General features: G+C 42.3%; 1 protein-coding gene across 3 annotated transcripts; it reads left to right on the forward strand.

Moving 5' to 3' along the window:
- Positions 1–166,005: 166,005 nt before the first annotated feature.
- On the forward strand, positions 166,006–443,121 carry FUT8 (fucosyltransferase 8). 3 transcript variants are annotated; one of them, XM_077818682.1, is made up of 12 exons: positions 166,006–166,176; positions 258,686–258,787; positions 290,466–290,556; positions 320,307–320,730; positions 361,065–361,180; positions 361,299–361,464; positions 375,535–375,649; positions 384,645–384,882; positions 428,382–428,628; positions 430,556–430,732; positions 436,095–436,245; positions 442,049–443,121. In XM_077818682.1, the coding sequence occupies exons 4-12, from the start codon at positions 320,522–320,524 to the stop codon at positions 442,364–442,366; spliced, it is 1,737 nt and encodes a 578-aa protein (XP_077674808.1). In that variant the 5' UTR covers positions 166,006–166,176; positions 258,686–258,787; positions 290,466–290,556; positions 320,307–320,521; the 3' UTR covers positions 442,367–443,121. The 3 variants fall into 3 exon arrangements, with proteins under 3 accessions (XP_077674808.1, XP_077674810.1, XP_077674811.1); XM_077818684.1 differs by lacking the exon at positions 166,006–166,176 and adding an exon at positions 232,141–232,211; XM_077818685.1 differs by lacking the exons at positions 166,006–166,176; positions 258,686–258,787; positions 290,466–290,556 and adding exons at positions 339,533–339,833; positions 340,840–341,010 and having other exon boundaries at positions 320,599–320,730.
- Positions 443,122–576,716: the final 133,595 nt, after the last annotated feature.

A 576,716-nucleotide genomic window follows, 5' to 3' on the forward strand; every position in this document is an offset into this window, starting at 1 on the left:
CCATTTTTAAGAAAGGGTCCGAAGGCAATCCTGGTAATTACAGGCTGGTAAGCCTAACTTCAGTACTAGGTGAACTGGTTGAAACAACAGTAAAGAACAGAATTATCTGACACATAGATGAATGCTATTTGTTGGGGAAGAGTCAACATAGCTTTTGTAAAGGGAAATCATGCCTCACCAATCTATTAGAATTCTTTGAGAGTGTTGTCAAACATGTGACCAAGGGTGATGAAGTGGATATAGTGTACTTGGACTTTCAGAAAGTCTTTGACAAGGTCCATCACCAAAGGTTCTTAAGCAAAGTAAGCAGTCATGGGATAAGAGAGAAGGTCCTTTCATGGATCTGTAACTGGTTAAAAGGCAGCAAACAAAGGGTGGGATCAAATGGTGAGTTTTCACAATGGAGAGATGTAAATAGTGAGGTCCCCCAAGGATCTGTACTGGGACCAGTGCTGTTCATAAATGAGCTAGAAAAAGGGGTAAACAGTGCGGTGGTAAAGTTTTCAGACCATACAAAATTACTTAACACAGTTAAGCCCAAAAGCTGACTGCAAAGAGATCTCACAAAACTGGATGACTGGGCAACAGTCATGGCAGATGAAATTCAATGTTGATAAATGCAAAGTAATGCACATTGGAAAACATAATCCCAACTCTACATACAAAATGATGGGGTCTAAATGAGCTGTTACCACTGAAGAAAGAGATTGTGGCATCATTGTGGATATTTCTCTGAAAACATCTGTTCAGTGTGCAGCAGCAGTCAAAAAAGCTAACAGAATGTTAGGAACCATTAGGAAAGGGATAGATAATAAGACAGAAAATATCATAATGCCACTATATCCACTGCATGACCACATCTTGAATACTGCATGAAGTCCTGGTCACCCCATCTCAAAAAAAGATATATTAGAATTGGAAACTGTACAGAGAAAGGGTAACAACAAAAATGATGAAGGGTATGGAACAGCTTCCATATGACGAGAGATTAAAAAGACTGGGACTGTTCAGCTTGGAAAAGAGACAAGTAAGGGGGGATAGGATAGAGGCCTATAAAATAATGAATGGTACGGAGAAAGTGAATAAGGAAGTGTTATTTGCCCTTAACATAATACTAGGACTAGGGATCACCCTATGAAATTAATAGGCAGCAAGTTTAAAACAAACATAAGGCAGCACTTTTTCACACAACACACAGTCAATCTGTGGAACTCATTGCCAGAGGATGCTGTGAAGAACAAAACTATAACGGGGTTCAAAAAAGAATTAGATAAGTTCATGGAAGATAGCTACATCAGTAACTATTAGCCAAGATGGTCAGGGACACAACCCCTTTGATATGCTCTGGATGTCCCTAACCTCCGATTTCCAGAAGCTGGGACTGGACAACAGAAGATGGATCACTCAATAAACTGCCCTGTTCTGTTCACCAGCCACTGTCAGAAGACAGAATATGGGGCTAGATGAACCACTGGTCTGACCCACTATGGCCATTCTTATGTTTTTACACTCAATGCTACCTAGTTTTCGTATTTTAGATGTCAAGAGTAGCAGGAAGGGGGAGATGAGCATTTTGCTGTGGGACCATCTATGTCTGGTATATATGAATGGGAGTTTTCAGAGGTCATTGGCTGAGGTTAAGCAGTCAGAAGGATATATCAGGAGGTTATTTCTATGTGGCTGGAGCAGCCAGATGATTTCCAAATGCAGCTGAATTATTGACATTAAATTAATAATCTGAAAGGAAGGCACCAAAGTGGTAGTGACTCACACAGCAAGATAGGCATTTCAAACCATTTTTTAAAGGAATGAGAAACACTTCACCCTTTGCCTGACCTGGGAAACATCATCAATAGCCTAGTGCTGGATGGAGGTGATTTTTCTGACCTGGGAACAGTATCAACCCATAAATGGAAGAAGAGTTAGCTTTATCCTTGCACCAATATTAAGAACATTAAAAAGTCTTCTGTAGACACAGAAAGGTGACCCCATTTCTACATTGTTAGGCAGATAAGGATTTTTCTCAAAATATTAATAAGGGGTTGGATTCTGCAGCCCTTACTCAAGAAAAATCCCCTTTGACTTCAATGGGAATTTCACTCAAGTGAGAGATGAAGAATCAGACAGAGTTTGAATGACATGCTGCTGCTGGATTGAATATAATAAAAGCTTCACAGAATCATGCAAGCTGCAAGAGAGAAGACTAGCACTTTCTAGCTGACTACACTGAACACATTGCTTTCACCCTAATATTAAAAGACAGCTGCAAGCGTCTCAATTATCTGAATCATCAGAAGCCTGTGTAATGAGCAGCCTGCCTGCCCTGTGGTTAGCAGGGATATGATGAATCTATTTCTTTTGATTTGCCCAGATATACTTTCTGTTCCACTCATTGGCCACAAAAATGAGTATCAGATAATGATGCAAACTCATCATTTCTTACAACATCAAGGAAAAGATTAATTGTAGCACTTCCTTAAAAGCATTAATGGTGTAAAGGGTCCCACGTGGAAGTGCCTAAGGACTCACTCCTGTCTTCAGATTTTCTCTGCTTATGATGGATGAGGTTTTACTGAACTCTAGGACAATACTCACTGGAGAGACATTACCAAGCTTTTCTCTGTGAACTACTTAGGATGCTTTCGGGGAAGTATAATTAACATTTTGAAATGCAGAAACTACAGTGAGCTAAGATAGGGAGTCATTCACCTCAAATCTTTACTTTAGTCCATGGAGTCCATTAGTGTAATATATTGGCTTCCATATGCTAAAATATCCCTGGAGGGACAACAAACCCTTTGAAGTTCCCCAACTGCAGCCCAAGTTAGGAAAAGGAAGTGGAGAGATTGTGTTTTGTCAGAAATGTCATCACACCTCTAGAGTGATGTTGCATTTCAGAATATTAATGAAACCTCTGACACCTCAGTTTAGAATCCCAAAGGGTCAGGGATGTCTAGACTAGGATGAAGTTTTTTGTTTGTTTTTTAAAAGCTCAAACACGTTAGTGTAGACAGGGCAAGTTACATTTTAAACACGCTGATTGAGGTAAACCCTAAGTGGGAGCCATGGGTTCACCTCAACCAGCTAACATGAGTTCAACTACAGCTTGCCCTGTCTACATTATTTTTAAAGTGTTAGCTTACAAAACAACCAAGATACAACCTTCAGTCTTTTAATCTTATTCTACACATATCCAGAAACACTAAACTCAGGCACACGAGAACAAGAACCCGCTCATGCCCATCAGTCTTAAATACTAGAAGGAAAAGGCTCTCAAAGCAGAGACGTTTTAAGCACATTTTCTGAAATGATGCTGAATTATTGTTGCATTGCCTATACTTGCAGTTAAATCACACACAGCTGATCAGGTGCTGAATGCATTGTCAGTAATAGGTAACAAAAAAAAAAAGTTACCCACTGCTGACAATGGGTTTAATCCCAGTTCAGGGGTGCATGATTTAGCTGCAGGTGTAGATTGCCCCAAACAAGTTATGAGCATAATCTGAGAAGGTCACAGGCATCTGTTACGATGTGAAGTTTAATTAATGCTATTGCACTTCCCCTTTGTACACATGAGAGACTGAGGTGGTGTCTACACTGGTTTTTTTTGGACTGGTGCAGCTACATTTGTGCAAAAACAAAAACATCCTCTCCACTCACCAGGTTAGAAAAGTCTCACTTCTATTCTCATTCATGTGTGTGAGCGCGTGCACATACACTCTTTTCTAGGCTCCCTCTCTCCCCAGCCAGTGTGGGAGCTGCTATGGCAATATGATCAGTAGGCCATCGGGGAAGGTCACGCTGGGGAGTAGAATCAGATGGGAGAGGCTTGTCTAGAGCATGACCTTCTGATAAACAAATTAGGGAAATACAACCTAGAATCTAGGGCCTAGGTCCTAGATGGAGCTACCCTAAAGGGGATGCATAACTGGCTGGAAAATCATTCCCAGAGAGTAGTTATCAGTGATTCACAGTCAAGCTAGAAGGGCATATTGAGTGGGGTCCAGCAAGGATCAGTTCTGGGTCCAGTTCTGTTCAACATCTTCATCAATGATTTAGATAATGACATAGAGAGTACACTTATAAAGTTTGCGGATGATACCAAGCTGGGAGGGATTGCAAGTGTTTTGGAGGATAGGATTAAAGTTCAAAAGGAACTGGACAAACTGGAGAAATGGTCTGAAGTAAAAAGGATGAAATTCAATAAGGGCAAATGCAAAGTACTCCACTTAGGAAGAAACAATCAGTTGTACACATACAAAATGGGAAAGGACTGCCCAGAAAGGAGTACTGCAGAAAGGGATCTGAGGTACATAGTGGTTCAAGTTAAATATAAGTCAACAGTGTAACACCGTTGCCAAAAAAGCAAACATCATTTTGGGATGTTGTAGCAGGAGTTTTGTAAGCAAGACACGAGAAGTAATTCTTCCGCTCTACTCCATGTTGATTAGGCTTCAACTGGAGTATTGTGTCCAGTTCTGGGTGCGACATTTCAGGAAAGATGTGGACAAACTGGAGAAAGTCCAGAAAAAAGCAACAAAAATTATTAAAGGTCTAGAAAACATGACCTATGAGGGAAGATTGAAAAAAATTGGTTTGTTTAGTCTGGAGAACAGACGACTAAGAGGGGACATGATAACAGTTTTCAAGTACATAAAAGGTTGTTATAAGGAGGAGGGAGAAAAATTGTTCTCCTTAACTTCTGAGGAGAGGACATTGTGCTATACAAACACACACAGATAAGGGTCATCTCTATGCTGGAAGGCTTACAACCTAAAAGACAAAAAGGTTGATGACAGGGATAGACTGTACAAATCAAATGAATATAGCAAAGAATTGGCACAGTTTTGTTCTTGTAATTATACCAATATAAAGTAGGACAGGGAATCACTGGAAAAAAGCAGTTATTAATCTGTTCTGTAACTGTCATTCTTCAAGATGTGCATTTCCATGTCCATTCCACTTCAGGTGTGTGTGCACCCAGTGGACCAGAGCCAGAGATTTTTTCCTTAGCTATTGCAGTCAGGGCAGCACATGTGCCCTTTGCCGCCTCCTGTTACTGCACCCTGGTATAATGAATGGAGCCACACAAGATTCCCCTAAAAATAAGTTTCTTCTTATTGGGCAGACTCCAATACAAATGAGAAGGAGGGTGAGTCGTGGAATGGACATGTGCAACACATCTGAAGAAAAGTTACAGAACAGGTTAGTAACCACTTTTTTCTTCTTCAAGTGATTGCACATGTCCATTCAACTTCAGGTGATTCACAAGCAGTTCAAATCAGAATCTACATGAAAAATGACTGAAGGACCACTTGTCCAAACTTGACAGCAGTTCCAAGAATGCTGAGATATAGCCTAAAGCTTTGTCAGGAATTCTGGATGCAGATGTAAGCATACCTTGTCCTTATTAAAGAAAAACTGTAAGGATGATCAGCCACCAACATTTGTAACTCTGCCACCCTTCTCACCCAGATAATAGCTACTGAAAGTGCTCCTTTCACAGATAGATGTAGCAAAGAAAAGGTAACCAACTGTTCAAAGGGTGGACCCATCAGCACTGTTAGCACCAGATTCAAGACCCAAGGAGGGATGGGTTCCAACCTGTTCAGAGACTTTTAGAATCTGAGATCGGATGAGAAAAAATTTGCTCAGTGGCCCTCAACTGAAGGGTGGAAAGCAGAGACAGCTGCCAGGTGAACCATGAGGGAACTGATGGATAAACCTTGTTGTTTCAGGTGGAACAAAAAGTCTAAAACATGCTAGACAGAAGCCAGGTCTAGCAAGACACCCTTCCACTGTGACCATAATAAGAACCACTTCCACTTTAGCAGGTAAGTGCATCTTGTAAACAGTTTTCTTCTGCTCAGGAGAACCTACTGCACTTCATGGAACACTTCACCGCCTGAGATATTAACCATGGAGCATCCAGGCATTAACACAGAGAGCAACCAGGTTGGGATGCAGAAGCTGGCTAAGCTCTGGGAGATCAGGTTGGGTTCTGGAGGAAGTGAGTAATATAGGAGCCTTGCAGGATAGGCTCAGCAAACTAAAGACCCAATGCTGGTGCAGTGAGGATCATGCAAACACAATCCCAACACCTTTGGAATTAATGGAATGGGGGAGTAGGCATATAGCAGATTGTCCTTCCAAGACAGAAGGTAACCATCCATCAGAGCTCCCTGATTGTGGCCTGCTCTGTTATGAGAAGCAAAACAGATCTATGTGTGGGATCCCCAGGTCTAAAATGTGAATTTAATGATGTCCAGTCTGAGACAACTCATGATCTCTGCTACAGTATCTACTCAGGTGATTTGCCAAGCTGTTCTGAACACTAGGAAGATGAGAGTGTGGCATTACACCCCATATTCTTCATAGGTATATTGTTATGATATGATTATGGCATAACTGTGATGTATTTTATGCAAGCTGGGTAATGTGAGATATTGTGGGAAAGGTTATGATTTACTGATTATGATTATCCTATTTGTATGCATGTATCATTTTTGTATCTGAAGTTAGGAATGTTGTCTATGCATCTATTACAAATGTGTTTACACCTGGGGAAGGCCAACTAGGCAAAATGCATTCAGTCTAGATGTCTCGCTGGGAAGAGCCATTAGGGAAAACAATAGGTGTTTGAAGATGCTAATCACCCACTGAGAAGTCTTCCTGAGGATTCTACAAACAGCCTCTGAGTCACCTGGCTCTGGACTCCATGATACTACTAGTATTTTTTCACTGACCAGGGTGAGAATCACACTGGGAGACAAAGGAGTCCCGCCATATGCAAAAACTATTGAAGGCAGGGGAGTGACATCATTGGGGTTCGTTCTTCACTAACTCCCCACTCAAGAAAGAAGGCTGCTGGAAACACTTGAGAAACAAAAAGACTGAGCTGGGGGGAAGGGCTGAGCCCAGGCTAGAGGGTGTCTGGCCTATGAAAGGAATATCTGGAGTTTTAAGCTGCAAGCAAGTCTCTGCAATCTGCCTAAAACATCATTTAGGGTGAGAATTTGCTACTTGTAACCAATTTCTTTAGTATATTAATCTTAGGTTGCTTTTTGTTTTATTTGCTGGGTAATCTACTTTGATCTGTTTGCTATCCCTTATAATCACTCAAAATCTATCTTTCGTAGGTAATAAACTTGTTTTTGTTTTGTCTAAAACCCAGTGTGTAGAATCCATGACTGGGGGGCAAAAATCTGTTACATATTTTTCTCCACATTGAGGGAAGGGGTGAATTTCATGAGCCTATGCTGTGCAGCACAAGATGGTACAATTTTGGGTCTACTCTCTAGAGGGGGGTGTGCACTTGAGTACTGGGCAATTCCTTCGCTGAGCCTCCCCATGCAGAGCTGATAGCAGCATCTGTGTGTAAAGCTGCAGCTGGGTGTGTCCCTACCTGTCTGTGTGCTGGTAAAGTGCAGTCTGAAGCCTGAGGGAAGGCTTGGCCAGCTTGCCTCAGCAATACACTGTGAAGGGAGCCGAGGGTGGGTCAGGTGGGCTCAGTGTACCCAGGTTCCAAGCGACACCCGGGGGGGAGGGGACCCATCACTGAAAGGTTTTGAGATAATTACACTAATGAATCAAAGCTCCCAAACATGTACTGTCTCTTGATGAAGATGGTTTCCGAACTGACCCCTCCCTGTCTGTTTACATGGAATGTTGCCGCAGCCTTGTCCATGAGAATTTGTAGAGTCTCTCGCTTAATGTGAGGGAGAAAACCTGACAGGGTAGATGAATGGCCCTTAATTCCACCATATTTATATGGACAACTAAATCTTGAGGCAACCACAGATCTTGAGTTCGTAAGTTCCCTAGGTGAGCTTCCCACCCCAGAGAAGTCACGTCCATAATGAGAGTTAATGCGGATAAGGAAGGGGCAAAGGGAACTCCCGCACACATGTTGGCCAGATCCATCCAGCAGTTTAAGGAGGCTAGTACTCCTGCAGGCACTTGAATCAGCATGTCCAACCAATGGCAACCTGGGGAGTGTACTAACTTTAGCCAGCTTTGTAACTTTGAGACAAAGTCTGGTGTGCCAAACCACATACATGCAGGAGGCCCTGTACCCCAAAAGTCTAAGGTGATTTCTTATTGTTGTGGTTGGATGCGTTTTTAGGTCTGTGGGAGTGGTTAACATTATCTGGAATTTAGATTGAGGCGGAAAGCTCTGGCCACTGTAGAATCCAAGACCTCCCCTATAAATTCTAGCCTCTCAACTGAGGAGAAGACTGACTTGCCCTCACTGAATGACAAACCCAGAGCACTGAAGGAGGACTGGATTTTGGCCATACTAAGTTCTGCCTGGTTCTTAGACCAATCTCCCACCAGCCAGTCATCCAGGCAAGGAAATACTTGTACACCTGCTTTTCTTAGAAATGCAGCCACCACAACCAGCCATTTTGTGAATACTCATGAGCCGTGGAGAGGCTGAAGGGCAGGACAGTAAACTGATAAGGGGTGTTGAGCCTTCTGTACTGAAGTGGATCAAGGGTCTGGCATACAAGGCTATTCTTGAGGTTACCCCTTTGTACTATATTCTGTATGGGGGGCAATATTGTTAGCCTCCTCTGCTTGGGGTTCTAGAGAGAAGAAGAGCCATGGAGGACCTGGTGGTGATGGGAAACCCCACAGGTTCCAACCATAGGGTATAGGATTCCAACTCTTACCACCCAAAGATCTGGGTCCCTGGACATCTGCTGGTTACCTGGAGTGGAATCCTCACAGCACAGGTGAATGTAGTCTCCTATCCTGGGAGTGAGGGGCATAGGAGCCTACCTCCAACTCTGAGGAAGATCCTGAGTCACCTGATCAAAGAGGCATTGTACCAGGCAGCGCCAAGGTCTGGTGGCATGTCTCCAGAAATGTCAACACTGGACCATGCTAGGTTTGCCTCTGGATGGCACCAGGCGAGGAAGCACTGGATGGTCTGATGAAGTCTGCCACAGGGCTAAGGGGCGGGCCTGTTCTGCATGTAAATCTGAAGGATAAAGCAGTAACAGATAGTTTGTTTCTTGCAATGCTGGAGAATCCGGTTCCGAAAGAGAGTGCAGATCCCAGACTGCGGCATATGCTTCTGGTGTTGTCAGTACCAAAAGATTTGTTGTTGCATCAAAGGGGTTGGCCTCAATAGCACAGGCACTGGTGCTGGAGTCAACAGCCACACAGGAGAGGAGCATCTCTTCTCCGAGGACACTCTACCCTATCCTCCAGCTTCTTTGCTGATGGACGGTACTGGGCCTTGATCTTTTGAAGGAGCTTGGCTCCTTCAAGGGATGTTGTCTGTGCTTCTTCCTTGGCACATCAGAAGGGGATTGGTGTTGAGAATCCACAATATCTAGAGGGGCACTTCTAACTGAGAGATAAGTATTTGGTGCGCACCCTGAGCGGAATGGTACAGAAGGTGGACGCAGGGAGGCCTCCATGAAATAAGGTGACACAGTCTGATCTTCCTATCCCTTTTCATCTGGGGCTTAAAGTCTCTGCAGATTGGACAACGATCATGGAGGTGACCCTCGCACTTTAGGTGCCTGGAATGAGGGTCATTTACAGGCATAGTCTTTTTAAGGCTTAAAGCCTGGAGACCGAAGCACACCCCAGTACCAGGCATCAGTACTCAAAACAAGTGGGAAGCGACCCTAAGAAAAGCAACAAATGAAACCTACACTAAAGTTACTAACAAATATGAAAAACAAATACCACTAACTACATACAAGAGATAAACAAAGTCTCTGGAAAGGGAGAACGTTGTCAGCAGGAAGCTAACATGCTCAGACTACCAGTCATAGGCAGTAAGAAGGAACTGAGGGGAATCGGTGGTTCCACCCTTACACCATTGGAGAAAGGATGAAGAAGAGAGCACAAGGAAGAAGAGAGCATATACGCTACTGCAATGGGTACTGCTAAGGGAAAAAATCTCCAGCTCTGGTGCACTTGGTGCGCATACACCTGAAGTGGAATGGACATGTGCAATCACGTGAAGAACAAGTTAGTAAAACTAAATGAGTGGGGGGAGAGGGGGAAGGGTCATTTTTCATCACCTGCCTAGTTATGATCATCAGGCAAGGTTTTGTTGGCATCAAAGCAGAGGCAAGTTTTAAAGGAGGAATATGAAGGAGGATAAGATAGTGGCTGTACAGATTATATGAGAGATATTTCCCCTGTTCCCCATGCATAAGGGGCAGCATGGGAGAAAGCCTGAAAGTGTCTGTGGGAGAAATTGGCTGGTGGGTGGAAAGGCTGGGAACACAGACAGAGTGGAGATAGTTGTTAGCACCACAGCCTTTTCTGGTAAAGTTCTCAATAAAAGTTTGGGAAGGAAAAAGAGAAACTTTCTTCACAAGAACTAAGATGGCCTGGCTGCCTGGAGGCAGCTAACTGCCATGGCCCTAGAGAGGTAAGTGTGTAGTGGAATCTGGGCCTCCAAAATCCAAATTATGACAAATCACACTACACCAGGATTCAGAGCTCCCTGGGGTGTATGGCAGTGGGACCTGCTCTGCACAAATGCAGCTGTGACTTGAGTTGCAGTGGGACTGAAGGCACTACAGGTGCGGAAGACAACTGAGGGTATATCTGTACTGGAGAGGAAAGTTGTAACTTCCAGCTCAAGGAGATATACCCATGCTAGCTCTGATCAAGCTAATGTGCTAAAAATAGAAATGTAGCCACAACAGCCGGCACAAAGAGTGGGGTGGCTAGCTAGTTTATGCCACCACCCATGCAACTGCACCTATACTTCTATTATTAGCATGCTAGACCCATCAGAGCTAGTGAGAGTATATCTACTTGAGGTGGAAATTATACCTTCCACCTCCAGTGTAGACATACACTAAGAGGCCAGTCAAATAACCACATTAAAACTAGGCCAAATTTTAGACTTCCTTTGGTGAGGGGGCAGAGGTGGAAGTGGTACAGAAAGAGTTCTGCACTAAGGACCAATAAGGAAAATCTGCCTGGTACGAGCCCCAGTGAAGAGGCCAGAGATGCAAATGGATTCAATTCCTTGTTCTCCTGTCCATCTGCCTCTTACATGTCATCTTAGGCCATTTTAACAGGAAGCAACACTGCAGATCCTGCCACTTCCCTAGGATCTCTCTCTTACTGGGGGAAAAGGGAGCTCTTTTATATCCTTTTCCAACATGCATGGCTGCTTTGCCTATACCTTCCAGAATTCTTTGTTCTGGAGCCAGAGCTGGAAGCAGGTTGCTCTGGATCTACAGTCTCTTTAAAGAGCCAGCACCCCATCTTAAAATACTGTGTTGGGGAACATCAGTACTATTCATATATGGTGGGTAGGGAGAAGAGACAAAAAACATCACACACACACACACACACACACACACACACACACACACACACACACACACAAAGCAATGAGTTAGTATTGATTATTGAAATGGTCAGTCCTTCAGGGATTGGGATGGGGGATGATGGAGTGAATACATTCTGCAGTATATAGGACACCAAATGATCAGTTTTCTAAATATATTCTTATTTTTCACAAAGTATTTATGCTCCACTGAAAGGAGAGGGGGGAAAAGAGCAGTCAGAGCTTATACAGTATTGGTTGCTCATTGTCATACTTTGTACTCACAAGTCCCAGAGAAGGATCTTAAACACTTTGTGGATAATTCCACTGAAAGAATATTTCAGCCACACTGGATTTCAATGCTAATATGCCACAGTTCATTGAGCAAAGTCTCAGTGAAAGCAGCCTTTTAAATATCAGAGCCTAATTCTTCCATTTTCTCCTTGTCCTGTGCATTCAACACAGATTCTTTCCAGCAGTCGCTTTTTAGCCTTCTGGTCCCAGAGAGTGTCTTGTTTTCATTTTTAGAGATTCCCCAGTGCTTGACTGGTGTAAAAATTGTTTTAACTCCTTTTGCTATGTGATGATCTTTACCTTCTCTTAGAGCTTTTCTTTCGTCTAAGTGGAAATGTTTAAAACCTGGGGACAGAAGAATCTTTCTCCCTTCAGAGGATTTAAAATTCTTTTTGTCTGAGCTCAGAGCATGCTCCATCTATTCTAGTCAGGATCTTATACTGAGCTCATCACCATGGCATCTGAAAAAAAGGATCATGATTCTTCTTATTTTTTGTACCTGTCTCCTCACTGGGATCCAATAGCTTTTCATCATACACAGAAGAATGTTCCATACTATTTATGTTACACATTTGGGCACTGTCGTTTCCATAACAGCTACATAATCCAGTTTTTCTCTCCTTACTGGAATGCCTAAAAATGTCTATTGTGGGACTGCACTTCATTTTATAGTAGTTTCTCTCGTCTCTCTTGCATGGCATTGTTTTTAGCGAGGGCTTTGCTCTGAGCTGTGATGACACTAGTATAGGGCAGAGGCTGTGTCTTTGTTTCAGACTGATTTTCTGGTTGTTCCATCTCATGTATTATTTTCTCCCATTTCATGCTTTTTAGCATTCACAGACTCAAACATCTGCTCTAAGGACATCAGAGAGGCTTCTTGTTTATGCCTTGTCCAGAAGGGAGTTCTTTCAACATTCTTCTAATAAATGGCTCCCTTTCTTTTATCTCCACTTCCATAAGTGTTGCACTGTGCCTGCACTATGTATGAGGTATTAGGCCAAGATTTTAATAAGTCCAAAAGGTGGATTTTCTTTAGTTTTGCTCTCACTAAGGACTACCGCCCTTGTCTGGGGGAGTGGCTCAGAATAAAAATATCAAAGCATTATGAGGTTTGCATTTCTATTTGTTTAAAGGAGTTTTAGTTGTTCAGAAAATGAAGTTTACCCAATCTGTCACTTCTGGCTCCTGCTCTGCACCCCCACCACTGCAAAATTTTAAATTGCTCCACAACTGTCCAGAATCTCAGATTTTATTTAAAAAGAAATTAAGTCTGCAGCCTTTATGTTGCAAATAAAATCTTTAAAACATAAAGTGAATGTAATCCAATTCAATGATTTCTGCCAGAGTCTACAGGCAACATGAAATAATTGCTCAGAGAAGTGCCAACAGCCCCATTCATCGCTATAGCATGTAAACACTGTTCTCCTTGATGTCAGTTTAAAATGTTGACAATTATTTCACTGCTGAATTCTAGTAGAAGCATCCAGGTAACATGCTTATTTGTCAGTGTTGGATGTAGCAATGGGAGGGATGGAGCAAGGTAGCTAATTGCTTTCAGATTTCTGGGGTGTGGAATGAGAACTTTAAACCTCCACTCCCCACAGACTTAAAGTCTCTTCTGGGAAGAGAAGTGGGAGAAAGTCGGTGCAAGCCTTCCCTAGTACTAAACTCTTCAGCTGCCTCCTTGTTACCAAAAGCTACAACCAGCTCCTATGCATTTCTGGGTGCTAGAAGCTCCATCTGCCCCCCTCTCAGCAGTTAGAACCTCCAGCTTTTTCCCAACAAAGTCTATAATGCAGTTCCTCATCAATAAAAAGATCTGCCACATAGTGAAATTGTGAGTCAGCATAAAATAAGAGTATTTTAATATCCAATTACATCAGTAACACAAGGGATACTGTACTGGCTAGCCTGGTGGGCAGTGAGGAAGACAGAGCCTGCTGAAGGGACTGGGCAATGCTGCAAAATGGTGGGTTTTGCTCTACAATTTAGTTCTGGAGAATCCCATGGTTCTTATAGTCCTGGAGAGCAGACTGCAGGGAACATGGCTCCTTTGGATTCAAAGGAGGGAGGACTAGATGGAACCTAGTAGGGCTTACAGCTGGTTTAGCAAATCTGCCTGTCACAGGGTGACACTTGCCCTGTAAGAGTGAAGAGACCAGTGCACCTGAGACTGGTCAGCTGACCCCAACTGGTCTTGAAAGAAGGCATGTGGACCCTGCAGATGTAAGACTAGCAATTGAGAGCTGCCAGAGACTAGGAGATTGTAGGAGGTCCCTGGGAGAAGGCTGAAGGCAGCAGAGAGGTTTGCCAGCTGACCTCCCCAAGCCAGAGAGCTAGGACTAGAGAGAGTTGAAGTTAGGGGAGCAGTGGAGAAACCTTCCTGCTGAAGCCTTCATGCTGCAGAGCTGTCACGGGGGGACAGTGGAAGTTCCCACCTGAGACAAAAGAGTTAAATGTACAGGGGGAGTGACTGATGTTCCCATTGTGAGAAACAGCTCCCAGCAGAGAGGTTGGAGGAAGGGGGGTTTCCTGCTGGGAAGAATAGGGTTGCACTCCAGCTGGAAGGGCTGGGATGACTGTCCTGGCAGAAGGACAGGAGAGGACTGACAAAGAGCCAGGTGCGGCTAAAAACACTGCAGTGTGGTATGTGGGGTGTTGAGGGACTAGATTTTGAAGACTACATACACTGCAGATGGACTATGTTTTGGACTTTTATTATAGACTATCATTTTTGTAATAAACTGGCCCCAAGAAAGGGTATTATTGAGGCAAGAAAGCTTGGATGGAGTTACTGGGGACTCTGAAGGAGAAAAACTGAGGCAGGCACCACCTGCCTGTTCTGCTGCAGGAGAGCACTCTAGCACTGCAGGTAAGGTTGCCCTATGACACTGCCAAACCTGCAACCCCCTCCCATATTGCAAAAGTGGGGCAGGTGGGAGGGATTGCTTGCAGGTGCAGCAATAAAAAGGTTTTGCAGGGGACCCTAGGCTGGCTGTAACGGGCCCTGCTTTTCCATCTCCGACATCTATGAGATTCTGTTCATTCCTATCTATCAGCACCAGTCCAGCCACCCTCCACATATCTCAAGCCTTAGTAGCTCAAGCAAGCACTGTAGCCAAAGGAGAATCCATCTGCCTTCCTTTTACCCACTTTTTCAAAGGCGCCATCCCATTAGATGACTGAAGCTGGATGGTTAAGTCCTTGCTCCTGCCACCCACAGTCTCTACATTCCCTTTCACTTAACTAGCAAAGGGTTTTCTGGTAGACACAGGTGCAGTCTGAGCCACTGCCACAGTAACAGCTATCTGTGGGATGGATGAGCAAATTGCTGGGGGACAGAGTGAGGTCTAGCCTGTACAACTTCCCCCATGGAGCCTTTGTAATCAATTACCAGCCTCTGGATGGATTTCTCTGCTGCTCAGTTCTGTGATAAATTCCTGCTCCTGGTTGGGTTCTCTCTGCTGGAAACCTCAGCTCTTTGATTAGATGCAGCAGGAATTCCTCTTTTGTTCTCTAACCTGACTGAAAGAAATGAGCAATCTACAGTGGGTATATGGGGGCAACAGAGCACTCTGGGGGACAGACTGACAGGAGTGTGAGGGGCAGGGATGCTGTATGTGACTAGATTAAGTCAACTGGGAACTGGACAGTCACAACAGATGAATCAAAAACCAAGGGATTAATGAGATCTATGTGATGAGATCTATACTAAACTCCTGGATGACAATCAGGAGGGAAGAACTGAGGCATCTCTTGTCTGAGCTGGAGAAAACATGGGAGCTCAGTCAGGTAGGCTCTGTTTGAACAATGAATGATGGAATGTTAGCTGATCCTTAGAACACCACATAGAAACTTGCCCTTTTAGGCCATGCAACAAGCTTTCATTCCACTGCAATGAGAATTTGATCCTGCAAGGGAGGACTTTGCATCAGGGGGACAATGTGCAACTCATGTTAGAAATCATATTCTGAGAAATTAAAAGGTTTTGGAGTTTTCAGGAATAAATTACAAAGTAACTCTGAATATTAGACCTCAGCATCTGGCATCCGATCCCTGTCCAAAAGGAGATGGAACAGGCTCCAGGGCCCTATTTTGTGAACAACATTGCTCTCATCTTGTAACAAAGGGAGGAAAGAGGATAGAGGAAAGAACACAGGAGGGAGGGGAAGGACAAACTTTTGAATTCCAATGTCTCAGATGCTCACCTCATCTTGGTTATCCATGATTTTGTCACCTTGAGGCTGGTTCACTGCAATGAACTGTACCTGTGTCTAACAGCTCACACTTTTTGCCTAGTGCACCCACCAACAGCTCGGGGGCTACCAAGAGCTCATTACACTTCTGCTCTGCACTGGCTGCCAATTCACTTCCAGGTAAAACTAAAGATGCTGGTTACTAGCTACAAAAGACCTAAATGGTTTAGGTCTTTTCTACCTTAGAAATAGCTTCTCCCTATTTGTATACCTGTCTTATAGGAGCTGGAAATCAATAAATGGCTCTTGTTGCTGGAGTTTGCTCCTTTCTGGAATTATGTTTAACCCCAAACCGGACTGAATTTAGAAACAATTGTAATACAACTTTTCCAGACTTTCCTAGGATAACTGAACTATGGATATTTGAGCACCTACCTGATTAGAGCATCCCTTCTGCACTTGAGCCAGCTGGCTGCAGTGGGTTTATCTGACTTATTGAGTCCAGATATTTAGAAATGTGAATAGTTCCCAGTTTAGTAAAGTGTCCAGATCCCACAGTAGTGAGGGTGGTCCAGATGCTAGCTGATCAAACTGAAATACACATGATAGCTAATAAGACTCCCAGTTTCACCACTGACTCACTCACTTCCCACTTCTGTGCTCATCTCCTCCTCCTCTGTTAAATAGGGATAATATCCATGATGTGTTATCAGGATTAAGTCAGTCACTAACTTCTCCACCATTGAGACTAACTGTGCCTGGGAAAGACCAACTTTTCCAGAAAGTGAATGGTCATCAGACCAAGTTCCAGAAATATGATTCCTTATTTAACCCCAACCCCATCATAATCCATCATGTTTCTTTGTGATGGACTATGGGGAATGGGATGGACACCCTTGATGTACTCAGAGCCCCCACCCCCACCTCCCTCCACACAGACACAGTAATTTCTCAGGTATCAATTAACCATTAGCTCCTTGACTATGGGTGTGCGAGCAGACAGCTGCCGTGTAGATGGATGGGATCATAGCTTCAAAGACAAAGTATTTTCAAACCTTGTTACACATTCAGCTCTGTGGAGGAGACAAGCTGCAGGAAGTTGCAATGGCACCAGGATGAATAATTGAAGCAAGGCACATTCAGTATGTGCATAAACAGAAGGACCAGAATGCTGCCTCCGAACCGGCTGGCAGTTCAGAAACTCACAAATTGTCTTATGGATATGTTATCTGGAGAGGCTGACCCATTTTCCTAGGAGCTGGTGGTGGAGGGGAGAGGAAGTGACAGTAAGATTGTCAAGCACACGAGGGAGATTTGTTCACAATATCAGGCACAAAATTACACTTTTCAGAAGTCAATGGAGTCACACAGACTAATCCCAGGAGGAGCCATGGGGCTCAACTCCCCCAGGAAACCAACTACAGAGAGACCATACAGGTTTAACCCTCCTTCCCTCCAAGAATCTGACCTCAGGGAAGTACTTTGAGGTGTAACTCCCTGGAGAGCAGGGCCAGGACTCACAGATCCTTGCATCTTCCGCATAAGCTTAACCATTTTATACTGAAAAGCTGGGATTTATCAGGTATGTCATTTTAATCTATTTGCAAGTCTAACCTCTTACTCAGGACAAGGAGTGATCCCAGCCCCACAAAGAAAGGAGGCAGAGAGCCCCAAGGGGCTGAGTGTCATGGCAAGTCGCACCCTACAGGAGTATTACAGCACAGCACCTGGGACAAGGGGCAGGGAAGCATTGCACCTGAGGAGAGGGTTGCCTGGAGTGGCTCTTTCTCAGAGTGTTTGTGGAGCCTGCTCCTCCTGAAGGAGCGAGGCTGGGGGCAGACCATGACCAAGATGACATTTTGGAGATCTAGGTAATAATAATCAGCTTGTTTCCCCCCCCCCCCACCAAGACTGATGCAGGGGTTAAACCCCCCGGGTCTCCCCCTCCCCCATAATACTCCATGTTGCTCTCCATCCTACCCTCCCCCCCAAGATAATGCCACATAACAACCCTACAGCCCCCTTCCGCGAGGCTAAACCCTCCATTGCGACGCCAACCCCCTGTGACCCGTTGTCTTCCCGAAGGAAGCTTCTCCGGGCTTACCCCAGCCGCTCCCCTTGCCCCGCCGCCCCACCCCCCCGGGCCTGCAGGGGGCAGCTACCCTGGGTGAGGCAGATGGCGAGACCGTACCTGCTGCTGCTGCGAGGCACTGGCTCCGCCGGAGCCGCGGGCTGGACCTGGCCGTGTAAGTAAGTGCCTGTGCCCGGAGCCCCGGCTGATGTGTGCGCACTGACAGCGCCGGAGCCGTCGCCGCTGCTGGAGGGGGACTGGGCAGGGGGAGCTCAGACACCCCGGGCTCCAGCACCGAATCAGTGACAGGAGGAGGGGCGGCCGGAAGGGGGCCGGGGGAAGGGGGTGGGGGGGACCTGGCACAGTACCGCTCATGGCAGGGCACCAGCTTCACAGCCAAAGGGTTCCGAAGGGCAGGGAGAAGAGGAATGTGACAAGAGAAGCGAGGGGAGTGGAGCGGTCTAGGCCAATGCAGCCAATCTCAGGAAGCCTCTCTGGGCTCCCAGTCACCTTCCCTCGGAAGGAGCCGAGCTGACTCTGCACCATCACTCAGAGCTTTATGACAACAGCATGTGCAGCGATCCCCATCAAGATCCGTGGACACCAGGGAGTCAAATCCCCAAATGTGCTGCAGAGCCCTGGGCTGAGCAGCTGTTGAGCGTATTTTACCTACCAGATACCCAGTCTTTCCCCCCTTTATGTTGGAAGCTCATAGGGGCGCTTGGTGTGTCAAAAAGAACAGGAGGACTTGTGGCACCTTAGAGACTAACAAATTTATTTGAGCATAAGCTTTCCTGAGCTACAGCAGTGAAGTGAGCTGTAGCTCACAAAAGCTTATGCTCAAATAAATTTGTTAGTCTCTAAGGTGCCACAAGTACTCCTTTTCTTTTTGCGAATACAGACTAACACGGCTGCTACTCTGAAACCTGTCATTATGCAATGGCGTATCAAAGAATTTTGACAGCAGTTAGGATAAAACTACAGGGGACTCCAGATTTTCATTTGGGGGGGCACCAATTGGTCAGGAAAGAATTCTTGTCCCTGGTATTAAATGGCATACAGGTTCCAAACGACACATTTCAGATTTTTGGTTGTTTTTTTGGGGGGAGGAGGGTGGGCTTTAACTGATTCCAGGGGCTACTTAGGTACCTGAAAACTATAGGGTTTTTGTTTGTTTGTTTTTTAGCAAATAACTTAGAAATTAGCTGATAGGAGCACTGTATCTAATTCCTATATAAAAAAGAGAATTAAATAAATATTAGAGCCACTCAGCTCTAATACTAACACGTTCTCACGTCTTGTGTCAAGTCACTTAAGGGACACTGGTTAGGTTTAAAATTTTAATGTATATTCTTACGTTGTTAATAACTCCTGAATATAACAATTGAAACAATTGTAGAAAAATCTAGATTACTTTTAGGCGGTTCACCAAGCTTGGAATAGATCATTTAACTTTGGAAACATCCTACTAGGGCAAGGCCCCATGAGTTTATACTGCACCTGCCTGGGGCTCTAGGGATATTACCCCACTACAAATAATAACTAAAAACTGTCTTTAAACAGGAGTGAAATTGACACTTTCAAGTCACTTTCACTGTATTGACATTCCCAAATGTTCAAAAATCATGAATCAGGCTCACCAAAAATCATGAGAATGGCTTTAAAATCATGAGATTATGTAAAAATAGATTTGGGGTTCTTTTTATTTGCCTTCTGCTTTTTGAGCTTTAGGGTTCACTGGGGGTCATATTTTGAAGCTTTCTCCATAGTCACAAGGGCTAGAAACTTCGTTTTTCTTTAAGAATGAAGGCTGAAATCATCACCTATCCACTTGACTCCAGGAGCTGGCGCTTTAAGGAAAACAATAATTATCATGAGACTCATGACAAAATCATGAGAGTTGGCAACACTGTTTTTACTTCTGTTTAAAGGCTAGTTACTTTCCAGAAGGCTCCTAAACACAACACTACAGCGACTGAGTTGCAGTTCTTACAGGAGAATATTTAAAACCAAACACCAAGAAAATTCCACATTTTAAAGTTGAGAGAAAAAACAACAGATTTCTGAGGTATATCATGGCCACTGCAGGCAAGAAAGGAAAATAAATAGACACAGAAGCTCTGGGCAGCTCTTCCTCTTGACAGGAAGTTGGAGGGTCAAATCTTCTAGTCCTTAATCCAGTAAAACTTCTACTGCCATCAGCACCTCCACTCATAGATGTTAACATGTGCTTAATAACTATACACTTCATACTTAAATATCTGAGCCACCTTACCCAGGGCTACACATTTTATACACAGTGACTAAGGGACTACATTTTCTGGCATATTCTGAACAGTGCTGAACACACAGATGGTGCCCAGTGAATTATACAAATCATGATGATAATCCTCAACTTTATGGACTCTGTGGATGCAATTTCTGTTCTTTGTTCCGGAATTGGCATGGATACAGCTGAAACCCTAAGAATTTGAAGCATAAACAGATCTGATACTTATATGACACTTTCTGATTCCTTCCTTTTCTTGAACTCAGAACAAAAAAAAAATGACAAAACAAAATGGTTTTCAGTTAAAATGTAAAATTGCACAGCAGCCATTGCTCTACAAGTCAGCATGGGGCAGAATCTGCCATCCCTTGGGAGTTAAGTGATCTCTCATGTGACTCTCATCCTCCATCCTTCCTAACCTCTGTGCTGCTTTCCATGCTGTCAACCGTGACATCCATCCCAACCTCCTGGAACTGTTTGCTGGAGTCTTAGAGAACTGGCCGCCTTGGTTTTGCTCCCATCTATCAGAGTCCTCCCTTTTTGCAGCATGCAGCTGAGAGATAGGCTGGTCTGCTGGATAGGGAGCTAGCTGGGTTCTACTCCTACCATGGACTTCCTGTATGATTTCAGGCCAGTGTCTTAAGGACAGAGTTTAAAAATCTTTTAGGCACCCAAAGATGCATCTAGGGGGGTTTACAAAGCATCTAACCTTCTAGGCACTTTTGAAAATCCCACTAGGTTCCTAAATACCTTTGTGTGTACATCAGTGCCCCATCTGTACAATGGGGATAACAGCACTGCTCTACTTCACCGAGGAGCTGGGAGGAGAAATAGGTTAGACATTGTGAGGCGCAGCCTCAGATACTATGGTGAAGGGGCCACATAAGTACCACAGGTAGAGTGGGAACTTCTCTATACCACTGCTAGCCCTTCCCTTGGTTTTGGCCCCTTCTTTTCACCTATGCTCCCAAATCTCCCCCTTTTCTGAATGTAACCTTGGCTCAGAAGGCTTGGACTCTTCCTGGCCATCTACAGGGGGTCCCCCTGTATACATCTCTCCCTTATCCGTTATTTTGGATATCTGTCACTCATCAATAGGGGAATGTGTTCTGATTTATGTTCGTCCTGATCCGCATATCCATCATTTGCACGGATCGGGACTGACGTGAATTGGAACATGTTCCCTTATTGTACAGTACAGTACCGTACTTAAGCCTTGAACGTGGCCAGCGGACGCATCACCTACAGAGGACATTCTCCATGCTGATTAAGGACATGGCAGGTGAAGGAAAGCCCAGTGTAAAGGTTTTTGGAACATCTTGAAAGGCGTGGAAAACATTGACGCGTCATGGGAAAAGGTCACTTCGCAATGTTTGAACGGCGTTTGGTGCCATGCATGGCCAGATGCTGTCCACAGCTTTGTGGGATTTGATGCTGTTCCTGCTCTCGAGCAAAAAATTGTCAAGTTAGCAAAGGATATCAGCTTTGAGGAGGTGGAGAAGGAGGATGTACAGGAATTGTTGGAGTCTCACACTGAGCAACTGACAAATGAGGAACTGATTGAGCTGGACCAACAACAGATATCTGAAGAAAGCAAGGACATAGGGCCAGAAGCCAGGAGTCTGATGACAAAGAATCTCTCCTGTTTCTCTGAGGTGTTAGATGAGATGACTGAAATCATACAGAACTGTGATCCTTTTCATGAATGGTCTGCCAAAGTCTCCAGGTCTCTCAATGATTCAGTGGCTTGCTACCAGGAGATCTATCATTCAAAGATTCATGCAGGAGAGCAGACATTGGTAAACTCCTTTTTTAAAGACTTCTTAAAGCAACCAAAAAGCCAGCCACGGAAAAGCCAGCCCAAGAAAACCCAGCCACCACACCTACCTAAGTTTAGAGTAATTGACACTGTTTTATTCTGTATTTACTGTATTATAATGTTCTGTGTGTTTGAACAGGGTTAGTAGGGTTCTACATTATTTTATTCAATGTTTTATGTGTAAAATGTGTATTGTATAACCTGCCATTGTACACTGTTTAGGTGAAAAGAGCATTGTCATTGGTGAGTGTGGTGAAGTTGTGAACGCATCCCCCCACCCTTATTCCATTATTTCTTATGGGGAAAAATTCGCCCGTATACATCGTTTTGGTATCCATCGCCCTTTTCAAGAATGCAACCCCAATGTATACAGGGGACCCCCTGTAGTAACACTGAGATAAAAGCTCTTAAGATGGACTTTCAGAGAGAAAACATACACATGGAATTATTAAAGAAACCTACCCTAGCAGGCACTGTAGACCCCAGTACACCCATCCCAAGAGATGCCAGAGCACTTCCCATTCCCCCTTGTGCTCATCCCAGAAGATGAACTCCCACTTATCTAGTTTTGCAGACACCAGCCCCCAACCCCACACATAGTCACCCATTCTGGCAAGTGGCTGGGCTCCCATACACCCATCTTGTCAGTGTTTAGGGACTCATAGAATATCAGGGTTGGAAGGGACCTCAGGAGGTCATCTAGTCCAACCCCCTGCTCAAAGGAGGACTAATCCCCAATTAAATCATCCCAGCCAGGGCTTTGTCAAGCCTGACCTTAAAAACTTCTAAGGAAGGAGATTCTACCACCTCCCTAGGTAACGCATTCCAGTGTTTCACCACCCTCCTAGTGAAAAAGTTTTTCCTAATGTCCAACCTAAACCTCCCCCACTGCAACTTGAGACCATTACTCCTTGTCCTGTCCTCTTCTACCACTGAGAATAGTCTAGAACCATCCTCTCTGGAACCACCTCTCAGGTAGTTGAAAGCAGCTATCAAATCCCCCCTCATTCTTCTCTTCTGCAGACTAAACAATCCCAGTTCCCTCAGCCTCTCCTCATAAGTCATGTGTTCCAGCCCCCTAATCATTTTTGTTGCCCTTCGCTGGACTCTCTCCAATTTATCCACATCCTTCTTGTAGTGTGGGGCCCAAAACTGGACACAGTACTCCAGATGTGGCCTCACCAATGTCGAATAGAGGGGGACAATCACGTCCCTCGATCTGCTGGCAATGCCCCTACTTATACATCCCAAAATGCCATTGGCCTTCTTGGCAACAAGGGCACACTGCTGACTCATATCCAGCTTCTCGTCCACTGTCACCCCTAGGTCCTTTTCTGCAGAACTGCTGCCTAGCCATTCGGTCCCTAGTCTGTAGCTGTGCATTGGGTTCTTCCGTCCTAAGTGCAGGACTCTGCACTTATCCTTATTGAACCTCATCAGATTTCTTTTGGCCCAATCCTCCAATTTGTCTATGTCCCTCTGTATCCTATCCCTGCCCTCCAGCGTATCTACCACTCCTCCTAGTTTAGTATCATCCACAAATTTGCTGAGAGTGCAATCCACACCCTCCTCCAGATCATTTATGAAGATATTGAACAAAACCGGCCCCAGGACCGACTCCTGGGGCACTCCACTTGACACCGGCTGCCAACTAGACATGGAGCCATTGATCACTACCCGTTGAGCCCAACAATCTAGCCAACTTTCTACCCACCTTATAGTGCATTCATCCAGCCCATACTTCTTTAACTTGCTGACAAGAATACTGTGGGAGACCGTGTCAAAAGCTTTGCTAAAGTCAAGAAACAATACATCCACTGCTTTCCCTTCATCCACAGAACCATTAATCTCATTATAGAAGGTGATTAGATTAGTCAGGCATGACCTTCCCTTGGTGAATCCATGCTGACTGTTCCTGATCACTTTCCTCTCATGTAAGTGCTTCAGGATTAATTCTTTGAGGACCTGCTCCATGATTTTTCCGGGGACTGAGGTGAGGCTGACTGGCCTGTAGTTCCCAGGATCCTCCTTCTTCCCTTTTTTAAAGATTGGCACTACATTAGCCTTTTTCCAGTCATCTGGGACTTCTCCCGTTTGCCACGAGTTTTCAAAGATAATGGCCAATGGCTCTGCAATCACAGCCGCCAATTCCTTTAGCACTCCCGGATGCAACGTGTCTGGCCCCATGGACTTGTGCACGTCCAGCTTTTCTAAATAGTCCCTAACCACCTCTTTCTCCACAGAGGGCTGGCCATTTACTCCCCATGCTGTGATGCCCAGTCTGGGAGCAGTCTGGGAGCTGACCTTGTTCGTGAAGACAGAGGCAAAAAAAGCATAGAGTACATTAGCTTTTTCCACATCCTCTGTCACTAGGTTGCCTCCCTCATTCAGTAAGGGGCCCACACTTGCCTTGGCTTTTTTCTTGTTGCCAACATACATGAAAAAACCCTTCTTGTTACTCTTGACATCTCTTGCTAGCTGCAGCTCCAGGTGCGATTTGGCCCTCCTGATTTCATTCCTACATGCCCAAGCAATATTTTTATACTCTTCCCTGGTCATATGTCCAACCTTCCACTTCTTGTAAGCTTCTTTTTTATGTTTAAGATCCGCTAGGATTTCACCGTCAAGCCAAGCTGGTCGCCTGCCATATTTACTATTCTTTCGACACATCGGGATGGTTTGTCCCTGTAACCTCAACAGGGATTTCTTGAAATACAGCCAGCTCTCCTGGACTCCTTTCCCCTTCATGTTAGTCCCCCAGGGGATCTACCCATCCGTTCCCTGAGGGAGTCAAAGTCTGCTTTCCTGAAGTCCAGGGTCCGTATCCTGCTGCTTACCTTTCTTCCCTGTGTCAGGATCCTGAACTCAACCAACTCATGGTCACTGCCTCCCAAATTCCCATCCACTTTTGCTTCCCCCACTAATTCTTCCCGGTTTGTGAGCAGCAGGTCAAGAAAAGCTCCCCCCCTAGTTGGCTCCTCTAGCACTTGCACCAGGAAATTGTCCCCTACGTTTTCCAAAAACTTCCTGGATTGTCTATGCACCGCTGTATTGCTCTCCCAGCAGATATCAGGAAAATTAAAGTCACCCATGAGAACCAGGGCGTGCGATCTAGTAGCTTCTGCGACTCCCATGTATCTGTGGCAGCAGAGGCTGTGCACTTGCATGTCAACATGCCTGAATAAGGAGCTATCAGGAATCCCCACACCTCCATCCCAGCAGGTACCAGATGACCCCCCAGGTACCAGTCCTGGTAGCTGCCAGCAGACTTATGAATTTAAGTTCCAGGTTCACCTTTTGAAGGTGTTTGCAGGTTTCCTTTGAGGATGAGGACTGAGAGGTCAGATATGGAGTGATCACTTTGTGAAAAGTGTTCACCCGTGGGTGGTTGTAACAGAGTCCACAGTGGTTCTTCCATCAGAAGATGGGGGAACCTGACCACAACCAGTTACCTACATTTGGTGGTCCCATCACAGGCCTTACTACTTACAAGGGAGGGCTCGTGCTTTGTGAGCCTTCTTAAGCCTCTCCAGATGGGGGTCAAAATGAAAGTCACAGACCTCAATACATTCGGAGATACTCTCTGTTGCCCCAGGAAAGGGGGAGGGGCAACAAGTCTACAGTGCTGCCAATGATCCAGCACCAGCATGGTGGGTTTTAGGGAAGTTGCTTCTGAGTCAGGCTCAGCCTGTCCGTCTTACCCAGGAGTCTGCTGTACTCTCCTCAGGGTCAGAGTGAAGCTCTGTTGGTTAGGGGTTTCCTCTGCGGCTCCAGGAGTCACTCCTACAGTCTACTGCTTAGGGCAATCCTGATCCTCCCTGCCCTGCTGACTGCAGTTTCCTCCCTTTCAAAGGCCTCCTCCCAATCATATATGATTGACAGGGCCCAAGGGGTGGGGCTAGCCCTATCGCCAGGGCCTCCTTGGCACCTTTCTTTTCTGTGGGAGGTCTTTACACCCCATCAAATACCCTCCCCTTCAAAAACGACACAGGGTGTCGCTCCTTGTGGTGACCACGTCCTCTTTACCCATGACAATATTCATACTCCATGAAAAGAAATCAGCATTAGTGTTAGCCCTATTGGCTTGATGAAATACCTGGAATCAGCATGGCTGGAGGGCCAGGTACCAATGCATGATCCTCGCATTTGTGTCTTTCATTGCGTGTAGCCATCAGAGGGGCATGTGGTTCATGAGGAGCAAAAAGGGGTTCTGCAGCAGGTAGCAGCACAAAGCATCAAGGTCCACTTCAGGGCGAGGGTTTGCTTTTCTATTACACAGTAGGCTCTTTCACGCAGGAACAGCTTTTGACTTAAATGCGATATGGGTTGTCCTCTCCCTCAGAGATCTGGGAGATCACCGCCACCCTGGCACCTTCCTTGTCTGTGTGGGGTCTATGTATCACGTCACAGTAATATGGTGTTTTTGTCTTTTATCATTTTTCTGTGCGAGTTCAAGAGTGTAGTGAGTGTCTGATTTCACCCACATAGTTGTTGAGGCATCTGAGGCACTGGATGAGGTACACCACATGTTGTGATAGGCCTCTGATCGTGCCTACCAGATTGGGGCCCAGGGGTGAGATACGCTAAGAAGCACTTATCTCCCCTTGATTTATGGATTGCTTTGGGGCTTAGATGGAAGATAGGTGCACAGATGCCTAATGCGAGGCAACCACCAGCATGTCCAGAGGCAAAAACGTAGGCCCCTAGGGAATGTTTACTATGAAAATTTAGGCAGTTACTGAGTTTAGGCATTTATAGGGTTAGGCAGCAGCAGAGCAGGGGTTTTGTGGATTGTAGCACCACCCAAAACTGGGTCTTAAGTTCCTATGTACCTTTGTGGATCTGGGCCTGAAGTATTTACCTTAGCTAGGAAAAATTGCAAATAAGGAGGAGACAAAACTGAGTATATCAGTCCTCCAATCAGAGCAGATATAACGGTAACTAGTATTATCACTTTTAAAGTGAGAAATGTCAAATAAATTTGGCTTAAAGATTCAAAAGGATGTCCCATGAGTACTTGAAGGACAAGTGATAGGTCCCACTAAGTAGTAGTGGGACAGTGCAAGGCTAAGAGACAAAAAACAAAGATAAGTGGTCAATTTGTACCATGATTAAAAAGGTAACAGTTCTGTACTAGGATGGTTTTTAGTATACTAATTACCACTCTGGGAAAGAGAATGGTCAACATTTTGCCATCTAATGGAAAATGAAATTCCCCATGAAAAAATTAGCAGGAAGCACAGATATGTGGCACCCCAACATCCACTCTGAACAGAAAGTCATCCTGCTGGAGAGACTGAAGGATAAGACAAGGGGGTTTCTACAGAGAACTGCTACTTTCACAGTCACTTGCTGAGGTGACGCCGACCTAAAATGTGGCAAAACCCATTGGGACATTTTCAAAAAAAGAATAAAAGGAATGCTGAGAGTAAAATTTTCACCCTCCTCCCTCAGAAGGGCTAACCTGATGGCTTTTTTGTAAAATGAGTCTAGGACTGTCTGGAGAGAAAGGGATTCCAGGGCTAATGAATGATCTTAAGATTTGAGGGTCTGAGGCCTGTGAGAAAGTCTATGGAGCAACTGACAGTGACGACCTCTTGGACCAGGCTTAGAAGGCTCTGGCCATTCCTTTGCAAACACCTATTACTTGCAGTTGATCAGTTATGGGCAGAGGTGAAAGTAAGCCGGTATGCCCCGGTATGGCGTACCGGCAAGAGCTAGTGCACCATACTGGGGCAGCCCGGCTTCCCCAGGGGGCAATTTAAAGGGCCAGGGGCTCCCAGCAGTGGAGCCCTTTAAATTGCCCTCCAGAGCCCCGCTGCTGGAGCCCTGGGGTAGCAGCTGCAGGGCTCCAGCAGCTATTTAAAGGGCCTGGGGCAGTAGAAGCAGGGGAGCTGCAGGCCCTTTAAATAGCCCCCAGAGCCTTGGGGTAGCGGGGGCTCCAGGGGCTATTTAAAGGGCTGGGGCTGCAGCTGGCTCTGCTGCCCCGGTCCTTTAAATAGCCACTGGAGCCCCTCCGCTTCCCCAGGGCTTTGGCGGCTAATTAAAGGACCGGGGCAGTAGAAGCAGGGGAGCCCCGGGCCCTTTAAATAGCCCCCGGAGCCGTGGGCTGCTGCTGCTATCCCAGTGGGGGAGAGGGGAAGAGGAGAAGGGGGGGCACTTACCTTACAGGGTGGGCTGGGGCTGGCTCTGACTCCCTCAGCCCCACCCCTTCTGCCCTAGGCCCCGCCCCTTCTGGGGGCCAGAGCTGGCCCCAGCATACCAGTAAGTCACTTGACTTACTTTCACCCCTGGTTATGGGTGAAAGAGGGAATGGGCTGACTTTAGTATGGCTTTTAGGACCAGGTCAGGGAAGGACTGGGAGGCCTCCTGCATTAGGGATCTGAAGTGGCTGTGAAATAAGGATGTTCTTAAAATAGGGAGTGGACTTAGATCAAGGGGGAAAAAATGCAGGTAAGAGAGCTTCCTCTGGGATCTGAAGCAAAAAGATGTGGAAAGTCTGTGTGTTAAGATTGAAGAAGTGGATTTTTTTTCAAGAACCTGGCATTCTTTTTGGGGAGGCCCTGGATAACGCCACTAAAGAGCTTAGTTAAGTTTTGCACCAATCTCTGTATTATAGCCTCACAGCCAGGTATTATTTATAACCCACAGAGATAATTCTCATAGATCCAGCAGCTATGCAAGCAATGTTAGACTCCATGTCAGACATGGGAGATGGGCTGAGTGGAGTCCCATTACCACAACAGTTTTTGCACTATCAGTTATATCAGTTACACTTTTTCCAGAGGTATTATAACAATTTCCATTTCCTTGAACACAACATCATTACACTCCCACCAATAGATCTTCCTTACCCATGTAATGTAACACCCAGACTCCAAACTCTGTTCCTTACGGAAAACTATTGTCCAAGTATAAAAGCTATACTTCACTGCATGCACATTACTGGGCACAAAATGAATGATAGCTACAGTTATTCAAAGTTTCACATTTTTTAATGAAACAAGAAAAATTCCCATTTTTCAATTAGCTTTAGTAATAACATTATCATTCCTCACACTTACTGCATGACCACAATAAGACAGCCAGGAGACGGGTACTACATTCCCTAAATTTACAGGGCTGTGTGTACTATTTCCACAAGAAGCACATAGGTCTCCAATTAAATACTAAACTGATCATTAAACTTGAAACAAAAGCTAGAGATACACTAATCCACAACTGAAGCACTCAACCTCAGCCACAGGTTTGTGGGAGGTAGTAGAAATAAGTCATTTTCACAGCCAGATCAAATAGAGATCTCAAAATCTCTTCTCTGCCAAACACTTCACCCTGACAAAAAATAAATAAAGCCAAACAATCCTGTTGAGAAACACTGAACACTCTCTGCCCCCATCCCATCTGTAGTAGTTACAACAGTTCATAATGATGTACAATTACGAATTTCATGAGGATACCTACATATTGAATCCAACAGACCTTGCATATAACCATGAATAGGTCCCATGACATCACAACCAAACTCAATTGAATCAGCTAAATGGAACAAACACTATTATGCAGTTTACATAACAAATAGCTCCTGCCGTGATTTCCAGATGAGGAAAACATCTTTTAGGTGCTTTCCTCCCACCTAGAAATATTGTTGCCTAAAACTCTTTTCAGAAGTAATCATTTTACATGTAGGTATAAAAATTTGGGACAAATGAAAAGCATAATCCTATCTTAACTACTTATATTTATCAATAATGTCGCAGGATCCAGTTCAAAAATGTGAGGGTCAGTTAATGTACTCACACATGAGAAATCAACACAGCATACACTGGGACTGAAAAGAGATGCTTCATCCATTCAGAATCCAAACGGAAACACTGGAATTTATAGATTCTAGCTGTATAAACTAAATTATGCATTGAGGAAGCCTCTCAAACACCCCTCAGAAACTGAAAACTTCATCCAAGCTCTAAGTTTTCTGAGGGTTTTTTTAATATCAAATTTAACTACAATGTTCTTCAAAAGTTGCCCCAGATCCATTTTAAAACAACAAATATAACTCATAGCTCCACTTACTAAAGTAAATTCCAAATAAAACCGAACATACTATAATTCTACAATTTAAGCAAACCCTCAAAACAGACTCAAGACATACTGTCTTCAGGATGCTCTGCTCCATATTTTTTATTTACCTAGTAGCCCCTTGAACTATCTGCTTAATTACCGGTATGTTGTATTCACTCAGTAACTAACCACACATCTCAGTTTGTTTTTCCATAGCCAACATAAGATTGAACTCCTCACATCCTCTCCAAGTGGCTCACCAACACATAGGAACAAACTCTGGTGCAGTCAGATAGGCTGAAAAGAATTTCTACAGCAGGAGTACACATACCACCACCATCATGAAAAACTTTGTTACTCATAATCATTAGTTGCCCCTCTGCAAGTTATTAAAACTTTTCCCATACTCATCTCTAGTCTGATGCATATTAATGCTAGATTCTTCACATTTTAAAGCCTCCTTAAAGTGACATTGCCAATGCTACCATACTCTTTTGAGCATCAGAGCTATTCAGGACTTTAAACATTCCCCTTTATTAATTGAAATTAAGAAAGGTCACCTGAAAACATCCCACCAAATACCATCATGGGCGCTACAGTTTGCAAAACCTCCTGCAAATGTAACTGAATGAAAACAAGCATAAAATGAGAGGCCATCTTTACTTAATCCACCATCAATCTCTTCATTTTACTTAGAACAGACCAGTAAATGGGTGGGCTCCCCTATGCACACCCTTGTGGTCAGGCATAGCACTGCAGGTAGGCAACACCTTACTTTTCCCCAACTGGGCATCAAAACTTCTGCTTGCACAGATGAGGGGAATGAGAAGCCAAAACAAACAGTCAAAAGAAGTACATCTCCTTTAATGAAGCCCCATGGAAGGAGAACTTGGAATAACTGTTCAAAGATCCTTACTCAGAACCCTCGTTTAGAGTACCCAAACTTAGCATCCTAAAACAAAGTCTCTGTGCCTGGTCAGGCTGGCCTTCCAGATCTGGAAAGACAGCTCCACACCCTTGCGAGCTAGGCAGCTTCTAATCTCCTCTCTCTTGCTCATCTTCCTGTTCAAATATGTCAGTTCTAGGGTGGAACAGGGCGGCTCCTTGATTATACACAGGCTGTTCTGATTGTGAACTCCTGACTGACCCTTAAAAGGGTCAATACCTTCCTTAAAAGGGTCCTTCACAATACCTAACTTCAAAATCTGCTTCTGATGACAGCCTTCTGTATGGTAAACTCTTCCCACATTTCACTGGCAAACTTAATAAGTGATGTAGACTAACCGCACGCTCACTATAAACTGCTAAGCCTGTTGGAGCCACAATTATATAAGGGAGTGAATCATTTATTGTGCAAACTCAGAAATCATCTGAATTAAAAAAAAATTCCCAATCCCAGCCCCATTACTAACATATGTCAGTAAGAGCCTCTAATCATTACAGCAACATGTACCACTTACATGATCTTAACCATGCTCAAGAGCTTCTGAAACTCTGGTATATGCCCTTGCGTTGGCTATATTTAACTGCCCAACCACAGTATTCAAATCCATTCTATTAGGTCTGCATTGTTCCACAGCAGCAGACACATCAGATACAGCTAACACAGCCTCACTAATAGAGGAAGGCTTACCTAATGAATCTACAACACCTCTGAATTTTGATTGTCTGGTAAACTATACCAGCTCTCAAACTTATTGTAATTGTTCTAAATTACTTTTTCAGCATGTTTCACCCTCTTTACAAGCCAACTAACTGATTAATTGTGATTCCTCATATGTGTTGTGACCACCTACCAATTCATCCTACTCTCTCCTAGCTTAAAAAGCAATACACATTCATCTTTTCTGATGCAGTTCTTGCAATTTTCCATGATTAATCCACCATGATTCAGTCCGCTTCAGAGAACTTCCATCAACATGTCTTAGACCAAATCTTCCTTTTCACAATCTTCAGAAATCTCAAACTTGCTGTCATTCAACTCTGCTACCTCTGACAAAAAACCCATCCTCCAGCAAATATCAGTTAGGTCTGGTCTGTTCACAAGACAACAGTGCTCTCTGGATCTGCTGCCATAGTTCTTTCAGCATCTTTATATGGTTGCAAATTTCCCTGTCTCTGTCTCAAAATTTACTAACAAATCCCAACAGGCTTCCCATACAAATCTGCTTCAAGCAACCGATCAGCAGACTCATGAAGCAGTATACCAACCTGATACAACAGAATTGTCTGCAATAAATTGCATATCCACAGTAGCTTGCCAAACTGACAAAGTAGCAGAATTTTAATCATTAGTAAGATTCTCTGACTTGTGTGGCAAATCATACACTGTCTTCATCGATTTTTATTTCAAATGGTGCTGTACAACTAAAGACTCCACATGTACTTCTCCAGTGGAGCTATCTTCCACAGAAACTCAAACCGACAACATGCATAACACTTATCCTGGCTTTTCACACAACCAGCCAATGATTGGAGACTAGTATTCTCCACAACTAGTTATAAAACTAAGAACAATTGATTCATTGCTATCTGTTATGAAGCACCTTTTACCCAAAGAAGCATATGAATGTGTGATACATCACAATTCTGATATTCTACTCTCCAAAAGTACTTCTCTACTTTTCCCAGGGGAGGACTCTTTAAATGATAAACTGCAACATAACTTGAACTCTATGGTGAAAATGCCAAGGCATTAATAGAAGAGAAAGCTCTCCCCGCTACACTGTACTTCAGTACCTTCTGAATTGCTATTTTTCCACCTCAACACATCAGCATACCTTCTCATATATACCCTGCACACCTCACTAAGAAGTCAAATGGGAGTCCTGAAATACCTTAGCATACAAGACAACTTTGTCTATACCAATATTTCTTGATACTATGCATATTACTTAAGATTAGAGCTGGTCAGAAAATGTTCTGTATTCCCCACGGACAATGTTGACTTTTTGTGAAAAAAATGTACACCCAAAATTTTTGATTTGGAAGTACTGTTGCAGTGCCTCATGGTAGTTCAAGTGCCTTATGCCCCATTCTCCTATACAGTCCTAGCTCCCTAGCTGGACTATGTCATCCATGATGCACCATGATCTCCCTTCTTGCTGATCATGGGAGATGTTGTCTGACAAGGGAGCCTAGACTGTAGAAGAGAATGGGGGCATGAGACATCTGAACTACAACTCTCATGAGATACAATGCTAGTATTTATGAATCAAAAGTTTTGGCTGGAAATTTCAGTTTTTGCATGTTCAGTTTTTCAACAAAATCAAAAATTTCTACAGAAAGAAGACATCTTGCAAAAAGTCTTATTTAAACAAAAACTTGTATTTTCCCCAGCTACATTCTTGCTATAAAAAAATGAATAGCATATTCTCAGAGCTATTTCTTACTTTTGAAGGAATTATAAGGTTCAATATACTTCCATCTGCATTTTCTGTACTAGGGCATCTTCAGCCATATCAATCTCAGCATACAAAGAATTATTTACCTTCAAAAACATACCGCCCAACTCCTGCCAAATGTTATTTTTTGTTGTTGTTGGGATCCCATTAGCTAGAATTATCAGTTTTCCTTCCATCACTCTTATCAAATGGTAAGTTATAAGTATGTTCCTGAAGCGCAAAAAAGACACATCACTTTGCTGTTTACACCATGTACTGCTCTTTTGAAACTTGCCAACCTCTTTCAGTCTGCAAACAAATAACTTTCTGAAATGGCTTCACTAATTGAATCCAAATCTTTTCATATATGTTCAGATCTCTAATTACAATTACAAGAACTTTATCCCCTAACATTCCATTCCTTACACTTTTATGAAGAGTTTTGTTTGCTTGTTACTCATTAAATCAAAAATAGCACAGTGCACATCTTTAATTCCATTCACTCTCCAAATGTGCAATATAATAAGACAGACATTGACATCATGCCATACTTCTGTTCCTGCCATAGTTTTTCACTTGTTCCACATAAAAGTTTCTCATAGCAACCAGAGACCTGATCTAATTTCTCATATTTGGCAGCCTCAAATACAGACAACTCTTTACCAAGTTTCTCCCTCACATTTAACTCATTACCACCACTATGGTCCCACCCAACTTTAAAAGCCTCCACATCCAAATCTTTCCTTCCTTGAAAGTATCTATTTAAAATAACCCAAAAAGCTGAAATCTCAGTTTTATTTCCATATATCAAATATGAGTATAACAGCCCCAAATCCCTAGCTGGAGCTTGAGCCATGAAATTTTCTAACCAACCTACACATACAGGGATGGTATAGGACCATGAGACATAAGTAACAAAGTATGTTCTTATTCAGTCCATCTCTCAGACGTGCCAAAGCATGACCATTTAACACTTTACATACTCCTTCATATCATATATGTGTTTTGCTCTATGCCTTTTTTTATACAGTAAAAAGTCAAATTATTTTATAGCAAATTCCATGAATGAAATTTTCCTCCTTTTACAGAGCTCATGGCATTCCCCTCTGAAGTCTCTTGGAGATCTTCACTCACTCTTCCCCTCTATAACCCTCTACATTTCAATTGCCAATCATCTCTATGTTTTACAGACTCAATACTTCTTCCTCTGGTCTTTCTTCTTTCTTGTAGACTCAATACTTCTTCCTCTGGTCTTTCTTCTTTCTTCTCAGTCACACCTAGGGATTTGGCCCCTGGGAGCCAACTGTGTTTATACTCACAATGTAATCTGCTTGTTCAAGGTAAATCTATTCTACAAAACATAACAAGAAATCCATCCAAATATATACAATGATAATGAACCACATAACCAAAATTACACTTTACAAATGATACACTAACCAACCAAAGGTTTATACAAACATGTTACAAAATCTCTTCCTAGTCATCAACATATTCTAAACGTAATCTATCCTGGTGAATACACAATGCAAAATTACACAATGTTTTACTAAACAAACTTCTGCAGGGTAAGGGAGTAGGGTGGAACGGAAAATTCCTACTTGCCTGCCTCCTGGGAAAGAGCTGGCAGCCAGTCAAACCCAAACACTTCAGACTGCAGCACCCAGAAGAAAACACTTCCTGTTGGGATTTTTAAAATCACTGATACCTACCACAAATAAAAACCCTCAGATGTATCTAATTAATCCTCTTTCGAGCACTGCCAACATTCTTGCACCCCCTACCCCGACTAAATTGATGGCCAGAGCTTTAAAGTCATTAAAAAAAAATCACCTTTTAAAAAAATCATTAATCCTTTCCTCCCCAAACACTTCCTCAGAACTACATGGGAAAACCAAATCTTTTATCTATGTCTATTTACTTCAGTCAGATACTTCCAGGTTAATCTTAACTGCCCTAAAATTAAATCCTCAGTAACAGTTACAGGGAAAAAACTACTTAAGATCTCACAACAGCAAGCTAGACACACAACTCTCAATAAACAGCATTCTCCTAATAATTTCTTTAGCTAATTGCTGAAAAATAAAGCAGCACCTCAAAAAATAAAAAAAAATCAATTATAATATCACGCCATGAATATTGCGTTAAAACTCTATCCCACAAAACACTGCAACCTAAAACATTCACAAGCCAGTCTCTCAGAGTGTCTGGAACCCACTCAAACTCTGCAGATTATAGTAAGCAATCCATTAACTGTTCATGGATGTTCATTAACTGTTTTTTAAACTAAAAAAAATGGTTACTCACCTTCTTGTAACTGTTGTTCTTCTTCGAGATGTGTTGTTCATGTCTATTCCAAGCAGGTGTGTGCGTGCGCATGTGCATGGCAGCTGGAAGACTTTTCCCCTAGCAGAATCCATTGGGTTGGTCAGGGCACCCCGTGGAGTCGCGCCTTCATGACACTCAATATAGAGTCCTGCCGACTCGCCACCCCCTCAGTTCCTTCTTGCTGGCTGCTCCGACAGAGGGGAAGGAGGGTGGGTATTGGAATAGACATGAATAACACATCTCAAAGAACAACAGTTACGAGAAGGTGAGTAACCATTTTTTCTTCTTCAAGTGCTTGTTCACATCCATTCCAAAGACTCCCAAGCCTAAGTTCTGGAGGCGGTGTCGGAATTATCCACTGATTGGAGCAGTGCTCTACCGCAGGCCGCATCATCTCTGGCCTACTGGGTAATTGCATAATGTGCAGTGAAAGTATGGAGGACCACATCGCTGCTCAGCATATTTCCTGGGTGGGAACTTGCACCAGGAATGCTACTAAAGAAGCTTGCTCCCTGGTGGTGTGCGCCGTGAGCGGAGGCGTAGGTACTCCTGCCAGGGTGTAGCACTCCCGGATGCAGGACGTGATCCACAATTAAATTTGTTTGGAGGAGACTGGAAGACTCTTCATTCTGTCTGCCACAGCCACAAACAGTTGAATGGACTTTCTGAATGGTTTCGTTCTCTCGATGTAGAAGGCTAGCAGTCTGCGGACATCCAGTGAGTGAAGCCTCTGCTCCCTGACACTTGAGTGCAGCTTAGGATAGAAAACTGAGAGAAACATGTCTTTGTTGATGTGAAATTGGGAAACAACCTTCAGGAGGAAAGCTGGATGTGGCCTGAGCTTAACCTTGTCCTTATAGAACATGGTGTAAGGAGGCTCCAATGTTAGGGCATTGAGCTCAGAATCCCTCCTGACTGAGGTTATTGCTACTGGAAACGCCACCTTGTGCGAGAGATAGAGCAGGGAGCATGTTGCCAGTGGTTCAAAGGGCAGTCCCGTCAGTCTGGAAAGGACCAGATTGAGGTCCCAGTCTGGGACCGGCTGTTGGACGTGTGGATATAGCCTGTCGAGACCTTTCTGGAAACAGCTGACCATAGGGTTGCCAAAGACCAACCAGCCCTCTGTGCCTGGATGGAAGGCAGAGATGGCGGCCAGGTGAACCCTTATTGACGACATGGACAGTCCCTGCTGCTTAGGTGGAGAAGGTAGTCCAGTATAAGTGGTATAGATATGAGCGTCGGGGACGAATGATGCTGCGCTGAACAGATTGAGAATCTCTTCCACTTGGCAAGGTAGGTAGCCCGGGAGGAGGGCTTCCTACTGCCAAGGAGGACTTGTCTAACCGGGTCCAAGCAGGAGAGCTCCATGAAGTTCAGCCATGGAGCTTCCATGCTATGAGGAGCAATGACTCAAGGTTTGGGTGCTGGAGACGGCTGTGATCCTGAGTTATTAAGTCCAGGAGGAGCGGCAAGGTGACTGGGGCTTCCATGGACATGTCCAGGAGAGCTGTATACCAGTGTTGGTGGGGCCAGGCTGGAGCTATCAATATCACTGAAGCTTCTTTCCTCTGTATCTTGAGGAGCACTTTGTGAACGAGAGGGAAGGGCAGGAACGCATAGAGGAGATAGCCTCTCCATCAGAGGAGAAACGCGTCTGCGATGGAGCGTGGACTGTGATTCAAGAAGGAGCAAAACTGCTGGCACTTCCTGTTGTGTCGCGTGGCGAACAGGTCTATCTGGGGAAAGCCACACCACTGGAAGATTGAGTTTGCGACGTCCAGGCATAAGGACCTCTTGTGGCCATGGAATGACCTGCTGAGATAGTCCGCCAACTTGTTCTGTACCTCAGGAAGGTACGATACTTGCAGGTGTATTGAATGCTCTAAGCAGAAGTTCCACAACATGAGGGCTTCCTGGTATAAGGGAGAGGAGCGTGCACCCTGCCGTTTGTTGATATAGAACATCGCTGTGGTGTTGTCTGTCATGATGCACATCTCCCTGTCAGGTGGGCTTGGAAAGTCTGGCATGCCAGGCGCACCGCTCTCAGCTCTCTGACATTGATGTGTACAGTGAGTTCCACCTGAGACCAGAGGCCTTGTGTCCTCAGGTCTCCCAGATGTGCTCCCCAGCCCAAGGCTGAGGCGTCCGTAACTAGCAAGAGGGGTGGCTGAGGACCAGTGAAGGGGACCCTTGCACACAGTACCTGCAGGTTGAGCCACCACTGGAGGGAGTCGAGAACCGGGTGAGGTAGAGTCACAACCCTGTCCAAACTGTCCCGAGCCAGCCGATACACCGAGGCTAGCCTCAACTGGAGCGGCTGGAATCTGAGCCTGGCGTGTTGCACCACATAGATACAAGAGGCCATGTGTCCTAGAAGTTTCAGACAATTCCTTGCTGTGGTGATGAGAAACTGCCTGAGACTTCGAATGATGTTGGCGAGGGCCTGAAACCTCACTTCCAGGAGGTATGCCCTGGCCTGTGACGAGTCCAGTACCGCCCCTATGAACTCTATCCACTGAACCGGGAACAGAATCAATTTCCCCAAGTTGAGGAGAAGGCCCAGTTCATTGAACATCATTCTCATGAAGTCAATTTGTGCCTCCACTTGAGTCTTGGAGCAGCCCTTGATGAGCCAATCGTTGAGGTACGGAAACACCTGTACCCGCCACCTGCGCGTACACTGCCATACACTTGGTGAACAGTCGAGGTGCCACTGACAGGCCAAACGGGAGGGCTGTGAACTGATAGTGATTGTTGTTCACCACAAACCTGAGGTACCTTCTGTGGGACAGAATGATTGCAATATGAAAATACACGTCCTTCAAATTGAGGGCGGCATACCATTCCCCTGGATCCAAGGAAGGGATGATGGAGGCCAAGGAGACCATGTGGAACTTGAGTTTCTTTATGAACCTGTTGAGCTCCCACAGGTCTAGAATGAGCCTGAGCCCGTCTTTGGCTTTTGGTATTAGGAAATACCGGGAATAGAAGCCCTTGCCCTTCTGCTCCTGAGGAACCTCTTCCACTGCCTCTAGCGATAGGAGTGAGTGCACCTCTTGTACACGGAGTTGCTTGAGAGACGGGTCCCTGAAGAGGGATGGAGAAGGGGGTGGAAGGGCACGAAGGCACAGAATTGGATGGAGTATCCCCTCTCTACTGTGTGGAGCAACCAATGGTCTGATGTGATGCGGGACCATGCAGGGCAGAAAGGGGATAGTTGGGACAAAAAGGGGTGGATCCAGTCTTTGTGCTGGTATGCCGTCCTCAATTGCCCCTTTGAAAGGCCTGTTTTGGGCCCGAAGGTGGCTTGGATTGGCCAGAGCCCTAGCCTGAGGACGGGTGCAGCCTCTTCCTGCCGCTCCTATTCCTCCTCCTTGAACTGTCCTGTCAGTTCTGTTGTTGAAAGAACCATGGCGGAGGTTGCGGCCTGAAGTGTTTCCATTGCGTGGCAGGGGTGTGAAGGCTCAAGGATTTGAGAGTGGCTCTGGAGTCCTTCAGGCTGTGAAGCCTTTTATCTGTCTTTTCGGAAAACAGAGTCACACCCTCAAAGGGAAGGTCCTGTATCTGTATTGTCTGTTGGACCTTGTAAGGGAGATCAAAGACCTGGAGCCAGGCACCTCTTCTCATAGCCACCCCTGTAGCCATCACCCTTGTGGCCGCATCAGCTCCATCCAGTGCCGCTTGCAGAGAAGCCTGGGAAATGAGTTTACCCTCGTTGACAAAGGCTGAGAATTCGGCCTGGGAGTCTTGTGGCAGTAGCTCTGCAAATTTTGCCATTGCCCCACATGTATTATACCAGTACCTGCTGACAATGGCCTGCTGATTTGAAATGTGGAGCTGCAACCTGCTCGTAGAATAGACCTTCCTCCCAAAAAGGTCAAGTCTTTTCACCTCCCTGTTCTTAGGGGAGGGTCCCTGGTAACCTTGCCGCTCATGCTGATTGGCAGCATCCATGACAAGGGAATCAGGCGGTGGGTGCGAGTATAGATGCTCGTAGCCCCTACATGGCACAAAATAGCGCCATGCATTGTGCTTAGCTGTGGGGAGCAACGAGGACAGGGTCTGCCATAAAGTTTTGGTCGTGTCCGATATGGTCTTGATAAGAGGCAGGGCAATGTGTGCAGGTCTGGAGGGTGCAAGGACATCCCCCATGGGATCCGCATCCTGGACTACCTCTGTCTGAATACCCAGGAACTGTGCAACTCGCTGCAGCAACTGCTGCAACACCCTGTTGTCCTCCAGGGCTGGGGCTATAGCGGTACCTTCCAGCGCCTCATCTGGCGAGGAAGAGGAAGAAACCCCCATAAAGTGTGGCTGTTCCCTTCCATCGACGCCCAAGGGGGTCACGTGAATCCTGGGGATCCCGGGCTGTTGCCGACCCAGACGGTGCCATGCCTCTCTGTGCCGGGACAGAAGACACCCAGGCCAGGGCTGTAGGCATTGCTGTAGGTGCCGCAGGAGGTATCAGTGCCGATATGGGTGCTCCTGATGGCATCAGTGCTGACGTCGGTGTAGATGTTGATGCAGATGGTGCTGGCAATGGTGCTGCAGCCAGCGGCATCTAAGTCAGGGGCAGCAGTACCTCAGTAGCTGGATGCGATGCCTCAGGGAACACCGGAGCTGAGGGTCCATGAGGAGCAGAAGGCGGCACGAAGGTAGCCAAAGCTACAGATGTTGCTGCCGAGCGCAACCCCTGACTCCGACCCTGGCTTTGATGGAAGGTCCAGGGCATCCAAAAGGGCCACTGTGTTGGGTTCTGCCACTGTGGAGGCCATGGTGCTGGGTAGGCTCATCTCTCCTGCTGCGACCTGCATCTCCTGCTCCTACTTCTGCCAGAGCAATAGGAATTGGACTTCAGCTCTGAGGTCTCAGAAAAAGAAGACCACGGAGGAGTTGTGCTGTGAGGCACCGAGTGTGGGGAGCTAGGGGACTGACTGGACTCTTGTTCTGCAGCTACTGGTGGCAGGGCTTACTGTGGAGAAGGTAAGCGCCTGGACACCATGGCCAGCTTTCCTCTTGATTGTACTGTGGGGTGGGCCGGTGCTGTCGGTGCCGTTGGTTCATCCCTCTTTGGAGGTGAGAACAGCACCATGAGGCATAACAAGTCCTGAGCTGCCTCAAATACCGCCGGGGTTGATCGGAGCCGCAGCTGCTGACTCCTAGGTTCCGGCGAGTGGGGTAGACTCAACTGCCCCACTGGGGCAGGAGTCGACCTGACCCTTACAGGTGACGAGGTGCTGTGGCCCAACTGGGGTCTCACAGTCGTTGGCTCTTCAGACTTGGCCGGGGGAGAATGATCCCCCTCTGGCTTCTTTTTCTTCTGAGGCACCGGCAATTGAGACCAGTGCCTACCTGCTGAGTGGACTCAGGAGGAACCATGATGGTGCCGAGACTCTTGCAAAGAGTCCTTTCTCGGCACTGGGTCCCAGGATAACAGCGCCGGGGTGCTCCGCACCGAGGAGGAGTTGCCGGGCGCAGGATCCCCTGATCCCTGGTCTGAGTGGGGGCGCAGAGCTGCCTCCATGAGCACAACTTTGATCTGCTGCTCCCTGCTTTCAAAGTTCTGGGGCGAAACTTGAAGCAGATTCTGCAACAATCCTTTTGATGATCTTCACCTAGGCAGCTTAAACATGCAGTGTGCGGGTCACTTTTTGGCATGTGCTTAGCGCAGACCTCACACTTTTTGAACCCCGGGGACCGTGGCATACGATGGCTCCGGGGGGGTCAGAAGGTGGGGGGAACCCCAAGCACACGCTAAACTAACTGTAAAACTACTACTACTAACTACAGAAGATCTATAAACAAACAAAATGGACAGAAGCGCTTGCTAAAGCAAAAGCTGTGGGACGTCCCAGCTAACCGTCGCTGGCAGTAAGAAGGAACTGAGGGGGTGGCGGGTCAGCAGGGCTCTATATTGAGTCCCATGAAGATGTGACTCCAGGGAGCACCCAGGCTGACCTGATGGATGCTGCTATGGGAAAAATCTTCCGGCTCCCATGCACATCCACGCACACACGATTGGATGGACATGAACAAGTACTCAAAGAAGAATAATTACTTTCTAAAATTTTTTAATCCCCATCAAAAATACTTCCTCAGAACACTGCATAGAAAAACAGAACCTTCTATCATCACCTGTTCACTGTAGGCAATATTTCTCTCAAACCTGCAGATCTTAACCACATCCAAAAAATCCCCTATACCATATAAGAAACTATACAACAATATTCCATTCTCTGTGTCACCAATTTTCCAGTGAAGTAATTTTCAACTCACTCCTGTCACTCCACATCCAATCTTACATATACACACACAATAATCTCCATCATACAACAACCTCACTGTAACCCCCTCTATATTCAAACAGAAATGGTAATTCAAGCACTCACTTGAAACCACCCATGCACTCACTCTCTCACACTTTCTTCCAAAAACGAACATACTCACTCTCTCCCCAGGCACATACCATCACAGAAAACGATACCTCTCTCTCCCCAACATGAGGAATCCTTAAAACAAGGCCACTGAGACACTCTCTTTCTCTCTGAAAAGGGCTAGATTCTGATACTTATGTTGGGTAGCACTTTACATCATCTTTAAAAGGAGGCTACTTTTGGAGTAAAGTGCAACTCAGAGTGAGGATATCAGAATCTGTCCCAAAGTAAGAATTGTTTTAAAACTCATCCCCGATATTTTATAATTTAGGCATGCTAATCATGGAGATGGTGTTAGAAAGACTGAGAAAAGGAGCCCAGGCCATTCTTAAGCTTGTAAGATTCACAGGACTCACTCTTGCCCCTCTCCTTTTATGTATGTGCTGAATGTTTTATTTCCTCTTATTTCTGGATTTTTTAAATTCTAGTGTAAGTATCAAGCCCATAATTATTGCAGTGTGGACAAAGATACACACATTTTACATAACATGAAACTAACTCATAGCCTCTAAGGTCAGAAGGGACCATCATGATCAACTAGTCTGACCTCCTGCACATTGCAGGCCACAGAACCTCACCCACCCACTCCTGTAGTAGACCCATAATCTCTGGATGAGTTACTGAAGTCCTCAAATCATGATTTAAAGATTTAAAGTTACAGAAAATCCACCATTTACAGTAGTTTAAACCTGTTTGACCCATGCCTCATGCTGCAGAGGAAGGTGAAAAACTATTGCACGTCATAGAATCTGAATGAATAAATTGTAACTTCAATTAAGGAACTTCTGAAACTTAGTTTCACAGTTAAAGAGGGGATTGTGAAAGGCTTTTAAATGAAACAAGAATTTAGATAATCTACATTTTTGGAATCAGACATCTTTCTTCTGACTAAAATTGAATTGAGTAGTATTTGTAACATACCAGCATCATCTACTGGACAATGCAGGGAATGCAGTTTGGAAATTTGAGTACTAAAATATTAACAAGAAATACCAGTCTTCTCTGGTAATACAGTCAGAATAGGAGTAGCACCCGACACTTCTTTTTCCTAACATACCTCCAAAGCCTGAAGCAACTTCTGTAAAAGATGCTCCCCATCTGAGCAGGATCAGAGAACTCGTATGCAGTCTTTACTCCAACCTCTGAGTTAGAGATGCATTCCAGAACCAAGATCACAAGACAAAAAACAGATCAGTGAATTCATTTAAAGGCTGAGCAAAGCTAAGAAGCTGTATGCAGCCCTTGATCTGAATCCAGTTAAATATGCAGTAACACCTCACTAACAGCTATGCAAGCTGCCTAGAAGTGATTTACACCTCTCCTCTTCTGACAGTAGTATATTTCAAATCAAAAGGCCTATTCATAGAATCGGAGGGCTGGAAGGGACCTTGAGAGGTCATCTAGTCCAGTCCCCTGCACTCATGGTAGGACTAAGTATGATCTAATTTGTCTACCCTGCTCTTAAAAATCTCCAATGATGGAGATTCCACAACCTCCCTAGTCAATTTATTCCAGTGTTTAACCACCCTGACTGTTAGGAAGTTTTTCCTAATGTCCAATCTAAATCGCCTTTGCTGCAATTTAAGCCCAGTGCTTCTTGTCCTATCCTCAGAGGATAAAGAGAAAAAAATTCTCTTTCCTTGTAACAACCTTTTATGTACTTGAAAACTGTTATGTCCCCTCTCAGTCTTCTCTTCTCCAGTCTAAACAAACCCAGTCTTTTCAATCTTCCCCCATAGGTCATGTTTTCTAGACCTTTAATCATTTTTGTTGATCCTCTTTCTTTCAATCTTTCTTGCAATGTGGTGCCCAGAACTGGACACAATACTCCAGTTGAGGCCTAACAGCACAGAGTTGAGCAGAAATACTTCTCATGTCTTGCTTACAAATGTAACCCTTCTGCCCGTCAGAGTTGGCAGCAACAAGGGCCGGGTTCAATATCTAGGGGATCCATTCCAATAACACAATGCAAACCGGCTCGAGCCCCCACCCAGTGACCTGGGACAAATATATACCACCCCCGCTGGGCGCCTCCAAGAGGCAATACTTCCCCTCTCACAAGCACACAGTCTGAGTGTAGCAAAAGCCTTGTAATAACAGAGAGAAACAATGTGGCATTATGTTGGGGAAACACCACCAACAGGATTCATAACACAACCCATGAGCAAAAAAAACCCACCCCAAGCAAATTGGGGCATGCCCTTTTCCCTTTGGCTCTTGAGTCCAGCAACCCCAAATCACCCAAAGTCCCAAAAGTTCAATGACCCAAAAGTCTCTGTCCCTGGTCAGGGCAGCCCCAGAGTTCGAAAGTTTATCTGCGGAGCTTTACCTCCCAACCTGGGTGGAGATGGGACGGGGGTAAGAGGCACCTTACATGATCTGAAGCTGACCACCCCATAGCTCCATAGCTGCACTCCGCTCCACCAGCCGGCCCACGAACTCCTTCGCTCAGCTCCGCGGCCCACAAGCAGCTCCTGCCATCCACGAACTGCTCCGCGTCGAACTGCTTCACCAGCCTGTCCACAAGGCACTCCAGCCGTCCCGCAAACTGCTACACAATATATCTTCAGGCTCCCCCACTACTTAACACAACACTCAGTGATTTCAGCTCTTAGGTGAATTCAGCTTGTAGTAGGGGAGCCCCAGTGCTGGTGCACTGTTAGCCCAAAGTGAGCTCAGCAGCCTATAACTAGACTTCTAATGAAATCAAAATTAGTTCTGATATTCCACAGTGGAGAGAGGCGGAAGTGCAATTAGCATGTAAGGCCCTCACCAAGGGGCCCATGCCACCAAGTATTAATACTTGTCCCCAACCTCTCTCCATTCACAGAGTTTTGGAACCCATGACCCTTGCCTAGCGAGTGCTACTTAGTTGATGGTGAATCCCTCCATCATAACAAAAGGCCACGTACAGTTCCAAGCACAGTTCCCATAATCAGGGTAATAACAATTTATCCTTCCTGCCCCAATAACAGAGACACTGGGGATCCCACAGCAGCCAAAGTGACCATTTGGACAGCTATGGTCTCATTCTAGGCGGGGTGGGTGTGCCTATGCAAATGAGATCGGCCCCTGAAGTTCTTTTCCACAACTTGCCACACCTCACCACCAGATGTCAGGGTGGAGCTCATCCTGACACTGCTTACACAACAATACATCCTGATACATCCCAGAATGATGTTTGCTTTTTTTTACAACACTATGTTGACTCATATTTAGCTTGTGATCCACTGTCCCTCAGTACTCCTTCCTAGTCAGTCATTTTCCATTTTGTACGTGTGCAACTGATTCTTCCTTCCTAAGTGAAGTACTTTGCATTTGTCCTTATTGAATTTCATCCTATTGACTTCAGACCATATCTCCAGTTTGTCCAGATAATTTTGAATTTTAATCCTCTCCTCCAAAGTACTTGCAACCCCTCCCAGCTTGGTATCATCCACAAACTTTATAAGTGTACTTTCAATGCCATTATCTAAATCATTGATGAAGATATTGAACACAACTGGATCCGGAACTGATCCTTGCTGGACCCCACTCAATATGCCCTTCCAACTTGACTACGAACCACTGATAACTACTCTCTGAGAACGGGTTTCCAATCAGTTATGCACCCCTCTTATAGTAGCTCCACCTAGGTTAGATTTCCTTAGTTTATTTATGAGTAGGTCCTGTGAGACAATATCAAAAGCCTTACTAAAGTCAAGATATACCACATCTACTACTTCCCCCCCATCCACAAGTGTTGCTAACCGTGTGCTTAAGTGTTTTGTTGGATTAGAGACGTCAGCACCTTGCAGAACTGAGTCCATAAATGATTTAAAACTAAGACTCAAGGAGAATGGTAGAATGGAGGGTCTTGTGGTCAAGGCACTGGACTGAGACTGAGCAGAACTAGCTCTTGTTTCTTGGTCTGCCATCGATTCCCTTTGTGAGAAGTCACTTAATCTTTCTGCACCTCAGTGTCCCTTCTGTAAAATGGGATAAATGCTTTATTTTCTCACACTCTGAGTCTGTCTTTTCTAGTTAGATTGTAAATTCTTTGTGGCAGTGGCTGTCTTTTTGTTAAATGTAGGGATAGCACCTATCATAATGGAACCCCAGTCTCACTTGAGGCCTCTAGGTGCTACTGTAACACAAATAATAATAGAAGAAACGTAGTTCCAAGATTACCAGATTTTGCAGGCAGAAAAAAACAAACCCTGAGAATAGGTACGGGAGGTAGAGTCTCTTTAATAAGCTTCAATTCATGAATATTTGAATCTGACAGTATATTATTATCCATCCCCTCTTGGCATTACTACTAGTAATGATTCCTGAGATGGTGGGCACAGGGTAGTACTTCTACACTAATTACAGTGTGGCTATGCAGAGGCAAGCCATAATAGAAAAGTTTGATGTTTTTTCTTAATACTTGTTTGATGATTGTATTAGGAATTTATATCAGATTTACAAGATTGCTTTTATATCTTTGTTTCCTTCTTGTTTCTTTAAAGAATTGTAGATCTTTTGCTTTTCCCTCCAATCCTCTGGAAAAACGTGGACGTAAACTAGAATTTTCTGTCTATGAACATTACTTGTTCCAAGTAACAGAGTGTGCTGCTGGATAGCTTATAGGAACATGAGACATTTAAGTGCTGATGTAATAATTACTAAAATGTATTTATTTGCATTAATTATGTAACAACATTAATACAATAATATTTAATTTATGGGTGTGACATTCTATACCTTGGGGGAGCGTGCTGTAACCCCCATATTCCTCATTTTCATATAATGGTGATCTTACCTTACAAGACATGTTTTATATGTATCAGCGGAAAGGTTATGATCTGCTGAAAGTAATTTCTCTATCCATATATGTATATCATTAATGCATATGAAGTTATGAGAATTGTGTAGTATGGTTGTCACTAAAACATGCTGTAAGTTGTGGCAATCAGCCAGATATTAGCTCCCCAGACGCAAGAGCAGGGAAAGTAACCAATGCCCAGGTAAGTGTCAAACAACCCATCAACAGCCATTGTCCAGCAAGGGAGCCACAATGCAATGACTCACCTGTATGAGGCCACACCAGGGGAATTGCTCAGCCTTGCTTGGAGATACTTAGTAATGCTCACCTGACTCTGAAGGGGTGGGCAAAGCCAAGAGGGAGGAAAGGTCATCATAAAAGGAAGAGACGTTTGCCATGTTCTTACTCAAATGAAGCACTGATTAAAGGGGAGAGCCTGGCTGAAGAGCAACCAGCCAGCCTGTGGTGAGAAGCATCTAAGTTTGTAAGGGCACTGAAAGTGTTAAGATCAGCTTAGAATGCGTTTTGCTTTTATTTCATTTGACCAAATCCCACTTGTTATGTTTTGACTTATAATCACTTAAAATCTATCTTTATAGTTAATAAATCTGTTTGTTTATTCTACCTGAAGCAGTGCGTTTGGTTTGAAGCATGTCAGAGACTCCCCTGGGGATAATAAGCCTGGTACATATCAATTTCTTTGTTAAATTGACGAACTCATATAAGCTTACAGCATCCAGCGGGCATAACTGGACACTGCAAGACGGAGGTTCCCAGGGTTGTGTCTGAGACCGGAGATATTGGCTAGTGTCATTCACTTGCAAGTAGCTGGGAGAAGCTTACATGCCAGAGGCTGTCCGTGAATAGCCCAGGAGTGGGGGTTCTCACAGCAGAGCAGGGTAAGGCTGGCTCACAGAGTCAAGGATTGGAGTAGCCTAGCATATCACCAGTCTGGATAACACCAGAGGGGAATGTCACAATGGGTTCCTATGGCAAAATGCCTCAGGGCACTGTAACAAAAAAGCTAAAAAGATGACTTACAGTTAGAAGGCAGCATGCCCAGTTAAATTTGAGAGTAGGAACAAAGTCTTAAACCCTGTATAAAAACCAGTGCAAGCCCTCCAAAAAATAAAGCTACATAACAAAGAGAAGTCTTGAATCTCCTTGCCTTAATGGTTGCCATAGATGAACTGTGGTATATAGAGGAAAGCATTCCTTGCTTATGGAAAAGACCTACAGAGTTTATTGGGGTGAAACTTGGCCTGTATAGAAATTATGCTAGAATTCTATAGAAGTGAACAGAGACTGAGGAGAATTATATTCCCGCTATGGAAGTCTATAGATAAGCTGTCAACTCCTATTAAATTCTAGAGAATTTTTTCATCAGAGTAGCATCAACAGAGCATCCTGCTTTCTGTCTACAGAATGACTTGAAGAGGAATGATCAACAGTTCCAGTCCTGTGAATCTCAGTTGCTGGGAAAGAACATAGGTCAGAGGACCCTTGGCTTAAGAAAGCCTACAATATTTATGGCTTTTGATACTAGGAGCAAGATAAAAGCAAGACGTGGTCATGTAGCCCCAGTATCACTGACTCTCATGGGCAAAGCCCATGAGTACCCATACTGCCAGGTTTTGTGTTAATTACATGTTTAAAATCAAGGTATTCTGGTAAGTTTTACAGCACCCATGTGTCCTTCTGGTTTCTATTTCCTTCTGTCCTCACTTGTGGAGAGTCACTGGGCAATTTCATTATTTTTCTTTGTGTTTGCTCTGTATTCATTTTATCTAGTCATGAACAATGGAGGCTCAGAGTCAAGAAAGATAAAATTGTAGGAACACAGGAATCATTTCACCAGAACACATGAATGGACTCTTAGTCCAATATCTTCTGTCTGATAGTAGCCAATTATTAGTTTTTATATTTTACATTGTGGTTACATCCAGAATATGTCAGATGCTATATATAAAACATATAAGATGGCACTTACCCGCAAAATATTGCAGTCTAATAAAAGGTGGCAGGGAGGTTTGGTATGACCTAGGAACCTCTGCATCCCTTGCAAGTTGACACTAAGAGGGGGTGCATAGGAGTTACAGGAATCTCCTGAGCCTGATATGTACATTCTAGCTCACCAAACAATGTTATGCAAGGCCTCAAATAAAAGCTGGGATCACACTGGCCATCAATATCATTGCAAAATACATGTATTGATGTCTTGTAAAGAGTAATGTATACATACTGAAAATATGTTCTTAAAGTCTGTGTATAGGTAGCGGTTACCAACAAAAGTGGCAAACAGGTTTTCTTTCAGACAAGAGATTTTATCCATTGTGACAGGGTCAGGCCAGATGGCTACAAGAGAGTGGTTGAAGGTAGATACATTAGTTCCAGGTTAAGCAGGTCCCTTTAGATAACAGGGACTATTCCAGAACACTCAGAACATTTCTAGAACTAATTAAGGCAGGCAGGCTAATTAGGATACCTGTAGCCAATTGGGAAGCTGCTAGAATTAATTAAGGCTAATCAGGACACCTGGTTTAAAAAGGCTGTCACTCCAGTTAGTGAGGTGTGTGCATAAGGAGCTGGGAGTGAGAGGACGGGCTGCTGGAGGACTGAGGAGTACAAGCATTAACAGACATCAGGAGGAAGGTCCTGTGGTAAGGACAAAGAAGGTGTTGGGAGGAGGCCATGGGGAACTAGCCCAGGGAGTTGTAGCTGTTGCGCAGCTGTTCCAGAAGGCACTCTAGACAGCTGCAGTCCACAGGGCCCTGGGCTGGAACCTGGGATAGAGGGCAGGCCTGGGTTCCCCCCAAACCTCCCAACTCTGGACCCAACACAGGAGGTTCCACCAGAGGGGAAGGTCTCTGAGCTGTTCCCCGACCCACATGGTGGATCAGCAGAAACTGCGGGGATTGTTCTTACTCTTTTTTTTCCCATGCTGGCCAGTGATGAGGTTATCTGAGTGAATGGCAGATTTGAGCCACAAAAGTGGTCAAACTGAGGGCTACTGTGAATCTCTAAGGCAAGCAAAATCCGCCAATAAGCGCAGGAGTCACCAAGGTAGAGGAGGAACTTTATCACACCATCTACCTGTTTATATGTAAATCGAGTATTGTCTCATTCACAACAATTTTCCTAGCACCAGACTGAACTGAATGTTGATGAAGGATTGTGAGAACTTCAGGAAAAAAACCAAACAGAAAGAGAAAAATGGGGGAGGGGGTGTAGGAGAAGAACCTTATCTTGAAGTAGACTTCAAAGGTTTGCTCTACATATTTGGGAGGCAAAAAAGATACCCTGACATCCCTCACCTAAGAAATAAATGGAAAGAGAATTTCCTTCATGAAAGTGGGATTTCAATCAGGCTTGGTTGAAAATGCTGCAGAGAACTTTGTGTGAGATAAACTTCTTTAGACAAGAGAGTAACTTGTTAGTTAAGTTTAGTCTCTAGAAAGCATGTTATGATTTTGTTTTATATATAATCATGTGTTTCCAATATTCTTACTCACTATCAGGTGAATTTCTATTCTTTGAAATTCAAAACTTATTCTTGTTTTCATCATACATACATCTAAGTGCAGTTGTATTAAGCAATTGATACTCCTGAGTTGAAACTTACAAGCTAGTGTATACTGTTGCTTTGGGAATAGCAGTCCTGGTATATCTGTCAGTGTCCACTGGATAAGAAGCTGGACAATGCAGGGAATGCTCCAAGAATTTGGGGGTTGGTGTGTGCCTATTGTACAGAGAGAGAGAGGCGCCTGCAGAGGCCTGGAAGGTAGTGCTTGTGCTGTCAGAGGCTCTTGGTTTCAGGAAGCTGATCCACAGACGGCAGAGACAAGACTGCTTCATGCTCTGCACAGATGGTGAGGTGCCTCACAATCCTGGGTACCCCTGGAGAGCATCACTGATGGGAGAGAGGGATGCTACAGAGGAATGTAGCATAATGTACCTAATTATGTAACACTGTCCCACTGGTGAGATTTTTTTTTCCTGACCTCAACTGGCGATGAAGCTTACAGGGTTGAGTGCCCTTGCATTTTACCTGCAGATGCATATGGATGTCATACTTAAACATCTAATCCTTTCTTGAATCTTACCTCAGTAACAGCCTGAAACAGGAAACTTCACAGGTTAATTTTTCTATGTGCTAAGAAAATAGTTTGATTTTAAGGTTTAAGTTTGCTTCCTTTTTAGTTCACCAAATGTTTCCTTGTTCTTGTACATTATTATGGATAAGGACAAAACCTTCCCTGTAACATTCATTTTACAGTCACTTGTCTTACCTCTTCTCTTATCTCTTATCTCTCCTAGCTATGTAGTCCTAGACTAATAAAAAGGGGCATCTAAAGTTAGGGTTCTTAAATCCATATTTAGGCACCTACAGTTGGTCTGGTTTATGGGATATGCTATTGTCATAAATATAAAGGGAAGGGTAAACACCTTTAAAATCCCTCCTGGCCAGAGGAAAAACCCTTTCACCTGTAAAGGGTTAAGAAGCTAGGATAACCTCGCTGGCACCTGACCAAAATGACCAATGAGGAGACAAGATACTTTCAAAAGCTGGAGGGAGGGAGAAACAAAGGGTCTCGGTCTGTCTGTGTGATGCTTTTGTCGGGGACAGAACAGGAATGGAGTCTTAGAACTTAGTAAGTAATCTAGCTAAATATGCGTTAGATTATGATTTCTTTAAATGGCTGAGGAAATAAGCTGTGCTGAAAGGAATGGATATTCCTGTCTTTGTGTCTTTTTGTAACTTAAGGTTTTGCCTAGAGGGATTCTCTATGTTTTGAATCTAATTACTCTGTAAGGTATTTACCATCCTGATTTTACAGAGGTGATTCTTTTTACTTCTATTAAAGTTCTTCTTTTCGGAAACGGAATGCTTTTTCATTGTTCTTAAGATCCACGGGTTTGGGTCTGTGTTCACCTATGCAAATTGGTGAGGATTTTTACCAAACCTTCCCCAGGAAGTGGGGTGCAAGGGTTGGGAGGATTTTTGGGGGAAAGATGTTTCCAAATGGCTCTTTCCCAATAATAAACCTGGTTAGACGTTTGGTGGTGGCAGCAAAAGTCCAAGGGCAAAAGGTAAAATAGTTTGTACCTTGGGGAAGTTTTAACCTAAGCTGGTAAAAGTAAGCTTAGGAGATTTTCATGCAGGTCCCCACATCTGTACCCTAGAGTTTAGAGCGGGGAAGGAACCTTGACAGCTATGGAGGGAGAAAAGGAGGCAACCAAGGAAAGAACCCTGTGGGATGCCCTTTTAAAGGGGAAGAGGAGTGGAAGATTGACCAAATGACACATGAAGACTGAGGGACAGGAGAACCACTAGAAGGTGCAGTCATGAAGGCCAGAGAATGCTAGGATTTCAAGAAGTAGGGAGTACTTGATGGTGTCAAAGGCTCAGAGGTCAAGAAGGATGAGGATGGTGTAGAAGTCATGGGATTTGGCCAGAAGTTGTCATCTGAGGCTTTGGTTAGAGGATATTTAATGAATGCCACTAAGCCTAGTACATATTGCTTGGACAATTCACCAATAACCTTTTCCCATGCTGAGGCCTGGCCACTTAGTCCTATCTTACCCTCATAAAAGGTATTAATAGACAGTTATCAGGCGAGAACAAGAGGACAAGTGGCTAAAAATATACAGTGAATCATGGAAAATTCCAACTCTTAAAACTCACAATGTATTCCTATTGCCATAGCAACTACATTTGGTAAAGACAGAGAGATTAGTGCAGGCTAAGTTATTCTGGAAGCACTGCTAGCTTCCAGTGTGGTTTCAACATGAAGACTGATGAAGAATGACTCTGAAAACTCCCATTGCCTCTTCCTCCTACTCCATGACCACTTTCTTGAAGTGAAGACCATCAGAGTCAGATTTTCAAAGTTATTTCAGTGCCTAGGGCTAAAGATGCATATTAGTGGGGTTTTCAAAATCACCTATCTGCATCTTTAGGCACTGAAATAGGTTTGAAAATCTTGCCTCAGTCTTCATTTTCCAATAAATAAAATATAATTCCATCCAGTGTGAGAATGAATATTACTCACAGTAAGTTCATTTTACCATAGTCCTTCTTCTCCCATCCCATGGAAAATTCCAGGCAATCAGTGTTATAGCATCATCTACTAAGGAGGCAAAAATAACCCAACAGTATAATGGAGAGGACAGCAGGGCAGAATCCACCCGCTTGCCTTTCAGTAAATTTTAAAGCCAACAACTTCCAACCCTGATAAAAATGTCCATAAAATGAGAGGGGAGGATGTGGAAAGGAAGAATTCCCAGTGAGTAACAGTCCCTTTCTCAGACTGAATGGGATTGGATTTCACTTATCTGGAGATCAGGGCTTAGGTTCTTGTATTCAGGTATGTGTAATTTGTTCCTCCTCTTCTACCATCCACAAGAAAAATGTTGAGGAAAATATCAGAAAGCCAGTGTATATAGCAAGCAGTCCCATAAGAGATGAAAAACTTAACTAAGAGGCAGTTTGCAAAATATTAGGAGCTAAGTTTGCCTTTGCCATTTATGACCGTTTGGTAAAGTATAATGTAAGTGTAAGACACATGATGTAGTGGTATTTCAGTTTTTCAGTGTGATTCCCTCAGACTTCTCAGCCCAGGAGGTGGAAATACCTCACTAGAGTGGCCTCTCTCTGGCAGAGGTAGAGTCTTGCAAGCCAAGTTGTACATGCCTTTAGCCAATGACCGATAGGGTAGCAAGAGCTATACCCTACTTCAGTCTTGGAAAAAGACAAACAAGCACTTTGTTCTTCTAAAGGGCTGCATATGATAGAAGTAAAACTTAGTGTCTCTCTTTACATCAACAGAATGTATTCTCTTCTTAAAAGGAGAGGCAGGATTAGGTTAGAGGACCAGGAGGACCACTGGCTCATTCATGTGGAAGTCCAAAACCACTTAATGAGGAGCTCCTAATGCCAGGGTTAAATTGTAAAATCAGGGAGTTAAACTATTGAGCTTACTTCTTCAATGGGCTGAGCCTGGGGTTTAGCAATTACTTTCATAGTCAACAGATGAAGAGAAAAAGCTTTCATGCTTGTCCCCACACATACTGGAACACAGAAAGCAGATATCACTGAGAGATAATGGCTTCTATGCTGAGGTGAAAAAGTGGTACCACAAAAATAGAGCTGCAGACAGGTGCAGGGCTAGACCTAGACTTAGCACTTCTGAGACATAGGGTGTTTGGGCTTGGAGCCCTTAAAGCACACTGAGGCCACCATCCAATTCTCCACACAAACCTGTCTTGGGAGATACAGGCTTGTATTCCTGATTCTACATCATATCTTCCTTCCAAGAGGCATGGGCAAATCCTAAGCTCCTCAGTGCCTTGACTTCCCATCTACAAAATGGGTTAATCATACTACCTTACCTCACAGTGGTTTTGAAGCCTAACTCAATAATGTCTGAGAGAACTAAGAATTGAATTTGTATTTAATAAAACACAAAAACTGCACCAGAAATAAATCTAACGCGATAGAATACCAGAATGGAATCAAATCTATTGCAGTAAGACAGAGAGCCAGAGCCGTTATCCCTCTGGTGAGCACAACCCTAAAACATAACTGTAGGGTCACCTGAAGGATGATTCCTGCCAGTGGGAGTCTGCACATCTGGTGTAGGATCTAGAGGCTGCTCCCATAGATTCTTTTGACATCAGGAACCTGTGTGGTGTCACCAGACAGGTGCATAACCTTATCTTTATATTATCGCATAGGCAGAGAGAGGCTGTAGGGATGAGGAGTCTGATTTTCAGAGGTGCTCACATCTCTCACTGATTTCAGATTACAGGAGTTTTGGGTGTTCATCACTTCTGAAAATTAGACCCAAGACGCATGACAACTGGGTCCCATTAATAAGACAGAAAATCTTGTTGAATGAAGGTGATATTGCAGAGTTTAAGTGATCTCTCCATGCTATCTTACTAGATTGCCACTGACAGGTTTCAGAGTAACAGCCGTGTTAGTCTGTATTCGCAAAAAGAAAAGGAGGACTTGTGGCACCTTAGAGACTAACCAATTTATTTGAGCATAAGCTTTCGTGAGCTACAGCTCACTTAATTGGATGCATACTGTGGAAAGTATGCATCCGATGAAGTGAGCTGTAGCTCACGAAAGCTTATGCTCAAATAAATTGGTTAGTCTCTAAGGTGCCACAAGTACTCCTTTTCTAGATTGCCACTGTGGAAACTCCCTCAGAAATGGAGACAGCAACCTAGAGATTAAAGATTCCAGTAGTTCTCAATGGGAAGTGGATTCAAATACGAACTCTCTCAAAAGAAAATTATTTCCATCTCTTCTATCTGGTAGTCACCCACTAATTTTGCAGGATGCAGATCTGTCAGGCAAAATGCACAACCCAGCAATCCCTCCTACAGTAAGCAATGTAGGGGCAGTCTAGGTATAGCAGATGCTGGTTTTTCATTAAACTAAACTTAGCCCTTCACTTGAAAGATGTTTGTGGCTTTCCGATGAACCTCAAGCAAGGGGCAGTATTCTTGTACTAGTACTCTTGCTCTATCCCAAGAGTAGACTCGGGGGGCTGATTGTGACTTAGGGTCACAATCTGCCTCTTGGTTTCCCTTTGCTTCGGGGAGAAAGTAGCCTGTGCAAGTCTTTACCTGGCACAGCGTACTTACTCTGGTGCACTATGGGAGAATAGCCAAGATTCCAGTTATTCCCCACCCATTGATCTGGGGTGGACGGAAAGATCTACATCTGCAGAGGCTATGCATCCCTCAGTACTGCTACACCCAGTGTGGGTGGCCTGTGCAGGGGAGTAAAGGGATACCCTTTTACTGCACTGCATGACTGCACAAACTGGGCTACAATCTGGCACCAAATTAAATATGCCTTCCTAAATTACAAGTAAAGCCCCTTAAAGACCCTCATCACTACTCCTACAAGACATTTAGTTCTGTATGGACTGTACAGGCACACTAAGGGCATGGCTACACTTGCAGATGTAGAGTGCTTTGAGTTAAACCTGCCTTCGGAGAGCGCAGTAGGGAAAACGCTGCAGTCTGTCCACACTGACAGGAACAAGTGCACTGGCATGGCCACATTTGCGACACTTGCAGAGGCATTGGGAGTGGTGCATTATGGGCAGCTATCCCACAGAGCACCTCTTCCCATTCTGGCGCCATGGCTTGTGGGAAGGGGGCGGGGGACGGGGCATTCTGGGTCCTGTCCCAATGCCCCGTGCTGCATCGGTTCGCATCCCAGCAATCCCTGTGCTTCTGTCCACATTTGGCACCATCTTTCAACATTTTTTGTACTGCGCACTCTGTCTTCCCTTTCCGTCTGTGGGAACGGAGCCCGAACTGCTGAGTATGCTGACGAGTCTCGACAGCACGTCACGTTTGGCAGTCGAGTTATTTCTTATGATCCAAAGTCACAGTGAGGGCTCTGATGATGATATCGACTCGAGTAACACATATGACACAAGTTTGCTTGTGGCATTCACGGACATGCTCACCACCATGGAACACTGTTTTTGGGCTCGGGAAACAAGCACTGAGTGGTGGGATCACATCGTCACGCAAGTCTGGGATGACGAGCAGTGGCTGCAAAACTTTCGGATGAGAAAAGCCACTTTCATGGGACTGTGTGAGGAGCTCACACCCACCCTACCGCACAAGGACACAAGATTGAGAGCTTCCCCGACGGTGGAGAAGTGGATGGCTATTGCAATCTGGAAACTGGCAACTCCAGACAGCTACCGATCAGTTGCTAACCAGTTTGGAGTGGGGAAGTCAACCGTTGGAATCGTATTGATGCAAGTTTGCAGGGCCATTAATCGTATCCTGCTCAGAAGAACCGTGACTCCGGGTAACATGCATGACATTGTGGATGGCTTTGCACAAATGGGTTTCCCTAACTGTGGAGGGGCGATAGATGGCACATGTATTCCAATTCTGGCACCAGCCCACTTAGCCTCTGAGTACGTTAATTGGAAGGGGTATTTCTCTATGGGTCTCCAGATGTTTGTGGATCACCGTGAGAGTTTCATTGACATTAACGCAGGCTGGACCGGAAAGGTGCATGATGCATGCATCTTTCGGAACACTGGCCTGTTCAGGAAGCTGCAAGCTGGGACTTTTTTCCCAGACCAGAAGATCACCGTAGGGGAAGTCGAAATGCCCATTGTGATCCTCGGACCCCGCTTACCCTTTAATGCCATGGCTCATGAAACCCTACACAGGGAGCCTTGACAGCAGCAAGGAACGGTTCAACAACAGACTGAGCCGGTGAAGAATGACTGTGGATGTGCATTTGGCCATTTAAAGGGCTGTTGGCGCTCTCTGTATGGGAAGCCGATGACAGCATCCCTGCGGTTATATCCACGTGCTGTACCCTCCATAACATTTGTGAAGGGAAGGGTGAATGATTCACTCAGGCATGGAACTCGGAGGTTCAACACCTGGAGGCTGAATTTGAACAGCTAGAGAGCAGGGCTATTAGAGGGACCCAGCGTGGGGCTGCAAGGATTAGGGATGCCTTGAGGGAGCAATTTGAGGCTGAAAGCCACCAGTAATGTCTGGTGCCCTGCACAGGAGTGAAGTGCAGTTGTTCCAATGTTAGCAGGAATCTGTGTTTGCTACTGACTTGCAGTGACTGTTTCTTTCCTGTGCTAAGGTATCTTTTACTTTATGCAATACTAAAGAATGTTTTCAAAGCCAAAAAATCCATTTATTGAAAAGAAAATTCATTTATTGAAAAGAAACACAACTGCTTGGGAAACAGAAAGGGCAAGGGGGTGGGGTGGGGAATGGTACAATCACAGATTTGTGTATGTCCTGTTATCATACTCAGCCTTCCTGTCTGGAGTGCAGTGCAATGAGTGCTGCACTTCAGGATGGCTATACTGCATGGTGATGGGGGTTGAGTGCAGTGAGTAAGGGTCGTAGTTTTCAGGGCTGGGTGTTGAAGCTACAGGTGTTGGAGGGAGCTGGTGACGGTAAGAACCTGGATGTTGGGGAAAGTGGGTTGGAGGTGACATGGGGCACAAGGGAAAGAGTTTTGGGACAAGGGCTGCAGGTGGGGGTTGGGCATGGTAGTGCTCCGCCTGCATGGCTACAAGTGCTTGGATCGAGTCCACTTGGCGCTCCATGATGCTTATCAGCCGATCCGTGCTTTGCTGCCGGAGCACCGTGCTTTTGTGCCAGTGCTCCTCATTCTGCTGGCGGATCCTCCTTTCACTGTCCCTGCACTTTTTGATTTTCATTACTTGAATGCTGCATTACTTCATGCAACATGTCTTCCTTGCTTCTATGTGCCCTCTTTCTGATTCTTTGGAGTCTTTCGGACTGTGATAACATGGATGGCTGAGATCTCAAGGTTGCATCTGAAAGGCAAAATGCAACACTTAACAGAGGCAGCATTGTTCACACCAGACAGAGCAATGATTCCCCCATACTTAAGGGCAAGCACAGTCTACACAATAGCATAATTTTCCCATCCCAAAGCGAGCACACATAACCCACGGGAGCCCCAAAATGGTGAGTAAGCACAGAGTCAAGCATGACTGATTGTTTCACGGCTGTACTGTCCTCTGGGTTTCTGTGCCTTGGGGAGAGCCAACAGTGGCAGGGGGCCCCTATACTGAACACTGTCCCCACATTTCCACAGGAGTTCATCCTGGAAGATATCTCACTGCTGAGGGTGACCTGGGAAGCAAGGGAGGGTCTTCTACTGCAATGTGGATTCCGCCCTGGCCCATATGCAGCTTGCCTGTGTGCAGCAATGGTCCCCCCACCTCTCACGGCACAATGGCGTGGACAAGTTAGCCTTACTGGGACGAGGACAACAGTGGCTCTCCTGAAAAGCGCAAGCGCATTGCCCAAATTCTGGAGGAGACCTTTGAAGAGATCACTGAGGCCGATTACCATGATGTGAGAGAGCACATCAACGCCCTATTCCGCATCTAGGCATGCATGCAGCCCTAACCCTCCTCGCCCCAAGAGCCTGCACCAAATAACTTCCTTCCCAAAATAAAAGCCACTTACCGGGAACCTCCTCTGGTGTTTGTCCTTCCCCAAGCACCGGCCGCCGCGACTGGCTACCTTCCTCCTGGCTTGAGAACAGCTCCTGGCTGCATGCTTCTAGGGATTCCGGGGTGTCTTCCTCCACCTCAGCATCCTTGCTCCTGCTTTGCTGCTCCTCCTCCTTCTCCCACCTTGTTGAACTGGGCTCTGAAGTGTCCACGGTGGTAGTTGGAGTGGAGGTGGGGTTGGCCCCAAGTATCGCATCCAGCTCTTTGTAGAAATGGCAGGTCGCAGGGGAAGCACCGGAGCGGCTGTTTGCCTCTCGGGCTTTGCGATAGGCATTCCGCAGCTCCTTCACTTTAATCCTGCACTGCAGTGCATCCCGGTCATGGCCCCTTTCCATTATGTCCCTTGATATCTGCCCAAAGGTATTGTAATTCCTTCAGCTGGAGTGCAGCTGGGACTGGACAGCTTCCTCCCGCTAAACACTGATGAGGTCCAGCACCTCACCATTGCTCCATACTGGGGGTTGCCTGGTGCGTGGAGGCATGGTCACCTGGAAAGATTCGCTGAGAGCACTCCACGCCTGGCTGGGCAAACAGGAAGGGGATTTTCAAAATTCCCAGACAATTTAAAGGGCGGGTCTGACGGTTGGTCACCTGAGGGCAGGGCACTAGAGTTCAAAGTGATGACCAGAGTGGCTAGAACAGGCATTGTGGGGCACTTCTGGAGGCTGATCAGAGTGCACTAACCAAGCAGGGTATCCACACTGGCGCCGCAGCACTCCAGCGGGGGCACACAAAACGTTATTCCGCTTGCCAAGGTGGAGTACCAGTAGCGCTGTAGCCGCGGAGACAGAGCGCTCTACGTGCCTTGCCAGTGTGGACGGGTAGTGAGCTAGTGTGCCCAGGGCTCCTTTAATGAGCTGTAACTCGCAAGTGTAGCCAAGCCCTTAGTTGTAAAACAAAAGAAAGTTTTTTCAAGAGAGTGACTGAGTAGTTAGGTTTGCCATCCTTCCTGGATTTCCTGGGGTTGTTCCAATACTGATGGGGAGACCACAAGAAAAGTAATTTCTTGAAACTACTATTTTAAGTTTATTAACATCACCAAAATTATGTTTCATGAACATGGTGAAGTATAGACACAAAGCTTTGTCTAGCTGGAAAAATTAAAAATGATGTGACAACTCTACCAGAAAGTTGCTTGAAATGGGAGAACTGGAGACATGAGAGTAGGTCAGTCACTTCAAAATTTGCATTTGGGTCAGATTTCAATATGGCATAATTTAGGAGCCACTAAAAGAAACCCTAAGTATTAGTGACTATTCTTGATTTTTTTCTAAAAAGGTAATAATCCAAGAGTTGGTTCAGGGATCTCTTACCTGGAGGGCCCTTTTTGCAAAAGAGAGAATGAAAACATCAAGCATGTTATATGCTGTGGTGATTTACCACTGTTGTGGCATGAAAACATTCCAGGTGTGTCTACACTGCAGTTAGACACCCATGGCTGGCCCATGCCAGCTGACTTGGGATCACGGGGCTCGGGCTAAAAGGCTGCTTAATTGTGGTGTAGACATTAGGGCTTGGACTGCAGCCTGAGCTCTGAGACCTTCCCACCTCTCACTACAAAAGACAGTCTCAGACTATTATAAATTAATGGACTCTCTCTTTCTTTACAATGGTGCTGGGTTTTCAATGGGTCTTCACAGAACTAGTAACGTATTCCTTCTTCTGACCATTACATAAAGTGCAATCATTACATCTTGAGTCATTATTAATGTTGGGCCAATGAGACTTCTAAGGTGATTAATTGCTTGAAGTGCTGACATTTCACTGACAGAACCCAGGGGAGAGCTTTTCGTCACAATAATTGCATCTGGTAAATTGTAACCTGCCGAGGACCTTGAAAGTTTGGATGTTAGAAATAATTCACTTGGCCTTATTCCATTAGACTCATTTGGAAGCTCATTTAATTGGCCAAAAAATTAGCATAGAAATCTATCTGAAGTGACAGGTAAGGAAAGGGAATTCCAAATGAAGCGGTATAGCAAGGCGGAGTGGTCTTCCTCTGACGCTGACAGGAGAGACCATCCCTGCCCTCTGGTGGGCGGGGCCAGGCCTCACACACCTCGTCCACTGGAAGCAGAGGGGTGGAACGGGAAGTATAAGAGGTGGGGCCTCCAGTTTAGGTAAGGGAGAGTCAGGGAAGGAGTCAGATACCTCTGCCTTGCTGCTGGTCCCTGAACCAGGGACTGAGCTATACCAACGATTCACTCTGGAGGAATATGCTGAGGAGCTGCTGGAACTGCCAGTGGCAGAGTCCACTGGGGGCCTGTGAGTGATGAAGCCCTACAAACAGGTAGGGGGAGGAAGCAGACCAGGGAAACCAGACATTAGTCTGATTGTGCTGCTGAAACCACAGTCAGCATGTTTTGGCAGGATCCCTACTGATGGGATTCCTTGCCATTGTTAGCCCCCTGGGCTGGAACCTGGTGGAGTAGGGTGGGCCTAGGTTCCCTTTCCCCTTGCTGACACCCCAGCATCCCACCTCTGGGGTGACAGCCAACTCATCTTAGAGCAGATGGCCTGTGTCTAGATGCTGTCTGTCCTAGCTAGAGGGCTGGCTAAGATTGCTATTGCTCTGTCCTGGCCCAAGGGCTGAGCTTGCTGCCTGCCCCAGCTGGAGGGCTAGGCTGAAGACTGCCAATTGCCCTGTCCTGAGGGGCCAGGGGCCTAGACTCTCTACTGACTTACTGTGCCTATCACCTGTTGATCAGCTCTCTGCCATTAAGTGGTGTAGTGAGGCAGAGTGGCCTCCCTCTGATGCTGACTGGGAAGATCCACTCAAAGCCATTATATTGGGAAATGGGTGTCAATTTCTTCCTCCTTATCTCTCCCTAAGAGCTGAGAGAACTGTGAGCCATGGCAGGATTCTAATTATGCTAAGAGACATAGCATATGGTGAATCATCCAACAGAGCCTAATCTTTGCCTTCAGAAACTAGGTCTTTGTTCTAGAATGTACCTGGTTCACAGATTGGAGGAGAGACTGCAAAACAATTCTCCAATTCTGCTCAGATGTTGTAGGAGTTGCTTCAGGTTGTGGAGGTGTTAGGAAAAGGGAGGTACTCCTGCTCTGATTGTAATGCCTGCTAACATCTGTATTTCAGGTTATCATTTTAGTACTCACATTTCTAAACTGCATTTTCTATTAAATCAAATAGGTGGTGTCTGTGTATTACAAATTATTCTAATCTCAATTTTACCTGAAAGACAAATGGCTGATTAAAACATATCTTTTGTTAAATTCCCCATGTTTAATTTAAAACACTTTCTCAACAATGTTTTAAGTCTTTGGACATAAGTATACATTTTCCCTTTTGCAGTGTTTATCTTGTTTTTAATACAGTTCATCTTACTAAAAGATTGGTACAATTTTGAAAGACTAATCTGTCAGAATTCTTTGGAGTTCTGAAGTCTGGTGGACAAGTTTAAAACATTTCTTAATTCAAATTACATTTTACACATACAGAGTCTGTGACGTGAAATGTTTTAATTCTGTGCTGTTTAAGGTTTATTTTCCATTGTTCATACTGCAACAAACACCAGGAGAGAAACATGTTTGGGAAAAGAAAAGGTGAAATAAATTAAACATTACAAGCATTCGTAATATCAGGCATAGTTCTAAGTGTTCAAAAAAGATAGAAAATGATTAGATAAAGTCATTCTTTATTAACAACAAAAGAAAATATTGTATTTTTGACAATACTTCCAAACTCCAAGGAATATTGTTTTGCAAAGTTTAATTATGTTCCTTTCATGTCAATACTGACCATCAAATGCACTGTAGCTAAAATTAAAACTCTTACAGCATACCTTCTTTCATTTTCAGATAGCACATGGAGGGTATCATTGATTTTTATGGATGACTTAATGAAGCCTAAAGACCTCTCAGAAGTGAACCAGTGTATGCTGGTTTTAAAAGCCCAGAAATTTAAGACCTACAATGGTTTTTCCTCAGGCTTGGCTGTTCAGGCTACAGTGCTATCCTGTGGGGCAGAGAACCATACAGAATGAGCAAGAGAAGGTTTCTTGCATCTTTAAACCAGAGGATAGGTATTTTACTATGTAAACATGAATTTTAAAACTGGGGTTGAATTATCTGAATCTCAGTGTCCTATGATGCTGTTATTTCTCACTGTAACTAGCTAGGTAGACACAGAATTATTAAAGCCCTATGATGCAACTGGTCTCAATCAAATAGTTAAGAGGAACAACGTCCACTATCCCCCTTTAGTTTGGGCAAACGTAACTTCTCGTACCTGGAGATGGACTGTTATTGTAAATTTATCAATGCAAACGAAGATGATAAAACAGATTTTCATTGAGTTAGAGAGTGCAACCAGGTTTTGCACCTTTAAATACATTGGGTTAAAAAAATACCTTTAGTTAAACCAGACCTATGTTATAATACCTCACAGGCCTCATCTGGGCATTGAGCAGCTTACCTCAATCATTTTCCTGAGTGGCATGCTCTGGGGTGATACTGAGATGTAATTTTTCTTGTTAATTACCAAAAGCAGCATTTGCTAATAACTTAAGTCATATTTAGCACAAGTTATTCTCCTAGTGAACTTCAAACCGTTGTAGAAATCGCTTTTCTCCTAACATGGATCTAGCTCCACTATTGATGAAGCCTCAGTTAATGAAAAACCAAGGATGCTGCTAGGAAAGCTAGTCTTTATGATTAAAATCAATGAAACCTACAAGACTAACTGAAATCCTGGACTACATGATCTTATGGCCAGAATTTCAATACTGTTTTGGACTAAGATGATATTTCACTTAGGAGCAAAGCAGTAACAGATTTCATCACTTGTTCTGGCCAAAAGGAAGCAAAAGATCAGTGACTGGAAAAACGTCTACTTTTTCTCTATCTTCTTGTTTGGGGGAATTGAAGGGTTTTCCCACCTATTACATGCCCCATGTTATAAGCTTATTAAAGCTCGAGTGTCTTATTAAAATTATCTAGGGAGTATTTGATTTCTTGGAAAGAAGTGATCCTTGGAGACAGTCAACAACAGCAGCATAACGCCAAGGGAATATAGTTGCAGACAAAGCCTCAGGAAATGCTCAAACATACTCAGCAGGTTTCTCTTGAGACATACAGTCAGTGACAGTCATGCTAGCATTTTTCTTGGCCCATTTAATTTGTGAATGTCTTTTTTTTTTTAAATTTTTTGAATGACTCTTTAAACTGAAGCATTGAATGATCACAGCAAGGCACACTGTGTAGTGCAGACAGGCAGTATGCAAACATCTCCCACGCAGCTTTGCAAATGCCTCAGTCCTGACCTGCAGCTGCTCTACTGTTCGAGCCCTGGACCTCCACACAGCTCTGATAATACACCTGAATCCTAAAATGATCATATTTTCAAAATAAAAATCCATATCCTACCAGCACTTCAACATTGGTGAATTGGTGAGAGGACATTAACAAAAGGTTCATCTATATTGTGGGGGGGAGGGAGGGGGAAAACAAACATAGCAGCAAGTCTGAGAGCCTGAGTCAACTGACTCAAGCTTGTGCTATGAGGCTACAAATAACAGTGTAGACGTTCCTGCCTGGGCTATGGCCCAGGCTCTGAAACCCAGTGAAGGAGATGGGTCTCAGATCTTGGGCTCCAGTCTGAGTGGGAACATCTACACTGCTATTGTTAGCCTGTAGGACGAGCCTGGGTCAATTGACCCAGGCACTCAGACTTGCTGCTGCAGGGTTTATTTATTTTATTTTTGCAGTGTAGACATACCATAAGACACTGCCAGGAGATTAGATTTAAAAGTCTTGTAATGATTTTACTGGGGTATGGAAATGTTATAACTAATTATCTCTCCTGTTAACCACCAAATGGTTAGGCCTTGTATTTCTGAAGAGGAGACATGAGCTAAACAAAGAAATTAGATGTAAGATTCTTAATAGTCATAATTGGCCTGACTGAAAACCGGACTCAGATTAAAAAATTTTGGGGCCCTGTGCACTATGGAAATTGCCCCCTTTCCTTAGTGTCCCTGTCCCAAACATATGCCACCACACGCAGTCCCCAGAATGCCCCCCATTATCCCACAAATACCCCAATAACCCTCCATCAGCTCCACTGATCCTGACATCCACCACATACCTCTCAACAGCTGCAACATACATCCTGTTTACTGCAGCCCCCAGCATCTCAGTTCCATTTGTTATAGCTTACATGTTGGTCCCCAACATCTCCCACTTACCCTATAGCCCAGCAACTTGCCCCCAGCCTCTCACCCACTGCCCCCAGGACCTTCCTGACTACTCATCAGCACTCTCTCAGCTCAGTGGTCTGTTCCTGTCCCAGGCAAGAGCAGCTCCTTTGGATCCTGGCTGCCCAGCTCCACTCACTCCCGTCATTCACCCTGTTCTCACACTGCCCTACACCACTCCGTTTTGGGCTGGCCATCTCTCCACCATGACAGAAGGGTGCCCAGGCCAAATTTGAGTGAGTGGTGTTGTGACCTAGTGCACGAGTGCTGTGCTACTCAGTTTTTTTTCTCCAGTGGTCGGAAGCCCCCTGAAATGGGGGGCCCCCTGCAAGTGCACCAAGTGCATACTGGTCAATCCAGGACTGCTCAAGACAGGTCCTTAAATGGCTTCTTCTGAATAACTGATCTAAATATTTTCTTTGATTGCTTAGCTCAATTATAAACTGTTAGGTTATCAATAATGTACCAAACTGGAACCCAACTGCCTTAAAACAAATTCTTTTGCTCAATTATAAACAGTTTAAAGTATTTGAGATACTAAAATGGGCTTACAATAAATTTGGGAAACCATATACTTTGGTCTGAATTTACCAAATGAAGAATGCCTCTGGAGGTGACCCACTCTGAAAGGTGTAATCTCTCCTAAAAGCTCTCCATGGAGAGGCATACAGCAGAGATTGTACCTGAAGTAGCTAGTGTATTATTTGTGTTCTGTCATTTTGTGATCTTATTTTGCTCAGTGTTTCTTTTCCTTTAATAACAAAATAGCCATGGTTAATAATTGTGATTATTTTGTTTAGTTTTCTCAAGGTGTCCCCTAAGGTGTATATAAAAGAACCACTGTGATTAAAACAGGGAAAGTCAGACCCCTGAGTTGGGAGTAAGAGAAACAATTAGTAAGAGCAAAAAGAAAAGGAGTACTAGTGGCACCTTAGAGATGCTCAAATAAATTTGTTAGTCTCTAAGGTGCCACAAGTACTCCTTTTCTTTTTGCGAATACAGGCTAACACAGCTGCTACTCTGAAATTAGTAAGAGCTGGCCTAACATTTCTTGTTTCTTTGAACTAAATATTTTTAAAATAAAATTACTTGGCATCCAACTATTTAAATGACCTCTTTCTATGCCACACATCATACCTATAGTTAAATTCAGTCCAGCCTCTGTGTAGACAAGTCCGCCCTCTTTCCTGGCTCTTTCCTTCTCACATGTTACCAGATTCTTCTCCTCTTCCCAACCTGTCGCCTCACACACTTCCCACACACTTATCCCTTTTCTCCACCCCCTGTTTCTCTTTACTCCGTGGTTAGGGCCCAACCAAATTCATGGTCTATTTTGGTCAATTACATGGTCATAGGATTTTAAAAATCATAAATTTCATGATTTCAGCCATTTAAATCTGAAATGTCACGGTGTTGTAATTGTAGGGGTCTTGACACAAAAAGGAGTGGGGTGGGGGTGCGTGTGGGGGTGTTGCAAAGTTGTCGTAGGGGGAATTGCAGTACTGCTACCTTTACTTCTGCACTACTGATGGCAGTGGTGCTGCCTTCAGAGCTGGACAGCTGGAGCGTGGTGGCTGCTGGCTGGGAGCCCAGCTCTAAAGGCAGAGCCACGGCCAGCACCAGCACAGAAGTAAAGAGTGACATGGTATGGTATTGCTACCCTTACTTCTGCGCTGCTGCTGGCAGGGCGTTACCTTCAGAGCTGGGCACCTGGCCAACAGCCGCCACTCTCCAGCCGCCCAGTTCTGAAGGCAGCACAGAAGTAAGGGTGGCAAAACCGCAAGCCCTCTAAAATAACCTTGTGACCCCCCCCTGCAACTCCCTTTTGGGTCAGGACCCCCAGTTTGAGAAATGATGGTCTCCTCTGTGAAATCTGTAGACTATATGGAAAAAGCACATAAAAAATGTGTCATGGACCGTGAAATCTGGTCTTTTATGTCCGTGAATTTGGTAGGACACTACCCATGGTACTTCCCAGTCCATTAAATTAGGAGAGGGGAGGGGATTTGTGTTGTAATGTAAGAGGGGAAAATGCTGCAGCACCAAACAGGAGCTAGATTGGGGGTGGAGGGAAAGGAAGAGAATGGTATGGTCCAGGAAGCCTTAGGTGAGGAGGAGCAACAGCAGGGTGGCACACTTTAGGCAAAGGTGGAGACAGCTTTTCATGTTTATCTTCCTCCATGTACAGCAGGCAAAGCTGGGAGGTATGCTGCCAGAGAGGAAGGAAGTTGCAAAAAATAAGAGAAGGCTACCAACTGTGCCAAATTCTGTAGGGTGTGTCTGAGGTGACCATTCACATATTCCCCAGAATACAGGGCATTCTGGTACTTGTGGGAATGGTGTTATACCCCCTCACCCCAGTGTGCATGGTCATGCTATATGATGAATGTCATTTTGAACAGCATGCTGTCCACCCCTGCCAGCGTGACTTCATGTGCACCGTGCCGGTGGGGACAGAGCAGCATGCCCTTCAAAATGGCATCCCTCATCCATGATACCGGACGAAATCATCACTGGCTTAAAATCAGTTGAATGGCCTGTCTGGAACATTGAATGTGGATACCTGTTCCACAGAGACAAAGCTAAGAGGCCACTTTTTTCAGATAATGATTTGTGACTTAACAGTTTAACACCAAGACTCCAGAAATGAAAGGTTAGGAGACAAATGTCACCAGATGCTTCTGTCCCCTACAGAACAGCTATTCACATAGAAAGATAATGAATGGAAGACTGACTACAGTTCAGGCATTACTTCTAAACCAGCATTAAAATGTCACAATTTCATTGTTCTCCTATTCACCTCAGAGTTCTCTCTCTCATCCCAGCAGTTGGTAGGTTTAGGATATTTGTTTTTTCACCTCAGCAATAAATTTAACACCACCATTACCGGAGGATAATGTGTTATGCATTTCATGAAGCTGTTGTATTTTCAGCTTCATATGCCAAGAGCACAAATGCCTATGTTGTGCTTTAATTTATTCTCTTAATTATCTGAGGCTTCAAAAAAGCTGTCTGGTCATCCTTCAGCAGTAATAACAGTCTGCAAATTTCAGGACTTCCTTTGAGAAAGCTGGAAAGGCCAAACTTAATATCAGATAAGTACAGAAGACCAAAGACTGGATGAGTAATTTTCATGACACCTCCATACTTTTGTGTTCTGACAGGTGACCTACCAGTTTCTAGTGAAATCCAACATCACAATTGGTACTAATTAGCCCTATTGCTGACAAGCCCTATAGAGGCCAGGGACTTAATGGACTCCAGAGACCTAACTCCCATCTTGCCTTTCTAGGCGGCCTCTGCAGACTAGTGGAAAGGTACATTGGCAAGGGTTGGAGTAGGGGAAGCTTGCCCTGGCATCCATTGTGCTGTACATAAAGAACTATAGTCACATGGGCTGTGAAGCTGTAGTCTTTGATCAGCACCAATTTCACTTTATTTTGGGGATTGTTCCATTTATTTTGAATTTGTAACTAAAAAGTTAATACCAATGAGGCAGCATTATCTGTTGGTCTGAACTTGAGACTCATGTTTCTAGTTTTGGGCCAATTATGCTGGGACCTTGATCTTTAATGATTTCTGAACCTCTATTTTCCTATCAATAGGTGAGTAGGGAAGATTAATTAGCTAATACTTGAAAGCCCTGGGGCCCTATCAGTCAATCTGCTTTCACCAGCTAAACTGCCCTGTCCTGTTTCTCCTCCTTATGCAAGCTTTTGTCTGGCTTCTTTCCAGTTATATAACACTCCTCCTCCCACAGCATCTTTCTTGTAGCCCAGCCTAGAGGTCCTCAAAGGACCCTTTCCCAGCTGGTCTTTTAGCTCCCTAGGGGGTTGTCTGCACAGCTAAAGCTGTGCACAAACTAGCCAGCTGGAGCTAATGTGACTTCAGCTAGCTCAGGTAACAATAGCAGTGGAAATAGTGCAGCAAAGGCTTAAGAATCAGCTAGCAAGCCAAGTATGTACCAATGGGCCATGCCAGGCTTGTACTATCTGTGCTGAATCTTAGACTTTAAGGTCAGAAGGGACCATTATTATTGTCTAGTCTGACCCCCTGCACAACGCAGGCCACAGAATCTCACCCACCAACTCCTGCAACAAACCCCTAACTTATGTCTGAGCTACTGAAGTCCTCAAATCGTGGTTTAAAGACTCAAGGTGCAGAGAATCTTCCAGCAAATGACCCCTGCCCCACGCTGAAGAGGAAGGTGAAAAACCCCCAGGGCTTCTGCCAATCTGCCCTGGAGGAAAATTCCTTCCAGACCCCAAATATGGCAATCAGCTGAACCCTGAGCATGTGGGCAAGACTCACCAGCCAGACACCCAGGAAAGAATTCTCTGTAGTAACTCATATCAGGGGCAGCAGGTTCGTAGAAATTTTGCTGGTGCCCAGAACACCCAGAGTCTGTCCTCCCAAGCTCCACCCCCTGAAACTCTGCCCCCCACCTGCCTAAGGCTCTGGGAGGGAGTTTGGGTGGGGGCAAGAGGTCTGGAGTGCAGGCCCTGGCCTGGGGCAGGGGATTGGGATGCAGAAGGGGGTGAGGGGTGCAGGCTCTGGGATGGAGTTTGGGTGTAGGCTCTGGGCTAGGGCAAGGGGTGGGGATGCAGGAGGGGATGCAGGCTCTGGGAGGGGGTTTGGGGGTGCAGGAGAGGGTGAGGTGTGCAGGTTCTGGGAGGGAGTTTAGGGGAAGGCTCTGGGAGGGAGTATGGAGGGCTGGGGTGCAGGCTCTGGGGGTGGGGGTGCTGGAGGGGGTGAGGTGTACAGGCTCTGGGAGGGAGTTTGGGGATGGGAGGAGGTGTGGAGGGAGGGGGAGCAGTCTCTGGAACAGAGTTTGGTGTAGGCTTTGGGCTGGGGCAAGGGATGAGGGGTGCAGGATCTGGGAGGGAGTTTGGGTGCAGGCTCTGGCAGGGGGTTAGGGGTGTAGGCTCTGGGATGGAGTTTGGGTGCAGGCTCTGGAAGGGAGTTTAGGGATGGGAGGGGATGCAGGCTCTGGGAGGGTGTTTGGGAGTGGGAGGGGGTATGTGGGGAAAGGGGGTGCATGCAGCACTTACCTGGGGCTCCTAGGCAGGGTAGGCTGGGGGGGCTCTGTGTGCTGCTCCCCCAGGCACTGCCCCACAGCTTCCTATTGGCCGCAGGGGTGCTTGGGGTGGGAGCACCACTCATAGATGTAGACCCCTCCCCTCCACCCAGTGGCTGCAGGGAGGGGCTGGCAGCCATGTGGAGCTCGCAGGCAGGAAGCTGCTCTGCACTGCTGGTGGTGGGTGGGGGCCCGAGGCCATTTTAAATTGCCTGTGGGATGCAAGGGGGGAGTGCTTGGGGGTGGAAGGCGGGGCTGAGGGAGAGACCTGGCCTCAAACATTGCTGGAGCCAGGCCCCAGGCCAGGAATATTCCTGGTGCCCAGGCAGCACGGGCCCACAGAACTCACCGCCCATGACTCAGATCCCATCACAGGCCATTGGGCATATCTACTGCTAGTAGTTGAAGATCAATTAATTGCCAAAATTAGGCTATCCCATCATATCATCCCCTCCATAAACTTATCAAGCTTTGTTTTGAAGCCAGATATGTCGTTTGCCCCCACTGCTTCCCTTGGAAGGCTGTTCCAGAACTTCATTCCTCTGATGGTTAGAAACCTTCATCTAATTTCAAGTCTAAACTTCTTGATGGCCAGTTTATATCCATTTGTTCTTGTGTCCGCATTGGTACTGAGCTTAAATAATTCTTCTCCCTCCGTGGTATTTATTCCTCTGATATATTTATAGAGAGCAATCCTATCTCCTCTCAGCCTTCTTTCGGTTAGGCTAAGCAAGTGAAGCTCATTGAGTCTCCTTTCATAAGATAGGTTTTCTGTTCCTCAGATCATCCTAGTAGCCCTGGTGTTCTGTCTTCACTGCTATTGCTACTTGCGCTAGACATCTCATCCTGTTCCCTTGAGTCTACCTCTCCACATGGAGCCATGCTGTGACTGGTCAGATGACAGTCACCTGTCAGCCTATTGTCAAAGGGGAAAACTTCAATTTGGCCATATGATCCTTTTTGGGACCCACAAGTCCCAGAATGCCTTTTCTTAGAAGGACTGAGCCTTGGAAAAAGACTGGCTGATGCCTAGCCACACCTACCTGTAAAGGGGACAGACAGACTGCCCTTTTATACTTGCAAATATCCTTTATTCTAAAAGTGAAATACTCAGCCTAACAGTAACAAAGACAGACACTGACACAGCTTTGGCCCTAATACCTGATGGAAAGTGTGTGTGAGGGAGCGCTTAAAGCTCCATGAAAGCGGCATCTGTGGCTATTGTGCACCTGCTCCATGCCAGAAATTGTGGACTAGTGGAAATTATCTGCCAGTTGAATAGCTGAAGGCTGTACAAGATGAGAACCAAAATTATGTAGGGCAAAGCAGTGAGTTTCCAGAAAGTAACAAAAGAACCCCTTCATCAGGCAAAGGCTAAACGGATAGTGCTTAAGCCCACCCTCCAGAATGTTGTTCACCACCTAATGTCATCACCCATGTGGAGGATTGTACACCCCAGGTTTGTTGCTAGAATTCAGCAGGAGGGATTCAGTTCTCCCAGTTACTGCAAGAGTAACAGCAGCACAGGCCATGTGGAGGAAAGGGGACAGGTTGAGTTCTTCACCTGTCAATCTCTAAAACCTGGACTTGGCTCCAGAAGCTCATACATTCCATTCCAGGGACAGCTACATGAGGACCTTCCTTAGCCCTGGCCTGATCAAAGCCCTGGCAGAAGGGGTGGGGAGGGCCCCCAAACCCATAATCTGCCTCTGATTATAACATCATGGCTTGTTTGTATAAGGCCAGTGTGGGAAGTATCATTCAGCTGGGGAAGCTATGTTGAGACAGCTGATAGACGGCATGACATATCCTGTATCTTGGCAGGGGGTTAGACTAGATGATCCTTGCAGTCCCTTCTAACCCTGTGGTTCTATGACTTTTGACTTCTGGCCAGGTGAGGCCTCACACACCTAAGTATGGAGACAGAAGAAAGTATATGGCTGTGTGATTTTGAAATCAGACTGTGTGCTTCAGTATGAGACAATGCCAATGCCCTGGTTATAGTGGCTAGATGGGCATATCACTGAGATGATGGATGGCCCTGGTCTCGTAGAGAAGGGTGTCAGGAACAGACTAGCTAGGTCACAGCCCAGAATGCTACAAGCACAGGTCAAAGTGGACATACTTCTTCACCAGTGTGTATCTCACCAGCAGCCCCAATCCCGATCTGAACCCAGTGCAGATTTATGTATTGGTCTCTTCACCTGTACAGTAAATGGCCTGTATTTTTATCTGTCTGGGCACAACTGAAAATTGTCTCTAGCCCAAAATTAGAGGCCTTTTAAAAGAAAAGGCAAAGTGTGTTCAGCATCCAGGGCCAGTCTGCCCTGATGGTATCAATTCCCTGATGTGTGAGTGCACCTTACTGGCCAGTTAATGGAGCATTATAATCATGGCTCCTAAGGAGGCTCATTATTCTGTTATTTTAATAACAATTGAATCAGGCTAGGGGCAGCAACAAGTAAGGGTAGGTCACAATACCAGTTAAACACAGCTAAAGGAGGGAAGGTATATTTTACCCTTACTGAGTGTTGACTAAAAAGACATGTTTTACTTGTGCAGTGTTTACTTTCTTTAGCTATGTCTACACTGCACTTTTGATGGTCGGGGTGTGGGGGGAAAAAAACACATCCCTGACCAACACAAGTTTTACCAATGAAAAGCACTGGTGTGAACAGTGCTTTCTCATGCTGACAAAGCTACTGCTTTTCATTGGGGGTGGTTTTATTTTGCCGGCAGGAGAGCTTTCTCCTGCCAGCAAAGAGCAGCTACACGGGAGACCTTACAGTGGCACAGCTGTGTCTCTGTTTGACATGCACTACTTAGTTTCTACGGTTGCTTCCCCAACTGTAAATCACAAGCAGCCCAGGATATCTTCATTTTTCTTGTCTGAACACTTCCCCCTAAGCATGGAAACCCCCGCTCACATTATTTTTGCAAACAGGGCAGGTGGCTCAACCTACTGGTATCTGTTATCCCCTCTGCCTCTCCTTGTGGCGGGTCTTTGCCCTCTGCCAACATCTGGCAGCATCTCACCCCTGGGCTGAACCCCAGCTGCTACCTCCTGCCTCCAATTTTGCTTCTCAGTCCCTCCCTTGCTCCTGCCTCCAGCTGTTTGACCCATCCCCATGCAGTCAGTTTCCACGCCCTGCTCAGGCATTATCCATCCCTGATTTGTCCTGTTTGTCCCCCTTTAACCTTTTCAATCCCCAGGGAAGACAGCACCTTCAGCAGATGTTACTGAGCAATGAGCATGCTCAGTAGGAGCCAAGTAGCACTCAGTGCCTTGCCCACCTACTGCCTTGCCAGGGTCCTAGTGCCGGGGAGCCTGTTTTGGCCAGGATCACTGGGACTGCGATCCTGTGAGGGGGCTCCAAGAACCCTGGGCTCTAGCCAGATGCTGCTGGGCCCAATCCTGAGGGGGGGAGAGGGGGCTCACACCACCCCATTTTTGCACTTCTGGCAGCTCAGCACCTTGGGCCATTGCCCTGCTTGTCCTGCCCTAGTTACGGCCTTGTCTGGTCAGTTTTTTTTGACTGCCACTGGACATTGAGTGGATGTTTTCAGAGGACTATCCAATATTTACTCTAAGATCTATTTCTTGAGTGATAACAGTAATTTAGATTCCATCCTTTTGTATATATCGTTGGGATTATGTTTTCCAACATGCATTACTTTGCATTTATCATCACTGAATTTTGTCTGCAATGTTGTTCAGTTCTGTGAGATCCCTTTGTAACTCTTCACAGTCTGCTTTGGACTTAACTATTGTGACAGGGCAAGGCCAGATGGCTATGGAAAAGTAGTGGGAGATAGATAGATTAGCTCCAGGCTAAACAAATCCTTGGTACCAGGATAAGTGAAATGGCAGCTGCTCCAGGTCAGTTAAGACACCTGGGGCCAATTAAGAACTTTCCAGAAGGCAGGGAGAATGCAGAAGGCAGGTTGATTGGGACACCTGAAGCCAATCAGGGGCTGGCTGAAACTAGTTAAAAGCCTCCCAGTTAGTCAGGTGGGCGTGCACGTCAGGAGCTGTGGGAGGAAGTTGTGCTGTTGGAAAGACTGAGTAGTACACACCATATCAGGCATAAGGAAGGAGGCCCTGAGGTAAGGGTGAAGTGGAGCTTGAGGAAGTGAGGGCTGCTGTGGGGGAAGTAGCCCAGGGAATTGTACATGTCATGTTTCTAAAAGGTCAGCTACCATAGCTGATACTATTAGGGTCCCTGGGCTGGAGCCCGGAGTAGAGGGTGGGCCTGGACTCCTCTCCCCCCCCCCCCCTCACGTTTGCCCCCGCTGGCTTATGATGAAAATGGCTCAGTAGACTGTGACCCTTATCTCTAGAGAGAGAAGTTTTACGTGGAGGGTCACAGTGAGCCTCTGAAATCTGCTAGGAAACACAGGACCCACAGAGGCAAGGACAGAGCTTTGTCACAATATCTTGAGTTATTTTGTATCATCTGCATATTTTACCACCTCACTGTTTACCCCTTTTTCCAGATCATTATATCTTTATATCAGGAAAAGTTTTTATTAAAGGAGGAAAAGGGGTTTTTTTTCCTTCCCCAGTCTGAACAGGTGAGCCAGAATGAATGAGCAGCTTCTATAAAGCTGAAAGTCACTATTAAAGGAAATAACACTCATCCTTCTTAAGGATTCCTGGGGAGAAAGGGCAATGCTTTTTCACAGGGAGAGGAAACATGACCCTGTGTAATGAGAGAGAACAAGATAGCAATGAGGGCAACTTCAATGAAATGGACATAGAAAAGGGGAACATGTGGGGCTCCCATCTAGGAGTGGGAAATGGGCAATTGAGAGACAGAGAATAACCTCAGTCCTACAAGATGTAGAGAATCTGATGTGTACATTGCTGTGCGTGAACCCCAGCAATATGGGGATCTGGTTCAAGTGAATGTGCTGCTGTGAATTACTGTCCACCCCAAGTCTCCCAGTGGGCTAGTATAAAAGCACACTATATGCTGAGTGAGTGTGCGCCACATTCCCACTCTATATATTACATTATATTATAAAATATATATAAACATCTTGCTCTCTCTATTCATTTTTTCACCCTCTCTTACCCTCACACAGCAAAGTGGGGATCTGGTAGTTTAAAAAAATATATATATACATATTTATAGATCATTGTTTCCTTTAAAAATTAAACAATCATTTTATTTTAAAGAGGAAAAATCATTAAAATTATCAATACCTTAGGTAACCCTGTAAATGGAAATAATAATCTAATTTAATTTTCACTATTGTGTTCAGTTTTAGCATTTCACTCATTTTGGAGCATTGTACACTGAAAATAGACTCTAACAAATTTATTTGAGCATAAGCTTTTGTGAGCTACAGCTCACTGAATGCATCCAATGAAGTGAGCTGTAGCTCACGAAAGCTTATGCTCAAATAAATTTGTTAGTCTCTAAGGTGCCACAAGTACTCCTTTTCTTTTTGCGGATACAGATTAACACGGCTTTTACTCTGAAACCTGACAAAATATTCAGGTTGCTTCCATTCCCAAGAGACCAGTCACTTCCCTAAGATCAGTTTATATATTAGATCTCACCAGAGACAACGCCTGTAGCCAATTCTGTAATAAAGTATCTAAAGGTTTATTAACTAGGAAAATGAGTTATTTACAGTGCTTAATTTGTAATGAAAAAGGTGCTGTGGCTCAAGCAATTAGGTGCTGGGGCTCAAACTTTTTTTTTTTACTTTCATAACTGACACAGCAAGCCCAGAGGTGCCAGGGCTCAGCTCTGGCAAGCCCTAACACAAATTAAGCACTGGTTATTTGCAGGCTAACGCAAGCAAGCATATCACGCAAATGAGTTGCAACAGAGTTGTAGTGATCTGTCAATTCAACATGTCTTTCAGAGCAAAACCAGGGTTAACTCTGGGGGATCTCTTGCTTCAGTTTAGAGCCTCTGGCCGAGTGAGAACGCAAACAGCAAAAAGAAGATCATTTTTCCTTGTGAGGCATTTTTATATCTTCTTCCCTCAGAAACCTAGCTGATAGGAACTGTTTCCAGGGAGGTCCTTTCATCATGGAGGGTGGGGAGGAGGAATGTACTTAAAAGTCTTTGACCCTTGATCTCCCAGGATGGCTCATTTGTGTTTAATGAACAGGATTTAACATCATCTTGTTAGAGGCCATCATTTGCATTACACAAGGCTTTTTCCCTGGTTGAGTTAGTCACAAAGGTTTACAATGCAAATTATTGCTATCACTTTTAACATAGGGTATAGTTGAGTGAGAACAATACATGCAGCATCCTGCAAGCATTTTAGTAAATACTAAACACATTCTTATCAACTTAACATCCAATATTTATTTTGATCATGCTAATACACTGGTAAGCAAGACTGGTTTCCAGCTATGCATTTTTAAGTGTTCAGTGAGGCCTGGGGCCTTGCCATGAGCTGGCATCTGGTCTGCCATCACCACACTGACCTCATGTACACACCTTGGTTGCTTATGCAACGAGTATCTGTGTAAGAAGCCTTCACACACTTTGCCTGCTGTTAATCCAAGTTTATATATCCATTCAGAGTTTTGTGCCTCAGTCCAGCTTCCCATTATCTACACCTTCAGTCTGCTTGCAAAAAACTGAGCCACAAGACCTGCTTGTAAAGCAACATTGTTGTTTAGTAAGGGGCCCAGACAGCCTAGCAGACCCAGTGACAGCAACATGTGAGAGTTTCAGGCTAATATAAAAATTGCATCTCAAATATCTGTGTGTACAAATGCTGCCTTGACGTTATGGAAACAGAAAAGTCCGTGAAGCAGAGCTAGGGTCTGGTCTAAAATTAATTATGTCAGCTGCTGCCTAGAACTGTATCTCAGGGCTACTGGCAGCTCTCTGCATGTTGCTAAGGAAAAGGAATGGAGAGAGCCACAGGTAAAAGGAGAAGGTAACACTAGAAATGTGTGTTTCCCTGCTTCATTAGTTCTGCGCATTTTCTCATCTCCTTCCCTTCTTGCCCTGCAGCTGGCCTTGACCTTTCTGCAACTCAGACCAACTCACTGGTCCCTACAATCTGGATAAAAAGAACGAGGAGTACTTGTGGCAAATTAGACTAACAAATTTATTTGAGCATAAGCTTTCATGGGCTAAAACCCATTTCATCAGATGAATTACTGTAATCACTCAATTACAGACCTAAAAGTCGCAATACTACAACAAAAAACCCTTCAAAAACAGACTCCAATGAGAAACTGCTGAATTGGAATTAATTTGCGAACTGGACACCATTAAATTATGCTAGAATAAAGACTGGGAGTGGATGGGTCATTACACAAAGTAAAACTATCTTCCCCATGCTTATTTTTTCCCCTATTGTGACTCACACCTTCTTGTCAACTGTTTGGAAGTGGGCCATCCTGATTATCACTACAAAATTTTTTTTTCTCCTGCTGATAACAGCTCACCTTAACTGATCACTCTCATTATAGTGTGTATGGCAACACCCATTTTTTCATGTTCTCTGTGTGTGTGTATGTATGTATATGTGTATATATAGATAGATCTATCTATCTTCCTATTGTATTTTCCACTTGTAACAATGCTGGTTCTGGCAGGACCCAACTGAGAGTGCCAGTTCAGGGCAAATTGCTTCAAGAAGGGCAGTTACAGCCCAAGGCTGGGGTTTTTCCACCTCTAAGGCAAACCAAACCAGCCAAACAGAGCAGACTTTGGTCTCACCCCACTGGGTAACCACAAGTCACACAAGCAATTCCCTTAGGCACTCCAGTTTGCTAGTATCTCCACCAATGCCACTCGTTATGGGGATGAATGGTTATGAAAACCAATACCCCAGTACAAGAAAAACGGTTCCCAAGGGAATCCCAAAGGACCAGCCCCAGACCCAGGACAATATACAAATCAGATCTTACCCACAAATCATGCTGTTGCCAATCCTTTAGAATCTAAAATTTAAAGGTTTATTCATAAAAGGAAAAAGATATAGATGAGAGCTAGAACTGGTTAAATGGAATCAATTACATACAGTAATGGCAAAGTTCTTGGTTCAGGCTTGCAGCAGCGATGGAATAAACTGCAGGTTCAAATCAAGTCTCTGGAGTACACCCACAGCTGGGATGGGTCTTTCAGTCCTTTGTTCAGAGCTTCAGTATAGCCAAGTCCCTCCAGAGGTATGACGCAGGATTGAAGACCAGATGGAGGAGCTGCAGCAGCTTTTTATAGTCTCTTGCTATGTGGTCTTTCTTTGTTCCAAAGACAAGCTGTCCATTACATGGCCTGGAAAAACCTCAGAGTTCTGTCCATAGGCATGTCCCTGCATAACTTGCTGAGTCACAAGGTGTGTCTGCCTTCTCTCAGTGGGTCAGTTATATGGCTGATGGTCCTTAATGGGCCATCAAGCAGGCTAGGCAGAGCTGACACCAACTTGTCTGAGGCATCACCTAAAAGCATAGCATAAGTTTGAAATACAGACAGTACAGAGCCAATATTCATAAGTTCAACTATAAAAATGATACACACCTACAGATAGCATAATCATAACCAGCAAACCATAACCTTGTCTAAGATACCTCATTTGACCCCCTTTATATAAGATTTGGTGCCACTACAGGACCTTGGTTGCAACAATGATCTATATGGTCCCAGGTTATGTCAATAACGTTATGCCACTGCATGCATCTGATGAAGTGGGTTTTAGCCCATGAAAGCTTATGCTCAAATTTGTTAATCTCTAAGGTGCCACAAGTACTCCTCGTTCTTTTTGCTGATACAGACTAACATGGCTACCACTCTGAAAGCTACAATCTGGATAGCAGCTCTCTAAACATTCTGAATCATCTCCATTATATTACAACAATGTTATTTGCCAAGGGATCCAGAGAGCAAAGCTGAGTTTCACAATAAGCAGAAGTGGCTGTTGGGATGAGTGACAACTGAAAAATAATGTTCATGAATTTTGTTTTTATATGGAAATAGAATGGTCTTAGCAGGGACAGACTTAGCCTACTGCCAATCTCATGAATACAGGCAACGATGGGTGCTTCAAAGCTCTCTCAAATTTTTTAATACAATTTGCTCTTCTCTCCATTGGGGGTGGGGAGAAATTCTCCCTTTTTCGGGAAGGGGGTACTGTAAATGTTTACTCCTGGGGGAATTCTGTACCCAAAAAAAGTAAATTATGTGCACAATATTTTAAAATTTTGCAAAATCCTACATATTTAATTGTGAAAATAACACAATATAATCAGGTTAGTTTCAATTATTCTGGTAATTTATTTCAAAATACCTGTCAGCAAGTATGTCTCTTAACAACATAGACACACAAAATTTCCCCAGGAGTAGAGAGTTAAAGAAATCTCTACAACAACCCAGTTCCTGTTTCTCTGTAATGCTTTTGTTGGGTACCTCAGTCTGATCATACACACCATCTGGGCATATCTGGGGTGAAAACTCTGTCCCTCAGGTCTTTTAGCTGATGCTCGTTTTTTTGCCCTGCCTCTGTAGGGTTACCATTATAGAGGATCAAATGGAGGACATTGCTGGGTGGAAGAGGAGTTGTGGGAGGGTACAGTTGGGGGATGCTTGTGGGTTGTGTGTACTGGGTGAGGATATTTGGGGGTGTTTGAGGGGGTGGTACAGAGCCCCCCCGGCCCAGACAACTGCTACCCCTCCCCTGCAGAGCCCAACCATGGGGTGCCCCCATCCCAGACACCTGTACCTCCTCCCTCCCCAAGCCCTGTTGCAGGGCCAGATACCTGGACCCCCTTACTCCTCAAGCCCAGGGAGCCAAAGGGGGAGAGAGCATGATGCGGGTCAGACTGTGCTTGTATGGAGTTTCCTGGGGTGATTTCAGTGTTGGGCTGACAGTGAGCAGGGCCTCCATCGCTGCCGGGCTGGGCTGGGCCCTCCGTTCACTGCAGGGGCACGGCCCACACGCTACCTCCTTCCTTCAGGGAATGCTAGCAACCCACCCCCTCTCCCCAGCAGTGTCCTCTATTTTCGATCTGGGGAGCCAGGCTCTGCTGGGTCCAACGGCCCTTAGTGCGGGCCAGCAGCTCTGCAACACCAATTCTTCAGGAAAAAATTAAATTCTGTGCAGAACATTAATTCTGTACAAGTTCTGCATAGCGCAGTGGTGCAGAATTCCCGCAGGAGTATGTAAATGTAAATCTGCTCATCTGATATATCTTATGGGATGAGATATGTGTACTGTAAGTGCACTGGAGAGCTGGGTGGTTTGTACAGAACTGGGATCCATTTAGTTATAATTCTCCACATTCTAGCATGAAATGGAGATATTGTAGGAGTGCTATGAGGGCCTCAAATTTCCCGTTAAGAAAATTGCTGGAAAATAATATTGTCAAGCACTGGGAAAACAGACATAAAGAGCAGTTTAAAACATTGTTCACTAATCTATCCATTTTAAAATACTGTGAGTTACCTGAGTCAGGTGTATTGTCAATAGGTGCATCTTCCAGAGAAGTAGGTCAAGTCTTATGCAAGAAGGGCAAGCAATTGCATAGAAGGCAGAAAGAAATGATGGCAAGCTTGAAGAGGGGATACTACCAACTGTGTTTTAGTTTTGTTTATCTTTGGTTCAACAACCCTATACACAATTTATACAGGACAGAAAGTTCTACATGTAGAAATTAGCACTAGTTTGTTTTTAAAAACCTTGGTCTTCAGCAGCAAACTAGAAGCTAATGTATGACGTTGAAGGTGCAGAAATATTATTTCTGTGTAGAATATAAAAGGAGTAAAGACATGGATGTCTTGAACAGGGTGATAAACAGATCAATACCACATGAAAGTGTTATTGATGAGTACAGAATTCATGTGGTGAGGCATATTCCTATTATTACTTCATAATTAGGAGAATTTTAAACTGAAAAATGGAGACTACTTTTAGCATAAACTGAGAGTAACTGTTTTAAAAGGATGGTCCAAAGAAAGTGGAGATTTAGACCCCAAACTGAGACCAGATCAGTCATTTAAGGAAGAAGTTAGTGAGGAGGACATTTTGCTAAGAGAAGCAAGACTGACTGTTCCAGCAGCACTGAGAAAATAAATGATCATTAACATATAGATCAGTCAGCTAGGAATTGAAAATGTTAGCAAATGAGACGAGGTATTTTATTTAATTTGGGAGGGTATTCAGAAAAGATATAGGACAATTCAGTGTGATACATATAATTGCTTCTGAAGAGAACAAACAGAACAGCTGATGTACAATACTGAAATCCCACAGAAATCATACTAGAGCTTAGGAGGGAACTTAACAGTTTGAGACAGTTACGGGGGAAAAAAAGTTTGGTTAGTGTTCTCCATTTACATGAGGTAAACATGGGCATTAGATGCCCATAAAGATAGTAAAATGACAGCTCTCTGGTGAGGCATATTTGGCTTGTAGCAGGGATTTGTAAAAGAAGAGAAGTTTACCTTCAGGATAGCACAGCTGTACAACTCTTAATGGCTTTTTCACAAGCTTACATAGAAAAAGCCTACGAGGTTTCAGACAATGAATACAGACCCCAATCTTTTTTGTAATGTACTTTCAGCATGTCTGCAGGGGAGATACAGTAGATTCTAAGACTGAGAACTTGTTTGATTGTAGTGTGGACATTCTGTAGGATAGCTGCACAGTCATTGTCCACAGGAAAGCTCACAAGTCCCTTCCACTTCTAAAGCACTGTAGGGGTCAGGGAGGACATCTTGGTGAATAACTTCACAACATATCTCGCTGGTATGCCCTTAGCCTTTTTGAAAAATACTGTTCTCTGGCCTCTAGTTACCCAGCTCAGAGTAATGTTGCATGGTGAGTCAGGACAACCTACAGGGAATGAAGAGGCCATTATTATCCAGCTTGCCCCCAGATGCTGCCCCCACAACCTCTCTGACGCCATGTAAGTACCACCAAGGCACAGCCTGAACTGTGAACCCAAACTGGGAACCTAATTCCCAACCCTCACCCAACAGCCCCCAAGACAACTGCAAACATGAACAGCATACTGTCCACCCAAAATTTCCACTCTAGCCCCCAACACACACCACTTGCCATCTCTGAGGTCTCCCCAAGATTGGCAAGAAGCTCATGGAGGGGAAATCAAATACATACCCAAAAAAAAAAAAGCTATAACTGCTGGAGCTGGAGGTTGTTTGGAGTCGGAGAGGGAAAAAGACAGGCAGTTATCCAGAGTGTCAAAGTGGGCAGAGACAGCACTGCAGAGAAAGACAGGGACATGCAGAGGCAACTCCTGGAGAAAATACAGAAGCAGAATGCTCTGCTGGAGTGTATGCTGCTAGCAGGCCCACAGACAAGCCAGTGCCCTCAACCAGGACTCAGTCATGTTCTACTGCACCTGGAATGATATAGGGTATTGCAAACACCAGCATACATTTCCTGCTGTACACCTGTCATAAATATACAGAAAGGTGGTTACCCTTCCCTTTATACAGTGCTATGAAATCCCTCCTGGCCAGAGACAAAACCCTTTCACCTGTAAAGGGTTAAGAAGCTAAGGTAACCTCGCTGGCACCTGACCCAAAATCTCCAATGAGGGGACAAGATTCTTTCAAATCTGGAGGGGCGGGGGGGGGGGAAGGCTTTTGTTTGTCTGTGTGATACCTTTGCCGGGAACAGATCAAGGATGCAAGCCTTCCAACTCCTGTAAAGTTAGTAAGTAATCTAGCTAGAAAATGCATTAGATTTTCTTTTGTTTTTTTGGCTTGTGATATTAGCTGTGCTGGAGGGAACATGTATTCCTTTTTTTGTGTCTTTTTGTAACTTAAGGTTTGCCTAGAGGGATTCTCTATGTTTTGAATCTGATTATCCTGTAAAGTATTTACCATCCTGATTTTACAGAGGTGATTCTTTTTCCTTTTCTTTAGATAAAATTCTTCTTTTAAGAACCTGATTGATTTTTCATTGTTCTTAAGATCCAAGGGTTTGGGTCTGTGTTCACCTGTACCAATTGGTGAGGATATTATTATTATCAAGCCTTCCCCAGGAAAGGGGGTGTAGGGCTTGTGGGGATATTTTGCGGGAAGATGTCTCCAAGTGGGCTCTTTCCCTGTTCTTTGTTTAAAACGCTTGGTGGCGGCAGCATACAGTTCAAGGACAAGGCAAAGTTTGTACCTTGGGGAAGTTTTTAACCTAAGCTGGTAAGAATAAGCGTAGAATGTCTTTCATGCAGGTCCCCACATCTGTACCCTAGAGTTCAAAGTGGGGAAGGAACCTTGACAACCCTCACAGCCATGCTCCCAGATGCCATTTCCCTCCCCAGCCTCAGCTCATCCAGGATCCCAACTTATTCCACCCATCAAATGCCCCTGACAGCATTGAGTCCCAACACTCAGGGCCAGAAGGCAAAAGAACAAGAGTAAGATGTACACTCACCAGTGAATTGGAGTTCCCTCCTCGAAACTGTTATATACTGCTCTCCACTGCACCGTTTCATTGTAAACCTGTTTCATTGTTTTATTATAAATTAGAAATACTGTACATTCATAAAGAATCTGCAATGCATGATACATAAAAAAAATAATTTTTGCAAGTCATGGGTTTTTAAAATAGCAGAAAAGCAGAGACATAAAATTAGTGCCACTCCATACCACATCTAGTGCCTATAATAGACACTGCAATGCTCACAGTCCATAAGCAGTTAGTGTCTGTTCCTTGCGATTCCTCACTGATTCTCTGAGCTACTTCTGACCTTTGCCTACTTGAAGGCATCTATTGTGGAGCTGCGCTCTTCTGTCCTCACCCTCTGTGGAATTTTGTCTTCACAAATAGCTGTTCCCAGTCTGTTTCTAAGGAGCATTCTCTAGATGTCTGGAGCTGCCTAAAACCCCTTCATCTTTGCTACTCTCTCCCTTCGGTTCCAGTCCTAGGGTCTGAACTCCCAGCTGCAGCTCAGTTCTCCCTGGGCATAAGCTTTCGTGGGTAAAAAACCACTTCTTCAGATGTCCAAATAAATCTGTTAGTCTTTATGGTGCCACCAGACTCCTTGTTGTTTTTGTGGATACAGACTAACACAGCTACCCCCTGATACTCAGTTCTCCCTAGTGGCCCTACACTCCACCCAGTCTGGTTCTCCCTAGCTAAGTCAATCCTTAATTAGCGGTCTCTCCTCCAGGTACCACAGACTCACATTAACCCTTTATTTGCCAGTGCAGGGCATAAACCCCCATAAACTGCCTTTTATATAGTAATAAATTCTAAATGTCTTTAGCTCCGCACTTTCTCAAATTTACTACAAATATAGTTATTATAGGCTTTAATTTTAACTTTTAAATGACTTCTGATATAATGGGTTTACTGACATAATGGATATTTAGAAGGAAGGATAAATTTCCATCTTCAAACAGAAAATCTTTTGTTGGCTAGTTTGTAGATCTCCTAATTGAAGATGAATTTGTCTTTATTTACTGCTTGGTGTAAAATACAGTTTTGCAGAAGTAAACAGATGTGGATGGAATTAAATTTCGTATGGCCTGTTGGGACAATTGAGGATATTCATTTTTAGCTGATGGCAAAAACTCATTAAGAGGAGTTCAGTTGAATTTTGAGAAGTCTTGTTGCTACTGAATTCTGAAAGGTTTCTGAGCTATGAATGGAAAACAAGTAAAGCTAATTAAGTTTTTGACTGTGTTCAAAATCCAGTAATATTCTGAAAAGTCTGCATCTGTGTAACATGCTGCTGTAACCACTGTTACCTCTCTGCCTCAGCAAGAGTGAGCTTTGGCGGAGATGGGACTATGTGTCAGCTCCCTGCCACGCCTATTTGTCTTCCTCACCAGCAAACTCCTCCAGACTACACCAGTCTTAACTTTGCCTAGCAGGCATCAGTCAGTGAACTCCAGCCCCTGAGATCCTCAGAGATATGTCTCTGCAATGCACAGTTCTTATCATTGTATATTCACAGAAGATAGTAAGTTTGTTGCTCATTTAAAGAGTTGATACACTGCAGCTCATTAATTTAACTAGTGTTTGACAAACACTCTTATCTCAAAAAGAAAAGGAGTACTTGTGGCACCTTAGAGACTAACCAATTTATTTGAGCATAAGCTTTCGTGAGCTACAGCTCACTTCATCGGATGAAAACTTATGCTCAAATAAATTGGTTAGTCTGTAAGGTGCCACAAGTACTCCTTTTTCTTTTTGCGAATACAGACTAACACGGCTGTTACTCTGAAACCTGCTCTTATCTCAATCACAGCACTGAAGTGATTTATAGAAAAAGTAACAGAAGTTTATTAAACAAAAAGTCATAGGTTTTAGTGATACCAGGGTACAAAGAGTAAGGATAGAAATGGTTACAAACAAAAGTAAAATTTTGCTTCTAAGACTAAAACTTAACTTCAGCAAATTACTATCTTTGCCTAAGCATCTTTCTCATCTATATTCCAGAGACTTCAACCCTCTGATTTGAAGGAGCCACTTTTCTTAGATCTACAAGAGCCCAGGTCTCTTGTATCTGCCCAGTAATGGATAACTATGGAGTTATCGCTCCTTCCTTTTATTGTCCAGAAAACCTTTGAAATGTAAGCCCAGACAAAGTTTCTGTCCTATAGACGCTATGCTGTCTTCTCCATCACTTGATAACTTTGTTAACCTTATAAGTAAATTTACCTTCGTTGTCTCTGCCTGATGACCCAGCTGGCTGAACAAGCAAATACACATTACTTTGTCTAGGGCAGTTTGGGATTATGCATAGAGCAATTTCCAAACACAATTTTAGTGCATATTTTTATCTCATTGCACACACCCCATATACACACCATACAATGGTTTTCAGGACCAGCCAGTTACCTGTCTATATAGGATACTTTACATGACACCTTTTTAGATACAGATTATGACAACTGTGTGTGGTCAGTATGTCAGGTCTGACAAGAGTTGCTGACACAGAGTAGCGAACCACCGATGGTCTGTGTCACAATCTGAAAACACACTGTTGAAAAAGAGCTTCAAGATTGTTGATGAGTCAAGACCAATCAAGACCAACAATTTTACATCTTCATATTCTAATTCATTTTCTTTAGGAATCCACTCATGCTTAAATACTTCTACACTACCACTTTCACACGAGTTTCTCAAAGGATATTTTTTTCTTCTTGAATGCAGTATGTTTTTTCTGAAATCACAATATGTTTGTTCTAGACGTTGAAGAAAGATTTTCAAATTATTCAGTTTTATCAAATATGTCTGCCAAGTGCCAAAATAGTCAACCATCATGCACTTTAAAAAGTGTTCACTTAATTGATTGTCACTATTTAGAAGTTTATTTATATTTCACCATTTATACTTAAGCTAAATGAAGGGATACCTAACCCTGTGACAACCCGTTGCTGTTTTCTATGAAATAGAACAGAAGCATGGCTCAATGAGATTTCCTGTACTGAATAAATGAGAAATTCCTGATATATCAGGAGCATATTATATCATCCTTTGTATGATTCCTGAATTAGGTATGTTGGCTATATCTCCTCTCTCTAGAATTCAAAAAAATATTGAAATATTAGGATCATCACTTGTATAATGGGTGCCTAATTCCTGAGATTCCTAAATGTAAGAGCAGAAACTATAGTCCATACTGCAGAATCCCTGAAATAATCTGTAGAAGCAACTGCTAAAGTGCCTACTATATAACTATATGACATGCCATATTAAACAACAATGTCACGTGTTTTTCTTGCCAAAAGATAATTTTTCACTCCAAGGACATTGGAAAAAAAGCTGACTAGGAATATTAGTTAAGCTTCTATAGCCCCTTTTTGAAGGAATGAGCAGAGGAGCAAATGTAGGAGGTGAAATAACATTCATAGTGGGTATCTTTCAGCTGCTTCTCCTACAATATATTTCGAAAAATCTAAGGAATTCTCTAGTGGGAGCTACATACCATGTAGTCAGCCTTTTCATGACACTGAAAAAGGCAATGCCACTGCTACTATAAACTTTACTGATTTTATTATGGCTGTTCCTCTCTGTGATGGGCTATTTCCCCTTTACTAAGCTACTGGGATGATGATTTAAACAGTTTGAGAGTCACCTATCATTACTTATAAACTGCTTTACAAACAATTGATTCTTCAAGTGTAATTGCACAATGCAAGCTGTGAAACTGAGGCAAAGGCCACTGCCCAAAATACTTATTGTTTACATACTTTTAAGTCACTGTTGCATGTTTCTCTCTACTGCTCCCCACTCACAATTGGTTGTCCAAGGTCAGCAATGTCTCAAACCACAGGTGCATTCAGGTGGGTTCACGCTTGCCCCTGAAGTAGAGGGGTGGTGGTAGCATGACGCCTTCATCTCTGCTTGTGACTGCTTGTTGCTGTCTGTGATAGCATTCAACAGCAGTTATCATTCAAAGCATGGGTACCCAGGCTAGCTTCCTGGTGCCTTCTCCAAACTTTTCCCTCTTGCAGCCTGTTCTCATTTCCTCCAGTTCCATGCACATTGCTACAACAACATTTTGTCGTGTAGGTGAGGCTTGGGGAGAGCTCTGTTGCTATGGTCCCTGCTCCTGCTCTTGTGCTGTGGGCAGGACACAGGGGCCTGGCCAGCCACTTCCAGGTCCATAAGCCCCCAGCCTCGCTGCTGTGGCCTCCAGCTGCCACCATCTGGGACACCACCGCCATGGCCTTCTCTGTGCCGCAGGAGGTGAGTCCCCTCTGGTTGAAGTCAGTCACCCAGTGAATGGCCTCTGACACCTCCTCCCCCCTCCCCAGCTTTGCCCCCTCCTTTGGCTGTCCTAGTCTGTCCCCTGCCCCTCACTCACTGCCTGGCTCTCCCACCATGTGCTAGCAGAGCTTAGTGCTTGCCCCACTTGTCCTCAGCCAGGTTTTGGAGTCTGAACTGGGTGAGGTAGACCTTGCCTAGTCAGTGTTGGCTGTTGACTTTGGAAAGAAAGAGGCACATGTGTCATTATTCTCTCCTCCTCCCTCCCCCAGCTTTGCCCTGGTTAAACCCTGTTGGAAACATTTGAGTATTTTCCTTTCCAGGCCTCAGGAGGAAAATCTCACTGTTCCTACCTCTTTTAGGGTGTGCCGTGTTTAATTTGTGCCGCCGGGGCATCTCTTTCATCATGAATGAAGCAATGCCCCCACTTCCCTCCCTCTGAAACGAGTTGGGCTTGTTTTGGGCTTATTTTGAAAGGTAGTGCTGCTTTTTTTTTTTTTCTTCGTGTGACTTGGCAACAGATAGATGGGAACCTATAGGAGTCGTGGATGAAGAGTTCAGCAAGGCTAGATTACAGGAGCATCAGTACTATAGTTATTTTAAGTAATTTCTTGTTTAAATAGTTTTTTTGTTGTTTAAAACTTGCTCTCGTTATCACTAAAATACCAGAAAGCAGAGTGGAGTTGGAGAAGCTTGTGCTATAGAATGGCTCCTGAAGACAGTGCTGGGTTTACAATGGTGGCAGTGGCACCATGGAGCCAGGCCCATGCTCAGAAGGGGCCCCAGCCTGCTTCGCTTTCTGGCTACCCTCCGCCCACCACTTGCTCGTCTTGGTCTGCAGGGCGCTCTGCATTTGTCGGTTGGGGGGACTCTGGCCATAGGGAGTCGGGGGGACGGGAAGGGGAATGTGGCAGAGGTGCTGAATTTCTGAGTTCCCCATGGGTGCTTGACCCCAGCTCTGTCCCAAGCCCTGCCCCCACTCCACCCTTTCCCCCAATGCCCTGCCACCCACCTCTTCCTGCCCCATTCAGCACTCTCCCCAGAGTGCCCCCACCTCTTCCTGCCCCTTGTCCTCTCCCTTCCCCCCCCCATGCCTCCTGCCCGCTGCTGAACAGCTGATCAGCAGCAGGCCGGAGGCGCTGGGGACAAGGCGGAGGATCTGATCGGTGGGGCTGCTGGTGGGTGCTCAGCACCCACCATTTTTTTTATTTCCTGTGTGTGCTCCAGCCCTGGAGCACCCACGGAATCAGCACCTATGGGGTGTTGGGTGGGGGGGGCTGTGTGGCATGGCATGGGCTTGCCCCTGAGGGGAAGGGGCACGCTGGCAGTACAGGGCTGGGTGGGCCACTGTGCGTCTGGCAACTGCCAGTTTGTAAATAGTGCCCTCGCACTGGGCTGGGCGGAGCAGGGCCACTCCTGCCATGCTGTGCCCCATTGCCCCTGGCTGGCCCCTCGCTCTGGGGACTGACTTCCCTGCGCCATGCTCCATTGCTCCTATGGAGGCGCACAAATATATTTGGTGCCAGGCCCACAAAATGTTAATCTGGCCCTGCCTGAAGAGAGAAGACTTGTGTAATGTTCTAATACATAAATTCAGACATTTTCTCAGTGTACTGAATTTCAGCAGTACACTGAGAAACACTCACCCTTGGAGTCTGGTCCTGCAGACTGTGAGAGGGTCTTCAGCTTTCTGTTCTTTACTGAAACTTTCATAAGAAAGAGACAGACACCATTAAGGTGAACGATCTGATCTGTCTCTCAGTTTAGGTGATGATGCCAGAATAATGGCCTCATTACTACATCATTTACTTTATTAATGTAACAATGCAGAGCCAAAAAAAGACAAGGCTTTCTGTTAGGTTTACATGGTTTGAACTTTATGTATCTTTTCTATTGCATGGTAGAGTTCAATTTGCAAAATGTTGTTGTGGTTTTCCATTAGGTAGTAAAATTAGATTTCATTAGTAATTCTGCCAGTTGCCAAACCAAACTACAAACTAGATGATACAAACATGGCAAAGATTTAATATTTTTAGTAGCAGAAAGGAGGAGCAGATGTAGTACATATGGATGTTTGGTGCCTGCTGTAACGTCAGTCATCAGTCGTTTGATCTCACTGGAGATTCTGTTGATGGGTATCCTCATCACAAAACCACCACATCTAGCACAAATTAGCCCCTTTGTTAGAAATCGCTGCACAAACTCTAAGGAATTTGTGACACTGGAAGACCAGATGCCAGCTCATGCTAAGGCCCTTAGGTCTCACTGAACACTTACAAATGAATAGCTGGAGACTAGTCTGGCTCACCTATGTTAGTACTGTTAAAATAGATTTATAGAGATGTGTTCAGTGTTTGGATTTTATGAAAAGCTTGTGAGTTGCTGCATGCATTAATCTCACTTATAATATCTGTATCTCATATTATAAGGTAAAATTTAAAGTGTTTACTTTGTAACTATCAAAGTGTTTGCTATGACACTGGAAACCACCATAGTCAGGAGAGGAGCATTACCAACTGTGAGATACTAATTTAAAAATGTTATTAAAGCTAATGTTAAAAAATTATATATAAACAGGTTAAGGAAAGAGTGTCTATACATCTGGGCATAGTGCTTAGATTATCCACAATACAAAGTTTGTTTTAAGTCATAAGATACATATAGTGCATAATCAACAATAACCCAAATTAAGGTGAATAAATTTAAGAATACCATTTAGATATTAGAATCCGAATACTCGGGTACATCACTCATGACAAGTTCTCCAAAGAGTTGGTTGTAGAAAGCAAATATAGGAATGAGTGTAGATTGTCCCTCCCTAATTGAGCTTTTAGGGTAGGTTGTTCATTTAGAAAATACAATCCACCAGGGAAGTATTTCAGTTACTTTCCTGGCTGCATTTCTCCTCGGCACGCCAGTTCATCCCTCCTGATATTGCTGATGTCCAGTGATGTGTTCTATGTAGATGGCCCTTGATATCTGATGTGTCTGACACCATGAGTTGCTGCATCAGCTACTACAAGAGGTGTCATTTCCTGCCCATCAAAAGAAGGCCTATAGATACCAGATTGCACATTGTGGAACATCAGTGGACAAAAGACTGTGTTGATTGCTCTCCCCACACCTATGAAGAGGGGACATATGCAAAGCCTCATCCTATCACTGTCTGAACTGTGGGGGAAGGGAATAAAAATCCTTGACCAGAAGGATTTGTATCTCTGTGCTGCTTGGATTTTGGAGAGGGCAATATTTCTCAGCATAAGCAAGGGGTAGCACATACTGCTTAGCTTGTATTAGCCCTAAAAGACATATAGAGCTTGCACATTGTAGCAGCTTCTATTTCTTTTTGGAACCTAAGACTGTAACTCACTGGTGTGTGTATGTTTACCTGTTTTAATCTTGTAAAAACCTATTTCTTTTTCCTAGTTAATAAACCTTTAGTTATCTTAATATAAGATTGGCTACAAGCATTTTCTTTGAGACAATGGTCTAAGGTACAATTGTCCTGGGGTAAGTTACCAGTCCTATGGGACTGGTCAAACCCAAATATTGTTGTGATTTTTGGGGTAAAGTACCATCTATCACAAAGACAGGCTTGCCTAGGTGGCAAGATAGTTGAGTCCAAGGGGACTGTCTGTGACTATGTTAAGGCTGTTATAGTAATTGAGGAGTTCACTCTTGATACTTGATTAGTGAAATCTAATTATAGAACACACAACCAGTATGGGGTTTGTGTCCTGGTTTGTAACAGTCTGCCCTGAAGTTGGCACTTATGTTCATGAGCTACTACAAACAGTTTGACAGAATTAACATGTTTTGGAGCATGAAATACCTTTATGATGGGGTGGACCAGGCCCTTTGACGCCCCCTACCTCATCCTACCCCAGAAAAGGAGCAGTGAAAGTGAGTTCTCCAGGCCTGCCTAGAAAGGCTGCAGGGAAGCAGCCAATCAGAGTCCAGCAGGCTCAGTTAAAAGAAGCTGGAGGGCCAGAACAGACCAACTGCTGGCAGGAACCAGAGGAGCAAGGCAGGTGCTCCTTGCTGGAGCTCAAGGGAGAACCAGAAGATGGGTTCTAGTGACACTGGCATTCCATGAGGAAGAACTTCAGCCCTGAGGTAAGGGTGAAGAGAAAGCGGCTACGTGGGAAATGGCCCAGGGAATAACAGTAGCAATTATTAAAGGAGCAGCATGTGGCTGTTATTTGTAGGGTCCCTGGGTTGGGACCTGGAATAGTGGATGGATTTGGGTCCTCCCACTGGAAGAGTGGCCAAAGCCACGAGTAGGGGACAAGTTTCATTTAGAACAGGGATGGGCAAACTTTTTGGCCTGAGTGCCACATCTGGGTGGGGAAATTTCATGCAGGGCCATGAATGTAGGGCTGGGCAGGGGTGTAGGAAGGGTTCGGGGTGCAGGCTCCAGCCTGAATGTCACTTACCTGGAGCGGCTCCAGGATGGCAGCAGCGTGCAGCGGGGCTAAGACAGGCTCCCCGCCTGCCCTGGCCTGGCCCCGCACTGTGCTCCCAGAAGTGGCCGGCACCATGGCTCTGAGGCCCCTGGTGGGGGGAACGGGGGGGGCTCCTGTTCCCCATTCCCAGCCAATGGGAGCTGCGGGGGGCAGTGCCTGCAGGCAAGGACAGCACACGGAGCCCTCTGCCTCCCCCTCCCCCAGGGCCTGCAGGGACCTGATGTCTGTCGCTTCTGGGAGTGGTGCAGGGCCCGCAGCGCCACAGCGGTGGCAATCCCACGGGCCAGAGCCAAAGCCCTGACGGGCCAGATCCTGCCCGCAGTTTGCACACACCTGATTTAGAAGCCTAAGCACAAGGCTAGACTTTAAAGGCAAAGAGCCCCCAAAGAGAGAGCCCTGGGAGCACTGCTCTGTAACAGGGCAGAAATACTGACTTAAAGCAAGCCCAGAAGGGGCTGAGGACAGAGCACAGAGACAGGGCTAAAGACACTACCCCCAAAGGGCACTGTGATAGGCCCTGTTGGACCTTTGATAACTGAGCCCAGAGACAGGGCTGAGGACACTACTAAAGGGTACAGGGAGAGGCTCTGTTGGACCTTTTACCCAGGAAGGGGTTTGTGCGTTCATGCATATTGAGTGTGTGTCACTTGATCGGAGGGCTGAGCCACTGAAGACCCACCTGATGAGGGTAACTACTGACAGGGACACTTTGAGCAGAGAAAGAGGGAGTGCAGGTTCACACCCAGCTGACAGGAGGCACTCATGAGAGGTGAGTGTCCCTCTTCACAACCTTATAGCTCTAGAGCTGATTGTGCCAGGTGAGGACGGGTAAGGAGCTTCTGTGTGAGAGGGAAGCTTACATTTCCATTGCTTCTACTGTACCTTCACTAGGGTATAAATAGAGGGCCTGATTGTCAGTTATTTCATTCCTGCACTTGTGGCAAATATTGAGGGGAGGAGATGAGAAGTGTGGGCAAAGATGGATTTCAGTTGTGTTTGTGCCGCTCTGTTCTGAGGTCATGTAGGGGGCTGCCTGGCCCTAGCTGTAAGTTAGAATGGCATTGAGGCTATTCTAACTTGGTGTGCTTTCTATGGTACCTATGAAGTAGAGAATAGCCATAGTGCAGTGCATGCTGGCCATATCCCCGATCTGTTTCTAGTGCTGGAAGTAGGGCTGGTGAAGAATTCATATGCTGGGTCTGCAGTGGACATGGTGGCCCTATGCAGATGAAGCATTCTTGTGGGGCCCACTTCTGCCTCTTTGTGCTGCCAAAGTGGTCCCAGTGTAAATGAGACTTGTCCCCAGCAAGTGCAGGTCTCTAGGCGGTCAATCCACATCTTTCACTAGCACTACATTCATTTTAAGAAGTCTTTAAAATAAAGATGTGAAAATGTTTAGAGAGACAGTGTGGTCTAATGGATTAAGCACATCTCGGAGCCAGGGACTTGTAATCCATTGACTAGCTTTGTGACTCTTATTTCCAGTTAAGTGAGAAGTCTTTTTTGCAGTATTTTGGTACTACATTATTAGTCAATGATATGTTTTAGTTTCTAACAGAGTTAATATAAACAACCTGAAGTCATAATAAAATATCTAACAATTAAATGTCTGATTTTTTGTCAAAATTTTAGACAGACTCAATTGCTTGCCTAATTTACACACACAGTTATTACCAGTACTACTCAAGTAATTATATGTGCACATTAACCTGGTCACTTGCATTTAATATTACCTAGCTTTGTGTACAGTCTCAGTCATTGTAAGAACAACTTGAATACATACTGTATAGTCACTGCAAGAAAGTATCAGTACATCACCCTTGGGCTCTAGGCTGAGACTCTTTTACTATAACTGATAACCTCCATGCCACCCACTATGCATGGAATTCTTTCCCACCCCAGTCCAGCAAAGTTACCATATCTCAATTCAATTTCATGACCCCAAAAGCATCAAAATAATGTTGCTCATTTTTGACCCAAGCGGTATTGTATTAATTTAGATGGAATATAACCTGACTACTCAAAAACAGAGGCCCAGCACCCAGTCTTATCAGCCACTGTGAGACCTCGCCAGCATTGGGCCATTTAAGGCATTGCTTTTAGCTACCTCTTTTTGGTCACAGGCTTACAGCTGTGTTGCAAAAATATGCAATCTTGGCTGGCTAAGCCAGATCTTATTAGACAGAAGGAAAAAGGAGAGAATAGGAAAGGGAAGGAAAAGGACACATGGGAATAGGGGAGAGAGACAAAGTCTCACATCCCCGATGGCATTCAGGATTCAGACAGAGTTGGAGAGGGGTGTCATCTGTTTCTTTCTCTCTGGCCTAGTCTAGTCAGGATCTCTCTTGGGATTAGGATGAAGAAAGTTCAAGGTCCCAGGAGATGGTTGGGGTGATACCCATAATGGTGAAGCTTGCTCCAGTAGCCAGGCTTTCTTGAATGACCCATATAGGGAGTGATAGGTGAAATAGCCCATCTGCTCATTATTTGGTCTATCAATTAAGCCTAATATCCAACACACCACTTTTGGTTCATTACTTTCTGGTCCCACATTTTCTTGTTTACAGCCATGATCTTAGCACAGTCCTTGAGTTATATTAGTAGTCCTTTTAGTTTGAACTAATTCAGTCTTTCTGCCCCTGTTGTACCTCTTTCTGTCACCATTTTTGTGATAGGTTAGTGTGTCATCTTATGACCTTTCAAGTACCTTTTACAGTTGAGCTCACAATTAGGCACAAATGTGTATGCCTGTGATGGGGTGTCCACCCCACACAAGGCTGAAGGGGATCGGGGGGCAATTAACAGCCTAGGCTACACCTGGAAGAGGAGCCAGGCCTAATTAGACACAAGGCTCAGCTGGACAGGAACAGGTGGAGCCTGTGTAAAGATCAGGAGCTGAGATTAGAAGGGTGTGGCAAAGAGAAATTGCAGCCTTTCCAAGTGGGAAAGAAGGTAAAGTGGGAAGTAGCCCAGGGATACAGCAGTAAGGTTCAGGATTGCTCAGATCTTGACTGCTTGTTGTAGGTCCCTAGGCTGGAAGCCAATGTATAGGGCAGACTTGGGTTCCCCTACCAGCCACTAGAGAAGTGGCACTGTTAAGGGTTTGTGAAAGAGGAAGAACTGCCTGGGCCAGTGGGTCCTGAGTCCCTTTGATACCCTGCAAAGGGAAGACTACACTGACCTGGCTGGAGGGCAAAGCCACAAAGTGGGAGCACTTGAGGCCCTGAGAGAGTGTTAGAGTGAAACTACTGAAAGGGATGTTGGCCTGGCAGAGCTAATCCCCACAGATCACCAAAAGGAGGCACTCCAGTGGTGCATAGGGCACTGTCTGACAAGGCCCAACAATTACAACAGTGGCTAGGAAAAATTTGGGGCTCTGTTCCTTTCTTTCTCTGTCTCATGAGAATAAACCCTCAGAGGTCAGCAAAGAAAGGGAAAATGTTTCTTCCACTGACACCCATACACATACTGTAGAGAGAAGGTGGGTGAGGTAATATCGTTTATTGGACTAGCTTGTTTCTTTCACCAACAGAAGCTGGTGCAATAAAAGATGTTACCTCACCCACCTTCTAATATCCTGAGACTAACACGTCTACGACACTGCAAATCCACACACATACTAGAACAAATCTGATTTGTTCCATCAGAGGGCAGTGGTGTACTGTAAACAACACACATCCTTCCCATGCATTAGTCACCCATGCACCTTTTCTAGCTTCTTACTTACAAGCTCTGTGTGAAAGCAAGGTGACTTATGTCGTGAATATTTCTCTCATCACCCTTGTGCTCTCCTTTTTATGGATAATTTAAAATTAGGGGCTCATTAAGGTTGAGCCAGGTTCCTCTACAAATATGGGTGACTGACTTAGGGTCACAAAATTTCTTGCTTAATTCTTAATTTTTTTAACGCCTACTTTCACATAAGCAGGGCAGAACAGCCGCAATAAGAGTGCAAGCTTCACCCTGCAGTACTTTGGCTAATTCTCATCTTCCTGGTATCAGAAGTTAATTCTTCACCTTTCTACACAAAAATATGGCAGCACTTCCAGGAATATTATCAAAGATTGTCTTCACTGGCAAATGATTTATTGTCACCTGTCATATCTGCATGTCATCTGACTAGTGACCACTGAAAATGACCACCCTCATGCATGTGAAATAGTAAGAAAAGCAAATCTTCGATCACTTGATATTAAAAAAACCCTGAGTCAACTTGCATGCTGTGTGGTCTCACCCTAAGAAGGTTTTCTGCATAGCAGACAAGGTGGCTTCATGTTCTGATCATGTCTCCTCTTTCATTCACTTTCTCAACATTAAAGAATCAGAAGATCCTAAATTTATACAGCCTAGCAAAGGCTACAGAGTGAGAGGGAATAGTCCAAAAGTATTTGCAAAGTAAGCATAAAATTCCTTCATATACATCCTCTCCAATTCCACAACAGATTCACACTCCTTGCCTTCAAGGCTCTAAACACTGCTGCCCACATATCTCTCTGCATGCTCTTTCTCCCAATCCTCTCCAATTGCTCCCTTTTTGTTTCTCCCACATTGAATTGTGTGCCATGTTTCACACTGCCGCCGTGTTTACAATAGCTTTCCACTTTGTGTGTATCAAGTGCCCTCCCTATGGTCCTTAAAACCCACAACTTTCATTAAGGCTTCCAGTGTTGATACCCTTTCCCCCAACACGATGCATCCGATGAAGTGAGCTGTAGCTCACGAAAGCTTATGCTCAGATAAATTGGTTAATCTCTAAGGTGCCACAAGTCCTCCTTTTCTTTTTCCCCCAACTGCATCTTCATTTATTCCTGAGCTGAAACTGTTTTCCAATTAATCATATCTGAACTAAACTAAGGAGAAGAGATAATGTCTTTTGTTTGTAAAACATCATGTTCACTTACATGCTTGAGTGTTAAAGAAGAATAAGTGAAAGTGAGTTATTAAGAGTAACTAAATTTGAAAGGACAACAAGCGGTAGCCTGAAACTAAAGAAGGAAACACTTAAGATACCTGTTAGAGAAAATTCTTAACAGAGGCGTAGAAGCTGTAGCTAACATTCTGGTCTTCTGAAGAACATAGTGCCAAGTGTTCTATGGGGATTTTATATAATGAGCAACTGAGCGCAATTGTTCTTGGAGCAGTTTGCCAGGGACGCATACTGATGGTGACCATCTTGCTGAGGTGTGTTAGCAAATTTAGTGCCACAACTCCTCCACATTATGGAAACCTTTTACCACATAATTGTCTGGTCTAGAGCCAGAAGAACAGCTAAATATCTATCGCCATTCTCTGTGCTACAGAGGTTCAACTTTTCATGATTTGTGGGTTTCTGTTAAAGGAACACTAGATTAAAAATTCTACTTCGTTCTGAATGTTTTTACCAATTGTTACAAGTAACACTTAAGATCACTACAAAGGAGATATCTTAAACCAAAACTGTATTCTTTTTTCAGTTTCCTCTTGGTTTTGACTGCATTTTGTGTAATATTGTTATAGTTTGCCCTCTATGCACCATTCCCCTTTTGCTTGTGTAGGCCTATCACAGGGTAGAGAAACATGATTCCTCTTTATTTAAAAAAAAAAAAAGCGTTAAAACCACACATCTGACAAGGTGATTGAGGAGTGTCTGAAATTACATTGAACTTGCAACATGAAATCATGTTGACAGTTCCCTTTAAGGGCATTCAGAACTGAAATACTCAGTAGAAAGGAGACTGTGGTTTTGGCTTTCGCAAAACCTTGGTCAGTCTTTGATCTTGCAAAATGAAAAGCATGCAGTGGTTTGGAGCTTGGTCCTTTCATATCAGATCCCTCAAAGTTTGGTAGGTTATTTTAAATGAATAGTTTGGTTTTGGCCTCTCTTCACTTATGTTTTCCATAATACTCTACTGCAGCTTCACTGGGAGAAAGGTGTGTGTATATAAGAACAGCATTTATTTAAGATGGAAAAACTGACATTAAAACAATCTTAAAGTTGCAAAGTCAAGCACTCAGAAGATAAAAATGCCAGAATTAAGGGTGAAAAAAACCCCCTCTTTCTGACTGTCCCTCCAACCACGATCCACACCCCACCCAGCAGTCCTCAGCCTGCTCCAATAGACTGATTCCCTAGTGGTTACCCCAATACTGCCTGCTGTCCCTAATTCCTCCTAAGCCCTTCTGATTTTAACCTGTGTGTGGAAGAGGCTGCTGCCTCCCCAACACTTGTCTCTTCTGTTTGTATGGCAACCCTACAGGGGAAAATAGGTCAATGTCAAGAAGCATCGTGGAGTTGCACAAAACTTGACACTTATGCACATGTAGGACAAAACAACTGAAACAAACTGCAGATGTGAACAGGAGTAAACAGACACTATATATTGTAGATATCGTGGTCTTCTTTCTGGGAAGGTCCAGGGAATTGAGCTGGGAATTATAGGATAGATACAAAAATCCAGACTCTTCAATGCTTGCTGAGAATGCTGTGTGTAGGTAGACACAGTACACTCAAGTTCATCGAGCAGGATGGTTGTTGTGATGTACTACATATTGTAGGCAAAGCTTACATTTTGCACATCTTTTTTTTTTTTTCTTGCATTCAGATGGAATGTTCCATGCTTGGTTATAGGCTTGTGTTCCTGTGGTGGGGTGGCTGCTCCACACAGGCAGAAGAAGGGTTAAAGCAGCCTTGGGGTGGCTGTGCAGCACCTAGCCAATCAGAGGGCTTATTGAGCTAGCCAATAGGGTGAAGGTTTAGTGGAGCAGCCAATCAGGGCCAGGCTGGCCTATATAAGAAGGGCTGCTGAGTAGAACAGAGGTAGCCTCTCCCTGGAGGCTAAGGGAGGAGGACTGGCTGCTCTGTAGGAGGGTTGAAAGAGACCACACCATGGACAGAGCAGTGGTGGGTGCGGTCATGGGAGCAAGAGAGAGCTCTAGCCTGATGGCTGCCAGACTGAGGCCCTGATACAAGGGCAGAGAAGGTGCTAGGGCTGTAGGGAAACAAATGGTGGAGTAGGAGGAGGGGCAGTACATGGCTGTTGGCTATAGGGTCCCTGGGGTGGGATCCAGAACAGTGGGTGGGCCCAGGTCCCCTGCTTTGGGCCCCCCCCTCCAGCTTGAGGAGAGTGGCCAGTGCATAGACTGTAGTTTGCTATAGAGGCAAGTGGTTGGACTGAGGACTGTCTGGTCCCCTGGAATGGGGGAAAGAACAGTGTAGGGCACAGGTGGAGAGCTGTGTCCAGAAGAGGATGCTGCGGTTCAGAGAGTAATGTGGGTTCTATAGATGGAGATGAGAGTGACGATGGGTGAGACACCATTAGATGTGGGTGCTCTGGTAAAGTGAGAGCTAATTCCCAGGATGGCCAGCAGGAGGCACCACAGTGGTGAGTCCCACTGCATTACAGTCCTGCAAAGCAACAAAGAGGATGATGTAAAGAATGGTTATCTGGTAGTCAGCCAAGCTACTGAATCAGCATATTGGGACGTGTGCTACATTGCACATGCCAGAAAGGAGAATGGCTAATGCTTTAAAGCACTAAACTATACCACTAAATGATTCATCTGGGTGTATTTTCCTGCAGGCACAGCAGTGCAGGAAAGCAGACCGTATTTGCAGGATCAGAGCTGTCGGACCTATGAATTTCTGCACAGTCACAACAGGCGAGGATGGAGTTTAGAAGGAATAGCGTCCTCTTGCTTGTAGAGAGCATTACAATTCACCTCCAATCAGCAGGTGGAGGCAGAGTATTTCCACAAAGCTCGGCTTTGAAGTTTGTACCTTTTTGGGGGTTCTCACAATTTGAAAAACCTTCTTTTTAGTGAACATTAACATACGCATTTCAGAGCAATGCAAAACAGAAAGCACTCTGCCAGGGCACTGGTGGAGTGCCAGGGCTTTCTGAGAAATCTGTGGGGTCTGTTAAATACACATGTTTTCTGCTTTTCTCCCCACAACTAATCAACAGTTGCATCCAGGGCTCAGTATTTCAATGATGTGCCTGTGATGACCAAATGTATAAAATACTTGGCTAATCATTGGGCCAGAGAGAGAGAGTGAAAATGATTCTATAGCCTGGTGATTAGGACTTTCACCTGGGAAGGGGGCCACTTGGGTTCCATTCTCTGTTCCGGTGACTATTTAATGTGTATATAAAGTAAAAGCTTCAACAGGAGAGAGTGAGAGGCACTCATCCCAGAATACCCTACTAGGTAGGGCATTCTCTTGGGAGTAGGAAGACCTACATGCAAATTCCTGCTCTAGAACTGGGATTTGAACCAGATTTCCCACCCCCTAAGTAAGCACCCTAACCACTAGGCAACAATGGGAGCACCACTTCCTGCACTGTTTTGTAAATCTAGCCCTTCATTTCCTTAGCTTTTGTTTTAAAAGATTCACAGTATCCCAAACAAAATATTTTGTTTGAATCAAGCTGAACTTTCTTTTTGTCCCCTTTTTCTGCTGAAGAGCCAAACAATCTGTTATTCACACAGCTCTATTAATAACTTATCTGTATCTGTTTCTCTATCTGTATTATGGGGATAATGATACCTTAGTGGGTTATTGTGAACTATTTTTTTCTTTGAGGATCCTGAGAACCTCAAGAAAGTTACTAAAGAATGCAAAGTACTAATATTTATTATTACATGAGTTAGTGTAGCAGGTCAACAGTCTGATTTGTCAGAAAATGCACAACGGAACAATCCAGCACTGTCAGGAAGATGGACTGCATCACTTAATTGCTCTTTTCTCATTCCCAAAAATTGCAAACTTCTAATCTGGAGGCAGACTATTAAAGAAACCACAATTAGTTACATGTTTGTGTAGTTATTCAGTTTGCCTATACAATCATGGTAAATGTGTACACAAATTAGCTCCTCAATTGTGTCTAGCTTATCTCCAAAAAATATAGCCTCTTCTTGCACATGGTAGGCTCTATCATTGCTATGGAAACTAATTTAATGCTGGAAAGAAGACTGGTCTGCTGGGGTACCAATCCTAAAATGTTTGACTTGCCTTAAATGATCCTTTTTATAAGGAGTGTCATTTATCTGCCATGTGCCCCACCCCAAAACTCTGCTATTCTGTGCAGCCTTTACCTCACTATCTTTCTAGTCTTGTGACTTTTCATCATTCCATGTATTGAAATTTGAAACAAGTGTTTGAAAACCAACCTAGTACAAAAACAACTAATTGACCTGACACTCTGGGCTTCCTGTGTGTTTCACTCAGTTATGCTTTTAAATAATTAACCAAGAGAAAGATAATATAAATGTAAAATATTAATCATGCTTTCCTGCAGAGTTAAGTTGGAAGGTTTTGTGGAAGTTGCAGATCTGTTCCAGTCATTTCTCAGAGATAATGAGGTAGACTTTGATCGTATTATGTAGCATACATATAACGATCTCAACATAACTACAAACAGTTCACAAGTTTCCATCTTGTAATATGCCAATATGTCTTGCCCACTGTAGTGTATTATAGCATTCTGTTTGTAATGATGCCTTTTGACTAGGTCATCTGCAGGGACTGAACCTGAAATATACTAATCTAAAAACATAAGCATCTTTCACTTAAGCTAAAAGGTAATTCCGTTATTTTGGAGGCAGTAAGCGACTCATAAATCTCTAATATGATCCAGCCCCAATGGCTCATAGTGAAACTTCAGCAAACATTTCCCTACTTTCCAATGTTAATCTCTGGTTTCTAGAGACTGCATTTACTAGGAGAAGGAGTGGGGAATCTCTTAATATATTTTCCCATTTTAAAAAAGCTCTATCCAAGGAAGACAGCCTTGGCACCTGTCAAACAAATCTATATGAAGGGCACTTTGCTGGTATGTTTGTAGTTTGTGCCTGAGAAATATGGAGTCTGCCATTTTATAGTATAGCCAAGTGTTCAACTTCAGTGACTTGAAACAGAAGCTGGAGGTTTAAGACCATTTTTAGGGAAAAATTTATATCTTCCTTCTGGGAAACTCTTTGAAAATACCTGCTGTCAGTGCAGTCTAGCTCAAAGTAGCTAAAATGGTCCTCTTTAGAAGTATTTTTGTGAACCTCAGGAATAAGTTCTCTGGCAGGAATGATAAGAAGTATCTAGTGAGAAGATGAACTCTATCACTTGAAAGTAGATTACCCAGCTCTCCCTGCCATTTGGCTGTATAATTCTGACAAGGGCATTTTGAATGCTCCTGCTCTGCCACATCACATATAATGAAACCTATAGTTAGAAGGTAGCCATCAACTTAAAAATCACAATACTGACTGGGAAAATTTTACTTACTTTGTTACAGCTAACCCCAAAGTTTCTTAGAACTGAAAAAAAGCTAGAGAACTTTAAAAACTTTTCTCCATTTATTCAGTTAGTATACTCAGTGAAACTGACTATACATAAAATGCATAATTTATGTTTGCTGCATTTCCTGTCTCATGCACCTGCTAGCTCTTCTTCAAGACCTGCAAGAGTGTGGATACAACAGGAGGGCTGGTGCTGATTCCGAGTTTGGGGCCAGAAAGGTGTCTAACTTTCTCCTGCATGCGCCCCACCCCCCACCCCATGCAAGGTCTCTCAAAGCTCAATTCTCTCAATTTTTCAGCATCTATATGAGGTCGTCGGAGAGCTAATGAGACAGCATGGGCTGAAATATTTGCATTATACAGATGACACCCAGTTCTAGATTGCCTTTACATCAACTGAATACAATAATATCAACAAGCTTGCTGACTAGTTTTCTGAGATCAGCACCTAGAAAAAGAGCAGTAAGCTGTATTCAGATAAGACTGAACTGAAGCTAGTGGAAAGTAGTACCTTGCTGGAACTTTCCTCCTTCATAATGATCAGTTCCATTGGACACATTGACCCATAGCTATGGGTTCCTCTTACTTTGCACTGTTCATCCCAGTAGCTACAGCAATGAAAAATGCTGACCACCATCCGATGCTGGCCAGGAGATTGTACCTGATCCTATCTAATGCAGGGCTGGCTACAGTGATTCATGCATTTGTAAGATCTAGTCTGGACTATTGTAACTCTTCATGTACAAGAATGAATCTCCAATCCTGAAAAAGCTCCAACAAGCTCAGAATGCAGCAGCCCTACTCAGCAACACTGCTTACTTAGAACACATCACCCTGTTCTCTGCATTGACTTCCTCAAAGAAAAAAAGAGTCCAGTTGAAGATCTTTGTCATGATTTTCAAAGCATTATCTGGGACTGGCCCTGGCCACCTGAGACTGGCTGTCTTTCTCTGTGACCACAACCTCTCATGCCACCTGCATTTCACTGGAATGATGCTGCTGTTCACCAGTGTGGGAAGCTTGTGACTGTGGAAGACAGCCCTTTCACAGGAGCGTCACCAAGACCATGGAGCTTGTTGCCAGAAGAAATAATGGCCATTAACCTCATACATTAGGCTCTTAATGTAAAACCCACCTCTTCGCCCAAGCTTTCCCACAATAGTATCCTTGTTATCACAGCTTAATTCATTTAAACAAAGTAAATCCTCATAAGCCTGTTCCTTGGTAGGAGGGAAGGAAGAGAGAACCTTCCATTTCTTCAAATATGAGAGGTGCTCATACTAGAGTGAGGGCCATACAAATACCTGGATGGATGGATAATATAGCCAGTTCTTCCAAGGGAACACAACAGCCTGGCACACACAACAATCCACATCCTCTGCTATCTCTGACTGGGATCTCCCAGCTGACTTTTCTCACTTGACATTGGAACAGCAGGGCAAGATCAATAAAATGCGATAAGGAGAAAGTGCACCCTTTTGCTAGGGATGAGTTGAACATAGGCTGGATTGTCACCTGATCTTATTTGACCTTGGTTGAGATGGGAGTAATGTCTCCCTGCTCACATCGACTGTGATCATGGGAAACTGAGTAGAGCTATTAGCTTGCTACGCCCCACTGCAAGGAAATGGCAGAGAGGAATCCTGGCTCTGTTACCCCTAGTCACTGGCCAGGTGCTCAGGAAAGAGTAAGCTGCTCCATGAAAAAGTCTGAACAACTTTCTCCCTCTGTGATCGGGTATACCAGGCCTTTGTGGCCCCCGGCTGAAGGCCTCACTGCTCTTCTGCACCTCAACCCCAATAAATAGTTTTCTGAGAGGAAAAAAAGCAGCAAGTATTAGACCTGAGCCAATGAAGAACTGCAGAGACAGACTGATAGTCTGCAGCAGGTGCAGGGAGCTGAAGAAAATGGCGGCACCGTTCCTGGACACTAGGGGTGCTCAAAGAAGTGATTGCAACCCACCACACTATCAGATGTGGGATGCAAGACCCCCTAGTGTCAAGGAGGGTTAATGACTCAGAGCGATGCTCATGCCCAGCTTGAGCATGACATGTCAGATGAAGCAGAAGTGACAACTCCAGGAGTGCCTTGGCAGGGAACCAGGTGTGACCATATTCACACCCTACACACTATTGCATATTTTGTACAAAGATTACTATCTTGTGAAGTATCATATGAAAACTAATAACATGTTGGTCAATAATCTCATGCTGAAAGGTCTGTAACAACATTATATGTAAAGTTAGGAATTCCCCTTCTATGATGTTAGTAGCACACGTTCAAACCCATGTAGCCCCAATTAAACAGGAGTGGCTAAGCAGGTCTACCTTAAACAAAGGCATGTATGTTTACCTCAATTTACATATAAGTAGTAAACAAGGTCCTTGAGATAGCAAGAGAGACAAAGCAAACCTGCATTTCAGAATACACAAGGAAGGAGAAAGAGCATGGGGACACCTTCCCCGTGGCCCCACCCCCAAGACTCCATGTTGCCATTGAAATGGAAATCTTGGTGACACCTGATCATGAAGCTTATGTCCCCACAAGAAAGTGGGGTAAGGATTTGAGCACCCCAGAAGATGGTGTAATGGCCTGGATTCACCACCCTGTGAAGGACTTAATATCAACAGCCACCAATATGCAAGGCTGTGTCTACTGTAGTAGCTGCAGTGATGGCAGTAGCCAACAGTAGCCAACAACCCAACAAACCCAACCACTAATAGACTGGTGACAATTAGAAGATAAGGTAGCTGCAGCTGATAAGGTCAAGGAGGAAGTTATGGCACAAGTCAATGTTCTAGTGGGCCAAAAGGCAGCAGCCTTCCAGGAGCTAGTGAAAATATGCTTTTCAAGGGTCTGGACCATGGCTCTAGCCATAAAGTGAGAGCAAGAGTTTGCCTTCCACCTTTATCCTAAAGCAGGTTATGAACATCAGTGCTACTTGTTACAGATGGAGCTGAGAGCTTTGTGAAAAAGTCCTTCAACAGTCCTAGGTTATCAAGACCCAAGATAAGAATTGAATTACTAGAAAGTGAGAAGTAGCCCTCAAGAGGGAATTGAGGTCCAGGGAATGTCAGGCATAACACAAACAGGCTGAGGCAGTACCTCAAAACCTTGGGAAGGGAAGCCACCAGGCCGGGGGGGGAGGGGGGGGGGAGGGGGAGGGAGGTATGCCCAAGAAGGAGCTGAGGTGTAAGAGGAAAAGCTGATGCTCATCTCAGAGACAAGCATTGCAAGGCCCCAATCAAAGTGTCACTGAAAGGAAGACTAGCCTACAAGCAAAGGAGAACAACAAAAATGATTCTCCAACAGGTAACATACGCATCATGTGATGTGTATTGAAATGGGCCTTCATAAGCCTTCTACTGAAGGCCATCAGGGAAAATAGATGTGATAGGATTTCTAATTATTACCAAAGAGGGAGATGGATTGGATGAAAAATGACCTTGTGACTGAAGGTTGTGCATGCAAGCGTATCCTGGAAGGCTATTCCCAAAGAGAGAGAAGCAGCTTTGCACAGATTTACCATTGGCAAGAGCACAGCGCTGGAGGCCCCACTATTCTGCTGCACCCCGCCCCAGGAAATAATTCTCTGAGGGGAAAAGAGGAGCCAGTATTAGACCTCCAGGCTTGCCTAGAGAGGCATCCCAGGAGCAGCCATTTTGAGAACCATTGAGATCTGGCCCTCCAGTAGCTAGAAGGGCTGAGGACCAGCAACATCCAATTATGACTCAGCAGGTCAAAATAAAAGGAGCTGCCTGCTGCTAGCAAGATAGTTCCTGGCTGGAGCCATTGGAGTGAGGAAGGATGCACCCTAGACCACAACCGAAGCAGCAAGAAGCCATTTTATTTATAATTGGCCCTGAAGGGCCACAAACTTGTGTTTTGACTTTGTTCCTCAAAAGGGGATTGAACTGTGTGACCTAGCCAGAGGGGTGAGCCACAGAAGACCCCAGAGGCTGACAGACAGCCTGCAGGGAGTACAGGGTGCAGAAGAAAATGGCAGCACTGTGCCTTTTCACTGGGGGTCCTCAAAGAAGTGAGTGCAATCTACCAAATCCTCCCAGATCAGGAAAGGCATCATGACTGAATCACCATTGGTTCTCAGGTCTACTCCTGGGCTAGGCAGTGCCCCTTACTCAGAGTAGGCTGATACTCCATTCTGGGCTAGATCATAACACTATCCCACATTTGAAGATTACCTAAAACTAGCAGAGATCACTCCTGTTCATTGGCTTTGTAACTGGACCTAAATGTCAGAAATACAGTAGGTGTTTTTTAATGAAGTTGACTTTTGTCATAACAGTTTGATTTATGCCAAGGGAAGAATGCCTTATTTTAAGAACAACTGGCTTACAGTTGCAGTGAAGGGTTGAAACCTGAGCACTTGCTTGAATGAGCCAGCTCCTCAATCTGCTGCCCAGCCTGTCTTTCTACCCTATTCCAAGAGCCGTCATACATAAAAATGTAAAAGTTCAAAAGTGGAATGGGGAGCGGGGCATGAGAGGGCAGGCTTAAAGTTGCCCCATTTGATAATATAATAGTGCGGATTGTGGGTGGATGCAGATTGTATATGTGGTGGCATGTGGGTGGACGATAGATTTTGCTAAGTGTGGGTGTGATTATAGGTACTTATTGTATGTATTTGAGTGCAGGTGCAACTTTTTGTGCACTTAAGCCCTACTCCTGCTGCCATTGAAATCAGTGGTAAAACTCACTGACTTAATACTGCAGGATCAAAGCAATTGTGACCCCTTCCTGTGCGTCCTGAGTGTCATCAGTGTATTTGCACACTTATTAGATGAGTAGATATATCAATATTCTCTAATTTTTTTACACCATAGACCTTGTGAGTTTGAGACATTAAGCAGCCCCAATTATCTTCCCCAGTGTAGTATACTACATTTCACATGGGGTCCAGGAAGGAGCATAAGGGAGGTGTAAGGAAACACTGATAAATATTACTCGCATAACAGACAGTACAGGCTCCAGTTAGTGTTATAGATTAGTCTGGTACAGGGCTGATGTTGTCTGAATCCCACTTGTCTGCCGAGACTCCTTAATTCTAGTACCTTTTAATAACAGCTCCTGCATCAGCATTATATATACATTTGGTCCTTGGATTTCAACTCCCACAGAAGTTTTTCAATTAGAGCCTATTTTCATCAAAATAATTTGGTCATTTTTCTTTCAAAGATAGTTGGCTGCATATAGGCTGCAAAATGTCACATTACCATACAAAGCCCCTTTAGTAAGGAGCCATTGAGTCTTCTTGGAAACACATTCAGTTTAGAAATAAGTGTGTGTGTGTGTGTGTGTGTGTTTTGGGTGGGGGGGTGAGAAAACCTGGATTTGTGCTGGAAATGGCCCACCTTGATTATCATACACATTGTAAGGAGAGTGATCACTTTAGATAAGCTATTACCAGCAGGAGAGTGGGGTGAGAGGAGGTATTGTTTCATGGTCTCTGTGTATATAATGTCTTCTGCAGTTTCCACAGTATGCATCCGATGAAGTGAGCTGTAGCTCACGAAAGCTTATGCTCAAATAAATTGGTTAGTTTCTAAGGTGCCACAAGTACTCCTTTTCTTTTTGTGTTTTAGCTGTCTTCTGTAGTTAATAACATTTTAAACTTTCTTTGGAGGGTGTGAAAGTGCTTTGCCAGCATTCAGGTATTTAGCCTTACAACAGCCCTGGCACATAAGTTTGTTATCCCCACTTTGCAGTTAGGGAAACTTGAGCTACAGATAACTTGACTTCTCTGAAGTCATGCAGCCAATCTGTGGCAGAGCTGGGGAATCAACCTCCTCTAAAGTCTGTGATTAGTTCAAAAGACCATCCTTCCTAATTTCTCATCCTTTTTCTTGAAAGGAGGAACATGGAAATAGAATATCTCTTCCTTTCAAGTTCTCTTGTTTCTGCCCTTTAGACATTACTTGATGCTAGAATCTTTTTTGTCACATAACGATCACCACAACTGACATTGTTGCCATCATATATGATTATGCAGCAGGAAGCAGATGAACTGCTGAACAAGATATACTAGTTTAATGAAAACCGGAACAGTGATAAAGAAGAAGGGAGCAAATAATGTAAGGGAATATTTGAGACAGAGAGGCAGAACTGCTTCTGAGTCTGAAAACCTTTCAGAGTTTTCTGAGAGGCATCAGCAGTCCTGTAGAGGCAACTCTAAATTGAAATTAACCCTTCTTAGCTATACACACATTAATTAGGGCTCTTATTATAAAAATGTGACACTGTCATCCACTTAAAACTAGAAAAGCCAAAACCCCAGAAAATGTAACAAAGACAGTAATCCTCCCTTGACCGAGATATGGCCTGGATGTGAGTACACGTGTAACTATTATGATTTTTTTGAAAATGTCCTTCAGATTTCTGTTGTGCGAACCACTAAAATGCAGACATGTTCCCTGCAGTCCTGCTGCTTAGGAAGATCTTATAGAATGTCTATGATGGACATTCTGTGGCCGGGGAAAGAGTCTATGCATGGAACCTTCATCTGATGGATGAAAGTGCAGTTACCCTAAATTAATAATTTGGAGCTGAACGGGAGATTAAGACCAGAATTTTCCAACTTGGATGCCTAATGTTGGTCTCTGAAATTAATATTTAGACTCCTTTGGCATCTCTGCAAATCAAGGGTTTTTTTTGTTTAGGAACCCTAATATAGATTTAAGACTAACACAAGGCACCTCAATTTGGAAATGTTGGCCTAAAATGTATTTTTTGCTTTTATGTTTTCTCATTTGTGTTAGTGGAGCAGTTCCTCACAGGCAGAACCGCCATTGGTGACAGGTCTGGTAAACTGAGCCCTGTTGTAGGAGCAACAACTAAGTTTGGCTCAGATAACTGAGGGGACTAAATAACCTTTCATGCTACCCCTCACACCTGACTGCTTCTTTGGGGAATGTATGAAAACTATGCGTGGGGTGCTGAGACCCTGCCTGCTGCATGAAGTGTACTCAGTGAGCCTCTAAACCCTCTGCAGAAAAATCTGTAATAGTTACATTAGCATCTATTCATCTGGGTATCCCTTGTCCCTGCAAGGGCCTCTGAAGATGTGTTAAAAGAATTGAGATTCCAGGTATATGCATGACATACCAGAGTAATATGTCATTAAGTGAGTGATCTGCAGCAATCCAAGGGGGCAGCCTTCTTAAAATGTATTGGTGTAAGAACAAAAGAAACAGATTAAAAGAAATCTCTCCCCTTGTGTCAAAACCCAGCAGTCTGAATGTTCATTGGGGCCAGAAGTTCTTCCCATGGTCAGCATCACTCAATTCATTCCAGTCCCTCTATAAGAACCACTTCTACCATAAGAAGGGTATCAAGTAAGACCCTATTTTTAGAAGATAATTTGTTGAGTCATGCTGCGTACATATGCCTCTGCTTGGTAACTTCAGTTTTACTATTGTGGCCGCTTTCTTTCCTAGACCATTCCACCCCACTGTCTTCTTGATCATTTGTTATTCCATGTGTAAAACTGGGTTGTAAGCTCTCTGGTGCAACTTATCTGTACTGTTTTTGGGGCACTATAGAATAACATCAGCTCTGCTCAGCAGCCTGAAAAAGTTCATTGGGGAAATAAGCCCTTCTCAGGATCCTTGTTTGTCTAGGTCCAGCACCCTGAAGTTGATTTGGATAAGAAATCTTTCCAATGAGGAATAAAATATGAAATACTTCAAAACCGAGAGACAGATTTTTAGCCCCTGCTAAGTTCTTTGCACTGTCATAGAGGCATAAAAGAACCACCACCTCTAACTGGACAGCCCTGAGGATTCCTCTGACACGGGGGTATGGCATTGCATAGTAGGCTTTACACCACCTGTTCCCACCTCTGACACAGGCACATGTTGAAAGTGAGCTGGAGCACAATGCACTCAGCCAATCTTGGGTTGGCAGAAAAGTTCTTGGGGCACTGCAGAGTTGCCCCCACGTTAGTTTAACTTGTGCAGAGGGTTGGTTTGACCCCCAGCCAGTCCCAGGATTAAAAAAGGGAGAAAGGGGTTTAGTTGCCTGTGTTTCCTATGCCCAGCTGCCCCAAGTAGGAGCTCTGCACAGCTGAGGATTCAGGCCAGTGTTTTTAATTACAAGAATTAGACACTTATTCTGCAGGGACAAAAACTGATAAAATTGCCAAGACTCTCATTCATCATACTTGAATGTAAATGGATCCCCCTCTGGGCTCAGGAAGAAAACTTGCCACCATGGTACATTATGGGACCTTTATGTCTCTCCCTGACATGAGAACTCCTACCAGGGCAGAAGACAAAAATTTCAAAAGTGGCTTTTGATACTGGCTACTTCAATTCTGAGATGTTTTAAAGGCTGATAAAATAAATATCACAGCTGCTATCAGAGGGACAGAGACCTCTGCTTTCCATTTTTTCTCTCAGAATATAGCCAAGGTACTTTTTATAGCATTTCTGCAGTGATCTGATCCCTACTCCTGGGTTCCTCTTCTTTAGATCTGGGATAAAAGCTGAGAGAAAGGGGTTGAACTGTATTACAATACCACATTATACTAAAGGAAAAAGGGTGGAGGAGACAGAATAAATATTTGGTAGGAAATGGAGGAGATGATACGCACAACATTAGTTTCTTGCCCTGACTAGACTCATTAACAAATTCTAATTACATAGGGAAAAGGTGAATATGCTCTCTAGAACTTAATGTGTATTAAATTGTTATCGAGAGGCTCCAACAGAGTTTGGGTCCTCATTACGCTAGGTGATAAAGGACAGTTTCTGTCTGGAAGAACTTAGAATACACAGAGGGTGGGAGAAGGGAAGTTTTAACCTCATTTTTTACCCAGATGGGGATCAATTTAAACTAATGTTAAGATGGATGCATAAATAACAATTCTCTCCATGACTCCATCCATTTAAAGATTGTAAAGTGATTTACAAACACTAATTAATCTTTACAATGCCATTCGGAAGGAAGGAAGTAGTCTCATCCTATTTCATAGATAGGTAAACTGAGCTACAGAGATGGTATGTGACTTGTCTAAGGTCAGATTAATGGCAGAAGTGGGAATGGAATCCAGGAATTGGTAGGCAACAGTATTGGTGCTAACAACTTTGACAGCTCCCACCCCTGCAGTCTAGAGGACTTTCCCTCATAGTGGGTGAACCTCCATGTCCTTGTCCTTCCACCTTTTAATCTTTCCTCATTTATAGTCCAGTCTATTTACCAGCTTTCATTGCTTTAAAATACGCCCCCAACCTTGCCCAGTCAACAGCTACACTGGCAACATCCAGGGTCCCAAGGGCTGCATCCAGTGTGCATTAAAATATAGCAGATTATCATCCTGCCTTTTTTCATCATCCTCATGGCAGTTCTTGCTACAGATACAGCATAGCCAGCTTTTGGAAAAGCCTATCAATCCTTCATCTTCTGGTTAGCCTGGCTATTTGAGCTGGTGGCTATGTATGTTTCCCTGCATTCATTTGAAAGGACATAAACTCAAGAAGTCTGTGTAACAGCCTGTCTAGGGTTCTTCAGCCTCCTCTCCTCTCACCTCGGTTCATTATTCTTGGCCGTGGATTTAGGATCACAGGGATTTCTTTATAGGCCATGCCCTGCTAATTTGCGCATTTGTGTGTGTTCCCATTGAATTGTTTATAGATGTCCTGTGTGAAAGCTTTCCTCTTTTCTGCCATTTCACAAATTGGCAGGCAGTATGTGTACTGACAAGTCTCTTTTATAAAATTGAAGGTGTTGTTTTTTTTTTTTTTAAATAAAGCAGATGGCAGTATCCTTTGTCTCGATTATAAAGCTGCAGCTTGCAGAGACTATAGTTCCCAGTGTGCAATGAATGCTTCATCTTCATCCAAGAGATGGCTCCTTAGATCACAATGGAGCATCTCTAATCTCCATCCTCTGTTCCTCTGTATTAAACATGAGGTGGCTGCACACTACATTGGGCTTGTAGGCTGCCTATGGGCATGACTGTATTAGAAGAAATGAAAGCACTACTTAATATTTAATGACCTCCTAAGTGCACATTGGCAACAACCTTCATCATCCCTTATCTGTCATTAGTTCTTGTGGTGATCACTTATGATACTTTGGCAAGTCTTTTGGCTGAGCTCAAAGATTTGCACTTATAAAACCTATTCTGCCCATTATTTTAACAAGCTGTCTTTTTTTATAAATACAGAGATAAATTCATATAGAGATTTTTATAAATACAGAGATTCATATAGAAACAAAGATAATATAACCAAAACCCAGAAATGATGGGGGGGGGGGGAATTGGTGGGGTCATGTTCCTCCCCTGATTTCTGACAGGGTTTATATGCCCTGTTCTGAACCCCACTGCATACCACCAGAACCTTTAAATTGTGCCCCCCATTATCAACAGTTACGCATCATCTCTGGCAAAACCCATGCAGCAAGTCTTGTGCCAATCACTGTGGCCCAGATTTTTAAAAAAAACATATTTAGGTGCCTAACTTGTTTTTGACAATGTGTGGAAGATGCACTTGGGCCCTCTCACTTATCAATGTGTATTTCTTGGTTTGGTCACTTTGAGCTTCACCAAACAGGTTTCAAATAAAGCGGCTATCAATCTTGCAGTGTGTATGTGTATTTTGTATATATAGTGATTTCATCAACATGGATGGACAAATCGCACATGTTAGTCTAAATGTCTTAATCATTCAGTAGCTGTGAAAGTCCATAAGGGAACCAGGGTATCCTTGCCAAAGGATGCAGCCTGGAAGTATGTGGTCTACACCTTTCAACTGGCTGTAGCGACAATGCAGGGAGTCACAAAAGTTCCACTTATAGTTATTAGCAGCAACCTGATTACTCCATGTCTGAAGTGAGTGAGCTTTACCTAAAGATGGCATGGAAAGTCAAAACCAGAGGGCTGGACTGCTGGATGTGTTACGAGATAAGTATGAGCCATATTTGAGCTTGTTCTTGCCACATACTACTCCACTTGGAGGTGATATCAAGGTTCCTTAGGGGAACTGTCCAGCTGAGATGCCTTGAGCAGAGAAGTGGCTTGGTGAAGTAAACACATCTTTAAACAGGGATCGATGTGGCATGTCTTGCACCTTAAGGATCAGATTCTGCAAGGTGCCTTGATGTCAGGAGGGTTGATGTTGGACAGGACCAGCAGGTGGGCCAGGTTGGTCACTCTCCTGGCACCATTTATTATACACATGAATGCCTGCTAGTCCTGTGTGAGAAAAGCTGAGCCACACCAGGGAGCAATACTCTAGTAGAGAATGGCACAAGGCAAGCCCAGCATTTCTTAATGTCTGTGCATTGGCTCCCCAGGTAGAACAAGACAGTTTGCTGATCAGGTTGTTTCCTGTCTTTATTTTCAGTGATGTCTTAGTAAGATATTCCTTGAAAGTCAAAATAAGGTCCAGTGTAACACCTACGAAGACAGATTTTTGGGTCGTGGTCCAACCTATATTCATTCAGGAAGAAGCTGAGCTCTTTGTTGGCCTTTGTGCGGTATAGATAGCAGCTGGAAACTAGGTTTAAGTCTCCATTATTTACAATAGTGGGCCATCACTTTTATGTCAGCATTCAGGATTTCTTCTGTGACGGAAATCCTGGTCCCATACTGCCAGACAGATGTAATCTTCATAAACAAAATGCCTGGCAGTGATGTCGGGAAGGTCATTTGTGAAGAGGTTGAAAAGTGTCAGTGCTAGAACTGAGCCCTGAGGTAGACCATTTTTTTGGTATCTCCAGGACTGGCAGACTCTCAGCAACAGATCCAGTCTTGACAACCCACTCTGGTAGGACTAATGATAATTTATACAGCAGGCCTGTATGCCACATTGTATCATTTGCAGCAGTGAGATCTAGAAATACTATGCCTGTTTTCTGCCTAGCTTCAAAGCCATTCTTGAGGTAAATGGTCAATGCCAGCACTTGATCCTGGTAATGAGATTTGGTTAGAAACCTACTTGATCTACACTCTGGATAATATCCGTGTTGGGAGCAATTCTGTGAAGGATGAGCCTTTCAAGTAACTTGTTGCAAGTCAGTAGTCTTTCCCCAACTTTGGCAAGGCTGCTACTATTGCTCTGCACCTGATCCTAGGTATTTATTCTCCTGGATGACGCGAAATAGAAAGTCTTGCTGTAAGAATCACTAGTTACTAGTCAGAGCTACAGTGACCTCAGCATAACATTTCAAAGCGCAGGTGTGGAGCCTGCAATTCAGCACTGGCCTCCAGGTATTGTAGACATGTTTCTTACTACTATGATACAAGACCAACCCCCTGAGAACTGTGTGATAGAGGGAGGAGATCAGTGATGGCTCTTCATCACTACAACAGTCCTTCCAGTGGGCACCCAGACAACTGCAACATCTAAATCACACCTGTGTCAGCAGCTTGACATTTTTAAGAATAGGAAACAGCAAGAAAGCATGCTGTCCTATTCTCCATAGGACTGGCATCTTATTAAGAGAGTAGTATTTAGAGATGGTGAAGGACCTCATGTCTAGAGGGATGCTGGTGTAGTGTTGGTTCTGCCAAAAACCTGTTTTTTTGCTGGAAAATTGAGTTTTCAACAAAACAAAGTTACTTCTAGGAAAAAACTCTTTCTGTGAAAAATGCTGACTTTTTCTTAAAAAATTGGACACCGAAAACCCAAAAATTTAGATTGGGAAATTTGTGGTGCCTCATGGGAGTAGTACTTTTGGTTGTCTGATGTCCCCATTCTCCTCTATGGGCTGGGCTCCCCAGCCAGACTACATCTTCAATGATGCATTGCAGCCATGAGGACTCCAAAGATACACTGCAGATGTTCAGCAAGAGGAGAGACTATAGTGTATCATGGGAGGTGCAGTCCAACGAGGTAGCCCAGCCCTTAGAGGAGAAGGGGGGATGAGTCACCACAGTGGTTTAGTACAGCGTTTCCCAAACTTTTCTGGCCATGGAACACTTTTTGGCCTATTACAGAACACTTACAATATTATTTTGTAGTCGTTTGGTTTTCAAATAAAAAAAAATGCGTTATTTATGCTCAAATATATTTTATTTTATAAAACAAAGCAAAAATACAAATTTAAAATAACTTGAACTAACAATTTCTAAGTGGAAAGTGTGTATAAAGTAGTACAAAAATCAAGTGCAAGAATCAAAATTAAATTCTAGATTCTTTCACAGAACACCTATTCGCATCGTGCGGTACACCAGTGTTCCGTGGAACACAGTTTGGGAAACACTCTTTTAGTAGAAGGTGATTTAATGTTGCACTGAGCGAAAACAAAATATTTTGTTTCATTTCCACAAACTGAAATGAAAGGTTTCAGTTTGGGAATGTTGACATGTCTAGTTTTGCTTTTAAAATTTGCCAAAAAAAGTAAAAAATTTCCATTTCCATTGAAAATGTCAATGAAATATTTTTTAAAAATCTTCACAGAAATTTTCCACAGGGGAACGATTTGCCAACTATCTCTAGGGCTGGAAATTACTGTGGTAACTCCCCTACATACAAGCAGGGGAGAAGAAAAGGTCTCCCCTCCAAAGAGTGGTTTTGCAGCCCATACAAAGAATTTGTGGAGCATTTTTGGGGGTGACAGGCAAGGCTTAAAGTGGGTCATAGAGTTGGCCAAAAAAGGAGAGGAAGAGGAACTTAGACATGGTTTAGAGGAGAGTCAGGTTCTAGTGATGCATTCAAGTTCTGAATGCTGCTCGCTGACTGATAGAAAGGGAGCACAGTGACTATCTCCACCTTAGGGTGTTTTCTGATTAGTTTCCTGCTCTTTTCAGAACAAAAAGCTACTTGCATTTAGGCTCTCATGTATGTAATGTGGGGGAGAGGAGGTTGTGCTCTGGGAATGGGGTTTAGGTGCATCTTCTACAAAAGCAATCTGTTATTTTTTTGCTTTCTGATTTCAAAATTTGGGGTGTGATGATCCTGTTATATGCTGTCAAGGCTGAATCCCCACTCTGTCACTTTGAGTACAGAAGGTGGGGGCCTGCAAGGATTTTAAAAATTAATACTTGCCACTCCAGGCTTGTATTAAACTCCCAAGGTTACAGCTTTTCTCTGACCTTGGCTTGGTAAACCCTGACACCACCCAAATACAAAAAATCCTCTTAAGCCCAGGAAGGAGCACTTGGGAATTCCTCCCTGTTGGGTACGCTCAAGCCCTTTCACACCCCCGCCCCCCCTCCGGGGAAGAGCTGATAAAGAAAACAAAGGAAATTAGCTGTTGCTACCAGCTAACCAAAAAACATGCCCTAACCTCTTAGGACTCCAAAAATCCAATTCTGTTCTTAAAAAAAACAAAAGAAGAAAATACATCTGGAATTTAGGCTTTTGCTAGATTTTAAAAGAGCAATTTCAAAAATTAAGCACCCAAAATAGCTTTCCTGGGGGTTAGCTTAAAGGTTACAAGCAAACAAAAGCATCTGGGGTTAGCGCAGAGGAGTTCCACAAGCCAAAATAAAGAAATAAATCTGATCGCGTCTATTTAAACATTTTCTGTCCAATAATTTCTTCTAGGTATGGAAGATGAATTTTCATACCTGGTTCAACTCTTACACAGCATTCCTGCTTATAGGATTGCTGCTCCATGTCTCCTTCTCCAGAGAACAACAGACAAAGGGGACTTGTTTCCCCATTTTAAAAAGTTCTAGCCTCCCATTGGCTCTTTTGGTCAGGTGCCCACTCCTTAGGACTAAACCAAGAATTGCCTCTTTTCTTGTGCGTTCCAGGACTAGCTGCTCCAAGAAGCAGTCATTTAAGGTATCAAGAAACTTTATCTCTGCATTCCATCTTGAGGCGACATGTACCCAGTCAATATGGGGATAGTTGAAATCCCCTATTATTGATTTTTTAAATTTTAATAGCCTCTCTAATCTCCCTGAGCATTTCACAATCACTATCAACATCCTGGTCAGGTGGTCGGTAATATATCTCTACTGCTATATACTTATTATTAGAGCATGGAATTACTATCCATAGAGATTCTATGATACAGTTTGGTTCATTTAAGATTTTCATTACCTAGACGCAATTAGCTTCTATACAGCCAATGCCATTACCCCACACTCAGTCACTGTTAAACTCACAATTTCCTATTAGTGTCCATTCTGTAGCTGTTCTCTAGTACTAAAATCTCTGCTCTGTCCCATCAAAGGAAGAAATAACTTTAACAACTATTTATGTCAGCTGTCTGAGCCCTAAGATGTTTGTTACAAATGAATGAAATTCCATCATCATGCAATGGCAGACCTCTTACTTCTTCAAGTCTATGTTAAGCCCTGGCAAGAAAGGTGCCAACTTCCATGTTTGCACTGAGTACTAGTACACCTAGGTCCAGTCTAGATTTATTATAGAAGAGATTGGTCCTAGGCCCAGTTCTTTTCAATAGCTTCATAAATGATTTAGATAATGGCATAGAGAGTACACTTATAAAGTTTGCGGATGATACTAAGCTGGGAGGGGTTGCAAGTTCTCTGGAGGATAGGATTAAAATTCAAAATGATCTGGACAAACTGGAGAAATGGTCTGAAATAAACAGTATGAAATTCAATAAGGACAAATGCAAAGTACTCCACTTAGGAAGGAACAGTCAATTGTACACATACAAAATGGGAAATAACTGCCTAGGAAGGAGTGCTGCGGAAGGGGATCTGGGGGTCATAGGGGATCACAAGCTAAATATGAATCAAGAGTGTAACACTGTTGCAAAAAAAGCAAACATCGTTCTGGGATGCATTAGTGGTAGTGTTGTAAGCAAGACAGGAGAAGTAATTCTTCCACTCTACTATGCTCTCATAAGGCCTCAGCTGGAATACTGTGTCCAATTCTGGGCACCACAGCCCATTTCAGAAAAGATGTGGACAAATTGGAGAAAGTCCAGAGAAGAGTCACAAAAATTATTCAAGGCCTAGAAAATATGACCTCTGAGGAAATGGGCTTAAATTGCAGCAAGGAAGGTTTAGGTTGGACATCAGGAAAAACTTCCTAATGGTCAGGGAAGCTAAGCTCTGGAAAAAAATTGCCTAGGGAAATTGTGGAATGTCCATCATTGGAAGTTTTTAAGGACAGGTTAGACAAACACCTGTCAGGAATAGTCAATTTATTATGTAGTCTTACCTTGAGTGCAGGGACTGGACTAGGTGACCTTTTGAGATCCCTTCTAGTTCTACACTTCTGATTCTATGATATGGAATAATCTCTGTCAATTTCCTATGTGAAGGTGGTGCTGCTCTGTATTCCCAGCATGATCTTTCCTCTGGACAGGCACTCCCTGCTGCCCTAAAGAAACATATTGCAGAATTAGTGGACTTTCAAAAATTCCTGCAGTGAAAGCTGCTTTCTGCTCATGAGGACTAATAACTTCTTGTAAGGGTAATATGAGGGAGACAGGAGTGTGTAGTTTAATGTTGCACTGATCCAAAACAAACTATTTTGGATCCATTGCATATCTGTGAGAGCCACTGTCCCAGCTGCCACAATTCTCTTACTGGTCTCTGTTTCAAGGATGCCATGGGATCCCTGCTCCTTTTTCTTCCCATTGCTGGGTCCCCAGTCCTTTCTCTGGTTGCAATTCACTTTCCACTAAGGGCAATACTTTCTTAAATGTCCTGCTTCTCTACACATAACACATCTATCTCCTGTCCACACTTGGGCAATGAGTGTCTTTAGGTTCTCCCTTGGTCTGCCTCTATCCTCCTCAAAACAAACTTTTATAGCATAGTTCATGTGATGTAAGCCCTTTTCACTTCCCCAGCTTGCCCATAGGCAGAGCATATTGTTGGTTGGGCCTCAGATCTCTAGGCCCCTGAATAACTTTTTTTACCCAATGCCTGTGTCCACTGGATGATTCTTTTCTCAAACTCTCCAACAGACTCTGCTGTCTTCTACTGTCCCTCCATTATGAATCCACCTCTGCAGCTCCAGTTGCACTCCCACACTTTTCATTGCTATTCCAGGAGTTGTAGGCGGAAAGCCCAGATCTGTTTTCCTGCCTGACTGTTTCTTGCAACTGGAACAGAACCTCTGATGTCTGTGGCTGTTCCTCCATACACCAACTTGGGAGAGTAAACATCACAATGCCGAAGAAGCTTGCTGAATATTTTGGCTCCATCTTTTCCTTTATCCCCCCTTTCTTGAAGGGGAGATCAGTAGATCCCAAACAAGCGCCCATGTCTGCTCTCTGCCTCATGATCCCAAATTGAGCTGTGTTCTCTTTTTTAAGCCCCTCCCTGTGAGCCTGTCTCCTGCTCCAGGTTTCTCGGTTTGTCTGACTTGGGCCTTCAGTAGCCCATTAACCCATTCCTGCCTTGGATGGAGGTTTGTGTGCCCCATTAAATACTTTAATTTCCAGTTGGCTAAGAAACTGTCCCATCCTGACGATGATGAGCTGGCCTCAGTTATTCACACCTTTTGTTACCTCTCAGCTGGACTATGGCAGTACTGTATATCTGGGAATGAAGCGCCTAAGAAACTAACTAGTACGGATGCTGCAGCATGTCTCCTCAGTGTCATGTGCTACATGTTCTCTGCTCTCTACGCTGGCTCCCCACAGAACACCAAATCAAGTTCAGAGTCTTGGTCCTTATCTTCAAGGTGCACAAAGGCCTGGGCCCAGGATAGCTGCAAGACCACGTAAAGTTCTGGAAAGAAGTACATGGTGAACAGTTTTACTTCTCTTGCAAATGTGACTCTCAATGAAACTCTCTGTAATGAGGTAAAGTTCATCTGTGCATGAGACAGATCTCTTGGAGGCCAGCCTGAGGCCGTGGAATGAACTCCTCTGGGAACTGAGCACAGTCACAAACCTCACCAGCTTCTGCTCCAAGTGCCAAGTGCATTTCTGTGACCTTGCCTTCTCTTACAGACACAGAGTAACATGTGTATTTCTGTTTAAAACCTACCCAAAACAAAACACTCCACTGCACACACTTCTCCTGTGGGGAGAGTGAACAAACAACACATGACAGATGTGTAATCACATTACTTAATGCACTACTGGAAGGTAAAGACATACTACAGTAATGAACATGGTATAAAAACCTATAAAACAGAATACCTGCAGAGGGTTATGTAATTTTCACCAAAAAACACTGATGGGGGTGGGCCGCAAAGTCTAAAATGTGAGTATGGCAGGACCAGACACAGTGATGCCTCTAGTTTTCTTAAGGTTATGGCATTAAAATATTAGAATTCGAGATGGGAAAGCTATACATCTAGTCTCCAGGCACCCAATGAAGGAGTATTTTCCACAGCATCGCAGATTGTTATGCTATATAATATGAGATATAAAGCTGAGATACAGGTCTGCAGTTAGATTCAATTTTTCCTGTCCCTATCACCTGCTCAAACCCATCATAAAAGAGAGATGTGACTTCTGTGCATGCATCCCATTGCCTACAGCAAGATCAGTTGTGTGCTTTAGCTGGGGAATACATTGTACTCTCATGATCTTTCTGATTCCATCTTTTTTACTTTTGATTGGTAACTCGCAGTATGCACACTCATAAATCCCTCAGCATGTAATAAAACTATTGAGATGAAGCCCTCACAAGACTTGGTTCAGATAAGGCTCCAAGAGTTCGGAAGCTTTTTTAAAATCTCCTTTGGTTATCAGGCTTATGAGAACAGCTGTTTTTTTTTAAACTGAATTTTCTGGTATCTGCTAATTCTAGCTAGGATGGAGATACTACAAGAGAATAGCCTTTCTCCTGGTATATTAGCACTTCTGATTCTGGTTGAAAGCAAAAAGTGCAAAGGCAGAGCAAAAATCAAAGCAAAGATGAAATTATTATTTATTTGTATTACAGTAGGTCTTAGAGGCTCCAAACAGGATTGGAGCCTCCTTGTGCTGTACAAATAAGCAGTAAGAATCAGTCCCTGCCTTTAAGTGCTTACAGTATAATAGACAAGACAAAGAATAGAGAAAATTGAAGTGTGATCCCCATTTTACAGATGGGGAACTGTGGCACAGAGAGATTAAGTGACTGACCCAAACTCACACAAGAAGTCTGTGGCAGAGCTGGGAGCAGAACACTGATCTCCCAAGATTCTGTCCAGTGCCTTAACCACAATATCATTCTTTCTCAGTTAACTTTTACAAACTGCAGAAAAGAGAGTGCAGATTATTCTTGTCTTATTCCATAACCATTTATTTTGGGATAGAAGGCATAATAAAATGGGGCTACTCAGATTTGCACCTGCAAAAGAATTGCAGAGGCAAAATATAAAAAATTGGAATAATTTGTACCTGCCAAGGGGAAGCCACTCTTCTGCAGATTTACTCCAAAATCAACCTGAGGTGGGGTGCTAGAGGGTAGGAAAGCTAGATAAGGTAAAAACTGGGCGAGTAGTTCAGAGCTGCAGCAACATACAACTTTATTTTCCTCTAGCACAGTTTGTACAAACAATATCTCAAAATGCTTTGCAAGCTTGAACAAAATAGTAGTGGGAGAAAGAAATTAAGAAGCCTGGAAAAGAGATTTTCAGAGAAGAATTGAATTGACAATAGTTGGTGAGGCTTTTATTTATTAATATTTCAGGTTGTTTACAATAAAACATTTCAATTGGTATCATGACATATAAATACATACTGTGACAGGGTTGGGCCAGATGGCTATAGGAGAGTAATAGAAAGCAGATATATTAGCCCCAGGCTAAGTAGGTCCCTTTTCCCTGTGTAAGGGAACAGGGAAGGTTCCAGAACAATCAGGAACCTTCTGTAGACAATTAAGACAGGCTGATTAGAACACCTGCAGCCAATCAAGAAGCTGCTAGAATCAATTAAGGCAGGCTAATCAGGGCACCTGGGTTTTAAAAAGGAGCTCACTTCAGTTTGTGGTGTGTGTGTGAGGAGCTGGGAGCAAGAGGCACTAGGAGTTGAGAGTGAGAACGCGGACTGTTGGAGGACTGAGGTGTACGAGCATTATCAGACACCAGGAGGAAGGTCCTATGGTGAGGATAAAGAAGATGTTGGGAGGAGGCCAGGGGGAAGTAGCCCAGGGAGTTGTAGCTGTCACACAGCTGTTCCAGGAGGCACTCTAGACCGCTGCATTCCACAGGGCCCTGGGCTGGAACCCGGAATAGAGGGCGGGCCCAGGTTCCCCCCAAATCCTCCCAACTCCTGGTCAGACACAGGAGGAGTTGATCTGGACTGTAGGTTCACAAAAACGGCCAAGCTGAGGGCTGCCGTGAAGCTCCAAGGCGAGCAAATCCGCCAATAAGCGCAAGACCCACCAAGGTAGAGCAGGAACTTTGTCACAATACCTTATTACAAAATTAACAAGATTTAACAAGCCTGTTGTATTTTGACCTTGCATTACCCTTTCCCCTTAAAAAAAGAACTTTAAACATAAATCTAACTTGATAAATGTATATTTAGCCATTCAATTTAACCTTTAGAAACCTTTATTGGAGAGCTGGCTGTCTTCTGGGGAGTAGAGGGGGTGGGGGAAAGGCAAAGAGACGCAGAAAACAGGAATTATGGAAAATTAGAGCAGGGGAGGGGATATATTTCAATGATTGTCCGATATGTATGCCCTTCTTGATGATCTATTGTTCCTATAAGTACAAGAGTATCATGCCCATATCAAAGTGTCCCAATTATTTCAGTATTTGTTACATTGTTTTTTTTGTCCAAGGTATACTTTACTTTTATCTATTTTTTGTGAGTTTCTGTGGCACTGTTTTCACAAAAAACATGGATTTTGGTTTGTTCTTTTTTGCTATAAAGAACAAGATTATGAGAAGCTTCCTTATTCCCAGTTTAAATATTTGTAACAGATCAACTCCTAATACAAGTCTTTAAGTCCTGTTTGAGTTCTGTGTCTAGGGTTTATTTTATTTCTTTCAGCATTGATTTTTACAATATTTTTACCACCCAGCATTCCCATATCATGTGTATGAAAGAGAGCTTGGCTGTTTTCCATTTCATACAGACATGTAGGGCAATATATGATTTTTTTTATATATAGACAGGAAATATAGAATCTGTGAACTAGACAGTACTGAACTTGTACTCTTTGGTTAGTAATGGAGCCAACATTTATTAACTGCATTATCTCATTCCATTCTTTTGCTGTTATTTCATATTTACAGTCTGCACTCCATGACTTAATAGCTTTATGTGGTTTGCCTTTTAAAAACATACTCATAAAATTATATGTTCAGTTAGACAATTTAGACTGCTGCAACTTCAAGCCCTTGTATGAAATTTTCTAGTGCAGATAGCTTTGTTGGTTCCTTTCCTTTTTTGAAAGTATTTTTTACAGCAAAGTAAATCTGTATAATCTCATAACCCATAATCTAATAAACTCATATAATGCATTCTTATCTTTAAAATATATCACTTACAGAAATGATTAGGGGTACGGAACGGCTGTCATGTGAGGAGAGATTAATAAGACTGGGCTTTTCATCTTGGGAAAGAGATGAATGGGGGCTATGATTAAGGTCTATAAAATCATGACTGGTGTGAAGAAAGTGAATAAGGAAGTGTTATTTACTCCTTCACATAACACATGAACTAGAGGTCACCAAATGAAATTAATTGGCAGCAGATTTAAAACAAACAAAAGGAAGTATTTCTTCACACAATGCACAGTCAGTCTGTGGAACTCTTTGCCAGAGGATGTTGTGAAGGTCAAGGCTATAACAGGGTTCCAAAAAGAACTAGATAAATTAATGGAGGATAGGTCCATCAATGGCTATTAGCCAGGATGGGCAGGGATGGTGTCCCTAGCCTTTGTTTGCCAGAAACTGTGAATGAGAGACAGGAAGTGGATCACTTGATGATTACCGGTTCTGTTCATTCCCTCTGGGGTACCTGGCATTGGCCACTGTCGGAAGACCAGGATACTGGGCTAGATGGACCTTTGGTCTGATCCTGTATGGCCGTTCTTTTGTTCTTATGCCTAGTTTGTAATCTATTCCTCATTGGGTTAAGACAGCAGTTAGTCGCTTACCACTATTACTTGTGAATTCTGGACTGCTGCAATCATTCAAAACTATTATTGAAGAAGGAGGTATCTTTCTCATTTGGGGTATAATTGTTACATATTGTAACAGGTTTACCATCTATACACCTTGCAGCAAAATTCCTATACTTTCTGGATCTGTTTGAATCCTTCTAGATTCCCATGCTACTTGTTTACTTATTAGTATACATACACCTCTCTTGTGGGAGCTTAAAGATGTTTTATATACGTGGGATACACGTTCCCTTTTATGTTTGAGTCATTCTTTTTGATTTAAGGTAAGTTTCCTGAAGCATTGACACTGATACCTTCTTTTTTAAAGCAGATAGTATCTTTTTTCATTTTATTGGCCGGTTTAGTTCCTAACATTCCAGGAGCATCAGATTATTCCTGATTCTTTTTTACCCATTTCTCAGAATATCCAGCATTATCTTTTTCATGTATTGCCTTTACCATCTTCTCCCATCCTTAACCCCAGATATCTGTATCTATAATTGTTTATCAACTCCCCTGCAGTTACATTCAATTTTCTCCCCAATTTTAACATATAACCTTAAACCATACATTTTAAACATTCTAATTTTAATTTCCCCCCATACTTTGTACAACAGTTCATGATATCGTTAATAATAATTACACATTTTCTTAACATTAACTCCTGTACCATTATTTGTTGAAAATTACTTAACAGCAATCCTAATAAATTTAAAGGACTCATTCCATAAATATCTGCCACTAAGATTAGTATTTTTCTTACAACACATAACAACTGTATTTTATTACATTCAAAAGTTTTCCCAGTTCCCCTTCCCTTATACTTAGTGAGCCTTCAATTGATACGTACTTAACTTGAGCCTAATAAGTTGCTACTTTTTGATCTACCACCTTTTGGTTCCAGCACTGAGGTGAAGAACTTTTGGGCTTTCCCTTGTGTGTAGAAAGTGTGGGTTTGACGCACCTGATATATTTTTTAGTATTGCTGAGAATATCGGTGCAAATTGAATTTTTTTCCCTATGGAGCTGGTGTGGACTTCAGCCTTTTTCCTGTGTACATCTCTAGAGTAATCTTTGAAGAAGGATACTTGGTTGTCCTCCATTCTTATTCCTTTCAACTTCTTGGCTGCATCAAGAATCAAAACTTGGTCTCAGAAGTTGTGTAGCTGTACTATGACTGGACATGGTCTAGTCAAATTTCTGTTGTATACTGGTATGCTGATCTGATGTGCCCTCTCAGTCTTAATTTTAGTTGCTTGGACTGTCAGATTAAAAAACTTTTGAGTCATGTTTCAAAGATTATGGGTAAAGACAGGTCTCGGGCAATAAACAAAAATTCACAGAAGCCCATGACCTGTCCCAGACTTTTACTAAAAATACTGATGGGGGTGAGGTGGGGAGAGTACTAACAGTCAGGGGCACAGGAGGCTGCCCCAGCCCTGCTGCTGTTCCTTCGGTGGGGACTGACCACTGCTGCTCTGGCCCCCAGCTGCTGCTCCAGCCCCGGAACACCCATTTGCTCCTCTTCCTAGAGAATGAGGAGAGCTTGTCTCTCATTATTTCAGCAAGCTAAGGGTGTCAGGGAGCCAGGGCACATGTGAAAACACTGCCTTTCATTATGTATACATTATCAGTAAGGCAGATGGGCCTCTCACTCATCCCTCCAACACTACTGAATCCATACTTATGTTGGTGGTGGGGAGGCCCTCATTCTGCTCTCATCTTCTCTGATACTGTCCTCCCCCCGCCTTCATAGAATCATAGAATATCAGGGTTGGAAGAGACGTCAGGAGGTCATGTAGTCCAACCCCCTGCTCAAAGCAGGACCAATCCCCAACTAAATCATCCCAGCTAGGGCTTTGTCAAGCCTGACCTTAAAAACCTCTAAGGAAGGAGATTCAACCACTTCCCTATGTAATGCATTCCAGTGCTTCACCACCCTTCTAGTGAAAAAGTTTTTCCTAACATCCAACCTAAACCTCCCCCACTGCAACTTGAGACTATTACTCCTTGTTCTGTCATCTGGTACCACTGAGAACAGTTTAGATCCATCCTCTTTGGAAACCCCTTTCAGGTAGTTGAAAGCAGCTATCAAACCCCCCTCATTCTTCTCTTCTGCAGACTAAACAATCCCAATTCCCTCAGCCTCTCATCATAAGTCATGTGCTCCAACCCCCTAATCATTTTTGTTGCCCTCTGCTGGACTCTCTCCAATTTTTCCACATCCTTCTTGTAGTGTGGGGCCCAAAACTGGACACAGTAGTCCAGATGGGGCCTCACCAATGCCAAATAGAGGGGAACAATCACGTCCCTCGCTCTGCTGGCAATGCTCCTACTTATACAGCCCAAAATGCTGTTAGCCTTTTTGGCAACAGGGGCACACTGTTGACTCATATCCAGCTTCTTGTCCACTGTAACCCCTAGGTCCTTTTCTGCAGAGCTGCTGCCTAGCTGCTCAGTCCCTAGTCTGTAGCGGTGCACGAGATTCTTCCGTCCTAAGTGCAGGACTCTGCACTTTTCCTTGTTGAACCTCACCAGATTTCTTTTGGCCCAATCCTCTAATTTGTCTAGGTTCCTCTGTATACTATCCTTACCCTCCAGTGTATCTACCACTCCTCCCAGATTAGTATCATCTGCAAACTTGCTGAGGGTGCAGTCCACGCCATCTTCCAGATCATTAATGAATATATTGAACAAAACCGACCCCAGGACCGACCCTTGGGGCACACTGGCTGCCAACTATACATGGAGCTATTTATCACTACTCATTGAGCCTGACGATCTAGCCAGCTTTCCATCCACTTTATAGTCCATTCATCCAGCCCATATTTCTTTAATTTGCTGGCAAGAATACTGTGGGAGACGGTATCAAAAGCTTTACTAAAGTCAAGGAATAACATGTCCACTTCTTTCACCTCATCCACAGAGCCAGTTATCTTGCCTTATTCTCACCTGCCTTCTGCTCTTCTGGGTTCCCTCAGATTATAAATTAGGGTATGGGGTCTAGTTGGAGTCTTTGATGCCAATGTTGCTGGTAATTAAGGAAGAGGAGAGTGGAAGCTCACTGAATCTATTTTCCTTACTCCAGCATGACAGTCATGTGACCCCACATAGAAGGAGAATTGGTAAGGCTGGGTACAGGAAGTCAATTCCAGAGAGCAGGAGCTGCAGAAGACAAGGAAATTCATGAAAACAATAGCAAGGTCGTTTGAAGGGAGAAGGGTAGTGTGAGGCCCCAGAGAAGATAAAACACTAAAATATATTTTAGGTTGAAATTAAACAAGCCCTGTAATGTTACCAGAGAACTACAGGGCTCCCTTATCCTTATTGGTTAATGAAATACACTGAAATCAGGATGGTTATATTTTTGTACATTGTTATGTATAATATAATGGTGAAGCTTTGTTTAACTAAAAGCCACTGTGAATGCTGACTGGGGAAAGAGTTCTTGAAATATAAGTGGATATGGAAGAAGAAGCACTCAGTTCTAATGGTGTGTATTATTATGGAATCAATTTCTTTTTAACCACATTTGGCAAAGACTACTGAAAGGTATCCAGGAGGCTAGCATGAAAAGGCTTAGCACTAATCAGCAATCACTGCAGTGGGGATTAGACATTATTCTGCCCTCAAGTTACAGTTGTGTGGGTCTGTAGCAAAATCTACTGTCTAGGAAGATGTTTGCTAATCATACCCTCACAAAAATGAAAACACAGCCCTACAATGCACATAGTGTCCTTTGTACTAACTTCTCTGCGCCCAGTCAGGGCAGCTGATGGGAGGAACTTGCTTTACTCAGCGGGTCACAGTTTTACATTAGAGTTGAAAGTGGTTCAGTTACGTAGGCCCAATATGCCTGGGAAGCTCAAACATGAAGCACGTATTAAGCATGCAGTAAAAACCAAACTCCCGATCCACATCTGATAGAATTCAGTGTATCTCAATTGACTTAAATGGAGCTACACTGATTCACACCACCTGAGAATCAGGTCTACCAGGCCAGATCCTAGGCCCTTCTCCTAGTGTAGCCATTTATACCAGTGCAAACTGGGTGTATAATGCTACCAAATCAGAGTAGTAGTTGTGACACAGAGGCTCATAGGTGCTGCACCCCCTGGCATAATGTGGTTTCCATTATATACAGGGTTTATAGTTTGGTTCAATGGCTCTGAGCACCCCCACTATAAAAATTGTTCCAGCACCCCTGAAGAGGGTCCTTGGCAAAGGGCCCCCGGCTCTTCAACCTAACAAACTCAGTGCACCCTAAACGTCTTGCAGGGTATTTATCCATAAAGATTAGCATGTAAGGTATCTACAGAAAGCTTATAACTTGTCAAGATTTGTAATCATTGAAAGATGGTGTATGGCTAATATTTAAGGAATAATGTATTTATAGCAAAAGTATGCTTTATGGGCTTGGAGTCAAAGTTAGTCACCAGGGGAAAATGGGTGTATCTAAACTGCAATTACAAAATCTGCGAGGTGGGAGGGTCCCAGAGCTTGGTCTGCAGCCTGATCCCAAATGTCTACACCACAGTTAAACAGCCCCTTAGTCCAAGCCCAGTGAGCCTGAGTCAGCTGGCATAGGCCAGTCACAGGTGTCTAATTGCAGTGTAGACACACCCAGTTTGTCTTAGTGATGGTCTATTCAAACATGAGGAAGTTGTCACCCCACCCTGCTTAGCAAGTAATGTAATGCAAAGCACAGTTGTCTAGCCTAGCTCCATTCCAAGACTATCAATGGAAAACCATCAAAGATAACTGCAAACAATTAAAACCACTTGGATATAAAAGAGGAATATTACGACAGACAGAAGTTCTCCCTTTCTGTGAAGAAAGATAAAAGACTGATTCAGTATATGGGGGAAGGGGGTTAGACCCTCTGCATCCTTTCACAGAGGAAACATCTTTGGGAGCAGGGATGTTCTCATGAAAAATTGGATCCTGGTTTTTGTGAAGCAAGCCAGCTCTCCTACAGACTGAACTTTTGGGGGAAGATTTTCTTTATTAGATAAGAAAAGTAACTATTAAATGTAGACCCAGATTCATGTTTTATGATTTCGTTTTGTATTGTAACCATTTGTTTCCACCACACTCTCTTGTGTCTATTTAACTCTCAATTCTTTCTTAAATAAACCTATTTTGTTTTATTATAAGTGCTCACAAAGTGCTGTGTGATTTTACAGGTACAATGATTTAAGGTAAACTGGGGTACCTTGCTCCTTTGGAAGCAGAGGATCTGAGATTTCTGTGAGTAGCCAATGTCAGGCTGGATGTCACAAGGGAACGATTCAAAGGGACTGATGTGACCCTATTGTTAACCTGCAAGGCAAAGACAGGGCTGGCATAGTCCAGAGGAGAGTGCTTGGGTGGCTGAACAGCAGGCGGTGTTATTGTGTTTATACCCAATTACCACGAGCAACGCTCTCTCACACTGGTGGCAGGGGGTAACAAGGTGAGTCACAGTTCTGAGTGTCCCAAGAACTGTCACAGTAGTGTTTTACACCCACTGTGTAAATGACTGCACAAGTGCAAGGCTGGGGAGAATTAGCCCCAGCCCTCAACAAAATTCTCAGAGTGGTGAACACTTTTTAAGAGCTCAACATTTAAAAAGAAAGCCGTTTACTTTTCATTTATTTTTCATCAATTCCCCTGTCACATCTGCTAGTTATACAGAAGATGGACTGGATTCAGCTTCTGCCAGCTAAACCCTGGAAGTATAGCTTAGGCAGCAAAGTCTCACATCAGAAGAGGAAGCAGCAGTGGTGTAAACTGCATGGAACCTCTCCTGTCAGGGGGCTGTAGTAAGAAATTGCAAAGCAAAAAATGCCCAGTAGTCACTGAGAATGGGTAGTAGCCAGTCCAACCAAAAGCTGCACTGATTCAGTACAACTCCTTGGTAGCCTCTACTGGCTGGGTTCATAAAATCAGTGGGAATTAAGGCCTCCATCTTCTGGTGAAAACTCCATGGGAACTCAAGATGCAATGCAACCATTTGCCTTCCCCTGGGGTGAATCCTCACTAGGTTACAAGGGGCTTTGTTGGCACAAGGAATTCTTTCTTGAACATGGGTGACAGGAATCGTACACAGTATTCCAAATAAGGTCTTACCAGTGCCCTGTACAAAGGCCCTAATACGTCTCTGTCTCTACTGGAAATGCCTCGCCTAACACATTGTAGGATTACATTTGTTGTTTTCACTGCCACATCACCTTGGTGGCTCATAGTCAATAAGATTGGTGCCAAGACAGATCCTTGAACTCCACTAGTATATTCCTTTCAGTCCGATAATTCACCTTTCAGCACAACTCATTCCTTATCCACCTTAAATGCTTGTACCGATCCCCATGTTCCCTAATTTAACGAATAATTGTTAAGACAGCTGGACAGATTTGAGTGCAGTTGCATGATGGTGTTGCTTGTGATGAAAGGGGGTAGGGCTCAACAGCCCTGTGGCTCACTGCTTGTTTATGTCTTATATTTCTAAAGCTCATGCTTCAGGGTTTCAGCCAGCCACCAGCAGAGATGAGGAAGGGATCTCCCTTCATAATACAAATACATAATACAAGCTGATACAAATATATAAACAAGATTATCATACTGGGCAAATTGTAACATTTTCACAGATACCTCACAGGGCATATCTGGTCAAATTCCTTGCGATTTTATAATATTGGCGGCAACGATATCATAGTGTCCCACATATTCCAAACAGTGTCACAACACCCTTCTTGCCTATTTTATAAGTATACATTTACTCTGTCTGTATCAAAGTGTCTCAATGACTTCCGTATTTCTACTGTATTGTTTTCCGGTGGAAGGTACACTATTACTGTATACTTTTTTGTGAATTTATCTGGCACTGTTCTCACAAAATTTGTTAAGTCGTGAATTAGCTCCTTGATCTCTTGGGACAGCTTACAATACTACTGCTTTAGATTTAGTGAAGGTGTGATTCTTGGGATGAGACTTCGTCATTTTCCTAAAGCTCATTATACCGTCATGATATTTTATAATATTTTAAAATTACATTTATATTATTATGATACATTTACAATTGTGTCCAGCTTCCATAAATCCCACGACGTGTTTTTTTCCCTTTATGAATTAACGTAGCCTGGATAATCTACTTTGACTTCATTTGGTGGCACCAAGGGGTTCTGTCTGTGATCAGTAAGAAGTTCTTCCTGGGCTGCCACAGAATGGAACAACAAAGAGGAGCCTGCCTTTGATTGTACTATTTGAGCTGCTGTTGATGCCTGCTATAACTAAGGGGAAGAGGTCAAGAGATGGCTGAGCATGCATGAAAGGAAAAAGGGAGTGAGAGCAGAGCAAACTTCTCGATTGACTCAGTTTCTGGTTAGAGGAAAAGGCTGTTGTCACTGCTTTGATGGAGGCAGCACTCATCCGTGCAGCTGCAGATAAGTGAAAGGCAGTCCCAGGTGTTCTGTTAGGACTCTGGGAAAGAGCAAAGTTTTCCCTGAGACTCCCAGAGAGTCTCACTGCATCTGTCAGGGGAAACTATCCCAAAAGTAGTAGGGCCAATGATCTTCTTGGGAGCAGGATGTGAGGCCAAATGGACCAGAGAAAACAAAGAATGAGTAAAAGGAGTTTCAGGAGCTGTTACAGAAGAGCTGTGGTATGGAGGAGGCGAGACCTGCCTCTTTCTCAGTGACTTTTTGCTGATTGCAAGGAGAAGTCTACTGGACCTGCTGGTAACATGCGTCTCAGCAAGCCCTGCTCACCTGTTCCACTTCACTCCACCTGGTGAATGGAGCTAATGACGTTTATTGGTTTATACGTCTTTATGTGAAATTAGTTGGTATAAATTCATTTCCTAACGGACTAGTATCAAGATCAAAGCTGCCAATAAAAGGTTCAGGAATGAGTGGATCAGGGAGACTGAACTCTTCTTCCTTCTGCAGAAGTGGTCCGTGCAGATCAAGGTTGAAGAACAATAAGAAGACATTATGGAAGGAAGCCTCCCGTGTTGGTACCCACATAGTACGTGTTCTCTTGATAAACAGCATACTTCAGTCTCCAAAGCTGTCAAGCCATTAATTTTCACCACCACTATCTCCACCTATATAAAATATATCACGTCTTTTGTTCAGTCTTGTGTAACAAAGACAGTGTCTGCAGAACAATGTGTACTGGTTACAGAAAAAACTGCCCTCTGACACAGAGATAATGTGGAAGGCACAATGGGGGAGTGATCCTTTAAGCTTGCATACCTGAAAGATAACACCCAAGTGCCAAGGTCAGTTTCTTTTTCTCTCTGTTATGTCTTCATACCAAAGAGTCTTTATACAATTGCATCTATTTATTGATGAAATAACTTAAATCTGGAAAATCGGCAGAAGAGCAGCAAAGACACTAGCAGGTGAAAGACACTGCTGATTTAAATTTATAAACCAACTGCCTGTCAAACTTCCTTTGGTATAATTAAACTAATCTAGTCACACAAAATCACTTTTTTATTTTTCCACCAGTCCTTGGTCTCTTCTGAGTCCTTGACCTTATTTTTCCGGCTCTGCAAGTTCCTGCTGGTCAAAATGTCAGATTTGCTGAAGTCTTGGTTGTAATTATCGTTCCTGCTGGCTTATGTCTTTGTACTGTTCCACCTCCATTCTTTGCCAGATGTGGAACATCTTGATCATTCGTCCATATGTGCCCATTTCTAATTGCTGTATACATCTACCACAGACACTCTCTATTAGAGGTGCCCTTTAAAAATATTCTTGAGGTAGGGGAGCTCTTTAACTTCTTGTATAGGATGAACTTTCACATGGGAACAAACATGAAGAGACCATTTATAGAAGAAGCAGTTTACTGTGCCTGTGTGCTCTTGCTGCTAGTTACAGAATATATTTCTCCTTTCCACTGTAGTAGATGGGTGGAAAGTAATTACCTATACTGGGATTTGGCCAGGGCACTGGGCCTGACACTCTTATTTTTACAAAGAGTGCAGCTAGATTTCTAATAAGCAAACATGGTCAGGACCTCAGTTTTGAGTTTCAGTTGACAGATAGCAGCCCCCAGCAGCAAGCATCCCACTATCACTGTGCTCGAGCATTGAATAAGATGGAAGAGTGCAACCAACTAAATTTTCAGTACAGTTTCCTTGGAGGATTACCCAATCCAATGTTAATTATTCTAGGAGGACTGACATGATCACTGCCAAAGTTGGATGTTTCTTCTAGCAATCTGTTCTCTGGAAAACAGGAGAGACAGTATTTTGTACTGTTTCTCCTAAAATAAATAAGCAGGGGTCTCTCTTAAAATAGAGTTCTTTGTTTCTTAAGCAAATAAGCAAAACCAGTGGCTTGTGAGAAGGACTTTGGATTTGGGCTCTGCCACAGAAATAGTGAAAAAAATCATGGTTCAGACAACAGCAAGGAAATATTGTGTTAAATCTGCCACAGTTTTCCCTAGAAGGGACATGCAATCTATCTTCTCCCAGCCTACCAGAACAAGAAACTGATTCTGTAATTTTAAACCATATTCAGCGTCTACATTTTACTGGTGTCTTATGAAGAAACAAATTTGATTCTTTCTGTATCAGGTAAGCTTCTATAGCTTCACTGTGGGTAACTTCTGAGTAGGTCATAAGAACAGAATGTTTCAATGACCTCAGGGCAGGGGTATTTTTTATTGTGGCTAGTGTAACAACTGGATGAAATACAGCGAGAGTCAGGGATATCTTGGCTGAAGCAGTCTTTTAGAAGGGGGAAAAGGGAAGCAGTCTCTTCTTTCTGTATTGCTTCTTGAATCTTCAGAAAGTTTGTGGATGGAGTTGTGTCTAGTTGGGGGAGGATGCCTTTTTTCTCTGCCATACACTTTTTTTCAAGGAAAGGCCCATTTGTCATAGGCAGCAATTGACTCTTCAGCTGAGGGACTCCAGGTACGTTATAAAGTAATCTTCACATCCCTCTGAGGTAGGTGATTTTATTCCCCTTTTACAGATGAGGAAATGAAGGTACAGAAAGTTTTAGGACAAACATTTTCAGAAGTTGTCTCTGTTTGTTTTTTTTGGTGCCCTACTCAATACAACTAGAGCCTGATCATCAGGGTGTTGAGCACTTCCCGCTTATTGACTTCATTTGGAGTTATGGCTGCTCAGCACCACTTAGAACCTGGCCCTAGATACTGAAGTTAGATACCCACTATTAATGGATACCTGAAAATGTTGGCCAAGTCACTTAGGTTTAAACCACACAGCTAGTCAATGTTAGAACCCAGGAGTCCTAGCTTCCATTCTGATGCGTTAGCCACTAAAGTACACTGAAGACAGATGTAGAGTTCTTCCTTTGTACAATGCTTTCATGTCAGAGAGCTTCATATGTAACAGAAGTGTTACATATCCATGATCAAACCTGAGATGCTCTTATGAGGGTGATATATGGTTGCTGAAAATATTATGTGCCAAAAGTTAGTTACAAATCAACATGGCTAAAAAAAGAGTGATAATATGGGTGATACAATATTTACATTGGTCTGTTCTGGGAGTATCAAAGACTCTGATTCCCACTTATCTAGGCTCTCTTAATGTCTAGTTCTTGGGCTTAAAACACCACTTATAAACAGGGCATTTATATGAGTTCTACTCTGCCTATCCCCAGGGGCTGCTCCAGGAACACAGAAGGGCTGCTTGATCCTGCTACTCCCCACCAGTCTCCCACACTCCACACTGCCTGGCTCCTGCTCACAGCTACAGGCCAGAAATTACCTATATGCCCATTTCATTTCATTTCACTTTCTCCTGCTATTTTAATTGTTCTGTTATACAAGCTGTCTGCTACATTTATTATTGCTGCCACATTATCTGTCATATATCAGTGGTCTCCAAACTGGGGTGCGCGAGATGATCCCAGGGGGTGCGCAGCAGCAGGAGCGCTGCCGGATGGCACTCTGCTGCTTTTTTTTCTTCGGTGACAGCTCTGCATGTCCACCGCTGGTGTTCCCCTCCAGCGGCGCGTCTGCGGCAGGTCTTCCAGTCTTTTTCCGTTGGTGGCGCGTCTGCGGCAGGTCTTCCGGTCTTTGCCCTGGGGGGTGCGCGAGCCAAAAAGTTTGGAGACCACTGATATATAATGACTCTAAACTGTTGTTTAGTTTGCCTTTGTGCTTCTTTCATTACTGAAGTTTTCTACTAATTTATTTCTCACCATGTGTCCTGTACGTTCAGGACTCTACCCTGTATCCTCTTCCTTACTTGAGTCTCTCTTTACTCCATTCCTATACCAACTTCTCCTTCCTCTAACTCCACTTCTTCTTACCCTCACATGAGCCCTACTACCTTCTTTTCTCATTGTTATGGCACCAGTCTTTATCCCACCATTGCTCATTCTCAGTGGTCTTCTTACTTCTCCATTTCTTCTGTCTCAGTCTTACTGTAGTGACCTCTCTCCCATCCTAATGCTCCTTCAGACTTTCCTTTTTCTGTTGCCTGTCTACAGGCAGCCACGATTCATTCTCATTCTTCCCATCTCATGCTTCTACAATTTGTGCTCCTTCTTTAAAACTCTACAAGTCATGATCTCTTTATCTCCTGTTACCTCATTATTCTCACAGAAATCCCCCACTCCAACTCAGCTTCTGTTAATGCTATCTCAATGATCTTTTCTCTCTTTCTCTCCACTTGACCTAAAGCTATAGCAGAGTGAAGTTCCCTTTCTCTCTCTTCTTCTCATTCACCTCCCCTCTACTCAACTGCCACACACCTTCCTTCTCTGAAGTTGCTTCCATCAAATATTTCTGCTCCCTTTTCCTTTGTGTGACCATCATTATTACTGACTTGGCTCCTCATTGTCTTATTTAACTTTGTCTTCTTTTAATCTCAATTTCTACCTTTATACAGGGTGACTTCAACTTGCACAATAGCCCACCTGAATTCTCAGCCCCTCAACTTCCTCATTTAACAGTCATCTTTTTGATCTACTCCCTCTGTCTGTTGATCCTGTCTTAACCAAGAATTGCTCTTTCAAACTCCATGGTCACTTTATTTTATTATGTCACCCTTCCTTAATAGTGCTTACTCCCCTCTCTCATCCATCTGATCACCTACTCCTTTAATGACCTTCAGTTTTTTACCCTATGATTCTCTGTAGCTCTTAGGCCCTGCTGCCCCTTCTGAACACTCCCTTTTCTCTGTGATCTTCATCTTTAATGCCAGCCTCTCCTCCACTGTTGAATCCATTGCTTTTTGAATGAGTGAAAGCTAAAACCAAGGAAATAAGAGCAAGGAAATGACTTAAGCCCATCATAAATCTTATACTAACCATGAACCAAATAAGGACATTTTACTTACCAAGCATGAGGAACTGCAAATATTGCCACAACACAGCAACTTTAATTCTGACCAATTAATTGCTTATTTTTTTAAAAAAAATCTAGCTTTTTAGTCTCAAGGCCATGTCTGCCCTCGGAAAAAATGTGTGTCTAACATGTTAACTTACCCCTATTTGAAATCCGAGGGTGGACAAGGCAAGTTGTAATTTTAATGTTAGCTCATCCTGTAATCCCAAATCGCTTCTTGTACCTTCTCAGGTGCCAAAAGCCCCAGTTGCCTCCTCCTTAGCGACCAAAATCTCCCTCACTGTTTATTTTGGTTTGCCATCAAATCAGTTTGTCTATTCCAATTTGCTAACATTTCTTTTTAATTATGTAGGATTTTTCAATAAATGATCAGAAGGAAATTAACTGAAAATCAGATCTGTATGGTGGAATTTCCCCACACCTCCCCCATTCTCCAGTCCTAGTAAATAAAAATAGTGTAGCAATCTGCCATTATCTCATTTAAAATTTGTTTCTGCTTACAGTTTATGGCCACACTAAATTTCCACTAGAGCAACAGCCCATTATGTAAATTCATTTCAGGCTTTTGCAACAGAACTAGTTGTATTTTAGTGGTCCCTGACTGCCTGTTTGCACAAAATTACAACAAAACCCCAAACAGTAAATTATAATGGAACACAACTTTTATATGTTGGGCTTACAGTAGTTGAAAGCTTAAGGTTCAGTAGCATTCAATTACCATTTTATAAAAGGCCATATTCAGATTTAAAATTTATGAATAATCTTGAAATGGCAAGATGTGATTAACTGAAAACATTTGTGCCACATATTATAATTAACATTAAGTGCAGTTGGAAGTAAGAAATTGTTTAATAACAAATTAACATTAAACAAACAACTTTGCACAGAGTAAACACAAGAAGGGTTCGGAGACTGAAAATCTTTTCCCATGAGTGGGACTTTAAGAAGTGGTACTGACTGTTTGCATGATTTTTAATCATTCTTTGCTATGGTTCTCCTTCTTGATTCCCTGTCTCTTCACACAATCAGCTGCCTGTGTTTACATCTCATCCATGCTTTCTCTGACCCAGCAGTACGGGCAGGGTCATTGATTTCATTTTGCTTTGTATATCTTTTCTGGCAATGGGTACTTCTCCTTTTCTTCTTTCTGCCTTACCACACATACACACTGATACTGTCTGACAGTGAACCATCTGGTACCCACGGGAAACCAAAATCCCTATCTAGTTACCATGGCTACAACTATGGTCCAGACAGAGCTGCTGAGATGCTATCCCATGTGATGTGAATAATGACACCTAACGCGTAGCCCTTAATGTTTTGTGCAACTCTGTTTGCATGCCACTTGCCTCTTTAATACCAAATGTTTCTCAGAGTCACGCTCATACTAAGAGCTCTAATAAGATGAGATTTCCTGCCAGTGGTTTATGTCTACATTTTGGAAAGCTGTCTGGAGTAGGTGCCACATGCCTCAATCATAGTCCTATGGGGTTGCCAAGCAAGAGCCTTACCCTCCGTGCCACCACACTATAAAGGCAAATGAGGGAACTGTAGCGAGTAGCCTCCCTCCCTCATAACAGAGTCTATGTCCACTGACTCAGTTGAGTCAGATGACGAGCAGCAGACACTGATTGGGCATAAAGCTTCCTGTTCCTATCCCACCCTTTATCCCCTATCCCACCCTTTATCCAAGTAGCTAGTTGCTAGGCCTGATGATGATGACCAGATCCCCTGAGACCAAGTTCCTTCTTGCCTGGTTCCTGCTCCTTGTTCCTCGTTCCTTGACTTAATTTCACTGACTGACTCCAGCTTGACCCTTGGTGTGACTTCCGACTCTGATTCTGTCTCAATCCTTGGTGTGGCTACCAGCTCCGACCCTGGCACTGACCCTTGGTGTGGTACCTGACTCTGGACTGACCCTTGATTGAGCTTTGGACTCTAAATCTGGCTTTGACCTTTGGTGTGACTTCCAACTGTGACCCTGGCTCTGACTAGTTGCTCAGAGCGCCATGTTATGGGCCCTGAGAGTCTGTGAAATACAGCAGTGGAACATTGTGCTAAAAAGGAACCTTAAAGATGAGTTTTTTAACGTTACTGTGTTTATTTCGCCTGACTGCCTAGGCTAGAGTAATGGCTATCCAAGCCTCTTTTAATTGCCTGAATCTTTGGGCTGGGTCTGCACACAATCTTGCACTAATGTAGTAAAATTTGTTTCCTAAAACTGATTTTGTTATTTCAGTGCAAGTCTTTCTCTGGATGCTCTTATTTCAGAATATGGTGAGGTGTGCTACCACTTAAGGGACAGCTTGGTTCTCAGGGCCCAGAAAGCATGGAAGTAATCAAGGAGTAACCTGTCTCATGCTGAGGCTATATATAAACAGGAAAAGGAAGATGACTAAGAGAGAGAAGGGGTCAGAAGTTATGCTGCCTGCTGTGGGGTTGCAAGCCCCGCAGGCTCCAGGACACTAGCCTGACCTGGGCCTTGGAGACTGAGGCATTGCAGTGCTCAGCATCGTGATGCCTAACTTCCAGGATCTTAAAAAGTCACAGAAACAACACTGCAATCCACAAAGCCTGAGTTAGGTGCCTTGACTCCCTATATAATGAATGGGAAGAGACAGGCCCTTAAACTGTTATCTACAAAAGCCAGCACACTAGGCTGAGCTAGCCAGTAGGAGATGCAAATAGGACGGTGTGTTCTAAGTCCCTCTCCTCTCATGGAGTTAGGCACCTAAGTTCAGGCTGCAAGGAAGCACCTATATTTGCTTAGTGATTCATGAACAGGACTCTGTCTCCTGGAGTCAGGCCATGTCTATGCTACAAACTTTGGTCACCATGAATTACATCAGTGTAAAGCCATCACAACTAGTATATTGCTCATGCAGGTCGTACTTGGCTACTTGCACTAGCGTTGTGTGTACTCAGCAGAATGGTCTTAGCTATGGGCTGGTCTACACTGGGAAGTTACATTAGCATAGCTACATCTCTCTACCCCCAATGTAGACAGTGCTAGGGAAGTGGATTACCTATGTTGATGGGAGAACTCCTCCCATTGACATAAGTGGTGTTTACACTGAAATGCTACAGCAGTGCAGATGTGGATTTTAAATGTGGATGTACCCTATCTCAAGTTAAGTACTTAACTACAGTTAAGAAATAAAAAACAAAACCCCAAATCTTTATTCTAGTTTAGACATGCCCTGACTCTTAGGATTTCTCTCTCTTTATTCATTACTTATAAGTCAGTTACCTTAGCCCTATAATCATTTAAATGATCTAAATAGTTGTTGGAACAATTCACTCCATCATCCCCAGCCCTTCAATAAATCTCATTTCCATACATCTCTACATAGCTGTAGGGCCAAATCCTCAGCTGGTGTAAATAAGCAAAGGTCCTTTGAAGTCAATGTAGCAACACCAATTTGCACCAGCTCAGGCTCTGGAGCATAATTTCTTATAATTACTGATTAAAGTTAATAATTAGTTTAACATTTTTACAAAGCTTTTCACTTTTCCTTTAATGTGTTTTAAAATGCTGAGAAATATTATCTCCACACAGCTAAAGTGTAAACGTAAGTTTTTTGTTATAGAATCCTAATTGTGTTATAATTATTTTGGTTAGTAGTGTGATTTTTTTAAACTAAAATGATTATACTCTGATATAAACCCTAGTGTGGATGCAGCTGTACCAGTATAAAGATGCCTTATACTGCTATAGCTTATTCCCCTTCCTGTACAGGAATAAGCTATACTGCTAGGAACTTTTTATATCTGTACAATTGCATCCACTTCGGGGGGGTGTACAACTTTATCAGTTTAAATGGCACAACTTTTCTGTGTGGACAAACCCTTACTTGTGGGATAATAGGACAGACGCAACAGTATGCAAAGGAAATGTGAACTTTCATGAACTTAAAAAACAAATAATGAGCTCCACTTTGCTAAGATTACAACCTCTCTAAATACCACTCACAAGTACTCTTTGAAGGAAATAGGATAAGGAGTGGGAGTGGCTTGTTTTCTGAAATACCATTTTAAAAAATCAACATACACAAATTACTCTGTTTAAATCACAAGGAATGTAGAACCTATACCAAGCCAAATAATTCATATCCGTGTAGCACTCCCCCTTACAATTATTACATCATGCTTTCCTACTGTGAGCAAGAGCTTGAAGTAATAGTGACTGTGGAGTCAGTGTTGCAACAATCCAGGCACCAGCTAATGAGTCTTCAAACAGAATGTTAGGCTTTGGTTATTTGACTTTGCCTGATCTGTGTCACACCCTTACTGATTGGAAATGTCATTCCTAAATCAGTGTATAAATATTAACTCTTGCCTACATACGCTAACTTCTTAGATAAGATTGATGAATCACCCAGGGCAATAATACATACAGACTTTGGTCACAAACAGCAAACCAAAAGCACATTGAATAGAGAGGGAGTGCCACATCTCAAGTTTACATTCAGACCTGCCAAATATCAGATATTTGTGTGACACATATGTATTAAGTAGCCCTTTCACACCTACCTGCTTCTCAGATAAAATATCATGCATTTCTGAGAGTATGTGCTTCCCCATACTTTTGGGCAGAAGACAGCACTTTGAAGAATTTGCTGCTACAGTTCAGTTTCCCTTGGTTGAAGGAAACTCAGGTTCAGCTTCAACCACCTGTTCTTCATCCATGAGCTGATCTTGTCCAGGCACCTAAAAAAAAAAATAAAAAGGTTTGGATGGGATTAGTTTAAATGCTTTAGCATAAACTAATCATTAGCATAAACTAATCTCTAGCTATCAGGAATTAAGAGGAAACTTTCTCTGGGAGCAGGCTATCCCATAAACGGCTCTTGCATCTGGTAGGCAATTCCCATGTTTCCTGGAAAAAAATATTTCTGTGTTGCAGGAGGGAGAGCTAAACCCTTAAAGACCCGGCTCACAATTCCTGTTCCAAATCCCCTCCTTCCCACAGAGAGAATGCATAATGCTGTACACCAAGCCACCAGAATATACTTCTTCTCTTGCCCTGGCAGCCCTGCCCTTTTCCTAAGGACATGATTGGTGAAAATATGAGTTCAGGTATGTGCCTGTGCTGAGTGTCATGTAAATAGGAGAGGGAAGTTAAGTATGCTAATAAAAGTTCCCCATTCATGCTCATTATCATAAACCTGCAAAAACTATATTCCTAAATTATGAAAAGGAGCAATGATGCCAATGCTTCATCTCCTTTCCTGTGCACGGTAGTCATGGAAGGTACCCTGCACCAGCAGGGAGGGGGAGTCTCCTTGCACTGTTGTTGAAGTGTAAGCCTTCAGCTGTCGTGTAGGTTTAACTTTTCTGAGAGCAGACCCTGAACCATACCCAAGTGTACCCATGACTGTTGAAAAGTCCCTGGCTCTCTGACTGTCACACTCCAACCTTCCCACCTATTCAGTCTTTACGATGAATTGTGGAAGTGGGTTCCCAAACTTTTCTATGTTGACGCCCATACTAGTTTTACGGAGGATAAGGAACGGAGGCTAAACAGCAAACTCTGCACTGGCAGATTGTATACCAGTGCCCACACCCTGTGTAGAATTACCCAGCCCCAATGTAGAGATGACCCATGTCTCAGCTTCAAGGGATGGTTAAGGCGGGGGTGGGAAATAAGACTCTGGAATGAGGTTCAAAATCACAGTTTCAGAGATGTTTTCACTGAAAACCCCAGGAGATGTAGACAGGGAGATTGAACCCAGGTAAGAGATCTAAGGGGTTGTGTCTCTGCAATCACATCAGCCAATTCCCTCAGCACCCTCGGATGCATTAGATCTGGACCCATGGACTTGTGCATGTCCAGCTTTTCTAAATAGTCCTTAACCTGTTCTTTCACCACTGAGGGCTGCTCACTTCCTTTCCATACTGTGTTGCCCAGGTCAGCAATCTGGGAGCTGACCTTGTCTGCGAAGACAGAGGCAAAAAAATCATTGAGTACTTCAGCTTTTTCCACATCATCTGTCACTAGATTACCTCCCCCATTCATTAAGGGGCCCACACTTTCCCTGACCACCTTCTTGTTGCTAACATACCTGTAGAAACCCTTCTTGTTACCCTTCACACCCCTTGCTAGTTGCAACTCCAGTTGTGTTTTGGCCTTCCTGATTACACCCCTGCATGCGCGAGCAATATTTTTATACTCCTTCCTAGTCATCTGACCAAATTTCCACTTCTTGTAAGCTTCCTTTTTGTGTTTAAGCTCACCGAAGATTTCATTGTTAAGCCAACCTGGTCGCCTGCCATATTTGCTATTCTTTCTGCACATCGGGATGGTTTGTTCCTGCGCCCTCAATAAGGCTTCTTTAAAATACAGCCAGCTTTCCTGGACTCCTTTCCCCCTCATATTAGCCTCCCAGTGGATTCTGCCCATCAGTTCCCTAAGGGAATCAAAGTCTGCTTTTCTGAAGTTCAGGGTCCGTATTTTGCTACTCTTCTTCCTTTTGTGAGGATCCTGAACTCAACCATCTCATGGTCACTGCTGCCCAGGTTGCCACCCACTTCTACTTCCCCTACCAATTCTTCCCTGTTTGTGAGCAGCAGGTCAAGAGGAGAACGGCCCCTGGTTGGTTCCTCCAGTAGTTGCACCAGGATGTTGTCCCCAACACTCTCCAAAAACTTCCTGGATTCTCTGTGCACTGCTGTATTGCTCTCCCAGCAGATGTCAGGGTGATTGAAGTCCCCCATTAGAACCAAGTCCTGTGTTCTGGAAACTTCAGTTAATTGTCCGAAGAAAGCCTCCTCTACCTCATCCTTTTGGTCCGGTGGTCTATAGCACACGCCCACCATGACATCACCCTTGTTGCTCTCACTTCTAAACTTAACCCAAAGACTCTCAACAGGCTTTTCTCCAGTTTCATACTGGAGCTCTGAGCAATCATACCGTGCTTTTACATACAGTGCAACTCCTCCACCTTTCTTCCCCTGCCTGTCCTTCCTGAACAGTTTATACCCATCCATGACAGTGCTCCTGTCATGTGAGCTACCCCAAGTCTCTGTTATTCCAGTCATTGGTTCAGTGCTGACCCATAGGAAAACCACACCCTATTGAATGGGTGGCACTCTATGGGCCGTTCTTGGCTTTCCTTGAAGGTGTCCTATCAAAATACTGGCACCTGTTAGCTTGTGAGATCTGATGGAATCACAGCAGAAGGCAGTACGGCTGCAGGCTATAGATAACAAGGAAATACTAATTGGATGAAATAACAAATTACTGGAAGTATTTGTTTGATTAAATTATACCAGGTTGGTTAAAGAAATGTATTGCAGCTTTACAACTGAATACATGTTGCCTATGTCCAATGAAACCGGAAGCTGCTGCCACCATGGTATGGGTCTGAAGAAAAGGCTGAATGAGAATGGGCATGACTACTGCAAAAACTACTAATATAAGACACAGAGCAAATGTTAACAGTGAGAGAGAATCCCCCGCACTGCAGTTTGTGCGAGAGGTCAGTGAACTTTACAAAAAGGATGTAGCTCATCTCGGCTCTAAAAAGGAAAGGTGAAAAAAAATTCAGGACATCAGGCAAAAGCACATATAATCCGAAAAACCAGCACATGAACAGAGCAATTAAACTCATCTGCTCTAGCAATTGGATCACTCTCCCATGTGATTTTTTTCTGATACTTGGTTTCTCTCTTCTATTTTATGGAAACTTCAGTTTGTTCTACAAAGTATTTTTGTATTGTTCTACAGGCCAGTCAGCCTCACCTCAGCCCCTGGAAAAATCATGGAGCAGGTCCTCCAGGAATCAATTCTGAAGCACTTAGAGGAGAGGAAAGTGATCAGGAACAGTCAGCATGGATTCACCAAGGGCAAGTCATGTCTGACGAATCTAATTGCCTTCTGTGACAAGATCACTGGCTCTGTGGATGAGGGGAAAGCAGTGGACGCGGTTATTCCTTGACTTTAGCAAAGCTTTTGATGCTGTCTCCCACAGTATTCTTGCCAGCAAGTTAAAGAAGTATGGGCTGGATGAATGGACTATAAGGTGGATAGAAAGCTGGTTAGATCGTTGGGCTCAACGGGTAGTGATCAATGGCTCCATGTCTGGTTGGCAGCCGGTATCAAGCGGAGTGCCCCAAGGGTCGGTCCTGGGGCTGGTTTTGTTCAATATCTTCATTAATGATCTGGAGGATGGCGTGGACTGCACCCTCAGCAAGTTTGCAGATGACACTAAACTGGGAGGAGTGGTAGATATGCTGGAGTGTAGGGATATGATACAGAGGGACCTAGACAAATTAGAGGATTGGGCCAAAAGAAATCTGATGAGGTTCAACAAGGAAAAGTGCAGAGTCCTGCACTTAGGATGGAAGAATCCCATGCACTGCTACAGACTAGGGACCGAATGGCAAGGCAGCAGTTCTGCAGAAAAGGACCTAGGGGTCATAGTTGACGAGAAGCTGGATATGAGTCAACAGTGTGCCCCTGTTGCCAAGAAGGCTAATGGCATTTTGGGCTATATAAGTAGGGGCATTGCCCCAGACTGAGGGTCATGATTGTTCCCCTCTATTTGACATTGGCAAGGCCTCATCTGGAGTACTGTATCCAGTTTTGGGCTCCATACCACAAGAAGGATGTGGAAAAATTGGAAAGAGTCCAGCAGAGGGCAACAAAAATGATTAGGGGGTTGGAGCACATGACTTATGATGAGAGGCTGAGGGAATTGGGATTGTTTAGTCTGCAGAAGAGAAGAATGAGGGGGGGATTTGATAGCTGCTTTCAACTACCTGAAAGGGATTTCCTAAGAGGATGGATCTAAACTGTTCTCAGTGGTACCAGATGACAGAACAAGGAGTAATGGTCTCAAGTTGCAGTGGGGGAGGTTTAGGTTGGATGTTAGGAAAAACTTTTTCACTAGAAAGGTGGTGAAGCACTGGAATGCATTACCTAGGGAGATGGTGGAATCTCCTCCCTATGAGGTTTTTAAGGTCAGGTTTGACAAAGCCCTAGCTGGGATGATTTAGTTGGGGATTGGTCCTGCTTTGAGCAGGGGGTTGGACTACATGACCTCCTGAGGTCCCTTCCAACCCTGATATTCTATGATTCTATGAAAGTGTGGCAAGTAAAATAATTACCATTGTGCAGGTAATTGGTATAAATGTTGGAATCAGTCTTATTAACCAAGCCACATTACTTAAATGTTTTATAATAGCAGTAAGACATATGAAAAAGTGAGGGATAGGAATATGGTAGTTGCACTTTTAGAGGTCATTAAAGCCCTTCAAGTTCAGTTTTATGCCTTGGAATATACCCCAAAATATGTGGATATCTTTATAACTACACACCAGGTTTTTGTGCTATTGCTGTCCCTGAGGTGTATGATTGTCCAATATAGCTACACATTTAGTCATGCGCTATTTCTGTCAAATCAGCTTGTGCTAGATATAAAACTTACAGCTGTGGGAATGAATTTGAAGTCCACAGAGTTTTTACAACAATCTAAAAGTGATTTTGAAAATAGATATGGATCCAAACTGGGAAACAATGGATTAGAATATAGGGTTGGGAATCAGGACTTCTAGATCAGTCTTACAAGAGCTGATTGAGATGCTCAGCATGCAGTCATCTACCTGGACAGAGCACACAGATATATCTAAGGACAGAATTTGGACCACTCCAAACCAGCATTAGCCACTTTCTCATTTTCTTGTCTTTTCTGCAGGTATGAGACTGGAGTGACTTTACAAAACAAAGTGGAATTAAAGTTTCTTATCACTTGATCACTAAATGACTACTAAAAATTTCTAGTAATAATACGTGCCCAGTTATATCAATAGAGATTTTGAAAGATTTGTACATATTTTTAAATATTGATTTGAAATGTCTGTCCTTGTGGAACTTAAATATTCTGATGAAGAATGTTTTAACGCAAGCCATCTGAGGTAGGAAAACTTTCAGTGATTTTTGTACTTTCAACATGCCATCCCTACCATTTCAGTAGCAGAGGTTTCAAAAGGCATCCTCTCTGTATTGATGTTTGGACAGTGAGTTCAGCTGGATGTAGAGAGCATGCGGGGCAGAGAAAAGTACTGGCAGGTAAAGAAATGTCCAATGTCTTCAGTTTGGATTGGAACTTAGATTGGTACAATGTTCCTAGGTCTACAAGGTGTTCTGCCAGTTTAATGAGAGCAAAGCTCATTTCTTCTAGGAAATGCTGCTGGCAGCTTTTAGATTTAGTAGCTACCTCCAGTAAACCACCCTTTTCTCCCTTTCCTGTGCCTCTTAATTCCTTTTTCTTTCTTCTCTTCTGTGTTACCCAAGGTATTACATAACCCTGTAACTATACTACTACTCATTGTTTAATTCCGTAATTGTATCATTACAGCTATAAAGAGATGTAGTATACTAGTATGAAAGACACGATATAAAATTAATATTATTGTGACAGAGTTGGAGCCATCCTGGTTGGAGCCAGAGTGGATTAGGATGATATGCACTTAGGCAGTGTCTTTAGGGGAGCATTTGTCTGTTCAAAACCTGCTGCATAAATGTTCCTGCCCTCAACCCTAAAGGTTGCCATCTTGTCAATAAAATACCTCAGGAGGCTATGGCCTTGATTCAATGGAGACATGAGTTACATGCCAGTAAATTGGCATAAAGTGGCATAGTTTAGACTCTGAAAAGACAAAAAGGGAAGTTTGAAGCAGAAAACAAACGAAACAAGCCATCAGCAGAAGACTGCAGAAAGGTATTAAAAAAAAAAAAAGCTACAACCCCACTCCTTGCTCTCTGACGATGTCTGCATCAATATATACCATCTTCCTGTCATGGAACTTATATTACCATACCATCTCTGAATTTGGCTCATAGGACATACCAGCTAAACTGCAGTATATTAGCTCTGCTATGGATACCATGACCAGGTAAATTAATTTAAGCACAGTTAGTGGTAATGCAAGTACCATTTTTGTTTGCATTATCTAACATGGGTTCAGATAGATTGTATTTGGCCCCTGGTGTGTTCTGGTGTGCCAGGGAAGGGGGAGAGTGCAGAAAGACTCACCGCCATCTGGAATCCCCTGTGCAAGAGCTGATCATAGATATAGTCTCACTGCACCCTGTTATTGCCTTCGATAAGTCATCCTAAAGGAAGGGGGGCATACAGTGGCTAGCAGAGTTGATCATGCAGGGGAACATACACTGCATCCCCTGAACAGATGGCTCAGGGAATACACTACTTCTGGGTTCCTGGGCACTCTGGAAGGCACTGTACAATATCTCCCTGATCCATAATGCTTCCAATTGCTCCTGCTGGTGCAGAGCAATTCCATCCCACCTCCAATGCAGGGATATGACTAAAAGCCACAAAAGAGCCCACAAGATCTAGTGCTATTATACATGCAGCTATTTCATTAATGTTCATGGGAGTTCTGTTAATGGATTGCCTGCAGGATCAGGCTTTCTCATTTTGAGATCCCTTGAGACAGGAATACTCATTTTCCTGTTTGTGCAGGCTCTCAGCATGCTGCTAGCACACCATAAATAACAATAAATTAACAAAGCTATATATATTTTTCCTGGAGAGAGTGCTGGTTACATGAGGATTCTGGGTATCAGGACAGAAACCATGAAACAGCCCTTGTATTCAATGGGGAGCCAATACACAGAGTGGAGAACCAGAGTAAAGAGTTCACAACAATCTGTGTAGCTAAGCAGACAGTCTGACATATTTTGAACCAATTGGAGCTTTTTCTCTGCCAGACTGATAAGAGCGGAACAAAATTCTGAGCAGCTACTGATGAAAGAGGGTGATTTACGTTAATAATTATCTAGGCAGACAGCCACAGAGAGGGCTCCCACTCTGCCTCTTCCTGGGGACAGGGATAGAGTATGGTTCTGCCGCCTGAATTAGGGATCCAAAATGTAGAAAGACCAGCTGCTGACCTGGCTCCTGGCTGCAGGGTAGGGGCCTACTCTGTTTTATGATGTTAAGAGTGAGGGCCGTGTCCCTTTTCTGTGGGGTGCCTGATTTTTGTAGGGGGATTAATTTTAAGATGTGTAGCAGTTGTGATGCTACTGCTTTGATGGTCACATCCTTTCCTTTGTGCTAGAAGGAAGGAGGAATTAATTGAAATTGAAGTGCCTGCATGGAACTTTTAAAGCTTTTGTCCAGGATATAGTATCTGGTTTTTCTTGTTCCTTTGTGGGAGGTTGATCTTTTTCTTTGTGCAGCTGTTAATGAAAGGAAGAACAGGTCATTCAAGTTTCACTTAGGACAGTCTTCTACTGAAACATGTGATTGTGGGATGGACTGAGAAGAAAATTAATTCCTGATCACTTTGAGAATATATTCACGTGGTCTAATCACAGTCCATCAAGCAGCCAATTTTGTACTACTCAATTTTTGACTTGCCTTGGTTTGCTGGATTTTGTTCCTATATTGTGCCAAATATTGATAAATACAATAACAACAACTAATAGCTTGAGAGAGATTTTAGAACTGTTCTGGCTGTTTTGAAAGCAATAGAAATTAGTTGTACAGAAACAAGATACAAAATAACTGAGTTTTTAATAAAAGATTAACGAAATTGCATGTGCTGGACTTTGGTTTGTTTCCAAAAAACTTTATATCCAAAACTCTCCAGCAGGATATCATGTGAAAATATCTTCATCCAGTGAAACAGAAAACTATAGTACAAACTGTCATTAGCAGATCATCTTTGAAAGGTATGATCATGTATGACTTGTGAAGGCAATGTAAGGGAAGAGGGCACTCAGGGGCTATTATATGTATAACTGAGAATAGGTGATTATATTGTCCACCCAAACTATGGATAAAGTGGTCTTTCCCATATTAGTGCTTTATGTTGTAAAATAGATCATTTTGTTCTCACTTGTAAATTTGTTTTCTCAATAGGAAAGCAATTGGTCAGGAAAGGACTACTGGGATGACCACACTTATGCACACACATGGAGGCAGCTCACTGTGAGAGTTTTCCTGGACATAGCCTCTTTTTTGAGTCTCCTTTCTCTGTCTGGGCAGATTTTTAAAATAACAGGAAATGTCCGGGTTTTTTGCAGAGCAGAGAAGCTGCAGCTCAGAAAGAGTCCCAATTGGTCTGTTTCCTGAGTGGTCCCTCCCCTGCATCTACAGTTGATTGGTCCATTCTCCTGCAAGCCACAGCTGCCAGATCCCACCCACTCAGGCCCTGGCTCTTAACCCTGGGGTGGTGGTGGGTCCTGCAGGGAGGCGCTGATTAATAGCTGTTGCTGCTTCCTGGGCTTGCGCCAGCTATCCTTGCACTGTGACAGGGAGTGACACTGCCCTCCACCTCCAGGGAGTACCCCTGCTGTATGTACCCCTCCATCACCCCCAACTGTATCCCCCCAGCTTTGCCCCCCGCCTCCTCCGTGTCCTCTTTTTGGGAACCTGAAATATGAGGGGTGAGGGGTTTTGGTGAGGGGTTTTGGTGCCCAACTGCTATATAAACCTAAGAACTGCCTTGTAAGTAGATAAAGTCAAACACTTAAAGTTCTCAAACAATTAATAAATATATTTACAAAAAATGGGAAAAATCCAGTATAGGTTTCCTGTTATGAGAAGACAAATATATAGGTAAGAACAATATTGTCTCTTCTTACACACAATTCTTTAACCCTGGAATGGACTTTTGGGAATTAACAAGCAGTCCAAACCCAGAGGGGAAAACACAAGAAGCCAAGCTTTTATAAATAGATTCTAAATAAATGAGATGATTTTCAGAAGTACTGAACTTCCAACAGCTCTCATGGTGTGTGCATGTATATATAAACTTAAATTATGTTAAAAGAACATTATTAAAGCAGAAAAGTCAAGCACTCAGAAGTTAGGAAATGGCAACATTAAGGTTGCCACCTTAATTCAGCCCTCTTATGTGTATGGATGATGAGATACTTTAATTACATGATGACACACTATTTCTCCTTCCCCAGCCAGTCTCTCCCTAGATCCTAGTCTCAATCTGCCCCCACCCCAACTCCCAGTTCCTTCCCACTCCAGTCCCGGGGTATGTCTACACTATGAAATTAGGTCAATTTTATAAAGTCGATTTTTAGAAATAGATTTTATACAGTCAATTGCGTATGTCCACACTAAGCGCATTAAGTCAGCAGAGTGCGTCCTCACTAGCGTAGCTAGCATCGACTTACAGAGCGGCGCACTGTGGGTAGCTATCCCACAGTTCCCGCAGTCTCCGCCACCCATTGGAATTCTGGGTTAAGCTCCCAATGCCTGATGGTGCAAAAACATTGTTGCGGGTAGTTTTGGGTACATGTCGTCAGTCGCCCCTCCCTCCGTGAAAGCAATGGCAGACAGTCATTTTGTGCGTTTTTTCTGTGCAGATGCCATACCACAGCAAGCATGGAACCTGCTCAGCTCAGCTTGCTGTCACCGCTGCTGTTGTGTCATGGGTGCTGCTGTCAGCAGATGGTGCAGTACAACTGCTAACCGTCATCTTCCGCTGCAACTCTGCTCTCCTGCTTTTGTAAATGAGCTCAGTCTCAATAGCAAATTTCTGCTCTCCTACTCTTGTAAATGAGCTCAGTCTCAATAGCATGTTGTCGTCACCCATGCTTCCACTGCAACTCTGCTTTCCTGGTGCCATGAATCCACCTCGCAGGTCCTCTCGTCGTTCTGTATAAATATCTATTCTCGTGGCATCTGTCATCCACTGCTTCTGCTGCAACTCTGCTGTCCTGCTGATGCCATACCACGGCAAGCATGGAGCCCGCTCAGCTCACCGCTACTGTTGTGAGCATTGTAAACACCTTGCGCATTATCCTGGAGTATGTGCAGAACTGGTCTAAGAGGCGCCAGCATGAAGACGATTTTGATGAGGACATGGACATAGACATTCCTGAAAGCATGGGCTGTGGCAACTGGGACATCATAGTGGCAGTGGGGCTGGTTGATACAGTGGAACGCCAATTCTGGGTGCAGCAAACAATCACAGGCTGGTGGGACCGCATAGTCTTGCAGGAATGGGATGATTCACAGTGGCTGTGAAACTTTTGCATGCATAAGACCACTTTCTTGGAACACTGTGAGTTGCTTTTCCCTGCCCTGAAGCGCAGGAATACCAAGATGAGAGCTGTCCTGACAGTTGAGAAGTGAGTGGCGATAGCCCTGTGGAAGCTTGCTACATCTGACTGCTACTGCAGTCGGGAATCAATTTGGAGTGGGCAAATCTTCTGTGGGGGCTGCTATGATCCAAGTAGCCAATGCAATCACTGACATTCTGTTATCAAGGGTAGTGACTCTGGGAAGTGTGCAGGTCATAGTGGATGGCTTTGCTGCAATGGGTTTCCCTAACTGTGGTGGGATGATAGACAGACCGCATATTCCTATCTTGGCACCGGATCACCTTGCCAACCAGTACGTAAACCACAAGGGGTACTTCTCAATGGTGCTGCAAGCACTGGTGGATCACAAAGGACATTTCACCGATATCAGTGTGGGATGGTCAGGAAAGGTGCATGATGCTTGCGTCTTTCGGAACTCCGGGCTGTTCGAGCAGCTGCAAGAAGGGACTTACTTCCCAGACAGGAAAATTACCATTGGGGATGTTGAAATGCCTATAGTTATCCTTGGGGACCCAGTCTACCCCTTGCTACCATGGCTCATGAAGCCATACACAGGCAGCCTGGACAGTAGTCAGGAGCAGTTCAACTATAGGCTGAGCAAGTGCAGAATGGTGGTAGAATGTGCCTTTGGATGTTTAAAAGCTTGCTGGTGCTGTTTGCTGATTAGGTCAGACCTCAGCACAACCAACATTCCCATTGTTATTGCTGCTTGCATATTCCATAATATCTGTGAGAGTAAGGGGGAGATGTTTATGGCGGGGTGGGAGTTTGAGGTAAATCGCCTGGCGTCTGATTTTGAGCAGCCAGACACCAGGGCGATTAGAAGAGCACAGCAAGGTGCGCTGTACATCAGAGAGTCTTTGAAAAATAGTTTCATGACTGGCCAGGCTTCAGTGTGACAGTTGTGTGTATTTCTCCTTGATGCAAACCCGCCCACTTTGTTGATTTTAATTTCCTGTAAGCCAACCACCATCCCCCCTTCGAAATAAAGTAACTATTGTTTTGAAACCATGCATTCTTTCTTTATTAATTAAAAAAAAAAAGGGAGATAACTGACAAGGTAGCCCGGGTGGGGTGGGATGGGGGAGGAGGGAAGGACAAGGCCACATTGCTTATTGTAGCCACACTACAAATCAAACCGTTTGAACGACAGCCTTCTGTTGCTTGGGCCATCCTCTGGAGTGGAATGGCTGGGTGCCCGGAGCCTCCCCCCATCCTCGCGTTCTTGGGCATCTGGGTGAGGAGGTTATAGAACTTGGGGAGGATGTCACGCAGTTGTACAATGGATGCAGCGGGGGGTCTGTGCACTTGTTGGCTTTCCTGCAGCTGCACCAGATGCTTCATCATGTCTCTTTGCTCCACCATTAGCTTTAGCATCACCTCCGCCTCTGCTTTTTGTGCTCCTGCCTCTGCTCTTCGCGCTCACTTAAGGCTTTCCTAGCCTCTAACACTGAATGCCTCCATGCATTCAGCTGTGCCCTATCAGTGTGGGAGGACTGCATGAGCTTGTAAAACATGTCATTGTGAGTGCGGTTTTTTTTGCCTTCTAATCTGTGATAACCTCAGGGACGGAGATGATAGGGGAAACCTAGAAACATTTGCACCTGGGGGGAGATAAAAAGGGAGAGTAAAATTTAAGATGATACATTTCTGAGAACAAAATGGAGACTCTTTCACAGTGAATCAAGCAATTCACAGCAGACAGCACATGTGCTTTAGGTACAAGATGGCATTTTGCCTTTTATATTGAGCGCCTGCCGGTTTGGTGACACATCACACACAGCTGGGTAACAGAATTCAGTTTCCATGCAGCCATGGTAAGGCAAAGGGTATGCGGAGTTGGCTTCTTACACATAACATGTGGGAATGGTTTCAAACTGCAGCACCATCCTTTCCCATAGCAAGCAATGGGTTGTATTTCACATTTAAAAGGAGGGGCTGCGGTTTTTGGTTGGATGTGCAGCACACACCTCCCCCCAACCCACTGCATGGCTATTCTCCGGGATGATCCCTTTTAGTGAAGCACAAACAGCCCAGCATGAATGGTGTCCTTTTACTGTTGCCTTATAAAAATTCCCCTATTTCAACCAGGTGACCATGAACGATATCACTCTCCTGAGGCGAACACAGAAAATTATAGACCGAATGTTGCTTGAATGTGACCAAAATCCAGGACCATTTGCTGCCATGCTTTGTGCTGCAATTATTCCAGACTACTTGCTACTGGTTTGGCGTGGTAAACTGTCCTACCGTGGAGGACGAAATAAGGCAGCCCCCCCCCCCCCCCGAAACCATCTGCAAAGGCTTTCAGAGTACCTCCAGGAGAGCTTCATGGAGTTGTCCCTGGAGGATTCCCGCTCCATCCCCAGACATGTGAACAGACTTTTCCAGTAGCTGTACTGGCCACGAATGCATCCCAAGTCTTCAGGGAAAATCAGACATTAAACACTATTGCTTTTAAACCCTGTACTGTAGTTACAAATGTGCACTCACCAGAGGTGCCTTCTCCAGCTTCAGGGTTGGGGATCCCACCTGGGGAAGGTATTGGCTCCAGGGTGATGAAAAGGTCCTGGTTGCTGGGGAGAATGGATTCACCACTTGCCTGCTGCGCATTCTCCTCTTCCTCGTCCACAAAATCCTCCTCCCTGTTGTGTGAGACTCCCCGCTTGCAAGTGTCCACAGACAGTGGTGGGGTAGTGGTTGGGTCCCTCCCTAGAATGCCATTCAGCTGATCATAGAAGGGCTCTGACCCAGAGCGACTGTTTGCCTCCTTTGTCTTTTGGTAGGCTTGCCTGAGCTCCTTGGCTTTCACGTGGCACTGCTGTGTGTCCCTGTTGTAGCCTCTGTCCAACATGCCCTGTGAGATTTTGGCAAATATATGTGCATTTGTTCTTTTTGATCAGAGTTCGGCCTGCACAGATGTTTCTCCTCATACAGCAATCAGATCCAGTGTCTCCCTTTCGGTCCATGCTGGAGCTCGTTTGTGATTCTGTGGGGACTGCATGGTCACCTGTGTGCTGCGGAGTTTGCCATGCTGACCAAACAGGAAATGAAATTCAAAAGTTCCTGGGGCTTTTCCTGTGTACCTGGATAGTGCATCGGAGTTCAAAGTGCTGTCCAGAGCGGTCACAATGGAGCAATCTGGGATAGCTCCCGGAGGCCAATACCGTCAATTTGCGTCTGCACTACCCCAAATTCGACCCAGCAAGGTCGATTTTAGTGCTACCCCCCTCGCTGGGAAGGAGTACAGAAGTCAAGGAGCCCTTTAAGTCAATGGAACGGGGTTGGTTGTGTGGACACATTCATTTTAAAATCGACCTAACGCAGCTAAATTTTACCTAACCCCATAGTGTAGACTAGGCCCCAGGCTCTCTCTCCACTTCCCCAAATCCTTGTCCCAATCTACTCCCTCTGCCTCCAGAGCTGCCTCTTTGTATTCAAATCAGGCAGTTTCCACCTCCATGCTGCCTCACTTCAGCTCTCAGTTCTGCAGCTGTGCCCTCAGCAGCCCAGAGCTGTAATTACAGAGAAAGTCCTGCTCATCCTTGGGCTGGAGCATGCCCAGTGTGGATGGAACCATTGGGAATTTAGCTGTGAAGCGCCAATAAGTCTCTACTGATCATGTGCAAACTGCTACTTTTCCCACCCAAAAGCTTATAACTTGGCCAAAGGTAGGCAGATTTTCACAGGACCAGCAAAAGACACATCTGACACACAAGCTAGCCCCTACCAAATTTCCAGTCCCTGTTCCAAAACATGGTGGCATTAGAGCTTCTCAAAGAAAACATAATTTTTGAATATGGACAAAACATATTTTTTCCCTACTCTTGTTTTCAGAAATGGCTGGACCATTGTGCCTGAAATTTTCTAGAATAATTCAGGCCGATCAAGACACCAAGGATGGTAAATTTCAGTCCAAATGGTTAAAGTTTGGCAGAGTTACAAACAACTGAAAACAGAGTCTTATGCTGGGAAGTGTTAGGCAACTTTAATAATGGACAGTGCTACCAGTCCCACCTATAATAATTTTGTATTGACTGACTACTTTTAATCTTATAAAACCATTACTGATTATAAAGGATGGTCTGTGTATTTTTAAATATCTGTATATTTTGTAGAATTATTTTATTTATATGGCTATATTATATGTAGCTGGATTTTCTTTAAATTGGTTTTTTTTAAACTTTATATTGAAGCTCCATACGTTTACATTTTCAAGTATACCAATTCAACCTTATGGAACAGACCATTTCTGCTCAGTTGAAGTTCACAGGAAAGGTGGTTTGGTAGTGGAGTTTTCTCTGCTTCAGTCACTCAGAAAAGAGACCGCCGAACAGCTGTATCTTGCATTTAAATACAGACAGCTCATATGTATGGAGTATCCATGAGATAATTTATTCCACAACCTGTCCACCTAATTTTAATAATAATTTTGTACCACCCTCCTTGTTGAGCCACAAATCTCTTCTTTCTATAAAACCATTGCATAGTAAGGCACAAAGCTCCATGACAGAACAAAAATTGGTCAAAACGCAAATGAAAAACATGGCAAGAATGGAAGTGCCAAGAGAGAACAGGTCTACACAGATTTATAAAGACACTTTACTAAAATGTTTTGGATACAGATAACATTTCTTGTGCAATATTTGTTATTGTTTCTCCTGCTTTGAACTGGAAACTACAAGTGCTTTGATAAACGGGACAGAAACGTTTGTTTAGTTTCACTGCATATCTTTTAAGTGCTTCTGTATCCTCTGCTGAAGTGATATTTTATATCTTGTATGAGCAGTACTCCTCAGTGAATCACAACAGATTATCTATTTTTTTCCCAGAGGTGGAAGCTCAAGTAATTTCTTTGCTTATACTGATGCAGATGTACCAAAAGGCATTTCTAAAGAGCGGTTTAAAACAACTTCAGAAATGCACCAGAAAATCATAAAATGCATATTTTGCTGATCCATTGCACTCTTTGCTGTACATACATGTGGATATTATTTTAAATGTTTTAAAAAAAATTCTGTGATGTTACTAATTTATGTTTAAATTAATTTGGTTGATTGGGATTTATCGATTTCTAATAGGTTTGAGATCAGATCTTAAATCAGTGGAAATTTTATTGCAAATTCTAATGTTTTAAAAAGGACGTATAGAAATAATCTTTGAAAGGCTCTTTAAAGTTTCTAAAGGATTCTTTAGAATTTTAAAAACTTATTTTACAGATGCTGAATAATTGACATTTTAACAATCACTTTAAAAACATGCAAAACAAAAAAGCTTTGTATAACACTGAGGGTTTCTTTTATTTCCCGAATTATTGTGACATTGACAGTATTCCTATATGAAAGTTAAGTGGCTATGAATGAAAATGTTTTACCTAACAGCCCCCCAAGAGATTAGTATCTATCTTTAATATTTTTTTCCTGTGTGGTAAGAGGTCTGGATTTCTGGAATGGGAAGACAAATAAGTGACTGAAGATCTTTGGATTTCTTTTCCAGTCTTTGTTTCCTCAATTGTATACAGTCTTTATTTAAAATGGATAAAGACATTAAAACCAGCATAGATTCTGCACTTTCAGAACTCTCGGTCAGACACAACTTTTTTGCGTGCTTCTTAAATCACACCAAATCCAGATGTGAGGTCCTGTTTTCACCCTGCCTTACTCCAGCCCTGTATGGGAGAATAGGATTTGGAGAAAGGGGGCCAAATTCTGCATTCTTACTTTTCTGCCGCCAGCCTAGGAAAAGTCATAGTTGCTCCTTCATAATTCTGGCCCTTTTCTCAGGGCTGCTTTAAATTATGCCAGTTTATAGTGGTCCTCTAGGGGCTGCTAACCCAGAACAGGTAGAGTGCAATGAGCTCTGGCCCACCCCCAACATACTCCGTATCACAGAAGCCAGGTGGGTACTGCGTTAGTGCTGTTATGACAGCAACAGAACTCCTCAATAGCAGTATTTTGCAAGGTACATTTACAGTCCTGCCAACTTCAAATGTTGAAGAAACATCTGTCAGGTCCCCCAGAATCAGGAGATTTAAAAAAAGAACGCCAAATGTATTATTTTTATTTGCCTTCCGACTTGTGAACTGTGCAGGTTCGTGGTTTTCAAGCTTATCTTCACAACCATGAGGGCTTGAATGAAAGCTGACATTCTGGTATAGTCACTTGACTCCAGGGGCTTGAGCTTTAAGAAAAACACCAAATATTGTGAACCTTGCAATAAAATTTTGAGAATTGGCTACACTGCATTTAAGACCCTTTTTTGATTCTGTACTAGTACAAAGGGGCCACAAAATAAAGGCGAATCAGAGCCAGCAAATTTTGGGGAGAAGAGAAAATTGTTCGCTGGCGTAAGTTTCAGTGGGAAATACTTTTATTTTGTGAGGGGCTACTAGGGCTTCTGGGGTGTCTCTGTGTGGTTTTGAACTTTGTCCCAAATCCTATCAATCACTAGCCTACCTTGTCTCTCTAATATCCTGGGACAGACATGGCTACAACAACACTGCTTACCGAGATTCTACACAGGGGTGATTGGGTTTCACATCATGGAATTTCTGTTTATTCAAGGCACAGATAGTTTTCAGATAGCGAAAAAGGAAGAGTGTGTAGTAAATGAAGTTGTTACAGGACACCACCTCATTTGCTTCAAGAGCTGGAAAGTGTGAAGGAGAAGGTTGTGGGAAGAGAGAGAATGGTTTTGTAGTTATGGTACTGAACTGAATTCTGTTCCTGGCTTCACTACGCACTTCCTATATGACATAGAGCAACTCATTTAAAACAGAATTTTCAGAGGAGTCCACTAATTGTGTACGCTGCCTCCTCATTTTCAGGAGGTTCAGCTTGAGAAACCTAGGGCCTATTTTTGCCAGAAGTGCTGAGCATCTGTAGCTTCAAGTGACTTCCAAGGGAGGACTATTTGTGCTGAATGCATTACCATGATAGTGGGATGTATCCACATGGAACTCAATCACTTGAGCTTGCACCAACTGAAGCATATCCTTAAAAGTTCCTGGGGTGACACCTATTGATTATTTCCCAGTTGAGGAGTTCTTGGGTGATAAGGGAGCCTCTACACTTAGTAACAGGTTTCAGAGTGGTAGCCGTGTTAGTCTGTATCAGCAAAAAAACCCCCGAGGAGTACCTTAGAGACAAGTAGTCCTCGTTTTTCTACACTTAGTACCTTTTACTATGAAAAGCAATTACTTATTTGTGGTTCTTTTATGTTGGTTTAGGAAACTTGCCTCTGGATTCACACAGCTGCTGCCTTTAGCATTTGTAAAAGGGCAGTTATAGCTACACAAGGATGAAAGTGTGGATCCCCCATTTTCTCTCTCTTTTCTCTGTCACTCGCCTGGTTTTCACCGTCTCTGGTACTAAACCAACCAGGTCAGAACAGAAACCACTAGCACAGCTTGCCAAGTAGCTGGCAGAGCTATTTCACATGGACAGTCCTGAAGTGCAGGTAAAAATATACCAAAGGCACAAATGGATCACCACATAAAAACAGGAGTATTGAATTGCTAGAGCACAAACTGGGCACTTTGGCCGAAGTACTTACATCATATTTTATCTGCCATTCCATGTCCAGCAACATCTACAATGCATGCAAAGCCAGTTCCAGTGGTGTAAGGTTTTCTTTAAGGCAGTATGCTTGAAGGCATGAAAACCAGCAGTAGTATCATTATGGCATTAAGCAAATATTTACAATTCATTTAATTTCACACAGTATGTACAATTGTATGGCCCACAGGCATCCTAATGCAATGTTCGGTTTATTTCAGCCCTGACTTTTCTTCAGTCTGTCGCCACTTTGTTTGAGAAACAGTCATATTAAAGATATTTGAATGCTTTGACATGTACCTTGGTGGCTGGAAAGATATATCTATCCTTATAATAGATAACAATGTTTCACCGCTTCAAGTTCAGCCAGAGGGACCATATAGGAAAATAAAGTTGCAGCATCTCTCTCCAGCTTTCAGATAACTCTCTGGAACAATTTTTGTCTTTCCCTTTTGGGAATCTTACTCAAGGTGAGATCATCTGAGGCTGGAGCTGCCTGAAGCTAAGGGCTATTATTACATTTGCCCTTTGAAATGTTTGGAACCCACAATTCCCTGGATCACCTGAATGTTACCTTGTATTCCCCTATCTATTTGCTTATATCTACTTTTTTACTTTCTTCATATATTTTGATCATACGTTCTTTTGTGCCAGGGATTGTTTTGTTATGTATGTGTACGGTGTCTAGAACTACGGGGGCCTCAATCCTTGACTAAGGCGTGCAGGTTTTACTGCAATACAAATCTTTAATAACCATAATGGTAAGGGAGTACTAGCAGCAGCATAATAGTGGAGAGCCACTGGCGCTCTGCTTACCATATCAGTGTCTGAGCCAGTCTGCAATAACACCATTTTGGAGTGCAAAACTAGGGAAAAATGGATACTTTATCATTCGACATTCCTAGGCCTCAGTAGAAGGTTGCTATAGATACTGATTTTATCTTTTTTCTCCCTTTGATATTGGCTCAGCAGCTGTACCGAAAAGGCCACTGGTCTTTGCCCGCATTACCAAACAATTGCCTCAACGTTTCAAGTCAGAAGTAAAAGACCAAGGATTACATTCTGCAAGACTGATGGGTGCATCAGAGAGCATTCACTAATACAAGGAGAAAAGGCTATGGCTGACGTTGGAGACGCATGACATATGAACATAATAGTTGTCTTACTGGGCCAGACCATGGTCCATCTTACCCAGTATCCTGTCTCTGACAGTGGCGCGTACCAGATCTTGAGGGGGAATATAAAGAGCAGGGCAATTATGGAATGATCCACCCCAGTCTTCCGTTCCTGGCTTCTGATAGCCGGAGGTTTAGGGTTGCTCCCAGCATGGGGTTGCATCCCTGTCCATCTTGGCTAATAGCAATTGATGGACCTGTCTACCAGGAACTTATCCAATTCTTTTTTGAACCCAGTTATACTTTTGGCAATCACAACATCCCATGGCAATGAGTTCCACATGTTAACTGTGCATTGTGTGAAAAAGTACCTCCTCTTGTTTGTATTCAACCTGTTGCCTATTAATTTCATTGGACTTGTTTTTTGTATTGTGTGAAAGCATAAATAACACTTTTCTTGCACCATTCATAATTTTATAGACTTTTATAATATCCCCCCTTAGTCATTTCTTTTTCTAACCCGAACAGCCCTAATCTTTTCACTCTCTCCTCCTACGGAAGTCATTCCGTAACCTTGATCACCTTTGTTGCCCTTCTCTGAACCTTTCCCAGTTCCACTATATCATTTTTGAGATGGGGTGACTAGAACTGGACATAGTATTCAAGGTAATGGGCTCATCATGGATTTATATAGCGGCATTATGATATTTTCTATCATTTTCCTAGTAGCTTTTACTGTACTGTTAGCCTTTTTGACAGGCACTGTGCATTGAGCAGAAGTTTTCAGAGTACTACCCATGATGACTCCACAATCTCTTTTTTGAGTGATAACTAATCTATCTAATAAGTAGCTAATTTAGACCTTGTCATTGTATATGTATAATTGGGATTATTTTTTCTCATGTGCATTACTTTGCATTTATCAATGCTGAATTTCACCTGCCATTTTGTTGCCCAGTCATCCAGTTTTGTAAGATCCCTCTGTAACTCGTCATAGTCTGCTTTGGACTTAACTATTTTGAGTAATTTTGTATTGTCTGCAACTTTCACTTCACTATTTACTGTCTTTTCCACATCATTAACGAATATGTTGAACGGTACAAGTTCTAGTACAGATTCTTGGGGAACCCCACTGTTCACCTCTCTCCATTGTAAAAACTGCACAGTTATTCCTACCCTTTGTCTCCTATCTTTCAACCAGTTACTGATCCATGGGAGGACCTTCCCTCTTACCCCATAGTTACTTAATTTCCCTAGAAGCCTTTGGCGCAGGACCTTGTCAAATGCTTTCTGAAACTCCAAGTAGAATGTATCCACTGGATCACTCTTATCCCCATGTTTGTTGACTCCTTCAAATAATTCTAATAGACTGGGGGAGACGAGATTTCCCTTTACAAAAGCTGTGTTGACTCTTACCCAACAACTGTGTTTATCTACGTGTCTGATAATTCTGTTCTTTACTATAGTTTTTACCAATTTGCCCAATACTTAAGTCAGTCTCAAGGGCCTGTAATTGCTAGGATCTCCTATGGAGCCCTTTTTAAAATTTGGCATTACATTACCTACCTTCCAGTTGTCTGGTACAGTGTCTGATTTCAGTGATAAATTACATAGTTAGTTAGTTAGGACAAGGCATCTATGGAGAGATACATGAAACAGGAGATTGACCTGCACTTAGGTGCTTAGAGTCTTACTATTCTGGAACAACATGGAGCTATACAATAGGCTTACAAGTACTCCTTTTCTTTTTGCGAATACAGACTAACACGGCTGCTACTCTGAAACCTTAAAGAGATATATATCCCTTGCTAATCCCTGCTCTTGCCCAGTATCCTGCATTACAAAATACAGAAACTGAGTCATATTGGAATTCCCTCTTCATATACACATCTTCCCTGTTTCTGCCATTTAATCTCCACCAGGAAAAAGTGAATATATGCATTATGTATTGCAGAATACTTTGAAAAAGTGATGTTTATATCTTTCAATAAGTTTTGATGTGGGAATATTTATCAAATTTTGGATTTATTTTATTAAAGTGCATTCTACTGCCATGCTGCATTTGCTCAGGGTGTAACTGAATGTTCATCTACCTCTGCATTTCCAGATTTCCATTTTGTGGCCAGGGAAGCAGAGTATGCAGGGTCTACCAGTCTAGCAGCTCAAACAAGCATTTCTCTGATGTCTGTGCACCACTCCTAATGCTTTCCAGCACTTATCATGAAGGCCCAGAAAATCATTTACCACCACTTGAGAGTTGCCTTGCGTTTTTTAAAACTCCATTATGGACATCTCTTAACAGGCAACTTCTCTTACCAGGATATGAATGTTCTAACTGGTCTTGCTGTTGTAAATGGCAGCACCCACTGACCCATGAGAACATCCACTGGAGAACTATGTAAGTTTACAGCATATGGGGGTGTGTGACCCTTCTTCTCACACTGCCTATTGTTGGGGCTACAGGTTTTTGTGGTGATGGAAAAGTCACAGATACCATGATTTCTCTATCAGTGACTTTTTGTCTCTGTCCATGATTTTAAAATAAAGCATTTGGGTGAAGGGCAGAGCCTGGGAGGGGTGCTGAAGAGGGAAGCTGAAGACCAGGCCCACCCCACAACAGAAGCTCCTGTCCTGTGGGCCTGGGCCTGGCTCCCTGTTCCAGGAGTTGTGACCTAGTGTATGGGGTCATAGAACCTCTCAGGTTTGGCCTTGTTGTCCCTCCATCATGACAGGGTGGTGGCCAGGCCAAATTTGAGTGAGTGGTGTTGTGATATGGCAAAGAGCTGCTGCTGCCCAGGGTGACATGTTCGCTCTCAACCTTTGGGCCCAGACTTGTGGGACATAGAAGCCACCGCTTCCCAGGGTGAGCATGGGGCGGTCTTGCTCTCAACCTCTGAGATCAGCCCCAGGGGACTCAGGAGCTCCTGCTGCCCAAGGTCAGTGCAATGTGGGCTCACTCTCCAGCCCCTCTCCCAGGGCCTCCCACCCTGCGGGCAGGATCTGGCCCCCCCCATAACCCCATAATTTTACACAGTTTCCCTCTAAATCTGTGACTTTGACTAAATTTACTCTGACTGCTTCATGATTTTTGTTTAAAAATGCCATAAGTCTGTAACCCAATCTACTGTAGTAAGACTGTACTGCTCCAAGAAGCAGTAATGGGAACTCTAGAATATATTTCTTGAGGGCACTGCACCTCCATTAATGCACACAGCACGAGGGTGGATGCAGGAAAAAACAAGGAGGTCTTTAAACTGGTACAACATGATATTATCAAGCAGTGGTGTAACAATGGGTGTAAAATAATGAGTTGCTATACTGCTGATTGACTTCTCTAGTGCAGATAAGGCCTTTGTTCAATTTTATTGGGGATGAGGGAGAAGGAAGGAGAGTGTAGAATTGATAACTTCCCCAATGAATCCAACCGTTAAGACCTCTGGGCAAGTTGACAGCTGAATACATGCTAGAAATTCGACTTCTTCTACAATGATTTGTGCACTGTGGGAAGACTATTTGAACCAACTGTGTTACCATAGTAGTGTAACGTGTCCACGCAATTATTTAATTGATCAAGCGAACACCAAGGGTAGTTTACCTTTACTAGTAATCTGAGTAATATGCAACTATCACAAAAAATTGACAATAAGAACCTGCCACAATTTGCTAGACCGATGGTCAATCTAGCCCGTTATCCAATAGTAGCTGGAACCAGAGCTTCAGGGGGACTGTACAGAACAGGGTAGTTGGAGTGGTCCACCCGTCTTCCCCCTCCTGCTTCTGGCAGTCAGAGGTTTAGGGTTGTCCCAAACAGGGGGTTGCATCCCTGACTATTTTGGCTAATAGCCAGATTAATTTATCTAATTCTTTTTGAATACAGTTATATATTTGACCAGGACATCATCCCATGGCAATGAGTTCCACAAGTTAATTATGCATTGTGCAAAGAAGTATTTCCTTGTGTTTGTATTCAGCCTGCTGTCTCTTAATGTCATTGGGAAACCCCTGTTTTTTATAGTGTGTGAAAGGATAAATTACACTTCTCTATTAGCTTTTTCTACACCATTCATGATTTTATAGACCTATATCATATCCCCCTCAACTGACTATGAAATTTGTGAATGAACAGCATGCCCCATCAACTGAAGGGAAAATTAGTTGTTTTCGTTCCAGATAGAACCCCAGAAAGTATTTTTTGTCATTCTGACCCCTCTAACACTCAATTTCTATTGCAGAAACTAATCCAGGATCCTAACTTTCTAATAAAGAGGTAATTGCAAGTGACTGTTGGACCACAAACTGTTGCTGAACATGCAGCTACGGTTATTTTGGGGAAGGGAGAGGACACATCCACCTCCTGCCGGCAAACTAAACCTATCTGAAAAAAAAACGCAGGTTTCACCGGAGCTAGATTCTAAACAATAGGTGATGGATTGCCCTTCCCCGCACTGCTCCTGCTGCCTGGGCTGGCACTCGGGTTGCCAACCTTCCAGGGACTGTCCTGAAATCTCAAGGGCTGAGATCAATCTGTAATTAAAGATTATATCATATGATGGAAGCTTCAGGAACAGGGCCAACGAGAACGGACAACCCTAGTGGCACCAGGCACACACCTTCACCCCCTCCCTCTCGCTCTACCGGGCTCCCGTCAAAACTGCAGCACCTGGGAGCTCTGCGGGCTCTGCGAAGCGACTCAGCCTCGTCCGCGACAGCCACCTACCAGCGGCAGGGGGCCCCGCCCGGCAGGCTGAGGCCGCGCTCAGACCCGCGCTCAGCGGGCTCTGCTCCGGCAGCTGCCCCGCTCCGCCCTGTGCGCGGGGCGAGAGCCCTGGCCGGCGGCTCCCGCGAGCGCGGCGCTGGGGAGAAGGGGAGATGCCCCGAGGGCCGGTGCTCCGCCAAGCCGTGCGCAAGGCACAGCCGCGCGGGGGTCCAGCCTGTGGCCGTCGGGCAGCCTCGGCCGCGCTGTAGGAGCCAGCGCCGAACAGCATCGCTCCGCCAAGCAGGGCTCGCGGAATCTGGGCCAGTCGCAAGAGCGTCATGGATGGCGCATGCGCACTGCCGGCGGCTAGTGCTGTCTGCCCAGCTTAACCGAATCCCTCCCCTACACTAGAAGCGCCGTTCGCCAATTGAGCGCTCACAGGCTGCTGGGCTCTGGTGCGCGCACCCGCTCAGCACTCTTACTCCCCGGAGCGCGCGCGCGCTCCCGCTCCCTGACGCGCGCTCGCTCCGCGCTGTGTCTCTCGCGCCCGCTCGCTCAGTCAGAAGCTCCGTTAAGCGACGGCAGGTTCCTGTTTCCGTATTTTCACCCCCCCTCCAGACCCGCGTCCGCGCGCCGACGCCTCCTGCAAGCCGGCACCCGCAGCAGGAGGGGAGCCGGCGGGCGCTGCTGCTGCTACTCGGGTAAGAGGTTGCGGGGGTCCGGGTGTGGAGGCGCTGAGAAGCGGAGGGGGAGCCGATTCGGGGCTGCTCCAGCTGCCGCTCCCCATCCCTCCCCGGGCCTGGGCTGCGGAGGCTCGAACGCGGCTCAGCGGCTGCCGCCGGTGGGGGAAGGGGAGAGCGTCCCCCGCCGGGTGCCAGGCTCCCCGCGTGGTGCCACGGGCCGGGGCCTGAGCCGCTGGGGAGCAGGGGGCTGCTGAACCCCTGTGCGCGGCGGGGCCGCTGGCCGGCCCCCGGGGAGCCGCGTGCGAGTCCCGAGCTCCCGCAGCGAGTCGCCGGGGGAGCGCGGAGCGGGCTGCGCGGGCGGAGGCGGCGCTCCTGGGGCCGGGCTGCCGCGGGGTTCGGGGAGGGGAGCGCTGCTGTCGTCCTGCGAGCTGCCGCCGCCGCCGCGAGGGAAGAGGCGGCGGCGGCGGCGGCGGCGGCAAACTTCACTCACCCGGCAGATGCCCCGGCCCCGCAGTCAGTCTTTGCAGGGTGAAATGACGAGCAGAAAATGCTGGTGGTGGGAGTGGTTCTCCGGTGAGCCCCCTTAACGTGAAGGGCCCCGCGGAGCCCAGAGGAGTGACTGCCCCACGAATCCGCTCCGAAGTCGGTTACTGCCGGGCGCTTGCCCACACGAGGATCTTTAACCATCTTCCACCGCGTATTAATTTACAGGACTTTGAATTGTAGTGTAGATAAGGCACTGGTGCTTGTTCCTAGGCATGTTTAATTCTAGGGATGCTGTTGCCAGTTGATTGTTTATGGCAGCACCCGCTGTGTGCTAGTTGCTTTCCAAACACTCAGAAGGGGTGGGCCTTGTTTAAAAAAAAACATAATGTAAGTAAGGACAGACCAGTAAACAGAGGTTAGGGGAAAGGGGACAAGGGTAGTCATATTACCTACAATTTATTACATCAGTCATCTTACTTGTTGCCTTGTGCTCTCAGCAACTGTTTGTTTGTTTATATCACCTTGTTGTCTCATTATTTAGATAACATATAGCGCTTGAGTGCAGAGGTCCAGACATATGCTATATGTTGTAGGATTGGGCCTTAGACTGTAAACTCTTTGAGACAGAGACTGTTTTTGGGTTTGTCTGCACTATGGAGATTATACTGACATAGCTATGTCAGTACAGCCTTATAGTGTTGACACAATTTACGCTGACAGAGGGATTTTTCTGTCGTTGTAGGAACACCACCACCCTAAACAACGTGAGCTATGTCAAGCACTCTTCTGTTAATATAGTACGTCTACACTGGGAATTATATTGGCATAACTATATCAGGGATATGGTTTTTTTTTACACCCCCAACTGACTATGCCTATATAACTCTCATGTGTAGACCAAGCCATACAGCCAGAGTCGAGTGGGGCCATGGTTTGCCCATGCTACCCTGTTGGTGCTACTCCAATACAGATATTATATAATAATACATTATGTCTGGGAACGTACTTGTGTTCTGCTTATATTAGAATTTACAATCATGTTTAGTTGGCATGTTACAGTAGCATTTTTAATAATTTTCTATCAATTTCTAGGCATTGTCTAACGGTCATGGGGATATTTCGAAATGGCCATTTAGAAGTGAGGTAGTTCTTGGGTTTCACAATATTATCAGGTCAATTTTTTGAAAATCATCCTTATCTTAAGTAACAAAAAACTCAAAGTTGTAAACTGTATGGGCAACTATAAAGGCAGTTGATATTTGCTGGTTCCCTGTGTGGTCACTAAAAACAGATTTTACAGTAATCTTTTTACATGTATTAAAGTTCACAATCAACAATATTTATATTGGTGACTACAATTTGAATGACAGACTTTTATTTTTAATAATCTGTATTTGCTTGGATGCTGCAGCTGTACAAGCTTGTACACTGCCAAAATTGTATGAGCACTTGCCTAAAATAATTTCAAGATGAAATCATTCTGCATTGTGCAGCGAAGCAGTGTTTTGCTAAATTCCCTCCCCCCCCCACACAACATACCAGCCAGTTTTTCCATGTATAAAGTGTAATTAGTTATTCATATTTCTGAGCAAGCTGTTCAATAAAGAGGATAAAGTAAGAAGCAGACACTGGAATGCTGAATTGCACAAGTTCAGTATCTCAGACGTAGACAACTGGAGATGTGTATCTGACAGCTGAAGAATGTAGGCGGTCTTAAAGTTGTAACTGCTTTTTCTCTTGTTGCTTGATTTTGTTTAGAATCTTGTCTGAGTAAATTAGCTAAGCAACTGAAAGGAAACTCTGTGACTACAAGAACAGGTGTAAAACATCTTTATACTTTCTCCAGAACAAATGGATTAATAAAATCAGCAAGGATACTAAGATCCATAGAGTTTTAGTAGTTTCTGTAATCTAATTTTAATTGTTTATGATCACTGTATTAAGGTGCAAACAAAGAGATTAGTTTGAGTGTATAATGGAATTGTGTTGAAGATGATAAATGTATTAGACAGTTCCTGAAATACCCATCTGATTAAGAAAAGTTTTAATCCGTTCAGACCTATTGTAGCTGTATACATGAGTGCCCTGCTTACCCGTTGTATTTTAGATTGAATGAATTTCAAAGTCTTGTTTGTGGATTTTGGCTATCCATTTTGTGATCAGTCTTTTCAGCATAATTTCAGGGATTCAGTGATATCTTCTGAAAGAAATAGTTGAATTTGAGTATTTAAATCTTTTGTATAGTCAGAGTTTAAAATAAAAAGTAATTACAATATTGTTAGACTGGTCTGGAGGGGGAGCTAGTGTCAAAGGAAAATATAACTTCATTTATGCTAGAATCGTTCAAAAGCCTGCAGATCTATTTCCAGTTTGACCATGGGATATACCAATACCATAAAGAAAAGAAATGTAGATTTATGGTAGACCATTCAAAAAACTGCAAATCTCTTTCCAGTTTGATCACAGGATGGACCAATAATACAATAAAGAAATATAGATAATGCATATTATATCTGAATGTTTATAATGTATCTGTACTAATGTATACTAGACGTCATATAAAAAAAGTGATACATCTGCATTATATGTAGCCAAACCGGACAGTCTCTACGCAAAAGAATAAATGGACACAAATCTGACATCAGGAATCATAACATTCAAAAACTGGTAGGAGAACACTTCAGCCTCTCTGGCCACTCAGTAGAAGATTTAAGGGTGGCAATTTTGCAACAGAAAAGCTTAAAAAACAGATTCCAACGAGAAACTGCTGAGCTTAAATTAATATGCAAACTAGATACCATTAACTTGGGTTTGAACAGAGACTGGGAGTGGCTGGGTCATTACACATATTGAATCTATTTCCCTTAGTTAAGTATCCTCACACCTTGTCAACTGTCTAAATGGGCCATCTTGATCATCATGACAAAAGTTTTTTTCTCTTGCTGATAATAGCTCATCTTAACTAATTAGCCTCTCACAGTTTGTATGGCAACTTCCAACTTATCTGTGTGTGTATATATATATATATATATCTTAGGGAATCATAGAATATCAGAGTTGGAAGGGACCTCAGGAGATCATCTAGTCCAACCCCCTGCTCAAAGCAGGCACAATCCCCAATTTTTTTTTTTTTTTTGCCCCAGATCCCTAAATGGCCCCCTCAAGGATTGAACTCACAACCATGGGTTTAGCAGGCCAATGCTCAAACCACTTACTATATGTTCCATTCTATGCATCCGATGAAGTGGACTGTAGCCCATGAAAGCTTATGCTCTAATAAATTTGTTAGTCTCTAAGGTGCCACAAGTACTCGTGTTCTATATGCATTATATACACATACATACTGTATGTGCTTGTTCGCAAGCACACACACAAACTCCTCTACTAACAGAACATTATGAAGGTTATAAAGTCAAGCACTCACAGGTTACAAAATGCCAGAGTTAAGATTGGCTGTACAGCCTTAATTCAGACCTCTTGTGCATATGCACTATGATACAATCTTTAGTTACATGACCACGTACTATTTTTCCACAGGACCCCTGCCTCATTCAGTGCACAAGATAAATCTGCTCTGGGGATAAATCAAGGTTGAGTAGGAAAGTAAGCTCTTGACTTGTAGGATCCCATCTTCATTTGTTGCACAATTTGGAACATGTGTAACAAATGAGGCAAGGGTTTGTAAGAAGAGGAAAAAATGGGGTCTCATGATTAAAGCAGATGAATGCTGACCTGGAGAATTGGATTCTGTCCCTTCCTTTGCTACAGAGTTTCTATGTAATGCTAAGCAACTCACTTAAATCAGACTTTTTACATGTGGTTACTAATTGTTTCTCTCATTTTCTGGGTGCCTGACTTGAGATCCTGGGATCTGATTTGCAGAAGTGCTGACCAGTCACAGCTGCAGTTAAAGTCAATTGAAACTGTGCTTCGAACATATATTGTGCTAAATAATCTTAAAAAATCAGATTGGGCACCCAAATTTAGTGGATACTTTTGAGCTTAATCTCTTTGTGCCTCAGTTCCTCATCTGTAAAAGGGATAATAATAGCCCCTCACTTCAAAGGGGTATTGTGAAAATAAATTCATTAATGTTCATGAAGCACTCAGATACTGTAATGATGAGCATCATAGAAAAGCCCATGAGGAATCTGATAAATTTGTTTTTAGAGCTGGGTTTGAATAATATGTGATAAAGAAGGTATGGAGCCACACATAGAACAGTATGGAAAAAACAAAATATCAAATAGTTAAGCAAGCACCATTCGTCCTATGCACTGAATGGGATAGGGTTCTGTGGATAAAATGGTGTGTGATCATGTAGTTAAACTGTTTCACAATGCATATGCACAAGGGGGTTGAATTAAAGTTTCACAGGCAACATTAATTTTCTGGTGTTTCCTAACTTGATCTTGTAACCTTAAAAATGTTTGTATTATCTAATTTCCTAGTTTTTTAAAGAAACAAATTGAAAAAACAAGAATTTCATCATCTGGTGGCATATAGACACCAACATGAGTCATCAGCAGGGTTGGAACGTTTAGATCAACCACACAGACCTCTGCCACTTGTGCTAATGGAATAAATGACAGCAGTATTAGGCTGTCATCATCTATTTGGACTAGTGCCAGAGGGAGATGAGACATGCCAGTAGGTTTAACAGTTGTTTGCTGACAGCAGAGGAATGGTCAGATGCAAGAACCTTGGGTCCCATTCCAAGTTATGGAGAGGGGTGTGTTCTAGTGCAGTGGTTCTCAAACTAGGGCTGCTGCTTGTTCAGGGAAAGCCCCTGGTGGGCCGGACCAGTTTGTTTACCTGCCGCGTCCACAGGTTAGGCCGATCGCGGCTCTCACTGGCCTGGAGCGGTGAACCACGGCCAATGGGGGCTGCAGGAAGGGCGGCCAGCACATCCCTCAGCCCGTGCCACTTCCCGCAGCCCACATTGGCCTGGAGCAGCGAACCGCGGCCAGTGGGAGCTGTGATCGGCCAAACCTGCGGATGCGGCAGGTAAACAAACCAGCCCGGCCTGCCAAGGACTTTCCCCGAACAAGCGGCGGCCCTAGTTTGAGAACCACTGTTCTAGTGAGCATAGAGTTTTCTGTTTATTTCCCCCCTCCAAACTGTGACCCCTTCTGAGCTATCCCTTACGTTCTCTCCTTCCTGTCTCTTCCCCACTTTGGCTATTCATCCCAATCCTATTCTCCTCACCTAACCAGTCCCAGTCTCTGCTCCTCAGGTTTTCATACCAGCCTGTCTCCTTGACCAGAGGGTTCTAGTCTCGCCTCTTCAGACACCCAGTCCCAGTGTCCCCCTCCAATCCCAATCTCCTTGCCTAGCTAGTTCCAGTTCCCTCCCTCCTGGGCTTTGATCCAATCTGTTTCTCTCCCTCATCCTGCTTGCCAGTTGCCCATTCCCTTTGGATCCCAGTGCCAATCTTTCTCCCAGGCTCTTTGACCAATCTCATTGTCCTGTACCCTCCCTGCAGCTCCTTGTCCCAATCTCTTCACCCAGCCAGCCCCGCTTCTCCTCCGACACCACAACTCCTCATCATGTCACTTGTTCTCAGCCCCATTCTCTTTGTCCAGCGAGTCTTAGTTCCCCTCCCCCATCCCACTAACTGACTCCCAGTCTTTTCCGTACACCATTTCCTTTTCTGGCTCCTAGACCCTGCCCCCCAGTCCTAGTTTCCTACTTCTATTTCTCCCCCCCTTCTCAGCAGTTATGGCTTGTCCCCTCTGTGTTCATATTAGACAGCTTCCTCCTGCACGCTTCACTGAGAGCAGTACACAGGAGAGATATGGCTCTCCACTTTCATTTCAGGTGCCTGCACCAGGACCCAGCACAGCCCGCAGCCTCCCAGAGCTGAAATTGCAGGGGAAGTCCTACTCAGTCCCCTACAGTCCAGGGCTGCAGCAAGCTCAGTGGAGATGAATTCAAGCAATTTATCTGCTAAAATTATATAGTCTCTATTGTGCAAACTGATTTATTTATTTATTTTCCAAAAGCCAAATTCTGGCAGATTTTCACAGGAATGGCAAAAATCACATCCCTTATACATAGGCCACCACTCCTCTGACAAATTTCAGGTCCCTGATCCAATGCATTGGGGTGCTAGAGCTGCTCAAGGAAAAGGTTGCCATTTTTTTTTCAGCCTGGGCAAAACAACATATTTTTCCATAGCCTTGTTCTTGAAAACATCTGAACTGTGTTTGCTGATTTTTTCCAAAACAGTTCAGCCTTGGGTGTACACTTGGAATGGAAAACTTCAGCCTGAGTGGCTGAAGTTTGGCAAAGTTATATTCAACTGAAAACTGTTTTATAATAAGGAGTGTCTGCTAACCTTAATAATAGGTGGTGCTTCCAGCCTTGCCTATAATTAAGGATAAGATTATGTCACGGAATTCACAGATTCTGTGACTTTCAGAGACCTCTGTGACATTTTCAGCTTCAGCTCCAGGGTGGCAGGGCCGGAGTTCTCAGCAGGTATGGGGGACCCAGAACTCTCAACCAGTATGTGGGGGAGGGGCCCCTGGATCTCTCAGCTGGCACGGGCAGTGGGTAGGCCCCCCTGGAGCTGTTGGCCACTGCAACAGTATGTGCTGGACCCCTCCTCCTCTCTCACTGGGGCTCAGGCTCTTCCCCACCCCCCCAGCCGCCCGCGCTTGAACTTGTAACATTTTAATTTTAAAAATTAAAGGGGGGAGGGATACCTCAGTGGTTTGAGCATTGGCCTGCTAAACCCGGGGTTGTGAGTTCAATCCTTGAGGGGGCCATTTAGGGATTTGTGACATAAATTGGGGATTGGTCCTGCTTTGAGCAGGGGGTTGGACTAGATGACCTCCTGAGGTCCCTTCCAATCCTGATATTTCTATGATTTTCTATGATTCTGTGAATTTCCAGTGGGAACTTTTTTCTGATGATGTAATACTGTTGAGAATTGGTGGTCAATTCTGACTTTAAAACTTCCCAATCTAAAACTTTTGTGTTAAACTTGTCCCATTGTTTGAAATCTTTTTAACCCACACTAATAATCTTAAAGGGAACATAAAATAGAGAGCTGTGGGGGAGGGAGAAGAGGATATTCCCATGCTGTTAGTCTGACCGCAACATGTTTGTTAAATATCTCGCCTCAAGTCTTTAAATCATAACTATGCCTGAGGCAAAGTGCTATTGTTAAATGATTGTCAGGAGGTGCTTTAATTGTGATGCAAGCTGCCATCAGCAGAGATATTCAACTGATACTTCACTGGAGAACTCAACATCTCCAGTGGTTGGCAAGTAGGGATCCCAAGGTCTGAATGCATCCAATGAAGGGAGCTGTAGCTCACGAAAGCTTATGCTCAAATACATTTGTTAGTCTCTAAGGTGACACAAGTACTCCTTTTCTTTTTGCGAATACAGACTAACACGGCTGCTACTCTGAAACAAGGTCTCTTTGTAAGTGGTGGTTTCTGCAACAAAGCATAGTAAATTTCTAGGGGATCTACAGGTAGCTGTTTTACCTAGTTCCTTCTAACATCAGCCGAAATGAAAATGTGATCTACATAGTTTACTTGTTTGCATATTGTGATACAGCAGGGCCGGGGAGCAGTGGGAGAGTGGTAGAGGAGAGATATATAAGCCCTAGGCTAATTTAGGTGTGGTTTCCTGTAGACTAGGGAGAGTTGCTACAGATTAATTGGAGCACCTGTAGTCAATTAAGGCCCTGTCAGGAACCTAATAAAACCCCCTGCTTCAGGCAGTCAGGGGTGTGTGAGGAAGGAGAGAGGACTGGAGTTTGGAGGTGTGTTTCTGAGACTTGTAAAACCAGAGGATCGAAGGAAGGGAGACTCCCTCCCCCAGCATCAAAGACTGAGGTTAACTCTACCCAAGGGGGAAGAGGGTAATGAACCTGCAGGGACTGAGGGGCTGGGGCTCAGAGTGAGGAACAAACCAGACCCTCCGCCGTTTCCCTTCTCTACCACTTTCCAAGGCCACTAGTGGGGCCCTTGGTGCCCCAAGAGCAGGGGCAAGGGGTGGCATTTTAGCCCCCCACCAGCAAAAGCGCAGGACCCACCATACCAACATCGGCCATTTTGTCACAATATATAGTGTTCAGAATAAAATGGAACACTTCACGACTGATTACAGAGCTATACAGAACAATTCTGCAAGTCTAGAATTTGAGGCCTGCATTGACGCTAATTACCCTATGATGCACATTGAGAAAAAAGGTTGGTATGCTTCCACAAAATCGGACTTGCAGTTCTAAGGCATTCTTTCATTGTATGTCTGCTTGGTAACCTTATAGTGCTAAGGTGAAAGTAGTTATAGTTGCTTTTAGGGCTGTTCATTAATTGCAGTTAACTCATGCGATTAACTCAAAAAAATTAATCACAATTAAAATTAATTGCAGTTTTAACTGCACTGTTAAGCAGAATACCAGTTGAAATTTATTAAATTTTGCATATTTTTCTACATTTTCAAATATATTGATTTAAATTACAACACACAATACAAAGTGTACAGTGCTCACTTCATATTATTTTTGATTACAAATATTTGCACTGTAAAAATCATAAAAGAAATATTATTTTGAAATTCACCTCGTACAAGGACTGTAATGTAATCTCTTTATTGTGAAAGTGCAACTTACAAATGTAGGTTTTTTTGTTACATAACTGCACTCAAAAACAAAACAATATAAAACTTTAGAGCCTACAAGTCCACTCAGTCCTACTTCTTGTTCAGTGAATCTCTTAAGACAAACAAGTTTGTTTACATTTTCAGGAGATAATGCTGCCCACTTCTCAATTACAATATCATCTGAAAGTGAGAACAGGCGTTCGCATGGCACTTGTGTAGCCATGGTATTTACGTACCAGATATGCTAAACATTTGTATGCCCCTTCATGCTTCAGCCACCATTCCAGAGGAAAATGCTTCCATGTGGATGATGCTGGTTTAAAAAAAAGAAAAGTGTTAATTAAATTTGTGACTGAACTCCTTGGGGGAGAATTGTATGTCTCTTGCTCTGTTTTACCCGCAATCTGCCATATATTTCATGTTATAGCAGTCTTGAACAATGACCCAGCACATGTTGTTTATTTTAAGAACACTTTCACTGCAGATTTAATAAAATGCCAAGAAGGTACCAATGTGAGATTTCTAAAGATAGCACTTGACCTAAGGTTTAAGAATCTGAAGACCTTCCAAAAATCTGAGAGGGATGAGGTGTGGAACATGCTTTCAGAAGTCTTAAAAGAGCAACACTCCAATGCAGAAACTACAGAACCCGAACCACCAAAAAAAGAAAATCAACCTTCTGCTGGTGGCGTCTGTTTCAGATGATGACAATGAGCTGCGTCGGTCCACACTGCTTTGGATCGTTATTGAGCAGTATTTGTCATCAGCTTGGACACATGTCCTCTAGAATGGTGGCTCAGTACAGTACTTGTACTTGTATTAGGTGAGTTGAAAAATACTATTTCTCTTGTTTTTTTTACAATGCAACTATTTGTAATAAAAATATAAATATAAAGTGACCACTGTAAACTTTGTATTCTGTGTTGTAATTGAAAGCAATATATTTGAAAATGTACAAAACATCCACAAATATTTAAATAAATGGTATTCTTTTATTGTTTAACAGTGTGATTAATCATAATTAATTTTTTAAATCGCTTGACAGCCCTAATTTCTTTTAAAAGTAGAATATTTTGAGAGATTTAATAGTGACGAGTTACTCTGACAATTTTTACTTTGTAGAATTAACAATTTTGTAAAAGTTTGTGGAATAGTATTGTGCATATCTTGTGGCAGATGGTTCTGGTTAGTTTGGTTAGTTACATAATTTTTCTACCCAGGATATTTCTGCTATCCTTTTTTAATATATTATGTATTCTAAAAGTACTGTATAATACAGGTTAGTGCTGTTCCAGCTACTTCCCGATATCTTTCATTAGCCTTTTGAGTTACGTGGGTTAAACTTTTCTATAATTTAGTAGAATTTATATAGTAATAAATCAATGTTTTTATGATGAAAATAGTGGCTGTCCTTAAACTCTTTCAGATCTGAAGACTTTTTGAAACCTGTTATTATTTTGCATATATACACATTTGTTCATAAAACTTGCTTCTGTGTCTGAATACAAATCAATAGCATGAGCTGCATGTAGGAGGTGAGCATGCAAAGGTTACCTTTTTAACCTCCATAATTAACAACTGTTCTCTAGAAAATAGAGTGATTGGGGACGTAAGTCTTAATACTTCGTAATAGAATAAACATGCGTCTACTGTGGGGGGGAAAAAAATGGTCCAACTCTGTATACAAAAGACTAGAAATTCGTTGTACCACTGCTGAGCTGTGACCCTTCAGAAAAGCAGATAGTATGTACACGTGTGCTTTTGCCTCCACATAAAAACACCTATCCAAAAAAGCAATTAATTAAATTGGCACATTAACTTATGATAACTTTCCTCCTCATGCTTGGTGAGTATAAGAATGCTTTTGTTGAACAAGAAAAAAGTGATTTGTTGCAAAAATGTGCTGAAGTATTAAAATTGACAAGAGCCTTGAAGGTCTCTCTTCACCTTCCCTATCTTTCATTTTGACATCACCATAAGTAAGGAACATACTTGAAAAATCATTGAGACAAGCAGTTAAGTGTAGCCAGAGCTTCTGATAACCTCAGCTGTGCTTGGAGAGGGCCCAAGAAATTCAGGATCATAACTAAACTTTTATGATTGTGATATTAAGTAGTGTTTAAAAAATTTTTTTTTCTTAATTTTTGCCTAATGTGTAATAATGCAAACAGTTCAGGAATTCCCATAGCTAGGGCCCTACTAAATTTGCGGCCATGAAAAATGCGTCACAGGCCATGAAATCTGGTCCCTGCCCCCTCCTCCCCATAAATTCTGGTATGTTTTGTGTGCTTTTACCTTGTGCTGTACAGATTTCATGGGGGGAGACCAGCGTTTCTCAAATTGGGGGGTTCTGGCCCAAAAGAGTTGTGGGATGGGGTGGAGTGTGTTGCAAGGTTATTTTAAGGGGGAGGGTTATGGTATTGCCACCCTTACTTCTGCTCTGCCTTCAGATCTGTCTGGCTAGACAGCGGTGGCTGTTGGGCCAGCTGCCCAGCTCTGAAGGTAGTGCTCTGCCAGCAACAGCGCAGAAATAAGAGTGGCAGTACTGCAACCCCCCCCCCAACTCCTTTTTGGGTCAGGACCCCTACAATTACAACACCTGAAATTTCAGTTTTAAATAGTTGAAATCAGTAAATTTACGATTTTAAAAATCCTGTAACTGAAATTGACCAAAATGGACCATGAATTTGGTAGGGCCCTATACATGGTAAATTAGACTAGTACTCTAGTCAGGTAAACTGTATAATAGTAGCCAATACCAGCTGTTGCAGAGGAATATGGCAGGAACCATACAGTGGGCAGGTTATTACATAACTGCCCATAGTGAAACAACTTCCAATTCTCCCCAATAATTAGGGCAATTGGGGCTTACAGTATTTCAGGTGAAGGTTCCTAATAGTCGTCTTTAATCCTAACTAACCTACATTATTGCTATCTGAAAGTTTTCACGTCACTGTTCATCCACTTGATATGTTCAAAGAATTCTGATGAAGTAGAGAAGCATAATTTTCCTTTGCCAAAGTAGTGTTTGCTTGTCCCTTACACATTATGAGTAATGTGTTTTAAAATCTGTTTTTAGTTATTGTTTCAGACAATTTACCTGGTCCTGACATACAGTTCTACTGGTCTGTAATTTCTAGGATTATCGCTAGCACTTAAAAAAAAAAAAAAATTAGGTAAAACATTTGCCTGCTATCTTCTTCCAGCCCTCCTGTATAGTAGCAGGTTTTATTGAAGGAATGCCGCCAATCAGTGGTTGTCATCAAATACTTTACTCTCAAATACCTTCAAAAATTCTGAAGGAATACTGTCTGGTTCTGGTTATTTGTTGCTCTTTAGTTTATCAGCCTGTACCACCATCCTCCTTTTATTTTAAAAAACACGTAAATTCCTGACAGTAGTTCATCTTTATTTCAAGAGAACCGTGGGAGTAACGCAACGGGTTCTTAGATCTCTGGTGTTATTACCTCAGCATCCCTGTCTTGGAACCTGGGTTTTCCTCTTTGGTTCTGCAGTCTTCATTGCTCTTGCCTTCCAGCCAAAGAAAAAGACACCCCTTCCAAGTGTAAAAAGTCCCAAATAAAGAAGTATTCTCTAGACTCAGTTCTTTACCCTTGCTGATGCAGGATTGCCTTTCTTGGGCTAAATAATGTCTTCATCTTCCCTGGGCTACAGATGCCTTCTTTTTTCTCCCTGGGCTCCAGTAGTTCTTTACCCTGTTGATGCAGGGGTTTGAAGGTGGCGTTCTTCCTGTCTTCTCTGGAAGCAGAAGCCCAACTCTCCTAAACAAGGATTTACAACAGCAACTGAGCCTCCATCCCACCCCAGTACTATATTGTCTGAGCCTTTCCTTCTTCCATCATAGCCCCTTGCATCCTTTCACAGTCTGTTGTCATAGGCCTTTTCAACAACCCTATTATTGGGTCAGAGTTTCCTAAACTCTCTTGGCAGAAAGCTGCTCTCCAGATTCCATCTCCCCTGGTCTTTCAGTACCACCACCTGCTCTCTGTTGGTGTCTCTGAGCCCCTCCTGGCTTCTGCAGAAAAATCTCACCCAACATCTTGATTCAATCCTGGTCTCTGTTCTTCTGAGCCAAGAACAACACTTTATATAATTCTGGCACAGTCACATGGCTCCTGGTTCATATGACCTATCTGGGCCTACTTCTCCCATTAGTCCCTCTTGGGAAAACATCTCTCAGAATTCCTCTCCTGTAAAGGCCTAAATCCCCAATAAAAGGCTGATGGGTGGTGCCTGTTCTTAATGAAGCCAGCAGACTCTGGTAGTTATCTGTTCAACACCCTTACCAATAAAGATGGATGTAAAACTTCTTTGCTGTTTTCTTCTGTTCTTTAATTTTTTCCTTTATCCCTTGGTAGGAGTAAAATAATTACCATGGTTCATTTGTATTGCAATAGCAACTGATACATCGGCTGCTTGGTAAACTAGATGGGCGCAAACAATAAGCATTGCAGTGCAACCAAATGTAGTGTCATGCATCTAGGAACAAAAATGCAGGGCATACTTACAGGATAGAAGATACCGTCCTGGGAAGTAGTGATTTAGAGAAACTGGGGGCGTCATGGTAAACAATCAGCTGAACATAAGCTCCCAGTATGGTGCTTTGGACAAAAGGCGAGTAGATCCTTGGATGTATAAAAAGAGGAATATTGAGTAGGAGTAGAGAGGTTATGTTACCTTTATATTTGACGCTGGTGCGACCATTCCTGGAATATTATCCGAGACTGGTGTCTATAATTCAAGAAGGTTGTTAATAAATTAGAGAGGAGCTATGACAATAAGGAAAGGATAGGAAAACATTCTTTATACTGATAGAATCAAAGAGCTCAGTCTATTTAGTTATTAAAGAGAAAGCTAAGGGGTGACTTCATCATTGTCTATGAGTATCTATATGGGAATAGCAGTCTGATGATAATAGGCTCTTCAGTCTAGTAGACAAAGGTATAACAAGATCCAGTGACTGGAGGTTGAAGCTAGACAAATTCAGACCAAAATTAAGGTTCAGGTTTTTAACATTTGGGGTAATTATTCATTGGAACAACATATGTAGATTCTCCATCACTGGCAATATAAAAACCAAGATAGGATGTTTTTTTAAAAAATATGCTCTAATTCAAACAGGAATTAATTTAGGCTAGTCCTGTGGCCTATGTTCTGCAAGAGGTCAGACTAGATGATCACAATGGTCCCTTCTGGCCTTATAATTTGAGTCTATACTCAAATATTCTAGTTAGGCTCAAAACTCTTGACTTCATTAGGGCTCTGTATGGGCCTAGAAATCTATCTATGTGGATCCAATTGTAGTATTGGGGTCATGATCTGTACATTTATTGTCCTGGGAGTTCCAAGTTGATAGTGGTCCTTTAAAATAACCCACTCTTTTTTTTAGAAGTCCCAGATGAACATTTACGGTTAGAAGTAATAATAATGGAGAGAATTCCAAATGTAATACATTTTTCTTTACAGTATAAGAGCTTGCTAGAGGTTCAGAATGTTTCTTGAAATGTCTCTCAAAATTCTGATCACAACATTTTCCTAGTTCATCTGAAATGAAGCTCTTAAATTTAAGCTCTAATTGAACAGTTAAAATTCTTCTCTAATTTATAACCCTACACAGCCTAAGTGGGAATCTGGGGACAGATTTAGGAGTAGAGTTCCATCCTTGAAAATATTAGTGGTATAACTGTACTGATGAATGGCTGAATAAATCTACCTTGATTAAGGAAGATGGAATCATTTTAGTAACGGAGCCTTTCGCTCCATGGAGGCTAAACTAGCTCTTAATAGGAAGGTGGTTGTCAAGGTCAGATTGAGGCACGTTGAAGGGACAGTGTGGAGAAACAGGCAAAGTAACTGCCAATATGTATCCATTTTGGGGCTAAACACAGGATGGCAGTCTCCAGGGCTTTCAGTCTGGCTCCTTTAATCAACATTACATCAATTTGGACTAGCCCATTTACATCTTTTTTTATATGTTGTCTTTCATTCTAATGTCCTGATAGTTACACACTGATTTTAATCAGTGTACAACTTTAAAAAAGGTATTAGTCTTTCACCATTAAGTAGGACAGAAATGACTAATTTGTAAAGAGCCACACATAAAAGAAGCATCAGATTATATACACAGCAAAACAGACAGAAGACAAACAAATATTTAGATATTTTGTTACCTTTTATTTGATACCCATAATACATTTACCTTTTAAAAAAAAAAAAAAACCCCAGCACCACGTCCAGTTATTTTCAATATTAACATTTGGTAGACATGCCCCGTCTGTGAAATGTGTAATCAGAGATTTCACTCAATTTAATAGAATCACGAGAAACATCATGTCATAGGTGTTTGTAATGATGCTCACTCTGTAATATGGTAACACTGTGTTAAATAAATCTGGTGACTATGGTACATCTACACAGCAGTTAAACACTTGTGACTGGCCTGGGTCAGCTGACTTGGGCTGGGGCTGCAGGGCTGTAAAACTTCTATGTAGATGCTTAGGCTGGATTTTGTCCCAGAACCTGGGCTCCAGCCCAAGCTTGAATGCCCGAACACTGCAGTTAAACAGCAGTATCGCCTGAGTCAGCTGACATGGGCCAGCTGCTGGTGTTTAATTGTAGTGTAGACATACAATAGATTCCTGTATGTCTCCTTAAACAAAAGCTTATTGTTGTAATGATTGTTTTGTTTCTGATTTTTACATGGCAAGGATTAATAAACCTGTTAATACTTTCTTAATTAAATAGTTTAAAAAAAAAAAACAAAAAAGCATCAGAGGAAAAAGCAGAGATTGCCTAATAGGTAGTCAAGGTGAAGGATAAGTGAGCAAGCATAACTGTTTCAGGAAAAACCTTCATATGCTCAAAGGGCCAACTAATAGTGGATTCTCCTTAATCTCAGCACTTATTTAGTCCTTTTATTAAAGTGACAGTGACTCAAATTTTTGGGTATGTCTACACTATGAAATTAGATCGAATTTATAGAAGTCGGTTTTGTAGAAAGCGTTTTTATACAGTCGATTTGTGTGTCCCCCCCACACAAATGCTCTAAGTGCATGGAGTCGGTGGAGTGTGTCCACAGTACCGAGGCAACCGTCAACTTCCGGAGCATTGCACTGTGGGTGGCTATCCCACAGTTCCCGCAGTCTCCGCTGCCCATTTGAATTCTGGGTAGAAATCCCAGTGCCTGATGGGGCTAAAACATTGTCGTGGGTGGTTCTGGGTACATATCGTCAGGCCCCCCTTCCCTCCCTCCTTCCATGAAAGTAAGGCAGACAATTGTTTTGCTCCTTTTTTCTTGAGTTACCTGTGCGGACGCTATACCATGGCAAGCATGGAGCCCGCTTAGCTAACCGTCACCGTATGTCTCCTGGGTGCTGGCAGACGCGGTACTGCATTGCTACACAGCAGCAGTTTATCGCCTTTTGGCAGCAGACAGTGCAGTATGACTGGTAGCCATCGTCGACGTAGTCCTGGGTGCTCTTTTAACCAACCTCAATGAGGTCAGGGGCGCCTGGGCAAACATGGGAGTGACTCAGCCAGGTTATTTCCCTTTTAAGTTTCGTCTCATGGCGATTGAGTCCTACCGGCAGTGCACTGTCTTTTAATCAGCAGCCAGCACAAGATGAAGGCCAGCAGTCATGCTGCAATGTCTTCTGCTGAGCACCTAGGAGATGACGATGGCTAGCGGTCATACTGCACAGTCTGCTGCCAGCAAGATGTATAAAGATAGATGAAGTGGCTCAAAACAAGAAATAGACCAGATTTGTTTTGTATTCATTTTCTCCTCCCTCCCTCCGTGAAATCAATGGCCTGCTAAACCCAGTTTTGAGTTCTATCTTTGTGGTTTTGAGTTCTATTCTTGAGGGGGCCATTCAGTTTCTCACAAAGCCACTCCCTTTGTTGATTTTAATTCCTTGTAAGCCATATCGTCAGTCGCCCCTCCCTCTGTCAGGGCAGTGGCAGACAATTGTTCCACGCCTTTTTTCTGTGCAGATGCCATACCACGGCAAGCATGGAGCCTGCTCAGATCACTTTGGCAATTAGGAGCACATTAAACACCACACGCATTATCCAGCAGTATATGCAGCACCAGAACCTGGCAAAGAGAAACCAGGCGAGTAGGTGACGTCAGTGCGGTGACGAGAGTGATGAGGACATAGACACAGACTTCTCTCAAAGCACGGGCCCTGGCAATGTGGGCATCATGGTGCTAATGGGGCAGGTTCATGTGGTGGAACACCGATTCTGGGCTCGGGAAACAAGCACAAACTGGTGGGACCGCAAAATGTTGCAGGTCTGGGATGATTCCCAGTGGCTGCGAAACTTTCACGTGCATAAGGGCATTTTCATGGAACTTTGTGACTTGCTTTTCCCTGCCGTGTGGCGCAAGAATACCAAGATGAGAGCAGCCCTCACAGCTGAGAAGCAAGTGGCAATAGCCCTGTGGAAGCTTGCAACACCAGACAGCTACCGGTCAGTCGGGAATCAATTTGGAGTGGGCAAATCTACTGTGGCGGCTACTCTGAAGCAAGTAGCCAATGCAATCAAAGATCTGCTGATATCAAGGATAGTGACCCTGGGAAATGTGCAGGTCATAGTGGATGGCTTTGCTGCAATGGGATTCCCTAACTGTGGTGGGGCCATAGATGGAACCCGTATCCCTATCTTGGCACCGGAGCACCAAGCTGGCGAGTACATAAACCGCAAGGGGTACTTTTCAATAGTGCTGCAAGCGCTGGTGGATCACAAGGGACGTTTCACCAACATCAACGTGGGATGGCCTGGGAAAGGTACATGACGCTCGCATCTTCAGGAACTCTGGTCTGTTTGAAAAGCTGCAGGAAGGGACTTCCTTCCCAGACCAGAAAATAACCGTTGGCGATGTTGAAATGCCTATAGTTATCCTTGAGGACCCAGCCTAACCTTAATGCCATGGCTCATGAAGCTATACACAGGCAGCCTGGACAGTAGTCAGGAGCTGTTCAACTACAGGCTGAGCAAGTGCAGAATGGTGGTAGAATGTGCATTTGGATGTTTAAGAGCGCGCTGGTGCAGTTTACTGACTCGGTTAGACCTCAGCGAAACCAAGATTTCCACTGTTATTACTGCTTGCTGTGCGCTCCACAATCTCTGTGAGAGTAAGGGGGAGACGTTTATGGTGGGGTGGGAGGTTGAGGGAAATCGCCTGGCTGCTGGTTACGCACAGCCAGTCACCAGGGCGGTTATAAGAGCACAGGAGGGCGCGGTGCGCATCAGAGAAGCTTTGAAAACCAGTTTCATGACTGGCCAGGCTACGGTGTGACAGTTCTGTTTGTTTCTCCATGATGAAACCTCCCACCCCTTAGTTCACTCTACTTCCCTGTAAGCTAACCACCCTCTCCTCCTCCCTTCGATCACCGCTTGCAGAGGCAATGAAGTTACTGTTGCTTTACATTCATGCATTCTTTATTAATTCATCACACAAATGGGGGATAACTACCAAGGTAGCCCAGGAGGGGTGGTGGAGGAGAGAAGCACCGGGAGGGATGGTGGAGGAGTGAAGGACAAGGCCACACAGCACTTTAAAAGTTTAAAACTTTAAAACTTATTGAATGCCAGCCTTCTGTTGCTTGGGCAATCCTCTGGGGTGGAGTGGGTGGCCGGAGGCCCCCCCACTGCGTTCTTGGGCGTCTGGGTGAGGAGGCTATCCAACTTGGGGAGGAAGGCGGTTGGTTACACAAGGGCTGTAGCGGAGGTCTGTACTCCTGCAGCTCAGCCATACGCTGGAGCGTATTAGTTGGATCCTCCAGCAGCCTCAGCATTGAATCCTGCCTCCTCTCATCACGCTGCCTCCACCTTTCAGCTTCAGCCCTCTCTTCAGCCCGCCACCTCTCCTCCCGGTCATTTTGTGCTTTCCTGCACTCTGACATTGTCTGCCTCCACGCGTTCGTCTGTGCTCTGTCAGTGTGCGAGGACAGCATGAGGTCAGAGAACATTTCATCGCAAGTGCATTTTTTTCACCTTCTAATCTTCGCTAGCCTTTGGGAAGGAGAAGATCCTGTGATCCTTGAAACACATGCAGCTGGTGGAGAAAAAAAAAGGGACAGTGGTATTTAAAAAGACGCATTTTATAGAACAATGGGTACACTCTTTCATGGTAAACCTTGCTGTTAACAGTACATACAGAGCACGTGTGCTTTCGTTCCAAGGTCGCATTTTGCCTCCCCCCAGCGCGTGGCTAGCCCCTCCCCCCTCCCTGTGGCTAACAGCGGGGAACATTTCTGTTCAGCCACAGGCAAACAGCCCAGCAGGAACAGGCACCTGTGAATGTCCCCTTAAGAAAAGCACCCTATCTCAACCAGGTGACCATGAATGATATCACTCTGCTGAGGATAACACAGAGAGATAAAGAACGGATGTTGTTTGAACGCCAGCAAACATACGCTGCAATGCTTTGTTCTACAATGATTCCCGAATACGTGCTACTGGCCTGCAGTGGTAAAGTGTCCTACCATGGTGGATGGAATAAGGCTGCCCTCCCCAGAAACGTTTTGCAAAGGCTTTGGGAGTACATCCAAGAGAGCCGCAAATGCCAAGGCAAATTAATCATTAAAGATGCTTGCTTTTAAACCATGTATAGTATTTTAAAAGATACACTCACCAGAGGTCCCTTCTCCGCCTGCTGGGTCCAGGAGGCAGCCTTGGGTGGGTTCGGGGGGTACAGGCTCCAGATCTAGGGTGAGAAACAGTTCCTGGCTGTCGGGAAAACCGGTTTCTCCGCTTGTTTGCTGTGAGCTATCTACAACCTCCTCCTCCTCCTCCTCATCTCCCTCATCCCCAAAACCTGCTTCCATGTTGCCTCCATCTCCATTGAAGGAGTCAAACAACACGGTTGGGGTTGTGGTGGCTGAACCCCCTAAAATGGCATGCAGCTCATCATAGAAGCGGCATGTTTGGGGCTCTGACCCAGAGCGACCATTCGCTTCTCTGGTTTTCTGGTAGGCTTGCCTCAGCTCCTTAAGTTTCACACAGCACTACTTTGGGTCCCTGTTATGGCCTCTGTCCTTCATGCCCTGGGAGATTTTGACAAATGTTTTGGCATTTCGAAAACTGGAACGTAGTTCTGATAGCATGGATTCCTCTCCACATACAGCGACCAGATCCTGTACCTCCCATTCGGTCCATGCTGGAGCTCTTTTGCGATTCTGGGACTCCATCATGGTCACCTCTGCTGATGAGCTCTGCATGGTCACCTGCAGCTTGCCATGCTGGCCAAACAGGAAATTGAAATTCAAAAGTTCGCGGGCCTTTTCCTGTCTACCTGGCCAGTGCATCTGAGTTGAGAGTGCGGTCCAGAGCGGTCACAATGGAGCACTCTGGGATAGCTCCCGGAGGCCAATACCGTCTAATTGTGTCCACAGTACTCCAGATTCGACCCAGCAAGGCCGATTTCAATGCTAATCCCATTGTCGGGGGTGGAGTAAGGAAATCGATTTTAAGAGCCCTTTAAGTTGAAAAAAAGGGCTTCGTCATGTGGACGGGTGCAGGGTTAAATTGATTTATCACTGCTAAATTTGACCTCAACTCCTAGTGTAGATCAGGGCAAAGAGAAAAAGAGTCACAAGATTCTTTAGATCTGGTAAGTTGCTTCAGTACTGGAAACAATCAATACAGCACATGCAACCATTAGGACTTCTATTTTCTGTAGTGCATAAGCTATGCAAAATAGGTGTATAGTAGTGTGTTTGTGGGCAATAGTCATGAAGGCCTTTTCTGGTGTGCTGAATGTTATACCTAGAGCCCTACCAAATTCATAGCCATGAAAAACATGTCACGGACCATGAAATCTAGTGCCTCCCCCCCCAGTGAAATCTGGTCTTTTTTGTACTCTTATCCTATATTATACAGATTTCATGGGGGGTGGGGGGGGAACCAGCTTTTCTCAAATTGGGGGTCCTGACCCAAAAGGGAGTTGGGGGGGCGGGGTGGTCACAATATTGCTACCCTTACTTCTGTGCTGCCTTCAGAGCTGGGCGGGCAGAGAGTGGCAGCTGCTGACTGAGCGCCCAGCTCTGCAGGCAGCAGCGCAGAAGTAAGGGTGGCAGTACCATACCAGGCCATCCTTACTTCTGTGGTGGTGCTGGTGGTGGCTCTGCCTTCAGAGCTGGGCTCCTGGCCAGCAGCTGCTGCTCTCTGGCCACCCAGCTCTGAAGGCAGCACTACTGCCAGCAGCAGCACAGAAGTAAGGGTGGCAATATTGCAACCCACCCACCTCCACAATAACCTTGCGACCCTCCCGCCCCACCCCACAACTCCTTTTTGGGTCAGGACCTTACAATTACAACAATGTGAAATTTCAGATTTAAATAGCTGAAATAATGAAATTTATGATTTTGAAAATCCTATCATCATGAAATTGACCAAAATGGACCGTGAATTTGGTTTATGACCCTAGAAATACCTTTTCAGACGTTTGTATGTCTTTTTTCCTGTATTTGTTTTTCTTCTGGTGTTGAGAAGCTTCACTGCTCATGAATGCTGAAAGATGGAAATTTTCCACCTACTGGCCAGAGATATCTGAAAGATGAAAATGGGGTCCCCAATGATGAGGTCTAGGGGCAGTGCTCTATTGAGAAGCAAACCACGAGAGCTGTTGGGAGGTGGGTGAATGCTGGAATTTTTGCCAGGGTACTCTCCTTGATACTTGCATGAGGATTTTCTTTCATGTAGCCTCTGGTTAACAGGTGTCTGAAACTTGAAGTTGTACCTCTGTCTAGGCTCTAGAAGGGAGGAAGAATTTTGTTTTTTTTCTGCCTCCACAGTTTCCTGGCTACTGAGTGGAGGAAGTATATTCTCTACCCTGCACTTGTGGTCGCTACAAAAAGAGCGTGAGGTCTTTGCCAGGCCACATCCCCTTTAGATTGTGTTTTAGTTTCTATTTCTGTCATGAATAACTCTTGCAGCTGTTCATAGCTCTCTCTGGCAGCAGCAATGTGGAATTGACGTGGAATTGAAAGTTGTAAAGCTGTTCACCAGACTCTGACTGGCAGCACTAAAGTTGACCAAACTCTTGTTAACTTCATCTTACTGCTGTTTGGCAAAGCAATGAAAAGAAGCAGAGACATCAGTGCTGTGTGACTATAGACTCTGAAAGAAGATACTATATTGATTTATACTTGGTTTTTGTCTGAAAGAAATAAAAAAAAAAAAAAAACTTAAGTGCTGCAGAAATTGGTAGTGTAAGTGCCCCTCATTTGTCAGATCAGCATGTCGTCTTACCTTAGGTAAGTTTAAAGTGTAATTTTGAAGGTCTGTGTACACACTTTTTTTGTTGTTGAGTGGATGGGGGGAATGGTTTATGTGGAGGCTATAGTATAACAAAAATCTGTACGGCATTGAATTTGGTGTTGATTTCGTACCTGCCAAAGTATGAGTTGTTTTAATGTATTTTTACTTAAGATTTTTAGTAGCTCTGTGGGATTGTCTTCTTTGAACCTCCCTCCCCAAAATTCTTTGACTTCAGGAGGAGAAAGCAAGCTGGGATTTGACATTGTAATGGTAACTGCAGCCACTAGTAAGGTGTTTAATTTTAATTCTTTTAAATTTTATTTCCTTTTTTTATCAAACTGATTAGAACTCAGAAAGAGAGCTCAAATGCTGTAGCTTTAAAATAATCTTTTGTAATCTAAAGGTTATAAACCATTGGTGGTATTTAAACAAAAATTAAAAGGCAAAGGAAATTCTTAGGCTCAAGGCCCTTACTTCCTTTCGGTTTTGGTTTGTTTTACCATATGTATTCTTTGTGACTTGTATTGTTCAGTCCTTTCTTTCATTGTTGGAGATGAAGGATTGGTAATGGTAGAATTTGTTCTCTTTTTTTGTGAACTGGAGGGAATTGATGAGTTTCCTTTTAGCCATGGCAGGGATCAAAATTTCTTGTTCTTAGATTATTGGTCCAAGTTCCTTGTTCACACGTTGGTTCTCTCTCCTCTGGACTGTTGTAATATCCTTCTCCTGGCCTTGATAACTCCAAAGGAGGGGGCCTGGGGACGGAGCATGAGTGGGGCCATGCTAGACTGTTTGGGGATGCACAGCCTTCCCTTGCCTATGTTACCTGCTGCCTATGCTAGACAGGACATGTATCCTCTGTTGGAGACTTATGTCCCAGGGTTTCCACAGCAGCCTCAGCAGTGGCCATCAGACAAGAGACAGTGGCCTTTTTGGACCCTGTGGGGTTTCCTGCAGCTGTCAGATCATCCCCTCATCCATCTCAGTCTGTACTTTTGGGTGTGCATTTGGAGCATCAGTACTGGAGACATCTTCTGCTCATCGGTACTGTGACTGGTGCCAAACAGATGGAAACCACTTCAGTGGCTCCTTTAGCAGAGTATATAGAGTAAACTCTGTTTCTATGTCCTTGTGCTTCCTCTTCCTAATCACTAGATGAAGTGGTAGAGGCAGTGAGCAGCTCTTCCCCACCAGATGAATATAGAGTTCTCTAGGACTTGTTAAAAGAGTAGCCACAGTCCTGGATATCCAAGCAGAGGAGGTACGTGAGAAATCCCATGAGCTGGTGGATATTTTGGCTTCAGCAGGAGCCACCAGCGAGGCTCTATGAATCAATGAAGCTATTATAGAGTTGGTCATGGCGTTGTGGCAAATCTGTCTTTTCTCTCTCTCCCACAGCGAGAAGGGCAGGGAGCAAATAGTATGTCCCCTCTTAGGGATTTGAGCACCTGGACACCTATCCTCCACTGTGCTCCTTAATAGTTGAGGCAACTGATGAGAAGGAGAGGCAGGAACACCAGGTGTTGATGTGAAAAAGAAAGGAATTGAAGCTTGACCTTTTTGGTCGAGACCTTTGTTTTACAGGGGGTATGCAGCTTAGGTACAAGAACATATTCTGGACATTTGCAGAGTGGTGACTTAGTCCTCAGGACACGTTTGCCACCCATTATTCTATCATCCATAAGTCCATGAATGATACCATTCTTTGAGATGTGTTGCACATGTCTATTCCATGACCTGCCCCCCTACCCCTCTCTGTTGAGTAAGAAGGAACTGAGGGGGTTGGGGGCGGCTCATGTCTGCATGCAGTGGCATGTGGCAGTAGAGGGCACTTGAGGCACATTGGATACCACTGAGGGAAAAACCTGGCAATCATGCACTGGGTGTGCACTCACCTACAGTGGAATGGATATGTGCAACACATCTTGAAGACCAGCAGTTACTGAAGGGTTAGTAACTCCCCTCCCAAGAGTCTCTGGAAAGGGAGTCTAAGAAAAAGTTGAGATCCATCAGGTTAACTCTACTTCCTGTACAAACCTGTGACACTACCAGGTTTTCTGATGTGTCTCTCCCCTGCTTTACTTTAGCTGACAGCAACTTGTGGCTCACAGTCTTGGAGACTGCCCCTGAAAATGGAATAAATCTTGTTTTAGACTCCCTTTGGTAGTGTACTGCCTTTCAGTGAATCTCTTGAAAAGGCTTTTGAGAATTCTTTAGACTTGAACAGGATCATGCCAAACCAGACTTCTTTCAGGGACTCAGGAAGAAGCTTCAGGTCCCTTTTGACTTTCTTGCTTCATTGGAACCAGAAAATGCTTCCTGAACACAGCTAAAGAGGTGATCCTTGCAGAGATGACTACTCCAGATAATGAAGCCCATACTTTAGAGGAGTACTGAGGAACTCTTTCTTCTCCTAGATTAGTAACACTTCAGAATAATCCTGGAAGAAACTTCATAGATACTGACTGCCTCTTCAGATTCTTAAAAGCAGCAAGTAGTGCTGGACAACATGGCAGTGCTCTTCACCTTAGGATCATTGTTCCAATTTCAGGAAATGGTAGTTTCTTTAGTTTCCTGTCAAGAAAAAAATGAGGTTTTGCTCAGTGCTGGATCTGTTCAAGCTAAATCAAGTAGTGTTCAAAACCTTTTTCTTCATGGTGTTCCTGCCCTTATGATTTAAGAAAGAGTGCTAGGATACTTTACTCCACCAGCCTCAAGGAGGCCTGTTCCTGCATACTGATGCTTGGAAATGAGAGGGGACCACTGCCAATATTACTTAATGCCCTTTGGAGTCTCTTCCACATCTTGTTTTCTCAAAGCGCTGGTCATCTGAAATGGGGAGAGCATTCAGATTTACCGTTATCTGGAGAATATGCTGTTGAAGGCTCCTACTATTGAGTCCAACAGGATTTTCCGCATTTTGGAGAATCAGAATACATTTCAATTATCAGACAGGCTCTTTAACATTGTCACAAGAACTAACTCACCGGGGAGCTTTTTCCCCCCCAAGAAAACACTGGTCTGATGCAACTACTGAAAGAGATTCCTAAAGATTCAAAATCTGACTGAGGACTTTGTGAGCAAAAATCCGGTATTTGTACACAGCATAAACTTCCTGAAACTTTAGAGTAGTTAAAATAAAACCAATACTCCTGCTTCAGAAAACTTCCTCAAAATGATCCCCCCGCATCCCCCAACCACATACACGGAATATGACAATAAAATCACTGTGGCATATCTGAAACTTAAGGCAAAGCAAAAAAGAAGAGGGTCCTGAACAGTGAAATGAGGTATCTTCTGTTCTGGGAACACCAGAATCTGTAAATTAAGGCTACCTATAGTCAAGGTAAAAGTGACAAATGAGTAAACTTGCTAAGCTCACACACCTCGGATAGAGGAGAGTGGGATCCAAATCAAAGTTTCTAACCAATGGGAGAGATGTCCTTCTATCTTATCACCTTCAAGATGACCTTCGCTTAGGTAAGCAATTTGGCCGGAAGAGTCACTCTGCATGGGACACTATCTGATAAGATATTTCTTAGGCTGGCCCTGGAGTGTGTTCATAAAAAGAATCTGCTGTTCACTTGAATCAATCCACCTCTTTACACTTTCTGTCCTAAATCTTACCTGAGCCTTGAGGAAACCATTATGTTTGGAGATTTTTAAATTAAGCACCCCATTCTGATCGAAAATCAGTGGGAGTTGGCTATCTAACTCCCATTTGTGGCATTGAAAATACATACTTTGGTTATAGTGAAGATTGTAAAATTCCATTTAAGTTGAACAAAACTTTGAAGGAAATCCTGTACTCTTTTGGGGGTTTTATGTGGGGGACCTAAAAAGGAGTGCAAAACTTCCAAATCTATTCTTTATAAGTGGATATTGTCACTATTTTTCAAGCCTAAAAATGTTTAGTAAAAACTGCCTCCCCCACCAAACCTGCAGTAATCAAGGCCACCTCAAGAAGACATCTACCTCCTGGACAGAGCAGCACAGAAGATCTTATGATGAGGTCTGCTGTGCAACAAACTTGTACTAGTGTGCATTCCTTTTTCTAAGCTCTAAAAGATATGTTGGACGGAGCCATAATGTCTAACTTAGATTAAGTGTACTCCACTCTTTCCTTGGACTCCTGCAGTAAGACTCCTGTACTAAAAACACACTGAAATTATTTTTTAACTTAAGTGTTCTGGGGTGGTGTCCCCTCCCCTCTTGTTGGAGAATGTTTATCTCTTGCTACTTCTCGGTGGTACTAGACTAATGGAGCAATGGGTACCCATGTGAGAGGTTAGAGATAAGCAAACTAAATATTTTTAAAGACAAAGTGTTTTCCAAGTCGGTACCTGTTGCTCTAGTAGACCCCACATTGGGTTTTTTGTAAAGCTTGTTTTAAGCCTCTGTTACTTCAAAGAACACAGGAATAATATCACTGACTTTTTTTTTTTTTGAATGAATGGATTTGGATTTAGTGAAGGAGTAGTTTTTAGCAAAGCATTTCAGTTGTTGAAGAATAAATCCTATTTCTATATGTCTCCTCCCTTGCAATACAAAAAATGTTCATACATAGTTATTAGTGTTTGAGAGTGCCACAGCTAACGTATAAATCTTCCTGGACTCTTCAATGTGGCTGTAGTTCTTCAAGCATATCAGCAAGGAAGCCAGCACTGAGAAGTGTTGGGTAAGTGTGTGTGTGTGTGGTGAAAACAATTACATGTTGCATTTTGGGTGAGAGTCTCTGCTGCTCTTAGGGTCATAGGATAAAACTCTTAGCCCAAGGAGATGTGTGATCTAATTTGGCTTTAAGGCACCTTTGCGCTTTCCTGAATCTGACCTGCTCTATGGCTCCCAGCATAATTTAGACGGCCCTGAGGCTAAGTTACAGTAGCCTGTCTCTGGCTGCCTGTGGGCCACAGTACAGTGGAAAGTCACACTGGTGTGTGCTACAGCTCTTCCCCGACTTGCCTTTTCTGTCCCTAGCATGGCACCCTATGCCAAGACTTGAGGGGGTTCTCGAAAGGCAGCCTTACAGCTCTCTTTGAGCTCTAGCAGAAATCATCCCCTCGCTAAATCTGGGACTTTTAGAGAATCTCGCTTAAACTGTTCCAGCCTTTTTAGCTGACATGAAGGAGCCAGAGGGGTGAGGATCTCATCTCTTGTGACTACCTCTGAAATGGGGAGCAAAATGTTGAAAGTCCATCGGCATGAGTAATGGAGCAGCAGGTACCTGCTTGGAGAAGTAAAATTAAAGATAAGGAAAATAATTTTGCCTTTCTAGCCCTGATATTTTGGATGAAATCAGACATTAAAACTGTCACTGTAAACTTAAAACTGTAATACTTTTTAGTAACTTTTTCTGGTCTTAACATAAGTCCCAGACCTTGGATTTTATTTTTATTTTTATTTTATTTATTTATATATTTATTTAATTTATATATAAAAGCTTAAAGCAAAGTGCTAGGTTGGAGGCTTTTTTTGTTATACTGAAAGTAACTGAAGAGATGAAACTCATCCTCTGAACTTTTAGAAAGGTTGAAAATTAGCTTTTAATCCTTCTGTAAATGTTTTCTTCAAGCCTGTGGTACTGTTTGGGTTGTTGTTCATATAATTTTGTTTTAAAGATGTACCTTGCGAAGATGCTTGAAATGCAGCTTGGCAATACTACTTTTTACATCCTTACAGTTGGCATGGAATAAATAAGGATTCAGCCTGTACATAAAAGGTAACTGAAAAGCGCGCTCATACTATATGTGACTTATGGGTGCTTCGGTATAAAAGGCGTGGTTTGAAAGTAACCCCAAATTTCATAAACCGACTTGCTACTGTCAAACAAATCCCCTCAGTAAATGGGGAAACAAAAGGAGCAAGAATTCCATTGCAGAACTGGAATTCCATTGCATTATGTAAAGGTAACTTTAGAATCTCCTGCGAGCCCAAATAAATTGCACCATTACAGAGTTTAGCCTTGTTAAGTTCTTTTCCAAATGAAATTAAAGGTGTCAGCTTTGAAATTAAAAGAAACTGAAAACATGTTTTCTACTGAACAACAGAAAATTAAGAACTATACAGTCAGTCCTAATTACCACATATAGTCTTTATACATAAGTAAGGAAATGTTATTAGAATCAAGGTGATATCGTTTTATGGGAATAAAAAGCCCTAAATATGTGATCGTTCATATGCTCATGTAAAAGGAAGAGCTAAGTGTTCTTCCAAAAGGTTTGTGATATACACATGATTTCAGATTAGTTTTAGAAATGTTAAAATTGGAAAAGAAGCAAATCCTGACAATGGTAATTATTGGAATGAACAAAACTTCCAATTCATTCAGTGATTAGAGCAGTAACCAGTAGCAACTGCTATAGTTAATATTGTGAAACCGTTTCCATTAATGCCTTATTTTCACAGTTTTCTTTTGAACATAAATTTTCTGTGCTTGATCTATTTGAAAGTGATTATTTTCACCAAAATTTTGAGGAACATTCCTTCAGCTTTTTTGAGTGTGGGAGGGTGGGGAAGTGTAGTACACTTTTTCGCTATTTTTAAACAAAACAAAAGACCCCTAAACATGCAATTTTGGATGTTTAGTCTGTGGATTTCAGTGCTTTAAAAATTTAAATAAGCATTATTGACGCCCCTTATACTTTCATTTTTTTTTAATTGGAACCAGGAAGCTGTGCACATAACTTTTTGAAATTAGTATCAGAATAAATTTTATCCTTTTTCAAGTGCTTGCTCATGTCAATTCCATTTTAGGTGTGTACGTGCCCATGTGCACAGTTGTCGGAGTTTTCTGCCTTAGCGGTATCTGTAGGGCCGGCTGTGGCACCCTCTGGAGTGGCGCTCCCATGCGCCTCTGGCCCTGCGCCCCCTCAGTTCCTTCTTACCAGCTGTGACGGTTAGTTGGACCACCTTGCCTTGCTTCGCAAGAGCAGAAGTGTTTTTTCCATAGACTTCCTTTTGTTGTTGTTGTACATTGGGGTGGGCAAACTACAGCCCGTGGGCAACATCCAGTCTGCCAGTCAATTTAATAGCGGGAGCTGTAGGGTGGGGTCAGGGGCTTGTCCCGCTCCCGCACTCCAGCCGGGGAGCGGGGTCAGGCGCTGCTCCACGAGCGCGTGCTGCAGCTCTGCACGGCTCCTGGAAGCAGCGGCCTGTTCCCCTCTCCGGCTCCTACGTGAAGGGGCAGCCAGGAGGCTACACATGCTGCCTCAGCCCCAAGCGCTGCCCCCGCAGCTCCCATTGGCCGGGAACTGTGTCCAATGGGAGTTGCAGAGGCAGCGCCTGCAGATGGGGCAGCGCACAGAGCTGCCTGGGCACGCCTCTGCGTAGGAGCCAGAACAGGTACATGCCGCTGCTCTGGGAGGTGCTTGAGGTAAGTACCTCCTGGAGCCTGCACCTCTGACCACGTACCAGGCCCCAACCCCCTCCCCCAGCCCTGATCTCCTTCCTGCCCTCCGAACCCCTTGATCCCAGCCCAGAGCACCCTGCTTCACACCAAACCCCTCATCCCCAGCCCCACCCGAGAGCCCGCACCTCCAGCTGGAGCTGTCAACTCCTCACCCCAACCTGCTGCCCCAGCCTGGAGCCCCTTCCCGTACCCTGAACTCCTCATTTCTGGCTCCACCCTAGAGCCCACACCCCCTCCTGCACCCAACCCCAATTTTGTGAGCATTCATGGCCCACCATACAATTTCCATACGCAGATGTGGTCCTCGAGCCAAAAAGTTTGCCTACCTCATTGTACATAGTTTCATTGTAGTTAGTTGATAGTGTGTGTTAGTGAAGTCCCAGTTGGAACTTTGCCCCGAATGGGGTATGCCCTGCTCCCCCGGCTTCAAGCCATGCACATCATGTAGCAGGCCGATGCTGTCATAAATATAAAGGGAAGGGTAAACCCCTTTGAAATCCCTCCTGGCCAGGGGAAAGCTCCTCTCACCTGTAAAGGGTTAAAAAGCTAAAGGTAACCTCGCTGGCACCTGACCAAAATGACCAATGAGGAGACAAGATACTTTCAAAAGCTGGGAGGAGGGAGAGAAACAAAGGGTCTGTGTGTCTGTCTATAGTCTGTCTTTGTCGGGGATAGACCAGGAATGGAGTCTTAGAACTTTTAGTAAGTAATCTAGCTAGGTACGTGTTAGATTATGATTTCTTTAAATGGCTGAGAAAAGAACTGTGCTGAATAGAATAACTATGAACGGAGCTGTAGCTCACGAAAGCTCATGCTCAAATAAATTGGTTAGTCTCTAAGGTGCCACAAGTTCTCCTTTTCTTATTTCTGTCTGTGTATCTTTTTTGTAACTTAAGGTTTTGCCTAGAGGGGTTCTCTATGTTTTGAATCTAATTACCCTGTAAGGTATCTACCATCCTGATTTTACAGGGGGGATTTCTTTATTTCTATTTACTTCTATTTTTATTAAAAGTCTTCTTGTAAGAAAACTGAATGCTTTTTCATTGTTCTCAGATCCAAGGGTTTGGGTCTGTGGTCACCTATGCAAATGGGTGAGGCTTTTTATCCAACATTTCCCAGGAAAGGGGGGGTGCAAGTGTTGGGAGGATTGTTCATTGTTCTTAAGATCCAAGGGTCTGGGTCTGTAGTCACCTAGGCAAATTGGTGAGGCTTTTTACCAAACCTTGTCCAGGAAGTGGGGTGCAAGGTTTTGGGAAGTATTTTGGGGGGAAAGACGCGTCCAAACAGCTCTTCCCCAGTAACCAGTATTAGTTTGGTGGTGGTAGCGGCCAATCCAAGGACAAAGGGTGGAATATTTTGTACCTTGGGGAAGTTTTGACCTAAGCTGGTAAAGAGAAGCTTAGGAGGTTTTTCATGCAGGTCCCCACATCTGTACCCTAGAGTTCAGAGTGGGGGAGGAACCTTGACAGATGCCGATCAGCAGTCCTCACAGCAGCTGTCTTAAGTGTCTGGGAGAAAGCCCATAGAAAAGACAGGTGCCGCATCTTTAAAAACTTTCGCCCGCCGACTCAGAAAGAGTGGGATATCGTTATTGATAGAGGCCACTTTTTGTCTGGCTTCTGAGCCCTCCATTGCGGCACTCAAGTCCAGCACTTTGCCTCCCCCACCCCCCAGCCTGGCCAGGGGAACCGCCTCCCACCCCGGCAGCAGCCAGTTACAAGGCCTTCAGTGCCTAAAATGGTTCTAGGAGCTAAAGAGGAAAGCCGACCGGCTCCACGGGTGCCATGCTAGGTGACCGAAATGGCTCCGCTTGCAACACTGAAGGGGAAAACCACTGGGGTGCTGCTACAACATTGACTGGAGAAACACCCCAAGTTGCCAGACTGCAGGCGCAAGTCCCTGTCGCTGCGACCTAAGACCCCGGCACCACAACCTAGCTTCCTGGCCAGAAGGCCTAGGTCTCCGTTGAGATCCCTTTCTACTAGGCGAGGGATTCCATATTCATGGTGCCGCTTCCCGTGCCCCAAGTACCGGTGACCATCTGGCCATAGGTCACCTAGATGCCAGTCACCTCCCAGAAGGTCTCCTAGTCATCGGTCACTGTCCCGGAGCAATCGTTCAGGATCTCCGCGTCATTCGCGCTTGCCCCGTATTATTCTTCCAGCAGGCGGTGCTAATCCCCGCCGATCGCCTACCATGGTCATTAGGCAAACCCAGGTCTCAACAACCCCGCCATGGTCACCGGAGGGACAGTGGTCAGGGTCGGACTGTGATTTCAGACCGTTGCCAAGAAGGGACGACTCCCCACCAACTGTAAAATCCTCACAACCAGGTTATGTCTATATAGTGGTATCTCTAACATCTGACCTTTCTTCTTCATCCCCACAGCTAAATTTCTTGTTCAGTCCCTCATCATCTTGTGTTTTGACTATTGCAACATCCTCTTCTCTGGCTGTGACAAATCCCATTTTGCTCTACTTGTATCTACTCAGTGTTGTTGCGAAGATTATTTTCCTGGCTTTTCATTTTGATCACATCATCCCTCTTCTCTTTGTGTTCCTCCACAGGCTCCCTCTTTTCAACCACATCAAACACAAGATACTTGTCTTCATTTTTAAGGCTCTTGATGGTCTATCACTGCTCCACCTCTGACATAGTATTGAGATGTCCATCTGCACATTTTTTTAACATATTGATGATAGTCTTGATCTCCCATTTTTAAAGTTTTCGAACCAGTACCTTTGTGCTTTTGTCCCAGGATGAATTCATTTAAATAGTCAATTTTAATAATGATTTAAATCAGTAGGCTGGAAACCTTGATTTAAATCAATTTTAATCGTGTTTTGCATTGTACATTTTAGTTGATTCTCATTGATTGTCAACCATTAAATCATGTTGACTTGGCACTAAATAAATATACTTTCTACACCAAATTTGCAATGCCTACATAAATCTTGATAGAGCTGATGGGGAATTTTCAGTCAATGATTTTTCCATGGAAAAAGTAGTTTCCACAGAATTAAAGTTTTACTACAGGAAAATTGAAACAAAATATTTTATTTCAGGTCATTTTGACATTAAACTGCAACTGCATAGAGCATCATGGTGCTTCATGGGAGTTGTAGTTCACATACTTCATGTTCCCCTTCTTTCCTGTGGTCCTGGGCTCCTTGACTGGACTACATGTCTGATTATATACTGTGAGCTCCCCTCTGACCCAGCCATGTAGTGCATCATGGGAGCTGTAGTCCAACCAGGGACCCCAGCCATTAGAGAAGAAACAGGACATGTGGTAAACAAACTAAAATTCCTATGAGGCACCACAGCAGTGTAGGCAAATGCAGTTTAGTGTCTGTCTAACTCAAGATGAAATGTTCAGCATTTCCAAATTAAAATTTATTGTAATCTTTTGTTATGTGAAAATTTTTGATATTTTGACTTTGTCCAGTTTCAGGATGAAAACAAATGTATGAAATATTGGAACTTCCCATGGGATGAACATAAGTATGGACCTTCTGGGTCAGACCAAAGGTCCATCTAGCCCAATATCCTGTCTTCGGACAGTGGCCAATGCCAGGTGCCCCAGAGGGAATGAACAGCACAGGTAATCATCAAGTGATCCATCCCCTGTTGCTCATTCCCAGCTTCTGGCAAACAGAGGCTAGGGACTCCATTCCTGCCCATCCTGGGTAATAGCCATTGATGGACCTATCCTCCATTAATTTATCTAGTTCTTTTTTGAACCCTGTTATGGTCATGACCTTCACAACATCCTCTGGCAGGGAGTTCCACAGGTTGACTGTGTGTTGTGTGAAGAAATACTTCCTTTTATTTGTTTTAAACCTGCTGTCTATTAATTTCGTTTGGTGACCCCTAGTTCTTGTGTTATGAGAAGGAGTAAACAACACTTCCTTATTTACTTTCTCTGCACCGGTCATGATTTTATAGACTTCAATCATATCTCCCCTTAGCAGTCTCTTTTCCAAGCTGAAAAGTCCCAGTCTTATTAATCTCTCCTCATACGGAAGCCATTCCATACCCCTAGTAATTTTTGTTGCCCTTTTCTGAACCTTTTCCAATTCCAATATATCTTTTTTGAGATGGGGTGACCACATCCGCACACAGTATTCAAGATGTGGGCATACCACAGATTTATATAGAGGCAACATGATCTTTTCTGTCCTATTATCTATCCCTTTCTTAATTATTCCCAGCATTCTGTTTGCTTTTTTGACTGGTGCTGCACATTGAGTGGATGTTTTCAGAGAACTATCCACAGTGACTCCAAGATCTCTTTCTTGAGTGGTAAGAGCTAATTTAGACTCCATCATTTTATATGTATAGTTGGGATTATGCTTTCCAATGTACATTACCTTGCATTTATCAACATTAAATTTAATCTGCCATTTTGTTGCCCAGTCACCCAATTTTGAGAGATCCTTTTGTATCTCTTTGCAGTCTGCCTGGGTCTTAAGTAATTTTGTATCATCTGCAAATTTTGCCACCTCACTGTTTACCCCTTTTTCCAGATCATTTATGAATGTTGAATAGGACAGGTCCCAGAACAGACCCCTGGGGGGACACCACAATTTACATCTCTCCATTCTAAAAACTAACCATTTATACCTACCCTTTGTTTCCTATCTTTTAACCAGTTACCAATCGATGAGAGCACCTTCCCTCTTCTCCCGTGGTAGTTTACTTTGTGTAAGAGCCTTTGGTGAGGGATCTTGTCAAAGGCTTTTTGAAAATCTAAGTACACTATATCCACTGGATCCCTTGGTCCACATGCTTGTTGACCCTCTTAATGAATTCTAGTAAATTGGTGAGGCATGATTTCCCTTTACTAAAACAATGTTGACTCTTCCTCAACAAATTTATGTTCATCTATATGTCTGACAATATTGTTCTTTATTATAGTTTCACCCAATTTGTCTGGTAGGGAAGGGGTGGGAAGAGGTGGGGCAGGGCGGGACCTCACGGAAGGGATGGAGTGGGGGCGGGGTTAGGGCAGTGGGTCGGGGTGGTCAATGGTATGGCCCTCGGGTCAATGTACTAGTCCTCATGTGGCCCTTGTGGTCATTTGAGTTTGAGACGCCTGCCCTATGCTGAGGCTTTATGAGACTACATGGGTGAACTGCCCTCAGTTCCTTCTCAACTATCTTTTGCTTGAGAGAGTCTACTGTGCCTGTTCTCTAATATTTAGCTTTTTCTCAGATATTTATCTTAGTTAGTTACCTTATAATGTTATAGTTATTAAAACAATCATTTTGTTTTTTCTTTTCTTTCTTAAAACAAATAAACCCCTTTTTGTTCATAGAAATAGTTATATAGTTAGATTTCCTCTTTTAGGGGTACATTTTTGTTAGTTTTGCTTGTGAATAATGGGCTCCCAGGGATTCTAGAGTTGCCTCTCCTGCCGTGAGACTATTCCAATAAGCGATGGACATTCCCAGTGCCTCTGCTCTCTGGGTGATAGTCATGTCCTCAGTAAGTACTAGATCTGCAGTTCCTTCTAGGGCAGATCCTGAAAAAATAGATAAAATAAGTTTCAACTCCTAATGATGGAGCACGCTTTACATCCAGCTTTGGATCCAGAAGCAGAGGACCCCCTCATACATAAACCTCCCAGTACAAGTAGTGCCCTGTCCACATGAACATCTTGGTCACTGGAGACTGGTAGAGAGGTAGGCAGTTCCCTGGCACCATGTACATTTATGGTACCCAAGTCCTCATCTACATCTACCTCTAAGCAGAAGGAGGTAAGGAGTAAATCTGCAAGAAGATCTTGGTCACTATCTCACAAGAAGGCTATTGAGATCTCAGGTTCCAAGAGGAGTTCCATGAAGGCTTGGTGTGAAGCAGGTACCACAAAGGTAAAGAGGAGTCAGTGATCCAAGGAGTCATTGGTATCAAGTTTGGATGCCCGTATGCAGAACAGAAGACACAGGGTTGAAAAGACCAAGCCCATCTCTGAAGAGCCCTTGGTACCGATAAGAATCAGCAGTACCAAAGACCACTCACCTACCTGTGGTAACGAGGTGGTACCAGTGCTTGGTACCAGTTACATCGGAACTGAAACCATCCTTCAGAGGTTCCCACTCAGCCCTATCTTGAATCCCATTGGTACAGCAAGAGTTTAGGTACCGTAAGGATTTGATAATCTCTTCTGAGCTGGAGTCCCCTTTGTCAACAAGTGCTGAGGGTTTGTCAGTGTCAAGATTGACTTGGTCACTGACCCCTATAGCACCTAGAGCAGCACACTCACCCTTGTCTACTCTGCACAAAACAGCTATCTCCACACTTAGAGTAAGGGGAAGACGACACATCTCAAATTTCAATGCAGGGCTCTCCTACCTATTCTAGGACACATCTCTCTACTTCCTATACTGATGTATTACAGGAGGATAGACCTTGCATGGCAGGAACACAGATGGCTGTCCCCACCTATGCCATATGGGCCCCCTCAGTGACCTTGCGGAAATCTGTGGGTGTTCTATTGGTTTATGTTGGGGTTTACATTGAAGTCCTTGCAACACTGGAGGGAACAGAGAAGAGCCCATTCTCCTCAACCCCCCTTTACTACCACCACCTATACCAGAGGAAGAGGCCTTTGAGGAGCAAGAAGCAAGGGCTGATAAGGAGGTGACACCTTTTACTAATATTTACATCTAATTTCCTGATAAAGTTGGCATGCCTCCACCGCCTTCTATGACGGATGACTTCAGGCAGTTATAGGAACTAAGGAAGCGGATTTCAGATGAGCTACAGATTCTCTTATAGGAGATTTAGGAGTCCCACCATAAACTGCTAGATATTTTGTACACTTTGACGTCTGTGAAGGTTGCCATTCCAGTCAGTGAAGCTCTGAAAGAGCCCACTAAGGTGGTTTGGCAAACCCCTGCTACCGCACTGCCTACCTGCAAGAGGGCAGACAAAAAATATTGTTCCATCTAGGGAATCAGACTTCCTGTTTTCTCACCCAGCACCAAATACACTAGTAGTGAAGACAGTTAATGAATGAGGCAGACAACATAACTCTGAGTCCATCCTGTACAATAAGGACCACAGGAGGCTCGATCTTTTTTGGTCATAAATCCTGTGCTTCAGCCACACTTTCGTTCAGGATAGCAAACCATCAGGCACTCATAGCCAAATATGACTATTTAAATTATAACATTCAATTATTTTGTTGATCATCTGCCAGAAGAACACTGGAATCAGTTTAAGTCCATTATACAAGAGGGTCCGCTTCGGGCCAAGATATCACTTCAGGAATCCTTGGATGCCGCAGATATTGCAGCACAGTCTGTCTCCATTGAAGTGGTCATGTGAAGAACATCCTGGCTACAGCTGTCGGGCTTTCCAAGGGCGGCTCAGACCATTGTCTAAGATCTCCCCTTTGACTGTCACAAGCTCTTTGTGGACTCAACAGATACATTTCTACACCCTTTAAAGAACTCGAGAGCCATGCTGCAATCCCTAGGGATTTACACTGCTGTAAATAAAAGGAGATTTGGTAGGTTTTGGTGGCACAAAGAGCACACAGTCTTGTATTCAACATATTGTAGGTCCTCTGAACCCCTGGGCAAGAGACCAAGATACTCAAAAAATAAATCTTTCAGCTACAACTACATCATCTAAGCTATCCATGTCCTCCAAGCGACAGTTTTGGTGGCATGATCGAGAGTCTCAGTCATCCAACTGACAAGGTCTTACAGCTGCAACGTCTTATCCCCTCCCTCCTTTTGGTTGCCACCTCTCCCATTTTCAGGATGTATGGGAGCATATAATGTCAGACAAATGGATTTTGGAAGCCATAACATTTGGTTATTCTATCCATTTCAAATCTATCCCTCCTACCCATTTCCCCTCCCTGTCCCTCTTCAGGGACTCCTTTCATGATCAATTGTTAGAGCAAGAGGTGATCTCTCTTCTATGTTTAGGAGCAATAGAACCAGTTCCTGTGCAGCACAGGGGAAGGGATTCTATTCAAAACATTTTTTGATTTTCAGAAAGAATGGAGGGTGGAGACCAGTTTTAGACCTCAGGTCTCTAAATAGATATATAAAGCAACAAAAAATGCAGGATGGGTGACACTTTCAGCAATAATTCTTTCATTAGAAGTAAAAGTTTGATTTGCAACTCTTGTTATACAAGACACACATTTTCATGTCGTTATTCATCCTTCACACAACATCCTTCACACAACATTCTTTGTTTTCTAATAAACAAGGAGTATTGCCAATGCAGGGAGCTTCCATGTGGCCTATCTTTGGCACCGAGGGTATTTTCAAAGATTCTGGCAGTAGTTGTCACTCACCTGTGTTGTTTGAGTATAATAGTTTTCCCATATCTAAATGATTGGTTAAATAGTCAGATTTTATTAGCAAGTGTTAATATCAGTAAAGATCACATGTTCCTTGTTTCACAGCCTGGGCCTTCAAATCAACCTCAAAGTCTGTTTTGACTCTGTTACAACGTCTAGATTTCATAGGAGCTTCCTTGAATTTAGTGACAGGCAGCGTGTACCTACTGTTTAGCAGATTTCTCACACTAAAAAAAATCTCACTGCAACAAGTTTTTTTAATGTTACAACAATTGTTGCCAATCGAAGTTCTCCAAATCTTATATTCTCTTTGGTCCTCTGTATGTAATAGAAATCAGCCTGGCTAGGAGGCTGATGAGGTGATGGTGGCAAAATTGCACAAGTAAGCTTTTAGATATGATTGATTGTTGTCCCTTTTTATCAAGTCCTGTAGACGATTTGTGTAATTTTGGACGTACGGTATTTTACATTGGATTTCCTAGAAGAGCTTTGGTTAAATTCAGAAGCTTCAAGAAATAAGTATAACCGGGCCTGTTTTGTTTGTGATGCTGTAGCTTTATGATCAGATTAAGTTTTTGCACTACCATTCCATTCTTTTTACTCTGTAAGACCTATGAAGTATTGCACGTTTTTCATAGAAAGCGGCAATTTTTTTTGCTTAGCTTGTCAGTCTGAAAATTTCCAGAGTGAGAAGCGTTTCTCATATATATAAACTAAACATTATAAAATAATTGAAAATAATTTTAATTGATATTTTTGAGCACATCACCCCCTCTTTGAGTTCCTCTCGTTATTCCACATCATCCACCAAATCAGTCAAGTTTCATATCCTAACTACTGAGATCCTTCACAGTTCTTCCCCTCCCTTTTTATCCACTCTTTCCTCTATTCAAGTTTCTTTCTCGTACACTTTGCCATGATGATAGACTGCTTATCCGCTTCTCCCACAGCCTTTTTTGTGCTTTCACGTTTTCTCTGAATTGATTCTATAAAATTGCTATCCTTTCCTCCAAAGTGTGTGTGTGTCTGAATATGTATTAAAGTGTAGCAACACTTATGTGTACAACATGTAAGTGCAACTTAACCCCTGGTTAAGGTCGCTTAAGAACTCCTGTTATAACCATTCCCACCACTGTCCTGCCCAACCTCGCCTGTGTTCAGTGATATATATCTTTAACTGTTTGGGCTGAAATTTTTCAGGCTTGATCAGTGTCTCGGGATGAATTTTTTTTGGAGAAGTTTAAGAAAAATGGTTTAACTGTTTTGAGAACGAAATAGGTAACTGCCAATATTAAAATTTGTTTCCATTCCCCCCCCCCCCAATTATTTTGAACAGCTCTGGTCCCTCCATGGGTTCGAAGAAGAACTTACAATTTGGTCGAAGGATAGTCCTGAGCTCAGAAAAATACCTTCCAATGTCTTTATGCAAAAATGACTGTATTAGGTCAAGTTATAAACCGAAGAAAACTGCCATTTGCACAATCGCTGTTGAACTACCTTTTTTTTTTTTTTTAAAAAAACAATTGTGCCTTTGTTTTCTGAACATACTACAGCACTGGGCATTCAGAGCTTTCTGCTTTGTGGGTGCAAAAAGCACAGATCTGTGATACAAGTAAAATAGATGATTCTGCTTTCCCCTTTACATACTTTTAGAAATGTTAGAGTGACAAGGTGGTGAGGCAATATCTTTTTTTGGACCAACTTCTGTTAGTGAGAGAGACAAGCTTTCAAGCTTACACAGCTCTAAATGTTGTTGTCTTTTTATGCATTTAAGTAATTTGAATTTATGCAGTTGAGTAATGTTTGGCATGGAATATAGCTTTGAAATTGTTTTTTACATTTAAAATCTCACCCATATTATTCCCTTATCTCAGATTCTTGCTTTTTTAATGAAAAAGCAGACAGAAAATACTGTAGGCATTTATTTGAATATTTCTAGCTCTTTTGAAGTTATATATATATATGTATGCTTATAGTATAGTTAGTGAAAAGTAGTTTGATGCACATGTGCAGTTCTAGGATATGATTTTCAAATACTTAGTTTTATTATTTTAAGCTAGTCTTCTCAATGTAAAAGGCACTAGTCATCTCTGAGGTCTGTGACAAATTTGAGATTTTAAAAATAAGTTACTCTGGTATTAATCTAAGTGCAAATTCTCTTCCTCAGTGCTGCCCCCTGCCAAAAGAAACAAGCATGTGAACAGTTCCTTAACCATTAACTTTTATTAATTATTCATCATCGTGTTCCTATTACGCCTCTGGCATTTAGGGCAGTGACTCCTGTCTGTTTCTGGCAAGTCTTTAAATAGTTCCCCACCTGTGCCCCAGGTTTTTCAGCTTGGCTTCCACAGCTCTTCTCCATGTTGTTTTCAGGTGGCCTCGTTTTTGCTTGCTTTCGGGTGTCTATCTTATTGCTACTCTGATGATGGTATCAGTTTCCATCTGAAGCACATGACTGATCCATCTCCAACGCCTCCTGGCAATGGTGGTGCTCAGATCCTCTTGGCTGTAATGTGTCAATAGATCCTGGTTTGAGATTGTTTTGGGCCAAAAAGATGTGGAGGATTTTTCTGAGGCAGGTTGTATGGAATGAAGACAGTTTGGACATGTCATATTTTCTCATTCCCCAGCGTTCTGCACTATAAAATAGTTTTGAAAGTATGCAGCTCTGATAAATCTTGTTTGGTTTTGTATTTTGATGATTTCCTCACTGCATTTAAGCTCCTGAAGGTGTTCCTGGCTTTATTGATTTTGTTCCAGATGTCCTAGCTTGTTCCACTGTCCTGGCTGATGGTGCTGCCCAAGTATGTGAATGTTTTTACATTGGTGAGAACATAATCCTGTATCTGTACTGGTGATGGTGAGGCAATATTAAAGGTCATGATATCTGTCTTATTGCAGTTGATTTTCAATCCAATTTGCTGGCTGAATGCATTTGAGTCAAGTTTTTTCTTGTATATGGTGTTGGGTGATAGGAGAGCGACATCATCTGCGAAATCCAGGTCTTCAAGGGATGAGAAGTGTGTCCATTTAATGCCTCTTGGAATGTCTTCTGTTGTATGCTGCATTACCCCAAATTATTTATTTATTTATTGGTTAATTCAAACTGCCAGGAAGAAGTTGATTTTAAAAAGAACCTTTTGGTCTAAGAAGTTTGAGAACTCTTTAGGTAAAGTACTTGTCTCTACCTCACAAAAATAGATTACCTTAAAATAGGAGTCTTATAATTAAAGTTCTTCCTCAACCATAACAATAGCATTGCTAGTGCATGCTATAATTAACTAGCTTTAAGTTAGGTCCTAAGATCTGTAATTGTAAAATGCATTGAACTAATCTACAAGTAAGCGATTTCAAATCACAATGCCAGATGCTTGAAATGTTCAGTTGTGTGGCATATAGTGCAGCAAGGAGAGCCTTCCCATTGTTTCTCATTTGATGAATACAATTTTTAAATTTTTTTTTCTGAACTAGTAGCATATAACTGTGGAAAGAATACTACAGACTTTTCATAGTTACTTCTCACAGTATGGCTGGGATATCTAAGTTTTACAAGCCCTGGAAATAGATATACATATGAAAAGCTTTAGTTAGTTATGAATAAGGCTACATTTTAGTCATGGGTATTTTTAGTAAAAGTCATGGACAGGTCATGGGCAGCAAGCAAAAATTTACGGTCTGTGACCTGTACTATATACCCCTAATTAAAACTTGGGCCTGGGGTCTGCAGGTGCTCTGGGGCTGGAGGGGGCAGTCTGGTGAGTGCTGGGGCGCGCAACCTGGAACCCTTGGTCGTGCTGGGGGGTGAGGGAGGGGGAGGTGGGCGGCGGTGGATAGCCCAGGACCCCTGCTGGTGCTGGGGGGGAGGGTTGGCGGGGCTGGCAGGCTCCCTGGCTGGCTCCACGCAGCTCCCCGGGAGCGGCCGGCATGTCCTGCAGCTCCTAGGGGGAGGGAAGGCCCGGGGGTTCCGGACGCTGCCCCCACCACAAGCACTGCCTCTGCACGTCCCGTTGACTGGGAACTGCCGCCAATGGGAGCTGCGAGGGCGGTGCCTGCAGGCAGGGGCAGCACGCAGAGCCCCCTGGCCTCTCCGACTAGGAGCTGCAGGGACATGCCAGCCACTTCCAGAGAACCCCACCGAGGTAAATGCTGCTCCACACCCCAGCCCCCTGCCCCAGCCCTGACCCCGTCCCGTGCCCAATCTGCTGCTGTTGTGGGCCCAGGGGCTGGCTGAGCTGCTCAGGCAGTCCCGGAGCTAACTGCACTGGCTGCTGCAGAAGTCACGGAAAGTCACGGAATCCATGACCTCCGTCACAGACATGCAGCCTTAGTCATGAAGTCCAATCTTTTTTTCTGTTCACAAGGGATTTGTGTGCAAGATGAGAATACATCAGTTGGTCTATATTTTTGTTTGATTATAAGGATTTACTTCTGTGTCTTTGGTGCACGCCATTGGTAGCGGCATGCAGGGTATGTGTGGCTACATGATGCCGTGAAAAGCAGGCTGCATCCATAGTGCCCTGTGTAGCGACACTTATCCATGAAAGGCTGTTGCGGGAGTCAGCAGGGAGGTAGAGGGACACTACTCCGCTCAAAATAGCAGTGTAGACAAGGGAGGCACTGCCTGGCTGTCTGGAGAGCTGTGTAGGATTCAGTCCAGTCTTTACTCTACTTGGCTAAGCAATCCCTCACGATCTACACTGGTATGTATACCCATGCTAAAGGAGCATGCAGTGCATTTACTCTACATACAGCCATAAGGAGTGTCCAGTGTAGATGTATCCTCAGACTGATGTACTGCTAGTAAATATTTTAATAATAAAAATAAATCTTTGGATCCTTAATAAAAATGTTTGGGTTGTGATGATCCAAACAGATTGCTCAGTTTTTTTTTTAAGCATAAGAATGTATATATAATGTGTTTACTTTACGAATGGCTAGGCAGCAGTTCTGCGGAAAAGGACCTAGGGGTGACAGTGGACGAGAAGCTGGATATGAGTCAGCAGTGTGCCCTTGTTGCCAAGAAGGCCAATGGCATTTTGGGTTGTATAAGTAGGGGCATAGCGAGCAGATCGAGGGACGTGATCGTTCCCCTCTATTCGACATTGGCGAGGCCTCATCTGGAGTACTGTGTCCAGTTTTGGGCCCCACACTACAAGAAGGATGTGGATAAATTGGAGAGAGTCCAGCGAAGGGCAACAAAAATGATTAGGGGTCTAGAACACATGACTTATGAGGAGAGGCTGAGGGAGCTGGGATTGTTTAGCCTGCAGAAGAGAAGAATGAGGGGGATTTGATAGCTGCTTTCAACTACCTGAAAGGGGGTTCCAAAGAGGGTGGCTCTAGACTGTTCTCAATAGTAGCAGATGACAGAACGAGGAGTAATGGTCTCAAGTTGCAGTGGGGGAGGTTTAGATCGGATATTAGGAAAAACTTTTTCACTAAGAGGGTGGTGAAACACTGGAATGCGTTACCTAGGGAGGTGGTAGAATCTCCTTCCTTAGAGGTTTTTAAGGTCAGGCTTGACAAAGCCCTGGCTGGGATGATTTAACTGGGAATTGGTCCTGCTTCGAGCAGGGGGTTGGACTAGATGACCTTCAGGGGTCCCTTCCAACCCTGATATTCTATGATTCTATGATAAGGGTCCTTCTATATTGCTCTGTTCATTATGAGATGTTTTGCCTGCGGAATGCATCATGAGTGGTCTAGGTTTTATGACTGCTGTTAGGTGACTGTTGTTTCCAGACTCTCACTTTCCACTACGTGCATCCGACGAAGTTGGTATTCACCCACGAAAGCTTATGCTTCAATACGTCTGTTAGGTCTGGTATACACTACGAGTTTAGGTCGAATTTAACAGCGTTAGCTCGATTTAACCCTGCACCCGTCCACACAACGAAGCCCCTTTTTTTTTTTACTTAAAGGGCTCTTAAAATTGATTTCTCTACTCCACCCCCGACAAGGGGATTAGCGCTGAAATTAGTCTTGCTGGGTTGATTTTGGGGTAGTGTGGACGCAATTCGACGGTATTGGCCTCCAGGAACTATCCCAGAGTGCTCAATTGTGACCGCTCTGGAAGCGCTCTCAATTCAGATACGACTGGTCAGGTAGACAGGAAAAGGACCGTGAACTTTTGAATCTCATTTCCTGTTTGGCCAGCGTGGCGAGCTCACCTGCACAGGTCACCATGCAGAGCCCATCAGCACAGGAAACCATGCAGTCCTAGAATCGCCGAAGAGCTCCAGAATGGATTGTAAGGGAGGTACAGAATCTGATCGCTGTATGGGGAGAAGAATCCGTACTGGCAGAACTCCGTTCAAAAAGACGAAATGCCAAAATATTTGAAAAAATCTCCAATGGCATGAAGGACAGAGGCTATAACAGGGACCCGCAGCAGTGCCACATGAAAATTAAGGAGCTCAGGCAAGCCTACCAAAAAACCAGAGAGGCAAACGGCTGCTTTGGTTCAGAGCCCCAGACATGCTGCTTCTATGATGAGCTGCACGCCATTCTAGGGGATGCAGCCACCACTACCCCAACCCTGTGCTTTGACTCGGTCCAAGGAGTGGGAGGCAACACGGAAGCGGGTTTTGGGGGTGAGGAAGATAGCTCACAGCAAGGAAGTGGAGAAACCAGTTTCCCCAACAGCCAAGATCTGTTTATCACCCTGGACCTGGAGCCAGTACCCCCCCGAACCCACCCAAGGTGGGCTCCTGGACCCTGAAGGCGAAGAAGGGACCTCTGGTGAGTGTACCTTTGTAAATATTATACATGGTTTAAAAGCAAGCGTGTTTAATGATTAATTTCCCCAGGCATTCGCGGCCAGTACAGCTACTGGAAAAGTCTGTTAACGTGTCTGGGGATGGAGCAGAAATCCTCCAGGGGCATCTCCATAAAGCTCTCCTGCATGTACTCCCAAAGCCTTTGCAAAAGGTTTCTGGGGAGGGCAGCCTTATTCCGTCCTCCATTGTAGGACACTCTTACCATGCCAGGCCAGTAGCATGTAGCTGGGAATCATTGCAGCACAAAGCATTGCAGCGTGTGGTCCCGGTGTTTGCTGGCATTCAAACAACATCTGTTCTTTATCTCTTTGTGTTACCCTCAGGAGAGTGATATCATTCATGGTCACCTGGTTGAAATAGGGTGGTTTTAATAAGCGCGCATTCAGAGGTGCCCGTTCCTGCTGGGCTGTTTGCCTGTGGCTGAACAGAAATCTTCCCCACTGTTAGCCACACGGTGCGGGGAGGGGTGAAGCCATCATCCCAGAGAATTGGGGGTGTGTGGGTGGGTGGGTAGGTGGGGGTTAGTTGGGTTTCTACTGCATGTTAAGCCAGAAACCGCAGCCCCTCCTTTTAAATTGCCAACCCATTTTAAATGGCCAACCCAACGGCTACTTCATATGGGAAATGAGGGCGCTGCTGTTTGAAACCCTTCCCACATGTTATGAAGGTTAAAGAAGCCAAAAGACCGTGGCTTACCATGGCTGCCTGCAAGCCGAATTCTGTTGCCTGGCCCTGCGTGAGTGATCTCTCACACCAAACCGGCATACCCTCAATAAGAGGCAAAATGCGACCTAGTAACGAAAGCACATGTACTGTGTAATGTTAACAGCAAGGTTTATCATGAAAGAGTGTACCCATCGTTCTATAAAATGTCTTTTTAACTAACACTCTTCCTTTTTTTTTTACTCCACCAGCTGCATATGTTTCTCCTTACCAGAGGCTAGCCAAGATTAGAAGGCGAAAAAAATGCACTCGCGATGAAATGTTCTCTGACCTCATGCTGTCCTCCAACACTGACAGAGCACAGCAAAATACGTGGAGGCAGACAATCTCAGAGTTCAGGAAAGCACAGTATGACCGCGAGGAGAGGTAGCGGGCTGAAGATGGTAGGTGGTGTCAGCTTACTGAAAGAAGGCAGAAGTCAATGCTTAGGCTGCTGGAGGATCAAACTCATATGTTCCAGCGTATGGCTGAGCTGCAGGAAAGGCAGCAGGACCACAGACCGCTGCTACAGCCCCTGTGTAACCATCTGCCCTCCTTCCCAAGGTCCATAGCCTCCTCACCCAGAAGCCCAAGAACGCAGTCGGGGGGGGCCACCCAGCCACTCCACCCCAGAGGAACAGAAGCAAAAGCCCAAGCAACAGAAGGCTGGCATTCAATAAGTTTTAAAGTTTTAAAGTGCTGTGTGGCCTAGTCCTTCCCTCCTCCACCACCCCACCCGGTGCTTCCTTCCTCCACCACCCCTCCCCGGCTACCTTGGCAGTTATCCCCCTATTTGTGTGATGAATAAATAAAGAATGCATGAATGTGAAGCAACAATGACTTCATTGCCTCTGCAAGCGGTGATGGAAGGTGGAAGAGGAGGGTGCTTAGCTTACAGGAACGTAGAGTGAACCCGGGGTGGGGCGGGGGTTCCATCAAGGAGAAACAAACAGAACTTTCACACCGTAGCCTGGCCAGTCATGAAACTGGTTTTCAAAGCTTCTCTGATGCGCACCGCGCCCTCCTGTACTCTTCTGACTGCCCAGGTGTCTGGCTGTGCGTAATAAGTGGCCAGGCGATTTGCTTCAACCTCCCACCCCATCATAAACATCTCCCCCTTACTCTCACAGATATTGTGGAGTGCACAGCAAGCAGCAATAACAGTGGGAATATTGGTTTTGCTGAGGTCTAACCAAGTCAATAAACTGCACCAGTGTGCTTTTAAACGCCCAAATGCACATTCTACTGCCATTCTGCACTTGCTCAGCCTATAGTTGAACAGCTCCTGACTACCGTGCTGGCTGTCTGTGTATGGTTTCATGAGCCATGGCATTAAGGGGTAGGCTGGGTCCCCAAGGATAACTATAGGCATTTCAACATCCCCAACGGTTATTTTCTGGTCTGGGAAGTAAGTCCCTTTCTGCAGCTGTTCAAACAGACCAGAGTTCCTGAGGATACTAATGTGGAGAGTGGACTAGATGATACATCTGAGGGAAGGGAACAGAAGGAGACTCCGCCGATTGGAAGGCATGAGATGCACTGTTCTAGGGTTGGGGGTTCCACGACCACCGCTCCCAAGAAGAGGAGGCGGGTGTTGGTGGTCGGGGACTCTCTCCTCAGGGGGACTGAGTCACCTATCTGCCGCCCCGACTGGGAAAACCGAGAAGTCTGCTGCTTGCCAGGAGCTAGGATTCATGATGTGACAGAAAGACTGCCGAGACTCATCAAGCCCTCGGATCGCTACCCCTTCCTGCTTCTCCACGTGGGCATCAATGATACTGCCAGGAATGACCTTGAGCGGATCACTGCAGACTACGTGGCTCTGGGAAGAAGGATAAAGGAGTTTGAGGTGCAAGTGGCGTTCTCGTCCATCCTCCCCGTGGAAGGAAAAGGCCTAGGTAGAGACCGTCGAATCGTGGAAGTCAACGAATGGCTACGCAGGTGGTGTCGGAGAGAAGGCTTTGGATTCTTTGACCATGGGATGGTGTTCCAAGAAAGAGGAGTGCTAGGCAGAGATGGGCTCCACCTAACGAAGAGAGGGAAGAGCATCTTCGCAAGCAGGCTGGCTAGCCTAGTGAGGAGGGCTTGAAACTAGGTTCACCAAGGGAAGGAGATCAAAGCCCTGAGGTAAGTGGGGAAGTGGGGTATCAGGAGGAAGCAGGAGCGCGTGAGAGGGGAGGACTCCTGCCTCATACTGAGAAAGAGGGACGATCAGTGAGTTATCTCAAGTGCCTACACACAAATGCAAGACACCTGGGAAACAAGCAGGGAGAACTGGAAGGCCTGGCACAGTCAAGGAATTATGATGTGATTGAATAACAGAGACTTGGTGGGATAACTCACATGACTGGAGTACTGTCATGGAGGGATATAAACTGTTCAGGAAGGACAGGCAGGGTCGAAAAGGTGGGGGAGTTGCATTGTATGTAAGGGAGCAGTATGACTGCCCAGAGCTCAAGTATGAAACTGAGAGTCTCTTAATTAAGTTTAGAAGTGTGAGCAACAAGGGTGATGCCGTGGTGGGAATCTGCTATAGACCACCTGACTAGGGGGATGAGGTGGACGAGGCTTTCTTCCGGCAACTCATGGAAGTTACTAGATCGCAGGCCCTGGTTCTCATGGGAGACTTCAATCACCCTGATATCTCCTGGGAGAGCAATACAGCAGTGCACAGACAATCCAGGAAGTTTTTGGAAAGTGTAGGGGACAATTTCCTGGTGCAAGTGCTGGAGGAACCAACTAGGGGCAGAGCTCTTCTTGACCTGCTGCTCACAAACCAGGAAGAATTAGTAGGGGAAGCAAAAGTGGATGGTCGAGTTCAGGATCCTGACACAGGGAAGAAAGGAGAGCAGCAGAATATGGACCCTGGGCTTCAGAAAAGCAGACTTTGACTCCCTCAGGGAACTGATGGGCAGGATCTCCTGGGAGAATAACATGAGGGGGAAAGGAGTCCAGGAGAGCTGGCTGTATTTTAAAGAGTCCTTATGGAGGTTACAGGAACAAACCATCCCGATGTGTAGAAAGAATAGTAAATATGGCAGGCAACCAGCTTGGCTTAACAGTGAAATCCACTTCTTGTGAGCTTCTCTCTTGTATTGAAGATCAGCAAGGAAGATTGGACAAATGACCAGGGAAGAGTATAAAAATATTGCTCGGGCATGCAGGAGTGAATTCAGAAGGTCAAATCACACCTGGAGTTGCAGCTAGCAAGAGATGTTAAGAGTAAGAAGAGAGGTTTCTTCAGGTATGTTAGCAACAAGAAGAAAGTCAAGGAAAGTGTGGGCCCCTTACTGAATGAGGGAGGCAACCTAGTGACAGAGGATGTGGAAAAAGCTTATATACTCAATGCTTTTTTTGCCTCTGTCTTCATGGACAAGGTCAGCTCCCAGACTACTGCACTGGGCAGCACAGCATGGGGAGGAGGTGACCAGCCCTCTGTGAAGAAAGAAGTGGTTAGGGACTATTTAGAAAAGCTGGATGAGCACAAGTCCATGGGGCCAGATGCGCTGCATCTGAGAGTGCTAAAGGAGTTGGCGGCTGTGATTGCAGAACCATTGGCCATGATCTTTGAAAATTCATGGAGACCGGGGGAGGTCCCGAACGACTGGAAAAAGGCTAATGTAGTGCCCATCTTTAAAAAAGGGAAGGAGGAGAATCCTGGGAACTACAGGCTAGTCAGCCTCACCTCAGTCCCTGGAAAAATCATGGAGCAGGTCCTCAAGGAATCAATTCTGAAGCACTTAGAGGAAAGTGATCAGGAACAGTCAGCATGGATTCACCAAGGGCAAGTCATGCCTGACTAATCAAATTGCCTTCTATGACGAGATAACTGGCTCTGTGGATGAAGGGAAAGCAGTGGATGTGTTGTTCCTTGACTTTAGCAAAGCTTTTGACACGGTCTCCCACAGTATTCTTGCCAGCAAGTTAAAGTAGTATGGGCTGGATGAATGGACTATAAGGTGGATAGAAAGTTGGCTAGATTGTCGGGCTCAACGGGTAGTGATCAATGGCTCCATGTCTAGTTGGCAGCTGGTATCAAGCGGAGTGCTCCAAGGGTCGGTCCTGGGGCTGGTTTTGTTCAATATCTTCATAAATGATCTGGAGGATGGTGTGGATTGCACCCTCAGCAAGTTTGCAGATGACACTAAACTGGGAGGAGAGGTAGATACGCTGGAGGGTAGGGATAGGATACAGAGGGCCCTAGACAAAAATTAGGGGATTTTGCCAAAAGAAATCTGATGAGGTTCAACAAGAACAAGTGGAGAGTCCTGCACTTAAGACGGAAGAATCCCATGCACCGCTACAGACTAGGGACCGAATGGCAAGGCAGCAGTTCTGCAGAAAAGGACCTAGGGGTTACAGTGGACGAGAAGCTGGATATGAGTCAACAGTGTGCCCTTGTTGCCAAGAAGGCCAATGGCATTTTGGGCTGTATAAGTAGGGGCATTGCCAGCAGTTCGAAGGGCATGATCGTTCCCCTCTATTCGACATTGGTGAGGCCTGATCTGGAGTACTGTGTCCAGTTTTGGGCCCCACACTACAAGAAGGATGTGGAAAAATTGGAAAACGTCCGGCGGAGGGCAACAAAAATGATTAGGGGTTTGGAACACATGACTTTAGGAGGAGAGGCTGAGGGAACTGGGATTGTTTAGTCTGCAGAAGAGAAGAATGAGGGGGGATTTGATAGCTGCTTTCAACTACGTGAAAGGTATTTCGAAAGAGGATGGATCTAGACTGTTCTCAGTGGTACCAGATGACGGAACAAGAAGTAATGGTCTCAAGTTGCAGTGGGGGAGGTTTAGGTTGGATATTAGGAAAAACTTTTTCACTAGGAGGGTGGTGAAACACTGGAATGCGTTACCTAGGGAGGTGGTGGAATCTTCTTCCTTAGAAGTTTTTAAGGTTAGGCTTGACAAAGCCCTGGCTGGGATGTTTAGTTGAGGGTTGGACTAGATGACCTCCTGAGGTCCCTTCCAACCCTGATATTCTATGTTTCTAAGTTGTGGGCATAATGTACCTTTCCCGGCCTCCCACATCGATGTTGGTGAAACGTCCCTTGTGATCCACCAGTGCTTGCAGCACCACTGAAAAGTACCCCTTTCTGTTTATATACTCTCTGCCTTGGTTCTCCGGTGCCAAGATAGGGATATGGGTTCCGTCTATGGCCCCACCACGGTTAGGGAATCCCATTGCAGCAAAGCCATTCACTATGACCTGCACATTTCCCAGACTCACTACCTTTGGTATCAGGAGATCTTTGATTGCATTGGCTACTTGCATCGCAGCATCCTCCACAGTAGATTTGCCCACTCCAAAGTGATTCCCGACTGACCGGTAGCTGTCTGGCGTTGCAAGCTTCCACAGGGCTATCGCCACTTGCTTCTAAACTGTGAGGGCTGCTCTCATCTTGGTATTGTGCTTCAGGGCAGGGGAAAGCAAGTCACAAAGTTCCATGAAAGTGCCCTTACGCATGCAAAAGTTTCGCAGCCACTGGGAATCGTCCCAGACCCGCAACACTATGCGGTCCCACCAGTCTGTGCTTTTTTCCCAGGCCCAGAATCAGTTTCACGCCATGAACCTGCCCAATTGACACCATGATGTGCACATTGCAGGGGCCTGTACTTTCTGAGAAGTCCATGTCCATATCCTCATCGGTCTCGTCACCGCGCTGCAGTTGCCTCCTTGCCTGGTTTCGCTTTTGTTGCCGGTTATGGTTCTACATATCCTGCTGGATAATGCACGTGGTGTTTATAGTGCTCATAATTGCTGCAGTGATCTGAGCGGGCTCCATGTTCCCAGTGCTATGGCGTCCGCGCTGAAAAAAGGTGCGAAACGATTGTCTGCCATTGCTCTGATGGAGAGAGGGGTGACTGAGAACATGGCTTACAGGGAATTAAAATCATCAAAGGGAATGGCTTTGCGTCAAGTAAAATGGACCCCTCAAAGATAGAACTCAAAACCCTGGGTTTAGCAGGCCATTGATTTCACAGAAGGAGGGAGGAGGGAGAAAATTAATACAAAACCAGTCTGGTCTATTTCTTGTTTTGATCCCCTTCATTTATCTTCATATGTTTTAGGTTGGCAGCAGACGGTGCAGTATGATTGCTAGCCATAGTCATCTCCTGGGTGCTTGGCAGAAGACAGTGCAGTATGACTGCTGGCCATCGTAGTCTCCTGGCTGCTCATCAGAAGACAGTGCAGTACAACTGCCGGCAGGACTGAATCTCCATGATATGAAACTTAGAAAGGGAAAAGACCTGGCTGAGTCACTCCCATGTCTGCGCAGGCGCCCTTGACTGACCTCACCGAGATTGGCTAAAAGAGAACCCAGAAGTACGATGACGATGGCTACCAGTTATACTGCACCATCTGCTGCCAAAAGGCAATGAGCTGCTGCTGTGTAGCAATGCAGTACCACGTCTGCCAGCACCCAGGAGACATACAGTGACGGTGAGCTGAGCGGGCTCCATGCTTGCCGTGGTATGGCATCTGCACGGGTAACCCAGAAAAAAAGGCGCAAAACGATTGTCTGCCGTTGCTTTCACGGAGGGAGGGAGAGAAGGGGGGGCCTGACGATATGTACCCAGAACCACCCACGACAATGTTTTTGCTCCATCAGGCATTGGGATCTCAACCCAGAATTCCAATGGGCGGCGGAGACTGCAGGAACTATGGAATAGCTACCCACAGTGCAACGCTCTGGAAGTTGACGGTTGCCTCAGTACTGTGGATGCACTCCGCCGACTCAGTGCACTTAGAGCATTTGTGTGGGGACGCACACAATCGACTGTATAAAAACGCTTTCTAAAAAACTGGCTTCTATAAATTTGACCTAATTTTGTAGTGTAGACATACCCTCAGTCTATAAGGTGGCACGGGACTCTGCTGCTTTTAGAGATCCTAGAAAATGTTTTAGGGAAGTTGCTTCTGACCCCTTAAGATACTCTTGTGGAGTTCTGCATGGATCTATCTTGTCTCCTCTCCTCTTCAAAGCACATAGGAGACTATCAGGAGGGCTAGTGAGGAGGTATGAGATGCAGTGTCTTGAATATGCGAATGACATGCAGTTCTGTGTATCTATTGCACCTGACTCAGCCAGTGCTTTTGAACTTCTGACCCAGTGTGTAAAGCAAGGATGAGAGCCAGCTGGCTGAAGCTCACTTTGGATAAGACTAAGATGATTTCTGTTGGGTTGGGGCAAGAACTGGATAATATATGTCGAGACTGATATCCCCCCTTTGGTAGAAGGTGTGTTTCTGATATTTGTTGGTCATCTGGGGTTTATGTTGGATTCCTAGCTATTGTTAGATGGTCAGAGAGCAATAGTATCCTGGAATACTTTTTACTATCCTTACCTGATCAGGAGACTAATTCTTTTTTTAGATGTACCCCTTGATGCTGTAATCCATGCCTTAGTCACTGAGTTGTGCTCTAAAAAGGGTTTCACCTTAGGTTGATCCAGAATTCTTCTGAGTGATTGCAGATGTGTATTCCTCCCATGGCTATTGAAGGGCAGTGCTGCTCCAACCCCCCTTAGTTTCTTCTCATTCCCCGCAGCTTGACTTGTAGCTTCCTGTGTAGATTTTACTGCATGGCTACTGACAGTGAGATTGCTGGCTTTCTTAAATAGTTAGTTAATAGTGTCCTAGCAGTTATTTGGCATTGACAGTCTGGCCCCCACTGGTTGACTGGGAGACAGGAGAGCTTGGCGTTTTGCTTATTGGCCTATGGTACTATACTCATTTCCACATTGGCATTCTTGGAATCTATGGGGTGTCCCACATTCTTCAAGATCCCAGTTAATTTGCTCACACTTTAACTGAGATCCCAGAATTGTCCAGTTGTTTCACCTCTTATATCTCTTAGATGGGAGACACAACCTGATATTGCTCTCATCAAATTCCAGTGCATCAAGAGGAACAAGCTTTGCCTCTGGAGGAAGTTTTTGCCCCACCACCTCTCTCATCATCTTCATCAGATGATTTCACTGTCCTGGACTCATCCTCCCTGGTTCTGGAAGACTTTAAGGCTTAAGGAGGATGTCTGCAGCTTTGGATATCTGAGCCAAGCTTGTCCAAGAGAACACCCATAAGTTGATGGACATTCTGCAACCTTCATCCCTGAGAAGGGTAGTCTTCCCTATAAATGAAGCTCTCTTGGAGCTACAGAGTCCCTGTGGCACATGCCAACGTCCTTCCCTCCTACTCTAAAACGTACCAGGGCAGATATACATTGATCCAAAAAGAAAAAGAGGCCAAGAGATGGGATTTAATGGTGAGGATGATTTATTCTACATCATCCTTAAAGATGCACATTTCTAATCAAAAGGTGCCTTTATCTAAATATGACTTTTTGAATTGGAATATGTCTAACTTTACAGATAAGTTTCCTAAGGATGCCAGAGTTGTCTAGTGGCTAAAATATTACTCAAATTGGTGCTCGATGTAGCTGACACCTCATCTAAGATTATGCATTCAGCTGTAACAATGAGGAGGGCTTCTTGGCTAATGTATGTCAGGAGTAATACCAGAGTTCAACAGACCATCGAAGACTTACCATTTGATGGCTGATTTTTGTTTTCTCAAAAAACTGATGAGATGTTACATTCTTTTAAGGACTCCAGGGCCACTTTACCATCTTCAGGGGTTTATACCCCAATAGTCAAAAGGTGTCGTCATATGGGGCAGCAGCAATTCCACCAGTGCTCCAAGCAGTATTTCAGGCAGTCAGTTCATTCTGCTAGATGACAGGACTACTCCAAGAGGAGACATAAGTCACACAGGAGAAGGCCCTCTGATTCCAGGTTCAGCCATCCAGCCTGTTCTCCATCAGCTGCTGGCAAGCAGTTGATTTGACGCTTCTTTTGAGAGCAGCATACCATTTGCCAACATCCAGTCCATTTCCCCTTCATTTTGGGATCAGGCTGTCCCACTTCCACAGTGCTTGGAAGTCAATAAACTCAAGCAAGTGGATTCTAAGCACTGTGGGATTCGGTACCATCCAATTCCTTCCATTCCCCCTTTCCGGAGCCCTCTTATGAGTCATAACCCTTTCAGCAGGTCCAGACTCTGCTTGCTTTGGGAGCTATAGAAGAGATTCCCCTGTAGCATTGGGGAAAGGGTTTCTATTTACGATATTTCCTGATCCTGAAGTTCAAGGGAGGTGTGAGATCTATTTTGTATCATAGAGATCTGAACAAATACATCAAATATATGAAATTCCATATAGTAATCCTAGCTACAATTCTTCCTGTGTTGGAGCATGAATGGTTTGCTGCCCTCAATCTTCAGGATGCCTGCTTCCATGTAGCAATTTTATAAATCCACAGGAAGTTGCTGAGGTTTGTAGTGGGAGGTTAACATTATCAATACATAGTTCTCCCCTTTGTCCTGTCATCAGTCCCACACATTTACAAAATGCAGGCTGAACTGTGGGAATCCATGTCTTCCCATCCAGTATGATTGGCTTGTGAGGGACAAGTCTGAAAATTAATTTCTCCACCATGATGAGTTTATTTTGGTTCTCTTAAATTGGCTGGAGCTGATTTTGAACAAAGCAAAATCAGTGTTAATGTCAACACAAAAATATTGAGTTTGTTTGGGCCCTACTATGTGAATTCAAGGGCCTTTCACCTGCATGAGTGATTCCAAACAATTTTGTCACCTATCTCTGTCTCTCCATTCACATCCTTCAACTATGGCCAATGTATGCTAAGCTGTATGGCTGTGTGCACTTTTGTTCTATGGCATGCAAGATTGCATATTCCTCCATTTCAGGCTTGGTTGAAGTTGGTCTGTTGCCCAAATTGTCAGTCATTGGACAGGCTTGTTCAAGTGTCACCAGTGACCCTGGAGTACATGCAGTTGTGGACAGGATCAGTTCAGTGTTTGTGAAAGTGTTCCCTTTGCCTGTCCTCCACTGGTCAAGACCATAGTTACTGATGCCTCCACAATAGGTTGGAGAGAACATCTGAGGACACTGAAAATTCGGGGTTTGTGGACTGCATAGGAAGCATTTATCCATATCAATGTGCTGGAGTTTCAAGCTATTTACAATGCCTGCCATGTCTTTTGGGTGCAGATCAAGAGCACAGCAGTTAATTATCCTTACTGACAATACCATTAAGGTATATCATGTGAACAAGCAGGGAGGAGCTCAGTCTAAAGCAATAAGGTTTTGGCAATTGTGAATCAGGGAAAACATCATTTTCACAGTTGCTCACTTACCAGTTGCACAGAACCATATGGCCAATCATCTCAGCAGGAACTTAGAGCCATTTTCAAGGAGTGGGGCATTCTGATGGTTGATCTGTTCGCAAAGAAAGACAGAAAGAAATGCAATCAGTTTTCCTCTCAAGTGGGTCTCAATCCAGGCTTATTAACCAAAGTTGTCCCTTTGAATTGGGGATTGGCCCTGATGTATGCCTTCCCCCACAATCATGCTCCTCCCCAAGGTGTTTCTCAAATTAAAATTGGATCATGTCAAGTGGATGCTCATTGCACTGTCTTGGCTGAGACAGTGTTGGTTCTCCAACCTCCCCCAGTCTGTCTATTTAGACTCCCAGATCTCTCACCCTCATTCCCAATCTGCTGACACAACAACATGCTCAGGTATGGCATCCTGCACCAAATCTGCGCCTAATGGCATGGATGCCACATGGGTAGATGAACAGGAAGAACAGCGTTTGCAAGCAGAGCAGTGAGTTCTACTTAATAGTAGAAAACCTCCTACTAGGTCTACCTATTTGGTTAAGTGGAAGTGTTTTTTGGTTTGGTCATTGACTAAAGGAATTCAGCTAAGGTTAGCACATATTCAAGTCTTTTTGGATTACTTGTTACATCTTAAGTCCTCAGACCTCTCACGCAGCTCCACTTGAGGGTCCAGTTGAGTGGTGATTTCAGCATTTCATCCTCCGATCCAAGAGAAAAGGTGTTGTCCACCTCTTTCCGCCTGTAAAGTAATTGATTCCCTTGTGGGTTATCAGCAGGGTGGATTTTATTGAAATCAAACTGATTTAAATCACTAGTCAGGAAGACTCGATTTAATCATGGATTTCTACATAAAAGTGCATGTTGGTTGTTATAACCTTAATACATATTCACAACTCAGAGATAGATGTAGGTTTCATTTTTAGAAGGTACACACTATACATTTTTAAGTGATTTATTTTGAAAACTTTTCAGATTAGTTTTACAGCTGTATCAGAAAATGAATGATTGGTTATTTCATTTACCAAAGGTAACTGAAACAAATATTTATGAAGTCATTGGGAGGTGAACTATCTCCAGTTCAGCAGGTTAATCATTAATATTTGAGGATTTTCTTGCCATGCTGTACTAGGAGGAGAACATCACCAGACAGACATTTAAATTGTTTTATTTAACTAAAACAACAACTTTGTGTACTCTAGATTTTTTTCTTCAATGGCAAACACATAATATTTTAACAAAACAAGCATATGAATTTTTGAATTTAGTTAAACATTCAAGTTTTTTAAAATCAGGTTTGTTTTTGTTAAAATTGTTAACTAAAATAGTTAAATGAAATATTTTTTTAAAAAAACCCCAAAATTAAATTGACTATGTCAGCCAGGTCAAGATGAGAAACTTAAAATTTTGGCTTCTGCAGCTAACTCAATCATCTTCACCTTCATTTTCCTGTTTGTTCATAATCTGGAAAAGAAAAACAAGCTTTCCTGCTTTTTCAGGTCCCAAACGATTTCTCAATTTGGAATGAATTAGTCCAAAGGAAGAAAATATTCTTTCTACATCAGCAGAAGAAGCTACTGCTGTTAAAAGTGAGATTATCACTTCAACAGTCTCTGAATCCAAGTCTTAAGTGACTTCCTCCAGTTCCTGGTGTGACTTTGTTTAAAATGTCATTAGCAAACATATTTCTTGAATGGTTCACCCTTAGCTCTGAAGTTTATTATAATTGGCATTATGGAGGGATGATTGCTGGATGTCCATGTCATAGCCAACCCCTTTTCTTCAGCAGTTAAGGTTTGACACTGGTACCGAGACTATTTGCAAGAAAATGAGCTGCAGATAGTGCTTGTCCCATTTGTTTTTTTTTAATGCTTGTAATTTAACTCTGTCATTGCATATTTCTCTCTTTAAGATCTCACTCAGTTCCTTCCAAATTTCGAAAGCATCAGCAAGAAAACGGCTATTTCCCTGCATTTTGTTTAAGGCTACAGAAATAAGCTTCAGGGTACTCAGCATGTGTTCAACATTTCTCTTAAGCCCAATATGAGAACTTGGGCTGTGACAGTGCCATCTATTTTTTCCCAATTTTGTTCACAAACTGTCATCAGATTAGGCCAGTTTTTGATACAGTGCTCAAAACAGTCCCCTACTGAGTTCCATCGCACGTCTTGTGGGAGAGTTAGCTTGGTTCCGCCCACTTTTCTCAGAGCAGCTGCTGCAAAGAGGTTGTTACAGAAGTATTTTGCAATTTCAACAACATTAGCCTTTATTTCTGGAACACTGAAGTCTTTGGCTAGGAGGTACATCAGATGAGCACTACAACCATGTTGCTTGGGACTCTCGTCACTCTCTTCTAAATTTCTTTTAATCTTGGATACATTTGCAGCATTTTCTATGACCATGGTGCGTACTAGACATTTGAATTTTTTTTTCAGTTTGCTATAGCTTTTACTGCTGCTGCTTGTAAGTATTCTGCTGTGTGTGCATTTCCTGATGTATCAATTGTTTCTGTAAGGAAGACATTCCCTTCTTCTGTTGCCACACAGGCACATATAACAGGATCATTGTGGACATTGCTCCACCCATCAAGACTCAGGTTAACAATTTCACCCTCTAGACCTTTTGCACACTGCTCAGTTTCTCTTTCATACACTTTATCAAGCAATTTGCCTTTGACATCTGCTCTGTTGGGTGGACTGTATCCTGGTCTTAATGACTGAACCATGTTAATGAAGTGTGGGTTCTCAATCATACGGAAAGGAGATTTTGTTGCATAAACAAACGGGGCAATCTTTTCATCAATTACCTCTTTTTGTAATATGCTGGTTCTTATCACAAACTTATCTATGGTTGTTTCTGGATGACGGAAATTTTTTTTTTTCTTTTTTGCTACAGGTGGTATACTGTGGCTATGTGACCTATGGGATGTGACTGAAACACTATAATTGGCAGTTAGCTCTGAAACTATAGAAAATGATGGTGATCTTGAAGGTAGATAGTCTTCAGAATCCTGTATGTTGAGGATGAATTCTAAACAAAATGTCAATGCAGTTAATTAATTATTATTACCATACTGCTCAGTTAGTGTTACTCATTGCATTCACTGACCCTCCGTACTACTTTAAAGGTGAAATTGTAAAAGGAAGATCTGCCTATTTCAGCTTTTTATTTTTTATCACAACTGCATCTAAAATGATGGTACCATAGAGTAACAACTATATTTTTTGCTCAAATATGAGAATTCAAGAATAATCCAGATGGAGACAGGCAGTCCTTAAGAAAGAAGTATGAAATACAAAAGTTTACCAACCTGAAGATCCTGCATGTTCAGACATGTTCCTTTCATCATCTTCAGCCCAGCTTCCTCCTGAGAAGGAACACTTCTTACGATATTGTTTCATTCAGGCAACCAGGCCTTGTATTTCTTTGTTGCACTGTTTGCATTTTGCAGGCATGACCTGTCTTACCCACAGGTAGAGGAACTTCATTAAAATGTTCCAAAACTGGGTCTCTCTTATGGCCTGCTGCCATTATAGGTTTTCCCTTCTAGTGAGAGAATGGTATGGTGAGGACTACACACAGAAAGACCTTGAAACTTCTGGAATATGTTACTCAAACGGTTTCACTTTTGTTTCTACTGCTTGTCCCTCCCTTCTCACATTTATCTCCAGACTTCTTCTCCTTGTCCAGATCTATTCAGCCCCCAACAATCTTCTATTCATTGAACTTTTTGAAACTTTGCACTTTTAGAGAGAGGTAAGGGATTGACTCTGTGTACACAAATTTACAGAGGGACAATAGGGTTGAGGACTGTTATTTCTCACCTCTATATATTATTTATTTATTTAAAAACATTTTTGCTGTTAACAAGCATGTTATCTGCGGAGATACACATCCACAGTTTGAGAACCGCAAAACTAAGCATCTCTGATGGTATCTTCTAGACTGAGCACTGAGTCCCATTGGGTAGATAGAAAGATTAACCTAAATAACGTATACAGAAGCCCCTGGAACTCATTTACAAAAACTTTTCTTAAACATTACATGAATATATTGTGTCATACTATAGAATTTGAATGTATAATCCCTATTCCATGATGAGATACCTTTGAGCTATAATGTATCTTAATTAAAACTATATTTAGATAGGTTTTTTCCTCAAAAAACATTTTTATAAAAAAATATCTGATTTAAATAAGTGTACCTGTGCCTCATTAGCTCACTTCTACTGGGTTTAAAAGAGGGCATCTGGACCCAGTGAGAGAAAGAGAGACGCGTGAGTCAGTGCTGCCTGAGTACAGATTGGAGGAGTAAGCAATGGAGCAGGTGAGAGCTACTTGGAAAAGACTGTAGACAGGGAAAGTTCTGCAGAGACTCCTGGGAAGAAGGAGAAATTGGCTAGGAAGCCAGCAGAGGAGCTAGTTTTTGTACCTTCTTGAACTAAAGAACCTGTGCTGAAAGGCGGAAAAGAGCTGAGATGATTGATGGGACTGTGTTTTAGGCAGAAGAGTCATGGGACTGCTCATAAGAATGACTCTACTGGGTCAGACCAATGGTCCATCTAGCCCAGTATCCTGTCTTCTGACGGTTGCCAATGCCAGGTGCTTCAGAGGGAATGAACAGAACAGGCAGTCATAGAGTGATCCATCCTGTCTTCCACACCCAGTCTCTGGTAAATAGAGGCTGGGAACGCTCAGAGCATGGTGTTGCATCCCTGCCCACCCTGGCTGATAGCCATTGATGAACCTATCCTCCAAGAACTTATCTATTTCTTTTTCAAACCCTATTATAGTTTTGGCCTCACAATGTTCCCTGGCAAAGAGTTCTACCGGTTGACCATGTGTTGTGTGAAGAAGTACTTCCTTTTGTTTTTTTTAAACCTGCTGCCTATTAATTTTCATTGGGTGATCCCTAGTTCTTGTGTTATGAGAAGGAGTAAATAACATTTCCTTAATCACTTTCTCCACACCCAGTCAAGATTTTATAGACCTCTATCATATCGCCACTCAGTTATCTCTTTTCCAAGCTGAAAAGTCCTAGTCTTTTTAACCTCTCCTCATATGGAAGCTGTTCTATATCCCTACTCATTTTTATTGCCCTTCTCTGTATCTTTTCCAATTTTAATGTATCTTTTTTGAGATGGGATGACTACATCTTCATGCAGTATTCAAGATGTGGACATACCATGGATTTATATAGCGGCATTGTAATATTATCTATCCCTTTCCTAATGGTTCCAAACATTGTTAGCTTTTTTTGAGGCTGCACATTGAACGGATGTTTCCAGTTCAGTCACTCTCAGGACGCTGGCCTGGAGAGTGGTGTCCTAGAACAAGGGCAGAAAGGAATTGGGAGTGGAGTGCTGGTGGATTCCTCTGTGAGGAGCTTGGAAAATTGCTGTAGAATTCTCTGTTTTACTGTGGGAATTGGGAGAAGAGTTTTTACTATGAAGGCTCTGTAGATTATTGTATGTGTACCTGAATAAATTATGTCCAGAGGTGGGATTTCAAGTGGACACTGGGAGAGACTGTTACCTTTATTGCTGGACTGAGGGGAAACTGGGGGAGGCACACCTGTCATGTTGTGGCTTGCTGTTGGGGGATGTGCCACTTCTTACAGGTGCCTTGTGCATTTCTTACCTTAAGATGTTTGGATTGTTTTTTGAGTATGACTTAAACTCAAACCTGGATTTGTAATGATTGATTTACAATTGACTCTCAACATGTGAGTTTTAGGTGCCTAGAAAATCTCTGATTCACAAAGCCTGGATTTGAAGCCTAGGCTCCCAATACAATGAATGGAGTGAGATAGGCTCCTCAGAACAGGATTCACAAAAGCCAGCGTGCTAGGTGGAGAGCTGCCCAAGTTAACCAATGCAAGGTACCAAGCTGAGGGGTGTGTGCTAAGCTCTGCCCCTCACTGCGCTAGGTGCCCAAGTCTGGGTTGCAAGGAGTCTCCTCTCTCTGTTTGGGATCTCAGCTGCAAACCCTCTCTTGGATTTAGGTGCCTTGTGCTGTTTTAGCAAGAAGCTGGGGTGGAGGGAGGAGGAGGAGGGGAACATCCCTCATTACTTTTAGCCCAGTGGTTAAGTTACTAACCATGGCTCTTCCACAATACAGGTGAGTACCCTAACCACTGCAACATAAGATATTCTGATGTGGCACTCCCTCAGTCTCTCCTGTTGAAACTGTTCCACTATGGATAAATAATGAAATAATCATGAGGCCAGAGTCGGAGCAAGCATCAGAATGACTCTGTAGTTGCAAGATCATGTGTCCATTCCCTCTGCTCTAATGACTTTTTAAATTATTTATCCAGAATGGAACACTTTCAACAGTAGAGGCTGTGAGGGAGCCCCACATCAGAATATCTCATTGCCCAGTGGCTCAGGTACTCAACTGAGGGGAGTAGATCCCTGTTCAAATCCCTTCTCCCCTACCTTTCTTTTTTTTTTTTTTTTGAGAATTCACCTACAGATAGCCTGACCCAGTAGTCAAGGTCTGAGCATGCTTACTGGATTGGGCCCCGCAGATGATTTAAGCAGAGGAGTGTCTATTTATTTTTCCCTGGTTCATGAATCAATGTGGGGTTTAGGTGCTGGATGCTGGTGGGGGGCTGCAGTGCACATGCACAGAGCCAGAAAGAAAGGTACCAGAGAACTTCTACTGCAAAAAAAATTGGCACCAAGCCAGTTTAGGCTCCTATAGCATTCAGTGGCAGCCGAGCAGGGGTTTTGTGAATCTTAGTGGGGCCTGGTTCTGTGATTTAGGTGCCTAAAGTAGCAATTGGGCACCTAAGACCTTTTGTGAATCTAGCCCAAAGTGCATAGAGAGGGTCATCCTATAACTTTATTACCATTCTAAAGAGAAACTTGATGACTGTATTATTGCATAATGTTTCTCTAAACAAAAGTGTTAAATTCATTTCTGTAATGGTTCATACTATATTTCTGGTACTTGTAATGATCTATAAAATTGCTCAGTTTTCCTAAATAACTGTTTTTAAAAGAGAAACTAAAAACTGCCAATATTTTGATGTATTCTTATATTCAGCTTTCTCTGACTGTATTGTTCAGTGTGTTTTGTAAGGATGTCTTTTTGTACATTATTCTGTATTTAGAAAAGCACTTCATAGCACACCTAGTGTCTTCATAGTCATGCTTTTTGGATTTTCATCTTAAATCATGTCAAGGCAAAACTGTTGACTATGCAACCCATAGCCTCGAATGAATCTTGTCCTGGGCAACTCCTTTGCTAATTTTCAGGTTTGACTAATTTTAATACTGCGAAAAAGGGATTTGTAGTGAAAGTGTGACAGAATTTTAAATATACCAGTGGAAGCTGTATTAGTAAAATTGCTGATGAAACTCTCTATACTTAGCTTACAGTAAGTTAATAAGTAACAATTGTACACTGGCAGAATTTTGTTGAGAGATCATTATTGATAAAACAAATATTTGAACAGGTACATACACATCTAAATTGCTTGACTGTTCACACACTAAAAATCTCATCTGTAACTCACTGTGGTTACATCAATTGTTTGAATGTAAACCACTTATAATCTTACGGATGCTACTTTCATCAACAGTGCTGATTAAAATTACTTTATGCCATGAATATGTACAGTATTAGACATATAGGTAACACTGCTTTAGTCCTTACTGCTGCAATGTTGTACCAGTTTCTGCTGTTAATAGAGGCAGCTACATTAAAGTTTCATTTGCCTCATCACTAGCTTGTATCTTCGCTCAGCCACTGATTTGAAGAGAGCAGGAGTTTCCTTTCTAACTCTCCAGTGGTCTTTTTTGGGTGGACTTTTTGAGACCCATGCTCTTTGAAGCATTTGTGATATAATATGCCTGGGCAGAGACTGCTCTGATTGGCATTGAGGGCAGAAAAGTGTTTCCTTTATTTCATTGGCCTCTCCAAGCATTCTTCTTCCAGTAGCTGTTAGAGCAGGACTTCAGAGAACCGTTGGTCCCTGCTTGTTGCATCCTTTTACAGGGATTTTGCCAGGCAGGTCAGAAAGAGACCATCTTAACAATTTTTTGGCTGGTTTGCCTGCCATGTAGAGTCCTCCAATATGCATTTGAGAAAGGATAACATTAATAGCTGGGGCAGAAAATGTTTAGTTTGTGGACCCCTAAATGCCGCAGGGCAATACAATTTCCGGCTTCCCTTTGCTGATTCTTTCACTGTCCCTGCTGACTCTGTAACATTTTCCTGTCCATCCTTTCCTCAAATAAGTTATCAGGTCCCTTAAAAGTTGTTGCTGATGTTTTTGTTTTGTTTTTTGACTCCACAAACTAGAATGGACTGGACTAACTTAATATTAGGTCAAAACAAATCTCTATCTACTCAGAAATTGAAGAGATACTGATCTGCACCTCCTCTCACAACTCATGACAGTCATGCTGCCTGGGTGTCAGCTTTTCCTGACCTCATTGTTCAACAACTTCCTCTCACTATCTTTCCCCCTTCCCCCGAAGGTTGCTGCAGTGAAACAGAATCCCTAAAAAACAAAAACCAGAACCAACAAACCAGATACCTCCTGAAAGTGATTCCTTGAAGCACCACTAAGGCTCCCATAAATTGAAATGAAAATCATGATTAAATGGCTAAAGGTGTTCCAGTCACTCGGACTGAAAATCAGCCTGCTAAAGTCTACACTGGTGTAGATATTGAAGTGCATCGGGCAGTCCTAAACGCGAAGGTAGCCAAAGCCTTTCTGCTTCTGGACAGATTTAAACCATTTTGAACCTCATCTCCAGTCTCAGAGCGAGCCCGCATGCTTCAGCCAGTGCATGTGTCTAAGACTTCTGGGCCATATGGCCTTCTGTATTGTATAACATGTCTGTCTTAACTTCATCATGTTCTCTTCAAGGCAATGTCAATGGTAAAGACTACCCTCTAATCCAATCAGGATGAAAGGAACATTCCAGTATCTGCTATTCACATACAGCCTCTTCCCCCTTCCCCAATCCTTGTATATTTGTGCAGGTGCACAAATCTTGAGATTGGGGTTCAGAGGAATCCCATTCACAACCTCCTTCAACAATACTGGTGTTGGACACCTCCACTGAAGGGTGGGATACTCATCTGGGTCACTTGGAAACTTGGCGTTTGTTGATTCCACAGGAATCCTCTTTTCTAAAATGCACTACAGTTCAGAACAGTTTGTATAACCTACAGATTCAAGGGCATCTTTTAGTAGATCCTGATGGACAAAGTCACTGCCATATATTATATTTGCAGGAATGGTGGAGCTGAGTCAACCCCTCTGCACCAAGAAGCCATTAGGTTCTGAACATGGTGCATACAACATCAGGTGAAATAATTTTCACGTAACTGCTGAGAACAACCTACTAGTCTATGTACAAGCAGATAGTACAGAGTTCACTATGAATGGTCCTTAAGGGATTTCATCCTCTCATTTCTGTTTCTTAGGAGGAGATCCCCTCATGTAGACCTTTTTGCAGCCAGTAAAAACAGTAAGTGCAAATTATTTTTGCTCCAAGGAAGACAATCTAAGTACAACTTAAATATATCTTCTTCCTACAGTGATTTGGGAACCTGTTAAATGTATTTTCTCCTGAATCCTCATATACAGGTTGATTTGGAAAATCAGGAAAGAGACACAGTGATCATTATGGCTCCATTTTGGGTGAGACATTGCTGATTTTCTGGTTTGTTAGACCTGGTATTCGCTAGTCCCTTTTCCTTACTTGTTCTAGATCTCCTGTTGTGAAACAAAGACCGGATTCTTCACCCCAGTCCTGAAGTCTAGATCCACAAAGGGACTGACTTAGGCACTGCAGTGCCTAACTTTCAGATGCATTGCCACCCAGTGGAATCCATAACCATGAGTTAGGCACCAAAGTTCTGTATGCAATGCATAGAGAAAGTGGTGCCTAAGAAAGGGATCCACAGACACCAGTATGTTGAGTGGGGAGCTGTAAAGTCCCTAATTCTGGGGAGGAAAAAGGTGCCTGGGATTCATACATGTAAACCCTCTACTGCAGTGAACTACCTTAGCTATTTTTTCTGCAAATAGTGCTGGAGGAAGAGGTGATGCCCCTTGTTAGGGTATTGAAAACTGTATTAAAATTAGTAATTACCACTTTAATTTGTAAGGCATTTCCTGATTCTGCTGGCAGGCTCGGAAACTCTGTAGGGAAGCATGTGATTTCGTCTTCAGCAGTCTGCAAACAGCCAGCCTAGAACAAGGTGGGTTGAGTTGTGCCACTCTGCCTTAAGAAGCAGCCTGCTTTGTGTGTCTGTCTTTTTGTTCTTGTCTGTTAGGATTCTGGATTCTAGCAAATAAAGCCATATTACATTGCATCCCTCTAGAACAAGAATTTTATGTTTTTATGCAACTTCTCTCAAACTTCTCTTTAAAAAGTAAAAATAAAATGGCTGCATATGGCAATATGGACAGTGTTCAAGTTAATGAAAAAGAGGAAGATTTTGCAGCATATACTCAGACTTGAGTAGTAGTTTTATGCAAATGCTATAGAAGATACTGATAATGGACTGTTTTCCTAACATTGGTGGGAAAAAACATTTAAGTGCTTACAGACTTTTGCTTTCCACAAGAATCTGGTGAGCTGACATATAAGGACAATAGAGATTCTAAAGAAACTTGTGCCATCCACATTTTTTTAACAGAATGATGTGAGCTTCTAAGAAACTAAATAAAAGGAGAAAGTACCTGAGTTTTTGGGAAGCCTGAAAAAACTGTCCATTTGTTGTTTTGGTAACTTTCTGAAAGAGGCGTTCAGTGATCAAATTGTTCTTGGTATAAAACACCCAGAATTAAGAGAGGATGAATGTTGTGTATAAAAAAGGAACTGTTGCTAGAACAGGGGTGGGCAAACTACGGCCCAGGGGCCGCATCCGGCCCTTCAGCTGTTTTAATCCGGGCCTCGAGCTCCCACTGGGTAGTGGGGTCTGGGGCTTGCCCTGCTCCAGCCAGGGAGCGGGGTCAGGGACTTGCCCCACTCTGTGCGTGCCATAGCTCAATGTGGCTCCCAGAAGCAGCGGCATGCCTCTGCCCCAAGCACCGCCACCACAGCTCCCATGGCCTCAGTTCCCAGCCAATGGGAGCTGTGGGGGGGGTGCCTGAGGACGGGGAAGTGTGCAGAGCCGCCTGGTTGTGACGCCGCATAGGAGCCAGAGGGGGGACATGCCGCTGCTTCCAGAAGCTGCTTGAGGTAAGAACTGCCCAGAGCCTGCGCCCCAACCCTCTGTCCCAGCCCAGATCCCCCTCCCACTCTCTGAACCCCTCGATCCCAGCCCAGATCACCCTCCTGAACCCCCAATCCCTCATACCCAGTTCCACGCCAGAGCCTGCACCTCCAGCCGGAGCTCTCACCCTTCCCCCGCACCCCAACCTCCTGCCCCAGCCTGGGACCCCCTCCCACACCCTGAACTCCTCATTTCTGGCCCCACCCCAGAGCCCACACCCCCAGCCAGAGCCCTCATCCTCTCCCGCACCCCAACCCCCTATTTTGTGAGCACTCATGGCCTGCCAAACAATTTCCATACCCAGATGTGGCCCTCGGGCCAAAAAGTTTGCCCACCCCTGTGCTAGAAGGAGCTATAGAGACTGCTTTGTTTGAATCCACAAAGACGACTAACTCAAATATTTGAAAATAGACTGGATCCATCATGCCATGCTTGGAAGAATGGCTTCAGCAGGTGGTGGAAAAGATGACAACACAGTTTGGCATCGATCACAGGCTTGCAGCAAAATTGAGGAAGCCTTGTTTCTGCTGTTTAGGGACATCACACCAGCAGGAGCAGTGTTTCTTTAATAAGCTGCAATGTAAGAAGTGCAGTAAAAGGGGACATGCCACCTGGGCTTGCCACAGTGCACCTCTGCACACCAAAGGGTATGCTGAAAGGAAGCCTTGCCTACAAGTATGAATCACTGAACTAGTTTTGTGACTGTGGAGGAGTCAGCCTTGGAAGCAGTTTTCCCCAGGATGAAAAGAGGTGTGAGATGTCATTTCACAGAACTGAACAGACATCCTATCCCTTATACTACGTTAATGTAAAGGTAAATGATATGATATTGAAAATTGAAATAGATATAGGAGCAGCAAAGTCCATGATTTCTGAAGTGGTGTACAAAAATATTTCCTGGGGCAAGATTAAGAGAATCCAATGTGCTTTTACAGAATTACAATAAAGGGCAGAGAGGAATATTAGGTAGTCCCCCTGTCACTGTAATTTAAAGGTATTTATTCACTATTAGAGTTAATTGTAACTAAAGGAAATGACCCACTCACACCTCCTCCAACTGATGGGCAGAAACAGCTAGACAAGCTTAACTTGGATTGAATTGTAGTATACCACGTGCTAGACAGAATGGAGGAATGGAAAGAAAAATACAAGACTCTATTTTAATACAGACATGGGTTTGGTAAAAGACATTACAGTGAGGCTCGTTGTGTTTGAAAAGGCCATTCCTAAAGGCTAGACTTGTGTCACGTGCTCTGCAAGTCTGTAGAAAAGCAACTGAAGGAATTGCAAAAGCAGGGCGTAATTTCAGCCATGGATTTTAGTGACTGGGTTGCACCAATTTTGTGTATCCCAAAGGCTGATGTTAGCATAAGAAGTTGTCGGCACTGTAAAGTCACCATAAACTCGTGTCTGGAAGTGAACTGATATCCAGTTCCTAAACCACAAAATTTATTTGCAAAACTGGCAGAAGGAATGAAGTTTACCAAACTGGACTTGTCCTATGATATTGGTGCAAATGGCACTGGAACCAGATTAAAAAAAAATTGTTCTGACGGAATACTAGTTAGTTTTGCAAAATTACCATATGGGGTAACCAGTACCTCTGTTCTGTTTAAAGGAATAATGGATCCGGCACAACAGGGCGAGGACAGAGAAATATATAAAACTTAGAGGAGATTCTAAAGAGATTGCAAAAATATATATTTTAACAAAGATAAGCCTTCCCCCAGGCTTTTCTGGTCAGAGACGACCAAGATATGAGCTTCCTTTAATCAATAAAGGCACATATCCCCTCTAACTGGAGCATCTGCCCATCTTTTCCTAGCTGAGTCTGTCATGCCCATGAGTATAGACTTAGAAGATTCCTCATGGACCAAACAGTTAGGCCCCAGACCAATCCTGGCCCATCAGACTCTCCGTTCTGTTGGAAAGAAGCACAGAAAACCACCTATTTGAGCATGATGGTGTCTGGTTTTAGGTATGATAGAAGCACAGCTAAGGACTCTTCCAAACAAAGGCATGAGGAAGGTAAGAGCAAACACTCACAAGAAACATGAGAAATCCTCCTCCAAGACCTCATCCAAGAAGAGTTCCTACTCTCTGACTCCTAAGTGGGTGAGGCTCCAGGCCCTGATAAAGAAGTGTCAGGAGCTCACTAGGGACACAGTACCAGTTTCCCAGCAGTGAAAGGCAAGAACTTCCTGAAACCCACCCTAGCCAAAGGAACGGGACTACTCCCAGTACCAGTAAGGCAGCGGATGCTTCCTAAGCAATTGGTACCAGTGTGGAATAAGGAGGAGTCATCGGTATTGAAAACCATGGCAAAGCCGGTACTGCCATGCATGTTCTGTGTCAGCCGGCAAGGTGGGGTATGATTCCCCCTCTCTCTGTGCAGAGGCTGTCAAGCTTTGGCATTGGTGCATACACAGTCATCACAGCAGCTTACCTTCCAGGAGTTCAGATTGTGACTGTGAACACTCAGTAGGAACTTCTCACAAGAACACAACTGGGAGATAGATTTAATCATACTTTACCACATATTCCGGCATTGAGGCACCCCTCAAGTAGACCTGTTTGCCAAGGTGACAAACAAGAAGTGTACCCAGTTCTGCTCCACAGGCAGGCTGGGTCACCGATCCTTGGGGGATACCTTTCACCTTCAGTGGTTTTTGGATCTACTGTACACAGTGGCGGGTTAGCCAGTGGGGCCCGTGCCCAGGGGCCCTGGCCAATTGGGGCGCCCCTGGAAAAATGGGCACCCCCGTGCCCTGACCCACTCTGCCTGCCCATCTGGCATTCTTTCCAGAGAGTGGGGTCGGGGTGTGGGGGCTTGCAGAAGTGCCAGGCAGCCGGGGCAGGGGAAGCCACGGTGGCCCACTCACGCTCCCCGGCAGGAGTGCCGGGGCTGGCAATGGACAAGGGGGACTGCAGGCAGAAGGGGTGGGGAGGGGCCTCCACTTGCTCTGGCCCATGGCCCCACAAACCCCTAATCCACCTCTGACTGTACAGGTTCCCTCTGACTCCTCAAATATCCAGAGTTCTACTCAAAAAAGGACAAAGCCAGAGGAGTTGTTATAATTCGTACTTGGCACAGAGAAACATAGTTCCATATGGGATATACTGACCTTTCACTCACTGATCACTCTCCAGGCATCTCCTCATCTCCTCTCCCGGGGAGGCGGGAAGATCCTTCATCCCAATCTCGCAGTTCTTTGCCTCAAATATGTCTAGTTGATGGTTCACAGGATTAGAAATTACTGGTTCAGAGGAAGTAAAAAGAGTGCTATTACACAGCAGAAAACAATGTGCGCTTACTTACAAAAATGGACAAGCTTTGCCTACTGATGTGACCTCAAACGTTTCACAAACAACCTCATGGCTGTCTGATATATTGGATTACATCCTAGAAGTACAAAACTTGGGGCAGCTGTTGAGCTCCATTAGAGTCCACCTGGTAGCCATCTTGGCTTTCTATTCTCAGACAGAATGTGTGGCAAAGGGCCAATGTTATTGTGGTGGGTCAGGGTGCTGCCCTGGCCCCTGTTCTTGGGGTCGGCTAGTTCACTGGAGAGGGGGGAAAGAGAGGGGAGAAAGGGAGTGGGCAAGGGACCCAGGTCCACCCCCATCTCTGGTCCCAGCCCCTTCAGCTTCATAGGCCTCTTTCCCCTTGGGCAGGGTTTCTCTTGGTCCTCTGTACTGGGGGAGTCCCTCTGCCCTGCTTGGGCAGGGTCTCTTCCCCTGATACTCTGATTCTCTGGTTAACACCAATATGCCTCCAAACTACAGTCAGCTCTCCTTCCCTCCACCTGTCCGACTGAAGCAGTGGTTTTTATTAGGTCTCAGATGGGGCCTTAATTGGCTCCAGGTGTGCTAATTAACCCATAGTAACTCTCCGTAGTCCACAGAGAATAAGGCTCTGATTATCCTGGGGCTTATATACCTCCCATCTAGCACTCTCCTGCTGCCCTCTGGCCCTGCTATATCACAAAGGTTATTCCGTATTCGCCCACCCAACAACGAGGTTCTTCAAGGGGCTCTGAAATCTTTCCACCAGTCAGATGTTGTCCTTTGGTTTGGCACCTCACTCTGGTTCTTAAATTACTTACAAGATCACGGTCTGAACTGTTGGCTACCTGCTCACTCCTCCATTTATCAACGAAAGGTGTTTCTAGTAACCATCATGTTGGCTTGGCGAGTTGGGTAAATAGTAGCTCTTATGGCAATCTCCCTTTCAGAGTATTTTTCAAAGACAAGGTCACGTTACGAACATACCCCCAGGTTTTACCAAAATATCTTCTGAGTTCCATATTAACTAACCCATTCACCTCCAAATCTTTCCACCCTAAACTTCACCTAGGCAAAGAAAAGGCACTGTTACATACACTTGATGTCAGGAGAGCCATGGCCTTCTAGCTTGACAGGATAAACCTTTCAGGCAGACTTTCAAATTATTTGTCTTGATTAAAGACAGGTCAAAAGGGTCTGCAGTCTCTAAACAAAAGCTTTCCAAGTGGATATCCAACTGCATTAGTTGTTGCTACCAATCTTGTAATCTCGAAGAACCCTCAGACATGTGAATTCACTCTACCAGGTCTGTTTCCACCTCCAAAGCCTTTCTAAAAATCTTCCCATCACTGAAATATGTAGAGGTGCGACTTGACACTCTCTATACATATGTTTGCTGAGCTCTTTGCAATAACTCATGACTCTGCTTCTGATGCTGCATTTGTCTCAGCTATACTTTCCTCAGTATTGGACTTATCTCTGAAGCCCCCTTCTTCCTCAGGGGAACTACTCAGTAGGACCTAGAGTGTCGATAGGGACACTACTCGAAGAAAAAAAAAATGGTTACCCTGTCCAGTAACTGTGGTGCTTTGAGATGTGTTCACCTATGGATGCTGTATCACTTGACCTCCTTCCCCTCTGCTTTGGAGTTCTCTGCTGTGGAGCTTTGCAGTAAAGAAGGAATTGAGAGCAGTTTGCCTGGGCAGTGCTATATAACAACAGCAAAGAACGTGAGACTGAGTAACATGCAGGGGCGTGCTGAACGGACATTGCTATGAAAAGTCTTCCATCAAGGGCTCAAGGGATGCAAGACATCTAAAGTGAAGCACCCATAGGGACACTCGTCTCAAAGAACCATGCTTACTAATGCATCCGATGAAGTGAGCTGTAACTCACGAAAGCTTATGCTCAAATAAATTTGTTAGTCTCTAAGGTGCCACAAGTATTCCTTTTCTTTTTGCACAGGGTGAGTAACCATTTCTTTTTTTTTTGTAAGCATAGTGGAAAGAGTTTTGTAGGATAAACACTTCTGTAAGAGCATTCATAGTACTTTGTCTGTTAATGAAATATCAAATTCATCTTGATCTCTTACTTCACCACCCAACAATGACCACAGCAACACAGTCATTTAGAGTTCAGAGAGAAATCTGCTTATATTTATGAATGTAATTTTAATTGGGGGAGAAAGGGGAGTTAGTGACGGATTATGAGGCAAGTTTACAGATAACTCTCATGGGTATTAGTGGGAGTTAAGAATGTAAGTACCCGTATGCATGGAGATAAGTCTTCTGAATCTCTATTTTTTTTAAGCTAGTCTTCTCTAATCTATTCTTTATATTTTTGCATGAGTATTAAATATTACTGAACATTTGGGTAAATGTATGGCTGTGCTTGCTGACAATTGATTTATAAGCACATTAACTGATTATATGGTTCATTTTCAAGGCTTACTACAAGAAATTTAATTCTGAGTCTCAATGAATGTTGAAGATTTACTCTGTATAGTATGTTAGTAAAGATATCTCTGTTTAATGGTCACAAAAATGCTGTGGCTTAAAGGATTTGATAGGCTATAAGGAAGTGACTTTTCCAAATCCCATTACTTAAAATGCAAGTAGGTAGGAAACTTGATTCTTCATTAGAGAAAAGAAATTGTTTTTACTCTTGTATTGAGTTTATATGACTGACACATCTGCCTAAATGTGGACACTAACATTTTGCTGAAATATTTTAAGGTGTATAACATGTTTTTGTTACATGTGATTTTTTTTTAAATAAAAGCTTTTTTCTGGATAGTGAAGTAGATTACAGCATTGCAGAAAAATTGAAAATAATGTTTGATCATGGTCTCTGTTTTCAGTGCATCATCTTCCGTTCATGTTACTTGTTTTAAAGTGTGACCCTTGTTATCAAGACTGTGCATTATTTTTGAATCACATTTTAATAATGTTAGATCTGATTATGGTGTTCATGAAACAAAATCACTTCTTTGGTTTTAAGAAAATCATACAGGATTGATGCAGGGAGGATTAATTAAAATAACTGACTTTAAATCATTTAAATCAGCCACCAGGAAACCTTGATTTAAATTATTTATTTTAATCTTGTTTTGCCTTTGTACTTTTTAGTTATTTTTGTAAAGAAAGGTTGATTCTCATTGATTGGTAATCATTAAAACATGCTGGTTTGTAACTAAATATAGTGTTTACATTCGATTTCATACTTTTGGTAACTTGGAAGATATGCTGTTTTTATACAGATTTATTTAAGTAATTATGTAGCTTAACATACATTTATTCAGATTCTTAATTTTGACATTTTTATTGTGTTATAAAATGGTGAATGATGCATTTTTTTATTTATTTACCGGAGAATTAATATTTTTACTCATGATTTTTGTCAGGCTGCATTTGGATGGTAATTAAAATTCAATTAAAATTGCACAGAACCAGCATTTTATTTTTTTATTAGTTAAAAGTGCCTTAAATTTGAGGAATATATAAGAAAAAAAGTTAATAAAAACATATTTTGCACTTAATATTGTCTAATTTATTAAACCAAGGAAATATCTGTAGTTAGTGAATTTAACTGATTGTTTCTGGTTACCATGTCCTTTAAGATTAATATTTGGAAACATATGCAAGCTGTAAGTTGTTGATCTTTTTGTACTTTTATTGCTTATTTTGTTTTTATATAAACATCAACAAAAATTAATTAAAAAATTAAATGTAGATGATCTCATCCTCTCACACCTTGGTTTTTATTTAGAGATGAAAGAGGAAAAGAAGCTTTCATGCTTTCTCAACTCCTAATTGGTTTAACTTAGAATGAACTACTCACTGAACTGAGCCTGCAGAAGAGAGTACTACTTACAAAAGCTGGTTTATCACTTCAACAGTGTGGTTTCAGGTGCTTAGCCAGTGACTTTCTCCAGTTTAATAGTTTGACTTTTTTAAAAATTCTGGCAGAAAACACGTACTGCTTGTTTATTTTTTTATTTGATTTTATTAGATTAGAGTAAGCATAGGCCTTACAGTAGGTTGTCATAATTTCACATTTAATTTTAAATGAGTTTTTTAAAAAAAGTATTGATTTAGGGTGAGGGTTAAGATACAAGCCAGAAAAGGAAAGAACAGATTAAAGAAATTTTGGTAAATTAGATATGTTCAGGTTGGCAGGGCATGACGAAATTCATCATGGTGTACTTAAGGAACCAGCTGAAGCAATCTCTGAACTGTTAGCGGTTATCTTTGAGAACTCATGGAGGACAGGTGATGCCCCAGATGACTGTAGAAGGGCAAACATTGTACTCTATATTTAAAAAGGGGAACAAAAGAGGAACAAGGGGAACAAAAAGGGAATGATAGACCAGTAGGCCTAATTTAGACACCTGGCAAGATACTTGAACAAATTATTAAACAATCCATTGGTAGGCACCTATAGGATAGTAGGATCATAAGGAATGTCAAGGATTTGTCAGGAACAAATAATGCCAAACCAAACTAATTGCCTTCCTTGACAGGGTTACGGGCTTGGTGTGTAGGGATTTTAGTAAGGCTTTTGGCACAGTCCCACATGACGTTCTCTTATGCAAACTAGAGAAATGTGGTCCAGATGAAATTGCTATAACATGGGTGCAGAACTGATTGAAAGATTGGTACAAAAGAATAGGTATCAATGGTTCATTGTCAAACTAGGAGAGTGTAACGGTACAATCTGGACTTTGACTCCTGTTTTTTCTCTATGCCTGTACATCTTCCATTCGCTCCTTAGGGCTAGGAACTCTCATAATTATTCCCTGCACAATCCCACAGAACTGTCTGCACTTGTGGCTTTTCCTGGTGTATGTGCTCCTTCACTTAGAATGACATTTTACTAACTGTCTGTAATGTAATCAGTTTGGGGTAGGGCAGTGGTGCAGAGTCCTAGAAGAACTTCCTGATGACCACAAGCCCAGTCACAGAGCTCTGGGTCTGTCCAAGATCTTCATGTCCTTAAGCTCAAAGCAGCTTGTAAAGAAGCTCCAGCAGTAAGTTTGACTCTTACAGTTTTATTACAATAAAGTTCTCTTCATGTTCTCAAATTAGTGTTTCTGTACTTGTACGTTGCTCTCAAATCTCTCTTACCTCGAGAGTGCAACATCTAGGACTCCGCAGGTAGTCGCATGAGTTGTTTCTGTTAATCTCCTTTGCCCAGGACAGTCTCTTAACATCCCCCTTCCTCCTTAGCGAGCTTCTTTCCTTCCTTTTAAAAAAACAAACAAACCCGAAGAAACAAAACTGTTTCCCCTTAGCTCAGTTTTCAGTGGTGAATCTGAATTCATTTTAACAGCAAAATATTAATAAATCAATTATTTTCCCCTCTCCTGGTCTGGCCCCTCTATTACTGGAATGGCCTATTTTCTCTTGTTTAGCACTTACCAGCAGTACTCTGGGTTATGCAACAGAGTGGTCTAGCGTACCACTACCCTATTAGTGTCTGTCACGGGGCACACCACTCACTGCTGGACTGTCATCTCCTCCTAGTACACTGGGAATTAGCTCTAGGCCAGTGCCCCACCGTGTCTGCAATTTGCACATCGTCATTCCATCTACCTGCAGCTTCTCCCGCAGCCTCAGGAACCATAGCGTCCTCTTCATGGCTTGGCCCTCTGGCCGTGTCACTCTCCATTTTTCCCCCCTTCCAGGGGAGGTTTAGCCCTCAATAGCCGAGGCAGTCCTCCCACTCAGTGTCACTTGCCCAGTGGCTGGTAGGGGAACCTGGGTCCACCCTCTACTCTGGGTTCCAGCCCAGGGACCCTTAGCTCAACAGTCTGGGCCTTCTCTCTCTCTGTCCTCACTGCTCTGTCCCTGGGCTGCTTCCTACTACTGGTTCCCCTTTTCTTCCTAGGTCTACCAGTTCCCAAAAGCTTCCTCCCTCTTCCCAGGGAATGACTGCAGTCTCCACTTCACTCCTTCCTTTTTCTTGGGGGTATTTGCCTTTTCCCAGCAACTCCTTCTGCTTTCATCTCCTGGGCTGTATAGGCCCCATCTATTCCTTTCCAGCTGAGCCTCCATAATCAGCTGCCTAATGGGTTAATTGACCTGTCTGGCCTGCATTAGACCCTGCAGGGTGAGTGTGGGTTAGTCACCCCATCACACTGTCATTCATTCAGTACCTTGACTGTAATCCAGTAGTAAAGATCAGGACTGGGGGGGAAGAAATAGGGATGTTTGTCTTTCCCCCTCCCCCATATGGCATAGTATGATAGTTTGTGAAACCGGGCTGATCAACGTTCAGTGCAATTTGAAGTAAGAAATGAGACCTAGCCTCCAGGCTCCTGCCCAGCTCTTCCAGTCTTTCTTTTATGCTAGCTGAAAGACAGTCCCTTATACTTATGTTCTGAGTTGGCAGCCATTTTGTAGAAATAACTGCCTTACCCTTAACTCCAAAAGCTTGAGATAATTATGCCACAAAAGGATGCGAAGATCAGAAATAGAAAGTTTGGGAGCAGCACCCACTGGCCCTGCCTCAGGACAGGGAAAAGATCAGTGGAAATAACTTGAATAATCTAAGTCCACTTTCAGAAATCTCCTCCTCGTAAGATATGTGGGTCTGGGGCTTGAATCCAAGCTATACCTCTTAAATGGAGAATCCTAGGTGTAGGTGATCTAACCAAACAGGAAAAAATGTTTAAATATGTTTCTTGTCTGTTCTTTCCTTTATATCTAATATAACTTGATTTTTGGCATCAACATCTCAAACATATAAGGTGACTTTGTCTGTTCAGGATTCCTTAAGACAATAAAATAAACACTTTTCTTTCTCCTTCTGGACTACTCCCACTCTAGGCAGGTGGATTCCAGATACTATTCTACATTTCACTAGTCTGTCCCCTGTGCCATTGAACTTTAAATTAAAAAATTCAAAGACCAAGTTTGAAAAATATACTCGCCTGGGGTGAACTGGAAAATTAATCCGAGGGAAGAGACAGACAGAATTGAAGAAAAGTACTGAGTAAAGAAAGGTTTCAGAGTAGCAGCCGTGTTAGTCTGTATTTGCAAAAAGAAAAGGAGTACTTGTGGCACCTTAGAGACTAACAAATTTATTTGAGCATAAGCTTTCGTGAGCTACAGCTCACCTCATTGGATGCATTCAGTGGATCCGATGAAGTGAGCTGTAGCTCATGAAAGCTTATGTTCAAATAAATTTTAGTCTCTAAGGTGCCACAAGTACTCCTTTTTTTTTTTTGAGTAAAGAAAGACAGCTGAACAAAAACTATGATAATTTTTGTATTGTATTACTTTATAGCAAGTTAGGGAGAAAAACATTAAAAAAACCTCCTGCCTTTTGTTTGCTAAGAAAATATCAGGAGCTGTGATTCTGTGGGATAGTTTGGGTGTGGATAGACATAGTCATGAATGGCAAGTGGGCAGAGGGGGCCCACTGTTCCTATCTATGGTGAAGGAACTATTTTGCTTTGAGTTTAGTTTTTGTTGATTCTGGTCTTATCAATATTTTATATATTCTTGGTTTTCATACGAATTAACTTGGGCACACACAAAGTGTATGAGGTGGTGGTTTATAAGGTTTGATGCACACATCGGTATTCTAACTATCAGTAACTTAGTCCACTAAATCCAGAATAAACTTTTTTCAAGCAAAGAAAGAGGGAGACTAGAAAACACCCCCCCCACCACCCCGCCGAACAAATAAATGAACAAAAAAGGGCGAGATGTAGTAAGTTTTAAAATTTATTATTTTATAGAAAACTGGGTGCCCATTGTTATAAAAACATGATTTATTTGAGAAGGTTTTCTTTGTATATCTTCTGGTCTAAGGCATTCTGATAGCATGGTGATGAAGGCAGTATTAAGGAGGATCAGTAGTAATTCCATAGTTAAGGTTGAATTCTATATTGCACTTAAAGCTAGGGTTCAACCACTGATTGTTATCACTATTATTTATATAGTGTATCTATCCCAGATTTTCAGCATATAATTTCACAGAGAAGCTTGAATTTTCTGGTAGCTTTCAAGTAAAATCTGTTTAGTAAATTTCAAAGTTTAAGTAGTGTCTCTGTGGGTGCTCCACTTCAAGTGCACATGCACCCTTGAGCCTTTGATTGGAGATTTTTGATAGCAGTGCCCAGTCAGCCCATATGTGCTCTATACATTCGTGTGGCCTGTACTGAGGCTGGGTAGATCTGCACAGATGAACCACCCTCAGTTCCTTCTCAACCGCCTTTGGCCTGAGACAGAGCATTGAGCATGCCTGCTTCAACTGAGTGCCTTATTGTTGTTAGATAGATAGTATATAGCTGTAGGTAGTTCCTTTTGGGATTCTTATCTTTTCTCTTTTACGTGTTCCTGTTTGCCAGGTCATTTTGGACTTTTATTTTCTGGGATCACCAGGCTTTAAATGACAGGTTTCAGAGTAGCAGCCGTGTTAGTTTGTATTCGCAAAAAGAACAGGAGTACTTGTGGCACCTTAGAGACTAACAAATTTATTAGAGCATAAGCTTTCGTGGGCTACAGCCCACTTCATCGGATGCACAGAAGGGAACATATAGTAAGAAGAGAGAGATATATATCTATCAGCTTCCACCGTGTGTGTGTGTGTGTATATAGTTTATAAACAACTATAAAAATTTTTTGTCTTACTATATGTTTCATTCTATGCATCCAATGAAGTAGGGTGTAGCCCACGAAAGCTTATGCTCAGATACATTTGTTAGTCTGTAAGGTGCCACAAGTACTCCTTTTCTTTTTGCGGCTACAGACTAACACGACTGCTACTCTGAAACCCATTTTTACTGAATTATAGATGAGACCTCTTAGTTTCCAGTGAGCTAGAGTCTGCATCATTTACTGGGACTCTGCACCTCTTGGTACCAAGATCTTTTGGGTCACCGACTACTAATTTTTAATTGAGACTCTTTACTTCTCTGACTTTCGCCATCCAGGGAGAGCAATTATCATGTCCATTAGATTAATATGTGCAAGAGTACTCTGATTCTGAATCTCAGCTCTTTGTTCTAGTGTATCCTGTTTGTTCGAGGAGACATTCCTCTTCTCCACATAGAGAAGGGAGGATAAACTACCTCCATCTTCGACCAGCTGGGATGACCAACGGTGGCTACCTTCTCCTATGCCTCAGTGGACTTATTAGGGTCCATAGGCCCTATATCATCAATAATTTTTAAGGGCCCCAAGTCTGTCTTGCAGGGAGCATAGACAGTCTTGTTCTCCCATGCCTCTCTCCTTCCTCAGCAACCAGAACCAATAAAGGATATTTTGAAGAGAAAGAGGGAAGGGCTCACATGCAAGTAACAACTCACACGAATATTTTCTCATCTCTAGAAGAGGCTGCAATGTCCTCACCACCTTCCTTCATGGGTTGCTTTCAGCAGTTCTAAGAGGTGAATTGCAGATATGCTTCAGATTCCTCTTAAGGAAGTACAGGACTGTCATCATAAATTCCTGGACTTCTTACATGCCTTAGTGTCAACGTGTGTGGCACTTTGGTTTAATGAGGCTCTTCTAGAGCTAGCCAAGGTGATCTGGGAAGTTCCTGGCACAACACCCCCAACATGCAAATATGCCCACAAAAATGTGTCCTAGCCAAGGATTTGGAATTTTTATTCTCACATTCAACACTGAATTCCTTGGTTGTGGATGCAGTTAATGAATGCAGAAGGCAGCACAACAGGGCCTAGAAGTGTCTTGATCATTTCAGTCACAAAAGCTATTGGTCTGCAACATTACAGTTCAGGATAACGAATCATTAGGTGTCCATGTCAAAATATGATTACCTCAATTGTACCAAATTTAACACCTTTATTGAATATTTGCTGCAGGAGCACCGTGAACAGTTTAAGGCCATCATATATGAAGGTCAGCTCTTGGCAAAGACCTCTTTACAGATATCCTTAGATGCAGCTGATACTACAGTCCAGTCCATATCCACCATGATTATGATGTGGTGAGCATCTTGCTTCCAGCTGTCTGTCTTCCCTATGGAGGTAAAATCTACTATAAAGGACCTTCTTTTTGATGGTCACAAGTTATTTTTGGACTCCGTGTATGATTCCCTTCACAAGTTAAAGGATTTGACGACAACACTTAAATTCCTTGGGATCTATACACCTGTGAATAAAAGAAAATTTAGCAAGTCTCAAATATCACAGAGATCTCCACTAGCACACTTCTCTACTTTCTGTAGACCACCTGAACCTCCAGCCAAAAGACCAAGATATTCCAAAAAGAGGCTAGCTACTGCCACAGCTGCTTCATTTCAGCCATCCACATCATCCCAGCACCACTTGATCCACAGGGATTTACTATAGCATCCTTTTCCTCGCCTCCTTTTGATACTACCTCCCCAATTCCAACCTGCCTGGGAGACCATAACATCCAACAGGTGGGTTTTGGAGGTCATAATGTCCGGTTACTCCATCCATTTCATTTCCATCCCACCCCTCTGGCCTATCCCTATTTAGGAAACCATTTCATGATCAGTTGGTGAGAGAGAAGGTCACCTGAGTTCTGTGCTTAGAAACTACAGAAGCAATTCCAGTTCAGCACATTGGGAAAGGATTTTATTCTCTGTACTTTCTGGTTTCCAAAATGAACGGGGGATGGAGGCCAGTATTAGATCTCAGATACTTGAACAACTATGTGAAACAGCAGAAATTCAGGAAGGTGACCCTTGCAGCTGTAATTCCTTTCCTATATTCAGGGGATTGGTTTGCAACTCTTGACCTTTAAGATGTCAATTTTCATGTCATGATTCATCCCTCTCACAAGAGGTTTCTTTGTTTCAGAGTCAACCACAACCTATACAGCATACTCCCTTTCAGCCTCTTCTCAGCCTCAAGAGTATTCTCAAAGATCATGGTGGTCTTAGTCGCTCACCCACATCATCTGAAGATATGTCTGTGACTGGTTAGACTCCTCCTTCTGGGGTGCCACCTGATGTGCTGGGGTTTCACTGAGCCTCTCCTGCTCCACCAGCCTGGATTCCCTCTCCCTGTTAGCTGAATTAGACTCTCCAGCCTATTGCAGCCCGCACGCGCACACACACTGCCACGTCCAGCTGCAGAGACAGACTGAAGTCAGCTCTCTGTGAGAGGATTCACTCCTTTTATGGAATAAACCCGAAATAATACAGTCTTGTTCAATATAGAAAGATCTGCACAGCACAAACTCATAAAAATTCGCCCTTTCCCTCAATATGAAGAGAGATGCACAACTTCTTGCCCCCCCATTTAGAAATTGCACAAACTGAGTTTAATAAAAACCAAAACAAATCTATTAACTACAAAAGGCAGATTTTAAGTGATTATAAGAGATAGCAAATGGAACAAAGCAAATAAAACAAAACACGCAGACTAAACTTAATACACTAAAGAAACTGGCTACAAATAGTAATTTCTCACCCTAAGTGTTGTTTCAAGCAGATTGCAAAGATTCTTGAAAGCCAGCTTCACTGGCCTGCAGCCTGAAGCTTCAGGTATTATTATTCACAGGCTAGACACCTCAGCTCTTCTCCCCCCCAGTTCAGTTCTTGTTTCCAGGTGTTTCCCAGTGTGTTTTTTGGGTAGGGAGGTAGAGGAGAACCACAATGATGTCACTCCCCTGTCTTATATAGCTTTTGTGTATGGTGGGAACCCTTTGTCTTGCAGTGGAAAAACATGGGCATTCCAAGGTGGGGGTCCAGTAGCAGGTGACTCAGTCACTTGTCTCTGCAGCCATTTCTCACCGGCTGTTTGGAGAGTACAAAGGAAGACTAAGCTCTTTCACAGTCCATTGTCTTTGCTGATGGGCCATCAGCCCTGTCTGGCTCTTTAGTTGTTGTACCTGAAGGGCTAGTTGTGGATGTCACCCAAGTAGTACATTTGAAATACGGATACATGGTCAATATTTCTAGCTTCAGATACAAAAATGATACATGCATACAAATTGGATAAACACATTCAGTAGATCATAACCTTTTCAATTATACCTCTTATGACCCCTGTTGCATAAAACATATCTTAGTCATGCCATATTCATATCATAACAAATTTCTATGAAGAATATGGGGTGTAAGTCACAACGTCTTCCTGTCTTCTACATCTTCCCTAACTCAATGATTAGTTGCCTAGATGTTGATCTTATCAAGAGGCATTGTCAGCAGTACAAGCAAAAGGATTGCCACTCCACAGTTTAGGCCTCCAATACAATCTTGAGAAGTCCACTTTGATGACAGTACAGTGAATGGAGTTCATAGGAGCTTCTCTGGATGTAGTGACACCTAGGGCTTACCTACCTGTGGGCAGATTTTTCCACCTAAAGACTTTCATCTCAAGGATTCAGCTCAGTCTTTAAACCTCAGCAAGAAATTCTCGCTAGCTATTAGAGCACATGGCAGTTTGTGTTCTATGTAACTCAGCACGCCAGGTTACATCTCTGATGCATCCAGAATGGCTCAGGACATTCTATATACTGAACAAGCACTATCTGGACAAACAGGTGTCTGCTCTTTGCTATGTTCTGCAATCAATCATCTGGTGGAAGGACCCAGAGATCTGCGTAGGAGTCCCATTTACTCAAGATCTACCTTCCATCACCATGACATCAGACGCATTCCTCTTGGGATGGGAGGTACATCTGGGGTGTCACACAATCCTGAGCGAATTGTCATCCCATTAGTGACTCCTTCACATCAGCCTTTTAGAGTAAAGAACAGACAGTAATGCTTGAATTGACTTCCTCTGATCAGAGCCAAATTGAACAAGATGATGACAAACAATGTGACCTACATGTTTTACATCAGTCACCAGGGCAGGTGACCACTTTGTGTCGAAATAATAAAACTTTGGAATTGGTGGATAGCCACTGAGGTCATCTCAGCTTCTTATCTCCTGATATACAGAATACCACAATTAATGATCTCAGAAGGCAGTTCTTCAAAATGACAAATGGGAGCTGGATTCACAAGTCCTCAACAGCCTATTCATATTCCTAACTTGGAGGTGGACCTCTTTGCAACGATTGCCAACAAAAAATGCAAGAAATTTTGTTCCAGAGAGGGTTTAGATCCTCAGTCACTACGCAAAGGGCCTCTTTTATGCATACCCACGAACAATATTGCTCTGGAGAGTTTTATCTGCTGCTGAGACTTCCAGTCAGTCACCATCTGTTGTCTCAGGATGCTGGTTGGTTACTGCATCTTGGATTGCAAGTTCTGCAACTTCAGACCTGGCTCCTTCATGATTCTTGGGGGTAGAGACTTCCTGTTCAACAGAGGGTAAAGTAGGGAATGTTAAATAATAGTTATCATAGAATCATAGAATATCAGAGTTGGAAGGGACCTCAGGAGGTCATCTGGTCCAACCCCCTGCTCAAAGCAGGACCAATCCCCAACTAAATCATCCCAGCCAGGGCTTTGTCAAGCCTGACCTTAAAAACCTCAAAGGAAGGAGATTCCACCAACTCCCTAGGTAACGCATTCCAGTGCTTCACCACCCCTCCTAGTGAAAAAGATTTTCGTAATATCCAACCTAAACCTCCCCCACTGCGACTTGAGACCATTACTCCTTGTTCCGTCATCTGGTACCACTGAGAACAGTTTAGATCCATCCTCTTTGGAACCCCCTTTCAGGTAGTTGAAAGCAGCTATCAAATCCCCCCTCATTCTTCTCTTCTGCAGACTAAACAATCCCAATTCCCTCAGCCTCTCCTCATAAATCATGTGTTCCAGTCCCCTAATCATTTTTGTTGCCCTCCGCTGGACTTTTTCCAATTTTTCCACATCCTTCTTGTAGTGTGGGGCCCAAAACTGGACACAGTACTCCAGATGAGGCCTCACCAATGTCTAATAGAGGGGAACGATCACATCCCTTGATCTGCTGGCAATGCCACTACTTATACAGCCCAAAATGCTGTTAGCCTTCTTGGCAACAAGGGCACACTGTTGACTCTTATCCAGCTTCTCGTCCACTGTAACCCCTAGGTCCTTTTCTGCAGAACTGCTGCCTTGCCATTTGGTCCCGAGTCTGTAGCGGTGCCTTGGATTTTTCCATCTTAAATGCAGGACTCTACACTTGTCGTTGTTGAACCTCATAAGATTTATTTTGGCCCAATCTTCTAATTTGTCCAGATCCTTCTGTATCCTATCCCTACCCTCCAGCATATCTACCTCTCCTCCCAGTTTAGTGTAATCTGAAAACTTGCTGAGGGTGCAGTCCATGCCCTCCTCCAAATCATTAATGAAGATATTGAACAAAACTGGCCTGAGGACCGACCCTTGGGGACTCCGCTTGATACTGGCTGCCAACTAGACCCATGGAGCCATTGATCACTACCTGTTGAGCCTGACGATCTAGCCAGCTTTCTGTCCACCTTATAGTTCATTCATCGAGCCCATACTTCTTTAACTTGGTGGTAAGAATACTGTGGGAGACCATATCAAAAGCTTTGCTAAAGTCAAGGGGTGACACGTCCACCGCTTTCCCCTCATCCACAGAGCCAGTTATCTTGTCATAGAAGGCAGTTAGACTAGTCAGGCTCTTGGTGAATCCATGCTGATTGTTCCTGATCCCTTTCATCTCCTCTAAGTGCTTCAGAATTGATTCCTTGAGGACCTGCTCCATGATTTTTCCAGGGACTGAGGTGAGGCTGACTGGCCTGTAGTTCCCAGGATCCTCCTTCTTCCCTTTTTTTAAAGATGGGCACTACATTAGCCTTTTTCCAGTCGTTCGGGACCTCCCCTGATCGCCATGAGTTTTCAAAGATCATGGCCAATGGCTCTGCAATCATATCTGCCAACTCCTTTAGCACTCTCAGATGCAGCGCATCCAGCCCCATGGACTTGTGCTTGTCCAGCTTTTCTAAATAGTCCGGAACCACCACTTCTCCCCATGCTATGCTGCCTAGTGCAGTAGTCTGGGAGCTGACCTTGTTCCTCAAGACAAAGGCAAAAAAAGCATTGAGTACGTTAGCTTTTTCCACATCCTCTGTCACTAGGTTGCCTCCCTCATTCAGTAAGGGGCCCACACTTTCCTTGACTTTCATCTTGTTGCTAACATACCTGAGGGAAACCCTTCTTGTTACTCTTAACATCTCTTGCTACCTGCAACTCCAGGTGTGATTTGGCCTCCCTGATTTCACTCCTGCATGCCTGAGCAATATTTTTATACTCCTCCCTGGTCATTTGTCCAGTCTTCCACTTCTGTAAGCTTCTTTTTTGTATTTAAAATCAGCAAGGATTTCACTGTTAAGCCAAGCTGGTCACCTGCCATATTTACTATTCTTTCTACACATCGTGATGGTTTGTTCCTGTAACCTCCATAAGGATTCTTTAAAGTACAGCCAGTTCTCCTGGACTCCTTTCCCCCTTATGCTTTTCTCCCAGAGGATCCTGCCAATCAGTTCCCTGAGGGAGTCAGTCTGCTTTTCTGAAGTCGAGGGTCCGTATTCTGCTGCTCTCCTTTCTTCCCTGTGTCAGGATCCTGAACTCGACTATCTCATGGTCACTGCCTCCCCAGTTCCCATCCACTTTTGCTTCCCCTACTTATTCTTCCCGGTTTGTGAGCAGCAGGTCAAGAAGAGCTCTGCCCCTAGTTGGTTCCTCCAGCACTTGCACCAGGAAATTGTCCCCTACACTTTCCAAAAACTTCCTGGATTGTCTGTGCACTGCTGTATTGCTCTCCCAGCAGATATCAGGGTGATTGAAGTCTCCCATGAGAACCAGGGCCTGCGATCTAGTAAATTCCGTGAGTTGCCGGAAGAAAGCCTCGTCCACCTCATCCTCCTGGTCTGGTGGTCTATAGCAGACTCCCACCACGGCATCACCCTTGTTGCTCTCACTTCTAAACTTAATTAAGAGACTCTCAGGTCTTTCTGCAGTTTCATACTTGAGCTCTGAGCAGTCATACTGCTCCCTTACATACAATGCATCTCCTCCACCTTTTCTGCCCTGCTTGTCCTTCCTGAACAGTTTATATCCATCCATGACAGTACTCCAGTCATGTGAGTTATCCCACCAAGTCTCTGTTGTTCCAGTCACATCATAATTCCTTGACTATGCCAGGCCTTCCAGTTCTCCCTGCTTGTTTCCCAGGCTTCTTGCATTTGTGTCAAGGCACTTAAGATAACTCACTGATCGTCCCACTTTCTCAGTATGAGGCAGGAGCCCTCCCCTCTTGCTCTCTCCTGCTTGTGCTTCCTCCCAGTATCCCACTTCCCCACTTACCTCAGGGCTTTGGTCTCCTTCCCCTCGTGAACCTAGTTTCAAGCCCTCCTCACTAGGTTAGCCAGCTTGCTTGCGAAGATGCTCTTCCTTCTCTTCGTTAGGTGGAGCCAGTCTTTGCCTATCACTTCTCCTTCTTGGAACACCATCCATTGGTCAAAGAATTCAAAGCCTTCTCTCCGACACCACCTGCGTAGCCAGCTTCTGGCAAACAGAGGCTAGGGACGCAATCCTGGCAAATAGCCATTGATGGACCTATCTTCCCTGAATTTATCTAGTTCTTTTTTGAACCCTGTTATAGTCTTGGCCTTCACAATATCTTCTGGCAAAGATTTCCACAGGTTGACTGTGCGTTGTGTGAAGAAATACTTCCTTCTGTTTGTTTTAAACCTGCTGCTCCACCCAGAGGCTCTTAAGATGGATTTTTGGGTATATTATTTCTTTTATGACAGTCAACATTCAACCTTCTCCTATACCAGTGATCCCGCAAATTTTTGAGGGTCATGCCCCCCACTCCCTGGAGCCAGGGATGGGAACAGGGCTGTGGCTGGATGGGGGGCACAGACAGGTGTAAGGGCGCCAGGACCAGGAGCGGGGATGGAGATGGAGCCAAGACTGGAGGTGGGAACAGAGCAGCAGCCGGGCATGCAGCCAGGTGTGGCTCCACTTCTGGCTCCACCCTCAGCCTCAGCCTAGGTCAGGGAATGGAGCTGTGAGGCTGAGCTGGGAGAGGAGCCATTGCAAGGCTGGGGACACGGCCAGGCACGGGACCAGGACCTGGGGACACAGCTGCAGGTGAGACCAGAGCAGAGCTGGGAGCAGAGAGGGGCTGAGTGGTGCTCTCTCTTCACCCCCCCCCGTGTGGGCTAGTCCATGCCCCGCCGTGCCCCTCGAAGGTTCCTCTGTGCCCCTCTAGGATGGGTGCACCCCAGAGTTTGGGGACCTTTTGCTCTAGAGTTTTAGCCCATCCTGCATGGTTGCAATCTACTTCCATGGCATTACCCAAGAATGCTGCAGTTCCTGAAATTTGCAGAACTGAAGCTAGGACTTCAGTACATACTTTCTCCAGCCACTGTGCCTCTAGATCAGATACTGTAGTTGGTATTGCAGTTTTGTCTTCAGTATTTGACTCTACTCTGAAGCTCCCTTCTCCCTGTGGGGTTACTGCTTATGAGTTACATGTAGTAGAGCACCAAAAGAAACATAACTTGTTTTACCCACCTTGTGCAGTAACTGGAATTCTTCGAGATATATGTCCCTATGAGTGTTTAGCTCCCATCCGCCTTCCCCTCTGCATCACAGTTTTCTTTATGGGACTGTGGAGTTGAGAAGGAACTGAAGATGGTTTGTCTGCACAACCCTTTATAGTCTGGGTAAAATCTGGCAAAAATCTTTGCTCAAAAGTGCAGGGGCACATGTGCACCTGAAGTGGAGCACCCATAGGGGGACACATCTTGAAGAACTCCATTTACCGCACAAGATGAGTAACCTCTCCCTTTGATCAGTTACTAATTGGTCTTTTAAAAACATTCACATTTTGAGTCTCATCATGTTTTAGGTCTCTATAATGTGAGAACTGTGGATTGTAAAAAGTCAAATTTGTACATAGTGAGATTTTTGGGATCTCCCTGGGTTATGTAATGTTTTAAACAAAAAAAGATTTTTAAAATTAATTTTTATGCACAATGTTTAGCCAATGGAGAATATAGTTTACATTGATTACTTCTGTTCTTCAGTGTGGTACGTGAAAGCCTTTTTGAACAGTTTAGGAAAGGAGTACAACACTGCCTTTTGGCATATGCCTCAAGTAATGTTTTCAGGATTGAGGCTAGTGAAAGAGAAATGACTAATCTGTGTTCTGAATTAATTTGTTTTATGCTTGACAGTGTGCCTTTAACCTATGATTTAGAACAAAAAAACAAAATATACCCTGAGGAAATCACAAGCTTTTGATTATGATTTTAGTGTGTACTGTGAAAATCAGTTTTGACATATTGCTGTTTTATCTAGCAATTGTTGCTGTTTGTTGCAGCTACAGTTTCTCATCACATTATTGCAAGTCTAACTCATTTGTGGTACACATTTTTAAAAGTCTGAAGTCTGTCGTAATGACGCATAAAATGTTTTTGTCAGATTTTTGTAAAAACATTTGTTTTCAAGTCAGTATTTGTTTTTAAGAGTTATATATAATTATTTAACCTAAATACCCCAAAACAGAAGGTAACTTGCTCCAGTACTTGTTTCCCTGGTTGGCAGTATGGCATAGTTTTACTCTAGCACTAGGACTCTAACTTTTACCAAGGTCTCTCTTGTATGGTTTTGGTAACGTTAAAGATTCTGTTTAAACCAAATCAATTATATATCACCTTTTAAAAAATAAAATTGAAACTAGAGTGGGATATGACTTCAAATAATGCTGCAATGTGTCATGACCTCCCCATTACACAAAATGAAGTATCTGTACTACTAGGCTGCCTGGTAAGAAACAGGATAAGTTTTTCTTTTGTATTTTTGTAGTTTGTAAAGGTTAAGTGACAGGATAAACACTAAAACTTTGTTTATAGGTTAATGGGATAATTGGGTTCCCGATTTGAAATATTTGGTTTCTCTCAAGTCACCTATAAATATTTAGGCAAGATTAGCTCAGACATTTATCTTCAAATTAGATCACTTGAATTCTATTCATTACTCTCTGGATTTTTCAGACAAGATCTTAAGAAGCTGAACATAAATATTAAGAAAGTTTGTAAAGAGGCCATGTGGAAAATACAAATTACTATACACAGTTCTCTCTTGTTTCCAAAGGAAAGCAAAAATATTCTGTTAAATGTTTAATTCATTTAGCTGACAAAATTATTATAGTCTGTGTTAGCGAGAGAAGATAAATTATTTAAAAAGTTGTAAGTCCATAAAGATATCCTGGACTGTTATGACAATGAAGTTAATGTTAATGTACAAGAATAAAAAAAACATTCTGCTCGCCTCTTCTGTCTGCCCCACTTTCCTTCTCTTTGGGGAGTCTTTCATCCCTCCTTCGCCCTCTTATCCCCACACTGTCTTAGAGGATTCTCTCCATTAGGTTTCTGTTCACCAGCAGAGGTAGGAAGTAGTTGTTATCCTGAGCCTGGTCCTTCAGAATTTGGCAGCAACAGGAAGTGGGTGGGAACAGGAGGCTGGGAAGTGCAAAATTACTTATTGGAGAAATGGAGTAATAGATAGTAAAGACTGACATCACTGGCAGATTAAGGGGAGCAGTCTGCCAGTCTGATGCTGGGATGCTTGGTGAGGTAGAAGGAGCTCACTCCTTCATGGCAATACAGAGGAGGCAGCAGGAGGGAATTGAAGTCTGGTGGTGGTGTGGTGGGGAAGGGGTTCAGGTACCTGTGCCCAGCCAGGCATGAGCTCCCTCCTCAGCTCCTCCTGCTCTGGGTCCTTCCCAGGACCTCTGAGCTGTAGTAGAGAGGCAGCTGCAGGATGGATACCTTTATAAATTGCCGAGGCAGCTGCAGGCTGAAAGAAAGGGTAATAGAGGAGGGATCCGGCTTGTGGGCAATATGTTTGACACCTTGTTCTTCATCTTACATTGATGAGACAAGGTGGGAGAGGAAGAGCTCTGTGTAACTCATCAGCTTGTCTCTCGCACCAACAGAAGTTGGTCCAATAAAAGATATTACCTCATCCACTTTGTGTCTCTAATATCCTGGGACCGACATGACTACGACAAGTCTGCATACATCTTACATATATATATATGTCTGCTGCAGTTTCCACGGTATGCATCTGATGAAGTGAGCTGTAGCTCACGAAAGCTCATGCTCAAATAAATTCGTTAGTCTCTAAGGTGCCACAAGTACTCCTTTTCTTTTTGCGAATACAGACTAACACGGCTGTTACTCTGAAATACATCTTACACTGACGACTTTCACTTTTACCTCTGCACTCTGAACTTGTCTCCCTTTTTCCAATATGGGTTGCAGCCTTTCTTTCTGACATCTCTTCATGGATGACCAGACATTAATTTATACTTAACATGGCCAAAACTGAGTTTTGATCTTTTCCTCACAAGCTCTCCCAGCTTTCTGAATCACTGCCTCAATCACATCACCACCATCTTTCCAGTCACTCAGGCCCATAATGTGAGTATCTTTGATATAGCCCTCTGGCCTTGACTACTGCAACATTGACCACACCACAAAAATCCCTTGAAATTGCTTCTGCTAAGATCACTTTGGCTTGTTCTTACCAAATCATATGTTATGTGCATCCCTCTACTAGCTCTGTCTTCTCCACCATATCAAACATAAGCTTCTTTGCCTTACTTTCAAGATTTATGAGCTCTATCTGGCTGCTCTAATTATTGTGCTGACAACTGCACTCTTTGCTTTTGCCAGCAATGTGTGTCTTCACCACCTGTTAGTCTACTCTCAAAAATATTTTTGCACTTTCTTCCATACCATCCCTTATGTATACAGGGAAGAACTCCCTGTCCAATATCCAGTTGAAAACACCATTGTACCCTCTGTCAAATCACCTTAAGATTCACCTGTTCTCTTTTGTCTACAGAACACTATTATCCAGCAACAGTGGCTAACTGAGACTATTATTTATTGTGCAAAAACACCCTATTTTTACTATGAACTTGTACTTAGAAACAGTCTTTATGCAAATACAAGATCATACATTGAGGAACAAAGTGCAATCCATACTTACAAGGCAAGGACTGTACCTTGGAAACTGTGACTCTGAAAAGGATTTGGGGATCACTGTTGATAACAAAGTGAAGATGAGATCCCAGTGCACGATGCTGTGACAAAAAAGACTAACATGATCCTTGGATGTAGACACAGGGGAACACTGAGCAGAAGTAGGGAACTGTTACCTCTGCATACCACGTTGGTGAGCTGACTCCCTTCTGGCCTTAAAATCTATGAACCTTTAAATTGGCAGTACTCAAATTTCTTATTTAGATTGGTTCATGTTATTATTGTCACATCTACCTACGTATATGGAAAACTCCAAAAATGTCAAGTAATCAGTTTTTTTTAAAGAGCATAAAAATTATGTAATCCATGACTGTGATAGCCATAAAATAGTCCCAATTAGTATATAAAAGTATTACTTTGTAATGTCTTTGTAGGAAAAAGAACTATGAAACTCTCAATTTCAGTTGACCTTTTCTGTTAGAAAGCTTAACTCATTTTTAATCCTTGGCACATTTGTGCTGACATCCATTGACAACTAGACTTCTGAAGACTAATGATAATCATAGGGCAAAGCAGTTGCTATACTAGAGGCAATTTATTGTACTTTCGATTTGTACTTTGTGCAGTGAAAGTGACAGAACAACTATGGCAAAATGCTAAAATAGATGTATTTTATGCTGAAGGGTGAAGGTAAATGCTGTGGCAGAAGTAGACAGTCTGCTTCTCTGCTGGCTAGTGATGGTGCTGGTGATGTAATGGTGTTGATATTGGGGGTATAGATGAAGGTAGATAGCTACAGCAATAGGCGTTCCCATTTGATCCAGTGAGCTACAGGTTAGAGGAAGTGAAGGAATTTAATATTTATCACCAGACTTGGATTTAACTTGTAATTAGAAATCTAAAGTGAAGGAACATTCTCACAAAGTTATGTGTTTTCTGAAGATAATTGAGGTTGTGAACGTTCTACCTTTGCAAACAATTGAAATATGTGGTGAGAGGTCAGTTCCTACTTCACACAGGTGATGTTATTCTACTAATAGTCTTATAAAGATTTACATGGTATAGTTGAGCACTTAAGATGAAAAAATATGTAATTTATTCCACGAAAGAAACTATGGGCCTGGCTTTCAGAGATCCTGAGCATCTACAGCTCATTTTCACTTCAGTTGGAGTTGGTGCTTTTGAAAATCAGGCCCTTAGTGGAAATGTTTTCATAAGTTGTATATTCAAACTATTAATGTTTTGTTTCAGGTCACTGTCTTTGTAAAATTCAAGGAAAGAAGCAGATACACGTGATCCAGCTTCAAGTAGAAAAAAATCTTCATTACATTCCATGGAAGAAAAAAGACACAGGTTGGTACCATAATTGAGATCTACTTTCATTATACTCTTACATATTCTGATTTTAAATATTAAACCTTTGGCAGTGTTTTGTCAACTGTATAAAATGACTGTTTTATCATGCCTGCTTCTCTTCATAATTCTGAATAACAAGTTTTTGAGGATTATCCATTCAGATATCGGCTGCAAATTGAAATACAGTGGGTCTGATTCTCTACTGTTTTCCTACACCTAGTGTAATCATTTACACATCTGCAAATAGAGTGCAAGGAGAGTGTAAAACACTACCAAAATACTCACTGCTGTATTTTACACTCACTTTATGCAAGTTTAAGTGACTGCATAAGGTGCAAGTCAGTGGGGAATTGTCTGAGTTCAGGATGTCTAAAAATATTGTTACCCTTTTTGACCGAAGTGGCTGGCCAGATTTGGGGTGTTGTGGGTAGAAGTGACTGAAGAATAATTAATTTTTCCATATGATGGCCGCTGTTTCAATCCCCTCTTTACATTCATCCTGAGTGAAAAATGGTAGTTATGGCCAACTCATAACAACAAGGTTCAACCCAACACAAAACAAAGTGTTCACTTTAATCTGAGCCCTGGTCTACACTACAAGTTTAGGTTGAATTTAGCAGCGTTAGGTCGATTTAACCCTGCACCCGTCCACACTACCAAGCCTGTTTTGTCGACTTAAAGGGCTCTTAAAATTGATTTCCTCCCCGGCGAGGGGTTTAGTGCGAAAATCAACCTCGCTGGGTTGAATTTGGGGTAGTGTGGACGCAATTCGACGGTATTGGCCTCTGGGAGTTATCCCAGAGTGCTCCATTGTGACTGCTCTGGACAGCACTCTCAACTCAGATGCACTGGCCAGGTAGACAAGAAAAGTCCCAGGAACTTTTGCATTTCATTTCCTGTTTGGCCAGCGAGGCGAGCTGATCAGCTCAGGTGACCATGGAGTCCCAGAATCGCAAAAGAGCTCCAGCATGGACCGAACAGGAGGTACTGGATCTGATCGCTGTATGGGGAGAAGAATCCGTGCAGGCAGAACTCTGTTCCAAAAGACGAAATGCCAGTATATTTGCCAAAATCTCCAAGGGCATGATGGACGGAGGCTACAACAGGGGCACACAGCAGTGCTGCTTATAAGTTAAGGAGCTGAGGCAAGCCTACCAAAAAACAAAGGATGCAAACGGTCTCTCCGGGTCAGAGTCCAATACATGCCTCTTCTATGATGAGCTGCATGCAATTCTAGGGTGGTCCCCTACCACTATCCCACCAGTGTCCGTGGACACCTGTAAGGGGGGATTCTCACTCAACAGGGATGAGGATTTTGTGGATGAGGAAGATGATGATGATGAGGAGGAGGTTGAGGATAGTGCACAGCAGGCAAGTGGAAAATCCCTTCTCCCCAGCAGCCAGGAAGTGTTCATCCTCTTGGAGCCAATACCCTCCCAAGGCGGGCTCCCAGACCATGAAGCTGGAGAAGGCATCTCTGGTGAGTGTACCCTTGTAAATATAATACAGGGTTTAAAAGCAAGCATGTTTAATGATTAATTTGTCCTGAAGACTTGGGATGCATTTGCGGCCAGTATAGCTACTGGAAAAGTCTGTTAACGTGTCTGGGGATGGAGTGGAAATCCTCCAGGGACATCTCCATGAAGCTGTCCTGGAGGTACTCTAAAAGCCTTTGCCACGTGGTGTGGGGAGGCCCGTTCATGCTGAGCTGTTCGTGTTTGGCTGAGAGGGATCTTCCCTGATACTAGCCACATGGTGGGCGGGTGGGGGCTGGGGGGTGGGGTGAAGCACATGTGCTATGTAATGTGAATCGCTTGATTCAGTGTGAAATAGTCTTCCCTTTGTTCTCTAAAATGTATCTTTTTAAATACTACTCTTCCTTTTTTTCCTCCCACAGCTGCAAATGTTTCTACACTCCCCCTATCATTTCCGTCCCAGAGGCTAGTGCAGATTAGAAGGTGAAAAAAAAACGCACTCGCGAAGACTTGTTCTCAGAGCTCATGCAGTCCTCCCACACTGAAAGAGCTCAGCAGAATGCATGGAGGCAAACAATGGCAGAGTCCAGGAAAGCGTTAAATGAATGCGATGGCAGGAGGGAGGATCATGCTGAGAGGAGGCAGGATGCAATGCTGAGCCTAATGGGGGAGCAAACTGACATGCTCAGGCGTCTGGTGGAGCTGCAGGAAAGGCAGCAGGAGCACAGACCGCTGCTGCAGCCCCTGTATAACTGCCTGCCCTCCTCCCCAAGTTCCATATCCTCCTCATCCAGATGTCCAAGAATGCGGGAGGGAGGCTATGGGCACCCAGCCACTCCACCCCAGAGGATTGCGCAAGCAACAGAAGGCTGGCATTCAATAAGTTTTGAACTGTAGTGTGGCCTTGTCCTTCCCTCCTCCCCTAATCCACCACCCCACCTGGTGCTTCCCTCTTCACCCACCCCTCCTGGGCTACCTTGCGAGTTTTCCCCCTTATTTGAGTGCTGAATTAATAAAGAATGCATGATTTTGAAACAATAATGACTTTTATTGCCTCTGAAAGTGGTGATCAAAGGGGGAAGGTCGGCTGGCTTACAGCGAAGTAGAATGACCCAAGGGGGCAGGTTTTTATCAGGGAGAAACAAACAGAACTGTCACATCATAGCCTGGCCAGTTATGAAACTGGTTTTCCAAGTTTCTCTGATGTGCAGGGCGCCCAACTGTGCTCTTCTAATCGCCCTGGTGTCTGGCTGCGCGTAATTGGCCACCAGGCGATTTGCCTCAACCTCCCACCTTGTCATAAACATCTCCCCCTTACTCTCTCAGATATTGTGGAGCACACAGCAAGAAGCAATAAGAATGGGAATATTGGTTTTGCTGAGGTCCACCGAATCAGTAAACTGCGCCAGCGAGCTTTTAAATGTCTAAATGCACATTCTACCATCATTCTGCACTTGCTCAGCCTATAGTTGAACTGCTCCTTACTTCTGTCCAGGGTGCCTGTGTATGGCTTTATGAGCCATGGCATTAAGGGTAGGCTGGGTCCCCAAGGATAACTATAGGCATTTTAACATCCCCAACAGTAATTTTCTGCTCTGGGAAGTAAGTTCCTTTCTGCAACTGTTCAAACAGACCAGAGTTCCTGAAGATGTGAGCGTCATGCACTTTTCCCGCCATCCCACGTTGATGTCAGTGAAATGTCCCTTGTGATCCAACAATGCTTGTAATATCATTGAAAAGTATCCCTTGCAGTTTACGTACTGGTTGCCAAGGTGGTCCGATCCCAAGATAGGAATATGCGTTCCATCTATTGCCCCACCACAGATGGGGAACCCCATTGCAACAAAGCCATCCACTCTGGCCTGCATATTTCCCAGAGTTACTACCCTTGATAGCAGCAGCTCAGTGATTGTGTTGGCTACTTGGATCACAGCAGCCCCCATAGTAGATTTACCCACTCCAAATTGATTTCCGACTGACTGGTAGGTGTCTGGCGTTGCAGGCTTCCAGAGGGCTATCACCACTCGCTTGTGAACTGTGAGGGCTGCTCTCATCTTGGTATTCTTGCGCTTCAGGGCAGGGGAAAGCAAGTCACAAAGTTCCATGAAAGTGCCCTTATGCATGCGAAAGTTTTGTGGCCACTGAGAATCATCCCATACCCGCAACACTATGCGGTCCCACCAGTCTGTGCTTGTTTCCCAGGCCTAGAATCGGCGTTCCACAGCATGAACCTGCCCCATTACCACCATGATGTCCGAATTGCCAGGGCCCGCGCTTTGAGAGAAGTCTGTGTCCATGTCTTCATCACTATTGTGATTGCACTGTCATTGCCTCCTCGCCTGCTTTTGCAGGTTCTGCACGTACTGCAGGATAATGCGTGAGGTGTTTACAATGCTCACAACATCAACGGTGAGCTGAGCAGGCTCCATGCTTGCTGTGGTATGGCGTCTGCAGGAGAGCAGAGTTGCAGCGGAAGCGGTGGTTGACGACAGATGCCATGAGAATAGATATTTATACAGAACGACGAGAGGACCTGCGAGGTGGATTCATGACACCAGGAGAGCAGAGTTGTAGCGGAAGCGGTGGATGACGATGGTTAGCAGGCCGACTGCACCGTCTGCTGACAGCAGTATGGCGCCTGCACGGAAAAAAGGCGCGAAACAATTGTCTGCCATTGCTTTCACAGAGGGAGGGGCGACTGACGAAATGTACCCAGAACCACCCATGACAATGTTTTTGCCCCATCAGGCATTGGGAGCTCAACCCAGATTCCAATGGGCAGCGGAGACTGCAGGAACTGTGGGATAGCTACCCACAGTGCAACGCTACGAAAGTCGACACTAGCCATAATACTGTGGACGCACTCCGCCAACTTAATTCGCTTAGTGTGGATACACACAATTGACTGTATAAAATCGCTTCCTAAAAATCGACTTGGATAAATTCAACCTAATTTCATAGTATAGATATACCCCGAGTATGAGGATTTTAAAAAACATGTTTTATCATTTCACCACTGATGCTCTTTACTAAATTTCACTTTCTGATTCTCATGCTACCATACTGTTGGGATGTTTGGATTTCAGACAGTGCAGAGGAATGTGTAAATCCAAACCAGAAAGTGTTTTCATTACAATTATAAAAGAAGCTTCTATTAGTAGACTTTTTGTTTGTAACAAAAACTACATTAAACAAACCTAAATTTTCAGCCCAAAGTACTATGATTGTGTCCTTTAATCTTTCTTCTGAGGGATTTCAAATACATGGTTTGTGATTACTGAAATTTTAACCGGAGGGGTAAATTTTTTTCCTCCTTTGTTTGACCTGAATATTTTCAAGATGATTTTGGGTTCATTTTCCTCCCTACCCCTTTCATAATATGACCAGAAAATGGGCTAACCAGTAATGGAATGAAAATGCAGTGTTACTTTTCAGTCTGTCTTATTATGTGCTTAGTTAATTTTACTAAATGACAAAAATACTGAGTTTGCGATAATTTACAGATGCAGACAAATGCATGATGAAAAGTGAATCTTTGTCACCCCTCCAAAGTGATCTGATTTCATATAAGAGAGGGAAGCGGAATGTTGTTGCGAGTAGATTGAAGACTCATAGTTTTGTACTAAGTACAAATACAGATATATAGTACAGGTGCAGTATGTTGTTCGTCTTTGAGGACAATTGGGTACCAGTCCTGCAGCTGAGTCTCTGAGCGGCTCTTGTGCTTACATGGAGTCAGTTGAAGGATCAGGGTCTATATTAAGGGAGAGAGTAGGGGAAATAATTCCTTTGAACACTGAAGGACTAAGTTGTCTTGCATATAGTGGATGACATGTTTGTCTCACTGCTAGTCATCTGAGCACATAGACTCATAGACTTTAAGGTCAAAAGGGACCTTGTGATCATCTAGTCTGATCTCCTGCATGTTGCAGGCCATAGAACCTCATCCACACACTTATGTAATAGACCCCTCACCTCTGGCGGGGTTACCAAAGTCCTCAAATCATGGTTTAAAGCAGGGGTGGGCAAACTTTTTGGCCCAAGGGCCACACTGGGGTGCAAAACTGTATGGAGGGGCAGATAGGGAAGGCTGTGCCTCCCCAAATGGCCTGGCTCCTGCCCCCTATCGACCCCCTCCCATTTCCCACCCCCTGACTGCCCCCCTCAGAATCCCTGACCCATCGAACTCCCCCTGCTCCTTGTCCCCTGACCACCCCCTCCTGGGACCCGCCCCCTATCCAACTGCCACCTGTTCCCCATCCCCTGACCACCCCAGAACCTTTGCCACATCCAACCGCTCCCTGTTCCCCGACTGCCCCCCGGAACCCCCTACCCCTTATTCAACCCCCCGGCCCCCTTACCCTGCCGCTCAGAGCAGCATGTCTGGCCGTTCCACCACCCGGTCGGAGCCAGACATGCTACCGCACTGCCCTGCATGAGCGCGCAGCCCTGCTGCCCATGTGGCATTGTGGCTCCGGGGGAGGGGGGACAGTGGTGGAGGGGCTGGGGACTAGCCTCCCAGGCCAGGAGCTCAGGGGCCGGGCAGGACAGTCCCGCTGGCTGGATGTGGCCCACGGGTTGTAGTTTGCCCACTTCTGCTTAAAGACTTCAAGTTACAAAGAATTGACCATTTACACTAGTTTAAGCCATGCTTCATGCTACAGGGAAAGGCGAATAGTGATCAGTGAGACCCTGAGCATGTGAGCAAGACCCACCAGGCAGATAACTGGGAAAGAATTCTCTGTAGTAACTCAGAGCCCTCCCTGTCTAGTGTCCCATCTCCAGCAGTTGGGGATTTTTGGTACTTTCTCAGGTAGAGTGGGAATACGTGTATATGTACGTACTTGTCCCAGTACTTGTTATCTGAGCACATCCTGTTGTTTAATCTATCATACAGAATCAATCTGTTTCAAAAGTGCTGCTTCCCTGCTTTCTAGGTGGGAGGCAGGATTATTAATGATGGATTGTGGCTTCAAAAGCAAGGTGTGAATAGTGGCATAAGCTTATGTGAAGGTCACATTGGAATATGTACATTTTGTTTGTGATGTACATTGTACATTGCACATCTGCTGAGATGCAGTTCACAAGCTGACATTCACAGCTGTTTGAACAGAAATAATAAAACATGCATATAATGTTATAAATGGTTGAAATATATTAGAATTTTAGTGTTTCTACAGTACTTAATTTATAATGGAAATATATAAATGTAAATACACTTCTCTGTTTCAGTATATATTAATCCAGAGTCAATTATTCATCTTCAAGTGTCTATTCCATTTCAGATGTGTGCACACCAGTGCATTGAAGCTGGAGTTCTTTTTCTCATAGCAGTACCTTTTGGGACAGTGTGGCACACCCACCCCTGTGCATTCATGCTGCTAGTCAGGGGTATGAAGAGTGGTGCCGCGCTGACCCGCCCCGCCCCCCCCCCCCCCCCCCCCCCGTTCCTTCTCACTGACCAAGGTTGGTACCTGGGGCATCTGTGAGCTTCTCACACTCTTTCCCATTCTGTCTTTAGAGAACCTTTTCCTAATTTTTTTTATTCTAAATAGTTTTAGCATAGTTCTAGTTCTAGTTTTAGTTAGTGGTACTTGTTTAGGAAAAATGTATTGATTTTTATTTTACTTTTCATTGAGCTTTTAACGCACTATCGAGATTTGCCTAAGTCCCAGGGGTTTAAATGCTATTCCAGCTGTCACAAATCTAACCAGTGAGTGATCCTCACTCTTGCTGTTTAAAATGTTTTGGAGAAGGACTTGTGAGGCACAAGTGCCATATCTGTAGGGGTTTAAGACCAGAACTAAGAAGCTGATGGATGTTTGACTTCGAGATTATCCTGATGGAAGCAGCTTTGTGACCCCCTTTGAAACTAAGCCATTTGGTACATAAGCGTTTGGACTTGACTCAGTCTCAGAGCATGCCACCAGATTTGGTGACATCTTTGGGTGGAGAGAGCTGGAGAGAAGACACCGTTCTCTGGTACCTTGCAAACAGCATCAGAAGTCTAACACTTGAACCTCTTGTAACCAGAAGAAGCCCTCCTCATCTTTGAGGGCTAGGTCTCATACTGGAAGACCAGCACAGAGATTGGAGCTCCTGCTACGCACTCCCTCGTACTGCATTCTAGCATTATAGAGTTGTTGACACAAGCACCTCATGTGGTACCATTGAGACATTGCTGGTACCTTCTGTGATATCAACTTCCTCTACGATACATCTTACTCTGTTGGTACCAATAACATCTGAAACATACAGTGCAGCAGGGATCTCTTTGGTAGTGATGGCTGTGAATGAAAAGGTGAGATAGGGCAATCTAAATCTACTGCCAGCGACAAAGATACAAAAAATTGGATCTTTTTTGGAGAAAGGTTATTTGTTACCAGGATTGCAGTTTAGAATTGCAAATCATCATGCTCTCATAGTTCGTTATGATTGTGGAAATGTATAGACAAGTTGCTAGATGATTCTAAGGAGAAGTACGCAGCACTTGTGAGTGAAAGCTGCTGGGAAGCAAGATTGTCCTTACAGGCTGGTTTAGATGAGGTGGATTTAGCAGTTCAAGTAAGGGTAATGGCAGTCAGTATGTGTTATGCTTCTTGGCTGCAGTTGTAATGCTTCAAGAGTGTGAATGCCAACCTCAGGACAGGCTGTTAGGAACCAGGGCACAAACCCCAAATTGGTTGTGAATTCTATACTTAGATTTCAGCAACCAATTATTAAGTGTGTAAATGCCTTGGGTTCTATAACTGGCTAAACAAGGAGTTACAGACACTCTCCTTGGGTACGCCGATCTGCTTCTCTGCCCAGGTGAGCATACCTTTGTGATAGATGGTCCCTTACACCAAGAACCATGGCAATATTCTGGTTACTTCCAGTCCCAAAGGACCAGTTGCTAACCCCAGGTCAATTGTACCTTAGATCTCACACCAAAGACAATGCTTGTAGCCTATCCTATAATAAACGACATGAAAATTTATTAAATAGGAAAAGGAAATGAGTTATTGAGAAGGTTAAAGCAGATAAACATATATACACACAAATGAACTACAATCTTACATTTCAAAAGATAATAGGCTTTGTATAGTAAGCAAGCTCTATATGTCCTTTAGGACTAACTCATGCTAAGCAGATGGGGATCTCTTGCTTATGCCTAGAAAACTTTTTACCCCCCAGAGTCCAAGCAGCACAAAGATGACCAGTTCCTTCTTGTTAAGGTTTTTTTTATCCCTTTCTTGCATTGTGCTCTGAGTTGTAAGCTCAGCTGATGGGAGGAATCCACTTGCATGATTCACATCATCTTCATGAGTGGTGGGGAGAGCGGAACAACGGTCTTCTGCCCTCTTTAACGTCCCACAATAGTCCGTCTGGTGTCAATGGACTTTTGCTGTTGAGAAGGACATAATACCTTCTGTTGAAGATCAGCACTTCACACTAATTTGTCTCTCTCCAGTCTGGTGATTAACAGTCACATGGGCTCGCACTACAACCACCCAAATATTACCTTACAACATGAGATACAGAGGTTATAAGTGAGATTAATGCAAGTAGCAGCTCATAAACCTTCAGCAAAGTCTAAATACTAAACTCATTCTTATAATTCTAATACCTATTTTAACAATACTAACACAGAGTGAGCCAGACTGATTCCAGCTATGTATTTGTTAGTGTTCAATTGAGACCTGGGGACTTGGGCATGAGCTGGTACTTGGTCTGCCAGCATCACAGCAATCATCTGCCATTCTGGCTAAATCCGACAAATAATTGAATATTTTCCCAGTGAAGACGTAAACTTATTCCCTGAGAAAACAGATAGAGCCTTGCATTCTGCTAAAGATTCTAGGGCAATCTTTAAATCACTAGGCATTTACACTCCAGCCCTTGAGAGAGAGCATTTCCATCCTTAGATCCACCAGGGATGTGCTATCTGCCAAGGTAGCTGAACTAATCTCTAGAATGCACCATAAGAATCAGAGACCACCACCACCACCTCTTCCTGCCTCTAGCTACCTCTAACAAATCAGTAACATCTAAACAGTCTATTTGTCTCCATTGCTGAGATGATGAGAGGACAACTGGTCTCCTCATAGAGGATCTCCCCCTGGATCTCTTCCTACATTCATCAGTGCTATGATATTAAGGTTCCTTCCCCTTAACGCATTTTAGTGCACTCTATAAGGGCACAAGCAGTGTTGTCTGCTTTAAGTTATGTAGCCATCAATCACATTTTCAGGGCTGCAACTTGGTCATCTGTTCACACTTTCACCACTCATTATGCTCCATGGGTAGGAGAATGGACATAAGGAGGAAGGGCAGTGTGGATACCAGTCTAACAGGTCATACTGGCTGTAGAATGTCCGTGCCTAATCGGGTAAAGAATGTGAGCGAGGCCAAACAGCAAAAATGTTTGTACAGCAGTGCGAGAAGCCTAGGTAACAAAATGGAAGAACTAGAGCTACTGGTGCAGGAAGTGAAACCAGATATTATAGGGATAACAGAAACATGGTGGAATAGTAGTCATGACTGGACTACAGGTATTGAAGGGTATGTGCTGTTTAGGAAAGACAGAAATAAAGGCCAAGGTGGTGGAGTAGCATTGTATATCAATGATGAGGTAGAATGTAAAGAAATAGAATCATAGAATCATAAAATAAGAAGCGATGGAATGGATAAGACAGTCTGTCTGGGCAAAAATCACATTGGGGAAGAAAATTACTAGAGCCTCCCCTGTGATAGTGCTTGGGGTGTGCTATAGACTGCCGGATATGGATAGAGCCCTCTTTAATGTTTTTAATGAAGTAAATACTAATGGAAACTGTGTGATCATGGGAGACTTTAACTTCCCAGATATAGACTGGAGGACAAGTGCTAGTAATAATAATAGGGCTCAGATTTTCCTAGATGCGATAGCTGATGGATTCCTTCATCGAGTAGTTGCAGAACCAACAAGAGGGGATGCCATTTTAGATTTGGTTTTGGTGAGTAGTGAGGACCTCATAGAAGAAATGGTTGTAGGGGACAACCTTGGTTCAAGTGATCATGAGCTAATTCAGTTCAAACTGAACGGAAGGATAAACAAAAATTAATCTGCGACTATGGTTTTTGATTTCAAAAGGGCTGACTTTCAAAAATTAAGGAAATTAGTTAAGGAAGTGGACTGGACTGAAGAATTTATGGATCTAAAGGCAGAGGACGCCTGGGATTACGAGGAGGCCTGGGATTACTTCAAGTCAAAGCTGCAGAAGCTATTGGAAGCCTGCATCCCAAGAAAGGGGAAAAAATTCATAGGCAGGAGTTGTAGACCAAGTTTGATGAGCAAGCATCCCAGAGAGATGATTAAGAAAAAGCAGAAAGCATACAGGGAGAGGAAGATGGGAGGGATCAGCAAGGAAAGCTACCTTATTGAGGTCAGAACAAGTGGAGTTGGACCTTGCAAAGGGAATTAAAATCAATAGTAAAAGGTTCTATAGCCATATAAATAAGAAGAAAACAAAAAAAGAAGAAGTGGGACTGCTGAACACTGAGGATGGAGTGGAGGTTAAGGATAATCTAGGCATGGCCCAATATCTAAACAAATACTTTGCCTCAGTCTTTAATGAGGCTAATGAGGATTTTAGGAATAATGGTAGCATGACAAATGGGAATGAGGATATGAAGGTAGATATCAGGAGAGGTATTTCCAGTAGGGATAAGGAGGTTTTAGTACCGTTATATAAGGCACTGGTGAGACCTCACCTGGAGTACTGTGTGCAGTTCTGGTCTCCCATGTTTAAGAAGGATGAATTCAAACTGGAACAGGTACAGAGAAGGGCTACTAGGATGATCCGAGGAATGGAAAACTTGTCTTATGAAAGGAGACTCAGGGAGCTTGGCTTGTTTAGCCTAACTAAAAGAAGGCTGAGGGGAGATATGATTGCTCTCTATAAATATATCAGAGGGATAAATACCAGAGAGAGAGAGGAATTATTTAAACTCAGTACCAATGTGGACACAAGAACAAATGGATATAAACTGGCCACTAGGAAATTTAGATTAGAAATTAGACGAAGGTTTCTAACCATCAGAGGAGTGAAGTTTTGGAATAGCCTTCCGAGGGAAGTAGTGGGGGCAAAAGATCTATCTTGCTTTAAGATTAAACTCGATAAGTTTATGGAGGAGATGGTATGATGGGATAACATGGTTTTGGTAATTAAATATTCATGGTAAATAGGCCCAATGGCCTGTGATGGGTTTTAGATGGGGTAAGATCCAAGTTACCTGGGAAAGAATTTTCTGTAGTATCTGGCTGATGAATCTTGCCCATATGCTCAGGGTTTAGCTGATCGCCATATTTGGGGTCGGGAAGGAATTTTCCTCCAGGGCAGATTGGAAGAGGCCCTGGAGGTTTTTCGCCTTCCTCTGTAGCATGGGGCACGGGTCACTTGCTGGAGGATTCTCTGCTCCTTGAGGTCTTTAAACTACAATTTGAGGACTTCAATAGCACAGATATAGGTGTGAGGTTTTTTTTGTAGGAGTGGTGGGTGAAATTCTGTGGCCTGCGTTGTGCAGGAGGTCAGACTAGATGATCATAATGGTCCCTTCTGACCTAAATATCTATGAATCTATGAATCTATATTACCATATCTGAGGTAGAAGCGAAACTCGAACAGCTTAATGGGACTAAATCAGGGGGCCCAGATAATCTTCATCCAAGAATATTAAAGGAATTGGCACATGAAATTGCAATCCCATTAGCAAGAATTTTTAATGAATCTGTAAATTCAGAGGTTATACAGTATGACTGGAGAATTGCTAACAGTTCCTATTTTTAAGAAAAGAAAGAAAAGTGATCCGGGTAACTACAGGCCTATTAGTTTGACATCTGTAGTATGCAAGGTCTTGGAAAAAATTTTGAAGGAGAAAGTAGTTAAGGACATTGAGGTCAAATGGGACAAAATACAACATGGTTTTACAAAAGATAGATTGTGCTAAACCAACTTGAACTCCTTCTTTGAGAAAGTAACAGATTTTTTTAGACAAAGGAAACACAGTGGATCTAATTTACCTAGATTTCAGTAAGGTGTTTGGTACGGTGACACATGGGGAATTATTAGTTAAATTGGAAAAGATGGGGATCAATATGAAAATTGAAAGGTGGATAAGGAATTGGTTAAAGGGGAGACTACAGCAGGTCATACTGAAAGGTGAACTGTCAGGCTGGAGGGAGGTTACCAGTGGAGTTCCTCAGGGATCGGTTTTGGGACCAATCTTATTTAATCTTTTTATTACTGACCTCTGCACAAAAAGTGGGAGTGTGCTAATAAAGTTTGCGAATGACACAAAACTGGGAGCCATTGCCAATTTAGAGAAGGTCTGGGATATCGTACGGGAGGATCTGGATGACCTTGTAAACTGGAGTAATAGTAATAGGATGAAATTTAATAGTGAGAAGTGTAAGGTCATGCATTTAGGGATTAATAACAAGAATTTTAGTTATAAGCTGGGGATGCATCAGTTAGAAGTAACAGAGATGGAGAAGGACCTTGGAGTATTGGTTGATCATAGGACGACTATGAGCCGCCAATACAATATGGCCTGAAAAAAGCTAATGCGGTCTTGGGATGCATCAGGCGAGGTATTTCCAGTAGAGATAAGGAGATGTTAGTACTGTTATACAAGGCACTGGTGAGACCGCATCTGGAATACTGTGCGTAGTTCTGGTCTCTCATGTTTAAGAAGGATGAATTCAAACTGGAACAGGTACAGAGAAGGGCTATTAGGATGATCCGAGGAATGGAAAACCTGTCTTATGAAAGGAGACTCAAAGAGCTTGGCTTGTTTAGCCTAACCAAAAGAAGGCTGAGGGGAGATATGATTGCTTTCTATAAATATATCAGAGGGATAAACACCAGAGAGGGAGAGGAATTATTTAAGCTCAATACCAATGTGAACACAAGAACAAATGGATATAAACTGGCCATCAGGAAGTTTAGACTTGAAACTAGATGAAGGTTTCTAACCATCAGAGAAATGAAGTTCTGGAACAGCCTTCCAAGGGAAGCAGTGGGGGCAAAAGACCTATCTGGCTTCAAGATTAAACTCTAAGTTTATGGAGGAGATGGTATGATGGGATAACATGATTTTGGCAATTAATTGATCTTTGACTATTCATGGTAAATAGCCCCAAAGGCCTGTGATGGAATGTTACATGGGGTGGGATCTGAGTTACTACAGAGAATTCTTTCCTGGGTATCTGGCTGGTGAATCTTGCCCACATGCTCAGGGTTCAGCTGATCGCCATATTTGACGTTGGGAAAGAATTTTCCTCCAGGGCAGATTGGAAGAGCCCCGGGGGGGTTTTTGCCTTCCTCTGCAGCATGGGGCACGGGTCACTTGCTGGAGGATTCTCTGTACCTTGAAGTCGTTAAACCATGATTTGAGGACTTCAATAGCTCAGACATAGGTGAGACGTTTATTGCAGGAGTGGGTGGGTGAGATTCAGTGGCCTGCATTGTGCAGGAGGTCAGACTAGATGATCATAATGTTCCCTTCTGACCTTAATATCTAGGAGTCTATCAAGAGATGATGCTAGATTTGGAAGAGTGGCATTGGAGTTCTTGTTCAGGTAGACTCTGATACCCTCCTCTGTCTGGAACTGCTTATGAGTCACCTGAAGTGGAATGAATGCAAGCACTCAAAGAAGAGAAGATGGTTACATACCTGTTCGGTAACTTTCTTTTTCTTTGAGATGTGTTGCATATGTCCATTTCATGACTCACTCTCCTCCTGTACGTTGGAGTCAAAGATAACATGTTTCTGGTGTGAAGGAACCGAGGGGGGTCGGGGCAGCTCTGCCCTTTATATCCTTGGCCAGCAGAATGGGTGTGTGGAGGGTGTGTGTGCTGCCCTGACACATTCCACTATGGGAAAAAGATCTCTGGCATTGGTTCACTGGCACGCATGCACCTGAAGTGGAATGGTCATGTGTAACACATCTCAAAGAACATCAGTTACCAAACTGGTATGTAACTGTTTTTTTTTCTTCTTGCAAATTTCATTGAACAGAAGTCGGATTTAGAAGTATGGTTTAGTCATTTTGTGCTGTCTTGTCTTTTGAACAGCCTGCTTTTGAAGATCCTTAATTAAGATTGTCTTAGTAGTTTGCTACTTCTCCTACTAAAAACCCAGAGAAACTTTCCCAGCAAAAGAGCATAATGATGAAAGGTACTGCAGACACAAAAACAATTACTAGGGAATGATTTTTTGATCAATATGCTATGAAGAGCTTCCAATTATTAGTGCTTGTGTCTTTCAGCTGTTTCCTACAGGCCCAAAAACTTAGCTGTAGTAAGGTGACTTAATTATAGAGGTATATTGAATATTTTATTCTATCACTAAAACAATTTACACATCACTTTTATTATACAAAGTGCTTAGGGCTATGTGTTGTCCCCAATCTCTGTTTTTATAGTAGCATCTACAATTGTGATCCTATTAGGCTGCTACTTTACCTCTACAGTTCACTGTTTCTCTAAATATTAGCAGCAGTCCCACAGAGTGAGGGAACATTTTAAAAAATACCCCTCAATTCTAACCAATAAAAACTATAGGGAGGGTTCTATGTACTCTATAGCCCAATGGGAAATTCTGCATTAAGCACCCCTTAAATTCTTTGGCAAGAAATGTATGGCAGTGTTAATTTATTATATCTCTGTAACATTCTTTTTCCTCCTATCCTTCCTGTGCCCAAACACACACATGGTTATGGCTCATTGTTGAAAATACTCATTGATGTATAATTCTTTAATGATGATTTTTAGCAGTGATTATTTTTGATGGATATCTTTTTTGGCTTTATTCTTCTAACAGTCCGGCTTTATGACCTGAATAATGATGTTGTGTGGGTGGTTTGGCTTGGGATCATCTTCTTCCTGCCCTTCGTGTACCAGAGAAGGAAGGGAAGCTTGTCGTCAGTTTCAGCAGTTCCTCTCAGCTCCACAGGCCTTGGCTGCTACTGTCTTCTCCATGCAACCTAATTGCCCAGTTTGCCTTTCTAGTTCCCCTTCTCCTTGGCTGAAACTGAACTCTAGCTCTGGCTTTCTGACCTCTCCTGACTGGTACTTTAGAACAATGAAGGGAGTATACACTGTAATCCAGTTCCCCTGTAGTAGGGAAAGGTACAGAAGAGGCAAGAGGAGACAGCTGCAGGCAGGTTCCAGCAGGGGAAGGAGATAGAAAACAAAAAGTTGTGTGCCTCCCTGCAGCAAAATCATGAACTCTGCAGGAAAAAATGCTGAGTTCTGTGGTATTTTGAAATAAAATGCCAAATTCCATGGCCAAGCAGTTATGCTGAGTCCATGAGTCTCTGAGTGAGATGACGGGCAGGGTGCACCTTTGAGAGCCATTGTTTCAGGTTCCTTAACGACTCAGGGCTTGTCTAAACACAAGTTGCTCTGCTTTAACTAAAGGTGCAATGTTGCTCTGACTTACTTAAGCTCACCCTTCGTGCAAGCATTGATTTAAATTCAGTTAATATTTTTGAGGATAGTTTTGCAATGAAAAAGGATAGGAACTTGACTTTTTAAATGAAAGCAGGATTCAGGAGCATGATTTTGCATGAGCCTGATGAAGAAGAATTTCCCCATCTGACAAAAATTCTCCCTTGGAGTACCAATGGTTTGAGATGTGCTTAATAATCCTTCTTCCAGGAGGGAGCTTTTGGCCTGTATGGAGTCCAGAACTTTCCTGATGAAAGAGGTTCTCTGCAAGGGAATTAACAGACCGTCTAAGGTCTGGAACAAGACTGGAGTTCTTTTGCACCGAGTCTTTTAAGTTTTTATAAGATGCTGCCTGAACCAGCCAGTCATACAAGGTGGAAAAACAGATACTTTGTAATCTCAAATAACTAAATGTTTGGTAAAACTTTGGTGCTGTGAAGAGCCTGAAGGGGGTAATACCTTGTGTTGGTAATGGTCATATCCCGAACAAAAGCATAGCAACTTGCTATGTGACTGTCTGATATTGATATGGAAATAAGCATCTTTCAGATTGAGAGCCTCAAACCAGTTTTTCAGAGAGTGTAAAGGGATGTTGAGGGCCGGAGTGAGCGTTTGAAATTTTAACCTCTTCATTTAATTGAGCATTTGTGGTCTATAATGTCCTTTAAAATGAGGAAGTACCTTGAATAGAATGTTCTCCCTTGGAAATTTTCTAATACTTCTGTAACCTTTGGATGAGCCATAGTTTACTTCATTGCCCTTTCCAGAGCCTTAAAAAAACCATCTCTCACAGAAGAGCAACTTTGAAACCCAAAATTCAGTCTCTAAAGACTTTCAACAAGGATTGCACAGGGTCTAAGCCCCAATATAACAAAAACCCTAACTGGCTTCAAGACTGAGCTTGATAAGTTTATGGAAGGGATGGTATGATGGGACTTTCTACAATGGAAGCATGTGGCCCATTGTTGACTACCAGTAGCAAAAATCCCCAATGGCTGGAGGTGGGGAAGGTTCTGAATTACTACAGAGAATTCTTTCCCAGTTATCTCCCTGATGGGCCTTGCCCACATGCTCAGGGTCTCACTGATGGTCATATTTGGGGTTGGGAAGCAATTTTCCCTCGGATCAGATTGGCAGAGAACTGGGGAGGTTTTAGTCTTCCTCTGCAGCATGGGACACGGGGTCACATGCAAGTTTAAACTGGTGTAAATAGTGAATTCTCTGTAACTTGAAGTCTTTAAACCATGCTTTGAGGACTTCAGTAGCTCAGCCAGAGGTTAGGGGTCTGTTACATGAATGGGTAGGTAAGGTTCTGTTGCCTGCAATGTGTAGGAGGTCAGACAAAATGATCACGATGGTCCCTTCTGACCTTAAAGTCTATGAGTCTAACTTAATTCTTAAGTACCAACTTTATGAAGTCTTATGATAAAGAAACATTATTATTATTATTATTAATTATTTTATTTATTAATAATGACTACAACTTAATTTTTAGAACATAACATGGCTCCTTTATAATCCATATACACTATCTTCATAGTTATGCATAAATATAAATAAAGAAAACAAATTAAATCTAAACAGGTCAGTCCCCACAGAAACCTGCTGCAAAATGTTTCAGAGTTAGGGAAAACAGCCTGCTTTCTGCTCCTGTGGCTCAGCTTCTCCCAAGCCACACAGGGCACATGGCCTTTTGTAAAGCAGCTCCCCATACTACTGGCCCTCATGGAGTCTGACCCCAGCAACAGGGAACCTATTGAGCATACCCAAAACTACCACATCCAATTCCAGAAGCTTCTGGATGTGGAGCACTAATTGTGCATGTACCTAGCAACAATGAACCAGACACAACTCATTCCTACCTGCTCCCTATATATCTCTTAAAGAGATATCTCCATATTAGGCACGTGGGTTATACTTCTATAGCACCCAACTTCAGCTTGGAATCTGGCTCTGCTTTCGCTAGCCTTTTGCTGGGAGGCAGTATTGAGAGGAAGTGGAACGTGCAATCCTACTTGAGGACTTCTGTGAAGTTAGTGGAGCTGTGCTGATATACGTCCGCTGACTTATATCTGTCTCATAGCCTCTGAAATCAGACCTGTTAATTTTTTCTGTATTTCAATTTAAATATGAATGCTCCAGACAACTAATATAACTACTTTTGAAAATATCTAGCTAAAAGGTCAATTCAGCTTTTAAACTCCTTATGGTGCAGAAACATAGTATTGAATAGTTTGTATCTGTCATTATTCACTAATTGATTCACAGTGGCATGACTTGATATGTTAACAATTTTTGTAGTTACCTTTTGCCTTAATAGAGCTTTTAAATAAGACATTTGCCTTATTAATATTTTATGCATTGCCCATAAATTAAATCCTTCTCTAATCTTCTGCTCTACAAGTTCTGTACATTTGTGATTTTTAATGTGTCCTCGTAGGTTTTTGTTATGTGATCAGCTTTCTTCTAAGGTTTCTATATACTCTTGCATCTTTTCTTCTGTATTTTGGCATTACCACTTCTGTTATACGAAGACCAAAACTTTATTTTAGCTTTAGTGGCCTGAGACTTCTAAAACTTTGTAACCCATCGGTAAGGATATGATTTTGTCTTGGAGGTCATGGATTCTGTGACTTCAACGGACCTCTGTTGTTTCTCTGGCTTCAGCCCCCATTGCCACAGGAGGAGGAGCAGCAGGGCTGGAGCAGCGGCTGGTGGTCAGTGGCCAGCACTGGAGCAGGACCTGAAGCAGCAGTGGGGCTGGGTCAGTCTCCTGGGCTGGAGCAGCGGCGGTTAGCCCCTGCTGCAGTAGCAGCAGCAGTGTTTGAGCAGTGGCTGGTGGTCAGCCCCTGGCAGGGCTCAGACTGTCAGTTTTGGGTATTTTTAGTAAAAGTCATGGACAGGTTGAGGGTTTCTGTGAATTTTTGTTTGTTGTTGTCTGTGACTTTAACTAAAAATACCCTTGACAAAATCTTAACCTTACCCACTGGCTTTAAAAGTATTGACTAAAATTTCCATAGAACATACAGTGAAGAATTTTGTAAGATGTTTGAGGGAGTCCTGTATACTTCAGAAAAATAAGTCCACTACAACTTTTACTTATGAACCATGGGATAGGGTAACTCAGGAGATCAGTAATAGGTAGGTCAATGAATCTGTAACAGAACATTGTGATAAAATCTGTTGAGTTTAAATGTGTGGTTAATCACATTTTTTCATGTACTTTTCATAACAAACTTGCTTATTCTCCCTGCTTGGGAAGGTGAAGTATGCAATACCGGGAGGTCAAACTACATGTTTACACCCTTTCAGGGGGGATCTTTTCACTCAATTTTCTCCCCTGTCCCATTTTAGAGATGTGGATCATGCCACACGTGGCTCAGTATGTACCATCAGTACCCACCAAGTACCACCTTGGTGTCAGAAAGAAAGACAGTTTGGAATTTAACCAAAAGAGATTGCATGTTCATCTTTTCCTGTAGAGATATTGATGTTACTCTGAGGACCAGCCTTGTTTAATCATTTAGAGGCTTAGATACCTTGAAACTTGTCCAGCTGAGAAGAACCGTGACTTCTTCTGGAACAGTGGGACAGTTGCTAGTTTTAATTTATGGTTTGGACTACACTACCAAGAGGATGTACAGTACTTAAACTTCATGTAACTCTGTGACAGCTGAAGTGCTTTTGCTGGCAGTTGCTAGACACACAGACTTTAAGGTAGTGTTCCTAGGAGGTTCACCTTCTTATGAAAGAACAAATGAAAGGCATTACTGTAAGCACCAAATCTGTTGGGGACCACAGGCAAGTGGATGCACAGGGCCATCAGCAATCTGCAACAGTCCTGCTATAAAAGCAGTCTTTGCTTTGGACACATCACATGAGTTCTCTTGGAGACGAATCAATAGTAATACTTGCCAGTTTTAGAGCACTTTGCATGTTCAAAATGCTGTGCAAATATTAACAAATTAATTCTCACAGCACTCCAGTGAAATAGGTACAGTATTATCTCCATTATTAAAGATGGGTAAACTGGAGCATTGAGGTGAAATGAGTAGTCTCAATCACTCCATACAGCAAGTCAGAGGCAGAGCTAGGATTAGAACCCAGAACTTCCTGATTCCCAACCGTAAAATGAGTCTAACAGACTGCATTGTTTCCCATGAACAGTGAAGTCTGCCTCCAGGTGGATCAACTTCTGGCACACCAGCCTTCTGAACAGTTTCATTTCTCTGAGTATACTAAAGCCAGGTGTGGAAGTGATGAAAAGGGAATGATATGTAGGACCTGTTTTGTCAATGGCAGTAGACAACAAATAATTGTACTGATTCACTAACTACAAAGAAATCTAAATAAAATTAATAGCGGAGTTGCTCTTGTGTGATAGATACTAGATCTTGCTTAATGATTGTCCTTGTGCATTTTAAGGAGCTATTTCAAATCCCACAAGATGTGTTTGCACACCATTGACCTAGCTAAAAATGTGAATACCTCTATGGTTGAGAGAAAGTATATCTAGTTAAATTTAACATTTCAGAGTCCTTTGTAAAATACGTAGTTAATCAATATAGTAACATCTTTCACTTGTATTATCGAGTTAAAAACAGGCAAAAAGAGGAAGGTGTTTGAAAAATAACTTACTTAAAATTTATGACCTGTCCTGTGTGGTACAGGGAAAGTTAGTTCCTCTTTTAGTTTGAATATTTACTTTAGAAAATGTTCTTTGTTTAAAGGGAATACTTTTGCCTAATTGATCCCCAATGACAAAAATATGCCAAGAAAATTTGCTTCTGTGATAAAGAACTTTGTTCTAATGAACTTTTTTTTAAAAACAGCTCATTATACTAAAAGCCAGACAGTCAGTTATCATTCGTATAATCATTTGTGCTATAGTAGCAAGTTTATGAGTTAATGGTAATTACATTGTAATTTCAAGAGAAATTTGGTTAATGTACTGATCTTAGCACTTGACATTTGTGATTCAGTTATAAGTAGAATTAAAATAAACTAAAATACCATTAAAGCCATTACAGAAGATATCAAAACTCATGAAATTCAGTCATAAGGCTAACACTTCATCCTTACAGTATTTCATGCCATTGTTTAGAGGAGGAGGCAGGAGAGGGGAGAAGACACTAGCTTGTTAATTCAGGACAGCTTCAGCTTTAATTTTGAGCTTCCTGTGTTTTCAGGTTTGGTTTATGTCACCTTAATATTGTTTAGATATTTTGTGGATTTAATTTCCATGCTTTTCTAAATGAAAAGTAAAAACTCTTTTCTTTGAAGATATAACATATATTGTTTGGAGATTGAATAGTTGAAGGGATTTTTATAGGCTTAGGCAAGTGTATGTTGTGGCACAATGAGCCCAAATATCACAGCAAGCCCCCCTACATTTTTATGATACTATTCATTTATTCTATTGTTTGTGTAATACTCTTCAATCTCATCCTTCAGGCTCCACAGACACATACAACTGTGGTTTAAATTTAATATGGTAATTGATGTAAAAAAAAGTCAGTGATTACTTTAATAGGGAATACTTTCAATGTTCTCTGTATCCCATTCCTTCCCCCTATGTTTTCCCTGTCCCTGGACCTTGGCAATAATGACATTGTCCCTTTCTCTCGCCCTACTCCCACCAATTTTCTCCATTCTGTGCATGTCCCTGGATTTTGGACACCATGACATTGTCCAGGCAGCTCAGCTCAGAACTTCCTTCCTTCCACATGCACTAAGGAAGGTGGGGAGATTGTAGGCATCCTCACTGACTCATTTCCAATGGTCTTGGGTGCTGTGTGATTCTGCCTACGCATTTGGCTTCTCTTAACTTCCTGGGTGTAAGTGTGACTCAAATTTCCTCAAGGCTGCCAAGTGTTGCACATCTTGTATAGCAGTTACACATTTGGCACCCTGAATCCTAATGCATTCATCCGAGCTTTGGCCAAGCTGAAGTTGCACCTTCCGTCAGCTGCTCTGGCTGCAGCTGAAAAGGCAGCCAGTGTCGTCTTTCCCACTGCTTCCCATGCTGGATCCCAGCCATTAAGGAGCAGTGAGAGGCAAGAGGTGGTAGAAATCACAGAGGGAAGTGTCAGATACAGCACAAAGTGAGGGGCCCAATATTGGCCCAGGCTGCCTCATCTTTTCCCCTGCAGTCAGCTGCAACAGCCTCCTCCCAAGCAAACACCCTCCCAGCTCCCTAACATCCAGTCAATTGCTGCTAACACCTAGCTACTCCTGCCACCATCAACAGCCACCGGCCACACGAGACACCCATTTCTAACAGCTAGGCTCTTGAGTACTCTCTGCCCTGCTCCAGCAGCCCCAGGCAACCTACAAACATTCACCCACTGCAGACACCTCCACTACTTCTAGCTGCTCCAGTATTCTCAGGCACTTCAGCACACACCCGCTCAGCTGTTGCCTCAGATTTCCCCTTACATTTTCTAGGTTATTTCTGCAACCATAAGGGCCAGAAACATCTTTTTTTTTAAAAAAAAGAGCTTCTGGATTACAGTTCTGTAGTAAGTGTTGAATTCCATGTCTGTTGAACCACAGGTAACATGGAGTCCTGGCTGTGGGATACAGCGACTCTTACATTGCCAGATTACTAACTAAAATTTGTCCCAGGCCAATACTCATTGAAAGTTATTACACTTAGGTGGCTGTTAGCATGCTATATGAAATCAATTGTTCTAAATCTAGTTATAAGTGGATAGCAGTAGACATAAAAAAATCCACATTCACAACTAGTTGGTGTCTGGCCTTAGCCTGGCAGTGATGGTTAAAGATTAAACAGGTACCGTGACAGTCTGCATACTTATGTTCACTCTTTTTACAAGACTATGATAAATTTTGTACAAAGTATGCGTTATGAGGTATCATTTGAAAACTCATAATTTGCTGATCATCATTGTATTGGTAAAATATGTGTGGCAATGTTGTGTGTAAAGTTATAAGATTCTATTGTATAACATTACTTAGATATGTTCCAAGTTTAGTAAAGCAGGCATAAACCAGTTCCTCAGAGTCAAAAGGCAAACTGACATCTCAGCCAGGTGTCAACAAAATCAGATGGACCCAGTTAAGCAGCCATTCTTTGGCAGGAAAAAGGCTGTGAATGAGAAATCTACATTTTGGCAAAGAAGCAGCTGGAAGTTCCTGTCCCTACAGATTTGCTGTCTCCTGAACCTCAGCTGGAGATGATTTTCAAAGAAAAAGAAAAGCATAAAGAGTGGAGAAATAATCTCTCCCTTCATCTCTACTCATGGCATTAACTACACTTGAAGGACAAAGGAAGCATCATTAGACTGGGGAGAGAGCCTGTCTGAAAAGAGATTAGCCAGTAAGATTGCTGCAGCAGGTGGTGAGAGAGACTTTTTGTTTTGAATTCACTTAGCTTGTTAAGTTAGATGTTGTGTTTTACTTCGGAGAAAGCCCTTCTTCAGTCATCTAGAATAACATAGTGTCCATCTTTTAAAAAGGGGGGAAAGGAGGAGCTGGGAAACTATAGACCACTCAGCCTGACTTTGATACCTGGGAAGCTACTAGAGCAATATATTAAACATTCAGTTTGCGAATACTTGGAAGATTAAGGGGTAATCACTAAGAGCCAGCCTGGATTTACTGAGAACAGATTGTGCCAAACTAGCTTGATTTCTTTCTTTGATAGAGTAACTGATTTGATGGGTAGGGGGAATGCGGTGGACATAATATACCTGGACTTCAGCAAGGCTTTTGACATAGTCCCACATAACATTCTGATAAGTAAACTGGAGAAATGCAGGCTCGACAGAACTATCATTAAGTGGATACATAATTGGTTAAACAACTGCAAACAAAGATTAACTATTAATGGAATTATGTTGGATTGGAGAGAGGTCTCAGGTGAGGTTCCACGTGGTTCTGTTCTGGATCTTCATTAATGACCTAGGTGTACATATAGAGAGCATATTGATCAAGTCTGCAGATGAGACAGCTAGGCGGGAGGATAGAGCTAAAATTCAGAGGGATCTTGAAAAATTGGAGAACTGGGGTATAGACAAGAAAATGAAATTCAACAAATAAATGCAAGGTGCTACACTTAAGACAGAAAAACCCAAGTGCACAAATAAAAAATGGGGGGAAACTGGCTTGGCAGCAGCACTGCTAAGGAGGATCTGGGAGTTGTGGTGGATCACAGCCTCAGTATGAACCAGCTGTTGAAATAAAAGCAAATGCAATTTTAGGTTGCATTAACAGAGGCATAGCATGCAAGTCATGGGAAGTGATACTACCACTCTACTCGGTGCTGGTTAGGCCTCAGCTAGAGTACTGTGTACGCTTTTGGTCACCAATGTATAGAAAGGATGTAGAGAAACGGAAAGGATCTAGAGGCAAGCAACAAAGATGGTCAAAGGGATGGAATGCAAGCCATATGAGCAAAGGGAGAAAGGAACTGGGTATGTTTAGTTTGGAAAAGAGGAGATTAAGAGAGGATATGATAGCAGTCTTCAGATACTTAAAAGATTGCCATAGAAAAGTTGTTCTTTTTTACCACAGAGGGCAGGACACGAGGCAATGGATTCCCACTACAGCATAGCAAATTTCAGTTAAATCTCAGGAAAACTTCCTAACTGTAAGAACAGTAGGACAATGGAACAGACTGCCTCTGGAGGCTGTAGAAACTTCTTCACTGGAGGCTTTCAAAAGGAGGCTGGACAGCCATCTGTTTTGGATGGTTTAGACCCAACAAATCTTACATCTTGACAGGAGGTTACAGTAGATAACTGGTGCTGTCTTCTAACACTATGATTAACACTATTACCAGCAGGACAGTGGGGTGGGAGGAGGTATTGTTTCATATTCTCTGTGTATATATAAAGTCTGCTGCAGTTTCCACGGTATGCATCCGATGAAGTGAGCTATAGCTCACGAAAGCTCATGCTCAAATAAATTGGTTAGTCTCTAAGGTGCCACAAGTACTCCTTTTCTTTTTGCTAACACTATGATTGTATCATCTCTTTGTACCCAATTCTGACTTTTATGCCTCATTACTTGTAATGATTTAAAAGCTATCTTTCTGTAGTTAATAATTTTGTTTTTTTGTTTTAACTAAACCAGTGTGCTTGGATTGAAGTGTTTGGGAAACATCATTTGAGGTAACAGGATTTGTCCGTATCATTTTCTGTTAACAAAATGATGGACTTTAATTTGTGTTGTTGAGGAGAGGGCTGGACTCTACAAGATGCACGTTTCTGGGGGAAAGTCTGGGACTGGGAATTTGCTGGTCTTGCTCCAAAGTGCAATTCGAGGGTGGCTGGCTGTAACACTATTGCAGTATAACTGGGAGTAATTTACATGCTGGAGGCTGCATGTGAGCAGGGCAGAAGTGGTTGCTCTTTGGCAATGTAAAAGGCACCCCAGGTTGGAGAACTGAGGGGACACAGGTGTTGAAACATCCAGATTGTACTCTGAGTTATGTCACAGGTACCAGTTCTCAAGTTCCCTCTACTGTCTAGAATTGGTCCTTCCAGATTAGGATTGAGGCATGTTGGTGAGGCAGTGTATTACTACTATCACTTATATGTCTTTGTATGTGTATTCTTCATTTTTAAGATTAAAAAAATGTTTCTCGGTTCAATTCAGTCTTTAATGCTCCTTGTGGCTTGGATTCTGTCTTGAGCTAAGCTTTAAAGCCCCTTTACATAGCCAGAGTGGTGTAAAAGTGCCTTACTGCCAATGAGAAATCTACATCTGCTTATAAAGATATGGCTCACATACTTGGAAAATGTGTCTATGCCTGACATGCATTTTGCTGATTTTAGATACTGTAAAACCTGGGAAAACTGGGGATGTAGTAGAAGCCTTATCTTTGTATTTTGTTGGTTACTATGTTTGCTAGACCCTGATGTTAAACATGTTTTTGTTGGTGCAGTTATGATACTCTATATTCAGCTCTGGAAGACTAGTGTTTACCTTGGTACTGGATCATATGCCTCTGCCTTGCTGCCAGGCTTGTTGCTGAAGAATTTTGGGTCAGTGCCATGGTTGACACCCTGGGGAATTTGGTACTAGAACAAAAGGCATTGAACAGGCTCTCAAGGCCATTCCAATTTCAAATCACAGGGAATCTGTTTAGAGTCTCATGGGTAATGTGGTTACTCTCCTGAGGTCTCTTCCAACCCTAATATTCATGAGTCTATGATTCTATGTACTACCTCAACAGAGGGTAGCTTGGTCTACTGTCTTGTGTATCCATCTGTGGGAATGGCACATTTGGAATCAGGTGACTCATTGCTCGTTCACTTGGGGAGGGTGAAAAGGATGTAATCTACAACCTCAGTTGCACGAGTGTTGCAACAGTGAGAGTAATTAACTATTGAAACAACTTACTAAAGGTTGTGGTAGATTCTCCACCGCTGACTGACCATTTTTAAAACAAGATTGGATGTTTTTCTAAAAATATGGTCTAGGAATCATTTTGGGGAAGTTTTATGGCCTGTATTATACAGGGGGTCAGACTAGATGATCACAATGGTCCCTTCTGGCCTTGTAATTTATGGATCTATGAAACATAGCTGGGATCCCCACCATCTCCTGGGATCTCGGGCCTTCATCATCCTGATCCTGAGAGATGTCCTGACCAGACTGAGCCAGAGAGAGGGAGACAGATGACATGGCACCTTCACCAGTTCCATCTGAATCCCAAACATCACCTGGGTTGTGAGACTGCCTTCCTTCCTCCCACACCCCACATATCCTTATCTTTCTCTATTTTATATCTTCTTCTCCTCCTCCTCCTCCTCCTCCTCTCTCCTTTTTCCTTCTGTCTAATAAGTGTCTGACTTAGCCAGCTAAGACTGTATATTTTGCAACACCGCTTTAAGCCTGTGACCAGAGAGGCAACTAAAGCATCTAAGCTTTTTGAAGCTGGTGCAAATTAGTCAGCTCTCCAAGTGGCTATTAAGACCATGTGCTGAGCCTGTGTTTTTCTACCCGTGAGGTTGCAAGTGAAATTCAGCACCACAGACAGAAGCTGCATTTTCTATCTTTGCTGTTTGTTTTCTCTCCCCTTTTGTATGTGTTTATCTTGTTTTGTGTTCTTAAGAAATGGGATCGGACTTAAACAGCAACAATAACAGCTCCAGCCCATCTCTACTAACTTCTTTTGTTTTCTCCAAAAGGACAGTTTTTGCCATCTTTAATACAATCTAAGAGACTGTCAAACAAGATATTTTTCCTTCTGAAACCTGTCTCCCACTAAAGGGAGCAAGGGATGTTGTTAAAATGAAAACCTTATTTAATATTTACATTTCAAATGCTTAACTGTTTTTCCTTCTTTTTCTGTGTCCTTTAATAAAACGTTAAGAAGATTTTGATGATGTGTTTCTCATGGTACTAAACAGGCTAAGATTTCTGTATACCAAACTCTGAACATTATTTGAGTGTTTAATGTTCTTTGGTGATTGGATTATGTTAACACCTTTGACTGTTCGGGCCCATATTTTCCATGCAAATAAATACATCTACCGAAGACATTAGAATAGCTCAGAGTAGATATTGGTAGTTTTCACCCAGGTGTGTTTCACCCAGACTGATATCTGTCTCATTTTTAATAGCTAAAAGTAGGACTGTCAATTAGTCGCAGTTAACTCATGCAATTAATTAAAAATTAATCACAATTAATTAGTAGAACATCAATTGAAATGTATTAAATATTTTTGAATGTTTTTCTACATTTTCATATATATTGATTTCAATTATAACACAGAATACAAAATGTACAGTGCTCATTTTATATTATTTTTGATTACAAATATTTGCACCGTAAAAATGACAAAAGAAATACTTTTCAGTTCACCTTATACAAGTATTGTAGTGCAGTCTTTTTATTGTGAAAGTGTAACTTGCAAATGCAGATTTTTTTCTTGTTACATAACTGCACTCAAAAACAAAACAATGTAAAACTTTAGAGCTTACAAGTCCACCCAGTCCTACTTCTTGTTCAGCCAATCACTAAGACAAACAAGTTGGTTTACATTTATGGGAGATAATGCTGCCCACTTCTTATTCACAATGTCACCTGAAAGTGAGAACAGGTGTTCATATGGCACTTTTGTAGCTGGCATTGCAAGGTATTTACGTGCCAAATATACTAAACATTCATATGCTCCTTCATGCTTCGGACACCATTCCAGAGGACATGCTTCCATAACTGATGATGATCATTTAAAAAAAAGTGTTAATTAAATTTGTGACTGAACTCACTGGGGGAGAATTGCATGTCTCCTGTCCTGTTTTACCCGCATTCTGCCATATATTTCATGTCACAGCAGTCTCGGATGATGACCCAGCACATGTTGTTTATTTTAAGAACACTTTCACAGTAGATTTGACAAAACGCAAAGATGGTACCAGTATGAGATTTCTAAAAATAGCTGCAGCACTTGACTCAAGGTTTAAGAATCTGAAGTGCCTTCCAAAATCTGAGATGAATGAGGTGTGGAGCATGCTTTCAGGAGTCTTAAAAGAGCAACACTGATGTGGAAACTGCAGAACCCGAAGCACCAAAAAAGAAAATCAACTTTCTGCTGGTGACATCTGACTCAGATGATGAAAATGAACATGCGTCAGTCCGTACTGCTTTGGATCGTTGTTGAGCAGAACCTGTCATCAGCATAGAAGCATGTCCTTTGGAATGGTGGTTGAAGCATGAAGGGACATATGAATCTTTAGCAAATCTGGCACGTAAATATTTTGCAACGCCGGCTACAACAGTGCCATGTGAATGCCTGTTCTCACTTTCAGGTGACATAAACAAGAAGTGGGAAGTATTATCTCCTGCAAATGTAAACAGACTTGTTTGTCTGAGCGACTGGCTCACTAAGAAATAGGACTGAGTGGACTCGTAGGCTCTAAAGTTTTACATTGTTTTATTTTTGAATGCAATTATTTTTGTCCATAATTCTACATTTGTAAGTTCAACTTTCATGATAAAGAGATTGCAATACAGTACTTGTAACGCGGGAATTGAAAAATACTATTTCTTTTGTTTTTTACATTGCAAATATTTATAATAAATAAATATAAAGTGAGCACTGTACACTTTGTATTCTATGTTGTAATTGAAATCAATATATTTGAAAATGTAGAAAACACTGAAAAATAAATGTTGTTCTATTATTTAACAGCGGGATTAATTGTGGTTAATTTTTTTAATCGCTTGACAGCCATAGTTAAAAGGCATTACCGAGACATTGAAAACAGAAGTGCAGGCTGCTTTATCTGCTTTCTCCACTGCTTCCTAAAATGACTCTTCTGTGTTCCTCCCTCATGAGACAGTATGTTGCCTCTGTAACACTGATCAGTGCTTACATGGCTGATAGGAAAAACTAAATTTATTTCTAGCCTAGGTTCTCTGGCAGGGGTTCTCAAACTTGTTTATAGGGTGGATCACATATTTAATAATTGTTCTCTCTGGACCATTTTCTTTCCTTTTCATTTCAATGGAATCACCTCCTGTTTCATTCACAATTGCATGACATCCCTGTTACAACTATAGCAGTTTTAATTTAAAAATAATGTTAAAAATGTATATAAAATACGTTTTCCACCTCTTTTATGGAGTATATTATAGAAATTCTATACATCTTTCCTTTTTCTTTTTTAATAGCATATCTAAAATAAAAACAAGGATGGCATTATTCTCATAATATCAAAATTTATAAAGGCATATGATAGGCATGAGTCTTATTTATTTTTAAATAATTGTTTCCCATTTCCATCTGAACTAGTCCAAGTTCAGAGTTGTTTCTGTCCTTTAATTCAATTTAGTAGTTGTAAATAAGGAGAAACCAAAATAATGTAACTGGCAATCTCTCTCTTTGTAAATTACCAGCATGTGGTTGGTGAACCACTAATTGTCTAAGGATCACAGTTTGGGAGTTTTTGGCCTATGGCACAGTCTTTTCTGTATCTTTGCAACAAATTATTTAGTAGTAATATTACAGCGTTTACACAACCTGGTTGGGATTGATTTAAATCAAAGTGATTTAAATAATCTAAATTAATTATTTAAATCAGCAAGCAGGAAACCGTGATTTAAATAATTATTTTAGTCCTATTTGTATTTGTACATTTTTAGTTATCTTTTCTAAAGAAAGATTGATTCTCATTGGTTAGTAACGATTAAAACATTTTGATTTGCAACTAAATATAGCCTTTACACTAAATTTGGTACTTTTTTACTGTCAGGGAAGATACTGTGTTCATACATATTTATGATTGCCTGTTGTGTTCTATTTATGTGAACCTGATGAAGGAAAAGCAGAATTTAAGGCATCTTAAGGGCAGAAATCCAATACTCTTTCGACTGTATTGCATAACAGAAAATTTACAGGAAAATGTATTTATGGGAAGTTCAGGGACTATGGCCCCAATTCAGGATAATGCATAATCATGTCCTTATGTCCCATTGGAGTTTATTGGGATGTAAGCACATGCTTTATGTTAAATGCACGCTTAAGTATTTTCCTCGAATAGGGCCTAAGAGCTGTGGGATTCAGAGTATTTAGAATTACAAACAGAATAGATAACCAACAATACTATTTGCAGCCTCTTCTTTAACTGACCTGCAAATGATTGCTGCCTACTGTTAAAAATGGGCGACTTTTATAGGAGCAATCCATCACATCTTCAAGCAGTTTTGATCTGAGTGGAAAGTAGATCAAACTTGGGAAAACAGTGGATTCAGAACATTCAAGATTATATTTTAAAAGAGAATTGTATATAGTCTCAAGTAATTATCAGCTGTATATTATATGTCCTGTAGACCTCCTTCAAAAACATGTTCTTATTTCTGTAGCTATGACTTGCAGTGGCTACTGGAAATCCCATTCATACAATATCTAGAGTTGAGCTAGCCAAAAGTTATGGTGGTTATTCATTGTACTGTTGTATGTAGGAGACATCAGTATCTCAATATTTGGGTTTTGGAGCACCATGGAGGCTTTGTCCTAATTTTTAAGGTGATATGGAGAAGTGGCTCAGTGTGTTCCAGTGGTTCGGCCAATGCACATCTGGCTGATCATTTTTCTGTTTAGAACCTCTTATCTGGAAGGATAGAAGCTGTGCTATGGGGATTTGAGAATGGTGGGATTAAAATGGAGACACGAATGAGGGATGGATAACGCAGAGTTTTTTGTGATCCAAAACAGTAGTGTTACTGGCATTACAAGCCCTCTGTGAGGATGCACCCACTAGATATGTACATCAAAAATTAGATATTTTAATTTACTAAACTTGATTGATTTTTGGTAGTTTAATATTGACAGAATTTTATCTAGGAAATATATAAATATGTGTTCCCAGTCAAGAGCATCTTTTATTTTTTTTGGGATCACCTTAGAGTTGTTTCTGAGATGTTAAAATTTATTAATAAAGCTATTCTCAGATATCATCTTTCTAGTGTATTTGTAACAAATATTGAAGAACTAATAGGTCAAAAAGATTATTCTGACAATACATAAGTGCTTTCTGTTATTTGGTGCCATTTTGGCAATATACAAGTTGAACAAAAACTAGTAGAGTTGAAGACAGTGGATATATCATTTTTAACTTCAACAGTATGCCATATTGTACTTTTGCAGTTGCACTTTGGGATGTGGCAGGTGCTTGCTGTACTACAGAATAAAATGCAGTCATTGAAATTATGACTAATTTGTTTGTTTGGCTTTTTTTGAGCAGTTAATTTCACTGACTGCTGGATCAGAGGAAACAGTTATTTCCCTAGAAGCCCATCATGCAACTGTTTCTACTTCCTACTGTCATGGAGAAGGTAAGTTGTTTTTCAGATTTATTGATTACTGTTCATATCTGATACTTGGAGATTAAAACTGAATGAGTTGTGATTCTTCAAGTGATTTTTCATATATAGATAGATATAGATATTCCATAGTTGGTAAGTGCTTGCCCAGTGCCTCAAGATAGAGATTTTAATCAGCAATAACTGTTGGGGCAGCGCTTGAACCCTGCATGTCATTGTACTTCCAACTGAGGGCAAAAAGGGTCAGGCCACCCAACTACCCTCAGTTCCTTCTCACTGCCCATGGCTATGAGTCGAAGCTCTCCTCTTTTAGCATGCTTGCCTTCCATTGTCCTTGTAAATACATTTTAAATAGTCAGTTATTTAGTTAGCAGTAGTTTAAGTTTAGTTAAGTACTTCTTGTGTAGTTTCAGTTGGGAACAATATTTGGGAACAATATTTTTTCCCCCTGGGAAGTACTTGGTATCAGTTCGCTCACGATGATAAACCGTAACTCCTTGGGATTAAAAAATTGCCCATCTTGTGAAGCTGTCATGCTGCCGACTGATGGTCATATAAGATGTTTGATCTGCCTGAAGGAAGCACACATCCCTGATAGGTATGACACTTGCAGACTATTTTAGAGCTGCAAAATAAATTCACATATTTAAAGCAAGAAAGTCTTGCTTCAGGATGCTTTTCCTTGCACAATCAGTGCACCCAGCCTCTGACCCAAGCTTCACAGCCATATAAGAACATAACACAAGAACAACCATAGTAAGTGAGACCAATGGTCCAACTAGCTCAGAAGCCTGTCTTCTGACAGTGGCCTATGCTAGGTGCTTCAGAGGGAATGAACAGAACAGGTAATCATTGAATGATGAGAGACTAAAAAGGATGAGAGATCCTCTGAGTGCTTCTGCAGTTTCATCTTCCTGGATGGTTGAAACAGCCACCAAATCTTCTGTTTTGACAAAATCCTCTGGAGTCAGAAGTAAGAAGGAATGTAATTGCCACAAGGAGCAAATACACAACTCACCTTCTCCAAGTTTGGCATCCAAACCTTATAAAACTACCAGACTTTCAGACATAAAGGTAGCTCAAGACTTTAAAGTTGTTCTCAGAACACCCTTTCTGATAGTGAAGTTACTGAACACAATGTGGACATGGACTTATCTCCGATCTCTTCTGGTACCGTACTGGTGAACGTAAGGTCCTCTGTACTGAGATCTCATGATTAACTCTCGACAGCACTGGCTACTCTGATACTGATACAATCAGTACTTATCACACCAGTACTGTTAGTGAAGCACCACTGTCTGTTTTTGTATCTGTGGTTCTGGTACTGAGCCTATCTAGATTGTATGTAGTGACACTCACTACCCTCATGCCTGTATCCTTGGTAATGATATTGTCAGCTCTTTTGGCACCAAAGCTGTATGTTGTTACAAAGGCCTTACCATTTTGTCGGGAATCATATTCTCCATTTTTTGCTTCTGTGAAGCACCTGCCTTTATCATTGACCTGGACACTGACCCCAGTACCGATGATCATATTAGTACCAGGTAGAGCAGGTCCAATTCATATTCCCATTACTCCAGTGGCCTCCCTATTTTTACCACATCTCCTTCAGAAGAAAGTGAAGAGTCTCTAGATCAGAACATCTGAGGCTCAGGGCAAGAAGTTCTTTGTAGAGTACCCTTAATTCTGAAATTCAATTTTTATGTTAGTCTGCCAGAGTCCAGATTTGTTGACCTCTAGGACATAGTATAAAAGCAATATAGCACCTGCTTGAGAGCAGAAGAACTCTTAAGGAAATAATTGACATTAATTTTTGTACATTTGAATTAACCTCCTCCCCCACAAAAAAACAACAACCCTAGAGATACGTGTTGTGGGTGCATTTGTAGAAACGTAAAAATTAGTAAAGTATCTAAGTCCTCATGCTGATCCTGCAAGTAAAAGGGTTTTGGTCATGGAGAGGAGGGTAGAGAATAACTATTGTTGGACACACACCCTATCTCCTGCCTCACATACGGACACGGGAAGCCTAGCAGTGCTAAACTATTGCTGAATATAACCTGAAGAATTGAGTAAATGTCTGTTACTCCTCTCCTTATGTGGATTTGTGGTTAAATGGAAACAGTTACTTGCTCACTTTTTCTCTCCATGGTGAGCCTTGGAACACTTGGTGGAGATATGTGGTCCTGCTTTGTTTAGTCTCCATCACTCTTGCCCTTCCATCTCTTCCCCTCTTGCTGCTTGCACAGCACACACAGCTTTTCAGCTGCTTTGGGCCCTTTCATTCCTGAATAAGGTGTGGGCACAGCAGCAAAATGAGGGCAGACACATGTATGGTGTTAAGTTGAGAAGGACCAAGAGGGATTTTCTGCTGGTTCCGATGTACCCTTCAGTGCTGCCCCAATCTCAGATGAAGGCTCTTCTGCCAGTACCAATTCAACCACCAATACAACACAGCCACTGGTACCAATGCTTCTGCCCCCCTCCCTAGAAACGGGGAAAATATCTTGAACTCCGAGATCTCCATCAAAGATTCCATTACCTTTCTGTTTGAACCTCCCTCTCCTGAAGTGTATCCTAAGGCAGAGACCCCAGATACCAGTTGACAACTGACCCAACAACCTTCATAGCAGGAGCACCTTGGGGCCCCTCTCCTTTCCTTTATGTTGCCTGTAAGGCCTTTAGGCATGTTATTGGGCTTTCTGTAATCCTTGGGTCCTGTACAGAGGCCTGTTCTATAGGATACACTCATGTAAGAGGATCCGCCAAGGGAGGCAACCACTGGTACCCCAGAACCCCCCTCCTCAAAAGGACCCCTTAGAAGAACAAGAGCTGAGAGTGGAGGAGGCCCTGCTATCTATGTCCTCTTCCTTGCCCTATGAGGCAGGTATGTTCCCTCCCTCCTCCTGTGAGGATTAATTGAATTTCTTCCAAGAACTCATGAAGAAGGTAGTTGAATCCTTATAGATCTCCTTGGAAGTGGTGCAGGAACCATAATATGCTTTGGTGGATAACCTACGCACCTCTCCCCAAAGCAAGGTAACCTTACCTATAAATGACCTCCTGCTGTCACTAGTCCAAGCAATATGGAAAACATGGGTCATTATCCCGCCTACTTGCAAGAGGGCTGACAAGAAGCAAGATCCCAATCCTTGTGTGCAGAGGCAATAAAACTTTGGAACTAGTGTATAACCCACCAAATAAACATCTTAGTGACATATCTGATAGGTCTGAACAACGTTATACAGATATGCTGAGCAGACATTTCTGTCAGGATCAAAAATGGGAAATGTGGTTTTATGCTACTGAAGATTTTTCTCACTTGGGACTTCCCAGAGATAGACCTCTTTGGGGCACCATCCAACACAAAATGCTGTTGATTTTGTTTGAGGAGGAAGACACAGTTGAAACTCTTCTTGGGAGATGCCTTCCTAAATTTTTTACTTCAAATTCTGCTGTATGCCTATCCCCTGATGCTGTTGCTACTCAACAAACTAAAGCAAGAAAAATTGGTAATTATCCTCTTAGAACCAGCATGGTTGAGGCACATATGGTTCCTGGATCTGATTTCCTTGTGTCTGAATCCACCTCTGTTTCCCTTTGACAGTAGACCTACTGGCCCAAGAATCAGGCACAATAATTCACCCCAATCTTTCCTTGCTATGTCTCAAGGCCTGGCTTCTTGATGTCTCTCGGGTGTAGAAAAGGATTGTTCTTTTGAAGTACAGAATATGCTGTTGAATAGTCATAGAATCATAGAATATCAGGGTTGGAAGGGACCTCAGGAGGTCATCTAGTCCAACCCCCTGTTCAAAGCAGGACCAATCCCCAACTAACTAGTCGTAAACCTTCCATAAGAAAGTCTTACCTGCAAAAGTGGAAGAGATTTCATTGCTGGAACATCCAGTCGGCAATTTCTCCCTCCAAGTCACATATCACCCACATACTTGAAAACATGCTGAATTAAATTCTAGGCTTGTCGCTGAGCTCTATCAAAGTCCAGCTGGCTGACATTACCGCCTTTCACCTATCAGTTGAAGGGTTTTCAGTATTCACTTCAAGGTTCATTAAGGGATTGACCAACCTTCCTCACATCAGAGAGCCTACTCCACCTGGGACCTTAATCTATTTCTCAATGTATTGAGGAACCACCCTTTAAGTCCATGGGAAGTTGTTCTGTTCTCCATCACTTGGCCAGAAGGGTAGGGGAGTTTGGGAGACTTTTGACAGATCTACCCTACATGGTATGTAACCGGGACAAGATGATTCTATGTCCCCAATCTCATTTCCTGTCCAAGATCTCCTTGGACTTGCATGTCAATCAGGACATTCAGTTGCTAGTGTTTTCCCCAAAACCTCTCACTTCAGGACAAGAAACTATTTTTCACACTCAGGACATGAGAAGAGCTGTTGCATTCTACTTCAAAAGGACCATGTTCTTCAGAGCCTATCCTAGACTCACTCTCTCTTGCAGACCAGATGAAGGGAGCCCCTCTTTCCACTCAGACTATGAAAGTGTGTGTGTATTTTGACATGTTATGAAGCTTCTGGAGTGCATCCCCAGCAAACGTGTCTTCCCATTCCACTAGGGTAGCTCTGTTGCTCTACTTAAAAACATACACATGTCAGACCCGTGTAAAGCTGCCACCTAGTTGTCTATGTACACTTTTTCCTAGTTGAGATGCAGCCTTTGGTGTGGCTGTTCTCCAATCAGTATTAGAGCCATCTCCTCAGCACTCACCTCTGTAGTTGGGACACTGCTTGGGAATCACTTAAAGTGGAGCTTCCATAGGGAGAGCTACCTAAAGAAAGAGAGATTACTTATTTGTACAGTAACTAGAGTTCTTCAGGGTGTTTTATCCCTATGGGTGCTTCACTACCCTTTCTCCTTCCCCTCTTCTTTGGAGTCCTTACCTTGAATGGGTTTCATAGCTGAGAAGGAACTGGAGTGGTGTTTGGTCTGTCCTTCCCCATAGGCCCTCTGATTGATTAGAGCATGAGGATATATAGGGCTCAGGCATTGACCCAGCAGATACTCTACCAAAAATCTTGGATTGAAAGTGCTTGGATGTGCAAAGTGGAGCTCCCACATGGACAAAACATCTCAAAGTCCAGTTATAGTGCATGTAAGTAACCTCTCCATTTCATAGCATTTGAAATGTATAGAGATGATACATATAAAATAGCAAACTGAAGGAAAATATGTACAATAGTCTCATGCATTTCTGTTGGTCTGTTTATGTTAAAGGAAGGAATCTTTGACATTATTATTGTATTACAGTAGGATCTAGAGCCTCCAGCTGAGATAGGGGCTTCATTGAGCGAGGCATTGTACAAAAACAATAAAAGACTGTTCTTGCTCTGAAGAGCTTATCAAAATAGAAAAGACATGGTGAAACTCAAAAAAGAACCATACAAAAAATGGAAAGTAGGTCAAATTTCAAAGGATGAATATAAAAAACCCCACAAGCATATAGGGACAAAATTGGAAAGGCCAAGCCAAAAAACAAGATTAAACTAGCTAGGGATATAAAGAGTAACAAGAAAGCATTTTACAAATATATGAGAAGCAGGAGGAAGACCAAGGACTGGATAGGTCCATTACTCAGTGAGGAGTGAAAAACAATAACAGAAAACACAGCAATGACCGAAGAGTAAAATGCCTTTTTTTTTTTGTTTTAGTTTTCACCAAAAAACTTAGCAGTGATTGGGTGAATAACATAATGAACATCAAAAAGAAAAAGAGGACTTATGACACCGTAGAAACTAACAAATTTATTTGAGCATAAGCTTTCATGAGCTATAGCTCACTTCATCATTTCACTACACTTCAGCTGTAGCTCATGAAAGCTTATGCTCAAATAAATTTGTTAGTCTCTAAGGTGCCACAAGTCCTCCTTTTCTTTTTGCAGATACAGACTAACACGGCTGCTACTCTGAAACCTGTCATAATGAACATCAGTGTAACAGGGGTAGGATCTGACTCGTAGGCTATGTTTACATTACAGCCTATGTCGGCAAAGTGTATCAATATTCCACTCCGTGAGTGACATAAGTTACACTGACACAAGCATTTGTGTGCACAGCGCTACGTCAGCTGGAGAACTTCTCCCGCTGACAAAGCTTATGTTGCTCGTGGAGATGCGTTTTTATGCTGACAGGAGAGCTGTCTTTCATCAGCATAGAGAGTCTTCACCAGACACACTGCAGTGACACAGCTCTACTGGTACGGGTGTGCTGCTGAAGTGCTGTACATATAGACGTGGCCTAAAAGAGGGAAAGAAAACGCTAAGAATTATTTAGACAAGTTAGAAGTCATCAGGACCTGATGAAATACATCTAAGAATACTTCAGGAACTGGCTGAAGAGATCTTTGAGAACTTGTGGAGGATAGGCAAGATCCCAGAGGAGTGGAAAAAGGCAAGTATAGTACCTATCATAAAAAGGGCAATAAGGACAAGCCATGAAATTTATAGACCAGTCAGCTTAACTTCAGTACCCAGAAAGATAGTGGAGCAAATAATAAATACATTTGTAAGCACTAAGAAGAAAATGAAGTGGTAAGTAACAGTCAATTAGCATTTGTAAAGAACAAATCACATCAGATCAACCTAATATCCTCCTTTGGCAGGGTAACAGACCTTGTGGGTAGCGGGGAAGCAGTAAATGTGTTATATCTCAACTTTAGTAAGGCTTTTGATGCTGTCTCCCATGACATTCTCATAAACACACTAGTGAAATATAACCTAGACAAATCTACTATAAGGTGGGTGTACAACTGGTTGGAAAACTGTATTCAGAGAGTAGTTATCAATGATACAAAGTCAAGCTGGAAGGGCATATTGAGTGGGGTCCTTCAGGGATTTGTCCTGGGGCCCATTCTTTTCAATATCTTCATAAATGTTTGGATAATGGCATATAGAGAGCACTTATAAAGTTTGCGGATGATACCAAGCTGGGAGGAATTGCAAGTGATGTGGAGGACAAGATTAGAATTCAAAATGATGTTGACAAACTGGAGAAATGTTCTGAAATAAATAGAATGAAATTCAATAAGGACAAATGTAAAGTATTACACTTAGGAAGGCATAGTCAGCTGCACAAATTCAAAATGGAAAATGATTGCCTTTAAGGAGTACGCACAAAAGAATCTGGGGGTTATAGTAGATCAGAAATGAAATATGAGTGAACAATGTAATACTGTTGCGCAAAAAAAAAGTGAACATCATTCTCAAATGTATTAGCATGAGTGTTGTAATCAAGACACAAGAAGTAAGTCTTCCGCTCTACTCAGCACTGATAAGGTCTCAGTTGGAGTATTGTGTCCAGTTTTGGACACCACACTTTGAGAAAGATACGGACAAATTGGAGAAAGTAAAGAGGAGAGCAACTAAAATGATTAAAGGTCTAGAAAACATCACCTATGAAGAAAGATTGAAAAAACTGGGTTTGTTAGTCTAGAGGAGTGAAGACTGAGGTGGAGGATAACAACAATCTTCAAGTATGTAAAAAGTTGCTCCCCTTAACCACTGAGGACAGAACAAGAATTGTGGGCTTAAATTGTGGCAAAGGAGATTTAAGTTAGACATTAGGAAAAACTTCCTAACTGTAAGGATAGTTAAGCACTGAAACAAATTGCCTAGGAGGTTGTGGAATCTCAGTCATTGGAAGTTTTTAAGAACAGGTTAGACAAACACCTATCAGCGATGGTCTAGATAATAGTACTGGCTCAATGCAGGGGACAGGACTGGATGATCTATCAAGGTCCCTTCCAGTCCTACATTTCTATGAGTGAGAGAGAAGAAATATTAACCTCATTTGACAGAGGGGGCACTGAGGTATAGAGAGCTGGGATTTCACCAAATCAAAGCCAAACTTTCAAGCATTTAGCATGCACAAGTGGGTCTGGATTTTTCAAAGAGCTCTGCTCCCATTTAGGCATGTAAAATAAGGACCAGATTTTCAAAAGTGGTCAGCATGCAGCAGCTCCACCTGTGACATTTATGGGAAGATATTCAAAAGAGCCCGGCACACAACATGCTGAACTCCTCTGAAAATTTGTCCCCATTTGTGAGTGTTGAGCACTTTTTAAACTCTGACCTTAAGTGGCTTGCCCAAGGTATCCTAGGAAGTCCATGGTATACCTGCGTAATTGAATGTATCTCTTCTCAGTCCCAGTCCAGTTCCTTCACAGCAAAACCATCGTTCCTCTCTCATGTATAGATCTTTTGATGAAATAATGTTTTGGGGATTTTGCTGATGTTACAGTAGTTTCAGGATCCACATTTTACATTTTGACAGTTTAGAAAAGCCATTCTATTACTTGACTAGGCAGCTGCGGAGACCTGGCACTATGAGCACTATGGCCTCAAACACAGGCATCCCTGTTGCAGAGGATCTGGGAGTTGTGGGGGATCACAACCTCAACATGAGTCAACAATGCAATGCTGTTGCAAAAAAAAGCAAATGCAATTTTAGGTTGCATTTACAGAGGCCTAGCATGCAAGTCATCAGAGGTGATAGTACCATTCTACTCAAAACTGGTGAGGCCTCAGCTGGAGTACGGTATTCAATTTTGGTCACCAGTGTATCAAAAGGATCCAGAAGCGAGTGATCAAGATGATAAAAGGGATGGAATGCAAGCCATATGAGCAAAAGCTGAAGGAACTGGGTATGTTTAGTTTGGAAAAAAGGACATGAGGGGGGATGACGACATGACGGTCTTCAAATACTTGAAAGGCTGCCATAAAAAAGATGGAGAAAAGTTAGGGTTGCGAACCCTCCAGGATTGGCTGGGACTCTCCAGGAATGAAAGATGAATCTTTAATTAAAGATTATGTTGTGTGATGAGACTTCCAGGAATATGTCCAACCAAAATTGGCAACCCTAAGAAAAGTTGTCTCTCTTGCTGCAAAGGGAACAGGACAAGAGGCAATGGCTTGAAACTGCAGCATAGCAGATTTAGCAGCTTCACAATTGTAAGAACAGTAGGACAGTGGAACAGATGCCTTGGGAGGTTGTGGAAGCTCCTGCACTAAAGGTTTTCAAAAGGACGCTGGATAGCCATCTGTTCTTCATGGTTTAGACCCAACAAATCCTGCATCTTGACAGGGGGTTAGACTAGAAGACCCTTGCGGTGCCTTCTAACCCTGTGGTTCTCTGATTCTACCTGATGCCAATCCAAGTTGTTTATAAAGTCCTCCCCCTGTTTGTAGCACACCAGAGGTTCTCCAAAAAAGACAAACAAAAAAGAGGTCCTTTTCTCTGTCTTTCCCTTGTGAGACATGAGACTTACTGTAAAAGAAAATAAAGACAAAGGTGGCTTGTCTCTTAGGAAGTCTTTCTGAGGTCAGTCTTTTAGGGCTTGGCTTAGCTGCTGCTCTACAGTATTTAATTAGGGTCTACCTCCAGGCCCATCTCTTCGGGGCACCCTGCTTGACAGCTGGTCCATGCAGTTTCCAGGATGGTTAGTCCTGTGACTGGCTTCATCATGGCTGAGGTATGGCAGTTGTCTTGTTCACTGACCCTTCCTGTGGCAGGTAATCCTGTTGCCGTTCCCCTTTTTAAGCTCCACCCCTCCAGGCAGAGCAAGCCTTAGAGGTGAGCTTTCTTAGGGCTGAACGAGCCCAGAAAAGCTTGTTAATCTGTCCTCCACCAGAGTGAGGGCGTGCCCCATCACTCCCTCAGCCAGTTGACCCTTCATATTGGCTCTATTGGGGACCATAGAATCCCTACATGAGACATCCTGGATCCATCCAGGAATCCCACCATACCTCCCTCACGCAACACCTACTAGCTCCATCAGAGTATGAGGCAGGAGTGATTGAACTGGATCCACAGGTACCAATGGATGTTTCATCATCCCCATCTGGTCTTAACAAGAAGACTGATGAGTCTCTACACTCATTGAAAGTCTTCAGACCAACTCTCTGCTCTCTCAGCATTTAAATCTCGGTTCCAAAAACTCCATAAACAGGTGTACAAGCCAAGACTGTCTCCCCAACCATTCTACTGCCAGTCATCATTCGAGCCACCATGCAAACGTCAGAGCATACAAAGGCCTAAATACAGCTGCCTTTACCACAACTACAACTATCCAGCCCCATCCACCGTCCGGGAGATTTTTCCTGGGACGCTCAAGAACCGCCTACCCCTATTGACGATGACATCTTCTACTGCCTCAACCTTTGTTGTCTGCCCCACCCTTTTTGCCCATAATTGGAGGACAATCACAACAGACAAGTGGGTACTATTAATCATCCACTGTGGCTATTCTATAAAATTCTCAGCCTCTCTTCAGGAACTGCTCTAATGGGGAGATTCTTTGTCGGGGGGCAGATTCTCTCCTCCAACAAGGTTCATAGAACAAGTACCAAATCAGTACCAAAAGAAAGAGTTCCACTCTCCATATTTCATAGTCCCCAAGAAAAATAGAGGATGGAGACCCATTCTTGACTTTCAGCAATTAAATGTTTTTATTTGCAAATCAAAATTCTGAATGGTAATGTTGGCATCAAGGATCTCCTACGTACAGGAGGGTTAATTTGGTTCATGGCTCTTGACATGCAAGATGTTTATATTCTTGTGGACAGTCATCTGTCCCACAGAAGTTTCCTCAGGTTTATGGTAGGACAATAACACTATCTGTTCAAAGTACTTCTGTTCAGCATAGCTACAGCACCCAGGGTCTTCACATAGGTCTTCTCAGTAGTGAGGGCCCAGATGAGATTTCAGGCCCATACAATTTTTCCGAATCTTGACGACTGGCTCCTAATGGGTTGTTCCAGTCAGAACGTCCAGTCAGTGACTCTGTCCTTGCTCCATCTTCTGGCAGCTTTGGAGGCCAGGGTGCAAATCAGCCTCCTAAAGCTGAGAGCACACGGTCCAGTTTTCAATTAGAATTTATAATCCCTATTCCATGATGAGATATCTTTGAGCTATAATGTATCTTAATTCAAACTATATTTAGATAGGCTTTTTCCTCAAAAAGCATTTTATCAAAAATATCTGATTTAAATAAAAAAAATCCAATTTTTTTATTTTTATTTTTTTAAATCATTGTTTTTCTATCCACCCTGGTTTATTGCTTTAATGTATAGTAGCTTTCTGGTATGTGGTTTGCTGGGTGATACATCCAAGCAGATCCTGAATGGTGTCTTAGCATAATTTTTATGTAAATGTTTTGCCTTCTCTTTAATACTGTCTAAATTAAGTTTGTGCCACTAACTACTTTTTTTGTTCTCCACATGTAGCAGTAAGTAAATGATGATTTGGGCTTCCTTTCCTGAAATATTAGTTACCCCTCAATGGATGCGTTATAGTAAGGGCAGTGTACTTCTAATGAATTATAATAGCAGATACTTTTCATTATTTTTCTGCTTCATTAAATGTTACTGCATATTCTATGCTGATTTTTTTAACAGATCTTAATACATTCAAGATCATGTTAAACCTGAAAATGATGGCTTAAATATAGGTAAAATATTTTTTCAATTAAAAATTTGCCTTTACCAATATTCTATCCATTATTTTACAGTACAACTATTTTGAACCTAAATACTATTTTCTTAATTTTTCTCATTAGTTTAAAAACATTTTGTAATAACCAAAATAATTTACAAGGATGGACAGGAAATATTCATAAGTGTCTTTATCTTCTTTGATATATGAAATATCATGTGCTACCAAACCTGTCGCAGGTCTCTTGTGTCTCCAATAAAAGGCTCCAGGGAAGATTTCACAGTTGGCTACTGAGTCAGTCTGAGTTTTCAAAGGATTTATGCAACTAGGTTCTTGGGCATTTTCTGCAGCTTGCTTATGTTAAGTCTTTTTATTCATAGGTTGGGAGATGTGTAGTTTTGGCAGTGTCAAAGTTTGACTCAGACTCACAATTTATCAGACCACTCTGTTTTATTAGCAAAGCTGCTCTGCTAATACATTTAGAAGTGAGCCCCCCGAGTGAGGCTTGTGTCTCTTAATCTATACAGTTTTTGGAGAACAAGTTACAGAGAAGTTACAGACAAAAGAAGAAAAAAGATTTTAGTCACCACCCCTCGAGATCCCTGAGACCAGTCACGTATTTTCAATTACCTGCCACCCTTAACAATCTCCTTTAACAGCTTCCAGTTAACTTAAATAATTGCCCTTCACACCTTCCATTCTGATGCCTGCTTCTTAGACGTGCTGGCTCTATCTTAATTGCTTCTCCATTCAAAAGCTAACTCCCTATGTGTTTCAGAGTAACAGCCCTGTTAGTCTGTATTCGCAAAAAGAAAAGGAGTCCTTGTGGCACCTTAGAGACTAACCAATTTATTTGAGCATGAGCTTTCGTGAGCTACAGCTCACTTCATCAGATGCATACCGTGGAAACTGCAGCAGACTTTATATATACACAGAGAATATGAAACAATACCTCCTCCCACCCCACTGTCCTGCTGGTAATAGCTTATCTAAAGTGAGCAACAGGTTAGGCCATTTCCAGCACAAATCCAGGTTTTCTCACCCTCCACCCCCCACACAAATTCACTCTCCTGCTGGTGATAGCCCATCCAAAGTGACAACTCTTTACACAATGTGCATGATAATGAAGTTAGGCCATTTCCTGCACAAATCCAGGTTCTCTCACTCCCTCACCCCCCTCCAAAAACCCACCCCCATACACACACAGACTCACTCTCCTGCTGGTAATAGCTCATCCAAACTGACCACTCTCCAAGTTTAAAACCAAGTTAAACCAGAACATCTGGGGGCGGTGGGTAGGAAAAAACAAGAGGAAATAGGCTACCTTGCATAATGACTTAGCCACTCCCAGTCTCTATTTAAGCCTAAATTAATGGTATCCAATTTGCAAATGAATTCCAATTCAGCAGTTTCTCGCTGGAGTCTGGATTTGAAGTTTCTTTGTTTTAAGATAGCGACCTTCATGTCTGTGATTGCGTGACCAGAGAGATTGAAGTGTTCTCCGACTGGTTTATGAATGTTATAATTCTTGACATCTGATTTGTGTCCATTTATTCTTTTAAGTAGAGACTGTCCAGTTTGACCAATGTACATGGCAGAGGGGCATTGCTGGCACATGATGGCATAAATCACATTGGTGGATGTGCAGGTGAACGAGCCTCTGATAGTGTGGCTGATGTTATTAGGCCCTGTGATGGTGTCCCCTGAATAGATATGTGGGCACAATTGGCAACGGGCTTTGTTGCAAGGATAAGTTCCTGGGTTAGTGGTTCTGTTGTGTGGTATGTGGTTGTTGGTGAGTATTTGCTTCAGGTTGCGGGGCTGTCTGTAGGCAAGGACGGGGCTGTCTCCCAAGATTTCTGAGAGTGTTGGGTCATCCTTTAGGATAGGTTGTAGATCCTTAATAATGCGTTGGAGGGGTTTTAGTTGGGGGCTGAAGGTGACGGCTAGTGGCGTTCTGTTATTTTCTTTGTTAGGCCTGTCCTGTAGTAGGTAACTTCTGGGAACTCTTCTGGCTCTATCAATCTGTTTCTTTACTTCCGCAGGTGGGTATTGTAGTTGTAAGAAAGCTTGACAGAGATCTTGTAGGTGTTTGTCTCTGTCTGAGGGGTTGGAGCAAATGCGGTTGTATCACAGAGCTTGGCTGTAGACGATGGATCGTGTGGTGTGGTCAGGGTGAAAGCTGGAGGCATGCAGGTAGGAATAGCGGTCAGTAGGTTTCCGGTATAGGCTGGTGTTTATGTGACCATTGTTTATTAGCACTGTAGTGTCCAGGAAGTGGATCTCTTGTGTGGACTGGACCAGGCTGAGGTTGGTGGTGGGATGGAAATTGTTGAAATCATGGTGGAATTCTTCAAGGGCTTCTTTTCCATGGGTCCAGATGAGGAAGATGTCATCAATGTAGCGCAAGTAGAGTAGGGGCTTTAGGGGACGAGAGCTGAGGAAGCGTTGTTCTAAATCAGCCATAAAAATGTTGGCATACTGTGGGGCCATGCGGGTACCCATAGCAGTGCCGCTGATCTGAAGGTATACATTGTCCCCAAATGTGAAATAGTTATGGGTAAGGACAAAGTCACAAAGTTCAGCCACCAGGTTAGCCGTGACATTATCGGGGATAGTGTTCCTGACGGCTTGTAGTCCATCTTTGTGTGGAATGTTTGTGTAGAGGGCTTCTACATCCATAGTGGCCAGGATGGTGTTATCAGGAAGATCACTGATGGATTGAAGTTTCCTCAGGAAGTCAGTGGTGTCTCGAAGGTAGCTGGGAGTGCTGGTAGCATAGGGCCTGAGGAGGGAGTCTACATAGCCAGACAATCCTGCTGTCAGGGTGCCAATGCCTGAGATGATGGGGCACCCAGGATTTCCAGGTTTATGGATCTTGGGTAGTAGATAGAATATCCCAGGTCGGGGTTCCAGGGGTGTGTCTGTGCGGATTTGATCTTGTGCTTTTTCAGGAAGTTTCTTGAGCAAATGCTGTAGCTGCTTTTGGTAACTCTCAGTGGGATCATAGGGTAATGGCTTGTAGAAACTCGTGTTGGAGAGCTGCCGAGCAGCCTCTTGTTCATATTCCGACCTATTCATGATGACAACAGCACCTCCTTTGTCAGCCTTTTTGATTATGATGTCAGAGTTGTTTCTGAGGCTGTGGATGGCATTGCGTTCCGCATGGCTGAGGTTATGGGGCAAGTGATGCTGCTTTTCCACAATTTCAGCCCGTGCACGTCGGCGGAAGCACTCTATGTAGAAGTCCAGTCTGCTGTTTCGACCTTCAGGAGGAGTCCACCTAGAATCCTTCTTTCTGTAGTGTTGGTAGGGAGACCTCTGTGGATTAGTATGTTGTTAAGAGGTATTTTGGAAATATTCCTTGAGTCGGAGACGTCGAAAATAGGATTCTAGGTCACCACAGAACTGTATCATGTTCGTGGGAGTGGAGGGGCAGAAGGAGAGGCCCCGAGATAGAACAGCTGCTTCTGCTGGGCTGAGAGTATAGTTGGATAGGTTAACAATATTGCTAGGTGGGTTGAGGGAACCATTGCTGTGGCCCCTTGTAGCATGTAGTAGTTTAGAAAGTTTAGTGTCCTTTTTCTTTTGTAGAGAAGCAAAGTGTGCGTTGTAAATGGCTTGTCTAGTTTTAGTAAAATCCAGCCACGAGGAAGTTTGTGTGGAAGGTTGGTTTTTTATGAGAGTATCCATTTTTGAGAGCTCATTCTTAATCTTTCCCTGTTTGCTGTAGAGGATGTCCCTATGTGTGCTCCCTCAGATACTTTGTAACATGTTTTGGCATGCCCTCTCATATACAATGTATCCAGCATGTCCCCTTATACAACGCTATACTTCCACAATGTTATACTTCCACAGCAGCTAGGTAGTAGATTGGACATTTGTCCTTTTTTGTTTGTTTTTTGTTAAAGCCCAGAAAGGTTTCTACTGTTGAAAAGGGATTTGGAAATGTTCCTCACTAGGAAAGGAGGAGACTTTGGAAGCTATGGAGGAGGGGATATGTTAAGTCAGTCATTTGTCAGGTGAAAATAAAATTGTGGAGCGTCATGTACACTGTTTTTTCCTTTATATGTTGAAAGGGAAAAGGAGATGAAGGAATGTAGTCTGTCATTACACCTAGTTAATGAGATGTGTGTGTATCTAGGTATCTTAAATAAGGTTTACTTCACTGGACGTTTCCTTGTTTTTCAAAGATTGCATTAGGTGGTTTTACACTTAAGCAACCCTGATGTAAACCTATAAATGTTTTGCTGAGATTTCTTTCAGTAGAGGCCATACTGTGCAGAGGGAAGACAGGGACTGGGTAGGCAGTGGGGCTGGGGGAGAGTAAAGTTTCCTGTTAATATGAAATGGTTTGTAGTTGTAGGTGTGGAGAATGATTGAGCAGCGTATGGAGGGGTGTGTGGGTGTGCGTATATTTAGAGAGAGAGACAGACTCTCTGGAATGCTCCAGTACCCTGTTGTATCATTCTTTTGGGAGTGGGAAATATTTGCCATTTGTGACACGGTGTGTGAAGTCCAAGAAAGTAATTTGAAGAAATCCCTTAATTATTGTTAGCTTCTTTACTTTTCACTGTGCAGCTGGAAACATAATGAGAGGCAATTCTTCAGTTTCCAGTATGATCTGTCAATTATCGTTTTCACAGTTTTGGGGTATCTATGCTTGAACTGTTCCACGCTCTCCTCAAGGAATGCCCTCTCAGATCTCAGGCCTCTAGCTATCACCTCTCTGTGCAGGGATCCAGGCCCCTCTCGACCAGGGGTTTAGTCTTGCAGACCTCTTGGACTCCACTGCATTTATCCCAACAAGTCTGACTCAAGTCCAGCCCCTGCGCTTTGTGTTCTCTCCAAAGGCTATGGCCAATGTATGCCAGTGGTTAGTTGTAACCAAGCAGCTCTTCCAAAGCAGGGTACATTTTTTTTAAGGACAAAAGTATACAGAGATAACATATAAAACAATAAACGGATCTAAACACATAATTAAACTTACCAGAGACCCCTTATCAATCTTTATGAGAGTTGCTGATAGGTTTCAGAGTCTTTCAAACTACTCTCTAAGGGTTTGCCTCTCTTGGTTATCAGGTTGTGTTAGAATGTAGCCAAAGAAGCACCCCCTTCAGTTCAAGCTCAACTTTTAAACCCCCAATCCCCATCTTTGTTTCCAGGCTTCCTGAAAGAGGTAAAACCAGTTGCTACCCGTGTTCCCCCGGGGATAAGGCTTCAAAGGCTCAGTATCTGCATAATCAGCCCTGGGACTTTGCATTATTTGTCTCCTAATCATTCCAGATTCAACAGGGACCCCACCCACTGAGCCAGAAACACACACACACATAAAAAACTTATTGATACAAATGTCTATGAATATTTTATGGGTTCCTATTGTCTGGCCCATCTTGATATAATAGTCGTTGAAGTTTTTCATGCTTTCAACAGCTGGCTCAAACATACAGATAATATTCATAAAGGTAAATGTAATAGTCTCAAGATGTGCCTGTGTTTGTCATATCTTTCACAGTCAGCATTTACTCCTTGAATTAGTGTTGCTACACAGACCTCGTTTTGAGAGAATCATTGTATTACATGAATAGCAGTTGCAATTTGGAGATGTGATGGACACAAAAGAAATGGCAATTTCTTCTTTGAAGTTGTCTTTGCTTGTACCACTTTGCTTTACCACAGCAGCCCTGGTGTGGAGCTGCAGAACTGGCTTGATAATAGAGCTGGTAGGAAACCAAAATTTTCATTCCAAATTGGAATGAAAAGCCAAAATTTTCTGTGAAATGAAAACTCTGAAATGAAAGGGGTTTTTTTGGAACTTTTTTAACGTTTTGTTTTGATAATGTCAAAATATTATTGAACATAGCATATCAAATATAATATAATTACTATTTTAATATAAAAGTTAAAATGAAATCAAAGCAATACAGTAGAAACGGAACATTTTTATCTTCTCACAATACTTTGACCTTATAAAAATGAGATAAAAAAGCTGAAATGATTTTCAGTCAGCTCTGTTGAATATCCATTGGTGTGGTGTTTGACTAGCTCCATCGGAGGATGATGTCACTGCCCTACTCTCTGTAAGGAAATGCACCTCCCACCCAACTGCCTCAGTATTTTTGTTGCAGTAGAGATCTAATGGAACTTGGCTCTAAGGTCTTCAAGCTAGTTAATTTAATTCTAGTTTGTTCTTCTGGTAGTTGTTAATGGTTTAGTTAGTATAGGTTAGCTTCAAATAGATTATCGCCTTACTTTTGGTATTATCCTAAAAACAAATAGATATACTAGTGTACAGCTTTAAATATTTTTGGTCAACATAGCTATTTATAGATTTTATCTAATGCTTTTTAGCTGTTATATATAAGTTATTTATTAAAATGAGCATTCTCTTTATTCATGGAATTGTCTAAACCATATGGCAATAAGGCATTACAGTTTCTGTAAAGCTTGCTAATTATACCACTTGAAAATGTGGCAAGCTTTTTCTGTTAAAAAAAACAAATTACCAATGGTATTTTTTATTGTTTCCATATTGCCATGAAATAATTTGGTTTTTATTTCAGCACTTTGAATGGATTTTTTGTGTGTGGAAACAAAGATTTTAGAACTTGGTTTAATAAACCTTCTCATTAAAATTAAGATAATACGGTCAATGTTCTTGTAGAAATATTGTATCATTAACTGTTGTTCTCTCTCATGCACTCCAGTAACTAGGTGATAGGCATAGCATGAAATCCTGACTCCATTAAAGTCAATGGCAAAACTCCTATTGATTTCAGTGCGGCAAAGATTTCACCATAGGTGTTTCAGGTATTTGGAAGTATTTGGTTTTTATAAATACCAAGAATGGATAAGAATTAGGGCTGTCTAAGGGCATGGCTATGCTTGCAGATGTAGAACACTTTGAGTTAAACCAGCCTTCGCAGAGCGCAGTAGGGAAAGTGCTGCAGTCTGTCCACGCTGACAGCTTCAAGCGCACTGGCATGGCCACATTTGCAGCACTTGCAGCGGCATCAGCAGTGGTGCATTATGGGCAGCTATCCCAGCATGCAAGTGGCTGCAACGTGCTTTTCAAATGTGGGGAGTGGGGTGGAGTGTGACAGGGTATGTGTTGTGTGTATGTGAGGGGAGAGAGAGTGGGTTTTGGGGGGGCTGAGAGCATGTCAGCATGCTGTCTTGTGAGTTCAGACAGCAGCAGACCCGCGTCACCCCCCCCGCCTCTCTCTCACACACACACACACACACACACAGCATGCCACACTAGTGGTTGCTTTGTCTCAGAGCAGATAAGCAGCCGGCTATCAGAAATGGAGCTTTCAAAGGGCATTTCCACATTCCTACAGCTGATTCCAAACAATGACAAGAGTGGCTACTTGACTTAGGGGGATTATGGGATGTTTCGGAGGCTGATCAAAGCGCAGTAAAGCAACACCTCGTTCACAATGGCTCTGTGGCGCTCCAGCAAGGGTGCAGCAAATGTTATTCCATTCACCGAGGTGGAGTATCAGCAGTGCTGTAGCCATGGAATCAGAGCGCTCTATATGCCTTGCCAGTGTGGACGGGTAGTGAGCTAGTGTGCCCAGGGCTCCTTTATTGTGCTCAAACTCGCAAGTGTAGCCAAGCCTTAAGGCATGTCTACACTTACTGGGGATCGACACGGCTGTGATTGATGTAGCGGGGGTCACATCTAGTGAAGACCTGCTAAATTGACTGCGGAGTGCTCCACTGGAATGAGAAGATTAAGGTATGTCAATGGGAGAGCCCTGAAGTTGGAAGGAAGGAAGTTGACCTAAGCTATGTTGACTCCAGCTACGTGAGTAACGTAACTGGAGTAGCATAACTTAGGTCAACTTACCACGGTAGTGTAGACATGCCTAAGGGATGCAACTAGAAGTAATAGAATAAACTATTAGTGAAGTACTTTAAATATCAACATTGTTAATTGCCATCATTGGCATCAGAGCTAGTACCTACCGAAATGAATGGGGCAATTCACACCTCAAAGTTATTGTTTCAGGTGCACTGCAAACTCAGGCAGACATTGTTTCATCGATTACACTCAGGTCATATTCTGAAAGTTATCTTTGCAACTGTAACAGTTTACAGATTAATTTCTTAAAAAATGAAGACTCAGGAGAAGAATTAATAGGTCTGTCTGCACGCCAACCCCCAGCTAGTACTTTGTGCTCCCCCAGGGGCGAACACCCTATGCTTGGGGAAATGTTTCTATATCAAAGGGCAGTTAGGCTCCCAACCTGCATATCTAAAAGTTCAAGGGTTTTTAATTGCACAAGCTTTGGGAAAACTACAGTTAAGGGTTTCCCAGCATTTCCGGTTTGCCCATTCGGTATTACATCAGACATCTTCCTTACAATCTTGAGTTCTCATAAGCTTAATAGGTTTGCAACCTTCCATGGTTGGGAGATCTTCAAGGAGAATAGAGGATGTTACAGGAAACATGAATCTGGTCCCCAAAATTATGATTGGCTTAAAAATCATGAGTTTAAAAAAAATAAATTTAGAATTTTTTATTTGCTTTCTGGTTTTTAACCTTCTGCATTTAGCTTTTCTCCACAAGCATGAGAGCTAGAAACTTCCTTTTAAAAAAATGCAAGGCTGAGATCCTCATATAATAAAATGACTTTGAGAGCTGGAACTGTATGAAAAATGCCAACTATCACAAGACACTTGATACTGTCGCTATTGTTGAGAATACAGAAGAAGTGTTGTGCAGGGAGGTATTCAGTAGGGGCATTCTTTCCTTTAAGTCAGTAGAAAATCAATATAATAGAATTATAATTTAGGGCTGGGTGGTATACAAAGTTGGTTGAGAATGGTAGTGTTTTGAAATCAGAATTTTACTATTTACTATTTTACTGTTTATGCGAGTAAAACAGTGCAGGAGACATACAATTCTCCTCCGTGGAGTTCAGTCACAAATTTAATTAACACTTTTTTTTAACTAGCATCATCAGCATGGAAGCATGTCCTCTGGAATGATGGCCGAAGCAAGAAGGGGGCATATGAATATTTAGCATATCTGGCATGTAAATATCTTGGAACCTCGGTTACAAAAGTGCCATGCGAACGTTCTCACTTTCAGGTGATACTGTAAATAAGCAGTCAGCAGTATCTCCCGTAAATGTAAACAAACTTGTTTGTCTTAGCAATTGGTTGAACAAGAAGTAGGACTGAGTGGACTTCTAGGCTCTAAAGTTTTACATTTTGTTTTTGAGTGCAGTTATGTAACAACAACAAAATATACATTTGTAAGCTACACTTTCACAATAAAGAGTTTGCACTTCAGTCTTTGTATGAGGGGAATTAAAAAAATACTATTTCTTTTGTTTATCATTTTTACAGTTCAAATATTTGTAATAAAAAATAATATAAAGTGAGCACTGTACACTTTGTATTATGTGTTGTAATTGAAATCAGTATATTTGAAAATGTAGAAAAACATCCAAAAATATTTTAATAGATTTCAATTGGTATTGGATTGTTTAACAGTGTGATTAATTGACAGCCCTAGTTTATACAGTTAACTATAGCAAAATAAAGGATGCCCATTTCTGGCATACAGTGATGTTACAATACTGTTAAGAATAAACATATTGTATCACAAAAATACTCTCTGAAGATGCTTACAGCTATGATGAGAAGAAAAACACGGTCTCTAAGAGCATTTTGAAAGAAACAGTTCCCAAACAGAGAGGATTCCTAGTTGACTTAATACATGGATCTCATACTAAGACATGGCCGATTTAATTCAGAACTTATCAAAATAGTTCTTATCCACTGACTTTTTCATCTGTGTCATCTGTTATTGCATAATTGGTTCTTTATATTGTTTTAAATGGTAAGGACCTGAGTGTACCCTTGTCTGGATATGGTACTCTCCGTTTTGAAGGAGATACCACTGAGGCGTCAGTTTAAAAAAAAAATTCTCATCACTCAGCTTTTCTCAGTGTGTGTGTTCCTTAAGTTTCACATTGCATCTTGCCTTGTAGCAGTAATAATTCATTCCTTGTCTCTGACATCAGAGTCTTTAAAGATTAGCTTTTCCCCTGGGTTTCTGACTGTAGTCTTTTTTCCGTCTGTGATCATAAAGCAAATTCCACAGTAAACTGGATAATTTTCCTCATCTAAAGAAAGCGCCTCAGGGATCCATTTCCCCAATATATTTTTAATTGTACTCTAATCAAATACATTTGTGTAACATTTTGAATTTGTGCATATATTCTGTTGTGAGATCATATAATGAAAATCTGTCTTGCAATGGATGTTTACAGTGGAGGTAAGGAGGCAAAGTTAGAGTCCCAACTGAAACCTTAAAAGCCTGCTGTCAAGTCAAATTTAGGCCAGAATTTCTTTATAGAAAGAGAATTCTTACCAAACCAAAAAGCAATATAAATGTTTTAATTGAAATTAAAAAATTACTGTTGAAGCAGTTTTTTTTAAATTAATAAATGTTCCTCTGTGGAATTATGGTAGTACATGAACACCTGAAGTAAACTTGGCTTGAAATTGACTGGCCTCGTATCTATTTCCAAGTTCAATAGAAATATAAACTAGGTTTTAAAATTCAGTTTGAAAAATCTAAAGTGGTATTAGCAACACAGTAAGGATTTTTTTTTTTCTTAAAGGCATTAAAATCTCTGTGTCCTCTCATTTCCACAATTAGCTATAGATGCAGAAAACTATCTTTCCTGGTCAAGACTTTTTTCTAATCTAGTTTTATTTTATAGAGTTGTAGTTTTAGTATTAGCATTGCTTATTTGTGACTGTGTTTTCAAAACATAGTTTTAAACTTTTTTCTGCATTTAGTGCAGTTTTTTTTCCTCACTGTGTGCACTGTGGCGTGGTGACACAGTTAAAGAAGTATGGGCGGGATGAATGGACTATAAGGTGGATAGAAAGTTGGCTAGATTGTCGGGCTCAACAGGTAGTGATCAATGGCTCCATGTCTAGTTGGCAGCTGGTATCAAGTGGAGTGCCCCAAGAGTTGGTCCTTGGGCCAGTTTTGTTCAATATCTTCATAAATGATCTGGAGGATGGCATGGATTGCACCCTCAGCAAGTTTTCAGATGACACTAAACTGGGAGGAGAGGTAGATATGCTGGAGGGTAAGGATAGGATACAGAGGGCCCTAGATAAATTAGAGGATTGGGCCAAAAGAAATCTGATGAGGTTCAACAAGGACAAGTGCAGAGTCCTGCACTTAGGACGGAAGAATCCCATGCACCGGTACAGACTAGGGACCGAATGGCTAGGCAGCAGTTCTGCAGAAAAGGAGCTAGGGGTTACAGTGGATGAGAAGCTGGATATGAGTCAACAGCGTGACCTTGTTGCCAAGAAGGCCAATGGCATTTTGGGATGTATATGTAGGGGCATTGCCAGCAGATCGAGGGACATGATCGTTCCCCTTTATTTGACATTGGTGAGGCCTCATCTGGAGTACTGTTTCCAGTTTTGCGCCCCACACTACAAGAAGGATGTGGAAAAATTGGAAAAAGTCCAGCAGAGGGCAACAAAAATGATTAGGGGGCTGGAACACATGACTTATGAGGATAGGCTGAGGGAACTGGGATTGTTTAGTCTGCGGAAGAGAAGAATGAGGGGGGATTTGATAGATGCTTTCAATTACCTGAAAGGGGGTTCCAAAGAGGATGGATCTAGACTGTTCTCAGTGGTAGCAGATGACAGAACAAGGAGTAATGGTCTCAAATTGCAGTGGGGGAGGTTTAGGTTATTAGGAAAAACTTTTTCACTAGGAGGGTGGTGAAACACTGGAATGTGTTACCTAGGGAGGTGGTGGAATCTCCTTCCTTAGATATTTTTAACGTCAGGCTTGACAAAGCCTTGGCTGGGGTGATTTAGTTGGGGACTGGTCCTGCTTTGAGCAGGGGGTTGGACTAGATGACCTCCTGAGGTCCCTTCCAACCCTGATATTCTATGATTCTATGACAGGAATTATGACAAACCTAAAAGACATGCTTATTTTCTTGTCTGGCTAAGCAAGGGTTATTTGTGCAGCGAGTTGTCATTGTGTCAATTCCTTCATGCCCCAGGCTCAGAAAGAGCAAACTCTAGGTCCTTCTTTCTAAAGAAATCACTGAAAGCCAACTCCTTAGATTCATCTGAGGCAACTAAATCCTCTGGAGGCAGAATGAAGGAGTCAATGCCGGGAATAGCACCATTCTCTGTATCTACTGCAAGGGATCTATCCGAGACTGTTGATGCCATGGTTTCAGCACTAGCTGGTTCATGCCACCTCCACTTAAGTTAGCTAGGGCTTTGAAATTGTTGCTAACAACATTGTTAGCTTTTCAGTGCCTGCTGTGGTTCTGGTTCTAACGGATGAATGAACCCCTTCTTCTAACTTGGATGTTGTACCTCCATCAGAAATAGAGGTGCAGTCAAGTCAACGTTTCTAGTAGGCCTGAGTTCCACACTTCTCTGCCCTCAAGCATAAAGGCAAGAGCAGTCAGGTCTTCAAGGCATTTTCTGTGCCAATGACCCATTGCTCCTTTAGCTAGACATAGGTCCAGGAAGCGCAGAGGGAATTCAGAGCTGTCAATTGTGGCTTCCCCAATGTTAAGAAGAAACTCATCTGCAACCCTGTCTTGCCCTCAAGTCTCTCCTAAGCAGACAGGGACGCTACTTCTTCCCTGGTGCCAATATTGTTGCAAGCTCTTCTGGTGCTACTGATTCCCTGGACTCAATTTGACTGTCCTCAGGAGGAAAGAAATCTTATTGTGCCAGGGTTGCTGGTTATCTGATCAGAGCTCTTTTTCATATCTGGCCCCGGGGAAGTTTTCCTTGGTTCTAGGGGCTGTTCCAGTTGACCTTTTTGTCTTTTGGCTTTGAGACTTACCTGGACAGCTCCTAGACCAGTAAATATGAGTTCTGGTCCCCTTCTGGTCCTTCTAGAAACTTTCCTTATCAAACTCATTAGGCTCCTTGGGTGAATTTAATCCAGCCCATTTTACCTGGTCTTTATAATCCGTGGATGAGGTGGATTTATTGACAATCTTCTATGCCATCAGCTTCTATATGGTGCCCAGGGTCTTCACCAGGTGGGCAAATCTTATCTATGGTATGAGCTAATTCTTAAATGCATGAATTTAGATGACCATCTGATTGAAGCATGCTTTTGTCAGGCTTTGAAAAACTTGATCAAAAGTACTTGTAATTCATTTCAAACTCTGGACCTCCTTTTATATTGGGAAAACAGTCTTCTGGTATCCTCTCAGATGATTTATTTCACTAGCACTAAATCAAACTCAGTTCATGTCTTTTTCATTTTTCTTTTTTCTTTTTTTTCCCCCCTAGAGGAGAGTTTTTTGAATGTGTCTCAAGGCCTATTTACCTTAAATGAAAACCTGTGTCAGACAATGAGGTTCTTCCTCCATCTGATAGGCCTCATGGCATCCTCACCATATGTGACACTTTATGTCCACCTTTGGATGAGGTCTTCCACTTTTGTCTAGCTCAGAACTTTACTCCTAATGTTGATGATATGTCTGCTTACCTGACACAGGTCCTTGAGTTTCTAGAGTGATGGGAATTGGTGATCATTTGCTCAGAGACAAGGTCTTCACTCCTCTGTCACCATCAACTGTAATTATCACAGAAGACTCCAAACTGGGCTGGGGGTCCTTCACAGTGCATGGTCATTGGAGCATAGGGGAGGAGAAACTGCTTATAAATGATTTGGAGCTGTAATATGTTAGCTGAGACCTCAAATAATTTCTCTCAAATCAGAGGCAGTGTGGTTCAAATTCTTACAGACAGCACTAAAGCCATGTTTCTTTTAGATAGACAAGTAGAAGCCCCCAAGCCTTTTTACTAGGACACAATAACTCTCTGTGACCAGTACATAGCTCATCATTTTTATCCTATTGTCCTTGATTTGGCCAGCAAGGAGAAAATTCATGTAGACAAACTGAATTGTATTCTTCAGGATCAGTGTGAGTGGCCACTGAATCCACTGGTTTGCAACTAGTATCAATATAAAATGCCTGAAATTGTGCTCCAGATCATGAATGGACAAACTTTCTCTCATGGATGCTTTCTTCTTGAGTGGGAGCAGTATTCTCTGCTATGTGCATTTCTTCCTGTTCCTCTGAGTAACTTGAGGTGGAGGTGATGTGGGGTAAAAAAAAGCAGCACAAGGCCAGATGATAATTTTGATTGTATAAGTGTGGGTCAGGCAGCAGCGGTGGATGGTTCTCCTAGAGTTTTCTTTCAGTCCATATCCTTGATCTTAGAAGCCATTAACTGTGCTAACATGTTTTTTCATGGAGGCTGAAGTTTTTCAAAGTTCCTTTTGCTCCTCTATAAAGAAAAATCTGCCCAGGTTTCTTTAGAAACTTGCTTGACAGTTCAAAGAGATGTATTTGTTTCAGCTCTGAAAACTCAGGCAATCAAGCTCCAACTGGTACTTCCTTAGACTCTTTGCTCTTTTGTTTGGCAGCCAGCTTTCTGTGGGGTCTGTCTACCCTGCAAACAATGAAGACTCAGCAGCTCAGCTTTTATCTCTAGTTAGCAGCTTGAGTTCAACCCCAGGCTGCCCTATAGACTTGAACTCAAGCTGCTAACTCAAGTTCAAAGACAAGTTTCTGTACCTTCATTGCTGCTTTAATCTGATTTAGCTAAGGTGTTGTATAATGTGAATTAAGAACTTTCTGTGTAGTGTACACGTGCCCCCAGAGTACCCTTCTGAGGAGGAGAATTAAGTGTTGTCATACTCAGAGGCTGAAGCACAGCCGCAGACTCAGTCTTCATAGTCTGTCCCTGCTCTACTATTGCCTCTCATTTGCTATTGAGAAGTCAACTTCTACCTCCTATTGGCCCATAATGCCAGCCTCCATCACCCTCTTATTACACTTTCAAACAAATGCCTTTGTGCTTTCTTCTGTGATGTTCCTCATGCTTGGAAGGAGTTCCCTATAAACAACCACAAAGTTGCCTCCTACTCCTCCTTTGAAGCCCTTCTGAAAACTCACTCTTGCCATGTTGCCTGCAAAAAAAAAAAAATATTGACAATGGTTAGGCTCCTGGTGCGTTGAGACCATTGCCTAGCATGCTGACCAATATTGTCTCATTATTTCCTTGTATTCTGTCTATCCTTGTACTCTGTTGTCTCTTGTCCTCCATATGATCGAGGGTAGGGATAGGGTCTGGAGAGACCTAGACAAATTGGAGGTTGGGCCAAAAGAAATCTGATGAGGTTCAACAAGGACAAGTGCAGAGTTCTGCACTTAGGAAGGAAGAATCCCATGCACCGCTACAGGCTGGGGACCGACTGGCTAAGCAGCAGTTCTGCAGAAAAGGACCTGGGGATTACAGTAGATGGGAGGCTGGATATGAGTCAGCAGTGTGCTCTCATTGCCAAGAGGGTCAATGGCATATTGGGCTATATTAGTAGGAGCATTGCCAGCAGATCTAGGGAAGTGATTATTCTCCTCTATTCGGCACTGGTGAGGCCGCAGCTGGAGTATTGCGTCCAGTTTTAGTCCCCCCACTACAGAAGGGATGTGGACAAATTGGAGAGAGTCCAGCGGAGGGCAACAAAAATGATTAGGGGGCTGGGGCACATGACTTATGAGGAGAGGCTGAGGGAACTGGGGTTATTTAGTCTGCAGAAGAGAAGAGTGAGGGGGGATTTGATGGCTGCCTTCAATTATCTGAATGGGGGTTCCAAAGAGGGTGGAACTAGGCTGTTCTCAGTGGTGGCAGATGACAGCACAAGAAGCAATGGTCTCAAGTTGCTGTGGGGGAGGTCTCTAGGTTGGATATTAGGAAACACTTTTTCACTAGGAGGGTGGTAAAGCACTGGAATGGGTTACCTAGGGAGGTGGTGGAACCTCCTTCCTTAGAGGGTTTTTAAGGCCCGGCTTGACAAAGCCTTGGCTGGGATGATTTAGTTGGTGTTGGTCCTGCTTTGAGCAGGCGATTGAATTAGATGATCTCCTGGGGTCTCTTCCAACCCTAATATTCTATGATTCTATACTTGGATTGTGAACTGTTTGGGGGGTAGGGGACCATCTTTTTGTTCTGGGTTTGTACAGAGCCTAGCACAATTGGATCATGATCCATGACTAGTGCTCCTAGGCACTACAGTAATAAAAATAATTAATATAGTATTGTAGGACTGCTTTAAGAATGTCTTTGCAGCTATAAGGTTTGAAGGACCAGAACAGAAACTGGACCCTATTGATTCACTCTTACTAAGGAGGAACAACCAAAAGCTTGTGGAAGCAGCCTATGTCTCCCCAGATGCAATTTGCTTTTTGCCATGACAGAACAAAAAATACATATATAAAGTTGCCTTAGAAATGTTTAGAAAATTATGGGCTCCTAATGTGCAATTCTGAAATTGTCTTGTTCAAGGAAAACTGATCTGCACATTGATTTGTCTCACCAAAGACCCCTTAGATACAAAGGCTGAGAGGGTTACTAGAAATCTTTTTCATTTAAGTGTTACTCAGTTGTTATCTACTGACTATTAATCCTGTATGTCCAGATCTGCCATCTGCTGGTTGTCTGAGATGAAGGTTTTGAGCCACACTCTCAAAAAAGGTGAGAAAGCTCTGTCAGGTTTTGGTGGCAGTTAGTAATTTTCATGTTACCTTGAATTTCATGGATCTGGAAGCCAATGCTGTCCACATATCCGTTGTTACTGGATGAGTATGTAGGTTATTGCATGGTAGAAAAAAACATTCCTTTCAACTTAGAATGGTGACTTTTCCCTTGAAGTTGGTAGAGCCACAAGGAGACCATCATCGAAGGAAGGTAAAAAAAGAGTTTAGAGAAATGTTTCAGAGTGCTTTAGTTTAGATGGCAGATTTACAGACTTGAAAGGAGGGCAAAAGAAAACTCCCAACTGCATAGGAAATACTGATTCCTGACAATCTGCACAAATTTTCAGTTGCAGACAAGGAAGAAAGAGTAACACGTGGGGTTAGATGATTGTGTGCCTTTCTTATTAATTAGTACTTTAAAATATCAGTTCTGGATACAGTGAGATAAAGGAAATTGTTAGAACCAGGAGGTTATGTGTTTTGCTAAGCAGAAAATTAATTGAGAGATGTTTTAAAAAGGTCACTTTGGATAAAATTGTTTTGGTCTTTTTATGTCAAATGTAGTACTTTTTAATTTGGTTTTAACAGTTGCATATGTAACTCATATATAACTTGTATATAAATAAACATAAGTTTTAACAATTTGAACTGGCTTCGTAAACCTGGTTTTGTTTGGAGATATGTGGGTATGCATCATTGCATATGTTTTAGCATTACATGAAGTACTTATGCATTCTTCACACCATTCAAAAACTTAGCTGATTTTTCTTTTTTTCTTTCTGTCTGGAACCAGGTGTGGTTTCCCTCTGTGCTTAACTATAGGGTGTTAATTTGTTTGAAGTGTCCCCCCCACCCCCTTTGAAAGTTCAGTGTTTCTTTGTAGGAAACATTTGTGAATAGTATTGGAAGGCCTAATAATGAAGCTGGATTGTGTTGCAGTTTAAATGAGAAATAAAGATTTGTAGTTTAATTTTACATTTCCATACTTGAAGCCAGTGCAGGTTGACCTGTTATGCTCATACAAAGCACATGAGATATTTTATAGGGGAGAAGGCAACTTGCCACATTTATTGAGAATACAGACCTAGTTAAGGATGAATGCATATGGAGGATAGTTATTTTATAAATTATTGCTTATAGTCTTTGGAGTGCTTGTGAGCTGCTTAATTGCTGTTATAGATGCTGCTTGGCCAATCTACATGTCAGTAGTGTAGTCTAATATAAAAATGGCAACCCACCTCTTGTGTACTAAGGCAAGTACAATAATGATAGCTAGTAGTAGCTCATAAAAATGAGAAAGGATAGATGATGAAAAAATAGTATAATTGAATAATAGCTATGCTTACATTTCCATTTGAGATAATACAAAATTTACTGCAGAATGCCTATTCTGATTTATTGATAAACCAATGACTTAACCCTTTGTAGTGTGTGAAATGGTATTGGACAAATTAGTGAGCATTATTATTTGGAAGAGCTGATGATGCTTTGTGTTGTTTTAGTTCTGGAGCTGATTGTTTTATCACATGGCATATTTCTAATAAACACAGTAGATTTAGTGTGAAAACTTAAGAGGTTTTCTTTCCTTAGTTGATGAAGGGGTAGAAATCTTATCTGCCCGTTTTCTTGCATGTACATTTACTTTAATTGCAGTCCAATATATTCGATTATAAGTCATGTTACTTAATTACACTCGTTTTATTCTTTTTACAGAATATAAAACGAAGAAGCACGTGATACTAAAGCTTTCTACATACAACATTATAAGGATCTCTCTCAAAGAATTGCTGTAGGACTAACACTGATTATAATTTGTCTTAAGCATAATGTGGTGAAACAGAGGAACAGAAGTTGTCCATCTTTGTGGAGACTAAGGAATTACAATGTTTATTTTGTGAGCTAAAACAGTTTTGCAGTGAACTGAGCATATGAAAATGCGGCCATGGACTGGTTCCTGGCGTTGGATTATGCTCATCCTCTTTGCCTGGGGGACCTTGCTATTTTATATAGGCGGACACTTGGTACGAGACAATGAACACCCAGATCACTCCAGCCGTGAACTATCCAAGATACTTGCAAAGCTTGAACGTTTAAAACAGCAAAATGAAGACTTAAGGCGGATGGCAGAGTCTCTCAGGTAGGTTTAAAAAAAATTATTCAGAGAACCTGTGTGATGTCTCAAAGTTTTTTAAAGTTTTTTTATCCCATTGTTTATACACATTTGCAAGATTAAAACAGATTTCATACAAGCATTTTTTCCCAGTTATTCCTCTGTGCAAATGGTGGTATGGTTTATTGTGAGTAAATGTTCAAAAAAATTAATTGTATGACAGTTACTATGTATGCTGATGATGTATGACAGGATCGAGACAAATGTAATCTATCTTAATGTAGACTTTTCCCCAGAAAGACATTTTAGAGACTATATATGTAACCCTTCTGCCATGCGGAGCCAGCAGCAGCAAGGGCCAGGTTCAGTATCTTTTGGTTTCTTTTCAACAATACAATACAAAACCAGCTCAAGTGCCCACCCAGTGACCTGGGACAATTACACACCACCCCCTGGGCACCTCTAAGAGGCAGTACTTCCCATTTCACAAGCACAGAGTCTGAGTGTAGCAAAAACTTTTAATAAAAGGAGGGAATTAACTTAGCATTAATTTCGGAAAACACCACAACTAAGGTTCATAAACACAAACCATGAGCAAAAGACCCACCCCCAAGTAAGTTGGGCAGTGTCCTTTTCCTCTCAGGGTCTTAAGTCCAGCAACCCAAAAGTCCCTTTAACGTGCCCATCCCTTCTCTTACCCCACTCACAGTTGCTGTCCTTGGCCAGTGCAGCCCCAGAGTTCAGAGGTTCATCCACAGAGTTCACCTCCCACCCTGTGTGGAAGGCGGGGTAAGGAGGCACCTTAGACACTGCATTGCTCGGGCACTCGCTCATCGCCACAACAGCCGATTGCCACGCCTCTGCAGGGCTCTGCTCCGGCACTCTCCGCCAGCCGCCCTGCTGGCCGCTTGCCTCGCCTCTCCGCCAGCTGCCCTGCTGGTTGTGCCTCTCTCCCAGCTGCCTGCTTGCCAAGATGTCTTCAGGCCCCCCCCACACACTTAATATAGCTCTCAGGTTTTATTTTGTTAAAGGGAAATCATGCCTCACCAATCTACTAGAATTCTTTAAGGGGGTCAAGCATGTGGACCAAGGGGATCCAGTGGATATAGTGTACTTAGATTTTCAGAAAGCCTTTGACAAGTTCCCTCACCAAAGGCTCTTATGCAGAGTAAGCTGCCACAGGATCAGAGGGAAGGTGCTCTTGTCGATTGGTAACTGGTTAAAAGACAGGAAACAAAGCACAGGTATAAATGGTCAGTTTTCAGAATGGAGAGAGGTAAATAGTGGTGTCCCCCAGGGATCTGTTCTGGGACCTGTCCTATTCAACATATTCATAAATGATCTGGAAAAAGGGGTAAACAGTGAGGTGGCAAAATTTGCAGATGATACAAAATTACTAAAGATAGTTAAGACCCAGGCAGACTGCAAAGAGTTACAAAAGGATGTCTCAAAACTGGGTGACTGGGCAACAAAATGGCAGATGAAATTTAATGTTGATAAATACAAAGTAATGCACATTGGAAAGCATAATCCCAACTATACATATAAAATGATGGGGTCCAAATTAGCTCTTAACACTCAAGAAAGAGATCTTGGAGTCATTGTGGATAGTTCTCTGAAAACATTCACTCGATGTGCAGTGGCAGTCAAAAAAGCAAATAGAATGCTGGGAATAATTAAGAAAGGGATATATAATAGGACAGAAAATATCATGTTGCCTCTATATAAATACATGGTACTCCCACATCTTGAATGTTGTGTGCAGATGTGGTCGCCCCATCTCAAAAAAGATATATTGGAATTGGAAAAGGTTCAGAAAAGGGCAACAAAAATGATTAGCAAAAAGAAAAGGAGTACTTGTGGCACCTTAGAGACTAACCAGTTTATTTGAGCATGAGCTTTCGTGAGCTACAGCTCACTTCATCAGATACATACCGTGGAAGGCTGCAGTTTCCACGGTATGTATCTGATGAAGTGAGCTGTAGCTCACGAAAGCTCATGCTCAAATAAACTGGTTAGTCTCTAAGGTGCCACAAGTACTCCTTTTCTTTTTGCGAATACAGACTAACACGGCTGTTACTCTGAAAAATGATTAGGGGTATGGAACGGCTTTCGAATGAGGAGAGATTAATAAGACTGGGACTTTTCAGCTTGGAAAAGAGACTGCTAAGGGGAGACATGATTGAGGTCTATAAAATCATGACTGGTGTAGAGAAAGTGTATAAGGAAGTGTTGTTTACTTCTCATAAAACAAGAGCTAGGGGTCACCAAATGAAATTAATAGGCAGCAGGTTTAAAACAAATAAAAGGAAGTATTTCTTCACACAACGCACAGTCAACCTGTGGAACTCCTTGCCAGAGGATGTTGTGAAGGTCATGACCATAACAGGGTTCCAAAAAGAACTATATAAATTCATGGAGGATAGGTCCATGGCTATTAGCCAGGATGGGCAGGAATGATGTCCCTAGCCTCTGTTTGCCAGAAGCTGGGAACGAGTGATAGATCACTTGATGATTACCTGTGCTGTTCATTCCCTCTGGGGCACCTGGCATGGGCCACTGTTAGAAGACAGGATACTGGACTAGTTGGACCTTTGGTCTGATCCAGTAGGGCCGTTCTTATGTTCTGAGTGATTTCAGCTCTCAATGATATCAGCTGTTAGTGGGGGAGCCTCACTGCTGGTGCACACTGGACAGTCTCTTGCAATAGAGACACTGTCCCAAAGTAGGTCAAATACTTAGACCTAGGTAGCAGTGATTTCAGCTCTGCAGCATGTAACAAGACTCTCAATTGAGTCTAAATTAGCTCTTTTATTATACCATGGAGAGAGGAAGGGTCTAATGGTGTCTAGGACCATTAAACCAGGCCCACACCACCAGGTACATTGGGCTTTGTAACCCATGCCCCTTGCCTAGCGAGTGCTGTTCAGTTGAGGGCGAGTCCCTCCATTGCGGTATGCCAGGTACAGTTCTGCTGTCGTTGGTTCACACAACAAGGATAACAACGCTTTATTACTCCTGCCCGAATAACAAGGAGCCTGGGGATCCAACTCCAGCCACAAGTGATCATTTGGGCAAGCAGTCCCATTATGCTGAGCACCTAGGCAGGGTTGGTGTGTCCATGCAAATGAGATCAGCTTCTTAAGACTTTTTCCACAGCTCACCACTAGATGTCAGGGGAGAGCTCATCCAGACTCTCCTTACATCTATACAGTACAAAATTACCTTATTTTAAAATGTAGAGTGTTAACTATGTTATAACAAAGATGCCTTCTATTAAAGATATTTTCCTACGCATTTGGATTGCTCGTAATGACATTGATGAGACGTACTATATTGAAGAAATGTTAGTGTTCACATTTTAGAAAAGTAGCATTTTAGATAAGTAGCAGAATTCATTTGTAATTTAATTAATCTATGAACAAATTATGCATAGCACATAAAGTACAGAGAATCCAATTCTTTGGTCATCTTTATGATTGAATGGAACAGCGTGTGCAACATGCTGTCAGCTTTAAAGAAATGAAGTGATATTCCTACCCTGAAGCCCTGTTTAACCCAGGGACAAGTTTTTAACTTCAACTTCTATCCATTGGATCTTGTTATTGCTGCTAGATTAAAGCGCCTCCTTATGTCTGATATCTTCTTCCTATGTAGATATTTATAGACTAATCAAGTAACTGTAATTGCCTATACACCAGTGCTAGTTGCCTTCGTAATAAACAAGAATAACAGGAATTGCTCTTTATGAGCATAAATTTGACCTCGTTGGTATTACTGAAACCTGGTGGGGAGATTTGCATGACTGGGACTCTCAAGAGTTGCGACCAAACAATGATGTAATCTGCACCTGTTTCCAAATTCCCCTTTGATTACTGCCTACCTTACTTTGCCTATAAATTGAGGGCTATCAAAATGGACAAGTGGATACTAGATATCATGCACTTTGGCTACACCATTAAGTTTATTTCTCCACCTCCTCCAAAACCACTACCTTGGCTCCTCTTCCAGGACCACTCTTAAGAGGAAATCCTCGGACATGAGGTGGACTCTCTCCTTGTGTTAGGAGCAAGTTCCACTCAGCATCAAGGAAAAGGGTTTTACTACAACTATTTAATAGTTCCTAGGAAAAGGGGAAGATGGAGATCCGTTTTTGACCTATGACAGCTAAATATTTTTATTCATGAATTAAAATTTCGCATGGGAAGAGTATCTTCCAATATAGACTGGCTAACCTAGTGAGACAGGTTTTAAACTAGGTTTGACTAGGGCAGGAGATAAAAGCCCACAGGTAATTCCAAAACCTGGAAACCTGGGTGAAGGGTCAGAATCTGGGGAAAACCTGGCAATCACAGCAGAGTGAAGGAGAGAGGAGGCAAAATAGAGGAGAAATCTATCTTAGGTATCTGCATACTAAGGTAAGAAGTATGGGGAATAAACAGGAAGAACTAGAAATACTAGTGAATAATCAATTACGACATAACTGGCATCCTAGAAACGTGGTGGGATAATTCATTTAACTGGAATATTGGTATAGAAGGATACAGCTTGTTCCGGAAGGACAGGCAGGGGAAAAAAGAAGAATGTGATGCCTTGTATATCAAAGATGTGTACTCTTGCACTGAGGTTGAGATAAAAGTGGAGACATAGCTGTTGAAAGTCTCCAAGTAAGGACAAAAGGGGTAAAAAAAAAAAAAAAAAAAAAAAAAACCAAGGGTAATGTCTTGGTAAATGTCTGCTATAGATCACCTAACCAGAAAGAAGACGAAAGATGACACTTTTTTTTTTTTAAAACAAGGAATAAAATCATCCAAAACATGGTACTTGCTGGTGATGGGGGACTTTAACTATCCAAATATTTGTGGAAAGTAATACAGGAGAGCACAGATTATCCAACAAGTTCTTGGAGTGCATCGGAGACAGTTTTTTATTACAGAAGTGGAGAAAGTGACGAGGGGAGAGGCTATTATAAATTTTGTTCTGATTGAGAATTTGAAGGTGGAAGGCAGCTTGGGTGAAAGTGACCATGAAATGATAGAGTTTATGAGCTTAAGGAATGGTAGGAGGGAAAACAACAGAATAAAGACAAGAGACTTCAAGAAGGCAGACTTTAGCAAACTCAGATAATTGGTAGGTAAGATTCTGTGGGAAGCAAGTCTAAGGAAAAAAGAGTGCAGGAGAATTGGCAGTTTATTAAAGGGACATAAGGGGCACAAGAGCGAACTATCTCAGTGTAAATGAGGTAGGATCTGAGGCAAAAATAGGAAAAGAACAAGTTAACGATTACTTGGACAAGTTAGAAATCTTCAGGTCAGCAGGGCCTGATGAAATACTTCCTAGAATACTTAAGGAACTGGCTGAAGAGATCTCTGAGCCTTTAGTGATTATCTTTGAGAATTCAGAAAGGACAGACAAGATCCCAGAGGAAAAGTACAAATATAGTGCCTATCTATAAATAGGGGAACAAAAACAAGCCAGGGAATTATAAACCAGTCAGCTTAATTTTGCTATCCTGAAAGATAGCCCAACCAGCCCTTATAGGACAAACCTTAGGACTGGTCCACTGCCTAACCCAGCTAAAGTGATTTCAGCTGAGCTGGTGCTGGGTAGGTGTCACCTCTGCGTTCTCTCTCCACAGTTTTGCCTCTATGCCATCTCTTGTCACACTGTTGCAGTGCCATCCCTACTCTGGATCTGGTCCAGAGGCTGTGCCATCTAACCCAGCTATAGTAATTATAGCTCTGGTGGTGCTGAATAAGGGGGTCTTTAACAGAGTTCACTCAGCTCTGTCATGGTCCTCTGTAACTTCAGCAAAGATCCAGCTGTGGAGGGGGTTCAGTGGCATATAGAACCCTTCAGCAGAGTGCTTGTCACCAGAGATTCATTCCTTGCCACATGATAGGAAACCCTTGTGTCCAAACTCCATTCCTCAGTCATGCAAAATTGGAGATTTGGTTTTGGTGCCTCATCACTCAGAGCACACTAAAGGCAGTTTTTTGTTGCCTTTTTGTAACATAATAGGGATAGAAACATTTCATTTACCTCTATACTCAAAACTTAAATGAAGTTTAATTAAAACAAGTAGAATATTCACGCTGAGATCATTATTAATATGCAAATAAAGTCCATCTTATTGTGTTTATTCCTATGCTTCACCAATAGATGGCAGCAGAAAGCTCCTTCCTTCTACAGCTTCAGACCACAGGCTTACATTTACTTCCAGATAGTTCATAAAAATATTGAATAGTGTTGTGCTAGAACCAATCCCTGTGGGTCCCAATTACAAACACCCCCATTCAATTATAATTCCCTGCTAAATACTTCTTTCTGTGATCTGCTAATTAGCTAGTTCCTAATCCATTTAATTCATGCTTTATTGAAGGTGTGTAGGGTAAATTTTTAACCAAAATCTTGTGCAGTACTAAGTCAAATGCCTTACAAAATTCAAAATATATTAAACCTGTGTGGTTATCTCTTTCACCAGACTTGTAACCTTATCAAAAATAAAATCAGATTTGTTTGGCAAGATGTTTTCCGTGAAAATTGGCATTAATTCTAGGGTTGCCAACCCTCCTGTCCTGAAGTCTCCAGGGCTTAAAGATTAGTCTTTAATTCATAGATACTAAGGTCAAAAGGGACCATTATGATCATCTAGTCTGACCTCCTGCACAATGCAGGCCACAGAATTTCACCCACCCACTTCTGCGAAAAACCTCTCACCTATGTCTGAGCTATTGAAGTCCTCAAATCGTGGTTTAAACACTTCAAGGAGCAGAGAATCCTCCAGCAAGTGACCCATGCCCCATGATACAGAGGAAGGCAAAAAACCTCCAGATTAAAGATTATGGCATGTGATGAAACCTCCAGGAATATGTCCAACCAAAATTGAAAACCCTAATTAATTACATTCCCATCCTTTAATTTTGTGTTGATTGAATCCTGTCAGTTTTTCCATTTTTTTGGCCTGGACTGACATCAGGCTAACTGGTCTATAATTACCTGGATCATCTTGCTTGCCCTTTTTGAATATTGGCAGAACTTTAGCACTTTTCCAGTCTTCTCAACTTTCTAAATTGAGAAGACTTAGATTCTAAGATTTGTTAAAAATTAACGTCAGTAGGCCAGAGATTTCAGCCATTTCTTTTAGGACTCGTGGATGTAAGTTATCTGAGCCTACTGATTTTTAAATGTTTATTTCTATTAGATGTTGTTTAACATCCTCCTTACTCATGGACTGGAAAGTAGCTCATCATCCTCATGTGATATTAGTACATCTTTTTTCTTATCAAAGACAGGACAAATATTTATCGAACACTTCTGTATTTTCTTCATTATTACTAATTTTACTATCTCCATCTAGTAATGGGACTAAACCATTGTTAGTTCTTATGTTCTTGATATATATAAAAAGCTCCTTCTTGTGTCCTTGGCCCTGTCAGCTGTGGATTTTTTCCATGATATCTTTACTTACTCTTTCCAATTTTATATATTCAATAAATTTGAATGTGTTGATTTCTGTCTACTTCCTGTTTTTCCATTTGTTATGTATTATAGTTGTCCTTTTTAGTGACTGTAAAATTGTGACTTTTTAGCCATCAATAAACTCTTCTTAAACACCTCAATTTTCATTCAGATTTTCTCTCTAAATTTTTCCTCCCTATCAATTTCAGTTAGTTTTCCTCAGCTTTGGGAAAGTTAGCCCTTTTGAAGCACCAAGTATGTACATTACTGGTTAGGACTCCCTCTGTTTGCCCATAATGGGGCCATGATAACTGGTCCCTCAGCACCACCAGCTTCCAGTCTGGTGATCAGTTAATACAATCTAAGCCTTCTCCCCAGGCTTGATTGCTTGTAGGATTTCCAATTCAGGGCTGCTCACTGCACACTCCAGGTCTTTTCTGCTTCAGATCCAGTATCCCTGTGTCAAGACAGCTCTGCTCTGAGGTTCTATTTCTGCCTTTTTTGTTCCCTCAAGCATTGATACTGATGGCAGGTTTTGTGGGGCAGGATTGACAGTTCACATTTCTAGGACTGACCATTTAGCCCTTCCTGACCTGGACAAGTATGTAGTTTGTCTTCCTCATCAATGTCAATCAGATATCTATATTATATTATTTAAAATTGTATTAGTTAATTGTACATTTTGTGAGCTAATCATAGCATGTGATAGACTATCTAATATGACTTCAAATATCTGTATAATTAGGTCAGATAACCAATCTGTTGTAAGAACGTCTTTTGAAGAAAAGGCATATAGACTAGAGTTGGAAAGAAGTCTAGAAGTCTGAAGCTGTCATTTTTTTAGATTAAAGACACTAATTTTGAAGGCAACTACCTAACCTATTGACGTTTTTCCTAATGCTTCTGAGAGTATTATACATTTAGGAAAAGTATCCTAAAATGTTGAATTTTTTTCTGAGTGTAGGAAGGGAAAGTGGGATTGAAAGAATCAGAAGTACTGTAAAAAGAAAAGGAGTACTTGTGGCACCTTAGAGAAGTGAGCTGTAGCTCACGAAAGCTTATGCTCAAATAAATTGGTTAGTCTGTAAGGTGCCACAAGTACTCCTTTTCTTTTTGCGAATACAGACTAACACGGCTGCTACTCTGGAAGAAGTACTGTACTTATATTTCCTCTGGTCCTTTCAACAGTATTGTGTGTGGGGGAAAAAACATTAGCCATAGAATCATAGAACCATAGAATATCAGGGTTGGAAGGGACCTCAGGAGGTCATCTAGTCCAACCCCCTGCTCAAAGCAGGACCAATCCCCAACTAAATCATCCCAGCCAGGGCTTTGTCAAGCCTGACCTTAAAAACTTCTAAGGAAGGAGATTCCACCACTTCCCTAGGTAACACATTCCAGTGCTTCACCACCCTCCTAGTGAAAAAGTGTTTTCTAATATCCAACCTAGAGACCTCCCCCACAGCAACTTGAGACCATTGCTTCTTGTGCTGTCATCTGCCACCACTGAGAACAGCCTAGTCTTCTCTCCGACACCACTTGCATAGCCATTCAGTTGACTTCCACGATTCAATGGTCTTTACCCAGGCCTTTTCCTTCCACGCGGAGGATGGACAAGAACACCACTTGCACCTCAAACTCCTTTATCCTTCTTCCCAGAGCCACGTAGTCTGCAGTGATCTGCTCAAGGTCATTCTTGGCAGTGTCATTGGTGCCCACGTGGAGAAGCAGGAAGGGGTAGCGATCCGAGGGCTTGATGAGTCTCGGCAATCTCTCCATCAGATCGTGAAACCTAGCTCCTGGCAAGCAGCAGACTTCTCGGTTTTCCCAGTTGGGGCAGCAGATAGATAACTCAGTCCCCCTGAGGAGAGAGTCCCCAACCACCATACTGAAGGAGCAGTATTCTTTTTCCATGTATGAACTCTTAAATATAGCCTCTCTATCTGATATTGGTCAAAGCTAGAATTCACTACTTTGATCCATTGATTGCCACTGAAATATATCAATGGTAATTATAAACATATAAAAATATTTTTTCTTCCCTCTTGCAAACTATTAGACCTTAATTTATGGGGTGTTAGTCTTGTGATGGATGGCTAGCCATGATGATAGTACTGTCCTTTCCTATCAGTAGCGCATAGCATTTAAAGTTACACAAGAATAACATTTTCCTTTGTTTCTTTGCTTCTCAATACCTTGATATACCTAAACTGTTTCCATTTCACTGTCTAAAATAGATTATAATCTTGCAAGTACTCTGAGAATACTATCTATATTCTTCTTTATCCGCCCGCAACCTTAGATGCACAGAGTATCCATCAGTTTCCGTCACTTATTTTGGTCTTTTGTTGGTCTGTTTAGGCTTCTGAATGTCATGTTGATGGATTTGGTTTCTTTCTCTTTGTGAAATGTTTCTCTTGGTCGCCTTATTTTTCCTTTTTCCAGATGGTATCCATATTATCACTTGATGTGGAAGTCATGTTGGTAGCATCTTTAAAGCATATCCTGAATGTCTATCATCATATTCTTACCACGTTTGATGGCATAGGTTGGTTTGCTCTCCTTAGAATTTCCGATGTTGCAATTAATTCTGAAGTGAAAGCTGAAGATCTTTTGCAGAAATTTACTTTGGAATGAGTTGTTCTTATCAGTTTCAGTTGTAGATTTCCATGACTCTGCTCCATCAAAAGGAGACACACAATGCTGATGTTAAAAATTTATATATTTGTGTAAATGTCAGTAATGTTACTTTTCAGGTTGATGAAAGTGATTTGCTATTTGTTGCTTGACGTCTAGCATGGTGTAACGATCATTGCACATTTCACTCCCTAGATAGGTAAAATGACATACTTCTAGTGTTTCTCCGTCTACTCTGATAGTTGCTTTTGGGATATTGATAGCTATATATATATATATATGTCTCCCCCTTATTGATGAACAAACCAACTTGTTTTGCTTTGGTTGCGAAAAGCTGGGTCTTTTCATCCATTAAGCCATGTATTGAACTAAGCAGAAAAACAAGGTAAACCAATTGTTCATTTGTCATAAAATCTTTCAGTTGCCTTCTGTGGCCTTCTATCCAGATTAGTAGCACAAAAATTTGGCAAAACCTTTCTATAGCTATCAGAGCAGATTCCCACTTCTATAAATACATTTAATCCCTTCAAGTCCCCTGCAGGAGATTCTTAGGATTTCCAGTCAGCACAGGCTGGTTCAGCTGGCTCCTGTGTCTTCCTCCTGCAACCCTTAATTCAGGGGGGAGGGAGGGTCAGGAGATGTGCCCAGAGCTTGCTGTGCTCTGACTATCCCCAACCAACATAAGGATCTCTGGAGACCAGCCTCATCTGTCTCAAGTTAGAGCTGCGTCCACGTTGCTCGTATCTGCATTAAAGTATCTGCCATGGACTAGTGTAGAATTGATTAGTGGAACTGAAGGATGAGTTAGGTTCAAGATTTATTTACTGTTGGGGAATGAATGCACAATTGTGGTCCTATATGTAAAAGTGTGAGAGATGTCACTCTTGTGGCAACCAATAGCGGGACTCTAATGATACATGAGCTTCTTATCAGGGTGTGGAAGGCAATTGCAGTGAATTTATTTACCCTCAAGGAAAACCTTACTATTCCAACTTCTGGAATACTTTGCCTGATACCTATTACCAGCAGCAGGAGAATGGGTTGGGGGGGGGGGGGGGGAGAAAACCTTTTGTAGTGATAATCACGCATTTTTTCATGGTTTGTGTGTATAAAAACATCTTCTGTACTTTCCACAGTATGCATCTGATGAAGTGAGCTGTAGCTCACGAAAGCTTATGCTCAAATAAATTGGTTAGTCTCTAAGGTGCCACAAGTACTCCTTTTCTTTCTGCCTGATATGAGAGTTAGGAAGTGATTAGCAAATGAAAGATTTTGCAAGATATGGGATTCTGAACACTGTATTTGCTAACAATAGACCCCAACTTGTTTCTGAAGAATTCAGAATTTTTTCTCATCATTGGTAGTTTGACCATCCCATGAAGCAATGGGAATGTGGAGTCACCGGTGAAAACATCAGACTACTATAAAAAATGATATCCTTACCATTACTGGTGCACAAGAATGTGATGTCACAGGGGTTCCTGTGTATTCCAGTACAGCTTCTGATGATGAAATGTCGAACCAAAACGTTGCTGCTGCTGAGTTAAAATCTACTGCAGCCTGAAGTAGTGGGATGCTGCAGAATTTAGATGGTTATGTCACATCTAAGAGCTATTTACACCTTTGACCCCTTTGTGTCTGAGCGTAATCCCTTGAGGTGACAGGTCTTTTGCTTTCATCTTTGTCAGGGTAGAATCACATGATTCTCCTGCTCTCCAGGATGCAGCAGAAAGTTTACCAAATGTTTGCTCAGTGTGCCTGACTGGATTCATCTGCCCTGCAAGACTTCCCTTTGACAGCTGTGCCCAGTGCATGAATACAATCACACAAAACAGACTATTTTGTGTGGGATGGAAAATTTATTGTTTTTAATTTGTTTAAAAAACAGGAAGGCTGTAGTCTGAGTAGAACTGGAGAAAGAGTGTCAGACATCAGGAGGCATCTAATTTAGTGTGAAACCAGATGCTGAAAAAAGGAAACCAGGACAGGGCTACTAACGCACTAGTTATTTTTTCCTACAACTCTGCCTACCTGCTGCATCCATTAATACCAATGAAAAAGCAGAAAAATGGAACCAGATAAACTTACTTGACTTCCTTAACAGCCGCCACTGCTCTGCTGTGCCCCAATAGGATGCATTCACATTTAATATATATTTTTATAACTTTGTTTCTCTTTATGCTTGAGACCAGATGTGGGGTATTTTCAAGACTATAGTGGGGAAGGGTATAAATACTTGCTCTAATTATTTATCTTGGAGAGACCTGCCTAGGTGGGGGAAACCCTGTGTCCTAGTGCACTCCCTCCCTCTGTGCAATTGCTTGAGATAATGAAGTGTATCTGACTTGCTGCACCCAACCTGAGAGTGAGAACTATGTTTTTCTCTGACAATTTGGGGGCTCATCCAGGATGGCAACACCTGCAGAGACAACAGCAGCTGCTGCGGACTGTTCCCCTTCGAACCCCATGGCACCACAATAGAGGTGAGAGACCTTTTGAAATCTCTATTGGGGTATCGGAGGAGGACTGTCCGTGAGGCTATCTGTCCCTTTTGGGCTTATGCCATCCGAACTTATTGATTGTGCAGCAAGATCAGATACAGAGCGGTGCTGGGGAACTGTGTTGCCGCCCCCAAAAAGGTTAATGTACTGGTACTGAGGGGTTGTCCACTGGGCTTGTGTTAGAGACAGTCCCGGTCACAAGCCTTTTGGCTTCGCAGGGTGCTCTGGACGTCTTTCGGCGACCCTCATTCACACTGATACACACGCACACACACCAAGGCCTCTATTCCTGTGTACCATGATGCATCTTTACCTTATGTCCAGACTTATACAACCTTTCCCTTAGGACGAGTTACTGTCTTGTCTAAAGGAGATTTTCTCACCCAAAGCTCTCTCCAGTCTGGTTGAGACTCCTCTTTCATTAAGAAAACGTGCTGTCCATTTACCTCCTAAGTGAAGGATGACAGGGTATTTTGTGTCCCTCAAATGTAACAAATCTTTGATGTGCACCTCAAGCTAGGGTTTTCTCCCCCACCCTTGCATCTTCCTATCACTTTTCTTTGGAAGTTTTTACAATTCTTCATTAGCATTCAGATTAGACTGATGAGACGAGACCATTGTGAACCATACAATACTTAGTTTACATGTAAACAACCAGATAGATTAACATTTCTTGTCTGACAAAAAATACCTGTTTTTCACCTTTTCTGGTGACTAGACCCAAACCTAAAGAACATAATGTGCAGCGTATGTACATAACTCCTTGTATAACATTCATACACGAGTTCACAATCATATTGATGACTAGTGTGACACCATTTTATTTTGAGATGTCACATGACATTCTTTGCTGAACTAGAACGTATATGCCAGACTGAGGAGAACCCTGTAACCCCTATGGACCGCTTTTGCAAGGTAGCATTATGGGATTCTTGGGTCACAACTTGTATAACTATATCTGTTTAACTATACATTATAACGAGTAAAACTTTCTTGTGTAGACAAGCCCTTAGTCAGGAGGATTGTGAATTTGTGGGAGGACAGTTCCTGGGATTGTAGATGATTCAGTATTGTATCCAGCTGTGCCATTCACGATAGTGAGGGGTGGGGAAGGTGACATGATTACTTTTGCCTAGTTGCCACACTTTTTGTTGTTGTTGGAGTGCCCCTTTTTGATGGATTGATAGGTTGGCATTCTGTGGAACATCTGTGTCTCCTTGTACTGTGCCTAGCACAGTTGCCATTAAAAAAACATCTTCAATTCATATTTTTCTCCTTTCATGTTCTGTCACTTTCCTTTTTGTTCCTTCTCAGTTTTCTTTTTCTATGCTCTGTGTGTGTGTGTGTGTGAGAGAGAGAGAGAGACTTTATTTTTATATTTTGCATCCCCTTCTTATTCTCCAGTTCACTGGTTGAATGCTAAAGCAATAGTATGGTATAGTCATACAGAAGTACGTTGTAGCTTAAAAGATAATACACACTAACAGAATGTACAAAACAGTATTTCTATAGCCCTTTTGATTTTCTGACCTTAGGTTCTGTAAGGTTCCTGGATAATATTCTGCAGAATCATTGTAGCTTATCTTGGTGATTTTGGTAGTGTCATGTATGAAATAAATTAAATTATATCTATATCTGTTAAGGTCTGAAGGTAATTTGGTTACCATGGGGTGAAAGGTAAGTTCTTGTCAAGGAGCTTTGAAAGTATTTAAAAGCTAGGAAGCAAAGTGTAGATATCAGAAACTAATTGTCAATATGAAAAGAGACTGAGTGGGGTCCCCCAGGGATTGGTGGTGATTGGAACGAGAAAGTATACATTTGGATACTGAAGAAAACTGGGGCTTAGTGCTGGTAGTTATTCCTATATTTAGATTACCTAACGTTTTCCATTATAAAGGGTTCTTGTGACCTTTTCTTTGAGAAACCTCCCCACTTCTATTATTTGCAGAAGGCCTTTGATATTCAGAAGGGAGAAACCTCTGAGGCTATAGCAGTAACATTTATTTGTCCTGTGAAATTCTATGCAAATTTAGCTGAGTTGTAAAAGCAGCAGCCACTGCACTGGGAATGCTGGGAACTGCCACAGCAGCTGTAAGTGGGGTGGGGAGGGAGAAAGGAGAGTGATGAGAGCCAGGGTGGGCTTTCCCTGAACAAACCCCCATGTCATTCTCTCCGGATGCGGCATGAGACCCCAGCATACAGTCCCCTCCCCCCATCCTAGTGCACCAAGTGGGACAGAAGCTTTCTCATCTACCAGTGAGGTGAGGGGAGAGAAAGTCAAGGCAGGTTTGCTTCTATCCCTCCTTTTCTTTCCCCTCCCCATCCCAGCACCTGGCACCAGTTATTTATTTACCCCTCTGAATGCACCACATGGGGCAAGAGTTCTCCATCGTGTTGGGGTGGGGAAATGAGAGCGAGCTGAATCAGATCCCCCCTGACCACCCCTTGCACCCAGTACACAGTGCCAGCAACTTTTCCTGTCACTCTGGGAAGACAATCTTCCCCAGCTGCCAATGCAGTGGACAGGGCCGGCTCTACAGTTTTTGCCACCCCAAGCAGTGAAAAAAACTGCCGGGCAGAACAGAGAAGCTGCTGCCGAATTGCTGCCGCAACCGGAGGAACTGTCGCCCCTTTCTAACTGCCGCCCTAAGCACCTGCTTGGAACGCTGGTGCCTGGAGCCGGCCCTGGGAGTGGGGTTTCTCCTGGAGCTGAAGTGTAAAAATCTGTACCGTAGTGCTGAAGGTGCAGGGTTCAAAGCCTGCTGATGATTCATGATAGGAAGTTTGTAGAAGTTGTACATAATAAAATTTGATTTTTACGTTTGTCTTTTAAAGAGCCCTAGGAAATTACATACAAAACAACTACATTAAAATAACATAATTTAGGTAATAAAGCCAAGTACTCAAAAGTTAAGAAATGCAAGGCTTATGGTTGCCCAGGTAACCTTAATTTGGCCCCCTTGTACATATGTATTGTCATCTTTAATTACATGATCACATATGATTTTTTTCCATGGGAACACTGCCTCATTTAGTGTGCAGGTAGAATGCATAATGGCTGAATTAAGGTTGCATAGACAACCATAAATAGTGTTTCCTAACTTTACAACCTAAATAACACTCTTCTAATGTAGCTTCTTGTACATAATTTATAACAGAGATCAATCAAGAATGGTTCATACTTTGGTAAAAATTTGCTTGGTAGTGTTGGCAAGGTGGCCTTTAGGTTCATTTATCAATTGTGCTTATGTGGTAGCACAAGTTAAAACAATCCTCTCTTTTTCATAGTTTTCTAACATTTGTTTTCATGTAGTTCTGTGACTTTCATGTTTGTGTCAGATCTTCCCAGTTTGCTGGTTTTGTCCCCTTTGGGAATTGTTTGCACTCTTGCGTATGGCATTTCTTCTTATGATTTATAATAGGTTCATGCAGCTTTATGCACTTGCTTTGCTTCATTGCCTTTGGAAGCACCTGAGTGAAAAGTTACTGTGTTTTGTCTTCTGTCAATATGGTGCTCAATAAAGATTGTTTGTGAGTCTCTAAAATGCTACAAGAGCATATTAGCCTGGCAGAAGATGAATACAAAAGGCATTTTATTCTGTCTATCAGAAACTATGCACACAATTAATCTCATCATCTGTAACATTTGGGATAGATATACAGTTTTACATGTTTATAGATAACATTGATATGGACAAATCTGGTTTTATTTGTAAAGTGACCCAGACAATCCCCATACTACAAAATATTTGCAAAACTGACTTCCTTATAAATTGAGTACTTACTGTTCTATTTCCAGGAAGAATTCAGTAGAATTGAATGAACACTTGCCAGATCATGACCACTTATTATTATTAGTGTAAGTTTCATAGATCCTTTTTGAAGGTAAAAATGAAGGAAGTTGAGTGAGAAATAATCAAAATTTTATGTAACACTATATCATTATTAGCTGCAGACATTATAGTATACCTTGAACTCTGTTTGAATCAGTAAAGAGGATCATGCATGACTTGAGAATGGCAAGTAAGTCTGCCACTGTGTTATCTAGAAGACTACATAATGGGAGGATGGAAGGAGAAAAGCTTGCATGATTACTTTTCTGTCATTTCTAATTTTCTCAAGAGTGAATGAGTACTTCCCAATCTCCCTGCCTCCTATTCTGTCCCTGAGTTCCCTTTTGCAATATATTGTTGTGTTGACACTCATAGTTTTCTTGTGTTCTCTTTTGCTGTACTGTGTTACAGTTGCTATCAAATTTGCATTGTGTGAGGAGCCCACACTGAGCTGTTGCACCTTATTACACTGTTGAAGGCAGCTCCACTCTCTACCTGGATTCTAGACTTTTGGCAGAATCCTTCCTATCAGCAGCACCTTCTTTCTTAGCCTCAGTTATCTGCTTCTTCAAGGTGAATGTTCAAAAGCTTGTTTCTTCACCAGCAGAAGTTGATCCAATAAAACATTACCTCACCCACCTTGACTCTCTAATATCCTGGAATTAGCATGGCTTGGCTACAACAACACTGAAACCTTCATGGTGAGACAGGTTCCTGCAGCTGTGGCCAGTGACAGTAGGATTGAAGTAGCAAGCAATGCATTGCATAGACTATGGAGTGACATCGATCCTTTCTGTGGCAAGAAAGCTCTGAGGTGGGTGGGTGCTTCCAAGAGAGGAAGAGCCTCCCCAGCTCAGTTGCTTATAGAGCAAGTTGTGTCTTATCTTATAGAGGACTCTGAGAAAGTGCCTTGAAAGGCTCTGTCAATTCTGGAGGCTTGGGGGCGGAGTTCAGAAGTCAGTGGAGCTCTTAATTGCCTGGGACTTTTTTTAAAATAAACAAACATCAAGGAGAGTGAACTTGTCCTTTCCCAGAAATAGGTCCACTTGAATTGTCTTCAACCTACCCTAGAATTAAGAAGGCCTTTCTTTCAGAAGCTCACATTGGGAAATCAGATGACTATCTGATCAAACAGATCCTCCAGATGCTTTGTGTCATGTAACCCTTCATAGATTTGGTTGTAGGCTAGGAAGCACATTTGGCCCTGCTTCTCCTCCTCCTATCTCAGTGAACCCCACATGAAGGTCCTACAGACTAAGAGCATCCCAACTTCAGTACTCCAGGTCTTCCTATATGATGGAAGCATCCTCATGATCTTTCCATAGGAGTGCCTTTCCTGGATCCTCAGGGACCAGTAATCATCACAGATGCAAATGTAAGGAATTGCCTCCACATCGGTAATATGAGCTTTGCCATGCATGCTTCAAGTGCATCTTACGGTGTATCTAAGCTCTTACTGGACTTTTTTCCTTCCTTCCTTTTATATTGTCACTAAAACAAATTATATTTGCACCAAGTATAACAAACTGTCTAGATATTGGGCCTAAAGTTTTTGATGGAAATACTCCAGCACCACTTTTATCCTTATTGAAAAGGTGGGTAAATCACTGGATCATTATTTATTTGATGATGACCCAAAAGGCAATTTTTATAACGGAAGATAGCTATAGGTAGTATGATCATAGTGATTATTTTACATTACTGGATGACATATGCTTCTACGCAGCAGCTTTCTGAAATATTTAGTTGCTTATATTCTGGCAAAGTTTGAATATACACAGTAGACTTTTTCTTTTGGAGAAACCTTGCCTTATGGAGGAAGTATATAGTGCATGTAGGACTGTGAGTCAGGGGACCTGTGTTCTATTCTGGGTTCTATCACTGACATGCTTAGTGATCTTGGGCAAGTCGTTTAACCTTTATGTGCCTCAATTCACCATTTATACAATGGGAATAATACAACTCTTTTATAAAGCCTTGAGAGCTACTGATGCAAAATGCTGTAAAAGTACTATGTTTTTATTTACTATGTAGCAAAGCCTTTAGTCAGCTGCAGTCATATTATGCATTTGTATTCTAATCAATGAGCCATAGTGTCTTTAATCCAGTTGATGTTGTTGCTGGAACAGCAATATCTTTTAAGAAAAATATCTGTGACAAAAACTAAGACAGAATTGAAGAAGCAGACTATTGAACCATTTAAATTATGGGTTCTTGGGAATGCACATCAACATACAATACTTTTATTTGTGGTGATGTTCAGATTTTCAACTGTCAATCCAAATAGATTTAATAAGTTCAAATAAGTCACTAGTAGATAGTGGTCTTATAATAAAACATTAAAAGAATTTGTACTTGGAAACAGTATTTCCTGCTTCTAATTTTTTTCCTATTTAGATACAGGACATTGAGCAGAACAACTGAAGAACAATAGACATCTAGAGTGGTCTGAGATGTTGGTCAAGTGAATGTCACCATTTATACCAGAGAAGTTTTATCAAACCTTAACAGATTGCCTGGTTTTGAAGCTTCAGACATCTGTTACCAGAGTTTGGTGAAGAACTGACAGCCATCTTACCAGTTCTACTGGCTGCCAGTCCCTGACTACTATATAAGCACGTTTTTAAGATTATTCTTTTGATCATTGAGGAAAATTACTGTCTCAGAAGAGTCTGTTCATCATGGGGAAAATCATTGGGTGAGTGAGTACAGTAGAAGACTGAAAAGCTTCAAAGCAGAAAAATGTTTTTGGAAGCTGGCAAGTTAAAATTAAGCTTCAAAACTGTGTCCCTTCTCCTGAGTGGTGCATTGCCAATTTTCATTTGAAGACAATAAAACATTATCTTGCTTTGCACTTCCTCATCATAATGCTTTGCTTCATCCTCTCTACCACCTATTGTATTCTGTTAAGAGGATAATGTGAGAGATAAAAGGGTGCATATCTTAAGGTTATTTATTATGCTCTTACTTGGTAACATCAACATTTAGAAAAATTTACTGTAAGTGTAAAAGTATTTGATGCTATCCCAAATTTCTGGAAGTACAATGTTTTTTGGCTGCATTTTTTGAAAAATTTCTAGCTGTTGAATCACATTTTAAAAAGCATTAGAAATTGAAGGTCACGTTAGTAATCACTTATTTATATTTAAGGCTCACTGAGATATTGACTAAATCTTTCTTTTCCATATGGCTTAAAAATCTTTACATCTTGTTTTTAATACTGTAAGATAAAAAACATTTAATTTTTATATGCATTTAACAACAAACTACAGTCTTCAGGACATTTCTATCTATTGTAAAGTGTTCCAGCATGTCCATGGTACATGTTTATAGACCACTGAGCATGTTTAATTATTCACCAATTAGTTTTGATCTTTTGCTGTATCATCAGAAGAAAATAAAAATTAACTTGAACTTTATCCTGTTGTCCAAATCAAGACATTGGTAAAGTTTGAAAAGTTTTATATACATTGTTGTTCATTATTTAATCTTTGCTCCTTTCTACACTTTCTAGTTCCTGCCAGAAATGAAAGTACCAAAACTCCGAGAGGCTTTTCTCATGATATTTTCAAGTCAGTTTTGCAACTCTAAAGTTTTATTTGGAGAAGCATCTGATCACTCAATAGTGGTTCTCTTAATTCCTTATTGTAGAAGATCATTTCAATGTTATGGTTCCCTCAGTACTGATAACTTGTTATTAACAGGGAAACAAGTTGGGGAGGACAAAGGGAGACTGGAGGAACTAAGTGACAAATAAAAGGAAGAACAGAGAAGCAATGAGAGGAGAGCAATATACAAGAAAACTACAGAGAAAATATTTTTTACTGAAATCAATTAAAGTTGAACCATGGAAGATGTGTATGTAGTTTAGAAAGGTAATGTGAAGAGTGGGGTTATCTAATCTTTCCAATCTCTCTTTGATGTTGATTTTCCTTCCTCCATTTTGTCTCCAAATGTTTTTCTTTCTCTTCTGTTCTGTCATATTTTTTCCCCCTGAATGGGTTGTATTCCCTCATATCGTCTCATGTTTTTTTCCATTAAGCCAAACATGTTAGTTCATTGATTTTTATTTGGGGTGGGTTTACTTAGGATAGGGAAGGGAAGTGGGTGAGAGGGACAGAGTGAGGAGAAAGAGGGTAAGAGAAGCAGATGTGGAGTGAAGCTGAGGTGAAGAGACTGGGAGGAAGGAGAGGGTTGGAATGAACAACTAGTCACCAAAGGCCAGAGAAAGTCCAGTCAAAATTGTACATTTACTGAAAGTCCAGAGGATCAATGGTCCCTGCTTTGGCTGCATCTGCCCCTACTGGCTGGAGTCTGTGGCTGGCTCCTCTCTACATTTTCTCTCAAGTACACATGGCAGGTGAGGGGAGGCGCCAGTGTGTTTGTGGCTGTGTTTAGTTTCCACAGTTCTGGGTTCAGAGAGGTTCTGGGGGTGGGTGTAGGGGTAAAGGTGGCCCCGACTTGGTCCCATTTTACTCCCTTCCTTCCAGTTTAGCAGTTCCTGTTTTGGCTGGTTCTGTACCTATTTTCTGAGTCTGTGGCTGGCTCTACCCTTCAGTTTTGGTTTGAAGTAAGTTTGTCTCTAAAACATTTGTACAGTAGAAGTCGTTTGCACTATTAACAGTAATGCCTGGATTTGCTACTTTTTGATGTTTCAAATCTTGTGATAGAGATTCGAAAGGGTTATCTGAATGATGTCCAAAAGGAAATTATTTGTATTCTTGTACAGTCAGTTGACGTCTGTGAAATATTGCATCCTGGTTCATTTTAGACTGTTGTTACTACTACTACTACTAAATAAGATGGCTATGAATCCTCCCTTCCAGTAGGCAAAAACAGGAAAAAAACCAAAACTTTGATTATCTCTTTTCACTTATATAAAAGTTATCTTGTACAGTGCTGACCACACAGTCAGCACTTAAATTATAAATCGTAATAATTTAGCAATATACATCGGATGCTGTAATAATATTTATGGGGAATGGAGAATCCTGATGCTCATTGGACTCCATTCTTCAGGAGCTCAGTGCTTCAAGTGCCTTGAGTTCCCTGGTGCCTATTTTGGATTTTACCTTCTGAGCCACTAGAGATCTGAACCTGGCAACATGGGTGGTTCACACCTCAGTGCCTTGGAAATTTGGCACTTTGATGGCTCCACACCTCAGCATTCTGGAACATCCAGAGGTCAGTGCTTTGTCACCTTAGGTACTCTGGTGCCTCTGAACAGAACAGAGCAGTATCTGGGATTTTCAGAGCCTTAATGCCAGTGGTGATTGGTGGGTTGAGCAGCAAAGCACCTTGATTGCTTCAAAAAACTCGGCACCAAGTGTCTCAAGTGCAGGTTTAAGTCCTCTCACCCTTAGGGTTGATCCACCACCAGTGGTAATTGATATTCCTGTGCCTTTGACATGTCAAAGAGCCGGGTGCCCTGTTGCCTGTGCAGATCAGAGCTGAAGCATCTCAGGGGCTCAGAAAACTGATATCTGTGGAGTTCTGCATTTTGGCTGCTCAGGACTCCAATGTTTATAGAGCTCGGCAGCTCAGTAACTCGCGGTCTTGGTGTTCCGGCTCCTCAAAAGTTCAAATACTCTGGTGCCTCTGCGGATCTCACTGTGATGTCTCAGGAGCTCAGTACCCTACACCCCAGCATCTTTAAAGTTTGGTGTTTTGGATGTTGGTGCCTCACATCAAGGCACCTCAACATAGAATCATAGAAATATAGAGCAGGAAGGGACCTTAAGAGCTCGTCTAGTTTAAATCCCCATACTGAGGCAGGACCATGTATACCTTCCCTAGACTATCCCTGACAGTCTTACCTTCAGTGGACATGGAGAACAATTAATCACCATCCTTTTTATAACAACTCTTAACATATGAAGACTGTTATCGAGTCCCCCCCGCCGTCTTCTTTGCTCAAGACCAAACATGCCCAGTTTTTTTAACCTTTCCTCCTCGGCTGGATTTTCAAAACCCTTTTACGTTTGTTGCTCTCTTCTGGACTCTTTCTAATTTGTCCAATCTTTCTTAAAGTGTGGTGCCCAAAACAGAGCATGGTACTCCACCTGAGGCCTCACCACTGCTGAGCAGAGTAAAACAATTGCCTCCCATGTCTTAGATACGACTCCTGTTAGTACATCCCAAAATATTAGCCTTTTTCTTAACTGTATCACATTGTTGGTTCATACTCAACTTTTGGTTCACTATAATCCCCCAGATCCTTTTCATCAGTACTTCTGCCGAGCCAGTTATTTCCTATTTTGTATTTGTGCATCTAATTTTTTCTTCCTAAGCGTAAAGCTTTGCACTTGTCTTTACCAAATTTTATCTTTTTGATTTCAGACTAATCCTGTAATTTATCAATGTTCTTTTGAGTTCTAGTCCTGTCCTCCAAAGTGTTTGCAACCCTTCCCAGCTTGATGTCGTCTGCAGATTTTAGAAAAAATAATCTCCACCCCATTATCCAAGTCATTAATGAAAATATTGAATGGTACTGGACGCCGGACTTACCCTGCTGGACTCAGCCACATACACCCTTCCAGTTTGACAGCAAACCATTGATAACTGTTCTTTAAGTACAATTTTTCAACCAGTTGTGCACCCACTTTATAGTAGTCTTATGTTTGAGCTCTGGAAATTGTCAGTACTTTGGTTCAGGCCTCTTCAGTTGCAGGTGCACTAACAGAAATCCATTATTTTCTCTCTTAATTCATAAGGTGCTGTTTCTGCAATCACCTTTTTAGATGTGTGTGGCAGGGGCCAGTGTATCAAAGTTTGTCAGCTGCGTTCTGATGAAGAATATTCTCATTTTAGTCTTTAAGTCACTTAGCTAAGTTCTGTTATTGGTGCTTCAAAGTCCCAATGGTGCCTTCTGTAGGGAATGAATGCTTATATCCTCAATGCCAAATAGAGGAGTTTTGTAATGTGGTACAAGCAGGGCTCCATATATAATTTTTCATGCTTCTCTTGAAGACTTTCTCCTTTTTTTGGCTGTCTCTAAACCTCTGAGTTCCAGAAGCTGGGACTGGATGACTCAAAACTGTTCTGTTCACTCCCTCTGATGCATCTGGCATCAGCCACTGTTGGAAGACAGGATACTGGGCTAGATGGACCATTGGTCTGATCCTATATGACTGTTCTTAGATTCTTAATTTGAATCCAGCTCCAGGACTAATTTGGACTCCATCTGCCTGCAGCTTTTTGATTTATCAGTAATTTCTGAAACATTTGGTCAGTATTCCTTATAGGCCTTGTTGTGATAATTGGGTCTAGAAATGTTACCTCAACTGTGAGAAGTGAATGAAAGCTTATAGAATGTTCCAATCAATGATAAATGTGGGAAAAGGTGCAAAAGGGAGACAGACTAAATTAGTCCAACAAAAAGGCCTACTAATTTAACTCAAAGATGGGGTAAAGATCAAGAAAAGTGTGGGACTGGAAATCAATCAGCAATTTGGTGTGTCAGAAATTAGGCCTAATTGGTGGACAAAACATAGAAGGGATGGGCTGTTCCTCCCATCGTGCCTTTTGGGGTTCTTAAAATAAGACTTTTGAGGGGAAATTAGCTGAGGTAAAGCTATACTTCTCCTTTCCCCCACCCGTCTAATAAAAATCTGGTTTATTTTGCAACACTGTATATTTTGCAACACTGCTGTCAGCCTGTGGCAAGAGAGTACCCTAAATAACCCTACGGAGGTACAAGTACCCTAAATAACCCTACGGAGGTACAAGTTTGCAAGGTCTTGAAATGACTAAGGTGATCAAGTGCCATGCCTGTGTTTTTTCAGCTGTAAGATTGCAAGTGAGAGTCAACACCAGAGACAGAAGCTGCATTTTCTGTCTGTGCTGTTCTTTTCTCTCCCCTTTTCTGTGTGTTTGTCTTGTTTTGTTTTCCAAGAAACCGGATCAGACTTTAACAGCAGCAATAATAACAGCTGCAGTCCATCTCAACTAACTTTTTCTCTTTTTCCCAAAAAGGACAGTTGTTCCCATGTAATAGATTGTCAGAATAGGGACTGGGGGTGGGAGGGTTCCTTCTAAAATCTGTCTCCATCTAATGTTGTTAAAGTGAAAGCCTGGCTTATTACATTACATTTCAAATGCTTTAGCTGTTTTTTCCTTCTTTTTCTGTATCTTTTATGAAAGGTTTAAAAGATTTTTAATGGTGTTTACCATTAAAATGGTACTAAGCAGGCTGAGGTCTCTGTGTATACAAAACCCCAAACCTTGTTTCCAACTGTTTAATGTTGGACAGTTACATAGTCACGTTAATATCTTTGGCAAATACATTCCATATAAATTAATACAACAGCCCCTCTTTGTTTAGGTCAAGGAAGCAACTCCTCTCAAATCTATATTAAGACTCACTGTGTTAAGGGATCTGCAGGGAGTTCTTAATGACCTCCAAAAAACCCTTCCTGAATTTTTCAGGCCTGGTTAGTGCAAGTGAGTTTTACAGGATGGCTTATTTCTCAGCTAACAAAGTATGCAACTCTTTGAGTTATTTTAGACTTACTTAGTGCCTCTTTTTACCTTGAGACTACCTTTTCAAGCATAAGGTTATTAGCTAGAATTTTCAAATATCTTCCAATGGCCATTAAAGGCACCCATGTTTGCAGGGGATATGATTGGGGGTGGAGGGAAGGGAGGCTGAGATAATGTTGTACTAGTTATTCATAGAGTCATATGTTTCATAGATTTTAAGACCTGAAGGGATATTACATCATCTAGTCTGACCTATACAACACAGGCCATAGAATTTCATTCAGTTCCCTTGCATTTAGCCCAATAATATGTTTCACTAAAGAATATTTTTATGAAAGGCACCTGTCTTGATTTGAAGACATCATGAGTTGGCGAATCCACCAGTTTGCTGGGTAGTTTGTTCCAATACCATCATTATTAAAAATTTCTAATGTGAAGTCTGCCTTTAACTTTTGGCCACTGTTTCTTATCCAGCAGACAGAAGAGTCTTTTAAGTCATCTCTCAATCTTCTTTTTGATAAGCTAAACAGATTGAGCTCTTTAAGTCTCTCACTATCAGCATTTTCTCTAGTACTCAAATCATTTTTGTCTCTCTCTTCTGCACCTTCTCCAATTTTTCAACATCCTTTTAAAAATATGGACACACAAGAACTGGACACAATATTCCTGTATTGGTCTTGTCAATACCATTTATAGAGGTGAAATCCCTTTCCCACTTCTATTTATACATCCAAGGATTTCATTAGCCCTTTTTGCCACTGTATTGCACTGGGAGCTCATGTTGAGTTGCTTGTCCACTGTGAGCCCAAAATCCTTTTCAGAGTCACTGGTTTCCCAGATACAGTCCCAGATTCTATGGGTACTGACTTCATTCTTTGTTCTTAGATGTACAACTTTGCATTTGGTTGATTAAAATACATTTTATTTAATGGGCCCAGCTTACCAAGTGTCCCAAATTGCTCTGTATGACTGCCCAGTCCTCATCACTTTTTATAACTTTGCCAACCTTTGTGTCATCCACAGTTTTTTACCAGTAGTGATTTTATATTTACTTCCACATTACTGATGACAAAAATATTGAATAGCATTAAGCCAGAACTGATCCCTACGAAACTCAACAAGTAACACCCTATTCATTCATGACTCTCAACACACAGTCAACCTGTGGAACTCTTTGCCAAAAGATGTTGTGATGGCCAAGACTATAACAGGGTTCAAAAAAGAACTAGATAAGTTCATGGAAGATAGAATCATAGACTGACCCCACTGACTTTAGGGGGGTTAGGATTTCACCCAGTATCTCTGCCATTTCCTTCAGTTGTTTCTCCCAGTCACCAACGTTTTCTCTTTTCACTTTCAGTCAGCTAACAGTTCCAAATTCTGGTTTCTGCTAGATGCTGATACAGCCTATCAACTGTAGCATCCAAATCTAAAGATAGAGAGATATAGGGTCAGATCATCCTATATGTAACTGGCAAGCCAGGGACTCTTCTGTTGGGTGTATAAATATGAGAGAGGTTGAGATATGTGGAAAATTATCTTTTAATGGGATGCCATCAGGTTTCAACTAAAGATGATGCAAAATGCTATAAATGTAATTTAATTGTTCAATATTTTATATTAAAATTAATAGTAGTAATCCCATTATGATTAAGTATAGGGAAATCATTGTTTACTTTTTTCAGCAAGAGATTCTTTTAATCAAATGATTTTTAATTCAAGCCAGCAGTCCTGAAACAAAGATCTTTGATTTTTAACAATTTGTATTCATTTGCCCACAGACAACTATACATGCAACATTTTAAATTATTTAGATCAAATAAATGTAGGCAAAGGATTATAGGAACACAGGAAACACAGCATAGTGTCTGTGAGATGATATATCAGATCAATAGAAAAAATATGCAAACGTCAGTGTAAAGCCACAAACCAGCCACACTGGTTTTAGTAAATACAGACAAAAATGGATAACTAGAATTTTCTACAAAGTATCTGTTATGATCAGGGCACACAATATATCTAATTCACAAATGCATGCATTGTCTAAGACAGTTTGCAAGTTACTTGCAACACGTATAGGACAGTCGAGTTCTCTCACAGGTTCCACACACCTGAAATTCAGTAGCTAGCTCAGAAAAAGATGAGTTTTTTGTACTAGTTCAGAGGAAACTTTAATTGCTTGTTGTTCCTATAATCTGTAAAACATTCAGTTAGTGTCTTGTAGAACCTGTGTTCCTTTTAGGTAAAATTAATCTCAAGAATCTGTTTCTTACCCTGGAATAGGAACATATTTAAGAAAGGGAGGGAAAAGGGTAAAATAAAATCCAACCTATTACAAACATCAGTAATACTAGACATAACTCATGTAGCTCTAAACATTTGTTAATAAAGGACAAAAAGGTTTCTAATTTGAGGGAGATACTTGTGCGTACCTTAAATCACTTCAGGCTGATGCTGCCATAGAACCGGTTTCAAAATCAGTTACCTTCAAACAGCCCCATTGTGGCTCTCCCCTCAACTGCTCCGCACTTATTAAGCACCAGTGAGGACTTAACTTGTAGAGCTTAGTGTTATAAACATAGAATCATAGAATATCAGGGTTGGAAGGGACCCCAGAAGGTCATCTAGTCCAACCCCCTGCTCGAAGCAGGACCAATTCCCAGTTAAATAATCCCAGCCAGGGCTTTGTCAAGCCTGACCTTAAAAACCTCTAAGGAAGGAGATTCTACCACCTCCCTAGGTAACGCATTCCAGTGTTTCACCACCCTCCTAGTGAAAAAGTTTTTCCTAATATCCAATCTAAACCTCCCCCCCGCAACTTGAGACCATTACTCCTCGTTCTGTCATCTGCTACCATTGAGAACAGTCTAGAGCCATCCTCTTTGGAACCCCCTCTCAGGTAGTTGAAAGCAGCTATCAAATCCCCCCTCATTCTTCTCTTCTGCAGACTAAACAATGCCAGCTCCCTCAGCCTCTCCTCATAAGTCATGTGTTCTAGACCCCTAATCATTTTTGTTGCCCTTCGCTGGACTCTCTCCAATTTATCCACATCCTTCTTGTAGTGTGGGGCCCAAAACTGGACACAGTACTCCAGATGAGGCCTCACCAATGTCGAATAGAGGGGAACGATCACGTCCCTCGATCTGCTCGCTATGCCCCTACTTATACATCCCAAAATGCCATTGGCCTTCTTGGCAACAAGGGCACACTGCTGACTCATATCCAGCTTCTCATCCACTGTCACCCCTAGGTCATATCAAAGGCTCCTTTGATACAAAGATATTTTTAAAGAGAAATGAAGCAAATTATTTTAATTTTAAAATATTTTTGTTCTATTATATCCCTATAGGTGGCTCCAATCTGAAGTTGGGTGTGGAGTTGGGCTTTGACAGAGAGCAAGTGTGTGTAAAATGGGGTGGGGGGAGTTTTTCAGTTGTTATATGATAATCATCGCTGTTACCTTTACTGGTTCAGCATATAATTCTAAAAACTAAGGGCTAGATCTTCAGCTGGTATAAAGCAGTATAGATCCATTTAAATCAATAGCCCTGTGCTGATTTACATCAGCCGAGGATGAAGCCCCCAATATTTGTTTGCAGGTCACCTTTAATATTTCCCTTCTGGTTTTAGTTACCTGAGGTTTGTCTCATTGGTACTGTCCTCTTTCTAAGGTTGATCTTGTAGAAGAGTCAAGTCAGTTTGTGTTCTTTATGCTTATTTGCTACTGCCAGTTGTCCTCTTACCTCAGTAACTGGGTATTGTTTCCTTCCCATAATAAAAACTATTGAATTAAAGGAAAGTATCAAAGAAAAACAAATCCCAGTGTTGGTGAAGTCAGTTAGTAGACCTTCCACTCCATGCAAATAGCTGAGAAAAAGCCAAATAAAAAGAATCAACAGATTCAATAGATAGCTTTTAGGAATTTTTCACATTTCTTTGTAGAGAGAATTTCATTGTAACCTGTTAAAATATCTAGAGGCTGAGAGAAAATTAGTGCCGTAGGCACTTAAACCTTTTTTTCTTAGGGAAGTCTGATATGCAAAAATAAATAAATCAAATTGGTTAACATCAGTATTTTGTTTTAAAGTGAGATTATACAACCTGGAGTATTCTACTCTGCTGTAAAATTTTCTTTAAAGACAGATGATCTTGGCATAGTTTATTCAGAATTTACTGTTCTAGGATTTTTGAGGGAATTCTATGTATCTCTGAGATCTCTTCATAGGGATGGCTGTTGTACTTTTAAAAAAAAAAACACACACAAAAAAACCCCATATATCTTAGGCAAAAGCTTTATTTGTCTCTGTTATTTGTCAGTTTCTTTTCCTTCAGTGAAACTTGGGCTCCAGTGTTAATACCTACTACTGGATGTAGAAGTCTTGGACCTATTGTATATGTCATACCAGTGCTCCTCAGCTAAATTTGATGTCACTATGATTACATTTTCTGTTTGGTTCCCTGTGCTGACATCCATCTGTGTCACCTGGAGATTATGTGAAAATGTTTTTTTAATAAAATGGATGTTTTAAACAAAATACTTTTTTTCTGCTTGCATGGTCGTTCGCATGTGCAATTTTACCACTAAACAAGGCACAAAATATCAAGTAAACATAATTGTGGGGAATCTCTGAGAGCTGTTAGATGTTTAAGATCTGACTGAAATATTTTCAGTTGCCATGGTTTCATATTGAAAAAATGGTTTCTGTTTACTGTGAGCTGGCAGGAAACAGCATATGTAAAATTGTTGGTTGTTTTGTACTAGAAAAAACCCCCGCATGGTACGTCAAGGATATGTCAAGAGGTTTATTTTTTTAATTTGTCCTTTTTAATTTGTCCTTTTAGTTTATTATATTATCTTACTGAGAAAGATAAAAAAAACAAATAGGCAAGAAGATATACTGTACTGGAGCTATATTGACATGTTCATCTGTTGTTAAGGCTGTGTCATAGTTTTGGAGATAACCTCTAAAATTATCATCTTAAATTAGATGTCAAAGTTTGGTTTGGACTGTAACATTATCTAGAAAATTTCAAGCAGCGGAACTGTTCAAGAAAATGTATATAAAAACATACTTAACATTTAGTATTTATAATCCAAATGATCTGCTGGAGCTTGTAATAGGGTTACCAGGCATATATGGAAGCTGTTTGGTGCAAAGACATCTCACTGGTGAGCTGCCACTGTGTCTCACATGCAGTTCTCCAGATGTATCTGTGGATACTGATGGGCTGGCTGTGCAGGTTGAGGAAAGGAATCTCTTTCCTAATTTTGAGAAATGGGGGGAAAAGCAATTCCAAGTTTGATGAGGTAACAGATTCAGAGGAGACAAAACTACAATAAGGAAATGGTTATAAAATCTTTTCTCTACTGCTTTGAATATGTATTATAACCCTCATTCCTTGCTCATGTTCTTGTGTGGGTGCTTGCTGTCTCTTTTTGAAAGTTTCTCTTGTCTAGTTGGACCCTTTCCCTCAACTCCTTATCCTCAGAAGCCTCACTGCCCTTCTCATCAGTAATTGCAGTCTAATAGCCAATTTAAATTCACTTTCTTTTGTAAAAATCTAACTTTGGAGTATTAAATAGCTCTTAGCTTAGCTTTTACTGTAGAAAGGTGACTTTAATGGATGTAAAGTGTAGCTGAAATGGCAGCATAGTGGTCTTTGGTAGGGGACAGTTTAAAACTCTCATTTCCCTCATGCTACCCCTGACTCTTGCCCCATCCTCCCTGTCATGGGATTACTGTTCCCTTTAAAGGGAGTCAAGGCCTGTGATGAGCTAGTTTAAGTAGCCCATCTAGACAGCTAATTGAGTAATGAGCACCTGGGTCTGATAAAAGGCCATCAGGACTCAGGTCTGGTCTACACTACAGAGTTACATTGAAGGAAGCCGCCTTACGTTGACCTGTTAACGTATGTGTGTACACTACCAGGTCCTTTACATCGACTTCTGTAATCCACCTCTGCGAGAGGTGTAGCGCTTAGTTCGATTTTCATGGCCCGACTGTGAAGTCATGCAGACGCAGCGTTGTGTAATTCGACTTAATTGGCCTCCAGGTGGTGTCCCACAGTTCTCATCTGTGACTGCTCTGGAGATCATTCTCAACTCTGCTGCACTGCAGCCAGGTACACAGGAAAAAGCCCCTCCCCTGCTAAAGCCCTGGGAACTTTTGAATTTCCCTTTCCTGTTTGATTAGCATTGGGAGAGTGCCAGCTTGAGCACAACTGATCATGGAGACTACACGCCCTAAATGTGCTCCAGCCTGGTCTGCACAGGCGGTCGTGGATCTCATCACTGTGTGGGGAGAAGAGTCTGTGCAGTCAGAGCTCTAATCCAGCAGAAGAAACGCTGACATCTATGCAAAGATCGCTCGTGGAATGGGGGAGAAGGGCTACATGAGGGACACAGCGCAGTGCTGTGTGAAAATAAAAGAACTTCGCCAAACGTTCCAGAAGGCAAGGGAGAAGAACAGTTGTTCTGGTGCTGAACCCCACACATGCCAGTTCTACAACGAGCTGCATGCGATTCTCGGGGGTGACCCTACCAGCACCCCCGCAAGCAATGTGGACACCTCACAGGTGTGTGAATCTAGGAACAGCAAGGAGGATTATATGGTGGATGAGAAGGAGGAGGAGGAGGATAATGGGAGACAGGCAAGCAGTGGATCCATTCTCCCCAAGAGCCAGGAAATATTTTTAACCCTGGAGCCCTATGGGTCACAGGAGATCACCGTGGTGGATCGTGATGCTAGGGAAGGCACGTCTGGTGAGCATACAGTTAAAATGAAAGTCCAGTTAAACTTTAGCGGGCAAACACATTCGGAGGTATTGCATGCTTACCGTGAAGAAAAAGCGAGGTGCTGTGGCTCTCTGCTTACAAGAGGCAGCTCCAGCTACGCAGAGGGTGGCCCCTGGAAAAGAATGTTTATGTGGACTGGGATAGCCCGGGAATCCTCCATGGATATCTCTAGGAAACTTTCATGGAGGTACTCTGCAATCCTTTGCAAAAGGTTTCTGGGCAGGGCAGTCTTATTTCTTTCACTGTGGTAGGACACTTTCCCACACAACTCCTGAATTAATTCTGCTGGCATCATTGCAGTACACAGCATAAGGACTGGGTCTATACCCAGATGCTTGCAGCATCTCCTTCATTTCTGCCTCTATTACCCTCAGGTGACTGATATCACATAGGGTTGCCTAGGGGAAACGGGGCAAGTTCTCATTAAAAGTGCTCTGACATGGGGAAAAAAAGGGCAAATACGCACCCACCCCCACATTCCGGATTGCCAAATCATGCATCCACTAATGTGCCTTTACTGTGCTCGGCATAGGTTGGCAAGTAGTTTAAAGTGGCTGATAGGGGACTGGGGTCCCATAAGAGAGATTCCGCAATTTGGAAGTGAAAATGTTCCTCCCTTGCCCCATTCGTAAACAGCTTCCTGTGGTGCTATGGGGAAGAACCATTGTTTGACTAGCTACCTGTGCTCCCGACATGAGCCTGTCATAAACTTCATTAAAAGTGAGGTCACCCATGACCCGGAGGGGCCTACTCACCATGGCTGGAACAGCAAAATGACACAGTGAATGGTTATGGATTCTTGTTATGTTATGGCTTGCACCTAGTGTAATAAAGGTTTTTGGTTTTTGGGTTTTTTTTTTTAATGAAAACTGCCTTGCTATGGAAACATATTATTTGTGTACAATGGCTCCTTTATCTTTTTCCCCTGAGTGACAGCTGGAAATGTGTCCTTCGGCGGGTCATCAACACCTGAAAGCAGACTTTCAGAGATTAGGAGGAGGAGAAAGAGAATGTGGGAGGACGTGTTCACCGAGACAATGAACGCCTCCAGGACAACTGACGCAGAGCTGAGAGCGTGGAGGTTTTCGCTGTCCGAGAAGATAGATGTGGACATAGAGAGAAAGAAAGCTTTCAATGAGCAAGAGTGTGCGACGCAGGATGAGATGCTTGGATTATGAAGGACCAAGCAGACATGTTGAGGTATCTGGTTGAAATGCAGGAACAGAAGCAGGAGGGTAGAGTCCCTCTGCAGACCCTGGTGGACAGTCAGCCAGCATCACCTGGCGCAAAATCACCCTCCCTCAAACGTTCCCTGAGGCATGGGCGAAAAGTTAATTATCCCTTTCACTTGGGCGAAGGGGGGAAGGGTACAAGGAACAGAAGGCACCCATTCAGAGACCTTTGGTGGTCTGGAATGTGGTTATGTTACACAGCTGAAAATGTTTCTCCTGTTCTAACTTTACAATCCCTTTCCCCCAAGGTTACCTTTTCTTTCTCTTCTCCCTCTTTACTTATGTTTGTTAAATAAAATCAATGGGCTTGGGCGGGGGTTGGCTTTACAGGGACAGTGATGCCAATTAGGTGAAGGTTTGGGAAAGCACAATCCAGACAAGCAGCTCACAATACTGTGACTCATTATTGAAATGGCTTTTCAAAGTCTCGCGGATACACAGTGCCCCTTTCTTATTATTGCCCTGGTGTCTGGTTGCTCAAAAATGGCTGCCTGGCGATCTGTCTCAACTGCCCACCGTGGAAAATTTTCCGTCTTTTTTTGACAGACATTATGGAGCACACAGCAGGCAGCTATCACCATGGGGATGATCTCACTGAGGTCCAACCTTGTTAGTTCTCCAGCGCCTTTTTAACAACCAAAGGCATTTCAACCACCATTCTGCACTTGCTGAGCCTATAGTTAACCGTTCCTTACTGCTGTCCAGACAGAGGGTGTATGGCTTCATGAACCATGGGAGCAAGGGGTAGGCTGGATACCTCAGGATAAGTGTAGGCATCTCAACATCGTCAATATTAATTTTGTGGTCTGGAAAGAAAGTCCTGGATTGCAGCTTTTTGAACAGAACTGAGTTCCTAAAGATGCGCACGTCATGAACCTTTCCCAACCATACTATGCTGATGTCAGTGAAATGCCCCCTGTGGTCCACCAACACTTGTAACACCATTGAAAAGTATCCCTTTCGGTTTATGTAGTCTTTGGCAAGGTGCTCTGGTGCCAAGATGGGGATGTGTGTGCTATCTATCGCCCCATTGCAATTGGGGAATCCCATTGTGTTGTGGCAAAACAATCCACTATATCCTGCACATTTCCCAGACTCACTACCCTTCATAGCAGAAGTGGATCAGTGGCCTTGCACTCTTGGAGCACAGCAGCTCCCATGGTTGATTTACCCACTCCAAATTGATTCCCCACTGGCCGATAACTGTCTGGCATTGCAAGTTTCCAAATAGCGATCACCACTCGCTTCTCCACTCTCAGTGCAGCTTTCATTTTTGTGTTGCTGAATTGCAGGGCAGGGAAAGCTCTGCACAAAGTTCCTGGAAGGTGGCCTTCCTCATTCAGAAGTTCTGCAGCCACTGCTCGTCTTCCCATACCCGCAAAACGATGCAGTCTCACTAGTCAGTGCTTGTTTCACGGGACCAAAAACAGTGCTTGACAGACTGCAGCTGCTCTGTGACTTTCATCAGCAACTGTGAACTGTTTTTTTCAATGGCTTGCAGCAGGGCCACTTGCAGGACATTGCTATGTTCCATGCGGCGGCCCCTACTTTGGCTCTGGAAATACTGCAAGAGAAGGTGCAAGGTGTTTGAGGTGCTAACAGCAAGAGTGCAAGCTGAGCAGACTCCATGCTTCTGGGGTTATGGCATACGGGCGGCGATTTCAAGACGCGAAAACCACTGGGTTGTTTGCTGTTGATGTGAAGGAGGGAACACAGTGCATTGTGGGATGCCAACGCAATGTTCCTATTCTCTCCTGCGACAACGTTTTGGTCCCATGAGGCATTGTGGCAAGTTGCACTTTGGGATAGCTACCCATGGTGCGTTGCTTTGCGCATCGATGCAGGTGCTGCTAGTGAGGATGCACTACATCGAGACAATGGGTCTAATGTGGCCACACACAACTGACTTAATTAATTTGGGGGCTTAATTAATTTGTAGTGTAGACAAGCCCTCAGTTAGAGGCACATGGTCAGAGAGAGAGAAGTTCTCCAAAGGGAGATTCGCTCGCAGAATTGAGAACCACACACACCAAGGAGGAGGGCTTTGCAATTCCTCAAACCAAGGGGAAAGTTTTTATTTCAAGTTTATTTTGAATTTCATTAAAGTAGAACACCAGCATGGAATTTAATCTTACATCTGTTTGGATTTAAGGGACCCTGAGAGAAGGGAAACTAAGGCATGCAGTGCCACATAGCTCAGCAGGAGCTGCCACAGGGCAGGCATGCCCACAACACTTCCCAAAACTCCTCCGTCCTCAAAGGGTATGTTAAATATATTATAGTGGCCTGGCAGCACCACTATAAATATAGTCATGACACAACACTAACTCTAAAAGAAAAGGAGTACTTGTGGCACCTTAGAGACTAACCAATTTATTTGAGCATGAGCTTTCGTGAGCTACAGCTCACTTCATCGGATGCATACCGTGGAAACTGGCCGTTTCCACGGTATGCATCCGATGAAGTGAGCTGTAGCTCACGCTCAAATAAATTGGTTAGTCTCTAAGGTGCCACAAGTACTCCTTTTCTTTTTGCGAATACAGACTAACACGGCTGTTACTCTGAAACTAACTCTAAAGGTAGACCTTTCTAAATCCTGTAAAATCAGTATGCTTAATTGGATTCCTTTTAAATGTAGTGTGCCTCAGGAGGGTGCAGACTAGGGTTAGTGATTCAAATTTGGAGCCAAGTAGAGAGATAATCCCCCCCCCCCAGCCATTTTTTTCAAAAAGCGTCTAGGTCTGTTTTTTTTGTGTTTTGCACAGAGCTAGAGATCAAACTGTTGATGTGATGCAGGTCAAAATGGTCTTAATCTGTCGAGTTTACCCAGGATAGCGCACTGTACCCACTAAATCTTTGAGGAACCCAAACTGAGAATGGTATTTAAGAAAATGTACATTTTTACAGTGTGCATGTGCCAATGGAGAAAAACAGCTAGAAGGATTTCCATTCATTCTATTTTATATGCTTTAAAGCTTGACTCTTGTAAGTGATCTAAAATCCAAATGGTTACTTGGCTTGCTTTGAAATTTGGTGTGCCTCATGGGAGTTTGGGGTAGCATTAGTGATCCAAATTTGGGATCATTTGACTAAGGAGTTCCTCAATTACAGAACCCCAAAAACCTTTGTTCCTGCTGCCTTGTACTGTTAAACTTTGAGATACAAATGACTGGATGAATCACAGACCTCTGTGAGAACTGGCTCTTCAATTAACATAATTTAAGGATAAATTAATCACAAGCCCCCACCTAAAACAAAAGTAGTTTTGTACTGAGTGGCTGGAACCTGCTGCAATTTGAGTAATCGGTGACAAATTTATTTTGGGGAGAACATAATCCAAGTCTTTGGGGGGGAAATTAGATGTGAATACTTCCTGAGCAGGGAGGAGTTTTCATGAATGGAGGAGTGAGGGTATAAGGGGAAAGGAATTTGAGGCTGCAGTGAGGGGACGGGGGTCATGGGGAAGAGGTGGTAGGTGAGGGAAGAGAGGTTGAAGGCTCAGGTGAGGGAGGTGTGGGAACTCGGGGGTAGAGGGCTGGGACACTGGGAAGGAGGACATGGGGTGATTGGCAGTGGGACGGGAGGAGATGTGGAGAAGGGGCACATTTCAGCCCCACATCTTCCTTCGTGTGTGCGCATGCCCAAGTCTTGGGGGGGGCTCTTGCCCCTTTTGGAGGTCTGAACCCACTCGGTGCTCCCCTCATATAAGCTGGCATATGGGAAGCTGTGGCACTCTGCGGGCGTCTGAACACCTCTCGCTGCTGTATGTTCTAGGATTTGGGGGCTCATGCCTATCAATAGGAGTTGAATCCCCCACACCCCGTTATTATGAGCTGGGCTTTTGGGGGGGGTGTTGCCCTTTTTGGACGGTCTGAGGCCCCCCACCTGCCCCTCATGTGAGCCGAGATCTGGGAAAGTCCTACCACTTTGAGTGGGGAATTAAGATCAGGCATACTTTATGTATATCACAAGCTGTAAAGCACTCACGAGGGGGATGACAACACAACACTGAGGTAAATGGAGCAATTCACCTGTCCCAACTGTTGTTTCAGGTTATATTCATCTCCATGAGGTGTTCTCATCTGAGAACATCACATTGAGATGAATGGGCCACTTCACACCTTTGAGAGATTCCAATGCTGCAGATGGATGCGTAGAGGAGTGCTTTCCCTCTCTTTCCTATTTAAAGGATGGTGCTTATAAAAGCTCTAAAATATGCATGCTTGCACAGATTTTATTGAAATTTGCTTTACATTACTGGAGTGGTGGGTAGAGTTAGTGACCCAAATTTAGACTCATTTAAGTCAGGGGTTCTGGAGATATAAAACCTGAAAAAATAGCCATTGCCCAAAATGTTTCTAGATGGCTTTTTTTTTTTTTTTTGGCAGAGCTAGAGATCAGACTATTGCTATGATATTGGTCAGAATGATCCCAGTTGGTCAGTTTTTACCCAAGGTAGTACATGGCAGCCACTGAATCTTTGTGGGACCCAAACTGTGAATGTCATTTAAGAACATGTTCACTTCTTTGCTTGCGTAGATGTGCAGTTTGGAAGGATTACAGTCCACAGGTCCCAGTAAAGAAGAAAAAATAGCAGGAGGGTTCCTATGCAGCCACTGTATGCTTAACTGGACAGTTGACGGGAATGTGCCGATGCTATTGCCCTGGGTGAATACCCTGCCATTGTCTATGCCGAACTTTAGTACCTGTGTACAATAAAGAAAGATTTAATAACTAATATTTCTGTTATTCCAACAGCATCTTCAGAAGTTTTTGGAAGGGTTTTTTGTACTAAAGAAATATTTGACTGTGTTTTATGAATTTCAGAGCAAGAGCTCTGCATAGCCTTTTTCTGGAACATTGGTGTTGCTATATATTGCTTTATCCAGTATAATGAATGCATACTTTTGATGATGGCTTGTCTACAGCTAATTTATTTTTTAATTAAAGTTTAGATCCAATATTTTGTTGAAATCACCCGCTAAGATTATAGATTCAGTATTCATACTGATTTGGCCCTTCTTGATTTTATGCCAACCGTTGATCCATTAGAGGTAACTGTGGAGTTAGTTGATGTTTGGAATGAAGAAGATATATTTTGGTGTTCTGTATGCTGTCAGCCTTCCTATTGTGAGACTGTGACATTTTGGGGTTCAACCCAGACCAGTAAGGAGTTGTCATCACCTGCCCTGTAATCCTAGCTTTGCTGCTGTGGCTCACAGCCCAGATACCAATATCCAGCAGGCAAGCATACAGTTCCCTGAATGTCTGTGTACTGTGCAGCTCTGGTTCAGCACTCTGACCCCAACAACCTGCCCCACCCTGGTCTCCACCAGCCTTGGTTACTACTTGCAAAGTGACTCCAGTCCTCCTCCAGAATTTCCCCAAAACTGGTTGCCCTGAAGTGTCCAGCCCTGTCCTGGAACACTCAGACAAATACTAAGGTTTGTTGCACCTTTGAAGAGACAAAAGCACTGTTTATTACTTCAGCTAGAGTTAACAATCCTTTCAATTAAAACAGAGTACTGGTTTGGTTTACATTAAAAATAAATTAAGTTCATTAACAAAAAGAGAGGTTTTTAAGTGAGTTGAAGTACAAGGGATAAAGACCAAAATGGTTACAAGCAAATAAAATTAAAATATGCTTTCTAGTGACTAAGACTTAAAAAGCTACAGTCTTGGTTAAATATAGATTCCTTACCAGTCTTTCTTCTTTCCAGCCGTGGCTGATTTCTCTGAGTCAGGTCCTTCCACAGAAGTATGAGATCCTGGTTTCCCTTGTCTTCCTAGGTGAAAGACGCCTACGTGGCTCTATGGATCCCCTTATATCTCTGAGTTCATTAACCCTGCTTCAAGAAGCAGGATGACTTCATGCTGTTCTTCCCTGCCTGTGTGTTTCCCACCCCTCTGCTGATTTGTATGTAAATAGGGCTTCTATTCTATTGATTCCACAATGCTGTCTTTGGGGCTGGGGAAAAATCTGTTTCTCCCTGTGTTTGGTCACAGACTTCAAAGCATAATATTAGTGAGTATCCATAATTCGTCACGAAGTGTTAGTGCATACACTTCACAATGATATTCATCACCAGTGTGTTACAGGCTTTCATAAAATACATTACTTGATACACTTTTATAATACAGTAGTATTGTATGCAATCAGTTGATTCAATTGCTTATCATTTGAGGTTCAGACCCCTGCAAGAGGCTATCTCCCCGACTCGGTAGGTTCATGGCTTTGTTTACTTTTTATGTAACTGTATTTTCATTGTCTCTGCCTGATGACCAGGCTAGTCAGACAAACAAATGCATATTCCTTTGTCTAAGGCAGACTGGGCTTATGCATTGCTTTCCAAACATATTTTAAGAACGTAATTCTTAAAACTCTTTGAACCTACTCCATATGTATATCATGCAAGAATATTAATGATGATTAGTGAGTCATTAGTTTTCCAAGGATATATTAGATGTCACCTTTTGGGTATATATCATGACAATAGTGTGTTAAGTGTAGTGATTATGTCAGGCCTGACAGGAGTTGCTGTCACAAAGTGGTGAACCACCATGGGCCTCTGTGTCACAGAGACTGAGAAAAATCTCAGGGGACTAGAAGTTTGACTCCTGAGGGTAGTTCTACATTGGACAGTGCTATTGAAGCTCAAGACTTGCTGTCTTACACCACTGTCTTCAGACTACCAATACCATTTCCTCCATATTCCAGCAAGTGCCTTTTTGCCCATGATTGGCAATGTAGCTCTTGTTGCCTTGACTTATCACTTCAGTTCTACATTATTATTCTGTACCCATTTCCTGAATGAAGGCAGGGAAGAGGAAGTTTTAAGAGCCACTGTAAAGATAGTTGAGGACAAACGATTGCTATAAAGATAACATCTTAACAGGCCAGACAGTGGGTGTTAGCTGCAGAGTATACTTTCCCATAATAATCTGAAACTGTAGTTGCTGAAGAACAACAGATCATCAGAAATAAATATTTTATCTTGGAAAAGCATGCCCTAACCTCAAGTCATTGAGTTCATAAGAAGGGATTACATTTTGTTTGTCCTCCCGCCATTGTCTCCCAAGACTAACCTAATAGCCATCTCTAAAGTTTGTTCTTGATACAGGTATCTGCCCAGAAACCACCACTTGTTACCTTAGCTGCTGAAATTTTGAGTTATCCTAATACAGTTGTGATAATTAGAGTATCTTGTGTTACACTGACATTTTCCTTTTAGTTAATGAACTGTAGTCTTGTTTGTGTAAATTATTGCTGAACCGGGAAGAAGTTTCTGTTGGAGTTTTGTTGGTTCTATATGTGTTATAATACCGGAAGTGTTATCAGTAACTAGTTTTAGTGAAGTAAGCAAATATTACATAATTTATAAACCTAATTATTGCTTTAATTTTCTTCCCTGTGCTCTAGGATACCGGATGGTCCCATTGATCAGGGGCCAGCTGCAGGAAGGGTACATGCTTTAGAAGAGCAGCTTTTAAAGGCCAAAGAGCAGATAGAAAACTATAAGAAACGAACTGGAGATGGTTGGTAGAGAGATGTTTTCTTTTTGTTCTTAAACTCTTATATACCATATCACAAATGTTTCAATTTCATCATGTACCACTTCACTGGAAATACTGATATGTTTATGCTTTTTAATAGCAGGCATGGGGAAAGACCATGAAATATTGAGAAGAAGGATTGAAAATGGAGCCAAGGAACTTTGGTTTTTTCTTCAGAGTGAATTGAAGAAGTTGAAAAATTTGGAGGGAAGTGAACTCCAAAGACATGTTGATGAATTTCTATCTGATCTGGGTCACCAGGAAAGGTACTAGTGCTGGTTGCTACTACATTTTTATTTTTTTAAAGACTAGAAACTGATTAAGGTACTGGGACATTAGATTCCTTGCAAAGGGGGAAGTGCTACTGTCTGGATTAGAATATCATGACTGGGACATTAGCAGCAAATTATATCTGTATGTTAGGGGTCATTGAGTAAACCTTCTGTGTTGTCCATTAAGTCTTAAACATAAGATGGAAACTCTGCTTTGATATTTTTATATATATTTTTAATCTATCAGTGAGAAACCTATCATAGTTTATTATGGCTTTCTACTCATAGTTACTTTTCCTCTCTCTTTCTTTCTATGACAACTAACAAAACACAAAAAAACATTTAATTTTAGGTACCTTTTTTCAATATTTTAGAATGAAATGAATGATATTGTTCATCAGCATACAGTAAACTGTAATTACATTAAGACGAGAAGATGTCCTGGTAATTTCAGGACTTATAGCCATTTAAGAAAAAGCTATTTCTTCTCCTAATTAAAGGTTAACAGAACATTTAAGATAAAAATGTACCTTTCCTTTAATTGCATTGCCATCATAGTGCTGTACAGAAAAACCTGAATTGTGTTTGCAGTTGAAGCTGATCCTACGACTTTCCCATTACTAAAAGTTTCTTTCATCTGAAATTTCTTTCATGTGAAATGAAAACATTTTAGTGCTAGTGTGTTCATGCAGAACAAAATGAAACCAAGAATCATCATAAATACAGTGAAAACTGTCCTTAGGCCTATTATATTTAAAAGCTTACATTCCCAGTAGGATTCTGGTCGCAATTACTGTCTCATTAGTGAACAATAAAAGAAAAATTGTTTTGTTAACACAACTTAGCACTGTGAACCCTACCCCCCCTTTCTTTAAACTAAACTAAGAAAGCCTCACACGTTAACATCAATAGCAGTGTTAAAAGGGGTTCTGAAAAATTATCTGGTTTTACAGGAGTACCTAGTAAGAATATTCTTTTCTTTGAAATTCATTTTAGCATCATGATTATGCTGAATTTTTCAAATAAAAATAGTATAAATTTAAAGTATTGGGAGAGCGGAAAGAAACAGGGTCTACTAATTCTTTAATCTTCAGACCCAGCATGTTTATAGATACATACAGTTTAAGGCAAGGGACGATTAGATCAACTAGTCTTACCTTCTGTGTCTTGTGGGACATTAAATTTTGCTAAATTATCCCCGCATTGAGCCCATTAAATTGTATTTGACTAAAGCATAACCTGTGTTTGGCTAAAAGGCATCCGGTCTTATACTGAAGACATCAAGAAATGAAGAATCCACCCCTTCCCTTGCTTGTTTGTTCAAATGGTTAATCTCTCCCTCATTTTAAAAAAAAATTGTGCCTTATTTCTAATTTATTTTTGTCTGGCTTCAGTTTCCGGCCATTGGGTCTCGTTAGGTCTTTTTCTGACAAATTAAAAAGTCCTTCATAACCAGTATTTTCTTCCTGTTAAGGTACTTATATGCTAATCAAGTCACCTCTCAACCTTCTTTTTCCTAAATTAAGCAGATTGAGCTCTTTAGGTCTCTCACTTTAAAGCATTTGCTCCAGCCTCATATAATTTTGTAGTTCTTTTCTGCACCCACGCTGGATGATACAGTATTCCAGTAACAGTCTCACCAATGCCGTATATAGAGGTAGATCTCTATTCCTACTCACTACTTCTCTGTTTATACATTCCAAGGACCACATTATGCCTTTTTGCCACAGCATCACACGGGGAGCTCATGTTGAGTTGCTCATCCATATGACTCCAAGATGCTTTTCAAGTCACTGCTTTCCAGGATGCAGTTCCCCCTATTCTTCTTGTATGGCCTGTATTCCTTCTTCCTAGATGTATAACTTTGAATTTAGCTATACTGAAGTGTGTTTTGTGTGTATGGGCTCAGTTTACCAGCAGTCCAGATTGTTCTGTGTGACTGCCAGGTCCTCATTGTTATTTACCCCTCAACCAGTCTGTGTCATCTGCAAATTTTATCAGCAGTGACTTTATAGTTATTTCCAGATCTTTAATAAAATCTGATCTGATAAAATCCAGATCTTTAATAAAAAGGTTGAATAACGTTGGGATTAGTACCAACCCTGCAGAACCCCATTAGAAAACCCCCAATTAATGATGATTCTCCATTAATAGCTACTTTGTGATATCTGTCAGTTGGCCTGCCCTTAAACAATTAAACGTGTGCTTTATTGAGGTTGTTTAGCACTAACTTTTTAATAGCACATTGTGTGCTGCTAAGGAAAATGCCTTACACTTGTTTAAGTGTATTACATTTGTGCAGTGTAAGCATCCACATGAACTAGCTTCATGAGTAATTACCCAGGGGTCTAGGTGGGTATAGCCCACACTGAAGTTTGCCCTGCTGCAGCTTCACTGTTCCATGAACCAAGTTAGCATGATTAAAGGTAACTGCAGTCATGCTCTGTGACTGTAAATTATTCAGATTAGAAAGACTACCCACATTTTTATTGAGCATTTCTGGTAAAATTATAGACACCAACAGAGAAGCTTGAGTTTCCAGAACCTTAATAAAAATTGTAACAGCTTGGCATTTCTATTTCAATACATACTGGTGTTCAACACTTGCACACATTTTCTTGTTTCTTCCATGTCACTAGTTTATTCAGCAGTTTCTCATGTTTCTATTACAAATGCCATTTGAAGGAGGATGGTCTCTGGCTTCAAGTCACAATCTTGTGGCATAACAATGTTCAACGCAGATGACCATATGCAGCATGTACCGTGCCTGGAAGCCTCCTATGACATCCATGGATTTGAAATTTGTCTGATGATGTCATCCAGTACACTCAAGAAACATGGGGAATGCCTCTAAGTTGTTGTTTAGGCTCTCCAAGGAGACTCCCAGATGTCTGATACAAGGTTGCCTCATGGTGAGTTGAAGGAGAAATCCTCAAATCCAAGGCTAATTCTTCTGAACACTGCTGGGAATCTGTACAGGTGATGCTCACAGAAGTGCTGATTCAGAACATTCCATCGGAGGTGCAGCAGGGCAGCCAGGCCTCCAAAGTGCCCATCCAGTTACCCCAACGTGCAGAGCACTGATGGGGAGGTTTCCTCTTAGGGGTGACGACTAAAATCAGTGGTGCTAGGCTCTGCGTTTTCTGATGTGGTCAAACTTTTGTAAAATATACCCAGACAGAAAGCAAGGAATTCCAGGCAATTCATAGAATCATAGAAGATTAGGGTTAGAAGAGACCTCAGGAGGTCATCTAGTCCAACCTCCTGCTCAGAGCAGGACCAACCCCAAATAAATCATCCCAGCCAGGGCTTTGTCAAGCCAGGCCTTAAAAACCTCTAAGGATGGAGATTCTACCACCTCCCTATGTAACCCATTTCAGTGCTTCACCACTCTCCTAGTGAAATAGTATTTCCTAATATTCAACCTAGACCTCCCCCACTGTAACTTGAGACCATTGCTCCTTGTTCTGTCATCTGCCACCACTGAGAACAGCCTAGCTCCATCCTCTTTGGAACCCCACTTCTGGTAGTTGAAGGCTGCTATCAAATCCCCCCTTACTCTTCTCTTCTGCAGACTAAATAAAACCCAGTTCCCTCAGCCTCTCCTCATAGGTCATGTGCCCCAGCCCCCTAATCATTTTCATTGACCTCCGCTGGACTCTCTCCAATTCATCCACATCCTTTCTGTAGTGGGGGGCCAAAAACTGGACGCAGTAGTTCAGATGTGGCTTCACAAGTGCTGAATAGAGGGGAATAATCACTTCCCTCGATCTGCTGGCATGCTCCTACTAATGAAGGCCAATATGCCTTTAGCCTTCCTGGCAACAAGGGCACACTGTTGACTCATATCCAGCTTCTTGTCTACTGTAATCCCCAGGTCCTTTTCTGCAGAACTGCCTCTTAGCTAGTCGGTCCCCAGCCTGTAGCAGTGAATGGGATTCTTCGTCCTAAGTACAGGACTCTGAACTTGTTGAACCTCATCAGATTTTTTTTGGCCCAATCCTCCAATTTGTCTAGGTCCTTCTGGACCCTATCCCTACCGTCCAGCGTATCTACCTCTTCCCCCAGTTTAGTGTCATCTGCGAACTTGCTGATCTATCCCATCATCTAGATCATTAATGAAGATGTTGAACAAAACTGGTCCCAGTTTTCAAACGGACAGACCCAACCTCATCTTTACTCCCTCTGATTTTGCACTACATTTTAAACTTTCACTCAGCTCCCTTAAGGTACATCTCATGGCGAAAATGGCTTCCCACTTGGAGTTTGCTCAACCACTAATCCGTAGACTCTTTAAGGGCATTGGGATTCTCTTCCCCCATGTGACACCACCCACTCCAGCCTGGGACTTTAATCTAGTTCTCAGGGCTTGGACTAGACCTCCCTCTGAATCCAGGGCAACTTGTTCTCTCTTACACCTGTCCATGATGACAGCATTTCTAATTGCCATCACCTCAGCTAGGCACATAGGAGAAATAGCGGCCCTGATGGCACACCCATCATTCACAGCCTTTGTATTTTAAAAAAACAAACAAAACAACCAACCCTCTAAGGCCGTATCCCAAGTTTCTCCCTACTTTTTCTGCACTTTCCATATGAATCAACAGATCCATCTCCTTGTTTTTTCCCAAAACCACATTGTGACAACTGGGAGACAATTGTGCATACGCTAGATATTAGAAGGTGTTACGAATTATACCTGAGAGGACATGCACACAACTGCTGCAAATTATACCTGATAGGACACGCACACAACTGCTGCAAATTACACCTGATAGGACACGCACACAACTGCTGCAAATTACACCTGATAGGACACGCACACAACTGCTGCGAGTTATACCTGGTAGGACACGCACACAAATGTTGCGAGTTATACCTGGTAGGACACGCACACAAATGTTGCGAATTACACCTGGTAGGACACGCACACAAATGTTGCGAGTTACACCTGGTAGGACACGCACACAAATGTTGCGAGTTACACCTGGTAGGACACGCACACAAATGCTGCGAGTTACACCTGATAGGTCACGCACAGTTCGAATCTAGGCTGAGGCACATAAACAAAGTCCACAACTGCAGAGTTCCCAAAAGACACTAAGTTTATTACGCTCGAGCGTGGTGCCCCCCTGCTAGCCAGGAGGGGACCCTGAATACAGATTATACAAAGGTTATATATTTTTTAGCAAAGCATGTTGCCCTCGTGCATCGGAAACCTTAGCCAATAAACAAACCCTTGTCTTATCTACCACCTATCCCTGCTTGGTGCATTCCTCGTGCTATACCAGTATGTTAATTACACAGCATGGTCCTAAAGCCATGCATCAGTAACCTTCATTATCAGGATGGGAGGCCTCACGTCAAGGCCAAGAGACAGGGAGTTAGAGACTGACAAAAACCAGATACTGGGAGTCAAGGCAGGCTGGAGACAAGGAGGAGGATTTTCATAGGGATTCAGTATCTAAGGATCACTCCTCCTGGTGTATGATGTGCTGGCATTTAAACAATGGTGGGCCCCAAACCAAAATGGAGTCACATGTGCTAACTTTTCCTTAACAAAGGACATTAGCATTCTACTTGGACAGGACTAAGGACTTCAGGAAATCCCCTAAACTCTTCCTTTCATCCACAGAAAGATCCAAAAGCTCTGTGATATCGCCTCAAAGACTATCCAAATGGGTCTCTAGTTGCATTAATCACTTAGCAAGGGCGTGACTTGCTTCCGTCCATATGCATTCCATGAGATCTGTTCCTACCTCAATCACATTCCATAGGGATACCCTTATCTCCCCAATCTATAGAGCAATGATGGGGGCCTCTGTCCATACTTTCACAGAACATTATGCGATCATTGAAGATTTGGCCGCTGACACCATCTTCAACTCCACAGTACTCTCTGTAGTAAAAGACTCCGCTCCGAAGTCCCAGCCTCCAGTGATGGGTACTGCTCTGGAGTCACCTAAAGTGGAGCACCCATAGAGACACTACTCGAAGAAGAAGAGGAAGTTACTCACCTTGTGCAGTAATGATGGTTCTTCGAGACGTGTATCCCTATGGGTGCTCCACAACCCGCCCTCCTCCCATCTACGTCGGAGTTCTCTATAGGGCTCTGTGGTAAAGAAGGAAATGAGGGGGGTTCGCCCGTGCAGTGCTAAATAGCCTCGAGGCAGACCACAAGGGAGGAAGAGCACATGCACGGGCTCAACGGGACACTGTTACCAAAAATCTCTGATTAGAGGTGCAGGGGCACACAGACACCTAAAGTGGAGCACCCATAGGGACACACATCTCGAAGAACCATCGTTACTGCATGAGGTGAGTAACTTCCTCTTTCAGTCCAACTGGTAAAAATTAGCTAAATCTTAGAATGATTAATGAGACCATGTGCTGTGTCTGTAATTTTCTAGCAGTTAATTTGAAAGTAATAGGGACAGAAGCTGCTTAAAAATCTTGTCTCTCTGTTTTCTGTTAGTTTTGTCCTAAAAAGAAACAGGATTTGACTGAACCCAAAAGTGACCACCTTAAACTGGCATTTTCTTTCTCCCAGTAAGAACCATCTTGAATGCAAGTAAGAGACTGTCAGGCAGGAGATTTTCCCATAAAAAGACTTTTCAAATGCATTAATTGTTTCTTCTTTTTTTGTATATTTAATAAAGGGTTAAGGGTTTTTTTTTTAAATCGAGGTTGTTACAATGGGAGTAAGCCAAAAATAAATTAATGCAAAACCTTAAACCACTGTTAACTGTTCAGTATTGTAACAGTAAACAAGGATTTTAGAATACCTTAATTTCTGTTGGGTCCCAGATTCCTATTCCCCAGCAATTCAACAGCATCCTTCATGCCAATGGCACCTGTGCAGACCTTGAAGGATTTTTCTGCTATCTCAGTGCTCTAGGCCTTGCCTTTCCTTAAACTATTCCATCCTATTGAATGGGGTAGGCTGAAGAGCAGAATGAAGACAAGTTTAGACAGAGAAGAAGCTGATGACTCTTCTGATGCCAAATCTGTGTTGCATATCAACAGTTTGACAGTGGTGCTGATGTGGATGATCCTACATACCCCCAGTATTTGCAGAAGTTAGCTAACTCAACTGGTTTGCATTAGAACAGGTTCAGAAATCTGCAAGAGGTACAATAGAGAGGTATCTGGACCATAACTCTCATCTTCTGGAATTGCCATGCTCTTACATCACTTGTTGGATCAGCTGATGAAGAATGTGTGGAAGAACCCTCACACAGCTCCCCTCAGTTTGCTGTAGGTGCAAATATAAAGTATTTAAAGTCTCAGCTTGTTCCATTTTAGCCATAATGGTGTGTTGCATTGTGGTTCCTAACTTACACCAGCGTATATAGATCTGTTTTATGATAGTCAAAAATAACAATAAATTAATGCAGCCAGTTAATAAAACACACGCTAATGAAGACATCTAAAATGGAAGTCAGAGTAAACTATCTGTACCCCTTCTGAAAGATTAATTTGACTCTGAATAGACATCTGTTAGCAACTACTGTTTCTGAATGGCTTTCTGGTCACATGGCCACTTGTTCTAAAAATTAATATTTTTTTTTGCAGTGGACTCTTCAGCTGCTGATGTTGATCCACTACCTGGAGTCTATGCTTGTTGCCCCTGGGGTGAAATCTTGGCCCCACTGAAAACAACTGGAGTTTTGTCATTGACTTCAATGAGGCCAGAATTTTCCCCCCAGTATTTTTTTAATCAGTGTTTTGGTGGACTTGTAAAAGGCCCTGTGTACCCCATGACATTCTGATCCAAAGTTCTGCAGTAGCATTCTCAGATTCTGCCACACTTCCATCTGGCAGAATAAGCAATTCTGTGGTGTTTTCATTTAATTTTTTCAAAGTTTTTCTATTATGAAATATGAAATTTAATCATGGTCACATAAACACCACTCTATACAGGAAACCTACTGACTGCTGTTCTTACCTACATGCCTCCAGCTTTCATCCAGACCACACCACACGATCCATTGTCTACAGCCAAGCTCTACGATACAACCGCATTTGCTCCAACCCCTCAGACAGAGACAAACACCTACAAGATCTCTATCAAGCATTCTTACAACTACAGTACTCACCTGCTGAAGTGAAGAAACAGACTGGCAGAGCCAGAAGAGTACCCAGAAGTCACCTACTACAGGACAGGCCCAACAAAGAAAATAATAGAACGCCATTGGCCATCACCTTCAGCCCCCAACTAAAACCTCTCCAACGCGTCATCAAGGATCTTCAACCTATCCTGAAGGATGACCCATCACTCTCACAGATCTTGGGAGACAGGCCAGTCCTTGCTTACAGACAGCCCCAGAACCTGAAGCAAATACTTACCAGCAACCACACAACAGAACCACTAACCAGGGAACCTATCCTTGCAACAAAGCCCGTTGCCAACTGTGTCCACATATCTATGCAGGGGACACCATCATAGGGCCTAATCACATGAGCCGCACTATCAGAGGCTCGTTCACCTGCACATCTTCCAATGTGATATATGCCATCATGTGCCAGCAATGCCCCTCTGCCATGTACATTGGTCAAACTGGACAGTCTCTACGTAAAAGAATAAATGGACACAAATCAGACGTCAAGAATTATAACATTCAAAAACCAGTCGGAGAACACTTCAATCTCTCTGGTCACTTGATTACAGACCTAAAAGTTGCAATTCTTCAACAAAAAAACTTCAAAAGCAGACTCCAACGAGAGATTGCTGAATTGAAATTAGTTTGCAAACTGGATACAATTAACTTAGGCTTGAATAGAGACTGGGAGTGGATGGGTTATTACACAAAGTAAAACTATTTCCCCATGTTTATTCCCCCCCTCCACCCCTCACTGTTCCTCAGACGTTCTTGTCAACTGCTGGAAATGGCCCACCTTGATTATCACTACAAAAGGTCCCCCCCACCCCCCGCTCTCCTCCTAGTAATAGCTCACCTTAAGTGATCACTCTCTTGTTACAGTGTGTATGATAACACCCATTGTTTCATGTTCTCTGTGTATATAAATCTCCCCATTGTATTTTCCACTGAATGCATCCGATGAAGTGAGCTGTAGCTCACAAAAGCTTAAGCTCAAATAAATTTGTTACTCTCTCTAAGGTGCCACAAGTACTCCTTTTCTTTTTGCGAACCATAGAAGTGGGACTCCCCTTACCATGTTACTTCTTTATATTCATCAAGATTACTTTACATTGTCCCCACATTCTTATTTTTTGACTTATCCCACTGAGACATTGTTTGTTTCAGGCTTTCTGCTGATTCAAGACTGTACTGCATTGGTTGTCACTCTTCATGTTTTCTTCACAACCATCAGAGCTGGACATGTAATTCTTTTTTTAAATGAAAAGCTTAAAATGAAAGCTTAGATTCTGTAAAATAAACTGTGTTGAAGGGTAGATTCTGTGGCAATGGACGACATATTGCTGTGAGCTTGTGTTGCTTCTGCAAATGTATTATTTTGTCAGTGCATGAACACCTGTCAATAGATACCTGGATGTTCTCAAGAAATAGAGAGCAAGCATTCTCCTTGGATTTGATGAGTGTCTTTTGTGTCTTCTATCTCAGTGGTTCTCAAAGCTGGTCCACCGCTTGTTCAGGGAAAGCCCCTGGCGCACTGGACCGCTTTGTTTACCTGCCACATCTGCAGGTTTGACCAATCGCGGCTCCCACTGGCCGAAGTTCACTGCTCCAGGCCCATGGGGGCTGCGGGAAGTGGCACGGGCCAAGGGCCCCACGAACTCTCCTGCCCTCTATTCAGCCCTCCCTGCCCCCTTACCGTGCTGCCTAGAGCACCCGTGGCTGGCAGCGCTACAGCCATGGCGCCCGGCGGGAGCCAGCCACGCCACCATGCAGCACAGAGCACCTGGTCAGGCCAGGCTCTGCAGCTGCGCTGCCTCAGGAGCTCGCAGCCCCATCGCCCAGAGCACTGCGCCGGTGGCGCAGTGAACTGAGGCTGCGCGGGAGGGGGAACAGCAGGGGAGGGGCCGAGGGCTAGCCTCCTGGGCCAGGAGCTCAGGGGCCAGACAGGAGGGTTCCGTGGGCCGGTTGTGGCCCGCAGGCTGTAGTTTGCCCACCTCTGAACTAGACTATATGAACCTATGGTGTGGTCCAGTATGACAGTTTTTACAGTCCAGTCAATCCACAACAAAGGTTTCAGCTGTGAAGCATTTAAAGACCTTGAATATGCACACCCTTGAGTCCAAAGCTTTGCTGAATACAAAGCTCAGTAAAATCTCTGTCAGTCCAATTGGCTCTGATCAGCCAAAGCAAAAAAGAAAGGTCTATTGCTGTAAATATTCATTGTGGTCTAACTTGGGTCAGAAGAAACACTCCACATAATGGACTGGAGAGTGGGGTGACATCAAAGATGTCGTTGAAGTCAAGTCAGGCTGGCTCAAGGCCGCTTAAATTCTGTATATATCAGCTGTAGTAGAAAAGGATGTTCATGATTTGATTCCTTGGATAACAGCCCTGTGAAAATTGTAATTTCATGCACTGAGCAGAATTTCATGCACTGTGATTTTTCCAGTATTCTAGACATTAAAATGAAATGAAGAAGAGAGCAGGGTCATGTAATTTTGTTGTGTTCCGTCCATCCATCATATTACATTGAGTTTGTGGTGGTGCATTAAAGCGGGAGAAGGCGGTACAGTAGCCATCACTGCTTGGAACATGAGCAGCTGCAGCCTCACCAGGAAAGCAGAACTGGGCATTCTCCTGAGCCAGTCTCATGCTCAGTGCATCTCATAGCGCACAGCAGCTGCATGTCGGAGCAGTTCAGGGGATGTCTGCAGTCACTTGTATGCAAAGAAATGCACCAGTAACCTTTTGCTGACTGCATTCCATGCATAATCTGCGAATTTCAATACTTTACCTGTGATTCTGCCATGAATTTAAAAAAAAAAAAATTCACAGGGCCTTAGTGAAAGCATTTTAGTCAGATCTGAGTCCTGTTTTGAATCTATTTCTAGGTGCCTTACACCCACAAATTATGGTTAATTCCTTCATGGGGAGGGGGGGGGGCTCTTCCTTATCTCCTCCTTCTTCCAAGTGGCTTATTCTTCTGTATTATTGTCTCATGGTCCTCTGAGGCATAAGTCACTCTTGAAACAGAACTGCCTCATAGCCAGTCGGTCCGCAGCCTGTAGCAGTGCATGGGATTCTTCCGTCCTAAGTACAGGACCCTGCACTTGTCCTTGTTGAACCTCATCAGATTTCTTTTGGCCCAATCCTCCAATTTGTCTAGGTCCCTCTGCACTCTATCCGTACTCTCCAGCATATCTACCTCTCCCCCCAGCTTAGCGTCATCCGCGAACTTGCTGAGGGTGCAATCCATCCCATTATCCAGATCATTAATGAAGTTGTTGAACAAAACTGGTCCCAGGACAGACCCCTGGGGCACTCCACTTGCTACCAGCTGCCAACTAGACATCGAGTCGTTGATCACTACCCATTGAGCCTGATGATCTAGCCAACTTTGTCCACCGTATAGTCCATTCATTCATCCAAACCATACTACTTTAACTTGCTGGCAAGAATAATGTGGGAGACCGTATCAAAAGCTTGCTAAAGTCAAGATACATCACGTCCTCCGCTTTCCCCATATCCACAGAGCCAGTTATCTCGTCATAGAAGGCAATCAGCAGGAGGGTACATGGTGCCAGTGTGGACTTACATGCTGAGCCTGCTCCCCACTTTGTCAACAAGCCTGCTTATAAGGAGTAGCCTCAGCCAAGGAGCTCCAGTGCCATAGAGTACTGCAAGGTAGAGTCTCTTATACCACCCTTACCCTGAGAGGGCATTACCAGGGGATCCTAGGAGAATAAGCATGTTCCCTGGCCCTCACCCTTTTTGTATCCCCATTGGCTCCCTCCATCCCCCCACCCCTGTTACGTTTCCTCCCTCTGCTCCAGTATTCCTATGTGTGGTTCATCAAGACTCTCGGCTGGTAAATCACAACCCCTCAAGTCCAAATAAACAGGGTATCATCCCAAATGGTTAAAGTTTGTCAATGTTACAAGCAACTTGGGTACTATAATCAGAAGTTTTAAGCAGCGGTAACTGTAGGCATTGCTCCTTTCTCTGCCTGTAATGTTGGATTATTAGTTAGGTTATTAAATGTAAAATTATTTTTGTATTTGCAGAGTAGACAAGGTAATGTCATTATGAGTAACATAATATTTTTCATTTACTGACTCTTCTTTGCATAATTTGGGTATTGAGTGAATAGGAATCTAAACCCCACCCTACTATGAATACTGGATTTTGCCAAGAGAGCCCCCTTCCACTTGTTGTCTACCTCTGATTGCTTCCTCTCTCCAAGCCCCTCCCCTCAAAAAATTTTGGATACCATAAAAGGCCTGAGGTATGTGGTTGTGGCTGTCTTTGATGTGCTGCTGTTCTACCCAAATTCCCTCCTGTTGGTCAGGATGCCTGATCGCATCCCCAGTATATTGCCATCTTCCTGCTCTCTTCTGCTGGCCAGAATTTTCTTACCACCCTTCCCTGGACCTTCAGTTATGACTATCAACTAGATACTAATACAGAAGTCATCATTTAGTATCTGACAGATCCTAAAAAATGATCTCCATATTCTGTAGTCTAAATTTGTGATACTAATGTAGATTTTTTTTGTACTTAATGCATATACATTTTAAATATAACTGCTTCATACAGAAAGATACAAAAGTATGCCCATGTGCATTGATATGAAAGCTTTTTCTGAACTATCCCCTCGTGATCGTCCCCCTCTATTCGACATTGGTGAGGCCTCATCTGGAGTACTGTGTCCAGTTTTGGGCCCCACACTACGAGAAGGATGTGGATAAATTGGAAAGAGTCCAGCGAAGGGCAACAAAAATGATTAGGGGTCTGGAACACATGACTTATGAGGAGAGGCTGAGGGAACTGGGATTGTTTAGTCTGCAGAAGAGAAGAATGAGGGGGGATTTGATAGCTGCTTTCAACTACCTGAGAGGTGGTTCCAGAGAGGATGGTTCTAGACTATTCTCAGTGGTAGAAGAAGACAGGACAAGGAGTAATGGTCTCAAGTTGCAGTGGGGGAGGTTTAGGTTGGATATTAGGAAAAACTTTTTCACTAGGAGGGTGGTGAAACACTGGAATGCGTTGCCTAGGGAGGTGGTGGAATCTCCTTCCTTGGAAGTTTTTAAGGTCAGGCTTGACAAAGCCCTGGCTGGGATGATTTGATTGGGGATTGGTCCTGCTTTTGAGCAGGGGGTTGGACTAGATGACCTCCTGAGGTCCCTTCCAACCCTGATATTCTATGATTCTATTGTGACTTAAATCCAGATTTACATCATGCTCACATCTCATGTCACTCTTCCTATGCTGTTACTTATATTTTCCATAATATTATTTTTTAATTATAGACAAAGAGATGCTTCTTTATCCCAAATTTTTTAATAATATTCTACAGTTGGTTTGCAGGTGTACTAATAAGGACTATGGGAACACAGTAGAATCTCTGAACCATGACATTTACAATGTTACATTTATATAAAGACAGTAAGCTGATCTCTGATGGCATAGCAATATCATATTGTCAGAGAAGCCACCCTCTGATTGTCTCTTTTCCTGGGCCAATGAATTTCAGATCTATCCTGGAACTAATGCCTTTGGGGCTTTTCTTCAGTGAAAAATTTTGATTAGTGGGCTTAAGAGTTTTTCTACCCCACAGCCATTTAATACTGCAGTTACATATGGATAAGAGAAATATGGTGAATGGAGGACACAGAATCAGATAATGTGTACACACCCATCTTGGGTTGCTGTTTGTGTTGGGAGATACATGCGGAGAGAGGTAATCTGCACTGATGCTGTGGCATACCAACAGTCAAATTAATTTAGTGTTTTGCAGTGCATATGTACCTGTCCCCTCCTAGTTTAATTACGTATTCTGTCCACTAAAAACGTTTAAGCAGATCAGTGTAATCAGAAGGCCTATTTAATTTCTCTTTGTGGCTTTGCCTAGCCCTCTAATTTAGTATTAAGGTAGCTATCTAATGTTGCTTGCCTTTTATAGGTCGATAATGACAGATCTGTACTACCTCAGTCAAACAGATGGAGCAGGTGATTGGCGAGAAAAGGAAGCCAAAGATCTGACAGAGCTGGTACAGAGGAGAATAACATATCTTCAGGTAAGAAGGTAGAATAAAAGTGCTTAAATTAAGAGGAAAAATTAAAAATGGGATTTGTTGAAAAAATATTTTAACCCACTAAAATATGCCAATGTAGTAAAAACATTCAAGTAATTTAAGTGAATGTGTAGGTGCAAATTCTGTAGATAGCAATATGAGAGGATTTATGTTGTAGATATGTAATAAATCCTTTGTATTTATGTGTAAAGTGAGCCAGTATTTTCACACACAAAGGGACAATAACAGAAAAGGGTTTAACTGTTGGTTTAATTGTAATTGTGCAATAATATAATCTTCTGACATATATTTTGGGGGTGGGTATTTTTTTGTGCTGGATCCATGATTGCCAGTAGACTATAACTTTTCCTTTTCATTCAGACTCTATAAGTCTGCAAAAGCTAACAATAGCTTGTGTTTTGGTATATTACAAGAAGTGGCTATATCTTTTGGGAGTTCTCCTATAGACACGTTCCTCAATTCATCAGTGGTGTCTCTGAAGTGAGAGAGAAGATACTTTACATAAATAATGTAATTATCCATTATCAATTACAGTGTCACTCACTGAACCATAAACAGCTGGTGTGCAGAACCATCATTCTCACTTAAAATTGTAATAGCTTTTATCTAAGCTTATTTAATTTCGACATGTTCATTAAAATTTCTCCCATAAAGATATTATCTTTAAATTCTGATCCGATCATGTTCTAGGTCCGCTTTCTCTGACTCTAACACCTTTTACCACCTATTCTAGCTCTTCCTGAGTTCCTCAATCCCTTAATTTTCAGTGTTTTGTTTTAAAGCCCCTGTACATCCTATAGAATTTATAGAAATCTCTAGTATTTTTAATATATCAAATTGTACTCCCATATTTCTCTAATATTTCTGTAATAATTGCTCTTTCCCCCATTGTTGTCGTACTCTGAAGAAACTTTCTTCTTACTATCCTTGAAAAAACTAATTGGACACTCATACTAGGTATGTTGTAAATACTTTAAGCAGAGAATATGTTAGCTATTTGTGTCTAACATACCTGATATATCTCATTCTGTATGTCAATAAATACCACACATATGCTGATGGCTCACAGATCTACATCTGCACTCCTGACCTGTCGTCTTCTTTCCAAACTAAAATCACAGCTTGTCTTTCCGACATCTCCTTGTGGATGTCCAACCATCAGCTTATTCTCAATGTGACTAGAACGGAACTCTTTTTCTCCCCCCGTCCTTCCATCTTCCCCTTTTCTTAGCCATTATAGGCAACACCATCATCTTTTCCGTCACTTAAGCCCATAGCTTGGATGTTACCTTCAACATGATTCTCTCTAGATCTTAACATCAAAGCTGTGCCTAAATCCTGCTGCTTCTCTTCTCTCTGCATAGCATCTTTAAGATCTGGCCTTTCCTCTCCAAAGCTAAGCCGTTTGTCCAGACCCTCACCATCTCACATCTTGACATTTGTCTCACTATGACAAATGCATTTTGCTTCACTTATGTCCATTCAAAACTATGCTATAAAGATCATGTTTCTGGCTTATCTCTTTGACCACATCACCCCTTTCTTTGGTTCCCTCCTCTGGTTCCCCCTGCTCCACTCCATCAAATACAAACTACTAATCTTTGCTTTTATGTCCCTTAAGAGTTTTACATAATGATATTGTGAAAACTTAATCACTACTTTATTTTATAACATGAAAGGAAACAAGACTGGGCAGGAAGAAATTTTGGCTGGTTTACATGTATTGCCATTATCTAACATAATTTTTGTATAACTGTTATAAAGTAGCAGAAAAATGTTTCAGCTGCTCTGCCTCTGATTTTTAGTAGCTAAAACTAATTTATGGTAGGGATAATATTTTAGATCTGGTGAATATTTCCTAGTGGAATATATACAAAAGAACTGGAGATAACACCATGGGATCTACTGTTTCTCCCTTATTGATTTAGATTTGCAGCAAATGAAACTCCAGATGATTATTAAAATGTCTTAGTGACATTGTTAACTTAAAAATAATATGTTGTTTAAAAAAGAATTCTTATATTACTCATAATACTGCACAATATTCCAAGTGAAAGAATTTTTAAAATCCAATATATTTGCTCTTTGTTTACTTTATATATATTTATCTCAGTTTCGGGAAAAATATCAATGAAGTCAGCTTTACTTTTTTTTTATAGTCTATTTCACTTTCAAGTTCTTAGTGTTGTGGTGATTCAGACAATACAATGAAATGTTTGTTTTAAAACAATTGTTTTTGATTGGAATGTTAAAATTGTGAAACATTTCTATCAGTCTTACCTTTTTATAAAATACTATTATAAAATTTAATAGGCCAAATTTAGGTTGACAGTGTCTCTTTAATGTTTGTCATGTATAACCATCCACATGGAATGATGAGCTGTCTTCATTCTTTCATAGTTCCTCAGGTAGAAACAGTTAGAAAGCATGAGCGTAAACACGCCTCTTTACAAAACACAGACACAATGACCATGCTGTTTGTTTGCCATTTTTGAAAGTTGATAAGAAAATTTTCCATGCCTGATCTACTTTATTCCTTCTGGTATTAAAGCCTCAACAGAGTCAGCAAATTACCAGGAGAGAAGTCCTCAGGAGATTTCTGCCTTATCCACAATATCATTCAGAAATTCAATCAGGGATTTTATGTATATACTTCCTTTAAATGGACTGTCAAGACTACATGTAATTCACTATGGATTTCTTTGTTCTGTTTCACTACTATAGATTTCAATAATCATATAATAGTGTCTGGAAATCTTTATATTTAGTGAATTCAAATTTTTATGACTATACATGTAACCTGGCATTTTCTTATTCTCTTTTACCATATCCCTTATTTTAGTATTTTACAATGTATGTTTAATGTGCTCCTCAACCATTGTTGAATTAATTTCATAATATTGGATTAGTGAATAGACACCTTCTCCAAAAACACCTTAAAAGAAATTTAGGCATGGGAATGGGGCTCAGCATGTTGAAAAGACAGTCTTTTAGGCAAAATAAAAAGGCTACCTAAAAATAAAACAAATGAGCAAAAGAGAAAATAGCAGCTGGAAAGCATGTTTTTAAATGATGTTTTTGAGGGAGACTGGAATTAGATGACATAAGTTTCTATACTTATATTTTTACAAGGGAAAATGTAGTGAACATATGAAAATTGAATAAGCTTAGAGAATGTCTACTACAATATTAAATCAAGTGTTGGTTCTGCTCCATCAGTTCTTTTGTAGTTCACTATCTAAATGTCTAATCTATAAGGGTAAAAACCTCCTTTAAGATGAACCCAGCTGATACCTACATGGGAAGTCTCCAACGGTAAGTCAGGACTAGTTTACCATTAGGGGATTGTAGACCGAGGGAAATAGTTTGCAGCCCCTCTGCATTCATGAGGTGATTGTGCTCAAGGTGAAATCCCTTCCTAGAGGAGGGTAGGTGGCTGCCAGAGCACTCAGCTATACTATACTGGAGCAAGATCAGGCTCCCTGTTCTACTGCACCACATACATACTCAGGTGGTCCGCAAGACTGAGTCTGCTGGCTGGAGGAGTAGTAGCTCTGAGCTCCTTTTCCTCCCTAACCTTCCTTCCAAGGAGCAAAGAGAAGCCTGTGTGGGAAGGAGGGCTCACCAGGAGGAGCTGAAAGTTTTCAGATAGAGGAGGGGTGAGGTGGAAGGGAGCTCTTGGGCTGACAATTTATTCACCAGAGTGGAATGGGAAGAATGGAGCAGGAACAGGTCAGCAATACATTTAGAAGACGGGGTCCTGCATTAAAGGGGAAAGTGACCATCATTAACTGGGGGATGGGGGAAGAGCTGGCCTGTATTGACTGTGGGTAAGTGGGTGGCGTGCGGGGCATTAACATTAATTTTGTGTGGGAAGCAAGGACCTGGCACAGATTGTATAGTGTGCATGACATGTATTGTAGGGGGTGGGGGGAGGGCTGTGTGAATTAAATTAGGGGCAGCCTGGGTTGAGAACTCCCCTCCTTCTGGCACTCTGTGAGAAGCGTGGGTAAGGACTACCTCCTTCAAGCTTCCTAGCAGCCTGGTCGAGGACCTGGTCCTAAATGTGGAGCACTTGTGTTTTGTTGTACATCAAGCCATAAGCAAGAAATTATGTTTTAGAAGTATAAAAGCTATTTATAAGACTGTTTTCTCACTGTGTGAATCAAATAAGCCAGTTTTGCCATCTGTAACAGGCCACCGTCTCACTCCACACCAATTAAACTGTTACAGATGGCAAAGCTAGCTTATTTGATTCACACAATGAAAAAACATCTTTAAAAACACGTTTTATAATTAAAAGCAGTGTAATTTGTTGCCTATGGTATAATGTGCTACAGAGCACCGATGTTCTACGTTCTGATAACTTGTCACGTTTTGCTGGCTTGTGTCACACACATTAGATGGTTGAGAGGTTTGCCAGTGGCACTTTTGACAACTTCCCCCACTGACCCCACTGACTTTTTGAGTGCACTGGACAAGACCCAAAAGAAGAGGAGTTCCTGGTGAATTGTACTGTGTTACTCATGTCCCTTCCAGATGGACTTTCCACAGCTGGGGACCAATAAACATGGTTCTTCTGACAGTGACTTGAACCCTATATCTGTATATTTCTGACTGATTCTAATCAACTATGTCTCAAACACTATTTGGACTTTATTTGGTCCAACTTGACTTGAGGTCGGATATAGAGCTGCCACCCACTATAGTGTTGTGCTACTAACCTGATCTCACACCATAAACTAAATACTTTGGGGCTGTTCTTTATATTGCCAAAACAGAATGTAGTGGTTTGTAACATTATTGTGAAATATGTCCTGCTGGCTTCTACATAGAGTACACTTACCCTGTGCATTAGGGAGTTCAGTCATTCACCAGCAGCAAGGAAAGGGAATAAAATGAGAGTAAAAATATTTGTGATGTATTATGGAAGATTCAGTAACATTGGGAATTTTGTTTTATGTTTAGAATAGCCTGACTAGACAAATGGGTTATAAAATGCTACCTATTCCTATGAAAACATGGGCATTTGTCAGGAGAGTAACATAAGTAATACTCTGATGCCTGGTAAAGTTTTAATTTATCTCCAAACTCATTTCAGTTGTTACATGAGCTTTTGCAGACAAGGGCTAGCACTTTTTAACACTTTGCAGAGTTTACTCATTTCTTTTTTATGCTTTAATTGTATTACAAAACTGGATTTTCAAGGGGGAAGGGAAATTTTACTGTATTTTGAAATTTTCATTCCCCTTCTCTCCCCCCCCCCCAAAAAAAAAAAAAAAAAAAGAAAAGAAAAGGTAAGTAGATCTGTCTCTAACTCCAGCTACATTCTGCAAGCCATCTATTAACCAGGAACGGTGTAAGTTAAAGAACCAGAGGAATACATGGTTCCCATCTATCCTAAATACACTGAATTAATTAATATAGTAAACCTTAAAAGAAAGAGAAGGAAATGGTGGGGGGCAGGGTGAAAGTGTAACTCTCAGAAAATAAACAAAAAGAAGATGACTGTAAGTAGGAAAAAGAAAAGGGAACCAACTAAAATTAAAGGAGCAAGAAAGAACCAATCTGTTTGGTAATCTGTAACTAACTACATTAATAACTTCTGTTACTCTATTTAATAGCAGCTGGCAGACAACCTACCTGCTTTGTTGGTTGGCTATTTTTACATAATTCAAGTTAATAATTTGTTACATGAGCTTGCTGGAGCTGAGAATGCCATATGATTGATGTTTTTCAGCATACCTCAGAGAAAAAGTAAATATAAACTAAAACTCATTAACAACAGCATTTGTTATAGCGTTATACATCTGTAATTTGTGTGACGTATTCTGTTGATACAGTTACTCAAGCAGTTTATAAACAGCTGCAAACCCCAATAATAAGTGGAAACTTTTCATCCTTTTTTAGCAAAGTCGCTTATTGTATTCTTTATTATTTTTAGGTTGTTGAAGCTTGAGCTATGTAGTCAGTCCCCTTTTTGTTAAAGGGAAAACCACACTGTCTTGAGTAATGTTATTTTGATGATATAAATTGTATACATTGTGCCAAATATTCGGCCCAAGCTTAAGTGTACATATTTGTCATTGACTTCAGTGAGAGTGTACCTACTTATTTTTCCAAGGGCTGAATCTGATCCAAAGAGCATAACGTCAGTTAAAACAGAAAAATTAATGTGTAAGAAAAAATTATCTGTGTGTTTGTGTATATGTAAGTATATGTTTTTATATATTTCTATTTGTGATGTGAGAAGAGAAAATGAATGTGTTTAAGTATAAAACTTTATGGATGGATAAATTTAGAAACAGGGATGAAAAGAAGGTTGATCAAACAATAGAGAAGTAGCAATCTACAGTACATTCTGATTGCAATTTTACTAAATTATTTGAACATATCAATGGTTACACCCTTGCCTTTGAAATCTACAATGTAAACTGTTTGCAAGCTGTAAGTTGACTTAAAGCTTACCCCCTTGATACTGTAATGATCCATGCCTATGTACTTAAATTCTAAGGAGATAACTGCCTTCAAATTCTGGATTTCATTTTCAGAAACAGAAGGAAGAAAAATTATTTTTACTTGGTAAACTAAGGAGCAGCAAATACTGGGAGTGATTCTGGAGTGACTCAGTTGGAATAAATGGAGTTACAATGGTGTAAAATCTGTGTAAGAAAGAAGAGAATCAGGCCCACTATTTTACTGGTGCATGAACAGAGCCCTCAACCCACCAGTAAAGTGATACAGTTGTGCACATATATGTGTTTACTACTGTTTGTTCAATCACAGTTTGGGAATTAGTAACTATATATCTAACATACTGGTTGTAAAAGTTATTAAACAAATTAAGTTAATCATATCCTTTTTAACTACACTGCATTTCTTTGAGGTCTAACAGAGAGCTAGTATAAAATGCTCTTTTGAAAACATGAACATTAATATACTTAAAGGACAACTTAAAACTATTGGTTCTGAATAAGCTCTGTGAGAATTCTTATGAGCAGAAAGAAATACACACTCTTAAGGCATTCATCCCAATTTTAACAGTGCTTTAAAAAAAGATTTTGGAAGAAATCAGCATAAAATCAACAACTAATATGTTATGTGAAGGATAGTAAATTGACAAAAATATACAAAAACAATTATAAATAGAAATTTTTAAATGTATGTAAATCCATTAAATTTACAATAAAAATAGAATGTGGTAGCATTCTTAATGTAAAGATTTTAGGGCAGAAAGAGATATTTCCCTTTCGTCTACTGTGCTAAGAAGAGAGATTTGTACAAATTAATGCCTCCTGAAATTATGAATCAAGTCATTAGGCAGCCACAAAATGTGAGTTAAAATGTGCTTTTAATATCTAAGAATTTATAATCCTTGGTATGTACAGCCTTATCTAAGGGTCACCGCAGAGCTTCTCTCCCAAAGTCTTTAAATGCTTCATTAACTCTTTGGCATGCTCCTCTTCCTTCACGTAACCATTAGGCAGAGAAAACAATGAAGTAGGTGAAGAACAAGCAAAAGATAAGCCATTTTGGCACCCAGGGACAGGCTCAATCTCCCTGCAATGCTTCAGATGGTCAGGACATAGCAGGTATGGAGTCTCAGCCTGTGCCCAACTGCGGGAACAACTGTCAAACTTGAGTTGTCTGGACAAAGCAACCTCATAAGGATAAGTTATCTATACCAGGTCCCTTAAATGGTTAGCTTCAAACAATCTGCCCTTCCTAAAATTATTTTGGGCCAAACTGCCAAAATTTCAAAAGGTCAAATTTGAATGGATTGTTTTGGGAAAAATTAGCGGGAAAGCCAAATAAAATACATTGAAATACTCTTAAGAAATAGAAGTCTGAGGACTGCAGTTGTAGAGACATATAATTCTGAATAGTTCTCAGGAGGGAGGGTGATATTTAGCTTCCTCTCAGCAAAGGGCTTATCTATTTCCAAGTGTGGATAGGGAAAAATCCATTACGGACTGTTGGATAGGAAGGAGGGAAAGATATGGTTGTATTGATGCACAGAGTTACTGCCCTCTTGCAGTTAAACAACCCAAAATAACTTCTCATTCTAAATATTTCATATAAAAATTATATTTATGGAAAAAAGATGTCTGGGAATATGTAAGTAACAATGGATACAGCAAAGAACAAAACTCTGACAGAAAAAGATCTTATCCGGATTTTATAAACCCAAAAAGTATTTAATATTCTATCATTTTAAACATGCTTGCATTCCTTATTTAATGGCAGTTAAATTCAGTAGTTGTATCAGAAATTATTACATACTATAAATGGCCTTTAATGTAGATGATGTAGGATATAATGTCTTAAAAGTACAGAAAATTGTTTTAAAATTATCTTATCAAGCTTTCAGTGCATAATGTTTTTGTGCAGAGTTGGACTATTTCAATAACTAGATTTTATGTTTATCAAGAATACAGTCCAGATGAAAATGTTGACTTTTACCACTTTGTTTAACCATGTACTATGTTCTATACTTGGTTTGTAGTAAACTAGTTTGGAAAATAGTCTATTAATAAAGTGTTTGACTCTCTAGGCAGACTGAATTTTTCTTTTTAAATAATTCATGCATGTTCATTGAAATAGTGCTAACAACGCTGGAGAAGAGCCAGAGGAAATCAAGAAAGAGCATTCCTACACAGAACTATTTTGGATGTGAGCTTTGAGACTGAATGTTATCATATTCTGACACCTTTAGAAATGAAAACATAATTTAATATCTTAAAGGTGTATTATTTTACATTGGAGTAGTGAAGTATATGTAATCGTTGTTCATGTTAACTGCTGAGAATGCACAAACAATTTTCATTCAGCTGGTGCTTGTCTTCATTTTAATGTGGGATGTACTATACTGGCATGACGTGTGTGTGATTTATGACACTTGTCACTTATTAACTTAGAGAAATATGCCTTTGTGTATATCTTGTCTTCAACTGTACTTCTTCATCCTTGCTTACAGAACCCCAAGGATTGCAGCAAAGCCAAGAAACTTGTGTGTAATATCAACAAAGGCTGTGGCTATGGCTGTCAACTTCATCATGTTGTCTACTGCTTCATGATTGCATATGGAACACAACGAACACTCATTCTGGAGTCTCAGAATTGGCGCTATGCTACTGGTGGCTGGGAGACTGTCTTTAGACCTGTAAGTGAGACGTGCACAGACAGATCAGGCACTACCACTGGACACTGGTCAGGTAAGACTCAATGAACAATTCTCAGATAATTTTCCTTTCGCCTTTTGTTGTGTCTACATTACAGGACTATATCATAAGCTGTTTCTTGACTGTTAAGTATTGAGTAATAACTAACTACGATTGCAATTTTATGGATCATCATTTTCCCCTTCATTTATGTATTGTAATAGATACTAGTATCCTCTCTTAGAGGATCCTGTTACATCAGCATGGAGTTTTTATGCAAAACCAGTTCCAAATCCAGACCAAAATCCTTGAACAGTATATCAAGTTACATTGGGTGGCAGATTAGGATCTCATTTTTGTGAGGGAATAGCGATGACAGTAAAGAGAGGCAAGTGCTAAAGTATATAATCATACTGAAGGAAGTATGAAATATACTGAAGGAATATCATATTGAAGGAATCCTACTGAAGGAATATCATACTGAAGGAAATATGAAATATAAATACAAAAAAAGGCGTATAATACATATTCAAAACAATAATAAAACATAAATTCTTACTATGAATCAAATAGACTAGTAAAACAGTAATTGGTGCCCATGTAGCAAGATAATGTGTGTATTTTTATTATTTAGGGCAGGAAATAAATCCATTATTTTATTGAACCAAATGCTTACAGAAGGAACATGGGGATTTTTTCCATTGGGCAGTAATAGATAGTCTCACACGTATATACAGAAAATGGAGAGGGTGGAATCACTTTTTCTAGTGAAACCTCACTGTCAACACCTGGCTTAGCTATGAACATAACTGTACAGGAAAACTCCAAAATCAAATTAGCTTGCATTTTGAACATTTCCCAAAATATTTGTATAAATGTACAATCCCATTACATTAGTATGAAGGAGCCTACTGCGGATGATTGGAAGTATGTCAGCCTTTTCCTCAAACTCTAGGCTGAATATTGGCAGGAATTTTAATATCCAATTCCCTGTTGTTTGCATATCTTTTATATTAATGATTGTTTCCAAAAGTATTTAATATGTTTTAGATAATCTTTCTCTATTGTTAGATATATTAAATACTGTTTCTTCAGAGTCAGTTATCTGATCATTTAAACACTGTTGTCTTGTAAATGCATGAGAGTTTGGAAATATTGGAATAAATGCATGAGAAAGACAGTTTGGAATCTGGCCCTCTGTGTCTTTAATGGATCAAAGGAACATAGCTGATGATTCTGATATAATCAACTAGATTAATCTAGTGACATCCAAGAAGTCTCACTTTCTATACAAAGATATGTGATTTCCAGAAGAAACAGTGGATTCTTACAAAAGGGAGACAAAGAGAATGGAGGATATTAAATAGTTTTGGAAATTATTGTCCATATAATCATTGTGTGGTCAGTAAATAGGTTAATTATTGAGTGCGTAAAGAGTGGATAAACCTACACTATGGAAGAAGGGAAATATATTCAGATACTATATCTGGGATTTGTAGTTGCTCCGTAGAGATCTAATGTTTTGGGGGGCAATTTCTCTGCCAGTCAGCTGATGGGACCCAGCTGTGCCGCATACTAGAGCGTTAAATTTGGAAGGCCAAACTACCTTTGAATTTGTTACCTGTCCAAATATATTTTAATATATGATTCTGGAGTTTTGTTGAATAGAATTGGAAAAGATACTAGAAGCACTTAAAGGTAGCTAATATGGGTTCATATTAATGGTGTTTAACTGAGAAAATGACAGGTTTAAGATATTCCAGTTAGGCAAATGTTTATTAAAATGAATAGCAAAAGGGGCATCCTTTAATTTAAATAGCTCCAAATAATTGTTGTAGTTGCTTCGGTACTTTAGGAGGTTTCAGAGCAGCAGCTGTTAGTCTGTGTCCGCAAAAAGAAAAGGAGTACTTGTGGCACCTTAGAGACTAACACATTTGAGCATAAGCTTTCGTGAGCTACAAATTTGTTACAAACAAATTGGTTAGTCTCTAAGGTGCCACAAGTACTCCTTTTCTTTTTACTTTAGGAGGGAATACCATAAAGATAAACACAAAAAGTAAGGTGTCATCTGCATATAATGCTATTCATAGATCAGTACACCTAACTTTTATTCAGGTAATATGGTTGCTGGACCAGAGATTCCATAGTAAGAATAAACAGTAAGGGAGATAAACAGTCCTGCATTGTACCACATCTCACGCCAAAGCTTTAGGTTCATTAGCATTAATAAAGAACTTGGCTGTTGATACATGGTATGTTAGTCATATCCAAGTAAAATGTTTTGGTCCAGTTACCATTTGCTCAAGGGCAGAAAAGAAGGATTGATATTTTTATCATCTATTTTAGAGTAGCTCTAGAGACCCACAAAAGGATTTTGGCCCCACCATCACGGTCACTGTTGTTGAATTCCATTCACATATATCATTATCCTTTTGAAAAGATATTACATTAGCTGGGGTGATAAATATAATTATTTTGACTACATTTCAGGCTTATCTGGATATGTTGATGGATCAGGGACCTCTCTCTGAGCTAATATCCATTTTGCTTCTAAAAATACTAGTTAACAACAGAATTCAGAACAGAAGTATTGAAATAAATGTATTTTATTGTTGTTGCCAAGATTCCAGATTTTCTCAAGATGATGTCTTTGTCAAGAAGTTCAGTAATTTTGCCGGTATAGGACTTGATTGACGTCTTTCTGTCTGTGAAACAGCAGGTACTTGCAATGCCTCAAATGAAGGCTTCAGATCCAGTTAGGACCTTTACAAGATTTTCTCATGCACAGCCAACCCATTTTTCTTGCATAAACTTTTGGGTGAACTACATAACACCAACGCTCATAGAGGCAGCTCACTGGTGAGAAGTTTGTGTACCCAACTATTCCCTGTGTATAAATTTATGAACTGCATCACAAAGCCAGTGTTCTGACAGAAGCAGCTCACAGTATCTTTTCCCATGTTCATAGGAAAAGTCTTTGGATCCTGCATTTGCAGGTATTCATTTCCTGTTTATTCATTCTCTCTCTCTCTCTCTGTCTCTTCTGTCAGGCTCCTGACCCACAAATCTTGGTGGGAAGTGGTCTGAAAGCAGGCAAGTATGGCTAGTTCTGTTTGCCAGTACTTGTCTCCTCTGGCACTGGGCCACTAGTTTTTTCCAGAAAAACAGATTTTCTGTTATGAGAACACTATTTACAGGCATGAATAAACTGTCTGTTCTACAAGTGTTCCAGGTCACTGCCCCCATGCACACTGATTATGTGCTTATTAGTTTTTTTTAGATTTTTTTCTAAACTGATTCTATTATAGGCAGAGTTCCTAAGTCACAAGACTTTCTTAGTAGTCTGTGATAACATGATATGCAGGGTCTTCATAACCCAAAGCAGTGGTAACTTTACTGTTTTTCTCCAGGCGGTGTCAGGAATAAATTAATGGGGGCACAGCGCATCCATCTGTTAAATAGTTGGCACAAGCAAAAGTGGTTTTACCTAAAACTACTTTTTCAAAAGGGATCAGCAGCCAGGTTTCTGAGGGGCTCCGCCTTCCGTCTGACTGCTGGGGAACTTAGCTGTCAAATCCTTGCCCAAAGAAAGCTTCTTTGGACTGCTCCAAAGCAAATTCTTTCGCCTAATTTTTATAGCTAACCTCAAACAAAGCACATAACCTATAGTGACTCCTAGCAGGTCACCATAGTAATCCCTAGTGGGTCACCAATTCTTTTAATTTCAGCAAAACAAGTTGTTATTTTGTGTTAGTATTAAGACATTTCTTGTCATAACAACAATATATTATGGGCACTTAAAACCAAAGTTGCTATTTACTTACCTTTCCCCCTACTTATCATTTGTTAACTTTTGGTTCCATTATCCCATTGTGATTAGCAGACTGCAAGCATGTAGCTGCGCGGCCTTAACTCTCAAGGCGTAAGATTTTCCTATCTATGTGATGTTTGGTTTTCAGCTGCCAGTAGCTGAACATACAAAATTGCTGAGTGCAGTACTGTCAAATTCTGGGGTACCTGCAAGAATGTCAATTCTAGGGTAACACATCCATCTCCACAACATCAATGCAAACTTCACTGTGAGTGGTATGAAGTGAGTGTTCAGTGACTATTTGACTTACTGTAGACTCTTTTTTGAGAGATCTGCTATTTTTCCACAGATGAAACAGTATTGCCTGTTGAATTTTGACTAGTAACATTTGAAAATCTTGCAGGTAATTGCCCTGGTTGGTAATTAAGTTGGTTAGGCAGGCTCTGATCTGGAGAATTTGCCTGTGCAGAAGTTCAGCACAAGGCCTACGTCAATCCAGGCATAAATAGGATTTAAGTGGTGCATAGGCCTTGTGCACATTCCTTCTGTACAGGAATAAATTTGACGTGGATGTCATTGCTCCTATTGTTCCTTCCATGGAAAAGGTTTTCAAAATGTTTTTCTGCCTCCAAGCTACCTATCATTTTGGTGACTTTGAATGAGGTTTAAATGTATCTTTTTATTTTGCCAGAGCGAGAGACAAAGAAAAGAAAGGAAAAATTAAAAACAAAACAAAAAAACCTGCACTGTACAAAAGAGCAGAGCTGCTGCACCTACTTTTGCAAAAAAAAAAAAAAAAATCACAAATTTGTAGATTAGGAAATTAGTCTGTCTCCCCTGTGGACAACATAGAAAAGTTTTTAATCTGTGTTCCCCGTATTTTAAATGCCTGAGCAATAACATCAGCTTGATAATCAGCAATCTGTGAAAACTCAGGCAAGGAGGGGTGAAACATGGCAATTGCCGTATTGGAGAAGGTCCATGGTAAGCCAAGTCCAGTATTCTGTCACCAGCAGTGACCAGTACTGGTTGCTTGAGAGAAAGATTTAAGAAAACACGTACTAGGCAGTCATGAGATTTAAAAAAAAAATGTTTGCTATTATAACTCTGGATATTATTTAAACCCATATAAATGTCTAATCCTTTTTGAATCCTACTAAGCCCTTGTCTTCTGTGATATCCTATGGCAATGAGTTCCACAGGCTTAATTGTGCATTGTGTGAAAACATTCTCTTTTATGAGTTTTGAACTGTCCACCTTTTTAATCCATTGAGTGTCCCATGGTTCTTGTGTCATGAAACAGGGTGTTTTACCTTCTCAATATCATTCACTGTTTTGTGGGGGGTTTTTTTTATCATATCTCCTCTTATTTATGTACCATGTAGGGTAAAGAGTCCAAGTCTTTCCAAGGTAGGAAGGGAGGAAAGGTGGAAAGAGAGGGAGGCAGAAGCCAGATACTGAGTTGGTGGCCCCTATGGGATTGTTAATATATCCAAGTTCTTTTTCAAGTGCTTGTCCATAACTGTTACCCATCCACACACAAATCTGACCTGAAAATGTTACCCCTTTTGCATTAGCTAGTTGGTTTCTCTAGAAAGCAGACTGCAAGATCCACTGGCAGCTTTAGCCACCTTGGGAGACAACTCAGCAAACATCCAGGGAACTGCTTCAACTCGGGGAGACAAACAAAAAAAACCAAGTTTCTGCTGCATCAGTGCCACAAAGATGATGGCTTATTGATTTTAATTTGTAGTTTAGGCTCAAAAGGTACTGTTTTGAGTTGTGTGTTTGGGAATCCAATCTCCCTGCTTTCTACACTTAGCTAGCCATTGCCTAACCTCTCACTTTCCTTTCTTTTATCTGAATTTTGACTGAAATTCATTCAGTCCACATAGGAATTGATCAAATGCCGGTGAAGTCCATAAAAAAATTCTTTTTGACTTCACTGAGCTTTGGATCAGGCCTCTGTGCAGTTGGGGAAGTGAAATCTGTGCCCGCTTGGATTGAGTCTGTAGTGCCAATCCTGCCATAGCTGCTAACAAATATTTACATGGTATGTTATAGTCACATAATCTATGTAAATGTAAGTATCATAACAGTTTTCAGGACCAGGACTTTGGAAGATAATTTCCACAGGAATTGGTGGGTTGATTGCTTTATCTTAAATCTTTTTCAAGATGTAGAAAAACCTCTGTTTTTGTAGCACTCAGAAATGTGTTAGTGTAATACAGCTACATAAGAAGATTCCTTCCCTTAAAAGCTTGCAATCTAAACAGACAACATTGAGTTAATAGACCCGTAAAGTGGGTGAAGAAAAGGATGAAGCACTAGACTATATTTAAAAAAAAACCCTCTTTTTGTTTGCATTTTTTTAGTATTTGAAATCTTGGAGTAATAATATGATTTATACATAAACTGGGTATGGGTTTGTACTTTTTCTTTCTAATTCTTAAGCATAGGCTTAGTGATTGGATTTTTGGAATAAATTATGCCATTTATAATATTTTTATTTTAGCCTAGGAAATATGTATGTGCTGCATATTTGACCAGTTGTGTTCAATAAGAAAAAGGACATTCAGTTAACAGAAAAAACTCCAAATGTTTTAGGAATCCTTGTCTTTTCAATTCTCTAATGACATACCCTGTTCCAGCTAAAACATTTACAAAAACCGGATAGGAAGCATTTGGATAAGAGGATTGCTTCTAAAAGCTCCAGTTTAAAGCTACCAGTGTTGAAATGACATATGTTTAAAAGATATTTAGATTTACAAAGAGAATGTCTTCCTTAGAACAAATGACATCTTGTGCACAATTACTCTGAAATATGTAAACAATTCCCAAAAACATGTTTAGGTCATGATCGCTCGCAGGTACCTTTTTGAATATTCAGATATTATACGCAGTACCTATTAGTTAAAGCAGGTACTGGATATACTTGTCTACCAGCTCCTCTTTCCATTAACTAATAGGAGATTATTTAGCTTTTAAGGAGTTTTCTAAATATATCATGGATAGATACAAAAGAATGATCACAGCTGGAAATGTGTTTATGCTCACTATGTACATAGAATGTGCATATACAGTACAAAATTATGTAGAGCTACATTATAACTATTTTATTACATAGTACATGCAGGGTTAGTACCATGGCCTATTACTAATGTTTCCCAATAGTCAGCACTCACGTCATGCTAGAACACTCAAAAATACCATCCCATCTCTTTTTATAGGAACCAAAACAAAACTGGACTTCTGCCAGTCCCACCCCAGGTGGCCCCTTTCCTTCCCCAGCTGTAGAGAGTCCACCAAACTGGCCAGTGCCAAGCTCAGGTGGGAGGTGCTCAGCAGTGGGTCAGCCTGTAGGGAGCCGGGATGCTTCTGCCAGGACCAGGCAGGGGAGCACAGGGGCTGGAGCCTCTGGGAAAAATGGGGTAAAGGAGATGCCCAAACAATGCCGCCACACCTTGGAGAGCAGGCACAAGGCACAGGTGGCGGGAGGCAGGGATGGGATGGGCTCTGCAAGGTGTCACCCCAAGCTCTCTTTCGCCTCTCCCAACTCCCTCACTATCTTCCTCCCTGCTCCCCTCTGCCCCTTCCAGGGGTCTCCCAGTGCCCTGATTCCAGCACTTATTTTTTTTTAGGATTCCACCATTGCCAGTAGTTCCTGTTATTAGGTGGTGCTGGACAAATGTATTAGTTCAATTGTGTGATGGGGTTGCTTGTGATGGAAGGGGGCAGGGCTCAGCAGCCTTGGGGCTCACTCCCATTTTATGTCTTCTGTTCCTAAAATCTCATGCTTCAGGTTTTCAGCCAGTCACCTGCAGGGAACAAAAAAGAGACTCCGCCACCCCAGTATTCTGGGGGTTTTTTCATCTCCTTCCTCTGAAGTTTCAGAGGTGGCCACAGCTGGAGATGGGACATTGGACAGGGAGGGCCAGGGCTCTGAGCTGGTCCCAAGCATTCTCTCTCTCTCAGATATTGCGGATGGCTGTTTCTTGTTCACATGCTCAGGGTCTAACTGATAGCCATACTTGGGGTTGGGAAGGGATTTTCACCAGGTCAGGTTAGCAGTGACTTTGCCGGGGGCTTGCCTTCTTCTGCAATGTGTGGATGGGGGTCCCTTGCCAGGATAATCTGTCTATATCTCACGTAATCATTTCCCTGCCATTGCACAGGCCTTGGACACTGGTACACCTTGGTCCCTCCTATTTTCTGCCTGTGGCACATACTGAGTCCCTTGTGGGCTGTAATATCAATATGTATCTTGCCATTTATCCAGGGCTGCTCTCATCAGCTTGAGTTTGTTTCATCAAACTACCAGTTTGAATTTCAAGGTTATGGGCATGCAACACATCCATCCATGAAAGACCGACCTTCAAGGATGGCCTATGGCAAACTCTTAGATTTTAGACTAGATCCTATTCTAATCTTGTGAGATGGCAAGAACACTGAGGAAGATTGTCACAGATGCTTGTGTGTTACACTGTTTCCAATTTTGGCTTTAATATGAATCTTCAGTGGGTGCTTAATTGCCAGTAAATTTGAAGGATGACCTCACTGGATTGCCAAAATTTGTGTTCTCATTTTATGCTACTCCAAATTTCTGTGTTGTAGTTGAATTTTTCTACTCATCCATCTCCTTTTTTCAAGGAAAGATTGCATAAAACTGAAATTCAGAATCATGGAGAAAAGTAGTATGATTGTATGCAAACACACACACACACATCCTCTATTTTGTGGGGGACGCGGGGGAATTACGTTTTGAAAAATTTTGAAAATTGCATAAAATTGTATAAACTGTATTCTTCTAGTCATTTGTATTCTTCATACAGTGTTCTACAGGACCATATTGTTTATAATTTACAGTAAATGGCAGAATTATAGTTTTATTAAATTGTGCTTCTTCCAATCCCTACAAGTACTGTTTAAAATTGTACATTTATCTTTGTGCTAATGAATTGGACTGTCCCTGTTTTAATTAATTTAGATTAACAATCATTTTAATATTTCTAAAGCCTATTGTGACTGATACTATTTAGATAGTAACCTATTGTCAGAAGAATTAAGAAGTTTATATGTGAATTAAGCGGATTTTGGTTTTTAAAACACAATACTTGCAGTCTTTTTTCTATTTGTGTGTACTATCCATGTGTGCATATTTCAGGAAAACTAATTAGCATGTTTCTAGAATTAAGGGAAATAGAGTGAATTCTAATAAGCTGTTTGACATTAATCTGTTACTTACAATAAATTAACTACATCTGTCATTGTTCTGACTTGTGCAATGAATCTTGGGATATTTCCCTTAGCATCTATGCTATGAATTAAAATTGTTCTTATGAACTTGACATGATATGCCTGCAAGTGGAACTGGGTTTTTCTAGCTCAGATATGTCATAAGAATAGAAATTATATTGTGCATTTGTGCCAAATACAGTAGTTACCTTATACCCAATTACAATTTTAATTTTTCTATTCTTCCTTTATTTCTCACAAACTTCCTTATACTATCATTCTACATACAATTTCTCTAAACAGATGGAAAAGAAAAGACTTCCTTGTGTAAATTGTTTTTCATTTTAAAGTCACATATTATATACAGATATATTGTTAAAAGGTGACTGTCCATGACAGGATAATTCATAGCTATACTGGGTAGTTGTTTATTATATTGATATAAAAAGTCAAATGTTTACAAATAATCAATATAGAGATTGTACTACTAAAGAGATACTATTAATTTTATTTTAGGCCCAAAATATCTATTTGGGCCCAGATAACATAAGCACTAATGCATGTGCATAACTTTAAATGTATTAGTAGTCCTGTCAAAAATCGTCTGGGACATTGTGCATTCATATTGTTAACTAATAGACTATAATGCTACATTATCAATATAATCGACTAGAAAGGCTCAGCCATTACACAATTTTCCTGAGTGACTTACGATGCAGACCCTGGTGGAGGATCTACCTTTTGATGGGTAAGGTCTTTTTAGTTCCCCCACTGACAGCTGGGAGAAAATGAGAGAGACAAGGCTAGATTACTATTGCAGAAGAAGAAAATCCAGATATTCTCATACTTCCAATTCCAAAGGCAGAATCCATCTTTGTTCCTAAGGCTGAAGTTTATGCCAAAGATTAAACCTCCTAAAACTTCTTATCAGGTAGCACAAATGTTCTATCAGTCCATTTCAGAGGATTTTCAACATCAGAGCAGTCTTGGATTCTGTGCAAGCCCTCAACTCAGAGGAAAGACTGTTGGAAACTATGTCACACCATTCAAAGTTTAAGAAACAGCTTGTGTCAGCCAGTGATATTTTACCTCAAGCTGATAAGCCCTCATGGCTTTGGCAATTTATGTGACTCCTTTTGCTTGGTTGAGGATACCTCTCAATTACACACCAAGTGCGGATGTTCCTGTTAGATATTAGAAGAGTTTCTAACTATAAGGGTAATTAAGCTCTGGCATAGGCTTTCAAGGGAGGTTGTGGAATCCCCATTATTGGAGGATTTTTTGGAATAGATTAGACAAACACCTGTCAGGGATGGCCTAGATCTACTTGGTCCTCCCTCAGCTCAGGGAGTTGGTCTTGTTGACTTCTCAGGGTCCCTTCCAGCCCTACATTTCTGTGATTCTTTTAACTGTGCCTCCAAACATGCTCCAGTGACTTCACTGGTTGGAAATCTGACTGAATGTCCTGAAAATGCTGCTGTTCTCTTCTCTTTATCTTGAGCAGCAGTAATCAAGTCAGATGCCTTAAACAAAGGCTTGGAAATTCACTGGCAAAACCTGCCTATTTAGCAGATGGAACACCTCGGAGTTACAGCTCCATATTAGTGTATTAGAGATGTGTGCTATAAAATGGCTTCTGGATATTTCTACCCACATTTCTGAGATCAAGTATTCTGGGTCATTAGAAACAACATTACTGCAGTGTTCTATGTCAATAACCAGGGAGGAGTCCACTTGAGATCACTTTGCAAAAAGACAATCATGTGGCACTGGTGTAAAAACCATATGATCTGTCCTGTTGTTTGTCTAGAGGAGAAAGAGAGCACCTTGGCAGAATGGTGGAACTGCATAATTGAAGATCAACATAAATGGTTTCTCAAACAATCAATAGTAAATTCAAAGTTCTAGGAGTGGGGCCATCCTCAAGTTAACTTGTTCACAATCAACTCAAATACACAGTGCCCAAGATTCTGTTGTTATTAAATCTATCACAGATGCACTTCTGTTGGATAGGATCAAAGGTCTGTCCTATACCTGATTCTTCAATTATATGAGTTTTCTGATTTTCCAGATAAATTATAACCAAGGTCATCTTGTTGTGAGCAAGTCTGGTGCTCACAAGACTGATGGAAGCACTTTTTGAACAACTATCAGGGAATGCTCATTAGTCTACATTTTGCTTTAAAAGAAGAAATCTGTCTGATAGCCTTCACACCTGTGAAGAGAGTGATTGAATTTAAGGCTTTGATGGCTGACCCACCGTTTGTAGCTTTTCTGAAAGACAAAGCTGTCTTTTGTCCCAATCCCAAATTCCTTTCCAAAGTAGTCTCAAAATTTTGCCTAAATTAGATTGTTAGCCTCACCTACTTACCTAATCACTTGTCTTTCTATCTGAGCCAATTAAGGCAATTCAGGGCCCTTCCCATGTGATGGCAACCACCATTCCCCCACCCCCTCTGCATTGTGGTGGCAGTGGCATGGGGATTCCCCTCCCTTCCAGAGCAGCAGGAATGGTGACAGGGGGATTCTCAGCTTTATAGAGAGACTGAGGTGGCAACAAATGAACACCCCATTATTTTCCCAGCAGCCGGTGTGTATCTGGTTGGTTGGATAGGCTGGGTCTGCTGCACTTTTCTCTTCCTGCCACACACAACATCCTCTGCTGGGATAGTGATGGTAGGAAGCCCACAGAGCATTGGGTCTTGGAATTAAGAAACCATTAAGATGAAGATATCTGTTCACTCTTCTCAGAGTCAATGTTTCATACTGTCTGTAGTCGCAGGCAGATATCCCTACATTGGTTATGGTCGGGTGACATTTTTGAAGTTTTCTTTACAACCTTTGCGGCCAGAAACTTGCATTTTTAAAAATGAAAGCATAACTTGTGATGTAATCATGTCACTTCAGGAGCACGGGATCTAGCACAGGTCTACAGGGCCTACGCCTTAATCCTTCCCTGTTTTCTCTCTCACCCTGCCCTTGAAAAGATAGAAGACAGAAAAGGAGGAAGGAAACAATGTATGGAGGGAGAGAATGGTGGTATGAAAATCTAAGAGTGAAAAATGGACAGCAAAATCCACAAAAATACATGGGAAAAGCAAATAAAAGGACAGAAAAAGGAGGATGAGGTATAGTGCACGAAAACAGGTGAGAACTGACATCCACACCAGTGTGGTGGTATAAGAGGAAATGGAGAGAGACACTGGTACATTATGAGTGAAAAGGGTCGGTTCCAAGCCACAGAGGTTGGAATTCGTAAAATCACTTGAAAAAACAGTTACACAAAACAAAGTTTTCAGAAGTTTTACTGGAAGGCTGACTTTACAGTTAAAATGAAAACTAACTAGCTCCCTTTCATATGTATAATCCGAGATGGAAGATTTTGGACTCTATAGATATAGCAAATTAGTTTCTACTTTTGTTACTGCCAGTCAGACAGCAAGAAATCAGAATAAATCAACAATATAAACTTAATTCATACAAACCAGTTCTGTAGATTTCACTGCAAGAAATCAGCAAAATTGCATTTTACATGGATAGTATACATTTCCTAGAAATAACGAGTCATTCCTGACAAAGTAGTTAGAATTATTCAAGCACAGAATTCAATTAAAGATTTTGTATTAATCCAATAAAGCTCTTAAACGTAGTTACTATAATTAATTAGGCAATCTCGCTTTACAGTTACTGTATGAGGTTTAATGTTTCTCTTTCTCACACCCACTATCCTCACTGTCCTTTGTGGCAGTTTGCAAAAAAAAAAAAAAAAAAAAAAAAAGGTGTCAGGTTTTAGCTTTTGTTTTTTATCTGTATTAGAAATTGGATTTTATTACTTACATCAGTTAATGCGAGTGTTTATGAAATGTAGTCTTAAGAGCAGGCACTTGGTAGATGCTAGTGTGTGAGATACCTTGACAAAGTGGGTGAATAGGTGGTCTGAGATGTAGGGTTTTCTGGCTTCTGTTTTCCCTTTCATCTGAGGTTGATTGACTTTTAAGGTCTGGCTACAGGTTTCGTAATCTAGGTTTGGTGCATGAAGACCTTCTATGAAAGTAAACATAAAGATATCTTTTGGAAAGCAATAACTCAGAAAAGGACTTAATGATCATGGTGGATAACTAGCTGGACATGATCTCCCAGAACAAAATGGTGGCCAAGACCGCAAATGTGATCCTTGAATTTATAAATGGGAGAATATCGAACAAAAGTATGGGGGAGATATTACCATTAGTGAGACTGGAATACTGTGTTCAGATCTGGTGTCCACACATTAACAAATTGGAAAGGGTTTAGTATAAAGCTACCATAACGATTTGCGGTCTGGAAAGCCTGTCTTACAGTGAGAGACTAAAGAAGCTCAATCCACATAGTTTAACACAGAGAGGGTTAAGAGGTGACTTGATCACATTCTGTCTACGGGAGGAAGAGATTTCTGATAGTAGATGTCTCTTTAATTGAGCAGACAAAGACATAACAAGATCCAATGACTGGAAGCTGAAGCCATACAAATTGAAATAAAATCCGTTTTTTATAGTGAAGGTAATTAATCATTGGAACAACTTACATAGGGATGTGGTGCATTCTCCATCACTTGAAGTCCTTTAATTAAGATTGGATGTCTTCCTAAAAAATGTGTGATGCTTTGAGGAATATGTCCATGTCAGTTTGAGTTCCTTCTTGTTTTGTGAAATATTATTTTTGGTTGTAACAATCATTGTGAATTTGATCATCCATTTGATAACAGGGACATGACATATAGTGAACAGACTATACCTGGAAAGGTGTAACAGAGGTGTCAAAGGGCTATCAAGAATTGAATAGCTGTGCCCTGGTAGAAGAGTTGGATTGCTGCTGGCAGAACCATTGATTTTTAGTGACTATTTGCCCAGCAATCCCACATGGGATTGGAAGCATGGAAAATACCCGGAGGATGGAGAGGAGAAAATGTGTTAGACGGCTTTTGAAAAGAGACATGTTCTTTGAACAAGGAGAGGCAGTTCATCACGAAAAACAGAAGATACAGCTGGAGAATTGGCTTTGCCTGTCCCTAAGGACACAGACCAACATTCGGGACTATCAGGAGTGGTGAGGACTCTGATGGATAGATTGCATGCAGGGGTTTATTCTTTTGCATAAATCTATAACTTTCTTGTGTTAACAGTCCTGTGTGTGTGTTTAACAAGGTCCTGTGTTTTTTACTTTACTTAACATGTGTCCCTGAAGAGTTAAACTATAAAACAGAGTGCCATTGACAGTGGATCTCTAGGGACAGCGTGCATAAGGAACTGGGCAGGCGTGGGAGGTTCAGTACTGATCTCGAGTCTAGGGGAGTTGGACTGTGGAGTGTCACATCCCAAGAAAAGGTTTTAAAGAGGGAATCTGTCTCTGTGCTCTAGAGACCCAGAGCCAAAGGCAATTTCTGGGCTCTGCCTAGACCCAGTTGACTTATATGAATGTGGGATCTAAAGGCTCGGTCTGGTTATAATATCCTGGTGACACATGCACTGGAGGACTCAGCCAGGGCTGTAACAATATGCTGTAGTGCAACCAGATGTTGTGGACTTGATGCAGGAATCTCTGGTGAAATTTTTTGGTCTGTGATATGCGGGAGGTCAGACTAGATGATCATAGTGTTTTCTGAAACCTTAGAATTTGTGAATCTTACAGTCCAGCTGGCAGAAAGAAGCCTACGTGATGGTCAACTATCTGTTTACTTGGTCTGGTCATTGGGTTCTAAATGGGATTCCAAGAATTCCAGATCCTTACAGGAATTTTTGAAATTCATTGCTAACTTTGTGCAAATTAGCATATTCACTGCCTTTACATGCACTCACGTTGATGCATGCTGACTAGTTGGTAGTAGCTGTTTCTTACTGAGACAAGCTATAAAGAGAGACTGCAAGTTCTATCTTACAGTTATAAAACGCTTTTTCTGGCTAATACTTTCACATTTTTTGTCTTTTGAAGTTTAATGTTTAAAACATTTCTTTTCTGAATATTCATTAAAATAATTCTGAAATTAATTGTTTAAGATATTTACATTTGTGTGGGTTTTACTGGTGTTCATTTTGGCACGAGTCATGAGAAACACAAATTGTTGCCTACACATCTTTTGTTTACTATTTATGCTGTTGGATTTCTAGCAATGTGTACAAAAAGCTAAGTATCCTATGTTCTAAACATTTTTGTCAAAAATAGATGTCTTTGAACACCAGGAAAATACCACTCACATGCCTCTAAATATATCTTACCTATAACCTTTGCTCAAAAGATGTCTACCAAAGAAAAAACTAATTCTTGGATTAACGCGACAAGTTAAATTCACTCTTGTTTATCTAATTGATCTTACAAATGAGGAAGGAGGTTTTGTAGCTATGTAGAGCAGAACTTGCATTCTTGAGGCTACTCTTCTTTCACTCATAAAAATATCAAGTCAATTCAAAGTACACTAGCCCAGGACAGAGAAGATCACAGAGGCTGGAAAAGAACTCTGCACGGTGGTAAAATCTGAATTCTTAAAAGTTAGGTAATTGTGACATTTTGGGAATCTATTTTGAATCTAGGTCATCAAGTTAAAGACATAACTCTGAGGATAGGGAGGGCCAGTGATAAAAATGAAACTCTCAGGCACATTTAGAACAAAGACATTTTACTGAGAAAACAATAAATGTTTACTGTAGTCTATCAGGGAGAGGTAATGAAGCAAAGAATTGAGAGTATTCCAAAAGCAATTACATTCTTTTCTGGCAGAAATCATATGTTGTAAGAGATAAGACTTGGTAGAGCAAATGGCTTTTTTTTTTTCATTCTGAATATTTCTTATGCTAATGTTATTACCAGCAACCCAGATCTTTTTTTCTACTTTACTGTACACAGTGCTATACAGGGACTTAAAGGAGAGAATATTTGGTGCCTCTCCTCATGGTATATAGGTACCTTAAAAAACTAAGATTGATACATTCAGGATCTTATTAAGAGAGAACAAGCACCATGCTTCCTTGCAGCTTTAGCAGTCATTTAGAAGAGAGATTTAATCAGTTGTGAAGACATGGGCATAGAGATGCAAGCTGTACTACTTTCTAAAAGTAGCCAAGTTCATGCTTAATCTTATTTCTGTGGGGAGCAAATTCTAGAAATGGAGGATCCCTACCAAACCAAACTTAAAACAGCACTAGATACTTCAGTGCCCTTTGAAAATAATTGTTTTTTAAGCTCACGGTGGTGTGCTCAGTGCCTCCACTTCCGTAAATATACAAATTGGTTGATTAAATTCGACAGCAAAATTTGTTTTTAACTATATTGTTAAAAGCACTACTTATGTGCTTAAACAAATGCCTAGCACCATCCCCCAGATCCATCTATATATTCTGCTCTTATGTTTGGGCTTTTTTGATACCATCAGAAAATGTATTTTGTTACACAGTTGCAAGTTGTGTGTGCAATATCCCATTTCCCGTCCAGTTTTGGTCCCCCCACTACAGAAGGGATGTGAACAAATTGGAGAGAGTCCAATAAAGGGCAACAAAAATGATCAGGGGGCTGGGACATATACCTTATGAGGAGAGGCTGAGGGAACTGGGGTTATTTAGTCCTGCAGAAGAGAAGAATGAGGGGGGATTTGATAGCAGCCTTCAACTACCAGAAGTGGGGTTCCAAAGAGGATGTAGCTAGTCTGTTCTCAGTGGGCGCAGATGACAGAACGAGAAGCAATGGTCTCAAGTTGCAGTGGAGGAGGTCTAGGTTGGATATTAGGAAAAACTTTTTCACTAGGAGGGTGGTGAAACACTGGAATGCGTTACCTAGGGAGGTGGTGGAATCTCCATCCTTAGAGGTTTTTAAGGTCAGACTTGACAAAGCTTTGGCCTGGATGATTTATTTGGGGTTGGTCCTGCTTTGAGCAGGGGATTGGACTAGATGACCTCCTGAGGTCTATTCCAACCCTAATATTCTATGATTTCGCACACACAACTGAACATCTTGTTCATACTCTTAAAATGATACATCAAGTTCCAATCTAGTCAGTGTTTAAAATAATTAAAAGCAATTTCGAGCACTGCAGCTGGTTCTGAGTCCCCCCGAGTCATGCTACATGCCCCTGATTTCCAGCATGTTTCTGGGTGTAAAAGACAGAATTTTATACTAATGTTTCAGTAAGAACAGATCCTCACATTTGGATCTCAAAATGCTGGCTCAATTTAGCTGTAATTCTCCATAACAAATTAGTTGGCAGGATTAGTTAGCTGCCAATAAGGATAGTTTTAGCTGTGACAAGGTTTGTTGTAGCAGTCAAGTTACTTTGCAAGTTAGTAAAAATGATATAATCTCATATTTATTTAACCCATTTCATTCAAAAGAATATGTGACAGTGTGTATGTGTGCTCTGTCTGTGTGGACTGAGAAGTTGTTGGACACCTTCAATGCGCAGAAAGGAAGAAGCTAGTCCTGAAATACTAGTTGAGCTGCCAGACCCAAGAGACAAGTTAACCGCTGTGGTATGTTAGGCTGCTGGCTGGTGGAGCTAAATGGGGGAAGTCATAAAATAGGAAGCAGAAGCTTCCAAACTGGGGAGGTAGGAGGGGAGAAAGAAGTGTTACTAAGGCATAAAGAGGAGTTGCTGTCTAGTCTCCTCCTACTACACAAGCCTCTTGAATCCTGGGTAGGCAAAAGGAGTAACTGGATAATTAGCTCCCTGTGTTGAACTGAGGAAGATTATCTTGCTGCCCAGAGATTATAACTACTGTTTTGTGACTGCCAGCTGGATCCTTGGCTAAAGGAAACTGCCTTGTGTTTTTGTTTCATTTGAACCTGTGGCCAAAGAAAGCTGCCCCGTGACGGTTTTATTTCATTTGGCTGAGATTGACATGTTTTCTCCCCTCCTTTTTGAGACCTGACTTCTCTGACTCAGACAGAAATTGTCAACATTGTGTAATAGTGTGTGGGTGAAGACAGTTTTCAGTTTTAGCTTAGGATACCAGGAAATTTGCTATAGGATATTTTAACTCTCCTTCATTAAATTTACTGCTAGTTCACATTGTAGGAATCATTTGCCTGCCTCATGCCCCATAGAACTAAAGATAATACAAGAATTAATCAGCTTAATTTGTAGCAGCGAGGGTTTAGGTTAGATATTAGGAAAAACTTTCTAAGTACACGGATAGTTAAGTGCTGGAATAGGTTACCAAGGGTGGTTTTGGAATCCCCAATCATTGGCGGTTTTTAAGAATAGGTTACACAAACTCCTGTCAGGGATGGTCAGGTATGCATGGTTCTACCTCACTGTGGTGGGATTGGGCTAGATGTTCTTTCAAGCCCTACATTTCTATGATTAACAGTAAAAGCAGAAGGAAGAAGTGCACATATTTCTTCCAAAACATTCTGGAACCATGGATATGAAAGACCATATCTTCTAAATTTTGTTCAAATTGTCTTGCTATCAGCCATTGCAGTAAGGTGACGAGATGTCCCAATTTTATAGGGACAGTACCGATTTTTTGGGTCTTTTTCTTATATAGGTTCCTATTACCCCTCACCCCCTGTCCCGATCTTTCATATTTGCTGTCTGGTCACCCTACATTGTAGGGATGGAACCAGCTCCCTATTATCTCCTTCAGCTTTTAAAATTGGTTCAGGACTTTTGAATGTGTACCTCCCAGATACCAGTTAGAAAAAAGCAGAGGAAATACCAGTTTTGGCTTGTCAGCAGCTATTTTCAGTACCAGCCTTTTTGGCTGGTAGCCGCCCCAAAGGTGTTCTCCAAAGGTTTTGCAGTGGTGGCTACACATATTCACTGACGCTAATTTGTAATGAGATGATCTATTGTGATATAGTTCATGTCCTCAAGACAAACTGTGCTGCCTTTTTAACTCTGTAGAGTTGAAGATAAATGTGAAGAGATCAGCTGAAATTGATTGTCTGTTGTTATTTATAGGAGCTTGTCTAGGTGCTTGGAAGAACCTGATTTATGTGCCTCAGAACAGATTTTTGGATCTTGAGAAGGCATTTCAAGATTCAGGGTCTTGACTTCAGCTTGGGCAGATTTTACTCTTGCAAGTTGAGACAAATGGTCTCATGTACTTCTGTAATGCCTTTCATAAAGCTTCAGGTGCATCCTCATATTGGTATCAAAAGTGTTTGTTATAATGGCTAGTACAATGATGCCCTGATACTGATTAGGGGCCCAATGGTGATATCACAGTATACATTCTTAATAATATTATTCTCTTCAAATCTAAGTCAATTATCTTCAAGAGTCCTGTGATTCACAACCTTGACCTCATCCTGTTTCTCATTCAGTAGGTTTCAAGGGAGCAGCAGACTAGCTGGGGAACAGAACCAGGTGTTAATCATAGAATATCAGGGTTGGAAGGGACCTCAGGAGGTCATCTAGTCCAACCCCCTGCTCAAAGCAGGACCAATCCCCAATTTTTGCCCCAGATCCCTAAATGGCCCCCTCAAGGATTGAACTCACAACCCTGGGTTTAGCAGGCCAATGCTCAAACCACTGAGCTATCTGGCGCTGCCTCTTGTGGTGATCCCTTTCAAACAATTTGCTGAAAGAAGTCTTTTTTTTTTCTTCTCCAGTTCCCTCTCTGACCATAGGGACACAGTTGCTTCCTATTTAAATGTAATTGTTCAGCTGGGTCTCTTAGTCACATACAGCCTCTAGAAATCAAGAGAAAAAGTTATATACAAACCACTTGGTTTTCCAAGCTGTAAGACTTTCACTCACAATATTCCTCCCTTTGATCAGTGGGAGGAGTATGTATTCCTACTGATAACATTGTTTCAATATGTTATGTGACTCAAGGAGGGGGGTTATTCCCCTCTATTATGTTAAGAAGCAGCAGATCTTCAGATCTAGGTGACTGATAGCGTTGTAGCTAGATGGAGTGTAGTTGCAGATGAGCAGTCCAGCTGTTATGAATGATCAGATGAACTGTAGAAGGGCGTGATTCATATTTTTAAAATATCTTTATGTAAGGTAAGTGAATTAAACTGAAAATTCACTATTGGAAATGTAGGTGAGGTAGGTATTGTGCCAGGAGTATTATGAATGGATGGGTATAGGATGAATTTTAAGAGGTCAGAATTAGAGTTAAGTTCCATCTATTCTAGGGAAAATGTACATAGGAGAGTAGCAGGAATACATAAACAGAAAATGAAATAAAAGAACATTTTACTGTTTGGGAAAACATTTGTGCTTCATTGAATTCCAGGCCTCAATATGGCTGGCTGTTTTCACTTCTCTTCGGACAAAGGAGGTAGCTTTTCCAGGATTACAAAGTGTATGCACCACTTATGTGCTTTTAACATCTTTATGTCCATCAGGAAATTATTTTTTTACCTCAGGATACCTGCATTCTTTCCTTACTGTAAACTCTCTCCCACCCCCTATTTCTATAAATCTTTTTTTCTTAGTGCCACTGATATGTTATCTTGTGAATAAAATTGTAGTCTCAGGTTAACTGGTGTGACCTTTCATTGTTCATGAGTAAGGCATTAGAGGCTGTCTTTTTTAATACAGATGTGCTCGCATTCTCACTTTTAAACTTCAGGTACACTACACTTTAGAGTTAAGAAAGAATAATCATATTAAAAATGGAATACAAATAGAGGTAGTTTTATGAGTCAGTAGGAATAAACTAGAAGTGGTTTTGAACTGAGGTATTAAAATAGAAATGGGTGGCAACATTTTTTATGTGACAATAAAAGTAAATCATTACAAAGTAGCAATGGCACCTCACTCTCTACTGACAATAAATCTGTGGTGAATAGACTGGAGGGAACGTGGAGACCCAATGGTCCTTTAAAGACCAAAGATATGTAGATTATTGACGTAAATCTTAAACTACATGACATTTCTAGGGCCAAGTTGCCTTTACTCTCTTTTATGTCAGTGATGTGCCTGCTATTAAAATATAGCTGACCAATAGAAATGGAAGATGTTAGTGAATTACTGGGAAAAGAAGGAACTCCTATGTTCCATTGCTTTGTTTCGAAATTGAAGACACCTTGATAATGGATAAATGAAATGACTGAGAAAAGGGACATGAACTAATTCTTTTACAATTTTTGGAACTACAAAAATATAACACAAAAATTACTACCAACCCAGATAGATATAATTTATTTCGGGCTGCCAAGCAATTTAAAAAAATAATTGCAATTAATCGCGCAATTAAAAAAATTAATCGCACGATTAATCGCACTGTTAAACAAAAATAGAATACTATTTATATAAATATTTTTGGATGTTTTCTACATTTTCAAATATATTGATTTCAACTACAACACAGAATACAAAGTGTACAGTAATCACTTTATTTTTATTACAAATATTTGCACTGTAAAAATAAAAAATAGTATTTTTCAATTCACTTAATACAAGTACTGTAGTGCAATCTCTTTATCATGAAAGTTGAACTTACAGATGTAGAATTATGTACAAAAAATAACTGCATTCAAAAATAAAACAATGAGCCTACATGTCCACTCAGTCCTCCTACTTGTTCAGCCAATCGCTCAAGTTTGTTTACATTTGCGGGCGATAATGCTGCCGCTTCTTGTTTACAATGTCACCTGAAAGTGAGAACAGGCGTTTGTATGGCACTCTTGTAACCGGCGTTGCAAGATATTTACGTGCCAGATGCACGAAAGACTCGTATGTCCCTTCATGCTTCAACCACCATTCCAGAGGACATGCATCCATGATGATGGGTTCTGCTTGATAACGATCCAAAGCAGTGCAGACCAACACATGTTAATTTTCATCATCTGAGTCAGATACCACCAGCAGAAAGTTGATTTTCTTTTTTGGTGGTTCAGGTTCTGTAGTTTCCGCATTGGAGTGTTGCTCTTTTAAGACTTCTGAAAGCATGTGCCACATCCCATCCCAATCAGATTTTGGAAGGCACTTCATATTCTTAAATCTTGGGTCGAGTGCTGTAGCTATCTTTAGAAATCTCACATTGGTACCGTCTGTCAAAGCTGCAGTGAAAGTGTTCTTAAAACGAACAACATGCTGGGTCATCATCTGAGACGGCTATAACATGAAATATATGGTGGAATGTGGATGAACACAGAGCAGGAGACATGTAATTTTCCGCCAAGGAATTCAGTCACAAATTTAATTAATGCATTATCTTTTTAACGAGCATCATCAGCATGGCACCATGTCCTCTGGAATGTTGGCCGAAGCATGAAGGGGCATACGAATGTTTAGCATATCTGGCACGTAAATACCTGCAGTGCCAACTACATAAGTGCCATGCGAACGTCTGTTTTCGCTTTCAGGTGACATTGTAAATAAGAAGCGGGCAGCATTATCGCCTGTAAATGTAAACAAACTTATTTGTCTTGGCAATTGGCTGAACAAGAAGTAGGACTGAGTGGACTTATAGGCTGTAATGTTTTACATAAGCTCTAAAACAAAACAATGTAACAAAAAAAAATCTACATTTGTAAGTTGCACTTTCATGATAAAGAAGTTGCACTATGGTACTTGTATGAGGTGAATTGAAAAACATGATTTATTTTGTTTATCATTTTTGCAGTGCAAATATTTGTAATAAAAATAATGAGTACAGTACACTTTGTATTCTCTGTTGTAACTGAAATCAATATATTTGAATATGTAGAAAAACTTCCAAAATATGTAATAAATTTCAATTGATATTCTATTGTTTAACAGTACGATTTTAACTGTGATTAATCGCAATTAATTTTTTTATCACGATTACTTTTTTGAGTTAATCGTGTGAGTTAATTACTATTCATCAACAGCCCCAATTTTTATATTATTTGTCTTATAGTAGCTCATTGAGGCCCCATTGTGTCATGTGCTGTAAAGACAAATAGTGTAATAAAAGATAGTTTCTGCCCTGAAAAGTTTACAGCTTAATTTAAGAAAAGACAAAACAAGATGGAATAACAAAACAAGGGAACAGGAAGGATGAGGGTGACAATGTTGGGCACACAAGGTTATATAGATTACTTGTGTAGACAGTGAGATGGTTTAAAGTAATTTAACCTTTTTGTTTGTTGAGTTTTAAAATATAATAGACAAAAATATTAATGATATAAGTAATTCCTGCTGGTCACCTGCCTAACCATTTATTAATTTGCATTTTATTGGAGGCATCATTGTAGAAATGAGTCTTGAGAAGCATCTTGAATGAGGACAAGAAAAAATATGAGAATGGCCATACTGGGTCAGACAAGGATCCATCTAGCCCGTATGCTGTCTTTCGACAGTGGGCAGTGCCAGATGCTTCAGAGGGCATGAAAAGAACAGGACAATTTATCAAGTAATCCATCCCCTGACATCCAGTCCCAGCTTCTGGCAGTCAGAACTTTAGGGACACCCAGAGCATGGGGTCATGTCCCTGACCATCTTGGCTAATAGCTATTGATGGACCTATCCTCCATGAACTTACCTCATTCTTTTTTGAACCCAGTTGTAGTTTTGGGCTTCACAACATCTCCTGGCAATGAGTTCTATAGATTGACTCTGCATTATGTGAAGAAGTATTTTCTTATGTTTGTTTTAAACTTACTGCCTAATGATGTCATTGGGTGACCCCTAGTTCTTGTATTACGTGAAGGGGTAAATAACATTTTCTTATTTACTTATTCCACAGCTTTCATGATTTTATAGACTTTTATTGTATTTCCCCTCAATCTTCTCTTTTTTAAACTAAACAGTCCCAGTTTTTTAATCTCTCCTCGTCTGGAAACCATTCTATTCCCCCAGTCATTTTTGTTGTCTTTCTCTGTACTTTTTTCAGTTCTAATATATCTTTTTTGAGATGAGGCAACCAGAACTGCAAGCAGTATTCAAGGTGTGGGCATACCATGTATTTATACAGTGGCATTGTGATATTTTCTGTCATATTCTCTATTCCTTTCCTAATGGCGCCTAACGTTCTGTCAGGCATACTGTTGGCCTTACAGTTTAGTTCAAAGAGACCATGTTCGATGCATACGGAGTGGCATAGAAGAAAGAGTGAAGACACTTGAGGAGGATGTGGACAACAAACAAATGATTGTAACCAGTATAGTTGATGGGGCTGTAGGGCCACACAATAAGATACAAGAGCTGAGAAAAAAGATGGAACAGAATTGTAAAGGCCTTGAGGATGAGGACAAGAAAGAAACCTGAATATGTACAATAGGGTTATGGAAGCTACAGAAAGGACGCCAAAATGAAGGTAACATGGTCAGAAAACAGGCCAGGAAGATGATCTTAGCAAGAACATTTTAAAAATGGCGGAGTCTCAGTATTCAAGTGATATAGTCCTCTCCTTTTCTATACAGTTTTAAATCCATTGTAACTTTATTGGCTGTGTATATCTTCTACTACGTATTCGCTGTCTCCGTTTAGATAGGTATGTTTATTCTCTACCACTGTTAAAAATTTTGTACCACTTTTAAAAATAAAATGAAAACAAAAATTCACTCAGAAGCCAGGTATAAAAGAGTGAGTGTGTGTGTGTAAAAATTTTTCACTTCATCTAAAAGGACTACAATACAGCAATCAGATTGTTTTCCTTGTTTCTTTTCTGTGTTTCTCAAATACCTAGGTGATAAGAATGTTAGAAATAGAATAGATAGAAAAGAAAAGGCAGAGATGTGTTTCCCTCATTACAGGTACCTTTTATGAGCACAAAATTTATTTTCAGAAAAAAGTTATATATGTAAAGTGCATTAATAATTGCTACTCATTTCTCTCAGCAAGTATGTTAAGTATTATGTTTCTATCAGAGTTAAAATCAATTAACTATACAATGTAATTGTGTATATTTCATAAAGAGAATGCTGTCATAATCACAGGAAATGCAACTTGCTTGTAGCTAGCTTTGTTTTGTCATCGTTTTTATGCACTAGCATGTTTGTCTTTGGGCTTTTGGTTTTATTGTATTAAAATTTTAAATATATTCTTATCACCCCCCAACACAAAGCTGACAATGCCACCTGAAATCTAGCATGTTGACACCTGGACTGAGTCCATTTGTATTTTAATAAGTTCAGCATGGAATAAATTTCTGTGCCCTGTCAGGCTGTAATGAAATGTGAAGTCTGCATTATTGCAGTAGAAACAGATCAAGCTATTTATATAGGCCTAAGTGGATGACTGACGCCCCTTTAATAGATATGAGGAATTATGTTGAAGTCATTCTTGATAAAGGATTAGCATTCATTAAAGATTATTTTTGATTCTGTTAGTGATAAACTGCGGGAGAGCTAGGTGGTAGGAAGAAGACTTGTTTAGCTTTTCTTATGAAGTGTTCTGTAGATATGGTCACACTTTTTAAAAACGTTTTCCATACTGAAAGAGTCTACCAGTTTTATAGAGATTCTCAATACTTAAAATGGGGAATACCACTGACACCAGTCATCTCTCTCAAAATGGAAAAAAAATTTTAAGTGCAGCCACTCTAAGTAAAGTTACCAATGGCATACAAAGGAAAATATATGTTAATTGCCTTGATGGATGAATGTGTGTGTATAACATTAAAAGGAAAAAAAAACCCCAAAAATCTCAAATAGGTCATTACTGGTTTGACTACTCATTTTCTCTCAAATCCATATTCTTCTGAACCATCAAGTACATAAGGCAGTGTGATGTACTGTACCTCAGCATATTGCCCTGTAACCTCCATATTAATCATTGGTATATGGTTGTGATATTTCATACAAAGCGTGTCTTGCCAACGTGGTGTATGAAATGTCATGATCTGCTGAAACTCATTCTTCTGTCAATATATGTGTATAATTGTATATGGAATAATGATATTCTGCTGTATGGTTGATATTGAAATATGATATTGATATTAATGGTTGATATTGATATTGAAATATGTTCTGTGTCCGGGAAACATCCACAGCTAGATACCCAGTGGTAACAAAGGATGCGGTGTTAAGCGGCCATCATGAGCCATTGACCAGCAGGGGAATTGTAAACAAGAGATTTACAATTCTGTCGGAGACAGTTGTGCAAACACCACGTAATGAGGATTGCTCAACTCTGTGTCTCAGGAAGACTCACCAGGAAATGTCTGGGCCATTATTTTCCCTGGGACATGAATTGAGAGTATAAAATAAGGGACAGTAGCGTCATGAGATCATCTTTCTCCTTCCCTGCCTGTGTTGAAGGCAACAAGAATGCTGAGGAGACAAAGCCTTTGAACTGAGGAAACTGGTCCCAGGCTGAGAAGGAAATTCAGCCTGTGTATTAAGAACTATAATCTTGCTTGTAACATCTATTAGGGTGAGAAAAGCTGTTTGATTCAAATCTTGCTTAGTTGTAAAATTTAGGATTTAGAATGCATGTTTACTTTTTATTTTCTTAGGTCACTATCTCTAATATTTATACCTACCAGTTATAATCACTTAAAATCTATCTTTCTATAGCTAATAAACTTATTTAAATATTTAATCCTTACCAGTGAGTTTATCTAAAGTGCTTGGGGAATCTGCACTGATTACAAAGGCTGGTGCATGTCTGCTATCCTTTGACAAAGTGGCTAATTAATTAATGAGCATGCATTGTTCAAGAGAAGGTCTGAGCAGTGTAAGATGGTACATTTCTAGGGTGCAAGGCTAGGGGGATTTGCTTGTGTCTCCCTCTGTATAGTTCATTAGTGGCTTGGAGAGCATTCATGCAACTTAGTGGGGTATGCTTCTGCATGCTGGTGGCTGAGTGTAACCGTGCCTGGAGTGGTTTGGTGCTTGTCACTGGCAAAGCACTGTGAGAGATAGTCCAGGCTGGAGGGTTAAGAGGGCACTGCAGTCCCCTAGTTCCAGGTTGTACCTCAGGGCTCCCCGTCACAGGCAGAAATTAAATGTCACCAATCATCCATACCCTGTGTTCATTTTTCCATGACTTTTATAATCAGATGTAATAATGTCACATCAGCCATTATTGTGCTTCAGTGTCTCTCTCTAGGTTGGCATTTCCATCTCTTGCACTGATGTCACCAAAGAAATGCTTATTCTTGGCCATTCTTAATATAAGTCCAAAATATGTCCATCTCTTCTTCATACTACTTCTATTCTGTTAGGTAGTTGTGCCCATTCTAGATCCATTTCATTACATATTCTGTCAGTCTGTTTTACTTTGAATATTCTGCACAGACACCTGCACAGAATGCTGTTCAGTTTGTACTTGATGGTCTTTTTATTTTCTTAGAACTCTTCTCCATGTTGAAGGACACTTAGGATATTGATTCAAAAGATCTTAAATTTGACGGTTTTGGTAATCTCACTAGGCTTTTATACTGTATTAAGTTTTTTGAAATACAGTACTTGCTTCACCTGCTTCGTAATTTACATCAGACATGTAATCATCAGTATTGTGAATGATGCTACCCAGAGAAGTAAATTTATTAGGTTTTCAAGACTTCACCTTCCAAGTCAATACAATCCTCAGTAGGTAAATTAATTTTCATAACCTCCATTTTTGATTTATTGATAATAAGACCTATTTGCTTGGCAGAATTTGCAAGGTTGTTGGTCTTTTGCTGCATGTCTTCAAGTGACAAGTGTTGTATGAAAAGTCTTTCTCCAAGCTTGCCTTCTCTCCATGCAATGCTTGTTTCCATACTTGACAGTCTGTCACATAACAAAGTTGATAGCAACTCCAAACAAGATGGGAGACAAGATATAACCTTGCCTGACAAATACTAACTAAAATATTGTTGAATAAACTAGATTTACCAAATTGTAAATTTAGACCCAGATTGTGCTTGCTCTGCCCATAGTTGTAGGTAATCCAAAGATTATATAATTTAATGCATTTCTCCAACAAACCTAAGAGAATATAGTTTTATGTATGGGTGCTGAAAAGGCATTTGATAGCAAACTCTAAATATTTACCTCTTATATTTCAGAGTTTAAATAGACCTAGCCATGGGCAAAGCTTTATTAATTGTGTTCACGTATCCATTCAGGCTAAAGGTCCAAAATCTGGAGGTTTTATCTACATGACCTAGTATCCTAAATTGCATAACTGAGGGATGTGCAGGATCTGTTGCTTCTATGAAGCCAGGGAGATATAAACCAGTGTAAGGGAGGCAGGATGGGGAGAAGGTGGTGCCATAGTTCCAACACTTCTCTGTGATGGCCTAGATAATTGACCAGCTGTTGAGAAAGGATTACGCTGCAAAGCAAGCCCAAACTCTCCCTAACTTTGAATCAAGATCTAAGAGTCCCCCAAAACCTTTGACAGCCAAAGGCGTGGGACCATCCTTGGTAATGATGAAGAAGGAAGAGACTGGACACTGCCTACACCAGTGGAGGCCAGTGCACAGAGGAAAGGAATTGTCAGCACCAAAACCACTGTCAATTCAAAGCCAGCTCTGTCAGGACCGCCAGTGGACAGAAGCTCAGTCCACTCTCCTGCAACAGGAGCCTAGATACACCATCCCAGAGGACCTTACTATTTATGTAGACCCAGAATCACCAGTGTTGTTGGATCTGGTCCTAACTAGGGAAGTCCCTACACCATCGTTATACCACTCTCCGGTACTGTCGATCATCCAAGGCATACTGAGACCATTGTACTGACAGCACTGCCTCATTTTCCTCCAATGAGTATGAAACAACAGGAGAGCTTCACCAGCCTTATCAAGGTGGGAAGTCAGCCTCTACAGGAGGTCCAAGATCTCATCAGCATCTTCCCACTCTCACAGGAAGGACTGTGTGACTCAGGACTGATGGCGCCCTTCTCTGTGACAACCACCTCATTACTGATTTGATCACTCCAGATTTATTGGGGTCTGAGATCCATAGATGAAACATCCCAAATATTGAGTCCTGCTTACCCACCTGGAGAAGAAGCTCAGTTCACTCCAAGAAAGATAACCAACCCTAACAGACTTGGTCCTGTGGGGTTATCATTGTCTTTAGCAGATGAAATGGTCACACCTACCTTGCCATCATCATTTGATGGCTATCGGCAATCCAGGAACTTCTGAGGAGAATCACAGACATGCTCCAGATACTTTTGGAGGAAGTACAGGATATCCCTCATCATCCACTGGATATTCTCCAGAATGTTGATCCCAGTAAGATAGCACAGTCTGCTAATGAGGCCATTTTAGAACAGAGAAGAAGCAAGTTCACAGTTCCACATAGTGAACTACCAAGCATTAATGTCAGTGTGATTTTATTAATTACAATAAATTCTCAGAATTCAATGCCTCAAGAGAATAGGCTCCAGTTCCAGCAATTATTGATGCAATTGCTAGACACCTCAATCCTCCAGCTTTCAATGGGTGCAGCAGACACAGCCTTCCCGTTGATGGCAACATCCATAGCTTTGAGATGGGCTTTGTGGCTCCAATCCACTGTTATCTGGCTTTTGAGGGAAATAACCTATTCAGTGAGAAAATTGATGAATCATTATGTACTTTCAAAGACTTGAGAGCAACTCTTTTGCTCTCTGGATAGCTGTATCTCGGCACCATAGAGGAAATTTCTCAAGCCTCAGTCTTACAATGACCAGGGCCTCAACCAGTTTACCCTCAAAGGGCTTATGGGCCTCCTAGGAAATCTCAAAGAATGTGGCATAGTAAGCAGAACCTCTTCATTCTCCTTCCAGCCCCATCTTCCTGTGAAGAAATCCTTTAGACAATGGGACTTTCCAGAGCCAAGAATCAGTCTCCCTGCCACATCCACCTGTACATAACTCCTACACCCTGTTTGGGGCTGCCTAGCTCAGTTTTCCTTGGCATGGCACCATGTAACATCAGATGGATGTTTTTTGGATTATCATTACAGGTTATACATTAGAGTTCCTCTCTGTGCCCCTCTTCCCACAAAATTCCCTTCCTCATCCATCTTCAGGGACAGTTGTCACAACTTGCTTCTCAGACAAGAATTAGACTCCCTGCTGCATCTGGGAGCCATAGAACCAGTACAACTTCAGCACATCGGAAAATGATTCTACTCAAGATATTTTCTCATCCCCAAGAACCAAAGGAGGCTGGAGGCCCATATTAAATCTCAGACAGCTAAATGTCTTCATCTGCCACCTGAGCTTCAAAATGATCACCCTGGCCTCTATAATCCCCATCTTAAACAAAGATGACTGGCTCACAGGTTTCAATTTAAAGGACACTTATTTCCAAGTAGACATCCCTCCTGCATACAGGAGGTTCCTTCAATTAATTGTAGACTTGAACCATTACTAGTACAGCAGCAGTTCCCAAACTTCGGGTCATGACCCCAAGTGGGGTCACTCCATCAGCAGATGGGGTTGCAGCAATCCCTTGTGTGCTCCACTCATCATTATCTCTTATATACGGTGCATGCAAGGTCACAATGCAGGGAGGACACCATTTTGCTCTATGAAATGTCATTCTTCATATAGCATGACCTTGCACATACCAAATGTACGAGGTCACACTTCGCAGAGGACTCCGTTTTGTAGAGCAAAATGGCATGCTTCATGCGACGTGACCTCACACATACAGTGTGTAGTACAAGTACAGCTGCTGACAGAAGATTTTCTGACCGCAGCTGTGCGTGAACACTTTTCGTGCCAGCAACTTGACCTCCCACCGTCATCCCTTTAAGTACCTTCTTTAAATGATTTTATATGCATATGGCCCAAGTGTTATGTCCATATCTGACCCCATCAGCTACACAGCACATAAACTTCATTATAAGTTGACTAACAAATTAAAATGATTCTAAATCCATTTTTAAAAGCTGCACATTGTACCAGATTTATTCAGGATCCATCCATTTTTGTGTAGATAATGTTTGTTTATAAATATATTGGTCAACAATAAAAAATAGATTGTCATTAACAGTTCAGTCAGAGCCCAATTTCAAAGACTTCCTAATAAAACATTTCTGAAGAGAAACCCAACAAAAATACATAGAAAATTCAGAAGATAGAAACTAACTCTGTGTAAGATTTCACCTAACTGGCCATTTAATTTTAGAGAAAAAACAGGAATTTCTACCCTATTGTAAACTGATTTTAGAACTCAGTCCTAATTATGAAGTCACTATCAGGTGCATACATAATTATAATAGTTTCAAAATCATTAAAAGCAATTGTGGGATACGTTCTTTCGCATGAAGCAAAGAAAACAAAAGCTTATTTTTGTTTCTTCTAAGCTGTTTGGTACTCATGAAGCTGTATAGCTCACAAAGATGATGCATAATTTCCACTAGTCATTTTTTTGTTGTCTGGTCTCTAAAGAGATATATCAGAATATCACTGAGGTCAGTAAACCATGAACCAGTTGTCTTTGCAATACATGTGCAGTTGTCAGCAAGACAGTAAAGTGTCTTGAGAGAATTCAGCACAATCACTTTTACTGTGTGATATGCTAATTCTTAACAACATTCTTAACACTGTGCTGTGTTCATGTGATTGAATTTAGAGCTCTTCACTCTGTTGAGTTAAGGCTTCAAACAGGGAATAATAGATTTTTTTGGTTGTTACTTAAGTAGAGCTATAATGAGATTCATATGGAAGGTGACAGCTGCTCATTCAGCTCACAGAAACCCTTATCAGATGGAATATATTTTGGTTGTATTCTAACAAAAAAAGAACTAAATCAAAACCCAGATTCATGCAATATTAACGTTCTTCTTATGGAAATCCAAAGCAGCATACCATACTGTTAAGAAAACTTCCAGCAAAAGTACTCCAAGGTGCTGTACTTACAAATATTGATGAAGGACATAAATTCACACTGTGTAGAGGTCAAGCCCAGGAGTTTATTACGTACAGCGCTGACGGAGTGTCACCTTGCTTATTAGGCACTGTCAATTAATTGATTACAATGGAATATATGGATTTTTTATGGGTGGGGGAAAGTGACGGGGTAGGCAGCCCCACTTCCCCAGACAGGTCTAGCAGCAAGACATGATAGCACAGTAGCCAATGGTCAAAGATTACATAATGTCTTCGCCCATGGTCTTGAGTTAACAAATTAACATTTAATTAGTACTTTAATAAATGTATTAGTATAAAATATATATGTTGAATTTAATTTGGGGTCCATAGGAATGAAGTAGCTCCTTTGATTGTTTAACAGATATGTATTTAGGGGTAAAAGCAAAGAAACCATGAAAGTATATGGCAATAGAGATTGTTTTTCAAGTTGTTTATTTGTGTTTTAAGGCAGGCATTGGTCCCTGGAAAAGGGAGGTGGGAGGAGGCCATATCTTATACTGACATGCTTGAACTTTCATAAACTCAAGGTTGGATGTGTGGGAAGAACATCTCCCTACAGAAGAAATGATTACAACAGAAACAGGGTTTCTTTGTTGTATTTGCAACTTTGAATAAGACACAGTTATTGCCTCAAACATCCGGTGTTTTGCTGACCAGGCATATTTTAGCAAAAGCGAGGTTATTTTTGGTTATTTTGCTTTCTCTTAGCTAATCACTATTTTCTAGGCCTCTGACCTCTAAACTCTGGACTTTCGGCCTGTACACAAATCCATATATCAGGTTATTACATTAGCAATGGATTTTAACCCTTCAATTGAGAAAGTGAATAGAGTGCTCAAACAGACTTTTCAATTAGCACTCAACTAACTATGTTCACTGTTACTTGAAAAGGAGTTGAAATTTTGCCATGCAAATTAGTGAGTGCTCAGCTAACTGAAGAACTGAACTGAGTAGCACTCTCAACCAGTGGTCAACTGGCAGGAAGTGAAACAGTATGGCTAAATGACAATATTCAAGAGGTTATTTGAGCTGAATTGATATCCTTTGTCCTTAAATGAAGTCAGTAGAAAAGAGCATAAACTGCAGCTTACTATACATAAGAATTAAATGAAGAGGACTAAAATGGAATTTGAAAAGCCAGTAGCCAAAGAGAATAAAAACAAACAATAAGAAAGTTCTCTAAGTGTACATGTACTAGAATAAATTCTTTGAGAGGATCAGTAAGACCTCTGGGCTACCAGTGAATAAAGTAAGCAGTTAAGGAAGATAAGGGCATTGCAGAGTAGCAAAATCATATTTTACTTAAGTACCAGGTAAGTTGGTTGAAACAATAATTTAAAGATAGCATTATAAAACACATAGCTAATCATAATATGATATAAAGTGACCGGAATTTCTTCTGAAAATGAAAACTATGACTCACTAATCCCTTATAATTATTTGGACAAATCACCAAAATAGTGAAAAAAGGAGAGTCAGTTGACATAATATACATGGATTCTCAAAGCTTTTAACAAAGTCCCTTACAAGAGGAAACCAAGCAGTCATGTGGTAAGAGGCAAAGTTCTGTCACGGATTAGAAGCTGGCTAGGATACAGAAAACAAAAGTAAGAATAAATTAGCAATTTTCATCATGGCAAAAAGTTGACATAGGCACCACAAGGTTCTGTACTAGGACTGTTTTTTAAAATTTGTTTATTCATGCTGTAGAGAAGGAGATAATTAGTGAGGTAGCAAAATTTCAAATGACACAAAATTATTTAGGTTAACCCAGACTGTAAGGAACTTCAAATACAAAACAAAGCGAGATAAATGAGCAATGAAATGGCCGATGAAACAGTATTTTTAAATACAAAATAATGTACACCGAAAGGAAAAATTTGCCCTATGCATATAACTGTTTTTCTAAATTAACTGTAGCAATTCAGGAGGAAGACAATGTAACTATGGACAAGACCTCTGCTCAATGTGAAGCAACAATCAAAAAAGTAAAATGTTGGCATCCGTAAAGAATGGAATCAAAAATAATACTGAAAATGTTCAAAAGCCTTTATGTAAATGGTAAATCCTCACCTGCAATACTGTGTTTGGTATTGTATCTCAAAAAGTATAGTAGATATATAGAGGATTTAGGGACAGATGGTAAGGTTAGAAACTTGGTAAAACTTTCATATGAAGAGAGGTGAAAAGATTTTGACTTTTTAAATTAGAGATCAGATAAATAAGAGGTGACATGATAAAGCTGTACAAAATAATGAGTGGTACAAAGAAGGTAAATTGGGAGCTCCTACTTTACTTTTCTAAGAATACAGGAACAAGGGGAAAGTTAATGACACTGAATGTCATCAATTTTTAAACTGATAAAAGGAAAACTTTTTTTTACACAACACTCAGTTTAGTCTGTGGAACTCATTGCCACAAAATATAATTGGAACCAAGACGTTAAACAATTTAAAAAGGATTGAATACTTATTTTGCTAATGAGAATGTCCATTAATATATTTGATAGGCTTATATGCAAAAATGTCAAGTTTGGAAGGGATATAAATTCTCCTGCATCATTGTATAAGACAACTCCAGCTGAAGATGTTAGAAATAAACTTCCAAATTGGAAGATTACTCCATAATTGCCCAATTTATGTTTCTCCAGTAATAAGTATGTATGTACTTCTTATGTATGTAGCCACTATCAGAGACAGGAAGCTGGAATTGATGTGGTCTGATCTTGTATGGCAATTCTTATTCCTATCTGCTGTCAGTGCAGTCAAATGTTCTATAGTTCCAACAGTGGAACCCAAATCATGTTTTCTCTTATCTTGACCCTCTGCTTGGAGTAAGTCCTCATGCTCAGAGCACTATATTCATGTTTAGGGTTAAAAGTTTCAGTTCATGGCTCTTTGTGAAAAGACTGTATGGTGTGGAAATAGAGAGCCACTTAGCCATTTAGGCTCTGATCCAGCTATGCACTTGAAGTACCTGAGTAGTCCAACTGAGTTCAGTGAGACTACTAATTCACTTAGAGTTAAGCATGTGCTAAATGCCTTACTGAAGTAAGGTTGGCCTGTGTGACATCGTTTTTAAATATTCCATTCCTGGGTCTTCGGGCAACTTCTGCCTGATTCGCTTGTTATAGATAAACCATCCATTGCCTTCATCAAGAAGAATGGAGCATATGCTATCCAACTTTTAGGACAGTATACAATATTTTTCATTGAATTTTTTGCCAACACTGTTGGCTACTGTGCAAGAGTCACTTATCAAAATCCCTTCAACATTGATCTCTCAGAATGGATTCCCACCACTTGACACTGAACTGCCTTCTGGTGTATTATGCTATAATCTGAACTGTTTCATCTATTTCTGAATTGGATTATAAACTCCTCTGGGCAGAGTCAGTCTATCCCACTCTTTATACATAACCAAACATATTGACCGTGCTTTTTTTAATGTCCAAATTGCAATCAAAGTATCAAAACATCATGGGTTATTTCCAGTGCCTATTCTGTGAAGTTATGTTGCTTTTCTTAATAGTCTAATAAGTAATGAACCTGTAGGATTTATATTACAGATGTTCCCCTCCATATTAAGATGTGATATATTCAGTGTTGAGTAAATATTTATGAAAGTACACTGTTGATGAAATGGTCATTTAGCCAATCTAAGATTTACTTAATAGTTGCCATCTATTAGGACAGGAAATCATTGCTTCAGCTTTTTTCATGGTTTTCCTTACACAGATTCAAAAATCTGATTTTTTCATATTTCTTTTTAATATAATTAAAGGGGGTCTTTTCGAGAGAGTTGCTGAGCAACTGTTACTTCCATTGATGCCAATGGCAATTTCAGATACTAAACACGTGTCAGAATCACGCTCTCACAAGGCATTACAGATTGCAAATAAAGATTTCTTCTCTGTAGCATTTTCTTTCTTCTTGGTTTTAGCTGGATCCCCTTAGTTGCTAACCCATTGATTTGCAAGCTTCTTTAAAGATTAGTTTGGTTGCTTTAACATATTGTGATACTGTAAATTTTTAACAATGCAATTTGTCTGTTTTATTTTCTTTCAAATACAAATAATTCATTAGTCAAATTCCCTACTGGTGTAAACTGGTACAACTCCATTGACTTCAGTTGGAGTTACACCAATTTATATCAGCAAACAATTTGGCTCAATCTTTTCAAAAGACTCTGGCTGCCCATTGGCTTGGCTGAGGTGTGAATTCTCTGCTGTAGGACCCATCTTGGGCTCTTGCTCTCCACACAGTTCAGGACCAGTGGCATTCTGAGCAGATTTAACTCTAGATGGCACCGGAAGAACCTATTGATGGTCTCTAAGCACAGCATAGTATAAGTATTGTATACAGAAAGTCAGCTGGGGGCTACATTGGAAATTGGCTGCTCCAATAGAAGCGATGAATGAAAATCCAATTCACTTTAATATATCCTGCATCCCTGCATTGGGGAAGGTGATCATTGCTGGTGGGGTCAGTGAGAGAAACTCAGGATATGATATTTGAATCCTATTCAATCAACTAAAATAAAATCACACTTTACTTAGAATTTCCATTAAAGTTATTGAAACCAATCCGTTGGAAATGAACAAGAGGTCAGTTCCAGATTTGTAACAAAAATTGCCTATTGGACATTACTTCATATACCATTGGTTTTCTCCTGAGCAGTGCCAGAGAGCCAGTTTCCAATCTCTTGTTCTCGATGGCAAAAGGAGGTGGGATTGACTGGCAAAAGGAGGTGGGATTGACAGCACCATCTTTGGAAGATTGAGTAATATTGACAACTCCAATACTCAGTCCTCAGCCAGAAGGATGGTTTGCTGCATTATGATCTCTTGAGGGTGGAAGGGATCTTTAAGACTCCAAGTTGGATACTGAGGATCTCCTAAGAAAAATACTGCCAAGCATAAGTTTTGACTGTTACTCCTGGGGAAAATTTGTGCCACTGCGGCCCATCAGAAAAATGCCCCCTCCCTGCAGATTCCCGTTGCTCCTTGCAGAAAATGGTTTCGCTGGGGAAGCAAAGAGAAGTTGCAATGGTGCTCACTCACCCCTCCCAGCAGCTCAGACATTCTGTTCAGGCAGCCGGGGGAGAGGTAAATCACTTGTGGGAGGGAGGTCCGGGGGTGCCCTGGGGCACCCAGGGACATTAGTCCCAGCTTGGGAGAAAGGAGGAGGATTGAGATAGAGTTCTTCCTCTCCCTCCCCCTTCCCGGCACAAAGCCACCAGGGCTGGGTCAGATCAACCCCCAGAAACTTCTCCTGGCTGCAGGAATCTCTGTGGGAGGGGGAGAGTAGGTGGGAGATGGTCCGGGGGGGGGGGGGGGCTGAGGCTCGGTGACGGGGGGAATCGAGCAGGGGTTGGATGCAGGGTCCTGGTGATGCGGTCAGGGGAAGCAACTCTCCTCCCTGCACCCGGAACACCCCCTCCCAAAGCCCCCCGCTCACATCAGGAACCCCCCACACCCAGAACCCACTCCACTGATCCCGCTGAACCCCCTCCCCGCCACTGAGTCTTGCCCCCTGCCTCAGGAGCCTCCCACACCCAGACCCCTACCCTACTGAGCTCCAACTAGCTGCACCCGGACCCCCCCAGTCCTCCCCACTGAGCCCTAACCACCTTCACCTGGACTCCCCTGCAGAGTCCCATTCCCCCTGCACCCAGAACCCCACACTGAGCCCCTGTGCATCCAGATTCCACCACCCCCAGCCTCCCACTAAGCTGCCAGTATCCAGGTTGTGCCACACAGAACCCTGGTATTCTTGAGGGAATTCTTCACCAAAAAATTTAAAATTTTAAAATTCTGCAAAGTTCTGCGTATTTTATTTGTCAAAATAACACAAATACAATAGCAATATAATCCCACCATTTTCAATTATTTGCTGACACTTATTTTGAAATAAATTACCAAAATAATTGAAAATGGTGTGATTATACTCTGTTATTTTGATGAATAAAATATGCAGAATTTTGCAGAATTTTAATATATTGTGTGCAGAATTTTTAATTTTGGGCACAGAATTCCCTCAGGAGGATAGTATGTAATATAAAAAAATCTTAGAGTATTTGACTCAGCTGTAAAATTTCTGCACAGGGTTTGTGGTATATTCAAAGGGCTAAATTTAATCTCTACTATAATAATGTAAGAACTTGGCCTTGAAATTCATAATTGCAGAACAATTAAACATTAGGAAATTAATCCTACATCTGCCTACACAGTGTATGCAGGTGGGGTAGATGGATGTTGAGACTTTTTCCATACCAGTTTGGGGGAGGGTCACAGATAACTAACCATATGGTGCATATGGCCCTAAATCCTGCCACCAGTTTCACACAGAACAAAAATATTTATCCGTCCCCTTTGCACACCAACTTTGTACCATCGTGGAAAGGAAAGGGAAAAAAAGGTTTGGTGTAGAACTACGGAGTTGTGGTCATGGGTGGGTTTTCTTGTTCCCAGCCCACAGGTCACAATTTTAATGCATTGTGACCATTTTTTTAAATATAAACACTACTATACCCTTGCAGGCAATTCTATAAATCACACTTGAAGCATCTGGTGATGAGTGGGATGGGCAATAGAACTGTCACCTGCTCTGATGCCTATCTGTTCCTCACACAGAGGAGTATCTTCTCCCTCATTACACCATTTTGTTTTGCTGAGTCTATCTGCCAAATGATTTTTTAAAAAATTGAATAAAAACCAACAGCTAGTCTTTCTTTCATCACCCACAATGATGGAAGAGACTAATTTAAAGTAGAATGTTATCAACGGGATACCACTACTGCACGTTCCTCCATTTTATTTTTCTTCAAGTTGTTCTGATGATTTCGCAGGGGAATGTTTCAGGCAAAGAGCTATGATTCTGAATTAGTTGGCTTGTGTATCTTGCTTAACCTTAGAAAAACCTAAAATGACATAACACATTTTGAAAACGGACTCCTGAAATAATAATGACCTCATGTATTTAATTTTAGTTTTGCAGTTGGTTATGTGCATTGTCTCTTGCAAAAAAGCACTGCTCAAGTGAGAATTTACAATTGGGGTTTCTTACACACATTACTCACTCTATATCAGGAAAATAATTTATATTATGATATGTTACATTTTAGACTAACACATGTGAAGTGATAACTGAATTTGTCCAATGTTCCATACAGCATTCTAAGTTTTAAAAAAAATTATTCAAGGATACCATTTGCACAGGATTCCCTATCTTGGAACTTGTGCTTCCAGGAACTAGGAATTCATGTGCATTCTAGCTTAACAAGAATGTGGAGGGTGCTGCAAGTACATCTGACTTTCCTTGTGAAGGTGATGTAATTAATTTTACTGAGCCTATCATCTTGCCAACAATTTCCCCTTTGGTCGTTATAAGTAGATTAACCCTTGAGAAAGTCTGTCCAGCTTCTTGTTTCACTTTCCACCAACTCAATAGGTGTTTCTGTAACTAAAATTAACATGTCTAACGTTATGTCTACACTTGTACACTTCCCTGGGTACTTGTCTGTGTACTGCTAGCTCATGTATCCCATACCTGTGACAAGTGTCCACATTGCTGAGCTGGGCATCAGTACAGGCTGTACACAGGCTCATATCCGTGTCCATATAGCCTTTTTTCAGTATGTGACATTTAGCACTACCATTTCAGAGTCCTGTGTGTCATAGGAGATGCTCTGGCAATCACCTCGCTGCATGTTGCTGGCACTGTACACCACATTCACGTATTTTGCAACTGCAGCTCCCACTCATCTCTCCATTCTGCCAGACAACACTGGAGACATGCAACAAGTATATGATGATGTGGGTCTGCTAGCGCTCGCTGGACAAATGTTCATGCAGTACATTACTAGATACAGGATGGAATTGCTCCAGAAAACTTTGAGATGGTGAAGGTGGTTGATCCAGAGATGGGATGAAAATCCACTGTGGTCCCAAGGAACAGATGGGTCAAGTGCTGAGAGTGCATTGGTATGCCCATGAGTGGACCACCACTTCTGGTCCCAGAGAACCAGTATAATGGGACCACATGATCTTGGAAACCTGGGATTATGACTAATGGGTGTAGAACTTCAGATTGAGGAAGCAGACCTTCATCAAGATGTGTGAGGAGCTTGCATTAACCCTCCAGCAGCAGACCACTCCCATTTCAGAAATCCAGACCTGTGTTATGAATTTGTTTCTTTTTGTTTGGGTGAAGAGTACTCCTTGGGCCTACCCAGAAGCCCACCTTCTAAATATTAAAAAATAAAACCCAAATGAGAAATTAAAAAGCTCTCTGGAGTGGGACTGATTTGCTCCAGGCCCCCACCACCAGAGAGGAAAATGCTGAGCCCCCTGAGGCGAGGGAGATGCCTAGCCACAATATATACATTGAACATAAAGCTAAAATGGTTTGTAACAGGAAGAAATTGGGAGGGGAGAGGTCAAATTCCTTGGGAAGTGAGTAGACGAATGATTGTGGACACATGTTGTAGCCCTTCCTCTTCCTCTCTTATCTCTGAAGTGCTGCTTCTGCACTACCACCAGAATGGGTTCCCTGACGGCATCTTTGTCTGAAGAGTCATTTCTGACCTCTCAGAGAAGACTGATTGGAAATGTTATAGAGAGAGCTCAGTACTAGTGGTGATGGAATGTGAGTGGGGTATTGCACTCAACTGTCGGTACACCAGAAAGCCATAGTCTGAAAACTCTAGTGTGTTTCCAGGTGCAATTCACTGCTCTGCAGAATGCCTGTATAAGGCTGCACTCTTTTTAAAATGCACTTCAGCACTGTTTTGAGGACAACACTCTTTTGTTAGTCTCCTAACCTCAATAGAGATTAAAGCATGAGGTTTCACAGCCTTTTTAAAACTTTAAAAAAAATATTACTTTTATAATGACAGTGAGTTTCGCGGTCTAATTTTGTGTTATGAGAAAAAGTATGCCCTTTGATCAGTTTTCCATTTGCCACCTTTCAATTTTATTTAATGGCACATTGTTCTTGTATTTTGAGATCCACTTGCTTAATGTTATTCAAAATTCAATATTTTGTATATTTTATAATAGTGAACTGTTATTGATCTTTTCTCTAAAGTAAACTTATCAGTCTTTTCAGTCTCTTCATATAAGAGCTCATTTCTGAATCCCATTTACTTCTGCGAAATCCTCTTAGAGATGGGGTGACCAGTACTGAATACAGTGTTCCAGATGAGGGTGAAACACTGATTTATAGTGGCATAGAATGGCATAAGGTACACGAGTATAAGCCCAGTTATAGTGTTATAACTGCATCTATACTAGGACAATTTTGCTAGTTTAGCTAAACCAGTATAACTGTACTGGCAGAACCGTCCTACTGTAGCAGGCCATAAGTGTGTTGTTATTCTGTTTTCAATTATCAGTTCAATAACTTTATCAGATACAAGTTAAAACGTAGTTCTATACAGTATAAGACTCATACCCAAAGAAGATACAGGTTCATCTCTAAAAGTCATGAGTAATAATTATTTGCAGCTACATAATTTGTAGGCTTCTTTCCAGAAAACATTAATTGAAAGTAACCTCACCTTAACCAACCAGCTCCTGATTAAAGTTCTGCATCTCATAGAGGTTATTGCTGTTATTCCTGAACCTTGACTGCCAACTTTGATGTACTCTACAGTACCAGTGAAAAAATTCTTGCAGCTTGCCTTTTAATCATGCAGTAAATGTCATGTTCATGGGCTTTGTTTTACACATGTACTGAAATGAATTTTACATACACACAGAACAGTTGCAACCAAGGGAATTTTCTAATTGCCCCTTTTACTGAATAAGACACAGGTTCATTATTCTTACTTACAGCAAATAGATTTTGTCAGCCCATTAGCCGTCTTAATAGTTGACAATTATTCTCTGATCATTTTAACTTCCAAACCTTCATAGAATACTTTATTCTTAGTACTGAAAAAGTATTTTTACCATGTTTGTTTCTGATGGCTTAAGCTGAAAATATGCTTATCCTCTGAGCCACTCATAAAGCATTCTTTCTGTAGTGGTCCAGTGATCAGCTTTCACTGTGTTGCACTGGAATCCATTGCAGACAATGACAACGTCTTTTGTGAGTTGATCAGCCCACTAGAAATGCATATCTAAATCTTTCAATGTTTAAAAATTAAAATGTATAGTACTGTATTCTGATGCTTCTAATTTTCTGATCATCGTTGCTTTTGTTCAGCTCTGGGAACATCAGAAAAGTGGACACTTTTATTCTTTTTTGAAAGTTTAGTCTAAGAGAATATTTAATGGAATTAGTTTTGTCCTAATAGTGGTGCCCCAGATCTAAAATAGCTCTGGATTTGCCCTGGCATTTAGCTGTCAGTGATGCAACCCAATGTGTGTACAAATCAATTCTGTTATAATTAATATTTAAAAGAAGGCAAATTCATGCATGTATATACAATGTGCATTTGATTGTCTCCCTCTCTCCTACCCCTTGGTATGCTACTCATCATAAATTGTAAGCTCTTCAGAGTAAGGGCTGTGTCTTCCTCTGTACAGCAACTAGCTCAACAGAGCTACAATCATGACTGGGGCTTCTAGGTTTGACTGTAATATAAACATTAAATAATAGTATATGGAAATTTTTGAAAAGTGACCTACATTGAGAACTGTCCCCATATTGAAACACCGCAGGAATTCGTGTTTGCATTTTTCTGTCATCCAGTTCTTGCTGTGTGAAATAATGTTTTTGATTTATTTTTAAACACTCAACTTCATTCTGATAATTCGGAATTGCAAGGAATGTCCAAGTAGACCGAGAAGCACACTAGTGATATTTTAAGAGGGTTTGTTGGTCTATTGCAGTGGTTCTCAAACTTTTTTTTTCCCACGGACCACTTGAAAATTGCTGAGGGTCTCAGCAGACCACTTAATGATCTTTCCAAATGTTGTTTGTATCGTTAGCTAACTATTGTAAAGTGCTTTGGATAAAGCACTATATAAAAAAAAAACCTTAATGATTAACATTTTTTGTTCTACAAATAAAAGCGCACAACTCATATTTTAATATCAGTAGTCTTACCTTTCCAATGCGATGGATGTGTTTCTCCCCCGCCGCCGCAGCCCCTGAGCTGGGGCTGGGAAAGAGGGGGGGTCTCTCCCTCTCTCTCCCACCGCAGCAGCCCCCGAGCTGAGGCTGGGAAGGAGGGCCATCTCTCCCCGGCAGCCACAGTCCTGGAGCTGAGGAAAGTCACCTCTTTCTCTGGCCACCACAGCCCTGCACATCCCAAATTCCCCCCACCCCCTCTTCTCACCCTACTTCCCCCTCCCACCTACACCCTACTCCCCCAAGGCCACCACCTCACCTTACAAGTGTGTCTTCTCCAGGGTCCAGGCACCTAATTAGTGGAGCCACACCTGCACGGCTCCACTAATTAGGGTGGCCCTTTATTCTCTTGTGTGTGGCTGCCCAGGCATGCACCTCAGAGGGAACTATCCGCAGACCACCTGAATGGAGCTCGCTGACCACTGGTGGTCCACGGACCACAGTTTGAGAACCTCTGGTCTATTGTATATATAATCAGCCTAATAACAATGAAAAGACATTCTGGTGGCATAGGTTGTTAGAAGCATAAAAAATGGCAGAATATTAATCCATTATTATAAATAAAATTTCAACAAAAATAGAAAGGGGGTTCATTAGCCTCATTGTTAACAAGTTGAAAATGCTGTTCTGGTAATCCATCTGGAATGTTACATATTCTCGTATATCTCATATATAGATTGTTATTGAACTGAAACTCTGGGTTCATCCTATTTGTATTCTGGTACAGGTGAGGCAAATGATAAGAATGTTCAGGTGGTGGAACTTCCCATCGTTGACAGCCTGCACCCACGACCACCTTATTTGCCATTGGCTGTCCCAGAAGACCTGGCTGATAGACTAATTCGTGTCCATGGGGATCCTGCGGTGTGGTGGGTCTCGCAGTTTGTCAAATATTTGATTCGCCCACAGCCATGGCTAGAAAAGGAAATCGAAGAAGCAACAAGGAAACTTGGTTTCAAACATCCAGTTATTGGGTAGGAATTTTATTTTGGTGTTTGCCAAGAAATTGTACATCATAAATGTTTATTGCACATCATAAATGTTAGCTATAAATAAATTTCCAAAATATGATAGATACAAAACCAGACTCCACATATTTAGAAATCTTATACCAATCATTTTACACTGTATTACAGTTGCTTACTTCTATGTTGTTAGGTGCACAGCTGAGCATCAGTTCTCTCCTAACTGCTTCAATGCCTCTGGTGATCACATCTCATACAAATAGAATTTAAAGATAATATCTCCAATTCTCTGGTCTGGTTTATTAATATACAAATTATATGCCAATAATTTACAATAAATCTATATTCCTATAATCTTCCCATCTATATCTCTACTTAGGTGTCCAAAGCCCTTCTGCTAGGGCCTGCAAATACTTTTTTCCTCTCTTTTATCAGGGTTCACAACATTGCTTCTACCCCTTGACTACAGATGTCCTTTACAACCTTCTCAATAGGTTCTGAGTAGTCTTCTTTGCTCCTCTTGGCTCTAGGGGTCCTCACCAGTTGAAGGCAAACCCTGGCCTGCTCAGTGGCTTCTGGCCCAACGTCCACTCAAGCTCCTTCCCTGGGCCCTTGCCAAGAGTGACCTAAAAACCACACCTGTTTTCCTTCAGGTCTTCCAGTAGAGGGGCTCCATGTCTTTCTCCCATTGATACCATAGCTTGACTTTTATAACCTGCATCATCTCCGAGGAGGCTTTGGTTTCAGCAGACTTCCTGGAGACTAGAAGTATCAGAATGTTTGCTCTCAAAGGGTTATGGCCCTGTAACAGGTGTGATAGGCTGCACCCTACCTTAAAGGACAAGCATGCTCTGTTACACCTATGCTAATAGCTGAAATTTCTCCTTGCCCCTGCATTGCTCCCTCTAGATTTTCCCATCAGACTGGACATGCAGACTGCATAGCCAGCTGCCAGGAAACCTGTAAAAACATGATATTTTAAAATATTGAGCAAGGAAAGAAAATATTGTCTGTTGTGGAGTAAACTAACTAGTCCATATGAGGGAAATGAATGTACCTTTTCACGCCACGCCTGTTGGTTTTAATCTCCTTGAATTCCTGAATAGTATCTGAAGCCATTTATTTGTCATGGGATAGATCACTTGTTTGGAATATAATGTCCATAGATTTTTAATGGAAGTATCTGACAAATCCTAAAAGGTGTTACAATTGATGCAGTTCTGATGAGGACAAATAAGGTTCCATTTAAAACCCAAAAGAGAAATGCTATACAGAAGCACTATACAGAAAATTGGAATTACTTGGCAGTGTTTTGACTTAGTAAAAGGTAGGAGGGGACAAGCATATCTTAAAAATGCACTTCCTTTTGAGACCAGAGAAAATGTAATACTGTTAGTCCTGACAGCTCATATATAGTTTTCCTGAAGAAATTTAAATTGTACACTGTGGCAACTAAATAAAACCTGGTAGGTGTATATATGTAGAAAAGATCAAAGGAAGGTCAGCCTCAGCCTACTCAGTAGCAGAGACTTGGAGAGGTTTGCAGAACTGTAGCTCTAAGATTCCACAGTGACAGATATGGAGCATATTAGCATTTCGCCTCCAAAAATAATAATTATATTCTGTTTTCAAGGGCAGGATGGTAGTTACTTCCCATGGTGTTACATAACAAATCTAGTATGTCCTGTGGTTCCTGGCATATTTCAGACTTTGCAATTAGTATTTCACATTTGGTGAATATTTGTCTGTAGACGCTATTGATTTTTAATCCTTTTTCATTTTATTTAGTGGTTCATTTTAAGGCTCATCTGAGTACCATAATGGGGCACAAATGTTTATTCTAAGATAAAATCTAAATTTCAATTGCCAAACTGTCTATTATAAAAAATATAAAAGATTTACATGTTGAATTCCAAGCGTCTGCCTTTCTTTTCAGTGTTCACGTCCGAAGGACAGACAAAGTGGGAACAGAGGCAGCATTTCATCCCATTGAAGAGTACATGGTACATGTTGAAGAACGTTTCCAGCTTCTTGCCCGCAGAATGCATATAGACAAAAAACGGGTTTATTTGGCTACCGATGACCCTTCGCTACTACAAGAGGCAAAATCTAAGTAAGATTAATTATATTTGCGTTATATAGATGTGCAATGGAAGTGTTCGTGTCAGTTAGGAAGAGTTCTACAATTCCTGACCTTTATGGGTACAATTCTTAATGTAGGTATTTCAACATAGTATCTGTGGTTTAATTAATACAGTTGAGATTACAATTCAACTTTCACTATAGCCCTTCTTGTAATTTGTTGGTCATTTTCTCAGAAATTTTTTGGTTGTGGCTGAATCTTTCCATGTTTGGCCTCAGCTCATCGGTAAGACTTTGTAAATTGAGCATAATCTCTTCGGCCATTTAAAAATAATTTATATTTTTAGTATTGTAAAGCAGAAAAAGAGGAAAATATTTAAAAATAAATGCAATCTTGAGCACATTATGCTTTTTTTAAACTTTCAACTTCCGTTGCATTGCACAAACTGTCTCTTTCCTTTTCAATTTTAATTTCCCTAACACATCTGGAGATTTTCCAGAGCACTTCACTGTTGTTTCCTTACTCCCACTACATTAAATTAAAACATTTTTTTTGACATGTAATGGCTGTAGTTTGTCTTGCAAAAACATCAGCATTAGTAACTTCTAAATCCATTAAACCACTGTGTTCCAACACACTGAAGCTTGAATTAGTCCCTCAACTGTGCTGTAGTTTCAGTCTCATCCAAGGTCAATGGTCTCTGAAGGAAGATAACATTTTAAAAAGTATCCCCTCCCGAAAAAGCAAATAAAACCCTCTGTTTCTGAATGCAGTGTGAGGATATTTATAATGAAGCTTAAATGAACTACCAGAAACTGATAACTATGAGTGGGGAAGAAATAATGCATACAGATAATCCAATATGAAGAAAGCTTTGAGATGCCAGTTTTAATTATTTTGCTTGATTATCATAATCTGGTCCTTTGGCTTTACAGTGAAGAGGAGTGGTTGATAATTTCTTCAGAAAGACAGAGACCCTAAGGAATCCTGTATTATATTCTGATGCTTTTAACTAGCCAGATTGAATTGAAGAGCTGACAGAATATTATAAGGTGATTCAAAATCAAATTCATGAAATGGAGGTTGCCCAGATTCGGAAACATCTAGAAACCTGGGATTCCTGAACAAATGGAGACAGGAAAAAATGAGAGGTTCTCTTCTGAATAGACTTATTTAATTACAAGGGGCTAGAAGATTCCACTGTGTGCAGTGAAGCTCAAGTTAACAAGAAATTGAAATAGATTTAAAGTATGAAATGCGATCTTTCTGTTTTAAGTCATAATTCTCTGTGGTACACAGAGTTTACTGTGGTGGGGTTGAACACTGTAGGATTTCTGGGAACATTTACAGAAATTCACAAGTGTTCCTTTGAAAATCAACAAGTTATTTGGAATCTCTTCCACTTGAACCCACCTTCTTAAAAATTGTCGATCCTGCTGTGAAAAAGTAAATGGCTTCTGAATCTCTGAAGTAGGTGGCAGGTTACCTTATGCTGACAAAAGTGAGCTGGCTCTGTAGAGAGAGAGAGAATCTAGAATATGGCCTAAGCAGTACTAAAGTAAGAACCCTGGGGAGAAGACTTGAGCTGAACTTTTAAGTTATTGTTAGTTTTGTTTGTAACTAAAGCAAAATCCCAGGAAATGAGGTGAGGTTTTGACTCTATATGGTATGTAGACTTTGTTCTAGAATAGGTTGAGGAAAGTCACCTGCTCTTAGTGCTCCTGGTGACAAGAACTTGTAATGGGGTGTGTCAGTATCATCATGTTATCCCCATAATATCATAGTAACAGATCACACAGAATGTATGTTCAACTGCAGGATATTCAACTTTACACATTCCTTTTGCAAGATGCCTTTGTTATGCTGTATAAGAAGGGATTGATAATGACAGTTATCAGGATTCTGAAAGTGATTTTGTGAGATTTGGCTTTTTATAAGTTCCACAAAAGTCTGGTGATGTACTATAAGATCAAAAAAATTCCGATTACAGAGAAATTGTATTCTTTTTTTTTCTGACAAAATTCAAAAGTGTTGCTCTTGCTGTTTTTACACTTTTTCTGTATAAAAGCATGCTGACAAGCTAAACTCGCATTAGCAAAACAAATAAAATATATTTTAAACAATAATAGTATTATCTAGGGCTGTCAAGCAATTAAAAAATTTAATCGCGATTAATTGCGGGATTAATCGTGCTGTTAAACAATAATAGAATGCCATTTATTTAAATATTTTTGATGTTTTCTACATTTTCAAATATATTGATTCAATTACAACACAAACTACAAAGTGTACAGTGCTCACTTTATATTTATTTTTGATTACAAGTATTTGCACTGTAAAAAACTAAAGAAATAGTATTTTTCAATTCACCCGATACAAGTACTGTCGTGCAATCTCTATCATGAAAGTTGAACTTACAAATATAGAATTATGCACAAACAACCCTGCATTCAAAAATAAAACAATGTACAATTTTAGAGCCTGCAAGTCCACTCAGTCCTCCTCCTTGTTCAGCCTATCGCTCAGACAAACAAGTTTGTTTACATTTGCAGGAGATAATGCTGTCCACTTCTTGTTTACAGTGTCACCTGAAAGTGAGAACAGGCGTTTGCATGGCACTGTTGTAGCCGGCGTTGCAAGATATTTACATGCCAGATGCACTGAGGATTTATATGTCCCTTCATGCTTCAACCACCATTCCAGGGGACATGCGTCCATACCGACAACAGGTTCTGCTCAATAACAATCCAAAGCAGTGCGTACCGACGCATGTTCATTTTCTTTATCTGAGTCAGATGCCACCAGCAGAAAGTTGATTTCTTTTTCGGTGGTTCGGGTTCTGTAGTTTCCGCATCAGAGTGTTGCTTTTTTAAAGACTTCTGAAAGCATGCTCCACACCTCGTCCCTCTGAGATTTTGGAAGGCACTTCAGATTCTTAAGCCTTGGGTCGAGTGCTGTAGCTATCTTTAGAAATCTCACATTGGTACCTTCTTTGCGTTTTGTCAGATCTGCAGTGAAAGTGTTCTTAAAACGAACAAGTGCTGGGTCGTCATCTGAGACTGCTATAACATGAAATATATGGCAGAATGCGAGTAAAACAACAGGGGACATACAATTCTCCCCCAAGGAGTTCAGTCACAGTTTTAATCAACACATTTTTTTTAATGAGCATCATCAGCAGGGAAGCATGTCCTCTGGAATAGTGGCCGAAGCATGAAGAGGCATACAAATGTTTAGCATATCTGGCAAGTAAATACCTTACAATGCCGGCTACAAAAGTGCCATGCAAATGCCTGTTCTCACTTTCTGGTGGCATTGTAAATAAGAAGAAGGAAGCATTACTTCCTGTAAATATAAACAAACTTGTTTGTCTTAGCGATTGGCTGAACAAGAAGTAGGAACGAGTAGGTTCTGAAGTTTTACATTGGTTCTTTTTTTTTTTTTTTTTTTTTTTTTTGCTACATAACTGCACTCAAAAACAAATCTCTATTTGTAAGTTGCAGTTTCACAGTAAAGCGATTGTACTACAGTACTAGTATGAGGTGAATTGAAAAATACTATTTCTTTTATCATTTTTTACTCTGCAAATATTTATAATAAACAATATACACTTTGATTTCAATTACAACACACAATACAATATATATGAAAAGTAGAAAAACATCCAAAATATTTAATAAATTTCAATTGGTATTCTATTAACAGTATGATTAATCATGATTAATTTTTTAAATCACGATTAATTTTTTTAGTTAATCGTGTGAGTTAACTGCAATTAATCGACAGCCCTAGTATTATCATCTACTATATTTAGTGCAACATTAGCAGAAGCTGTTGGACACAATGGGGAAGACAAGAAGAAAAATATTGCTAGTTACAGCCCCTCTCTCTCTCTCTCTGACAGAGATATGACCCCTATTTCCTGTCATACGTGGCCTTGTCTATTTCTCTTCAGGAGCAGCAGCAGCATCTTCTCAAAATTGAGAGTTTCTTCCTTTTCTCATCTAACCTCTGTTTCCACATTCTATGTATAACCAAGTCTATCTTTAAAACTGAGTCATTAACTCTGGAGTGTTTTCCATGAATATATTCATTTTTATGTTGAAACAAATGTTTCCTTCAAGACACAAAATTCTAATTAAATCTCCCCCAAAGCCAGATGCTTCAAACAACGTATTTAAGAGCAAATAAAACTCTTGTTTTTGTGCAATATCAGCTGTTGACATTAGACAAAGGATTTTCCCTGTCTCAGTGGCCACAGCTAGTTAATTTTGAAGAGAAAAGCCTTCTTGTGTATGACCCGTTTCACCTTTGAAGAAAATTGCTCTAGTAGTTCTTACGTTGTGAGGGTTTAAATTCGGCATATTCCCACCAAATAGGGCTTGATATTTAAGTGTCCCCTGATATATAAAACAAAGTGTGTTTGAAGATTCTAACTTCAGTCATTGTCCAAGCACTTGGAGCTAATCTCTCTTACTCTGAGCTATGCTTAGCACAGGAGAAGGGAAGGTACTAAGAAAGCCAGTTATAGGACCTTGATTCTGGACCAGCAGCTGCTCTGGCCCCAGTGTTAGGGGCTGCTCTAAATTATGAACTCTTGATACTGTAGGTACCATTAATTCATATAACTAGACTGTTAACTATATGATTGAATGACTCACTATTTACTCCATTAGTATCATACTTAACACATTACCCTGTAATTACTATAAAGTTATACATTTTGATAAATGCACCTAGTTAAAAAAATCCAATAATTGGCAGGTTAAATCCAATAATTGGCAGGGGTATGCTTCATAATTACACTGTAACTATAGTTGAACAGTGCTGTAATTTAAATCACTTTGTTATAAAGTGAAATTGATTTTTTTCAGTTTCTGCTCATTTGTTTATTTGTCAGACCCTATCACCAGTAATTGATTTCCATATGGAATGCTCAGATTAAAAGCCTCCAAGAAAGAATGGTAGTAAATATGGCTAAAAGTATACTAAAATCAAAACACAGTGCCATACTATCTAACTATCTTAGGGTTTCATCCTGGTGCCCATTCGTATAGTATCTGAGTGCGTTCCACATAAAATCAGTAGACATGACAAAGTCCCTAGTCGACCACATGGAGTCTCTGGCCCTTCTCCCTTTACAAGGTCAAAACTCTGCTTGGTGAAGGGTTTTTTGGTGGTGGTGGGGAGCAGGGGAAGGAGGCCTTGCGAGGTGGTAAAGGGGAGGACAGAGGGCTAAAATCCTAGAGTGGTCAAAAAGGCAATGGTAAATTCTCTGTAAAAGAGAATTGTGACTTAAAACTGCTTGCTCTTACAATTAGGTTGGTGCTTCCGGTTTGTAAAATTTTAATTTTAAGGCTTTAATATTAATTGTAGATTATATTTTTTCCAGATATCCAAATTATGAATTTATCAGTGATAACTCCATATCTTGGTCAGCTGGACTTCATAATCGATACACTGAAAACTCACTGCGGGGTGTTATTCTGGATATCCACTTTCTGTCTCAGGCAGACTTCCTGGTCTGTACGTTTTCATCACAGGTAAACTGCAATGTAACAGCTAAATATACATTACATCAGTCAATTCTTTTAAAAGTCTGAGGTTTTTTTACTTAATGTTAGCTAGTGCATCTATAGTACCATGTTCTCAGTGTTTTGTAGTGAAAATTTCATGAAAGAATTAAAAGATTCCATATAATATTATCTGTATATTGAACTATTTGCTAGCACTGGTTGATTACACCTCCTCCACTGAAGTCAGCCATTGTAGTTGTTTAATGCACTTGGCTTAGGTTATTTAAAAGAAGCAGAAGGTAATTAGGCTTGTATAATACTCTATGATTTTGCATACAGTCAGTAGATAACCCAAATTTATCCTTTTCTGCACTTCAGTGCGCTGATATTGAGAGGTTTAAACACCTCAGCCTTTGGCCTCAGTTGATTACTTCATAGGATTCAGAGGAGGGGAAAGGAAGAAATGAAATTCCTCTTCAGGGTCAATTACATTTCCAGGAGGCCAGAAGCAGTACAGTAAATTTACATTGTATCCATTGTAATCCACTCAGATTTGTTGTGCAAATAATTACATGCTATAGGCTTGTTTTCTTGAGTAGCTTTACGAAGCACTTCAGTCCAGTGGGAATATGAATGATACAATAGTTCTGGTATTTTCTGTTCTATTACATGTAAATATAATTTCATGGATCATGATAAATTCTTAAGGATTTTAAAACACAAATAGTATAGTAAAAGCAGTGTTTTCTCACGGGCATGATGCTCCATCTGATCCAAAAGACATCAGTTCAGGCAGATGGATATCTGTGAAAAAGCTAAAAGGTGTAATTAAAATCAGACAAAGGTCCTACTGCTGTCACTTATGCTCTTAAATGGCAGTACTGATCAGAGAGAATTCGGTTGTGGATATTGGCAGCATAGGCCAACATGATTTTGTTGTTACATTGATACACAGGCATAATACTAATGAGTGCTGAAATCACTTTAGGAGGCGAATATCCTGCACAACTTCAAAATACAGATTACCTTCTGCACCCTAACAATAATTAAACATACAATAACCACATATCAATATAAATACTAATATAAAAATAAATTAACTCTGACAGAAATAATGAAATGGAGGTAACAATTTATCAGAGCCAGCAGTCAATAACTAAATACAGAAAAGCCTCTCATCCGCAAATTATACCCCATACCTCCCCCAAATTATCAGACAATTTATCAATTTATCAGAGCCAGCAGACAATAACTAAATACCGAAAACAATTTATCAGAGCCAGCAGACAATAACTAAATACAGAAAAGCCTCTCATCCCCAAATTATACCTCATTCCTTCCCCCCAAATTATGCCCTCATACCTCCCCCAAAATCCAGTCAAACAAATGTTTTTTTCAGCCTATTCTGAAAGTCATCAAATTCAGGCTATTTCAGACCAAGGCAGGAGGAACTGACTACAGCTGTGGCAATATGTCTTGGAGGGAGAGGCAATCCTCAGTTAGACGGGTCCTAGGTCCTTCTGAGCATTATAGGTCATGACAAACATCTTAAATACTACGCAGAGGTCCACAGGTAGACAGTGCAAATCTCAGTGCCATGTGCTCCCTGCTAAATGCTCCACTCAGTAAGCATTCTGTAATATGTAAATATTATGCTGGTACAGAATATTTCTATGAAACAATAGCCATAAAATGGGTTGTTTTCCAAAATGAATGAACAGATATAATTTAACAGATAGAGATGGATAGATGAGTTGCACATAATATAAAAAGCTATGGGATGAAATTCAAAGCTTCCCATTACATATATTCACTTCATCTGTTGTGTATTTAACATTTCCTTAGGGGTGGAAAGGTTTGCTTCTGCTACTAAGGTGGCATAACTGACAAAATGGTATGGCCATTTATTTCAATATTTGTTTAAATGGCAGTTTCATACTGCAGCAAATGTGTCAACTTTCACTGTCAAGCATGAGGTTTTGCAAGAAGACATTATCAGTCTTTTTCAGCAAATTGATTCTTCCAGTCTACACTGTAGGGCTACTGATTTTACAATTGCTAGCATGCTGGAAATATCAAAAACATTTAATTCATTTATAAAGGGAGCAGACTTTCATATAAAATGGTTGAGCATCTGCTCTAGATGCTGATGCTTGAGAGTAATGGTTGGTAAATGTGTGAACTGAGGACCACATTGCTGTTCTACAAATTTAAATGATTGCAACTCTGCCGAAGGAGGCTGCTAAAATAGCTTGGGCTCTGGTAGAATGAGCAATCACCCTACTTGGTAGCTGTAATTTATCGATGATGTAAGAAATCTTGATACATGATCCATTTGGATAATATCTTAGAGGAGATTGGTCTACATTTTGATGCATTCCCATATGCTATGAACAGTCTAGGAGATTTTCTGAATGATCTTTTTCTGCTAAGATAGTACAACAGGGCTCTTCTGACATCTAGGGTATGTAACTTTGCCTCCTCTGGGGATGAGCAAGGCCTGGAAATATAGGTATGTGTGTATTTGATTAATATGAAAGAGCAAGACAATTTTAGGGATAAATCTAGGGTGAGGTTGTATAGTTACCCTATCTGCATGGAATATTGTATATGATGGGTTAGACATGAGCACCTAGATCTCACTCACTTTATGGGCAGAAATGATTGCCACCAGAAATGCCACTTTGCTTGATAAATGACGGAGGGAGCAAGATGTCAGAGGCTCAAATGAGAGCTCCATAAATGAAGGAGAGACTAAGTTTAAGACCCAAGAAAATTGTATTTGTATTACTGGTGGATACATGTGCAATAAGCCCATAAGGCTGGAATCTGTTTCCAGAATCTGGAGTCATTAAGTCCAGCAGAAATGGGAGAGCTATGAACTGATGATCGGAGAGATACCAAAACTGACAAGGCCATGCTGGGGCCACAAGGATCATTTGAGTCCTGTCCTGCTTCATGTTACTTAGAACCCTGAGAATTAAAGGAAAAACAGAAAATGCATAGCCCGGGTGATGTGACTAGGAGATTAGAAATTCATCTGCGAGAGCACCCTTACTCTGACCCCCTCAAGAGCAAAACAGAGGGTGTTTTTTGAGATCTGTTTTTGGAAAACCCCATGTTTGGAAGACGTTTCACCACTGACTCCTTTAGAGACCATTTGTGAGTCGATCAGCTTTTCCTGCTTCGTTAATCTGCCAGAGCATTTTATTCCCCTGGGAGATGTATCACTATGAGATCTATGCAATGATTGATGCATCATTCCCAGAGGAGAACGGCTTCTTGACAAAGGAGTTTGATTTTGCTCCTCCCCAGCTGTGGAGTTGTCAAAATCTGCATAGCTTGGTTTCTCAACCATGATAGGAATGATTTTCAAGTGAAGCAAATCACTCTGAGCTTCAGCACATTTATATGAGCTGATCGATCTGCAAAGTTCAATAGGTCATGCATCTGGAATTGACCCAGATGTACACTGCAGCAGCTTATGGATCCATCTGGTGACTAATGTCTGGGTGGGAGATATATCTACAAACGATGTCTGTCTCTAACCACCAACAGAGGGACAAGAGATTCTACTGAGGGATCGTGACTTGCCAGTTCATTCTGTAAGTGACTGGATGATAAACTGGTCTGATCCAAGAATTAAGAGATCTCAGCCTCAATCTGGCAAAAGGCATCACTTGGAGTCTAGGAGAGTTGAAGTTGGCGTCTCCTGGAGTCTAGGAGTCTAGGGTTGGTACGGCAATAGATGAGATTTCTTCAGGTTAATTTTCAGTCCTAAGTCTGAGAACTGGCACAGAATCAATCTCACTGAGTTTGGAGACCTGCTGGACTGATTACCCTTGGATTAACTAATCATCAGGGTATGGATACACATAAATACCTTGCTGATGTAAATGAGCAATTACCACTGATAGGCATTTCATAAAATCCCAAAGTGCAGCTGAGAGATCTGCAAGATCCAGCGGTCTGATGTTATTTTGGTCAAGGCATTCCTGAAAAAAGAGAGGCAGAAAGTGGAGTGGGGGGAAAGGAAGGTATACAGATCCACATAGATTGGTTCAGTATCCCTGACCAAAGCATCAAATTTGTTGTTTCTGTGAGGGGGATAGTTGAGAAGCCAATGAAGAAATCGCTTTCCACTTTAGGAACCTTTGTCCTTTCCTACACGGATTTGGTTGTACAAGGGCATAGATGATTGAGAGCTCTGTTGAGAGCTATACTGAGGTTCATGCTTTTTTATTTTAAAATTGGAAGTATGAATTCCCAAAGATCTAAGCATGGTCTGAGACTCTCTTAAAAAGTGCAGTGTGTAATCCATTTTTGGATTAAATAGCTCTTGTCTATCAAACAGTAAATCCTGTACCACATTCTGTACTTCTGTAGGGAATCCTGAGGCAGATAACCTGGGGTCTTTCCTCCTGGCAATAGCAGTAGCCATTGATCTAGCCCCTGGGTCTGCAGAGTGTAAAGTAGCTTGAAGACAGGTTCTGATGGTGAGATGATCCTCTGACCAAATTGATTTAAACTCCTCTTAAGTCAGGGGGTACCTTGTTAGAAAATAACTCTTCTTTGTCCCACTGAATATAATTATATTTGGTCACCATGGCTAAGTAGTTTGTGATTCTAACTTTAAGCCAAGCCATAGCATGTAATTTCCACCCAAAGAGATCTACTTTTTTTTATCTTTATGTCAAGGGACAGATGTGTACACTTGTTTGGATTGTTCATTTACTGCAGTGACAACAAGATGAAGGGGGGTGATGGATGTGAATAGAAATATTCAAATCCCTAAGGGGAGGACCTGATACTTTCACTCAACTCTTTCTGAAGTTGCTGAAATAAATGCTGGAGTATCCCACAACAACTTAGTGGGGTTCAAGAATTCCTCTCAGTTAGATTTCAAGTCAAGTCCTTGAATAGGGTCAGCATTGGTGGTGCTGATGGATGACACCTGTCCTGCCCACAGAGAATGTCCATGTCTACGCTCCTGGGACTGTCTGCAGCTTTTGATATCACTGAATACCACTGTTTCATCTCAGTGACATAGTAAGGAATAATGGAAAAGTACTCAAATGCTTCTAATCCTCTCTTGCGATCACTAATGCCTTCACCACATTCCTTCACCTCCAGAGCATTCATCTCTGGCACCCCACAAAGCTTGATTTTCTTTCCAACCTTTTTTAACTTCTGCATGAACCATTGGGGAGGTTTGTGAGATACGATGTTCTACAAGCTAGTAGCATGCAAATGACGCCTAGTTCTGTCTCCTTTACCTCATATAAAAATATGTTGCTGAGATGAAACAGTGATATGCTGACTCTATTCCAGGACCTGACTTGAAACCTAACTGAGAGTGGTCCATGATATTGACAGTGGATGAGTAAAGCCTTTGATTAATGTTTTGTTTGAGTAAAAGCTCTAAATCCTGTGGGGGAGGGTAAAACTGATTTCCAAGATTTTCTATGTAGAGAGATGACACATTTTACTTGTTGCTTTATTTCAAAGTATTGTTACAAGAAAAAAAGACAAACCTAAACTGTGATTTTTTTATAAATCCTTGATTTTTTTCAGCTTTCACCTCTTTTGAAAAGTGCAAAGTTTTCATTTTCTTTTTTTCCCAAATGTGATGTTAAGAATTCTGACAGCAGAGTTACGTGATACTTGTTAGCAAGCGTACAGTATTTTTCAAATATGCCATTTAAAGAACTTGAGAGTTTAAGCTGGAAATTCCAGTGCTTGAACTTCTTTTGTGTGTAATGTAGCTGTGGGGTGTATGTTGTTAGGGACATACTGCACTCATGGCTTCTTTTCTGTTTTTTTTTCCAAGGTTTGTCGAGTTGCCTATGAAATCATGCAGACTTTGCATCCAGATGCTTCAGCATATTTCCACTCTTTGGATGATATCTACTATTTTGGAGGACAGAATGCGCACAACCAGATTGCCATTTATGCCCATCATCCACGAACTGCTGATGAAATCCCCATGGAACCTGAAGATATAATTGGTGTGGCTGGAAACCACTGGGATGGTTACTCTAAAGGCATCAACAGGAAATTAGGGAGAACAGGCCTATACCCATCTTACAAAGTAAAGGAGAAAATCGAGACAGTCAAGTACCCTACATACCCAGAGGCTGACAAATAGAACAAAAGGAGGGTTGTCACTCACTCTCAATTCTAATCCGTTCGAACCAACCAACATACAGAAGGCTTATATGGGATTTGAATTCGCATTTTAACATGTAGTTAAAATGAAAGCCTTCAGCATTCAGACTAAATAAGAAGCTTGGAGCAAATGGACAGGTCATTATTTGAACTTTGTGTTGAACGTTTTTTTTTTGTTATATGCACTCTCACACATGTGCGTGCACACATCCTCCCAGGAAAACTGTTATTTTATACTATTTGTCTCTTTCAAGATTTGTCCCTGTCATTAGTCATGTGTGAGCTTTGTGCTCTCCTCTTTGTCATTAATTGACTATAATACTCAGACTTATAACACTGCCATATTGTGTAATTTGAGTGACATGAACATATTTTGTATGTGCGGAATTTACAACATGGTGCCTATATTTGAAAGATCTGTGACCTTTTCAGAAGAGCCATGCCCAGTTCCACTGATAGGCAAGAGCTGATCTTTAACTGGTCTTGTCACGAGTGGCGAACTTGCTCCAATCAACCGATTCAAAAATCAAACTAGATCTTTTTTCTTTACAAGATTCTTTTGAAAGAAACAATTCCATTGATTAGTTCACCTCATCAATAATAAAGGATACATCCAAACAATAAAATATTCACTGTCTGTTAGGAACTTTTGTAAACAATGCCATGAACAGATTCTTTAGTACTGTATGTTTCTGGACATTGTCTTTGATAACAAAAAATAAATTTAAAAAACGAGTAGCTGGAGTTTTATATATTTTTAAATATTCATTGCTCAGTTGAATAACTGCCAGTGGGTCACTGTTTCTCAGGGACTTCTACAGAGAATGGATTTCAGTGCTTCAGAAATTTTTGTCCATATCTTTTTCTCTAAGTCTCCAACTTTCCATCTTCTTTATTTCTCTTCTGAAATATAAAGTTCTGTTAGGGAATTATAAACATTAATTTATTATTTTGGCATTGAATGCTATCACTTTGGAATGTAAGTGAAATATAACACATTGTTTATAGTATTTGTCAGCAAATCTATCATTTCAAAAGGTTAGGCTCCTCTGTATCTACTCATTGCCAGACTTTCCTTTTGCTGTAGTGTGTTTGAGAGAAATCCTAAAGCTAATGGGCTTGTGACGAAGCTGGCCTGTTCCCATTCAACAGTTCTTTATTCTGGAGCCACAGAATTAACTCTGTTAGGCAGTTTCCTAGCTGATTTTGAGAGTCTCCCCACTAATTTAGCAAAATTTCTGGCCTGGTTTTTCACATGCATAGTCTGAGGCTAGAGGAGAAGTTTTTTTTTTTTAAGTTTGAGGGAGATGAACAAAGCTATTTGGAATTACAAGACTTGGGGGAAAAAAATTAGTTTTTTAAATTTTTCAGAAATAACTCACTTGTCTTTTGATCTCAAAGTGAAAATTAGTGAATAGCTATAGTTTTAACTTTTTTGGAATCCCTATGTTTTCAGTTATTTCTCAATAAATATTGTAATTTCTATGCAATATTTTTAGATTTTGTAAAATAAGTATATACTGCTATAGATTTTCTAAGCTCTTTGCTTACAAATGCAGACTTTATAAGCTTCCTACTCATCACTTGGAGATTAGTGCAGAAATAATGTTCACAAATGAACTAAAGTATGAAGATTCCTGAGGAGTGAGGTAAGTCAAATAAAAATATCAGCCAAGGGACAAGGCAGCTGAGACTGGCCCACAGGCAACAGCAAAGCTCCTGATGTAGCAACCAAAGAACCAGAACCAGTGCTGTTGTGGGAGAAATAATAGCCAATTTGGCAATTGTATAGCAAACTGTAAGACTGAAAGAAAAAAGTGTGGCAAGATGCATGTGTTTCCCCACTTCTTTTAAAAGCCTGAGGAATAATGAGTGAAATGATTTTGATAAAGATATGTTTAAAATATTATAAAATATACACTATTATCAATAAAATATTTATTTGTAGATATTAACTAAATATTAACTAAATGGCCTCCTGTTCCCATTGGTCATTTGATCTTCTGGTGCTTACAGTGCAGTCCTTCTGTAGCATTGTCCTGGAGAAAAGACCCCAGCTTTTCCACTCCAATATGCTGCCTGTTGTACGTTTTCCAGAGATCTATTTCCTTCAGGAGAACCAATTAATAAGTTCCCCAGATAAAACAGCCAAAACTCAATTGATTTTAGATTAAACAAAATAAATACTACAGACTTGAGTCACAGTTGCCATAAAGCCCTTTTACACTACCACAGTGGTAAAGAGCCCAGGGGTAAATGAGAATCAGGCCCTGTAGTAGATATTGTAGCTTATGGAATAGAGAGAAAACAGAAAATAAAAAGACGGTATCTATTAAACTCCTGAAAGGAACTTGAATGGAGCATCGCATGAAGGTACTAGTGATTAGTTAAGTTACATAATAATTATAAATTTTACTTGGTCCGATCAAGTCTTAGTTTTGCAGAAGTCCATTTTGTTTCTCTGTATCAGAGCTCCAAGTCTGACATATCCCTATAAAGACAGAATCATTGGCATAAGTCCCCAGCCTAGTTATAGTTCATGTACTCTTTGATATAAACTAGTGTTTTAATTCCTCTCCTTTTAATTTATTTTAATATATAACCATATAATTTCCGCCTTTCCTATTATATATGTAATATGCCTATTATTAGAACTGGGCAAAGTTTTTTGGCCAAAACTTTTTTCACCCAAAAAATGCAGATTCAGATCAACCAAAAACATTTTGTGAAATTGTTTCATTAAGGGAAAAAACAATTTTGAAAATCAAAACGTTTTGTTGCAATATTTTCAAAATGAAATGTTTCGGGTTTTTTATTTGAAACAACTTGTTGCTTCAAAATTTATTTCAATTTTATTGAAAATTTTCAAAAAAATTTAAAGCTCAATTGAAACAAAATGTTTTGTTCAACATAAAATGAATTTTTTTTATTTTTTTCAGAATGGTCAGCAAAACAAAAAATCAGTTATTCACACAGTTCTACTTATTACATCTTCTGTAATAATTTATTTTCCATTGTACCTAGTTTTAGTTATTTCTTTCTAAAGGAACTCTTCCCTTGGTTTCTCTCCAGCTAGGCTAACTAACTTTTCGCATATTTTTCCGTTAAGTAGCCTTATGTATTGCCAAAGACTGCAGTCCTGAGGCTTCTCTAAGGTATATAGGGAACTGAACTGCCCCTTCACCCTCAGCTATCCTAGTCCCATTGACAGCTAATACCCAGAACTGTATTGCACGGGATTCCCCAAGGCTTTTCTGCCAACACACTCACTTCCTCCCTAGTGAATTGTTAGGCATTATGGATTTGGTCATATGGGAAGATATTTCTCCTCTCCAGGAGAAAACCCTAGATTGCCAGACAAATTTTGTCTTCCTATTTCAATTTCTCAGAAAAAGAAGCCTAAGCTTTCTTCTTTGAGGAAAGTTACTCCATGGTGGTCAGGAAGTTCCCTCCCATGTTAAAACTTGTTCTAGTTTTCTTTGGACTCCTGGGTTCTTTTTCTATTTTCTCTCATCATTATCTTCTCAGTTTCCTCCAGCATCCACCTCTTCCCATGATAGTGGTCAGCCTTCCCATTGTCTCAGATCAAAAGTGTTTTTTTAAACTTGAAATAGCTGGACCAGTTTATAAAACCTCAGAAAATGAAAATGGAATCCTTTAGATCCACTCTACTTGCAGAGGGACAGGGAGTTTTACTGGCATCAAGTGGACTTGTGAATGCCAGTCTACACAATCCATTTTCAATGCAGCTCTTTTCCATTTGGCTTAACATTTTCCCCACGTGTGTTCATAGAAGTAATGTTACTCATATCAGCAACCTTTCCACAAGAAGAAAAGGAGTACTTGTGGCACCTTAGAGACTAACCAATTTATTTGAGCATAAGCTTTCGTGAGCTACAGCTCACTTCATTGGATGCATACTGTGGAAAGTACAGAAGATCTTTTTGTACACACAAACCATGAAAAAATGGGTGTTTACCACTACAAAAGGTTTTCTCTCCCCCCACCCCACTCTCCTGCTGGTAATAGCTTATCTAAAGTGATTGCTCTCCTTACAATGTGTATGATATTCAAGGTGGGCCATTTCCAGCACAAATCCAGGGTTCAACAAGAACGACTGGGGGGGAGGGGGAAGGGGGTAGGAAAAAACAAGGGGAAATAGGTTACCTTGCTTAATGACTTAGCCACTCCCAGTCTCTATTCAAGCCTAAGTTAATTGTATCCAATTTGCAAATGAATTCCAATTCAACAGTCTCTCGCTGGAGTCTGGATTTAAAGTTTTTCTGTTGTAATATCGCAACTTTCATGTCTGTAATCACGTGACCAGAGAGATTGAAGTGTTCTCCGACTGGTTTATGAATGTTATAATTCTTGACATCTGATTTGTGTCCATTTATTCTTTTACGTAGAGACTGTCCAGTTTGACCAATGTACATGGCAGAGGGGCATTGCTGGCACATGATGGCATATATCACATTGGTGGAAGTGCAGGTGAACGAGCTTCTGATAGCGTGGCTGATGTTATTAGGCCCTGCGATGGAGTCCCCTGAATAGATATGTAGGCACAATTGGCAACGGGCTTTGTTGCAAGGATAGGTTTCTGGGTTAGTGGTTTTGTTGTGTGGTATGTGGTTGCTGGTGAGTATTTGCTTCAGGTTGGGGGGCTGTCTGTAGGGAAGGACTGGCCTGACTCCCAAGATTTGTGAGAGTGTTGGGTCATCCTTCAGGATAGGTTGTAGATCCTTAATAATGCGTTGGAGGGGTTTTAGTTGGGGGTTGAAGGTGACGACGAGTGGCGTTCTGTTATTTTCTTTGTTAGGCCTGTCCCGTTGTAGGTGACTTCTGGGTACTCTTCTGGCTCTATCAATCTGTTTCTTCACTTCAGCAGGTGGGTATTGTAGTTGTAAGAATGCTTGATAGAGATCTTGTAGGTGTTTGTCTCTGTCTGAGGGGTTGGAGCAAATGCGGTTGTATCATAGAGCTTGGCTGTAGACAATGGATTGTGTGTTGTGGTCAGGGTGAAAGCTGGAGGCATGTAGGTAGGAATAGCGGTCAGTAGGTTTCCGGTATAGGGTGGGGTTTATGTGACCATCGTTTATTAGCACTGTAGTGTCCAGGAAGTGGATCTCTTGTGTGGACTGGACCAAGCTGAGGTTGATGGTGGGATGGAAATTGTTGAAATCACGGTGGAATTCCTCAAGTGCTTCTTTTCCATGGGTCCAGATGATGAAGATGTCATCAATATAGCGCAAGTAGAGTAGGGGTGTTAGGGGACGAGAGCGGAGGAAGCATTGTTCTAAGTCAGCCATAAAAATGTTGGCATACTGTGGGGCCATGCAGGTACCCATAGCAGTGCCGCTGATTTGAAGGTATACATTGTCCCCAAGTGTAAAATAGTTATGGTAAGGACAAAGTCACAAAGTTCAGCCACCAGGTTAGCCGTGACATTATCGGAGATAGTGTTCTTGACAGCTTGTAGTCCATCTTTGTGTGGAATGTTGGTGTAGAGGGCTTCTACATCCATAGTGGCCAAGATGGTGTTATCAGGAAGATCACCGATGGATTGTAGTTTCCTCAGGAAGTCAGTGGTGTCTCGAAGATAGCTGGGAGTGCTGGTAGCGTAGGGCCTGAGGAGGGAGTCTACATAGCCAGACAATCCTGCTGTCAGGGTGCCAATGCCTGAGATGATGGGGCGCCCAGGATTTCCAGGTTTATGGATCTTGGGTAGTAGATAGAATATCCCAGGTCAGTGTTCCAGGGGTGTGTCTGTGCGGATTTGTTCTTGTGCTTTTTCAGGGAGTTTCTTGAGCAAATGCTGTAGTTTCTTTTGGTAACTCTCAATGGGATCAGAGGGGGCTTGTAGAAAGTGGTGTTGGAGAGCTGCCGAGCAGCCTCTTGTTCATATTCCGACCTATTCATGATAACAACAGCACCTCCTTTGTCAGCCTTTTTGATTATGATGTCAGAGTTGTTTCTGAGGCTGTGGATGGCATTATGTTCTGCACGGCTGAGGTTGTGGGGCAAGTGATGCTGCTTTTCCACAATTTCAGCCCGTGCACGTCGGCGGAAGCACTCTATGTACAAGTCCAGTCTGCTGTCTCGACCTTCAGGAGGAGTCCACCTAGAATCCTTCTTTTTGTAGTGTTGGTAGGGAGGTCTCTGTGGATTAGTATGTTGTTCAGAGGTGTGTTGGAAATATTCCTTGAGTCGGAGACATCGAAAATAGGATTCTAGGTCACCACAGAACTGTATCATGTTCATGGGGTTGGAGGGGCAGAAGGAGAAGCCCCGAGATAGGACAGCTGCTTCTGCTGGGCTAAGAGTATAGTTGGATAGGTTAACAATATTGCTGGGTGGGTTGAGGGAACCATTGCTGTGGCCCCTTGTAGCATGTAGTAGTTTAGAAAGTTTAGAGTCCTTTTTCTTTTGTAGAGAAGCAAAGTGTGTGTTGTAAATGGCTTGTCTAGTTTTAGTAAAGTCCAGCCACGAGGAAGTTTATATGGAAGGTTGGTTTTTTTATGAGAGTATCCATTTTTGAGAGCTCTTTCTTTATCTTTCCCTGTTTGCTATAGAGGATGTTGATCAGGTGATGCCACAGTTTCTTTGAGAGCGTGTGGCACAAGCTGTCAGCATAGTCTGTGTGGTATGTAGATTGTAATGGATTTTTTACCTTCAGTCCTTTTGGTACGATGTCCATCTGTTTGCATTTGGAAAGGAAGATGATGTCTGTCTGTATCTGTACAAGTTTTTTCATGCAGTTGATAGATTTCCACTCCATACGGCTAAATGCAGTGCCTTGCATAATGACAGGTTTCAGAGTTACCACCTGTGTTAGTCTGTATTCGCAAAAAGAAAAGGAGTACTTGTGGCACCTTAGAGACTAACCAATTTATTTGAGCATTTGGTGTAATTCCTTATTTGGATGACTGTTTTTTGGACAGGAAACTCTTGGGACCAGCAGTAGTACTGGAGAGCACCAGCTTTATTCAATTTACTTGTTTTCATATTGAACAAAAATAAATATAATTAAAAGAAACACACCAATAGTGTACAGATTACTTCAGATGCCAGTCTGTAAGGAGCTCACCCCAAAGCCCATGCAGCACAGAGAGAATGGTCTCTTCAGGGAAAGAAAAATCCACAAGAATGCCCAAACTGCAAGCAGTTGGATTGTCCTTCATAGTATTCTGAAGGCTAATCTGGTTAAAGCATGACGTCTTAAAGTCTGATGACCCTGCAGTAATTGAACCGTCAGAGTAGCATAAAATTTCCAAGCCTGCTAAGGAATTTGCCTCTTGTTTGCTTAGAATGAGATGATCCCCCTCTTGGTAAAGACCTACTCTGCCATCTTAACAGCACAACTAAGCGGTTCCAAAATTGTGTCCCTAAAGACTGAGGTCTTCCAACAGAACTTACTGCTCCCTTTTGGCAGCAGGTACCTGAACCCAGCAATGTTGGGCTGGGACATGTTTGCTGTTCCATGGAACTTTCCCTTAGGTTATACCTTTCCTTCCTTCATGTTACAGCTGCTTCCCACTAGCATCCTCTAATAATAATAATTGCCCTAGACTGGCTGAGACAGGCTTGATCTGCAGACCTGCTGATGCTCTCCCAAAGGGTAAAAATCCCTCTACCTGTATACCAAGATGTTCTTTAGCATGGTGCAGAAATGCCGTTAGGTCCAGGTGCCCAAAGTTGCTACAGGAGCTCCAGAAGGAGGCAGGCATCATCTATAGGGCTGCCCAGACCACATTGCACCTACAAAAACAGTACTTTTTCTATTCTTGATCAGTTATGGATGTTGGTGTTTTTTCCCACCTGTTGCATGCACAGGGCTTTTTGTTTTTGTTTTAATTTGGTTTTAAGGGTTTGTTTTGTTTTTGTTGGGTTGTTTTTCCAGCTAGCCAAGCCAAAATCCCAGCTATTTTAGATATCCTCCAGGAAATGTACAGGAACTAACCCTTTGCTCCGGTAGTTCAGACCTTTGCCCTAAGCGCCTTAAGGCATCCAGTAGTGGCAGGCCTCAGGGGGATCCTCCAGGCTGGTGTTATGTTTCCTGAAAACTGTGACCTTCTGTGCCCTCAAATTTGTTCCCTGATCCAGGACATCTGAACTTGGTCTTCCTCCATGTTATGAACCTCCCTTCAGGCCTTCCTGCTTGGTAGATTTGCAGTTCCTCATTCTGAAGGTAGTTTCTGGATTGTGATCACTTTGGCCAGGAAAAGTGAGGAGTGCTTCATGCTTTCCAGTAGTTGTCCATATTTGGCTTCTCAGAGCAACAAGGAGGTTGTTTGCACCTGTCCTAAGTTTTGCCAAAAGACTGTTTACTGCTTTCATCTAACCAATATACCTCCCTTCTCAGTTTCTATCCAAATCTTTAGCCAGAAAGGGAAAAGCTTGGTACCTATTGAAGTTCACAAGGCCCTCAAGATGTACTTAGATCAGAAACCTTCAGGAGAATGGATCCCCTTTTTCATTCTCTTCCAAGACTTCAGGAAAAGCCTCATGATCAAATGGGTCAAGTGCAGTATCCATGAGATTTACAAGGCCATAAAAGTTCCTTGTCTAGTGAGACATTGCCCATTCCACTAGATCCATATACAGCTCCTAGGCTGGAGAGAAGGTGATCTCTGGTCAAGCTTTGCAAAGCTACTACCTAGCATCCCTTGCTCTACCAGCTTATTGCACAGATGTCTGCAGACACAGTCCTTGACTGCAGAGTGCTTACCACAGAACTTCAGTGAGAGGCTCTCCCTTTGGGAGAGTGGACAAAGAGTCCGAGAACCCCATTCCCTTTCTTCACCATCTGTCAAACTTAGGCTTCCTTGTCTAGACACCTTCAGTTTTCTTCTTCTCCCTCCTCAAGTTTTTTTCTCCTGGGATACAGCTATATAAACCTCAGTGTCTGGGGTCACTGAAATCTGATATTGCATCCCCTCTTACTACCTCAGAGAAGATAGTGCAGACTCCCAGCCGATCGGGCTTTCCAGAAGATAGGGAAGCAGAGTAGGCTAACAGAGATCTTTGCAAGCAGCAGGAATCAAACTGAAGAAGCAAAAGAGGGAGCCCTAGAAAATGGGAAATGCCTGGTGGTTTTTGGCTATCTTGTTTGTCAGTGGGTGAAGAGGAACCCAACGTTCATGCCATCAAGCCAAGCCACAGACAACTAATTAGCCAGGAAATGGGAATATAATTTGTCTATCCACTTGAGCATATTATTGGAGAATGGACTGTGGCAATTTGATAATGTTAAATATGTAGTTACTTTGTAACATCTATAAAATTTTTATTTGATTTCACTTGAGAATAGAGTTAGTATACCAACGAGACAAGTTAAAGCATGTGGAATTAAACTGACACAGGCCGTGATTCTTCCTGGCTCAGAAGGAGTTTATAGTGCTCTGGCATTATTTTTAATTTTTTTATTTTTATTTTTGCTTGGAGTAAATTTCAATTCTGTAAAACTAAACAAATCCTTTAAGGCTGAGCTAACTGCCTTAATTTTCATCTGTGCCTCCCTGGAAATTATATGGTGTGACAGGGTCTATCAGGCCTTCTTGCTTGCTGCTTGGGCCATCAGTGCCCTTACACCCACCTGTTCAAGCCAGCTACCAACCAGACTTAGTCCTCCACAGGCCTAGAAGGGCCAGGAGGAGACACTGATCAATCGGGATCCTGCAGGCTAGTTAATAAGGCTTGCCTGCTACTTCTTGGGGGCAGGGCTGTGTGAGATTGGGTCAGAGAAGTAGCTGCTCAGGGTTAGTCCAGAATGTCAAGGCCTTGCCTTTAAGTGCTGCAACTAAGCACCTTCCCTTGAGGTTTTGTTTGTTTATTTACAGATTCAGGCAGACAAATTCTGAGTTAATTTCTATTTAACAGTTTAAAGACTGGTACTGGCCACCCTGCTCCAAGCAGGCAGCCAAAACTTGTGGATGAAGGCAAGGAGTGCCTTCCATACCATGATGCAGAGCAGCCCCACCTGTGACATACAGTAGATGGAATTAATAAATCTTTACACTGGGGGGTTGGGATTCCTGAATATAGGAGTTTTTGCTTGAAAGGCTTTTCTTTATGTAACAGATGCTGTTTTTCTGCCACTTTAGCTGTAAAACAGGTGCAAACATATTAAGATACAGGGGGACAAGTCTGAAGCATAATTTTATTTTGCAGTATTTGGCTTTATTTCCCTTAGGTTAATATTCTATCTAGCTATAAATCTGGTATTTATAATGCACCCTTTGCCATGGTAGGTGGCTGTCAACAAAATTATAAAAAACAGTTGGTCTCAGGAGCTCTGTCCCTTCATGTTATGCCTGAGAACTTCGATAGTTTGTTTTTGTGTTTTTAAAACTAAGCTTTGGAACACGTGACACGTATTTTGAGTGAAGTGGTGCCAGGCCTTTCTATTAAGGTTGTGGGGAAGGCTTTTGAGAACAGATAAGTGGCTCATTCAGCTCTGAAAGCAGCATTCTACCACCAGGGGCCAAAACCTGAAGAAGTCCGTTCTGTGAGCTTCAGCCAGATACCATCAGCTTCGGAATCGCTACTGAACTCATCTGTTGTGGTAAGTAAAGCAGTGCCCGATGTCACCAGGACTCAGCTATTTGAGGGCTTTGAATGTCAAAACCAGGAAATGGATAAATTACTGGACAGGGAGCCAGTGTGTGGAGCTTTGGAGGGATACCCAGTTGTCACCTCTGTTTCTTTATAGACACCGTAATTGACCTAGCTAGAGCTTACTCAAAGCCTCCGCTTTCATTCTCAAGCATAGCTCACTGCAACAGTCTATCCTGGAAGTAGCAAATGTGTAGATCACTGTGGTCATTTCCATATCTAGTAGGAAGAGGTGAACCAAAGATGGAGAGCCATATGTCTGCCACTCATTATTTGGGTATCTAAGAGTAATAGAGTTGATTATGGCCCAAGATTGTGTATTCACCTTGACAGAGAACAAATGCCCTCGAATGATGCTTGACATTATAGATATGGCTAATTCTTCAAAATGTTTTCCTCTTCCTACCAACATTGTCCAGGTTTGTTTCAACCAGCTGCACTTTATCCAGGAGCTTCTCTTATGACAGGTGCTGAGAGATGGTGTTCTCTATATTTGAGATGAAAAACATTTAGAGCTGGGCTTTGTCAGCATGTGGCTGGTGTTGGAAACCATTGTGTATCATGATCTCCCACATTCTGCTACACCCACCTCTCACTTTCTTCATTCTGCCAGTGATACCAACTTCAGTTCCCACTTCACCTCCTCGCCTCACTCCTGTGTCTATGCATTATTCCAAACTGTTCTTTGTGCTCTGAATGTCCTTCCCAAACCACTGCTCTTCATTCAAATCTCTCCAAAAAGAGGACTTCATAGACATTTAAATTATCCATCAGTTTTTTCCCCCAGTGCATTCTTTATTCTGCATGTCTCTCTTGTAAATTGTAAGGTGTTTGGTGTGGGGATTATCTTTATTTTGTGTATTGTACAGCACTGAGCACACTGTCAGCACTAAACAAACCCTAATCAGAGGAAATAATAAAATCATTCTTAGGCAACTGAAGAAACTCTAGTAGACGGTGGAACAAGCTTAGTGGGTAATTTAGGCCTCTGTCCAGACTCAGAAATACAAGGAGATATCTAAATTCTCTTGTAAATAATAAATGCTTGGAAGATTACTCTGAGACATGCACAGGGTTAGAATTTTTTTCTGAATTTTTCCAGTTTTCATTAGCTAGCTCAACTGAACAGCAGCTTCTTGCTAAGAAACCAGTTGAAATCGGCTTCTGCTGAACTGGGCAGACTCCTGATTGAACAGAGCAAACGTAGGTAATCACAGACACAGGAAAAATTGATAGGAGACTTTCCATCTCATGAGCTGGCCAATGAACCTGATTCAAATTTGAAATGCATTGTGAAGAAAGCTTGAAAAAGTTCACAGGTATCCAGATGAAGACGAGCAGGGGGAAGAAAGTGTTTCTGTGCACATTTTCCAGACAGCAGCAATATGTGAGTAAAACCCTGGGGCTTCATGGTGGTGGTTGGACTGTAACTGGTTCTGATTTGAAATACTTTGGCAATTTGAGTAGTTGGTACAGATGATGAGTTGATTTTTATATAAACTGGTACAGTTACATGGAAAAGTTGGGAACTACTGTCATAATTTGCATGAGATAATATTTTGGCATGTCATAGAAATTCTGTAAACAGATCGTTTATAATTCAGTGAACGGGCCATCACTTTCTGTCTTGTATCTTTCAGGGTGATCAGTGTATTGATACATAAAATCACAATTCATTTTAAATGGGAACCATTTATTAAAGAAAACAGCTATAACTACAGACAAACAGACTTTCATATAGCTTGAGTTTTGGCTTTGTCTCAAGATCTTGTTTACCAAGGACCACATCCTGTCTTGTGAGGACTCAGGGCCTGCAGCAGAAGCGACTCCTGGACACTCTGATGAGGGGAGGTGGCCTGTAGTAGGCTGCCTGATTTACTGGTTGGAAGAGTTAGAAGCCCAGCTGTGAAGCCCAGCCGCAGCAGTGCAGTGGCTGCTGAAAGCATTCACCTATGGCTGTGATAGTTCTGTCTGCGTATTCCAGCCCTGATCCTGCCTCACTTCACTCCAGGTAACTTGGTCCTGACCTTTGGCTCCAATTCCTGACTCTTGACTTCAGCTCTGACCCTTAGCTCTGGCATTTGGGCTCTGTCCCTAGGCTCTGATTCCTGGCTACCAACCCTCGCTCGAATCATGAGGCCTGATTCCTGCTCCAGGGGCGAGCTGACTGCCCATGTCCTGGTCACTGACACGCTGAAATTTTATACAGCACACAGAGTAATCCAGTGACTGAATGGTATAATGCAAATATACATATTACAATAAGAGGATGTTTTAGATGGACAGCTGAGTCCCTCCCCTCAGCCAGTCAGATTGTTTGGGGAGAGGGCACTCCAAAAAACCCAAAACAGGAATGGACAAGAAGCCTCTCTCCTGTGAGAGGATCTCTGAGGAAGGATGCCTTAGCCCTCTAGACTTAAGAATTTTGTTTTGGGAAAGAGTTTAATTCTCCTAGTGTGTGTTCCAGAAGAGAATGTTGGGCATATGTTTCATCATTATTATTTGGTTGTTAGAGGACCTGTTAATTTTTTTGTCTTACTGTTATTTAAGGCTGAGATTCTTACTGATCTCACTGACTCGCTGTCAGTACAAGTCTTTTGCTTTATCTCATTCCGACTGGGAGTAAAGATCCTTGTATGTTTGAAGATGGTGAATGTCCTCCCTTGGGTGAACCCACCATGTGTCTCATGTCCACTTAGCCTTAATACCTGGAACATCCACAGCATTTCCTCCTGAGTGTATTAGCCATTTCTCCCGCCTACTAATGCTAACCAATTTCAATGCACCACTGGTAACATGAGATCAGGATCAGGACTATCTGGAGCAAGTGGTAGTCAATGCAAATCTGAGACCCATATTTCACTATAATTTCACACCTGTTGGCTGTTGCTCATTTGTAAAATACAACACTCGCTCACATTATCTATAATGTAAACTGCATGCTTATGTGTTTGTCTCTCAGCCCAGCAGTGCTTACACATTTACAATGATTATGTATTAAAATAAACCTGATACATAAGCTTCCATTTCAACTGCTGTAAAAACAAGCCCATAATACAGTAGGCAATGTGTGGCTGAGATGCTTTCCTTCTAAACGTTGTCATGTCTGACTGAGCAGAAACAATTTTCATGGGGCGCACTCCAGAGAATTACAGTGCAGTGATACTAAACATTTAGGTTATAACTGAAAACTCTGTCCAAATTACATTTGTAAAGTGGCCATATATAATTTGAATGAGAGCCTGAGTGTAGCATTTTTGTTTCTTCATCTGAAATAACTGTTTAGCCAAAAATCTCAAACCCACTTGCATTTGAATTTCACGTGCCAGGCTATTGCTCTATGAAAGTCTCTTGCTAAAGAAAAGGCCTAATGATGAGCGGGGGGGGGGGGGGGGGGGGTTGGGATGTATTGTTCGCTTGTGTAGATATACACACACACATGTAGTTTAATTACAGCAGTGTTCTGATTTCTGATGAAAAAAACAAGAACAAAGCCATGAGCCATGACGACTAGATCAGGCTTTGAGGGTACAACACTGTCACGGCCACATTTTATTTTGCTTAGGTTACATTTGAGCTCTGCCCCACAAAACAGGAAACATAAGAAATGTTTCCAACTAGAAAAGGAACGGAAGGTGTGGTCAGAGAAGCATGACTTGTCAATAATTAGGTTCTGCGCATACGTTGTTAACTCTCTTTTAACACCAGCTGCTCGTTGTCAGCTTTCCTCAATGGCTAATAAGAACAGGCATTGCATAGTTAAAGAGGTCATGAACTGAACTGGATCTATCCAGAATAGTGAAGAGTGAAGATCTTCTAACAGCAGTGAAAGCTTCAGAGGGATGTCTCATGGAACAGAGAATCCTATGTGTTTACTAGTATGTTTGCACAGGAAGTGAGGTATCGCCTTATATTCAGTTCTTGTAACTAGCTCAGTTGGTAACTCTCAGACCTTTCATTTTCTCTATGTGGAAGAAATTTTCATCAGGTCATCACTAACTGGAAACTATCGTTCAAGCTCTTAATAAGGGTTGGCCATTCACTTCAGCAATATCATTTTCCTGAGGTGACACAGGTGGCAAGGGGAGCAGATGCTGCAAGCGTCTGGGCACAGACCCGGTCCTTGTGCTGCAATGAGGCAAGCAGAGTTAATACTGGAGTGGCGTGGGAAAGTGTCCTATTGTGGTGGATGAAATAACGCAGCCCTCCCCAGACATCTTCTGCGAAGGATCGCAGAGTACCTCCATGGAAGCTTCCTAGAGATCGCTGTGGAGAATTCCCGGGCCATCACTGTGCACATAAACAGTCCTTCCCGTGGGACACCTCTGCGTAGCTGGAGTGGCCATCGATACCTACTTTTTTTTCAGAATAAACATAAAAACATAATAGCATGAAACCCCTACAGTTTGATTGGAAATGTGTGCTCACCAGAGGGGCCTTCCCTGGTATCATGCTCTGCCATCACCTGGTCCTGTGAAGGGATGGGCTCCCTAGTTAAGAACAGTTCTTAGCTATTAGGGAGACTGGATCCTCCGCTTGCCCACCTCACATTCTCCTCTTCCTCATCAACAGTGTCCTCCTCATTGTTGCCTGAGGTTGCCCAGGACTCGTGGGAGGTATCTATGGAGTGTTTTGGGGTAGTGGTGGGGTCACTGCCAAGAATCACAGGCAGCTCCTCATAAAAGTGGCATGTCTGTGAGGCAGAACCAGAATGACCGTTCACCTCCCTTGTCTTCTGGTAGGCTTGCCGAAGCTCCCTTATTTTCACGTGGCACTGCTGCGTGTCCCTGGTGTAGCCCTTCTCCCCCATACCCCGTGCAATATTGGCATAGATGTCAGCATTTCTTCTGCTGGATCAGAGCTCTGCCTGCACAGACTCTTCTCCCTACCCAGCAATAAGATCCACCACCTCCTGTGTGCTCCATGCTGGAGTTCGTTTGCGGCCTTGAGTCTCCATGATCCGCTGCGGTGGCGAGTTTTCCTGATCAAACAGGAAATGAAAATTCAAACGTACCCAGGGCTTTAACGGGGGGCAGCTGTTTCCTGTGTACCTGGCTGACATGCAGTGGAGTTGAAAGTGTTCTCTAGAGCGGTCACAGCGGAGCTCTGTGGGACACCTCCTGGAGGCCAATTCATTCAAATTACACAAAGCAGTGTCTACACACTATCCCCATGTCGACCCATGGCTGTTGAATCAAGCACTACACCTCTTGCAGAGGTGGACTACAGAAATTGACCTTAGAGGCCACTTAAGTCAGCGGAAGAGACTCAGTAGTGTAGACACACACATTATTAGATTGACTTAACGCGGCTTATGTCGACCTAAGTTTGTAGTGTAAACCAGGCCTTAAAAATAAACATTAGCACTTGTCAACTATAAAATTAAATTAGAAGTAGAATAAATGTAAAAGATAAAAATAAAAAATCATTAGAATCCCTCAATGATTAATTAAAAACCTTAAAATCTATTAAAATTTGTCAATTATGACATGGCATGCAACAAAGCACAGGTATCTCTTAATTCAGTTATCTGTTACACATTTTGAATAGCACATCTGAAAGTTGAGCAGCAGACCTGAGGCTGCTCTAAGCTAAACCAGGACAGGGTGAAGCCAGGAAGAGAATCAGGAAGCTGTAATTGGCTCCCTTTACTACACTGAGCAGATCTCAGTTGCAGCAGAGAATCTTGCTGTCTATTAACACACATACACAAAACAATGTAAAGCCACAAGAAGGAAGAAGCCTCTAGATTTGAAGGATGTTTATAAATTGCAAGCATCTATTTAGACTCCTAAAATATGATGCACATTTGCATGGCCTCCCCATAATTGCAACTGGACAGAACACTGGTTTGATAGTGATTTCTGCAGTTTGTGTTCTGCTTTTATTGCCAGTATACAAACACATGACTACCTTTACAGATCATGTTTCCTTCCTCTCCCACTGATGTTGAAACTATCAGTGTTGGAACAGGAGAAGAGCGTGGAGAAACACGCAGAGAATGTATGTCTTTATACTGTGCTTATCACTGCGATGTCTGACCTGGGTTTCTTGGCTTCTGAATATTTCACACACTCTGCTCCACAACAGCCCAAGCTGCCGGTTTGGTCACTGGGCACTTGCCTGTGTTCTCCCGCTTCCAGTGACTACATTTAGATCAAGCACTCCTAGACTCTGCCCACAAGGAACATGCCCAACTTGGGCTTATTTCCCTAGTCACTTCAGCCTCATTGCTTTCATTTTCCAGAGACCACATGGTTCCTGAAGAATGGAGAAATGAGGAGAGAACCACTGCATGAATAAGTGATAGGTGATGAATTAATAAACAACACTAGGAGGGCAGGTGACAAAACTGAATTCACTGGAGCATCAGAGAGCTTTCCTACAAAGTGTTATAAATGCAATAAAGGGACCAAAGTGCAGTAGTGCAGTATTAGAAAGCCCCTCTACTGGCCTGAACAGCTCAGTAAATGTAGAAGTTATACATTTTTCATGTAATGTTCACAAATTATTTTAGCGACTTTTGTCCATTGTGGTTTCACAATTTATTTCAGCAACACTGAGTTTCAGTCACTGGAATGCTGTGCTGTGCTCATTTCTCGCCCCCCCCCCCCCGCAACAACTTTTTAAAAATGAAAGCAAGGACAGCAGCTTTTTTGCATTGTGACTAGGTCTGTTCTCTCACCTCCTGTCCCTTTATCCCCATTTTTGATCCAAAATAATCTACTGAAGGTTATATTTTTATTTTAGACCACTTGGTAAAACCAGCATTGTTGGTTGCCAATGGCTGTGAAGTTCAGGGATCGCAAGTCCTTCATTACACACAGGGCTGGAGATCAGATGCCAAAGCAAGGAGAGGGAAGACACTGCATTAATGGAATCTGATCTTTCATCATGAGATATCAGGGCTCTTCCCTTGAGACCCTCTGATTTAACTGCCCTACCATAATTTCAAGGCCACATATACACATACTACAAGTATTAGTACCAGCCACAGAGCAAACTTTTTTTCAGTCTTCTCTAGTCAACTGCATTTATGTATCTGAAATGGCTGTACAATTTACAAAGCAAGATTTCTATCTGAACCATGCTTAGCACAGCTCTCACCGAGCTGACTAAGGCAGAGGCTCCATTTTATCCGTACCTGGTAAAACTGCTGCTGCTTCCAGACCTCACAAAGATAATGGTTTAAATTTAGTTAACATACAGGCTGCCCATGCTGTCCAGCCACTGTAGTAGAGTTGCTGAAAATTGGCAAAGTTCAGTCTACTGTCTCAATACCACCTGCAGACATCACAGCCGTTTAGTCTAACTACTGACTGGAACTCAATGGAATGTCTTATCTGAAAGTCAGCATTTCCAGTAGCATAGCACTCCCTAACACCAGGAAAGGGCATCATTTCTGTATTGACTGAGAGGAAAAAAAGAATGTCTATTAAATTGCTCGTCCTTCTTTCTGCAGCATCTTGATGTTCCCTGGTGGCAAGTCATCCAGTAATAAGTTGATCAAACTCTGCTTGGTGTGTGACCTCTGACAGGATCAAAGCATAATGCAGTAAGGCTACAGACATGAGAGGTACGGCAAAGTTAGAGTGGTCAGGGATTTAGACTCTGATCATAACTGGTGCTGAGCATCTGCCATTCACACTGACCTGCATGGGAATAGAAGGTAATCAGCAACTCTCACGATTAGGTCCTTAATTAATAAGTGATGTTCCTAAGCTTTACTTATTTACTTGTGACTTTTAGAAAATATCCCCACTGACCCAGCTTCTGTATTTATAGAAAAAACACAGAGTTCAATACAGAGAAGCAACTATCCATGTAAAATTCATTCAAATTTAAAAATAGATTAAGACCAGAAATATCATTTTTGTTACATTTAAAAGTCCATGAAAAATATCCTCTCTCCTTGTTTTTCCTTTGCTGAATATACACTTACCTCAACCACTTCTTTACTTCTGTTAATTTCCTTGTAAACTGATTACGGTACAGCAGCAACCACTGAAAAAAGCAATTTAGGAAGAGGGAAAGCGGGGCAGGTGAGCAGAGGTGACAGAGGTGGCAAGGGAGCAGATGCTGCAAGCATCTGGGTACAGACCTGGTCCTTGTGCTGCAATGAGGCCAGCAGAGTTAATACTGGAGTGGCGTGGGAAAGTGTCCTATTGTGGTGGATGAAATAAGGCAGGGTCACCTAGGGGAAACAGGGTAAGTTTTCAATGCTAGCCCTTAAACTGCAAACAATTCAACAAGTAATCTGCCCCACATTTGGTGAAATCTGGGTTGCACAACCATGCTTTCCAAATGTTCCATGGTTGTGGTTGGAAGGGATCACTGTGTATGGCAAGCAGCATTGGAAAAAGGGGGTGTGTTAGTGACTTCCTGTTCATCTCCCTTCCCCCCAACCTGGTGCCGCTTTTGTGAAAAGCAAACTATTTGGGGGCCTTTACACTGGTGCCTGTCTTCAAGCACCCTCCAGGTTGTTAGAGGAAAGGGGGCTTTTCTCAAGTTCCAACCTGCAGTCCCAAGGATGTCTTCATAAAAGCAGCAGCTCAAGACCTCTTGCCCATGGCTCCTGGCCTTACTCACCATGGCTGGAGCAGCAAATTGAGTCTTGCGATAGCCAGTGGTTTGGATTACGTTGTGGCTTGCAGTGAAGTGTATTGAGGGGTGTTTTTTTAATAAAAAAAGAATTAACCTTGCACCAGAAACAATGTATGCATTATCAATGCTACCCTTGTGCTAATCTAGTAAGCAAACAATGCCAGTGACCTTTTAAATATCCAAAGGCACGTTTCATCACCATTTTTCACTTTCTCAGCCTATGGTTGAACCGGTCCTTACTGCTGTCCAGGCTGCCTGTGTATGGCTTCATGAGCCATGGGAACAAGGGGTAGGCTGGGTCTCCCAGGATCACGATTGACATTTCAACATCACCAGTGGTTACTTTGCAATCTGGAAAGCAAGTCCCTACTTGCAGCTTTCTGAACAGATCTGTGTTCCTAAAGATGTGTGCGTCATGCACCTTTCTTAACCATCCCACGTTGATGTTGGTGAAATGCCCCCTATGATCTACCAGCACTTGCGACACCATTGAGAAGTATTCCTTTTGGTTTATGTACTCTTTCGCAAGGTGGTCTGGTGCCAAGATAGGGATATGTGTTCTGTCTATAGCCCCTCCACAGCTAGGGAACCCCATCGTGGCAAAACCATCCACTATGTTCTGCACGTTGTCCAGAGTCACTATCCTTCTTAGCAGAAGTCTGTTAATGGCCCTGCAAACTTGGATCACAACAGCTCCCACAGTAGATTTACCCACTCCAAACTGATGCCCCACTGACCAGTAGCAGTCTGGCATTGCAAGCTTCCACAGAGCTATCACCACTAACTTCTCCACTGTCAGAGCAGCTCTCATTTTAGTATTGCTGTGCTTCAGGGCTGGGGAAAGCTCTTCACACAGTTCCTGGAAAGTGGCCTTACACATTCAAAAGTTCTGCAGCCACTGTTCATCATCCCACTGCCGCATAATGATGCGGTCCCACCAATCAGTGCTTGTTTCCTGGGCCCAGAAATGCCACTCAACCGTGTCAAGGTGATGTGTGACTGTTACCAGCAACTGCAAATTGTTCCACTCTATGTCTTCCAGCAGGGCTGCTTGCATTGTTCGGCATGATGGCTCCTGTATCGGCAGTGTAAATACTGCAGGATAAGTTGCGAGGTGTTTGTAATGCTCACAACAACAGTGTACAGCTGAGCGGGATCTATGCTTATGGTGCCATGGCGTCCATGCGGGTAACCCAGGCTTACAAAAAAAGGCACCAAAAAGGCTTGGTTTGTTTGCCATTGATTGAGGGAGGGAGGTAAGTGCATCATGGGAGGCTAATACCATGTTTCCATAACCACCCACTCCAATGTTTTGGTCCCATAAGGTATTACAAGCCCAACCCAAAATTCTACTCGGCTATGTGCACTGTGGGATAGCTATCCACAGTGCAGTGCTCTGTGCGTTGATGTAAGGCCTGCTAGTGAGGATGCACGCCGCCGACACAATGAGCGTAGTGTGGACATGCAAGATTGACTTGCTGAAATCGGAGGCTTGATGTTGACTTACATGAAGTCAACTTAACTTTGTAGTGTCGACACAGCCTAAGTAATTTTTTTAATTGAACAGTTTTTAATTTTTTAAGTAACAATTTGCTGAATGTTCATCACCTTGAAGGAGAAATATTGGACCATTTGAGGGACAAAAACATTAAACGTTATTAAAATGCAGAGAATAGAGGTCTGTTTGCTAGAAGGGTCTTCCCTGCCCATTCCTCCTATTTTCTGAGGGAGCATATATAATAATGAAAATGATAGAAAGGACTAGCCTGTTTTTTCCTCTCCTGGAGGTACTCAGTGAAATTAAAAAGTAACACATTTACTTTGGAAATCAGAGTAGTCGGTAATGACTGAATTGTAAATCTCAGTCCCCAGCAAATGGTGATGAGAACCCAAGAACACAAAGTGGAAGGAGTACTTTGAAATGTCTGTATACTGACTTTAGCAAAAGTGGACATGCCAAAAAGAAATGGAACAAAAAGATTTGTCACACAAAATATTTTCCCTCTGGAATAGGAAGCTGTGGAGGAGAAGGGATAGAGGCCTTAGAATCATAGAAATATAGGGCTGGAAAGGAACTTGAAGGGTCATCCAGTCCTGTCCTCTGCTCTGAGCCAAGACCAAGTAAACCTAGACCATGCCTGACAGATGTTAGCCCAACTTGTTCTTAAAAACCTCCAATAATGGGGATTCCACAACCTTCTTTGGTAACCTCTTCCAAAATGTAGCTACCCTTATATTTAGAAAGTTTTTCCTAATATCTACCTTAAATGTCCCTTGCTGCAGATTAAGCCCATTACTTATTGTCCTACAGTCAGTGGACATGGAGAACAGTTGATCATTGTCCTCTTGACAACACACACACACTACACAATATAATACTTTCCTGTTCCACTTCAGGATTTCAAAGTGCTTTTCAAACTTTAATGAATGTAATCTTAGAACCCTTTTTTGAGGTAGGTAAGTATCCCCATTGGACAGTCCCAGCTCGAGCCTCAAGACTTCATCTCCTGTTCTTGTACACTTCCATGGTGATAGGGCATATCAATACAGGATAGTCCTCAAAGTCTGGATAGTCTTTTTGTGTGAAAAAAAGTAATTTAATATTAATCACCATGGTTGAAATCTTGGTCAACAGTAAGGCTCCCACTCATTTCAAAGGGGTGAGGATTTCACTCCAGGTGTTCACTCTGAATGGAGCAGCAAAGGAAAACTTTTCAAGGGTTCTTCTAGTGAGAATGATGAGACTATTTCAGATGGGTACCTTAGCGCAGGTGACAGGAACACTCCCCAGGGGTCTCTCTGGAATGAAATGATGGGGAATCTCCCAGCATGAGCCCCTCACTCCCTATCTATTTGGCATACCATAGAATCTCAGTGTAACTAGAGACCATGGGATGGGCCAGGCCCTTATTGTGTATGTGTTTGCTGAACTACTGAACAGGAATGACTCTTGTGTCATTCTCTATACACAGGACAAACCAAGCAATGATGGAAATGGTCATTTTCAGCTCTAGGCCAGCTCTAAACCTGATGATGAAAAGTGGAAGGGAATGTCTGGTGGATTGGTTGAAATGAAGGGGAGAAAGCTTTCTCTCTCTTTCTGACATGAATTCCTCAGGGTTCCAATCTCTACAATTCAGCTTTATGCAATTATTCTGCTTTGATTTTTGGAATCACCTGACCTCCTGTATTAAATGCATAAGAAACATCTCTTCTGAACATGCCCGTTTGCTCCAAAGACTAGTGATTTTGTTTTTCAATTACTACATCTTTGAAAAATGTAAAGCAGCTGTAGTGGCCTTAAAACAGAGGTTAGGCTGTTCTGTGCATGTCAGGAATGATCCTTTTCCATCTGCAGTACTGTAACTGTGAAAGTCCAATGGATTGTGGAAGAACAGTGATGCAATAAACACCACCAATTACCTGTGCCTGATGCATCTTCACTGCTCCCTGCTACATTGCCAGTCAGTTTCTTCCAAAGTCCATTGTAAATTGTGCTTTGGTAGGAGAAAAAATAAAAAGCGGCCTGTCAGTTGCATTAGGGTGGATTTGAGAACACCAGTTCGGATGGATATGCCTCACAAAGTGTTAGTGTCAGACTGTCTCTGAGCCTTTCATGTCTAATGCGCTGAACGTCTCTTGCGAATGTAGCTCTTTTTTCCTTTTGCTGTCTTTTTGCTTAGCATTTAAAGTTAAATGTTTGTAGCTGTCACAATACTTTAGAAAACAATAGGTGATTAATCCTGATATAATATTGTTCTTAAACATCTGATGTGGGGCATGGTGATGATTGATTAATCACGGTTTGTCTCCCTCTCTCCTTTTGCTCATGCTCTTGCTTGTTGTGTCTCTCCCTGCCCCAATTTAATTCAGATGGGATGTGGAATTGGGTAATTGGAAAGGTGCATATTTGTCCATGTCCATTAGATCTTTCTTAAAAGGCACCATTTGTAGGACTGTCTTTCTTATTGTGCCTTGGAAGTGTTTTTGATGTTGAGCTAAAGCCGGAGGATATTGAGAAGCAAACAGAGATTCTTCAAATTTCCAATTGTCTATAGCAGTTAGACCAACTTTCAAAAGGCATTTCAGAAAAAATGACCTTGATTTATAGGTTTTTTTAATTCTTAACTGTTTGCAGTTTCCTCCCATCATCCCACTATTGCTGCTGCACTTTTAGATTTTTAAGAACCTGGAAACTAACAATTAATTCCTAATCAGCACTTTCCTTTCTGATTTGACTCTTTCGCTTCATATTCAAATGAGCTAAAACCAGCAAAACTCTTTGTGTTTGCTTCCTTCTGTGTGCATGAACTCTGGAAATAAAGGGTCATGCCATCAGCTGGTGTAAGTGGGTATGGCTTCACTGAATAATTTACAGTAGCTGAGGAACTGGCCCAGAATATATTTGTAAACAGCCTCTATAGTGCCAACGTAGAGGCTTACAATATAGTTGCAATCTCCAACACTCACAAGTTGAGAAATCTTTAAAGTTACATTTGCCTCCTTGCATGTCCTGTGCAATTTATAGTGTGTATCAAAGGTTAATGTTTAACTAGCGAAAAAGTTAATACGTGACTTCTGATTGCTGGATCTCCCAGTGTTAATATTACAGTATCACTACTTAGTTTTTTAAGCAGAAAAAAGAAAAAGTTAAGGGAAAACATCTGGGTGTAATCAGCTTACAAGTTCTTTGTACCACAGCTATTTGTCTTGCCCTGCTTTAAGACCTTTGAATCAACAAGGGTGCATCTAATCAGCTGTGCATATAACTAGCTGCACTCCATCTGTTTTATTGTATACCTATAGAGGAAAGAAAAATTTCTATGGGGCATTCTCATAGCATAATTTTCAAACAGTCATATTCTGAAATCAAAACAAGCAAAGGCTCTAGCCCTTAGTGAATGCAGATATTCTACATCCAGGTCAAATCTAGAGTTTCAAACGTCAGCCCTTTTTTGTTGTATGGTTGTATACCACTTGTCTATGGATAAAAGTAGGTTATCCATCAATGTGCTTCCTACCCTATCAGATCTTGATCTGAGCAGAGTAATTCATACTTTTGTAACCTCTAGCACTGATTCTAAAAATTCATTCTATGTAGAAACGAAACAGCTGACAATGAAAAATCTCTAGCTGATTCAGAATGCAGCAGCAGACCTCTGAGAGCACATCAATCCCATGCGCCACTCTTTGCATTTGCTCCCTATGGGATACAGAATCAAATTCTAGGTTTTGATTCCAGTATTAAAAGCCCTCAATGAAATTAGCTCAGACCACTTGAGGATTTTCCTCCTTTACGTGACTGACCTCCCATAAACGTTATACTCTGCTGGCACAATGGAGCTGTCAGACACAAAGGTGAGACTCGTGAGTGGTTTGGACAGAACTTTCTTGGCAGATGGCCCAAGAGGGTGAAACTCACTGTCAGGACACATCAGAATGATTACATACCTCACCATCTTCAGAGCAAAAGGCAAAAGTCACTTATTTGATTCAGCATCCCCACAGTAAAACCAAAATAAATGAAAAATACTATCTGGGAGGAGGGAGGGAGATAAATTTAAAATATCTCATCCTGGAGGAAAAATATGTTTAAACTTGTAGGGAGTTCAGATATTATGGAGATGAGTTTGGTGTAAAAATGATACATATTTCAGTAACTACTGATCTGTGTATCTTCTTGTGGCTGGTCAGTGGCCTATGTTAAATAACTTTAATGGGTCTCATCCTTGTGGACAAGTGTACAGATCACTAGAATCATCATCACAGTTAAATCTTATTGTTCCTTGCTGGCAGTCTCTGCAGAGAAAGCAAGGACTGAGTGGACCATGGAACTAGAGGTTAAGGTTGAGGCATATCAGTGGGGCAGTGTTTTGTATGGCTACTATCTGTTTGTACATAAGAATGACCACAGTGGGACAGACCAAAGGTTCATCTAGCCCAGTGTCCTGTCTTCCAACAGTGACCAATGCCAGGTGCCCCAGAGGGAATGAACAGAACAGGTATTCATCAAGTGATCTATTCCCTTTTGCTCATTCCCAGTTTCCAGCAAACAGAGGCTAGGGACACCATCCCTGCCCATCCTGGCTAATAGCCACTGATGGACCTATCCTCCCTGAATTTATCTAGTTCTTTTTTGAACCCTGTTATAGTCTTGGCCTGCACAACATCCTCTGGCAAGGAGTTCCACAGGGTGACTGTGTGTTGTGTGAAAAAAATACTTCCTTTTGTTTGTTTTAAACCTGCTGCCTATTAACTTGTAATATAATATACCTGTTCCATTAATTAGAGGGCTTTCGTTTTCAGGGCTCTCAGCCTGGAACTTTACATCAGCAAGATTTTCACCCCAAACAGTTCTTTAAAATAGTAATTTCTGTATCAGAAACACTACACGTTTCTCCTGGGTACTGCCATCTACTGCAGATCCACACCAAGGGGAGCGAAAGAGCGTTCTTTGTCATTTGAATCTCTACCAGAATGAGTGATATAGATGCTTCCATATCTCCTCTGTGTTGGGAGAGCCACCTGCAACTTTATTTAAATGGAACGAGTTGCTATTTCGAATGGAATCCACCATTCTAGTCACTGCTCATCGCCCACTGGAGTAACAGAAACGCCCTGAGCAGCAATATAAAAAATGCTGCTAATTCTTTCATGCAAGTTAAACCCATCCCCACTATCAGCTTGTCTATCTGTGGAATAACCACTCTCTCAATCCCTTTAATTAGAGTTGGATTTGGGAGTGTATGGACTTCCAGCTGTCTCTGCAGATGCATAATGCTTCATAGATCTCATAGGCAAATCTGCACGAGCTCCTGGACTGATCCTGTTAGGAATGCAATAGGGAAGTGGTTTGTTACTTAAACGGAACAGTCAAAGTTGAAAGATCTCCAAATTAGCCTCTTAAAGCTCTGAGAATCCTTTGCTTATTGGCCTCCTAATAATTTCCAGACCTCCTCCTGATATAGGGGCTTCGACAATGAACATCTGCCCTATAGAGTGCCGCTGGCTGATGTCACTTCTGAGACTCTGGCCATGTGCAGCTGTCCCACACAACTTCCGGCTCCCACTGCTAGAGTCAGACGGCATGCCGTTACTCCAGATGGATTCTGCTGCTGCTCTGTGTACGTGTGAGAGAAGAGATCCATATTTACAATACCCTTATATGTCAGGAGTTATACTTTATGTTAAATCATCAAGATCTTGTAGTAGGAATTTGGTACTTAGTTTTGTCAGAGCTGTTTTTTTATGGAATTTTGAAAGCTTGTGTGGGGCAGAATTATGGCTTTGAAAATAGAAGATAACACTTGTCCATGCAGGCTGCTTGGAGCTTGCAAAAAGCCATTTGGGGAAAGGGATGTGGATGTAAGAGATTTTCAGAATTTTGCAGAATTTTCACAGCAGATGAAGATTGTACTGATACCCAGGGGCAGCTGTAGCCATAGCAATCTGCTTTTTGACCAACAGGAGACAGTACCTCATAGTGAAGGAGTCAAAGATACAGCTGGCCTGGAGACACTTCTTCTCTTAAGCACAGCAGGAGGACTGGGTGGCATAGTATCCTCTTACTGTAATGTAATAGACAGCCATAATGGTCATGAGAAAATCTGGAAGCCTGTCACTCAGGAGGAGACAAGGCTCAGTGTGATTATAGGTGCACGGTGCATGCCTTTGGACTCAGAGGAGAGGGTATCTTCAAAAAAAGAATATTCAAATGAACCAGGCATGCAGTTCCACATATTTCCGGCAATCAGCATATCATTAGCTGAAAATCTCGTCTATCAACCAGCATTTCCAATGGAAATCACTCATTAGCATATACTAATGATGTCTGTGTTCACAGGAAAGTGCAGATATAAGGACATTTGTAAAGGTGGGCTCAGGACCCTAAATGAGACATAAATTGGCTAATGCATCAATTATACTTGCTGGCTGTTAATTAGTTAATGTGTTGAAAAGGTACACCAGGCAGCCACAATATTTGCCATCCTGTGTGATTAATGTATCATGGTATCTCCTGTTCTAAGTATAAGAACAGGTTTCTGCAGTGCTGAACATTGACCTTTTAATAGGACCCACTGTAAAATGCTAAGTTGTCAGCCTGATCCTGCCCATCTATTTGTATCAGCTGTTTGTGGTTCCAATGTGGAGTGAAGGCCCCTTCCATGCTGCTCTTGGTCATCTATTCATGATACCGACCGTAGCCAAAAATAGGGAGAAAGTACCTTCGCTGCTGTTCCTGTCCATCCACTGATATCAGCCATTTGTAGCTCACAGTGAAATGAGGACTCTTCAGAATCACCTTTGCTATTGTGTTGAAGCATTTGACTAGGGCAGCACCACAGTTTAGCAGTGTGTGCTTCTCAGGGTCTTAGCCAGTCCTTCTCGAAGATCTCACCAATGAGGCCTCTGATTACTTGACTCATAATTGCTTTCATGACTGGTAGCCACTGTCTGTCTGTCTCTTAAGTATTTCGTAGATTCATAGATACTAAGGTCAGAAGGGAGCATTATGATCATCTAGTCCGACCTCCTGCACAACGCAGGCCACAGAATCTCACCCACCCATTCCTGCGATAAACCTCTCACCTATGTCTGAGCTATTGAAGTCCTCAAATCATGGTTTAAAGACTTCAAGGAGCAGAGAATCCTCCAGCAAGTGACCCGTGCCCCATGCTACAGAGGAAGGTGAAAAACCTCCAGGGCCTCTTCCAATCTGCCCTGGAGGAAAATTCCTTCCCGACCCCAAATATGGCGATCAGCTGAACCCTGAGCATATGGGCAAGATTCACCAACCAGATACCCAGGAAAGAATTCTCTGTAGTAACTCAGATCCCACTCCATCTAACATCCCATCACAGGCCATTGGGCCTATTTACCATGAATATTTAAAGATCAATTAATTGCCAAAATCACGTTATCCCATCATTTGTATGGTGCTTATCATAATGGTATAGATGTATGGTTCCTCGCTTCAGGAAAATGTATGTACCTGATCTTGGTCAAACGACTTTTCAATAGGAAGATTTCAGGGCAGGTAGCTGATGATTAAATAGGGCACCTGTCTACTGGATAGCTAAAAATATCCCTCCAAGTATTTAGATAGACAGCGTAGGGGACTGAAAATGACACGCACAGCCATTTACTTCAATTCCCCACTTTGAATCTGGCTCTAGTTGACTGTGACTTAAAGACGTTACACTGATGGCTGCTTGGTGTCCAAAATGGAGTGATCTGAAGAGAGTCATAGCCTGGTTCCTGCTAGACAAGCATCCACATCACAAAAAACACCTTCCATAATTGGTACTGTGGCAAATTGCTGGCATGATTGTGATGGGTCCTGCTCTTCCTCTTCTTGTGGGGGGGTGGGGTGTTGAGCACGCAGTTTCCTGCCCCTGAACTAGGATATCTACTGTCCCACTAGTGACCCAGAGAAGGGTAGTGTAAAAGGAGGAACTCGGGCCCGCCCTCTACTCCGGGTCCCAGCCCAGGGGCCCTAGGGATAGTGGCAAACCACTTGAACTAGTACTTCCTGGGCTACTTCCCTCTCCTGCTCGTCAGCTTGTGGGCTTCCTGCCCTCTCTCTGCACAAGCCTGGTGTCTCTTTACCTAGGGTCTTGGTCTTCTAGCCAGCCACAGCACTTCTCCAAACTCTCCTCTACTTCAACTCCTCCAAACTGCTCTCTGCTCCTACTCCAAACCACTCTGCTCCAACTCCTTCCCCTGGCTGATTGAAGCAGGGTTTTTTATCAGGTGATTGGCTTCAGGTGCTTTTAATTAATCTATAGCAAACTTTCTTCCCTCTACAGAGAATAAGGCTTCTCCTCATCCTGGGACTTACATATCTCTCCTATATCACTCTCCTGCTGCCTTCTGGCCATGCTGTATCACAGTACTAATTGCTATCAGCAGTCTCAGCAGAGTCTCCCAGGACTGAATGGAGCTGAAATTTCCTTCTCACTTCAAGAGGTGATCCCTCCCTGCATCTCCACCAGGAATATGTTAGCACATCCTTGGTTTAGAGCAGGAAAATATCCTGTTTGCAGTTTCCCTTATGTCCAGATACATGGGACATGTGCTGGAGCAATTACTGCTCTGTTTGGAGTTCCATTCAGTTCTTTGTGTCTTTTTCTAGCTGCCATTTTGGCTATCCATTGTATTTCAGTGTGGGGTACAAGCTCTTGTGTGAGTCATCCCTTTGAGGAGTTCTGTTTTATGATTCTAGTCCTCAGGCTCTCTTTTGCTTTTTTTTTCTTTTCTTTCAGAGGGTGAGGGAAGTTCATGCTACTTGTGTTGCCCTATATTGGTGTGAAAAAGCGGATGATATCTGTATTAATTGTCCAATCCCATTCCAGTGCCCTTGTCAGATCCAAAAAGGAGTATTACTGTGGTGGCTGATGTTCACAGTTCTGAGTATTGCTCAGATATGAATGGGAGACCAATGGGGCAGAGGAAGAGAAAGGATTCATCCGCTCTGAGATCTGCACCCCCTTCACCTGAAAAGAAGGGTGGAAAAGAAGATATTGTCTCTTTCTTCAGATTCATCTTTCCCTCTTCCTCCTAAGAAGCCTACAGATCACCAGACTGATCCTTCTCACCTTTTATGTCTCTACATCCTCTGGTGCTGATCTGGTGAGATCCATAGCAGTCTGAGGTCATATCCTCAGTTAGAAGAGGCTAGAGGAAGAGTTTAAAGACCTGAGCCATCCAGATTTGTGCCAGGTAAGTCTGGATTTCCTCAGTGTTCTGGACAGTTTATGCCTCCTCGTATGTATATGTGCCCAGATCCCAACTGTTGGAGCGATTGGCAGTCCTGGGCTCCCTGGCTTTATTGGGCTCTAGCACAGGAGATTTTAAATCATCCACGTTATGGATGGAAAAGTGATGTTCCAACTGATAAGGATCTGGTGGCTGAGGAATCTTCAGATCTGAATCCACTGGAACTGTCTGCAGTTCAGATTGTGATGCCTGATACTTTGTCTGATGAGGAGACAGCTTGTCTTTTTGAACAAGATCAGGTGGATACAGATTTTGATCCTGATGGTCACCTGATGAACATGTATGTGTGGCTTCTGCGTGATCTCCTTCTGAGGATGCTTTGCAGTTCCATGACCTAGTGGATTGTGTGGCATCTACTTTGAACACAGGAAGTGATTTACTTTTTGGGTCTGATGGATCTTATGGTAGCCACTACTTATGTTAATTCATTTGAATGCCTCCGAAAGTGTCAGTGCAATGTTGGATGGCCCAATATACAGACTGAAGAGGAACAGTCTTCAAAAGTTAGTCACCATGCTTAGGAAAGCCTAAATTCATTGATGTGGTAGACAGTCAGATCAAATGTTCTCAGAGGTGCTTTGATGAATCCCCCTTCAGCATCTGTCATGATAACCTCCGCTGCATCCAACAAAGGATAGAGAGTTCGTCTGGGTTTGTTCTCAGTTCAAGCCATTGGGCCTCTCAAGGAAAGAATTTGCCTATAAACATTTTAGAATTAAGATCCATTTGTCTGGCTCTCAGATCTTTTCTTCTTCACATAAAGGGGAAGATTATTCATGTACTGATGGCCAATACAACAGCCATGTGTTACATCCACACACAGGGAGGAGCCCATTCTTCCTTGCTGTGTGCTGAGGCAGTCAATCATGGGACTGGTATATTTTTCACAATGTCTATCTGTTGGCCTGGCATTTAGTAGGAGAGAGCAATATGTTGGCAGATCAGCTCAGCAGAGACAGTTCTCAAATGCAAGAGTGATCTCTGAAGGATCAAGTAGTACAAGAGATTTTCTCCAGCTGAGGTGAGTCTGATATAGACCTTTTTGTAACCAGGTTCAACAAAAAATATCACCTCTTCTGTTCAAGAGCAGGAAGGGAGATACATCAGGACAAGGACAGGGTGATCTTGATAGCCCCAGCTTGGCTGAGCTTCAGCTGTCAGATGGAGTCTGCAAGGGTCTTCCTTTATCTCCAGACCTGTTGCAGCTGCAGTAGCATGGCAGGATCCTTCATCTGGATCCTCAGCCTCTTCATCCTGGTGGCCTGGGCTATCAGACTTCAAGTAATGTAGAACAATCTTGTTCCTCATTGGGTCAGAATGCATCACTTCATTCTAGAAAGCAGTCTAATATCATTACTTAATATGGACTAGCTTTGTTTATTGGATATGGTGAAAATCTGATTTACCAGCTTCAACTTTATTCCTGGTGTTTTGGAATATCTGATGTATTTAAATTCTCAGGAGTTATCTAATTCCTCTTTAAGAGCTTATTTGATGTCTTGATTGATCATTATTTGTGCATATATAGTTAAAAGATTTATGAAGGGGTTATCTAACATGTACTGCCTCACCCCGAGAGATCTGGTTCCACTGTCAGATCTTAATTTGGCCTTATCTCTGCTTATGAAGCCAACTTCTGAAACCTTGGCAGAGTGCTCTTTATTTTATCTGTCTGTCAAGACTGTGTTTATTATGGCTCTAACATCAGCCAAAAGGATAAGTGCATTGTATGCTTTGATGGTAGACCGACCATTTACTATTTTCCATAAAGATAAGGTGTTTCTTAGTCCTGATACCAGGTCTTTACCAAAAATAGTATCAGAGTTTGACATTAGTCAGTTAATTCATCAGTATTTTTTCCAAATAGCATGCTAATAATGAGGAATCTGTATTACATAGTTTAGTTGATAAAAGGGTTTTAGCATATTATTTAAATAGAACCAAAGATTTTTTGGAAGTCATCTAGGTTATGTGTTTCTTATGCTATGCATCATATAAGTTATAGTTAGGGCTCCATGTTTGTCATGGAGGTCGTGGAAGTAACGGATTCTGTGACTTCTGCAGAGGCCAGTGCGGCTGACCCTGGGGCAACCCAAGCAGCTGGCTCCAGGGACAGCCACACCAGCCTGCTGGAGCGGCTTTGCAGTCAGTTGCCCTGGAGCCAGCCACACTGGCCACTGCTGGAGTGGTCCTGGGGCCAGCCACACCAGCTGCTGCTCAGGTGGTCCCCAGGTAGCTGGCCCCAGGCCCAGCCAAGCAGCGGCCAGTGTGGCTGGCCCCAGGGACTGCCTAAGCAGCGGTCTCTGGGGTGGCCAAAGCAGCTGCTGTTGGTGACCCCTGGCAGCTCATGCCACTGGTCCCAGCCCCTCCCAGCAGCAGCCGCCCCAGGGAGTCCCCCCAGCAGCAGCGGTTCCCCTGGTCCCTCCTAGCAGCACCTCCCCCCACAACAAGATTTAATCAGGGGTATTTATAATATAAGTCATGGACAGGTCACGGTCCATGAATTTTTGTTTATTTCCCCCTGACCTGTCCATTAGTTTTACTAAAAATACCCGTGACTAAATTGTAGGCTTAGTTATAGTGCATCTTCTCACACTATTTCTAGATGGGTTAAACAATGATCCTTGAATGTTACAAGTTAGTACCAATCTTTGCACCTACTGTTGTGAGATCTCATTCCACTAGGATATGGTGCCAGTATTTTTTGCTTGTCTTAAATATGTTTCTATTGGGGAAATCTGTAAGGCTGCTCCTTGGAAGTCAATCCATATGTTTACGAAACATTATGCTTTGGATTTGGCTTTGAGAGTGGAGCTTGATTTGGTAAAGTGGAGCTTCAGTTGTTATTTAATTAGAACTCTGTTACCTCCTTTTGAGTTTTCAGCTCTGCTTACCAAACTACCCGTAAGTAGGAATACACAGACCAACTCAAAGAAAAAATGAAGATTACTTTTAACCGGCATTCTTCAAGATGACTCTGCATATTCACACTCCCTGCCCTCCCCCCCTCTTTCTCAGAGTCTTATTCTCATACCTCTGGGTCAGCAGTGGAAGGAACTGAGGCAGTGGAGTGCAGTGCCCCCTCATATAGCCCTGCCCTCAGAATGTTCAGAGGTGCTGCAGCGAGGGGGTGTATGTGTGCTCTAATGGGCCCTATTTGGAGGGGGTTCTACCACTGTGCTGCACGGGTCGGCTCATTACCGATAAGTGGACACATTCAGAATCATCTCAAAGAACTCCAGTTACAAGTAAGTAACCTTCATATCCTCTGGATACGACTTATCTCCAAGCAATTGTCCATTTCCTCCCCTTGAATCCCAGTGAGATGGATTCTGCCAGTATGTTTGGGGGCAGAGAATTCCTACTTGATTGCCTGCTGAGGATAAAAGAATCTATAGCTACTGAATCTACACGTAATGCTTTTTCATTTCAGGAATGGCCCTGGTTTTGGTATAGTCTAGCAAAATACCAACTATCTTGAATTCAAAGCTTTCAGAATAATGCTGAAGTTATTCAATAGATGGGTGGCTCCATGGTGAGGGTATTTGTTTGCATGCACTAGTTAGTTCAGATTCTCTCAGTTCAGTGAAGGGGAGCTCATCTAATACAACGCTTGTCTACCAAGCCCCCCAAATGGAAGGCTTCACTGATTGGATAAATCTTTTGTAGTGTCTGGTCACCAGATAGCTTACATGACACTTAGGTGTACAAAGAAGACAAGAGAAATGATGCAATGGCTTCTGTTTTTTCCTGCATAGATTCTTTTATTTCCATTGTTGATGAAACTACATTAAAGGATAATTTACATAATCTACAAAATCTTGGGAGTCCTTTGCTGACCTCCCAAGTGTTTGTGCTGGCTTGTTAGCAGCATGGTAAGTTTCAGTTTGAGACTCTGATGTGATCGGCCTCTCAGGGCTGATCTTTGTTGTATGTTTCTGGCAGTCTTTGGATTCATGGTGGCAGCATGGAATTACTGTTCATGTTTTTGATGATTTCCTGGAAACAGGTTTTTATTTCCATTCCACTGGTGCTTCCTCTCAGACAGAACCTGCCTCATCTCTGTCTCTTCACAATGTCTCAACACTGTGTTAGAGCTGTAATCTTGGCAGCTCCTGCCCTCTGGAACAGCATCCCTGTGCTTCCTTTTGCTTCGCTGACTCTCCATCTCAATTCACATCTCTTCAGAAAAGGTCTTTTCTCCTTTGCCCTGGCTTCTGAATTTCTTTCTCCTAGCTATTATTACTCTGGGCCAATATATTTAACTCTGTAAAGCATTCGGGGATTCAGCTTCTTTAGAAAGTATAGTTTCTCTCCTTTATCTGTGGGGTTGGGCAGGAAGAGGCATGGTGGAGGGGAGTGGGGCCTGCCTGAATGTGGGGGTGGTTGGAGATAGGAGAACTTTCTTCTCCCTCCACAAAGTCTGGCAGGATAGTTGATGAATGAGGAGGAATGGGGTCTGGTGTGATGAGTGGGTGTTTCTCATGCAAACATGGGAGGTGGTGCTGTAAAGAGAGGTTTTTCTTCAACTGTTGGTCCCTATATGTATTCCCCATTGACACCATGCACCTGAGTTTGAAGATTTCCAGCAAATAGTGTTCACTGGTCTGCACATGTGCAGTTGTTCTCCTTGTGCTCTGAACTGAGGGTGTAAGGGATGGTGCAAAATTGACACCTCTTCAGTTTCTCCTTACCACTACTTGTCCTGAATTGAATTCTCTGTGTCTGTGAATTTCTCTGTGCTGCTTTCCCTTAACAAACCTGTAAATATATTATAACTAGTTTTTACTATTTTAGTGTAGTTAAAGTTTTAGTAGTGACAGAGGATGTGGAAAAAGCTAATGTACTCAATGCTTTTTTTGCCTCTGTCTTCACTAACAAGGTCAGCTCCCAGACTGCTGCGCTGGGCATCACAACATGGGGAATAGATGGCCAGCCCTCTGTGGAGAAAGAGGTGGTTAGGGACTATTTAGAAAAGCTGGACGTGCACAAGTCCATGGGGCCGGACGAGTTGCATCCGAGAGTGCTAAAGGAATTGGCGGCTGTGATTGCAGAGCCATTGGCCATTATCTTTGAAAACTCGTGGCGAACGGGGGAAGTCCTGGATGACTGGAAAAAGGCTAATGTAGTGCCAATCTTTAAAAAAGGGAAGAAGGAGGATCCTGGGAACTACAGGCCAGTCAGCCTCACCTCAGTCCCCGGAAAATATCATGGAGCAGGTCCTCAAAGAATCAATCCTGAAGCACTTACATGAGAGGAAAGTGATCAGGAACAGTCAGCATGGATTCACCAAGGGAAGGTCATGCCTGACTAATCTAATCGCCTTCTATGATGAGATTAATGGTTCTGTGGATGAAGGGAAAGCAGTGGATGTATTGTTTCTTGACTTTAGCAAAGCTTTTGACACGGTCTCCCACAATATTCTTGTCAGCAAGTTAAGAAGTAAGGGCTGGATGAATGCACTATAAGGTGGGTAGAAAGTTGGCTAGATTGTCGGGCTCAACGGGTAGTGATCAATGGCTCCATGTCTAGTTGGCAGCCGGTGTCAAGTGGAGTGCCCCAGGGGTCGGTCCTGGGGCCGGTTTTGTTCAATATCTTCATAAATGATCTGGAGGAGGGTGTGGATTGCACTCTCAGCAAATTTGCGGATGATACTAAACTGGGAGGAGTGGTAGATACGCTGGAGGGCAGGGATAGGATACAGAGGGACCTAGACAAATTAGAGGGTTGGGCCAAAAGAAATCTGATGAGGTTCAATAAGGATAAATGCAGGGTCCTGCACTTAGGACGGAAGAACCCAATGCACAGCTACAGACTAGGGACCAAATGGCTAGGCAGCAGTTCTGCGGAAAAGGACCTAGGGGTGACAGTGGACGAGAAGCTGGATATGAGTCAGCAGTGTGCCCTTGTTGCCAAGAAGACCAATGGCATTTTGGGATGTATAAGTAGGGGCATAGCGAGCAGATTGAGGGACGTGATCGTCCCCCTCTAATCGACATTGGTGAGGCCTCATCTGGAGTACTGTGTCCAGTTTTGGGTCCCACACTACAAGAAGGATGTGGATAAATTGGAGAGAGTCCAGCGAAGGGCAACAAAAATGATTAGGGGTCTGGAACACATGACTTATGAGGAGAGGCTGAGGGAACTGGGATTGTTTAGTCTGCAGAAGAGAAGAATGAGGGGGCATTTGATAGCTGCTTTCAACTACCTGAGAGGTGGTTCCAGAGAGGATGGTTCTAGACTATTCTCAGTGGTAGAAGAGGACAGGACAAGGAGTAATGGTCTCAAGTTGCAGTGCGGGAGGTTTAGGTTGGATATTAGGAAAAACTTCTTCACTAGGAGGGTGGTGAAATACTGGAATGCGTTACCTAGGGAGGTGGTAGAATCTCCTTCCTTAGAAGTTTTTAAGGTCAGGCTTGACAAAGCCCTGGCTGGGATGATTTAATTGGGGATTGGTCCTGCTTTTGAGCAGGGGGTTGGACTAGATGACCTCCTGAGGTCCCTTCCAACCCTGATATTCTATTATTCTATGATTCTACGATTAGCATAGTTAGTATCATTTAGTTTTCTCCTTGTCTCAGGGAATTTCTCTCTGTGGACAAAGACTATGCCCAGAGTACCAGAGTTTAAGAACTGTGTCTTCTGCCCCCACCCCTTATCCATGAGTGATGAGTACAGTGCTGCCCCTATTGTCTAGAGGAGGCACATATCTCAGCTGAGTTCAACATTTGCCATTCATTTCCCCCATGATCCCATGAGGCTCATGAGCTCTGGCTGAGAAAACATCTGACCGTGAAGGTTATGAGACATCAATATGATCCGGGATAGGGAGACCGTACACCAGCCTCAACCAATGAGCAGCACCCCTCCAATCATGAGCTCAGGAGTGGAAGCTACCTTGAGGAAATGGTAATGTTTCCCTCCTCAGCCTTTAGGCATGAACATTCAGTCATCGGTACCAATGGCACCACTGGTGGAACGGGAACTGATCACGTCTTCAGAGAAATGGGAGGCTCCAGACAATTCCTCATCCCTGTGTAGGGGAAAGTGAGTTCAGACAGAGTCTCAAGAAGATCTAGACCCTGTCCTCCACCCAGATATGACTACCCCAGGGACCAATGGTATCTGATGCCATGAGGTCCCCTTCAAATGATTGACCCTTCATCTTGGCCCTATTGGGCCTCATTGGATTCCTACAGTAGATGTCTGGATCTGTTCATGAGTCCCAATGCACCTTTCCCATGTGACACATACCAGCTCTGTTGGAGCATGAGAAAGAGAAGATTGAGCTGGATCTCCAGGTACCAGCAGTGCCAACAGGTGTTTCATCTTCCCCAGCAGATGAGGCAATTGGCCCATCTTTGCTATCCCTGTCTGATGACCACAGGCAACATCAGGAGCTTCTGCAAAGATTGTCAATGACCTCCAGATTCCATTAGAGGAGGTCCAGGATACCCAGTTGGCAACTCTTTTCTTGCTCCATCTTCTGCTTTGGGAATCTGTGTAAACAAAAAAAAGTCAATTTTGACTCCCACAGGACTATAGACTTTATAGGAGTGACCCTAAATTTGATCTCAGCAAGGACTACCTCCCTAAAAAAAGATTTCAGACCATGAACATTCTGCTAAGAGAAGTCACTTGCAATCCATGAACCACTGTCAGGGTCTTCCTTCCCCTACTAGGCCATAGAGCATCATATACTTATGCAACATCATTCATCAGACTTCACCTATATTGCCTGCAAACCTGGCTCCAGTCCACTTACTCACCAGACAGAGACCACATAAATACCAGAGTGAGAATTCCCACCAGGGTCATTGCTTCTCTCAACTGGTGGATAAAGTTCATCATGGGAGTTCCTTTCATCATTTCCACACCTGATGCAACCATTGTCACAGATGTATTCCTTATTGGATGCGGAGTCCCTGTAGACACCAAACCACACAAGGCATTTGGATTTCTCATGAGTACAGAATTCATATTGAGTAGAACTGACAGGTGTCCATATAGCCTGCAATGCTTTTCTCCCACTTATTCAATCCCCCGATGTCCAAATCAGTCAGACATGACCACTGCCTTTTACATAAACAAATAGGGTGGGGCAAAATCCCTTCCTCTCTGTATGGAAACAATCAATTTATGGAACTTGTGCATCAGAAACCACATAATGGTCTCAGCTACATACCTACCAGGTGCACAGAATCCTCTAATGGCCAATCTCAGTGGGCACTTCTCCACAGACCATGAGTGGGAGGTGCACAGTTCTGTCCTGAATGAGATCTTCACTCAGTGGGGAACACTGCGATCTGTTCGCATCCTCCAAATGAACAAGAGATTCACCTTTTACTGCTCCAGTGCAGCTTTGCGTCACAGCTCCATGGGTGATGCCCTTCTGTTATCCTGGACTGACCAGCTCAGATATGCCTTTCCTCCCATCCCTCTGCTACCACAAATTCTGCAGGAGATTTGATACGGCAAAGTTTGAGTCATTTTCATAGCATTCAACTATTCCAGACAATTCTGGTTTCTGGATCTTCTGTGAATGTCAACCTGTCCCCACATCAGTATCTGACCCTCCCCACATCTACTAACTTAGCAGAATGGCAAGATTAGACATCGCAACCCAGGCCCACTTCACCTCATGGTGTCGTATTAATGGGCATCAGATCTAGAACATTCCTGCTTGGAGGCTGTTCAGTCTGTTATCAATCAAAGTAGGAAGGACTTTACCAGAAAATGTTATCTGGCTAAATGGCGACTGTGGCACTAGCAGGCCGGTGGCAGCTCGTGCCAAGGCTGCGGGTATTAGTTAAAAACAGACAAAATCATAGCTGGAAAACAGACCAGTTCACTTATGTGTTAGTGTTGCTCAAAATAGCATGAGTCTTATTAGAATGTGTTTAGTATTTAGACTCTATAGAATTTTTATATGTTGCTTCATGCATTCATCTTTTTTGTAAAGTCTGTATTCCATGCTATAAGGAAATACGTAAGTTTTGCTTTGTGACTTTGAAAATGTTTGCTCTAAACTTGTGAGCTCAGATGGGAAGAGTGTGTCCCTTCACCCATCTAAGGAAGCTCATCCTATGGATTTGGAGGCTGAAAGAAGGAAATAAAACAGACAAAGGAAAATTTTTCATCTCTTTGCTGTTTGAACTCTCACAGAGCCAGAGACACTAAACTGAACCCAGCGATCCCCGGGGGTTACCTCTTGGGTCTGGTCTGAAAGACACTTTGAATTGACAGATCACTATAACTCTGTCACTCTTGGGATTTAGATTGCAACACATTTGTGCATAGGTTTGCTTGCTCTAATGTGTAAATAACTCTCATGTCTTTTTCCTAATTAATAAACCTTTAGATACTTTATTATAAGACTGGCTACAGGCATGGTCTTTGATGTAAGATCTAGAGTACTTATTGATCTGGGGTACTGACTGGTTTCTTGGAGGCAGCCTGAATATTTTGTTATATATATTTTAATAAATGACCATTTACACTAAGTCCAACTTGCCTGGGTGGCAAGATAGATTAGAGTGTCCATGGTAAGACTGTTATAGTGATCCAGGAGTTAAGATTTGTTGCTGGCTTGGTGAAATCTAATTATAGAAAATATCACCAGTTTGTGATGTCTCCCCTGCTTTTGACAGTCTGCCCTGAGGTAGGCACTCACAGTTGTGAGCAACTCCTGACAGTGTAAAAAAGGCATTTCTCCATCAGTAATCAGTCATCTCCAGAATCTACAGATTTTAGATTACCTCTGTTCTTGAGAGCTTCAGGGCTTTCCACTGGTTGCTTGCAGGTCCATCTAGCAGCGATCAGTGCCATCCATGCTCCAGTAGAGGGACACTCCATTTTTACTCACCCAACAATAATTAGATTCCTGATGGGTCTAGTTAGGATATTCCCATTGGTGATGAAATCTTCACCACAAGGGGACTTCAATCTCATACTGTCAGTACTTACCTGACCAACATTTGAAACACTGGCCACATGTTCTATGTTCCACCTTTCCATAAAAGTTTCCATTTTCGTTGTCATTGCATTGACCAGAAAGGTAAGTGAACTGGGAGTATTTGTGGCTGATTTGCCATACAGTATTTTTCATAAGGAAAAGGTTTCCATTCACCTTCATCCAAAATTCATCCCGAAAGTAATTTCTGAGTTTCACATCCATCAGTCTATCCACTTACCAGTTTTCTTCCCAAAAATCTCATGCTTCCAATGAGGAGAGGATGTCAGACTCTTTGGACATCAGACAAGCTCTGGTGTTCTATCTGCATGGGACAAAACCAATTAGACAATCACCAAGACTATAACGGAACAGTCCAAAGGACAAACATTTATCTGCTCAAATACTCTGTCCATGAATCTATGGCTGTGTCATGGTGTGTTACCAGCTGGTGCATATTCCTCCCCCGGATGGGGTGAGAGCCCATTTCTTAGTGGAAGGCGCAAGCCACCTCAATAGCATCTCTTTGACAGGTACCTACACTAGAAATCTTTAGGGCAGCTACCTGGAGCTCCAGCCACACATTCATGAAGCATTATGCATTAGCTGAAACCTCCTATGCAGATTCCGCTGTTGTGACTGCAGTACTACAAGCATCTATACCAACTGCATCCTTCCTCCCCACTCCTGTTTAAATACTGCTTGTTAATCACCCATGTGTGGAACCACACACAAAGATCAGCACTCAAAGATGAAGTAGAGGTTACTTACCTGTAACTGGAGGTTCTTTGAGATGTGTGGTCCCTATCCATATTCCACTACCCACCCTCCTTCCCCTCTGCTTTGGATCTTGTCTGGTTCATAGTAAGATACAGAAGAGCGTTGGTCCACACTGCTCCTTATTCCCTCGGTTTGGAGCACAAGGAGCACAACTGTGCATGTGTGGATCAACAGACACTACTTCCTAGAAATCTCCAAACTCAGGCACATGGTGCACATGCGTACCCATGTGTGGAATACAGATATGTACCACACATCTCAAAGAACCTCTAGTTATAGGTAAGTAACCTCCATTTTTCTTACCACTCATGGCTAGACTAGATTTTTTTTTCTCTAAGTCAGTCCAGTTCCTGCTGCTTGGCTCTGTTTCCCTCTTACCAGCTCTTAGCATTCACAGCTTTGCACAATCACATACAAGTGGGACAATCTGCATGAAAAAGTAATAGAGTGTTTTTAATTAAGAAATTATTTAGAGCTTTGCGGAAGATGGTACAGCCACTTGTTATGCAGCAGCGCATCCTATCAGCAGGCACCCTAACCATATTCAGCAAATGGACATTCTATTCTTTCCTTGGCAGGCGATCTCAGAGCTACATGTGTTCAGAGCATCTGGTCCTGATGCTTTGGGAACTGCAACAAGGTAAAGATTGCTGTTTCTAATTGCTAGCATATCAGGAGGTGCAATGGAAGAATTCCTCCAGCCCCAACTTCCTCTTACTCATACACTACTTCTGAACTGCATCAACATGCAATTAGTTAGTTAGTGTCTGCACAGCACAGGAGCCTTCCAAAAGGCTCTGCTGTGCCTTTAAGTATGTTCTTTCTGGGGTTGTCACTGCTGCTATCTGGAGAATGTTCCAATAGCTATCCATAGGACAATTCTTCTGTTTTGGTTCGGATTATTACATCCCTATAGCACCTTTCATCCAGAGAAACCCCAAAGCACTTTACAAACTTCACACACACACACATCCCACTTTACCCACCTCTAAAATACAGCTACCCAGCTGGATAACAGCTCATATCAATGCTACATAAGTTTAGACAGGAAGTAAAAAAGAAAACTAAATCCAATTAAAAATACAGAACATAGCTACCTAAATTGGAATTTAGCCTGGAAACTAGGGCTAATTCCTCTAGTCTTGACAAAATGCCAGTGGATCTCTAGTGACCATCAATTTTAATCTCATCTGTGTAAACTCTGTGGCCAGAAGAGTAGGGATCTCAGTATTGACACCTGTTGATGAATAGGGGGACAAGCAGCCCAGAGCTGCTTGAGAACTCCAGGTGGGCAGGGGCTCTATAGGGGAGGGTGTCAGCACCTGTTAGTGAGCAAGAGGAAATGACTGATGGCCCAGGCCTCATTTGTTTTTCTGTTATGTGACAATTTGGGGCATTCTGCATAAAATACACTTACATTTTGAGTTTGGGAGCAATAAAATGCTGCTATTTGTGTTGGGAAACGCAAGGACAAGAGAACGGCACCAAATGTGCCTAGGGTGAAGAATCACCCTGACCAAGGTTTCAGTCACGTACAGCTGGGTAAGAAAGCCTGGACAGGGATAAAGGAAGGTGAGGGAAGGGCTCCTACCGTCTGCTGGAAGTGCCTCTCTGATGGTAAGGATCCTGTTGAGGTCTATATACCACTGATTCCTCTCTAAAGACTCAGCACAGAGGTAACTTCAAGATAGTGGATGGCTTTGAAGCAGAAGATGGAGCGGAGCTGAGCTGAGGTGGCTGCAGGGCAGTGGACAGAGCTGAGCTGAGGGTTTTCTGGGGTAGCTGAGGTGGTTCCAGGGTGGTGGATGGAGCTGGGGTCGCTCCAGGGCAGTGAACAAAGCTGAGCTGAGGTGGCTCCAGGGCAGCAGATAGAGCTGAGCTGAGGTGGCTTTGGGATGGTGGATGGCACTGAGAAGGCTGAAGGTGAAGCCACTGGGAGCAGCAGCCTACTTTAGAGACTCCAGTGTGGGCTTCTCTATTCACCAATTTAAGTTAAAATCACTTCTGCTGGGTCAGGTGGTAAAGCCCGGGAGCAGCCCAGGCAGCACTTCCCTGAGGGGCTGGCCACTGTCCTGCCAGAATCCTTGGACTCCTCCAATCCTGGACAACAAACTGACTGAGAAAGCTGGGGAGGAGGGAAGTGGGTAGAATGTGGTACACTCTCCCCACTGCAAGAGGAGGAGTGAGGTTGGGATTATTGCTAAAACACTGTGTGGGGTGGGAGTCTTGTGATTGCCAACCCTTGTGATTTTATTGGGAGTCTCGCAATATTTGATATTTTTGTTAGAGCCCTTGGTGCTGGAATCAGGTTATTTCCTGACACTCAGATTTAATTTAAAAAGAATAAGTTTGCAGCCCTTGTGGCTGCAGAGAAAAGTCTGAAAACATGAATCTTAAATGTCCCACCACAAGAAGGCAAATTAAAAACCACCTACATTTATTATTTTTTTATTTTAAAACCAATCTCATGATCTTTTGGGGTTTGACTCATGATATTTGAATACTTGGGGTTTACAATACTGGGTCAGTGTGATACAGGACTCAAGAACGGGGAACATAGTAGACAAGATTATTTGTCTCCCCACACACGATGGGAATAGATTATTAAATGGACCCTACCACAGTCCAGTAAATATTAAAAATGTGTACAGTGCAGGGCGCTCACTGGTTTCAGTAATGGACAATAATGGGAAAGAGAAATAATTTGAAAGGAGCTGGTGCTGTCTCTTTAAATGTGTTTGCCATTTTTACAGTGCTGACAGTCATATGCACGGTTGGTTTAGCATTTTAATTTTAATTCTCAGCATTGATTATTGTGTTTCCCATCTTGGCTTTTCCAAAAGCCATTAAACTGCATTGCAAGATCCACAGGCCTAGCAATTTATTCTTGGACCAAACACTAGAGTAAAGCTGTTCAATTGGGCTTGAGTCTCAGAATGCACCTGCTGCCAGCCATTTGCCAAGGTTCTGAATGAGAGAAAAAGATAGAGACAGAAACTGAGAGGGGGAGAGAGAGAGACTTTTTCATTGAGTCCAGAGAACTAAGGCCAGGTTGAAGTATTCCTTGCTAGTGTCTCTGAAGAATGCATTAGTAGGATGTTCTGAACTGTACTTATTTATGAAATCCTATGTGCTCTTTGCAATTTCAGGGCTCCCTCTATGCCAGTAGGAATTTTGCCTATGCTGTGAGATATTAATACAAGGGTCACCATCTGCCTGCTTCTGCGCTAAGGCGCAGTTTCTTTTTTTTATGTGAAAGAGGGTCTGCGGCGAGTGTGTGCTTTTTAAGCTCTGCATTAAAGAACGAGAGAAGTCCTGCATACAAGTTAATAATTATCCCCAGGGCTTTGTCCAGTTAGCGTCCTGTAAGAGCCATCAGACTTTGCACTTCCCAACCAACTAGCAGAAATTTGTAGAATTGGACAGCCCCAAGTCCTCGCCATGCACAGAGCTCTGTGAATGTGCTGAGATGTGTGTTTTCCGGGGAATATATTACCCTCAGGAGATGAACAATTGTCAGAAAAGTTGCATGGTGATTCTCAACTAGAACTGATTCATGTATGGAATCTTCTCTGCATCACTGGGGCACATGTCGTTGCTTCCTGCCTTCAGACTGCTGTCATTAGCCAAACATTGTCTGGGCACAATCAATCCAAAAACAACCACCCCAGTAAAGATGCTTTAGGTGGACACTAATGGGACGTTTTCAGAGTGGGGTGCTGGGATTTAGCTGGACAAAACCAGCCTTGGAGACCGACTAGAGACCCATACCCCATTAGGCAATATATTGAAAAGTGATGGCATTTTGATGTATTTATCTGACATCACAGGAGCAATGGTGTCATCTAGCACTAATAGCTTTAGTGTGATAACACTTTGATATTGTAACATCATGAGATCACAAGGATTGCACTGAATTTCCTATAGGTCAGCTGCATCTGTGGAATGTTTAAAATAATTTGAATAATCTGGTACCTACAGAACCTAGAAAGAGCTTCCTTCCCCTGACATTTAGCTCCCAATAGGCTCCATTCTCTGAACATTTTTGCTGTAAAAGTAATTTTAATTGGGTAGAAATAATATACAGATGTGAACTGTGTGTGAAACTGTTTACCAAGCTAACTAATTTCCACATCTTATATAACTTTACTACTTGGCAAGAATGAATCAAAACATTTTACTTTCAAACTCAAAACAAGTCAAGACAGAAGTGTTTGGATGTAAAATATAAAACAAATAATTCCATCCCTCTTCATCTCCCTCCCTGTTCCAATAATACCCCTTGTACTTATCCAGCACCTTCCAACCCTAGACCATATTATTTTATTAGTAGTATTACTGTAGCAGCTAGGAACCCTAGTCCTGGACCAGGATCCGATTTGTGGGGAGATTGACCCATTACCCCATTGTGGTAGGTACTGTACAAACACAGAACAAAAAGACAGCCCCTGCCCCAAAGAGTTTACAATCTAAATATAAGACAAGAGACAACAGACAGACAGGGGAGTACAAGTAGACAATACGAAACCAGTCTAACTGTTGTCAAGTTTTTGTAGGCATCATGGCAAAGGAGCTAGTTTTGCAGATATTTCTGGGCAACTTCTTCCAACCATGAGTGGCAGCAGGAGGGAAAGCACAGAGGTGCTTGTTGGAAAATTTAACAAGTGGGTGATGGAAGCTGGCATCATGGGCCTATTTATGGTGGGAGTCAATATCTCACTAGTGAATGAGAGATGATAGGTAGGTGGGGATAGGCTGTGAAAGGGCTTGAAAGTAAAGACAAATAGCTTATGTTAGATGTGTTAGAGGAGGGGAAGCCAGTGGAGGGATGCAAAGAGAGAGGTGACATGGTCAAAATGACAGCTAGGAAAATGATCTTTGCGACAACGTTCTGAATAGCTATAAGCGGAGCGAGATTGCATTTGTCTAGGCCAGAGAAAAGGATATTTCAATAATTGAGAAGATGAGCCTGGACAAGGGTCTTAGCTGTGTGATGGATAGGAAAGGCTGTATTTTAGAGATGTTATGCAGAAAGAATTTGCAAGCTTTAGACATAGCATGAATGTGAAGACCTGGAGAGAGGTCTGAGTTGAAGATGACACCAAGGTTATGGGCCTGAGTGGCAGACAAGTTGGTGATGTTGGTCAGAGTGATTGCAGGAGCAGGGGCGTGTTGCGGGGAGGGTTTGGGGGAAAGATTCAGAGTTCTGTTTTAGTCATGTTGAGCTTGAGCTGATGGCTACACATCCACAAGGAGATGTCAGAGAGACAGGATAAGATAGTAATTTGGACAGACTGAAACAGGGCTGGGGTAGAGAGCTAGATCTGTGAATCGTCCTCACAGAGATGGTAGTTGAATTTGTGTTTGCAGATGAGATTAGCCAGAGACAAAGTATAAAGGAGAAGATAAGGGGACCAAGGACAGAGCACTGTGGAACCTCCACAAAAAGGCAAAGGGGTGATGCGGAGGAGACTCCAAAGGACAAGCTGAAGGAGAAATTAGAGAGAGAGGAGGATAACCAGGTGTCTCAAAATCTTGTTCTCCCTTAGCTTCCAAACAAAAGAGCATGGTCGATGGTGTCAAAGGTGGCTGACAGGTCAAGGAGGATGAGGACAGAATGCTGGTTTTGAGCTTTGACCAGGAAAAGGTAATTACAGACTTTGGCAAGAGCATTTTCAGTTGAGTGCAAGAGACAGATGCTGAAATGGAGAGGATCTAGATGGAATGGAGGAGAGAAACTCCAGACAGTGATTGTAAACAGTGCATTCAGCAAGCTTAGAGGGGGACGGTCACATCATATTTTCACAGCGCTTTACGGTTGTTAGTTAAAAAAGCCCCATGACTCATAATTAGTGGTCACAGTGGAAAGGTCCACATTAGAGGTCTTTGTGTGGTAACTATAGGTAAATGTTTACTTCACTGGTGCCCACTATAGCTAAGTAACCCTTAGTGGCCCAAGTCTCTGGTGTGAAATATCTGCCTTGAAATTCTAGATTGTGTAGTACCACTGATTCAAATCCTGGAAGAGATTACTTAGTCCTTCATTTTTCTGAAGTAGATAAAGAGAGCTCCATGAGTTTCCAGCTTATCTTTCAGATTAAACTTTAAAATTGGATGTGCTGTCTGCCCTGAGTAGGCACTAAAAATCCCCTGGCACTTATTGCAACTGTGGGAGTTAGCTCTGGTACCCTTGGCCAAAATTTCTTATCCCCTCCCACTATTGTGCAGTGTGCTGGCATTAGAGTAATCCCTGGGTGTCACAGAGCTGGCATAGTAATTGTGTGGCATCCCCACTCCTGGTCCTCAGCATAAGGAGCATGGGCAAAGTGCCTTTGCACTCCCTGGCTTCCAGAGTTAGCTTTGAGGCCATAGGCAGCCAGGATAAACTCACAGCAGACCTGAAGTCCTACCTCATTAATTCCCCATTCACCAGCTCAGGATCCTTTCATGTATATGCATATACATTCTAGAGCTTTGTCCAAACTAGTTTTATGGTGATGATTATTGGTTGGATCCTTTGACACCTTTAGTGGGGTAGTGATGTCAATTAGAAAAGAGCAACTTTATTACTAGTAAACTGAGCATATTTGATGTAGAGTCATTGAGATGCAGTAAACATGCAACCTCACCAGGCTATTTTTAGAGTCACTTTTCAGAGTAAAGCAAACCTTTCTTATCTTTCTCCCTGGGTTATAATTTATTTTTAAATTCTGCAGCTGTTTTGTCTGAAAGCTGGAAGATACTTCACAAAATGAAATTATTGTAGTTTTATGTTGTCAGACTTAGGATGCATGGAGGCCCAGTAGTTAAATAGTAGGGGTTACTTTAGGTCAGTGTTGAATATGGTATATTGGGAGAGCCAGTGCTCAATCACTTGGATAAAGCAAACATTGGAGGCACAGGACAAAACTTGGGGATGTGTATATTTCTTTGAGAATTAGCTTGCATTGCATAAACGTAATCTTTCTTGCTATTTTTTCTGTATAAGAACTCTGTCTAGGCAAGACTTCAGTGTGCCACAAACTGCTTTTCAGATGAATGTGTATTGACTCATTTTGTGAATTTTACAAGTAAAAGCTGTCTGGGATTGTACACCACTTCCCATCCTTCTCTAAAGCTGTCTTTAACTATTATAGAAAATGTTAATATTTCAACAGATGTTTAACTTCTGAACATCGTCATGAAACAACTACACAGTCTCTCTGAGGATTTGTCTGTGGCTTCCAAAGAAATAGTCTCAGGCAGGAACTCTATTATTGTGGTTTTTTGTTTACTGTGTATTCAGGCAAATGTAACTAGTTCAAATAACAAGCATATCTTGCTAGAACTAACAGCCCACCAAGTCTCTGACTACAATTCAATGTCTCGCAAAAGACAGTTTCAGTTAGAAGTTCAGGGACTGATTCAATACCATCTGAAACCAATTGAAAGGTCCTCAGTGATTCGCAAGGAGCTGAATTAGGCTTTTTGTGTCAGCACAAATCCACTAAATGCTGAGGGCCCAGTTTTCTGTTCCAGGCCAAGACTAGCTCAGCATGGAGTTGGGGAGCAAAACTGTAATTTCCTACCTTTGCATCTCCCCGATTTTGTGGCCAGCGGGGAACTACAGTTGTCCCTAGCATAGGTTAAAGCAGCTGAGGATTCTTCTGGTACAAAGGGTGAGCCTAGGATGGGTGGGGCATGGATGAGTGCTGAGCTCCAGAAATCCTCAGCTAGTGTAAAGGCTTCTATGAGGCTACTGCAAGTCACCATTACTTGAGGTTACTCTAAGTTGTGCCAAGAGCCATTCTGGTGTTTGGTCTGCTGTGGAAATGGTTGGAAAGGTGGTGTGAAGCCAGCTTTCTCTGCCCCGGGCCCCAAGCCACTCCCAGTGTGCCGAGTGCAGCTCTGGTGCATCTGAGGATTGAAATTGTAGTCTTTGACGTTTGATTGCCTGTATCAATTTTTAGCAAGATGGCTACCACCAGCTGGTAGCACCAAATACTAATGATAATTAAAAACTTTATTTTCAGATCCATTTTACGATTTCTTCCTGCTGAAGAAGAGACGGAAGCAATAAATGTACCAAGAAAAACAATTTTTCCCTAACACATGGAACTTTAGTGACACAGGCTAATTCAAGATCTGGCGTGACACAATTTCATGCAAATTCCTGTAAAACCTTCGCTCAGATCTGTGCCCCACCCACTGCTAATACAGTTTATACAACTTTATTGTTTATAGTTTATTTTTAATTTGTGTGTGTGCACGTGCAGCAAAAGGCATTAGACTGAAGCCCTCATTTTGGTTCACAGCTGGAGGAGGAGCAAAGAGAGCTTCCTCATACTTGCATGCTAATAAGTATGTTACTCTAGACTGGCCACCTCTAGGGTGAGAAAGGAACTAAGTCTCAGCAGCCCATTCTGCTCTTGGCTTCTCTGCTGAGATTGTCCTAAAGGAACTGTTAGTGCCAGCTGTGCTCGTGGCGGTTGGGATGTGGTCAACTAGACTGAAATTATCAAACTCATTTCATTTCAACCACCTAAGAGCCATCAAAAGACCATTATCTTAGGTCACTACACATCTTCAGAACAGAGACATGAGGCTTACTCCAGAGCTATGGTGATTCTTCTGGATCTGAATGTGGATTGTGTCTTCCTTCCTTCAGAGCTTTCAGGCTGCTTCTTCAAACTGAAATCAGCCACCATGGTGCTTGTCACAGAGTTCTGGGGCTCTGAGCTCTGCTGCACAAAACTTGAAGCTAATAAAGCCTGGTCTCCTAGCTCCTGTGTGGGAGGGAAGAATTTTGGATAGCCCAGAGCCCAGTAACAAACCTAGGCCACTGTCTGCAGTTGGAATAGCAACTGTTATGCTCATTGCTAGGGTCCACCCAAATTCACGGTCCATTTTGGTAAATTTCACAGTCAGAGCATTTTTAAAATCTTGAATTTCATGGTTCAGATATTTAAATCTTAAATTTCATGGTGGTGTAACTGTGTGGGTCCTGACCCAAAAGAGGGTCATGGGGTGGGCAAGGCTATCGTAGGAGAATTGTGGTGTTGCTGCCCTTACTTCTGCACCACCTTCAGAGCTGGGTGGCAGGAGAGTGATGGCTGCTGGCCAAGAACCCAGGTCTGAAAGCAGTGCTGATGCCAGCAGCAGCGGAGAAGTAAGGGTGGCAATACACAGCTGCTGCTCTCTGGCCACCCAGCTCTGCAGACCCCTCTACAAGAGCCAGATTTCATGGTCCATGATGTGTTTTTCATGGCTGTGAATTTGGTAGGGCCCTACTCGTTGCTTAAAGCAGCTAGAAAGGCCATTTCTGAAGCCTTAGCACAGCTAACAGACCAGGAGGAAAGAGGGAAAGTGAGTGACCACAGGGAGTAAACATAACCCTGTGCCCTCCTGACTTGAGCTTTTTGCTGGAGAATGTGGTTTTGCAAGATGGAAAGTCTGGCAAGAGTTAACTATGGCTATGTGAAATACAACTGGTTAACTGATGGAAAATTCCTTGCCTGACAGGCTGGAAAACTCCACACTTTACTTAGCTTCTGCGTCGCAATTTTTTTTTTTTTTTGAAAAAAAAAGCTATGTAATACTAACAAATTGGGTATAAAAACAGGAAGAAATCTGAGCTCAGTGGACCCTTGAACTTCCATCTCAAGTTCTCCTGCAGATGGAAGGCTGCTGAAGACCTCCTCAAGACCTTGGGTAAATATTAATCTGGGGTTAATTTGGGGTTCTGTACTAACCTGTTATGGACGTGTGTAAGTGCTGGATACTAAATAAAGTGGAAGCCTTGAGTGAAAGCACTTTCGTTTGCCTGCTTGCATCAACTGCTGGTCAGATGGCCATGTCCCTATTGATCTATTTCCTGCCAGACCTTTTCACCCAAGAGCTTTGGGTTCAGCAAGCCTCAGGTAACACCTGTGCCATCAATCTTCTCTGCTTTTGCCTTTCCAGCTAGCGCTGCTCAATGGTGATTGATTTTTAGCCAGTAGGTCTGGGTCAACCAGTTCAGACAAAATAAAAACTGGCCCAAATCTTCACCAAAATGGTAATCAATTTTTTTGTGTGGGTGAGGTGTTGAGGAGATGTTCAAAATGCTCAGGTAACTTCATTTTGTCCTATTACTTTTCATTTTTGTCTTCCCTCTTCTCATTTGGCATCTAGATGAGACATAGTACCCAATAACATGAGAGAACCTGTTCATGGGGTATTTCTGGCCAGGCTGGAAATAGGAAGGGGCAGAGATTGTGCATGTTCTCATGAGGTATCCATTCAGCCCAAGTTTGCAAGCCTCAGAAGTCTAGCTAAGGTTGAGCAAAGTATCCAGACTTTTAGTGCTTAACCAAATCTCTGAACCTTTTAAGATTTGTCAGCAACTTATAATAGTTCTCACTCAGTTACTGGTTTTCATTTTTATGTTTTTTAATTCTGGGGATTCAATTGAAATGTCACAATTAACATAACAATGTTTATTTTTAAACTAACCTTTCATCAACAAACCCCCCCCAGAGCTTCTGGTTTAGCTTGTTGGCTGTCATGCTTCTTGTCCCAAGGGAAACCTTTCCTGGCTGATCATGCTGTGCTGTGACATTGACAGCTTTTTGCTGCAGGGAATCTGGAACGCTGGGGCCCCATTTTCCCCAGGTGGAGATAACATTGTGTCACTTCAGCTGTTTTTGGGGACAAACGAAGTAATTCAAACAAAAATGAGATGACTATAGTAGATTAACCTTGCTTGCTACCTGCTACACCGTCTGTAGAATGCGGCAGATAATACTTAGCTACCACAGAGGGGCATTGTGAGGCTTTGTGAATTAATATTTATAAAGGGCTAGATTATCCATTGCTCTTTACCTTGTTAGTCATTTATACCTGTGAAAAGTGAGGCTAAAATTCTACTGTTCTAGTTTAATAGTATTTTACACCCACTCTGCACCAGTATAAATTCTACAGGGCAATAAAGAAGCACAGAACTATTGATCCTTGAGTGAAGGCATTTGTAATGGCCATTTTTGTAGGTTCCCTTCTCAGATATTTATGTCAATAGCTTTACTGGTTTCATGTTTTTGCCATTTCTGCTACAGCACCGTGTATCCTAGTTTTACTGAAAATGAGGCACAGAGGAGTTCAAAAACTTGTGTGAGGCCCCATGAGCAATTGGTAGAACTCATAACTGCTGACTTTTAGTTTGTCTGCACATGGATACATTTCCTTCATTTATGGCAGGAGTCTCTGGAAGCTGAAACACCAATAATGTTTGTCTTCTGGAGATCTTCCAGGATGCCCCTCTTTGATAAGTCTCTAGAAACACCACATCATTGTGACCCTCTGTTTTGTTTCCTGAAGTCCAATAAGAAAAATATGCCTTCTTAATTAACCACGACAACAACTGAACAAGTAAAATAAAATAATAGCAAAGTTATCAAGTTAGAACAATGAGGATCTTTTTTGCAAGCTTCATCTAATCTGTTCCTAGGTTCAGTCTCCAGCCTAGCTATAGCTGCAACTGACTGCTGATGAGCAAAGCTTTAGAACTCTGCTGCACCATATGTTCCAGATAACAAAAGATGCAGGAATCATATACTATTGCCATGCTTCTCAAAGCTCCATAAACCACCTCTTCTTTCAGTCAGACAAGGTGACTGGAGAGTGCCTTGGGAACACTCCCAACTTCTTTAAGCAAGAAAGACTGGGTTCTCCCACAAAGACCTATCCCATTGGTACAGCAGCAGAGTGCACAGAGCAAATCAAAGATGTCAGTAGTTCAGCAGGGAGAGAAAAAGTTCATTGTTGTGTAGTATCTGGAGTTTCCATTGGTTGAAGGCAGGGAAGAGATTGGAGTTTTGTTTCTATTAAGATTGAATGATGTTAGTAAGGTTGTGAAAAGAAGAATTTCTATTCTTTTGTCCTCCTGTTCATCCCCAACATTTTGCTTTGTATGCAGAACTGGCCAGAAAAATACTAATCAGACAATTGCTTTACTGCATATTCTTATTATGAGCCTGTCACCAGGAGCCTAACTTCTCAAGCCTTTTCCTGATTAATCATACTCTTCTCATCAGCTGTTTCCATTGTATGTTATCAGATAATGAGCCTCCTCCTTAGAAGAAAAGGTTTCCCAATAATTAGAAACTGACACTATTGGGAACTCCAGACAGGGTGGTGTCCATAACTTAAAGTGATGGGAAACTATTCAGGTAACAATTTACTATTATCTCTAGGAGATTACAGCGTTCAAAGCCTTCATAGTTTGACTCAAAGCAAAAAGAAGACGGGGGGAGGAAGGGAAGGGAAGAAGGAGCCTGAATAGAAAGTATGAGTGCACATAAAGTGAATCTCCCACCTGTTTAAATGTATGCTGTGATTATGCAGCTCCTATTATGTGAAAAGAAATGGGTTTTCTTCTGACATCTGTTCCATGTTTGCTCATATAGAGCATCCTGTTACTGTAGCCATCTGAATCATAAAATCATACTCAGTAGCGCTGAACAAGACCTAACCCCCATCCAACCTTTAGGAGCTACTGAATGATTTGTTCCCTACAGTGTGCTCTCCAGTGTTTTGTCAATCTAGTTTTCAATAACTCAAGTGACAGGATTTCTGCTGCTTCCTTTGAGAGATTTGCCACAGTTCGATACTTCTGGCCATGGGACTGTGTCATTTTTTTATTATAGTCCAAAATGAACAACCTTGAAAATAGTCTATTGATCACCACATATCCTCTATTATGAAAAGTAAAATAGGTGCCTGAGGGTGAACCATGTGATTCAGCAGTGGAATAGCTAAAACATGCTTCCTCACCTTGTCTGCCAGATAGATGTTCTGTTGTCAAGGTTCAAATGCTTATTTTTATATCTTAACATTGATATTCAGTCTCTGCAGGATTAAGAACATAAGAATGGCCCTACTGGGTCAGACCAAAGGTCCATCTAGCCCAGTATCTTGTCTTCCGACAGTGGCCAGTAACAGGTGTCCCAGAGGGAATGAACAGCACAGGTAATCATCAAGTGATCCATCGCCTGTTGCTCATTCCGAGCTTCTGGCAAACAGAGGCTAGGGACACCATCACTGCCCAACCTGGGCAAAAAAGTCCCAGTCTTATCAATCTCTCCTCACATGGAAGCCATTCCATACCCCTAATAATTTTTGTAGCCCCTTTCTGAACCTTTTCCAATCTAATGTATCTTTTTTGAGCTGGGGCAACCACATCAGCACACAGTATTCAAGATGTGGGCATGCCAAGGATTTATAGAGAGGCAATATGATATTTTCTGTCCTATTATCTATCCCTTTCTTAATGATTCCCAGCATTCTGTCTGATTTTTTGACTGCTGCTGCAAATTGAGTAGATGTTTTCAGAGAACTATCCACAGTGACTCCAAGATCTCTTTCTTGAGTGGTAACAGCTAATTTAGACCCCATCATTTTATATGTATAGTTGGGATTATGCTTTCCAATGTACATTACTTTGCATTTATCAACATTAAATTTCATCTGCCATTTTGTTGCCTAGTCACCCAGTTCTGAGAGATCCTTTCGTAGCTCTTTGCAGTCTGCCTGGGTCCAGGACCGACTCTAGGCACCAGCAAAGCAAGCACGGGCTTGGGGCAGCACATTTCAAGGGGCGGCATTCCAGCCATTTTGTTTTTGCTTGGGTGGCATTCCGGCCACCCCCTTCTCCCCCACCCCTTTTTTTTTTGGCTTGGGCAGTTGCTCTCTCGGAGCTTGGGACAGCAAATTTTTTTCTTGGGGCAGCAAAAAACCTAGAGCTGCCCCTGCCTGGGTCTTAACTATCTTTAGTAATTTTGTATCATCTGTAAATGTTGCCACCTCACTGTTTACCCCTTTTTTCCAGATCATTTATGAATATGTTGAATAGGACTGGTTCCAGAACAGACCCCTGGGGGACACCACTATTTACCTCTCTCCATTCTGAAAACTGACCATTTATTCCTACCCTTCGTTTCCTATCTTTTAATCAGTTACCAATCCATGAGACGACCTTCCCTCTTATCCCATGGCAGCTTACTTTGTTTCCCTATTTTCTCGGATTGCTGTGATATGGAGATATAAATAGTTGCTATTGACATCTGGGCTTCCCCATTATAATGCCAAGGTAATTGGCATGTTATTAATATATTAGGTTGGTGATCTATCAATGAGGACAGGAATTTGGTGCACAACATTCTCCGAAAGTAGAATTGTTTAGGACTTTTAACATAGTATGGTAACCCATAATTCACCCCACCACAATAAATCTGCTCCACGCTTTATCACCTGATAGGAAAGCAGCATACTCTACTGCTTCACACGGGGAACTGAAATTCAGGATTGCTGAGTTTTAGACTCTGCTTTTCAACTGACTGTCTGGGAGCATGTGTGATTTTGTGGGCAAGTTAATGATAGAAAAGGGAGGTGTCATTGATTTGTAAAAATCTATAGACTCTTAATTTCAATTGTGTCACCCTCTGCACGTGGCAGGTGGGGACTTGCTGCCACTCCAGGTCCTCTTGTTGGTGGAAATTTTGAAAATACAGTTTTGTCGGAAATGGGTCAAGTTGGGTGTCATGTGAAAGCCCTTTCTCCCATTAACACAATGGTACCACACATGACAAACCTACAACAATTATGTAGATATATATTTGAGTAAATATTTTTTGAAAACTTTTTCAAAATTATACTGTAACATAGACTTGCCAAGCATGCAGCCCTCACAAAGTTAAATTGTAGCTCTTGACTGACAGTACTGTGGTATCAGTGAATTCTCAGAACATGATACCTGATTAATTTTTTAATGGTATACATTACTATCAATGCAAGGGGTGCGTCAAGTTGATTTGCCATCGATAGCAAAGAAGAAATGGTTCAGTGATATTGATTCTCAGTTTTGTTCATTATGCCAAAGGAGTGGTAAGGGGCACTGATTAAGACATCAGCATCCAATCAGAAATTACTGGAATCCATCCATAAATGGCATGCAAATCATAACATAACATTTAGCCGTATGGAGTGGAAATCTATCAACTGCATTCTTTTTGCGAATACAGACTAACATGGCTGTTACTCTGAAACCTATAATTTAGTAAAATCCCAATGTTATTTATTATAAAAACCTTGTTTTACTTTGGTCTTGATCATTTTTAGGCATCAATGGGGAGATGAAGAGTACAAACCAGTAGCTTCTAATGACCTATTGCACACAATGGAGAGCTGCAATATCACCGACTGGATCAAGCAATTTGAAGAGGTTGAACTGGTGACAAACCAATGGGATGGTATGCTGATTCATGAAGATGCGTGAGTTTTTGCTGCTCTTTAATCAATCTGTCTGGATGGCTAATTGGAATTTGCACTTCACAGCACTGGAAGACTTTGTGAAATACTTTTTTGCTTTAGATTTAACCAACTATTCTGCAATGATTGCCTGGTACCTCATTGAAATCAGCAGTGCAGAAAAGTCTGACCCTGACATATGGGAAGAATTTTGAAAAGGAAATTGAGTTGTTAAAAGGTCACCAGTTCCATTCTGTGAACTTGTTTCGGACAAAGCCCTGGAACACAAAAACAGAGCAATAAAGTCATTGGGGGGTTAGTGGGCATAACACGGCATCCCAATGCTCTTTCCTGGCAACCCCAGAATTTTATTGAATTTTGAACAAAACATTAAGCATGGTTAGGATGACTTCCCCAGAAGTAACCAACACCATTTAGACTCATTAGGTGCTGTTAAATACCAAGAAGGGACAATTTTAAAGCTACAAGATGAGCTTGCTCACACTGGCAACCTATTTGCATATGACAGACCATAGCTCATTAATATCATGGCTAAAGCAGTGGGGAGATAGGTAAATATATTAGTCAAATGGATACTTTGGGTCATGACTTGCATGAAGCCTTCGAAGTCCAAAGAATTATCTAAGGCTCTGTCAATCTGTGGGCTCTAATCAAGAATAGATTACATTTATGCTCAAATGCAAAGAAGAAAGTCAGAGTGAAGATGCCAAGGATTATTACAGAGCTAACTACCTACAAATCATTGTTAGCTCATCTCCTGGTCATGTCCATATCCGAGCATCATGGTCATCTATGTGAGACTTTGGGAAAGTATGATTTCTCCATGGTACCACGATGGATGTTCGAATTCATTAGAACAATGCATATGTGCCAGGCAAAAAGCAAATGAATGCATATCTTACATGGTTATCTTAGCCAGCACCCACATCATCAGAATCATATGCCAGCAGAGGCTTTTCAGCATATCAGTTGTAGATGATATGGCTGAGGTACAAGCTCTCGACAAACCAGAAACTGTTAACGTCGACCGAGATTTGACTGAACACTTCATTACGAGGCTACAGAGAAAATACTTCACCTATGATGAAGTCCACCTCATGTCTGACATATATTCCGAGGAATCAATTAAAAATATTACCAGAAAGAAGAGACTCCATGGTATTGCAAAATCAATGACTCCATGAACATCTCCAATGTCACAATGAAAAAGCTACTGTCTCATACTTGCACAAAGGATGAGATAACCAAATGTTTTTCAGTAAAAATGCTCCAGCAAAGCACTGCTTGAAGAATTTCATTGTTCCATGGCAAAATGAAGCAGCTGCTCACACTTTCTGTTGAGTTTCTTTATAGTTCCTATGAGGAGGCTGACACTAAAATTATCTTGTATGCCATCAAAGCCACAGAGAGAGGCGCTACTAAACTCCAGATTTTTGCACGAGACAAAGGGCCAGTCCATGTGACTATGAGGAAATGCACTGCATTCTGTAGTAGGTGAATTTGCTAAGGGCTAAAGGTTTCATACCCAGGTATATTACATTGTTGTAGTCCAGATGGGAGATGACACTAATGTACAGTTAAGGATAGGTAATCACACCAGAATAGAGAGTATCCTACCCAACTGAAGATGGTAGAAAACATTACTAGCAGATGATGCCATCCAAGAGTTTAGCGTTAGCAAGGAATCCAGGAGTACTCCTAAGCTATGGGCTGAATTTGACCAGTTGTGGGTGTATGCTTTCAACCAAAGGAGAGTTTGCAACTACAATGCAATGCAAAGTCCTTTTCTTCTGCTCAGCATCATCATCATCTCCTTCTTGACCAGGTTCTGCTTAACCAGCTGTTGTTGTTCCATGTAATTCCATGTGTTCATCCAAACACTGGACCATCCTGGTGCTAGTGGTATGTTCATATGTGATGAGGGATAAGTAGAGCTGTGTGACTTGCATATTGGTGGCACTTTAAGTAACTGAGGAGGCATGTGGCCCTCTCAAAATGAGATTCCAGAGTCTTTGCCAAACTGGTGGTACAAAATATGCTACTCACCCAAAAACATTATCAAGGATATTCCTGGTGTGCTGTGTGCTGAACAACATGGTCACCTCTGCCTCATATAGACATGAGTGATTCCACCCAGTATGACACATTGTGTGTGAGTTTTCTTATATAAACAGATGCTCACACCTGTAAAGTACTTTGAGATATGTAGATGAAAAGTGACATCAGCATAAAGTATTATTATTACATTATTTAGTGTGGCAGGACAGCAATAGACAACAGCGTACAAATATTTTATGTGTAGTCATCCTGAATTGTTTAATTTTAGTTATGTACTTCCACCAAATAAGGAACATAAATTAGAGCTATTTCCTCATGTTGAATCAAAGCAGTGTTTGTGTTTCAGTTTTTGCCTAGCAATCCCAGCTGCATCAGGGGATCATGTCTCATGATATAACACCAATACAAATTTCAAACTGCACTGAAAGCCCCCCAAGGAGCGGAAAAATTCTCCCCGACTTCCACACTCTGAAAAGGACTCTGGATGACTTACATTTCTGATATGGCGCAATGCACTGGATTGGCTTCGGTCAGGCTGTATGACAAGAAGCAACTCATTATGATGCATGGGCTTTGTCAGAGATTCAAGAAAGTCTGTGTTGTTTAAAATTGGATATCAATCATATGTATTGAAATACCTGCTCTGCCTATTGCAGGCCATCCGGTAACCTGTACACATGCACCAGAGAGCAACCAGACCTGACTTAAGGAGGTTCAGCCCTCCTCTCTGCTTTTTTAATGGAATAAAATTCAGCTATTCATTTAATTTTGGAACTTGCAGTATACTCAAATTATGCCAAGGTTGAGAGACAAGAAATATTGTCTAATGGTGAGCGTTCGGGACTAGGAGCTGGGGTGCCTGCAGTTCTATTCCCCCCTCTACAATTGACTCACTGCATAACCTTATGTAAGTAACTCAATCTCTCTGTGACCCTATTTGCCTCACAGTGGATTTGTGAGGCTTCACTAATAAGTGTTTATAAAGTGCTTCCTGAACATTTCAGACAGCTCTCCCACACACCTCTTTTTGTCATAGATGATCAGACCATTGCTCCCTGTCAAGATTTCTTATGGTATTAGTGAAAATGATTTGAATGAATGAATTCCACAAACTGAAACAATCTATCAAAGGAGGCAGGCAAAGCTTCATAGAGTTTAAGGCCAGAGGGGACCATGAGCTCATTTAGTGTGACCTCCAGTATGTCAGAGGCTACTAAATGCCACCCACTACCAAACCAACAACCAGAATTAGACCAACATATTACAGCCGTCAGAAGACTAAAGTATTACGTGCCACAGACAGGGAATAGGACAGGCCGAGTGATACCAATGCCCAAGCCCCCTTCAACTGTTGGGGATTAATTTAGTGAGAAATATCCAGATAATCACAACAGTTAACCATACCGCATGCTGCAGAGGAAAACAAACAAACAAAAATATCTAAGGTCCCTGCTAATCTGACCTGAGGGAAAATTCCTTCCATATCCTGAATGTGGCAATCAGTTAAATCTTGAGCATGTGTGAAAGACCCACCAGCCAGGCACCTGAGAAGAGAATTGTTAGTAACTGCAGCACACCGGCCCACTCTGACTAGCATCCTATCTCCAGCCATGGCCATTTCTGATGCTTCAAAAGAAGGAGATGGGAAATAAAACATCAGGGAAAGCAAATGTTCCTGAGCTGTCATAAATATAAAGGGAAGGGTAAACCCCTTTGAAATCCCTCCTGGCCAAGGGAAAACTCCTCTCACCTGTAAAGGGTTAAGAAGCTAAAGGTAACTTCGCTGGCACCTGACCAAAATGACCAATGAGGAGACAAGATACTTTCAAAAGCTGGGAGGAGGGAGAGAAACAAAGGCTCTCTGTCTGTCTATATGCTGTTTCTGCCGGGGATAGACCAGGAATGGAGTCTTAGAACTTTTAGTAAGTAATCTAGCTAGGTATGTGTTAGATTATGATTTCTTTAAATGGCTGAGAAAAGAATTGTGCTGAATAGAATAACTATTTCTGTCTGTGTATCTTTTTTGTAACTTAAGTTTTTGCCTAGAGGGATTCTCTATGTTTTGAATCTAATTACCCTGTAAAGTATCTACTATCCTGATTTTACAGAGGGGATTTCTTTACTTCTGTTTACTCCTATTTCTATTAAAAGTCTTCTTGTAAGAAAACTGAATGCTTTTTCATTGTTCTCAGATCCAAGGGTTTGGGTCTGTGGTCACCTATGCAAATTGGTGAGGCTTTTTATCCAACATTTCCCAGGAAAGGGGGGGGGGGTGCAAGTGTTGGGAGGATTGTTCATTGTTCTTAAGATCCAAGGGTCTGGGTCTGTAGTCACCTAGGCAAATTGGTGAGGCTTTTTACCAAACCTTGTCCAGGAAGTGGGGTGCAAGGTTTTGGGAAGTATTTTGGGGGGAAAGACGTTTCCAAACAGCTCTTCCCCAGTAACCAGTATTTGTTTGGTGGTGGTAGCGGCCAATCCAAGGACAAAGGGTGGAATATTTTCTACCTTGGGGAAGTTTTGACCTAAGCTGGTAAAGATAAGCTTAAGAGGTTTTTCATGCAGGTCCCCACATCTGTACCCTAGAGTTCAGAGTGAGGGAGGAACTTTGACATGAGCTCTGCTGATACCTCCTCATAGACGTTTTCAAGAGAAAATGTAATCGCACAGGGAGGCAATGGGGATGCCTGCATTGGTGTGAGAGGCTAGATGGAACATTTCAACCTTATCAAAATGCTTCATTTTTATTTTTTTCAAAACAAAATTTTGTCAGGATTTACACATTCCCACAGAGCATTTAGCTTTTTAATAAACCAATATTTTCTGACAAAACTGTTCTGTCAGAAAATTTTTGAACAGTTCTTCTTGGGACACAAAGGTCGATTAAAATTCTCCATTAAACATGCCCTTGAGGACACAACAAGTTCTAATGATTCTTTCATGCTCTCTGATTTTTGGGACACACTCTGCCTACTTCACGAGTTAGGCCCTGGGATGTCACAGGAGCACCTAGCCAGTCACAGGGCAGCTTCATCTACACCACTGCCACTTTCTTCAACAGGGATAGCTGCTTCATGGGATGCGATTTCTTCCAAAAGGTACTTTTCTTTATCTTCTATTCTTTTCTTTCTCAGCCACTTCCATCACCCTTGCTGTAATTCTTCTCCTCACTGTATAATTTTTCCCTCTCTCTCTCCTTCCTTCCCATTTACCTTTCCTGTCTCTTCTATTTCCTTCCTCCCCTCTATTTTGTCTCCCCTAACTGCCCTGTGCATGCTTTCTCAGCGCAGAAGAAAGAAGAGCGTGTAGGTTTGCTTGTTTTATTTGCCATTTCCCTTTAGGAGTTTCTGGAAATGAACTATTAAAGGACCATTTCAGTTTCAGGAACAATCTCAGTGGTGATAATAGAATTTATAATCCCAAATGAATTTTCCAGGTGCAACATGAAAATTACCGAGTTTTAAAATGTGTATGCTTTTGTTAACGTCTGCAAGCAGCTGCTGCAGGATCCTGACCTGTACACTTCAGTGTGATGCTGTATTCTGCTGAGCTGTCTGCTGAGTGGCAGATTGCAAACATTTCCTCTTGCAAGGACAGCAGCTGGAAAACAGTCATGGAGGTGATACTGGACATTGCCAGCTTAATGTTCCATCACAGAGGGAATAAGTGGTTGGTGATTAGTGTGCAGGCAGCAAATCTCTGTTAGTAATGACAACATGATCACAAGGTTGGAAAATGATTATTTATTATTCTATAGCATCATGTGTGTTCACAGAGCTTTACCGACAAGCACAAGAAGACAAATTCTGTGATCTGAAAGATATACATTGTAGGGGACCAGCACACTGACTTGGGCTATCAAGTCCAGGCCACACAAACTTTGCTCAAATGAGGCTGCACTGGTACTTATTAGTGAAGATCCGAGTTACCCAGGAAAGAATTTTCTGTAGTATCTGGCTGATGAATCTTGCCTATATGTTCAGGGTTTAGCTGATCGCCATATTTGGGGTTGGGAAGGAATTTTCCTCCAGGGCAGATTGGAAGAGGCCCTGGAGGTTTTTCGCCTTCCTCTGTAGCATGGGGCATGGGTCACTTGCTGAAGGATTCTCTGCTCCTTGAAGTCTTTAAACTACGATTTGAGGACTTCAATAGCACAGGTGTGATTTTTTTTTGTAGGAGTGGTGGGTGAAATTCTGTGGCCTGCGTTGTGCAGGAGGTCAGACTAGATGATCATAATGGTCCCTTCTGACCTAAATATCTATGAATCTATGAAGAGTTGATCCGTTTAAATTGCCTACTATGAGAACAGTGTCCCAGCAATTCAATCTGTGTTGCTTGTGTACATTAGAATCCAGAGTAAAAAAGACAGGAGAAAAACCTAGTCTTCTAAGCCCTCATTTTACATTCCAGTTTCTCATTACTCCAATTTTCCTCTTGCTTTTTAGAATTTTTTTGCAGATTATTTGCGTTCCCAGTGTTGTTTTAGTAAATATCACACGAGCTGTGACTTACTGCCTCTTGTCTATCTTTACATGGCTTATTCACGTCAAACTTTGGGAATTTGGAAAGCGTGCACCTAAGAATGCACTGTGCATTCTACAGCAAGCAACATTTGAAATGCTCAGTGCTGGAAACCAGCAGAAAGGTTCTAAGAGCTACTGGGCCCTTCTAATACCATCTTAAGTGTTTGGGTGAGAATGGTGAACAGCTCTGGAAGGAGCCCTGCTGAACTGGTAGCTTTTCTGCTGGAGCTTGATATTACCTATTTTAAGGGTTGGTGTTTTTTTTACTCTCTCTGTGGAAAAGTGCACTTCTGGGTGGGATGCAGTTCCAGAACACACACAATCACAGAGAGCCCTATTCTAGAGTCAGGATGGCCTTGGTACTAAAGCAGAGGACCAAGGGTCAAGAAATCTAAGTGCTATTTCTGACTCTGCTACAATCACCCTTTGTGACCTTGGGCAAATCACTTTACCCTCTCTTTGCTTGAGTTTCCCTGCCTGTATAAGGGGGGTAGTAATACCTACCTCCTAGGGACAATGTGAAGCTTCATTCATTCATGGTTGCACAGCACTTTGCAATCCTTGGATAGAAGGTGCTATAGGGATGCAAGATAGTAATTCCTTAGCATTTTAAAAAAAAGAAATTAAAGGCAAAAATGCATGAGGCTTTATTGTTGATGAACAAAACCACGGTGGTGGTAATGTTCAGTTGTTACCAAACTGGTCAGGCTTTGAGCCAGTGAGGTAGAATTAAAAAGGTTCCATATCATACTTCCAATGCCCTGGACCAGCTGCTCTTCTTCTTGTAGCCTTTTCAGGGAAGGATGAGTAGAAACTTGTGTTGAGTGCTCGATTAGTATTGCCAGTGAAGATGGTATCTAAGCAATGAATCTTTTAGACTCTAGATGTATACAACTCTTTGCATCTTATTTGCAACAAAAAACATCCAGTAAACCTGAATAATCCAGGGGATTCTCCAGCCTGTGTCTGACAAAAATCAGCACAAGCCCGCTGGAGCATTTTTGTGGCTGAAATTTGATCATTAATCATCTTCATGTTAAAAAAAAACAACCACCCTCAACCACAATAAAACAAAAACCAAACCTCAGAATTCCACTGGCCTTCCAGCATGTGCTGATGGATAAATAGTGGGCTCGCTGGTCTTAAGGCTTTACAGCCAGCTCAGTAACTGCTGTGACTGGTGTGTGCCAAATGCAGAGGGTTTGCCAAAGTTGCACTTGATGTAGGGGGATTAGGAGCCAGAAAAAATATTGTTTGGTGGTGGCAAGTGAAGTAAAGTGCAACTTTATCAGCGCTGAGCAGAGTTATTGCTTTGCGATGGTGGTTGGAGCTTGCAAGCAGCTGGGAGAAGAGACAAATTTTATGATGTGAAGGAAGTGGTAGGGGATTTAAGTAGCTGAAAGTGATGAGGAGGTTGGGGAGGTAGTAGGAGAAGTTACTTAACAAGGGGGAAGCAGAATGTAGGGGGAAGTTTAAACAGCTGGGAAGGTGGTTAGGATGTTTGGCAAGTGCAGGGAGGTAGAAATGAGAAGGTAAGCATCTGAGAAGGAAGATGATTGGGTGCTTGCAAGGAAGCTACAGATGAGATAAGTATTTTCATCAACAGTATTTCAGAGACATTTACAGAGGGAGATTTTGAACACCTGGATCATGTGATGGGAAGGGATTTGTTTAAAGGATCACCTGAGATCCAGTTAAAACAAATACAACATTAGGCAATGCAAAATTGACAAAATAGTATAGAGGCATTAAAGGCTGTTCCTCCTATTTCCAGTAGGTCTGAGAAGAAGAACTAGGTATAGAGTAAATGGCCAATACTCCCATTAATGAGGTAGCCTTCTGTCATGATTACAGGCTAGCTGCACCTCTATCCCCTTTTGGGTCCCTCTGAGTGCACACCATCAGGTGTTAGGCCTCATGCTTGTATATCTCCTGGGTGGAATTAGGAATTCTCACACTTTGAAATTTGGCCTTGGGCTACAGTACCCTGTGTATCCACCCTGCAGGTCTAACTGAGTGCAGGCACTTGCAATTCTTCCCTCTGGGAAGTCTGTGACCAGTGGTGAATAGAGTGACAAAACAACGAGGAGTCTTGTGGCACCTTAAAGACTAACAAATTTATTAGAGCATAAGGTTTTGTGGGCTATGATCCACTACATCTTCAGATGTACGGAGTGAAAATTACAGTAGGCAGGCATAAATATACAGCACGAGAAAAGATGGGAGTTGCCTTACCAAGTGGGGGGTCACTGATTCAATCAGGGTGGATGTGTCCCATTCCCAACAGTTGACAAGAAGGTGTGAATGTCAACAGAGTAAAAATTACTTTTTGTAGTGCTAAGATTGAGTTTGCCATATCAAGAATTCCAATGTGAATGGTGCAGTTGTAGGTTCTGGGTCAAAGCCTGTTCCTACCTCATTCCAGTGAGATGCTCCCTTGCCACAATATTGCTACTTTTTAATTCCCGGGCATTAGTGGTAAAAATATTTGGAAGAAGAACATGCCTGCTGAGATGGAATTCCTTGGTGAGGGTCTTTGATCTTGGCTTGTGCACAGGGTGGTATTTATTTTTCCACCCAGGGAGACAGATTTTCTGCAGTCACCATTGAAGTGAGCATTGGCGATTTCATTATACTCTCCATTTAGCCACATCAAAAAGTTTGGCAGTTTCTATTCAATAGAGGGTTGATTAGCACTACAATAGCAGGAAGTGTTGCAGGTCAGGACTGAAGTGCACTAGCAGACGCACACAGATTCCAAGGCCAGAAGGGACCATTGTGATCATCTAGTCTGGTCAGTATTACACAGGCCATAGAACTTCTCCCCCCAGATTCCTAGAGCAGAGCTTTTAGAAAGATACTCAGTCTTAAAAAATTGCCAATGATGGAGAATCAACCATGAACCTTGGTAAATGTTCCACTGGTTAATTACCCTCACTGTTAAAAACTTATGTCTTATTTCCAATCTGCATTTGTCTAGCTTCAAATTCCAGCCATTGGATCATTTATACTCCATGTAGGTACTTAATAAACTGTAATCAAGTAACCCCTTAACTTTCTGTTCATTAATCTAAATAGATGTAGCTCCGTGAGTCTATCACTATCAGGCATGTTTTAAATCATTCTCGTTGCTCTTCTCTGAATCCTCTTCGATTTATCAACATCGTTCTTGAATTGTGGACACCAGAACTTGACCAGAGTATTCTAGCAGTGATCACAGCAGTGCCAAATACAGAGGTAAACTAACCTCTCTGTTTTTACTTGAGATTCTCCTCTTTATGCATCCAGGAATGGGATTAGCCTTTTGGCCACAGTGTTGCACTGAAAGTTCATGTTCACCTGCTTATCCACCAGGACCCCTCAAATCATTTTCAGATTCACAGCTTCTCAAGATAGACTCCCCCATTCTTTAAGTGTTGCTTATGATCTTTTAATCATTTCCCAGTGTGCTGGCCATGTGTGGCCCTGGCTATGTCAATGCCACCCTGCCATGCCCTTTTGGGTTGTGGAGTACCTCTTTTTGCAAAAAGAAAAGGAGTACTTGTGGCACCTTAGAGACTAACCAATTTATCTGAGCATGAGCTTTCGTGAGCTACAGCTCACTTCATTGGATGCATGAAAGCTTATGCTCAGATAAATTGATTAGTCTCTAGGGTGCCACAAGTACTCCTTTTCTTTTTGCGAATACAGACTAACACGGCTGCTACTCTGAAACCTCTTTTTGAACTAACCCAAGTTCCCCTGACATTCAGGGAGTGCATGCCCCCTGTGTGGGAATGGAAGACACAGAAAGGAGCACTCTATACGTTCTCTTTTTGCACATCCACCCAGGGACATCCAGACACTAGCTCTTAATTTCTATCAGGTTAGTCACTAAAGAAATTACTTTTAAAAATAAAATTACTTAAAACTACCAATAAAAATGGGGTTGATGTTCTACACAAAGTTTAATTAAATGCATTTTCAGTCATTCCGCCTTTTACAGGGCTTTCTGCTGTGCGTTTATGAACTAGGCTGACCATTCTTTTTTAAAATCATACATTTATTTAAGGAGACAAGAATTACCTGACTGGATCAGCCCCAAGGTCCATCTATTCCAGTATCCTGTCTCTGACAGTGGCCAGCACCAGATGCTTCAGAGGAAGGTACAAGAAACTCTGCACAAAGCAAGTATGGAAGAGTGTTTTTCTAACCCCAATTAATTAGTCCTTGTTTACACTGGGTTTTTGGGGGTAGTGTATTTGCACTGATATAGCTGCATTGGAGTGAGCTCCTAGCTGAAATGTTCTGCACTGGTGTAAAAAGTGACTGGCACCAGTGTATCAGCCAACAAAGAGGTAGATGGGAGGCAGGGTCATGGCATCTAGCCTTACGCCGCACAAGGGCCGCATTCTGCTCTATTTTAACCATCTAGCACTTAGAAGTAGCCCAGTTTGACAAAAATCTCTATTTGGAAAATATTCCAGTGAACTGGTGTGTGTGTGCGTGCGTACTACTGAACTCCACTCGGTCACTCTGTCATTATCCCTATACAGCTGACGGAGACTTTCCTTTAGATCAGCGAGGAAGGGCCTATACCTTTCATGCAAGAGGATCTGTGTTATATCCCTGCTCCCCTGGTGGCATGCCAAGTGGCTGTGGTATACAGCACAGGATAGCTGTGAAGTGCTAGGTGGCCAGTGATTTGGTATGGTCTGTTAGTTTTTGTTAAATGTCTCTTTCGTAGATCTGCTTTACCTGCTTTTAATTACTGAGATGGCCAAAACTGTGATTTCCATTTTTTGGAAGAATAAGCTTGTAACTTTATAAATTATTCATTTACAACTATAAGATTAAAGTCGAACAGGAGACACTATGAACAACAGGAAAACCAGTAGCAAATGCAATGAAACCTGTACTGGAGTCCCTCCTTATTAGGCAATCCTCTATCCTAACAACTGCTCCAAAATGTCCCCAAATGTATTCAGTACATTATGAGAAAACCATTGCCATTAAATAGCAGATTTTATTGATCCATTAAGTAGTAACTTTAAGACACATTTTGAGTAGAGTAGGAACTTTATAAATATGATATGGTTATATTAATGTTCTACATAACCATTCATTTTTTCACATCTAAAGCTTGTTGAGTAAAATCATTCCTCAAAATCAAACTGCTTCCTTTAGTTTTTTGTGGCTGGCATAAGTTGCATATTAATGATTCAGTGATTTATTTAAATACAAAATACATCTTAAAGTAACATTGCAAAGAAAAGATATTTTTCTTTTATGCTTTAATAACTACTCCGGGATGCAGAGAAGAGAGACAAGCTCAAAAAGTTCGGCCAAGTTTCAGATAAGCATTTAAATTTTGGGATGATGACCCAGACTTCTGAGATTGGAAACTCTCATTGTTAATGCTTAACTCAAATGCAAAAAATCTTTGTTAATGTGGAGTTAAGGTCACTGCCATGCAATAATGCGTGGTTCCTGAATGTGAGAATATCATTCCCAAAACTCAACCACTTGAAAACCACTAAATATAGAGTTAAGATGCCTTACAAGAGCATTAACACTACAATAAAATGCAAAACACAAACTTTAGACAACTGGGAAATGGAGAGAGAAAGTGATACTTAAGACAACCATACAGTCTTTACTCTGCCTCTTAAAGAGATACTCAGTACTTCACAGTACCTTACCCATCCTTAAAAAAACAAAAACAAATCAGGCCTCCCATTCATACAGGCCAAAGGACCCTCAACACAGATAGTTTACTGTGGTTTAGGAATAGGAATGAGTTGAGCCATGAACATACCTGTCCTGCTCTTGGATCAGCTGTGCATGGGCATACATGGTGAGGAGGGTCTTTTAACTCCCACTCTTTTTCTTAACCCCAGGCAGAGCTGTATGGAGGACAGAAGGTCTGTTTTGTAAAGGACTAAGAGATTTCAAAATATGGCTGAATTCCAAATCAGAACAATCCCCCCAAATTTCAAAATTCTCCACAAAGAAAAATTCCCAAAATTTTTCATTTCAGGTAAATCTAAATGTTTTGTTTTGATTTAGACTTTTTAAATTTTGTATTGTATTATTATACAAAATAAACAACAACCTAAACAACAACCAAAACAAAGTCAATTTAGAATAAAAAATCAGAATGTTTTGTTCTGAAAATGTCAAAAATGGGACTTTTCAACATTGTCAGAACTTTTTTTTTCTGCTTTTCTTCCACAATTAAATTGCAGTGAAATCAGTATGATTCTGTGAAACATTTTTGACATTGACAGAACCACATTTTCCAATGGAATATGATTCTGTTGAAATTTCTCCAAGCAGTTTTAACTGCAAGCTCATCCGCCTTCTCTGGAAGCTACTTTCCAGAGAGGTTCAGCTAAGGTTATTGCATTTGTTGACCTTAGTTAAGTTGAATCTTTGTTACATTCGTGCATTTCATATTTTACTGTAATTTCACTTCTGTTGGGGGAGGAGGCAGTGTACCTTGTTAATTTCCTGGTGCAGGAGGAACACTGACAAGACGGGGGGAAGCAGAAAGAGTAGCAAAAACTGGTAGTTACTAGAAATCCAGCAATAATTCTTGGAAGGCTGTGGATGAACAGGGCCTGCCTGACAGGCTTTGCATATGTAGATCACATTAATAACCTACCCTTATGTTTATGGCTGTCTTGTTTTTTAATTATTCCAGTTGGATATGGTTATGTGAGAAAATCTTTGTGCAAACATTTTTTGCCTGGGATGGCTTGGTTAAATATTATAGTTCACTGTTTTGCCTTCTCAGATGAGATAGGACAGCACTTGGATTGGAAGAAGCCAGTATTTAGCCCTAAATTAATGAATCATAATGTCTTAAAATCTCAGTGTGGGTTAATGTTAGGTTGGTACTTGTTAGAGCCGCTGCTATTAACAAAGTGGGGACAATGATGTATGGCCTTTGGTGAGGCAAACTCTCAAGCAAGAGATGTCAGTTCCCTAATGGAATAGGTCTGTTCAACAAATATATTTGAGGACTGGTCAGCAAGCTAGCAGAAGCAGACTGTGTCTTAGAGAGGCAGGGCAAAGGGAGGTCATAAGATCACCCCTCACTCCTTGGATCCATGGTCACTGGAGAGGGAGGATGTTCAACTTTTGCAAGGCCAGCATACAGCTTGCTGGTTTTATGTCCAGCTGTCATTCGAGCACCATTAATGATTTCCACTAATTATAGGAGGAGGGTTGTTGTGATGTTGCTCTGAGAATTGAAGGAGGGAAATGAAAATTCAGATGGTTTAAGGGAATCTGTCTCAAGCCCCCATAAAGGCAACATTGAAAAGCTGTTTGTTGACCACAGGTTAATGATAATATTTTAGTGTCTTAAATTTATGTGTTTCAAAGTAGCAGCCGTGTTAGTCTGTATTCGCAAAAAGAAAAGGAGTACTTGTGGCACCTTAGAGACGAACCAATTTATTTGAGCACAAGCTACAGCTCACTTCATTCCATGGCATGCATCCGATGAAGTGAGCTGTAGCTCACGAAAGCTTATGCTCAAATAAATTTGTTAGTCTCTAAGGTGCCACAAGTCCTCCTTAAATTTATGTGTCATTCATCCTAACATCCTTTTAAAAACGATGCATACGGGATTCACTACACTCTCACAAATGGAGCCACCACTGCCAAGTGCCACCTCAGCTGTTTAACAAAATTAGAACAGGAAATTAAGGAGAATTCACTATACAAATGGAAACATAGGGGGATTCAAGGGAGCAAATATAACAGCATTTGGCTAAGTCATTGGGTTAACAGCTGTAGTGTTGAGAAAAATGACATGAAAATCTGAATGTTTATAACATTTGGGTTCTGAGAAATTTCAGAGTGTTTGGTGGTTTCTGTCTTGGGGAGGTGTAGGGACGTTTTGGAAGCAGGGTTGAGCAGTAGTGTAAGGTACAGCAAGTTCCGACCTACCTCTCCACTCTTGCTCCTGATGTGATCCAGTGCCCTACTAGTCCCCAGGCCACACACCAGTAGCTGAAAGTTAGTCATGTCATGCTGGCACATCAGATCAGATTGTGGTTAGGGTTAAACAATGCAGAGTTAGTAGCATGCCAGGGCAAGGAAATAGGGCTAATGGCTTTGCATGACAGGTGGGGAGCAGGAAGCTCTAGGGCTCCTGGAGTGGGATAAAGCTTCTACCAGCATTAATGGGGATGTGGGGTGGGCTAAAGATGGACAAGCTACAATGATCACATTGAAATTGCTCAGAAGCTTACCACAGATATTGGCATAATCACTCCCATATTAGCAACATGACACCTATCCTTACAGGACAGGCTCTCATTTTGTGAGAGAGGGGAAGGAGGTAGGGTTCCTGTTTGCAGCAGGGAATTGGAGAGACTGAGCTGTGACTCTGCTCCCCAGAACACCGAGAATGCATGTTTGCTCTCAGCAGTGTATTGTTGTATGTGTTAAAAATACTAGCGGTCAGTGTCTTATCTGATAGATGGCACCTCAAGCAGCACAGCTCTCCTTAGCAGTGAGCTGGATTCTTGGTTCAGCCCTGATGCAGGGAATGACAGCAGGCACACATTCATTAAACCAGAGAACCATGACTTTTTACTACTGGAAGAGAGGGCAGGTAGATCACTTCCCGCTGCTGGTATTGCAGTTATGTTCACAGCTTCCATCGCTCCAAGAGGCAGGAAGAACAGACATAGCCCCCGACTTCCAAGCCAGAGGTTCTCCCACCATGAGAGGAAGTGCATCCTTTGGAAGCTGTCTGTGTGTGCCAAAACATCACTTGCCCCACCAGCCTGCATAGTGACTCTGTCCACAGTATTCATCAGAATCTTTGCGGTGGCTTTGGTTCTCTGCACAGTAACTGCTTGACCACACGTTTTTTCTGCCTTCATCAGTCCCAACTGTGCAGCAGGTTTCAGATTTCTTTCTTCTAAAATGAAAGGTGAAGAAAAAGCCTCCTGTCCGTCCACAGTGATCTTTTCTGAACCAAATATTTCTGAACCAAATACCCTGCAAATTCACAATGGTCAAGAGGTAATATACTGAATACCCTGCTGGGTGTTGTCCCAATTAAACTTCAGAGACAGTTGGACGTTCCTTTCAAATTATTTTATTGTGCTGCTATAATCACAGGGCAAAGTAGCCAAGTCCTACCAAGTTTAAGAAAGATGATGTTTGTGACCTATAACAAGTATGACTGCTAGTATCAGCTCAGAATGCCCAGATTCTATTAGAAAACAGCATTTTGGCAAGAATTGTTTGAAAGCAATGCAATAGTGAGACTTGACTGTCACTGTAGCAATCAATCAACACATTGTCTGTTCTTCGTAAAATGCTTTCAGGGCAGAATCCAGGAAAAAACCCCGATTAAAAAACAGGGGCTAGTACTGCAGTTGTGTTTAGAGCAATGCGTGGAATGTAAAACTGACTGGTGATAGGTGTTAGCAAGTGAGGCTGAACTAAATGTGTTTCCTGCATACTGTATCATAAACTTCAGTGATATTCACGTTCCCAGGAATAGCCAGAATAATATTGCTATGACATTTGTTTGAGAAAATTCTGAGGGGCCAGGGCACCTGTAGGTTTGAAAATATTTACCAGAGCTCTGCTCTGGTGGGCTCTGGGTAAATTTAAGCCTTGGGCAGGCACAAGCAAAAACAATGCAGCTACAACAGGAACCCACCTTGTTGCTCAGACAAACTTCTGGTTCCTCCTCCTGGCTTAAATAGTATATTTGGACCAATAGGTGGAGCCAGGTGATCCTCCAATCAGAGCTCCTATGGGTGGTGCCTTGGCTGGGGCTATAGCCCAAGTAACATCTCAGACCACCCAGTTTCAGTAGCCATTGGGTGGAGGCCAGGATGTGACAGCTCTCTGGGGGCTCCCCAGCCTGCATTCGATATCTGGGACATCACACTTGGTGGTGGTCACACTCTCCCTGTCATGCAAGAGGAGCCAAAAGAAGGCCCCACTGCCTGGGAAAGGTGAAGAACATCCCAAGTCAGGCTTCTCCCTGCCTTTGTGGGGACGAGGAAAGCCCTAGAGGCTATTTCACAGAACCTTGTGGGGCTGGGGGAGAAGATAGCCATGCCTTGTCTCTTGATCTCTGTGGGGAGAGGAGAGAGGAATCCCCTGGCTCCTTCACTGGGAAAGGAAAGGGAAAAGTGATCATCAGTCACCCCACCATTGATACATATTGGAGGAGGATGAACAGAGATGCTGGAACAATTTTTATAGTGGGGGGACTGAGAGTCATTGAACCAAACTGTAAACCCCGTATATGATGGAAACCACTGCAGGTCAGGGACAGCACCTTAGTTCCAGCATCTATGAAGATGGAGAGAAATAAACAGCCCCTCTACACTTCACCCCCAACTACCAGGGAAGGTGTGAAGAAAGGAAGTTGCTGTTGTCTCTCTCTCTTCAAGTTCCTGTTCATATGGGGAAGGAGGGCCAGGATGAGGAACCATGCACTGTGGCAACGTGTAGAAACCAAATGCCAGGTGAGTCCAAAATTCAAATATTGAATGTGAATTGAGTTCTGAAAGATGAGAATCAAGTGTGGGAATGAGTAAGAAACTAGCAATAGTTACTTCACCTGAGCTGGGAGTTTGAAAGCAAAGAGACAGGGAGAGGAAAGGCAAGTGCAGCCAAAGACAGTTAAATACTATCAGACAACTATGTAAATCAGGGAAGTTAAAAATTCCCTTTAATTCTGTTTCTTTAAGTGTTATTTCCCTACTGGGGAGTTCCCTAGAGTTTGTGTTATAACTGAAAGGAGAGAGAAGGATGCCTGGAATTAAGTGGATTAAGTATTTTATTTACCATTAAAGCCTTTGCAAACAGAAAATAGCCTTTGAGCATTTCTAGTTTTTCATGAAAGATAAACGGAACCTGGACAAACACAGTATTAAACCCTTTAAGAATAACATTTTCCAAATGGCTCATATTTTAGTTCAGTGCTAAATGTTGGTACCTCAAATAAAGAGGATAAATTTGAAACTTTTTTTTACTGATAAAAAGAAAGTCCCCCAAAACATATATATTTGTGTTTAACTAAGAATTATATACATTTTTTGAAAATTACTTATGTATTTTAAATGAATGGAAAACATTCCTCTGGAAGGATGATGGAGTAAGCACCGAAGCAGTTCAGTTACTGTGTGGCATGCTACATACCCATAGGATCCCTAACCCTAGGTCGGGGAACCATACCCATAGGAACTGTAACCCTAGGGCAGGGAGCCCTACTCCTAAGAACCCTAACCCTAACTCTATGTGCTTTACCCATAGGAACCCTAATCCTATGGCTGGGAGCCCTACCCATAGGAACCCTAATTAGATTGGCCTATCCATAGGAAACCTAACCTTAGGGCAGGGAGCCCTCCATAAAGGAACCCTAACTGTAGGGCTGGGAGCCTGACCTATGGGAACCCTAACTCTAGGGAGGGCAGCCCTACCCATAGGAATGCTAACCCTAACTCCAAGTGGCCAACCCATAGGAATCTTAATCCTAGTGCGGGGAACCCTACCCATTTGAGCACTAACCCTAGGGTGGAGAGTCCTCCCCATAGGATGCCTGTACCTACCGTGGGGAACCATACCCATAGTAACCCTTCCCTAACTCCAAATGCCCTACCAATAGCAACCCTAACCCTAGGGCAGTGAGCCCTATCCATAGGAACCATAACCCTAACTCTAAGTTCTCTACCCACTGGAACCCTAACCGTAGGATGGAGAGCCCTATGCATAGGAAACTTTACCCTAGGGTAGGGAGCCCTATTCCTAGGAACTGTAACACTAGGGTGGGCAGCCTTACCCATAGGAACCATGACTCTAGAGCGGGCAGCCCTATCTAAGGGAACCCTGACCCCAAGGTGAGCTTGCCTACCCATGGGAACCCTGAAACTCCAGGTGGCCTACTCATTTGATCCCTGACTCAAACTCCAAGTCGGCTACCCATGGGAACGCTACCCCTAGGGCGGGGAGCCTACCATATTAACTATCACTCTAGCTCCAAGAACCCAAACTATGGGAATGAAGTCCTAGGACGTGGACCTCTAGCCACAGAAACCCTAACTCTATGCCTCATAGCTGTACCCATAGGAATCCTAACCCTAGCTTCAAGTGCCCTACTCATAGGAACCTGAAGCCTAGGGTGGGAATTCTAATACATAGAAATCTAATCCTAGGGTGGAGAAGTCTTAACATAGGAATCCTAACCCTAGCTCCAATTATGCTACCAATAGGAGCCCTAGCCCTAGGGTTTGGAGTCCTATCCATAGAAACCGTAACCTTATATCTGGAAGCCCTACCTACAGGAACCCTATCCTTAGGGCAGGGAACATTATCCATAGGATACCTAACCCTAGCACCAAGTACTCTCATCATAGGAACCCTAACCATAGTGCTGGGAGACCTACCCATAAGAATCCCAACCCCAGCTCCAAGTAGTATAATCATAGGAACCCTAATCCTAGGGCAGGGAGCTCTACCCATAGGAACCATAATCCTAGCTCCAAGTACCCTACATATAGGAAGCCTAACCCTTGAGCATGGGACCCTATCCATAGGAACCAGGAGCTCTTGTTGCCTGAGTCCTGGCAACAGAGACCTGATTAATTCTGCAAATTCTGGTGTTGGAGATCATAATCTTTATTTGCAGTTCTTTAATGTACCCATGGGGAAAAAGGGTACCACGGGGAGACTTGATCGAGGGAGATAGATACGTAGTGTCCTAAGGCACAGAACTTAGCTGCCCATGATTGGGCCCTGGATTTGAGCCCAGTGGAGAGTGTGGGCCCAGCCTCCCCTACCAACTCCAAAAGATAGGATAATAATGGGAGTCTTTACCTCAGTGCACACTCCAACTGGAGTTCAAGGGCCCAGATCTGGAGTCCCTGAACAAAGGTGAAAGCCCTGAAGCCTTTGTGGGCACTGAAAGACTTCTCTGTGATCAGAATTTCTTTTGATATACCCCAAAATAGGTGGATTGGAATGGGCGACCCAGCTGCGGGGAGGAGGGGGGCGCTGAGCCACAAAAGAAGGAACAGATCTAACAAGACAGGACTATAACTGAAAAGGGGAGACATCAGGAAGGGTGACAACCTACTGCATCCCTGCCTGACCATTAAGCAGTACTGGTGGTGACTGTTCCCCTTTACAGGGTGGTAATGAATTTTTGACTGCAGAACTCACCCCACGTTCATGGCAGTCTTGTTTGCTCCTTCCATGCCCAAAAAAGGTGTAATCAATGCATCTCACATACAATGTCTGTGTCAGCTAGTCTGGTTTCAAAGAGAGTAGCTATGTCAAAGTCAAGCTTCTGCAGCTCTTTGGTCAACAATGGTAGATTTCCTAGGACCATCCCTCTTGGTGGTACTGACTAGGCCCAAATGCTTGGAAACCACGACATTTGGAAGCAGCACAATTTCAGGAGATGCTGGCCAGCAGAGCTGAGTTGCAGTGCCAACCTCCTGACGTTTTCTTCACAATGATTTGGTTCAGGGTTTTCTCCCCTAGCCTTTGTTCATCCTAGAACTAGTGGGAAACTATTAATAATTCTAAAATATTAAGAAAAGACAGCATTGCAAATGCCATAAATACAGTAGATAAATTGGTAAAGATGAAATTTACCTGTTCTGTAGAAAGCCAGCACAAAGCCCTCTGCCCCATGTAGGTTGGACTTTGAGTAAATCAGTCATACAGAGTGAAAATCTGTGCTGGTATGTACGGAAGCTTTGGGGCAGGCTGGAGAGGGGCCACCATATCTGCAACTCTTTGGATCCAGAGATCCCAAGCCTTTGCCCCAGGCAGTGCTTTCCAAAGCATCAGGTACTATCCAATGGGCAAAGGGGAGAAAAGGAAGATCTAGCCAGGGGACAGTGTGAACAGACAATTATTCTCCAGAGCCTGAACTTTCATCTAAAAAAAAAAAATCTTCAATTCTCACATAAAAGTGCAAAGCACTGTGAAAAGCGAGAATAAACAGACACCCATTCTGATCTGGTAGCATTGTATACTCTCTTTGCACAGATGTCACAAGGTGCAAGACAATGGAGAATCAGGCCCATTATGTTTCCCAGACCCTCAGTTGCACTGGTGCCGCATCTGACAACCTTGTGAAGAGCAGGTCGCACAAGAATGATTTATGTCATTCTTACAGCTCCCTGACTCTAGGGCTGACCGGAGGAGGACTTAGCCTCCACTCCTATCTTACAGCAGCCTTGGTGCTGTTCCAAGTTTCACATATTGGCAACAGCTACCCAAGAGCCATTGAAGCTGCTAGGGATCATTAGAGGACAGCCATGTCCCTTTTCTCTCCACACTCCCCCTTCCCACAAACCAGAGCTCAGATTAGGGTGGGGCGTGGGGGGTGGGGGGGAAGAGTAGAGCTGACTTCCTTTTTGCATCACTGGAGCATCACAAAACAACCAGGGAAGCTCCAGCCCACAGGGCCTAATTCTCCACTTCCTAATTCTGATTTTACTTTGGTAACTCCAGTGAAGTGGTATAATACTTGTGAGTCCTGAAATACCATCTCTGTGTGACTCCATATCTGCCACTGGGCAATACCCACTTTTGTTCTGCTGTCCTTGGTCAGCTTATGTTTTACTCTTAAAACAATAATCAGTTGCTGAGCTATTTGATTTTCTTTCAGTTTATCTCCTCTACCTTTTTCATAGTAAACGGTCTCACATCATTCTAGAGCAGCAGGGCTCTGCTTTAGGTGTAAGTGATTTCCTCAACTCAAGAGAGAATGTGGAGTTTGGGTCTGGAAAATACAAAGGTTTTCATGTCACCTTTAAAAAGTATTGATCAGAAAGCAGAACAGTATAATCTAAAAACAGGCTGCAGAAGGAAATGTGTATCTCACAGGAGATCATTTAAAACAAAAGCAATATGCATATAAATTGCAGGGAAATCTCCTCCAGGCAGCATGGAAAGATAAATCTACAAATACCAGCAGATCAATATCCCCCATCCAAAAAGCAATACAATGAAAAATGCAGTGAGTGCCTTGATGAGGAAGAGAGAGAGAGAGAGAGAGAGAAAAGAGCCAATCTGCACAATTCAAAATCAAGGGGCCAGATTAAGACCTTTGGTGCAGAGGGTGAAAACTGCTCACCCTGCTCCTGCCATGGTAGGTGTGCCGGTACCTTTGGAAAACTGGACTTTAAGGAAAAAAAGAGAACCTGCCTTTTGCAACCATTTTGGGACCTGCCAACCTCTATATCTGTTTCTCATGCTTAGTCACATTAGCTTCACTCTGCTTCCTCATTGCCACAATCCTCCAATTCAAGACCACAACACAGCACCAGCTGTGGGTGTTCCCCAGTCTTTCTAGCACTCTGCAATTAACTAATAGGAAGACTACCAGAGGAGTGCTAGCTCATTCCAGCTGCATGGAATAGCAAGTGTTTCTGAGGTTTGTTGTTTCTTCACAGTTTTTAGGTAGCCTGAGTAGCTACTGAATATGGGTAATTATATATATGTTTGTTTTTAATCACAGCTTCTTTCCAAAGCCAGCTCTGTTTATCCCCTTTAATCCTTTGAATGCCTTGAGGTACTTTGCTCCCTGGCAAGGTGCAAAGGGTGATGGGCAAGCCCTCCGGTGTACTGGAGCAGAGAGTGCACCTTCCTTGAATCCTCTCCCCTCCTGGAGATTAAGGGCGAGAGTCACCAATGTACTTTAGTTGCTTTGTGCAGCTGCAATGATGCAAAACAGCCATAATCCTGTTGTAAATGGCTAGTTTATAGCTGCTTTCATTGCAGGAGAGGCACAAAGCAGCTGAAGTGTCTTTGCTATTGATGTTAACTTTTAAGTTTGTAAATTCCATAATGGGAGGAAGAGGCTAATGGAATTTCTCTGGCTAGGTCACTGGTGAACTTTCATCTCACATTGTATTGAATTGTCCTGACCCTAAATCCACACACTCAACTGCAGAGGCAACTATTTAAGAAGCAACTTAATTTAGGTATTGAAGGAGGAATTTATATTCTGTACAAGGGAGAAAAAAGTAAGAAATAAGGGTTGCAATCCTGGACCCACTGAAGTCAATGGGAGTTTTCACACTAACATCAGTGGGGCCAGAGTTACAACCCACAGATCTGGGGTTTGTTTTTAATGCACAATTTCAGCTCAGACTTGTCATTGCTGCTCTTTTCTTTATTGCAAAATAAAAATAAGAGGTGCTGGTTGTAGCTTTATACTATACTGTTTATACTATATTCTTCACTAAGGGCCTGATCTAGCTCTGTTGAAATTAGTGGGAGCCTTGCTGAAGGCATTAATGATTGTTGCATCAGACTCTCAGTGAGTTATGCATGTCTCTGTTGCTCTAGATTACCATCAGATGAAACCTTGCCAGTGCAATTTTTGTTCAGGTTTCCAGAGTCTAATGATCAGTGATTATTGGTAGTGTGATGTCCTGGTATTTTTCAACTTCACATGTAAAAATGCTATAAATTGTATTCCTACTTGATTGTTTCTAGTTACATTTCCCCCCTTTTTTGTTGTTGGTTTAATATCAAAGTTTTTTTAACAATTTATAATGGATAATTTTGTTTAAATGCTAAATAAATAAAGAAAAACACTGCCACAAGTTATTCCCACAAGTCTTTGGTCCTGTTCTAGGCAATACACCTAACTTCACGACTTTCCTGCCAATTAATAGTTTCTTTGCTGTGCCCCACACTACCTATCTCATATACTATTTCCTCCTTAGTCTTGTTATATCTGTTTGCCCTGACTTAGGCTATGTCTACGCTACCGAGGTAAGTCAACCTATGCTACGCAACGCCAGCTAAGTGAATAATGTATTTGGAGTCAATGTACCTTAGGTCGAGTTACCGCAGGGTCTACACTGCAGGGGGTTGACAGGAGAAACTCTCCCATCGACTTACCTTACTCTTCTCTTCGGGGCTGGAGTACAGGGTCAACGGGAGAGCGATCTGCTGTCGATTTGGCGGGTCTTCACTAGACAGAGCGTTGATCCCAGCTGTAGTGTAGATGTAGCCTAAGTCAGCGCAAACAAATGTAACAAGACTAAGGAGGAAATAGTGCATGATAGGCAGTGTAGACCCCATGTTAACTCGACCTAAGATACATCATCTCCAGATACTTTATTCACGTAGCTGGAGTTGCGTAGTGTAGGTCGGCTTACAGCGGTAGTGTAGACATAGCCTAAGGTTCACTCCAGCTGGTGCACAGGTAAAAGGAATGATTCTCACTCAAGATGGCTGGAAAAGATTATATGGGTTTGTTTAAAGCAACAGGGAGGGTCACTAGAAAGCTCAATCATGTCCCAGTGTATTTATTGTGAGGCATGGAACCACTTGGTTACATTTTGGGGGGACCACTGTTTGCACAAATGATCTGTCATTTTCCAGATAGTGTAATGGTTAGTGATTCTATCTCAAAACCACACACATTTATGAACCATAAAATTACATAGCAGCTCATTTCCTATTGATAAACATGAAGTCACATGTAACAATACATCATCTACCATTGTCGTTTGAAGAGTAACAATGTTTTTCACTTCTACAGCATCTTCCTTGAAAATTAGCCTCTCAGAATGTCCCTCCTGGATAAATGTGATCCCCATTTTACAAATGAGGATACTGAGGTACAGAAAAGCCAAACAACTAACCACAGGTTATGCAACAAGTCTTTGGCAGAGCTGGAACCAGAACGCAGCTCTCCTGACTGCTTGTCTGGTCTAGCACAAGACCATGTCATTTCTAGGTATCTTTTGAATCATTGGTTGGGACAAACTGAGACATTTTCACACTGTCACTGATAGTCTGATTTTCAGTCAGTGTGCCAGGATTCTTCCTTTTTTCCTCCCAAAACTTTACACTGAATACTATAGTGAATTTTAGGAGCAATCATTTTACTTTGTTTTATTTTTGTAGACCAACACCTCTGGCACTTTCAAAGTAGACCTAGGCCAAGATTTCCAGTTCCCCCATGGGTCCTAAAAGATAGGCTTCTAAATCTGCCTCAGCAGCAGCTACTGAGTGCTTAGCACTTTAGAAAATCAGGCTACTTCCATATCTGCCTACATATGTATTTAAGAACCGACAGGTTCTTATTTTTAAAAATCTTGGACCTAATGATTTCAGTCCCTGCAACTTGAGCACTCATGTGGAATTACTCATAAAGGCTGAAGACAGCATCTTTTAGTGTATGTATCTGTTTGTTGATAAAGTATGTATTTTTCCCCTGAACTCTGGATGATGTTGTCTGTCATTTATTAGGTAATCAGTTAGTGAGTTCCTGAGTGTGCAGGACATTCCCTTATGATCAAAATGAGCTTATTTAACAAATGTTGCAGAAGAGCTAACCACCAGGAATGATATTCAGTTAATAAACAGTCTTCCCTGGTCTTCCTTGAGTATTTAATTTCTGTACCCATTATATGCCTACATTGTTATCTCTGTTGTATTATCAAGGTACCTTATCATCAGAGAATTATTCAAGTTACAGATGGAAAAGCGCTACCCAGGAGCAGGTCACATCAATTCCATTCCTGGAGTTCAGTGCAGGATTTTTCCCTCTAATGGATTCTCCAGGGCTTGGCCAATCTAATATTAAAGAATCAAATGATGGGGATTTTAGTGCTTCCCTCAGGAGATTATTCTATGGCTGAATAGATATCACTGTTAGAATGTTTTGCCTGATATTCATCTTAAATTCTCCTTTTCTTAATTTCATCTATATTAATATACTTATTACAAATCCTGACAAAAGTCATTGGAGAACCTGTAGTATTTTTATATACATCTAACAGTTGCTGAAGGTCTGAATCAAACTGACTAAAACCCCCTACGTTCCCTTTCTAGATCTGGGTGAATTGTTCACAGCAAACAATTTATTTGACAAATGTCGATGCATTTTCTTGTTTGTTACCTGAAATATTTGACAATCTGTATCTGCCTATGGACTAATCACAAACTATTTGCTGTCGCTACTGCTTTAAGAATTCCCTGTATGCAGCTTCTTCTTTTCTTTGTGTGATTGGAGTCTTAAGTTGGTTATTCTTTATTTTATTCATACTGTTGTATGTCCAAAAGGTGCTGTGCACGCTTGCAGATACAAGGGAAGGCACAGTACTGCCCTGAAGTGCTTACACTCTAAGGCGGGATAGTCAATAGGCGGACGGCTTTTGAACGGACCCCAAATCTTCTAATTTACTTATTATTATTTTATTTCCTCTGGAGTCTGGACCCTGACCAAGAGATTTGGATTTTGCCAAAAAATAATTGATTACCCCTACTCTATGGTATTGTCTTTATTGTAACAGTTAACTCAAGTTATGCCACTCAAGCTAGCAGACAGTCCAGCCACCTTGAGCTTAAAGTGCCACTTACCTCGACCTAGAGATTTTTGTGTGTGGATGGGAGTTGGGCTAGGGGAAAACTTTGAGCTATACCTTAAGTTAACACTATAGTGAAGACAAGCCCTAAATAGATATGTCCCATGAAACTATTTTTGTTCCCTGATTGGATGACTCCAACCCATAACAGTTTTTCAAGATAGCAGTTACATAGCACAAGTGTATGTGATGTCTCTTTTCCCCCCAAACATACCTGTGAACAAAAATTCACTTGTAGAAATGCTTTCAGAATCAAATGAAAAGGAGGCACAAATACCATCACAGTGATTTCACATCCTTTATTCAGTGCATATTGCAAAATTCACTTGGGTCTAGCTCTGTCCAAGTATATAACCAGTGTGTGAATGTACAATCTCCTATGGGAAAAGTGGAAGGGGAATAAAAGGAATTAAGAATATTTAATCAGCTGGTAACCGAGAATGCAGTAGCAGTTACAAAATGGCCACCAGAAGGATGCAGCTGTTAGTGTCTGCCAAGTGTAAAGAGCCAGATTCAGAGAAACATGCTGGGAACAAAGTCGACATCCAGTCCCATAACAAAGGCGCCCAAATGGAGCTTTGTAGTGAATTAGCTCCTTAACTGGTAAATCGGGAAGCACCGAGAAGCAGCGTTCTTAAAGTGTTCCTCTCCCTCCATATAGTTTCTGTATTTCCTTGTGTGTACAGAGCCATCACTGAATGAAACAAAACTGCACTTAGCTTTTATGTCACCTTGTTTTTAATGTACTGCTATTAGCTGAACCTGTGTTTCCCCAAGTGCTGAACCGAATACACCTTTTATTTGTCTTTCTGCATTTAGTGATCAAACAAACCTGCGTTGGCAGTTGCGTATGTCAGTGCCAGAAGCACAGTGTCACCAATTTGTTCCAAGCAGTCACTGGCTGTTCAGCTGGTCTCTGGAAATGGTCCCAATAAGTTTACAGTGAATTAACGAGCGGACGCAGTCCATGGTCAAGAATGGAAGCCGCCTATCCATAAAGCTGCTTATGAACTGTTGTGAGGTAAAAAGCATGAACAGAAGCATCAGTCTTCATGGCAACTGACATCAGTGTGAGATCTAGTTGAGTTCTCTGGACACAGATGGGCCAAGTAGGGATTTAAAAATAGTTTTAAGAATCTATATCTTCAGTCTGATGCACTTCTGAGTATCTGAACAAAGTGTATACATAAGAAAGGAGTCTAGGCCTTGGCCCTTTAAAAGTTGTTCTTTAAAAGCCTATTGTGGAGAAGAGGGGAGAGAAAGATCAATAAACATGTGCTGAAGGGGGAAAAAAGCTACATCGAAAACTTGCAGAATCCCCAAAACTACAATGCACTGCCAAGACAGCTCTCTGAGCATCAGCTGTGCTCCCCAGCAAAATACAGGCCACGAGGGAGGCCAGATTATCCTCCAACCACATAAGCCTAGAGCCAGGAAGCAGATGAAAAATGCTGAATGTTTGTGCGAAAAAATGTAGAAACTCAGATGAATCAGTAGTAGGCAGGAATGATAAGTACAGAACTTTCTATATGATAATACATCACACATAAAACTATGTTAAAAGTCTTAAGGTTGCAGATTCATGCACTCAAAATGTAGGAAATGCCTGAGTTAAGGTTGTCTGTGCAACCTTTATTTGGCACCTTTATGCATATCTGTTATGATACAGTCTTTAACTACATGATCACATTTTTTCCACAGGACCCCTACCTCCGTCAGTCCACAGAATGGAGGGTGCTCACTTAATAAGTAGTGTAGTAGGGCTGGCCACCTCCTGTATGCCCATTCATGACTTACAGTCATGTGACAGGCAGCTGCCTCACTTACTTCCCCCTCTTGGGCTGTTCAGTACAATAAAAAACAACAACACCACACTTTTGTCCATTCCCATCTCTTCTCAGGTTGAGTTTTTATTAGATAAACATTCAAAATAAAGATTTCAAGTCCATCCACAAGTCCCCGCAGAACAAAGATTTCTCTTCCTCCTCCCAGACCTGGGGCCTTTCCTGCTTTGGCTGGCAATTCCCAAACCCTACCGGCTGGAGTCTCAGTCCTGACTTCCTACAAGAGCCTGCTCACCCATAGCAGTCTCTGAACATTCCCCCTTCATTAAAGCCTCCTGCTGCTCTTTATAGCCAAACAACCTGTTCTCTCCCAGGTTCTGTAATAGGGGTTGGCTAGTTATTCAATAGTTTGTTTTCTCCCCATTGTACATCTATTCCTTTTTTATTGCACACCATGCAAACCCAGCTCGGAAGGCAAAATATTAATTTTCTCAAGGGCTTTTTTCTGTGGTGCTCCATCGCTATAGTTTGAGTGCTTCATAAGCATTAATTTATCTTCACATAATCCATGTGATATGAGGGAGTAGTACTATCACCATTTTACAGATGGAGAGTTGAGTTCACTATGAGGACAAGAAACACCTTTCCTAGTAGGGCAAAAGACCTATTCCTCAAAGGCAAAACAGAATCAGCTGGGTCTCAGAGGCTCTGAGGGAGAGTACGATGTGCTCAGTGGAATGGAAGACTCTAGCGGTGGATCAGCACAGCATTATAACTGTAGGAGATGAAGTAGGGGATGGCTGGACAGAGGTGACACGTAACTCTTGATAGTGAGGAGGCACAATTTAAAGGTTCTGAGGGGGCACATGACCACCCCACAGAGGCTTTCAAACTGGGGGGAATGCTCCCCTCGAGGGCGTGTGGAGGAATGTTCTGGTGTGTGTGTGTGTGAGATAGAGAGTGGTGACACCAGGTGGCTTGAGCCAGCCCCATGTGGTGGGGATCAGTTGGGCCAGCCTGGCAGGGTTTAAAAAGGGAGCACCACCTCCAGCCCCTGACTCACCCCAGCAGGCCACTCAGCCTGTCTAGGTTGAGGGGACACAACCAAAAAATCTGGGGGCACGTGTGCCCCCTCCACATTGCCTCTGCTGGACTACCAGTGGCAGAAGTCACAGACTGAATATGACAAAGAATTTGTATCATGCCTGTGCAGGAAGTGAAGAAAAGTTTTTGGTTTTTGCCTCTGCCATAGCATCCCTTAAGTCTCCCTGACATTAGACCTGTTCTGACTGGTGAACAAGCCGGTAAATTTAGACTGTCAGCAATCAGCAGCAGATACAAGTGTTTTTCTCTCTGATGACTTTTCAAGCATAACCAGGTCTACTGGTGCCAAATACCAATTTTTACACTGTCTTTATTCTTCTTTAGAACAAGAAGCTTGAGTATGTTGTGGTGAATCAACTTCAGTAACACATGGAGTATCATATTTCCTTGATCTGTTTCCCTCTGGCTTTATGCCTAAGTACCGTATGGAGACTGCACTGGTCTTGTTTCTGAGCAATTTCTGGCAATAGATAAAGATAATTGAATCTGATTCTCTGCTGCCTTTCACACTGTATAGCCATTTACACCTGTGTAAAGCACAGGTAAAGTGGGAACAAAATGCTACCACATCAAAATTCTTCACCCATGTCAGTGATAGCATTTTACTCTCAATCTGTATTCACTATACACCCACGTAAAGGACTACACAGGATGCAAGTCAGTGGAGAAAGAGACTGTAAGTATTCCTGCTGAGTCTTTTAGGTCGCTCAGCTGTTTCTGATGCCATTGACCACGTAAGAAGAAAATACTCACTCTCAGTTCTGTCCATGCCTAAGTAAAATAAGCACGTGGATGAAGAGTAACTGATTGAAGCTGAACCTGGGCAAACTGGAGATAATGATGGTGAGATGTGGTACACTTTATAGAAAAATTGGCTAGCACCATAATGTCACCAATGGGTAAGGGATTGAGCCCTCAGATCTTCAAGATAATGGTCAACTTTGAAGCCCTCCTGGATTCCTCACCAATCTTGGATACCCAAATAGCAATATCCACCAAATAGGTCTCCACCTACAGCTGTCCAAGAAACTGTATTATCGTTCAACAAATACATATTTGGCTATACTCTTCCATTTTGTTGTGATCTCCTAAACTAGATTATTGCAATTCTATGTAGCTGGGAATGAACATTTAAAGCCCCCAAAGGATGCAGACAGATCCAAAATGCACCAACCAACCTGCTAAGCAGCACTGGCAGAAGGGAACACATCACCCCCATGTTTCAGAAACTATGTTGACGCCCAGCGACCACTCATTCAAGGTTATGAGCCTGATCTCTAAAGCTGTTCATGGGCTAGGACTGACCTACCTGAGGGACCACCTTTCCTTCTGTGACCAAGATACAGCTTGACAGCTGCACTCCTCAGAAATGATGATTCTACAACAAGATAAGCCCCCAGAGATCTGGAAACAGCTTTGTTGACAGCTGGCTCATGGTTGTGGAACTCTCTCTTACTGCGATAAGAATGACCCTAAATCTCACCACTCTGAAATAAAAATCTATCTCAGCACACTAGTTTTCCCTTAGCAATAATATAATAAAAAGCTTTGCCAATAGCTAATACAAATTACTCCTCACAACCATGAGATGGACCTGGAGAAGAGAACCACATGACAAGAACCACTTGCTTATTTTTTGTAAGTTCTCAGCTAGGTTGGTGATAAATGAAGTATATAACTATTATGGATAGACAGATAGATTGACCCCATAGGATGTTGCTCGCTCAAGCACAGCGCTAACAGCAATAGAGGGAGCTGCTCTTGACAGTTTTTTTTCTTCTTTTTTTTTGGTAAACTTTGCACATGTTTGTCTATTTAGGTTCTATATTGTGCTCCTCATTTAGCAAGATAGTTGCATTTTTTATTAAAATAAATCCAGCTGTTACCTTCTGGTGACCAATCAGCCATCTGTGTAAAGTGATTGGATGACTTTAGCCCTGTGGACAGGTGCCCATGTTGCAAAAAACTATCACAGTAGTTATAGTGAACAGGTATAGTGAACAGTGGCCAAGGACTAAACTGACCACAGAAACTGAACTTCCCTTTCACCCATCCAGGTCCAGGCTGAGGCACACTGGTGTTGGCTGTTGAGTGGGGCACGAGTGGATCTTGCACTGTTTTGGGTATAAATAGAGGACTCAGCCCAGCATCTCTCCCCAACACTAAATTCAGAGAGGTTTAAGAAATGGAAATTACAGTCTAAACTCATGTGCTTGCACAAGGCTGAAGAGAATAATATCAAGATAAAGAGAAGGCATTTAAGAGCAAAGAATGAAAAACAGCCAGATTGGGAAAGATTTCAGTCCCTGGCCTAACATACAGTTAATGGATTGCACTGCTGATAAATGGCCCTAATCCGTAGCTGTACTGGCTCTGCATTGCACTGCACTGGCTGCAAAAAATGGTCCTAAAGTTACATAGTCAGTCACAAGAGAATCACCTCAAAGAAAGAGCATGTGGCACAGAGCTAGTATAAGCTCCCTCACCACCTCCCATCCCTACAACCAATGTAGAGATGTGGCTAAGGAAAAGAGGGCACAGCCAGTGTTTCCCAGTGCCCCAGTGATTCCCTAGCTGCCGTAATGGCCCCTGGAGGCCAGTGGCAGCTGACCTATATTAGAGCAGTCCTCAGGCTGTTTTACCTCACAATAGGGGATTTAGGATTAAGGATCACTAAATGGCACACAATTCAGCTCAGGCTCATGAGAGCGCAAAGGTGGCTTAAAACCACCTTTGCATGCCCCCCACTTCTGAGTTCCACTGTATGCTCCTCAGCCACAGTTAAGGGTCAGGGCCAAATATATAGACTAGTGTGGTTTGAAGAAACACTTACAAGGGAAAACAGGTATTTCAACAGCCAACATGCTGAGTAGGATAACGCCTAGGAGCTACTAGAAATGAAAAGCCTTAGACCTATTCATTCTGCTTTGGGAGCAAGAGTACAGAGGAAGGGAAAAGTGCAGCCTCCTGGACACATTTTAAACATTTCAAGATTGAATAGTTCAAACAAGCATCCCGAAGTTCAGGATCCAGTAGTCCTTATTCAAGCAAAACTCCCATTGAAGTCAATGAGAGTTTTGACTGGGAAAAGTCTGCAGTATCAGGTCCTAGATACTTATCCCTAACTTGTCCAAACTTTTTGTATCTTTTGAGTTTGTAAAATTATGCTGGAAATCACATGAGCAAAGCTTTTTGGGAGAGGGAGGGAGAATTCTCAATATTTCCTGCTGTGTATTGTATTGGAAATACCATGAAAAACCCTTCTCACAGGATACAGTATTATGGCACTTCTGCTTCTAGTCCCAGCTGACCTCAGGAAGCCCTAACATACTAGCAACAATGAAAAATAACAGCTGAATAAAAAAGTAGCCAGATTCTTTTCAAACCTTAAAAAAGGTTCTGATTTGGTTTTGGGTTTTTTTGGCTGATTGGTTGGCTAGGGGAGGACTTTGGGGTAGGCTCCAGAGGTATTAATGGAGGGGGTATTCTATTACTGAGACATTTGCAGCCCAGCTATTCCCTGTGTGATATAACCTCTGGTGTGTTTTATAAAATTGAAAAGGGGCAAAGCAAGAGGATCCAGAAGAAATGTTACTGGAGTCTTGATGCTCCAGCGTGATGGAAACAGGCTGCCAGGCTATCCCAAAAGATGATACCTAAGTGAGTTGGGAAGAAGTGAAGCTACCTGGGTGGGTTCCTGAAGGCATTGAAGCCTGTGGTAGAACTGCAAGAGAGCTGTTTAGTTACTCTTTCAGAGGCGATTCCAGTCCTGTATGAGGATGGCTGCCAGACTCCCTTGCAAGGAGGCAAAACTTTAGGTATGGGGGAGCCAAGATAAGTTAGCAACTGACATGAGGGTAGTGTCGCCGGGTGAATTATGATTAAATAGCACTGGCTGAAAATTGGAATTTCCATCTCGTGAGGAATTCAAATATTTCACCTTTTGATCCCAAATTGAAATGAAAATGTGCAATAGCAAAGGTTTGGCATTGAAATGTATCGCCTGAGGTACTGAGCTACTTCATGGAAATTGTAATTTGGGTTCAGGTGCCTCACTCTTCTGTTCTCCTCTATAGGAAGGGCTCCTTAGCTGGACTGTAGTTCTTATGATGCATTGTGATCATGGAACTTCCAGGTTCCACTGCAATGAGTCAGCCAAAGGGAAGAATGGGGTGCAATCCACTGAAGGGGCAGGAGGCAGCTGAACTACATGGCCCATTAGGCGTTGGGGCAGCTCAGACAGGTTAATGTTGAACTGACCCAAAGTGAAACATTTTGTTTTGGTTCAACAAATTAAAATGTTTTGATTCAGGCCAACCTGACCCAAAATGCAGTATTTTATTTAGCTTTTCCTGATGGAAAAACCAATATTTTCCTGCAGCAAATTTCATTTTGCAGAAACTGCATTTTCCATTTAAAAAAAAACAACCAGCCCAGCTTTATTATTAAATATTTATATTCTGGTAACACTTAAAGGACTGAGGTGGGGGCCCTATTGTGCTCAGGTCTCTATAAACATAGAACAGAGAAAATCCCTGCCCTGAACAGTTTTACGATTGTGACAGGGTCAGGCCGGATGGCTACAGGAAAATAATAGAAGGCAGATATATTAGCTCCACGTTAAGTAGGTCCCTTTTCCCTGGGTAAGGTAACAGGGAAGGTTACAGAACAATCAGGAAACTTCTGGAGACAATTAAGACAGATGGGCTGATTAGAACACCTGCAGCCAATCAAGAAGCTGCTAGAATCAATTAAGGCAAGCTAATCAGGGCACCTGGGTTTAAAAAGGAGCTCACGTCAGTTTGTGGTGCGCGTGTAAGGAGCTGGGAGCAAGAGGCACTAGGAGCGGAGAGTGAGAACGTGGACTGTTGGAGGACTGAGGTGTACAAGCATTATCAGACACCAGGAAGAAGGTCCTATGGTGAGGATAAAAAAGGTGTTGGGAGGAGGCCATAGGGACGTAGTCCAGGGAGTTGTAGCTGTCGCACATCTGTTCCAGGAGGCACTGTAGACAGCTGCATTCCACAGGGCCCTGGGCTGGAACCCAGAGTAGAGGGCAGGCCTGGGTTCCCCCCAAACCTCCCAACTCCTGGTCAGGCACAGGAGGAGTTGACCTGGACTGTGGGTTCACAAAAACGGCCAAGCTGAGGGCTGCCATGAAGCTCCAAGGTGAGCAAATCCAGCAATAAGCGTAAGATCCACCAAGGTAGAGGAGAAACTTTGTCACACAATCTAAAGACACAAACAGATGAAGAATAGGGGCTAAGGATACAACAGACAAGCAAATGAATCTGATTGAGATTTGGCATTGCTTTGCTGAATAATCTGGACAAACTTTAGATAAATCTTTGAACTTCTGCACCTAAACCATCTGAGCGTTGTTCATCGCTAGCAGAAATGTCATGACATGAAAGACAAAGCCAGTCTCAGTGCTTTTGCTTCCCTAAATGAAATCAGATTCTGGTGCTGTGCTAGTTCAAAGAGTCTGTACCTGGGGGTGCAGATTAGGATGGCTCATGTCGTTGGTTGTGTTCAGTGCCCCCAAAAGGCTGTGCCTGTAGCTGACATATGATCTTCATCTGAGTAACTTAAAGAAAGCTGAAGGGCAGCATAGAGGAGTGAACAGAGTTACTATTCTGGTGCCGTAATGAACTGGCCTTATTCAGACCCATGAATGGTAATACTGCCTAGGAGGCTGAAACTATAACTGTTTCATTTTGATGTAGCTGAGTAGATTGGGGAAGACATCTGCTTTGGAAATGCATTTGGCACAACAAATAACATTTACACGACTGCTTCTGCAAATATCGCTGTGACATTTACTGATTTTAAAACCCTGTATCCTTAACTAACCCCTTATGACAACAGAGCTATTGGCTCTTTTAAAGAGATAGTTCATACTTTTCTCCCTCGGAGCAGCAATTTTATTATTATTATTTATTAATACACTGCTACAGCTGTGCATGGCATTTTGCAGACAATTAAAAAATATAGGTCACCTTCCAGAGGAGCTAACAATCTAAATCCCTGATCCTACATTAAGCTCCACATGGGCAGCATTTGCACCTGTGCACAGCCACATTGAAGTCAGTGGGAGTTTCTGTGGTCTCAGGGTTTGAACGCACAGAGCTCATTGCAAAATCAGACATAACACCGCATGGCATGACAAGAACAATAACAAAACCCAAGTGGGGAGAGTGTTTAGGCAGGCAAGAAATATGGCATCTGAGTGTGAGGTGCTTATTGTTATGTTTTCATCTTACTAGGTTTTCTTTTTAAAAAGATCAGTAGATAAAATATAGGACAGTGGAATATTGGTCCAGGTGGAGATGAGCTATGGAAGGCTAATGAGCTGGTGGGAGTGGGGGGGAAGGAAGAGGACAGATGTCAAGATCCGGTGTTTTGATTTCAGCACCTCCCTCATTAAATTTAGAAAAACAGGTAAATTCAATGTTGCCAGCTTACACAATATTTGGTGAATTTCTTAAAGCTTCAGCCCCTGGCATCATGTGATTATGTGAGAATCTCACCTTCCATTTAAAAAAAAGTAACTTTCTAGTAGTGGCGTAGCTAAAGTGGAAATTTGGCTGGACTCCTGAACACTGTAGCTTTGATGACCTAAGGTTTCAGTGGACAGACATGGTTAGCTGTTGCAGATACCCTGACAAGTACTATGACTCTTTTTTGCTTATGCACTGTCCTAGCCACTTCCTCTCTTCTTTATGGATACAATGCAACATTCCAGACGTGGCCCACAACACAATGTTCAGCCATTGTGAACAGTCTTAAAATGTTAGGGGCCTGATTTTAAGAAGTGAACACCTAAAATTTCACTGAAGTCAATGGAAGCTCCAAGTGCTCAGCAGATATAAAAGCAGGCCTGGTGCCTACAGCGTTTTCTTTGGTGTAGATAAAGTAAATGGGATAATACCAGAGTAACTTACCCAAGACATATTTCTAGTTACAAAAAAAGAATGAAAGTCAGAATCTGCATTTCAAAAGCACATTAAAATGGGCTGCTAGTACATACACAGGACTTTGAAATGGAACATACTAGAACCATTAAATGTCAACTGCAAGAAAGCTCAGGCTCTCAAGAAGGAACATTTTGAAAAACTAAAGAAATCCAGGTTGAAATTGCTTTTTCAGAGATACCCATGCCAGAAATTAAGGATAACAATAATAAACTTGTTTAACAACTTGTTTTTAAGAAAAATGGGCTGTCTCATGTTCTTCTGATATTCCAGAGACTTCACATAGCAATGAGCTTGTGAAAAGTTTCACAACTTATTGTACAGGACACTTTCCTCTTTACCTGCCAACATATACAATGTTTTTGTCTGACTAGAATGCTCATTCTTCTGGGATTATGAAGCTACATTGTTGGTTTTGTATTTTGGGTTGTAACTAGCTTTAATTTTAACAACTCCCTCCCCCAACTTCCTCAAAGCAAACCCTTTCTAAATGAAATTTTTCATGTCTAGTCTTGTGCCAAAGGAAATTTTTAGGAGAAATGTGTGAGAATTAGACAAGCATTTGTTGAAGATATCAGAGTCTGAAAATGAGAGGTTTGAGCTGTTTTTTGAATGATCTTCCACTGGTTTATATATTTCATCGTTTGACTTTAGAATGGTCACATTTCTTTTATTCACTTCCTCAATTAGGACTATTTCTTCTGAGTATATTTTAAGGCTGGTGGTTAGTTGAAGCTCAATTTACAACTTTCAGACGCTTGATTTTTTTTACTACTATAACATTCTAATATGATTTTTTCTTAAGTAATTTACAATATTGCCAATGCCAAACACTCAAAAATCATGAGTTAGGCCCCCAAAATCATGAGATTTTAAAAAGAAAAAAAAAAATAAATGCGGAGCGCTCTTTATTTGCCTTTTGTTTTTTGATCTTTTGGGGTTCATGGGTTTTTTTTTCGCTTTTCTATGCAACCATAAAAGCTAGAAACCGGAGGTGTAGCCACCAGTGGGCCTGGGTGGGCCGTGACCCGCCCAATTAGTACTCAATCTACCCAAAGTTCACTCGCACTTCCCTTGCTCCCCGTGCCTGCTGTTGGGGGAGACTGCTTCTGTCAACCTAGCTACCCTCATTGTGGGAGGTGGAGTTGCTACAGTGATGGGGGAAAAACCCCGTTCATCGTTGTAGTCTGCATCTACACTATGGGGTTGCACCAGTGTCACTATGGTGCTGTTAGCTATGCCACTGTAGTGCCCCTAGTGTAAACAGGGCTGGGTGTCATCAAGAATTTACAGTGCCCATCCAGATACTCAAAAAAACTAACTATGCCTTCCTAGCTAGTGAATCGTACCACCAAGAACATGCAGCTCCTGTCCAGACACTACTGCAAATTTGCTATGTTCACACCTGTAGCGTGAATACAGAAAGGCACTTCTAAAATCTATCTTAAAAAATCATTGAATAATTTATGCGCCAAGGAACTTAACGCAAACAGTGGACTCTTCATGTGAGTAACTGCAATTTTCAGAAAATCATGCTAAAGTGGGCTCAACATTCGCTGGCCCGACGTATCTACAGTAACCTTAGTATGTTTACCTATACTTAGAATAGGAGAAATTATGGTACTGCAAGCACTGCAAAGTGACCAACGTTTTAATGTTGTCAATGATAAGTGGTTTTTACAATAAAACCTGCTCAATACATTATTTAGCCCATTTGTTGATGTGCGCTGTATAATGGCTAATGCAGGAGACTGAAAGACAAGACTCCCATGTTCTGTTTCCAGCTGTGTCAACAAACTTGTGTGACTTTTTATAAATAGTGTCACCATTCTCAAAAAGAAAAGGAGTACTTGTGGCACCTTAGAGACTAACCAATTTATTAGAGCATGAGCTTTCGTGAGCTACAGCTCACTTCATCGGATGCATACCGTGGAAACTGCAGCAGACATTATATACACACAGACACCATGAAACAATACCTCCTCCCACCCCACTGTCCTGCTGGTAATAGCTTATCTAAAGTGATCATCAAGTTGGGCCATTTCCAGCACAAATCCAGGTTTTCTCACCCTCCACCCCCCCACACACAAACTCACTCTCCTGCTGGTAATAGCCCATCCAAAGTGACAACTCTCTCTACAATGTGCATGATAATCAAGGTGGGCCATTTCCAGCACAAATCCAGGTTTTCTCACCCCCCCACCCCCATACACACACAAACTCAGTCTCCTGCTGGTAATAGCTCATCCAAAGTGACCACTCTCCCTACAATGTGCGTGGTAATCAAGGTGGGCCATGTCCAGCACAAATCCAGGCTTTCTCACCCCCCCCCTTTTTTTTTTCCCGGGGACACACACACACACACACACACACAAACTCACTCTCCTGCTGGCAATAGCTCATCCAAACTGACCACTCTCCAAGTTTAAATCCAAGTTTAACCAGAACGTCTGGGGGGTGGGGGGGGGTAGGAAAAAACAAGGGGAAATAGGCTACCTTGCATAATGACTTAGCCACTCCCAGTCTCTATTTAAGCCTAAATTAATAGTATCCAATTTGCAAATGCATTCCAATTCAGCAGTTTCTCGCTGGAGTCTGGATTTGAAGTTTTTTTGTTTTAAGATAGCGACCTTCATGTCTGTGATTGCGTGACCAGAGAGATTGAAGTGTTCTCCGACTGGTTTATGAATGTTATAATTCTTGACATCTGATTTGTGTCCATTTATTCTTTTACGTAGAGACTGTCCAGTTTGACCAATGTAAATGGCAGAGGGGCATTGCTGGCACATATCACATTGGTGGATGTGCAGGTGAACGAGCCTCTGATAGTGTGGCTGATGTTATTAGGCCCTGTGATGGTGTCCCCTGAATAGATATGTGGGCACAGTTGGCAACGGGCTTTGTTGCAAGGATAAGTTCCTGGGTTAGTGGTTCTGTTGTGTGGTATGTGGTTGTTGTGAGTATTTGCTTCAGGTTGCGGGGCTGTCTGTAGGCAAGGACTGGCCTGTCTCCCAAGATTTGTGAGAGTGTTGGGTCATCCTTTAGGATAGGTTGTAGATCCTTAATAATGCGTTGGAGGGGTTTTAGTTTGGGGCTGAAGTTGACGGCTAGTGGCGTTCTGTTATTTTCTTTGTTAGGCCTGTCCTGTAGTAGGTAACTTCTGGGAACTCTTCTGGCTCTATCAATCTGTTTCTTTACTTCCGCAGGTGGGTATTGTAGTTGTAAGAAAGCTTGACAGAGATCTTGTAGGTGTTTGTCTCTGTCTGAGGGGTTGGAGCAAATGCGGTTGTATCGCAGAGCTTGGCTGTAGACGATGGATCGTGTGGTGTGGTCAGGGTGAAAGCTGGAGGCATGTAGGTAGGAATAGCAGTCAGTAGGTTTCCGGTATAGGGTGGTGTTTATGTGACCATTGTTTATTAGCACTGTAGTGTCCAGGAAGTGGATCTCTTGTGTGGACTGGACCAGGCTGAGGTTGATGGTGGGATGGAAATTGTTGAAATCACAGTGGAATTCCTCAAGTGCTTCTTTTCCATGGTTCCAGATGATGAAGATGTCATCAATATAGCGCAAGTAGAGTAGGGGTGTTAGGGGACGAGAGCGGAGGAAGCGTTGTTCTAAATCAGCCATAAAAATGTTGGCATACTGTGGGGCCTTGTGGGTACCCATAGCAGTGCCGCTGATCTGAAGGTATACATTGTCCCCAAATGTAAAATAGTTATGGGTAAGGACAAAGTCACAAAGTTCAGCCACCAGGTTAGCCGTGACATTATCGGGGATAGTGTTCTTGACGGCTTGTAGTCCATCTTTGTGTGGAATGTTGGTGTAGAGGGCTTCTACATCCATAGTGGCCAGGATGGTGTTATCAGGAAGATCACCGATGGATTGAAGTTTCCTCAGGAAGTCAGTGGTGTCTCGAAGGTAGCTGGGAGTGCTGGTAGCGTAGGGCCTGAGGAGGGAGTCTACATAGCCAGACAATCCTGCTGTCAGGGTGCCAATGCCTGAGATGATGGGGCGCCCAGGATTTCCAGGTTTATGGATCTTGGGTAGTAGATAGAATATCCCAGGTCGGGGTTCCAGGGGTGTGTCTGTGCGGATTTGATCTTGTGCTTTTTCAGGAAGTTTCTTGAGCAAATGCTGTAGTTGCTTTTGGTAACTCTCAGTGGGATTATAGGGTAATGGCTTGTAGAAACTCGTGTTGGAGAGCTGCCGAGCAGCCTCTTGTTCATATTCCGACCTATTCATGATGACAACAGCACCTCCTTTGTCAGCCTTTCTGATTATGATGTCAGAGTTGTTTCTGAGGCTGTGGATGGCATTGCGTTCTGCATGGCTGAGGTTATGGGGCAAGTGATGCTGCTTTTCCACAATTTCAGCCCGTGCACGTCGGCGGAAGCACTCTAAGCCCCGCAACCTGAAGCAAATACTCACAACCACCGCATACCACACAACAGAACCACTAACCCAGGAACTTATCCTTGCAACAAAGCCCGTTGCCAACTGTGCCCACATATCTATTCAGGGGACACCATCACAGGGCCTAATAACATCAGCCACACTATCAGAGGCTCGTTCACCTGCACATCCACCAATGTGATATATGCCATCATGTGCCAGCAATGCCCCTCTGCCATTTACATTGGTCAAACTGGACAGTCTCTACGTAAAAGAATAAATGGACACAAATCAGATGTCAAGAATTATAACATTCATAAACCAGTCGGAGAACACTTCAATCTCTCTGGTCACGCAATCACAGACATGAAGGTCGCTATCTTAAAACAAAAAAACTTCAAATCCAGACTCCAGCGAGAAACTGCTGAATTGGAATGCATTTGCAAATTGGATACTATTAATTTAGGCTTAAATAGAGACTGGGAGTGGCTAAGTCATTATGCAAGGTAGCCTATTTCCCCTTGTTTTTTCCTACCCCCCCCCACCCCCCAGACGTTCTGGTTAAACTTGGATTTAAACTTGGAGAGTGGTCAGTTTGGATGAGCTATTGCCAGCAGGAGAGTGAGTTTGTGTGTGTGTCCCCGGGAAAAAAAAAAGGGGGGGGGTGAGAGAGCCTGGATTTGTGCTGGACATGGCCCACCTTGATTACCATGCACATTGTAGGGAGAGTGGTCACTTTGGATGAGCTATTACCAGCAGGAGAGTGAGTTTGTGTGTGTATGGGGGTGGGGGGGTGAGAATACCTGGATTTGTGCTGGAAATGGCCCACCTTGATTATCATGCACATTGTAGGGAGAGTGGTCACTTTGGATGAGCTATTACCAGCAGGAGACTGAGTTTGTGTGTGTGTTTTTTGGAGGGGGGTGAGGGGGTGAGAGAACCTGGATTTGTGCAGGAAATGGCCCAACTTGATTATCATGCACATTGTGTAGAGAGTTGTCACTTTGGATGGGCTATTACCAGCAGGAGAGTGAGTTTGTGTGTAGGAGGGTGGAGGGTGAGAAAACCTGGATTTGTGCTGGAAATGGCCCAACTTGATGATCACTTTAGATGAGCTATTACCAGCAGGACAGTGGGGTGGGAGGAGGTATTGTTTCATGTTCTCTGTGTGTATATAAAGTCTGCTGCAGTTTCCACGGTATGCATCCGATGAAGTGAGCTGTAGCTCACGAAAGCTCATGCTCAAATAAATTGGTTAGTCTCTAAGGTGCCACAAGTACTCCTTTTCTTTTTGCGAATACAGACTAACACGGCTGTTACTCTGAAACCTGTCACCATTCTGTGTCTCAATTGCACCATTCTATAAAATGTGGATGATAATACTGACCTATCACATGGGGTGTTTGTACCAAATCAGATTTGTTTGCAAAGTGCTTTAAGATCCTCTATTGGTGGGCACTACAGAGGAATACGGTGATATTAGAAATGAGGCAAATGACCTGATCTATTTCCAGATCTTTTAAAATGTATGTTATGCAGAAAATACTGTTCTTCCCTTTCAGAAAGGGAACAAGGGAAGATCCCTCTCACTTCAACATCTTTTTTCCTAATTTCTGTTCAGTTTTGAAGTGGTTGTTTCATTCCCTCCTTCATGTCTTCCTGGACTGTACTTTCCTCAGCTTCTCTGCTGTGTTCTCCATGTTCTGGACTGCATGCCATAGTCTGTTAGTGTCTGCTTGCTCACATATATCAACCTTCAATGAGCCTCTGGTGACATTGCCACTGGGAACAAATCATCAAAACAAGATGAGAATGTGTCCTCTTGAACACATATTTCCAAGAGTTATTGATATAAACAGTTCCCTGACATCCTTAATACCTCTAATTCTTTATAGCCTTTCCATCATTATTGGTTGCATGGTCACCATTAGCAACAGCTATTCTGCATGAGCACTAGAGTGTGTGTAATCTTTGTGCTATCTTGATGTCTTCTACCTAGAAATCCCCTTTCCTCTACTGAGCCACCAAAGGATCTTTCTGTGCTGTTCAACTTCAAATAAAACAAAGAAATTAAGTCTAAGTACAATGCATGTGTCACAACACTCAAGAGATGGTTCACAGCCTTCTCCCCCCATGCAAATCATGACAATGCATCCCCACACTTACAGACTGACTTGTTTTCACCTCTTCCACACACCCTCCTCTTCCTTTCCCGTCCCCCCATACACACCCATGTCATTCAATTGCCTCAGGTATTTCTAAAAGTTCAGATTTTTCATCTATTTTTCATTTATTTGGCTAGTTTGGTGACCTATGTAAAAGAAGTTGATGATCTCAGTACAGTTACCATTGGGCAGATGTCCATATAACGAATATCAGTGATGGTCGATTTAATGCATTCTTTTAGAAGACAGGTCAAGGACTGACTGGACTGTGAAGAGTGAACAACTTTCTCATCCCAGCGAGGCTTGAGTCACACTGACAAAGCAGAGTAGAGGTAGCTTGTACTACAGGTATCTGTGTCCTACCATGGGTAAATAAAGGGCTATCAAACTATCACTTTCCATCAGCATAAAACAAAAAGGAAGTGGGCCCAGGCAGGTATGGTTTGTATTGCACGGAGTCTTTGGCTTTCATATGAAGCTAACAATAATGCATCTCCTGCCATAGTTGGGAGTATCTGAGGCACATCACAGTGTGGCAGTGCACCTTCCCTTAATGCTACTTGCATTTGTGCATGGTGGTGTCAGCCATCGTAGGTTTATACCGTCTTTCTACCACCTGGATTCTTGGACCAGCCAGGCATCAGAGTGGTCTCCAGTGGAAGTTCTAACCTGCAGTCTGTGGTTATGGCCCTCTATGTACAAGGGAGTCAGTAAAAAAGGGAAGAGAGGGGAGGAAGTCTCGGTTGCCTCCTCAGAAGCTCCCAGAGTGGCCTCTAGTAGTTGGGAAGAGGAACAAAGGAGAAACCTTGCTCACCGCCTGCAGCTCTGCTAATGAGTGGAATTTCAGCTGGGATAACAGATAATGACAGCAGGGACAACTGTGTGACTGCAGCTCCATATGAGCAAGACTTGGCAGGTATGTGGGATTATATGACTTACTCCTGTAGATCACGCGGCAGGCCTAGGTCACTTTCACCCATTCTCCTTCACCAATCTTCTTTCCATCTTCAGTGGTTCCCAGTCCTCTGACCTAGGCCACCTTCTCTGCCTTCCTCCTCTGTTGACCATCCCTTGTTGCCACGTCCTGGCCCCAGCACCTCAGAATCCAGGGTTGTGGTTGGTTAGAGCTACGCATAAGGTAGCACATAAGGCAAAGAGTACGTTAGAGGGGACTCTGATACTAGTTCTCACCTATCCTCCCGTGATGGAAGCAATATTTTTCAGTACTTTTAATATCACCATTTCTGTCTTAGGTTGGATGCTATATATTTATTTTTTCTTATGTAATTGAAAGGTTTCTTAAGTCAGTTAAGGCCAAAGCAATCTGCAAAGCAGTACAAAGGAATCCCACAAAACTGGATGACTGGGCAAAGAAATGGCAGATGACATTCCACATTGATAAATGCAAAGTATTGCACATTGTAAAACATAATCCCAATTATATATACAAAATAATGGGGTCTAAATTAGCTGTTACCACTCAAGAAAGAGATCTTGGAGTCATTGTAGATAGTTCTCTGAAAACATCTGCTCTATGTGCATCAGCAGTCGAAAAAAGCTAACAATACTAAGACCCATTAGGAAAGGGATATATAATAAGAGAAAATATCATAATGCCAATATATGAATCCCTGGTACAGCCACACCTGGAATACTGCATGCAGTTCTGGTTGCCCCATCTCAGAAAGAAGATATATTAGACTTGGAAAAAGTACAGAGAAGGGCAACAAAAATGGTGAAGGGTATGGAACAGCTTCCATATGAGGAGAGATTAAGCAGACTGGGACTCTTCAGCTTGGAAAAGAGACAACTAAGGGGGGATATGATAGTGCTCTATAAAATCATGACTGATGTGGAGAAAGTGCATAAGGAAGTGTTATTTACCCCTTCACATAACACAAGAACCAGGGATACCCCCAATGAAATTAATAGGCAGCAGATTTAAAACAAACAAAAGAAAGTACTTTTTCACACAATGCACAGTCAACCTGTGGAATTCATTGCAATGAGACGTTGCAAAGGCCAGAAATATAAGTGGGTTCAAAAAAGAATTAGATAAGTTCATGAAGGATAGGTCCATGAACGGCTATTAGTCAAGATGGTCAGGGACACAACCCCATGCTCTGGGTATCCCTAAGCTTCTGACTGTTAGAAGCTGGGAATGGGAGACAGGGGATAGATCACTTGATGATTACCTGTTCTGTTCATTCCCTCTGAAGCACCGGGCATTGGCCACTGTCAGAAGACAGGATACTGGTCTAGATGAACCATTGGTCTGACCCAGTATGGCCCTTCTTATCTTCTTATGTTGGAATATTGGAGAGGGTACAGAAAAGGGCCACAAAAATAATGTGAGGGCTGGAGAAAATGGCTTACAATGAGAAATTTAAACAGCTCAATCTGCTGGATCTTTGTGAGCTTTGGGTGTCTGTGTGAGGTGAACATATTAACTCGTTCCTGGTGGCTGAGTTACAATTACAGGAGCAGTAGATGTCTGGACAGGTGGAACCTGTGTTAGGACTTTTGAAAATCTGAGATGAGTGGCCATGACTTCATCACATCCCCTTCCCATTCCTTTGTTGCCTCATGCTAGTGAATGCTGAGACATTTTATGGCCACATACAAACCTTTTTTTAAAAATGCCATAAGTGTACAGAGAAGCTGAAAAGACCTTTTTAGTTGCATAAACTGCAAGTTTTCCCCAGAGCACAATTCTGAAAATTATGGCCTGTTTGACTCATTCAAAGTTAGAGAAGTCTATGCCAAGCTGGGAATAAAATACAGGAGTCCTCATTCCTAGGCCTGTGCTTTAACCACTGTACTAACCTTCTTCTCCACAAAGTTAGCTAATGCTAAGAGCATGTGGTTTTATTTCTACTACCATCTATGATATTTTTTCTTTCTATTTTTAAATTGCAGCTAAGACCATCATGTATCCGGTAACCTTGCTAAACTGGACTGGCTGCCCCTGACAAACAGGTACTTGCATAACTGAAAATCCTGCTCCAGGTTCCTAATTGGCTGCAGAATTAAGTTGTCTTAGAAGCTGTTTATCCATTTATCATTAAAAATAGGCCCAGCCAGCATGTTCTTTTGCGTACAAGGAAGCCTGGCTCTTCAGTTGTGATTTGTAATCCCCCTGCTTATTCCAGGTTGAAAAGTGCACTGGGTCTATGTCAAAACTGTGGATAAATGGACAATAATAGTTACAGGCTTTCCATAAATGTTGCTTGTTAGTTGCTTATATTTTTGGATGACCCCCAGATGCAGGGAGTAGAGGGTGACAGTGTATTTGGAGAGAGCACTGAGAGGAAGGCTGATGGAAGTATATATGAGAAGTGGGGATGTATGGGGGAGATTGGTAGTGGGATTACCTATATGAATTTCTCCCTTTAACCCAATAGGAAACTTTAAGATGTAGGACTGTTTTTGCTGTGATAGGACTTTCCAGAAGGAGGCAGAAGGGAGCATATCAGGATGGGTACTATGAGATTGGGTTCCCTGGGCTCCAGGCCCAGCTCCCTCGGTGTTGTGTACAATAAATTAAACTTGTGTAATAAATCCAGTTGTTACAGTTTGCATCATTTCAATCATTCCCTAGTGCATGTAGTACTGAAACACTCCTGACCCACTTCAAGGGGCTGACAGCCGTTTCCTCTGCAGCTCTGGCCAAGATGACCCATGTGGCCACCAGTAGCCTGAAATGTGTTTTCTCTCTCATCACTGATAGAAGTCAGAGTAGTTGTAACTTTTATTTTATCTTTTTAGTGGAGGAATAACCTATACCATTAGCTCCCCAGCCTATGTCAATCCAATAAAAGCAATTAGTTTCCCTACAGCAGATAGCCTGCTCAATATTTGGCAGCTGCCTTAGAGCATATCCTTGGAGCAGATGGCTGCTAGTCTGCCAAACAAGATATAAATTAGATTTCCAGATGACTGAATGATGGTGACAGCAAAGCTACCATTCATCCTAACTCCTTCTCTGTTACACATCCGGTTAGTCCCTAACGGCACAAGTCCTAGCAGTGAGTGCAAGTGACCGGGGCAGAAGAGGGGAAGGAGGAGGGGCAATGCTGTGAGAAGGAGGTATGTGTTGATAGAAACATTTTGCTCTTTGTAAACATTTGGTTTATGATGATTGCTGAATCTGTTTCCTACTTGAGTGAATTGCCAGGGATGAGGTAGTATGAAGGAAATTAGCACAATAGATCAATGGTCTATCTAGCCTGATAATCCTGACTCTGACAATGTCCATTGCTAAATGCATCAGAGTGAGGCATAGATCCCATAATGCTGGTCAATAATTGTGCATTTTATATCATGGGGGAAGATTTATTCCTGTTTTGGTTAATGACCAGTTTTGCTCCAATGCCAGCAGAATTGTGTGTGTTTTTAGGGAAGGGCAGATTACGGAACTACTCCCTGGCTGGTCAAGGGGGGGCTGAGGAGCAGCCTGATGATCAGCTCTCTCTTCTATAAATCAATTTCTGCATTTCAAAAAGTCATTTGAACATGGTTGTTTCTAACCTGTCAAAGATGGAGTGCTTTTTGACAGCTAAGCACAAGGGCTAGGCAAAGTGGTTTGGCCTCATTTCAGCCCCACTCAAAACATCATCGGTTTGAGAGTTCACCTTGAACTCAAACACTGATGGGTTCAGGTTCGGTTTAGAAGTGAGTATACTTTTTTTAAAAAAAGTGTTGGTGGAGGGGAAAAAAAAGAAAAATCCAATGAAAAAATAAAGTGATCTATAAGCACAGATGGGAAGGGAGGACAAAAACAATAGAAAAATAAATCCAGTGACAGTGAGATGAATTGGACTCTGAGTTAAAGTCATGTTTTTCCATTGACGTTCATGGGGCTGTATCAGTGAAGTTAAGAGAATCTTTTTACCCAGTATGGAAACAAGGGCCCAGAGCCACAGCTGATATGAATAGGTGCATCTTGACTGAAGTCAATGAAACTATGCTGATTTACGCCAGCTGAGAATGTGACTCGAGAACATTCACTTGTGCCGGCCTAGCTTTAGGGAGAATTCTTTTATTTCATGTTCACATCACTGGCTTCTCTCTAGCTAGAAAAACATGTTCTTCCTTAAAAATGGATTTAAATTACAAGAAAGAAAGGTTTGTAAACTCATACTAGTTTAGTGAACCCATTTGTTTGACAGGTCTGCATATTCGCCTCTCCCAAAGGTTCACCCATTCCTACTAAGTGTATCTATAAATATAAAGCTGCAAACGCAGCTGTGTTCGAGTTACTGGGTGGCAAAAAGTTTTAAAAGCTTAAAAATGGCTTGTCCATCTCCATCGCCCATTAAAAAACATTCCCTTGCAAGTAGTTCTCTTGTCTAAGACTTACCATGAGAAATTTCAAGCCGAGAGGAGTGTTTAGAAGAAAGTTAGGAGTGATGGGGCTTAAAAATGTGGTTCTACTCTGAAAAGTGACTAAAATGCATTGAGGGTTCCATGTTCACTGTTTCTCAATGGCTTCCAAATCAAATGTGCTTAGTTTATAAGTAAAATGATGGGGTTTTCCCCTAAATGCCTCTTCTGAAAACCAAGTTCTTTCATTCATGTGCATTATTGCCAGTCATAAAGATTTATCAGCCCAGATTAGACCCATTGGCCTAGGGGAAAAAGGTGTCTTGTGTAGCATGTGTTAGCTAACATATGCTGATTAAGGATATGTCTACACTGCAGTTATGGGGTGCAATTCCAACTTGTGCAGACATACCCAAACTAGCTTTAATCCACCTTGGTCAGCAGTGAAGCTGTGGTAGCACGTGTGAGGAATTACCCAGGGTGCTGGGTGGGCTTGTACAGCCTGTTCTGAAGCGTGCGCTGCCCCAGCTTCACTGCTCTGGTTCCCCAACTAGCTTTAATTTCTACACAAGCTGCAATCACACCCCATGACTGCAGTGTACCCTAGCGTGTTAAAATCCTAACGTAGACAAAGCAAGTTATCATTTTCACATGTTAACTGCTTGCGGTAAACCCTCGGATCCCTAGGGTTAAATCCTACCAGATATCATGTGTTAAAATAGAAATACCATCCACACTAAGATTCTTACAGGAGTTCACTAACATATGTTGAAACCCACCTTTGTTCCTAGTGTAGGCAAGGCCAGTGATGCCTTTGTAACCCCATTTCCTCTAGTGGGGTTCCACAGAATAAACTTTTATGGTGGTGATGTACAAAAAAGAATAGACTCCGCTCACTCCTCTTAGCCATGTTGGTTCAGCATTGCTAACAGGAGTAAAAAACAATAAAAGCCTGTTTTTTCCACTTAAGTAAGCAGCCATGGTATGAATTTGTAAAGAGAGCAGCTATCTGTGTATGTGCCCTCCATCTTTGTAAACCTAAGCACCTTACAAACGTTAATGGATTTATTTTTACAACAAATTTGTCAGATATGGAAATATTATTTCCATTTTTCAGATGAGAAATTGAGGTACAAGGAGAGAAGAGACATTCCCAAGGTCACATATGAAGTCTGTATCGGAGCTAGGAACTGTACTCAGACTTCCAGAGTCCCAGGCCAGTGCTTTAGAATAATTGGTAAAATTAAGTATTCTTATTTTCTATAGCACCTTTTATCCTAAAAGACCTTAAAGTTTTTCACAAGCAATGTACTACATATACATCACCAAAGAAATGCAGCCATCTCTGGGGCTTCAGAGCAGCTGCCATGCACCAGGGCACACTACAGGGGGATAAGAAGCTTTTGGACAAAGACACCGAACTAGACTGCTTCTCTTAGGCTCTTTAATATCTTCACAAGAACTTGTTTTTCACTGTTTCATTTGAAAGACATTCCCCACCACCACCACAGCAAACTGCAGGGGACTCAATTTACCCATCTTGGAAGTGTGCAGAGTTAAAGTTTGTCAAAGATGTGAAGCTATGGTTCTAGGAACTTATGCATTTAAAATGCAAAACTTAGACCAGTTTTGGGACTGATTCAAAGCCCTAGGTATTTTTATTCCATCCTGGATTGTATGAGTACCAGAACCATTTCATTTATGTCTACACTGGAGTAAAGAAGGAGTAAATTCCAGCTTGAGGAGACATACCCATGCTAATTTGATTAAAGCTAGTGGAGGCATATCTCCTCACGCTGTAATTTACACTTTCTAGCTCTAGTGTAGTCATATTCTAAGTCTACCTCAGACCAGAGCTGCTGCCCAATGCTGTGTAGGAATCTATAATATAAAGTTGCCAGGGACTGGCTGGCACAGGTTTTGTCACATATTTTTGTCACACTCTCCATTGCCATGAACCTCAATGTCAGTCATCAAGTGGTCCGAATCTTGTATTTCTTTGAAACACAGCTGGGGGAGAAGCAGCAGCAGTGAGTTCTTGAGCAGAGATGGGTTGGATGCTGGGGTCAGTCTTGGGTGTTTTCATGGCTCATAAATCAGAGTTGTATTGTTCATCTAACGCTTGAGTTCCCTTATCCCCCAGAGCAGATTCTTCATGTCACTGCTCAACTTATCTCCTATTTTCCCCCCAGAACTTTTATTCATTAACACCCTTATTAGAATCGTCCCTGATGGACTGATTTCAGTCAACATATTAATGTCTACTTCAGTCAGTTCCCTGCCTACTTTAATTTCTCCCCTACTTTAATTGATTATTACCTCCTTCTCCTCTCTTTCTCCCTCTTTTTGCTGGTGTAGGCCTTTCAGAGGAGGTTTTGCAACTTAATAAGGTCAGATGGAGTTCTGTTGATCATGTTAATATTGTTTCCTTTCCCTAGTGAATTGCAATCTCTTCCCTGAACTAGCAGAGAGAACAAGAATCTTCATGTTTTGGATTAAAGTAAAAATAGCCCAGTAGCTCAAAGGAAGGAACTATCTATTTACAAGTGTTATGTTTACGTTGTTTTGATAAGGCGCAAGAGAAAGGACAGATCTCAAGGACACCACAGCAGAAGTTTATCCTCAAAATCAAAGTATAAATGGAATAAAGGTGTTTATTATCTAACATTTTTATAGTACTTTCATCCTCAGAGATACCAAATCACTTTACCAATGCTGTATATTAGAGACAGAAAATTTTAAGAACCAGTTACAACTGTCAATAGATAACAGTTAAATTAAAACATCAAAATGTTATTGTTATAAAAGAAGACAAATCTTTGAAATCCAGATGTAAGGTTACAAACAAGTGTTTGAAAGTCAGGAAACTAAAAACCAAGATTCCATAAATAAGTGTACCTCTGACCATCTATGCCTGTCCACCACCTATTTATCTTCTGGCCCAATTAGGGTGACCAGACAGCAAGTGTGAAAAATCGGGACGGGGGTGGGGAGTAATAGGAGCCTATATAAGAAAAAGACCCAAAAATCAGGACATCTGGTCACCCGAGGTGCAATATAAGTTGTATCAGGAAATTCCAGTAAGTGTACATTTTGGAGGGTTAATAATATAGATAGAACTTCCTGACTAATAATATAATTGTGCCTAGAGACAGTATTAATTCTAACTTGTATATGAAGGGATAACAGGAGAGAGACTGATGTTAGTATCATGGGTCCCAGGATAACTGCACCTCTGACCCCTTTGTGGCTTCCTTGAGTGCACCCCAAACAGGTTTCAGGCCTGTCATCTTTCTCAGGACAGGCGGGGCTGGCCCACAACATTTTGGCACCTGAGGCGGAGAGCTCAAATGACGCCCCCATGCCCCCTCACTTGGGCCAAAACTTTGAAAGGTCTCAATTCTGCCTTCTTCCTGTTCTACTCCTCTCATGGTACTGCTCTGCTACCTGCCCCAGTAAAGGAGAACTAACAACTTAAAATGCTTTGTTCAAAAATTTTAAGTAACACTTAACTTTCAAATGCCTGAACAGCAAATGTAACTTTTCTTGTCTGCATAGTAAACACTGGCATTTTTATCTGTTTGAATAATCAAAGTGGTGCTTTACATGCCTTCTTAGTTGCAAAGATTTGAACTGCTTCCTGAAGGTCCACAGTCTGGGCCATCTCCTGCTCACTTCTATCAGAGCATTGGGCAGCAGCTCTGGTCTGAGGTAGACTTAGAGTATGCCTAAACTAGAGCTAGAGGTGTAAATTACAGTGTGAGGTTCCTCTGCCAACTTCTGTGCACTCTTCAGAACATTTTGAAATCCCCCATCTGACCGGCAAGACTGTAGGTATGACTCTGCTTTCTCTAGTTGTTCCATTGCTCCAGATAGATCAAGGTCAACACCTTGGCGTCTCTTGTTTACAACATTTACTCCAAACAGTATGTCATGCCACAACACTAAGCCACACAGAAATTTGAAGTTATGTATGTTTCTGGTAATTCCCTCTGCCACTGTTCTCCCACAAACAGTTCCTGTCATAGCATTATCCTCCATAATGGCAACTATGGCACTATCTATCTTCCCAATTTGGTGTTTGATAGGCTTTATTGCCTTCACTCGACTTTCCCATTGTGTGGCACTCAGTGGTTTTAATGTCAGAGAGGATGTTCCCAGATATTGCTTCAAAATTTGCCATCGATGAGTTGATGTAGAGAAAAATACATAGATGCTTTGAATTATATTAAAAAAATCAGCAGCCTCACTAGAAGCTGATGCTGCATCACTGACCACCAAGTTCAATGAATGAGAACTGCATGGGACAAAAAAAGCTTGAGGGTTTAACTCTCGGATCCATGTCTGCACTCCTCTGTTCTTTCCTCTCATGTTGGCACCATCATCATAGCCCTGATCTCTCATGTCAGCTATCGCAATTGCCATGTCTTCCAGCTTTTTAAGAAGCACATTTGTCATACCAGCTCCTGTAGTATCATCAATGCCAATAAATTCTAGAAAATGCTCTCTGACAGTCACCATTGCAGGGATGTTTGCACTAGGTTCTCTTGTTGTTACAAAACACACCATTAAAGTCATTTGTACCATATGGCTGATGTCAGGTGTGCAGTTCAGACTAACAGAGGAATATCTTGCTGACTTCAGATCTGCCACAATCTGCTGTTTGACTTTTGTTGCCAGTAACTGTATGATCTCATTTTGAATTGTTTTTCCAAGGTGGTGGTGTGTGTACATTTCTTGGGTGGTGACTCTTCTTAGGTGCTCCTGGAGAACATCATCAAACTCAGCCATCAGCTCCATAATTTTAAGGAAGTTTCCATTGTTTGGCACATACAGCTGATCCGAAGTGCCACGCAGTGCTAGGTTTTGGGTAGCAAGCACTCTCACAATGGCAATGAGCCTTTTTCAGAGCGTTTTGCCAGTAAAGAGACTCTGACACAATCTTCTCTTGATGCTGATAGTCTATGGTGCCCTTTAACCTTAGTCTCATCTCAACCTCTTTCCACCTATGGAATGCTCTCTGGTGATTTGCTGCCTTCTCATGGCATGCCAGATTTGTAGCCAGATTTTTCCAGTCCTTTGTTCCTGTAGAACCCAATGTGGCTGGAACATTAGACTGGAAGAGTTTGCAACAAAAACAGTATGCAGCATTCTGGGTTTTTGAGTACATAAGCCATGGTCTCTCTACTTTGTCACCATTGGGGATTTCACGCCAGTAATGTGTTGAATGGACACGTCTATTTTCATTGTCTTTGGGGAACATGAAGTTTTTCACTTGCTGTGGCCCGTGCAGTACAAGGAAGTCCCTCAGGCTACTGCTCAAGTGGGTCCACAGTCCTGGATCATCTAGACTTAAGGAACTAAACTCAGCAGCAGCTGTTTCTTGTGCCTCCACCACACTCTTCTCTGATCTACACTTTTCTTCAGGAATGTGCATGGTTAGATCCATTTGAGATGGAGATATGGATGCTGCAGTAGTTGCCAGGTCGCTAACTGGAAGATCAGGGATCTTCTCACCACTCACATCCTCACTGGGGCCGGAAGGCTCCCCATGAATATTTGTGACTATATATCTCAGGAGAGCTCCTTCCTGCTTAGATAGAAAAGCTTCCTTTGCTTTTTTTCTTTTTCACTCATGACTGCTGTTCTGTGCCAGCTATAGTGGCTCTCAACACTCAATTGAAGAGGACAAATGAACAGGCTGGTAGCAGGGCCTGAGTGAGGGAAGATATCTGCGTCTTAAGGGCCTAACCGGCTCCTACTACTTCAGTTGACTGCCTGTTCTCCTCAAGTGGGTTCAGGGAAGCAGCAGGAAACAGGAAGCTCCCTGAGAAGCTGGTGTTAATCAGTCCAGGCTCCTGGGGGTTCTAGAGAGGTACATAAGAGGCTCCTCCTCCTCTCTCTCTCTGCAGCTCCTGCAGCTTTCTGTTATTCCCTCTCACCTTTTCTCCTGGCTGCCTGTTATGTCTCTTGTGCCCTCCTTCCTCCAGCACAGCACTCCACCATCTTTGTGCATTTAGTGCATCTAGAGCAGAGAGAATACATATGCACCAGCAGCGGACACAATTTTCTACACTCTGAGTCCTGGTGGCACCTGCCCCCCGAGTCTGACACCTGGTAAGGCCAGCCCTGAGGACAGGAATCAATGTTCCTCTCCTTCCAGACTGGGGATTTAGACTACAATTCCTCTTGCAATTCACTGTAATCACCTTAGTAAGTCTGAGTTTAGTACAGCCCCTGTTGTCCTGCTATTTCCCAGGAGGTATGACAGGGCTAACTAGTGAGCAGCCAGCCTTCATAAAATGAAGTATTTATTTAGAACAAAAGCATTACAGAGAAAACATATCTTGAAAAACAACAAACAGCTAATATGCATGCCTGTCTTACCAAGAGTCACCCATCTTCCACATGGAGACCCTGGCAGGTTTAAATCCTTCCATTACAGTAGTGCTTAAAGGCCCCAATCTCATGTTAGACGTTGCTGTTGCCCTTATTCTAAAAAGAAAGTAATTCAGAAAAAAAAAATCTCCCTATCTGAGATCAGCCTAAGGAGGCTTCATTACTTGCAGGCTTGTGAGTCTTGCAAAAGAAATCAGCTCAGGATTTCCCCATGCAAAATGTGTAGAAAATAAAGCCTTCCCGCCCTGTGTCAAGTTAGTTAGGAACTCTGACACTAGAACAACTCCAGCTTTGCTGGTATTCCTTGTTCTAAATTTTAATGCAAGTATTTACATTGTAAGTGAAATGCCCTTACTTTCCCTGGATGTATTTAACTAACCACTAAGAGTTTTTTTACGGTAGTTGAATGTAATTTTTGTCATGTCCACATTCTCATCTGTATCTAGGAATCTTAATTGAAATTATGAAGCTTCCAGAATGCACTAGTCTGCACTCTGGCTGGGGGGAGAAGCAGACTCTCCAGTCATGGGGCTCCAAGGGAATAGATAGTGTTTAATCACTTCTAATTGCACAGAATCACTGCCTTGCAGCTTTTATCTGAGATTGTCACTCTTCAAAGTTAAATCTAAATACAACCCCCCCCCCCCCAAAAAAAAACAAAAAAAACCCCCACACCCACACTCTACTTAGAGCTTCAGGCACCCTGAGTATTTGGCTTTGAATACTAACTAATCATTACAAGCAAGCAGCTTTTATTATAAATGGTCATTTCTATTCAGTGCCCAAATCTCAGGAATTCGTAGTTTCAGGGTTAACCTTTGGAGACAAAAGACCAGGATCTGTATATGTAATTGTTGTTTGGTGGGGGGACCACCAAGTAGAAGCCCAGGTATTGCTGGAAATGATGTTGGTGATTCAGAAGGTGGCAGTTGTCTTCTGGAGTAGAACTGACTCAGTGCTTAAGCATTATGTTGAGTAGGGTGTATGCTACTAGAGGTGCCATCTTTTGGATAAGATGTAAAATCAAGGATCTGACTTCTTGTCATTAGGACAGATTCCACAGTACTTTGTCCAAGAGCAGAAGTTTTACCCCAAATCTTCAAAATAAATTCCAGTTTGGGTCATTACATTTGCCAATCTACTTTCTTCTACAGTTTCACTTATGTGTCTTCATCATGCTAAGGTTCACGAATCCATTATAATGAATACTTGAGCCTGCTTGCAGCTTGTGGGCAGAATCAGTTGCTGGCAGCAGGGGAATCTCCTTGCCCTGAAGTTCCCTCCAGTTTTCTCTGCTTCCCCAGTGGCCAGCAGCTCAGCTTGGCGTCCTTGAGCAGGGCTTTTCTGAAATTAATTCCAAACTTGATTTCAGATTTCTGATGGACAGTTTGGCTCAATAACATGTCAGTATAATGCCCAGCTGTTTCCAAGGACTCTATTTGCCCTTTGCGGAGATTTTCCCCTTAGCTCCACTTGCTCTTATGTGATGTTTGCACTGGCTGGTGCCCCTGCAGGCTTCAAGGAGAAAGCCAGGCCAAGAAAAGCCAGAGGTATAAGGAAATGTCTGTGTCTCCGGCTCATCCCCTTATTGAGGGTCACATGGTGGAGCTCAGCCAGCTCTGTGGGCATAGTGCAGCTCCCCACCAAGCTGGGTGCCATCACATTGGCCCCCATCCTCTAGGCAGGAATGAAGTGTCTCTCCAGAGGCAACCTCACCCTCACTCTTTTCCATGAGGGAAGTGAGGTCCAAAGGGCAGTGCAACAAATGGAAGGCTGAAGAATGTGGAAAGGGGCCTTTGGGCCCAGCTCTTTGTGTGGAGATGAACACTAAGATTTACAGTGAAGAAGTTAAAGTAAGCAGGATGGAATCTGTACTCAGAAATGTTCTCACTCATTACAAATCAGTTTGGTGGGCTGGTGATTGACCTCTTTGACTCTGGAAACAGCAACGGATTGTCCTGTGTCCTCTCCAAGTGTCAAAAGTGAATGACTTCTCGCAAATTGGTCAGTGTCTCTGCTATTGCCTTCCCACCTCTTTCATTGCTCCCTCAGAACATACAAAAGGTAGGAAGGATAGAGCAGCAGTGATTCTGTTTGTGCCATTCTGTCTGAAAAGGCATGATTAACCTAGCTTTGGACCTTCCAATGTCTCAAATTCATCCACTCGTTTATTTAAGCTCATTTCCATTATAAGCTGCTTGGCCTGTGTGTTATGATGGCAAGCACGGGGGTCAATAAGACCTGTTTTGACATCCCTGCCCCCAAAAGTCTTATTAAAAAACCCTCCTCCTCCTTTCCACATCTTGAAATTTTGCATGTGTGGTCTGAAGACAGAATTTGGGGGAAACTTTTGAGCTGACTCACACAAAGTGTTGCTGAAATATACGAATTTGGAATATGAAGGATGCTTAGCATTTCAGTTGATCTAACTTCTTTACTGTGTATTAAAGCCATGTGTTTTATTCAGTAATCCAGGATGAAATGTAGTGCAACGGACTATTTCTGATTTCAGGTGCAAAATTATGGAGTTATTCACTGTATAATTTTGAGCCTCTAAATGTTCCATCAAATCTGACATAAACTTAGCCAACAGGTGTAGCATAGTTTAGAAGTTCCTCTGGAATAGGGCTCATCAGAGTTTGTAAATTGTCAGTTGAACTGCTCAGATTCACATTGGTTACAAAGTCTGCTGGAGCAGTTTTATAAATCCCATCAACCAAAACACTCCAATTCAAGTGCAGGTTTCTAGGGAGGAGGGTATAATTTGGCTGTTATCTTGTAAGTAATTTGGAAGAGTCCTGTCTTTTTTTACTTGTCAGTAAAACACTGTGTAGCTGTGTGGCACTATATAAAAAATATACATGACCCAGATGAGGAGAAGCAGGCCTTATCTGTAATATTTTTGTAACATCAATATCACTCTTCCCTTTTTTCACCCACCCATTGACCAGTTATTCTGTATTCTAGCATCTTGTTTCCTTTTACAATTCAGGTTATTTTTTCTATCTTTCCAGTATAGGAAACTTAACTTTAAAAGAGGTATCGCTGTATTAATATAAAATCCTCATAGTGGAGGATTCAAACTTATATTTTCATATGCTCAGGTAATAAAAATGGATAACAATGAATTAATGAAAACAATAAACAAAAATCTTTCCTATAATGATAAGATGCAGAACAAGTTTCTGCTAGACATGTACTAGAATTCTTTGAGGGGGTCAACAAGCATGTGGACCAAGGAGATCCAGTGGATATAGTGTACTTAGATTTTCAGAAAGCCTTTCACAAGGTCCCTCACCAAAGGCTCTTACGCAAAGTAAGCTGCCACAGAATAAGGGAGAAGGTGCTCTCATGGATTGCTAACTGGTTAAAAGACAGGACACAAAGGGTAAGTATGAATGGTCAGTTTTCAAAATGGAGAGAGGTAGATAGTGTTGTCCCCCAGGGGTCTGTTTTGGGACCAGTCCTATTCAACATTCATAAACGATCTGGAAAAAGGGGTAAACAGTGTGGTGGCAAAATTTGCAGATGATACAAAATTACTAAAGATAGTTAAGACCCAGGCAGACTGCAAAGAGCTACAAAGGGATCTCTCAAAATTGGGTGACGGGGCAACAAAATGGCAGATGAAATTTAATGTTGATAAATACAAAGTAATGCACATTGGAAAGCATAATCCCAACTATACATATAAAATGATGGGGTCTAAATTAGCTGTTACCACTCAAGAAAGAGATCTTGGAGTCACTGTGGATAGTTCTCTGAAAACATCCACTCAGTGTGCAGTGGCAGTCAAAAAAGCAAACAGAATGCTGGGAATAATTAAGAAAGGGATAGATAATAGGACAGAAAATATCGTGTTGCCTCTATATAAATCCGTGGTATGCCCACATCTTGAATACTGTGTGAAGATGTGGTCGTCCCATCTCAAAAAAGATATATTGGAATTGGAAAAGGTTCAGAAAAGGGCAACAAAAATGATTAGGGGTATGGAACGGCTTCCGTATGAGGAAAGATTAATAAAACCGGGAATTTTCAGCTTGGAAAAGAGATGGCTAAGGGGAGATATGATTGAGGTCTATAAAATCATGACCGGTGTAGAGAAAGTAGATAAGGAAGTGTTACTTACTCCTTCTCATAACACAAAAACCAGGGGGTCACCAAATGAAATTAATAGGCAGCAGGTTTAAAACAAATAAAAGGAAGTATTTCTTCACACAACGCACAGTCAACCTGTGGAACTCCTTGCCAGAGGATGTTGTGAAGGCCAAGACCATAACAGGGTTCAAAAAAGAACTAGATAAATTAATGGGGGATAGGTCCATCAATGGCTATTAGCCAGGCTGGGCAGGAATGGTGTTCCTAGCCTCTGTTTGCCAGAAGCTGGGAATGAGTGTCAGGGGATGGATCACTTGACGTTTACCTGTTCTGTTCATTCCCTCTGGGGCACCTGGCACTGGCCACTGTCGGAAGACAGGATAGTGGGCTAGATGGACCTTTTGTCTGACCCAGTAGGGCCATTCTTATGTAGAAAAGGAATGTGTTTCCCTAAACTTTCAACCCTTAAAAATGTAAGGTTAATCATGAAAACTGTTACAGCTTTAATTATGATATCAAAGACACAGTGTTAATTATCTTAAAGTTGTTGTGCTAAATACTACTTTTGGGATCAAGATTCACACAGCCCAGTAATAAATATTAACTGAAGCAAAACCAAAGTTTATACAATTTTGCTTCAAGGAATAGCTAATAAATTCTGATGTGGCCTGAAAAAAGGAAAGAGAATATACACTGTATACATTCAATTGCAAAAATGAAAGCATTCAAATTGCATATTCATTATTTATATAAAATTTTATGAAGGGTGTATCATATTCAGGTTTTTAAGGGGCAAACATGCTCCTTCTGTAAAAGTAACTTCCCATTATGAGTGGAACTGTGTGTCAAAAATTCACACTTCTGGCAAAACTGATGAAAAACCAGGGGAGGCAGAGTGTCATAGTTAGAACAGGGCCAGGGAGTCAGTATTTGTGGAGTCTATTTCTGTCTCTGCCACAGACATACTGTGTGACCATAGGCAAGTTACTTAAGTTCCCTTGATCATCTTCCCCATCTGTAAACTGGGATGAATAATATTTAGTTACTTCCCAGGGTGCTTTGAAGATTATTTCAACCACATGTATGTACAAAGCAGAAGGCAGGCCATTAACCAGTATGTATTAATTGGGTTTCAATGGATACAACAGGTGCAGTCAGAACAGGTGGGAGTAAATGTGCCTGCAGCCAAAAATATGTCCCATGGGAATATAGATTAATTCAAGAGCTATAGTCTTCTTATTTACAAAAGAACAACTGTTTTGCTTTCGCAGGATTTAGTTGTGTCAAAGAATCAAAATAAATCTAGTAAATAGTTCTGAAATAAGCATTACTCCAAATTATGCTTTAGAGAGTGTGTTTCTCAATCTTTTGCCAGAAATACCTCCTGCACTTTATTCAACCACTGTTTGGGGATTTTCCACGTAACTGTAAACCTCTGGGCACAGGTCGCAGCTTTAAATAATGGCTTTGCAAGTGTGAGGAGTGGAAGAGCCATGCTATAGTGTGAGTGCCTGAAAAAATCCCTCTAATTCAGTGGTCCCCAAACTGTGGGGCGTGCCCCTTAGGGGGGCGCAGAGGAATGTTTTTGGGGGATGTCAGCCCCGAGAGGGGGCGGGAAGGGAGCACCACCCAGCCCCGCTCTGCCTCCAGCTCCATTCCAGCCCATCCTTGGCCTCGACTCCGCCCCTGGCCTTGGCTCCTAGCCCCCAGTTCCAGGCTCCACTCTCAGCCCTGACTCCCAACCGTGGCCCCAGCCCCAGCTCTGGACCAAGGCTCCTGGTGGGGAGGGCACGGACAGATTCCATGACTGGTAAAGGGGATGCAACAGAAAAAGTTTGGGGAACACTGCTCTAGTTGAATCCACAGAGACTCAAGACACCAGGGTAAGGCTAGGAACTGAATGGCTCCTATATCCTGTTATCCATGGTCCTTTATGCTACACCTTCTGGGTTCTTGAGAAGCTCATGCTGGAACAGCACCTTTGCCACCCTTTGATGGGGTGCTTCCCTTCCATTTGCTCTTTTTCACTGGCTGACACAGAAGGGGGACAGGGGCCATAGATCCACCTTTGGCCCATTTTTCCTTGCCCTTTGGCAAGACTAGCACAGTGGCAGCCAACAGTCTGGAGCAGTCCACATATGGACTTCAGCTGTAGGGTATTTTTCCCCTGAGCAGCGGTCAGTGAGGGAAGTTTCCTTGTATCCTCTCTGCTCCCTTGTGTGCACAGGGAGGGCCAGACACAATCCATTTCAGTAACACTGGGGATTTGAATCAGTTCTGAAAATGTGAGAGTTCTTTGATGATAAGAAGTATTCAAGAAAACCTTCAAAATCCTCATTGTTAAACATGTTCCTGGTTAGAACTGAATTATATTAATCATGAAACATGCATTTTACCTACTAAACAGCATCATCTGATGGACAATCAAAGCACTTGGGAAATTTTGGACCCTCGAATAAATGTATGAATTTGGAAATGGGCAGATATCAGTTAGATCTTGTCCACAGTTCCCCATCTGCTAATGTTCTTTAGGATGAGATGATGGGAGTGTGGCGTATCAGTGGAACACTGAATATTTTTTAGGTAATTCTGTTCCCATTTAATATTACAACATCCATGGCTCTTTGCAGATAAATATTTGTCTTGTCAAACCACCACCAGCGGGCAGCCTCTAAGTCTTATTTAAAAAATAAACGACAAAAAATTAATTTTTGGTGAACTACAAAGAAATAAACACATTGATATTGTGCCCACTTCTCTAAGGACTGTAAACATACAATATAAACTATCATGCATTAAAATTTCTCATATCTGGATTGTGTACATGTGGAGGGAACCAAATTCCAGGCATACAACATACTTGCTATAGCCATTACAGCATGCCGCAGTCGGAAGCAATTCCCAGTTGCATGTGTTTCCTGCCAATCGTGTTATTAAAAAGTTAAGGAATGTGGAGATCAAGATTAGATCTTTCATTCACACGAGAAATTACAAAATTGAAGTACTTGTGTAATCTATTCATAATTAAAAAGAAAAATACTGGTACCTTGACTTCAACAGTTATTATACAGAGATGTCAGTAGGGGCTGATAATTCTCCATTGAAAGGCTGAACAAAATCTGCTTGTTATAACTAAAGGCTAAGAGATTTTAAAAGGAATCAGTATTTTCCGTGTCCTCTCCTCCACAGCCATGAAGAGCCCCAGATGTAGTGGAACTGGTGTCACTTGTATGGGAATAAGATTTGTAGGACCCACATAGAGCCCTGGCATCCATCTCTGAAAGAGAGCCCTGTGCATCCTCATGTTGGTGACAGGGCAGGAGGAGCATCATTACATCTGACAGCATAGATGCCATCTGGTTAACTGCCACAGAAAGAAGCCATTTTGCTGAAATCCAGAACAGTTTGGTTCATGGTAGAAAAACTCATGCAGCAAAATGGAAGAGATTTTCTATTGAAGCAGCACAATGGCACCTGTCTCCCTTGGAAGCCCCTGTCTCTGTTGTTCTGGACTATCTACTTACCACTACAACATTTTGAACTATCTATCTATAAAGGTACATTTGCAGTGATATCTGCACATCATCCTGTTTGGGGTCATTCCATATTTTCCCAGCTGACAGTTACTAGATTCCTCAAGGGCCTTGTTAATATGTTTCCCTGGTCTGGGAGCTCCCTCCTTCCTAGGTCCTCAAAATAGTATGAATTGGCCTCATAGGATTCCCTTGTGAGAGCCTAATAACCTGTTCTTTATGTCACCTGTCCATGAAGACTGCCTTTTTGATAGCCATAACATCAGCTTAGAGAGAAGGGGAAATTCAGACCCTCATGGCTGGTCCACCAAACGTTCTATTCAATAAACACAAAGTTACTGTTAGGTTTCACCCCAAGTTCTTGCCTAAAACTCTCTGATTTTAATTTAAATTAGCTGATTCACCTGCAGGTTTTCTTCCCCAATCCCTACTCAACCCTGGGGGCAGGGGGAAGGACCCAGACTGCACACCCCTGATGTAATTACAGCTCTTTCATACCACAGTACCTGGAAAGGACAAGACCCTGCTGGAGCTCCTAGGGCTCAACTATCCTTTATGGCTTCTTCAAGAATCATCTTTATTTCAGAAATTTGCAGGACAGCTATATTTGGATCAGTCCACATTTTCACCCAGCACTATTCCTTAGCTGAGGCCACAGGATCTAACATTTACTTGGCAAAGCTGGCTTGCAATCCTTGTTTAAATAGGACTCCTAGCATCACCTCCAGATTATGAAGTCACTGCTTGCCACTCACCAGAAGTGGAATCCAGGTGGACATTCACTTGAAGAAGAAAAATGGTTACTTACCCTACAGTAATAATGGTTCTTCAAGGTGTACTGTCCACATATATTCTATGACATGTTCTCATTCCCTCCTACTACAGAGTACAAACCACCTGGATTTTGTACTGGTGAAGAAACTGAGGGATGATTGGGCCCCCTCTGCCCTTTATATCCCTCAATCGGGGAGCAGAAGAGCATCTAGTGTGAAGATACAACCTCAATGGATACTGCTAGCCAAAATAATGTGATCTTGTGCACATGGGATGCATGCACACCAGAAGCAGAATCCATGTAAACAATACATCTTGAAGAATCACAGCTACTATAAGGTAAGTAACTATTCTTTCTCTTCCCCTCCCTGCTCACTTCTCTCCTGCCTTCTATTCTTGTCCTGTTTACCACCACTTTTTGCTCCTTGACCACTGTGGATATTTTCTTCCAGCTGCCAATCCACCTTTTTCTCATTAGCTTCCATGCAAAGGTAGGATCCATTACCTGCAATTGTTAAGTAGACCATGTGGAGAGCATGAAGCATTAGAGATCGGGGTGCTTCTGGTAGAGAGTGGGAGGGGAGATTAAGGACGTGTTTCAGCAAGCATTTAGCATTGGCACACCTTCCTTTTTAATGAAACCACCTCCAGATTAGTGCTTCCTTCCTGATCTGCCTTCTAAACCCTAGAAACAACCAGTTTGTGTTATCAGACTAGAATCTAGAGAGTTATCTAATGGTTAAAGTGATAGAAAGGCATAGGAAAGAGAGGGCAGTATGAAAAATGGAAAAGAGAAAGTTAAATAAAGTGGCCAATACACGTGCTAGGAGCATCTGGGACAATGTCACTGAATTGGAAATGTGTGTTCATGTGTGTAGCAACAAGACAAGTGAGTGATAACTGGAGTGACAGAGATTGGTAAAAACAAGAGGAGTGGAGGTGCGGGTAAAGAAAAATTCAACACATAGAAATGAGATGAACATTTTGATTGCTACAGTAGAATTTATTTCGTCTGAGGTGAAAGATAGAGAAAAAAAGTGACTCTTTAGATGGGGCTTGAGACCTACTGAACAACCTAAGAAGGACGGCAAGAAATATTTTAGATTAGCTGAACTAGAGGCTACATCAGCTACGGCCTCTTCCATGATTTCTCTGGCTGTTTTTGGTGGTAGCTGGGGAGCAGCTGCAAAGAAAGTTTTATGTGAGAATCTCTGGGCATATTATTTTTATTCATTGACTGGGGAAGTGTGAAATGACAGCTATGGGCTTAGAGCTATGGAGAAGGTTAACGTTTCGTAAACAGATGCTAGGGAACATTTCGTATTCAGACTACGAAGAAATGTTTTTGCTACAGCAGCTGATCCCCATGTCCAGAATTAGTAACATACTGTCAGGGGCTCTCTCTGGCTATGTCTACACTGCACACCACTGGCGGCAGCATGTAGGGTACGCGTAGTTCCATGCCTCATTGAAAAGCTGGTTGCATCCAAGCTGTGATGTTAGCTACATGTGGCAGAGAAAGGCTCTGGCGGGTGGGTGGGGAGTAGTGGGGAAAGGCTCCAACAGCAGGGAGCTGCTGGAGCCTTTCCCCATTACGTCTGCCCACCAGAGTTTTTCCCCACTGCTGGAGTATGTCCCCTGTGGCACGGAAAGTCTCCTTGCAGAGGAAGCTGCCTGAGCCTTTTCATGCTGTCTCTCTCTGAGGTAGGGAAAGGTTCAGGTAGCTCTCTGAAGGGGTGAAAGGCTCCCTGCAGTGGGAGCTGCCTGAGCCTTTTCATGCTGTCTTTCTCTGAGGTGGGGAAAGGTTCAGGCAGCTCTCTGCAGGGGTGAAAGGCTCCCTGCAGTGGCGAGATGCTGGAGTTTTTCCCCACTTCCTCATCCTGCCCAGAGCCTTTCCCCACAGGTGGAGCATTTCCCTGAGTCAGGGAAAGACTCCAGCAGCAGGGAGGCAGTGGGACACTACACTACGGAAAATAGCAGTGTAGACAGGGAGGCACTGCTTGCATGCATGGAGAACTGTGTAGGTTGCATGCCCTAAAGGTTCAGTAGTATCTTTACATGCTTAATTAATGCCTCACCATCTACACTGCTATTTATATCCATGGTAGGGGAGCATGCAATGTATGTATTCCCTGCACTGCCATAAGGAATGTCCATTGTAGACATACCCTCTGAGTGGGCAAGATACTTTCTCTGCACATGCAGAAAACACTTATCCCCTGTTATGTTACCTGAGAGGGGAACACTTTCTTAATAAGGGGCATAGGTTTATGTGAGGAGCTTGCCTGATGCAGCATCTGTAAGGGCCCATAGGTCTAGAACCCAGGCCTGCAAAGCAACTGACATCTTCATGCTGCTATCCAGCAGCAGCTATGACCAGCTTGTTCTCCACTGCCCATGGTCCTGCCTCAAAGAGTCTGTCAGGCAGCAGCTGCATGGCTCCTCATTGGCTCAAGGAGGTGGTCCTGCCTCAAGGAGTCTGTCAGGCAGCAACCGCATGGCTCCTCATTGGCTCCCTACCCTACATAAATCCAACAGTCATTCCAGGAAGTGTCCAGAGAGCAGCGTGGATCTCCTGTAACTGCCATGATCAGTCCTTCTCCCTGCTCCTGAACTCCCAGCTTTGACCTCAGCTTGATTTGGATTTTGCTTCCTGACCCGGTCCCTGAAACCTGACTTGGGACTCTGACCCTTGAAATCAACCATATCCTGGAACCTGACTACGAACTCTTCCGTTACTCCCAACTTCAAGTTTGACCCTGGTCTGAGTCTTGGTCATGACTTTCCTTGTGAGGACAGTCATGGAAAAAGGGGTAAACAGTGAGGTGGCAAAATATGCAGGTGACACAAAATTACTAAAGATAGTTAAGACCCAGGCAGGCTGCAAAGAGCTACAGAGGGATCTCTCAAAACTGTGGGACTGGGCAACAAAATGGCAGATGAAATTTAATGTTGATAAATGCAAAGTAATGCACATTGGAAAGCATAATCCCAACTATGCATATAAAATGATGGGGTTTAAATTAGCTCTTACCACCCAAGAAAGATCTTGGAGCCATTGTGAATAGTTCTCTGAAAACATCTACTCAATGTGCAGCGGCAGTCAAAAAAGCAAACAGTATGCTGGGAATAATTAAGAAAGGGATAGATAATAGGACAGAAAATATCATGTTGCCTCTCTATAAATCCACGGTACGCCTACATCTTGAATATTGTGTGAAGATGTGGTCGCCCCATCTCAAAACAGACATATTGGAATTGGAAAAGGTTCAGAAAAGGGCAACAAAAATGATTAGGGGTATGGAACGGCTTCCATATGAGGAGAAATTAATAAAACTGGGACTTTTCAGCTTGGAAAAGAGTTGGCTAAGGAGAGATATGATTGAGATCTATAAAATCATGACTGGTGTAGAGAAAGTAGATAAGGAAGTGCTGTTTACTACTTCTCATAACACAAGAACTAGGGGTCACCAAATGAAATTAATAGGCAGGTTTAAAACAAATAAAAGGAAGTATTTCTTCACACAACACACAGTCAACCCGTGGAACTCCTTGCCAGAGGATGTTGTGAAGGCCAAGACCATAACAGGGTTAAAAAAAAAACTAGATAAATTAATGGAGGATAGGTCCATCAGTGGCTATTAGCCAGGCTGGGCAGGAATCGTGTCTCTAGCTTCTGTTTGCCAGAAACTGGGAATGAGCGTCAGGGGATGGATCACTTGATGTTTACCTTTTCTGTTCATTCCCTGGCCACTGTCGGAAGACAGGCTAGTGGGCTAGATGGACCTTTGGTCTGACCCAGTAGGGCCATTCTTATGTTCTTATTCCTTCTTGTGTGCAGGGCTATGATGGGTTGTACAAACGTCTCACTGGACAGCAAAGAGTTGAAGAGCAGCTCTGGCCTCACAAGGTTCCGCCTGTACTGCGTGTACTCAACTTGGAGGTGGGGTTAAAAAGGGAGCAGGCTAGCTCAGTTGGGGGTGAACAAGGGAGAGAGAAGGACCCGCTCTGGGAGCTCCGGAGGACACAGCCAGACCGGGAGCAGGAGTGTCGGTGAGCAACAGCTCTTACAGGCTGGAGACAGGTAGACAACCCATGAGCTAGTGCTTGCTGGGGCAAACTGCAGCTTGCCACAGGAAAGGTGGAGCTAGGAAGTAACCTAGGGAGCTGCCTTGAGGCAACCCAGGGTAAATGGTGTGGGACAGGCCTCGCAGGGCCCTGGGTTGGAACCTGGTGGCTTGGGCGGGCCTGGATTCCCCTACACTTCCTATTACAACCCCCTAGGCCAGGTGACTACCTGAGACTGAGACCCCCTAGGTGGGGTACACTGGACCCTTTCACAAGGGCCAACACATTTGTGTGCTGGCCAAGGCTTGAATCTAACCCATCCAATAGTAATAGAATATTATTAACACCTGATGATTGGTGTGAAAATTGACTAGGCTGCCAGTTTCTAGCAAATAATATAATCTGTAGAAGCTACAATGCTTTACAGACAGCAGTTTGAACCTCACAACATCCCTGTGAAGTAGGCAAGTGTAAATAAATTATGCCCACTTTGTAGATGGGAAGATTAAGGCAGAGAGATTACATGCTAGCCAAAACTGGGGTTAGAAGTTAGTTGTGCCTAGTTTTTAGCCAGGTGCTAAATTCCATGGACCATACTTCCATCATAAAACCAGTAGTACCGTTGGCACTGGCTGGCCTTCATGTTGGCAGCCTTTGCAGACTGAGAAGACCCTGAAGACTAAACTTTCTTCTGTGCTGAGAGACGGTCTCTGGAGTGCTAGGATGTGGAAAAATGTTGTACCTGTTTGAAGGACAATAAGTAAAGGATTTCAATTTCCAAGGCTGTCAATCCCTCTCTTTTCACTAGTGCTAAAATTCAGTAGATCAGGTTTTTTTTAATTTCTACTTTTTGTTCCCCTTCTTTCTCATTATTTTTTTTCTTAAAAAAATGAAAGAAGAACTCCCTTTGGGATTACCAAGTGTCTGAATCCCTTCCAGATTAATGGTTTCTGTTTAAATAAACTCCCCCCTTTTTCATTAAAACCATTGTGCTCTTGTTAATTAAAACCAACCCTTGGAGTATAATAATGATTACAAACCTGAGCATCTGCTCAGCATACTGAGCTAGGACACCTACTATAGGTCAGAGTGCTGGCAGTAGGAGATTTCAAGTCCTGGATGCTATACAGAGCTTTTAATTATAGATTAAATATGCTTTTAAATCTTCTGAAATTAGGAAACCAAAACATATTGATTTCCAGGCACAATTTAGTAACCATTTTATGGTAACTTGTGTGAAATAGGAGATAACTGGTTTGCTGAGGTCTCATTTTTCTCTCACTCTGAGATATCATGCTTCAAAGAACTTAAACCAAATCTGAAACTGGATATAAAATCATGCAGTCAGATCACCGTGAAAGGAGAAAATTTATTTTGTTAATTAATAATAAATAATAATAATAATTAATAATAGATGCTACTGTCATACAAATAATTTTCCTCCACTGAAATCTTTGTTATTTTACAGCTAAAACTGCCTGTGAAAACCCAGCTATGCAATCCTTGAAAAACAATGAAATGTCTTGGTAAAGCAACCTTATTTAATATATCTTAACCCACACTCCTCACATTAATCAGGAGTGTTAACAGACTCCACACTGCCACACAAAACTCTGTTCCACTTTTAGCATGTGTGGAAACACAGTGCACATCTTAAAATCCTGTAAATCATGGTCCAACACAAAACCATAATGCTGACCTCAGCAATATTACCACATATTTACTACAGACATATGATATGTGCACTGGTTAGGTGTAAGATGAGTAGTATGTAGGGGGTAAGTAAGAGGCCAGGGTTAAGGTTTTATGTTGGAACAAAAGGTTTTTTGTACAGAATCATTTTTCTGACTTCACATTCATTTACATCTACTCAGGCTATCCCAACCCATTGTGAACCTGGCTGGTCCCTGCCCTGGCCCACTTAAAGTATGTCTACACATGTTTCATTGCTGTGTAGATTTCTGGGGTTGGGTTGGAGCCTGAGCTCTGGGACCCTCCCATCTCCCAGGATCCTAGAGCCCAAACTCCAGCCTGAGCCCAGAAGTCTACATAGCAATGAAACAGCCCTGCAGCCTAAGCCCGAGTCGGCTGGTATGGGGCAGCTACAGGTTTTTCTTTGCTGTGTAAATATACCCTTAGAGTATATCAATACTGCAATCACAGGGTGTAATTGCAGCTCATATAGACATACCAAAGCTAGCTTTAATCTAGTTAGCTTGGGTACTGGAGCTGCGAAGCTATGGCAACACATGCCTCAGTGTGGGCTAGCTGCCAGAGTAATTACCCAGGGTTTCAGATGGGCTTACGCATTTGTTATTATCTGTGTTAACACTGGAGTCTTAGTCAATAATTCCAGCTCAGGTAATTACATTCTGCCTCCCTAACTTCCCAGTGATATTCTGGGCTGGAGAATATACCATAGAAATAACGTATAGGGCAACCCAGCAGTATTTGTGTGTGTTTGAATAGTCCGGGAGAGTCAATGAGATGAGGCAAATAAGAACTTTTGTTCTGCATCCATCCCACCTCCTTCAGGTCTTTTGCACTGAGGACAGATACAGCAGACATAATCCTGAGAGTTGCTAAAGACCTGCAACTTCTATTGACTTTGAGAGTTGTGGGTGTTCAGAACCTCTCATAATTAGGCCATTTGTGAGGAGCCACTGGATTTCTTGTTTCTTGCTTTTCCAGACTTCTGTCCGTTTTTCCTTGCCACCATAGTTACCAATGAAATCTCAAAACCGGGGCCCACCCTGGCTGAATTTGGGATTAGTTTTATGGCCATTCACAGATACTCTTGGCACTTGATTGATGGTCTGACAGAATCCTGAATAATATTTTTAAGATTGTAATGTGTTATTAGAAATAACCCTCACCACTAATTATTATGCATAATAATCCATTCTGTTAGTCACACAGGTAAGAATTTGTTTTAAATGTATGATTGTCTTCACAGTGACACAAGAACAACAGGCATAGTCAGACCAACAGAAGATACAGCCCAGAAGCAGTGTTTAAGCCAAGACAAGTGGTTCTGGTTTATAATGGGTTACTGTTGTATTTGTTGCAAAGACAGGACCAATATCCTGCATCGACAACAAAATAGGTCCAGTTGTGCTCTCACTTACATCAGTACAAATAAGGAATAACTCCATTGAAACCAATGGATTTAAACTGGACTAAAAATGTTGTGAGTGAGATAGGAATTAGGTCCACAGAATATTCTAATGTGACAGAATCATGTTGATCTCACATATAACTGAGATCCAGCACTAGAACTGCATGGGGCTGGATGTTATTGGGTTACAGGGGTTTGTGGGACTGGGAATGCTTTTTCTGACTATAATCTGTTTGGAATTGCAACACTCTAGTTTCATTTTCAAAGAAATCCAAATCCAAACCCAAAAGCAAAATTGAGCTGAAACTGCCATGTTTTACCTGGTTTCACATAAAAACTGCACAAAACCATTGGAGTTGATATGAAGCCATGAACTGGCCTAAGGATTTCTGGAAACTGACCACAGATTTATTCTTCAATATTCAAAAGGGTCAACCTAAGTTTAAACTGTGACAAAAGTAGGCTAAATTCATAACGAAACTCCAAAGCAGTTTAATTTCACATCTTTGTGCTTCACTGTGTCTTAGGTTCCACATAACCTAGTCCTACACTATAACTGTAGAGCAAGACCCCAGTGACAATACTGTGATCTCAACCTCCCTCAAACACTGAGGAATTTCAGATTAGATTTCACAGGTTGAATCCATCTCCATTATGACCCTTGCTGAATGTTCAGAGACTGTATCCTAACATTATGGTTTGGGCCTATCTCTGCTTACTGTATATAATAGAGATTGTCTTGAATCAAACATCTGTTTCTAAATTACCTTGGTCATTTGGGGGGGTTAAAATGAAAAATCCAACCGTAGATCCAAACTTTGAAAATGGCTCTTATGCTATGCAAGGATGAACCAAAATGCTTGATTCAAAATCTCCCAAAACATAGGGGCACAGTTTGAAATCTGTATCCAGTCTTTGTAGTTTGAACCCAATTCCAGCATATGTTAATTTCAAATTTCTTTTCCAAAGATCGAATTGAGACTTAGTGTAAATTAATGCAATTTTACTAAATAAAAAAATATTGGCCTTCACTTACATCACATCTGATTTGACCCAAAGCAGCTAGAAAGAAAAATCCTTTAATATAGCTCCTTAATATTCCAAATTTTGCAGGGGAAAACTTTCACTGGTGGAAGGCAAATTAGATATAATTGGCAGGTTGCAATTAAGCACTTTCACTTTCTTGCTCAAGTGAAATTAATAAAATGCTTTTCCATTTACTGCTGGCATTTAATAGCTTTCCTGGAATTCCCCCAGTGATTCTGCAATGTGTTCCTTTCAACTACACGGGCTTCATGATATGCTTTGTTATTTAAACAATCTGATAATGGTAAAAGGAGCATATTTAATTAAGTTCTTGTTTATCATAAAGCTAATGGACTTAGACTAATGATCAGCCAAACCAAGGTCTGCTTTTTTTTTTTTCAATTTAACAACTCATCCATTTTCTTAAAAAGTTAAACAGTAACATATTGCCTATACACAGCTAATATAAATATCATTCTTCCAGTCTTCTTCCTAAACCATACCTCTCAGGTAATTTGAGATAGTTAATGACGCTACCCTAACAAGGCAGGATTGTTCCCTAAGGTATATTCTCCAGCACCCTATCAAATTGAATTTTAAATGACTCACTTGATAACGTTTCTTCCATGTCCCTTGGGAGACTCTTCCACAGTCGAATAGAAACCACTGCTAGGAAATGTTTCCCGATATAAAGCCTAAATTCTTCTCTTTGTCAGTTTCATCCCATTACTTCTAGTAATCCCCTTAGTCCATCTAATTCTTCTCCTCCTTGGCATTTTCAATCTTCATATGTTCAAGGTTATCATCCTCATTAAGTCATCCCCTCATTTACCTACTGTCTCTCACCATCAACCCTTCTAGTCTCCCACTTTTCTCACCCCTTCCTCATTTAGTTGCTCTTGCAACCATCTGCCTAGAATCACCCAGACATCCCATCACCCCATCTCATGCCAACCTGGTCATTGACACTTAGTGCCACCACATTCCTCACTCACTTAGAATCTGATTCTCCATTGCCCTGAGCCTTTTGTAATCATTTACACCACTGCAGAGTGAGTTCTAAGTGGGTGCAAAATTCTACCAAATCAAATTGGTACCCACTTTGCACTGGTGTAAATGGCTACACAAGGTGCAGAACAATTGAGAATCAGACTCTTAATATCTCATTTTCTGCAGATGTCTCTGCCAGGTTCAGAGGAACTTTTCTCCCTCTCCCCACAGCAGGGCCTTCTCCCCTGGCCCCTTCCTGGAGGCCAGATGTTCTCCTTCCCCAGGCTGGCAACCCAGAAAGAGGGTTGGCCTTTCCTTTCACCTCTGCCTATTGAGGAGTGAGGGGCACCATAGACACAGGCCCTGCAGCAGTCAGCACAAGCCTCTCTATGTGTCTCCTCTCCCCTAGGGTTAGGACATTCCTCATGCTGTATAAAACATGGGGAAACCCAGGTTTAAAAGACACATGTACATATTGGAGCCTGTAGTGGAGGAGTCACGCAGACACCTTCTGGTACTGCAGCTACTGGAAACTGCAGGCAGGAACTTCTCAGATTCTGCAGCTGTTCTAGGCTCTCTGGAAAGCCAGCACTTGGGACAATGTTCCTACTTGCTCCCCTCCCCATCTTTGCTCATGGTGGAGGCCCTATCTCCTGGGGAGGAGGCTAAATGGTATGAAGATGTCAAATGATCCCTTCTAATACATTGTCTCAGAGCATACTGAATTCACATTTGGATTTTCGCAGAGAGGACCAGTGGACATGTGTGATGGAGTATCTGGTCCTTCTCCTGGGATAGGTTCTTCCTGAAGGGGTTACCTTCTCCTGCCCCATTTAGGGTTGCTACCTTTGAAAATAAATAAATATATAACACAAACTATAAAGGAGAGGAGAGAGGCAGACAGGGCCTGATGTGAGTCAAGTGGGGGTCCATCGAGAGCTCCACAAAACAAGGACCCTGGGATTGTTTAATAGATTCACAGATTTTTAAGGCCAGAAGGGACCACTGTGATCATCTATTCTAACCTGTTGCATAACACAGGCTATAGAATTTTACCAGTGATTCCTGCATCACACCTATAGCATTCAGTTGAGCTAGAGAAGATCTTTTAGGAAGACATTTAGTCTATCTAGAGACTTCAAGTGATGGAAAATCTACCACAGTTCTAAGTTGTTCCAATGCCTACCTACCTTCCCTATTAATTATAAGCGCCTGATATCTAGTCTTAATTTGTCTAGCTTCAACTTCCAGCTGTTGGATCTTGTTGTGCATTTGTCTGCTAAAGTAAAGGGTGCTATAATATCAGAAATCTTCTCCCCCTGTAAGCACTTACGGACTATTTCAGCACTAGCAGGGGAAGAACTTGGTTAGTGCCAGAATTTTCACAAGCATATGTAGGTGCAAATAGCTTGATGTATGGCCCAAATGCAGTGGAATGCAGGTTTGAGCATTCAGGGCATTTGGGGAAAATATTGTTAGTCATGATCAAATCATCCAAGTGCTGCAGAAGCTGTAGGTGGTTGTATGTCCCAAGAAGGCGGCTCCACCGGTATGGTTAAGGGGGTGGCCACTCATTCATGATTGCACCAAAGTACTCAGTAGCTTCCATGTACTAAACCAGATGCTGATGCTGCCTCAGAGGCATGACCAAATTAAGAGGTGTAAGTTAAATCACCTGGTCACCAGCCACTCTCACCAGCTCTTGATAAACCACAAACCTATGTTTCCACTCATAAGTGAATAAAAACTGCCAACCACACAGGAAAGTGTGTGTGAGACAGAAAGGTTGCTTCATAGATAGGGTGGTATGGGAGAAAACATGCAAGATGTTTGAGGAACAAACTGACTATTGAGCAGAAAACATGGAGCAAAGGCACTAATCAGAATTTGCAACAGAAATTAACACTTGCTGCAAAATTGTGCTTCTGAATCGGTCCAGAGTAAGAATCTGTAGCTAGCCTGCTTACCTGCTTGCTTAACCCCCAGGCACTGTAACCAGAAATTTTTCTTAAGCTTTTTTGACCAAAAAACCATGGTGTTCTGTGGTGTATTGAAAACAGTATTAAAATAGTAAGATGTCACTAAATTTCATGGGTTTTTCTGGTTCTTCTTGCACACTAGGGGACTCTGGAAAGAAGTGTGTGATCTGGGCCCAGCAACAGTCAGTCTGCAGAGAACCAGCTGAGAGAAATTAGGTTTTTATATAAATATCTCTTTGTTTAAAAAGGTCAAAATCAGAATAAAATATTAGTTTTATAAAACCAAAACATCAATCAACCTGCATTCATTCTTCCCCCCCACCCAGGATTTTGTTTCCTGGGACACACTGAACATTTTTGGTTTTGTTCCATTTTGAAATGGAAAACATTTTTCAAAATCACAGACCTCCCTGTGAAATGAAAAATTCTGGTCCTGCCCCGCTCTACTTCTGAGAAATGTGAACTGCCCCATTCCTGTCACTAGGTTACTGATCCCAGGCTCTAAAGATGACAATATAAATGTCAACGTTGTTTATGATTTTACTTCTGATCATCTTAGCAGAAACATCCAACAAATGAGCATGTTCCTGAATCCTAATCTGCCTCCCACAGTTCTCCAGGACCAAAAACCCCAACAGTTCCTAGCCTTGCTGTGTAGCACTTAAATCCTGTTTGCTTCAGAATACATAAAGCCTTGATTATGCTCAGAAAAATGATCCAGGAAAACTGGCCCTTTCCTACTTGACAAGACTGCTGTTTTCTGTCTGTCTGCAAGTCAGACCTAGTCCCTTCATAGACATAAAGGAATTTTTCTTCCTGTTAACTGTGCAGAGGAAATACAGGTACAAGAGAGCAAGATGGAGAATGTATTCTGTCTTGTTTATCAGACACACAATTCTTGGATAATTTTCAGTTGCAGCATATCTATTTGTAGTGATGGAGTCAGAGCCAGAAAGAGCCAGCTGCATTTTGAGAACCCAGCTGGATTTTGTGGTGCCAGCACTTAGAAAACAATCTTTTGACTTGTAAACGGAGCATATCTGATTTCAAATCACAGAGAGGATGAATGAGGAATCCCACAATGATGTATTTTCAGTTAGTTTTCTGACTATAACTCCACTGTCATTGAAGGCTTTTGAATATTTTTGACAAGCACACTTTTTTAAAAAAGGGGGATCATGCTGAATGAATGCATTGCAACAACTCCCTGCAACCTCTGCCCCATTCTGATTTGGACCTCTTCCCATCATGGCCTACCAACCTCTAGAAAATATCTAGGAGAAAGATTATTTAAACTGGAACGTAGATATTATCACATTGGAGAAGACAAATGGGCTGTCTAATCCAGTATTCTATATTTACCTGTAACGAATGCTGAATGCGTCAAAGAAAAGTGTAAAACCCCTGTAATGTAACTAACTTTGCAATTCTATCCAATTCAGGGGGATGTTCTTTCTGATTCCAGCTGGCGATCTGCACCAAAAGTAATATCACTGCTGAAGGTGGGGAGAGGGAGACAGGTTTCCCCAAACCCTGACTAGCGGTACCCTTTCACAAGAAGGGAGTTTCTGCTAAAGAAAGTGACACCTGCAGGAAAGATGTTAAAAAGCAGCCTCAGTGCCTGCCCCTACCTTACACCTGGGTTGGCTGGATAGGGGAGGGTAAGCACCCTCCGACTTCCAGTTAAAACAGGCAATCTCAGTCCAAATTCTCCAGAAATTAGAGGTTTGTGGGGGGTGAGGGGGAGAATTTAAATTCCTAATGGGCTAAAATTTGGAGTGTTTAGCATCAAACTAATGGCTAAATATCGTTTCTGTGAATGCAAAAGGTTCATCTGAGAGCAACAGCAGAGAGTACTGGCAATCCCATTCTCAGGGTTTCTTCTTCTTCCTGGTTTACTGTAGCTGACAAAGGCTACTGGTTAAGCAGGACATGCCACTGGGTTGTGAGCAGCTACGTTCTCCCAAAGTTCTCAGAACTTCCTCTCCTTGTTTCTCCCAAAAAGCTTGTACCGAGTGTCTATCCCTTCGATTTGAATCAGAGGCTTTAGTGTCTTATATGGTAATAGGCTAATGTGCAATGAACAGCACACATCTGTATTTGCACCAAGCTCTGATAGCTGGCGACAGCCTGGTAATTAGCCTCCTTGCCTCTCAGCAAACCCCAAATGCAGGAATAAAATTTTGGATTTAAAGGTGCACTTGCATGAACTTGTGGTGTTTTTTCATAGGTGCTGGAACCAGGGTGCTACCGCACCCCCGGGCTTAAAGTAGTAATAAAAACCCAAATACATGGTTTCCACCTTCAGCACCCCCACTATAAAAATTGTTTCAGTACTACTGTGTTTTTTTGACTGGAAGATTTCTCTACAGAGAGTTCTGAGTTTACCTCACTATACACAATTGAGGACTGTATATAGGGGAAATGAGCACTTTTGATATAGGAAACAGAACCCAGGAACAGTTCTCTGCCTATGCCTAACATTTCTAGTATCTTTTCCCACATCTTTTTATTTCCCACTGATATCTCCTGATGCCTTCTTGGGCATCATCCTTTTACCAAGGAAGAGAACCTTGTGTCTTGATTTTATTGCCTTTTACCTTGTTGATCATGTTCTTGCATGGCACCCATCACCCTGGCACAATACCGAAGCGCCTTCCAAAATTATGAAGTGTACACAAGAGATTTTTTCTCTCTAATCCTTTGAGAAGGGACTGGATTTCAGAGTAACACCTCCTGCTACATAAGGTAGGTAAGGCTTGTACTGTATTTTTCAGCAGTATAAGCTCCATCCTCCTCCAATGCAGACTACTGGAAGCAGGAAATGCGGCTTTTTATTTTGTAGTAGCCTTCAATGAAGGCTCCAGTAATGCAGTCTAAGTAACAGTGGGGTTGTATTTGTAGAGAGGGTTCTGAAGCTGAAGCTGTACGACAGCTGTGTGTAGAAAAAATAGGTACAAAAGTGAAGGCTCATGAGAGTCGCAATGTGATGAAAAAGAGGACATTAGAACTCTTTGTGTTAGAGATCAGAGGGGTTACAAAGGGCACTTGCTTAGCCCAGAACTATAGCTGACTCACCTTGTGATGACTTGAAGAATGAACACATCTGACCTAAGCTTGCATTAACTTTGCTTTCAGAGCACCTTGGAAAGAGGTGGTTTGTTTAAGGCATTGAATAGGATGGGACAGATAAGAATCATGAGACTGGCACGGATAAAGGATGACACTAACTACATTAGTAAAGATAAAAGAAGGAAATCAATTTCTATGTCATCTTATTTGTATTAATAATTTAAAACATTAAATGTATAATAGGTCATTCTGATTGTATGGGTGGTCAGACATGGACTCTGAGAAAATGTTATGCCACATTTCACTAGGAAGATAAATTTCCATATATTTGCAGTAAGATCTGGAATTGACTGCTGACACATCAAGTCCCATGATATTAAGGCTCTCTATACAGCTAACACAGAAGCAAATAAACATTAAATTTTATTTGCTAAAGTTTATTAATGTACAAGGCTAAAATGAGTGTAAACGGCCATAGTTGACTGAGCATGGGACTGGGTTCCAGGAAATGTAAGAAGGTCTTCAAGGGAACCAGGGTGGACATTTTACTTAGATACAATGTGAGCTTTACCTCTGTTGTCAACTTGCTCTTTGTCTGTTTTGCCTACCAACCTCCAGGAAGTCCTGAGTTCTGATGTTTGCTCTGACATTGACGGACTCCTCACCTTAATGTCTCAATTTCCCCACCTGTGAAATGGTGAAAACATAATCATACAAGCATAGGACTGGAAGGGACCTTGAGAGGTCATCTAGTCCAGTCCCCTGCACTGAGGCAGGACTAAGTATTATGTTAGACCATCCGTGATGGGTATTTGTGTTACCTGTTCTTAAAAACCTCCATGATGGAGATTCCACAACCTCCTTAGGTAACTAGATCCAGTGTTTAACTACCCTTACACTCAGGAAGTTTTTCTTAATGTCTAACTAAATTTTTCTCCTTAACCACCAAGGACAGAACAAAAAGTAATGGGCTTAAATTGAAGCAAGGGAGATTAATAACAACCTTTTACATATGTTAAGACTGTTATCATGCAAACCCCCCCTCCCCCCATCAATCTTCTCTTGGCCACACTAAACAAACCCTTTTTTTTTTTCAATCTTTCCTCATATGTCATGTTTTCTAGTCCTTTAATCATTTTTGTTGCTCTCCTCTGGACTTCATCAAATTTGTCTGCATCTTTCCTAAAATGTGGTGTGCAGAACTGGACACAATACTCCAGCTGAGGCCTTATCAGTGCTGAGTAGAGTGGATTACTTATGTCTTGCTTACAACACTCCTGTTAATACATCCCAGAATGAGATTTATGTGTTTTGTTTTGTTTTGTTTTTTTGCAAGTACTGCATTGTTGATTTGTATGTAGTTTGTAATCCCTTATAACCCTCAGATCCTTTTCTGCAGTACTCCTTCCTAGGCAGTCATTTCCCATTTTGTATTTGTGCAGTTAAGTATTTCTGTCTAGGTGTAGTACTTTGCATTTGCCCGTATTGAATCAGCAAGTGATCCATCCCCTATCACCCATTCCAAGCTTCTGGCAAACAGAGGCTAGTTACACTTCAGAGCATGGTT

The sequence above is a fragment of the Eretmochelys imbricata genome, chromosome 6 (assembly GCF_965152235.1).
Source record: "Eretmochelys imbricata isolate rEreImb1 chromosome 6, rEreImb1.hap1, whole genome shotgun sequence".
Taxonomy (NCBI): Eukaryota; Metazoa; Chordata; order Testudines; family Cheloniidae; genus Eretmochelys; species Eretmochelys imbricata.

Excerpts from the sequence above, each read along its gene's own strand:
- FUT8 (XM_077818682.1), top strand. The coding sequence starts at position 320,522 with ATGAAAATGCGGCCATGGACTGGTTCCTGGCGTTGGATTATGCTCATC. Across the intron at positions 320,731-361,064 it reads CGGATGGCAGAGTCTCTCAG|GATACCGGATGGTCCCATTG; the intron begins GTAGGTTTAAAA and ends CCTGTGCTCTAG. Across the intron at positions 384,883-428,381 it reads TACCACTGGACACTGGTCAG|GTGAGGCAAATGATAAGAAT; the intron begins GTAAGACTCAAT and ends ATTCTGGTACAG.